This window comes from Periplaneta americana, chromosome 2 (assembly GCF_040183065.1).
Source record: "Periplaneta americana isolate PAMFEO1 chromosome 2, P.americana_PAMFEO1_priV1, whole genome shotgun sequence".
NCBI classification, from domain to species: Eukaryota; Metazoa; Arthropoda; class Insecta; order Blattodea; family Blattidae; genus Periplaneta; species Periplaneta americana.
The window spans coordinates 60819396-61396111 of record NC_091118.1 but is presented as its reverse complement, the minus strand read 5'-3'; the positions used below and the strand labels follow the sequence as shown (position 1 = coordinate 61396111).

Sequence of the window (576716 nt, the reverse complement as noted above, 5' to 3'; positions counted from 1 at the left end):
AAATATTTTTGTCTCGAAAATTTTAATGCACTAGTTTCCGAAATAAATGACAACGGTGGTCCGAATCACCCATTGCTTTTTTGTACGTTTTCTCATTGAAAGAGTAGGAATTAATAAAAACGTTTCCTCTGAAAGTTGTTTGTTTTGAAGAGCTCTATCAAATGGTACCATATTTGACCACTACTCTCATTTGAAATTTTAAAGTGATACGCCACTCACCCTACTTCCTGTTAAGATTCATTGATAAAATCAAGCTCAAGTGAAAGTTCACATGTGCTTTAGTAATAAATATTTTTGTCTCGAAAATTTTAATGCACTAGTTTTTCGAAATAAATTACTGTTACGGGTGGTCTGGATCACCCTGTAAGGATCTTATGCGGAGATAAAGAGGAAGGCAGAAAATAGGAAAGACTGGAGAATGTTGAGATTGCAGTGAAAGATCTGCCCTTGGGCAGAATACTATGAATGACTGAACACCTACTTATCCATAAAAGCAACCATTCACCCATCTAAGTTCGTCAATAAGCCTATGCATTCCATCCATTCACGCTTGTCATCACGCCGTCTATTAGTCAATCAATTTAGACTTCCTTCCATCGACATGAGCATGAAATCAATCACCTATCCATCAATAAATCTATTCGTCCAGTCTTATCTGCATTTAACAGTCCATAAATCCTTCCATCCATTCACATATTCAGATATCTATCTGGGAATCTGCCCATTAACAGTTTCCGTACTTCTCTCTAAGAATTCTTTTTTACTTATCATCCATTTAGAACAACAGACTTAGCTTACTGAAATACGGTTCCGTCGTTTTAGCTAATTTCATAGTAAACTGACAATAAATTTAGAATATGCTGTTCTTGATGGAATTTTCCAATCCTTGTTAAGTATCGCAATATGTTTATATAAGCCAATGATCCATAAAATCCAAAAGCCGTCTTGATGAACTTGATCGTACAATCTGCTAATTGGCGTACAACACAAGTGACGAAAGGTCATGATTTGATACACTTTTAATTAAAGACATATACGAGACATCCAGTTAGATAAACTAAATAGGCCTAGACATTTTATTGCTGCTGAAAGTGTTTAATTGGAAATTCTTCACTTAATGTTAACAGTAGAAAATGACAAAAATGATTACGTGATAATTGTAATGGAATTTTTAACACTGAATAATGTTTATCTACGAGCCTGCTCTAGATACAAAATGTCAGTTATGCTTGCGTGTAACATCGTTATAACTCACTATCTGTGAGAGACAACACAAACATGAGTGGAAGTACGTTAATAAATTTTCCATCACAAGTTTTTCATTACATAAAACTCATGATTGATCATTCAACCACTGTTATGCATATTACTGTGTACAACTTAATGGACTTATGTTTAGATTTCGTCAAACTTTTGAACAACTGATGATGCCGTACAGGCGAAAACGTTCAGGAATATCTTTTTCAAGATGTATTAGCAAATAATAAATTTGCAAATTGATAAATCATATGATTGAGCATTTGAATAAATTTATTATCTTGAATAGAATTATCTGAAAATCAGAAATGAACTGTAAAATACTTAACTTTTGTAGTCTATAACCCTACCAGCAGACCGAATTATAAGACGTTATCACGTCAAAAATAATAATAAATATATCTGATCTTTTTAATCACAAGTATTACTAGACTCTAAGACGAGGATCACACCTGAGTTCATGAAATAACAAGTTTGTGCCTTTGCACTGAACTACTGAAGGAACTACCTACATACAGCAATGAGAGTAGGATTTTCTGGCAGAGATCTATTTGTCGGGTAGTACTGTAGCAATAGCAAGAATAATAAATGATATGATATAATTATAGTTCACAGACAAAAAAGAAAAAAATATATATACATATAATCATTGAAGCCTTACATTACATAATTTATAATTTACATATAGATATAAAATTTTAATAGGCCTATAACTTCTAAACTTAACTATTTAATATAAGATGTTTTATCTTGCATTTGCATCTAGTTTTGTGCAAGACTCAACTCATTTTAATATGTTCATACAATTAGTCTTTGTTCACTTGCCTAAGTTGTACTTCACGTTTCAATCTGCAGTGAGCAGCTATCATATATAAATGTTCCATTATTCTAGTATATTATATATATATATATATATATATATATATATTATTTATTGATAGTACTATTCAAAAAACTAAACCTTTTTTCTTAATCAATTTTTTTCCTCATTCAATTCTAGCTATTTCATTTACTGTATTCTTTCTATTCTAACTTTTTGACCAAAAAAAGATATAGACCTATTTGCCTTCGTAACTTTATGTCATTATTATTATTCATAAGTTTTCTTATAGCTGTTTCTTTATTCATTTGTAGGAACTTTTCATTTATGAATTTCATCTGTATTTCTTTTGTATGTTGACATTCAAAAACAATATGAATGTCATCTTCCCTATGTCCACATAATGGGCATGTGCCTTGAGGTATATTACCTCTATTCAGTGGCGGTTCGTGAGTATTGAATTAAGGGGGGCTGCATACAAAAATAAACCAAGCAACTTATTTTATTTAAAGATTAGTTCCCTGCGCCTTGTCTTGTAGGTTGCAAACTTTTGAATCATCTTCTTATTAAAATCCGGTATGTCGTTTAACATAATCTTTAGAATGGAAAACATAGCTAATGCGGTCACTTATCTCATCGTATCTCTAAGATAGGATTTTACTCTCCTCAAACGCGAAAAGCAATGTTCTGGTTCGGAAGTTGTCATTGGTATGGTGATAGCTATGCGTAGTAGTTTCACAACTTCAGAAAATGGGGACTGCAAGTTCTCAGATAGAAGAAACTGCAAGCGCTTGACTGCGTCGCTGATATTTCTGAATTCTTGTCTCTGATACAACACAGTGAGTTTCGTTTTTAGTTTGTCTTTATCGAACATTGGAAAAAGCTTCACACATACATTTAAGTCATTTTCAGGAAATGAGCTTTTGTAGCATTCAAATTTTTCTTGGCACAGAAGAGAAGATATTATCAGATGATCTATGAACTGGAATCGGGTGTTAGCTTGTGTGATAATGAGGTCACACACTTCCTTGGCTGCCGCAACCCTTGTCTGAATCCCTTCGACCTTACGACGCTTTTTAGGGTTTTCATTTTCACAGATCTCGCTGCTCAACTGTGCTGTGCACTGTTCCGTGCTTGCCTCATTTATTGTGATGTTGTTAGATGTTTCAGATTCCATTATGGTTTGAAAACATTCTAGCAATGGCTCCTTCTTCTCATGAACAACATTTACTGTTCTTATTTTAAAACTCCATCTTGTTGCCCCAGCTGATGGAATTGTCTTTGAAACACATTAATCTAATACAAATCTGTGAGGAGATCGAGAGAAGAAAGTAGGGATACTGGATAAATTAGCAAAAAATATGCGAGCCTTTATATTTTGTTTAGCGGCTCATTCCATTATGAGATTCAACTGATGGGCACTTAATTTCACATTTCTCCTGAATTGTTAAGGTACTGAACTGAATAGACTGTAAATATTGTACAGAATTAAACATTGTCGCACTTGTTATACTCACAACGTTAAAGAAAATGTATTTAAAACTGGGCGCTACTGACAAACTGCTGCAAATTTTGCAGCGCCTGGAAACTCTGGATTCGTGGCAAGGGTCAGCAGGGGGAGGGGTAAAACTAACGCGCAAAGCAGCATCCGAGACGAGACTGGCAGCTCCAAGGGAGGAAGTGGCTTCATCCTATAGTCCTTGTCTCTGGTTTCGCTCTGGCAGCACCAGGGGAGGATGTGACTTTACTAACGATTGCGTGCAGGTCAATGAGAGCGAAATTAAAAAAAAAAAAAAATTCGAGCCGCTAAATAGAGCCTGTATAATAAATGTATTTCACAACATAAAACGAGACAAGAGCCACAAATGTCTGGGGGTGCTGCAGCTCCGCAGCCCCCCTTCTAAAGCCGCCCCTGCCTCTATTATTTCTTAATCTCCAAATCCCCAGTCTGAACCAGAAGTAGCAAGAATAATAAATTAATTAAATAGAATAACAAGTTTGCAATTGAATTAAGGTTTTTGTTTGACTTGCACTTGCCTTATCAAGAGTTCAAAGCACTGTGACGTAACAAATAACGATAAACGATCCCGCCATGGCAACACGCACACTGTCTTGCGCCGTATCTCTTGTTTACAACACCGTCTTTGCGATACACAAACTGTCACAACACCCATTTTTTTTTTCTTTTTTTAGATTTCTTATTAAGACGTTAAAAGAGTCAGAATGATATGACTAGACAAAAGCTACAAAGCGATTTCTTTCTCACGATAACAAAATTGAAGCAATAAAAAATTTGTAAAACAATAAATCATACTACGTATTACATTTCTTCTTCATCCCGCAAGCTTTAGACCAATTGACCTATTACAAGTCCTGTCATTTATTTGCTATTATTAAAAATCAATCAATGATTTGTGTTCGTTAATCAAAATCTGTTTTCACTAATCAAAATAAAAAAATTCGTACCCATTAATCAAAATAAGAATATGTGTTCACTAATCAAAATAAAAAAATTGTGTTCACTAACCAAAATAGAATCTCTTCATTAAAATAAACAAAATAAAAAATCTGTATTCAATAATTAAACTAAAAAAAAATCTGTGTTCATTAAACAAATAAAAATCTGTATTCACTAATCAAAATAAAACGTTTGTCCCGTTATTCCAAATAAAAAAATTATGTTCACTAATCGAAATAAAAGATTTGGGTCGCCTTGGGTTGCGCAGGCGGTATAGTGCTGGCCTTCTGTGCCCGAGGTTGAGGGTTCAACCCCGGCCCAGGTCGATGGCATTTAAGTGTACTAAAATGCGACAGGCTCATGTCACTAGATTTAGTGGCATGTAAAAGAACTCCTGCGGGACAAAATTCCGGTACACCGGCGACCCTGATATAGTCTCGGCAATTGCGAGCGTCGATAAATAAAACATAATTAATTAAAAGATTTGGAGTAAGCATTTTTATAAACTACTCTTATACAAACATTATTAATCTATTCACGTGAGCCACCACCACTAAGGTCATTTATCAAAACTAAAATCTAGGCTCATCATTAAAAAAATTTTCATTTATTAATTTAATTCCAGTAGCCTTCTCAGTTTCTGTCAGTGAATGGGCCTTTGTGGTATTTTAATTTTTACGCCGTTATTATCAATAATGTCAGATTTTGGAGTATGTTTATCATAGACTTCTTTTCATACCTATTATGGTAGAATTTTCGGCCTATATGGAGATTATGATCTCTGTGACGTATTTTAATGTGTTGCAAGTGGAGGATGACATCAACCCACACGTTCTCAAGACATTCATATGGAACCATTTTCTTACGAAATTATTATACTTACTTACCAATGGCTTTTAAGGAACCCGGAGGTTCATTGCCGTCCTCACATAAGCCCGCCATCGGTCCCTATCCTGAGCAAGATTAATCCAGTCTTTACCATCATATCCCACCTCCCTCAAATCCATTTTAATATTATCCTCCCATCAAAGCCTTGGCCTCCCCAAAGATCTTTTCTCCTCAAGTCTCCCAACTAACACTCTATATGCATTTCTAGATTTACCCATTCGTGTTACGTGCCTTGTCCATCTCAAACGTCTGGATTTAATGTTCGTAATTATGTTAGGTGAAGAATACAATGTGTGCAGTTTTGCGCTGTGTAACTTTCTCCATTCTTCTGTAACCTCATCCCTCTTAGGGCCCAAATATTTTCCTAAGCACCTTATTCTCGAACATTCTTAACCTCTCTTCTTCTCTCAAAGTCAGACTCCAAGTTTCACAACCATAAAGAACAACCGGTAATATAACTCTTTTATAAATGATGAAAGAGTAATGGAACGGAGAAAAATTCTCTCCGGCGCCGGGATTTGAACCCGGGTGTTCAGCTCTACGTGCTGATGCTTTATCCACTAAGCCACACTGGATACAACCTCGGTGTCGGACAGAATCGTCTCAGATTAAGCTTCAACTCTTGGGTTCCCTCTAGTGGCCGCCCTCTGCACTACGTCATAGATGTCTATGAACGTAGGACCGAAGTCCACACATGTGCTGAGGTGCACTCGTTATGAGTGACTAGTTGGTATAGATGGGTAAAAAATAACACAACAGTTATTTTGGAACTGTTGCAAAAATGAACAGTAGGTCGGAACCTCCTGTTCCGAAATAACAGTGTTCCGACTAGAGCTGCTCACTTGCCCAGCTGTTGCGGGCTCGCAGTACCGCGTTGCACAAGGTATGTTCCGACTCCGAGATAACAGTCGGAACGTCGGAGCTCGTTCCGATGAACCAATGACAGCTGCGGTTACACTGTTCTCGTTGTTCTTTATGTTGTACTTGGAACTTCGTTGGATGAAGTTGGTACTTGAAACTCTCACGTGGTTGGAGGGGGACGCATGGAAATTGAAATCCTTGCGGTGGCGCGAACTTTAATATCAACAATTGGAAGACTGGCCAATCATCTGTAATGTGTCCTGGTTATAGTAAGTATTTAATAATCTGTAATATTCATTCCTATTCAATTCCGCGGGAATTGTTAATTCCCGCTTTATAGTTTATTTCACCATTCCTTGACTAATTCTGTTTTATAAACATTCTACAAAGTCATAAAGTACGCATACTATTATTAATTCATTGATCAGTTGATTCTATACATGTAAGGTTAAAGTCGTAAATGGTAATGAGTGGTTTAGTTACAATGTCTGTATGTCGTTTGTTGAGGTTAAGTCTGACAAGCACAAGTTTTTGTGATATCTTCTCTGTTATCAAAGAACGACAAAAATGTTGTAGCATTATTTGTTGGAAACTGCCCATATAAGTACTGATTTGGAGAGCGAGGTTTCATGCGAAGTTTGAATTACACTTTGGTAAAGATGCGTTTCCAACATTTTACTAACCCACTGCGGGGTTTCCAGGTTTCAGTACTGCCAATATATATCTTTTTTATTATTTATGAAATTGTAATATTTATTATTATTATTATTATTATTATTATTATTATTATTATTATTATTATTATTATTATTGTGCACTAAGAAAAGTAAAAATTAAAATTAATGATTTGTTTTTTCCTATTATGTAATAGAGAGAACAGAAATTACATACAATATGTTTTAAATGTCATGTTAATTTTTTTTAGTTGGCTACCATGTCTTTATAACTTTACGTACGAAAACAAAGTGTTGTATTCTGTCCTTGTAGTCAACAGCTGTGTAATTACTAACATTAAGCTTTTGAGTTCTGTCCGCATGCACAGCAATTTTCCAAAATCGATTCGAATGTGCATTGCAGTGCCATCTAAAGATAAGAATGTGTACTATGTCATGCCTATGAGTGCTCCAGTGTGAGCTGCACGGTGATGAGTGAGGGTATTGTACCGTTCGTTTGAACGACACCTCAAAAGGAACAAGAGTCAAAGAGAAGGCACGTATCAATGAACGACTCCGACTCATCACCACTGGTGACTGTTATTTCGGAACTGTTATTTGGAAAAGTATTTTTTCGGAACCGGAACCGTCTGAACTGTTCCGGGAAAAGAACAACTTCGCCCATCACTACTAGTTGGCCGGGATCCGACGGAATAAGCGCCGTCTTAAATCACGAAGTGATTTACGCATATCATATATATTATTTTAATGTACCGAAGTACATATGATATTTCCATGCAGATATTCTGCGTCATCATACGATGAATTTTTCTCCGTTCCATTACTCTTTCATCGTATGATGACGCAGAATATCTGCATGGAAATGTCATATGTGCTTCGGTATATTAAAATAATATATATATGATATGCGTAAATCACTTCGTGATTTAAGACGGCGCTTATTCCGTCGGATACCAGCCAACTAGTCACTAATAACGAGTGCACCTCAGCACATGTGTGGACTTCGGCCCTACGTTTATAGATATCTATGACGTAGTGCAGAGGGCGGCCACTAGAGGGAACCCAAGAGTTGGAGCTTAATCTGAGACGATTCTGTCCCACGCGGGGGTTGTATCCGGTGTGGCTTAGTGGATAAAGCATCAGCACGTAGAGCTGAAAACACGGGTTCAAATCCCGGCGCCGGAGAGAATTTTTCTCCGTTCCATTACTCTTTCATCGTATGATGACGCAGAATATCTGCATGGAAATATCATATGTACTTCGGTACATTAAAATAATATATATATATATATATGATATGCGTAAATCACTTCGTGATTTAAGACGGCGCTTATTCCGTCGGATCACAGCCAACTAGTCACTCATAACGAGTGCACCTCAGCACATGTGTGGACTTCGGTCCTACGTTCATAGACATCTATGACGTAGTGCAGAGGGCGGCCACTAGAGGGAACCCAAGAGTTGGAGCTTAATCTGAGACGATTCTGTCCGACGCCGGGGTTGTATCCGGTGTGGCTTAGTGGATAAAGCATCAGCACGTAGAGCTGAAAACCCGGGTTCAAATCCCGGCGCCGGAGAGAATTTTTCTCCGTTCCATTACTCTTTCATCGTATGATGACGCAGAATATCTGCATGGAAATATCATATATACTTCGGTACATTAAAATAATATATATATTTTATAAATTCTAACTTTCAGCTTTATCGAGAACAGACTGCATGATAAAAGATTCTCAACCGAATAATAAATATTTCATATTAATATATACACTTTATTTTCAGTAAAATAACTTATTATATATCGTTGATTACATGAGCAAGTTATTTTTAGTTGCTTATTTAACGACGCTGTATCAACTACTAGATTATTTAGCGTCGATGAGATTGGTGATAGCGAGATGGTATTGGCGAGATGATGCCGAGGATTCGCCATAGATTACCTGGCATTCACCTTACGGTTGGGGAAAACCTCGAAAAAAACCCCAACCAGGTAATCAGCCCAAGCGGGAATCGAACCCGCGCCCGAGCGCAACTTCAGACCGGCAAGCAAGCGCCTTAACCGATTGAGCTACGCCGATGGCTAGCAAGTTATTACAGCTATACGTGTATAATATGTGTCATATAGCAATATAATATTAGCACAGTCTAATACATACAGTCACGAAACTTCAACACTTTTTCTGCCAACATTCGCGACACTAGCGCCCAAGCGGCAGGCAAGGCACTGGTCATTGGTTCGTTCAGCCAGCACGTGCTTTAAAGGGATGCGAGATGTTATAATAACGTTTTAATCATGCGTCGGAATAAAGGCAATGTGTGCAATGACGAAAATTGCAGTAACAAGTTTAAATCTCCGAATTTGTTGTTCTTCAGATTCCCTAAAGACCAAGAGAAAATCATAACTCAGTCATAACCAATAATCCACGTTGTAGGTAGCCTACGTATTGTGTTCTATAAAACATTTATTAGTTATCAGTTACCTATTTGTATGTCAGGAAAGAGAGTTTAAATAAAAACAAAGTAAATACCTCTTACAGTATATTATTTTTTTGCAGAAATCATATGTGTAAATGTGTAACCATTCCGATTTTGGATAATGTATCTACAGTTTTTAATGCAAGTAATTCCATAATTTTTGTATTCGTGTTTTTTTGTTTATATTTTTCAAAAGTTGAACGTTATATTGCATTCAAGTAGGGATCATGGTGTTAATTTTTCAAGAATCCATGGAGTATTGTAATCCTTTTGCAAAATATTCACTTCTTGAATAAATCCAGACTGTGTCGATAAATTTCTGATGTGTTGGTGTAGATTCATGTGGCAGACGTATTAAGTTCTCAAGAGCCTTTTTAAATTTAATATAAAAAGCAATCTTTTCTGTAATAATATGCATGATTGTTATTGGTGTTGATTTTACATTCCCAGTGATTATTTGAGCCGTTCAGAGCAGAAGTGGTGTAAGTCAAAATTAGGTAATGAGGTTTAAAGTAAATATTATGAAAAATACAGCGCAAAGTAGCAATTAATATCCTTCGTGCTATTCACCGACTACTAATAGTTTAAATAAATTCAATATTAACTGCTACTTTGCGCTGTATTTTACAGAATGTTTACTTCAACCCTCATTACAAGGCTCTGTCATTACCCATTTTGACTTACACCACTTCTGCTCTGAAAATAAAATTAGGCCTACATTTTCTGAGTTAATTGAAGTCACAATTTTTTCAACAAAATTGTGTGTTCATTTATTTGCTCTCATCTACGTCATATTAACAGTAAGTGGATGCAAATTACGTATTATATAGGTAGGATAAGTTAAAATTAAGCTTATGTGTGAAAACTGGAAATGTAATGTAAAATGCGGTAAACTTGCCATAAACATTTAAACCGTAATATCAGCACTATTTGTCACTCAAAATAATAAAGGAAATACCGGTTCTTAAGAAATGAAAAGTAATGAACTTCATAAATCAATGTCTGTCATATCAAGGTTTAAATCTTCCCCTTTTTTATTTTCAAGTTTACCTCAGCGGCCGAGTTTACCCCAATTTGCGGTATGGAAAATAGTTAATTTCTCAGGAAATAGAGACAGGAGTCACCACGCAGTGTACCTTACGAGATATGCCCTACAATTTTGACTCTTCTCACAGGAAATATAGAATTCTAATGATTCATAAATATATTTAGGAATGAATTGAATTAACCATCCACGTACGAACAATTATATCATTTCAAACTATAATACGTGAACAGGGCCATGATTCAGTTGTAAGGAGCAGAAAGAATTACGTTTATCCCCAGCTTCTGAAACTTGTAGATTAACTGCGTGTGAAATTCTTCTAGGATTCTAAAGTAAAATTAATAAGAATCATATACACTTACTGTATAGCATAAAAATATAAAACAAATTACGCAAAACCCGTTTTCTGATGTGTTATCATATGTCGTGTGCACAATTTTAACTTGCCTGCCGCTAGAGGGTTACTGTCGCGCCAGCTGTCAAATGTTGGCATGTTTTATACGTATGAGTTGCGTGACTGTAAGTATTAGACTGTGATATTAGTATGAACGTTTTCGTCTACTATGGCATCTTCAGGTAAATAATTATCAACATCTTATATCCAAATTTTGAAGCGGACGACAAAAATGACCAGGAAATTTTGTCTCGGGCCCTCTCACTCAAAAACGGTTTTTTTTTTTCGTGCAAATACTCTATGAACACAGATCTCATCTCCCCAACTTCACTTCCCTTTCGAAAAAAAAAATTACCAACATCCCTGGAATTTATCTCTTAAAATGCATGGTTCAGATTTGGACTTACAAAACGATGACAGCATTATAGTCACTAAACAAGGGAGAATGACGATTCTGATGTAGGTACATAAATCGTAAACAATAACAACGGTTGTACGCGGTTTGAAGCACCGAAATTCCCTCCGGAAATCCGCCGCTCATGACCAGAACAGGAGGCAGCGGTCAGCGGCCTATCTTCAGGGTCTCCCTAAGGGACTTCACCGCGCATACGGAGAATCGTTGCATCATAGTGACTTGCACGGTGCAACAGGATCAGAATTCCTTGAACAATGCGTCTGGTTCGAGAAACTTTCCATTTCTGAAGAGCGAAGTAAAACAATTATATCAAATCTATTTCTGGACAGCTATGTCCATGATGGAATTTCTCAGCAGGAACAGGGTTTCATTTTCGATAAGATCTTGAATTATTGACCGAATAGCTAGACTGCTAGAGCGTCGGATTTCCAAGCAGGAGACACTAATTCAAATCCAGACGAGTCCATGGGGGATTCTGCAGGAAAACGAGGGGCAGTTCTGTTTCCCTTGCTTTTACAGTATTAAGGCCTATATTATTTCTACAATCTCTACCACCAATAAAGGGAAACACTCGTAAATTCGTACTATTCTGATGAACGACGGTAGATGTAGAAATCTTTAATTTATAAGAGATTCTGACGTGTTCAGACGGACGTGGGGTTGAGTCGCACACACTTACATTGGAAGAAAATTGTGAAGATGTCAGTGGACGAAGTAAGTAACATATTCATATTAATTACACACGTTTAATACTTTATATCACTTAGTAATATACTTAACTTGTGGCTTGTGCAGGATATGTTGCAAACTAAGTCCATTAGACGTTCAAATTAAAATTTTTCAGATTTATTTTCAATGAAGAATACCAGACATTTTGAAAGTTATTTGCTTCCATAATAATGAAACATACTCCCTCTGAATGTTTTTTATGCCAAATACATTTTCTTGAACCTATCCACCTTCAGTTTTTGAGTTTCAACGCGAAAACGCAAGTAAGAATGTCAGGACGATCAGTGGGTTTTTCATGTGAGAGTAAAGCAATAGCTATTTCAGGCCACTGTGGACCGTAGGCGAAAGTTTAAAAAAATGTCAGGTTTTATACAACTCCAAAACGTTTCACTTTCATATCAATATAGCATTAATATGTATAATTAATGACAAATAGTCACATTATGGCATTAACTATAATAATATTTAATTTCTAATGGAAATAATGTCATCGAGCCACCTCAAGTTTTGTAGATTTTAATATCCAATATACAACTGTACTATAACCACTTTCATGTGTTAAAATAAACTAAATTGTAATAATTACATAGTTGACTAGTTTCAGCCTATATATCAACCATCATCAGAACTAGAACAGATGATGGCTGACATAGTTGAAACTAGTGAACTAGGTAATTACAACTTACAAGCAAACGTTCTCGAGAAGGCAGATAAAAAAGTTATTTTTTTTCTTCCACCATGTTAATGTCAGAACAAGTGCTTGTACAATTTTTTTCCAATCGAGCGCAATTACGAGGGCCGTAAAAAATAAGTTTCCCTGGGAAAATTTACAGAAATATTTATTGGAACAGAAACGGCAATTATTATTGAACTATTTTTCAACATATTCCCCATCGGAATTGAGACATTTGTCATATCGTGGGATCAAATTTTGTATTCTTGTGTCTTAGAAGTCTGCCACCTGGAATCGGAACCAGCGTTTGACACCCGTCTGCACCTCTCTGTCGATCCCAGTTTGAAGCGTGATTCCAAGAAGCTGAGGAATAAATCCATGTTTGATAGTAAATTCTTCTGTATTCATCATACACTTCAGTAAATGTATCTATAGACGAATTCTTGAAGTCATCATATTTCTTAGGAATTTTTCTTTGACGAGGTAGTTTCGGAGAATTAATATCCTTGTCTTTATATTTTGCTGTTGTTTCAATTCAGAATGATTCAAAATTATTTCTTAGAAATTTAATCATTGTTGCAAGGATGGAAATAATAATCTTGGCTCCTAAAAATGTAGAGACTTTTCTGTAGTGCTATGTTTACTGTATCGATATGACCAGTTTTACCAAAAATTGACAACATTTAAAAAAATCAGAAATTTGCTCATGAATTAAAAACCCGTTTGCTTTAGTACCGGCAACTGTAGTGTCACTTTTCGACATGTTTACAAAGTATTCTTAAGAAGAAGTCAATCAACCTGTTTAATCAGTTAGTTAATCAATCAATAAGTTTAATCAGAGAGTCAGTCAGTCTAGTCATCCCATCGGTATAGTTAGTCAGTCTAGTCATTCCATCAGTATAGTCAGTCAATCAACCAATCAGTTTAGTCAGCCAGTCAAACAATCAGTCTAGTCAGTCTGTCAGTCAGTTAATCAATCCATCAGTTTAGTCAGTCAGTCAGTCAATCAATCAGTTTAGTCAATCAACCAATCAGTTTAGTCAGTCAGTCAATCAACCAATCAGTTTAGTCAGTCAGTCAAACAATCAGTCTAGTCAGTCTGTCAGTCAGTCAATCAATCCATCAGTTTAGTCAGTCAATCAATCAATCAACCAATCAGTTTAGTCAGCCAGTCAATCACCCAATCAGTTTAGTCAGTCAGTCAATCAACCAATCAGTTTAGTCAGCCAGTCAATCAACCAATCACTTTGATCGGTCAGTCTATCAACAATCAGTTCAGTCAGTCAGTCAACCAACCAGTTTAGACAGTCAGCCAATCAGTCTGGTTAGTCAACCAATCAGTTTATTCAATCAATCAACCAATCAGTTTAGTCGGTCAATCAACCAATCAGTTTAGTCGATCAGTCAATCAACCAATCAGTTTAGTCGATCAGTCAATCAACCAATCAGTTTAATCAGTCGATCACTCAACCAATCAGTTTAGTCAGTCAGCAGTCAGTCAGTTAACCAATCAGTCTAGTCAGTCGGTGAGTCAATCAATCAATCAATCAATCAGTTTAGTCAGTCAGTCTAGTCCAGAGACGGGGAACTAAGCTCGCTGATCTAGTCATTCCGTCAAGTCAGTCAATCACTCAATTAGTTTAGACAGTAAGTCAGTCTATTTGGGGCTAAAAGGGATGAAGTTACAGGAGAATGGAAAAAGTTACACAACGCAGAGCTGCAAGCATTGTATTCTTCACCTGACATAATTAGAAACATTAAATCCAGACGTTTGAGATGGGCAGGGCATGTAGCACGTATGGGCGAATCCAGAAATACAGGGACATCATTTTATTTTTACTAACATTTTTAATATTAACCTTTCTATACCTTTAGAGAACCGGAAACACCGTTCGCTACCTCCTTCCACGACTGGAGTTCGATGATACTGGCGTAAAACACAAACAAATCACTTTACTAGGTATAGGAGGGAAGAAAAGTACTTCATCCATTTACGTAAACTAGGAAATATCGCGATTTTGAGTTCGATAATTTTCATTAGGTTTTTGTTTAATCAAAATGCAGTACTGTATTAAGAATAAGTGTTTTTACTCACGAACTGAGCTATTCATGCGAAGGTATTCATTATGCAGTGTATATTATACTGTCTACAGCACATTAGCGTACAATATAGAGAATGAAGTTCAATTGAAAAATAATCATAATATGGATATTTAAACACATTTTTTAAAATGGTGGCCGTTCATTTCGATACAGGCTTCAGTTCTTTTGTGCATATTATCGCACTATAGACTATTGCATCTAATTCCAATTGCCAGTTTCGTCCTTCGTACTAGTAACTCATGTTGAAATAATTCTGTACCTACTCTATAAAAGAGTACCTTATGTACTGTAAATTCAATCTTCACTTCTGCCCGGCCCGCACAGATAAAATTACTCAGACATGCTATCTACTGTCCGTCCAAGTGGTTATGCCGCAGGATCGTAGAAAGGAGGGAAATCACGTGACAGTTAATTACTTAACGAGGCCCTTTTATTTAAGTTATTTTAAACAGTTGTATAATATTACCTAAACGTCCAATTCCTAACAGAAATTAATGTTTTCAGAAAAGAGCTAAGACAGCCCTGCTTTTACAGAGGGGCGTGCAGAAGCAGGTGGGGGAAATCGGGAAGCGACGTAGGCAAACGGACAGTACCTGTGCGAAAATATGATTCATTATTGAAAGTTCTTTCGGCACTGGAAAACGCGAACATATTTCTGGAACGTACTATACTCAATAACTCAGTGCTGTTTACTATATGCGGCCTTGATTCTGTCTGGAGAACAGTTTAAACTTCATTAGTAGAAGGGGTGGGAGTGAAGTACATTAAAAATCTCAGGTACAATAAAAATTGAAGTAAAAATAAAATGATGTCCCTGTACATATAGAGAGTTAGTTGGGAGTCCGGAGGGAAAATGATCTTTGGGGAGGCCGAGACGTAGATGGGAAGATAATATTAAAATGGATTTCAGGGAGGTGGAATATGATGGTAGAGACTGGATTAATCTTGCTCAGGGTAGGTACCAATGGCGGGCTTAGGTGAGGGCGGCAATGAACCTCCGGGTTCCTTAAAAGTCAGTCAGTAAGTAAGTAAGTAGTAAGTCAGTCTAGTCATTTCTTCGGTCTAGTCGGTCAGACTAGTGAGTATAATTAGTCAATCATTTCAGTCACTATATTAGTCTAGCCAGTGAGTTAATCTAGCCATTTCATCAGTCTAATGTTAGTATAGTCTATAGGCCAACCATTCTAATCAGCTAGTCTAGTCAGTCCATCTCTTTGGTCATTCAGTCTAATCAATCGGTCAGTCAGCCTAATGAACCGGTAAGTCAGCGTAGTAAGTCAGTTTCTTTAGTCTATAAGTCAATAAGTCAGAGATTCAGTCAGTCACATAGTGTAACATCAACTAATTAACCAATTACACAGCTAGTTAGTTTTATCGTTGGGAGATCAATCAATCAATCAATCCATCAATCGATCAAGTATTTAATAAATCAAATATCCAGCCAATCAATCAAACAGTCAAGCAACTAACAAGATAGTTAAACAGTCTATCACTAAGTTAATTTGTCTATTAATTCAGTCGATGAAGCATTGAACCAATTAGCTAACAATCTACTCAGCCAGCCAACTAAGCTCAGTGTGCCGAATTTTTACTAGAAATTGCTACCATTTGTGTTGCAGAGAAGGACATGTTGCGAATGTTATACTGGGGGTATACAAAGACTGATATATAGCAAATATGATTTAATTTTCGAAAGGAATGGTGGGATAAACCGAAGTATTATGGGAAAATTTACACTAGACTTGTTTTTTCATCCCACCATTTCTCTATTTCTAATATATTTCTATAAATTTCACAAAAATTGCAGAGAATCGAAGTCTGGTTTCTTTGATTAATGTCCAAAATTCTTACAGATTATTTTTTAGAGAGAGGGACAGAGAGAGAGAGGGAGAGACTGTGCATGCATCGACTATAAAATAATTACACACTCCAGCTTTATAGCTGGGGGACATTCTTATCAGTCTCGCATTATCAGAAACGGATATGATTCGTGGTTTATAGATGTTTGGCCGTTAGCGACAAGGAATGATGGATCTATGGGAAATGTTGCTGCAGATGTCGATGCCTAAGTCGTGCGAATTCGCATGCATTCACGAATGATAACTTGAGCTGACGAAATCTCTACAGATATTATACCGAGGAAATGCAGGGATTTTATGTCCTATCTTTTTAACTGCTTTGTGTCTTATCAGAATGGTCAGTCAATCTGAAGAAAACCTTATTGAGGTTTAAATAAAATATGTGAAGCTTGCCTTCACTTCTCCCCAAAGATGAAAAATCTGGATAGAAGTAAATGATGTTCAGTATGAGTTGTTAAATGACACGATCAATTTATATTATTATTATTATATTATTATTATTATTATTATTATTATTATTACTATTATTATTATCATCATCATCATCATGGGAAAATGTCTAGAACAGGCCTGTCCAATTCGCGGCCCGCTACCCATAGTTTTGTGGCAACGCAGGCGTTGCATACTAACGACTCCAGTGAAATCTTTGTTAAAGGTTATGATCACGAGCATAACATCGATTCGGCCGTGTTTAAAGCACCAGTGTCAGGAGGATATTTTTATTTTTGCTATTTGCAAGCCTGTTTTCTCATTTGTCTGCATGCGCGAGGTAATGTACGCATTTTCATCCGTTCGTGCCTATTGTTAGACAGTATTAGATAGACAGTTAGAGCAAACATGAGCAACATTAGCAAGAAGAGAAAAATACAGGATGAAAATAGAAGTTATAAAGATACATGGGAGTAGGATTACTTCATCACAAATAATAATGGCAAGTTCCAATATGAGAATTTTCCTGAGTTTTGTGAAAAATATTGAAGTTCTTATTCAAGAATTTGATCAAAGATTTTCTGACTTTGAAAATATTAAGGATAAACTGCTTCTTTTCAATGACTCTTTGAATGTGGATATTGATGATCAGCCATCGAAGTATCAACTGGAACTCTGCGATCCTTTTCTTCAAACCAGGACTGAAAGAAGGCGCAACTTTTTCAAGCTACTTCCAGAGGGCAGATTTCCCCAGCTTAGAGATTTTGGTTTGCACCTTACTTCAATGTTTGGAAGCACTTTCTCTAACATTAAATCTATCAAAAATAAGTATAGGAGCTGTCTCAGTGATGCTTCTTTGTTACACCTCTTAAGATTGGCAGTTACTTGCATAGAACTGGACATCCCTACTTTGGTGAAGGATTCGGACATTCCTCAGTGTAAGTTTTAAAAGCAGAATCAATGAATGATATAGTTAGCTATTAGGAACAACGAAAAATAAATTTGAAACATCTTGATTTATTAAACTTAATTAGTCGGCGATGTATGCAATGGAGGGGAACTGGCCATTCTACCCCATTACCTCCTGGTCTAGTTGCCTCACAAGCGATGCCTTCTTGGTGTTGCTTGTGAGTTTCAGACTGTCTTCGGAGAGTTGACTAAACAACAACAACAAGCTTAATTGGCCTATTTTGTTCCTAAAAGTGTTTCACTTCTTTGCAAAGATATACTAGTACTAATGATTTGCTTATACAGGGACATAATTTTATTTTTATTAACAGTTTTAATATTAACCTGGCTATACCTTTAGAGAACCGGAAACACAGTTTGCTGTCCCCTTCCACGATTGTAGTTCGATGATACTGGCGTAAAACACAAACAAATCACTCTACTAGGTATAGGAGGGAAGAAAAGTAGTTCATCCATTTACGTAAACTAGGAAATATCGCGATTTTGAGTTCGATAATTTTCATTAGGTTTTTGTTTAATCAAATTACAGTACTGTGTTAGTTAAGTGTTTGTGCTCACGAACTGAGTTATCCATGCGAAGGTATTCATTATGCAATGTACATTATACTGTCTACAGCACATTAGCGTACAATATAGAGAAAGAAGTTAAATTGAAAAATAATCATAATATGAATATTTAAACACATTTTTGAAAATGGTGGCCGTTCATTTCGATACAGGCTTCAGTTCTTTTGTGCATATTATCGCACTATAGACCATTGCATCTAATTCCAATTGTCAGTTTCGTCCTTCGTACTAGTAACTCATGTTGAAATAATTCTATACCTACCCTATAAAAGAGTACCTTACGTACTGTAAATTCAATCTTCACTTCTGCCCGACCCGCACAGATAAAATTACTCAGACATGCCCATAGACTTACTAAATAACCGCTAGGCCGCTCACTGGCGCTAGTGTTATGCTCCCAACTCGAACAGCCGACGGGCGGCCATTTGTTTGGTTGAGCTGAATAAGTACAGGTTCGTTCGTGTGCTGTTTTTTAATTGCAGCAATGAACAAGGATGTAAAGATAAAGAAGGAAGGAATGTTACATTTCACTTATTAGTTAATCTTTAATTTCTACTACGATTTTTGCCCCGAATTATGTTACAGAAGACAAACTATTATACTTATATGACTGTTTGTGCTTCAGGTTTCCTCTGAGTAGAGATTCCCTTAACCGAAAGTGGATAGGTGCAATCCGAAGAGAAAATTTCTACCCTACAATGAGTCACTCAGTTTGTTCAACTCATTTCGAAGATAGTTGTTACCTTGAAACTACGTTTTTACAATGTACATTGCTATTGTTCTTCATCCACTTCATATCCTTCATTTTCTTCAAACAGTTGATGTTTCAGTGCATACATGAATAATTATTCGCTGAATTTGAAGGTACAGAAACTGTATAAATTAGAAAACGTCAATTATTTAATTTGAGTGATTGAAAGTGACTTAGTTACGGATTAATGAAACAGTTTCTTATACAGCTGCTGCTCCCGCTACTGCTACTACTACTACTGCCACTACTACCACCACCACTACCACTGCTACCACTACCACTACTACTGCTGCTGCTGCTTCTTTTAATTTCATACAGCAGTTTAACCTACGGCAAAAAGTAAACATTAATTCTTGTATTAACCGTGGTTATGAATATTCACATTCAGAGTTCCTACGAAAATGATGAAAGCCTGACAGCCTAATTGAATCCCGATAAAGCGAGTCGAGATTGATAAAGAAATCCCGATTTGAGCGATAACAGCCTACAACGTTATTTAAACAAGTTAGTCTGCATTTTCTATTATCCCATATTTTTATTTATTCAAATTTAGCATTGTAAGCATAGAGGTAACCCGCGAAAATTTAGTAAGTCTGTGAGGTAACCCAGCTGATTGCCGTAAGGCAACTCTACTCGCAAGATAATAGTTCCGTTAGTTGTACCTCTTTGTTGATTAATCCTTTTCGGTACTTATAGTTACTTTTAGTTACTGCTCTCGCAATTAATCACCATTGTATATTTTAGGTGCGTTGAGTGGCAAAAAAGATAGCGTTTTGATATGGTATTTTAAACTAATAACAGACACATACAATTTCTGCGTTGTATAGTTTAGTGAACTATGTTTAAACATGGATTCATCGTCAGATATACTCTTGCAATACCGGTTCCGATAAAGAAAAGTTAATTTAGTAGCGAAAGATTAAAACATACGCGTGGTTAATAAAAGAGAAAACGATTAGCCTGTAGTATTCACTCTATTGTGTCCTTCGTATTTTAGCGTATCTCAAGGAGGCGAGTATTACATTATAAGCTCGCGAACACTACTTTGCAGAAAACAACTATAAAGTGATGATCAGTCTAATGTCTTAAGTCAGCTTCTGATATCCCGATTTCTCTCGCAGAAAACGTAGCAACTCTGCTGATAGCAGAAACACGGTATTAAAGGTAAATCGCAAAGGAAGTTTTGTTCTTATAAATAAAACCATTTAGCTTTCAGATACGCAATACAACGCGTATTCAAATAGCGGTTTCGAAATCCCGCGCGTTTTCTACCAACAAATGGCGGCTTTCAGCTGCTTCAATTTGGTAACATGTTTCTCACTTCTCCGCTACGGCGTGGTAGGGGCTCGGACATGCCATCTACTGTCCGTCCAAGTGGTTATGCCGCAGGATCGTAGAAAGAGGGGAAATCACGTGACAGTTAATTACTTAACGAGGCCCTTTTATTTAAGTTATTTTAAACAGTTGTATAATATTACCTAAACGTCCAATTCCTAACAGAAATTAATGTTTTCTGAAACGAGCTAAGACAGCCCAGCTTTTACAGAGGGACGAACAGAAGCAGGTGGGGGAAATCGGGATGCGACGTAGGCAAGCGGACAGTACCTGTGCGAAAATATGATTCAATATTGAAAGCTCTTTCGTCACTGGAAAACGCGAAAATATTTCTGTAACGTACTCACTAACTCAGTGCTGTTTACTATATGGGCCTTGATTCTGTGTGGAGGACAGTTGGAACTTCATTAGCAGAAGGGGTGGGAGTGAAGTACTCAGGTACAATAAAAATTGAACTAACCAAAATCTTATTGGAATGTTATGTGAGCAAAACACAGTACAGTACTAAATCAATCTCGATTTTTTTTATGATAACTAAGGGACAAGGACGGAAAAAAGCAATATGCGTACGAATCAAAATCTTACTGGATTTTATTATTTAAGTCAAACATAGTACCTTATTCAGTCTGGATTTTTTATGCTAGATAATGGGCAGGAGCAGAAACCGTCGCATTTCGGAGCAGGCGATACGTCATAACTTCCCCTTCTGCCCATCTACCAACTTCTTTAGAGCGATGTGAAACAAATGTAACAACATTACGTTGTAGTACCACAGTTTAGTATAATTATACAGTCACGAAGCTTGAGTTGTTGAGGGTACTAGGAACAATAGACTGTGCCGGTACTATTTCGCATTGTCTGTAGTGAGGTGATAGTAGCGATTCTAGTGGTTAGCAACTATCTATGGATGCATATTTACTACGTATTGAGCTTCGTGACTGTATATAGGCCTACTAGACTGTGGTAGTATACTGTACTTCAGTGTTGTGATATTACAACATTCCGGTTGAAACGAGTGCTTGTTACCAATTCCGAAAGAAATGGGAAGATAAACATTTTTCCTCTCTATATACATGCACGTACACTGACGTCCAAAGATATTTAGTTTACTAATCGATAATGATCGACAATTTTTTGGTGTAAGTGTGGATTCTTTAGTTATTATTTCTGGGTAGCTCAGTTGGTAGAGCAGCTGGCTACGGACTGGAAGGTCCGGGGTTCGATCCCAGGTGGTGACAGGATTTTTTCTCGTTGCCAAACTTTCAGAACGGCCCCGAGGTTCACTCAGCCTCCTATAAAATTGAGTACCGGGTCTTTCCCGGGGGTAAAAGGCGGTCAGAGCGTGGTGCCGACCACACCACCTCATTCTTGTGCCGAGGTCATGGAAAGCATGGAGCTCTACCTCCATGCCCCCCAAATGCCTTCATGGCATGTTACGGGGATACCTTTACCTTTTTTACCTTTTATGAATAAATGACAAAGATAATAGTCACTGTTGCCAATCGTAGATAAATATACCCACATCATAGAATTCAATTTTTCATCCCATTCTACGGGTTGTAAAACAACACAGGGTTTAGCTGGAAACCGCTGATATTGTCAATTGTGAGAATAATGTATGCTTAATCTAGATAATCATTTTCCCTGACACTTTTTAAAGGTGCCAATAATGGTGCCACCTATTGAGAACTAGCGGAACTCTTTCAAAGTTTGCCAAAATTGTATATTTTTGGCTCTGACTTATCCCGTGGTTAGAAAGTTCGCTTACACGATCATAAAATCGTAGGTCAGATACCTTTGAACGTCAGTGTACCATCGATATAAATAAAGAACGATAATTTCCTATAAGCTGTCGATATTCCATGGGTCGTTTTAGCACTTATATGTTAAATTGTGTTTATCAATAAGAAATTAAGTAAAATATAATTTTTTGTTTCTATTATCTCTCCCTTTTATATCCATATTCTGTTTCCTTTCATCTTATCACTCTCCTTCCTCTATGTATCCCTCTTTTATTATTCTACTTTTAGTTATCATTTATCTTACAATATAGGCCTATTTAATTTCACTACACATTCTTATTTTAACTCATCACATATGCAGTCGTCGGGATTCGATTCGATAGATTCGATTTGTAGTCAGACGTTTTACCACTACGCTATGAAGCGCTTTCCTAGACCCCTCCCCCCCCCGTCTTTTTTTAAATTACTGTACTGTATGTTTCCGTTCTCTTATATAAATTTAGTGAAACAAATGAGGGCGCTAATATCACTAATCGTTCAGACGAAATACTGTATGTAGGCCTACATTGTCAGCTATGCATTACGCGTGCGGCTTGTGACAGGATCATCTTGACTGTGAGATGATACTGTAATGAGGTGAGATAATCAGGTGAAATCCAAGGAAGAGTCGTCGCTGTATTCCTGATGAAGTTCGATGACGTAATAGGTCAATATGACGTCACGTAAGTCCGCACCAACCCTGGGCCATAAGCTTGAAACGATGGAACCAAAAAGATGTACTAGTATGGCCGTCAAATTACCCATAGTTCATCTCTTTTTCCGGTGTGTTAATCAGCTGTTATGTTCGTATTATTACGATTACGAATTCTGTTTTGTGTTGTGAATATTTTGAAAGTCTAGTAAAATTCAGCGGGTGTTATTTTTATAAAAGCTAATATTATTTTCTGTTGGTGAATATAGTGAACGAACAGTAATAAAAGAAATTAAGAATGAAGTGTTCAGTCCAGTAACAATCATAACACGTTTAATAAAGCTACAGTGAAATGTACATTGATATAATAATCTACCAATTTACTCCTGTTACCTTCACATCCATTCTAAGTCATTTACGTATAACAAAATGTAATTTTTGGAGCTTCATATGTTAGCGCATAAGTGGATATATACAGTAGATATATAGTGCAGTTGAGTCTAATTTTTTAAGTACCTGGCTTTCTAAAATACCGTACAATACAGAAAAGTACATTTTTGGGATAAATTTCAGAGCACGGGTATCTTCCGTTTCCTCTTATTCCAAAATACCAACCTTGTGCACATAAAATAAATTATTAGCACTGAAAAGTGTCTTTTCATAAGCATGATGCACATTTACCAGTATTAGGCCATGCAGCAACTACATAATGATAAAAATAATAATATACTCTTTGAAAACGCTATGGCCTATATTGATATTTTGGTTTAGCTGTTACGCCACACATGCAACGACGAACCATTATTAAAATTTGATTTAGGTCCGATTTCTTCAACCTTTGTTAAAATGCACGTAACATAGCGTTAATTAATTGTAAGTTAAAAGTATAAATTGCTGTTAAAACATTGCGTTTCTTCAACTTTACATTTTAACATTCTGTTTGTTAACACTCTGTTAGGACCAGAATTCTAGAATTTAACCATAACCTATAACCAAGTGCAGGCTCAATTCTGTTTTCTGAACTCTTGACAGTTGCGATTCTCGCTTGTTTCCGTTGTTTGATAGAAGTCTTTCTATTCTCTCAGGTTCAGCTTATGCTTCTTTCCATCGTCTGTATCACAGTAGCATGGAGCAGGGTATTGCCGTGTTGGTATTGCTGTTGTGAAATGGAAAACTGTCAAATCACTGAAATCATCCGCTCTATTTATGTATTCATGGATATCATTTTCTAATAATCAAGATACAGAAGTTCAGCAACTAACGCACCAGCCATAGTGAATACTTCTATGCTAACAGAGAGTTAAATGATTTAATTGCATTAAATTGAGCAGTTAAATTAACATGGGTTTCAACAGCCTGTTAGTACTAACAGTAGTTGAAGAAATGCTTCAACTGTTAAGTTTACAGTTAACATGAAATAACACACTGTTATAATTTAACAAAGGTTGAAGAAACCGGACCTTTAAATTTCGCCATGTGAAATAGCAGACTATAGCAGAAGTTAAATACTTGGCGGTATTTCGCGAAGGATTATGGGGCATAAAAGGTGTAGTTTGACGTCACATCCGTCCCATCGCTTTCAAGTATTTTTCTTTGGATCGCTCTCTCCTTTCTTTTTATCCTCGAAGGTCCGCACATTACATTGCAGTACGAAAAACTATTTTAATAGAAATGTGGCAATTTAGCTTACCTCAATAAGATTCAGTTCTATTATACTGTATAATAATAAAGTCATATGTTTAATACCTATTGAAATATTTGATTTGCACGTAAATAAAATTTTAAGCACTTTCTTCAACGAATTTATAGCGTAATAGCTATGACAGTGGTTTACTAACCGAAGGATCGTAAGATCGAATCGCGCTTTATTAAAAACTAATTCGTGTATTCCTGTTTAATAAAATGTAGTTGGTGGAATAAAGTAGGAAGAAGAAAATACAGTATATGAGAAAGGGAATACAGTGGAATGATATTATATGTAGAGTGGAAGAAAGAAAAGCGGCGAAAGCGGGGGTATCGGAGGCGATAGCCCCCGATTGAATTCATAATTCATATTTTGAATATTGCCAACAAACATTTTTTCTCTCCCTCAAGCTCTATACACTTTATGACAGATCAGCACTTTTTTAAAAGCATACATGAGTCATCAAAATTCGGAGTAAGCTACGCTTGTCAGATTATTATTTTTCTAAAACTAGTAACGTTGTTTCCTAAATAAGAAGTAGATATTACGTTAAAATTACTCTAAATGATTGCAATATTTGAATCAGAAATAAAAAGTTAAAAAAATGGCGCGTAACGACAAATTCTGGAAACAGACTTGTACGTAAATATAAAACATGTCATATATTATAATAACTATGTTTACAATATTACTCCAAATAAAATTCGTTCAAAATATGGTAAATATTAGTAATATATTTTGTTACCTTTATACTGATGTCCATCAAATCTCCGTGATGTCCATTATGTCTCCGTACAATAATAATTCTCACCAACGGAAGTCCACTTTTAACTCGGTTAACACCACAAATTATTGCAACGGACAATAATACACAAATACACGGAAATTAAGCAAAACAATAGACTGTGTTTCTAGAAGATTAAGACTACAATTAGAATATCACAATTCAATAACCAAATATTAATCGATACCCTAATAAAACAAAGAAAACACAAGGAATATCAACTACCACCCGCTTTGGAAACCGGCCATGTTCACATACTAGACTATCGAGTTATGTCAACCAATCACATCTCAGTATCTATGACCACTTGAAAGAAGGGTGGATGACGTAGACACACCAATGTTCACAGGGAGATTAGGAAGTTAATACACGATGAGCATAAAAATCGTAATGTAGACCTTCACGTTAAGAAAGTCAGAATAAGGTTCCCTAACGTTGTAAATTATTCATAAATACAGTAGTAGAAACTCAGACGTCAGATTAATAATAATGAGCTTTCATTCATAATGAAGAACGTAAACATTAGAAACTACGAAATAAAACAAAAGAATTTATTTATCTTATGGCTGGTAAATTGATTACAGAATCAAATTCCTTATCACTTTTTATATCTTTGAATAACTTATTTAGCAGTCCATGTAGGAGATCATGCATAAGATGAATAAATCAATTTTTTGTTTTTATTGTTTTTTTTAAGGCATCTGGTATCTACAGACGTGCATATCAGGACCGACCATGTCCGTTACACATTACGCTATCTGTATTGCTTTAGTGTAGTTTCCTGTTCCCATCCCTCAGACAGAGCACTGAATGGAATACTGTAAGTAGACAACGTAATTTAATCATTATTCCGTGCTGTCACTAAACTGTCACGAGCCGCTGAAAGTTGGATAGCATTGTTGCGTATTATCCAACGAGCAAACGAATTTCACAACTCATTTGTTTTGCTGTGCTGTAACGTCCACTTTTCTGAACTCATATTCGATCTGAACAAGATTAATGTAAACAGAGTTCAGTGTTATATAGCGCGGTCAAGTCGTAATCTCAGTTCATTTTCTGAACTTGGTTCTAAATTAATCTCCAGTCATCTGTCTTTCTCTTTTTCTTGTACGGAGGAGGGACTCGAAGACTTACATTGCAACCTGAGGCTTATTGTGCTTACCAGTCCTATTCTTTGAATGATTAGATAGCCGAAAGGTAGCGCTCTTGTACAAGTACAGCACGCCGCACCGTGAATTTAACCCGGACTATTATATGGATTTATTTATTTTAGTTGGTTATTTAACGACGCTGTATCAACTACTAGGTTATTTAGCGTCGATGAGATTGGTGATAGCGAGATGAGGCCGAGGATTCACCATAGATTACCTTGCATTCACATTACGGTTGGGGAAAGCCTCGGAAAAAACCCAACCAGGTAATCAGCCCAAGCGGGGATCGAACCCGCGCCCGAACGCAACTTCAGACCGGCAGGAAGCGCCTTAACCGACTGAGCCACGCCGGTGGCTATTATTATATGGATGATATGTGAATTATTGATGGCGGAATGAGTCCAAGGTCCAACGCCGAAAGTTACCCAGCAAATCTGCGTTAATTGGTTGAGGGAAAACCCCGCAAAAATCCCCAATCAGGATTTGAACCCGGGCCTGCTCGTTTCATGGCCAGACGTGCTACCCATCCACATCGGTGGATATATGTATTTGTGTTTATACAACCGGTCCTCATGTACTACCACAGTCTAGTATATACAGTCACGAAGCTCAATACGCAGTAAATAGCCTATGCATCGATAGGTAGTTGCTAGCCACCAAGATCGCTAATATTGCCTCATTGCAGACAATGCGAAATAGTACCGGCACAATCTATTGTTCCTAGCACCCTCACAACTCGAGCTTCGTGACTGTATATACTAGACTGTGCTGGTACTGCAAAACTTCACAATGAAAATCTCATTATATCTGTGCTGTCTACATACAGTAGTTATTGTCACTATAGACAATATTTTCATCTATTATTATTATTATTATTATTATTATTATTATTATTATTATTATTATTATTATTATTATTGTTATAAATAGCTTGTTTCATTCCATTTATTAGACACACTTAAGTGTTATAGCAAATTGCATTTATTATAATTACTTTAATTTCTGTGTAGACGTTACATGCAATCACAGGGACTTCCTCAACATAAACAACGTCAGATGAATACAGTAATTCGAGAGTTAAATATGAATTTAGATTGAGTTGACTTGAACTCAGATTACCGTTCATACAATAGAAAATCTGAATTCAACTTGACTGGCGGCCCTTTTTAACCTTTAATCTCGGTTCAAACGCTTTATGCTCGCAGTAAAAATTAGACAATCTGACAATTACTATTAAAATACGCGAAAATAAGCATTTAGGCACTAAATCGTGAAATTGGCATTAACGACCCAATTAGGCATTAGGCGTTTGATGAAACGTGGATGTATTTCAAAATGTTTCTATTAATGCTTAAGGAACAAAACATGTTTTTCTAAAATTCTAAGTCTAGTCATAACATGAACAGATAATAAAATAGACAGTCTTCAAGCTAAGAGGGTTAAAAATGCACAGTATGCCTATAATTATGAGAGATTACAGAAAGAGAAAGTCCCGCGCCGTGGCGTCGCGGTCAAAGGCATCTTGCCTAGGACTCGCGTTATGGAATGTACGCTGGTTCGAGTCCTCATGGAGGAAGAAATTTTGTCATGAAATTTCGGCCAGTGTATGGGACCGGTGCCCACCTGCATCGTCATGCAGTTTGGGAGCTACGATAAATAACGAAAATCCGGTTTCGCAAACCAGCTATAACGGCTGGGGGGGATCATCGTGCTAACCACGCGATACCTCCATACTGGTTGGATGATCGTTCACCTCTGCTTCGGCATGTGGACGTGAGGCCAGCAGACTGCTGGTCGGTCTTGGCCCTTCATGCGTTAGCTAAGACTCCGTGAGTTTCGTGAAGTTACTAAACTTTTTTTTGTTGCCTTTTAAAGGCATCAGTGAAAATATAACAGGTTTTCGTCTTTTTTTTTTATTCTTAGAATACTTTTCGTTATATTATTTTTTTCGTGTTAACAGAAACTTTTGACGCTAGATGGAAGTAACACTAAAGACGATAATTAAGGGCTTTCATATTAAAAGCTGTGTTAATTAGTATTAATCCCTGCTGCTTTGCACTCTATTGCCTAAGTAACATTCAGTAACTATGTTGACGATTAAATAATTGGCAATAATTAATTTGCAATTTGTGCTACAGGGAATATGATTATTATACTACTCTAAATCCGTGATCATCAGGGCCTAAACGTAGTAATTGTAAACAAGAAGAAAACCCATAATTCTAATGACAAAATATATCCTGATTTCCTGGAATTATAACCACAAATTTTCACCAATTTTGTAATAATTATTATCTGTAAGTAACATAAATTAACATAAGCAAAATTATTTGACTATATAACACTAAAAGGAGTTGTACGTCTAGCCGCAAAGCAGGTGGCCCGGGTTCGATTCCCGGTCGGGACAAGTCACCTGGTTGAGGTTTTTTCCGGGGTTTTCCCTCAACCCAATATGAGCAAATGCTGGGTAACTTTCGGTGTTGGACCCGGACTCATTTCACCGGCATTATCACCTTCATCACATTCAGACGCTAAATAACCTAAAATGTTGATAAAGCGTCGTGAAGTAACCTACTAAAAAAAAGGAGTTGTAAAAAATAAAAGAAAGGACAAAACAAAAAGTTCACTACGCAGATTCGAAGCAAGCTGTGGAGGTAGCCCAAATCAGCGCCTTGTATAATGGAGTTACCTAAAGCGGCATACGGAGGGACTTAGAAAATTTTCGGAGCTCAAGAGACCGGCCACTTTCATTTTGACCAAGTGTACGTATTGGAGTACAGTGAGGGAATTAGGTCAAGTTCAGTAGAAACGGGAAAACCACTGCATGACACTGGATGTAGGTTAGAAGATCTCACAAATAGAAACAAAGCCCTTTCAGCTATACTAACTGCGCTAACGACACTGTTTTCTGATGCATCTCACCACAACAATTCGCAAGACTTTAATTGTTTGAGAACGTAAATAAATTAGTACACCGTGACGTCAATTGTGAGTGTTAACTAATAAGAAATAACGTGGTGTGATATTATTGTGTTTTTGTACTGTGCCATAGATTCGTAAGTTGATCTCCTGTCTAAATTGAATCTTGATCACAGCTTGGTAATATTTTATGCATTTTTCACTTACGTGACTTGACCATTGTAACAGTGGATAGAGCGTCAGCACGTAGAGCTGAAAACCCGGGTTCAAATCCCGGTGCCGGAGAGAATTTTTCTCCGTTCCACTCTTTCTTTTTCTGACGAACCCACTTTTTATCTTTCTGGCAAGGTGAACAGAAATAACCTCAGAATCTGGGGGTCGGAAAATCCGCATACCTACGTGGAACTTGACTATAGGCTTGATGTGTGCCATATTAGCAAGGGGGAACACATTGAAAATCTTTAAGGTAAGGGGCTAAACTTTTTGAGTTTCTCTTTCCATTGTAATATTTTCATGCACCTCAGATGCATAGAACATAAATTACATGTGTTCGAAACCATAAAGGCATTTTGTAGGAGTCCTATATTATTATTGTAGGACTGACTGTTATTCACAGCGTCTTTCATATAAGTCAATAAGATCCGTTCATTAGACACACTTACATTTTACAGTGAATTATATTTGTCCTAATTCCTATATAGACGTTACACTCAATCATAGGGACTTCTTCAAATCCCCAACAGCCTTTTCATTTTTAACACGATGACAATTAGTGGCAATGATGAATGACTATCCACTGTCGATGATAATCTTTTACACTTACCTTGCGATCTGGATGACATAAGCTGGAAACCTAGTCGTGGACAGTAAACTTTCCGGTTATCGGTAAGCAAATAAATTAGACGTACGATAGTGCAGTTTATAAAGTATATGATTATATCCCGTGACGGGAATATTGTACGAAATGGAAATATAAAAATTGGAGATTTATCCTTTGAACACGTGGAAAAATACAAATATCTTGGAGCATCAGTAACAAATATAAATGACACTCGGGAGGAAATTAAACGCAGAATAAATATGGGAAATGCGTGTTATTATTCGGTTGAGAAGCTTTTGCCATCTAGTCTGCTCTCAAAAAATCTGAAAGTTAGAATTTATAAAACAGTTATATTACCGGTTGTTCTTTATGGTTGTGAAACTTGGACTCTCACTTTGAGAGAGGAACAGAGATTAAGGATGTTTGCGAATAAGGTTCTTAGGAAAATATTTGAGGCTAAGCTGGATGAAGTTACAGGAAAATGGAGAAAGTTACACAACACAGAACTGCATGCATTGTATTCTTCACCTAACATAATTAGGAACATTAAATACATTCGTTTGAGATGGGCAGGGCATGTAGCACGTATGGGCGAATCCAGAAATGTATATAGAGTGTTAGTTGGGAGACCGGAGGGAAAAAGACCTTTGGGGAGGCCGAGACGTAGATGGGAGGATAATATTAAAATGGATTTGAGGGAGGTGGGATATGATGATAGGGACTGGATTAATCTTGCACAGGATAGGGACAGATGGCGGGCTTATGTGAGGGCGGCAATGAACCTCTGGGTTCCTTAAAAGCCATTTGTAAGTAAGCAAGTAAGGTAGTACAGTTTATATTTACATATTTTTTTCATTTTTTATTGGTATACTTATAACATAATAATTGAGGATATGGCCCAAATAAGGGCATTTACCTCTATACGCCCCTTTTCCGATATTTCTGAATTTGTAAGTGGGGTATCTGCAGTACATCGTAGTAACGTTTTGTATCTCTAGGTTCATTACACGCGACAGGAGACATGTTTTGTTATAGTGCTGCTTCTAGTGAGTGAGTCCAAGCAGGTTGTTCACTAATGCGTCTCTTGTGCTATACGTAAACCAAACAAAGGAGAAAAGAAAGCTGTGGATAAAAATAACTGGAAAAAAGAAGAACGGAAAACTAATAGAAATAGTGGTGAATTTTACACGACTTCTACAGAAACTCAACTCAGGAAAATCGTTTGTTTCCATGAGAAAGTGTTATATTAAAACTTGTCAACACAACATGTCTGAAGATGAACCACAATCCATTTTTAGATTATTTTTGGATATGAGTGCTGAAATTCAACAAGATTCCTTTCTTGCTTCTTTTCTGCAAAGGAGTGACCTTCCTGATGCATAAATACCAACAGCTTCTGTGTAGTCCATCTGACGTAGTTTCAGCATCAACCACAGTCTAATATATGCCTATACATTCACGAAGCTTGAGTTGTTGAGGGTACTAGAAACAATAGACTGTGCAGGTACTATTTCGCATTGTCTGTTGTGAGGCGATAGTAGAGATCCTAGTGGTTATCAACTATCTATGGATGCATATTTCCTATGTATTGAGCTTCGTGACTGTATATACTAGAATGAGCTCGTACTCATCATCTTTCATTCACTTTAACGTCTGGAAGACTCCAGTGGAATTGTTAGAGATGAAAAGTTTGAATCCGCCACAAATGAAACCAATAACTATTAACCTCTTCAAGGAAAAGGACGTAAGAAGTCTATCCATTCTTGGATGAAGGAGGAAAAGTATTATATGATACAGTGTTTGAACAAATGACAACAGCATCAACAGAAGACACGTCTGATGAAGCATAACAAAGAAAAGAAGAAAGAAGATTAAAAACTAAACATATTTGTATTTATACATTTTTAAGTTATGTATTCTCTATTTCCATTAGGGCGAGTGCACACAGAATCAGACGCGACGCGGCGAAGCGAGACGCGACGTTTACAACGCCTCGCGACAACTTAACACGGTCTGCTCGCGACAGCTGATTTGCTGGCTTTGAGGGTTTGGAAAACTGGCCTAGGCTAGAAAATGGCGTCAATGAAAGAGGACTGTCTATGTGAGAAATTCTATGTATTTGGTTATTATTTCCTAAGGATGCTTAATACGCCTAAAAATCTATACGATTGAGAGTCTTAAAATTAAATACTACTAATGTACTCCACAAACGTCATTTTCTATGTTTATGACTACTTCACGACTCACAATAAAAAATTGTATATTCAATCAATAATGAGTGATAGTATAGAGCAGAGAAGTAGGCCTACTACAAATTATTACTATCAATATTATTATTCACCTGGTGCTTTCATCTCATTTACAATTTCTCGCATATTTTTAGAAACCACATTATTGTCGTGATATTGTTTAAAAGATTTTACTGAACGTATATTTCCTGTACTAAAATAACTCATTTATTCGCATCGAGCACCATTATGAATAATGTGCACTACACAACAATATAGTATTTATAGATAGTAAAAGCGTCCAATCACAGTCTAGTATATACAGTCACGAAATTCAATACGTAGTAAATATGCATCCATAGATAGTTGCTAACCACTAGGATCGCTACTATCGCCTCAACACAGACAATGCGAAATAGTACCTGCACAGTCTAATACCCTCACAACTCAGTTTCGTGACTGTATATACTAGAGTACTAGACTGTGGTGCAATCATAGCCACTACTAACGCTTGCGCAGTACACTGCAGCTATCAGTCTCCTCGCGACGAACTTCAAGCCAGTGTTGCCATACCTACTGATTTAGCAGGAGATTTCCTGTTTTTCTATTGAATCTACTGCTCTACTGATTTTTTTTGTCAAAAGTCCGAGTTTCTCCTGCCTTTTTGGCAAGCTGCATTCACCTAGTTCTACGCCCGGATTTTCAATTCATTAGTTTAGTACACATATAATTATTATGTCACCATGTCTTATTTTTGCATCTTATACACAAGTCAAACAATGTTTTCATTTGTCTCCCTGCTCCTAACTCGTTAGCGTCGTCACAATGATGCTTACAAGAAGCAAGGTGTCGCTTCTCGGTTGGAGTCAAGCGGCAGATTATATCAGCACACAGCAGATAAAGACCATGTTTTATACACTTGGCTCAGAGTTATGTCTCTCTCCCATCCACTCGATAGTCTAAACATAATTACAAAATGATATTAGAGAACGAATGTTTGAAATCTACCACGAAAGGATGCACACTCTCCTCCAAACATACACACTCAGGTATATAATCTTCATGTAACATAAGCATGTGATATAAGTTATTTCATTATTGTTTTGGGGACCCGGGGAACAGAGGAAAACCGAAACTTATTCAGTAGTGAAGTTTGTTTCTGATTGTGTGCACGTGAAACAGTGAGAGAGTGAAGTGTAGGTAATTGTGTTACATATCTTGCACAGTGATCTTTTAAAATGAGTGAAAGTGCCCCAGCAAGAAAGAAAAGTAAATACTCCCAGAATATTATAAATCAGAGTGGGAAAATGATGAACAGTTTAAAGGGTAGTTATGCAAAAGCAAGAAAAGGGATAATTTGTTGTCTGTTACAGTTGCAGCTAATGCAGTACTGTATTTAATATCACCTTTAAAATAAATCTTGTTCTATCGAAAATCGTTTGTGAATATACGAAAAACTCCTGATTAATACATTTTAATGCGAAACACTGTCAATAAGACATTGCTATGTAAAAACAAAATTGCACACGCTGAGTAGAGATGACAGTAACTAGGCCTATATTTAGCAAAATTGTTCCATTTCATTGGTTAGGGATGTGCTATATAGTAATACAACATATCATCTTTCTTATAGTACACTGTTTTGTAATTAATATTATAATACAAAGAGGAAATTCATGTTTATTAATCTACTGTAATATCCTGTTTTTTTCTATGATTTTCTCCTGATTTTCGTGAGTAGGTCGTGGCAACACTGTTCAAGCAGTCATTCGATGTTGTCTCTCCGTGTCTCCTTGTGTCTGCTCGTGACCGTCGCGCAGCGTCTAATTCTGTGTGCAGTGTGCACCACATCATAAGAAATCAAATGTGAGACGAGTACCACGAGACAAAATATCGCGCCGCGCCGCGTCTGATTCTGTGTGCACCCGCCTAGAGTGTGCAATTTGAAGTAAGGTACATGAGCCATATTCCGACACTCTAAGCTTTGAAAATTTATATTTATTTTTCCATTCAACGTGGAAACTTTATAATTTGTATACGTTTAGTATATTTACATAAATACTTAGAAAAAAATATTTCAGGTATATATGTACAGTGAAATTCAAACAGTAGAACGAATTTGAAAAGTTTACAAAGTGTCGGAATTGCGACCCTGTGGTCCTAATTCTGACACATGATGTACCTTAATTCCGACACACAAACAAATTTAACAATAACCTTATGAAACGTTAAAGCGGCCTTACATAAGTGAAATTAATTAGTTCTAAACCATTTTCATTATATTTATTACTATAATCATCAAGTTAAATAAAGCTAAACACGTTCAATATGGTGACACAATACAAGCAGGATGGTTTGATAAAAAAACAAGGTAGAAAACATTAACACATTCTTGATTTAAACTTTGGTACAGAGAAACTGGATAGAAAAATCCTTTGACTGGAGACATACATTATCAGTCTTCTTCACAATTAGGACAAACGAAGGATCCTCGAAAATCAGCACTTATGTCAGCACATTTTTCATGCACATACTTCTTACACTTGCAGAACATTCGCATATCGGCGACTCTGTCCATCATACATATTGTGAAAAACCAGCTTTCTTTTCTTTTTGAAGGCATTCCACTTGGTCCTGCTTCTTGATAATCCTGCACAGACGTAGTTTTACTGGGACATTCGGAAAAATTCTTTGGAACTTTTGATGCTATAGTCTTTGGAAGATTCTTCGTTTCTGTCTTGGTGAATAAGGACTTCACTATACGTTGAGCTTTTGAGTTCACAGCGGGACGTCTTGGCTTGGTTTTATTCCTCTTAAGTTTGGGTGAAGTCAAAATTTCTGTGAAGCTTGTTGACAGCCTTTCGCATTGACAGGAACTCCACTATCATTAGCACATTCAGTGACTTATGAGTTGCAAAGCTCACTGTTACCGTCACTCTCCTCGTCAGATTCTAACCCCTCTCTATCTTTTTTGGGCGGTTGCAGAAAATATTGTGACTTTTATTCCAACAATAATGGCTTTCTATTTCTGAATTTAAACACTCCCGTCAACAATGGGTATTCCACTCCACACAGCAACACAGTATTCGTTATTGCACTCCACAGACGACAATGACAATTCACGTGGATTATTGAAAACAACAATGTACTCCTAATCTCAACTAATGTTCACAAAGCACTATTTACAAAAACAAAACTGTCAGTTCTCAGTTCACAGTTCGTTTGCCTTGGCTAGTTCTTCTAGCTCATTCACTCAATTTCACAGTACATCGAACCCAAAACTTCCAGAGACAGTCCACTGAACTTCGAACTCAAGTTCCGGATGCGTTGCTTCCGCCTGGACGCTGCCACGGTTACTCAAGTTCACTGCGTGTCGAACCAAAGACTCCCGGACGCGTTACTTCTGCCTGAACGCTGCCACAGTTACTCAGCTCACTCGCGTGTCGAACCTAAGACTCCCGGACGCGTTGCTTCGGCCTGGACGCTGCCACAGTTACTCAGATCTCGGCCCGACGAACCCAAGACTCCTGGACGCGTTGCTTCCGCCTGGGCGTGCTGATTCACAAACTGAACTCGCTGTCCAAACTAAACTGACTGTGGGGGTCACTTTCCCTTCTGTTTATCGCTAAATCACACTTCTGGAACGTACTGCTTCCCGAAGTATCAACGGATGTCGCGAGGCTTGCGCTTCATGAGACTTCTGTTTCTCGCTGCTTCTTTTCTCCCTTCACCTCGCACAGCCCAGCGCCCAAGCGCTTGCCGAAGCCCACGTTTCCTTTCCCCGCGCTCCAGTGCCCACTGAAGATCGCCCCCTTCTCTCCGCGCGCCTACCATCTCGCGCGCCCTCCCTCCTGCCGGACGCGCGCCACGTCTTTCAACATGGCGCCACAATATAAATCAGAGGGAGCGAATGCACTATGTGGTGTTACCTCAGGGTTAAATGGAAAGATCCCAGTGGCCCTAAACCCAGACATGATATTGTTAGGTGTCATGGACTTCAACCAAACGTCGGAAAAATTCTCCCAAATCTTGCTTTCGTAACGGTTCTTTCGCCATGATTGCTCCAGTGCCGCAAAACTGCCCAATCCTAGTATTTTTCGAAGGGTCCGAAAACTGTCTTGTCTAGAGGCTGCAATTCGTGTGTGCAATTACTTGGCAAGCAAAACAATATTATGTCATGCTCATCTGCTATATCAACGATCATCAAGGTGAGATTTTGCACCATCGAAAATGAACAAGGATTTGCCGACAGTTTTAAATTTAGCAAAATGAGCTAGCCATTTAATAAAGACTTGACACGTCATTGAGCCCTTTTCTGTCATTTTAACAGCTGTGCCTGGGGGCATGTCATCACCTCATTCCGGTCGTCTCCTTTTTCCTTTGAAGACAATCATTGGAGGAATTGCTTGACCTACTACGTTGCAACAAGTTACAATTGTTACATTTTCTCCATGTTCTGGTGCAATCAAATGTAAGCGTTTAGTTTCTTTAGTAGCAAAAACTTCCTGTGTGTGATGAAGAGTCAATCGACACTCCTTCTCATCGATTTTGTAAATATTCTCAGGTTTTCCCATAAATCCATGTTCGACCATTATGGCTTCCAGTTTATCAAAATAGTCTTTCACAATTACACGATTTAGTTTCATTGCCCTGCCCTGGTTCAAAGTTTGCACTTTCCTTTTTGACACATCTTGATGCCGCTTTAGAAGTAATTTCATCCACTTCCTACAGCTAACCCTAAGTTTTTATTAAAATTATTCTTTATGCCGTTTATTTCACAAAATGTGAAAACAGTTCTTTTCACAAGTTTACTAATCAACGGCATCCCTACATCTGCAAGTCGGAAAAGTCGGCTGCACAATTCTCTTTCTTGCGCGAAGCTTAAAAGTGCAGGACGACCAATATTTTTCATCTCAGCCCTGGCATTGACATGGTACCTAAGGGTGTTCCTAGCTATACCGTAGCGTGTAGCAGCTGTGTTAAGGGGCATACCATTCTTCACAGCTGCAATAGCCCGTGCCATTACATCCTCAGAAATTTTCTCTCGTGGTTTACCCATACTTACTTACTTACTTACAAATGGCTTTTAAGGAACCCGAAGGTTCATTGCCGTCCTCACATAAGCCCGCCATCGGTCCCTATTCTGTGCAAGATTAATCCAGTCTCTATCATCATATCCCACCTCCCTCAAATCCATTTTAATATTATCCTCTCATCTACGTCTCGGCCTCCCCAAAGGTCTTTTTCCCTCCGGCCTCCCAACTAACACTCTATATGCATTTCTGGATTCGCCCATACGTGGTTTACCCATAATCTAAAATAAAGAAGAGGTATTAAAGATAACGAATTTTGCACCTAATTTCTGAGCTAAACAGCAGTAGATTTGGTAAAATGCATTAATACTGCTAAGTATGCCGTTCCAACGTTAAAGAGCATTAAATAACTCGAATTTATATTGGGATGCTTTATCATAAATCCTGTAGTAGGCATAACTGAAGTCAGTGCAACAGGGTTCATAATTCCGACATGTGTCGGATTTAAGAGCACCTCGTTTGCTGTTACTAATCGCGCTATTACACAATCCATATCGATAGATTCTGAAATTAATGAACGTCAAATTAAACTACAATACTTTACAGTGTGAATGATGTCCAATATGAATTACATACCTTTGTCAAAAGCAGAATACTCAGACAAAATATGCTTCCTTCAGACAATATTTCTATTACACAAAATGTCTACTCACGCTCTGACCAGCAGAGAAACGCTTCTGCAAACTTGTTTATCACGGAACTGATATTGCTCTAAGACTGCTTCGAGAAACTGCAGTCCTCTGTCGGTTTAGATCACAATTTTTTGCAGCAGAGCCCACTGTCGTAATTAAGACCATGTCGGAAAATGGCTCACCTACTTTATATACAATTAATGCAAAGGGAAAATAAGAAACTGTGGCATAACTGATGTAAAAATATTATGTCCTTGAATAAACTAGTTCTGTAGAGGTTTACAAGTTTGTTAAGCATATTAATTACAAATAATGTTGTCGGAAAAAGGGCGTGTAAAAAGTTTCACAAAACTTTTTATTACAGAAATGTGATACTGTTTCTCAACAGTTTCCTTCATTACATTTATTTCAAAGTGAATTTAAATAAGGATGAATATTTGTTAACTTGAATTCAATCGGCACAGCAAGCTCCTTAACATGTAAATCACGTTTATCTGAAGACAACTTATTGGGGCCATGTCCTCAATTTGTAATCAAGAGCCATGTTGTGATAAATAAATAAATAAATAAATAAATAAATAAATAAATAAATAAATAAATAAATAAATAAATAAAGTACTATAAATAAACAAACAAGAAAATGTTGGTATCATTTTGCAAAAATTAGATTCTATCTCAAACTATATCTTAAAAATCACTAACTCTACAACCGCAATCCCATCTTGTTATCTGCCCCTGGTAGACGGCCACCAGTATATCACGTAGATCCATCTATCCCAAGAATGACAAAGCGCCTGCACTGCATGCTCTCAAGAACCCTCACAACATTTTCTTAAGAGCGATGAATGTACTTTATCTTGCTAAAAAGTGAACCTTGTTGGATTTGTTATGCTTTTAGTATGAGTAGGCGCTTTGACATCCCTCCAACCCCACACACCACCATGAATCATGAAGCCCGTCTACCCGTGCTAATCTGCACGTCTCAACTGACCTTCATTCCTTGGTATCAGTTTCTTGCGTACCCCCGAACACGATAAGCAGTTGTTTTATCGAACCGATCTTGATAAATATTTCCAAGCTGTCAAATTCCAAATACCAAGACTACTATTGTTTTCTATCACGTACACTCACTAAATCTAGTACGAATGATCTTTTCGTGTCAGAGGTCAGTATGCAAGAAGTTCCAAATATAAACGTAGGCCACTGCACAAGGTTTCAAAGACGTTTTTGGTTAAATAACCACGTAAAAAGACAATATAAGGCAAATTAACGATTCTTGGGAATGAATTCATGCTGCTAATTCATCAGGTGTTTATAGACGAAGGCAATGTAAGTGCATGAGGATGACAAATACATTTAGGTTTGACGCAAATTCTCTACTTGTCATGCTTTCCTCGCAGAAAATGAAACATTTTTTTATCTTCTATGCTATCACGTGGCTCAAGTTCCTCCGTATCATAGAATATAATCATATCTGAGTCATAAATACACGTGTTAAAGAGCATTAATTTTTAAGAAGCGACTACCCACGACAGGAAGAAAAACAGTTCAGTTTTTGCTTGGCATTAGTATACTAAACACCTGCAACATAATATTTTTAAGATGTATAATTCAGTGGTTCCCAAACTTTTTAAAATGCGACCCACTTTTGGGTGAGACTTTCTTTTGCGACCCCGCCCCTCCCCCAACTACTGTACCAGTTCTTAACCCCATTCGAAATATATATTCAGTATATATGTATATATATATATATATATATATATATATATATATATATATACAGGCTATCCTATTTATCTTGTGCACCTATTATAACTTTTTTGTTTGGATAGGTATTGGGATTTTTGTTTTTGAGAGTTATGTTAGAACGAGGTAAATTTATTTTATTTTGGATAAATGCATATTACGAGGGTTTTCTACTGTAAATGTATAAATTTTTATTTTGCATATTTAAGTGCATGTATTGACATCTTTCCTTGTTTTGGCTAATTTATTGTCTAATTTCAAAATTTCTCTCTGATAAAAATAAGAATAGTTTCCAAGAAATGTAAAAAATTATGTGAGAAATAAAACCAATAATTCGTTAATTACTGTGACAACATGAAATTGCTGTGACAATAATGGATACTTCTCCCTAGTGCATAAGTTTGGTCGTTTTCCACTTTAAAATGTACTGTGTACAGTAGTGGCAAAAAAAAAAAACGGACTGACCCTTGTACCTGATTTCAGAGTCACAGATTCAAATTTTGCTAGTCACAAAACACATCCATCTTGTATAATTAATTGTAACAATGAAATTTATTGCATTTGTTCGATTCTTACCGTCTTTTATTTCCTTTAGTGCCTCAAACTTACAGACGAAAAAACTTAGAGAGTTTTATTTCCATCTGGCATCAATATTACATTTCTACCTCTATTCGGCAAAGATACCTGCGTATTTTTAAATTATAGCAGTACATACGTCTGGCTTCACTATCCGTATTGAAATTACCACAGTTTGACACAATAAACAGCACAAGATTCTTTTGTATCAGCTACAAGAGTCGGTCCGGTTTTTTTTGCCACTACTGTACATACTAACCGTCTTAGTTAAAGTGTACTGTTTCAGGAGCCAAGGAGAAAATACGCGCCACCTAGATGACAAAAATGAATGTATTTAAACACCTACGACAATAGTCATGTATTGTTGAGGACGTGAAATTGCTGCAACGACAATGCTACTATAGTGCGCTCTGTTTTCATAGGAAATACTGCGACAATGAATTCAAGTGGAGTGTAAATTTCCATTTCAATAAATTTCACTACACAATCAAGCAGTGGGAAGAAATTGATCAGGAACTTTGAAAAATGTGCCAGTAACTGGATAATTTTTTTGTACTGCACTGGTGGTAAAGAGAAGAGTTGGGGTCTTACGCCTAACATGTTTTCAGTCTCTGGATAAAAAAAGAATCAATTTCATAAAGATTTATCCGAGGCTATAGATGGCAATTTTTACTTCAAACTACTTTAGTTTATACCATATTACTAGCCGTACCCGTGCGCTCCGCTGCAACCGTTAGAAATAAATATAAAGTAATTATATAATTAAAATAGGACATTTGATCCAGGGAACATTCGTGTTTGATATAAGGATAAATCGTTTATTATGTTACTTAGTTTAAATTGTATTTGCATAATTAAAATGCGATCATTTTGATCCAGAGGCCACTCATTTGGTCATAAAAATTATTTTAGGAAATACAGGAAACGAATGTACAGAATAGCCTATCAAGTTTTCTGTGCATAAGAAGCTATTTTAATCTTACCTGTCCTCGGTCCACTCAGAAATTACTGTAATAACATTATAGCATTATGTCCATCTAGAGAAACTACACTTTCCAATGGTGAATTAAAAATTAATTATACAAATCGGTTAATTTAGCTTCCGATATTATTCATACAAACACAGAAACATTATCTGTAGCCTATGTTTAATAGTTTTCGATTGTTGCTGTCCAAGGCCCCTTATAGACGAAGTCATTTGTTTTTTTAATTCATTACACTGCCTTAGATGGCAGTTATTTTAATTTTAAAACTCACTTATCTCATTAAATATCAGTCCTATCAAACTTATCGGAAATTATTTTTAAAGAAACTTTTGTTATGTAACATTTTTCACAAAAATCAATAATAAGCGAGATATTTCGATTTATTTAATTCAGGCCCCCTTATAACCCCCCTTTTAAATAAAGTATTTTGAATGCCATATCGCCTAAAATCTAAGTTACAACGAACTTAATTTATATTCCAGTTTTCATCGAAATCCGTTCAGCCATTATCGCGTGAAAAGGTAACAAACATACAAACAGACAGACAGACAGACATACAAACAAAAATTACAAAAAAGCGATTTTCGGTTTCAGGGTGATTAATTATATATGTTAGGACCAATTATTTTTGGAAAATCGAAAATTACCAGAAAAATTTCGGCTACAGATTTATTGTTAGTAGTCCACGCCTGTGGAGTAACGGTTAGCACGTCTAGCCGCGAAACCAGGTGGCCCGGGTTCGATTCCCGGTCGGGACAAGTTACCTGGTTGAGGTTTTTTCCGGGGTTTTCCCTCAACCCAATATGAGCAAATGCTGGGTAACTTTCGGTGTTGGACCCCGGACTCATTTCACCGGCATTATCACCTTCATCTCATTCAGACGCTAAATAACCAAAGCTGTTGATAAAGCGTCGTAAAATAACCTACTAAAATAAAAATAAAAAATGTATTGTTAGTATAGATTAAACCAACCTATAACGTGTATTTTACTGCACGTATTTCAATTTTTAGCACATATTTCAACAGTTTTTACTCCAAAGTTGCATGCATATTTTCAGGTTTTTTACTGCATGAAGTTCTGTTGTATAGTAATAATAATAATAATAATAATAATAATCATCATCATCATCATCATCATCGTCATTAAACTACATAAATAAGATACATGAAAAGAACAATTCGATATACTGTACTTTGCTATGTAAAAGAAGGAAAACTAAATATTACAGAAGCTAAAAATGACACATTTGAAACGAAATTCATACAAGTACAGGAAATAATAATAATTAATTGGATGCAACATTTTAAAGGAATATTTCCTCTACAAAATTGGTCAGCCGACCAAGAGGGAAAAGAAAACTAGCAAGAATTCAAATGTTTCGACATTCATCTATTGTCTTAACTAAAAGGATCAATAAGCTTTGGTTTGTTTACAGCGCTGAACTTTGCACACAGATCTGTATCAGTGTAGTTAGTAACAGTGCGAGTGTATTTGTGTTTAGTGAATTGTTTACATCATTTTTAGATACAGTACATTAATAGTGGATAACTGCAACAGATTATATAGATTATAAACATAAGATAACAATGAAATAAAATAAATATATAAGAAATGAGTTTTTAAGTAATAAAATGAACATAATAAAATACTGTAATATTAGTCAAGACAAAGTAAGATAAATTACAGATTCACTTGAGAATAAAATGACGAAATAATAAAATTATAAAGAAGTTAATATTATCTATTCAAATACATTTGGGTATAATTACCATTGATTTAAGTTTACTTAATTATATTATTATAATTATGACCCGTTTTAGTAATTAATAATTATTTTGTTTATGTTGTTCATTATGGTCAAAATATGTGACGTAATACATATGTGACTACATTAATGGGGAATATTTTAGATTAATGTTAAGGAAATTATTATTTTTATATAAAACAGTGTTTTAAGATGTACGTATCTGGTTCTATATAAAACAGTGTTTTAAGATGTACGTATCTGGTTTTATATAAAACAGTGTTTTAAGATGTACGTATCTGGTTTTATCTGGTTTTATTTTCTTCTCTGAAGTGTCCGCTACTGGGAGCAGACTTTGTTTCCTATAGCTTGGATGTACTCACCAAAGTTTTATCAGTCTTTCTTAATTTTAAACGCAATTAATTTGTGATGTTGTGCAAACTGATAGCACTACCTCTATTTGACAAAATCGCTCCCAATTCTAACCTAGAAAAATGTCAACTATTTCTCTACAAATGGTTGTAGATTCGGACAGAGATGCCATGACAGCCTTTTCTTTGGACTGAAGATCTATTTTCTTTTTAATTTATATCTGATTTACTTACATAATGGAAGTGAATTCACGAATCTTTCCTGATACTTAAAAGAGAACCTTAGATAATTATCGCCATCTGTCACATATTTCGTAATTTACATTCGAATATAGCAACAATCGCAGTTTTCCAACTTGTTCATAACACCTTTCGCTAGCATAAATGAGTGAAATTCAAATTTTTGTAACTCAGAAACTGTAATATCTACCTCAAAAATTATTCCTTAACATACATTCATTACACTTCATAAAATAATATCCAGATTTTGTAAAAAGTCTAATAAGTAGACAGTGGATGCGGGATGACTTAAGGAAAAGTGAAGTTGTTTCGTATCGGAGAAATGGCACGTGCCGCGCCGTCCGTCTTTTGTGTAATAGGCGAGTACAGTAGCGTACATAACGAAGGAATCCCTGTTGTGTTATTCTGCTCAAGTATTTAATACGCGTTGAATATGTTGCCCTGATCCATTCATAATGGCAAAACGTTAAATTCGCTTAGAGATACGAAATGCAATTAAGAAGTATGAGAGGGACATTTTATGTATTAACGAAGACAATATCGTGTGTAATATATGTAAAATTGAAATAAAAACCAGAACAACTCAGGCTATAGAGAAACATTGCAACAGTACATCGCATAGGAAATGTGTTGAAATGAAATCTGAGGAACCATCTACATCATCATCATCATCATCATCACCATCATTATCATTTAGTTGTGCGGGTCTAATGACACGTGCAACATGATGCTCAGTGCAAATATTTCTCTAAAGAAATTGAGTGATCCCCATTTTAGAGTTTTTCTTCAGAAATTCTCTCGATAGAAAAACTGTTTAAGCGATAGGTGAAGATGATTCAGCTTCGACAACTTACGAGAATATATCGTCGTTTACTGCAACGCTGGTAATTGCATCAATGATGACGAGGACTGAACTTGCAAGATATGTGCTACACTACTACAGTACGTTAATTTTTCTTTTCCTTCTGACTGTACGGAGATACAGTAGCATTTTGACGTCGTCTGTTTACGTTTAAAACCTGTTGAGCCAATGGTCTGAACGAAAAAATGTAACATATAGTAAATGTGCACCTACATTCAACGATAAGAATATACGTAAAGATTAATTTTCGGTCCTACAGAATATATCTGTTATGGTAACAATCAATATTAGAGGAGAAAAATTCGCCGGGGATCAAACCCGGGTCCTTGGTTCTAAGTACCAAGCGCTCTAACCATTGAGCTACGCCGAAGTTCAATCCACATAGGTTCTTCGAGCAACAGTGCATATTACTGTGGAATCCCGGCCACCACGTCACTCAACTGAGTGCGCTTCTTGTATAATGGCAGTTGACTTAATATAAATGTCAACATACATGTCAAACTTGGAGTTAGAAAAACATTGGAGGAGGGGGATTCGATCCGATGCTGTAGACCCAGTTCTGAAGATGGCCCATAACAGGCCGAAACATGTTAACCAGGTACGGTAAAATTTAACACGAGAAAGACATCTATAATACATATTCTTAAGCGATATAGTGTTAAAAGTTGTGTAATCAAGATGTATATGTCCAATTAATTGTTTGAGTAATACGTGTACAGGACAATGACTAAAAATATTTTTATTTTTATTTCCATTTTAAAGTCAAGTTTTTAAAAATAACATTAGGCAAACATACGAGTATTAAAAGAGCTATATGTGTTAAACTAATAGTTCTAGGTCGGTTTGTTCACAAGTATAAAATACAATTCCACGAACATTTTCACTGCAATATCTTAAAAACCGTTTTCAGGGAAACGGTTTGAATAAACAAAAGTTACGAGTGTCATTTTATATTCCTAATAACCCGTAACGGTAATAGTTTAACGAAATCTGAAAATACGAATTCCTACTATTCAAATGAAAAATTAGTGTATATTCAGCATAAGTTATGAGATTTCAAGGTCACAGGTTTATTCAAAGTTGAGACAAAAAATACTGAATTTCACCAATTTTTCAGTACTTAGAAGTACTTAAATCTATAAGTCCCCTCTTAAAAATGTTCTCCATGATGTCATAACTCACATAACAATAGTCGCAAAAATATTGTTTTTCCACAAAAGTATCCCTTTCTAAATACAAGATTAGACGTGTCTGAGCTACTTGTCAAAAACTGCTCCATTCAATTTTAACTGTAATTATGCTGTAAGCCTACTTTTAAAAAATAGTGTTTGTGTATGTACTGTATATTTGTCTTGGAAAAACTAACTTAAGTCGATGCGCTACTGCAAATAGTCACGTTTTGACAATTTTTATAATTTTTATTTATTTTCGCGCTAAAAAATGTACGGTTTCATGAAAATTTTATCTCAATATCTTAGATATAAGTATACTTTCATATAATTGATATAATTTGTGTTAATGTACGAGTTATGTGTAACCAAAACGTTACATTTAAAAATCTCAAAAAAAAATAATTTTTTCCGTTTTCAACGACAAGTATTCATTTTATTTCTCAGTGGTTGAAGCTAGACTGATGAAACTTGGCATACTTATTCATTAATATCTCTGTTCTGAAATGGAACATTTGATTGGCTGTTGCTAGATAATTATACGCAAAGGAGTATTATTTTTTTTAATAATGTTTGAACATTGAAGAAATTATATTATATATATATATATATATATATATATATATATATATATATATATTACAAATGAAGAAATTATAATAGTGCATTACTAATGTTCCATTTGCACTATATACAGTGTTACCTGTAAGACAAAAAATAGTTTTTGTTTAATAATAATGCTGTTAGAAATGGATTTTCACTAAGAAAATTAAAAAAGTAAATGAATTTAATTTTTATGAAAAGAGTTTAAGCAAAAAAATTGAAATTTACAACGTGTGATTATGACACTGATATGCATATTTAGTCAAAATCTCCACTCCCTAGCTAAAAAATTGTGAATTTTGGAAATGTCAGTAGCGCATCGCCTTAAACGACTCATTTTTTATGTCGCAGTGAAGAATTTGCCACTAAAGAGAACTAAATTGCAAAAGCAAGTCATAAAACTTTCGGACGCAAACAATTGAAAATCTTTTTTACCAAAGACAATATCAAATCATTACAAAACCTCGTGCGTAAATGAGATAAGTTATTTGCATAAGAGCTATTGACTGTCAGATAAACCCTTATCTAAGTACCTATTATGTTGTTGCAACAACCAGCACTCTAAAGTAGACTAACTTTCTGGCAACACAGTTCTACAAAATTTATGTATCTGACGCACGAGGAGAGCTGTGCGTGAGGTTCGTGACTAGACAGTCAACAACCTGATAACATTTACTGTTATTGCTTTTATCTAAATTGCGAGAAAACGTGAAGAACTGGCGAGAGTGGATTACTTCCATGCAATTCAATGCATTATAACAAAAATGTATGCATTACATTAAACGTAAAATGTAATTGGCTTTAGGGTAGTATAATATAATTTAATAAAATGTATTGTATGATATAATATAAGGCAACCTCGGCTAATTTCGTGATATTTCTTTTTAAATTTCCAGGAAATTATACCAGCGACAAATATAATTTTGACGGTATAGTATGAACGGTAGATGATGTACTATAACACAGATTTTGTTTACTGCGCTCTTGCAGTGACGTGAGCAGATTTTTTAATGCATTCTTTGTAGAACATTCTGAATTCTGTTTGAAGGTGATGTCACTATACACAAAGTTCTTAATTTATTCCTTTCCCAACTGAGAGTCTTGGCACCTCGCGATACAGTTTACGGTACTGTGTTAATATGCATATAAATATGTTGTATAAATTACTTAAAACGAAATAAAAATATTACACTATCTTCCTTTCCTTGAAGTTTACTATTCTTCCTAACGACTCTTAGGACATACGAATAAATATTTGAGTTGTTATGGCATAACTATTTCTATTTTTTTTAATGCAGCTTACAGTTATATCTTTTCACCTAGCGACGTCGTGAAAACAAGACAGGAGAAACTGAGGTAATCCCTATGTTTGGATGTAACGGCTATACATAAATTAGAGGTCCGGGTTCGAATCCCGGTCGGGGTTAGTTACGTAGTTGGGGTTTTTTTTCCGAGGTTTTCCCTGAACTCAATATGAGCAAATTCTGGGTAACTATCGGTGCTGGACCCCGGAGTCATTTCACCGGGATTATCACCTTCATTTCATTCAAACGCTAAATAACCTGAGATGTTGATACAGCGTCGTAAAATAACCCACTAAAAATACAGGAATTAGAGTGATAAAATTGGGAGAAATAAATAAATTTGCTGTAAAATTAAGTTTGTCTAATGAACGGAATGAAATAAACTATGAATAACACTCAATTCCCCAATAATAATAATAATAATAATAATAATAATAATAATAATAATAATAATAATAATACTTACTTACTTTTAAGGAACCCGCAGGTTCATTGCCGCCCTCACATAAGCCCGCCATTGGTCCCTATCCTGAGAAAAATTAATCCATTCTCTATCATCATATCCCACCTCCCTCAAATCCATTTTAATATTATCCTCCCATCTACGTCTCGGCCTCCCCAAAGGCCTTTTTCCCTCCGGTCTCCCAACTAACACTCTATATGCATTTCTGGATTCGCCTATACGTGCGACATGCCCTGCCCATCGCAAACGTCTGGATTTAATGTTCCTAATTATGTCAGGTGAAGAATACAATGCGTGCAGTTCTGTGTTGTGTAACTTTCTCCATTCTCCTGTAACTTCATCCCTCTTAGCCCCAAATATTCTCCTAAGAATCTTATTCTCAAACACCCGTAGTCTCTGTTCCTCTCTCAAAGTGAGAGTCCAAGTTTCACAACCATACAGAACAACCGGTAATATAACTGTTTTATAAATTCTGACTTTCAGATTTTTCGACAGCAGACTGGATGATAAAAGTTTCTCACCTGAATAATAACAGGCATTTCCCATATTTATTCTGTGTTTAATTTCTTCCCGTGTATCATTTATATTTATTACTGTTGCTCCCAGATATTTGAACTTCTCCACCTCTTCAAAAGATAAATTTCCAATTTTTATATTTCAATTTCGTACAATATCCAATATAATAATAATAATAATAATAATAATAATAATAATAATAATAATAATAATAATAATAATAATAATAATAATAATAACACATTAAACATAATGCTCTATTAGCAGGACAAGTAAAGAATAAGTTTTAAGTCATAGATAACAATTCTGTGGTTATTTGCCAAAAACGGATAAGTCACTTTTGACGATTTTTACTTCCATCGTTCTTGGTATGCCTTGTATGGTTCTGGTTTGGTTGCCAAAAGTTGATATGTCTAAAGATAATGTTTGGTGAAGTATGATATAGAAAGTAAATGACTAAGATTTCGGTCTCTACTCAAATATAGGATGTTATATGTGACATATAACTCGTGTGCATTAATGTAATTATTCTGCTATACTGCATGATGGTTTGATAATCAAAAACTATTTTTCAGTCCTAGAAACCAGATTCATGGTTTTTAATTATTTATTTACGTATTTATTGAGCTACTAATTATTGTATTATTACTCATTTACTTATTTTACATTTACTAACTTATTTAGGCCTAATTACGTACTTATTTATTTTCATTTAAATTTACCTACATATTAATTTACTGTTTTACTTATTCACATATGTACTTATTTATTTCATTACGTATTTATTTATACTTGTTCACCTACATATTAGTGGCGGCCGGGTAACTCAGTTGGTAGAGCAGCTGGCTACGAACTGGAAGGTCCGGGGTTCGATCCCAGGTGGTGACAGGATTTTTTCTCGTTGCCAAACTTTCAGAACGGCCCCGAGGCTCATTCAGCCTCCTATAAAATTGAGTACCGGGTTTTTCCCGGGGGTAAAATGCGGTCAGAGCGTGGTGCCGACCACACCACCTCATTCTAGTGCCGAGGTCATGGAAAGCATGGGGCTCTACCTCCATGCCCCCCAAGTGCCTTCATGGCATGTTACGGGGATACCTTTACCTTTTTTTTACCTACATATTAGTGTATTCATTTACTGATTGATTTATTTATTGGCATAGCTTCACTTTACGTTCCATCAACAATTTTATTTATATATCAAAATAATTTTAACCAGATATCTTTTAATGATATGCATCTACACAATGTTAGATGTAAACATAATTTTGTTGATCTGAGGTGCAGAGTACAAAAAAAGTTTAAACAGTAATCATACCATATTGCCTCCATAAACTATAAATATCTACAATAAAAGAAATTTTATATGTAAGGTTAAGATATAGTTGTGAAACTTGGACTCTCACTTTGAGAGAGGAACAGAGATTAGGGGTGTTTGAGAATAAGGTGCTTAGGAAAATATTTGGGGCCAAGAGAGATGAAGTTACAGGAGAATGGAGGTAGTTACACAACGTAGAAATGCACGTATTGTATTCTTCACCTGACATAATTAGGAACATTAAATCCAGGCGTTTGTGATGGACTGGGCATGTAACACGTATGGGCTAACCCAGCAATGCATATAGAGTGTTAGTTAGGAGACCGGAGGGAAAAACACCTTTGGGTAGGTCGAGACGTAGATAGGATAATATTAAAATGGATTTGAGGGCGTGGGATATGATGATAGAGACTGGATTAATATTGCACAGGATAGGGACCGATGGCGGGATTATGTGAGGGCGGCAGTGAATCTCCGGGTTCCTTAAAAGCTATTTGCAAGTAGGCCTATTACTACAAGAGAACTTTTATGATGTTCGTGACTACTTGGAAAGTGTGTTAATGTATTAATTTCTACTGACAAATGTTATTGCATATAAAATGGTGTAAATAAATAAAGTAAACTAAACTAAAGGTATTTTATTTACTATTTTTGTAGATATGAATATATTTATTTACTCGTTTACTTGTTTACATATTTATTTTATGATGTAATTATTTTTTCATTTACTTCTTCACTTATTTACTTAATTACGTCTTGTTTTATTTATTTTAATTATTCCTTTGTCTCCTCCCTCTTTTATCCTTAATTTATTTCCTTCTCTTCCTGTTTCTTTCTTTCATTACCCATAATTCTTTTTTCGTTTTAGTCGCCTAGCTACCACGAGTGTACGAGATTCTTCTACCGCATTCCAGCTGTGAGTATATTACACTACACCTTCCTGCATCCTTACAGTCATCTTTATTGGACTGTAACAAACCTTTTGTGTTAATACTCGTATATACTTCACAAAATACATGTTAAAGAATTAAAGCGATTCTTAACAGAACTTTCTAATCTCTGCATTCCTAGGTGTGCTTGAGTATTAAATTTTATTAAGTCAAAACTAGATAATATACTTACAAAACAGGTCACAGAATAAATAGTACGGTGTTATGAAACCCGTGCCATGAAGATAGTGAACTGGTACCAATAGAATGTCCTTGCAAGAAGACTTATAGTCTTTCGTTAACAAATCAACCTCGTTTCTACCAAGATATCCGCTGTGTAAGGAGAAAAAACGTAAATAATATTGAGTGTTAATTTGTAATATCTTGGTAAATAACCTACATTTGAAGGGTTCAGAGCCATAGTGGGCCAAGCGCCATTTATTAAAAACGGAGAAAGCTAGGGTTAAAGTTAAGTGAATACCATACTATACTATAATATAAACACAGTGAGATAATAAGGCTGATACTTGTTACGTCATATTAGGTGTATTTTCTACAGATAGAAAATAACATATAGTCAATGATATTGTGACAAACCGAATAGATGGAACACGAAATAGGAAAAGATGTAACAAACAAGATGAAAAAAATATTGGATAAATATTAAGGATATTTAGCTCTATGTAAAATTTGTGACAATTTCAAATGAGAAAATTTATAATAATGATACAGATTTTGAGATAGATAATGCTTGTGTAAAATATTTCAAATATGTTCTCATTGTTTCTGCAGAAGTGGAACGAAATTTTTCTAGATGTAAGGCTGTGTTTTCTAGCAACAGGCAATCATTCTCCTTTGAAAATGTGAAAATGTGGTTTGTTATTCACTGCAACAATATATGAAATGAAAAATTATGTAAAACGAAAACGTAATGCACCATCATATTAAAATAGTGAAATAATAGGGCTGATACTTATCAATGTAATATTAGGTGTATTTTCTACAGACAGAAAATAAAATGTCTTTAAAAAAGTGCAATTTTTCTTTAACAAAGAAAATGATGTCTTTAAATGTTTCTTTAGCAGATAGTTGTGTTTCGAGGTCAAAGGAGTGGCTTTCAACCACCCAAATGCTGAGGACTAACTTACCCTGATGATAAGCATGAGTTCAAACGAACGAAAGACACTGCGTTAACTCACCCCAACTCTGAGACGTACTCAAAGTTAGAGAAGCACGAAGCGCACTGGTAGTATAACGGCATATATTTCTCAGGCCTAATAATTATTTATCCTCCCTCTTAAACTATCATGCATTCTTGAGATACGATGAGATTATGGTAAAGCGATGGAAGAGTTATTTTAGAAGGAGAATACCACAGAAAAATTAAATTACTCGCAGAATAATAGTCCACAGGAGCTTTAGCCACAGAAAATTTAACAGTTTAGTTATGCAGTATCTGAATAACCTGGTATTTGTTAGCAGTCTATCTGAAAAACAACAAGGATAGTAGGTTTAAAACAGTTACGCACGTTGAACTACACGTGGGGTTACCGTAAACACATCCTCAAGACTTGCCTTTTAGCATCGCCGAACCATTACAAATATTTACGCCAAGCGTTTTACGTTTTATTTGGACAATGTCACGCTACTGAGACATCTGATAAGCAAAACATGTGCGAGTCTGTAAACACAGACATTCCTATTATCTGCAGAAATATCAACCAACAGATTTCTACTAGGAAATCAGTGCTGATAAAGCGTATCACACTGACCTACGGTGCTGGTTCTTGTTATGAAATAGTCTAGGATATAGACAATGTAAAATTTGATAAAGCTGCTTTAACCAGTGACAGAAACTGGAGAGTATCTCTGGAGAGCCGCCTTTCAGAGAAAATGTTACAACACTTCTTTCTTCAATTGTATTTGAAGTGAAACTTCTTTAAGCCAGGTACGAATTGAAAGCAGTGAAACAAGATGATGTGACGGATGTTCTAAGAGGACTTTACATGTTGTTGCTAGGGGACAATTCGTCTCCGAATTTACGACCTCGGACAATTGGATCCAGGAAACTGGTTCCCAAAACGTTTGGTCCCAGATGAAATTGGTTCCCAAAACTTTCGGTCCAAGTTGAAATTGGTTACCAAACCTTTTGGTCTCAATTGATTCCCAATTATCCTACATATTTTAATAACTTAATTATTCTACATAATTTCACTTTGTTGCCAATTATTTGATTGCTCAAAGGTTGCCGGCGATATTGTGTCCAGAAGCCCGCAGGTAGGACAACACGTCGTCGTCTTCTTTATAAGTGGGATACTGTCCAACCACCCTACCTATGCGTGCTTCCGTAAACATGTACTTTTTCTTTTTGGTGTCTGAATGGCCGCCCTCTGCTCGGTCAATTTTAACATCAATTTCCGCACTTCCTCCTGAAGGTGACTGAGGAAAGCGAAGGATAGGGATGGAAGAGAGGGTGAAAAATGCAATGAACACTGGTTTTAAATTTCCCCCTCAGTATCTAAATTGACTTATTTATCTACGACAGTCAACATTGCTTCTTCAAAGACATTGTTGCTGTGCATCCGTCCAAATATGAAGCTGGACCGAATAGAATTTAAGTTACCGAATAATCCGGGCACGAATTTTTATGGGACCGAACTGTCCCGGAACGAATTTGTTTAGGGATCGAGTTAGTTGTGGGACGGATTTTCGGGAACTAATTGTCCCAATTCCAGGGGTTATGTATGTAGTTATGTTATCGCGTAAGTAAAGTTGTTGATATTTGTAGTTTTCCATTAATTTACACAAATGAATGCATAAATTAGTGGAAATGGGGCTGCCGCCGAGCAGTGTGCTTTCTGTGTAGTGTTGTGATGTTATGTATTCGAAAGAAATAAGTGAAATCACTTTGTTGAGAAGACTTTTTAAATTCTGAAGAGTACTGAGTTGAAAAGGTTAGACTTAAAATCTAATTTTATTTTGACTAGTCTTTTCACGAACATTAGAAAGATTATTACCAGGGAACGGATTTATATGGACTAAAAATATATGAAACATGTAAATATATATGTAGTTATTTTTACCAAAATATGGAATTAAATATGGATTTTTACCAAAATATGGAATTAAATATGGACTTAAAATTATAAAAAAATGACTATGTACGTTAAATATTGGTACATTTTAATCAAACTAAACAAAAAATATAATGGACGTACCTTATCTTCCAATGTAGTTTCAACAAAACACAATTTTTATTGTCTGTTACCATAACAATAGGTTACAAACATTTCTTTCAAGTGCTGAAAAGTGAATCTTCTTCTATTGTCTCTGAGGATAGATTTATACTGACTAAAAGAGCGTTCGACGTCACAAGAAGTAACTGGTACATAATTCAATTTCACAATGTCTGCTGGGGATAAGTCCAAGTTAATCTTCACTGTTGATTCACCACTCATCACAGCAACAACCTTTTGTAGTTCTTCATATCCAGGGTTTTTTGAAAGTACAGTGTCCACCTTAGCTCTTACTGCATCTGCAACTTTACCTCTACCACGATTCAGTTGTTCCACAGTACTATTTATAATTTCAAAACTTTCAGATAGTGAAAGGTGCCTATTTTGGAGACTTTTGAAACATTTTTATGATGCATGAAAATGTATGCTGAATGTGAGCTAAGTCATTCTTCACACTTATGTCACAGGTAACTGTTTTCGCAGTATCAATTGAGACTGCATCTTCAGAGTCCAATGCAAGGAGAACATTGTTAATAGAGTCTATATGTTCGGCATAATATTCAACTGCTTCTAGCCATGTACCCCATCTAGTTAAAATTGGCTTTGGTGGCAATGGAATTTCAGGGTACATTTCTTTCAACACGTTAACTCTACTGGGAGCTTTGAGAAATACTTTTTTCACTGATGAAATCAACAAATCTACTTTAGGGAAATTGTCTCTGACCACTTCTGCCACACGATGAAATGCATGCGCCACACAAGTAAAATGAGTCAATTTAGGATATACAACAGATAATGCTTGTCCAGCTTTGACCATATAAGGGGCAGCATCGCTAATAAAGAATAACACATTATCGTACATAATACCCTTTGGCCACAGGATACCCATAGCTTCGTTGAACAGTTTAACTATAGTTTTGTTATTGCACTTTTCTAGAACATCACAATGTAAAAGAATTCGTTCAGAATATTGTTCACTTAACAAACCGATAACTACATTACCAACAAGTCTACCTTCTTTGTCGGGAGTCTCATCAATGGAAACCCAAATTGAACTATCTTTAATTTCATCTCTTATCTTCTGTATTGTCTCATCGTAGATGGATGGAGCATACGTCTTCCTAAGTGTTGACTCATCCGGGATTGTATGTTGAGTATATTTTTCAAGGAATTCCCTGAAGACCTTATTCTTTAGTTTGTAGAGAGGAATATCAGCAGAGATGAGAGAACGGCACAGGTCGATGTTAAACTCAGATCTTACATTCGATGTTGTTGGTTGTGTTAAAAACAATTGTCTCTGCTTGGAATTTAGTTGTTTGTTGGCCTGATGTTTACTAGTTGTAATGTGTTGTTGCACCAGGAACTTTTGTGTAGATGATACTGCACACTGACACAAATTACAAAATAATATTTTATTGTCAGTTGATAAACCATCTTCTTTAAATTCTGAAATGTAACTTGTTAGTTTTGATTTTAAATTGACTGAATGACGTACTTTTGGCATATTTACCGTCTTTATAGTATGATTTACAAAACTGAACCTATGTGTACTCTGACTGGCATTTAACTGTTGAGCTGCACAACTGAAGTCTGTTAAAAATTTTAAATTAAATTAATACAGTTTTGTAACTTACTTTCCCATTGTTGATAGGACTGCTAATTTTCAAATAACTCTGATGTTAAAGGGATTACTGAACATGTGTTTAAATCTCTATTGTTGAAATGTATTTTTAAAAGTTAATGGAATTTTGTTTTGTTTTATTGTTAAACCTAATATAATATGGACTGTTTTATATGAAATATGGAAAATATATGGAAATTAACGAAAATATGTACTAAACTCTAAAATATGGAAAAATATGGAAAATAAAAGTAGGATTTTTCAACCCTACACATTGTGAAACATAAAGATAATGCAAAATATAAATTATATTAGCTTTATAAGTAAATATGTATTTACATATAAATCCTTTCCCTGATTATTACACATTCGCAGCTTAAGTTTCACTTTTACTGCTCGAAGAAGCTACACACAACTTTTTTCATTTTATAGCAATACGAAGTGCAAGTAGATTTTACATCTTTTTAAAAGTATTTCTAGACACACACTACATATAATTTCTATCGATTGTTGCTTTCCAAGATTATGTCTTCGATACTTCTGCTGTTGGGCCGATTCTCTTAGCGCTTTCGTGGGATACTCTTCTAGTTTATAACGTAGTATATATCAACAAATTTTTCTTCAGTTACAACGCAATTTATGGACATGTTTTATTTAAAATGATGTTGAATCAGACAGTGTTGAACGCCAGGATATATTTTCATAAAAACACATCACTCTAGTCCTCTCTCTACTTTTCTATTGTTCCTCTACCCTTCTCTTATTTTCTTCTTTTATTCTTTTCCTCTACCCTTACTTCCTCATTTACTACCCTTCTCTCTCTCTACTCTTTCCCCCTATTCTGCTTTTCCTCTACTCTTATTATATAACTTTCACTTCCTCATCTACTCTTCTTCTCTTCATGTACTTTTTCCTTTATTTTTCTGCTCTTACTCTACTCTTTTTCTATAAACTTCACTTCCTCTTTTATTCGCCTTATCTCCCTCTACTTTTTCCTCTATTCTTCTGCTCTTCCTCTACTCTTTTTCTACACTCTTCACTTCGTCATCTACTCTTCTTCCCTCCCTGTACTCTTTTCCTCTATTCTTTTGCTCTTCCTCCATATCCTTCACTTCCTCCTCTACTCTTCTTCTCTCCCTCTACTTTTCTTCCACTCTTCTCGTCTTCCTCTATTCTGTTCCTCTACTCTTCTTCTCATCCACTAATCTCCTGCCTCTCTACTCTTCTAATTCTACACGACAAGTCTCTCACGTAATAAGGAACCATTATTTTCACCTTTCTCTTTGAAATACTCTTTAAGGTTAATAATAAATTATCTGTCATGTGAACCGACAAATTTTTTCACTCCATGATATTTTATCCTTCAAAATACTGTATTGTAACACAGTCTGCCGACTGCACGACGACGTTCAATAATTAATTTTCCAGCTGGCTAGTCTCTAGAAACTTCAAACCACTTGGAGAAGAATGGAAGAGAAACGCGCCAAAACTTGCGGAAGTAGTAGCAGAAACCACACCGGATATAACGACAGGATTATAATTTTATTACGACACAGACTTTTATGCAAACCCTATCATATACAAAGTCGTGACTTATATCGTCAAATAAAACTGGACTAAACGATTTGAATGGGCATTCCCTCAAATTCGAGCTAGCTACGGAGTAAGTAACCTTTAAGATCTACAAAAACTTTGACGAAGGGACATGTAAGCAGATCCGAAACGTTTTAGGTTATATATCAACAAACGTCTATGAACTCAAACTTGTTCTTTTTATCAACAGACACTTCGACCACCACATATGATATAAAATGTTCCCGGTTCGTTTGCTGAGAAATCTCCATCTTCCTGCTTTAATAGTTTCAGTTACACTACTGTTGTAACCGTTAGAGAGAGTGGAACTAATCGATGTCGCTTTCACTGTTTGTTCTGTAGTTAAGGAAGTCTCGTCGAAGTGTTAATCATACTGAGCAAAGCTTGAGACAGCCGTCCAATTAAATGTCACAGCGTTAAAACATAGTTGTTAATCCACAATTGTTACCGCCGATCGTAGTAGCCGCAGCCATCACGCAGCCTTGACGCTGCGGAAATACTGCAGTCGTGCCTTCGAACTCAGCAATCGGATATTTGTCTGTTCATTCTGGACTTCAAGGGAAGAAAATTTGATAAAATTCGTTCTAAGATTTAAGTCTGCCTAATGAACGAAATACATTCACAGAGAAGAACATTTCAAACAATTTCCCGTAATATTTCAGTTCTAATGGACGGAACACTGATTCGGGTCTTCATAGAGAAGGATATTTCAAACAATGTTCTGTAAGATATAGGTGTGTCTAATGGACGGAACACTGATTCGGGTCTTCATAGAGAAGGACATTTCAAACAATGTTCTGTAAGATATAGGTGTGTCTAATGGACGGAACACTGATTCGGGTCTTCATAGAGAAGGACATTTCAAACAATTTTCTGTAAGATATAAGTGTGTCTAATGGACGGAACACTGATTCAGGTCTCCATAGAGGACATTTCAATCAATTTTCTGTAAGATATAGGTATGTCTAATGGACGGAACACTGATTCGGGTCTTCATAGAGAAGGACATTTCAAACAATTTTCTGTAAGATATAAGTGTGTCTAATGGACGGAACATTGATTCGAGTCTCCACAGAGAAGGACATTTCAAACATTTTTCTGTAAGATATAAGTGTGTCTAATGGACGGAACACTGATTCGGGTCTTCATAGATAAGGACATTTCAAACAATTTTCTGTAAGATATGAGTGTGTCTAATGAACGGAACACTGATTCAGGTCTTCATAGAGAAGGACATTTCAAACAATTTTCTGTAAGTAATAGGTGTGTCTAATGGATGGAACAATGATTCGGGTCTTCATAGAGAAGGACATTTCATGTAATTTGCCGTAAGATTTAAGCGTGTTTAATGAACGGAACACATTCATAAGGAAAAGTATTTCATACAATTTCCTGTAAGATGTCAGTGTCTAATGGACGCAACACTGATTCGGGTCTTCATAGAAAAGGACATTTCAAACAACTTTTTGTAAGGTTTAAGTGTGTCTAATGTACGGAACACAGATTCGGGTTTTCATAGGGGAGGAAATTTTCTCACGAAATTTCGGCCAATGTATGGGACCGGTGCCCGCCCAGCATCATGATGAATTCCGGGAGCTATAGTGGGTAGCGAAATCCGGTTTTGAAAATCATCCGGGGATGCTAATCACACGATTCCTCCGTACTGGTTGGATGATCATTCACTTCTGTTGAAGCATGTGAACGTGAGGTATTGTCTTTGGCCCTTAATCAATTATTGCGTCAAGGACGAACAATTTCATCTGGGGTATATTTTAGGCACTTATTTTACCCTGTGAGATTTTAAATCCGAACAAATGTATTCTTTTAAATATATAAGGTGGCCAGACACTCCACATTTGACGCTCGTTTTTCATTCTTTTGTTTCATAGCTTTTAATCCTTGTTCCGGTCCTTATATTTGTTTTGTTTTAATGAAGAAATGATATTTATTTTCATCTTGTTAATGCATCCGTGTTTTCAGTTTTAACAATACGTGGCCACAATAATAGAATCACATACAATTTTTTAAAAATATGTTATTCTCGTATATGTACTGCAATTTTATAAATAGAAATACAACTATATTACCTACACTACATTTTCAAAACAAATTTTGAACAATATTTACATTTTAAAATTACAAAATGACAGTTATGCATGATGGAACACTTTGTTACACTGTTAAAAGAGAGAAAACTTTTAGGCCTAAGTTAGAAAAACACCTCTCTTTTACCTTAGCCTAGAAATTCCCCGGATTGAACCCATTCGAGAATAATTTGTGGAATATAGTGGAAAAGAAAATGACTAAACAGTTATTACAACCAAAATGATTTAGCTACTATTTGCCACGCAGAATTGAGGATGTTATTAAAGCAAAGGACTTCACATGGACTTAAATAAACAGTATTCTATCCTTTTGTAATATTAGAATTTAAATATTGTTCAAAATTTGTTCTGAAAATAGTGGAGATAATACAGTTGTAGGCCTATTTTTAAATATAAAATTGCAGTGAATTTAAATTAAAGCATTTGAAAAGTTGTAGGTAATTCTATTAATGTGGTCAGATACTGCAGTATGACGTTTTTAATTTGTGTTCGTAACTACCACTTTCAAACGTTATTCATGAGTGCAAAAAGTTATAGCTACTAACGTACCCTTCTAAATATTATTATTATTACTACTACCAATACTACTACTATTTGCAGTGAGAGAAGTGGGAAAAAGCCAGAGGCGGTATGCTACCCTAAGATTTTCCCCTGGCATACCTCGATTTAAAAAAGACATATCCCCTGCCTTACAATATACACATACATGATGTATACAATAAATTGTTTCGTGCAGTCAATAACGCGAATCTTTGAATCTTATGCAACGCATTACATTTCTTAATAAAATAATTTCAAGTTACTTCAGTTATTTACTAGATTATTTTGCAATGTCCACTGAGACTTATCATTTAAAATAATGTTAAAGTTTCAAAGTGCCTTACTTAATTATAAATAAAAAGTGTAACAACAACAAAAATGACACAGTCACTAAACTGGCAACAATGACCACCACAACCTACATACCACGGCCTTCTATACTTGAAATACTACCCAGCATATAGGTAATTATACAGTATGGACACTTCGTGTCGGTACCTTTGATGTAGCCGGACTTATTTCAATGATCTTCAAGCCAGCTAGAGCGTGAGATTCTGCTTTCTCCCTAGAGTTGGAGCTGACATCACACCAGCTAGCCAGTCGACACAGCGGAAATATAACACATAACTAATACATCTAGGTATATTATGTACTCAAATAAAATAAATTGGATCCATAAAATAATAAATCCGTCATTAACTGTAATGTCTTGAGTTCCTTTATAATGAGAGTTGAGACGTTGACCCCTACAACAATTAAAATATGTAATGATTTGATAGCACTGAAAATGGAAAAACAAAACTCTTATGAGAAGTAAAACCATATATCTATATTATATTTTATACAAATATTAAACGAATTCGATACTTAATTTGATAATATATTATATTATTTTATAATATAATTTGTTATATCTGAAATATAAAAAAAAATGATTATTACAACTAGTTTTCCACTGAGAAATAAGGAAAAGCTGTTAACTTGAATTTATTTGAAGCAAAGCGTTACTGGATTATGCAATAAGGTAGGCGATGTTTGAATCCTGTGTCTCAACTCTATACTCAATTATTATCTTAGCTCGATTACACTAACCTCTAGCGCTTGAAAGTGGAACTAAACGCCGGCGCACAGAGAAACAAAACACAGGAAAATTCGCTCAGTGTCCATTCTTTATAATCTCTATTCGCTGTACTACCGTTGTAAGCATGTCAGGGGTTGACTTATCAAATAAACGTGTCTAAACACGTGTTGAATACAGTTCCTGAAGGCTGTGGTTTAGATCTACGAAGCAAACAGATAGTACTCTTTGTTGTGAAGAAATGTATAAACAAATTTTTACAGATCACATTTTTTCATGACGGTATGTCATTTTTCACTAACAGTATGTTTTCTGGCCATAGAAACCAGTGGCGGTATTCCATACCGGCGCCTACCATCTCATTCCCTCACTGACTATTACTACCGCCACTACTACTACTACTACCACTACTACAACTACTACTACCACTACTACTACTATTACTACTACTACCACTACTATTACTACTATCACTACTATTACCACCACTACTACTACTACTATTACTAATACTCCTACTACTCCCACCACTACTACAACGATAATACATTCATTATTATTATTATTACAATATTATGCTATAATTATTCAAAGGACGACATACGGATAAATATTAGAACGGCAACATGATTCGCCTTATTAGAACAACTGTAGGCTAAGGAAAATATTTGGGGCTAAGCGGGATGAAGTTACAGGAGAATGGAGAAAGTTACACAACACAGAACTGCACGCATTGTATTCTTCACCTGACATAATTGGGAACATAAAATCGAGACGTTTGAGATGGGCAGGGCATGTAGCACGTATGGGCGAATCCAGAAATGCATATAGAGTGTTAGTTGGGAGACCGGAGGGAAAAATACCTTTAGGGAGGCCGAGACGTAGATGGGAGGATAATATTAAAATGGATTTGAGGGAGGTGGGGTATGATGATAGAGACTGGATTAATCTTGCACAGGATAGGGACCGCTGGCGGGCTTATGTGAGGGCGGCAATGAACCTTCGGGTTCCTTAAAAGCCATTTGTAAGTAAGTAAGTAGGCTATGATAAAAAGACAACGAATTATGATTCAATGGAAAAAAAAAAAAACTATTGCAGCAAAGACATAAAATATGACAAATTATAACTGCTATGATAATAGGAGAGTTATTACGACGAAGAATTATTACAATGACGGTATAATTAATACTATAAAATATAGTTATTACATGTTACTAGTCAGCGATGTATGCAATGGAGAGGAAAAGGAACTGGCCCCTACCCCATTATTTCCTGCCTTAGTTGCCTCATGAGTGATGCTTTATTGGTGTCATTTATGAGGTTCAAACCTGTCTTCGGACAGTTTACTAAACCATAACATAGTTATTACAACGATATAATTATTACCACGACTGTACCGTACGTTTATTACACAAGATATAGACTAAGGAAAAGAAGAGGATTTTTAAGGTTTAATGATACGGGGATATTGATGAATCTCATGGTAAAAATGTAAACCAAGTTTTATGAGTCTGTAAGTCTCCAATAAGTAACTAGAAAGTTTCAAGAGAGTTCCGAGAAGTTGAGTTAGTCTACTAAAGCTATAAAATAGGGGAAAAATAGCATGTATTGGTGTCAGTAAATTATGCCAACGTTTACTTTTGACGTGGTTCACACAGGACATAGCAAATTTTACCAAAAACAAATATTGGAAAAACTCTGTTCCGTACCAAATTTGCATGTGCAAATCTTACTGCAAATATATGTGACCCACAAATCAGGGATGTGAAATGATTTAGCAACATGACACGCAGGAATAAGAATTATTATTATTATTATTATTATTATTATTATTATTATTTAATCTCCAGGGACATAGAAACCCTACTTCACCATGAGGTTTGTTTCGTACACAGGTAATAATCAAAGCTCGGAAGTTGGGGACTTGTGTCTTTGAACATGGCTAAGCGACCGGACTTCAATGTCAACAAACTCCCGCTTCCAGCACGGAGGTACTGTCAGGTCTGCTATAAAAGTGGTTCCTGGCTGGAACAACATAATGATAATATTATGATAGGTTGAAACATCCAATTTTATAGCATATATATAAATAAACATGCAAAATACATCAAATTTACAGTTCTGCTCTGTACATTTCATTACAGTGTATGACTACATGCATTCGAAGATTTTCGAACCCATAAATTCTTCGTCTGTTAGTTAAACATGGTTTGAAACGAAGGAAACTTATTTCCACGTCACATGAAGTGACGGGAGCAAACTTTAATTTTTTTATTTTATTTATTTTAACTAGCTACCTAGTGAGTACAAATTGCATTTATAAAATAAAAATGTTTCTAGCCACTACCGTAAGAGCCAGGCTCGTGTACGGTGTGGTCTTAGTGAATAATATAACATAAAATTTACAAGGATAGTTTACTAAATACAGTAATTAACTTAATTCAAACCAATATGTACAACACAAGAGCAAGAATAAAGAAGAAAGGGAAAACGAGAGAAAAATACACATTTAATATAAATTGACAATCCGACAGAAGCCAGTGATATTCAATAAAAACATGAATATAGTCGATAGAAATAAAAGGTAAAAAAGTACATTTGTTACTATTATATATCATGGATAATTTTACAAAATTCTTTTTTAAAAGTTTCAATTTTAAAAAATTTCAAATTTGGAAAATGGTTTGAAATTTTATTATAAAGTCTTGGGCCTAAATAAAATACTGTCACTGTTTCCTGTTCGATTTTCAGCAGATCTCGTATCTGAGAAAGATAAGTATATCCTAAATTTTTCTCGCAAATAGTTTTCAATTAGTGTATCACTACTAGGGAAGGTCCCTCTATGACTTGATCCATGGCTATGGACAAATTCTCCATCAATTTAAAGGACTGCAATGTCTTTCAGTGAATGCCCGTTTCCAGCTCTAGTTTATGTGTGGTACAACTTACAAGATATAAACTCTGCATTAGAAGAAAATAATGTATCTCCTCAGAATTCCTCCACGAAATTCTGTACCTAAAATTTAAGAAATGCATTTTCAAACTTCCATAACACCCATTCGAATAACACGTATTTTCTAATTCCTCAAACAGACCGTTTACCTGTAATTCTCTTAATGTCATTGGCTTCGACGTGACACAGTTTATTCGTTCGTCTTCTTGCCATTCGATGTGACCACTTTCTTAGTACAAACGACTGTCCCTGAGCACTTGCAGCGTGAGCTTTGTGTACGTTATGCCTGTAACCTTACTCAAGCACACGACACACAAGTCCCCAAGATCCGAGCTTTGGTAATAATATGTTACGACAGAAGGTTGAGAAGAGCCTTTTACAAAATGGAGGAAAAGTTTGAAAAAGGAGCAGAGCGAGTTCTTCAATTTCCGAGATTTTGTAATGCACTTCACAAACGTGTATTGTACAACATTTTTTGCACGATCATATTTTTAAAATTGCAAGTACAATATACACCGTGTACTTAAAAGAATATAGCAGTTTATAGTCGTTACATTATCACTCAGATGAGGCGTAGAAAGTTGTTTGTAGGCTCAAATGAAAGAGGAAGGAAGACAGTTTTAGTTGTATGCATGCGCAGATAGCTTTCCTTTGTCTTGTTTTCTCGGTTATAACCAAAGCTCGGATCTTGGGGACTTGTGTGTCGTGTGCTTGAGTAAGGTTACAGGCATAACGTACACAAAGCTCACGCTGCAAGTGCTCAGGGACAGTCGTTTGTACTAAGAAAGTGGTCACATCGAATGGCAAGAAGACGAACGAATAAACTGTGTCACGTCGAAGCCAATGACATTAAGAGAATTACAGGTAAACGGTCTGTTTGAGGAATTAGAAAATACGTGTTATTCGAATGGGTGTTATGGAAGTTTGAAAATGCATTTCTTAAATTTTAGGTACAGAATTTCGTGGAGGAATTCTGAGGAGATACATTATTTTCTTCTAATGCAGAGTTTATATCTTGTAAGTTGTACCACACATAAACTAGAGCTGGAAACGGGCATTCACTGAAAGACATTGCAGTCCTTTAAATTGATGGAGAATTTGTCCATAGCCATGGATCAAGTCATAGAGGGACCTTCCCTAGTAGTGATACACTAATTGAAAACTATTTGCGAGAAAAATTTAGGATATACTTATCTTTCTCAGATACGAGATCTGCTGAAAATCGAACAGGAAACAGTGACAGTATTTTATTTAGGCCCAAGACTTTATAATAAAATTTCAAACCATTTTCCAAATTTGAAATTTTTTAAAATTGAAACTTTTAAAAAAGAATTTTGTAAAATTATCCATGATATATAATAGTAACAAATGTACTTTTTTACCTTTTATTTCTATCGACTATATTCATGTTTTTATTGAATATCACTGGCTTCTGTCGGATTGTCAATTTATATTAAATGTGTATTTTTCTCTCGTTTTCCCTTTCTTCTTTATTCTTGCTCTTGTGTTGTACATATTGGTTTGAATTAAGTTAATTACTGTATTTAGTAAACTATCCTTGTAAATTTTATGTTATATTATTCACTAAGACCACACCGTACACGAGCCTGGCTCTTACGGTAGTGGCTAGAAACATTTTTATTTTATAAATGCAATTTGTACTCACTAGGTAGCTAGTTAAAATAAATAAAATAAAAAAATTAAAGTTTGCTCCCGTCACTTCATGTGACGTGGAAATAAGTTTCCTTCGTTTCAAACCATGTTTAACTAACAGACGAAGAATTTATGGGTTCGAAAATCTTCGAATGCATGTAGTCATACACTGTAATGAAATGTACAGAGCAGAACTGTAAATTTGATGTATTTTGCATGTTTATTTATATATATGCTATAAAATTGGATGTTTCAACCTATCATAATATTATCATTATGTTGTTCCAGCCAGGAACCACTTTTATAGCAGACCTGACAGTACCTCCGTGCTGGAAGCGGGAGTTTGTTGACATTGAAGTCCGGTCGCTTAGCCATGTTCAAAGACACAAGTCCCCAACTTCCGAGCTTTGGTTATAACAGTTCAACGTGTGTTTCATATGCAGTTTAATCGTGATACCCCAAATGCCAACAACATCCGTCGATGGCATAACCAGTTGGGAACTACCGGTTGTCTGTGTAAAGGTACGACCTACGACCAAGAGTGTCTGAGGAGAACGTTCACCGTGCTCAGTACTCTTTCTTACGAAGTCCTAAAAAGTCAATTGGGAAGGCTAGTCGTGAACTTGCAATGCCAGTGATGACAGTATGGAAGGTCTTACACATATTCGTCCCTACCGTTTACAATTGTTACAGGCTTTAAAGCCTGCTGACTACGCTGTGATCTCAAACTTCGCGCTTGAAATGTTGCAGCAGGAAAATGAAGACTTTCTTGATTGTGTTGTCTTCAGTGATGAATCAACATTTCATTTTAGTGAAAAGGTTAACACGTACAATGTCAGAATCTGGGGATCTGAAAATCCCCATGAATTCGTGCAATCCGAACGAGACTTCTCAAAACTTAATGGGTTTTGTGCCCTTTCCCAACGAAAGGTTTATGTGTGTCGTGTAAGAAATGAGGCTCACATTGAACACTTATGAACTTACAATATAAACTGGAGATGTTACTGTTTCATTTAACATGAGTTTTGTTATTGTCATAGTTAAAGTATCATTAAACTCCTTTAAAATACCTATATTCTTTTACGTACACCCTGTACTTTACATTGAAAATTTAGAGCAATATTATTTCAAAGCCTTCGCAAAACGATACTGTAATGGTAAATAAGTAACAATAAGTGCACTATAATGGTCTATTTCAGTATAGTTTTATGTTATGATTGAAGAATGGTTTCCCTAGCATTAAGTTTCTGTGTGGGATTTCTAACTTTCAAGGCCTAACAACAATAGCTGCAAATACAACAAAAAACACGATCGTGCAAATAAAATGCAGGCCTACGTATGCATACATTATGCTAATATATTATGAAAAAGATAAATACAACGCTAATTTTAGAAATACTTATTCACCGACGTAGTTCAGACGGTAGTGTGTTTACTTGCTGATCCTGAGTTGCTCTCGGACATGGGTGCGATTCCCACCAGGGCCGATCATCTGGTTTGCCTTTTTCCGAGGCTTTGTCCAACGATAAGGGAATGTCATCTAATCTATGACGAATTCTCATCCTCATCTCGCCAAATACCATCTCTCTATCACCAGTTCCATAGACGCTAAATAACATAATAGTTGATACGATTCTAGGAAAATCGGTCATGTTTCTATTGGTCATACCGACTTCGCCATACACATATTTGTCACATGTGGAATTATTATTGTCGATTTGTCACTAAGTGTTTTTAGTCACGTGCGGAATATTTGTCATATTTTTAATCTATAATATTAGACATGAATTTATGATTTATTAATGACAAAACTGATCATTTACAAGTAAGATTCTCTTCTGAATTATTATGAGAAAACAGTTTGCATGAAAGTTAAATTAACATGTTTCCTGAGAAATTATGACTTACAGTATATCACGAATATAAGTTAAAACATTTCCTTGTGTTTTATATTCTTCATAATTCTGTACAATTCTAGCCATTCGGAATCCAGCTTAATATACATATGAGACAACTGGTCGCCCTGGGTGGCACAGTAGCGCTGGCCTTCTGTGCCCGAGGTTGAGGGTTCGATCCCGGTTCAGGTCGATGGCATTTAAGTGTGCTCGGCAGTTGCGAGCGTCGTTAAATAAAACATAATTTAAATTTGAGACAACTAGTGATCGTAGTTGGAGGTATTGTCGATGTATTGAATGATAAAATCGGTTGCTATGACAACAGATGTTGTTATTGTGCGTGGTTAAATGTCGAGCGCAATTTTTAACTGCTCTAAAGCATGTTTACTAGACTTGAACAGTGATCGTGGATAAAAATCGAGGTAGCCCGTGGTAGAAACGCACGCCATTGTCATCAAGAGTTACTTGAAGCTTGTGGCAACGATGATGTCAGTCCAATGATTGGCACCACAAAGGATCACCACGTCCAAAAAAGTGCGATATGATCTCTCTAGAATGAAAGTCATGTTGATGGTGGCATACGACAGTGAAAGTGTTATCGTTAGCCATCCCGTACCTCAAGACCAAAATGTCAATGCAGCGTACTACCAACATTTTCTCAAACACAACCTACGTCCAGCTATGCGGTGCAAACATCCACATTATCGTTGTCATGTCGCAGGAGCAGTGGCTGAATTGCTACAGAGATGGGATTGGGAAGTACTGAAACATCCTCTGTATTCCTCTGACATGAGTCTTTGTGACTACGACTGGTTTCCACAGTTGAAAGAACCACTTCGAGGCAAGAGGTTTCCAGATATTGCATCAGTGCTTTATGCAGTAGGGGAGTTTATTAGAAAGATCAACAGAAACAACCTCGCTAACGGCATTCAACGGTTACCACGGATTTGGCAAAAGATAAAGGAACACGCTAGTGATTATATTGAAAGGATGTAAATGTATTTTCCATGTAAGTTCAATAATATGTCCGTACTGTCTATGATGTCACTACTTTATTTACAACCCTCGTACTTTCACTTTTTGATAGGTGGAGAGTGTCCAGCTTGTAATTTTTCGATGTCCCTGTCTACTTCTGCTACTTCACTTTGCAGTTGTTCCAAGAGATGAATGAGCCATTCCTATCAGCGTGTTCAGTTTCGTGTGCCAACCTTCACATGTGTCCGCTGATAACAATTCCATATCGGTGGATATCGTGGTTTCTGACTCCCTCTTCCTTGTCCTCTTCCTCTACTACGATATACTTGTGGAAACTACGGAAAAAACTAACCCTAAATTATACATCAAAGTCTGGCCTATGTTTGTGGCCATTCCTTTATGTGACAAATCCTTAATGCGTGACAAATTATACCTGCAAATCTGACCTTCAGTCATAGCTCCCTGTGAAGCAGATTTGAATAATTTCAAGGGAAAAATTGCTCCGGGGCCGGGTATCGATGCCGGGACCTTTCGCTTACAACACGAATGCTCTACCGACGAATGCTCAGTCGGTAAAGCATTCGTGTGCTAAGCGAAGGGTCCCGGGATCGATACCCGGCCCCGGAACAATTTTTCTCTTGAAATTATTCAAATTATATCTAACTTATTACAAAGTCTTAATGTGTGACGAATTGTACCCGTTATGAATCTTTAATGTGTGATGAATTGTATTAGTTACTAATTCTTAATTTGTGACGAATTGTACTCGTTTCGAAAATTCTGTGACGAGTTTTTCGGACATCGTTGATACAGCATCGTTAAGTAACCAAGTAAAAGAACACTTATTAAGTCTACTGTATGTGCAAAAACTGGTATGTAACCAATATACAATAAGTACATCAAATCAATAATATTACATTCTGAGAGATGTGATGTTAATGCATAACTTCTACATTCAAATACTTCGCAGTTAAACAGGAGGTGTTCCACAGTTCTGTGATGTTCCGTCGAATATAAACACTGATGTCCTTTTTCTGTTATATGACAATACCTCTCGAACTTCCCATGCCCTGATAAAAACTGCGTTATTATGAAATCTGGTGTTAATTTATTATTGCTGAGTCAATCGAATATAGCTGGAAATACAGTTTCTTGGTTAAGGATACATTTTTGCAACTGTGCCACTGTCCATTCCAACGTTCCTCTAAGCTAGTTGTCGCCAGCACTCTCTGAAATGGATAACGGGTGAGGAGTGTATCGGAATATGCACTGTCGTGCAGAAGGGAGAGGAAGAAAGCATACCCGCCAGCAGCCACGGATGCACGCTAGTGCATCTCTTATCCGCGGGTAAGAGATGCTAGCTCGAGGGTGCACAGTGCTGATTGCCGCTGCTTTAAGCTATAGTACGCGCTGGTTCGAATGATCGTGAGGAAGACATTGTCTCATGAAATTGCAGCTGGTGTATGGAGCCGGTACCCACCCAGCATCGTTATGAACTTGAGAAGCTACGATAGGTAGCGAAATCTGATTTCGAAAAACAGCTGTAAAGGCTGGGAGGATCATCTCCATGACCACACCTCGCCCCCGTTCTGGTTGGATGATCGTTCAACTCTGCTGAGGCATGTGGACATGAAGCCAGCAGTCGGCTGGTCGATTTTAACCCTTCGTGGGCTGTAGCGTCACGGACGGATTATTGGGTTACACGATCTTTCCTTGAAACCAAAGGATACTGAAGGCGATATGCGTGATAATCTGGAAAATTCACCTAACATGTCTTTACGTCGATTATCCCAAGAAACAGTGGGAGCATAGTGCGCCATATCTCGTTTAAGGATTATCGGGCCAATTTTTTTTCCGGAATACTGTTGACATTAATGCATTACAAGAAAAGGTGTCCTACATTATCTGTGGCATCATCTAGCAGAAGGGTAAAAATTTTGACGACTATCGTAACAAAAGTTACGAAAAGGCTTATTTCTACGTACAGTATTTAATTTATCATATGAAAGAAATATTTGTTTGACACGAAATATACCAGATCATTTTTCAATTTATTCTACGTAACACAAAATACCACGAAGAAAATGTTAACTTAGGTTTACATTATCATCATCATCATCATCTACATGGGTTGGAACTTCTAGGTCCGTTCCGCTCACTCGGGAATCAGTTATTTTCCCATCGTCTCCTTGGTCGACCAACACCTCTCCTACCAATGGGTTGTTAGTCATAGCTTGTCTCGTTGTCTTTGAATGATTCATTCATAAGATATTTCATTTCTTTCTTTCTATTATTACATCATTTAAGTTACAAATTTGTGCCACCATGGTTGTATAATGGTTAGAACGCTGGACCCGGGTTCGATCCCCGGTGTACCCCCGATTTAAACTTGTGTTGGACAAGCCCGTGGTCCAGGTAACACAGGGGTTTTCACAGGGAGCTCCGATGCTAATGTGGCATCTCAACAAATCTCCATCTCATCTCATTCCATAGCGGGTGTAGCGTAGATCAGCCTCCTATGGCTCAACCTGGGCAACGATTCTGTCAGTAAATTGGTCGACACAACTGGCTCCATGGGTGAATGACGAACCGTCAAGTATCTGTCATTAGTATTAAAAAAATTAATAATAATAATAATAATAATAATAATAATAATAATAATAATAATAATTTTAGCTACATATAGGCCTAGTAGAAACTTCACTTCGGCGCTCTCTATTGTTATTTTTGTGATTTTCTGAGTGCCCAAATATTACAGTGTTGGTATAGCCATTACTTTATAAAATGTAATTTTGGTATTTTCCTGGTTTTATCTCTAAGGATGCATTTAATAGTCTCACACATATACCTCGTCCTTCTATGAAGCCAGGGTTGTCAAAATGTTAGCAGTCCGGAGATTCCTATGTGAGTTATGAGCAGATATAAGTTCGTATCAAAACTATTAAGTTGTATGAGCTTAGACTATGGTCCAGGTCAGCTTACTTCATACCCTAAGGGTGAAACCTAACCATTTTTCTCCCATTACTACATATGTTAGTGGATTGTGGTGATTTTCTAGTTTGCACGTTGAATTTTTTTTTTTTGTCAACTTCGTTTCGAATTTCGATACTGACAAATACTACAAATGGTAGTGATTTTTTAACTGTTATGTTGGCAGCTGAGACAGACTCGGTACTGTAGTTCCACAAAATTAAAATTGTACTAGATTTCTGAGCCGGTTACTGGAAGCTAGTGCAATTTGAACATACTAATAATTAATTAATATCAGTATTAATATTAATACATAATAATTATTTTATGTGTTGCGTTATGGTAATAATTCAAGATTATAGTCAGGTGAGTGTAAATAAATATGACATTTTGGGTGTGATAATGTAGGTGGGCAATCGATAGAAATACCATTTCACATTTTGATGAATTTCTTTCGTGTTTAGATTTGTATTACAATAATGTCAAAAAGAAGAAAAAGCATGGCAGCGAATCCACCAAGAAAGCGTAAAGCGTGCTGCGAGAGTGGGGATAACTTCCCCTACTGGCGTTCTGTTCTTTCAGATTTAACCGAATGAAAATAATGAAGAAGGAATTATGCTCACGAAGACAGCAATTATAACTATAATAGCAAAACTATTAGGAGTAAGTATTCTTAAGCATACATTTCATGGTGATATTCAGTTTTCGGAGTTAGTACTAGTAATTTCATGTGGTCAAACAAAATACATTTTTAGGTTACATCTCGTGAATTAATTGTTTAGTCAAACCGATGAATTTCATGTTGCCGACAAAATACCTAACATATTGATCCCTTTCTCGTATAGTTTGCCTACGAAAATATATTACAAATGATATAGGCCTAATAACGTTCCAACATGAAGCTAAAGTACGGTAAGCAGATAAGTCATTCAGTACATAGGATCGTGTGATAACTGGTAACAGTTCACAACACTGACAAGACGGCAATATTTTCTGTTTAGGAACTGTTCTTATATGACCCTCATTGTATATATATATATATATATATATATATATATATATTTTTTTTTTCCACACCTGTGGAGTAACAGTCAGCGCGTCTGGCCGCGAAACCAGATGGCCCGGGTTCGAATCCCGGTCGGGGCAAGTTACCTGGTTGAGGTTTTTTCCGGGGTTTTCCCTCAACCCAATACGAGAAAATGCAGGGTAACTTTCGGTGCTGGACCCCGGACTCTTTTCACAGGCATTATCACCTTCATATCATTCAGACGCTAAATAACCTAGATGTTGATACAGCGTCGTAAAATAACCCAATAAAATAAAATTATATATATATATATATATATATATATATATACACCAAATAAACTGTAGTGACGCAGCTCTTAACGTCAATAAATCAGCAAAACAAACATATACAGTCAGTTGGTAACCACACTTGTGTTTGTGCCTTAGAATAGGATACAAAATAGACAAATAATATTGTATAAAAAAGACATTTGACAATTGTAATCTTCGTAATTTTCAATATAAAGTTATTTGTCCATACATATAAGAATAACAAACAAAATACATATCATAATTATATGTATCTAGCCTTGTTACAAAAATAATGTACATTTTCAGTTTATGAAAAGAAGTACTCTTCTATATTCTGAAAAAAATATCTGCACCCTGAAAATGTTCTTTCAACATTTCAAGACGTAACTGGAGAAAATCTGAAATATGATACAGTATCTCTTACTGTATCAGCAAGTGAACAAACACAGTTTTGTGAATCTTACAGTGCATTTCGGATATGGAACATCACATTAAACACTTCATATTTTGTTTTAATGACTATTGGGACTTCTGCAGATATTGAACAGTAATTATTCTTCCACGTCTCGCGGCGTCATTCATTTCTATATTTCTGGAATGCAGCAGAGTCGAGCAGGTCGAGAAAGGATACAATTATGCCTACATAAGTCAGAGTTTGAAGTAGAATGTTTCTCTTTATTGTTGTATTTTCCATGCAGAGAAAGATATTCCATGCTACATAAAGTATATATTTATATAGAGTATTTTCGTGGCACAGTGTCTATGAATTAATATTCATTTTATATTTATATTTCCACATTACATAATTTCCAGTAAAAAATTTTTCTCCATTTCTTGATATATGACTTCAATAAACCTTGAAGTAATGCATTCAACTTTGTGCGATTGGAAGATTTAAATTCTACCATGTTAAAAACAACTCACTAAACTGCACAACTCCACTGCGAACGTTAGCACGTAATGAAACTGTTCTATAACTTACTGTGCATATTGCTATAATGTAGTTACGAAAGTCATTCATCCACACTTGCAGATATACGAGTAGTTTTGAGTTGTTTATCTTAACAGAGTATAGTACACACAGAAGACAAACTAGTGTGATAAAGCGGCGTGATCTATATGCGTGGCTGCAGTCAACCTAAAAACTATGTTTTGGTACGAACTTGCTAGCTCTAGTTATGAGTCCGTAGAATTTTCCTCAAGACAGGATACGTTTCCCTCATGAATTAGCCGCTAGTCATGTGAATTCAATTATTCTTCTTCCTTTTTCGCCATTCCTGCCGTTGCGAATTTCGTTCTTAAGTGTAAACAAGACTCCCTCTCCGGTAAATCAGAAATATATTTCGTAAAAATCTCGCACTTCGAATTTTGCGCCATCAAAATATTTTCGCTTTATACATATAATAAAGAAGTGAAAATATTAAAGTTGTTTTCTGTTTCTAAATAGGTGAAGTGTTTTTTATGACAGACTTGAAATTCCAAACCGTATTTTGCTATGATGTTATGCACGTCGACAATTTTTATCACAATACTTGACATATTATTAACCACTGTCTCGTCGAAGTATTCTAAATATGGAAGGTTATGCCATTTTTATCAATGTGTCTCTTCTGCCTGTTCATAACTTAAGGGAATCTGATCGGTAAATAGTTTCTATGCTATTTGCTAGTTATATGCAGCTGCTAATATTCAAAATGGTAGTTGAGGACGAAATGACAAAATCAAGACGTTGCAAATATTAAATGAATTTTAATACATGTACTGAAAACTACAATATCTTCAAACTTCTTCAAAACAACACGTCTCAAAGAAATATATAATTAGTAATTACATGGCAAAAAAATATAGTTTATACATATTAGAAACAGCAAATAATAAAATATCCATCCATTAGCGTTCCACCAGCACGATCCGTTTGGGAAAATATAAAATAAAATCGCTACAAACATTACATCAGGAGTGATACTTACTAACTTACTTACTTACTTACTAATGGCTTTTAAGGAACCCGGAGGTTCATTGCCGTCCACACATACTCCCGCCATCAGTCCCTATCCTGAGTAAGATTAAACCAGTCCCTGCCATCATATCCACCTCCCTCAAATCCATTTTAATATTATCCTCCCATCTACGTCTCGGCCCTCCCAAAAGGTGCTTTTCCGTCCGGTCTCCCAACTAATACTATATGCATTTCTGGATTCGCCCATACGTGCTAAATGCACTGCCCATCTCAAACGTCTGGATTTAATGTTCGTAATTATGTCACTTATTCTCAAACCTCTTAACAACCGGTAATATAACTGTTTTATAAATATTCTTAACTTTCAGATTTTTTTACAGTAGACTAGATGACAAAAGATTCTCAGCGGAATAATGAAAGGCATTTTCCATATTTATTCTGCGTTTAATTTCCTCCCGAGTACCATCCATATTTGTTACTCTTGCTCCAAGATATTTTAATTTTTCCACCTCTTCGAACAATAAATCTCCAATTTTTATATTTCTATTTCGTACAATATTCTGGTCACGAGACATAAACATATACTTTGTCTTTTCAGGGTTCACTTTCAAACCTATCGTTTTACTTGCTTCAAGAACTTCATTCTTCTTAGCCTCAAATATTTTCCTAAGCACCTTTTTCTCGAACACCCTTAACCTCTGTTCCTCTCTCAAAGTGAGAGTCCAAGTTTCATAATCATACAGAAGAACCTCATCAGGAGTAATACAAAATTTAATGTTTGTAAACAGTTCTAAGTTTATGCAAATACTGTACAGAACTTTATTTAGATTTAGAGCATAACTTACATTACGACAGCAAGCTTTGAACTTATGACCAATGTCCTGGCGCCTCAAGTCAATTTGAATGCATCTGTTCTCCTTACATGACGTTAGGCTTATATGGTTAAGCATTACTTCGAGATAGTAACATTGTCTTCTTTAGTTTCTAGTTATCACGGAAAGATTCACGTTGAGAGAACTTTGCTGATATACAGTTCATTAATGGAAGAGAAAATGGAACTGGAAGAACAACTGCAAAGCTTTATGGGTCAAAAAGTAATTTGCAAAACCAACTAGCTTATACCATGTTTATGAGAATTCACCAACGTTATCAGGACACAGAACGCTACAACAAAATTTAACCCTTTCTGACCTGAACTTATGGGTACGCAAGGTCATATAGACACCGCAGAGAAAAAAAAACAAAGCAATCCTCTTCCTAATAACAGCTGGCTAAGGAACTAGCGGGTGCTGCACTCTATCGGTAAAGAACGAAACTTCTTCTGAGGATACGAAATGGAATCATCAGGCAAATTATATGATTCAGAGATTACAGAAATATCAGTGATTCCAAATGGACTCATTCGAGCGGAAACGGTTAAAAAAGATGGCCTTGAGTTCGACGCTAGCTGGTTATACAGAGTGAAAGTGAAATAATCCTGCAGATTGAAAGGGACGATAGGGTACATTTAAATGAATAGGAAACCTGTATGACGTTTTGTGATTAAATGCACGGTTAATAAGAAAATTGAGTTGGAAGTTTCAGTAATCTGGCAACATCGCCGCTAACCACCCCTCTTTTTCCTCGTAATATAGATGTAAGAGGTCAACGGACTCAGATTGGCTGCCTTAGTTAACTACCTCCCATTTCCCTTCCTGGATACAATGTTGCAAGCGGGTCGTATCGGTCAGTGGTTTCAAAGTAGTGGTCTTTTAATTAAAATTACACGAAAACCGTCCACGCTACTGAAATACGCCAGAGGGATAATTGATTCTTCACTAGATCATCTATCGATATGGACAAAAATCACGACCCTACTAGCAATAGTTATCTAATAAGAAGGTGTTAAGAATTTGGGTAAAAAATAAATTCTGAGAAAACTATGGACTTTCCAGCAATACGGTATTATACTTTTTTCTTAGATATAACATGAGCTATTCGCTCACGGCACTGTGGGATCCAAGAATTGGCTGGAGAAACCGTGGACGACCGAGAACCAGATGGGGGGACGAGTTCGAGTTGCAGCTAGGAGGACTGTGGACCAGAATAGGACGCCAAAGAACACGGTGGAAGGACGGAGTCAACCAACTTTGAGCGGCAGCAACAATCAGTGGTAGTAAAATTGTGAACAAAAAAAAAAGTAGGAATGTAAATAGACCATCAGGTCGGCTCTTCTGATGGTCAAAACTCGAGCCATCCCTGCCCAAACAGGAGGCCTTGCCCCATTGGTGATTTACGGCTTATATTATTATTATTATTATTATTATTATTATTATTATTATTATTATTATTATTATTCTTTCTGAAAATCTGCAGAGATCTTTCATTTCCACGCTGTATAGTGACTACACTTGTCAAGACTTGTAACTACCAAACGGAACGTTTTCGGACATGGGTTACTACATGAAAGTTGTTCATACTGACCACTCTATCACCCCTAAAAGTTTGTAACAAAGTTACATATCACCCGATAGACCTACACTGTATAAATTTTTGTTAATACATTACAATAATATTGACGTGGTTCTACAATTCCATGAGTAATGAGAACTGAGCACATCAACACAATGATTAAAGAAGAGATTATCATCCGATATCATCCGAAGAGATCCTTCAACAAGCATGACGTGTCCCACCGCAGCTTGCTCCAATAGACAGTGATGAACGCGATGAAGCATTATCTTCAACGTCCAAATATAGAAACAAGAATAATAGTTATCATTCAGGAAGATGATACATAAAGAGATCAGTTTTCATCTGATTAAAAGGAATACTGAATAACTTTACACGTAACATTGAATTCGATTGCTTTAATAAAAAAAAATCTTTTACATGAAGTGCTTCGATTACTCACATTAATGCAACCAGATAAGACAGCTTAAGTTGACATATCTATACTTGTCATTATTCCTTTACTGTGGTTTGACTCATACCGTATCTAATTTCAATCAATTTACCCTTTTTAAGAAGTATATTTGAGGAGCATAGTATCAAAGTTAGACAACTCCATTTTTCTGCGATTTCGAGATATTGATTGCTTCTCAAAGAATTTTTTGTGCTGAATGCGATTCTGGAACTGTTTAGGTTCAAAAACGGACAGAACATAGCGAAAATAGCACTTAATTGTGCGCTTTAGAATCAAAATGTAGACAACTCCACTGTGGCTTGGTTTAAAATTAGGACAATTCCTTCAGTAGCCAATGAGAAGCCCACAGTCATACCAGCTTTTCCCATCATGCATCGCGAATCCAACATGGCTGATTGTTTATATCATCGGTTCGTGGATGAATAAGCACTGTTTTACGTAAATTTACTTTGAAACCGAGTTAGAAGAGACTTAGAATCAAGTAGACAATTTCACTTTAAATATGGCTTCGTTGGGTTTCAAAAACAGACAACTTCACTTTAAATATGGCTTCATTTGGTTTCAGAAACAGACAACTCCATGACTTAGTTTCAGAGATGGACAACTCCATTTTTTAAACTTAAATTCCGACCTGAATATTAATTTTAATCTCATTTTGAGACTGAAAAATTTTTTCTATGGCCCATGGAGAATGTTTAAAAGAAATGTACGTATAACGGTGACATTGGTTTCCAAGGATCTAGTTTTTCTCCTCTCCTATAAAAAAAAAAAGAAAGTAAAAGTGGAGTTGTCCAACTTTGATACCAAGCTCCTCATTTCTAGCAAATACAATGACTGTTCTTGTATACACAGTATGTACAGTTACCCTGAAAAAGAATGAGACGATTCTTGGTCGTCGGAAGTTAAAGTTCTACAGCGCGGTTCACTCGATATCGACGTAGGGATACATAACATGACAGATAGTACAAGAATTGTTACAAGGACCACAACAAGGACAAGGACCAGAATAAGGATCACTAAGAAGACAGCCATTTAAGGCCAGGATTTCACAACATAGCTCGAGTCCCAAAATATCATTGCTTCACTGTACCGAATGGCAAATGTCTGCTAAGGGATCTATATTCTGGACTGCTGCTATCACTGTCTTGCCTCGGTAGCTCATATAGTAGCGTGCCGGTTCCATTGTATAACCGAAACGTTTCGTGTTCGATCCCAGGTAAAACTTCATTTTTATTGAGGTGTAATTAATTTGTTCAGAGTTCCTCGACTGTCTAATTTGTCGAAAAATATGGAATAATTTATGCCCAATTTCTGGGTCTTACAAGTGGGCTGAACCTCGTCAAAATAAATAAATCTTACTTGGAATTTAAAAGTATTCTTCCTCAAACAAAAATCATAAGAAACAAAAAGAGACCTGTTAACTTAAAATCTTGTCCACATGCCATCAGCTTCTATTACAGCTCTAAGTCCATCCGGCATGGATGTCACGAGATTGTGGAATAAGTTCTGATCCCCGGCGAGATCTTCCCAGGTGTCAACAACTTGATCCCACAATTCGTCTCGATTTCGAGGGCGTCGGTGGGCTAAGGTGGCTATCCTTCTCTTTTTCAATTCCGCCCATAAATTTTCGATGACATTCAAATCAGATGACTTCGGAGGCCAATTAATGATTTCGATCTCGGGTCTCCTTTGAAACCATCTTTGAATGCTTGCAGCATAGTGCACGGGATGGTTATCCTGCTGGAACAGCAATGTTCCTTCGGGAAAACGTTCTCGGGCGGAGGGAAGGAATATATTTTCCAGAATGTGCTCGTAAGTTTCCGCATTAAACCGGCCATCGATGCGTTCTATAACGCCAGGTCCATCGTAAGACATCCACCCCCAACACGATATGCTAAAGCGCCCCGATCTTTCACGTCGGTGCACATAGCGCTGTTCATGTCGGAGACCATCCTCACGATAGACACGGACAGGACCTTCGTAATCACTCGAGATGGTTGTTTCGTCGGAGAAAATTACATTTCTCCAATCGAAATCCACTCGATTGGTAGCGAAGGCAAGACGGTCGACAGCTTGTGCTTCCCCCAATATTTCCATTTGCGCAGCCCTCCGGCTCCTAATACCGCGGTTCCTCAACCTGCTGATCACAGTCTGTGAAGAGCCGGGAAAGTTAGATGCTGCTCTTATTTCGTTAGCAGTCAGAAAGGGGTCCTGTCGAACTGTCTCGAATAAAAGAGCATCCTCTTCCAATGAAGAAATCCGCGGACGCCCAGGAATAGGGCGATTTTCGACCTCCCCAAAATTTTGGTAACGATGAACCCATCTCGCGGCTGTACTTCCAGGAACACCGACCAAACGGCCAGCAGATCTAGCCCCATATCCAGCCTCAACTAGAACTATAACTCGCTGTCTCATGTCACGTCGGTTCGCCATTAAGATGAGAAATGAGAGATGACGATAATACTTTAGTGTAGACAATGACTATTTAACATGATATAGAATTATTGAAATAAGAGGCATCTTGCATAGTAAGAGTTAATAAATCAACCCTAAATTAAATATCTAAATAACAGGATATAACAGGAAGTCCAATTGTTGCGAAACTAATCAAATTAAATCTAATTACATTAAATAAACAAACCCCAAGTTATGACACCACATTGCTACAGCTAAATTGTATGTTATTAACATAAGCATTGAATAGGTCCGTGGTTGTGCGTTGGACGACAAAACCAAACATCGAAAGTTCGAATTTTGCCGAGGAATGTAACTTCTTGCTTTTTATAATGTAAATCAGACTTATAACTACAATCATTCATATTTCTTACATTATTTATTAATATTTATAGCCAACATTGAATTTGTAAAGAAAAGACTTTAGAAATCTCATATGGAATTTGTGATCTGTAGTGACATAAATATAGATTATCTCTCGGAACTTTTCCGTAAAAGTAAATTAAATTCACTCCTTGAAACTGGAAACCTTATTCGTAGGGTCATTTTCCCATAGCATACAAGCTGAAGTAACACAGCCATTGATAAACGTTTTGTACACAGAATTAGACTGAATTCCTATTCGACAGAACCTATAATCAATGGCTTGTCTGACCATGATAAACAAATTCTATGTGTTTCCAATGTCACTGAACAATTTCAAAATATTAATTTAAAAACTAAGAAAGGATCGTAATTGCTGTATCTAGTGATTATTTACATTTATGTCTACAAAATGAATCTTGGAAAAACATATATGATACTGGTACTACTGATATTAAGAGTAAATATATTGAATTTTTCACTTAATTTCATAATCACTTCAGTGGATGTTCTCCACTCAATGTTGTGCAAAAATTCAAAAGTTAAAACATGTAGATAACGCAGGGACTTCAAAATCTCATGTATTAAAAAGAAGAATCTATATGTAATGAGTTGCAATGTATAATGATCTTCATGTTCTTAAATACTGCAAGAAGTACAGTGTAATTTATCAAAAATTATGAAAGAGGGAAATAGAATATATTTGAGTAGAAAAGTACAAAATTCAGATAATGCAATTAAACCTATTCGTAATATTATTAAATTTAAACTTGTAGATATCCTAAGAAAGAAAATATTTTTTCATTAAAACCAATGATTATAAAGTAGAGGATCCCAAATCTATTGCAAATTCTTTTAACGTATTATAGTATATAGTACAGAAATATTATTGACAACTTAAACATTCAAGATTTTGCAAAAGATACTGCAATTGGTTACTTAACAGATGTATTTAATAATTATTATTAATATATGTAATTAGTCAATAACTGCAACAGTGCTTATACATTCAATCATAACATGAATAAAATTGAATGCAAACACGTAGATAAAATAGTTAAAATTAACTGCAGGGGTGAGAATGAAATAATCCAAAGCCATACTTTTAACAAAAATTGTTTTGTGCGAGTGCATTTCTTACACATATGGGAAAACTATTAATAAATTATTGTAATAATTACTCAACAAATGACATAGCCTAAGGACTCTAAACCTTTGTAAAAGTTTGTCTATTATTATATATTTTTTTAATTTCATTTTAATTGTTAGTTTTTAATATATATGCATTTACATTGTATATATATGTGTGTATAAATGCATTCATTAGATTAACGTTTATAATATTATAACTTGTAATTTTGTATTGTTTGCGATCATTAACACTTAATCTCAGGACTTTGTAAAACTATATTTCAACGTGACTTAGCTATTTCAACGTTATTTAGACAAAAATAAATTGTTGTGTAGACTAAGAATCGAACTCGCACTCTTCTACACAACACGCAGAAGTCTTACCGTCTGAGCTATGGAAATGACATGAAAGCTTTTCTTTCTGTGCGGAGTGTCGATCTAGTCATGAAGGTCCATTGTCGATTTAACTACACGATTTATGTATATATTTATCTTTTATTTACGTAATATTATCATATTTTTTGCAGTTTTTTAATTGAATTTCGGAACGATGCTAGTAACAAACCAAATAGCCTGAATTTAAGTAACTCAATATTCGTTATCTTGTGTATCGGTGCTCTGGTCTCCGGTCATGCGCAGTGTCTTACATCTGAGACAGGAATATTCAATCGTCTCATCCTTTTCCAGGGAAACTGTACAACAATAGAAGGCCTTTCTGAAAAAAGGGAGTGGCTCCACTTTTTTGTCAAATTAATGTTTTGCTTGTTCATACGTTAAAAAATGCGTCCGATCTTTCACTGCAAGAACGGTGTGATTGCGAGCATTTAGTAGTAAGTTACAGTGGAACTGGAGCTGAGCTGCCAATCGTTCGTTGCAAAAAGGAGGCAGCTCCTGGAGCTATATACAGAGTGAATAGTAAGTAGCGTCATTAATTTCAAGGGTTATTCTTTGAGATATTTCAAACAAAAAAGTTGAATAAAATTTTGTTTCTTTTGGCTTCCTTTTCGAAATAAAAATTGTTTTATATGAAATATTTCATAACGTGTTCTAGGAAAGCCATTGATTTAATTCCCAAACTGTTCAATTAATTAAAGAAAGCAGTGTATTATGATAATAAATGATTGATATAATTTTAGTTTTGTCCTTTAAATGTACAGAAATTTGAGCCAAATAAATGTAACTTTTCGTTCTGCAAAGGAATTTTACAATGTTACATTTGTTCACATCAAATTTCTTTGCATTTAAAGGCCAAAACTAAAATTCTATCAATCATTTATTATCATAATACACTGCTCTCTTAAATAGAGTGAGCATAATGAAATTCAATAAATGCCTTTTCCAAAACACGCTATGTATTATTTCATATAAAACAATTTTTATCTTGAAAAGGAAGCAAAATCGAGCAAAATTATATTAAATTTTTTGTTTGAAATATCTAAAAGAGTAAATCTCCGAAATTGAAGATATTATTTACGGTTTACTCTGTACATATATATAGACTATATATACACAGAGTGAAATAGCCCTGCAGATTTCCAGAACGAATAGCTCATGTTATATGTAACAAAAAATTATAATATCATATTGCTGGAAAGTTCTTAGTTTTTTTTTAGAAAAAAATGTTTCTTCCCAAATGTTTAACACCTCTTATCCGGTAACTATTGCGAGTAGGATCGTCATTTTTGTCCATATCGATATGAAATCTAATAAATAATTATTTTTCCCTCTGCCGTATTTCAGTAGCGTGCATGGGTTTCGTGTAAATTTAATTTAAAAAAAAACCCTAATTTCAAAGCATTGCACGAAGCGAACGCGTAGCAACGTCTTGGCAGCTTGGCAGCTTACGTACGGAGACTCACCGAGTTCGTTGACTTCTTACATCTGTATACGAGTAGAGTGTTTAGCGACGATGTTTCCGGATTGCTCAAACTTCCAATTTAATTTTCTAATTAACCATTAATTTAATCACAAAACGCAATATAGGTTTTCTATTCATTTCAGTGTTCCCTATCGTCTCTTTCAATCTGCAAAATTGTTTCACTTCCGTCATTGTTATACACACACACACACACACACACACATATATATATATATATATGCTGTTTTTTATTTTTTTTATTTTTTGGGTTATTTTACGACGCTGTATCAATATCTAGGTTATTTAGCGTCTGAATGAAATGAAGGTGACAATGCCGACGAAATGAGTCCGGGGTCCAGCACCGAAAGTTACCCAGCATTTGCTCGTATTGGGTTGAGGGAAAACCCCGGAAAAAACCTCAACCAGGTAACTTGTTGATTCGAACCCGGGCCACCTGGTTTCGCGGCCAGACGCGCTGACCGTTACTCCACAGGTGTGGACTTTACATGCTGTCTTGTGTTTTAATTTATGGTATACGTGTGTTCAGTGCAAAATGTGGCTAATTAATACAAATTTATTGCAAAAAGAGAATAGCTCCATTGTTTTGTTTATATTTTACCCTCCTAAAATGCTGATTGTAATAAATGAGTAAGTGATAAAATGAAACTCCTAGGTACCTAGGTACTCTGAAAAAGAAAAGAAGCTCAGTTAAAACTTTAATTTCTTAGGACGTTTTCGTTCTTTTGAACTTTGTAAAAGTGGAGCTACCACCTTTTTGCAGGGAGCCCTTCACTTAATTTTCTTTGCCTAATCGCTTAAGAATTTTTAAGTAATAAAATATACTTGTATTTGTTCCTAACACTCATTCTCATGTACTCAATCACACCCGTTTCTCAAACATTGGAGGAACAGATATTGTTACTTCGAATAATTGTTTGTCCTTCTTTCGTTTTTTTTCTTTCTTCTGTGAGATAAAGAAGTTATACAGGCCCGTAACATGACCTCATTCCACAACAAAAGTTTCACATGGCAAACAACGAACAAGGTATTAAAAGTAGTCGTGTGTAATCTGAGAGAAATGTGAAGATTGTGGTTTTACGAACGCATAAAAATCTTAAAGAAGACGTAAAGGCAATAAATCGTATACAATACGTACACAAGAAACAATGCGTTGAGTTCAATGACTTCATTTAATAGTGTGCAGTATTCATATTTTCTCATTACACATTTAAACCTATATTTATTAAATCCAAAATTATTTATTTTACATAAACAAAATCCATAAATTAGTACATCACATTTAGAGTCCTGCGTTTGGTTTACCTACAGCCTCTAAGCAACCCGCAAGAGTATAAGTATGTACGGAGTATAGCGCGGCGTACACACATCAGGTCTGCTGTTCAGTGAACATGTCAAAACAAAACAAAGCTAGGAGGTTTGAAATGAGTGTTCTAATAGAATAATTTGGTAGCGAGCACTTCATTAAGAAAGAAGAAAATGTATTTATCAAAAAGAAGGAGAAATTTTATTTTGAAACACTTAAAATGTTTACGACTGCTGGGTAGCTCAGTTGGTAGAGCAGCTGGCTACGGACTGGAAGGTCTGAGATTCGATTCCAAGTGGTGACGGGATTTTTCTCGTTGCCAAACTTCCAGAACGGCTCCGAGGTTCACTCAGCCTCCTATAAAATTGAGTACCGGATATTTCCCGGGGGTAAAAGGCGGTCGGAGTGTGGTGCCGACCACACCACCTCATTCTAGTGCCGAGGTCATGGAAAGCATGGAGCTCTACCTCCATGCCCCCCCCCCCCCAAAGTGCCTTCATGGCGTGTGACGGGGATACCTTTACCTCTTTTACCTTAAAATGTTTACAGTCACTCGTAATGTGTAGAAACTCATAGAGCAAGTAGTCAGTGTAAATGATTTTGTTTTGACTGTGGCTTATTGTATTATTGTGAATTCCACCATATATTTATGTATTTATTTATAGATGTGTACATACATAGGCCATGGATAAATATATAATAGGATGCGAAACTGCGGTCAGCACCATCTGGATTTGGGGGTTTGAAATAAGGTGATCAGCGCCCAACGTCGTAGATGGTGAATATTAGAACTACGTGTTGGGTACATTACCGAGAGTTTTCAATTTATCCGTTCGAGATACGGGAGAGTCGAAGATGAAGATGGCGGACTGAAACTTGCTAATAAGTGAACATAAAGTGATACGTGTGTGTATATAAGCAGTGTATGTTAAACAGTGTTGTTTATGGACGTTGTAAAAATAGTGTTGTTGAATGTATTGTAAAGTAATAGTAATATAATAAATTGAACTATCTAAGTAGTTCTTGCAGACTTTTCCATACCAAAAGAATACAATCCCAATTATCTAACCTTTTGCTTTATTTATTGTCTCTGTCTGGTTACATTTTAATCGGGTAGTGTAAAACACATCGTCTCTTTTATCTTCCTGTTGACTTCGGTAAAAATTTTCAGTAGAATATGCTGAGAGGAATAAAACCGTAAATATTTTATTTTAAATTGGATTAGTTTTGAATATCGATGAGGGTGGGAGGGAATACTTTCTGCACAGTTCAACATTTTCGTCACCAGGTGCGCTGCTAAATGCATGGAGTAATTACTCTTTTCGCTACTTGGTGCGCTGCTAGATGTAATAACGCCCCTCCCAGAAATAGATGGCAGCAAGATCAATTTCTACAACAGCGCCTCTAATATGTGTTATGAGAAACTCATTGAGTTTCGCATCCTATTATATATTTATCCATGCATAGGCTGTGTCCAGTTACAACGTTCACGCGTAAAATAAGTAGCCGCCTGTTTACAATAATTAATTTCTGTAATTTGGTATTAGACTATAATCAAAAGCAACTGAATATCATTTCCGTATTCTTTCCTATTGTTTATTGTTACTACCTATATATTAGATTTTTAATTTGTAACTAAGTCAATTTTGTGCATTATCTGTTTATTATTGTGTAAAATTATGTATAAATTTGCAAATTTATGTCATATCTTGCAATATCTCTACATCTTCGTTTATAATTTCTAATTTATGTATTTAATTTTTAACTGAACGTAATTTTTGTATAATGTATTTAGTATTAGGCCCGTGTGGCGTGGGTCGTGTAAAATGCACCTAAAAGGGAGAGGTTAAAATAAGAGAAAGAAGAAGAAGAAGTATTTAGTATTGTTTAATGTCTATTAATTAATGTATTTATATTGTAACTATGACTCATTGCTACTACTACTTCTTTAAAATTGCATATTATCTCTACATAATGTATTTCACATGTAGCAAACTACAACCCTAATATACCAAAAGGTAAAATAGGGTTTCAATATTTGGATAACAATAACAATAATTTGGTATTAGACACGGTAATACGTGGAGACAAAAACAACCTACAAACAATTCTAAATGAACAAAAGTGGAAACATCAAGGCCGAAATATATTTTATATATTTCAATATTAACTCATTTTGTTTGTGAATATTCAAATTTCAGTCCTTTCTATAACTTGCCATATTATTTGCTTATATATATATATATATTTTTTAAAAGGTGCAATTATTTAAATATTCCAAACTCTGTAAATAGGAGAAAAGTAATGAACTTTAGTTTTTACTTTTTTGGATAAAAAATATATTGTGAAACTAAAAAGTAGGCGTACTAGAATCTACATGCGTTTTACTTATTGTAATAATAATAATTTTCTATTGTCCGTAAAATGGATTTAAATAAATATTTTGTTTGTTATTAATAGAGAGCGGAAAAAAAGTCATTCGGATGTGAAGGTCACTACAACGCGACTAATTTGTCTCGTCAGAGGGATGTTGTTTACGTAAGCACAGTAGGTACACTAGAGGCGCGTGCAGGTATAGGCAGGGGAAATGTAAATTGACACACGGAATAATCACTGAATATTGGTTGTACGTTGATGTAACTATTGTAATGGCATATTTTGTGTACTTTTCTATAAACCCTTTAAAGTGAGGATTGTTCAACGTTTTGAATGGAATATTGCAACTTATCATTCGACACAAATTCTGGCAAAAGTCATATTCAGGGAAAGGGATTTGGAGTATTATAAAGAATGGAGAAACGTAGTATAGATATTCGTAGCTCAGTGACTGTCAAGCGAGCTGCGTCACGGCGCATGGAAGAGTACAGACCACTTCATACAAACTTACACGCAACGTCTGTAAATATATTTCAGAATAAACAAATGGAATAGTTTAATGACATATAGTGACCTACATACATAATCTGCATTTCTTTTTGAACTACATGTGCTTTTCTTCGCAACGCACAGACACCAATAAACAACATCACAAATATACATAATTAAATATGAACCTCTGCATCTTCGCGTGTCAGTGGACATATTAATGTTGATAGACAGTTGTCTTCTGTATGGAACTCGCCTCTGAATATGTAGATCCAAACGAAATGGCATTTTCAATTAATGCTATGCCTTGTTATAATAAATTGTAAATATTATTTTCAAATTTTCAAAATACAACTTTGCTCTGTTGCAAGGAAGGAAATTTTGTAACATGGAAAAACTCCGCTCTCCATCTGCAGAGACAGTTAGAGAGTACTTGAAACAAGATACGTCAATTAAATTCACATGTTGAATGACGTCATTGGGACACGTCTTTGTTAGTACATCTGAAATCCGACTAAGAATATCGTATCCATCATTTTTAATCAAACCCTGTTCATTTTTTCACCAACACGTTTTCCTATTTCACCTTCTACTGTACTCAGTTTATTTACAATAGTCCTCATAATATTTATTTGCTCAACTAGTTCTACTCCTGACATTCCTAATTGAATAATGGCATCCGGTAAATATCCAAAATTTGACTTAATATCCGTGACTTCTTTTTCGATTGTTCTGTCATTTAGCAGTTCCTGGCGTATTTGAATCGTAGCCGCGTCATCGGTATCGAAAGACTGGACCACTTTCTTCACAGATTGGAGGTGACGTGCGTAATAATTGCAAGCTTCTAACCGTGACCCCCATCTCGTAGGAACTGGACATGGGGGAAGCGACAATTTAGGGAATTGTTTCCTGAATTTTGATACTTGATCTGGAGGTTTTACAAATATAATCTTTCAATTTTGTATTGTTAGTTGATTTCACTTTCGGCATTGTACCTGCACTTCACTACTCTGAACTTCGAACCTGCACGTTGAAGTTCTTATGCTACAACTGTCCCGTTCACCTGTTGTAGACGTGTAGAGACCTGCGAGTATATCATGGAGGGGAGGACTTGGTATAAAGGGTTGTAAACAAATGACTGTGTAGATGCCAATACTAGCTTTTACTACTCCAAATTCCGTTCCCTAGTCATATTTCATATTTTAGGCGGAATTTTAACTTCAACACTTATTTTCTTCTAACATACGAGCAAAATTTTTCAAGTGTTTCTGTGTATTACAGTGATTGTTTTGTTATCATTTTAATGGACACATACATAACCCACATTTAATTGTTTCACCAGTATCACTACGAAAAATGTGGACACCATATTCTTGTATTAAAGAATACACCCTATGTTTTTTAACATTTGTCTTCGGCATTATGATCACTTCACTGAACACAAATGAAGAATATGTGTACGTATCTCAATGTTCTCTGTTCACGTACGGACGAGGACTGACTGAGAACGCAGAGTGGCAGTTGTTTTCGGTGTTCGCGTTGTGCTCTCTGCGTACGGTACCGTGTTGTACCTACTTGAGATGTGTGCCATAGCCAATGCGTATAATACTTGTAAACCGTAAACATGACTTTTATTTGACTTTTTTTCCGCTGTCTAGTTATTAAATACACGTGACAGAGTAGCATTCTCACTGTTCAGTGATATTCTGCTTACTGACCTAAGCGTTACTTCGGCGCAGAGACTACAACGTGTTCATAATATGTGCGTCCGTTTCGTCTGCAATATTCGCCGGGCTGATCACGTAACACCATCCCTCGAAATGTTGTCCTGGCTCCGTCTAGAAGATCGTAGGAAAATCCACTGTCTTTCCCTTCTCTTTCACATATTGCATTTCTCCACTCCTATCTATCTTGCGTCTCGTTTTCAAAATTTATCCACCCATCATAACCTAGACACACGATCACAACACTCCTCAATATTATCCATTCCCTCCCACCGAACATCCTCATATTCATCTTCTTTCACTGTGGCTGTTCCTCGACTTTGGAATTCCCTACCGAGTAATGTCAGGGACTGTCAGACATCAAATCAATTTAAAAATAGGCTAACGAGATATTTTTGTAACAATTATTGTCAACAATAATAGCTGTTTCAGGTTTCTCAATGTTTAATGGTTATATATATCACAGATAAATATCTGAATTATCTCATTATTATTATTATTATTATTATTACTATTATTATTACCATTATTATTATCATTATTATTATAACTATTTCTTACCAGTGTCTATTATTGTCACACTAACATTAGTTATCCAATTTTCATTATTTACTTTCATGTTGTTTTATGATCTAGATATTAATGTAATAACTATGTAAGCAAATGTATTTAATTAGAATTAGAGTCTGGCTGGGCGGAAGAGAAGGCCTACTGGCCTTAGCTCTGCCAGATTAAACAAATAAATTATTATTATTATTATTATTATTATTATTATTATTATTATTATTATTATACTGCCCTATACGAATAAGCAAATGTATATAACACACGAAACAGAGTGGGGAAACGAGCCAGAGCTTTCCGTTGCAAGCGAAGCAAGTGCTACAAGCAGTAACATAAACTGCTACCAGAAATCAAAAGAGGATAGCAATAGCCAAGAAAGCTTTTAATAGAAAAAGGAGCATCTTCTGCGGATCTCTGGAAAAATAACTAAGGAAGAGACTAGTGAAATGCTTTGTGTGAATTATGGCATTGTACGGAGCAGAACAAATGGGCATTGCGAAGTGAAGAGAAGCGAATATAAGCATTTTAAATGTGGATATGAACAAGAATGAAGCGTATGAAATGGACAGACAGAATAAGAAATGAAGCGGTGTTGGAAAGAGTGAGTGAAGAAAGAATGATGCTGAAACTGATCAGGAAGAGAAAAAGGAATTGGCTGAGAAGAAACTGCCTATTGAGGATGCACTGGAAGGAATGGTGAACGAGAGAAAAGTTCGGAGCAGAAGAAAATATCAGATGATAGATGGCATTAAGATTATATGGATCATATGCGGAAACAAAGAGGAAGGAAAGATTGGAGAATACTGGGTTTTCAGCGAAAGACCTGCCCTCGGGCACAAAACTATAAATTAATGAATATTATATTAGATCAGAATTAGGTTTTTGGATATTCCACCGGGTCCTGTAACTTGACATTTTGAATACCCAAAAATCTAATTTTGGTCAGTCATCGTGAGAGTCTAAACATCCATATAGGCCTACTATATTATATTTTACATCTACAGTCTTACTAATAAACCGTGTATAGTTTTTATACGAGACTTATGCAGAGTTGAGACAGAAAACGTTACTAATAAACAGTGAATAAGCTATGGACGTATAAACAGGCTGTAACTATACAATGGGAATTGCTTTGCAGTAGCTATATACACGAAACTCCTTGTTTAAGCGTTTTATATAGCGAAAAAATGGCCGCCCTCTAACAGCTGTTCGTATCGACTGTCATTTTATGATGATGGTTACCTTGTAACCACAGAAGAACAAACCAAAGATCATAGAATTATTAGAATAATATTGCTGTAGCTTGTACTCTTTGACCAAAATGTAGTGTGGTAATCGATTAGAGCCAGTTGTACTATCGATATTTAACACGCCACACTAGAGCGCTCTACCGGATGCAGTAGAGAACCTCAGATATTCTATTACCTTTCGTAACGAAGTAATGACGAAACTATGACGTAGCTGTGTAACAATTGTACTGTTATACACGACGTATGTAGTAATTATTAGTCAGGAATTTACACACGACTTATAAACGAGCTACTCATTGTATAAGTATAAGACAGTTAAACATCTGTATATAGAGTTTTTATTAGTAAGACGTTAATGCAATGCTTACATTTTTGTCATAATTCACTTAACCGCATGAAAACGATTCACTCTTGCGAACTCTTTACGTTTTTCCACATAACCTTAGATAAGAGCAATGACAGTAGACTATTTTTATCGATTTGTTGACTGTCTCGTCACGAACCTAACACACAGCTCTCAGATTGCGTCAAAAACAGAATTTTTGTAGATTATGGTGTTGTCAGAAGGTTTGTCTATTCTAGAGTGCTGGTTGTAGCAACAACATGTAGGTACTTAGATAAAGGTTTATCTAATAGCTCTCATACAAATAAATCTTCTCAATTATTACGCACGAGGTTTCATAACGACCTGATACTGTTTTGGTGAAAAGAAATCCGCAATTGTTTGTGCATAAGAATTTTATGGTGTACTAATGGAATTTCGTTCTATTTTAATTTATATATTTGTCTGTGTGATCTGAGAATTGAGTCGTTTAAGGTAGGAACGTCCGAAAACCTCTTTAGTCTCGAGGTAGCTTGCTGGACTCCTAATCTAGGTGGCCCGGGTTCGATTCCCGGTCGTGAATTCAGGGGGATTTTAATTCGGTCCTCTTCACGGGGACTAGTTGTCTGTCTATTGTCCAAGTATGTGTGGTGTCTCGCAATGGCCCCCGGGTACTAGTAATGGGCAAAGTTGTTCTTTTCTCGGAACAGTTCTGACTGTTCCGGTTCCAGAAAAATACTATGTTCGAAATAACAGTTACAAGTAGAGATGAGTCGGAATCGTTCATTGATACGAGCCATTTCTTTGACTCTCGCTCTTTTTGGGGAGTCGTCAAAAGAGTACCCTCCCTCTTCCCCAAGCAGCTTCCACATAGCGTTGGAGCACTCATCGCTCGGATTCCTCTTAAAATACGTTATCGGCATGACATCATAGCACACATGCTCCTCAATAGATGACATTACAACGCACATTCTAATCGGTTTTGGAAACTTGCTATGTATGCGTTCAGAAGCTTCATGTTTAGTAAATAAACAGCTGTTGAATACAAGGTCAGAATGCAACGCTTAGTTTTGGTACATAAAGTCATAATGACACGGTAACCAACTAAAAAAATTAACAAGACATTTCAAACGTGTAGCATGTAATTTTTGTTCTCCATGTTACGTAGTTAAAAAAATCATTAATACTTATTTTTACTTTTCTTAATGCTTAGTTATAATAATAACTACATTATAATTTCATAAATAATAAAAAAGATATAACTATATATACTATATATTAGCAGTAGTGAAATCTGAAACCCCTAACTGGCTTAGTAAAATGTTGGAAACGCATCTGTACCAAAATCTAATAATTTAAATTTCGCATCGCAGCTCGCTCTGTGTCATTACTCATGACCACACTACAAGGATTTCAATTTCCATGCTTCCCCATCCATCCTAGTTCCAACGAAGTTCCAAGTACAACATAAAGAACGACGAGAACAGTGTAGCCGGAGCTGTCACGGTTTAACGGAACGGGTTGCGACTGTTCTCTGTTGTTTCGGAGTCGGAACATGCCTTGCGCAACGCAGTACTGCGCCCGCCACAGCTGGACAAGTGGGCAGCTCGGAGTCGGAACAGTGTTGTTTCGGAACAGTAGGTTCCGACCTACTGTTCCGAGACCGAAACAGTTCCAAAATAACTGTTGTGTTATTTTTTACCCATCTCTAGGGTGCCCTGACCCAGTAAACGGGTGAGTCCTGCAGTGTGTGTGCGTGAGTTCAGTACTGTTGTGGGTATAGGACCTAGAGTCACTCTAGCTACAATAAGCTTCAGGCTGCGGTGCCGAAATTAGTAAAAAAAAACCGTCGGGAAATGTTTTTATATGAGAAATTAATTGATATCCCGTGCGTACATTTCAAAATTTCCCATCTTGAAAGATTTTAGAACTGCAGGGAACACGATTTTGAGGAAAAACACATCGTAAAGTTTTCGAGGTGGAAATTCAAAACCACTGCTCATTGAATTTTCTGTCGTTCACTGCTGTGGAGTAACGGTTAACACTTCTGACCGTGAAACGAGCGAGCCCGGATTGATATCCTAGTTGGGGCAAGTTACCTAGTTGAGGTTTCCCCCGAGGTTTTCCCTCAATCAATCGGAAAAGAATTGCTAGTAACTTTCTCAGCGTTGGACTTCGGTTTCAATTCGCCATCATAATTACATTTCCCCTCTTTCATAATCATTTCCGTTTCTTTCCTAGGCTTCGGGCTTTCTCCGATGCAGAGACGGCTGCGGGTCGTCACCGAACTTGAACCCCTTGGATATGTGGTCATTCGTTGTTGGTGGTAGTGCTGTTTACCGAAGGGTCTTCACTGGGCTTATGGTAACTCGTGGGACTGAGGTTGAGACCTACGCGGAAAAGTAAAGGGATCATGTAGGATGTAGGGGAGTTCGGTGGCGTCGCGCAGGGGGATCTATAGCGCGGGGCGCTTTAGGGCATGCACACCATTTCATCTCGGGTAGTACACTTGATCAAAATTAAAAGTGGTCAGTCTCTTGAGCAATGAAAATTTTCTAAGTCCCTTCGGATGAGCGCGCAGTTCACTACCGTAAACCTCCGTGCATCGCTTTAGTTAACTCCATAATAAAAGGCGCTGATTTAGGCTACCTCCACAGCATGCTTCGAATCTCCATAGAGAATTTTTTTGTCCTTTTTTTATTTTTTACAACTCCTTTCAGTGTAATATAATCAAATAATTTTGCTTATGTTACTTCATGTTACTTACAGATAATTACAAAATTGGTGAAAATTTGTGGTTATACTGTAATTCCAGAAAATCAGAATATATTTTGTCATCAGAATTATGGGTTTCCTTCTCGTTTACAATTACTACGTTTACACCCTGATGATCACGGATTTAGATCAGTATAATAATCATATTCCCTGTAGCACAACTTGCAAATTAATTATTGCCAATTATTTAACTGTCAACATATTTACTGAATGTTCCTTAGGCAATAAAGTGCAAAGCAGCAGGGATTAATAAAACAATTAACACAGCATTTTAATATGAAAGCCCCTAATTGTCGTATTTAGTGTTACTTCCATCTAGAGTCAAAAGTTTCTATTAATACGAAAAAAATAATAAAGCGAAAAGTATTCTAAAAATAAAAAAATGACGAAAACCAGTTATATTTTCACTGATGCATTTAAAAGGCAACAAAAAAGACGTTTAGTAACTCCACGAAGAGATTTCAACTTGCAATCTCACGAACTCGTAGCTAACGCTGTACCAACTACGCCACGAGTTTTACTGCAGTCAGAATGGCATTGTAACGAGCAATGGTCGTACTCCACTTGAGAACCTGTTATACAGTATATAGTGTTTGTGTTACAATATTCACCTTTGGGGAGGCAGAGACGTAGATGGGAAGATAATATTAAAATGGATTTGAAGGATGTGGAATATGATGATAAAGACTGGATTAATCTTGCTCAGGATAGGGACCAATGGCGGGCTTATGTGAGGGCGGTAATGAACCTCCGGGTTCCTTAAAAGCCAATAAGTAAGTAAGTTACAATATTCACTGTTTCAACACTCTGAACGATCTGTCTGTTTTAAATCTCGTAGGCATTAGAATTGTCCACACCTGTGGAGTAACGGTCAGCGCATCTGGCCGCGAAACTAGGTGGCCCGGGTTCGATTCCCGGTCGGGGCAAGTTACCTGGTTGAGGTTTTTTCCGGGGTTTTCCCTCAACCCAATATGAGCAAATGCTGGGTAACTTTCGGTGCTGGACCCCGGATTCATTTCACCGACATTATCACCTTCATCTCATTCAGACGCTAAATAACCAAAGATGTTGATAAAGCGTCGTAAAATAACCTACTAAAATAAAAAAATAAAGCATTAGAATTATTTTCTCGGAAGATTTTAGTGATTAATAGTAGTGTTCCTCATTATAACTACTGGAAGAATATACGCAATTTTTTGAACAAAGCCTGGCTGTCCCGAGCGCTCACGGAAATACCCGATTCAAACTTAGTCTCTCAGATGCCGGCCACTTTCATTTTGACCAAGTGTACAATGGACTCACCCGAGCGGTCTGCATGCGAGGATAGTCCCATCCCGTGCCTTCCCCTGAAAGTGGACTAATAGAATAGAATTTTCTGTCCCACCCTTTCACTCCCACTGTATTCAGACACGTCGTTTTAAAGGATCCGTCTACCAAAAAGAATTAATTCAATCCATCCATTTCTGAGATAGAGTCAGAAACATATAATTAAACAAAGAGATGAATGGAGTGAACACAGTAAAAATGGAAGTAGGTAGATTGTTTAGAATAGGTAGAGATTTAGACTTCCCAAAAGGAGAACATCCGGTAGACCGAAGAAAAGGTGGAGCAACTCCCTGTCAGATAATGGATATTTACAAGTCGCGATTCCTTCATATCTGGTGTTAACAGACTACGAAGCCTAACCAAGAGACGAAGAAGAAACTTCAAGATATGAAGATATCGGTCGTGTAACTCAAAATGAGAAAAGGAAAAGGAAAATTATTTTAGCCTGTGAAGAGTGCATGATGAAAATGATGATTTGTAACTTTCATTCTAAATGTTCGATGATTCAGCATGGTGTGGAAGGCAAAGCCGGCTGTGACACGTGTGTGCCTGCATTTTGACTGGAATGCAGACATATGACCCGTCGTTATTTGTAACTGTCCCGCTGCGATTTATCAAGCTATAAGTGTCCGTCAGTGACATACGATCGCTACGATTGCCTACCAGTCTCAAGAAAGCACAAGACTGCCTACGTGACTGTCATCACTCATCCCAAAAATTCTATATGCAATAGACACGGCTTGTGCAATTCGTCTTTGAGAAAGAGCGAGCTATGTCTCAGTGCGGGAGGGACGTTCATCTACGAACTGTGTTATTTGGCTCTTACCGCCTGGCTTATTGGAATTGTTTCAGTAGTTATGGCGTCCCTTAATATCCCGGTGATATGGGAAGAGTTTACCTTTTGAAGTAAGTTGGGGAATACTTGGGAGGACATTCAGGATGATGGATAGAAAAGATGGGAAATGACCTGCAAATTTTGAATTTTGCTTCTGCTGAAGAATAGACTTCCTCACATACCGTGATTTATAAAAGTTTTCCAGATTTGCTTCTCTTTCTAAAGAACCTTGATGAAGACTTATACTTCTATTCGACAGCTGTTCGAAGTATGATGAAATATGGTCAATATTTGGAAATATAACAATACTTCACCTTACTTCGAACAGTTCTCGTGACTCGGAATTGATAACTGCAGAAAACTACACGCGCTCTCGCTGCTGTATCAAATCTTGAGTAACTCCTGTCCAGGTTACCTGTAATATCTTCACAACTTTGACACCCGGTCTCAACAGAAAACTGTTATTCTTGTACCGAAGCACAGAACATGCCGTTATTCTCAATCATTCACAATCTGTTAACGAACAGTGACGTGTGTTATGCGAATCAAGCGTTCAGGTGTAACTCCCTCGAGGGAAAAATTGTTCCAGGGCCGGGTAAGTCACACAAATTTAGTGTGCACTCAATTTTGGTTGCTTGACGGTTGTCAGCCCACTTCGAGGTCTGTGGATAAAGAGGGAAAAATTGGATCGGTATCTGCCAAAGTTCCCGGGTAGCTCAGTTGGTAGAGCGTTGGTACGTTTAACCGAAGGTCCCGGGTTCGATACCCGGGCCCGAAACGATTTTTTCCTCGAAATTATTCAAATTATCACAATTGTCTAATTTAGCAGACATAGTTTTTTGTGGGTTATTTTACGACACTTTATCAACTGCTGTGGTTATCTAGCGTCTAAATAGTAAGAAGGTGATAATGCCAGCGAAATGAGTCCAGCGCCGAAAGTTACCCAACATTTGCTCTTAATGGGCTGAGGGAAAACCCCCAAAAAACCTCAACCAGGTAACTTGTCCCAACCAGGATTTGAACCCGGACACGTCCGTTTCACGGTCAGACAGGCTAACCGTTACTCCACAGCGGTGGATCAGCAGACATAGTAAATTATATTCACGCTTAAATATAAAATTCGTAATTAATTGAGCTTTGTTTTGAGATTAGTTCACTGAATTTATTTTCTTTTAATACGTTTTCTTTTTATTTGGTTATTTAACGACGCTGTATCAACTACTAGGTTATTTAGCGTCGATGAGATTGGTGATAGCGAGTTGGTATTTGGCGAGATGAGGCCGAGGATTCGCCATAGATTACCTGGCATTCACCTTACGGTTGGGGAAAACCTCGGAAAAATCCAACTAGGTAATCAGCCCAAGCGGAGATCGAACCCGCGCCAGAGCGCAACTTCAGACCGGCAGGCAAGCGCCTTAACCGACTGAACCACGCCGGTGTTAATATGTTAAACAGTAGTTATATTTAAAGGGATGAACCTGCAGGAATGACCAAATATGTGTCAAAATTAACTTTTTATTTATTTTTAGCCTAAAAATATTTCATAGTATTGACATCATTTGAGCAAAATTTCAAGGTCGTTAGAAACAAAATAATTGCTTTTACGTCATTTTTAAATATCCGCTGCGCTCCAGTACCTTTACTATGCGTTTCAATTTCTCCGTTGAATATTCGGAGTTCGTTTATATTACATTTTTCAACATTTAACATGTAATATTTCGGACAATAATAGAGATAATTGGATAAAATTTTCAGGACATATTCTCATATTATACATGAATAATTCTGTAAGAGGAAATTGACAAATTGCAAATTAAAGAATAAGTTAAAATTAGAAGTGCAATTTTTCTTTCTGTTCATAAAAATGCAAAATAAAAATATAACAATTAACATTTCTAAACTCATCGAACAGAATTGATTAGCAGTCTTTCAGTATTCATTTAAGACAAGATTTGTGATTATGCGATACTTCTGAGAGCAGATATATCATTTTCCTTACAATACTGCATTTTTTATGTCTGTGACTGTATCTGTACCATGAAGGGCAAAAGTGAAAATGTATTTAAATAACTTCATACATTGATATGAAACTATGTTAGGGAAATAGAGGCTTTACTTAAAATAATGTGAGAAAAGTAATTTCTTGTAGGTCCTGTCCCTTAAATACCTAAATAATTTCACTTTTTAAATAATAAAGTTCTAAGTAATCACATTTACATTTCTAATGTATTCACATAAACTATTAACTTAGATAAATTTCACTAATTGTTTTCTACTATGTATCTTTTATTATTATTATTATTATTATTATTATTATTATTATTATTATTATTATTATTATTATGGGCTCTCAAGTGTTGTAATAATTCACCATTAAAATGGGACACACTCACGGACCGGAGAACGCGAATTCGATTATGTGCAATGTTCAAAACATACAGAGGTGAGCATGCCTGGAGAGAAATAAAAAATAGGTTGCAGCCGCCAAATTACTCTTCAAGGAACGACCATTCATATAAATTGAGGAAAAGAAGACAGAGGACGGACACTGGAAAGTTTTCTTTTCTCAATCGTACTATCAGGGATTGGAATGCTTTACCTGCAGACCAAAAATGTATTTAAAAATAGGCTTAAGAGCTTTACTAATAGACGGTATTATATTATTCACACTACTTAAAGGGTGTAATTGATATCTTGTTATTTGAAGTGTTCTATCAGTGAGGAAGTGTGTTGTGTCAGTGAAGTGTGTAGTGTCAGTGAAATCTATTGTGTAAGTGAAGTGTATTGGTGTCAGTGAAGTGGCTGTGCAAAGTATTTGAACAGTGAAATGGTTAGAAGTGTTAGTGAAATCAGGTAGAATCAGTGCAGTGAGTGAGTTGACAGCGAAATAAGTTTAGTGCCGAAAGGTACTTGTGCAGGTATGAACCTGTCATACTCGTGGGTCTTAGTTCGAACTTAGGGTTAAGATACAAATTAGATTTACTTTAAATGTTATTTTAAGTGACCTTGCTTCATTTAATTTAGGATGCTCTTTGTTATTATTATTAGTTTATTATTATTATTATTATTATTATTATTATTATTATTATTCGCTCGTCTTTATGCATTACTTACAAGAGACGTAGCATGGAATTCAATTGAAAGTGACGCCCTATAGAAATTCAAACAGCATTTCGAAGTTTAATCTGCCTTCCTCTTAGGATGAACAGAAAAGTTTAAGAAGAGGAGGAGGAATCGTAATTTATTGAACGGCGCTTCCAACTGACCGGTCATTTAGAGTCAAAATTCAACGTGGGCAAGAAATGAACGGCTAATTTTACCTGAAGCCCTCTACCAAGCACAGGGTACTTTTACGTGCTATGAACCTAGATACAGGTTTTTAGCTTTATTTCCCTTTTTAAAATTAATATGTCACTTTACGCTAGGTTTCAAGTCACCCGACTAATAAGAAATATAATAGGCCTATACAGTATCATACTTCAAAGGTATGTAGAATGATTGAGATTTTCTTCTTCGTACATTACCAATACTGTGGAGTGTACGTAGGTTATTCTTTTATTTCTGATTGAATGGCAGAGAAGGCCTGATGGCCTCAACTCCGAGTATTCAGACATAACGAGCAAGTCAAATCAAGATGTCATGAATAAATTTTGTCGAGAAAACGCGTCACCAGTCAAAGTAAAGAATTATCGTTTGAAGAAGATTAGGGAAATTAGCAAAGTGCTTCAGGGGTACGATAGTGACATGGACGTCAATCCTATTGTGTTAAATTTTTCGCCTCACTTCATGTGATATAGAAAGAACTTTTTATGTGCACAAGTTTACTTTTGTGGATAAGATAAACCAGTTGGATCCTGAAAACGCGTAAAAGATTATTTGTCACAAAGTTTCATGGAGTTATGAAAGAAAATGTATAATCTGTATCAAATCTAACTATCTACGTAAAGATTATTATTTTTTGGTCCTACAGAATATATCTGTTATGGCAACAATTAATACTAGAGGAGAAAAATTCGCTCTTGCGTCGGGGATCGAACCCGGGTCCTTGGTTCTACGTACCTACGTACCAAACGCTCTCACCATTGACCTTCGTCGAAGTTCAATCCACAATACCGGGTCGAACCCCTCTCCAGTGTTTTCCCTTTGTGGCCTGACTCCAAGTTGGGCATGTACCTATGTTGGCATTTTTTTATATTAAGTCACCTGCCATTATACAAGGAGCGCACTCCGTTGAGTGATTCACAGTAATAGATTGAACTTCGGCGTAGCTCAATGGTGAGAGCGCTTGGTACGTAGAACCAAGGACCCGGGTTCGATCCCCGGCGCAGGAGCGAAATTTTCTCCTCTAATATTAATTGTTGCCATAACAGATGTATTCTGTAGGACCAAAAAATAATCAACTTTACGTAGATTGTTCGAGCAACAGTGCATATTACTGTACAGATTACTGTGATATTACTGTGAAATCCCGGCCACCAAGTCACTCAACTGAGTGCACTCATTGTACAATGGTAATTTACTTAATATACAAATAATAATATACATGCGCAAATTGGAATCAGGCCACAAAGGGAAAAACACTGGAGGAGAGGGGTTCGATCGGGTGCTGTGGATCGAACTTAGGCGTAGCTGAATGGTGAGAGCGCTTGGTAAGTAGAACCAAGGACCCGCGTTCGATCCCCAGCGCCGGAGCGAATTTTTCTCCTCTAATATTAATTGAAGTAATTGTGTTTTTCTATATGACCATAATTTGAATATTTCTCATTATGAGGCTAGTGTTTTGCTTTTCGTGGTATCCTACACTATGGCAACTTTGCCGAATCTTAAGATTTTAGTGCATATACAGTAAAGTGCATATTTCGGCATTTTAGTGCATATTTGCATGCCTATTTTAGGACTTTTAGTGCATATAATTCTCAACACTAATGATTAACATGCATTTCTTCTTTATCTTTCCTGTAGCAAACTTTAAACGAATGATTAGAAGATGAGTAGATTGAACTCTTGGAAATTGCTCACGTTTCAAAGACTAGTTCTATGTCTTTAGGTAAACAAATAATTGGGTGAGAATGGGTTTCTACTCGTTGTGCTCGTTACAAACAGCTATTCTACTTGACTGATCTGGGTCAGAGTATTAGACTCGTTCTGTACGAAGTACATGAAGCACTGGAACCGTGGAAACTCTGTCAGCACATCAAAGTCGCCGCTAAAAAGTCGCTAAATTCAATTTACAAGTAAAATACGCGTATCTAAAGATAGGAGTAAGATTAACAATAGCAAAAATTTATTTCGGAATATGTATTATATATCTTTCGAGTGTTAAATATTACAGTATCTGGTTAACTAGTTTCAGCCTGTTATTGGCCATGAGTTCTGAAGATAGCCAATAACAGGCTGAAACTAGTTACCCAAGTAGGCCTACTGTAATATTTTACACGCGAAAGATAATTATATATTACATAGTCCGAAGTGATATGATGTTAAAAGTTGTGTAATCAAGATATATAAAAATTTATCGTAACTTTTAGAGATATAAATCATGCATACCCTCCTTTCTACTGTAGCTACTGACGTGAAAGACAAGGATTCATATAGGCCGAAAATGGAAAGTAAATACGCATCAGTACTTCTTATCTTCCGCAGAAAACTTTCAGGAAATTTGGTATTTGTAACTCGTTTTCTCCGAAATTCTCAAGGTGTTACTGACGTAACGTATAGCACTAACTGCTTTGATATGAATTCTGTTGCGTAATTTTGGTTTCACTAAGTTATACCAGCTAAACAGGCATTTGAATAGGAAAGAGGAAGTACGGCCATAGCAAACATAGCTATTAGAGTTAGCCCCGAAAGAATATTTGAAGGGTTCAGAACCATAGTAGGCCAAGCGCCATTTATTAAAAATGAAGAAAACAAGAGTTAAAATTAAGTGATTACCATAATTTAACGAAACATATAGCAAGTAAGATAAAGTATGCACATTAAAATTAAATGATATGTCAATCTTCATTAAACTATGATATTCACTTAACTTTAACTCTTGCTTTCTCCGTTTTTAATAAATGGCGCTTGGCCAGCTATGGCTCTGAACGCTTCATTTGTACTGGTACATTTCAACCCAAGAATTTACTTTGATGAAATACTGCACCATTTGACAACGCCAAGAATTCGCCGGAGGAAAGATAATACAGGGGATTACTCAACATGTCATGATAAGTCGTGCAAAGTTGTTCTTATAAAGTTTTGAAATAACTGTGCCAAGGAAAATATTTTCTCTATCATATTATTAAAAACGTCAAAATACAAAATTAATGTTCTCAAATACATCTTATTAAAAACTGTTAAAATAAAATAAAAAAGTATGTATGTATCCAATGCCTACCCACTTCACTTTACCAAATAAAAAAAGTAAAAATCGCTAACTTTTCGCCAATTAGTTAATACAAACTCCAGAAAAATCGTTGCTCGCTGTTTCGTAATTTGTGTCGTTAAACACTCCCTCACAACCGCTAGCGGTTAGATATAACGACTTGTTGCTGAAGTTGGCATTACTGACCTCTGTCTTATCGCTATTAGCGAAACAATTAGAGGCAGATAACGTGGAGTAGGCTACTAAATATAGTAAATAGATCAGTTGTGTCAGACTACAGCGAAAAACCCTGATCTATGAAGTAATACTGTTATGTAATCAGTTCTCAATGACCGTATCATGGAAGATTTTAAGAGAATTGAATTTTATTTAGTGACATTTCCTCTTAACGACGCACAGAGAAACATGATGAAGAAATGTATAAATATCAAGATCTGTCTATCGAAATCCAACACATGTGACATCTAGATCAAGTCTACTTTATTCTATTCGTAATATCAGGAACGGAAATTAGGCATAGAACTAGTAGAAAACACGAAAAGGACAGGTGGACCGGGTTCGAATCCCGGTCGGGGCAAGTTACCTGGTTGAGGTTTTTTCCGGGGTTTTCCCTCAACCCAGTACGAGCAAATGCTGGGTAACTTTCGGTGCTGGACACCGGACTCATTTCACCGGCATTATCACCTTCATATCATTCAGACGCTAAATAACTTAGAAGTTGATACAGCGTCGTAAAATAACCAAATAAAAAAAAACGAAAAGGACAGAACTGGAAACATCTATAATAGGAAAAATACAGAAGACAATGCCATTGAACCCTTCTATCAGCCAGAATGGTGGTCAAAGATGATAAATAAATTGAATTAAATGTCTTCTCTCCAAATTTCAACATCTTCGTCGTTATTCCATACTCTCCCGGGGTCTTCCTACTTCCTAGGCTCTTCAACGTTCGCAGAACGTCTTTAGTGACATCTACCACAATTCTCACAGGACTTTCTTCTTGCATTAATTCAACTTCATTTCCAAAATAAATATCTGTGAAATAATGATGTCATTCTGTTTAATTAATTTTGCATGTTGATGTATATGCATTCACCTCTTTATGCTGCTTACGTGTCATACGCTACACTTACTTTCGGGTGCCGTAAACATCTCTCTGTAAGTTGTTATTCTGTGCTCCCCCCCCCACTAGTTTTCTTTGATCTGTCTTATATTATTCTTTACTTCATTTCTTATTCGTTTGTATTCTAGATTTGCAACACTCGTCTTTTTACTCAAATAATAAAGATAGACTTTCCTCTTTCTTATTTTTAGTTGTTTCACTTCATCATAGAACCAAGGCGTTTCATATATCCTAGGGCCGCTGACTGTAACTCTTCTAGTTCCCAGAGCTTCTTGGGCCGAGACGTAGATAGGAAGATAATATTAAAATGGATTTGAGGGAGGTGGGATATGATGATAGATACTGGATTAATCTTGCTCAGGATAGAGACCAAACGCGGGCTTGTGTGAGGGAGGCAATGAACCTCCGGGTTCCTTAAAAGCCAGTAAGTAAGTAAAGTAAGTAACAATAAGTTTTTTCTAACAACCAATTCAATGTAGACTTAAAAGGAAACTACCTCAGGACATCTTTCTTAGCGATACAGACGACTCTTCATAAATTTATTCACAATAACACAGAAAATCATCATCATCATCATCATCATCATATTTTATCATGTATATATTATTCTCATAGTTCACAAAAATGATTGATTAATTAATTAATTTAAAAATAAGTTTAATAAGAGCAGCCTTTATAGCCAACCTAATTATGATATTTTGTATGGGATATTCCATAATTTAAAAGTGGTCTGTATAGCAAGTTTGCTGGTCGACCAACAAATAAATAAAAAAAAAAACAATCAATTCAGAACCGTTACGAACTAATATGAACATCTTTCGACACAATGCGCCAGTTGAGTACGGTTTCAGAACAAAAGAATGTGTTGCAATTCAATAAAAAAAATTAATCCCGATGTTCATTTCTTCCTAATATCGATTGTTGATCAGTAATAAAGCTCGATTCTTTGCTTCGTTGCCATGTATAAAAACCATGAATCGCGGTTTCTTCTCAAGCCGCGTATACACTTCGTTTTAGAAATCGCGCAAGGATTCAGACCTTGATCGCTGTTCAAACTCCACGGCTTGGAATCAAGATTTCGTCCGTGTTTTAGAAATCGATCCTTCGGCTCTATAAAATCAGCACCCAAACTACTACAACAAACCATGAAAAGTATTAATAGCATACAACTTAATACGAGTCTATCTCTTCAGAAACAAAATCATTTTTATGTAATGATGACATTAAAAAATTCAATGTATTTTGCAATGTCGGATCCAACAATTAGGGCCAATAATGAGCACTTATGCCCTTATTTCACGAAGGTACCCGTCTGCGTGTCTTCTTACATTTGATAGCTAAACGAATCTTTAAAGCAGCAGCTCAGCAACGTTGCACGGGTGCCACTGTTTATGAGGCAATACAACCTTCAGCTACAACGACCAGAGCGTTAAATTCTTGAAAGGACACGTTTACAATACTGAGGTTATGATGTGACAGTAATTGAGTAACTAAAGATTGGTAAGAAGAGAAGAAAGAAGGAAGAATGTTGTAATATCAGGACAAAACATATAAGAAAGGACAGCAAGAACAAGAAAAGAGAAATGAATAAAAAGATTACAGAAATAAATAGGGCTATGAAAGATAAAATGTTACTTATTATTATTATTATTATTATTATTATTATTATTATTATTATTATTATTTATTTATTTAACAATCTGATTCATATTATAATTTGCAAGTATTACACAGAATAGCAAAAAATACACAGATTATACTATATAAATAGGGGAGAATGGAACTTGCCACCCTACCCCTATATGTTCCTGGCCTAGTTGCCTCATAAGCGGTGCCATGTCGGTATCACTTGTGAGATTCAGACCTGTTTTCGGACAGTTGACTAAACAACAACAACATTATATATATATATATATATATATATATATATATATATATATATATATATATAGATCAGAAGAAATGTTCCGTAATAACATAAATTTCCTATAATACGTAAAACAAAATATATAGAATTATGCCGTGTCTTTTAAATTAGTAATTTCCAAGCAAAATTAAAAAAAATCAACAAAAAACAGTAATAATATATGAGGCGGTTCTTTCCAGAACTTGCCTTATCCACTATAAGTTATTTTTCAGGAAAAGCGAAAAACGCATAATTCCTATAATCTTGAATCAAACTTCTTGAAATGTTTACTAACAGTTCAAACCAAGATCAAGAAGAATACCAAGTAGGGAAATATAAATATTATCAAGAGAAGCCTAGTTATTCAACTTTTTATTTCGGATCAGACTGGTTTTGGAGTAACACAAGAGAAAACAGGTCATATTACTTCACATAACCTTATTGAAAAAGTCACAAAGAGAACAAAAATTAAGACTTCTTGTCCTTTTTAAACCCATGAGTATTCCTGATTGAAAACCACAATGTTTCCAGTCAATGTGCCGCTACAATTTTTACTGCAACTGATACTGTTACAATTTCTACTGCTACTGGAACTGTTTTACTGCTATTACAATTACACACCTCAAATTGATGTTCTGGCTGATATGTACTTCTGTTATCAGGCAGTGCATCTCACTTGATATGTGTCAGAGGAAGGACAATAATTGTTTGTATACATCTGAAATCTGATTAGAGTAATATGTTAAATCCACAAACGATTAGGGAAAACACGGGAATTTTACTCGAGGCAAATAAAGAGGTATGGAAGTAAATCCCGAAAAGACAAAGTATATGATTATGTACCGTGACCAGAATATTGTACGAAATGGAAACATAAAAATAGGAAATTTATCTTTTGAAGAGGTGGAAAAATTCAAATACCTGGAGCAACAGTAACAAATATAAATGATACTCGGGAAGAAATTAAACACAGAATAAATATGGGAAATGTCTGTTATTATTCAGTTGAGAAGCTTTTATCATTCAGTCTGCTGTCGAAAAATCTGAAAGTTAGAAGTTATAAACCAGTTATATTACCGGTTGTTCTTTATGGTTGTGAAACTTGGAATCTCACTTTAAGAGAGGTACATAGGCTAAGGGTGTTTGAGAATAAGGTGCTTAGGAAAATATTTGGGGCTAAGAGGGATGAAGTTACAGAAGAATGGAGAAAGCTACACAACACAGAACTGCACGCATTGTATTGTTCACCTGACATAATTAGGAACATTAAATCCAGACATTTGAGATGGGCAGGGAATGTAGCACGTATGGGCGAATCCAGAAATTCACATAGAGTGTTAGTTGGGAGGCCGGAGGGAAAAAGACCTTTGGGGATGCCGAGACGTAGATGGGAAGATAATATTAAAATGGATTTGAGGGAGGTGGAATATGATGATAGAGACTGGATTGATCTTGCTCAGGATAGGGACCTATGGCTGGCTTATGTGAGGGCGGCAATGAACCTCCGGGTTCCTTAAAAGCCAGTAAGTAAGTAAGTAAGTAAGTATGTAAGTAAGTAATATGTTACTAGTCAGCGATGTATGCAATAGAGGGGAAAAGGACCTGGCCACCATACCTCATTATCTCCTGGCCTAGTTTCATCATAAGTGATGCATTATTGGTGTTACTGATGAGGTTCAAAGCTTTCTTCGGACAGTTGACTAAACAACTAGGCTACTGTTATTACAATTTCTACTGCTGTTACAGAGGATCGTACTGAAAGTCATGAGCAATACATCGCTATAATTTCAATTTCAACAATGTAACAAAAACGATTATATGATCATAATCTACAGACTTTACACTATGTATTGACATATTGTGACGTCATTAACTTCTATCATGTGACCACAGGCAATGTTTGCAAAATGGTCGACAACGATAGTTCGTTTCGACAGCGTGCTGTCATTAAATTTCTTGTTAAAGAAGAAAAATCTGCTGCTGAAATTCACCTCAGACTTCAGCGTGCATGGGCGCCAGCAGTATTAGGAGATGGGTGAAACATTTCGAAGATGGGAACACGAGCATCCGAGATGAGTCTCGTAGCGGTCGCCCTCGAACTGCCTCCACGGAACGCAACAAGGAAAGAGTTGATGAGTTCTGGGATGCATTTTGGTTGAATTTCTTGAACCTGGACAGACCATAAATGCTGTCCGCTATATTCAGACAGTTTTGAAGCTCCGTTGTGCATCGCGCGAGAAACGCCCTGGAAAGAAGATCATCCTACAACAAGATAACGCGTGGTCTCACACTGGTCGAGTCACCGTGGAGAAAATTAGAACATTTGGGTGGGAAACTCTTCCGCAATCTCCCTACAGTCCCGACTTGGCAACCTCCGACTACCATCTTTTCGGTTCTGTAAAGGAGCAGCTGCGAGGCCAACGCTACTAGACGCTGGAGGACATCCGGAAAGCAGTGCGTCAGTGTCTTCGGGAAGATGAAACGGACTTCTACAGCAAGGGAATTTTCAAACTTACAGAACGGCGGGAAAAATGTGTGCAAGGAAATGGAGACTATGTTGAAAAATGACAGAAAAGTTTGTAAATTAAGATGATATACCTGGTTTGTCTAAAAAATAAAAATTAAGATTTATAACAATGGGTTGCTCATGACTTTCAGTATGAACCTCGTACAATCTCTATTGCTAATACTACTGTTATTACTGCTGTTAAAATTTCTACTAGTTTTACAATATTTCTACTGATACTACGACTGTTATCATTTCCTTCAATATTTCTGCTGATACTATTATTGTTACTACAGCTAAGACAATTGCTACTGATACTACAATTTCTGCTGCTACTACTACTGTTATTACAGGTATTACAATTTCTACTGATAGTTTTATCACTTAATACTGCTACTACAATTTATAATGACACTGATACTCTTATAAGGGCTAATATTGTGCCTACTGCTACTGATATTACTGCTGCTACAATGTGTACTCCTACTGCTATCAATTTAAGGGAAGAGTCCACTGAAAATCATGAACATTTTTCCAAATTTTTTTTAGCTATTTCACTTATTCAGAATTTACATTTTCATACCCCAAATGGATTCAGCTCAATTCTGATTACAAATACTGGTATGTTTACACTTTTTAAATTAAGGCTGGAAGGGGGCGTGGAATTTAAAGAGCTGTCAAAATTGTTTTTCATCGAAGAATTCTTTTTTAAAATTTCTGATTACAAATCTAGTAACTTTTTGTTGGCTCCCTGAAGTTACTAGATGAATGTAGCGGAGGAGAATATTAATTTACATAAATATTCATTTTATTTTCAAATCTATTTTTCTGTGTTCATTTTTGTTGATTCAACACGAACTTTCTTATGCCAAATATTAATAAATCTGGATGAAATTTTTACTGCAAGTATTTATGAGGTAGCTGCATGTTTCTGTGCATTTATTTTGTGATAAATGCTGCTAGTTTATTTTTTAATATTTTTCTTAAGAAAAATATTAATAAAATAAACTTGCAGAAATTTTAAAAAAGAATTCTTCGATGAAAAACAATTTTGACAGTTCTTTAAATTCCACGCCCCCTTCCAGCCTTAATTTAAAAAGTGTAAACATACCAGTATTTGTAATCAGAATTGAGCTGAATCCATTTGGGGTATGAAAATATAAATTCTGAATAAGTGAAATAGTTAAAAAAAAAATTGGAAAAATGTTCATGATTTTCAGTGGATTTTTGTATTTATTTCAAGAAATCTTCTTATTATTTGTGAGTTGCCACAATGGACAAATTGCACTTTAAGCACAGAAATATAATTAGAAATTCATTGAACCACTGATATTGTTACTACCACTACCGATACAATTGCTACTGCTACTAATACTAGGCTACTGTTAAAACAGCTACTACATTTCATAGTATTATACAACTGTTGAGTGATACATTGCGTATCATTGACTATTGTGTCATGTAGGTTACGTTTAATCGCCAGCAATTACAGTACGTGCCGGCCAACACAAACTGCAAATCAGCATTCAACAGAAGAGCAATTAAGATAATCCGCTATGAGTAGTTACATCAACGCTTGGTGAACACATGGAGAAAATCCAAGAAATGCTGTAATGTTGAGATTACTGAGAAAAGTAAGAATTCATATTGCTTAAAAGGGAACTGTTAATGATCTAATGCATAAACCTCTAAATCTCCTTCAAACTGCGCACACAGATCTCCACAGAAGGTGGAAAAATATTATAAATTAGCTACCCATACTAGCTAGCCTATGAAAACTTATTTGGAATGCCGTATTGAGGAACAACAGTGGGTATTTGGACAGAGTAGTTGATTTTGGTCGTCTACGAATGTTTTTGTCTATGCATACACGAATTGGTCACAGGCTATACTACAGTATTATGAATGCAGTAAGGAATTTTCCAAAGTCCTGGAATTTTTAATGATTTGAGGACGATGCGGTATAATCTATTTTCAGTTAGGAAAAATGTTGTGATATTTTAAGAGATCGGCTTCATGGCCGATAAAAAAGGAAACGTAGAACACTGTAATCTTACAATAGTGTTTTCAAAGAAATAGTTTACTTGCTTACAAATGGCTTTTAAGGAGCCCGGAGGTTCACTGCCGCCCTCACAATAGCCCGCCATCGGTCCCTATCATGTGCAAGATTAATCCAGTCTCTATCATTATATCCTACCTCCCTCAAATCCATTTTAATATGATCCTCCCATCTTCGTGTCGACCTCCCCAAAGGTCTTTTTCCCTCCGACCTCCTAACTAGCATCCTATATGCATTTCTACATTCGCCCATACGTGCTACATGCCCTGCCCATCTCAAACGTCTGGATTTAATGTTCCTAATTATGTCAGGTGAAGAATACAATGCGTGCAGTTCTGGGTTGTGTAACTTTCTCCATTCTTCTACAACTATATCCTTCTTAGCCTCAAACACTTTCCTAAGAACCTTATTCTCAGACACCCTTATCTCTCGAAGTGAGAGTCCAAGTAATAGCTAAGGAAGATTAATTGAAATTCCGAATATGGGATGTGCAGTTCGGAATACTTATCCTCCTGAGTCCTGAGAGTGTAGTATAATATACCATACTTCATACATGATATAAGATGTATGTGCAAAGACGAAGTATAGACCTAGTATAATTTACCTGCATTTGAGCCCTAACTGGACCTGCAGAATTTTTTCAGCATTTTTCCCCATGTCTCCAACTTTATTTTAAAGTGTAGGATTACGAGTATATTGAACTTCAAAAATAAAGCTACAAATGTCTCAGGACTCAGGAGGTTGAATAGGGACGTATATTTGGTGAAATAAAATGGTTGATTTCGGTGTTAAACCTCCCACTATTTGGGTGGGTATTTCGTGAAATAAGTTATCATTTCGGTAGAAGTTTCGTGAAATAAGTTGACACATAAATGTATGGTGTTTGATATAAAATTTGTCGTTACTTTTTTCCCCTCTTTTCTTACACATTTCATATACCAGCATCACCAAAACATAAACTAAGCATGGTTTCAATATTTTTCGCACGAAGATTTGTGCGAAAATCAGTGAGTTTTTTGTGTATGATGAAAAGCCCCTCTCACTGTCCACATTAGAACTACAGAAGGAAGTCAATCCGCCTGCAAATAGTTCACACCAAATACGCTTGAGAGCACGAGTTTGACAGACATGAAATAGAGATTGTAAAATTAGTGTACATAATATCTATAGACAAAGTACAGAGCTATTGGCGTTATCAACGGACGACAAATTAACAACAACATAAGTCACAAACATGTTTTTAATAATATTGAATAAACATTTGATGCATATTTCGTAGTTCATTCAATAGAGGGGGTATATTTCGTGGTTACTGATATAAATACTTCGCACAATGGTCCAAATTTTGCTCTATTTCGCGAGTTTGTTTTGCTTAAATACGAAATTTTTGGCATCTAGAAGGGTAAATGTAATAAAGAAATAACCGTGTGTGTAATGACAAACAGTGCTGGAATTACTGCTCTGTTACTGTGCATGTTTGCCAAGAAACCAAGTATTTGTTTGCCTGTCCGCTCGCCGGCTCGCCCGCCTGCATGGATACCTGCGTGCTTGCTTGCTTGCTTGTTTGTTTGTTTTCTTGCTTGTTTACTTGTTTATTTATTTATTTACCAATTTATTTACCTATTTATTTGTTTATTCATTCAATTATTTATTTACTTATTCATTTCTTTACTTATTCATTAATCCACTTATCCATTTATGAATGTATTCATTTATTTGCCAGAATAGTTAGATAAATTTCAGATTAAGTGTTTAGCTTAATGCTGCAATTATGATTCTCATAACAGATGACAGAAGTCCTTATGGTGAGTATTATTTTCGTTCTTACAGACTGGGACGTGCAAATGACCCAAGTTTGAAACACGTTTCAGATGGTTTCCGTCAAATCTTCCACAAGTCACCTCGGATAACATGGTTATGTCACAAATTGTTGACGGGGCCATAAACACACTCGCTTTTCTCAAGGAACACTTTTAGAGTACGCATAATTTCCCCTGAAACAAATTTTCCTTATCCATCGCAGTCATCTAATTTTACACCATCCGATGCCTACGTATGGAGTATGTTAAAGAAGTCATCTTTATGGAAAATCCACCGAAAACAACACATTAATGTGGAATTAAGGGAAAATATGGCGGCTTTCTTTCTCTTCTTTCTCCAACTGTAGCAACCTCTCTATATGGAAACATACTTGAAAATCTACGTGAATTTTGTGAATGTTGTATGTAAAATAATAGAAAGAATTTTGTACACATTTTAGAGTCTATATATACTTAGGCCCTACTTACTTACTTACAAATGGCTTTTAAGGAACCCGAAGGTTCATTGCCGCCCTCACATAAGCCCGCCAGCGGTCCCTATCCTGTGCAAGATTAATCCAGTCTCTATCATCATATCCCACCTCCCTCAAATCCATTTTAATATTATCCTCCCATCTACGTCTCGGCCTCCCTAAAGGTCTTTTTCCCTCCGGTCTCCCAACTAACACTCTATATGCATTTCTGGATTCGCCTATACGTGCTACATGCCCTGCCCATCTCAAACGTCTGGATTTAATGTTCCTAATTATGTCAGGTGAACAATACAATGCGTGCAGTTCTGTGTTGTGTAACTTTCTCCATTCTCCTGTAACTTCATCCCGCTTAGCCCCAAATATTTTCCTAAGCACCTTATTCTCAAACACCCTTAACCTATGTTCCTCTCTCAGAGTGAGAGTCCAAGTTTCACAGCCATACAGAAGAACCGGTAATATAACTGTTTTATAAATTCTAACTTTCAGATTTTTGGACAGCAGACTGGATGATAAGAGCTTCTCAACCGAATAATAACACGCATTTCCCATATTTATTCTGCGTTTAATTTCCTCCCCAGTGTCATTTATATTTGTTACTGTTGCTCCAAGATATTTGAATTTTTCCACCTCTTCAAAAGGTAAATTTCCAATTTTTATATTTCCATTTCGTACAATATTCTGGTCACGAGACATAATCATATACTTTGTCTTTTCGGGATTCACTTCCAAACCTTAGAGTCTATATATAGATAAAAAAATTCTTATAGGCAATTTTGTCATATGAAAATTTGTTTATCCTCGACCATGCCGAAATGTAGTAATTATACATCTGGTAGCAGTCCTTTAATGCGTGTCATTAAAGTACAGCTATTCATTAAAGTTCAGGTTTTCGATTATTCTCGGATATGCAATGGAAAGACAACTATCGAAAGGTCACGGAGGCGGAAATCCAATATTGTCGCAAAAGGTTATGTTCTGTTACTATAATAATTAGCGTTAATTGTAAATAATATTCAAATAACTTCAATTTGTCATCTCGTTTTTCAATGTCGAATTCAATTTCAAGGTTATATCAAGACTAATGTTTATCTTACTCTAGATTATATATCAAGGTCGTCGACATTCGTTTCCCGGAAAAAATCAATACTTTCGCGTCTGCGCACATCTCACAATTCATGAGGTAGGCTATTGAACTCACTCACATAACAATAACATGAATAATTATGAATAATTTCAAGTTATAAATATGGTCGAGCATAAAAAGTCGTATGAAACTTGCCTATAATGGTAATTAAAACGCTCATATGAAAATTATGAAACTCGCTTGCGCTCGTTTCATAAACATCCTCGCGTCTTAATTACTACCATTATAGGCTCGTTGCATAATGTACTATTATGTTTCAGTTCATTAAAGTCTCTCACTTAACTACAGCTTATAGATTTTTAATTACATAAAAGCGCAATATCAGTTGCCACTACTCTTTATTTAGGCTCATACTGTAATTCAGGCATCACAAAACGTAACAAATTCATGACGCAATATAAATACAATAAAACCTGTTCAAAACGGTAGTGACATGGTCCTAATGTTTTTCCGTTGTGGACAGATTTCAGTATTATCCAGGTGTGAAATTAAAATGGAATATTTTATCATTCGTATACATGAAAAACAAAATAGGATGCCGCAAACTGAAAGGAGTACAAAATATTCTGTTTAACACTACTGACATTAAATCAGTTTTCGTCGCTTATTCCGTTGGTGAATCATCTTCATTAAAAGCTCATTTCCTGTACAAATGTTATCGTGACTCACTCATTAGTCATTAAATACTACTAAAGTTTACTAATCTCATTGAATTTAACATCTAACATTATACTACGTTCGCCTACGGGTGAGGCCAGGAAAGCGGCATGTACTGATACGCCGCTTTGTGCGCGCAGTTGTTGAGACACTCTCGACAATCAAGGACATCAAGGTCGACAAGTAATCAGTTGTGAAATTTGTTAACAATGCAAAACGCAAAATTCACGCTTTAACAGAGAGTTTTATGTTTGATGCATATGTGAAAACAGAGTCATGTAGAGAGGTGCGTAGGCAATTTGAAGTGAAATATTCGGGTTCTCCAATTCAGGGTAGAGAAACTGTTAGATGTCTGGTTAACAAATTAAGGACAACAGGGTCGATAAATGCTACAATTCCTAAGCGAAAACAAAGAGTATTGACGGGAGAAAAAATTGATGAAATCAGTGCATAATTTACACGCTCTCCTAATAAATCTCTAAGACGTGTTTCACAGGAAGTTAATGTTTCAAAAACATCAGTCTTTACTGCTGCTAAACTTTTAAAATTAAAACTCTACAGAATATAGTATAGAAAGCGGAAGCTTATGGATAGACGATTCCCGCAAGCGACACCGCAGGCAGGCCGCTTTCCTGGCCCCACCCACAGGCGAACGCTCTGTCAATATAAACTTTAATTTCTCAGCATCAAAATAAACCATGATTTTGATGATTGGGTGAAACGGTTGTATAATACTGGACTGTATATTACTGCACAATATTAATTAATTGGACTAGGAGTCAACCATTAGAAGCCTTGAATTCTGACTTGCCTAATTTATTTGCCAGTTCAATAGATTGCTTTGCAGAATAGATCCAGAAATTGGCATGTTCTTTGAAAGGTCATGAAGAACCCACTCCCACAACAGTTCGTTTATTTCCACATAAACAGTTTCTTTCTGGTTCCTTTTATGTCACCAATACTGGCCACAAACCACTCACTCATTATTAAAGTGTCACATCTGAGTTTTCCACAACTGAACTTCAACATTATTTCACATACACTTCGTTTCTAATTTTCCTTTAACTCGATAACTTTTACTTCATCACTTAATGTTAAGTCCCGCGTCGTGGAGTCGTGGTCTAAGGGACCCTGCATAGGACTCGCGTTACGGAATGCGCGCTGGTTCGAGTCCTCATGGGGAAAGAAATTTTCTCATGAAATTTCGACCAGTGTATGGGACCGGTGCCCACCCAGCATCGTGATGCACTTGGGGAGCTATGATAGGTAGCGAAACTCGGTTACGCACACCAGTTATAACGGCTGGTGGGCTCATCGTGCTAACCACATGATACCTCCATTCTGGTTGGATGATCGTCCACCTCTGCTTCGGCATGTGGCCGTGAGGCCAGCAGCCGGCTGGTCGGTCTTGGCCCTTCGTGGGCTGTAGCGCCACGGATTATTATTATTATTATTATTATTATTATTATTATTATTATTATTATTATTATTATTACTTAGTGTTAATGCTACATTTTACGCAACTTTTTTTAGGAAATCACTACACTTGCACTCTGTCTAGCTACGACAGAATACGTGTGTGAAAATCTTTCAAGAGACTAGTCTGCCTAGTCAACAGGGTAATAAAATTTATAACCGACAGGTCAACACACCCTCGTATCCCCTAAAATTTTGCAAAGAAAACTTGTTTTTATCTTAGTGACCTACATATTTAGTATATTCCTTGATATTACACGCTGTTTCAAAATATGGTTTATATTAAAGCAGTGAGCCCAAAATATTATTTCCGTTTTGAACAGTTGCAGGCAGTTTCCGTTTCCGCGTTGGACAGTTTCCATTTTATTCACTAAAAATTATACATAATTAAGCTTAGTATTCCTGCTACCAAAAGACTCAAGTTGTGGGTACATAGTCTAATAGTAGGTGGAACCCAGGTGATGCAGCAGAGAAAGAGACAGACAAACATGTTCCTACTGCATGTTCGTAGAGTACATCCAACCTGAAATAAAAGTAGAGCAACTACTGACTTTATAATCTAACGGCGCAACAGCCCGAAGTTGGCCAGGGCCTACCTGCGTGGCAAACATTTTTTCTTCATAAAGTATGGGTACAAAGTGCTGACGGAGTTGGGGCTCACTTGGAATATGTTCCTTCGTGCACTTTTCTAGAAATTCTCTAAAGTGTTTATTATTCAATTTATTAAGCGGTATATTGGCACATAGATCCCTGCAAAACATAGATTTCTTATCGTACTCTCTCTCAGAGTTTGATGGTACTGCTTGTTTTGAATTACGTACAACCATATTTCTATGCCTTTTTGTATTGCAGTGTCTTTCAATGCACTGTTTTCTTGTAACTTTATATCTACTTTGCACAACTTACATGCAATGTAAATTTTTATTGGCTCCGAACTCCTGAATTAAGTCCTCCAGCCTTTCATACTTCGAACTTTTTGTCTTCGGCATTTTATCTCGTCACAAATATAAATGTTACATTAAGTAAATAATACGACTTTCACACCTTACTGGTTTAAAGCACTCACTATGACCGTGTTCCGGCTTCAACACAAACTAGAGTGAGCGTAAGATGCGGTACTATGTTGTATCAGACGGGACGTATCCCTGGGCTGTGACGTCAGGTACAGTATGAGAGTAGGCAACTGTATTCCAGCTTAGACGTAGCTGAAATACTAAGCTTATACATAATACATACGAATTTTTCTGGGATCAATAAATTGTTCCGAAATAGACAGGATTCCGGGTTAGTAAGGTTCCGATCTGAACAGGTTTCACTGTACTACCCACTACACACAAAGTGAAGACAGGGGGTGGGGAGCATCGGTCGCAGTAAGCTAGACAGCAGAGGCGGTTTGTGATCGTCACTACCTTCCGTGTTCATAACAAAAAAAGAACAAGAGAAATATGGAACAGAATATCTTTTTTAGGATTATATTACTTTCACCTGCATTCTTTTATTTTTTTTCTACAATATTTCCATTCTGTAAGATCTCAAAATTAGGGGTAGCCACTGCCAATTGTGCACGAAGGCTGACATCTGTTAAGCGTGTCCTTTTCTATTTTAATATATTTTTAATTTTGAAAAAAAAAATGTTCACAAATATACGTAGAATCGAACGTAGTAGATTGTGGCAGCAAATGAACTAAGACGTGGATATTTAGGGGAGTCAACATTTTTAAACAAATGCAAACCAACACAATTCTTATAGTTGCTCTTCACAAAGGTGTTATTTTGGAGATCGGCACCTCAAATTGTAAGTCGTCATGGAAAAAGATTTCAACGCGTCATACATGTCAATTAGAGATGAAAAAAACTAACTGCCGCTCTCGCGCGCTGTGTTCGGTGCATTTGTCTTTCGAGTCTCGGCTCGTCATTCTCGTGCGCTTCGAGTCTCGCTCATCATTCTCGAAATAGCATTTGGTCGGCGTGGAAAGATTTCGTAACTTTGAATAACATACATCATTGAAATAAATAACATTATAAATGTCTAAATGAGACAAAAAGACAAAACAGAACAGTAGCTTAGTTATCAAAATGTCCTGATTCTATTATATGATATTACCTACGGTTATATAAATAGATAGTAAAAAAACAATTCTCAAATAAATTTGCATTTCTAAGAAACATAAAACATGACATTAATACCTTTTTAATTGAGATTGCACACTTGATCTCAAACATATGAAAAGAAAATTCCTAGCCTTTTAATAAGGGCCTAGTAATTAAATAAAGACTGGGAACGGATTATTATACACTGAAAGGTAGAGATGATGTTTCAAATAGGCTACTTGATTGTTCATACATACATAATAGTTGCCAAAGTAGATAAAGATCAGTCAGGTATAAACAACTGCTGACTTCGGGACTTCGGGAAATGATCAACATCGAGTCTCGAAACACTCACAACCAGTCTTTACGTCAAGGACGCGACGTAATACAACATTGTCGTGCGGGTTTTAGGCTTTGCGGGCGTTGCTAATCTCGATTGTTGTTCATCTCTAATGTCAACATGTTCTCATCACGTCCTTGAAGTCCACAGTTTAGTTTGTTCAGCTGTTCAAAAATATCTGTTATGAATAGACAGTGGATGCGGTATGACTTAAGGAAAAGTGAAGTTGTTTCGTATCGGAGTATATGTCACGTGCCGCGTCGTTCGTCTTTTGTGTACCTGGTGAGTACAGCAGCGTACATAACGAAGAAGCCCCGGTCCACACTGCAACGCAATGTGTGCAGTTGTGTTATCCTGCTCAAGTATTTAGTGCGCGTTGAATAGTGTAGTGCTGATCCATTCATAATGTCGAAGTCAAAACGTTAAATTCGCTTAGAGATACGAAATGCAATTAAGAAGTGTGAGAGTGACATTTTATGTATTAACGAAGACAATATCGTGTGTAAAGCATGTAAAATTGAAATAAAAACCAGAACAACTCAGGCTATAGAGAAACAATGCAACAGTACATACCACAGGAAATGCGTTGAAATGAAATCTGAGAAACCATCATCATCATCATCAATCATCATCATCATCATCATCATTTAGTTGTTCTGGTCTAAACGACACGTGCAACATGATGCTCAGTGCAAATATTCCTCTCAAGAAATTGAGTGATCCTCATCTTAGAGGTTTTCTTCAGAAATTCTCTCGATACAAAAACTGTTTAAGCGATAGGCGAAGACGATTCAGCTTCGACAACTTACGAGAATATATCGTCGTTTACTGCAACGCTAGTAATTGCATCAATGATGACGAGGACTGAACTTGCAAGGTATGTGCTACACTACTACAGTACGTTATTTTTCCTTTCCTTCTGACTGTACGGAGATACAGTAGCATGTTGACGTCGTCTGTTTACGTTTAAAACCTGTTGAGCCAATGATCTGAATGAAAAAAATGTAAAATATAGTAAATGTGCACCTACATACAACGATAATTCATCAAGCATCCACTGTCTAGGTATGAACGCCAAATCACTATTCAGGTAGCACTGGATAACAGAATGAGCCACTGCTGACAGTACAGACAACGCTAGAGGAAGGGGTTTAGCGCGGAGAGGGGTTTGTTGTAACGTGGAACTTACGTCAGATATCAGGCGCTGTTTCACGAAACACAATTTTACGATCCCTGTGTAATTCGTATCTATTTCCCTTTAAAGACGCTAGCAGAAATCCGAATGAACCAGAAATGGCCGGATAAAACTTAGTGAACGGATGAAGCTTATTTCATCTTACTCATGTCAGTGTTCTTGCGGTTACCATACTCGGTATTTAATCCGATACTCGCGAATTCAAACTCAGTCAAAGGTGTCAGGCTTTAATAGGTCGATACAATCCTCAGAGAGGAAAGTGAAAGTCTGAGTCACATAAAAATCCCTATTCCTGATAGAGGGACCTAAGCAAAATTCGTAGACAATTTCTCACTCACGATGAATTTCAACTCTAAATAAATTTTGTATTTGAAAAGGTTGTTAAATAGAACTAATAATAGTTACTACTATAGTTGCGTCGCTGTTTTTTTCCGGCGTGACTCCTCGTATTTGCTTACGTCTTAGGAAGTGAAGGCTCTATCACAAATTACGAGTAAGATTGGCTTTTGTAATGTGTACTACATTTCCACGAAATAAACTGTATTGGAAACGTTAACATGAATATAAAATATAAGTTTATATATTAAAAATTTAACATTAAATTATTATACATTATTTATTTATTATAAAGATTTATTAAACATCTTATTGGATGGCATATTGTATGCCACACGAGAGTGAACATATTTCAACTACTCGTGAAAATTACCACGATAGCCTTGCGCCTCGGGCGCTAAATATTTCGTTCAAGAATAAAACCCTACTTTACTATCTTGTATCATAAATTAGTATTATTACCGTAACAAAAACACTTTTCGCCATAGAAAAATAATGCTACTACTTTTAATGTTAAATAATACAGTAGGCCTACATCATAAAGTGTGCGATAAAGTTACTTTACCTCACAAGTGCGATAAAGTACCTTTATTTTACGGTGTTCGGAAAAGGCCTGCTTTTCTTACGCAATAATGTTTAGAAAATCTCTAATTTTTGTTATGATAGTAAATAAAGTAGCCCTAAGTCTATTTCACGGTGTTCAGAAAAGGCCTACATTTCATATGCAAAACTGTCTAGAAAATGCCTAGCTACTTTATGTTATGTTAGTTGTTATGTTAGTAAAGAAAAAATCACAGTTACCGGTCTCTTCTTCGGAGCGAGAGGCACCATTCCGAAAGCCTTTGTAAAGTGGAGGGAAAAATACAAGCTGACGAGAGATCTTCAAGATGCCATCGTCATCACCATAATAAAGTTTTTTGTAGCGATATTTCGTCAGCATCTTTATGGTGTACATTCAATTTAAATTATATTTCGGTCTATTTTTTTTCTTATGTTTTAATCAATTTTGTCTGAAACCTGTTTATATAATTTTTCATTTTAAATTTTATTGTGAGCTATTCTGTGTCGCAGGGCAAATAAAAAATATTGGATCAGACCAATAAATTAAATTATTTCACAGTATTCAGAAGTGACCTATTTTTCATACGCAAAATTATTTAGAAAATTTCTACCTTTTGTATGGTAGTAAATGAAATAATTCATTTTTTAAACTAAGAATATATCTATTAAAATGAATTTAACTTTGTACTTCTTTCACTCTATTCTCTTACAATTAAAGAAGGATTTTAGATAAGGTGAAACGATATGCTCCTATTTGGCATATTTTACGCCATATTTTTATACATATGTCCTCATTTAACAGGGCGTTTAATTCCAGAGCCTACAGATTATAAAACTGAATGTGTGCAATCGAGAAAATAACAATTTATTTTCATATTTCGATAATTTCATGTATGCATGTTTTGTATTTGGAAATTGAAAAGCCTACGGACAGGAATAACATCGGTAATGTGATAAAGAACTATAACGTGTGACACGTGCAAAATAATCTTGATAAAGGCATCTACCAGCCTGATGATACCGATCTGCTGCTTCTGTGAGTAAGCAGACTGGAATAAATTAATCTTTGCTCCTCAGTACATAACAATAATGTCGACGTGTTACAACAAACCTAGGAGAGACGAGAAATGAGCTTACAACAAAACACTGGAGAGGGGATTATTATCCGACGAAGAGTCCATTCGACAAGAACTACGTGTCTCATCGTTCCTAGCTCCGAAAGGTGGTGTTCAGCGTGATGAAGCATTATCTTCAACGTCCAAATATGGAAACAATACGTTATTACTCAGGAAGATGACATATAAACAGATGGCTATTATCGCTTTTTGTAATCATCGAATAAAATGTGACGCCAGGAATAATTGAATCGGTCATTTGTAAAACCATATGAGTCACAGAAAATAAGTTTGAAGAAAAATAGAAAAAAAACTACCTATAGTTAATGGATTTTCTGTTACGTCTGTGAAAATTTTAAATTAGTATGTCTGATTGCAAAAGCATTGTATCTTAATTATCTCATTTCATATCCCCTTAAAATATTTTTTTAATTTCTTGGACTCGTGTTGTTTTAACAAATAGGCCTATTAACAAAAAAAATCCAGTATCCTGACACAATATGAAGTGTATAGTTTGTTGTAGTGTGAAATAAATTATTATACAGTTTTCAATCAATTTATATTGTTATTTTTATTTAATATTCAAAATTATTCATATCATTCACAAATTAAATTCAAAATATCATAGCCGACTTAAAAAAAAACGTTATTCGCGAGTAATTAATTTTCAAACCAGTGTGTCACATGTTTAATGGCAATGTATGAGTACAGACATTATATATGATATATTTGATGTCAACATTTACAGCCATGTAATGTGGACCTCACAATATTTGTATCCGGTGCCACAATTATATTCGTTACAGATATACCTGTACCTTTTATAGACGCTCTTATACTTGATTCAACCCCATTTAAATTGATCAGTATTCTCCCATTAAATCCTAAACAACTTAATTTTGATCATTCAAAATTTACACTTTTACGATTCTGTTCTTGCTTTTCAGTACACTTATATCGTACACACCATGTTTCAAAATACTTGTTACTAAAACGTTCTATACCAGTGTCCAATATATTCGTTATTGTGTCTGTTTCTTGCTACATCTACTTTCAGATCTCACTAATTTTCTACATGTTATACTTCATTATCCTAGCTAGCCTCCCCCGCCATACTCCTCACTTATTTTCATTATCTCTATCGCTTTACATAATTCCTATTACACATCTCTAGTTCATTCCCAATTGACGCTTTATCACTCTGTTCTTGATTTTCAGATCACTTAGACTATATCGAGGATACACTGTTTCTAATAATACTTGTTACTAAAACATATTACACCACTATCAATATGCTAAGTACAGACATATATTTAGTTCACAATAAGAAAATAACATAAATTGCATATTATCCCTCCAAAAAAGACTGTGTTTCTTGCTATGGGATCTCTCTTCGAGAAAAAGTGACAGGGGATTCACAGGATCCCTGTAACTGCGTGAAACGTTTATGGTCTTGCTTGTGTGTTATTGTGATGTTTAGATTTTTAAGGATTTGGTTCTTATAAGGATTGTGAATAAGATTCAGAGTAATATAAATTTAATTCAATTAACTTCTTGTATTATTAATGATTACTTTTTCTTTATTTCTTCATGAATATTAGCATACGTCTACAATAAGCGAAGTAAGATATATAATAATTCTTGCAAGAAAGTATATCTATCCCTCCAGCAAACACTCTATCAAAGCAAGAGTGTGATCCGTTGTTAAGCAAGTGACGTCAGAATGTGATGTAATACATTGTCAATGATAAGCAAGTGACACCAGATGTTGAAACTTACAGTACATACTAATATTTTATCCAGTTGAGAATCGAGCATAAACGGTTAACGTTAAAAAAATTACATAATAACTGAAGAGAAAAGTCTCTTTGACAAGAACTATAACTGAGCGAGTTGGCTCAGACGGTAACGTTCGAGACTCACATTCGGGAGGTTCCAGGTTCAAAACCCATGGTCGGGGTTTTTCATGGTTTTCCTCAGTCACAGAGGCAAATACCTGATTGGAAATTTACGTACCATGATTCATCATCACCTTAATCACCAATATTATCATAAACATTAATCAAAATCTAAAATCAGTTGTAGGAACACAAGCCACCCATATCATACGACAATAGAAACAGGAACTCAACACTAGTTAAAACGGCCTACTGATATACCAAAAAGATCCTGTACACCCGATATGATGACAGTTGTTAAAGCGTGTATAAATAAATTTAACAAAATAAGAACTACGTGTCCCACTGCACGTAGCCTCAAAAGATAGTGTTCAGCGTGCTGAAGCATTATCTTCAACGTCCAAATATGGAACCAACAATACTGCATTATCATTACATATGAAGATGACACATAAACAGAGGAGAACTATTTCCTATTGTAACCATTCGATAAAATATGACGCTAGGAATAATTTTAAAATAATGTACAGTACAATTAATTATATTATTTTACTGAAAAAAGTGACAGGGGGCTAACAGGGTTCTGAAATTTCATGAAACACACTCTCGATTGTAATATTTAAATTTTTAGGAATTGATTCTTATTTATAAAGATTTTGAATATAATTGAACCGGAGGGAAAAATACCTTTAAGAGAGACCGAGACTAGATGGGAGGATCATTTTAAAATGGATATGAGGGAGGTGGGAATTAATCTTGCTCAGGATAGGTACCCATAGTGGCCTTATGTGAGGGCGGCAATGAACCTCCGGATTCTCTAAAAGCCATAAGTAAGTAAATATGATTGAAAGCAAAATAAATGTAATGCAAATTAACTTTTTATATTATTAATTATTATTTTCCCTTTGTTTCTTTATTGCATATTAGTATGTGTCTATGATAAAAGAAATAAATATAATTCCTGCAAGAAAGGAATCATAATAGGAAGTTTAAATGCAGAAAGCAAAGAACGGACGTTGCAAAATGTTCCTTTGTTAACGGCACAATAGTAGTCTGGAACAGCTTACCTGTGGCAATCTTTCAGGGTGGTCCTCTCAAAATCTATACATTTAAGAAAAGGTTAAGAAGATTAGACTAAAAATTTAATTGTAAATGCAGTGTAATAATTTAAATTGTGTCATTTAATTAACTTCATATGTAATTAATTAAGTTGATATGTAATTAATTAAAGTGACTTGTAATTAATAAAGTGACTTGTGATTAATAAGGTGACTTGTAATTAATAAGGTAACTTGTAATTAATAAGGTGACTTGTAATTACTTAAGTGACTTGTAATTACTTAAGTTGATAATAGTTATGTTTAATAGAAGTACTTATAAGTTAGGTTTACTATAGCATAGTTTTTCTAACTTTCAGATTTAGAAATATAATGCATATAGAGTGTTAGTTGGGAGGCCGGAGGGAAAAAGACCTTTGGGGAGGCCGAGACGTAGATGGAAAGATAATATTAAAATGGATCTGAGGGAGGTGGCATATGATGGTAGAGACTGGATTAATCTTGCTCAGGATAGGAACCAATGGCGGGCTTTTGTGAGGGTGTCAATGAACCTGCGGGTTCCTTAAAAGCCAGTAAGCATAGCATAGTTTTTATTTATAGTCTTAGGTTTATTGTATTTATTTATAGTTAGAATTAAATTTACGTTTATTTTATTTTATTTTTATTCCTGTTTTATTATGTAATTATTGTAATGTTATTATTGCATATTATAATCACTAACATCGGGTGTGTACCCAATTGTAGTGTTAATAAATACATACACATACATACAAAGTCTGTCCCTCTAGCAAACACTATATCAAAGCAAAAGTTTGATCCGTTGTTAAGCAAGTGACGTTAGAATAGCGTGATGTAAATCATTGTCGTCGATAAGCAAGTAACATCAGATGCTGAAACTTCTGTAACATTTTATCCAGTTGCCACTCGAGCATAAAAGTTTCACTTTCAAAAATCTTCTTCATAAAGACTGTGATTATTCAATTAATAGAAAGTGGCATATTTATAAACGTCTTCATTCCTTTGCTGTATATGAGTACATATTCATCAGTTTCTTTTTCGACTCCCGATAGAGAAGTGGAAATTTAACTACATAACCTAGGGTTAATTTGCCATCTTAACCCTTCAGGGGTTTGAGAATAAGGTGCTTAGCAAAATATTTGGGGCTAAGAGGGTTGAAGTTACAGGAGAATGGAGAAAGTTACACAACGCAGAATTGCACACATTGTATTCTTCACCTGACATAATTAGGAACATTAAATCCAGACGTTTGAGATGGGCAGGGCATGTAGCACGTATGGGTGAATCCAGAAATGCATATAGGGTGTTAGTTGGAAGGTCAGAGGAAAAAAGATCTTTGGGAAGGCCGGGACGTAGATGGGAGGATAGTATTAAAATGGATTTGAGGGAGGTGGGATATGATGGTAGAGATTGGATTAATCTTGCTCAAGATAGGGACCGATGGCGGGATTATGTGAGGGTGACAACAAACCTCTGGGATTCTGAAAGCCATAAGTAAGTAAGAAATGAACAGTACAGAAAATGAATCTGATGAACACTATTGCGAAAAACGAAGAAATCAAATCTGTAAAGCTTGACAGAGCATTTTTTCTAACGCCGCGTATATTGGCGTTTAGTTATTTCCGCGTCTGCCTACTTTTTTCTTTATAGATTATGATGAAGAATCGTATTTTGAGGTAGGAATAGCTTATCTATTAGATTGGATTCTGTTCGCTTCTTACGATAGAATGACATGAGCAGTGGCGCCAAATTAAAAAAAAAACAATGGGTAGGCTCAAACACTTAATCATAATTTCCCAAAAGATTCTCATAAATCCTCCCTTTAATGATATTATTTTTCTTAATACTGAGGTGTCTACGGATAGTATAGGCCTATACAATACACTGTAGAATCACAGTCTACTATATACAGTCACGAAGCTTGAGTTTTGAGGGTGCTAAAAACAATAGACTGTGACGGTACTATTTTGCATTGCCTGTAATGAGGCGATATTAGCGATCCTAGTGGTGAGCAACTATCTAATGTTTGCATATTTACTACGTATTGAGCTTCGCGACTGTATATACTAGACTGTGGTAGAATGCTAAAAATAACAAAATGGAGATAAGAACGATTTTGTAATGCATGTAGTTAGTGTAAAGCCAAGGGGCTATGTTCCATTTACTTGTAGGTAACATTCTTTTGGATTTTATGTGAATACCAATTTGTTCCTTCATACTAGTAACTATATACAAAAAAAATCTCCGTATTATCTTGCGGGTAGCTGTTCTCCACAATGATCGATTTTTAGTAATTAAGTAGAACGTTGCATTTATTTAAACATGAATTCTTGAATTATTTCTAACTGTAAATTAATAATACGAAAATGACTCACTATTACGTAGCACGGAATGAATGCAAATGTGTTTCTCCCTATAAATTCGTCACAAACATCTTCTGAATCTAACTTTTCAGCACTATCCTTATGTGGCACCTGACTATCGGTAGGAGAGATGAATAAAGTGCACACCAACAATGCATCCTTACTTATTGAAATTTTACTTATTGTAATTTACTGATTTCAATAAGCAACCATCACATATCATAGTTTTGTTTAGTCAACTGTCCGAAGATAGGTTTGTACCTCATAAATGACACCAGTAAGGCATCACTCATGAGGTAACTAAGCCAGAAAAGAATGGAAAAGGAAATGATGATGATTTAGTAGGTTATTTTACGACGCTTTATCAACATCTAAGGTTATTTAGCGTCTGAATGAGATGAAGGTGATAATGCCGGTGAAATGAGTCCGGGGTCCAACACCGAAAGTTACCCAGCATTTGCTCATATTGGGTTGAGGGAAAACCCCGGAAAAAACCTCAACCAGGTAACTTGCCCCAAACCCGAATCGAACCCAGGCCACCTGGTTTTGCAGCTAACCGTTACTCCACAGGTGTGGACAAATGATGATAATAATAGTAATAATAATAATAATAATAAGAAGAAGAAGAAGAAGAAGACAAATTATTGGATGACTCAGGTCCTATGGGCCAATATAATCTAAGTTGGCGCCATTGGGAGTATGCAAATAAAATTTATAAGGATGGTGAAATGAACTGGGGGTTCAGAACTCGAATATTACCCGGATTTATTCTTAATGGATTCAAGAGAAACTCCGAAAAAAAAGAAAACATAAAGCAGGCAACTTGTCCCAACCAGAATTCATCCCAGGCTCTCTAGTTTCACAGACAACCACACTGATCACTACTACAAAGCGATGGATACCTTGACAGATCATAAATTACGACAATTAAAACCTCGGAACAACATTCACAACAATTCCAAATATCAGCTAGTATACAAATTTGGAGGGAAAATTCAGTTGTAAAATAGTATCGACAATAGCGAAAAATAAAATATTTATAAAATAAGTCTGTATGCATTGAGATTTTCTCACGCCCATCTTATGACATTGCTTGTTCCCTTCTTTCAAACGACATAGTCTCTAGTGTAATTAATCACTACTTCTTACGTAATGAGATATTCAGTAATGTTTTACGCAGAACTCGAGGACAGGTGCTCACGCTTTACGGGTGTACTCTGGACCGATCAGCTAACTATATGCAAGCAATGGAAGGCCTGATGAAATTCAACTAAGCGTTGTTTAATGAGTTGGTAGAAAATTTCTATAAGTCATCCTTATTACTTATACTAACGCTTCGATTGATCTACAGTATAATCAGTTTTCCAACAAAAATAAAAATAATCGCTAATACAGAAACATGACATGACCACACATATAAATTTTACAGGAGACATATAAAACTGTTTTACATATTTCATACCTATTATTATTATTATTATTATTATTATTATTATTATTATTATTATTATTATTATTAGTTTTAAAGACTCTTGATGTTTGAGCATTTATGTTATTAGGAGCATTTAAATAATTCTGTAATAATCTATATTGACAGGGCGAGAGGCTAAAATTATTGGACATGTCACCTTTCTGCATTTAATGTTATTTACTTTGGACGGAAATTGTTACAGACCCATTAATGCAGGCTTGCAGAACAGGGCGACAATTGCGGCGTTGCGTCACTCATCGAAAACGTCACACATCCCTTTCTCCTACCCCCGCCTCACTGACTTGGTAGGGGAGGGGATTTGTATTCAGTGTCTGTGTTATGTGATTGCGTACGGGGCACAGTGACGTCATTCAATGCCAGTGGACTGTGATCGGGGAACCAACGCTTTCCCCATGCTTTCCACCTCTCTCTTGCTAGTTCTGTAACCCTGAATTAATGTATAGCAAATACAAAAAATATTATTCGATATAAATTGTTTTCTTTCAACAAAGTAGGCCTATCAAATACAATAATATAGGACAAAGATTTAATGCAAAATTAAAACAATAATATATTATTGGTCTGTGAAGTACAACAATGTAGGACAAAGTTTGTAATGCAAATTAAAGCAAAGAAAAGGGACATGTTCTGGATATATCCCCTTTCTGCATCAAATAGATAATTCTTGTAGCTGTAACTGCCACAACAGTTGCAAAAGAAGTTTCTTTTCTGAATAAAACGATGACTTTACCCCTAAAATACCTACTCACTATAAAACTCATTTTCAAAAAAAGTGGACATGTCATCTTTCTGCATTTAGCGATTCAAACAGACTATCAATAAAAATAGTCAAGTGAGTTTACTATTTATACACGTAACTAGTCAGACATAGACGCAGCTTAAACAGTTGACGCCTTCAAACCCAAAGGTCACATGATCAATACAATTCAGTAGTCCGTCCGTTCACTCATCCACTCACTCGTCAGTTCGCCTATCCCTCCATCCATTCATCCATCCACTCATTCATCTACTTACCCGCCCGTCCAACCAACCCTTCATTCATCCATCCATCCACTCACCCACCATCCATTCATCCATCCATCCACTCACCCACCATCCATTCATCCATCAATTCACTACCCACCTAATCACTTACCTATCTACAACCTACCCGTCTACCAACCGACCAACCTACCCATCTATTCACCTACCAACCTACCCACCTAACCACCAACCTCTCAGTCTGCCTGTCTATCCGTTCGTCCGTACATCTATCCACCTGTCCACCTTCCTTCCATCCACCCACCCACTCCGATCTTATCCACCTTAAGTACTCCCAGCCAGTGCACGAGACAATGACAAGTATAGACCGATTATTTAGTCCTGACAGCTCAGCGACGCGAAAGAGGGGAAGTAATAGGAGTAGTGGGAAGAGCTCCGGAGTAGAGATAAGGGCAAGGGATCGCTAAAGGAATGCAGTACAGCTCAACTGTACTGGAAACACAACGCTATACCGCATGCGTGACATCCGATCGCTCTGACTGCAGGCGATAGACTAATCTGAACACCCCTTGGCGTAACTTAATGCACTCGCCTGACCCAGGCGCACATTGCCGGCGACCGTCAGGACTAAATAATCGTACTGTATACATTCCAGCAGGGAGCTAATGGAGGGGTACGTGAAATACCCCTAGAACTGTTCTGTCATAACTTCAATTGCGTTTGCAGCAGATTACAAAGCCGCGTTTACGTCCCTTTAAAAATATGTTGTGAATAAATTAACAATAGTGATTTGTATTACAGCACTTTATTCTCTGAAATATTTTATAAGATGCAGATTTCAAACTGAAATTCACTCGCACAGGCAATAAAGTTGGTCATCCCTGCCTTCTGATTAAAAGGAACAACCATGCCAATGCCCTTGATGTTGAGAGCAGGAATTAAACCGCTCTGAAAGTGGAGGAACAGGATTCGTTATCTGCACCTCGTTAGAGGCGCGAGGAGTAAGCCGAGAGCTGGCGTGACTAGTCGAAGTAGAAGAGCAGAAAAAAGAGAAACCTCTCTCTTCCTGAAGCACAACCCTGCTTTCTGCTGAGCAACGCTCCTAATTAACTTGACAATATGTCCACAGAAATAGCACAAGTAGACCTACTTCGTCGTATGGGTGGTCATTGTATCACAATTGTTGATGTTTCGGTTTATTTATGTTTCAAAAGGCTGCAAATTCATTGCCTAATCGAAACGCATCTCAAACCGCTACTTGTTTGAAAAACAGCAATACTGGGTTGTAAAAAAACATACCAATAAATAAGTCATTCTAACTTTAGGTAACGAATCTTTAAAGTCAGTGGACCACTGAATTATAGAGCGTTACTTAAGTGGCATAACATTTTAACGAATTGTTAGTTATCGTTTCATTAGCTATTTATCTATCCATTTCGAGCAAGCCAGCGTCACCTGCTATAATCACTTACACAATTTTGACGAAAGTTGGCACCACCTAAGTATCCAATTGAGTGAAAATTGTTCACAAACGAATCCTTCGATAGCTTCGACTTCCTGAACCTACGTAACAAATCAATATTGTCATACGTTTATATTAAACTAGATATTGGTAATTCTATAGTTTAGTCCAGGCCTGCACAAGGTTTGCGCTCTCTGAGTCGGCTCACAGCTCGTGAGCGGAATGCAGATAGGTCTATTGGCTGCGCTCTGTATAAGGGTGGACTGGAAGAAAGGGTGATCTCGTACAAAATGTATACAAAAGGAAGTACTAGTATGAGTGTTCATGAAATGAATTCCCGTTCAGTGCTTACAAAACTTTCTTGGACTATTATTAATTAATAAAGAAATATTTATTTTACAGAAATAATAGAAATTCTATAGCTACTTAAATATACAATATCATGTTATTATATTTTTATTTATCAGTACATGAAAACGGGTTTTATGCTGTTGGCAGCTGAAAGGAAAAGTACTGATCGTAATGAAACATCAGTTACAGATGTTCGATGCCTGCCTTTATTAAAGTTTCTCACAAATATAAATGTTGAGGCAAACATAGCAATCATTTTCACAGCCAGCCTGTGTAGTCGTGGATATTATTGCTGAGGTTTAGTCTTGTAAAGCTCAACCAAGCTAGTAACATTATTCAAACTTTCTTTAGCTCTTAGGTCTCATTGAACATCCATAAGTTCAAGCTGTAAATCGTTAAATGTTATGTTTTATTTAACGACGCTCGCAACTGCCGAGGTTATATCAGCGTCGCCTATATGCCGGAATTTTGTCCTGCAGGAGTTCTTTTACATGCCAGTAAATCTACTGACATGAGCCTGTCGCATTTAAGCACACTTAAATGCCATCGACCTGGCCCGGAATCGAATCCACAATCTCGGGCATAGAAGTCCAGGGCTATACGAACTGCGCCAACCAGGCCGACCTGTAGATCGTATGACACTGTTTCAGCTGGTGTTGAAGGAATTTATTATGATAACTTTAAATTTCTTTCCAATTAAGACAAGATCTTGGAACCTAGAATTAAATTCATTTTGATTTCAATTAATATTTGCACATAATCGTCTAACGTGGCTTCATCACGAGTAGTTTCTATCGTTCGAAAGTGAGCCATATTACCTTCCCAAAATTGACTTACGAAAAGTGTAAGTTTACGACTGAAATCCCGTAATTTATTCAACATATCAACAATGAGCTGGCCTTTTCCTGAAGAGAGATATTTAAATTGTTGAAGATAAATAAATTCTAACGTACCCTACCTCGTGTAACAATGCAACTTTAAACTTCTGAACCTTTTTACAGCGATCTTCGCCAACAAAACCATCGTATGTATGTGTGGACTAGTAATGACTCATTATATTATGTTTTCCTCTTTCTTACAAACGTTTGTGGCAGATAAGGCACTGAGTATTGACGCCAGCTGCTGTGAAAAAATAACCATTTTCCCATGTAATTTTGAAAGAATTTGCCTGATGATCACTTTTTCTTCCGTCTTTTAGATTCCTCCATTATGAAGCCGTAGATAGGCAAAGAGAAATAGCTACTAGTAATAGACACTACGCCAGATAGCTGTGTGGACTATCCTCTACCTATAACAGGCCTATGTCATTCCGACATAACTTTCCGGCGAACTGTTGGCCGCGCTCAATGAGCGCTGTTTGTTGCAGGCCTGTTGTAGTCTATCTATACACGGTTCAACACTAGATTCATCACCTGATTCCAAACACACTGGAGTCATCATCTCATTCAAATCATCTTGAAATGGTCGTTGATTAAAACAAACATTGAACTCGACACTTACTTTAAAAGACATTAGAATCATCATCGGTTTCAAAGGAATCTGGGGTCATCATTCGATTAGAAAGACAATGTAGTCTATATCTCACTCAAAGGAGGGCATAGGAATTAACACTTAGTCCAAAGATTCTGAAATTCTGAAGGAGACACCGAATTCAAAGGACAATGAATTCAGAGGACGTCTAGTATAAAGAACGATAGGATTGTCTCCTGATTTAAACGAATCATTGCCCCACAACTATACTTTTCGTAATAAACGCCATAGTTTGCGGTAATTCGGATATATTTTCCATCAACTGTAAAGCTATGATTTGAATTTTGCATTTTACATCTATTTCTGGAGCTATCTTAGCAGAACTCAAGATAACTAACAGGTCTCGACAACCAAAGTCAAGGCCTATCGGATGCAAAGTCATCACGACACACCGAAGATTTATTTTCATGTTTATCTTATGTATTTATAAAATACACTACAGACGTACATTCGTGTATATCATTCACACGATAAGGAAATGTAACATTACTTGCTGTTTTAGAAGAGGTCTTGGCATTCAAGGTCACGCATGCACTCAAAAATATCGTAAGCAAATTAAATACATAATGACATCATAATATACATTATGTAGGAAAGTCAAATGTAAGCACACGTGCAAATAGTTCAAAAAGCCGTTAAAAGGTTATTGCGCCTGTAATTAACAAATTAACGAAAAGAATCCTTGAGAATATCGTGTTGTTTCTAAGCAACTGAAAAATCTGGATTATCACAAACATTCATAATCATAACAGATATTTCATACAGTATGACAGAAAACATACCTATTTTAGAAAAAGCAAGATATTTTTCACTTAAAATGTTCGCCAGCACAAAGTAAAAGCACCACTTCTTCTTCTTCTTCTTCTTCTTCTTCTTCCGCACTGTAGGTTTGGGTATAATTCGCGTTCTGTGACTACATTAGGAACTAGTGTCTTGCAATGTTCGAACATGAGAGAGGCAACCAATACATTACAGACTTTGTCTTACTTCATATGAAAAACTAATAGCAAGATAAGTGTTAAAATCCTTAAACGGATAAAATGTAAAGAGATGGGAGTGGAGGGCAGCGAATGTTTTTAGAACAAGGTGAAACAAACACGAATGGCCTCTTTCTGCAGAGCGAACATCGGCGAATATCGGACTTCTCCATACTCGACAAACTTGAACCGAACATAGTGCCTGTAATGCACGACGCTATTAGGGACTGCTCAGTTAATTAAGCTGAGATATGGAAAAATTCACTATTTCATATGTAAATCGTTAAGTAACAAGAGAACACATGAATTTTAAGAATATTTCTGTTGTAGACAGAAAGGTTCACTTAAATTACAGTGATTATTACACTTTTACTACGTCACACTACTTTTGATCAATAAAACGGTACGAAAGGACGTCTTTCAACCAATCGTGGCTACTTATCGCACAATTTTATCGCATTGTTTATTTTTATCACTACCCTAGCATTTGTATCTTTATTTGCCAATATTTCAAACTGCACTGGTCTGGACGTCAAAAAACAGAAAATTACAAACCACTCCAGTCGATGCACAGCACTTTCAAATATGACTCACATTGGCATTCAAGAACAGGAATTAATAAAGATCACTGGTCATAGCTATGCATCTTCCCTGAAACCCTATTTACAAGTAAATGAAGAGCACCATTCGGAAATCCTGAATAAGTTGAGGGATACACCATGTACATCAACGAGTTCACTTCTTCTACGCACACGTCCAATATAACATCAACTGAATCACCAACCACTAAAACATTCAAATTTGAAAATTGTGCCTACTTTCAATAATGGTTTCTTTTAAAATTATTCATGTTTATTTTTTATTTCATCATCGTTAATTAAAATGTTTCTTGTTTATTTCATCATCCCAAATTAAAACTTTTCTAACACTCGTTTATATTATTTAGGTTATGTTATAGCTTCTGCTATATGATATTATGAATAGTCACGTATCAGAGATTGTTTAATACTAAGATTTATTGAAAATCATCTGTCAAGTACCGTTGATTACTGGGATCGGGATAATTGAAGTGGAATGCAACTGTTTTAATAAAAATGAACTGAATCAACAAAGCCTTCTTGACCACTAACCGTCCACAGAGTTCAATGAAGATTCCATAGTTGGCACAACTGATAAGAAAACAGCTATTCATAACACACTACTGCCATCTACTAGAGTAATATTTATAATGTTGAGATGGTACAAATTTGAAGATAGTTTTGTATTTTCGTAAGTCAATGAATATTTCATTGTATTGGAGTACTTCGTTACCGGTACTTCTAATCTTTATATATTTTCTTCTAATCGTGTAATAGTCAATTAAATCCCACTCGAGTTTTGATTTTCTCTAGATAAATCAAAACCTCTAGTGAGATTACTGTTGATAAAATTAGTACAACATTATTATAGATTTAATTTATACTCTAATTATTTGAGATTCATCTAGTATACAAAAAACGCATCTCGAGAAACATACTACCATATCTTTCTAACAATAAAGTTAACACTTTAGGTCCATATATATATATATATATTTTCCAACATTTTTCTTCGTCTTTATCTTCTCAAACACAAAAGATACTGATTTATATTCTGTCTCCGTGAGTCAAGTCACTAAGCTACGTTTCATTCTTTGTCTCTCTTTGTCTTTTCATCTATATATATATATATATATATATATATATATATATATATTGTCTTTCTGTGTCTTCCCGAATGGTTATCTGTCTTCCTTTCTTTTCGTCTGCTTTCGTTTTCGACTCTATTTCTTTTCGCCTTTCTTCTTGTCATATTTCTTTTTTCCTGTTCTGTATCTTCGTTTCGTACGCATATTATTTTCTGTCTGCCTGTCTCTCTGCGTTTCTCTCTCTCGTATTTCTACCTGTCTCTCTTTCTCTATTCTGTTTGCCTGTATATCGTCTCTATTTTGTCTGTCTTCCTGTGTCTCCGTATTTCTGTTTCTCAGTTTTTCTATCTTTCTTTCTTTCTCTAATTTAGCTACCAACGTAGCTCAGTCAGCTGAGGCGCTTGCCAGCTGGTCCAGAGTTGCGCTCGGGCGTGGGTTCGATTTCCGCTTGGGCTGATTACCTGGTTGAGATTTTTCCGAGGCTTCCCCCAATCGTAAGGGAATGTCAAGTAATCTATGGTGAATCCTCGGCCTCATCTCGCCAAATACTATCTCGCTGTCACCAATTTCATCGACGCTAAATAACCAAGTAGTTGATACCAAGTAAAAAAATATTTCTAATGTATCTTCCTAATCGTGTTCCTTCTTAATACCTATTTCTTCGTTTTTATGTCAGTTTGTCACTCTGCCACTGAGTATATCTCTGTCTTCCTTTCTGCTTGTATCTTCTCCGCCTTTCTCTTTACATGTCTCTTTGTTTTTCTGCCTGTCTATTTGTGTCTATGATGACTTGAATTCAATATCCTTATGGTTGAAAACGTACGGACTTAATTTAAATGCAAGTAAATCGCAGGCTATCTTAATACAACATCAAAGATCGAAGTGTGACAAACAAAATTTGCCACCGATAATAATTGTAAATAATATTACTATTCTATACAACATCAAATGGATTGTCACCTGGACTGGAATGAACAAGTGAATCACACTTCTAAAAAAAGTTTTCGATTATTCACTCATTAAAGCGATTGAAGCACTTTCTTCCTGATAAACTAAAATTAATCCTTGTACAAACACTCGTGATTCCACTTCGATTACTGCGATATTATATTAAGTAACCTAAATGCAAATTTGAGCAGCAGGCTACAACGTGTGCATAATGTGTGCGTCCGTTATATTTGCAATATTCGTAAGTATGATCATGTTTCCCCGTCTTTCCAAAATCTGTCTTGGCTAAGGCTAAGCGATCGACGAGCCCGCATTCTCTTGTTCTCTTATTTCAAATTCTGCGCACCGCTACCCCAATCTATTTGGCTTCTCGTTTTCAAAATTTATCCGCATATCATCAGCTAAGTACCAGGTCTCATCATAATAATTTACTCCTTATACCTTACCACAAGACATCTTTATATTCTTCATCCTACACAGTTTCAGTTGCTAGAAATTGGAACTCGCTTCCGAGTGATGTAAGGGGTTGTTGGACTATAACTTCATTTAGGTCAATTCTTACTTAACAGATTAATTACTGATTAATATTTGTTACTTATAATGAAACTAACATCTGTCCATTCTTATTATTACCATTAATTTCTCTAAATAGAATTCAAAACCTCTAATGGCCAAATTTCATGACATTAATATTCTCATTATATCAATATATTTTAGATTAATATTTTGCTTCCTGTAACATAGTTCAAGTAAACTTCTATTAAATTAATTCTCATCATTTTAACCAACTAGCTATCTCAACTTTACATACTGTATATAGGCAGAATTGAATTACATTAGCTTATAAATTAAGTTATTACTTTTTCTTATACGTTGTATCTCAATTTAAATAAACATGTACTAGTCGTTAAAACTTAACTGAAGAATATTGCTGGAGAATCTTTTAAGTGTATTGTAAATATTCATAATTTGAATATGCATGTAACTATTGTATTAATTAAGGCTGGTTGAGCGGAAGAGGCCTTATGGCCTTAACTATGCCAGAGAAAATAAAACATTCTATTCTATTATATTTCATTCTATTCTATTCTTTCTGTATTTGTATCCTTCTACCTTTTCATCCTTGTGTCTGCGAATCTCTCCGAATTTATGTCTCTCCGTATTTGCTTCTGCCTATCTTTTCGTCTTTCTGCTTTCCTGTGTCTCCGTTTTTCTCTCCGCTCTCTCTGTTTCTCAGTGTTTCTGCCTGCCTCATTCTTCGTCTGTCTGCCTGTCTGACTTTACTCCCTTTTTTATTTGCCTCTCCGCCTTTCTTCTTTCTGTCTGTCCTCCTTTGTCTGTTTCTGTCAACTGTTTTTTCGTATTCAATTTTTCTGCCACTCTGATTGTCCGTCTCTCTGTTTCAATTTACTACATATTATTTTTTTTGGTCCTACAGAATATAGTCTATCTGTCATGGTAACAATTAATATTAGAGGAGGAAAATTCGCTCCGGCGCCGGAGATCGAACCCGGGTCCTTGGTTCTACGTACCAAGCGCTCTCACCATGGAGCTACGCCTAAGTCCAATCCACAGTTACCATGCAGATATATTCTGTAGGACCAAAGAAATAATAATCTTTAGCAAATTCTTCTAGCAACAGTGCATATTTCTGTACAGATTACTGTGCACATTACTGTGGAATCCCGGCTACCAAGTCACTCAACTAAGTGCGCTCCTTGCATAACGGCAGTTAACTTAATAAAATATTAATATACATGCCCAACTTGGAGTCAGGCCACAAGGGAAAAACACTGGAGGAGGGGAGTTCGATCCGGTGCTGTGGGTTGGGCTTCGGCGTAGCTCAATGGTGAGAGCTCTTGGTACGTAGAACCAAGGACCCGGGTTCGATCCCCGGCGCAGGAGCGAATTTTTCTTTTTGCTTGTTTTTTCCGTGTTTCTGTTCTGCCTTTATATTCATTCATTCATTCATTCATTCATTCATTCATTCATTCATTCATTCATTCATTCATTTATTTTATTCCATAGATCTTACATGAGCAATGAAGCTTTAAGATGTGGAACATGTCAACATTTTACAATATTACAATTACAATTTTTACAAATTTTTATAGTTTTACAATTTAGTAATTTTCTACAATTTTTACAATGTTGTACAATTTTTTTTACATTTTGGCGAGATGTAGTGAGATGAAATGAGGTCCGAGGATTCGCCAAAATATTACTCGGCATTTGCCTTTTCGGTGGGGGAAACCTCGGAAAAACCCAACCAGGTAATCAAATCAAAGGGGGTAATCAAATCAAAGGTGTTGATGCCAAGGACTCGCCATAGACCATCCGGCTTCAGTCCCACGGCTGTGGAAAACCTCGGAAGAAACCAAAGTCCAAAGGGGGATCCAACCCAAGCCCGAACGCAGCTTCGGATCAGCAGCCCAGCGAGTCTGCCGACTGAGCTACATCGATGGCTCTACTAAAAGTATACAATACATAGCCAATCAGATTATTAAATTTACAAACGCAAACGATCATTCATAAGTTGAGCTATATTATAATACAAAACAATTTAATTAAATTTAAGGCATAAACAATTCAACCAGTTGTGATATACAGAAATTGATAATACATATCATGCAAACTACTTCAAATTACAAACACAAACAATTTATCAGTAGAGCTATATAGATTACTATTAAATTTAAAGCATATACAATTCATAGGCCAAAACTATACAAATATATACAATACAAAGTAGCATACTTTCATTAAGCTATACAAATTTGTGCAATTAATATCAAGTAGATTAATTCAATTTATAATCATAAACAATTCATCAGTTGAGCTATGCATATTACCATTTAATTTACAGTAGGTCTATATACAATTCATCAGTAGAGCTACACAGACTAGTAATCATTTTAAGAACATATACAATTCATCAGCCAAACTATACAAACATATACAATTAAATTAGTTCAATTTATAAACTTATTTTCGTTAAGCTATACAATTCATATGAAGTAGATCAATTATATCGACATGCCTGTTAGTATATCAGTTTGCATTCCTTAGTACCTTCTTTTTCTTTCTCCTTTGTCCTTTTTTTTACCATTTCTCTGCCTATCTCTTCCATTTCGTCTTCTTTTATCTTTCAGACAATGAAGCAACCAGAGAAAATGTAAGAAAGTAACCTAGAATCCTCCTCATAATTTTAATTCATACTTACAATTAATTGAGGACAAATATCTTAATTTATGAAGTTACATTATACCGGATGTCCCAATCGCTACTGAATCCGGCATTTAATTTTCTTAATAATTCCAACGCCAATGAATATATTGCAATGAGACTGGAACAGGAGTAACTTCGTTGTGTAGGAATTGAAATAGAATGTGTGTCGCGGTCCGCTTCGCTTTTACTACATGGCATAACGGTCTGCCAGTTAGCCTGTCTGTGGCCACCGCGCTCGCCCGATCTGACGCCGCGTGATATGTACTCACTTCCAGCACATCTGATGATGTTTCTACATTTCTCACAAAACTAGGTAGGTCTGCTTCAAATTTCATTGCAATATCTTTATTAGTGTTAAAATTACCCAAGAAATTCCGGGTTCGGTATTGAGTGGGATACCCAGTACCAATTTCCTTTTTGAAATAGTAGAAAGTGCGTTACACGTTAAGGTACACTTATGAAAGTTTTAAATCTTTTACAATTTTCATCCAAAATTTATGAATTTTAAACTACATAAACATGCTTGCAATACTATCATCTGTACAAAATTTGGTGCCATTAGGACTAATAACTTTGAAATTATATTTTTAAATATATTTTATATTGACGTCACTAAAAAGGCTCCTTGCGTCACAATTTTCACAATTTTTAGTTCATATTAGCTCAAAAGCTTGAAAATAATCATGGGAATATAAATTAATTAGCTTTTTGACCTCGGTCTAAATAGAGAGTCACAATAAATTTTAAGTGGATTTTCTTAATTTTTCACCATTATTTCACCATAGTGTCCCCTTAAGTAACAAAGAGTAACGCTGTTGTTAATTTAATAACTCGCAGATGATAGTTATGATGATTCTGAATGCTCCTTTTCTTCCAATGATATGAGAATGATTCAGGAAATTTTATATGTGGGCACTCGACAATGCAAATTATGTCATAGTAGCTAGTAAAAATAACTAAACACTTCGCTTCGAGTTCCCATCGAACTCCACTTGGGTGAAGGTTGAACTAGAGAGACATGAAAGATAATGAGCTCTAAGCATATATTAACACACCAATACTAATGGATACATTTCTTTCCCTTTTAGTAAATTAGGTACAAACATATACAGGGTTACTACAAAAGAAATAGACATGTTCAATGTTTTAGAATTCCAAAACTATTAACGTCATGAAGAATCAGTTTGCACTGTTATATAAAGTAATTCTTCCAATTTACTTTTGGAAATATGTTCAATTTACCCCTTGTGTCACATGGTATGCATCAAGACGATAGTCTAACTCATCCCAAACTCTGTGTAACATACAAATGAAAGGACACTTGCCACAGCTCTCGTGATGCGTTTTTTCATCTCATCTAAACCATTAGGAGGACGCAAACCTTGCCAGTGGGAAGGTGCTCTATCCTATTGGGAGATAAAGTTCTCCCCTTAACATTTCCTGAACTTAACAGCCAAAATGCATGTCGATATCACAGACATTCATCTTAGCTATTATGCTTACGCCAGCGCAACAATCAGCGCAGTAATACTAACAGTGTCTTATCAAAACTTCTACAGTTCCTCAACCTAACAGTGCAAAATTCATGCCGATATCACAGTTTTTGTTTTGTACACATTGAAAGTATCTATGTCTTCTGTAGTATAATTACAAACACTATATAATACAGATGTTGCACGCCGTAGCGTCATGGTCTAGTGATTCTATTAGTCCCCTTGAGAGCAGGGACAGGGAGCCATGGTACATAGCCCGAATTATGGGAAAGAAACAAAGATAATGATGAAAGAGGGGAAGTATAATTATGATGACGAAATGAGTCCGAGGTCCAACGCCGAAAGTTACTGAGCAATTCTGAGTCTATTGGTTGAGGGAAAACCTCGGAAAATACTTCAACCAGATAACTTGCTCCAACCAGGATTTGAACCCTGGCCCGCTCGTTTGAAGGTCAGACATGCTAATCGTTACTCCACAGCGATGGACTGGGCAAAGTGATTAGTGATTACTAGAGTCCTGCGTTTGGTTACCTAATACTGCGTGTTCAGTTCAAAATGTGTCATGGCTCGCTGTATGTCGTCATGTGGCTAGCCGATGAGCCTAGAGAATTCAATCTTCCTACACTTCCGCAGAGGCGTATTACCTAAATGCGAGAGACGTTACCTAGCAAGTACGGCGTTCATTCTGAAGATTACTTATCGATACGTACGGTAACGCCAGTAGTGGCAAGAATGTGAACTGTTTGGAAACACGTACTGAAGTGAGTTTTTTTTTCTTACTGTCGGGATATGGGGAGAGGGTTAAGACGATTGCTTACGTATTTGTTGACATTAACTTGGACGGTCAACATGGACACGGAGCATTTTGATTTGTGTTGTGGAATGTTGCCGTACGCAATCGATTATAACAAATACCGTGCGTACGACTTGCCCGCGCAAAACACAGTTCGAAAGAGGTTATGGTAGCACACAGACTTTACAGACCGCCATCTGTTGCTACGACATTCAAGTTATATCGTACACGTTCTCAAGTTCAGATTGAACGCCTTGATTAATAGGCAACTTCTCTGACATAAAAGCTGAAACTCGCTTCAAATCGCTGACTCACAACAGTGACGTCATGACACACTTTGAAATGAACACCCAGTAGTGTCGTGCATTTCATGCTCTATGTTCGGTTCGAGTTTGTCGAGAATGACAAGAACCGAAGTCTGCTTTGAAGAAGCGGATCTGTCTCGCTCGCTCGGTCTTGTCCCTTGTATGATCTGTGACCTTGAAGTTCACTGGCCTCTCCTACACTCCTCTCCCAACCCTTCATGCTTTTAGCTGAGCAAGGATTTTAGAACAAATCTTGTGAAGTTTTATTTAGATGTAAGGACAGGTAATTTTTTTCATAAAAATATGATTAAACTTCGACAGAAATATACGTACATATAGGTACATTATATTATGTTTTTAAAATACATGACAATTGTTACTATACCAATTACCAAAAGGAAATAGCTATAATTACATTTTTCACATAATATTCAAATGAAGTTTCTCGGTAATAATATTTGTGTGACTATACGGATGATGAAAGTATTACAGGCATTACGTTCGATTCAAGTTAGTCCAGTATGACGAAGTTCGACATTCGTCGATGTTCGCTCTGCAGAAGAAGGCCTGTCGTGTTTGTTCCATTTTGTTATTAAAATATTCGCTGCCTCCACTCCCGCTCCTTCATGTTTTAGCACAGACCTTGCGATTAGTTTTTCATATAAAATAACACGAAGTCTGTAATGTCTTGGGCTGCCTCTCTCATGTTCGAACATTGCAGGACACTATTTTAAACCTCTTAAGGATTTGAGCACATATCTTGAGATTAGTTTTTTCATATGGAATAAGACGAAGTTTGCAATGTCTTGATTTCCTGTCTCATGTTTGAACATTGCATATACTAGTCGGTACATATACTTTTTAAAATGTATTTTGTTTGATTTATTTATACGTAATATTTGTGTGAATGTTTAGTCATATTAATAAGAAGAAACATTACTTGTACTCATTACTATGCGTAACTTCGCAGGCTATGTGCCTGACATCCTTATGCAGCTAAAGCATAAAGGCGCAGGGAGAGGAGGAACTAAGGAGAAAGGCACCGAACATATGAGCCGTTGAGAGCAGAAGTAGTGTAAGTCAAAAATGGGTAATGAGGATTAAAGTAAACATTCTGTAAAATACAGCGCAAAGCAACAATTGATATTCAATTTATTTAAACTATTAGTAGTCAGTGTAAAGCACGAAGGGCGTATTAATTGCTACTTTGCACTATATTTTACAGAATTTTTACTTTAAACCTCATTACCCAATTTTGACTTACACCACTTCTGCTCTGAACGGCTCATATCTAAGGAAGGGGAAATATTGAACAAACGCAAAGGGAGCTTCAGTTCTACAGAGACTCAGTAAACATGACCGAACATAAGGTAGGCCTATCTTACGGTTTTCAATGGACTCGGTTATTTTACTTTACATGCTTCACTTCCACGTACTGTTGGGCTGCCTATGGAGTAGGGCGAAGTTTGTAGTATTTTGATATCCCCTCTCATGTTCGAACGTTGCACGACACTATTACCTAAGCCTCCCAAGAACCGCAACAGTGTAAGTATGTATGGAGTACATTATAGATCTTCGGCACTCGATCGTACTACACAGTTCAGGTTCTGCTGTTCAGTGAACATGCGAAAACAAAAAACAAAGCTAGGCGCTTGGAGATCAGTGCTCTAATAGAAGAATTAGGAATTTCATTATGAAAGAAGAAAATGTATTTTATCAGAGAGAAGGATATATTTTTCATTTGAAACATTTAACTTGTTTACAGTCATTCATCGTAATGCGTAGAGACTCGTAAAGTACGCAGTCATAATTTGTTTAATTTTAAGTTTGTGGTGACATTTACGTCTTTTCATTTGTTAATTCCAACTTTTAAACAAATCTAAAGTATCTTAATTCGTTTTACTTATTGTAAAAATCAGGGGTAGACAAATTCCGGGCTGCATGCAGTCATGGCGACTAAAAATTATTATGTGATGGCAGAATTGAATTGAGTTCAAGATTGTTTAAGACTTCGATTTCTTTTACGTCACTACGACTAATACATGTTAACAAAATCGGTTATAGGAAGAAATTCTTAGACTAATATTGTTACATATTTTGTTGCGCATTTCAATATACTGTTACTACATAGCTTCAGTGGAGAGTACAGAGCGTCTCTGAGAGAGTGTCCTTGCATTGTATAGATATTCAATATTGTTTAATATATTTCAGTAAATGTATCATCTTAGCTCGAATGCATTTTCTCATTGCATATGTGGACAAAATGTGGTGGCTGCAGAAAATAAAGGGGATCGCTCCTGAAAATGTTTAGTTTTGTCTAACCGTGGTAAAAAAAATCTATTACTGCATGTAAGCTGCCTTTAAATAATACTCTTTTATTATTGTTATTAAATTCAAGTGGTATTTTGTACAGAGTATTATTCCTGCTGTACACCAACTTATAGACACAGGTACACGAATAGATGTAAACACACAGTATCGGTGCGTACGGGGAGACACCGCAGCGCGAAGCAAGTATGATCGAGGTACACCTAACTTCTGTTCAAAGTAGCCAAACGCAGGACTCTTAGGGTGCTATGCATAGACATTTCGCTAGCCCGCGCTACGAGCGTGCTAAACTAGCCCCGACTATCGACTGATTAAGGCTGGTTCACAATAAACCGGGAATGAAAACGACAACGAGATCGAGAACGGAAATAAAGTTAAAATAAATGTATTTAAATATGAGCATTCACAATAGTTAATTGTGAATGCTCCCATTTAAATACATTTATTTTAACATTATTTCCGTTCTCGATCTCGTTGTCGTTTTCATTCCCGGTTTATTGTGAATGAGCCTTTACTTGTACAGGATTCATATCTTATCATATCGCTAACACTGGTTTATGAATACGAAAAACGTTAGTTCGCTGATCATCCCCGGAAGCCCGCGCTAAGGATGTCTATGAATATGGCCTTTAGTGATTACATATTCTACTACTTGTACTAGCTAAGAATTTGATTTTTAATACAGTTTCTTACTACAGAAACAAGTTGGTTCAAAATATTCCCGCTAGGTAGCGTATTAAGTCTCAAGTCGTCGCTATGTGAATGGACATTAATTTATACATCGTTCAAGCTGCATGTTATGAATGGAACGGCTGTTTCAATATTTGCCAAGCGCAGCGACACGTGCACTCCTTCTGACTCACCATTGTGTCAAAGTTTTCTTGTAATATTGTTTGTAACGTTTGTAATTTACAACTCAAATTTCTATCGTGAGTAGAGAAATAATCCTCGGAGAGAGCAACCATATGTAAATATATAGTAGCCTATGTCTTCGTTTAGTACGCACTTACTTCTTAATTTAATAATTTACTTACACATTCACTTTCCATTCCATTTTACTACAGGTGCTTTATTTATTTCTTTATTCACTAAATTATTTTTCCTTATTTTCGTATTTACTCATTTATTAATTTCTCTATTTACTTACTACATAGCTATAGGTATCTTATTGTCTCAATTATTTATTTTCTTCTTTCCTTGCATATTACTTAATTCCATTTTTTCTTTGTTATCTACTTGTCCATGATAATCGGGAGGAAATTAAACACAGAATAAATATGGGAAATGCCTGTTATTATTCGGTTGAGAAGTTTTTATCATCCAGTCTGCTGTCAAAAAGTCTGAAAGTTAGAATTTATAAAACAGTTATATTACCGGTTGTCCTTTATGGTTGTGAAACTTGGACTCTCACTTTGAGAGAGGAACATAGATTAAGGGTGTTTGAGAATAAGGTGCTCAGGAAAATATTTGGGGCTAAGAGGGATGAAGTTACAAGAGAATGGAGAAAGCTACACAACACAGAACTGCACGCATTGTATTCTTCACCTGACATAATTAGGAACATTAAATCCAGACGTTTGAGATGGGCAGGGCATGTAGCACGTATGGGTGAATGCAGAAATTTATATAGAGTGATGGTTGCGAGGCCGGAGGGAAAAAGACCTTTAGGGAGGCCGAGACGTAGATGGGAAGATAATTTTAAAATGGATTTGAGGGAGGTGGGTTATGATGATAGAGACTGGATTAATCTTGCGCAGGATAGGGACCAATGGCGGGCTTATGTGAGGGCAGTAATGAACCTCCGGCTTCCTTAAAAGCCAGTATGTAAGTAAGTAAGTAAGTATCTATTTGTCCACTTATTAATTAATTTATTTATTAAATGTATTTACTTATTTCTTTAATTCCTAGTTGTTTGTTAGTTTATGTTAATATGTTAACTTTACTGGAACAAAATTTCTTTTTACGTTTTTGTTAATTTGGTGAATAACATTACACTTGTATTTAAATTTTCATTTATTTAAATAGGTATATTTATTTATTTATTTACTTTGCTAATAATTGTAACATAAAATGTAATATAAACAGAAAAATTTTAGCTCACCCCTGAAAGACTAGAAGTCGTGCTCAGTGTATGGTATGTTTATTTATTTATATATTTACTTATTAATAATTCAATCATTTCATTCCTAACTAATTCATTTACTTGCTTCCGTATTCTTCTTTTATTTTCTAACATTCTTTTATTACTAATTTATCCATTCAATTAATTTTGATTTTTTCTTTAACATTTTAATATATCTTTATTATTTAACTAACCATACCCGTGATCTTCGCTGCACTTGTTAGAAACAAATATTAACTTAAATCAAAATAGAATTGTGTAATTACTTAGTGAATAATAGCTTTTTGTATGTTGTAAGTCGTTTGCTCCTGAATCATTTTTAAACTTGTATTTAAAACTATGAATTCAACTGTAATTATCATGCAATACTTTCTGGAATTGTTCAGTCAATTCTACTTTTAAGATTGATACTATATTAGATCTAATAGACAATTGGTCAGCGTCTGAAATAAGATATATTTGTATGAACTGAAGGCTCTTATTCTCACAAGCAAACGTTCTCATGGAGGCAGATAAAAAAGTTAATTGTTTTTCTTCTACCATGTTAATAATATCAAAAGAAGTGCTTATACAAATTTTGGCCACTCGACCGCAATTACGAGGCCGTCCAGAAAGTGATTTTCCCTGGGGCCGTTTATATAAAAAAGTACAATTGCATAGAAATATTTATTGAAACAGATACAGCAATTGTTCCGCTATTTGTCAACATATCCCCCACTGGAATTGAGACATTTGTCATACCATGGGATCAATTTTTGTATGTAGAAGTCAGCCGCCTCAGATCGGAACCAGCGTTTGACTGCGTCTGCACCTCTCTCTGTCGATCCCGTGATATGAGAAATGACTCATTTCCAATGGAAAATATGTTGAAAAATAGCTCAACAATTGCTGTGTCCGTTCCAATAAATTTGTCTAATGAAATTGTGTTTTTTTTTCTGTTAGCAGCCCCTGGCGAACTTATTTTTTACGGCCCTCGTAATTGCGGTCGAGTGGCCAAAATTTGTATAAGCACTTCTTTTGACATTATTAACATGGTGGAAGAAAAAATTTAACTTTTTTATCTGCCCCCATCAGAACGTTTGCTTGTCAGCTGGAAGAATATTTCCAATTAAATGATAATCCTATGCTTAAACTTTAAATGATGACGTAGAATTAACTTTATGTATTTCTTTTGCACTAAAAGATGCCACTTTAAATAAGATGTTGTACTGTTTTATATTTTTAAAAATTGTGTTGATAAGTAAGTTTCAAATTGGTTGTAGGGGTTCAGGAGGAACAACTTTTACAACATCGCAACACAATCCGTTTGACTCATTACCGCATTTTTTGCATTGCATTTATTGCATAGTTTATTCATTTTATCTATTTTAACACAATTCAAATGAGCATAGTTAATATTTGGATTATAAAATAATGAAATGTTAAGCTAACGTACTATTATTGCATACTAAATCAATATATTCTCGTTGTTCGTTAATTCTCTGAGATGAAAATGAATGTGGGATTCATTGGGGATCATCAGTGTGGATTTAGACGCAATAGAGCGACTATTGATCAGATTTTTTATATTCGAAAAATATTGGAGGGAAAAATGTGAGTATAAGGGCACAGTACATCAGTTATTCATAGATTTCTAAAAGGCATATGACTCGGTAAAGAGAGAAGTTTTTTTGGTATTTCTAAGAACCTAATTCGATTGATAATTAAAATGTGTTTCAGTGAAAGTACAGCAGAATTCGTATAGGTCAGTTTCTGTCTGATGCTTTTCCAATTCACTGCGGGCTAAAGTAAGGAAATGTACTATCACTTTTACTTTTTAACTTCGTTTTGAATATGCCATTAGGAAAGTCCAGGAAAACAGAGAGGGTTTGGAAATGTAATTGAACGAGTTATATTAGCTGCTTGTTTATGCGCATGACGTGAATATGTATGGAGAAAATCCACAAACGATTAAGAAAAAACACGGGAATTTTACTTGAAACAAGTAAGAAGATAGGTTTTAAATTAAATTCCAGGAAACAAAGTACACGATTATGTCTCGTCGTCAGAACATAGTACGAAATGAAAATATAATACTTGGAAATTTGTCCTTTAAAAAGGTAGAAAAATTCAAATACCTTGGAGCAACAGTAACAAATATAAATGAAACTCGAGAGGAAATTAAGCACAGAATAAATATGTGAAATGCCTGTTATTATTCGGTTAAAAAGCTTTTGTCATCCAGTCTGTTTTCAAAAAAGCTGAAAGTTAGAATTTATAAAACAGTTATATTTCCGGTTGTTTTGTATGACGCGTGTATATAAGTGCAGTAAAACTTTTTGATTATGTCTGGTGATAATGATATTATAACCGATTTGTTACAAATACCGTTTTCCCGAAGAACATTCGAAGAAAAGAAAACTTTAATTTCTAAGCCTGCATTGCCAAATTTAATTCAGCAACAAAAGAATATTACTCGCCATTTTCAGAATACCAATTACGAAAGCTGCGATTGGCTTACTGGAAGTGTTAAGTGTAACAAACTATTTTGTTGGAATTGTTTGCTGTTTAGCTGTGACAGAAGCTCCACTTGGACAACTACAGGATACAGTAAGCTAAATAATTTAACTAAAGCAATACGGGATCATGATGTTGCTATTGCTCATATTCGTGCTTCTAACGCACTCGCGACTTTTGGAACTGTGCATATTGAAACTGAGCTAAGTGAGCAAACACTATAAAGTATTATTCTACAGAATGAAAAGGTAACACGCAATAGAGACATTCTGAAAAGGCTTATAAACGCCGTTTGTTTACTTGCAAAATTGGAACTTTCATTTAGAGGAAACGGTAAGTCGAAAATGTCCAACAACCGCGGTAATTATTTAAAACTTTTGGACTACACCGCCCAGTACGACCCTCTTCTAAAAGGTCATTTGGAGACATCTACAGTATTCAAAGGTGTATAAAATCGTATTCAAAATGACTTAATTGAATCTGTTGCCAGCGCACTAATAAGGAAATTAAACAGCAATTACAGAAATCTGATTTTTTTGCCATAATAGCTGATGATACAACTGACGTCTCGAATAAATCACAATTTTCTCTCGTTTATCGATAAACGATTGAAGGAAGGGAGGTAGAGCGGTTTGTGTGCTTCCGCGATGTAAGTGAGGACAAAACAGCGGCAGCACTTTCTGATCTTATTTTAAGATATATTCAAGACTTTTCAAACTGCAGTAAGAAACTTGTCGCACAGAGCTACGACGGAAGTGCAGTGATGGCCTCTTCATTACATGGTGTCAAGCTAATATTAAGGCGCCTTTTCCACACGCTTTGTTCACTGCTATGCACACTGTTTAAATTTAGCACTGTCCCAAAGTGCTTCAAGTATTCCTGAATGCTGTATATTTTTTGCTACTCTTTCTGGGCTTGCAGCGTTTTTCTCCAAATCATCAAAGCGCAAAAAATTTCTCGATGAATTTCTGGGTCGACGATTACCATATGTTTCCCCAACAAGATGGAATTACTCGTCACGACTTGCCAATATTGTTTACGAAAAAAAGGATGAGCTTCGCCAAGTTTTTTTCACCATGTTGGAACATCAGTCAGAAGTGGAACGTGATACTCTTTCTGTTATTCAAGGACAATTATCAAATTTAGAAAACTTTGAATTTTGCTTTCTTCTTGCAACTTTTCAAAGTATATTTTCCCTAACTGATGTTTTGTTCAGTGTCCTTCAGAATGCTTCACTAGATATTGCTTACTGCAGAAGAAAGATAACAAAAACGCCAAATAAAGTGAAATTTCTTAGAAACCATTTTCAAGAGGTATATGACGAAACAGTTTCCGATGTTGGTCTTCCAGGAAAACGAAGCAGAAATCTTTTTCTAGACATAACAACCAAATACAGAAGATTATATTTTGAAATCTTCGATAACATCGAACAACATATTAATATAAAATTTCAGGATTATGGAAAGCTTATATTTTTTGCTTATTACATTCTTCAAAGTATAGCTCTTACATTCGTGCTTTCCCAACTGATGGTATTAAAAGTTTACTTGAAAATTATGGTTGCTTCTTCGATGAAGTACGTCTGAAAAAACGAGTTAATTGTAGCAAACAGTTCAAAAGAACTTTCCGATAAGTCACCTTCTCAGCTAATGAAGATTTTAGGGACTTCAGCACTCAGAAAATCGACGCCACAGCTTTATCTATTGGTTTCGCTTATAAGTGTGATACCAGTGTCCACTGCAACAGTTGAAAGATCGTTTTCTGCATTAAAGTGAATTAAGACATATGCACGAAACAGAACAGGACAAAACGGCTTTCAGATCTTGGACTGATATCAATTGAAAGTGAACTATTAAATACTCTGAAAGAGAGAGACACATTTTTCGATTCTGTAATTGGACATTTTGCTGCAAATAATCGACGAATGGAATTCACTTATAAATAGGAAGGTACGTTAAATGGATTTGATGTAGCTCTGAAACTACTACGCTCTTATGGTAGTAGGACTATTTAAACAGTCAGAGTAGTCTTTTATAGTAGTATTTTTAATTTAAGCTGTAGTTGCAGTAGGCTTAATCTTATAGATTTTGTTAAAGTATTGGTACCAAATACCAACCTATTTTTATAATTAGTCAGCTGAGGTCCACCTTGAGAAGAAGTCGATCTATGAGCCTACAGTCAACTATTTCAAGCTGAAATATCCCTTCACTCACGTTGAGGTATTCTGCTTGCTCATAGGTGCTCGAGGGACTATACCAGCTTTTTTCGAATAATTTCGACGGAAATTTGTTCGCCAACATCTTTGAGGGATGACATTGTGATAATTGTGTTAAAAAAATCCTACCAAATCCTAATTAATCACATGGTGCCACATTAGGCCTAATAGCAATTGTAATGTTTCACGCCCTTTTTTTTGTTTCCCTTTTTTTTAATTTAATACCTATGTTTATATATGTATAATACATTTTTGAGGATATACTGAGTCCGTAAGGGCTACCCTCAATGGGGGACAGTTTAGTATTATTATTACATACTATTTGAATCAAATATAAATAGTAAGAAGGAAAAGCAAGCCTGACTACGCGGCTGTTTGGGTAATCTGTTGGGCCACCGCACGTCACTGAAATTAGAACTAGTATTAGAATTAGTACGCAAACTCTTCGGTCTCTGCAAATACGTTGTAAGATTGCTGTTTGTAGCTGACGCAAAGCCATATTTATTTATTTATTTATCTTTATTTCAAACGATTATCTGTTTGTTTTTTGCGAATATTTCGTGAAAAAAATAAACATACTTTCAAGTATAGTACTAATTTCGTGATTATGAAGTTATTTCGTTGAAATAATTAGATTTAATGACATTTTGAGGTTAAATGTCATTCATTCTCTAGACTACTTTCGTGGGATATGTATTTTTTTCGAATACAATATTGAAGACCTGAATTGACAAACATATCAAGTCCATTGAAGTAAATTTTGTGCGAGATCGTGCGTATTTGCTTGATTTCCGCACAAAACCAATCCGCGGAAAGCCTAAAATTCCACATTCAGTATTCCCAACCTAACACACATAACAATTTCCCTCTTCTTACCCCTTAAGTGACATATTGATTATACTGCTTTAGGCTTTTAACATATTATTTTTAGAGACGTTCAATATAATAATAATTATAAATTGGAAACTTACCACTGCAATTTCACCTAAATTGCACTGTTAATTACTGTTTTTAAATATTTGCAAAAATTAAGTAAACTCTACAACTTCACTAAAGTTACTGCATTCGTGATGCAAGTAACATTAAGGAAGCCGTGAAAAAATCAACAAGATTCCATAGACTGGGGGGGGGGGAGACAGACGTATATCACGGCCTGCTGGAGCATAGTAAACACAGAAAACATTTTAAAGCAACAATGTTGAAGATAGATATTTTTGTTTTGCAAATTTGCCGTCATTGAACAGAAACCAAGATGGTGATTTCATTGCAACTAATTAGAAATTCCTCTTTCAGGTATGTAATAAACGATCTTCGCACAAAATAATGTACGATACACTAGCGGTATGTTTTCTTTCAATTCTCGGAAATTAAAAAAGCTCAACTACGTTTCGCTTTTCAAACTTTTCCTCGAACATGAAAACTTCAACATACCGCTCTTGTAACGCATATTACTATTTCAGGAGAGAGGGAACAAAAGAATTTCATGGGTTTGAAATATGAGTATTGAAATGAACATTTGTATGATTCAAAAACACAAGCTTAGAGTCGTATTTCCGATATTGTTTTTTACGGGATGACAACCTACGCAAAACACAACATATCGATGGCCCAGAAGCAGACTGTTCCAAGTCCATTTTACTGTAGGCACTGCAGCGAATATGAAACTTTATCACATGTGCTTGGGAGTTGCCCACAGGGAGAAGTACTCAAAATAAAACGTCAAAACACCATACCTTCTATGCTCGCAGATGCACTTCGATCCAAAACTCTAGACGTTCAAGAGGAAGTTCATTGTATTGCTGATGGTGGAAGCAATCGTAGGATCGATATCATAGCTATAAATAGGGATAAACAGACAGCCGAAATAATTGATCCTACCCATCTGAAGTGAACGAAGAGAAAAAGAAAATCCACGAGCCCACGATTCAGTACCTATCAGCGAAATAACACAGAGAAAAAATCACAGTTACCGGTCTCTTCTTCGGAGCGAGAGGCACCATTCAGAAAAGCATTGTAAAGTGGAGGGAAAAATATAAACTGAAGAGAAATCTTCAAGATGCCATCGTCACCACCATAAAAAAAATTTTTGTAGCGATATTTCGCCAGCATCTTTATAGTGTACACTCAATTTAAATTGTACTAGGTTCTATTTTTTTTTTCTTATATCTTAATCTCTCTTGTTTTAAAACTGTTTATATAAATTTTTTATTTTAAATTTTATTGTGAGCTATTCTGTGTCGCAAGGCAAACCAAAAATATTGGGTGAGACTAATCAATTAAATTAATATATCGATGACTCAGAACCAGACTGTTCCAAGTCCATTTTACTATTTTTTTTTCCGGCGAGCTATTTTAAGCTCCTGACATTCAAAGCTTCATGAAACAATTTGGAATAGCTTCATAGCAACCTTATGGAGTGGAATATTTACAATTTTGTTCGATTCATATATGCAAACAAGAACTGGAACACAATGAAACACAGATTTCTTTCTTATAAAAAGTTGGACTTAGAACAGCCTGGTTCTCAGCCATCGATATTTCAGGTAAAAAGTCGAATTCGGCAAATTTTGGACTTGGGAAGTTTGTCAAATCAGGTCTTCAAATAAGTTTTCATACAATTCGCTTATTTCATTAATACCAAAATATCACAGCCCTACTAAAATTAAATCTGTAAATCCTGAGACGTGTAAGAGCAAATCTAGTCGAGTACAGATTACACAGGGTTGCCATGTTTTAGCGCTTCGCATGACGAAGGGTCATTCTGAATGATTTTTTTCATGCTCTCTGCAAAAATTAAATTCGTTTTCGTCAAACATCTACGGGTATAATTTTTATGTAATTCCTTAAGTCCGTTATATTTCAATTTCGCGCTTAATCTTATACTGCAATCGATATAATCTATTGTAAAGTAATTAATAGGAAACACCCAGATTCCAAAAACATTGTAGAAATTATGTTGAAAACTATGACAAACTTAGGATGCAATATGAGCATTAAAATCCCTTTCCTTCATAGCCATCTTGACTTCTTCCTTGGTTGTCTTGGAGATTACAGCGAAGAACACGGAGAAAGGGTTCATCAAGACATGAAAGAAATAGAAAAGCGTTATCAAGGCAGGTGGGAAGAGGTGATGATGGCTGAATACTGGCGTTTCTCGAACTTTTTTGAAGTGGGGACCACTTTTTTAAGTCAGAACAGTTCCGCGGACCACCGTACTCTTGTTCCCTTCGAAAGTAAATTTATAATTTTTGTAGCATATTTTAATACCCGTAACTTATACTTATATTTTTAATTAGAATTAATTAATTAAAATTAATATAATTCAATTAATTTTATATTAGTATTAACTAATTAAGTTAATGTTAATAGAAGAAAATTTATTTTCTTTTTTTTAATAATTCTAAGCTATTAGAGTTTGGATAATCTTTAACTTATTAACTAAAAAAAAATAAATGTTGGTACTCGCATTAGTGAGATGAATGAGCCTGTCGATTCTTTCACAATTGTTCTAGGTCTATATTTGAATGACTAGATATTTCTTTAATGACACTAGAATCATAATACTATATATTAATATTTTCACACACAGCTTCTGAACTATTAGCAGAGTCTAAATTAAGCTTATCATCACGTTCCTTTCTTTTCAAAGATTCGGATCGAAGCCAGTTTTTCATTATGTATAATGGGCACTATTTAACAGAGGCATAGACAACTACTAGCGTGTACCACATAAGAAAGATTTAAAGTCATAAATACATGAAAAGGTTTGGTACTTTATTCCTCTATAATGAATTCAGATGGTCCCTGGCTGGGTTACAGGTGCAGCACCAGATGTACAGGGAAAAGATGTCGAGAAACATCACGTTCATAGTGCTTTAAATCCCTCTTTTATTGCTGACAGTATAGTGAGAAGTCGATAGACGGGCAGGGTAATAAATGTCATAAAATGTCAGTACTGGGAGAAAAAGTGAAAGCGATTGCCATGTGTAATTTCCAATCTCTGAGATTTTCAGCTATAATGTAATACGCAATTCGTTTCAATTTTATTTTTTTCTTCTGTCTTTTTTGAAGGACCACAAGGGCAGACCTCGAGGACCACAGGTGGTCCGCGGACCATAGTTTGAGAAACGCTGGTCTATGAAAAGAGACAATGTGGAGCTGCAACATAGAAGACAATCTCGAAGACAGAATTTCCAGATGAAGAGGAAGTGGTATTAAAAAATGAAGTCTCTGCATGAGACTTGGAATGAGTTGAACCTAAATTGTGAATATGAACGAGAAAGTGCTGTTTAATTTTTTTTTACTGTAAAGACATTTTAAAAAATACTTGATTTATGTATTTAAATGTGTTAATATAGCATGAATGGTGCTACAAATATGACAATTCTTCATATCACTATAATTTTTTATACGTGATAGGCAAAATCTGACTTCAGATCTTCAACATAAGCCAACAATAATTACTTAATCAAAATCAACCTTCGATATTAAAAGCCTTGAACCAAAATTTAATGTCGCAACCGTGTGCTAAGAGAACTTCTTTCCCCAATTAAACGCATATTTCTTTTAATTATCATTGGGCCGTTTGTCAGTTCGTCATTTTGTTCTGACAGACTGGAAAACAAGACATTGACGTAAGATTATTTTTCTCCTGCTCGAGTAAGCACCTAAGACGTCGAGAGATAATACTTCAATATCGTCATAAAATGCGTCAATCGTTTGATGGTTAAACTGAAGCCCTAATCAACCTACCAAGAAGATGAAATACTGTGAAAGAAATGTACGAACGTAATACACAGGTTGTTGGATGGCATAAAAGTGATGGTTTTATTATACTTCAATGTCAACTAGAAATGGCTATAGAAGTTTGATGTAGTTTCCGAGAAGGCCAAGCTTCATTCATCTGCAGAAATAAATATGTTCTTGTAATGACCAGAAAAATCTACATCTATGAATAAAAACGTGAAATACGTAACTCACATAAATTTATAATGCTAGGTAAATGTATGTATGTGTATGTGTGTATTTATTCACGCTGCAAATGGGTAAATACCCGGTGGCAGTGGTAACTAATTACACTAAATAATGACAATTAATAATAAACACAATTAATAATAAATACAATCAATAATAAATTAATGATAATACTAATAATAATAATTAATGCTAATAATAAAGAAGATATAGGCATGCCAAGGCAAAATGGAGAGAAAGATATTAGAGATTAATCTACAGGACAAAGTAAGAAATGAAGAACTGATATTAAAAAGCGGTATCGAAATGGCCTGCAAGACAGCGAGAAGACTGAAATGGAAATGGGGAGGACATGTAGCCAGACTACCCGCCGACAGATGGGCATACGCCACTACAGTCTGGGACCCAAGGAGGGGAAGAAGAGATAGGGGATGACCAAGAAGGAGATGGGCACAGGACTTCGTTGTCGTGATAGGACCGCAGTGGACTCGTATTCCGAGAGACAGAGAAAAGTGGAAAGACATAATTTTAGATTTAGAATAAGTAACAGTAGAACAAAACAGTAAAGTGAAGTGAAGTGACTCAACCTTGAGTAAGGCCCACAGGGACTAACTCACCTCTTGAGCAAAAGTAGAGCTGCCCTACGATGGTAGGAGGCCCTTGCATGCTAATGATGTAATGGGCTTTTCTAATTCTAATTTCTAATCTAATAATAAATAAATAATAATAACAAATAACAATAGTATAATAAAATTAACAAAGAATATCCTAAATTAAATGAAGCACCATCACTTAAAATAACATTTAAAGTAAATCTAATTTGTATCTTAACTCTAAGTTCGAACTAAAACCCACGAGTATGTTTTGTTCATACATGCACAAGTATCTTTCAGCACTACACTCATTTCGCTGTCAACTCACTCACTGCAATGGTACTACGACACATTTCACTGATACTATCCTGATTTCACTAACACTTCAAAAACATTTCACTATTCAAATAGTTTGCTCTACCACTAGAAACTATAAAACTTCACTGACACAGACACACTTCACTGACACAATACACTTCTTCACTGATACAACACTTCAAATAACAAAACATCAATTGAAGTGGTGAGATCAATAACAATTCAAGTCCATTCCATTCATTTATCCATTTATTATATTCCATAGATCTTACATGAGCAATGAAGCTTTAAGATGTGGAACAAGTCAACAATTTACAATATTACAATTACAATTTTTACAATATTTTACAATTTTACAGTTTTACAATTTAGTAATTTTCTACAATGATGAGGTGAGGTCCGAGGATTCGCCAAAAGATTACCCGGCATTTGCCTTTTGGTTGGGGAAAACCTCGGAAAAACCCAACCAGGTAATCAAATCAAAAGGGTGAAATGAAGTGATGCCGAGGACTCGCCATAGACCATCCGCCTTCAGTCCCACGGCTGGGGAAAACCTCGGAAGAAACCATTCAATGAGACCAAAGAGGGATTCAACCCAAGCCCGAGCGCAGCTCCGGATCAGCAGGCCAGCGAGTCTGCCGACTGAGCTACATTGATGGCTCTACTAAAAATATACAATACATTGCCAATCAGGTTATTAAATTTACAAACGCAAACGATCATGGATTATTCATTCCATTTACATAACTTTCGAGAAAAATGCAAAAAACTTTTTTTTTTATTTCTTACCTAATTATTATTTTTTGCACGTAATATTGCTGGTTGTTTTAGAGATCAAGACAAAGTAGTACACCAACTTTTAAAGTCGTAACTCTTGTGGAAATATCCAAAATTTAATTTTAAATTTGCAAAAAATGAATAGCCAAAAGTGGACTTGAATGGTTTTTGATCTCACCGCTTCAATTACACCCTTTAAATAGTGTGCATAATATAGGCCTACTACCGTCTATTAGTAAAGTCTTTAAGCTTATTTTTAAACACATTTTTAGTTATTGGTAAAGGCTTTAGTAAGTCTGCATGTAAAGCATTCCAGTCCCTGATAGTACGATTGAGAAAAGAAAACTGTGTTTCACAAGTAAGTCTTATGACGGCTTTCAACCACAAAGCATATTCAGCGGTTAAGACATGTTGATACTGTGATAAGAGGGAAAGACAATAATGAGAGAAAACTTACTGAATTAGGCTATCTTAAAATATTTAGTTTCTCCTTATACGAAGTACAAAGAAAACTACTGTGACACAACAACGGTGCGATTTAGAGATATTCGCAGCAATCTAGAGTTACTAAAAAGTTATGAAAGATTTGAAAGTCATCTAACTTCGTTAAAAAGTAAGTTTATAGGACAATAATATAATTTTGTTTATAACAGAGTCGGTTTATTTTCACGTATTTCAATATTGTTTCGATTTTTTTCTGTGAAGTTTATTTAAGGTCCAGTCACAATGAAAACGTTAAACATTAACGCGAGGACACAAATGTTACAGTAACAGTACGGTAGTAGTTTAGACATAATGCAAACGATGATGCCATGAAATACAGTATATCCGTAAACAGAGGACTCCAAAGTGCAAACAATTAACAATCACTAACGTTACCGCAAACTAATTTCAGCATGTTTTGCTATTAGATCTATGCAAAAGATAGTAAATATCAATATCTTAAAAACAATATACTTTGCATACTTCCACTCGGTAATGAGTTTTGGAATAATATTCTGGGGAAATTCCACAGATAGCAACAGTGTATTCCTATTACAAAAAAGAGTAATTAGAATAATAGTAGGTGCAAAATCTAGAGAATTGTGTAGGACTATTTTCATTAAACTACAAATAATGCCCATGGCTTGTCAGTATATTTCTTCATTAATAATCTTCCCCGTATGTAATCGTGAAAACTTTGCAATTACTTCAACAGTTCATAGCATAAATACACGTAAAAAAAATGATTTTCATACTCCATCGGCAAGTCTATTATGCTATCAAAAAGGAGTGCGTTAATTGGCAGTAAATGTCTTTAATAGCCTCCCTATCGATATAAAAAATAAAATAAAAACATAAGATTATTTAAGGCCAAATTAAAGAAGTACCTACTGTAGTTTCCCCTAACTATGGTCCACATTTTTCACATTTTTCTTTGTATATTCAGTACTATTCATCCAGATTAAGTGAAATTTTGGCTTCGGACTCTTGTAAGTTTATAGTAAATAAATATTGACGTATGTGTTTGAAATTATTTAATTAAAAGTGTTAAAAAATAACAAGCATTGGTACATAGTTGTATTCTGAGTTGCCCAACTATGGTCCACTCATATATTCATGCTTGAAAGCATAAATGGACTATAGCTGTAATTATTCCTAAATCAATACATTGAGTTTCTAATTTAAAGGTAGAGACATACTCTAGCACAGAAATATTAAAAATAAATGAAAAGTACATGGATTCTTTTTATTAGTACACATTACATAAACACACAATAAACAAGTGAAACATGAAAGTCATTTTCCTGCAATAATGAACAACTACACTCACCGGCAAAAATCCGGGCTACCTAAAGTTTCTCAATTTTTTTATGAGGTGAGAATCAGAAAACCCATTATGAAATGAAGAAAACATTGCTTCCCAGAAAAAAAAAACGGTTTCATTATCATTTGCGCTGTTGTTTTCAACGCCAAACAATGGATATAATTAAAAGGTGTAAAAACTTACAAATTACCGTCGCGCGGGGTGACTTTGTGCCATTCGCGAAAAACGTATTGAAGTATTCTTTAAGACCGTGACAAGGTTTTAAAGTCTACTTCCTTACGTTTAGTAGTCTTTAAAACCTTGTGACGGTCTCAAAGACTACTTCCTCACGTTTTTTTTATGAAATGCGCAAATGGCACAAAGTCACCCTCATGGCACAAAGTCACCCCGCGCGACTGTATATCAATTTTCTTCCAAATGTTCAACTGATTTTGTGGCCACCCAGATGTTGGTAATAGCGGGTATTGCCTGCTCGTGACTGTATGACTGTTACCATTCGCCGATTCAACCCTTCGATCAGATTCTGGATGTCAGTCTGCTCGATTCTATTCCATTCTTTACTTAGAACATTTCGGAGCTGCTGTAGCCTAAGTTGCTGTGCGGAGTTAGACGACTAGGGTATATATCAGGACTTCTTGCTGACCATGTCATCCTATTCAATCCAACGTCGTGAAGGAACTCATCCACGATTCTTGTAGCATGAGGGCGAGCATTGTCATGCATTAACAGGAACTTTTCACCAATAAGTGAGGCTTATGGTACCACATGTTAAATTAGACCTTCTTCGATGTATCTTGGAGCAGTCAAAGCACCTCCATTAATGAAAACAACTTCTATGTGAGCTTTATACGAAATGCCACCCCATACCATTACTAATCCACCTTGGAAATTGACACGTGAACTGAAGGTACATGAAGAAAAACGTTCTCCTTCTCTTCTCCGCACTCTTTCACGTCCATCTGTAATATAAATCTGGATTCATCTGTGAAGAACACTCGTCGCCACTCCCCCAGGTTCCAATTAGCATGATTGTGAGCAAAACGTAATCGTTCAACATGATGTTGCTGGAGCAATTCTGGGCCTTTAGCTGGTCTTCTGGAATTCAACCCACATTCATCTAGACGTCCTCTTACAGTTCTCTCACTCACGTTAACTTGTCTTATTTTCTGGAAGGCTCTTCTGCTCTCAATAGCCGTGGAATGGCGATTTATTAATGTGTTTAGGACAATAAAATGGTCGTCACGAGCCTAAGTTACTCGTTTTCTCCCTGAACCGGGTCTCCTGGAATAACCTCCTGTCTCTCTAAAGCGATGGTACACTCGTTGTACGGTCGATCGAGGAATCCCAAGAACTGCAGCCACATAACGCTGACTATTCCCATCTTCTATCAATGCAACCACTTTTGCTGAATCGGTAGGGCTTAGTGACATTTGTATACAATGAAGTACTCCAATACTGCCTCAAGAGAGCTTATCAGTCTGTGGACTTCTTCAGCATAGCTTGAAATGAATCCGAGAAGTTTAGACACAATATTGCAAGAAGAACGAATCTCCTTTTCAGATCATTGTTGGCTATTACGTATTCAGTATTACATTGTTACGTATCACAAAATAAATGAATAACTTAATGAACCTCAACACACCTACAATTATTTAAAAAATCCTACAATTTTAAAAATTTAAAATAAAATGTAGTTGGCACGGTTTTTTTTGGCGGTGAGTGTATATTAAAGAACAAAAGTATGGTATCAAAATAAACTAACAAGTAAACCTTCACCTGAGGTAAAAAACAATGAAAATGAAACTTATATTTTTGGAATCAGCATAATAAAATATGAACAATCCTAAAATTTCGTAACTCGACTGCAATTATCAAGTGCGATACACAGCGCAGAACACGAGGCTTCAAGCAGCGAGAAAACACACCTTCAACTAGCGATTAATGCATAAGAAGGAAAACGATGATGTGGTCATCATGTTACTTAACGCATCGTATTCCAGAATCTGATTTGTTTTTATCCAGAAACATATGTCGCACAACAGTGATAGCTAATGCAAAATGTTGGAAACACAAATTGTCAGTACACCACCCGCACTTTATACAGGCTGGTTTTGCACAAATCGTACATATTCCTTGTACTTTTCGGTTACAATACTCTGTAGTGTTTTGAAAACGTTGTCCACTTCACGATCCCAATTCAGCTAACACCCAACCATACCCATGCGCCTGTTGGAATCGTGGAGAAGGAAACTGCTGGTAAATAAGTGACTGTAGTTTCAGTATATTGTTGCGTTGTTGTAATGTATCAGATGAATCATTAAAATCTACATTATGAGAAATGTGTCAAATCATATGCTTATACATTCGAAAAAAGTACCTGTCCAAAGATTGCAACTCATAAGTCGTATTTGGTGGTATGATTTTCACTACTAGTTTTTCAAGACCATAGTCCCCTTCTTCTAACAGTCGCTTAATTGTATTTTCGTCACAGTGGACACCATGCGAGTCCAACAGCAGAAGATTGCAAGTTGCAGAATTAGGAAGGAATATTTCTCGTAAGAATTGTATCCATATTTTTTTTGTTATTTTTCCCGACGAAGTCCATTTTACTACAAGGTTGTCACTCTGGAAAATGCGTTCCGCAACTCTTTCACTTATACCTTTCGGTTCTTGGAGAATAAGTAGTAACTTTGGCATCAGTTTTCCAGCTTTAGAAACCACCGGCGTTATAGTGTAGGAATGTGTAGTTGCCCCCTTGGATTGCACGACACCATACACTTTACTGGTTCCTTGACGTTCTAATGTTCTGCCGAAAGGCATTTTCTTATGGAACCCACATTCGTCTGTATTAAACACTTGATCATCATTGTACATGTCCAAACTGTCCAAAATCATACCACCAAATACGACTTATGAGTTGCAATCTTTGGACAGCTGACTTCCGTGTGTTAACCACGTCAATTTATGTTTCATACTGCTCCATGACCTATGGTTAAACTTTTTCTTTTTGTTTGTCGGTACACCTGGCAGAATCCAATACTATGTTACTTTACATTTTTCTTCAAAGTCAATGACTCGGGATGTTTGGGGAGGGAACGGAGCGTATTGAGAACCGGAACTTTGTGAAGTACTTAATTCCTCTTCTGACGTAGTATTTGTTTTTTCAGTCTCCCATTCTCGTACATGAGGCATGACATTGTCATCATTTCATGGTTCATTTTCATCAGTGTCCAGAGTATGACTTTCTTCAACTGTTTTCGATTCATAACTCTTTAATAAGTCATATATATCATCAACAATTTCAAGTTCCTTCCGCGACATTTCACTGTCTCCTTATAACCCTCTTCATTTAGTTTATCCAGAATTTTAATCACTATATTCACTGGGTTCATCTTCTTCAGCTCACTGCACATAACATTACACAATAAACTGCAAGGTACAAACTATCTGACAGCACTTCTACAGTAGTACTGTCTTCGATCTCGCGTCTAGCATTGCTGCGTGATACAGTTATTTGCAATCTAAGTAGCCCATGTCAACTTGATCTTGATTGGTCGCGATCTCTGGTGTTCTTTGCGTTCGAGTTGTAAAATTTACGTATTTTGCATTCATTTTAATGCTTAATCGAATGGTAATAAAGGTAAGTATTTCTTTTTTTACCCCACCTGAAGGTTTACTTGTAAGACATTCTTACAAAATGTTATGCACATAAATTGACTGATAATGTTTATTTATCATACTGAGAACTACATTCAGTAGGCTTATTTCGATCCTTTGAATCTCCACTTCTCTTGTAATTCTGAAATTGAAAATAGATCTCTCTTTTTCGAGACGCATTTGGGGTCTTAAATTTGTTTTATTATGTTTTCCTTTCTATAGAATAAAATGTCTTCCATTTCTCTGCACCTCAGTAATTTCCGCTTCTTACTATACCTACATGAAACAACAGCTCCTTTGTTCTTCACTTCCAAAACTTTCCCTGGCCACAATTCCTCCTCATAAGTAACTACCATATAACTATGTGCATTTATTAAATATTGTCTTCTTTTCCACATCTGACTCACTGTCTGTAAATATGGAGAGAACACCGGAAACATCATAATCTGCATCCAATTCAATTTCATCGCTCTCATAGTCACTTACAGGGACGGTTGTTTTCCTTCTATCCTGAAATTTTCGTTTTACCGGACCATCATTCGTGCTAGTACCATTGATGCTGGAACAGCCTGATTCTTTGTTTACTTGATTATAATTTTAAATGGTGTTTTATAATATACTGATACCGTATTTGTGGAAGTAAATAATCACATTGATCACATTTTATTAAAACAAATATTTCAAAATGAAATACAACTATGGTCCACGAAAAATTGTGGTACATAGTTGAGGACTGACTTCTAGCCTTGAGGTTAAACATTTTTCACGCAGAGTCCTTAAACTCTGCCAGTCTAATTATTACGTGAAAGTAAACACTATATAGCCAGGTTTAATTGTACAAAGAATCATATATCTATAACGTACCAGTTCTACAGAGGAGAGCTTAATAAAACAGACAAACACAAACTGAATGATTTCGTGTCTTCACACATTCAATAGAATGATGCACACTGACCTTGTTAAGCATCCATATCATTGCCACGTGTAATGGTAGATGGAAGCATCTATGGGGAACATAATTCCATCACAGTGGCGACTTAAATGGCAAACACCGAACTCTTGGGGGACTAAGTAGTACATAATGCGTTTTGGGCCATAGTTGGGTGCCTGGACCATAGTTATGGGAAATTACGGTACCTAATTTCTCACGTCTTCTATTCTGTAGGTGAATTCATGACATTCAACAACGCCTCATGAAATTGATACTAAAACTTTGTGTTGTACTAGTAGACTACATTGTAAACCTCTTCTGTATATATTTCACCTAGACTGTGACTACAAATTAAGACTTTATTGCATAATACTATTAAGTTTTTTGACTTGTTCCATATTCTAGCTGTGAAGCAATGCATGAATACCATGGAATGTTAATAAATACAATACAATACAATACAAAACTCTTGGGGTTTGGAAGCTTCTGCTTTCACGTTGTCGTTCACTTCTAAAGTTAACGTTTACGAAAATAATTGTGAATATTACATTAAATAACCTGACCAGAAGTTTTGGCGTTCAATTCGCGACTTTACTTTTCATTGTGAATTCCCCCTTTATACACGCTTTAACATCTTAGTCATATCGCATGTTTAGGATCTTCGAGTATATCAATTGACCGTTTTTACTATTATTGAGTTCCTGTTTCTATTGTCGTGTGTTATAGATGGCTTGTGTTCATGTAACTTGTTATAGATTTTGATTAATGTTTATGATATTGGTGATTGAGGCGGTAAGGAATCATAGTATGTACATTTTAATCCGGCATTTGTCTTTGTAATTGAGGGAAACCATGAAAAACCCTTGTCAGTTTGGCCGACCAGGGAGTTTGAACTCGGGATCTTTCGAATGTGAATCTCAAACGTTGCCATCTGAGCCAAATCGCTTGGTTGTTTCATTATTGTTACTATGAGAAATGAAACAAATAAACAATTCAAGCAATTCTTAAGTAAGTTAATACGTAATTTTTTTGCAAATTCATATCAGAAAATAGTTGTTTGCTTCTGCAAATCTGAATTGGCCTTATTCAGATTACTACGTATGTTTTAAAGTTTATTTCAGCATAGTGTGAAGATTCAGAACTCGAAATGAATTGAGGTATGGATCCTGCAATTTGTTGTCATTGTGGAAGCTTATAAAAAATTTGAAGAGACCGGTTTCGTTACAGATAAAAGCGTTGTACTAAAGTGAGTTAGACTATAGTCCGCAGAAAACGATGTGAGTGCTGCAATGGTTTTAGAAGAAGTCAAATAAGTTACACAAAATTCAGCTTATGCAACATGCAGTGTGAATCAAGTTGATAGAAGACAGCAGATGGGCTACTCAATAGTGTACCGTAGTCTGAGAAATCGGTTTATACCTTAATAAACTCCATTCCTTTATGAACAAAACAGCTATATTAGGTCTATTGCTTTCTTTAAACAAAGTTAGAGGGTCTTCAAATTTTTCGTAGCTTTTGAATAACCCCTACACTTGTATTTATCAGTCGTTATACTGGAAACATTTTAGCATATCAGCTGTCTGTCTTTCCGTTCGTTGTTTGTGCACAGTAATTTATCGTAAATTACTGCACGTACAGAGGACCGTATGAAAGTCATGAGCAACACATTGTTATAATTTCAATAATGTAACAAAAACAATTATATGATCATAATGTACAGACTTTACACTATGTACTGACATATTGTGACGTCATTAACTTCTATTATGTGACCACAGGCAATGTTTGCAAAATGGTCGACTACGATGGTTCGTTTCGACAGCGTGCTGTCATTAAATTCCTTGTTAAAGAACAAAACTCTGCTGCTGAAATTCACCTTAGACTTCAGCGTGCATACGGAGATGTGTGCATGGGTGACAGCAGTGTTAGGAGATGGGTGAAACATTTCGAAGATGGGAACACGAGCATCCAAGATGAGCCTCGTAGCGGTCGCCCTCGAACTGCCTCCACGGAACGCAAAAAAGAAAGAGTTGATGAGTTCTATGATGCATTCTGGTTGAATTTCTTGAACCTGGACAGACCATAAATTAATGCTGTCCGCTATATTCAGACAGTTTTGAAGCTCCGTCGTGCATTGCGGGAGAAACGCCCTGGAAAGAAGGTCATCCTGCAACACGATAACGCGTGGCCTTACACTGGTCGTGTCACCGTGGAGAAAATCAGAACATTTGGGTGGGAAAATCTTTCGCAATCTCCCTACAGTCCCGACTTGGCACCCTTCGACTACCATCTTTTGGTTTTGTAAAGGAGCAGCTGCGAGCCCAAAGCTACGAGACGCTGGAGGACATCCGGAAAGCAGCGCGTCAGTGTCTTCCGAAAGATGAAACGAACTTCTAAGCAAGGTAATTTTCAAACTTACAGAACGGCGGAAAAAATGTGTGCAAAGAAATGGCGACTATGTTGAAAAGTGACAGAAAAGTTTGTAGATTAACATGATGTACCTGGTTTGTCTAAAAAATAAAATCAAGATTTGTAACAATGGGTTGCTCATGACTTTCAGTATGACCCTCGTATTTTGTTCATAGTCTCAATCTACAAGTCAGCTTACCAGCAAAAGACGTACATGAAACATAATGTTTACAAAAAATTAATTGGTTTTAATTTGGAATCAAAAACAAAAATGACGATTCACATAGTCTGAAAGTTGGGAAGTCGATTATCTTAGTAATTTATTTACGTAGAATAAATTAAGAAAGGAGACGCTTAAGTCAGTATCCATAAAACATGACAAGAGATTTGAGGAAAAACCTATGATTGCGTGTAACATCTACATACAAGAATTAGGGTAATGTAATTAGGATGAATAAATACAATTTGCTGTTGAATTAGTATATTTAATGAATGGCACGAAATTAGCTATGAATAACAGTGAATTTTTAATAAGAATGTATTAAAACAAAACATACTATTTAGAGGACAAGTAAGGAACTGTTTTTGAGCCAGAGGCAATTAAAAATTTACTGGTATACTGTATAAAAGCACATGAGAATAATAAATATATCCTGTAAATATTGGTGGTCCTATTATACTGGATGATCCGTTTGGATATGGACAAAATAAAAACACCGTAAAATATTTACTACTGAACTTTATTTGTTGAAACTTTGTGCATACAACAATGAAAGATGTCAGAGCTCAACATGATCCCTATTACGCATCCTGCACAACTCATAACGGTGATGCAATTCAGCCCATGTTCGTTGTATCATAAGAGGAGTGATTTGTTGAAAAGCTCGAGTAATTTTGGCTCTCAGATCATCAATGTTCCTGGGTTTCTGTAAATTCTTTAACAAAACCCTACACTAAGAAGTCAGGAGGGGTTAGATCTGGGGAGTTTGGGGACCAAGCCAAGAGATAGCTGCTTCTCGTACTGGGTTTTTCTTGCGACATCCTGCATGTTTTTTTAACACATAATCTGTTTCTACAAGTTCGATACCACAACATTATGGAATCGTATTTAGGTACATTACACACACCATACTCACGTCGAAATTCCTGTGAACTCTTTTAACACTCTCAAATTTAGCATACCAAAGAACACATTGTGCTTGCTGTTGATTTGTAGTAGCCATTTTAATCATCTACGATTTTCATTTGTCCTTTAAGATTATGCATTGTTGATTGTCATATATAGAAATGCCCCTCTTTTAATCATAATATAACCAGCAAGAATTTTTTTCTACTATCATAATAACTTTATAATAATAAATTAATATTACCCATACCCAAACGGATCAGACTGTATATACCCAACTGAATGTGAGTAATGGCAAACTGGTATAACTTTTTATAGTTACGCACGTATTGTGCACGCGTTTGTTTCACATCCATGCTAAAGCACAAATTAATAACAATTATTTTACAAATATATTGCAAATCCCCATCGATTATATTAAACTCTTACAAGTACGAACTATCCTTGTGTATACGACTGACTAGTTGAGTTTATCGGATATGACGTAAGCATTTTCATGACAACCTCAGTGTAATTTCCGTTTGAACAAATCTTTTCACTGTTTCTATTTGCTGTAGGTCAAATTTGGACGTTACACGTAAAAAGGGTTTTACTAAGAGACATTAATTCTGATATACGTATAATTATTCATATTTGTCACTGTCAACTTAACCTAAGTTTCTACATCTACAACCATAAGCAGATAATGAACGGGTACTTACTGTTAAAGAATTACTGCTTTAATCTAAAACCCATTTGTTACGCTTGGATGAACCAAAGAAGCAATCGGTGTTGGTAAATTCAGTCCCTCCCGTAAAAAATTCGGTAAACTGAGTCCCTATCAAAAAAGGTGTGTAGGTAAACCGAGTCCTTGTCAAAAATGGTGTGTAAGTAAACTGAGTCCTTGTCAAAAAAGTTGTGTAGGTAAACTGAGTCCTTATCAAAAATGGTGTATAAGTAAACTGGGTCCACTCTTCCACCAATATATTAGACTACTGCTGGTAGTGCTGGTGTTGAATCACTATGGATGTTGTACTTCAAAATATCTGCGTATCTGTTCATGACTGGATGTCGCACACGACACAAAATACTGAACGGCGTAAAATATCTTTACTCTTAGGACACAGTTGGATATTTAACACAAATTATTTCATTGATTAACTTTGTAATTTCTTTACTGTGTTAATAAGAGGAATTTACTTGGCTGACTAGTTTCGAAGTGATATTCTTCATTGTCCGAAGACTAAAGAAGTTACAAAGTTAATCAGTGATTATACTCGTATAAGTGTTTAAAGTGTATATAGAAGAATGAACATATTATTTGTTCTCATTAAATATTACATATTAAAACGCCGCTACAAAGATCATTTCATTTTCCTCCGCCTCGGTGTTTCTCTCTAGAATTGGTCTTTTTTTTTAGGATAAAGTCAACTATTCATCAGACTGATTATCTGACCTGTTGATTGAAATTTATCACAGCACTCAGATCACATTCATGGTATCAGTAACTAGAAGAACTCTTGTTTTGTGTAGTTAATTTTAGAAAATAAAAGTCCGCGTGTTTCACATGAATGAGGGAAGGCTAATTATCGTATAATGAGGGATTATCCTATGGACATAATCGTACATCATAAGTAAGCCAAAACTATCATAAAAACTATAATTATCATACGAGGTAGCAACACTTATGTGTAGATCTTTTCCAAGGAATGTCAGAAAAACCCGGAGCACACATTTTCTTCACAATGAATATAACTGTTTTTGCAAGAAGATTACACCTCTGATCTTCGTTAAAAAGACATTTTAATTTTGTTATGGCTTTTACTTTATTCTCGAAAGTAAATTAAAACATGATTGTAAACTTCTTTAATAACATTTTACAAGGTTATAGTAGCCATAATTCACCCGTCCGGGAAAGAAATATCTTTCGAAAATCTCTGTTCTTATCGCTTCTTTCACAGTTTGCAAAAACACAACAAAGATTTCTTGATTACTAAAAAATTGTTCAACAAACTTCATCTTTAAATTATGAGAAACGTGACCTTGTCTCGCCCATCAACCTTGGTGGAATATTTAAAAAATGTAAGATTATACGAGGGTCATTTCATAAGTCATGGCAACTATTATTATATCAGCCAATAAAGCTGCAGGAATAGAAATTCACTACATGCGATTGAAGGTCACTGGAATGTGCTTCGCAATGCTAGTACCAAATTGGGTCCGGATACAGAAGGCAATGGGTAAGGGAAATTGAAAGATACGCAAATAGAAATCATTGTTTTATTATACACAAAAGGAAACAAAGTACATTACTGACAGCTAACACTCTTCAAAATAATACCCCAACGCTTCCACACATCTTTGCCAACGATGATGCAGGCGTTGAATACCATTGGCTGTGTGCGATTCTTCTATGTGTATCACCTCTCTTCGAAACGCTGTTTTAAGATGTCCTCCCTGCTTGCAAACCGCTTCCCACGGAGCGGCTTCTTCAATTGCGGAATGAGATCAAAGTCGCATGGATGAGATCAGGCTAGTAGGGAGGGTGTTTCAAGATCTCCCATCCCCACCGCTGCAAAAGTTCCAGACAGGAGGCAACGCACTATCACCTCAATTGCTTCTCGTAGCTCAGGATGACACTGACGAGCATTTCTGTCAAGAAGAACTGCAATTTTTACGTATGACAGCTGTTCAACTTTACTTACATTCATCTTGGAGCACAGCCTCTAGTATACTAACTTTTGCGTGTGCTGTCAACTAGCCCAGACGTAATCTGACGGTGGCATACCGTAAAGTGTACAACAGGTTTTTAAACGTATATACTAAACTAGCCATGGCGAAAATGTGACTCACGAGCACATTGTGGCTCGCAATGATAGCTATGCATTTCTCTTGCTTCCTCCCTCCTCCAACTCCCATCCTCTCACTCACTGGAGTCAAATTCCGTTCCATTTGTATTTGTCTCTGACCTGCGAGTAGCGTATCGTCGCAATGTCTCTCTCGAAAACATGTACCACTACAAAAACGGAACTTTTAAGTAAGATGGAAGGACGCATTTTTTGCTGCCAATATGATGAGAATATTAAATGTATGATTTGTTCACAGGTATTACGAAGAAAACGATTGTATAACATAAAACGGCATTATACTACATGTCACTCATGAAACATTAAAAGGTTATTATTATTATTATTATTATTATTATTATTATTATTATTATTATTATTATTATCTCTGTATGTCAATCCTTTTTCAACAGATGTACGAATAATGCGGTTAGATCTTCAATTTACAATGTGATAATGTTAAATGAAAGCTAGATGTAAGGACTTAACAAATATTGAACTTTTCAAATCTTTGCCAAAAAATAAATATCCGGAGTTTCGTTCTTTCGCTTGCTCTGTTGAAGCCATTACGTTCGTGAAAAATTATTTTCAACAATGAAAATAGTAAAAACCAAATTTAGATCACGACTGATAGACAAATACCTTCGTGATCAACTACAACTGGCAGTAAGTGACATAATTCCTGATTTTGAAACTCTGTCGCAGAGACTTTCTGAAGACAGTTAATTTTAGGTTGTGATAATGTGTCCTATGTTTTCTTATTCATTTCTTTCTTCGTTACACGTACTAAACATTAGTTTGTAACCTTGTACTGTATAAAATTGTATTTAAGTGCTTGACGTAAGGAAAATGAGAATCCGTTAATAAGTCAGACAGTTGCTTCACTTCCCCTTCGGATGTCCGCCTTCCTCCATAGCTGCTATGCACATTGCAGGTTACACAGTGGCTCGGCGCACGATCACATTTTCGCCACGTCTGTACTAAACTAACCACATTTTCTGTTATTCGGAATATATAACACAGTCGCTATGACTTATGAAATGACCCTCGTATTAGTACATTTGCATTAACAAGAACAAAAGTGGGAAGGATTGCAGAATGCAAAGCCAGACATACGTGATAACTGGATTTTAAGGAGGCCATACACTTTGAGATAAAATAATATAGATACAAGTTTCGATGTAGGCCTACGATATCGAGGACAAATGCATACTGTATGTTGATATTGCATTGGGACAGATGCAAGAAAATGTATGAAATAACCATATCAAATGAAGTTTTAATTGCGCAGAGTGTGGCATTCATCAGTGTGGAATAATCGGTGTCATACAAATTACACACTCTTTTCCATTATATTATATGTTTCTCAGTTTCATACCATGTATCATAAAGATAGCACAAGGTTTTCATATATTTCATACGTTTCTCAACAAGACAGTTAAGTCACTTCTTTATCATGTTACAAATGACATTCTTCTTTGTAATTTATATCCTTGAGTAATTTATTATTCACAAGACCTACAGAACTCATGTGATATACTGCGAACTAAAACAGAAGATAAAACTATTGCACACAGAAGACATTTTAAGTATTTCAAGAACGTAGTAGTTTAAGGTCTCGCACCGTGGCGTCGCCGTCGTGGTCAAGACATCATGCCTAGGACTCGCGTTACGGAATGCGCGCTGGTTCAGGTCCTCATGGGGACAGAAATTGCCTCATGAAACTTCGGCCAGTGTATGGGACCGGTGTTAATGTTTGTAAACAAAACGCACGGACCGAGGATGCCTATCCTGATACAGCTACTTTATCCGAACCGTACTTATCAGTTATCAACTATCAACATTTTAAGATCATTCGTCTCACTTATTATAATCAGTAGAGCGCATTACCTGGGAAAGGTAAAGGAATTACATTCTACTCTCACTGGAAAAAAGGTAACACCTGGATTAGCAATAAGAAGGGTCTATCTTGTGGCCAATGGACTGAGGCCATTAAAATGAGCACCAATGTTATCGCAGTTAGATCTCTCCCCGGTAGAAGCCTTAGCAATACCCATTGCAGGAGATGCAATGAGCTTAAAACGTTACCCCACGTGCTAGGTTTCTGCCCTCAGGGCGAATTACTGCGAATTGACAAACATAACACAGTCCGCTCAATAACTGCTAACAGATTAAGGGAACATAGTGAATACGAAGTATATGAGGAAGTTCAATGTCTTTCTACGGAAGGATATACACGGCGTGCTAACATCATAATAATAGACCGAGATAAAAAAAAAACTGGTCTCATTCTTGACCCACTGTAATGTTCGAAATTAATGAAGATCAACCAAAGCAGGTACATGAAGAGAAACGCGCTATTTACCTTCCATGCTGTGATGATCTCAGTCATAAATATAATATTCAAGATTGGAATGTCATTGGACTTATGTTTGGTGCGCGAGAAACAATTCCCAAATTTACATTGGAGATCCTCAGAAAATTAAAGGTTCCTGATAAGACTCTTCAGACAATTGCATCAACTATTTTAAAATCTTCATTGAACATCATCAGTCACCATCTCTATTCATCTTTATAATATTCAATATATATTATTTATTTTCAATAAATTTTTATCGTTTTGATAGCCACCACATCTTGTAGCAGAATATTCTTTTTTAAAATTTCATTATGTATTTTTTAACATTAATTTACATTTTCTTTTTTGTTCATTTGAATTGATTAGGATGCCGATATTTTAAATCCAAGATTTGGACGGCTATCATTTCTATGATATTCCCCCCTTCCACAAAGTATTACATTTTTAAATAAATAATAAAAAATGTGTTATTCAACTGCTTTCCTATATAGCACAAATTATTAACAAAGGCCTGTATATAATATGATTAATGTTTACAATTCCAGCATCAGAACAAAGTAAAGGTAACACTTCCCTTTATCGAAGGTGCGGTCTGAAGCGTTCTACCTCCGCCCAACTTCAAAATAAGTTTGGAATGTGACCTCTGTCATTAGCTGAGTAGCAATTATCCTTCTCCGTTCCTTTACCGGCAAGTTTCACGTCGCATGTCAAACATTATGGACCGCTACATAGGGTAACTAGATAGTTATTGACCAGTATACGGTGATTGACCGCTTCCTTTTTTCAAGTATATTGTGAATAAACCACGATCGTGATTTCACTTTTTGCTGCATATACCTCTAGTAACAACCCTTATTTGTGGCTAGTTGTCACTGTTCATCCCACTGAGTTAGTGCCTGTTGTCTGAGAGGACTGAAATCGATTGGAAATGCAACTGAACGTAAACAAGTGTAAGTAACTAGAGTAATTGCTAAGAATAATGCACACAATAATTTATTTATTCTGCAAAGAATACATAAATTCTCGTGCTCGTTTTTACACTCACAGTGTGAGAAAAGGTATAAGGTTTCCGTCCACAGAATATTATTTTGTAAAAGTTTTTATACGACATAAAAATGTCCCGTGGTCAATCACTAAAAAGTGTATGTCCGTAAACTACAGTGATTGGTCGTTTATAAATTATTTGTTAGAATAACGACCAATTTGCTCCAATTCTATAACATATTCGGTTAAGATTAGATTAGATTAGATTTATTTATTTAACCTGGTAGAGATAAGGCCGTCAGGCCTTCTCTGCCCCTCTACCAGGGGGTTAAATGATGAGGATTTTTACAGGACTGATACTATATTATAATGCCTAAGCCAGTTAAGTGCATTATACAGAGGAAGCTTTACGAAACGCTATAGAACCTGTCAGCAGTGGAATTGGTTTAAATGAAGCTGCCAAGAAGCTTGGTGTCCTAAAAGCAAACTTAGCGTTCAGAAACAAATATCCCGTGGAAGGAAAAGTGTCCTTTAGTCCTCGCCCAGTGATGGGTGAAGCCATTTGTAATAACATCAGAGAAATGACACACACTTGCTTCTGATAAGGCACAAAAGAGAAAAATGGAAGAAGAGGCAAGAGAAGAAAGGAAGCGAATAAGCGATGAAAGAAAAGGCAGCGAGAAGAGTTCTTTTCTTAATTTAATTTATTTTTTTTAACTTGGTTATTTAACGATACTGTATCAACTACGAGGTTATTTAGCGTCGATGGGATTGATGATCGCGAGATGGTATTTGGCGAGATGAGGCCGAGGATTCGCCATAGATTACCTGACATTTGCCTTAAGGTTGGGCAAAACCTCGGAAAAAACCCAATCAGCCCAAGCGGGAATTAAATCTTCGCCGGAACGCAACTCCGGATCGGCAGGCAAGCGCCTTAGCCGACAGAGCTACGCCGGTGGCGAAGAGTTCTTAATGAGAAAGATAAGAATAAGAGAAATGAAACAGACAAGAAAAAAGTGAAAACTGTGAAAACGTGTTGTTCAATCACTAATAAGTGAGTATTCAATGACTGTGCAGTAGACGGTCAATCACTAATAAGCGTGTGGTCAGTAACTGTGCAGTAGACGGTCAATGTTATGTTTTTTATTTAACGACGCTCGCAACTGCAGAGGTTATATCAGCGTCGCCGGATGTGCCGGAATTTTGTCCCGCAGGAGTTCTTTTACATGCCAGTAAATCTACTGACATGAGCCTGTCGCATTTAAGCATAGAAGGTCAGCGCTATACCAACTCTCCAACCAGGTCGACTAGACGGTCAATCACTAATAAGTGTGCGGTCGATAACTGTGCAGTAGAAGGTCAATAACTGTAAAAGTGGACTTGTTGTGTTTATTTAATTTACCTTTGCATTAAATATTTATTTTTTCTTTTGTTTATTGATTTTGATTTGTTTCTGAATCTTCACTCGACCCAATGCCTTTAAAATTCTCTCAATAAATTATCACTGTTTTTCGCTATTTCATTGTTTTATTATTCATTAGCTTAAGTGGTCAATCACTATACAGTTTACCCTAGTCTACTACTATAGTACTATTGCACGCTTGTGGCCAGACTGTGCAACCCTGAATGTCGATGCTTACACGTGCCGTGTTTGCGTTTTCTGTTTGTGGTAGTCAAGTCTCCTGAGCTGGCACTTCGTCCCGTCTAGACTTGAGAAAAAGTCTTCCGAGACTAGCAACTCAATAAAAGGACATAATTCTAGTACTCCATTATTATAACAATTTCTTATAAGAGATTACGCGAAAGAGTTGCAAGATTAGATATGGTGAACTTAATAGAGCATAAAGTCACGTGCCGTAGCTAATCATCGTAATGTTAGGTGCAGACCGCCATGGAAAGTCGATAAATGGGGCTGCAAATATCACAGCGATTGAAATAAAGTCCACCAAGACACAATTTCAGGCCAACAAGAGCAAAGTTTAATTTTAATCTAGAGTGGGCAGGCATTATACCAGTTTATGGGTCATTGTTCAGTTAATGCCAACTATACCGATTAAGGAAATCAGAAAGTTAAAATTATACGATATCGTTTTAATATTTTATGCAGGTTTATTACGTATTCGATTATGAACGGAGAGATTTTTAATATGACCAGTTTAAAGATTTGTCGTTTTGGATTTTAAATGAGCGTTTGTTAATGTGAATTTTTTCCATAAAAGGTTTCCCTTTCAAAACTACATTCATTTGTTTTTAAATCTTACAGTAGGGGCCTATTATAATTCAATCCATTGCAGACAATGGTGGTATTTTCTGATCCGGATACATGGAACCGATAAAAAAATAACTGATATTTATCTGAAGCTTTGTCCCATTTCTGCAATTTTGTAAAGAACGGAGATACAGTATAATCGTCACTCTCTTTTTTTAATATAGTAGGCCATGCCAGTGATATTCTTTTTAGTATGTAAAGTATCTCATTTTATCATATGCGTTATCTTCTTTCTGACACCATTACGTCTTATTTTATATTTACTTATTTAATCTGACAGGATTAAGGCCATAAGGCCTTCTCTTCCATCCTACCAGATAGCATACATAAATACAAAAAATACAAACACTGACAAAAGTAATACAAATTAAAATTGAATGTACAGGGACATCATTTAATTTTTACTTCAATTTTTATTGTACAGTACCTGAGTTTTTTAACGTACTTCATTCCCACCCCTTCTACTAATGAAGTTCAACAGTCCTCCACACAGATCCAAGACCGCATATACAATCATAGTAGCCTTACGGTCACAGTAAACAGTACGTTCCAAAAATATGTTCGCGTTTTCCAGTGACGAAAGAGCTTTCAATATTGAATCATTTTCGCACAGGTACTGTCGTCCATTTGCTTACGTCGCATCACGGTTTCCCCCACCAGCTTTTATTCGCCAACTACTGGCTGGGCTGTCTTAGCTCTTTTCTGAAAACATTGATTTCTGTTAGGAATTGGACGTCTACGTAATATTATACAACTATTTAAAATAATTTAAATGAAAGGGCCTCGTTATGTAATTAACTGTCACGTGACTTCCCCCCTTTCTACGACCCTACGACAAAACTCCTTGGACGGACAGTAGGTAGTATGTATGAGTAATTTTATCTTTTCGGATCGGGCTGAAGTGAAGATTGAATTTACAGTACGTAAGGTACTCTTTTATAAAGTAGGTACAGAATTATTTCAACATGAGTTACTAATACGAACGACGAAACTGGTACTTGAAATTAGGTACAATAGTCTATAGTGCGATAATATGCACAAAAGAACTGAAGACTGTATCGAAATAAACGTCCACCATTTTAAAAAATGTGTTTAAATATCTATATTATGATTATTTTTAAATTTAACTTCATTCTCTATATTGTACGCTAATGTGCTGGAACTGTCGAACTATGTAACAGGAGGCAGTGACGCCATGTAATCAATAAATAACTAACAGTGCAGGAAGAATTCATATAAAACGAGGGAAGTATCATCAAAACAAATGAAAGCACAGTACGAGTTCATCTCACTACGCTATGATGAAATCATACAAGTAAAAACTGATTAGGAAAACACTAGAACTCTATTGTTTTTTTTAAGTAAAACAATGTTTTTTGGTGCTGTGGCCATAATTCTGTGACAGATTCATTTTGTTGCTGAATGTTCTATTGCCCACGTAACCATACAAAGGAGGTAAGATCAGGTGTTCTTGGTGGCCATGTAACCTGTCCAGCACGACCAATCCATCGGTTGGGGAAGGTGGGTTTAAAAATGACGAACATTAACGCGCCAATGCACTGGACAACAAGCCTGCTGGTAGCATACTGTATGCATCGTTTGACAACCAATCATATCCTCAAGGACGGGAGGAAGCGTTTCCTAGAGAAAGTGAAGGTAAATATCACCATTCAGGTGCGCTTGTAGGAAGATAAGACCAAACGTTGATACATGCACAAACTTACAAACTGACTGATGACTGCCACAGTTCCCAGCGCAATTATTGGTTACTCACTTTCAGGTATTACGCTGACAACTTGGTCGTGGAATAGATGATTCGCCGATCCATGTTGTCTGACAATAACTGTTCTTCTTTGCCTGCACTATTATTTCTCCCTTTTCGTGTACTGAATTCTAAAACACCCTGTATTAATTATATTATTTGCACACTTATAATATAGTGTCATTATATAATCTACAATAGAGTATTATGTAGATAATGCTAAAAAAATAACGGAACAAGTTTTTAAATCCATTCTATATTTTAACAAAGAAAACGCAGGATGTTGTCCTTGACATAGCATGAACTTCAAACCCTATATTTAATAACAAATTATTTTCCATGATCATTTACAAACAAATTGTAGTCAACAACGGTCACTTTCCTTGACACTACACAAAAAGTGAAAACTCCTCCGCAGTTTTCTGGCGTAGTTCGAGAATTTTACATTTGCACAGAGATGTATCGGAATGGCTGATATAGGAATTTATATTCTGGGCCTGGGCCTGTATTTTGTATCTCCTTTTACATGAATAAGCTCTAATTCTTTTATGTAATTCTAAATATTGTTTAGTTTTCAAATTAATGTCTCCAAGCTAGGAGATATTAGGCCTAAATCTTAACACAGTTGAAACCCCAAAATTATTTCAAGAACCCTATTACACTGTAAATTAAACAGTTTTTCCACGCAAGTTTCGTATTTTCTGAAGGACTAATTTTGATTTTCTCAGTCCTCTCTTAGTTTTTCGCCAAAGAGGTATAGCAAAACATTTTAGGCCGATATGCGGCACAGTAATACGCCGAAACGACAAATTTTGACAAGTCATGGCACAAGTAAGGCCACAAGGATGAAAGAACTCACGAGTCAGCTGTTTGATTACGTTGACCTTGGTCCGCACGTTGCAGTTGTGAGATGTTTGTCTCGGTCTCTTCTGTTCTGTTTGCACTTTAGGTTTTCTTCCGTTTGTACTTGAGTTTAGTACAATTTCTAGTTAATTTTCTGTTTATTGCGTAATTTAATACCATTTAATGACTGATGTTTACATTGCTAAATACATTAGTTCATGTCAAAGTTTACTTAACTGCAATTTACTTTACGGTACTGTAAATTGCACTATTTCATATTAAAGCTTTGTTTAGCTTAATATATTCTATGTTTAGTGTAATTTACATTCATTTAACTTCACGTTATAGCAATTTTCTGCAGTGATTTTCTTTTTGCATGTAGCTGCAAATGAAAAGAACTTTGACAAGGTTTAGAATGAAGACCAGGTCAGCTTTACGAGGGTTGTACCCCGAACGGTTAGGCACGTTTGGCCCATTGTGCGTCCTATATATGCGATGATTGTCTTAAGGGTATATGTACGTGAACAACCAAAAATATTATTAGAAAATGCGGGCTCTAAATTTCTAAAATTTTATAAGAAAATGAACTCACAATTGGACAAAAATTACAAGGTACCACAACAAGACTTATTACAACTTAAATACCTGATAAAAGTATGAAAAAGGTTACTAATAATATTTTCCAAACCAGTTTTATCAAAGTATGAAACAAAAAAAAAATTATGCAGTTACATCGTTTGGTAACCATAACATTGTTATGGTCTCTCTGACATCTTTAATATTTTTCCTGCACGTAATAAACACTTATTTCTGAAAAGTAGACTACTCTCAGACATGTAGAGTTGTTTATTTTAATACAATTAGACTAATTTTTTATTTGTCCTTTATAAAAATATATTAAAATTTACATAATGTTTTGTGACCTAATTTTTCTATTTTCAAAGAAATGGGCATTATTGTAGTTTACCTTTTTCATAAATGCATGTTAAATCAGTTTACATAATTTCATAATTCTATTTCTAATGGTTGTGGAGTTATGAAATAATATGTGTGAAAATTTTCAAATTTTGGAAAATTTAATTGAAAGTTAAAAGTGAATTCTAAAAAATATAATTAGTAACTTTTTTATACTTCCATATATATATATATATATATATGGAAGTATAAAAATTCAATTCCCAATCGGAATCTCATGCAACGAAATTTATAACTGTTTTAAATGTCATTCCTATAAGCCGGACACGTGGTTAGTATAATATATACAATGCTAATTTCCTACCGCAAACTTAGATAAGAATAATTTCAAGGGAAAAGTTGTTCCGGGGCCGGGTATCGAACCCGTGACCTTTGGCTAAACGCACCCAAGCTCTACCAACTGAGCTACAAGGGACTCCACAAGACATTGACTCAATTTCTCCCTTTATATCCACAGACCTAAAAGTGGGCTAACAACCGTCAAGCAACCAGCATTGAATGAACACAAACTCTGTGTGACTTGAATTGTGGTGTTCTGTTAACGAACAGTGCAAATTAATGATCCTGGGCCGGGTATCGAACTCGGTAATATTTCCCTTGAAATTGTTCAAATCAGCTTCACAGCTATACCTGAAAGCCAGATTTGCTCAAATAAGAATAGTTTACGTTGCTGCTGATCTTGCCAGTCAATTAAGGGTATTTAGTACATTTGTGAAGAAAATGGAGAATTGTCATGAAGCCTCTAAAACAATAACTTTTTCCGAATTTACAAACATAAAATGAGTCACAAGGACTTTGAGGATGTGTGAAGAATGCAGTTTACGTGCCACATCTACCCCAACATTTTGAAGAAGTAAGACATCAGAACACTGCTACGATTGCATACATAAACAGAGGTATGTTAGTGAGAGTGTGTCAAGAATTTGACTTCGTGTTGATAAATCGATGGCTCAGAACCAGACTGTTCCAAGTCCATTTTAATTTTTTTTTCAGGAGAGCTATTTTAAGCTCTTGACATTCTAAGCTTCATGAAACAATTTGGAATTAGCTTCTTAGCAACCTTATGGTGAGGAATATTACAATTTTTCTCGATTCATACATGCTGACAAGAACGTGGAACACAATGAAAGACAGATTTCTTTGTTATAAAAAGTTGTACTTAGAACAGTCTGGTTCTCAGCCATCGATATGTCATGCACAAAGGGTACTCACATTAAGTATTTATAACGTGGTAATGAAAACTTAATAATTTAAGGGGTTAGGTACAGCTTACAGCAGTAAAAGTTTTGGAAATATTCAACATTTTTTTCCTCCATTACTGTATCTTATACAATAATGTGAATTGGTATGTGTAAAACGGTGCCCCTCTGCTATATGAAAAAAATAGTTTTACGATATAAAAAAATATTCAAATTTTTTTAATTCAAAATGATGGCAGTTTACTGTGCAGTAATTAAGCGTTTCCCTCATAATTCATACATTTCTGAACTTTTTCATGTTCTCTCTCTTTCATTTTATTGCTGAAACTCATGTTTACAGTATCATGCTCTTTCAACTGCATTCCTTAATAAATATATATATATATTTTTTTTTAAATTTTGTGTTAGAAGAAATTACTGATATTTGACAATTTTTTTAAATGAATTAATTTTTACCAGACAATTTATCAAAGGTAGAGAAGTGATCTTGCATCATATGGTAGATATGACCTGCATAAATACATACAAAAAATTTCATCACAGAATGTTGGATAGTTTTTTAGTTATGTGGGAAACGCTTCATCACCGCACAGTGAATTGAATTTAAAAAAATGTAAATAATTTTTTTAAATCGTAAAAATATTTTTCTCCATATAGCAGAAGGACAGTGTTTTACAGATACTAATTTTCATTATTGTACAAGATGCAGTAATGGAGAAAAAAAATGTTGAATATTTCCAAAATTTTACTGCTGTAAGCTGTACCTAACCCCTTAAGAACTCGTATCCCATAACTCAGAGGAATAACTGAGAAAATTGTATAAACAATTCTACAACATTTCGAAGATTGATAGGCCTATAACTTAATTCAAATGGAAAAATATGGTGAAAGGAACAATGTATCGTATTCTTTGGGGTAACTATGAATGGATTAGTCATGTGTATATACCTCGAGGTTTATTATAAAGATAACTAGGCCCATATTTGAATCGCCCCATGCAGAAAGGGCTTCAGTCACAAATTTTGGGGAAAAAAAACGAGATATCAATGGAAATAATATCTTTATGGGTGGCTCAATCGGCCTGTGCAGAAAGGTATTCAGTCCAATGCTTGAAAAGGTAGAAACAAACGTCAGGCTCAGAGTTCTATGCAGAAAGGAATATAGTGTACAGAATGTTTTCTTTAGTAAAAAAAAAAAACTTAAAATTGTTTAACGACACGTTAAAAGTGTTAAATTTTTTAGAAAAGTTATGTACCTTAGACGGCCCGTTTCGATGCCGGTTCTGCGTCATCTTCAGTGTCCTATGAGCTACTGATGTTCCTGTTGATCTTGCATACTGCCATTTGCATTCGTCAGTTGTAGGAGTGGGGGTGTGTTGCTCCTATGGTGGGGGGTGTTTGTTTGTGTGCTATGTATCATGACGTCGAATAATGTCTGAACTGTAATTGTGTATTAAGTATATATTGTGGATGTGTTATTGTATGTTTGTAGATTTCGTATTGTTCTAAGATGTTTAACTGTGGACTTTTTGGTGTGATGTGTAGAATTTCCATATCTGTTTCTATATTATTGTAGTCATAATTATTGTTGATAATAGCCTATGTTCTGCGTAATTTGATGTGATGTAGGGTTTAGTTATAGCTTTAATGTGTTCTTTATATCTTGTTTGAAAGGTTCTTCCTGTCTGTCCTATGTAAAAATGTGGGCAACTATTGCATTTTGGTTTATAAACTGCAGTTGAATTATATTTATTTGAATGTTTGATGTGATTATTTAGATATTTCTGTGTTGTGTTATATGTTTTGTACGCTATCTTGTATTTTAGTTTTCTGAATGAAGTTCCAATTTTGTAAGTATTGGTATTGTGATATGTTAATGTTATGTATTTATTCTCATGCGGTGTTTGTGTTGGTTTGTTCTGTTTTTGTTTTGTCTTTTTTATTAGTGTATCATGTTAGGATTATATACATTGTCTTGTGCTATATATTTTATTGTGTTTAGTTCTTCAGTATAGTTGTCATTGTCCATTGGTATGTTAATTAATCTGTGTGTCATTGTACGGAAAGCTGCATGTTTATGTTGCATGGGATAGTTTGATGAATTGTGTATGTGTGTTGTAGTTGTGGTTGGTTTCCTGTATATTTTGAATTCATGTCTGTTATTTGTTTTGGTTATGGTGATATCGTCTAAGAAATTTATAGCTTCTATTGCATACTTTAATTTGGGATGTATTTTGTTGAGTTGTTGATGTAGGTTTTCTATTTGTCTTTTGTTTCCATTATATAGGACTATTATGTCATCTACATATCGATGTCAGTACATTATTCTCTCTGCGTGTTTGTTGTTGTCAGTGTTTAGTATGTGTGTTTGTTCTATATTATGAATGAAGATTTCAGCTAATATGCTTGATATAGGTGAACCAATTGGTAATCCTTCAGTTTGTATATAATATTTGTTATGTGTGAAATAATTTTGTTTTGTATAATCTTTAGTTTTCTCAAAACTAGGTCTAATGGACAGAAGCCCTTTCTGCATGGGGCGATTCATTTATTCTAAAACTTGTGCTATGTTCAATTCCATTTAATTTTCAATCTGACTAATCCGAACACATATTTCTTAAATGTCGAAGTAGCCTTCATCGTTGCTTTCATATTCGGGGACCTGGATTTTTTAGCCAGCTGCATACATACGAACTTTGGTAAGCGTGAATCACACTGCAGAGAGGTTTTTGTGCAAACATAACCTGAGAAACTTAAGCACCACCGCATGATTTACATATTGATGAGCTGTGAGTTCGTTGCTAGGCGACAGTAACTGAAAATTATGTACATTATGATAGCTACCATTGATTGAAGGTTAATGAGTAATATAAGAAGAAAGAAAATATGCATAAGATCTTATAACTTATTCAATTATGCAGAATGCACTTCATCGAGTGTATCTGTGCGTAAATGGCAGAAAGAATGTAATCGCTCTTGAACTATGAAAAAATGGAAATGAAGAGACATTGCCCTAATGCTTAAGAGAATCTCTTTGATTCTTTGATTATAATATTAGCTTTCCGTAACAAGTTCGAAATTACGTAATGGTATAAAACATATATTTTCAGCTGTTTCTTGAAGGAAAACTAGTGCAAATATTGACACCCTATCTGAATACGATATCTGTTTGCGAGTACAGTCTTATATATTGTATTTTTTACTTCTTAATTTAGAAAGTAGGGCATAAAAACACATTACTATGATGCAAAATTCTATTGTGGTATTTTCACAGAAATATTCCTACGGCTTGGGTTGGTTTGGCTTTGACGTAGGCTGGACCCGACATGGATCCGTACATTTAGGCACGGTTGTGCGCTCTTATATGTAATGATGATTGTCCTAGTCCGACAGGGTGGCCTGGGTGGCATTCTTAATCCGACGCTCACAGGTGGGCCATCCTGCTTCACACCCTAATAGACCCAGGTCCCGCTTCGCGGACGAGTAGCCTCATAAGTCCCGGAGCCCCAAGTCCTTCCTATATCAGCATCGAAAACCCATACTACCACCAAGACTTCACCCCAGCTTATTTTAATATTGCGGATGATAGATGAAATGATGAGGGAAGTGGATGTTTTGGTGGAATGATGCTTTTGCCATCTAGTCTGCTGTAAAAAAAAAATCTAAAAGTTAGGATTTATAAAACAGTTATATAAACAGTCCGATTGTTCTTTATGGCTGTGAAACTTGGACTCTCACTTTGAGAGAGGAACATAGGTTAAGGGTGTTTGAGAATAAGGTACTTAGGAAAATGTTTGGGCTAAGAGGAATGAAGTTACAGGAGAATGGAGAAAGTTACACAACACAGAACTGCACGCATTGTATTCTTCACCTGACATAATTAGGAACATTAAATCCAGACGTTTGAGATGGGCAGGGCATGTAGCACGTATAGGCGAATTTAGAAATGCATATCGAGTGTTAGTTGGGAGGCCGGAGGGAAAAAGACCTTTGGGGAGGCCGAAACACAGGTGGGAGGATAATATTAAAATGGATTTGAGGGAGGTGGGATATGATGTTACAGACTGGATTAATCTTGTTCAGAATAGGGACCGATGGCGGGTTTATGTGAGGGCGTCAAAGAACCTCCGGGTTCCTTAAAAGTCATTTGTAAGAAAGTAAGTTATAGTACTCCGGGAAGAACCTTCCGCAAGTCTGCTCTTTGTCCACCGGAAATTCCATCACGATCTGGCCGGAGATAGAACGCGGGCCGCCTGGATGGAAGACCAGTACATGATTTACATATTGATAAGCTGTGAGTTCGTTGCTAGGCGACAGTAACTGAAAAGTATGTCCATTATGACAGCTACCATTGATTGAAGGTTAAGGAGTGATGTAAGAAGTAAGAAAATATGCGTAAGATCTTATAACTTATTCAATTATGCAGAATGCACTTCAGCGAGTGTGGCCGTGCGTAAATTCAAGAAAGAAAGAATATAATCGCCCTTGAACTATGAATGGAAAAAAATGGAAATGAAGAGACATTGTCCTAATGCTCAAGAGAATCTCTTTGGGTCTGTGATTATAATATTAGCTTTCAGTAACAAGTTCGAAAGTTACGTAATGGTATAAAACATATGTATATTTCCAGATGTTTCTTCAAGGAAGACTATTGAAAATGTAGATACCCCATCTGAATACATGTATTTGCAAGTAGAGTCTTATATATTGTATTTTTTTAATTCTTAATTTACAAAGTAGGTATAAAAACAAAGTACCATGATATAAAATTCCATTGCGGTATTTTCACGGAAATATTTCAATAGCTTGGCTTGGTTTGGCTTTGACATGGGCTGGACCCGACATGGGTCCGTACATTTAGGCACGGTTTACCCCATTGTGCGCCCTTATATATGACGATGATGATCGTCCAAGTCCGACAGGTTGCCTGGTTGGCATTCGTAATCCGACGCACACAGATGGGCCATCCTGCCTCAGCCCCTAATAGAGCCAGGTCTCGCTTCGCAGACGAGTAGCCTGATAAGCCCCAGGGGCCCGGAGCCCCAAGCCCTTCTGATAAGCGGACACTGACAGGTGGGTCATCCTGCTTCAGCCCCTGATACAGCCAGTTCCCGTCCGCATGCGAGTAGTCTGATGAGCTCCAGAGGTCCGGAGCCCCAAGCCCTTCCTATATCAGCATCGAAAATCCGTTCTACAACCAGTTCCAGCGTTTCTGGCGCTGAGTAAAAAGCCAGTCAGTAAGCACTTGTTGCCAGTGCAGCTGACAACGATAGCACCCAACACTGACTACGTCAAACGCAGGATACTTGCACTTTGCATTTCTGGGGTGTATCCTTGAGTACACTGTCAAGTCAATGTCACATTGCCACTTCGGCTGAGAGTGGTACCACCTCCTAAAAAGATGTGACGTCAACAATCTGCCAATCAAAGTTCTTATCAGCTTTCACGCCCACAGAGCCACTGGCGTGGCTCAGTCGGTTAAGGCGCTTGCCTTCCGGTCTGAAGTTGCGTTCGGGCGCGGGTTCGATCCCCGCTTGGGCTGATTATCTGGTTGGGTTTTTTCCGAGGTTTTCCTCAACAGTAAGGTAAATGCCATGTAATCTACGGCGAATCCTTGGCTTCATCTCGTCAAATATCTCGCTATCACCAATCTCATGGACGCTAAATAACCTCGTAGTTGACACAGCGTAGTTAAATAACCAACTAAAAAAAATCACGCCCACAGACAGCATGCAGCACGTTATGAAGAGTTAATCCTAAAGTATTTTAGTAAATAATTACAGTAGAGTTCCGATTATCTGGACTTCGATTATCCGGTATTCCGTGTTATCCGGAGCGCTTTTTTTTTAATTAGTGTACGTATATATAATACCGGTATTGAAAAATAACAAAGTTTTTTAAAGTCAATTACGTACTGTATATTATGAATAAAACTCGTTTATTATGTACATGTAAGTAACGTCTTTCTACATTACTGAATCCGGCCTTCGTTCCTTTAAGATTACAGGATCAACAGCGCTCACGTCCTCCGTATTATCCAGATTTATGCTTATCCGGACTGCCTTCGGTCCGTATAGTCCGGATAATCGGAACTCTACTGTAACATCTTTATATTCTACAAATTTTACGCAGGCTATATCGAATATAAAGTATAATTTTTTATGAACTAGATATTTCATATTTTTTTTAGATATAGTAGGCCTACATTAAAACAGCAAGAATAATAATTAACAGAATATTGAAACCTTTTCTAACAGAACACACAAGAGCACGTTTATAACTTGTGTAGGCCTACACCTGAAAACACGTTTTCGATCACTACTACCACCACTACCACTACCACTACTACTAATACTACTACTACCACTACTATTATTACCAGTCCACCGTTGCAGAGTAGCGATTAACATGTCCGAACCACCGGCGTAGCTCTGTCGGTTAAGACACTTGCCTACCGATCCGGAGTTGCATTCGGGCGCGGGATCGATTCCCGCTTGTGCTGATTACCTGGTTGTTTTTTTCCGAGGTTTTCCCCACCCGTAAGGCTAATGTCAGGTAATCTATGGCGAATCCTCGGCCTCATCTCGCCAAATATCATCTCACTATTACCAATCTCATCGACACTAAATAACCTCGTCATTAAATACCCCAGTAAAAAAAAATAAAAAAACATGTCCGACCGTGATACGAGAGGGCCTGAGTTCAAATCCTAGTTGGGAAAAGTTACCTGGCTGAGGTTTTTTCCGGCGTTTTCCCTCAACCCATTAAGAGCAAATGCTGGATAACTTTCAATGCTCAACTCTGGACTCATTTCGCTGGCATTATCACCTTCATCTTACTCAGATGCTAGATAACCATAATAGTTGATAAATCATCGTAAAATAAACCAATTAAAAACTACGGCACCATTCAAAAAGTGGCATGTACAAGTAACGGCCCTCTTCACAGTAATTCAGAGCGACAGAGCAACCTGTGAACATTTACAAACAGTTGGAACGAATAAAGCATGATGGGAGGGATTGACGAGATACATAGTAGGCCTATGCATATACTGTACAATATAAACCTGGACGTCGCAGCATCGTGGCTCAAGTATTAGCGCGCTGGCCTTCTTTCCAGGCGGTCCGGGTTTGATCCTCGGCCAGGTCGTGATGGTATTTGTGGTGGTCAAGCAGACGTTGCAGAGGGTTTTCCTCGAGGTACTCCCGTTTCCCTCTATCATTCCACCAACATTCTCCACCTCTCTCTCATTTCATTCATCATCTGCAATAGTAAAAATAGACTGGAGTGAAATCTGGGGACAGTACAGGTTTCCGATCCTGATAAAGGAAGTGTTTGGAGTTTCGGCTCCTGAGGGGCTTATCAAGCTACTCGTATGCGGACGCAACCTGGCTCTAGTAGGTCCTGAGACATGATCCACCCGTCAACGTAGGATATTCAGAAAGAGCTAGAGACTTCGAGCTCCTGGGGCTTACCACAGTACTCGTCCACGAAACGGGATCTGGCTCTAGTAGGGACTGAGGCAGGATGGCCCACCTATCAGCGTCGGATTCACGAATTCCACCCATGTCACCTGTCAGACTTGAACAGTCATCGCATATATAGGGCGTACAATGGATTAAAGCATGCCTAAGTGTACGAACCCATCCCGGGACGAAGTCTCGTAAAGCCAGCCAGCCACTTCCCATCAATCATATGTTTCTCCTTGTCAATCACAGATTTCAAACCACCTAGATTGCTAACTGGCTGCCTCGGAAGGATGGACCGAGACCATGAAAAGTAGGCCTACATATTACTTACGTAATAGCGGTTTGTGAACCTAAAAGCGGACATGACATCGGTATTTTATGATAACATCACACTCAGTATGTGTATTGCACAGCTATACAGCATATAACAAAAATAATTACGTGTAGTCAACACAGGTTCTTGCCCGCTTTAAAGATGGCGGCCACCGACCTAACTTCCAGAAGCGAAATTAGTTATCTAGATAGCATATAAATCTGTAATATCAACCAAGACGTAGAACTAGCCTCTAGTAACCTGCTTTCAAGGTCGACTCAAAGCAACCCATTTTCACAGTCCAATCTGAAAAGCCTGGTTCAAGAAAAACAGTTGAGGTAGACAGACAGCATGCCCAAAATCACGTGGAAAAAAACGCATTTCTACAAAATATCTACAAATGGAACTTTTGCAGTACCACAATACTTCCTCTAATACTTCGTGCAATGAGAAAGTGCAAAATTAAATCATTACACACAATCTTATTGCTGGTTCTGTAAGATTGTCTCAGTCTTTATGTTTGTTTAACCTGAAATGCCATTTCGTCCTGTTACTTATTGGAAAATACAGTAATTTCAAATGCAATTCCTACTAGATCTTCTTATTTCTAAGAATATGATGTAATATCGTTAGAAAAAATCTAAAACAATGCTGCAACACTCGCTACGTAGATACATATGAGTGTACAGTTACTAAAGTCACTTCAATCGCAGTCAAGTGTTTATCATGTTGTCGATTTTGAAGACGGTATATACAAACGTCCAACAGATTGATAGGAACAGGCATATAATGGCGAGTTTTTCATATTTATTACTTGTGTTTTATGAAGGTCGTCCCAAAAGTAAGTTTAAAATGTATATTTCTCAATATTACAGTATTACGTAATAGTTTGCATGCATAATACATTATGCACAGTATTCTTCACTTAACACTTTATTTTTTCATATAGTTTCCATGGTGATTGAGGCATTTGTTCCAACCGTGAGACAAGTTTTTTGATGCCACTCTCGTAAAATGTGGTGTCCAGCGTTTCACCGCTGAAAGCTGAACGTTGATAGACTAATAATTGTTGCTTCCTTCTCCAAGAAATCGATCATCAACACCCATTTCTGATCCCCAGAAGAGGTAGCCATCTTTGCCAGCCGAGTTCACAACTTGTTTTTGAACTTCCCCCTTAATATCTAAATTGACGTGTTTTTTGTTTAATTAAATTCAATTTAAATTGTATACCGGTAGTTATTTAAACTGGGAAGTTCTGAAATGAAAGCAGAGAAACATTTAACACGCAAATTCAGCTGTCATTACCACATTGTACTCAGAGAAACTGTATACCCCTGTAGTTCCACAGAATGAACGATGAATGTGACCTTTATTATGCAAGTATAAATATTATCTTTTTAGCACTTGTTAGAAGGAACGTTTGAAGGAGACGGTGCAAGAATAGATCCTAAATCGTAAGGATTATAACTTAATACAATTCTTCTTTTGAATGAACGTAAAGAAGTCGCGTGTATCAGGAAGTCACACCTAGATAAATATGAAGATTATATTCAATGGTCTAATATGCATATATGCAGATGGTGCAAGAATAGATCCTAAATCGTAAGGATTATAACTTAATACAATTCTTCTATCACTTTTGAATGAACGTAAAGAAGTCGTGTGTATCAGGAAGTCACACCTACACAAGTATGAAGATTATATTCAATGGTCTAATATGCATATATTTTTCCTTAACAATCAGCAATCACTGGATGATGTTATAAATCATAACAGTTTAATTTAAAAGTTGTTCATTTGAAAGTTAAAAACCATTTGAATATCTACGCGTACTGTATCAGTCGTACCTCTACCAGACAGTGACTTTTCACCAGAAGAAACTGGTGCTGGAACTTCGAGACTGTGAGAATATGATGAACAAAATGGCGTTTGGGCAGGTTTCTGCGAGTAGTTCGTACTTCTTGTTAATTTAATTTGTAATAGCCCCTGTGTCCACATCTGTGGAGTAACGGTTAGCGAGTCTGACCGCGAAACCAGGTGGCCCGGATTCGAATCCCGGTCGGAGCATGTTACCTGGTTGAGGTTTTTTCCGGGGTTTTCCCTCAACCCAATATGAGCAAATGCTGGGTAACTATCTGGACCCCGGACTCATTTCACCAGCATTATCACCTTCATCTCATTCAGACGCTAAATAACCTGAGATGTTGATACAGCGTCGTAAAATAACCTACCAAAAAATACCCCCTGTAACTTAAAGAGACTTTAAGATAAGAACTGTAATTGTATTTTTTTTTATTTTATCGGGTTATTTTACGACGCTTTATCAACATCTAGGTTATTTAGCGTCTGAATGAAATGAAGGTGATAATGCCGGTGAAGTGAGTCCGAGGTCCAACACCGAAAGTTACCCAGCATTTGCTCGTATTGGGTTGAGGGAAACCCCTGGAAAAAACCTCAATCAGGTAACTTGCGCCGACCGGGATTCGAACCCGGGCCATCTGGTTTCGCGGCCAGACGCGCTGACCGTTACTCCACAGGTGTGGACCTGTAATTGTAACATTAAATCATCTTCGGACAGCCTCAACAGACATCATATAAATAATCAGAACTAACGCTGTCACTTGTTCGTCTCTGAATAACATCGTTTCTGATTAGTTTCCGTAGATTAAAATGAAGTTTAAACAAATAAATGAAATTACATTATTACATAGGGTCGTACTGAAAGTCATGACCATGAGCAACACATTGTTATAATTTCAATTTCAACAATGTAACAAAAAGGGTTATATGATCATAATCTACAGACTTTACACTATGTATTGACACATTATGACGTCATTAACTTCTATCATGTAACCATAGGCAATGTTTCGTTTCGACAGCGTGCTGTCATTAAATTCCTCGTTAAATAAGAAAAATTTGCTGCTGAAATTCACCTCAGACTTCAGCGTGCGTATGGAGATGTGCGCATGGGCGCCAGGAGTGTTAGGAGATGGGTGAAAAATTTCGAAGATAGCAACACGAGCATCCAAGATGAGCCTCGTAGCGGTCGCCCTCGAACTGCCTCCAATGAATGCAACAAGGAAAGAGTTGAGTTCTGGGATGCATTTTGGTTGAATTTCTTGAACCTGGACAGACCATAAATGCTGTCCGCTATATTCAGACAGTTTTGAAGTTCCGTCGTGCATTGGTCGAGCCCTGGAAAGAAGATCATCCCGCAACACGATAACGCGTGGCCTCACACTGATCGTGTCACCGTGGAGAAAATCAGAACATTTGGGTGGGAAACTCTTCCGTAACTCCCTACAGTCCTGACTTGACACCCTCCGACTACCATCTTTTCGGTTCTGTAAAAGAGCAGTTGCGAGGCCAACGCTACGAGACGCTGGAGGACATCCGGAAAGCAGTGCGTCAGTGTCTTCGGGAGGATGAAACTGACTACTACAGCAAGGGAATTTTCAAACTTACAAAACGGCGGAAAAAATGTGTGCAAAGAAATGGATATTATGTTGAAAAGTGACAGAAAAGTCGTAGATTAAGGTTATGTACCTGGTTTGTCTAAAAAATGAAAATTAAGATTTATAACAATGGGTTGCTTATGACATTTAGTATGACCCTCGTATTATCGTATTGTCTCAAATTACCCTCTACAATTGAAAACGGACGTTAAATAAATAATTATTACAATTATAATTATCATCTCAAAGTCTCTGAATAATCTCTGTATTAGAAAAGGGACGTTAAATAAAGATACACAATTACAATTACCATTTCATTTTCTCTGAATATTCTCTGTAGCATAAAATACACAATATTTGAATAATTACAATAACAATTACCACATCAACCTTTTTATTAGTCTAAAAGAGAAGTAAGATACGGAATTACAATTATTACAATTTTATTATCACTCTATTGTCTCTGATTAGGCTCCAAATGTTTAACATTATTAGTCCTCTTATTATTTACTCCATTTCCGTCATCTTCATCTTTCTTTACATTTCCATCCCTACTTTTATTATAATCTTACTTATTGTACATCAACATTTCTTGCTTTTTACTGTCCGTCCTTTCATTCTTTTCCCTTTAACAGTCTTCTTCTCTTTCTTAAATTCGTTATTTCATCTTTTCATTAATCTTGTCACCATCACCATGAGCATTACCATCATCATCACCATGTTCATTTAATCTCTATCACAGTTATACCCTATTCTTTTTTATTATTTTTATTTGTTAGTCCATTTCGTTCCTGATCGCGGATAAAAATTACGAAATCACTGAGGTCTACATCCGCATCTTTATGAGTTGGGGGTGTGTAGCCACCTGAACGCAACTAGCCTTTACCTTGAGCTCCAGGATGCCTTTCACTTTTTACAAGTGTCACTTTGCAGTGAAGCAGAGAAGTTACAATGAGCTTCAGTTTCTGTCCTCACAAAACAGATTAATTGTGGTGAGAACAATGGTGTATCTCCATTACAATATTGAGCAATGTTACATAATAAAGTAGCTACATCTAGTTCACCTCTAAATTCTTCTACACATAATACTCATACTACTCTTCTACTTCGACATTTTTTCTGTCTCTCCTTCCGATTCTTCTACTACTATATTCCCTGTTTCTTCTGCTTAACATTCTTTGTTTCATTTTCATATTATCCTTCTGCGTTTCTTTTTTCTCTTAATGCTTCTCTATCTTCTCGTTCTGCTGCTCCTTATGCTTCCTCTGAATAGTTCCCTTCTACCGTCTTCTGCTTCCACTTCTCTTTGTTCTCCATCTTCTATTGCAACTTCTATTTTTCTTTTGTTACTCCTTCTTCTGCTTTTTCTTTCACTCTTCTTACACGTTCCTACTTCGTATATTCAACTTTTATTTCTTCTTTGCCTTCTTCTTTTTCTACATATACTCTTCCCCTTATTATACTTCTCTTGTTCCTCTTCCTTTTACCTCTTATTTACTGCCTTATACTTCTTCTACTATTTATTCTTATATTCCTACTCTTTACACTACTGCTTCTACTTTTTCTCCTCATCTTTCTTCTTCGCCTCCTTCTGCTTCAACTTATCTTTCCTCCTGCATCACTTTCTCTTTCCTCCTGCTTCTCCAACTTTTCTTCATTGCCAGCTTCACCTTCTACGCCTACTTTATTTATTATTTATTTATTTAATCTGACAGGATTAAGGCCATAAGGCCTTCTCTTCCATCCTACCAGATAGCACACATAAACACAAAAAATACAAATACTGACAAAAAATACATATTAAATTAAAGCCCTATAGAGGGTCAACAGGGTCAAAAGAAAATTATAGAGCACTTATTAAGCCAATGCAAGAAAAAAATAGCGATGATGGTAGTCATAATAATAATAATAATAATAATAATAATAATAATAACATGCATTACATATTAGGGGTAAAACTGACAACAGCATAGTTACAATATTTATTATATGTTTGGGTTGAGCCGAAGTTGCGCAACCTGACAGGTGTTCAGCAAGCAATTCCATGAACTAGAATGTGATTCCTTAATTTAAATTTCAATTTTGATATTGTCCGACAATCTCTCTACTTCATCTTCTCCTTCTGCTTCAACTTCTCCCCCCTGCTACTTCATTTCTTACTGATGTTTCATCTCCTACTCCTGCTTCACGTGTTCCTTTTCCTGATTCAATTTCTCCTCGTTCTCTGCTTCACCTCCTAATCCTGCTTCACTTCCTCTTCCTGATTTAATTTCTCCTTCTGCTTCATTGCTACCTACTTCAACTTTATCTGTTCCTGCTGCTTCAATTTCTCTTCTTCTGCCTCATCTCCCCCTGCCGCTTCACTTCCTCATGTTGCTTCATCTTCTCCTATTCCTCCTTCAACTTCACCTACTCCTGCCATTTCCTACTTCACCTCCTGCTGCTTCACCTTCTTGTGCTCCTGCTTTATCTTCCCTTCTTCCTGTTTTACATTCTCCTCCTCATGTTTCATCTTCTCGTCTTTCTGTTTCATCTCCTTTTCCTGTTTCAGTTTCTTCTCTTCTTGTTTCTTTTCTCTTCCTTTTGCTTCGTCTTTTTAAGCTTCATTTTTTCTTTCTCTTGCTTTGCTTCAAGTTACTTTCATGACCATGCCCTTATAATAATAATAATAATAATAATAATTATTATTATTATTATTATTATTATTTATTTATATTTATTTAATGTGCTGTACAATAGCCAGTGGCCAATTACAGTTCAGCACAAATATAACAAAAACATAAAACAAAAATAATTATTACACATAAATATAATAATAATAATAATAATAATAATAATAATAATAATAATAATAATAAGCTCGATGAGAGCTCTATAGTGTTCTTTTGACTCTGTTGACCCTCTATAGGGCTTTAACTTAATTTGTATTATTTTTATCAGTGTTTGTATTTCTTTTTTGTATTTATATGTGCTATCTGGTAGGATGGAAGAGAAGGCCTTATGGCCTTAATCCTGTCAGATTAAATAAATAAATTATTATTAATAATAATATTATATTATATATTAATCCATTTCTTCTCCTCTTCCTCCACCTTTCTCGTTCTCCTCCTTTTGCCTCTAGTTCTGCTTCTGTATTCTGCTACCTTTTCGTCTCCTTCTGCTCGCTCTTCACGTCATTTCTCCCCTTTTCCTTCAGCTTCTCTTCTTCCTTCTTTTTTCTTTTCTTTCGTCTTTGCTTCTTCTCCTTTTATTTTGCTGTTCCTACTAGTGCTTTTTCTGCTTATAATGTATTTCCTTCTATTTATGTTTTTTTATTACTTTCTTTTCTTCATTTCTATTTCTCCTTTTATTTAAGATCTTGCTTCTATTTCTGTCTTCATTTTACTACCTTCTTCTGTTTCAGCTGTTCCCTTTTCCATTCCTCAACTTTTTATTTTCTGTTATTCTTTATTTTTATTTTTTATTTTTCTTTCAACTTATGCTGTTTTCATATTCAGATTACGTCAATATATCTATTTTGAGAAGGTATAAAGATACTTCGATCTCTTCTTCATCCATAATTCAAATCACAGTCTAAAGAAATGTCTGTAAAATAAACCAAAATTCTTGGGCTCCAAGTACAAAATTCAACAATGTGTCAGTTTTTAGACACAAATCTTTACAAGTCACTTAAGTATCTTATTTTTAAAACCTTGATCTATGTTCTCCTTTTACAACATCAGATCTGATTATGCAAGCACTGGCAGGACAACGCAGCTCAAAAAGTCACTCCCTTCTCCACTCCAGTGTCAGTTATTCCTGAAGGACACTTTCCCAAGTATATTATTTTCACAAGTCTTAACCTATGCACTCATCCCACACTTACCAACAGAAAGTACTCGCCGAATGGGAATTTCCATCAGAAGAGTATACCCTCAAGTAATATGTACTTCACTTTGTTCTTGCGAAATACATTATATTATGAGGATTAAATTGAAGAGTTTTTTGAAAAAAGAACCATAGTCGAAAAAATGTAAATTTGAGATATTAAGCATATGGTAAGCGTATTGCAGCCGCCATCTAGTGAATTAGTTGTTAGGGGGGAAAAACACCATAGGCCTATGTTATAAGCGTGGAAATTTTCAGTACTTTTCATAAAACAACCATAGTCCAAAGACTTTTTTTGTGAAAACAGTCATTGTCCGGCCAGGACGATGGTATGGTAGTATTTACAAATATCCCATTCATACCATCTTGAAACATTTATCCATACATTTTTAAATGCAGTAAATTCGCAGTGCTGCTTTTTACGTACGCGGCAAAAGCCATCTCAGAGAAAAATACTTTGGCACGTGAATTGTTGTATTAGTTATGGAGTCATATTTAAATGCAGAAGTAACCCCATGGAAGAAACGTAAAGCAAAGAAAGAAAAAGAAACAGGATATAATAATGAAAAGAATATTAAAGGAGAAGAAGCACTCTTCAGCCACAATGGAGTATTTTTTCTTAAAACAACCATTGTTTACAGTTAGGGGAGAGTCGGGTAGTATCGGACATCGGTTAATATCGGACAGTGCGTTTCTTTCATCTACCACCATATGATAGTACCTGAATGACATGGTTACGTTTCTCTATGCGACATCACAGAAACGTAACCATGTCAATCAGGTACTATCATCGTGTGGTAGATGAAAGAAACTCACTGTCCGATATTACCCGATGTCCGATACTACCCGACTCTCGCCTACCTACATTTACACATGTATTTCTATCAGCCAATTTAAGTTATAAATGGTACACAGACTACTCAACATATCAATGAACCAACATGGTTACAAAGAAGAGCTAACACAATCAAATACATAGTACAAGAAAACGGATACAACCCCAACATAATAGACAACGTAATACGAAAGACAAAACATAATCACAAAAAACATAAGAATACAACACAAACACAAGAACACAAAAAATACATCACACTAACATACGAAAACAAAAACACACACAAGATTGCAACCTCATCCAAGAAATTAAATTACAACATCACATACAGAACAAATAATACTCTACAAAAACATCTCAACACACAAACAACACAAACAAACAAATACAATCACACAGGCATATACAAACTCAAATGTAACACCTGCAACAACTTCTACATAGGACAGATAGGCAGATCATTTCAAACACGTTACAAAGAACAAATCACAGCCATAAAAAAATTACAAAACACTTCCACATATGCAGAACACATCACAAATGCCAAGCACACCTACAGAGACATCAACACAGACATGGAAATTCTGCACATCCAACCAAAAAGCCAGAAACTAAACACACAAGAACAATACGAAATATACAGACACACAGAAACACATCCAAATGAAGTTCTCAACACACAACTCAATTTCAAAACACACACACTCTTTGACTCCACATTACACTACACAAACACACCCCCACAGGAAATAAAACCAAAGGCGCCAAGACCAGCAACAAGCAGTTCTGAATAAGGTCAATAGCAGGCCGAAACATGTTAACCAGGTATGGTAAAATTTAACGCGAGAAAGACAGATAATACATATTCCGAAACAAAACTCTTGTCGCATTATGGCTTTAAGGTTATATTGATGCGCAACTTCCTATCATCAGAATATTAAATTATTTTCTCGAAATCAGCTGAAGCTATAGAGCTGACATTTTTACAACACATGGGCATATATCTTTCGTTTATGATGTAACAGTAGTTGCTTTGTTAATTCATTTCCTTACAAACATTTTCCATGCAAATATTTTTAAAATGTTCAATACACTATCTTCAATAATACATATTTACGATATATTAGATTTATGAAAACATTGTTTCAGTTCCTGTAAGGCTACTAAACAAACATATCTGAAAATTTCACTTTTCTGCAAATAAAGATTGATAAAATGTTCATTTTGAATAAAAAAGCAAACTTGTAAAAAATGAGCATTAAAATTAAAATTTACATTCTCATAATGCACTTATACTTCTCAGACAAATATAAAAATTAACATGGATACAGTTTTAATAAGCTCTCTTCCCTTTATCCATTGAATAAATGCTGGCCATCTTTATACATAGCTCGACCAAGCAGTGTATACTACCTCACTCGTCTTTTTTCCTTTCCGTTGTAAAGCGCTCAGGCTCTTCTGAACTCTAAAGCGCGCGTTTGCACCTATGGGCATCAGTTGACATGACTGGCATAGATAGTCAATTGAAAATGGCGGCTTCGTTCAAACGTTTTGGTGAAGCTAACATTAGTGAAACAAAATTTTTAGTAAGTCAATTAATATCTTTTTTTATTAGAGTACTTTATTTCTTCTAATCTTTATATAGCCTACTTTCTTTTAATCGTGTAATAGTCAATTAAATTCCACTCGAGTTTTGATTCTCTCTAAATAAATCTGCTCGAGTGGAGATTTATCGATAAAATCAAAACCTCTAGTGAGATTACTGTTGATAAATAGACATGTAGGGATGATACACTTTAAGTGAACCATAGTGAAACAATTTTCATGAGCTGGGACTAATTTCGGAATGTACGAAGAGAAAACATATTGCGCAGATTTTGTTTCACTCGGTTCGTCTTCACGGCATGTCACGAACTTGTTCACTGTAAATAAATGAAGGGTTCAGAGCCATAGTGGACCAAGCGACATTTATTAAAACCGGAGAAGGCAAGGGTTAAAGTTAAGTGAATACCACAGTTTAATGAAGATTGACATATAATTTAGTTTGAATGTGTATACTTTATATTGCTATATGTTTCTATTGAATTATGGTGATAACTTCATTTTAACCCTTGTTTTCTACGGTTTTAGTAAATGGCGCTTGGCCCACTTTGGTTCTGAACCCTTCAAATTATTATAAGAATGTCATATTAGGGCATACACTCGAACCACGGCAAATGTTTACACTGCACAGGTGTTTGGAGAGGACTGGGTAAATTGTCAGGCTGCCTTCAGCTCAGCAGCATTTGCTCAACAACAAAAAATACTACTCCTTTACACTCTGCCGATTAGTACAATGTATGGTTATTTATTTCTGTTAAAGGTTTGCCAATGGATCCGATTTTCACGGTTCCAAATCTATTGAGGGCGATTAATTCCTCGGAAAGATTACTTAAGCAAGAAATGTAAAGATGAACAGCCCATGCCGTAGAGAACTCTACCCTTAATTGAGAGGGCTCCAGGAAAAAATTACCGGCTGTGTCTCATCCAGTAATATTTTGGAAGTAGAAACTGGCCGGTCTCTTGAGCAGTTAAAATTTTCTAAATCCCTTCGGGTGAGCGCGCAGTTCACTACCGTAAACCTCCGTGCACCGCTTTAGTTAACTCCATAATACAAGGCGCTGATTTGGGCTACCTCCACAGCATGCTTCGAATCTTCGTATAGAATGTTTTGTTTTGTCCTTTCTTTTATTTTTTACAACTCGCTTTAGTGTAATATAGTCAAATAATTTTGCTTATGTTACTTCATGTTACTTACAGATTATTACAAAATTGGTGAAAATTTGTCGTTATAATTCTAGGAAATCAGGATATATTTTGTCATCAGAATTATGGTTTTTCTTCTTTTTTACAATTACTACGTTTAGGCCCTGGTGATCACGAATTTAGGTTAGTATAACAATCATATTCCCTGTACTACAACTTGCAAATTAATTATTGCCAATTGCAGAAAGGGCTTCAGTCCATTAGACCTAGTTTTGAGAAAACTAAAGAAAACATTCTGTACACTGTATTCCTTTCTGCATAGAACTCTGAGCCTGACGCTTCAGTTTTTATATTTCCAAGCATTGGACTGAATACCTTTCTGCACAGGCCGATGGAGCCACTCATAAAGATATGATTTCCATCGATATCTCGTTTTTCAAAATTAGTGACTGAAACCCTTTATGCATGGAGCGATTATTTAACCGTCAACATATTTACTGAATGTTACTTAGGCAATAGAGTGCAAAGCAGCAGGGATTAATAAAATAATTAACACAATATTTTAATATGAAAGCCCCTAATTGTCGTCTTTAGTATTACTTCCATCTAGCGTCAAAAGTTTCTATTAATACGAAACCAATAATAAAGCGAAAAGTATTCTAAGGATTAAAAAAATGACGAAAACCTGTTATATTTTCACTGGTGCATTTAAAAGGCAAAAAAAAAAAATGTTCAGTAGCTCCACGAAGATCTGAACTTGCAACTTCACAGACACTCAACTAACGCTCTACCACTACGCTAAGAGTTTTACTGCAGTAAGAACAGCATTGTAACGAGCACTTGAGAATCTGTTATACAGTATATAGTGTTTGTGTTACAATATTCACTGTTTAAACACTCTGAACAATCTGTCTGTTTTAAATCTCGTAAGTATTTGAATTATTTTCTTGGAAGATTTAGTGATTAATAGTTGTGTTCCCCATTATAACTAATAGAATATATGCAATCTTTTGAACAAAGCCTGGCTGTCCCGAGCGCTCACGGAAATACCCGATTCGAACTTAGTCTCTCATACGCCGCCCACTTTCATTTCGACCAAGTGTACAATAGATTCATATGACTTAGGTTTGTGCCTCTACCTGCAATACATACCATTCCATACAATTACCGGCCTTCGTAGCCAGCTGACAGATCGATGGCTTACGACCGCGACTTCAGATCTTAGCGATGACAGATTTGTATTTCTGGTGGAAAAATCCAAGATTCTGATGGTTTTCTTGAAGTTCTCCAGTTCTTACCTCGCCATTCTATTAACACTCTCCACAATAATTCCCTTTTCATTATCATCTCAGTTTCGAAAAATAGGGCATTTCCTGTGCTACGTGGCGTCGAATCCATCGAAAGCGGAGTGGGTGTTCCTTGCAGTTTGTCCAAAGATTGGTAGGTGGGTAGGTGGCAATGGTTATGAGTTCTAGACGATTCATGGATTTGTATAGCCTATATGAATGTTCTAGAGGTGAGTTTCATTACGCAGTATTAGAGCCTAATGATTTCACTTTTCGATAGTTAATTATTGTAGATCTCTAATATTTACTTCTTCTTCCTTTTAATGAACCAGGTGGCCCGAATTCGAATCAGATCGGGACAAATTACCTGGTTGAGGTTGGTTTTTTCTGGGGTTTTCCCTCGACCCAATATAAGAAAATGCAGGGTAACTATCGGTGCTGGACCTCGGACTCATTTCACCGGCATTATCACCTTCATTTCATTCAGACGCTAAATAACCTGAGATGTTGATACAACGTCGTAAAATAACCTACTAACCTTTTAATGAATGGTTGTACTTGATAGGGTCATGTGAGGCAGATTTGAACAATTCCTTGGAGGAACATTTGAACAATGTTCAAAATTTAACAATACTGTGAAAAACGTTTTGAAAGTTTAATATAAAGAATTATTGATGATATTATATTTGTTTTTAGGACATAAAATTGTTCGGACATGCATAAAAAATAACAAGCATGAATAATAAATTATTCATTGAAGTTATTCAGGAAGCAGCAAGATATGCCTGTGAAGGAGAACTCTCATTAAGAGCAGCAGCTTCAAAGTATGGCATGTCTCACACGTCATTATTTTATCAAATGAAGAAGTTTAAGAAGGCGATGACATAGGTGGAAAATATGGTTAGCGATACACGACCCAATAGGTGTTCAGCGAGGAGCATAAGTCCGTATTAGTTAATTATATTATTAAATAGGCCTATACTAAGATTAATTATGGCATGATTTATAAGTATACATCAATTAGTATATGATTATGCTCGTAATGTAGCTTGCAAGTTTACCGAAGCATGGGATAATAACAGAACTACTGAAAATTGACTGACTTTAGGGCTTCATAAAGCTACATGACAACTCAGAATGAGGAAACCTGAGAACACCAGTCTGTCAATGTCAGGTTTATGCGGAACTCTAAAAGATATAGTAGCCGTAAAAAGAAATGACACCAAGAAATTTTTTTCTGACGTAATATGCAACGAAGGAAACTAATGTTCTCTATGTTGAACAAGTAGAAGAGATAGATGGACAATGTCAGGTTTATGTAGAGGTATCGGCAAACGTGGACCTTTACATATCCTAAAACTGAAGACAGAGAAAAGTGACATTGTCATGAAATTCACACAACCGGAGAATTCAAGAGGAAGTGCTCGCACTATGACAATGAAACACTTTGATATAGACTTCAGTAGTTTTAAAGAAAAAATGTAATCATAGCAGCGCTCTTTAAATTACTTTTTGAGCGTTAATTAGTTCTTTAACAGATGATATGGACATTGTTCAAAAGTGTTCCATACCTGTTCAAAGGTATCCCATACATGAGACAGTTTGGAACGTGTTACAAGAGTTGATTCTGCTTAATTTACGTTTCAGATAGATTATGTAATTTCTGCAAATATAAAATTCTTTGGTGTTTATTAAGCAATGTTTATAATTTTGTGCCGACCGAATACTGGGGTAAAGAATTTTCTCAACATCTATAATGCACTAGTAAAATAAAAAATATTGTATAATATTGAGATCTGGGGTAATAGGTTATCCAGCAGAAACATCGATAAAGTAAGAGTCAAAATGTGTAAAAAAAAATTCTAGGAATACCGGAGAATGCTTCTAACCTGGCAGCGTTACTAGATATGGGAACCGAAACGAGTCTGGGAATTATTCTAGAAAGAATAAATCAAATATTTAGGTAATATTCTGTTTATAAATGATTCAGCAATTATGAAAACATGTATCTTTTGTATGGAAGCCGCTAGTTGGAAATCGAATTGGCTGAAAAAGCTGGAAAGAGAAATAAACAGATTAGGCCTAAATGGGCTATGGAGAGAAGTGGGGTCTATAAGCACGAAAACTATTGGAAGAATAGTAAAAGAGAGGGCAAACGAAATTTCGAGGCAGGATATTTTTAGTAATATTAAAGATCTAAGATCACTAAAATACTATAGCGAGGTTAAACAGTTTTGAGTACAGGAAGAATATATTAGACTCAATTCAAGGGAAGAGAGAACAGGAATGCCATGGTGGAGATTAGGTATCTGGAGGCTCAAGAATAAGAGAGGGAACGTACAGAAGGATAAATGTCCTTTGTGTGGACTAGCGGAAGACGCAATGCATATTGCGTTAAAGTGTCAGGCAATGAATGATTTGAGAAACGGTTGGGTGGATAAAAAATTTCTACAAATAAACGCTATAGTAGCTTATAAATAATGAATGGTCCCCTAAACGCCAGCAATCTGCATAAATTATGAAAATTTCTTTTTAGAGTTAAAATTAGATGGGAAGAGAAAGTCAAAGCTCTAACGGAGATGGAATTATAAATGTTGAGTAGTCGGACATGATAGGAAACTACGAAAAGCAGTCAATGAAGTTAACAGAATAATTTTTAAGACATAGAGTACAGAAAAAGAAAAAGTTAAAGTAAGAGTTTTAAATACAAGAGCTATATTAATTATTAGTTTTTGTTATTGTTATTATTATTATTATTATTATTATTATTACTTAATTACTTACTGGCTTTTAAGGAACCCAAAGGTTCATTGCCGCCCTCACATAAGCCCGCCAATGGTCCCTATCCTGAGCAAGATTAATCATTTCTCTATCATCATATCCTACCTCCCTCAAATCCATTTTAATATTATCCTCCCATCTACGTCTCGGCCTCCCTAAAGGTCTTTTTCCCTCCGACCTCCCAACTAATACTCTATATGCATTTCTGGATTCGCCCATATGTGCTACATGCCCTGCCCATCTCAAACGTCTGGATTTTATGTTCCTAATTATGTCAGGTGAAGAATACAATGCGTGCAATTCTGTGTTGTGTAACTTTCTCCATTCTCCTGTAACTTCATCCCTCTTAGCCCCAAATATTTTCCTAAGAACCTTATTCTGAAACACCCTTAACCTATGTTCCTCTCTCAAAGTGAGAGTCCAAGTTTCACAATCATAAAGAACAACCGGTAATATAACTGTTTTATAAATTCTAACTTTCAGACTTTTGGACAGCAGACTGGATGATAAAAGCTTCTCAGCCGAATAATAACAGGCATTTCCCATATTTATTCTGTGTTTAATTTCCTCCCGAGTATCATTTATATTTGTTACTGTTGCTCCAAGATATTTGAACTTCTCCAGCTCTTCAAAAGATAAATTTTCAATTTTTATATTTCCATTTCGTACAATATTCTCGTCACGAGACATAATCATATACTTTGTCTTTGCGGGATTTACTTCCAAACCTATCTCTTTAATTGCTTCCAGTAAAATTCCCTTATTTTCCCTAATCGTTTGTGGATTTTCTCCTAACATATTCACGTCATCCGCATAGACAAGCAGCTGATGTAACCCGTTCAATTCCCGACCCTCTCTCTTTTCCTGAACTTTCCTAATGGCATACTCTAGAGCAAAGTGAAAAAGTAAAAGTGATAGTGCATCTCCTTGCTTTAGCCCACAGTGAATTGGAAATGCATCTGACAGAAACTGACCTATACGAACTCTGCTGTACGTTTCACTGAGATACATTTTAATTAATCGAACTAATTTCTTGGGAATACCAAATTCAATAAGAATATCATATAAAACTTCTCTCTTAATCGAGTCATATGCCTTTTTGAAAGCTATGAATAACTGATGCACTGTACCCTTATATTCCCATTTTTTCTCCATTATCTGTCGAATACAAAATATCTGGTCAATAGTTGATCTATTACGCCTAAAACCACACTGATGATCCCCAATAATTTCATCTACATATGGAGTTAATCTTCTCAAAAGAATATTGGACAAAATTGTGTATTATTATTATTATTATTATTATTATTATTATTATTATTATTAATATTTGTTTATTAATTTTTATTATTATTAGTATTATTAGTATTATTATTATTATTATTATTATTGTGAATAGAGGATAGTTATAGTATTAGTTTTGTAATACCTATTTATATAGAGAGTGATGGCGGATTAAGAACTGCAACACATCTAATCCGCCATGACTTGAACAAAAATTGATGAAATAAATAAATAATAAATAAATAAATTTGTGCCATTTAAAGTTGAAAAATTGATAATGGATGTGAATAAAAAAAGGTAAATAGAAAAAAAATTCTTCAAATGTGCTCCCTTCTCCTCTAACTGGAACTGCCCCAAGCACGAACATTTGCTTTTTGGGTTAAACTATATATTTTAAAAATATATTACGTAATTTGTAATTTCAATTTCAATAAACTCAATACAACAAAAAAATTCCCGAACAATCTTACAATCCCAACCATGCTAAAAAATTCTTCACATTAATGTTGTTCACACCTCTCGCCTACGGTGAACTTCTACTCTAAATAACCTCTATAATTGAAAGTGTTGTTACATAAAGATCCTACTACCAATGAGGGGTGGTCTAGTTTCTTTGGTAAGATAGAGAACCTGCGACGGCCTCAATCAGATTCAGAGATATTAATATTCTCTGCTAAAATTAATATGAACCGAGCCGTATATGCGTAGTCTAAGGCGTCATGTTTTGCAATAGCATTACGTAATGATCATTGATTCGAGTCTTCGTGGGGGAAGAAATGTTCTTATAAATATGTAATGGGCCAGTGTTTGGAGCCGATGCCCATCTACCATCGTTATTTATTTGGAAAGCTATAGTAAGTAGCTGGGGAATCATCGCGCTAACCACACGTTACAAAGTTGGATGATCGTTCACCTCTGCTAATAAATGTAAACGTTTGTTTGGTCCTCAATGGACTTCCGGGTAACATTTGTGTTTTAATATCAATAGAGAGTAGAGTCTCTTCAGTTCTGAGGAGGTTTCTTTGCTTATAAGTAAACCCAGACTGAAGAACGAGAGATTCAAGGGTCCAGCGTGCTATGAACCAAGTCACGTGTGAGCTGGCAGACATACGCTGTTGCCTAGCAACTGGATCTAGACCTTGTTACAGACAGGAGAATTGCGTTTTATGTGCTATAAATTTACGAGAGACTGGCTAATAAAATGAAATGAAAAGGAAACACTCACATGCACTGCGCTGAGGCACTGGATCGCTGCCTTGGCTCTAGTCCGTCCGCGTTGCAACTGGAAACAGGACGAACCTATTAACCATCAGACATAATACAGTATGATTGTTCCCAAAACCAGGTCTGCAGGATTGGTTATAACTAGAGTTCGGATGTTTGGTAAAATGCTTTTTTTTACTGGGTAGAAGTTTTTTTTAATTTTTTATTTTTATTTAAATTTAAATTTACAGAATAAAGAAGATAATTACAAAACAAACAAGAGAAATAGAAATAAAATAATACAAGCAATATAAAAAAGAAGATACAGTAGTATTAACAAAATTTGAGACCGAATGAGCAGCGCTCGTGCTCGGTCGCAGTTCAGATATAATATTAAAATAAAAAATAATAATAATAAAAATAAATAAGTAAAATAAAATAGGAACTAAAATATAATTACAGCGGCAATGGAACTATATAATATAATATTGACACTAGAGAAGAATAATATCGCACGTGAAAAGTAGGATTAATATATATTTCAAAATTATAGAATAGAAATATAATATAGGTTGATTAATTCATACACATATGCTATAAATTTATTTAATCAAATTGAAGATATTAACACGTTTCTAATTTTCTTGTTATATGTTAGTGGGTTACATGTTAGAAGTTCTGGGTGTAATTTAGTTAAAGCATTGTACAACCGAGGGCCAAAATTTATGCTATGCTTTAGACCAGTAAATCATTATTTTCAAAGATATAAATGTGATTTGGAGTAAATCAAAATGATAGTGCCAATTTGTATTTTCCCTATCTTGCCTTTTTGAGATACATATTTCTTACTAATTCAATCATAAATGCCTTTTTTGTCATTTTGGAGCAATATTTCTTGTTTAGTTGCAATTTTCTAATTAAATGTAATGTAATGTGTATGAAATTTAAATATATGAATCAATGACTCGCTTTACTAACAATAGTAAATAAAAGTAATTTATTTCCGTGCTTAATCTGTTAATTTTTTTTTATTTTATTGGGTTATTTTACGACGCTGTATCAACATCTAGGTTATTTAGCGTCTGAATGAAATGAAGGTGATAATGCCGGTGAAATGAGTCCGGGGTCCAGCACCGAAAGTTACCCAACATTTGCTCGTATTGGGTTGAGGGAAACCCCCGGAAAAAATCTCAACCAGGTAACTTGCCCCGACCGGGATTCGAACCCGGGCCACCTGGTTTCGCCGTTACTCCACAGGTGTGGACCTTAATTTGTTAATAATCGTTCTTTAATACTATTGGCGTAGTATGAAAAGTGATCGACAATCCACAGTTCCAAATATAATATTGGCATGTCTTCACGATACCATAGAAATTGTCTGATAGAAATTGTCACGTATCATTTTCAATTGTTTGCTTTCATGTTTTCAAATCTTACTGTTACAATTTTGTGCTACGCGTGTTTATTATTATAGGAGAAATAAATTTGAGTGAGGAACAGTCAGTTATTGTCGGGTGACAGAAGGTATAAGATCGGTTAGCTAGAATCCCTAAATTTCAGTAAACCATTGAAAAGTAAACTTCATGCTTATGTTAGTGAATTTGGTGTCCATGTTTTTTCAACCAATGGAACAGTTTTGTTATGTAAGATTTGTGAAAAGACAGTTAATGACGAAGAAAAGTATTTTATAAGTCAACATATGTCAACTACGAAGTAAAATTGTGAGTTATGTTGATAAAATTTAAATTTATTGCTAAAATATATTATGCCTTTTTAAATTTATAATGCCTTTTTCAAAATTTATTGTGACTTTTTTTTACGTTTTCATTGCCTATTGTAACTGTTATAATTGCCTAAACATCCGGGCTCTAGTTATATCTGAAACACAAGTTAGATATGCACTGACTTATACTCAAGGCTACGGAAAAGAATGCTCGTTACTTCCGTTTTCTTGCGTATCTTGTGTGGAGGTACAGTCGATTGGCACAATAAATAAAATTGTATGCAACAATAAGCAATTCTTTCAGTAAATGAATAATTTCAAGGGAAAAATTGTTCCAAGGCCGGGTATCGAACTCGGAACCTTTGGCTGATTTGTATAATACACGTTTACTGTCCGTTAACGGAAAACAACAAATTTAATTCACACAGCAAGTGTGCACCTAATTCTGGACTCTGACTTCTGTCAACCCACTTGAGGTATGTCGATAGAAGTGGAATAATTAAGACGGGGTCTGGTATAGTTCCTGGGTAGCTCAGTCGGTAGAGCGTTGGCGCGCTCAGCCAAAGGTCCCGGGTTCGATTCCTGACCCAGGAACAACTTTTCCCTTGAAATTATTCAAGTCAGCTTCACAGAGAGCTATACCTGAAAGCCAGATTTGCATAGTAAATCAAGTCCACTTTTTAATAAAAATGTGATAGTTCAGGTATAGGGCTAAGGTACAGCAAACACTACTTTATTCACTGCCATAGTTAACCAACCTAATATTGCTGTTACTTTCTCAGAGACAGCACTTCAGTCCAAAAGAAGGGAAGTAATTCATGTAACCTTCACAGCCGTACTGAACCAAGTCCATAGTGGTTCAGAATATTGTCTCATTGCTATCAAATAACGTTTTAATGAAAATGAGTACCGGTAGCGATGTTGAGTCTTCTGGTGAAGCATATGTTCCTGATTCATCGTTTGAATTCTTCGACGACTTTATCAGTCAGTCGTACAGTAGGTAATATCGTTTTAATTATGACATTCGAACAATTACAATAAGTAGCCTATAATTTGTTTATCGTTGAGGTTAAGGTTAAGTAATGTGTAATGTTTAAAATATAGAAAATGTTTCATAAATATTAAGTTATGTTTTTTAACAATTTTTAATTTGCATTGTACTGTATTGTAATTTCAGATAACGGCAGTAATAAATCTTCAAAAAAATGGAAACTTGCTTAACAGGGTAGGTGCAGCTTAACGCAATGAAAAATTGATCATATTCATTTTTTTTTTCTTCATCCACATGGTTTATATAGAATTGCAAATTAATACACTGAAAAACCTATCATTTTTTTAACGCATTAAGATTATTTTCTAAATTTTAGCATGCAATTATATTAATTATTTAATTATTCCAAATGGCAGCTACACGTTTTGTCGGAATCGAGCGTTTCCCTCTTAACTCATCCAATTTTCAACACTTTCATGTTCTGTTTTTTTTTTTTTTTTTTTTTTTTTTTTTTTTTTTTTTTTTTTTTTTTTTTTTTTGAAGCTTAAGGATAGCTCTACAAAATTGACCACCATCAGGTTACTAACTAAATGGATAATATTTTTAATTTATATTTTAATTTATGTAACTGATTTTCAAGCTATTTTAGCACATAAATTATTTTTTCTAGGTAAAATATTTAACTGAGAGGCATGATTATGGTCAATTTTGTGCATTATATATGTGTTAACATGCACAAAAAATCATACAATTCTGTTCAGTAGTTTCAGAATAAAAAGGAAAACGGATTTGTAAAATGTAGTTTCCGGAAAACGAGCGTGCCGTTCTCCACTGACAGCTGCACGAGCATAATGCAGAGTATTCCATTTAGATTCATAACTTTGCAACTAATGCGGATATTAAAATAAACTTGGCACAAAAATGAACTTAAATATTTAGTACATATATATATATATATTTTAATATTTTGAAAAAATGATTTTTTGAAGGTGTTAAGCTTTACCTACCCCCTTAAGGCTCCACCCAGCTTAAGTAGGCCTACAAGACAAATGGATGTTGAAATCTATATAATACTGACAAAGTTATTTTTGTTCAGTCAAGACATTTCTAGCATTATCCTAAGATACTGAAAGAGAAAGTTTCTAAACATAAGGGCATTATTCTATATTCTGATGCCTGTGATGGTCAAAATCGGAATATCAAAATGTATCTTACATTCCTGAAACTTGTCAACAGCACGAACATAGCAGCAGAGACAATTGATCACAAATTCCTGGCGTCCGGTCATCCTTTCCTTCCAAACGATGCGGACTTCGGATTGATTGAAGCAGCAAGTCACAAGAAAGAACCCACCTACAGTAAGTTCCTGGGGATTGGAAGAAACTACGAGTATCATGCACGCAAAGAGGAAATGCTCAAAATGTTGCATCATTGAAGTTAAGAATTCTATTTTTCTTTCTACTGCAGCTTTAGAAGAAGCTATCATAAACAGAAAGAAGGATACCAAGGAAACTTCTTTTAGTTGGATGGACATTAGATAGATGCGAGTTGTGAGAGGTTGTCCATTGTCCCTTTATATTACACTTCAAAGAAATCTTGACTGCAGACATACCTTTTTGCAAAATAAATTTGTAAAAGCAGGTTAGTGGACGAAAGTTGCTTCCCTTGTCACATGTCATCCAAGATGTATTGCACACGGGCCGTAGAAATATTAGTGTGATCAAATATTTGTGCAACAAGTGGATAATCTTGATGATTATGGCATTCTTTCCTATTTTCTGCCTTCCTCTTAGTCTCCACATACGAGCCACATATCTTAATGTCGTCTCTCATCTGATATCTTCTTCTGCCCCGAACTCTTCTCCCGTTCACCATTCCTTCCAGTGCATCCTTCAGTAGGCAGTTTCTTCTCAACCAATTCCTTTTTCTCTTTCTTATTAGTTTCAGCATTATTCTTACTTCACCCACTCTTTCCAACATAACTTCATGTCTTATTCTGTCTGTCCACTTCACACCTTCCATTCTTCTCCATATCCACATTTCAAATGCTTCTATTCGTTTCTCTTCATTTCGTCGTAATGTCCATATTTCTGCCCCATACAATACCACTCTCTACACAAAGTACTTCACTAGTTTCTTACTTATTTCTTATTGTGCGACAATTTTCACAAGTGTTATAATAAGATTATCCACGAGTTGAATACAACACTTCATGGCATCTTAGCATTATAAACTGTGGGAAATAAATAGCTAAATGTATCAGAAACTCTAGTTATAGGTTAGAAATAAATTCGGCATCCATAGCTGACAAAGACATCATATGTTCGTATCGATTAGTTGCGCCTGGTATTGGCATTGAATAAAGAGAAATGGATGACCTTGCAGGTATTACAAACTCTAGTTATACCTTAGGTATCAAATTTTATGTTACAAATGGTCCTTTATTTTGTTAATATAGTTTCTCTGAACCACAGAGCTGTTTTATGTGATATTACAAAAGTGATACAAAATTGTTAAAGATTGAAAATAAATAATACTTTACCTTCTATCCTACCCAAGCGTTCCAGCATTACGTCATAGCAAATACGTTATTGCTATTATTGGCACTCGAGCCATAATAAGCCGATTACGCACGATATTGGACCTGTTTATAATGCTAGGATAACATAAAGAAAGATATGATAGATCTTCTCCCATACATTCCACCGATTCATCATTCATACTTTAAGAATCAACCAGTGGAGGTAAATACTAAGCTCCAAGCTACTTTCACTAGAGTAGAGGAAGATGATAATATTTTTACTGTGACTGATGTACGACAAAAGGTAACATGATTCACTTTCGTTGTCTGATTTACAATAGAAATGTAATAAATAAATCAATAAATACAAAGTTCCTTCTAAACATATAGGCCTAAAGTAGTTTTCATTTACACTGTAACATAATTTTTCCTGAAAGTTTCATAGCCATAGTGAACCAAGTCCTCATTAACTAAAAGAGCATATAGTATAAAATAGAAATGTTAATTTGTTATTTCCCAACAAAGATGATAGTTTTAAATTAACCCAGATAAGACTGACGTCCTATATATAGGACGGAACGTTTTATTTTTTTAACATTGCTGTGTAATATTTTCATAGTCGGCAATCATGATACCATAATCCCTATGTGTTATAAATTGCCTCCAATTTTTTTTCTTATATTTAGTCTGTCATAGTCATTGTTATTAACATATTTGTGTGAAACGTCCGGTGTCCTATATATATGACGTCAGTCTTATTTGGGTTAATATTGCCATATGTATTATTACATTATCACTCAACCTGAATTAATTATCTCGTGGAAACCTTAAGGATTGATTTTTCAAAATATTTTAAAATGGACTTGGTCTACTATGATTCTGAACCTCTCAAATCATAGAAATGGTCAAATGGACTGGGCGAGTTTTAGCATAACACTCTTCAATTACAGAGTGATTCTTATAGAAAGGACTATTAGCCCTATCATAAGATTTAAATAAGACGTCGTTGGATAAAATAAGCTTATTTATGAGAAGCATGGAAAATTACTAAAATGCCATAAGCACGTAACCATATGTATTTCTTGTAAAGTTATGACATCTGAACAAAATCGTTAACATTTTTCATGTTAGTTGACTTTTTCGGTCAGGGACTTATTCAATTCCGCAATCGTTTTATATGATACAGAAAGAACTGGACAAAAAGCTACTGAGTAGAACAGTGTCCTTGAAGCAAGCACAAAAAAGCTGCAGTCATATGCAACTGCACAACTGCAAAATGTCTGTTAGTTATGTTCGCAATAACCTTTTACCTTAGAATAAAAACGTTATACTATATACATAAAGAGAAGCTCTACAATACTGATAGCAAAATCTTAGTCTTACGTATTTCAGTGTATAATATAATATAATATAATATAATATAATATAATATAATATAATATAATATAATATAATATAATATAATATTTTTATTGGGTTATTTTACGACGGGTTATTTAGAGTTTGAGTGATATGAAGATGATAATGCCAGTGAAATGAGTCCGGGGTCCAGCACCGAAAGTTACCCAGCATTTTGCTCTTATTGGGTTGAGGGAAAACCCCGGAAAAAACCTCAACCAGGTAACTTGCCCCGATCGGGATTCGAACCCGGTCACCTGGTTTCGCGGCCAGACGCGCTGACCGTTACTCCACAGGTGTGGACTATAATATAATATAATATAATATAATATAATATAATATAATATAATACAATATAATATAATAATAATCTGTGGCGCCACAGCCCATGAAAGGCCTAGACCGACCAGCCGGCTGCTCGCCTCACGTTCACATGCCGAAACAGAGGTGGACGATCATCCAACCAGAAAGGAGCTATCGTGTGGTTAGCACGATGATCACTCCAGCCGTTATAGCTGGCTTTCACAGTCGGATTTCGCTACCTACCGTAGCTCCCTAAGTGCATCACGATGCTGGTAGGCATCTGTCTTATACACTGGCCAAAATTTTTCTCCCGTGAGGACTCGAACCAGCGCGCATTCCGTAACGCGGGTCCTAGACAGGATGCCACGACGCTATGAACCGGGTGATGTGATGTGACGCGACGCGACACGACGTGACGCGACGTGACGTGACGTGACGTGATGTGATGTGATGTGATGTACGTGACGTGACGTGACGTGACGTGATGTGATGTGATGTGATGTGATGTGATGTGATGTGATGTGATGTGATGTGATGTGATATATAGGCCCTATTTGATGTCAACATTTACATCCATGTAATGTGAACCTCACAATTTTTGTATGCGGTGCCACAATTAAATTCATTACAGATATTCCTTTTGTAGACGCTCTTATAATTTAACTTTCGACCCCATTTAAATTGATCAGTATTCCCACCTTTAAAACTTAACGACTTAATCTATATCATTCAAAATTGCCACTTTTACAACTCCATTCTTGATTTCTAGTTCACTTATATCGAACACACAGTTTCTAATAATACTTGTTACTAAACCTTGCTACACCATTGTCCAATATGTTCGTTATTACCTATGTCTGTTTCTTGTGTACATTCCATTTTCAGATCTCACTAATTTTCTACACATTACACTTCGCTATCCTAGCTAGCCTGTCAAACTATACTCCTAACCTATTTTCATTATCTTCATCGTCTCACTTAACTTCCTATTATACTCCTCTAATTCATTATTTATTTTACTTACTATGTCCTTAGCCGTCTCTAGACCAGAAACAACCACTTCACCCTTTTCTGTTATAAACTCGTCTTTCTTTTTCTTCTCTTCACTTCTCCCCATTCCAGCCTTGCACTCACAGAAACAATTTCACTTCTCCTCTAGGCACTGACCTTCCTTCCCACTAATCTAGTTAAATCACTTCCCGAGTCACTTGAATTTTTACTCGTGTCACTAAACTTCATTGCACTTGTGGTACTTAAGCCGCTCTTGTCTGATTTCTTCACATATGTTTTCTTCTTCTGTATTCTTGATCTCCAGCATTTCCTAGTTCTGTCTCGCTTCCTCCGGCGCGTTCTCCAATTCAGCCATTTCTCCTTCGTCTACACGTACCTGGTCAACGCTCTTGTTATGATAGTTACTTTCCACCACAATTGCTAATTGAACAAATTGTTTACCACCTGTCACGTATTTTTTGTCCCAGTTCGAATTCCAATCTTGTCTTAACCTCTGTTTAGTTGGGCTGGTCGGTATTAATCTATGCCAGTGATTTTCTTCAATTTCTATACTTTCCAGTTTGTGCGATAACTGCTGTTGCTTCATTTTATTTTCCTTTTGACTAACTCTGCCAGCGAAAATAAAACAATATTGTTATTATTATTATTATTATTATTATTATTATTATTATTATTATTCCTCACGATTGTAATTCCATCAGTTTGTCCATTAGTACCTTGCGACCTCGTGTCCATTTCTTCAGATCTCATCTGCTCTTTTTCATATTGATGTTATCGCTTCTTCGTATTTAATCTAAATATTGGGTGATCTTCATTTGCCTTACAGAATTCTATGTCCTAGAATTTCCCATTGATTTTTATTTATCTTCATATAATTTAGCAAAGTGTCCATAAGCTCTTGCCGCCTTCATGAAAGGGAGTAGTAGCTTCCTTTTACATCTGATCTCGTATCTCAGGTCTTTTTACACCCTCATTCCCGTTCCTCGCACTCTGTATAAGTCCCTTAATATTTTTTCTTTCGTTACTATGTTTGAGAATCTTATCACAATAGACCTTTTACATCCTAATCCAATTCCATAAGTATCCTCGATGTCTTCTGCTCTTACCTCCAGTTTGAAGATCTCGTAGCATACTTTGCGTACTGCCTCCCCGGTTTCTATTGCGAATTCACGTCCCTTTTCCTCTACTCCGAAGAATAACAATGTCCCTTTTCTTCGACTTATTTCCTACTGCTTAATTTTCCTCTTCATTTGTTCTATTTCTTGTCTCAGCAATGTAATCTTCTCACTGTATCCCTCTATGTTTATCTTACCCCTTTCAATCTCCTGTGTGTTTTCACTTGATTCATTATTATTTGTCCTTTCTTCATTATTTAAAGTTCCTATATTACGATTTACTAATTCTTTCGCCCCTGTCAATGTTAAATGTTATGTTTTATTTAACGACGCTCGCAACTGCCGGAATTTTGTCCCGCAAGAGTTCTTTTACATGCCAGTAAATCTATTGACATGAGCCTGTCGCATTTAAGCACACTTAAATGCCATCGATCTGGTCCGGGATCGAACCCGCAATCTCGGGCATAGAAGACCAGCGCTGTACCAACTGTGCCAACCAGGCCGACTCTCCTGTCAATATTTCCTGTTTTACAGTCCTATACATGTTCACTTTTCTGGATTGAAACTCCTTCCGTAACATTTCCTGAGGGCAATGCCTCTCTACTTACAACAGCAGAGTTCAACTTGCGTCCGTTCACTACCAGTGCTTATTGACAACTGTGTATAATATGAGCCGTTCAAAAACAACCAACGAAAATAAAAAAGAGCCGTTTAGAGCAAAAGTGGTGTAAGTCAAAATTGATTAACGAGGTTTAAAGTAAAAATTCTGTAAAATACAGCGCAAAGTAGCAGTTAATATGTCCTTCGTACTATCCACTAACTACTAATAGTTTAAATAAAATGAATATTAATGGATACTTTGCGCTGTATTTTACAGAATGTTTACTTTAACCCTCATTACCCATTTTTGACTTACACCACTTCTGCTCTGAACGGCGCATATAATATATTGTAATAAAACAATATAACATAACATAATATAATATAAAAAGAACTAAGGAAGATACTACCGAAGTGATTTGTGTGGAGTGCGACATTGTATGGGAACAGAAACTTGGACATTACGACGAAGTGAAGAGAAGCGACTAGAAGAATTTTAAATGTGGATGTGGAGAAGAATGGAGCGTGTGAAATGGACAGACAGAACAATAAATGAAGCTGCGTTGGAAAGAGTGGGTGAAAAAAGAATAATGTTGAAACTGATCAGGAAGAGAAAAAAAAAATTGTTGGGTCACTGGTTGCGAAGAAATTGACCACTGAAGGATGCATTGGAAGGAATGGTGAACGGGAGAAGAGTTCGGGACAGAAGAAGATATCAGATGATAGACGATATTAAAATATTTGGATTATATGGGAAGACTCAGAGGAAGGCAGAAAATAGCAAAAATTGTAAAATGCTGAGTTTGCAGTGAAAGACTTACCAGTCGGCAGAACACTACAGACTATGTGTAATATAGGCCTAATATAAAGTGGCAAACACAAAGTATTACAAGTTCGTTTCTCTTAAGTGGATCAATAAAATCAAATGCTGATTTTTCCCGTGAAAAACTACCACCCTCCGATGTCGTTCCCCATAAATATCTCTCCAGTCAGTACCGCAGATAGAATCTCACTGTCAGCGGACTGATTAGTCACTGCTGTAGAGTCTTATAGCAGTGCAGTTCGATTGCAACACAGGAATATGCGAAAAGAAGTTTAGTGGCAGTCTTAAGTTACTTCAAGCAGATATTCTATAATTTTGGGGCCAAATGAAAATAGTGGTCCGAGAAATCAATCACAGAGCGTCGTTATTGGAAGATGCAGGATAACATCTTGTGACTTTTATGAAAACAGTAGCACAAACAACGGTGTGCGTAACAAAAACCGCTTTATGCGTCACAAATTTTACAAAATCTGTTCAAAATCGCACTTCAGTTTCCTTTGGCGAGACGACAGTGATTGAGTTCTTAAAATAATCAAGTTAACTGAAATTGTACAATGTCGTAGTTAGCAGGTGAGACAAGCTAACCATTGTCGGTAAAACTAAAAGAACGTAACTACTAAATAAGATAGTGACTCACTGACAAATCGAGAATAGCGCAATTACTCCTATGAGGTTGACCATAAGTAAACTGGCGAAATGTCTTCGTCCTCCACATATAATGCAAAGAAGCTGCACACACGGCCTTCTCAGATGACTCAATTAGCCAATCGAAAGTAAATTTTCTCGATATTTGGCTGCGGATTATCAAATAGGCCTACAGTTATTTAACTTCAGACAAAACCTATTGTTGAAGAATCTCGTTTTCGACGGAACTGACTCCTTCATGACGTAGGCTTTTGGTGCGTATTGAAACTGATGTTTGTTTTTGAACAGACTCCAGTCACTTTAGTTATGCGTACTCTAACGGTCGGAATGTCTGTTGCTACTTTTGCTGCTTTACTTGCAGCCGGATGAAATATGCGCATGGTCTGATTTCCATACAATCTGAAACTGAGTTTGTAGTACAATTTTCTTCTTGTTTAGTTCACAACTACAAATTATGACTCAGGTTATACGAGAGGAGAAAGTTAAATTCTCTTTCTCTCTTATATTGAATTTTGCACCCTATTAATTATTTCTTCGATTCCACAATCTTTGTCGCTATCATAACTTAAATACTCGGTCACAACATGACAACACGCTAGAAACTCCATTTCACACATCATCTCTATATTCCTCATCTTTCACTGTCGTTATTTCTCCTCATGGAATTCTCTGCTGCTTGAAGTTAAGGGCTGCAAACTTTGATTTTTTTAAATGTAAATTAGGAGAATATCTTATGATAGCTAACGCATTGCAAATATTTAATGCAATGTATCCCACTGTGTTTATTTTTATTTCTTATCTTATGTATACTTAATTCAATTGTCTTACCTATGGATTTAAGGAACCCGGAGGTTCACTGCCGCCTTCACGTAAGCTCGCCATCGGTCCCTATCCTGAGCAAGATTAATCCAGACCCTAGCATCGTATCCTATCTTCCTCAAATCAATTTTAATGTTATCCTCCCATCTACGTCTCGGCCTCCCCAAAGGTCTTTCTCCCTTAGGTCTTCCAACTAATATTCTATGCAGTTCTGGATTTGCGCATGCGTGCTACATGCCCTGCCCATTTCAAATGTCTGGATTTAATGTTTCTAATTATGTCAGGTGAAGAATACAATGCGTGCAGTTCTGTGTTGTGTAATTTTCTCCATTCTCCTGTAACTTCATCCCTTTTAGCCCCAAATATTTTCTTAAGCACCTTATTCTCAAACACCCTTAATCTCTGTTTCTCTCTCAAAGTAAGAGTTCAAGTTTCACGACCATACAGAACAACCGGTAATATAACTGTTTTATAAATTCTAACCTTCAGCTTTTTTTCTGAGAGCAGGCTGGATGACAAAAGCTTCTCAGCCGAATAATAACAGGCATTTCTCATATTTATTCAATTCAATTTTCTTTATAATGTTATTATATAAATAGTATTTTCTTCTAATTTAATGCTCATATGTTTATCGCAGTGTTCATTTTTGTATACTCTTTATTCAAATCCATGTTTATGACTTTATTATGTATCCTGTATCATATTTATTTATCACTTAACACCAATATGTATTCCACTATGTTTGTTTTTATTGTGTACATTTTATTCAATTGTCGGTTTCTGCTTTAATTATGTGAATCCTACTTGCTTATAATTTAATACAAATGTGTATTCCAATGTGTTTATTTTTATTTTTATTCTGTACATTTTATTGAATTATCGGCTTCTGATTTTATGTAATTGTAATTGAATCTAACAACATTAATATGTATTCCACTGTGTTTATTTTTATTTTATTAGGTACATTTTTATTTAGCTGCCTCTTTTGATCTGATTATATAAATCGTATCTTTATCTAATTACTTAAACCCGATTCAGTTGTATGTCCAAGTTTTAATCCTGGTTGAGTGTAAGAAAAGACTCTACGGCCTTAACTCTGCCAGGTTAAATAAAGCCATTATTATTATTATTATTATTATTATTATTATTATTATTATTATTATTACTACTACTACTACTACTACTACTACTACATTACGCCGCACCATTTTCAGTGAATACTATTGAAATTATAATAATGAATATTGAAATAGAAAATGACAATGGAATGGTGTAGGATAACGTGAAAACTCCTGGAAGAAACCCGCAGAAAACTCGGCTTTATCCAACACAAATACAACTCCGTCATCGTCGAGATTCGAACACAACTTCGCATGAATATTTCTCTGTTTCCAATATCCTATGCAGTGGTACCTTGTGCGGGGGCCAAGCGTCGTGCAGAAATCATGTCACAGAACTTAACATTATGCGTCTGTCTAGTGTACGTTTAGAAATATATAATAGATAAGCAGAACTACAAGAGATCTTCAGGTATTACGCGCAATGGAGCAGTGTATCTCAGGAAAATTGATTTTGGACTCCCCTGTAAGACACAATAGGCAGGAATAATTTATAATGAATCATAAAATTTAGCTTTGCAACAGTTTCAACTTTCAAATAACGGACCGAGTCTTGCATAAAGTGAAGCAAACTTCTAAGCGAGCTGTGTGTGCTCGATTGCATGCCAAGGTTACAACGCCCCACTCGCCTGATCTGTTACTCAAAGTAGGAATATTAAATTAGAGCAAATATAAAATTAATTAATGCCGTTACCTAGTCACTTTTCCATAGTTTTAAAGATATGTCTCAAGTTATATGCAGCCCATACATCTCCGAGTCGAGGTCGTCAAGACAACTTCCACTGCCAAGTTCACTGACGGCTTTCTTCACTCTTCGTCCTTATTTAGATATCAGATCCAGTAGAATGGCGAGTGTCTACGTGAGAAAATGCGTAACAGAAGGAGAGAGAAATATTTAAGAGGTTAAAGTTAGTTCTAATTTCAAATTAATTAAACAGTCTAACTCACTGCAGTATCCTTGAGAATTTATAGCATAATAAATTCGGCAGCTGGATTATTTCCATTCCTTGCTGCGATATTCTTGGATTACTGCAGCTTATCATAGGCTATATTAGAAACATTCAACATTTTGGAGGTACTTATCTGCTCTACCATCAGGTATCTAACAAAAGGGAAACCTATCTGTTATTAACTGCTATTTTTCAGAACTTACTTACAAATGGCTTTTAGAGAACCTGGAAGTTCATTGCCGCCCGCCATCGGTCCCTATCCTGAGCAAGATTAATCCAGATCCTAGCATCACATCCCACCTCCCTCAAATCAATTTTAATGTCATCCTCCCATCTACGTCTCGGCCTCCCCAAAGGTCTTTTTCCCTCAGGTCTTCCAACTAATACTCAATATGCATTTCTGGATTCGTCCATACGTGTTACATGCTCTGCCCATCACAAACGTCTGGATTTAATGTTCGTAATTATGTTAGATGAACAATACAATGTGTGCAGTTCTGCGTTTGTAACTTTCTCCATTAATCCTGTAACTTCATCCATCTTAGTCCCAAATATTTTCATAAGCATCTTATTTTCAAACACCCTTAAGCCCTGTTCTTCTCTCAAAGTGAGAGTCCAAGTATCACAACCATACAGAACAACCGATAATATAACTATTAATAAATTCTAACGTTCAGTATTTTTGGAAGCAAACCGGATGACAAAAGCTTTACAATCAAATAATAGCAGGCATTTCCCATATTTATTCAGCATTTCATTTCCTCTCGTGTGTCATTTACATTTGTTGTTGTTGCTCCAAGGTAATTTGAATTTTTTCACCTTTCCAAGGGATAAATTTCAAATTTTTATATTTCCATTTCGTATTATGGTCTGGTCACGAGACATAATCATAGGTATACATTGTTTTTTTTTTTCGGGATTTACTTCCAAACCTATCTCCTTACTTACGTCAAGTAAAATTCCAGTGTTTTCCCTAATCGTTTGTGGATTTTATTCTAACATATTCACGTCATTCGAATGAACAAGCAACTGATGTAAACCGTTATTTTCCAGAACAGACGTTGTATATAACGTGACAAGGATGTACATGTATGTGTATGTGTGTAGGCTATATATATATATATATATGAAAGGGAACTATTACATTCCTTCTCAGATCATGATTCCTAGAAGTATGACGAACAAAATTTATAATAATAATAATAATAATAATAATAATAATAATAATAATAATAATAATAATTTTTCCTAAAATCACTCTTTCTGCTAGAATATCGACAAGTGCATAGCTTTACTATGCTGCATATCTTTGCATACAACTACGTGTGGGCGGTGTGAGAAATGAAAGGAGAATATAAGGAGAAAAGGATACTACAAGGGTAACGGTAAGACAAGGAGAACAAGGGGAATAAAATAAGAATAAGAGGAAGGCAAGGAGAACAAGAAAAATGGATGAAGAATAAGGGGAAGACAAGGAGAACAAGGAGAATATGAGAAAAAGAGCAAATAAGGGGAACAAGTCGAAGACACGAGAACAAGTGGAAGAAAAGGTGAACAAGGAAAATACAGAGAGAACAAGGAAAATACATGAAAACAAATGGAACACAAGGACAAGGGGAACACGAGAACAAGAGGAAGAAGAAGAAAACAGGTGAATGCATGGAAAAGGGAAGTGGTTGCATTTTGATGTAACAAAGAAAACAAGGGGAATACATGAGAACAACTTACACAAGGAGAACAAGCAGAAGACAATGCGAACTAGGGGAACACAAAGAGAACAAGGGGAATAAAAACAAACAAGAGGGACGAAAGAAAAATTAGGTCAATACATGAAAACAACGTGATGACAAGGAGAGTAAGGGGAACACAAGAAGAACAGGGGGAGTAGAAGAAGAGCAAGAGGAATACAAGGAAAACAATGGGAATACAAGGAGAACAAAGCAGGTGGTTGTATTTTTACGTAACAAACAGAACAAGGGTAATACATGAGAACAATGAAAACAAGGTCGACACAAGAAAAAGAAGGAGAAGGCAAGGGGAACAGAAAGAGAACAAGTGAAATAAAAAGCAAACATGGGGAATGCAAGGAAACAAGGTGAATACATGAAAACAACGGGAACACAAGGAGAACAAGGGGATGACAAGGAGAGTAAGGAGAACACAAGAAGAACAAGGGAGTAGGAGAACAAAGGGGGTGGTTGGTGGTTGCATTTTTATGTGTCGATTAATTCAATCATACTTAGTGAGGAGAAAGACATACAGTAGTTCTAATGTATGTCAAAAGAGGGTATTATAACTAGGAGAACAAAGGGGAGACAAGAAGTACAAGGGAAAGACATGAATACTATGAGAACAAGGGGAAGTCAAAGAGAATAAGGGAAGGAATAGGAGGCCAATCGAAATATAAGAAGAACAAAGGAAAGACAAGGAACACACGGGGACGATAAAGAGGACAATGGCAAGGGACAAGAAGAACAAGGCAAATAGAAAGAGAAAAGAGGGAATACAAGTACAAGAGGAATACAAGTAGAACACGGGAAACACAAACAGTATCGACTTGAGGCGGTTGCATTTTTATGTGACGTTCAAATTTCTCAAGTTATCTCCCTTCCCATACCTAGCGAGGAGAAGGACGTAGTTATACGTCAAAAAATAAATCACAACTGACAATATAGTAAAATAAAACAGAAGGCCATAATGATATTCCAGTCTATTTATCACCAAAGACCATATAATTTCCGTATCTAAGAGTTGTGTAATACATATCGTACGTGTATGCCGCATATAGCCACAATAAATTAAAGTCTAAATGACATTTTACGTCTTTTCTAGTGCATATTTTAAACACCAGTCCAGTTGTCGCCGATAGCGTCTGTCTTTAAAATAGAGAAGACTCTTGCTAGTGGATAATGTTGAGTACTTCTTCTCCAATTTCGAAGCATATATAAGGTTGTTCGCGTAAGAGCTAGGACTCAGCTTCTCGTAAAATCGGTTTGAGCTCCGGCCTTGACTAAAGCGAATGTAGATAACAGATAGGACATACGGAACGGAGAAGTTATCTAGAACCAGGGAACGGCCTGGAATCTATACTAAATGCATCACTTGAAAGGTAGAGAAGAAGACTAGACATAAAGGAAGACAGTAAGACAGTTCATACAGCCTGTGATAGAACTTATGATGGCCATTTTGAAGACTGTATAATTGCGAATGGACTTTGTAAACAAGGACGTAGGAATACATTTTATAATAAACAAACATGTATGAACCAAAAAAGTATCTGTAATTGAAAAACAAATCGAAATGTAATTTTTTGCTTGTTTTTATATTCTCTATTCATTTCATGGAAATCTTGGAGAAAATTGGTTGCATTGAAAAGACAAGAAGCTATTAAATGAACTTTATAAGAAACGAGTCAAAGTCAGGAGAAGAGAAGAAATGCCAGGGGAAGTGAAATAGAGAGACAAGTGCGACAAGTATGTACTTTATCTCATACCTTATTCAACATTGACTTGGAAGATTTAGTAAAGAACTATTTTGCGAACATGAAAGGGTGATAGTAGAAGGAAGAAGAATAAAGATTGATTGAACATCATTTTTTGGTTTCTGGCAGACCAGTACAAAGTCCCCATAGAGGATTTAAAATTTACAAGTTTTTTACAAACATTTATATGTTCCCAATTCATAATAGAATTTTCCTCATTACAAATGACCCACTGAGGTAAAATACCCAGTTTATATAAATATTCCGCCAGGCAGTCGTGTCCTGTGGCAATTCTTATGGCAGCTACAGTTTCTTTACGGGGATGATCAGAAAGTATCTCTGACTTGTCAACCAGACCAGCCCATTTCTTGCCACCACTCTTTATTTGAAGATCTTAAAAGGTAACGTACAAATTCGAAATGTGGCAGTAGAACAAGTGGACAGCTTCAAATATTTGGGGTGTGCTATAAGTAGTAACATGAGCTGCTGTCAGCAAGTCAAAAGGACGCACATCTTTGGAAAAAGAACTAAGAAAGAGATTGGTGAAGTGCTTTGTGCGGAGTGTGGCGTTGTATGGAGCAGAAAAATGAACGTAACGACGAAGTCAAGAGAAAAGACTGGATGCATTTGAAATGTGGGTATGGAGAAGATTTAAACATGTGGAGTGGACAGACAAAATATGAAATAGAAAGAGTGGATGAAGAAATAATACTGAAAATGATCAGGAAGAGAAAAGGAAATTGGCTGGGTCATCGACTGAGAAGAAACTGCCTACTGAAGGATGCACTGAAAGGTGAAAAAAGATCGGGGTAGAAGAAGATATCAACATTAAGATATGTAGATCTATGCGGAGACGAAGAGTAATGCGGAAAACAGAGAAGATTCGAGAATGGTGGGCTTGCATTGAAGGACCTGGCTATTGGCAGAAAGCTATGAGTGAATCATTATCGAAAGGTTTGGTACATTCTGTATAACATTTTCTAACTACAAAGGCTATTCAGTTACGATCAGATGACAAAACAGCGTAATGAAGCAACAGTGAATAAAAATGGCAAAGAAACCAGAACTACTAACAAATTCTGCTTGTGTCCACCACGTCACCTGATTTTCCCTCTGGTCAGACCTTTCAACTAAGTGGCTAAGTTACAGCTGCACCTTTATAGTACGAGCGTCTCCATTAAGCATCTTGAAAGTAAATACATCCTAGGAAATGATGCAACTTTTATTCATGTTTTCTTCATAGTGTGACAAAGACTACGTTTGTATAGTAATAACCGAAGTGAATGAAATGGAAGACCAGGCGAGGATCATCCCGTAATTGGTTGCTCACGCTCTGATATTTACAAACGAACAAGCTCGACAAAGCGAAGAGGAAATTTTACAACTATCTATGTACACAAGCATGTGTTCATCTCTGAATTTCAACGTGAACCACAACACTATGTGAACAACAATGTAACTTAAGGACATCATCTTTATTTTCACTGCCAAGAATTAAATCAATTCCGATCTCAAATGATTGAACTGAAATAAATTCAACTGAAGTAGTGTTAAAATGAATTACCTGCATCGAATTGGATTTGCCAAAAAAATAATAATTAAATTGAACTGAATTAGTTTTATTGAATTAATCCAATTATAGTTTGACAACTTCAAGTGAAACCCCGTAAAACACGCCAACTTCTGGACTCTCTCTCTTCCTTTCTTCTCTCTCCCTCGCTCCTCGTCATTCAGTCACCATCACCACGTAAATATCTGAGAGGGTGTGTGTGGGCATCGCGACCAATAGAAGAACCACTCTCCAGTATTACCACACTAACGGATTCTTCATTTTTGCCTCGACTGTCGGTTACGAAGGTTCCATTATGCTAGCATTGCAGGCAACTAGTCAACCTTTTAATACTTTTGTTAGCACGTTTGACAAACTGTGAGTGGCCCTGCAAGTACATAGCATAGTGCTCTCTCCCTTCCTCCCGTGCTTTCTCACTTGCTCCTCCCCAAGACAGCCAGCGCTCACGTAGTAACTCGGTCGGGGTTTCAGTTCGATTTGTCAATCTATAGTTTATTACATTTTGGTCCTGTTGCATAAACATCGGTCGCTTTTGAAATAGGATCAGGATTGAATTGAAGAGTGTGGTCCCTAAACGCGTTCAGTCCATTTCTATAAAAGGACTGGGCTAGTTTTTTGTCCACCGGTCTACGGACTGATCGAGTTTTCAAGTGACATGCACTATAACACAAACATTTAGACAAGAATTGACGTTATTTTGGACGAAAACACGCTTAAGGGTTAGATACAGCTTACAACAGTAAAGTTTTAGAAATAATCAAATTTTTTTCCTTCCATTACTGTATCTTGTACAATAATGAAAATTGGTATTTGTGAAACACTGTTCTTCTGCTATATGACAAAAAAAAATACTTTTACGATTTAAAAAAAGCAGTTACAATTTTTTCTACAAAATTCAGTTCGCTATGCAGTAACGAAGCGTTTCCCACATAACTAAAAAACTATCCAACATTCTGTGATAAAATATTTTGTGTGTATTTATGTATGTCATATCAACAATATGATGCAAGATCACTTCTCTACCTTTGATAGATTGTCTGATAAAAAATAAATTCATTTTAAAAAATGGTAATATATCAGTATTTTCTTCTAACACAAAATAAAAAAAATATATATTATTTTTAAGGAATGTAGTTGAAAGAGCATGATGTTTTAAACATGAGTTTCAGCAATAAAATAAAAGAGAGAGAACATGAAAAAGTTAACAAGTTTATGAGTTATGAGGGAAACGCTTCATCACTGCACAGTGAATGCCACCACTTTGAATTTTGAAAAAAAATGTATAAATAATTTTTTTAAATCGTAAAAATATGTTTATGTTCATACAACAGAAGGACAGTGTTTTACACATACCAATTTTCATTATTGTACAAGATACAGTAATGGAGTAAAAAAAGTTGCATATTTCCAAAAATTTTACTGCTGTAAGCTGTACCTAACCACTTAAAATATGACAGAAGTCTCATACATAATCATTCATTCATTCAATTTCATTTAGCGTTCTACCCAAGGGCAGGTCTTTCACTGCAAACTCAGCTTTCTCCAGTATTTCCTATTTTCTGCCTTCCTCTTTGTTTCCTCATATGATCCATATATTTTAACGTCGTCTATGATCTGATATCTCCTTCTCCCCCGAAGTCTTCTCCCGTTCACTATTCCTTCCAGTGCATCCTTCAGTAGGCAGTTTCTTCTCAGCCAGTGACCCCAACAATTTCTTTTCCTCTTCCTAATCAGTTTCAGCATCATTCTTTCTCCACCCACTCTTTCCAACACAGCTTCATTTCTTATTCTGTCTGTCCACTTCACACGTTCCATTCTTCTCCATATCCACATTTCAAATGCTTCTCTTCACTTCGTCGTATAATGTCCATGTTTCTGCCCCATACAATGCCACACTCCATACAAAGCACTTCACTAGTCTCTTCCTTACTTCTTAACATAATCATATATATCACAGAAATGGCCAGATAGACTAAGTGAGTTTGGGGATCACACTCTTTAATTGAATTAAACCAAGCACTGCAACCTTTCATGATCTATTGCGTTAACTCTCAAGCTAGGCGCATTCTCAAACCCACATCGGCTGACTACACTAAGGTTCGCTGCATACCCAGGTTTCAAGCAAGCAACCCCACTCGTCCCTAGACCAGCACTCCCTGTGCGTCACCAGCAATCGGGGAATGCTATGGGGAAACGGAAGTACCTCGAGAAAAAACAACTACGCCAGAAGTGTCACTATGGATTTTTCAATGAACCGGGACTCGAACCTGGATCACCTGCGTGACATGCTGAAGGTCTGCTCACTCAGCCACTGCAGGGAACAAGATTAGGATATGAACTATATTCTAATCCCGCCGCGTTTGTGGCCTCACGCAGAGCTCGCGCTGGTATTACATCCATTATTCATTAATGTTAGGTGTGGATATCGACTCCCAACCAGGCCATGCTGAAATTTGTGGTGGACAAAACAGACATTGCAGAAGGTATTTCTCGGGGTTCTCCTGTTTCTCTCTATATTCCACGAAAATTCTCCACTTCATCTACACTACACTTTCCCTCTTTCTTCAACAGCTCTGTTTCTTTCCCCCATTTCGGGCTTGTGGCCACCGAACTTGGACCCCGAGGTAAGTGGTTATTTGTTGCTGGTGGTAGTGTTATGTGCCATGGGCTCTGCCCTGAACTCATGATACATCACGGGACGGTGGTTGAGGGACCGTGGTGATAGTAACGTGAAAAGTAGAAAGGGATTCTGCTGACATTTTTTGGTTGGTTATTTAACGACGCTGTATCAAGAACTGAGTTATGTAGCGTCGATGGCAATGGTGATAGCGGGATGGTATTTGGCGAGATGAGGCCGAGGATTCGCCACAGGTTACCTCACATTCGCCATACAGTTCGGGAAAATCTCGGAAAAAAACTCAATCAGGTAATCAGCCCAAGCTAGAATCGAACCAACGCTCGAGCGCAACTCCGGATAAGCAGGCAAGCGCCTCAGCCGACTGAGCTACGCCGGTGACTTGCTGGCATTAGGTGAGTTCGGAGGCGGCCAGTAGGGGGATCTGTAGAGCGGGAGGGCCTTAGGGCGTTCACATCATTCCATCTCGGGTAACACAATGGGCCCACGTAAGCGTCCTACGTGTGAGAGCAGTCCGAGCCCGTATTCCTCGTCTTAAGTGGGACTAGTATAATACTGTACAATAGATCTATAATACGAGCATAGATGTGAATAATTACTATCTGATAAAAAAAAATACAGAATATAGTCACAGTCTAGTATATACAGTCACGAAGCTCAATACGTAAGGAATATGCATCCATAGATAGTTGCTAACCACTAGGATCGCTACTATCGCCTCATCACAGACAATGCGAAATAGTACCGGCACAGTCTATTGTTCCTAGTACCCTCAAAACTCAAGATTCGTGACTGTATATACTAGAGTCTAGACTGTGATATAGTCTTGTGCCAATTCGAACTATCCCTCAGACGAATTTCCATTACCTTCTAAATACCTACCAAGCAGGAAACAACTGTGAATCATCAACGGCAAGACAAAAGTGACAATATCAAATCGGCAATACTGCAGTAATAGATGTTTGTGATTGGTTGAATATCCAAGAATTCTTACACTGCATTCATGAAAAGTGTTTAATATAGCCTATTACAACGTGACCAGAATATTGCACGAAATGGAACTACAAAAATTGGGGATTAAAATATCTTGGAGCAACAGTAACAAATATAAATGACACTCGGGAGGAAATTAAACGCACAATAAATATGGGAAATACCTGTTATTATTCGGTTGAAAAGCTTTTGTCATGTAGTCTGCTGTCAAAAAATCTGAAAGTTAGAATTTATAAAACAATTATATTACCAGTTGTTCTGTATGGTTGTGAAACTTGTACTCTCACTTTGAGAGAGGAACAGAGATTAAGGGTGTTTGAGAATTAGGTGCTTAGGAAAATATTTGGGGCTGAGAGGGATGAAGTTACAGGAGAATGGAGAAAGTTACACAAAGCAGAACTGCACGCATTGTATTCTTCACCTGACATAATTAGGAACATCAAATCCAGACGTTTGAGATGGGCAGGGCTTGTAGCACGTATGGACGAATCCAGAAATGCATATAGAATGTTAGTTGGGAGGCCGGAGGGAATAAGACCTTTGGGGAGGCCGAGACGTAGATGGGAAGATAATATTAAAATGGATTTGAGGGAGGTGGGATATGATGGGAGGGACTGGATTAATCTTGCTCAGGATAGGGATCGATGGCGGGCTAATGTGAGGGCGGCAATGAACCTCCAGGTTCCTTAAAAGCCATAAGTAAGTATGTAAGTAAGTATAGCCTATTACAATCTATTTTATCTGTAGGATTTTGTACTCTAGTAGTTGATTTCTAACCGTGCTTTGATATCGAGTTACAAGGACCCAGCAACAGTACATAATTCCTAATCAGAAGTATTTTATGTGAAATGTTAGTGTTGCAACACTATAACTGTTATCACGTCATCTACATTATAAATGTAATTTTCCGTTATGAAAAACTGATAAGTACTGATAATAATAATAATTAATGTAGATAAATTCTAACCAATGACGGTTGAATTGCAATACGGAAACTCCGAGTAATAAAAGAAAAAAAAATATTTCAATGTCATGTACAGAAAACAATAATTAATTAAGTTCTGGTGATAACAGATTAATAGTACTACGAAAAAATATAAAAATCACAAAAGAACGAGGTGACTCACTGATAAAACTGCAGACACAGAGGCCCCAGTTCTGATCTTGACGTCGGCCACTCTGATTGTGATTTTTAGGCCTAATGGTTTTCTCGATCATTAGTTAATAATTAGAAATCTACTTATTTAAAAACACAAATGCCATATTGGTCCCCAACTATACTACAAATAAATACAGATACAGAATTCATAGTTGTACCAAATAGAGAGTATTTGGCTTTACGCTATGATGAATCGAAAATGGACTTTTTTTTTTATTGAAAGTCGGATAGGAGGAAAAGTTGTATTTCTCCCTGTATTTAAGCACAAAAAATTTCAATTTTCTAAAAACATTTATAGCCGAAGCGCAGTAACCCTGCCCATAAAATAAAAGCTGCAACTGATGCATAGCTAACGATAGGGTTCCCATTCGTCCCGTTTTTCCCGGGACAGCCCCGTTTTCTGATCATATGTCCCGGTGTCCCGACTTTTTTTCCAATGTCCCGCTTTTGAATAGCCTTCCTAAAAAATGGATAACGAAAGTTGTTCTCTTTTCAATAAGTAGCGCTCCTGGTGACTAATTCAAAGAACATTATTTCTATTGAAATATTGGTGATACTCAGAGTGATGCTCTTTTCTTCTCTCTCCAGGCTTATGTAAGCAGTATTACTTATAATGACGGTTTCCGATTATATTCAGTATCATAGCATCATAGTTGAGGTTGTATAGTGCATTATAATTTTATACCGTTTTTCATGATGCCGAAACGTAAATGCAGTATAAACGATAGCATCAGAAGAGAATTCCCATTCATCAAAGGTGCGGATGAAAATGTGGAATGTACATTGTGCAATTCTAGATTTTGCATTTCACATGGTGGTCGGTCAGACATAGTCAACCACGTCCATAAATCTGAGAAATACTTGAATGCATCTTCACTCTTGTTTACAGTACTAATCATCAAGTTGTATTTGATAATAATAATAATAATAATAATAATAATAATAATAATAATAATTTCAAGGTTTGCCGAATGGGGATTAGGATGTATTTCTATAATTTGATTAAAATGTGATTGTAACGTATGTGATGGATTTATTAAAAAATTTGCAGTTTTTATTGTGTCCCTTTTTTTTTACAAAATGTCCCAGGTTTTTAAATAAAAAATTGGAAATTTCCCAGTTTTTTTTTTAATTACATTATGGGAACCCTAGCTAAGGAACATGATAATATTTTTGCTTTAAAAAGTAATTTTCCAAAAAATTATTCTATCAGACTGTCTGCAATTTAAGTATATGCAAAATGTTTCTCACATTTTTCATTGAAATGACGTGTTTATTATTTTACAGAAAATAATTTTTACCAAAACAAAACAGCAGTGATTTACTAGTAAAGTGAGCCGAAAGGTTAATAGTGAGCCGGAAAATTAATGGACCTACGTTTGTCAGCGAAGGTGGTCCAAGACGAATTTGGTGAAAATGAGAAGTTTTGAACTTGTTTAGATTATTGGATTAATTAATGGTTTACAGAGTACAGAGTATGCTTACAAACTAAAGACAGATGTATGGTTTACAGGTTAGAGTGAATCGGGGGGAGATGACTATCGGGGGAAGATGCTTATTTCTTTGTAGTTTCACATTCTTCCAAGAGAGAACACCACGCGCATGTCTTCATGATCACTGAGACAGTTGAATGTCTGTAGAGTGGAAGCTAACTCATTTTGCCACGTGTTCTTGTTGTGAGAAGAAGAAAAAAAAGAAAACAGCTCATTTTTCTGCTATAAAATATTTGCAAAGGTATGTTAAAATTTTAATACATCCTCGAATTCGTAATAACTGTCAAATCTTCGTAATGGATATTGTAGTAAAGTTTCTAAAGTTTGTATTGTTAACAACCAACGGCCTTGTACCGCCATCTTAGGTTGCGTCACAGCACTAGGCATCTTACCCCGATACTTGGGGAAGATGGTCACTTATTTTCGGGGTAAGATGACAACTTCTTGCAAGAGTTTTATTTTATGTTTTATTGCATAAAATCTTTAAACATTAAGTAAGATCCTCTGATAGAAGTTAGTGGATTGAGGACAGTCTTCAACTTGCGATGAAACATGTTATAACAGAAGATATGAACTGTTTTAGAGCATCGCAAGCATACGGGATCCCTTACCGTACCCTTAAACGCCTCCTAAAATGTACTGGATTGAATTCATTGTGTTCAAGAAGTGATTTCACGAGTTTTGCAAACGGCAATAAAATATGTGCAATGACTGTGTTACTAAGTAGTGATAAAGAGTGAAAAAGTGTCCATGAGCTTTAGACTAAGTTAATTTTGTTATATGCATGTATCAAACCAAGTTCAGGTAAAATACATACAACAGTAAATGTGTTAATTGCATTTGCCATCTTACCTGACTATCGGGGAAAGATGCCTACAATGCAGGCAAGAAGAAAACCTGTGTCTATAAACAAGGTACCGTAATTAATGTTTTCTGTTTTGTACCAAAGATGTAATTTCAAAATATCTTCCAGACTTTGGTATTTCAATATGAAATTCAAAACTAAATGAACAGTACCTTAAATTTTCAATCAAAGAAAAAGTCAGGCATCTTCTCCCGATCCACTCTATCCTTGAACAGATGTAGACGGCTGGAGTGACACGTCTCTCCGTTCTACAGCCACAGAATTCACGCATATAGAGTGCGACGCCACTCTCTTGAGCTCCCTCTCTCGCCCATCTCTCATACTCCGCAGCGATGGTCTTGGGCTTGTTTTATTTGTGTTGGATGTCCTTTTCTCCTGTTGTGCTCGTCTCCACTTTCGCATTCACTCAACATTTGAATTTAAAGTTCACAAAAATATGTTCAAAACGACTTTTTGAAAGTTAAGAGTTCATTTAACTCTGGATCATTTATCGAGTTTCCTAAATCGAGGTTGTCGCTCTCAATTGATTGACACCTCAAACACCCTGATATTATGTTCAGACCTCGCGGAGTTATGCGAATGAAATGGCCGTCGAAACGCAGTTTTCGATGCATGTTTTTTACCCACCCGTTTCGCCGGCCTTGAGAGTCCGATGGGTTTCGTGGCGATGATTATTATTACGGGACTGCTTTGTCTATAATACACGATGTTATTCTTTTCATTTCGCTATGTTCATTTGTTCAAAAGCTATAACCGATATCGAGCGTGATGGCTCATACGTTCCGCATGGGACTCTCATTCGGGAGGTCCGTTGTTCGATTCCCGGACCGATCAACCTGACTGTGGTTTTTCCGTGGTTTTCCACAGTTACTTAAGCAAAAGCCGGGTTGGAATTTTCATTGTCACAGTCCATTTCCCTTCCCTTCACATGTAGAAAAAGAATTTATATTTCATATCATTCATCTTCTTCATCTCATTCCATAGACCATATACATATTCAGATCAAGATGCATATCTTCGTCCACTTACGGGGAGGGGGGAGGGTCCTTTCCGCAACCATTCCTGGGTTCCTAGCCTTCCGCAATATCTTTGCCAGGATTCATTCCTTAAGAGCACTTCCAAAGCGCTTCGACACCTTGGAAGGGCCGTTGGAATGGATCCTGTGCTGCTTTATCACTTTGGCGGTATGAACTTATGACAAATCCACACCTGTGGAGTAACGGTTAGCGCGTCTGGCCGCGAAACCAGGTGGTCTGGGTTCGATTCCCTGTCGAGGAAAGGTACCTGGTTGAAGTTTTTTCCTGGATTTTTCCCTCAACCCAATATGAGCAAATGCTGGATAACTTTCGGTGCTGGACCCAGGACTCATTTCACCGGAATTATCATCTTAATCTCATTCAGACGCTAAATAATTTAAGATGTTGATAAAGCGTCGTAAAATAACCTACTAAAATAAAATAAAACTTAGGGCGGGGGATAGGGGGCTCCCACTGGGTGAAAGGGTAAGGGGTCACAAGCGGCCGGTGGGATGGTACACCTCATCTTCATTCATCCCATAAATTCGGGGTGCATAATAGACCTCAGTATGGCCGATGTGCAAACGGCCGTCCCTAATCCGCCCCTATCCACCGTTACCTAACCTAATCTAACCTATAACCGACTCTAATGTAACAATTTTTTGGACATCGTTACCGAGATGTTGGCGAACTACCTACCAAATACAAAAACTTTTTTCTACGTCAAAAGTGATAAGGATTTATTAAATTCCTTGGAATGCGTGAAACGCCTTACTTCTTGGTATGTAATTTTAGGTTAGATAAGGATAGATTTAAGGATTAAGCTAAATAAATATTACCACAGGTAAGATGAGTACACGATGATTCAATGGATGAGGAAGAAAGGAGGAATACTTCCAATAATAGATAATGGAACGAGGCGGATAATGTGAAAGAATAAATGGAAAAATTAATGGGAGAAGAAAAATTTAAACGGTACTTGAAATTGCGTCCTTGCAAGGGAAAAAACATCAAACAAATAAAAAAGATCAGGGTGGAGCCAGAATGAATAAAATTGTAATGGCACGCAGAGTAGCAAAGTAATTATCTCATGTTTCCGTGTTAGAGATATAATTGATAGCCGTCCGAACCAGGGTTCAATAATCGGCCTCCTAATGAATTATAAATGAATATTTATACGGTATTTAATTATTGCATTCATTTTTTAATCAACACAAATCCTAGTTAGGTAGGCTATCATTGAAACATTTATTGTAAATACAACAGAGAGTTTACGACACAAATAAGATTTTATGACGAATATAAATGACGGATAATTATGGAAATCGTTGACTTCAGTGCAGTGGAGGATATCATCTCCAGGATGCTGAGCGAATTTTATTATGATGGTCAATTCTTAGTAATTCTCACTTCCGGCAAAAACCCAGTATACATGGGTTGAGGTTTCTTGCTTAGGCCTATAGCATCTTCTGCAATGGGTAGTACCCTAGATCATATATATATATATATATATATATATATATATATATATATATATAAAACAGATTACCCATCCCTATGTTAAAATCGGTAGCACTTTGAAGAGAACAATAGTGCAAATAAATAAATAAATAAATAAATAAACAGACTATTCACTTCAAACTGGAAATTAAAACATATCTGTAGCCCATGCATTCAAAAAAAAAATTAATTGAACCCTTTGTTTTTATAAACATTAAATATCACATAATATAATTACAGTATTCGCAAATAATCTCTTCCTGTTTCAGAATAACACCTGCCTTATCTCACCCCGGCCCTTACAGCATACTTTCAGGGACACCAGAAATGCTGATTATACTACCACTTACAAGAAGGTACAAAGTTCATTTCAAGCTCACCTTATCACTTCAGTCTAACAAATACATGGTAAATAATATTATTGAATATTTATGCCGCTACTAAAAACTGATAGTACCAAAAATACTTGTAACTAACTTAGCAATGACGCAAACCAAGCACAATAATCTAAAATCCAACAGAAATGTATGAAAATAGAAAAGTGGTAAAGTAAGAAAGCACTGCCTTTTTCTTCTTTACCTATTTTACTTCCTCTTTTTCACCAACTTGCAAGTCTAGGGAAGAAAGGTATTTTCTATGAATCGATACTAGACAAAGGCACACAATGCGGGTTTTCCTGGATGTAGGGTTAACAAGACGCAGGGTCACTTCATAGACTTCACAGGACTACCACAAGACAACGGACAACCACCCAGTCCCGTACACGAAAGATAAATTTGTTCCATTGACTATGCCGGGAATGAAATCATGGACCGCTTAGATCCTTCTGATCAAGGTGACACAAACTTTATCATTACGGTATATGTTTTATGCGCTTCAGAATAAAAAGCGAAATCGGGAAATAGTAACGTCAAATAGCAAACAAGACATCAAGGAAACTGTTAGGTTAGATTAGGTCACAATGGCTATGGGCGGGTTAGGAAACCCTCTGCACGTCGGCCATATTGAGGCCTATTGTGCACCCCGAATTTATGGGATGAATGAGGATGAGGGTGTAGCAGTCCACCGGCCGCATGTGAACCCTCACCCGCTCACCCAATGGGGTGTCCTACCCCCCCCCCACCGCTCTAAGTTCATACCACCAAGGTGACTAAGCAGCACAGGATCTAAGAAATTCTAATTCATTTACCTTTATTTACGCCGTAAATACCGTATATTTTGCATCTATGTCTGGAAAATATCCTTAAATAAAATAAAAAGCTGAACTTGCATTGCATTTGAAAAGAAAAAATTGAAGGAAAGACCTACGAAAAGTACAAAATTCAAGTTTTATTAAGCACTTCGCAGGACAAGAGGTGCCATGTTGTTTGGGAAGCCATGTTGCGAGATTAGTGAGCTATGATTGGTAACAAGAAACTAGATGCGGAGAACAAGGGAAGAAATGCTTGTAAAAACTAACAAAATTCAGAGGTATGTGCATCATTAATAAACACACTACATTCGTTGATATTTAATTAATAGGCTAATGATTATATTGTCACTAACGAATTTTACCTTAAATTTGAAATATTTTTCGTCAAAAAAAGGTAGCTTTTTTGGCAAGGGATCGACACTTTTATTTTGTTATACTGATCTGTTTCGTAAAAACGAAATTCGTTAATTTAAAATATTTTAACATTAAATTCTATGGGGAAAACACAGTCGACAGAAAATAATTTCGTAATACTGAATATTTCGTTATAATGGCGTTCGTTGTAATGACACTTTACTGTATAAAAAAACTCATCCAATAATAAAAATTATATATCGATGTATGTAAGGACACAGACAGATGCGAGCCTAAAAGCATTTCTCGCTGAAAACGTAAGTAGATATATTTTGCGAAAATTTATAAATTGATTTTTACAGTAGGCCTATGCCACGACGGTGGTCCAATGGTTTGAGCGCTGAATTCATAATTCAGGACGTAACCCCGATTTATGACTTTTGATGGCCAAGCCCGTGGTCCAGATAACACAAGGGGTTTCTCCTGGACCTCCGATTTCTCTGTGGCATACCAACAAACCTCCATCATCATTTCATCTCATCGCGGATGTAGCATAGACTAGCCTCTTTGACGCAATCTAGCCAACGACTCGTCGGTAAATTCATCTAGTTTGATATCGTTGAATGATGAATCCGCCACTAGACAAAAAAATGTAGTATCATAAATTCATAATACTTACGTTTATATGTTTCTTACACTGAGACAGAAAAAGTGATGCACTATGTACTATATCCTACAACCACGGGACAGTAGCTACATCTTATGCACACACGAGCATTTTGTGTGATGTACGAATAGAAATATGACATATCTTCTAAATTTTACTCGTGGTCAACAACATTTAAAGCGATGAGCTAACACCGCATTATCAAAACATCACGAGAAGATGATTAAAAAAAAGAATAATGTGCAAATATTCCTTGAATTATTTTCCTCTGGATACTATTGTAACACAAAAAGGCGAGTTATAAATAATATCACAGCTTATCAGATAAAGTATACAAACAAAAATTATGAACATCCATGTGTCAACACAATATGGGTAAACAAATTTATTAAACCAAATGTTTGCAAACTTCTTTGTGACACGACAAAATAATTTTAACTACTAAAACATGTTAGCAATAAGCTTAAATTACTCTTCCTCAGGTTTCAATGAAGATAACGTCAGAAATAATTTTCAGAACGTTACTCCATTATTACGTCAAATAACAAAAAAGAAAAATGTCTAACGCTTCAAACGTCATAACATTGGTACCTTCTTACTTACTTATGGCTTTTAAGGAACCCGGAGGTTCATTGCCTTCCTCACTTAAGCCCGCCATCCGGTCCCTATCCTGAGCAAGATTAATCCAGTCTCTACCATCATATCCCACCCCCCTCAAAACCATTTTAATATTATCCTCCTATCTACGTCTCGGCCTCCCAAAAGGTCTTTTTCCTTCTGGCCTCCCAACTAACACTCTATATTCATTTCTGGATTCGTCCATTTATGTCCATTTATCTCAAACGTCTAGATTTAAATGTCTCTAATTATGTTAGGTGAAGAATACAATGCGTGCAGTTCCATAATGTGTAATTTTCCCCATTCCCCTGTTACTTCATCCCTCTTAGCCCCAAATATTGTCCTAAGAACCTTATTCTCGAGAACCTTTTAGCCTCTGTCCCTCTCTCAAATTGAGGATCTAAATTTCACAACCATAAAGAACAACCGATAATATAACTGTTTTATAAATTCTAACTTTATGATTTTCTGACAGTAGACTAGATGACAAAAACTTCTCAACCGAATAATAACAGGCATTTTCCATATTTATTCTGCGTTTAATTTCCTCCCGAGTGTCATTTAACTGTCGCTCCAAGATATTTGAACTTCCATTTCTTCAAAAGATAAATTTACAATTTTTATATTTTCATTTCGTACAATATTCTGGTCACGAGACATAATAATATACTTTACTTCCAGACCTATACCTATCTCTTTACTTGCTTCCAGTAAAATTCCCGTGTTATCCTTAATCGTTTGTGGATTTTCTCCTAACATATTCACGTCATCTGCATAGACAAGCAGCTGATGTCACACGTTCAATTCCAAACCCTGTCTGTTATCCTAGACTTTCCTAATGGCATATTCTAGAGCGAAGTTAAAAAGTAAAGGTAATAGGGCATCTTCTTGCTTTAGCCCGCAGTGAATTGAAAAAGCATCCAACAAAAACTGGCCTATACGGACTCTGCTGTACGTTTCACTGAGATATATTTTAATTAATCGAACTAGTTTCTTGGGAATACCAAATTCAATAAGAATATTATATGAAACTTCTCTTTTAACCAAGTCATATGCCTTTTTAAAATCTATGAATAACTGAAGTACTGTACCCTTATACTCCCATAGCAAAGTAAATTTCATTCTCTACACGTTTCTACTAAAGTTTTAATACATCATCGTTTAAATTAACAAAGAACATTAAAATTTTCAAAACGCACTAATGCTTTTGTGTGTACTACATGTATACATAATTTTAGATTGACAGTTTATTACAATGCCGTCAAATATTTAAGTTAAGTATTCTCGACAAACGTCATAGTATTCCAGAACATGTAATTTAATACAATTTTCACAAAAGTTTGTTACAAAGTATCATTTAACTTTAAACAGTACATAAAAGCTTTCAGTCACAAATGTTGTGCATACGATTAACTCTACACCATTCAAGTGAATGGAACATAACGTCAAAACGTATTTTAAGTAGTGACAGACTCTGTTGTAATATTTTATGTTACAAATACACTGAACATTCTAATCCAATAACGGTTTATTTGAAAGTATCTCAAAATATTGCATAAAAGTATTAGAAAATACCGTAAGAGAACATCGCGATTTTCAAGAGCAACAACCAACATGAATTTAATTATAAGTACACTGTTAACAGAATTTTCTCGCCCACATCTGTGTAAACTACTAAGAGGCAAAGGCTGGTTAAATCCAGTTCCCTGAACCAGTAAGTCAGTTGTAGTTTACAACAACATTTCTTTGCAATAAAGACCTACAACTTCAACAGCTACCACCAAGAAATTTCTGACGTCCAACATTCAGAATCTTCACGTAAACAGGTATCAGTTGCTGCTGCTGCTGCTACTGCTGCTGCTGCTGCTACTGCTACTGCTACTACTACTACTACTACTACTACTACTACTACTACTAGCGGCCTTCAGATATGGAGAGTACCTGCGAATATATTGAATAGCAAGTCGCGGACAGCCGATAAGCTTGGGAGTTGGGCGAAGAGTTAACAACCCATCACCATAAAAAAAAACTGCTTGTTACGAAATCCCAAAATAAGCCTCAGAATGAGACTGATTCTCTGGCACGGCCACAGAAAAAGAATAAGATTATGCGATTTGGTGAGCCTATTAATAATGTCACAAGTCTATATACAGTAGACCAAGAGGAGTAACATTAGTAGCAAAAGAACTAGCTAGATATACAGTAGAATAGACTTCGAGGGAGTACAGGAGGTTAGGTTAGATGGGAATGGCATGTATAAAAGGAGATTACTTGTTGTATTATGGGGAAGGAAACAATAATCCCCAATTAGAAACAGGATTCTTTATTCATAAAAGAATAAAATCAGCATTAAAAAAGGCCGAATTTATCAGTGACAGGTTATCGTATTTAGTACTTCAGGGTAGATGGTGCGATATCGTAGTTACAGTACCATGCACGAGCGGATCCAGAAATGCATATAGAATGTTAGTTGGAAGGCCGGAGGGAAAAACACTTTTGGGGAGGACTAGATGTAGATGAGAGGTTAATATTAAAATGGATTTGAGGAAGATGGCATATGATGTTAGGGACTGGATTAATCTTGCTCAGGATAGGGACCGATGGCGGGTTTATGTGAGGGTGGCAATGAACCTTCGGGTTCTCTAAAAGCCATTTGTAAGTAAGTATTATTATTATTACTATTAGTGGCCTTGTTGATTTTCGACAAATAAAATAATATTAATACTAATAATAATAATAATAATGAAAAGCTAAGAAAATAATGATAATGTGTAGCCTGAAAATACTGTTATATCAACCTGTAGCTTCTGCGAGTCTTTCTTAGAAAGCATAATTATGTGTCTAACAAATATAGCATTTAACACTTTTAAGAAACATTCACATTATAAAGTTATTATCAATATTCCATACTTATTGTTCACACTGTATAAGTATTGTAGACCTACTTCCATTTGTTCATATTTAAATTCTCCACAACAATGGAACTTTTTCAAGACCTTCGAAATTCTACATAATATGGCCAGCTTAGAAATTCTTGCAAAAACATAAGCATTCATTCGTGAAAAATGAAATAGTTCTGATCATTTGGGTAAATGTTACAGCTCTTAAGAGTTTTCCTGTGAATTTTCTCAGCAAAATTTCATTAAGCATTCAATATCAAGTCTAAATCTGTAACTTGTGGAGTAACGGTTAGCGTGTCTGGCCGCGAAACCACGTAGCCCGGGTTCGATTCCCGGTCGGGGCAAGTTACTGTACCTGGTTGAGGCTTTTTCCGGGGTTTTCTCTGACCCATTATGAGCAAATGCTGGGTAACTATCGGTGCTGGATACCGGATTCATTTCACCGGCATTATCACCTTCATCTCATTCAGACGCTAAATAACCTAAGATGTTAATAAAGCATCGTAAAATAACCTACTAAAATATAAAAAAAATTTTCTATATTAAACATTTCGATACACACTATATATGCAGAGATTTTTTTTTTAAGAATTAAGCGTGGTTCTATCACAGTCTAGTAGGCCTATATACAGTCACGAAGCTCAATACGTAGGAAATATGCATCCATAAATAGTTGCTAACCACTAGGATCGATACTATCTTCTCAGCACAGACAATGAGAAATAGTACCGGCACAGTCTATTGTTCCTAGTACCCTCACAACTCAAGCTTCGTGACTGTATATACTAGACTGTGGTACTATTATAATTAATGATTACACTATTATTATTATTATTATTATTATTATTATTATTATTATTATTATTATTATTATTCCTTAAAATCCGCCGTTACGCTCCGTAAAACTTGCATTTGACTAATGTAGTGAATTCTTAAAGAATACAGTCATGACTTTGACTAGCAATATTTTGATTCTATTTTGGTTCACATGGCTCGGTACGGCCCGGTCACTAAAGGCGAGCATAGTAGGGGTTATGCTGTAGCTACTGTCGGCATTATCCACTTGTTCCTTTTATTTTAATCTTAAATTTGGAGAGGAGAAATTTCCCACCCTGAATTACACCTCCGGATAAGATGAAAACTGTAACTCTTTATATCTCTTACATTAAGAGGTTGTCATTCTCATGACACCGTTTACTTTTTTAATCTGTCTTTAAAGCCATATAAATCGCTTTCTGTGCCAATTACCAAGTCAGAGTTAACATAATTGTCATTTTTCAAATCCGGTAAAGTACCTATCCTAGTATGCTACTGATTCTATTAGGCTTTTCCTGTAGATATTGACGACCGGACGAACTACTTAGCACATTCCGTAACGCAGTAGATAATATTGAAGTAATGAGTTATGACTAAGCCAGCGGAAGCCTAATTATAAGGTAAAGCAATGTATCTCACAGCTGGTTTATCAGCCATAAATCTCAACAGCCTATATTTTAATTAGTACCATTAATGTTTTACTGACAAAAGATTCGGCCACTAGGTCCTGAAACTAATTATATTTATTTATTTATACCTGAAAGCTCGATTTCCATAATACACGTCACTTTTCGTTGACAGAAAACCACAATTAAAGTCACACAGAGTTAGTGTGCACTGAATGTTGGTTGCTTGATGGTTGTCAGCCCACTTTGAGGTCTGGTAGGGTTCCTGTGTAGCTCAGTTGGTAGAGCGTTAGTACTTTTAACCAAAGGTCTCGGGTTCGATAGTCGGCCCCGGAACAATTTTTCCCTCGAAATTATTATATTTATTTACTTAACGTAAGTTAATAAATCCTCCTTTCTTTTTCGTGTTTTACTTTTTTAATGACTTACACTGCAAGGCGGTATTCAATCATAGTCTTCTGCCAAAGGGCAGATCCTTCACTGCAAATCCAGTATTCTCCAATCTCCGTCTTTTCCACCTTCCTTTTGGCCTCCGCATAAGATCCACATACCTTAATATTGTCTATAACCTGATACCTTCTTCTGCCCCGAACTTTTATTCAATTCACCATTTCAGTGCATCCTTCAGTAAACAGTTTCTTCTTAGCCAGTGACCTAGCCAATTTCTTTTTATCTTCCTTATCAGTTTCAGCACTATTCTTTCTTCATTAATTCTTTCTATTCATCTCTTATTGTCTGTCTTTTTCACACGCTCCATTCTTCTCCATATCCACATTTCAAATGCTTCTATTCGTTTCTATTCACTTCGTCGAAATGTCCATGCTTCTGATCCATACAATGCCACACTCCACACAAAAGCACTTCACTAGTCTCTTCCTTACTTCTTTTTATAGAGGTCAGCAGAAGACGCTCCTTTTTCTATTAAAGGCTTCCTTTGCCATTACTATCCTCCTTTTGACTTCCTGGCAGCAGCTCATGTTACTACTTATAATACAAGCCAAGTATTTGAAGCTGTCCACTTGTTCTACAGCCTTATTTCAAATTTTCACGTTTACTTTCTTGTTTTTTACTTCCGATAAGTCTTCGTCTTATTTGCATTTATCTTCATCCCATATTGCTCACAGCTGTTATACAGTTCCAGTAACATTATCCCTTAGTATTATCTTCTCTTCTGCTAACAACGTCATATCATCAGCAAATCTTACAGACTTTACTCTTCTTCATCCTTCCATGTTCTGAAAACAGTTCTTCACTAAATCCTCCAAGTAGATGTTGGACAGGGTAGATGAAAAAGGGTATCCTTGTCGCACTCCTCTCTCTATTCCACTTCCCTCTCACATTTATTCTCCTATTCCAGGCCTGCAGAACCTGTAAGTAGTGGAAATATGACGTCAGCCTCACTCCAATTCTATTGGGTATGATCGACTTCCGCGTAGATTTGTTCACATTCTCTGTCCGTGCAAGGTCCATCAATGGCGGCACATAATTTTCAAAAAGGATTGTAATAAATTAATTGTATTTATAATGCGTTATCTCGTTTCAAGGTTTACAATTATGCTAGATTTCCTGTCGGTAGTTTCTTTGAGATTTCTTTGTACCTAACCTGCTTTAGATTTTCGAAAACTTTCCTCCTTTCATCACCTACGGAAGCGTAAATTTATAGCATTTAAGTAATGAACCTTGAAAGTCACTATTAATTTCAATTCAAAATGAACACAACGAGTGACGTCCTTAATTTAACAATATATAAATAAATAATCAATATACAGTTCGTAATAATGAACTTACTCGAAAGTTTGTGCATTCCATAATTCTTAATACGGGCTTTGTTGAAATGTTGTTTAATATTGAAATGACGAGTAGAAATAAATTGCATGGGACAGAGTAAACAAGGAATTCTTTCGTCTTCAACAACAAAATAATCATATTCCCATTTCCTTCGGAAGTAGTATTTCTTCACGGGTTTAGATTTTGCCATGTTCCAGTTCTCTTTAAACTGCAATACGCGGATTATTTATTTATTTAATCATTCATTTATTTATTTATGTATTTATTTGGCTAGAGTGCGTTACAATGTTAAACGACAGCATTGACATCCGGTCATATAGCTATCATTCACTTATCAACATACAATTTATTTATCGTCCTATTACTAGTAAAACCAGTTAAGACCAGTAATGCAAATTTTGCAAAAGCAGGAAGTAAAACTTTATTAGTGCATGAAAAATCATAATAAATTCTTCAAATAAAGTAATTGGTTTGTTGCCTGCATGCAACATTTCGGACTTATTTCATTTTAGTAGAATACAGAGCATGGAAAGACAAGTCGGGGACTAAATTTACACAAAAAGTGGACTTAATCGGCTTTATTAGTAATAGGACGATATATACATAGGTAGACCTTCTTACATTATATGCACACATACATTTCAAAATTTATTTTACATGTCTTTTAACTTATTTATTTCCTTCATTCATTTTTCACTTACTTTCTAAAGGTATGTTCCTAAGAATTTTATTATCTGTTCATTTGTAATTATTCTTGATAGCGTATTGTATACCTGCCGCCGCGAGAATGAATGTTGATGCAGCCGAGCGTAACTAGAACGTTACGACTGCACTGGTAGAAAAGGTGGGTGGGGTAAGAAGGGGTACGATAGCAGTCGCTCTGAGGAGCTACAGTTCTGCAGGTCTGTCCTATTCTCACTGACTAAGATTACTGAATAGTCTCCTCTCTTTCTAATGCACGCCAATTTTGTACAGGATCCACATAAGTCTATTTCAATTCAAACTGTCAAAAGTTATTTTCAAGTCCACAAATACTACATATACTACATTAATTTAAAATAATTGTAATTATAATTCTTTATTAATTGTCGATTCTAAACTACAGAGAATTTTTAGAGTCGATGGGACGAAAAATGTAATTATAATTTCTTATTTAATTTTACGTTTATACTGTTGAGGGTATTAGATGATAACTGTAACCTTTTACTTAACGTCCATTTAAACTATAGAAGCTGCACCCTGGGCATAAAGGGGAAGGGAAAAGGAAAGAAGATACCTCCGTCCAGATCCTTTTCTCTACACTGCTGTACAAACAAACACACAGTAAGGCACTGTGCATCAGTGGTAGATTTTAAGCGAAGGCGAGAGCAGAAAGCTATGATGTCATCACTCAGCAATACTTGACTTCTTGTCTACTCGCATCGGTCCGAAACATAACAGAACTGTGGGACAGGTGGAGTTGGGAGTTAAGGGGTAGTCTGTAGTGACTCGATTGAGTTATTAACGCCCGGGTCTGAGCTATAGCTATTCAGACAGTATGAGGCAGTTACTATAAATGTACTGCTTTATTTATCGTCTCTCTTAAGCTACAGAGACAGTTCAGAGAATCTGAAATGATATAATAATCTTAATTTTATACTTAACCTTTCCTTTAAACTTCAAAGATTAATTATAGATTGTTGTAATTCTGTGGTGTTATGACATAAGCTTATATATGTACAGTACATTTTCCTTATTTTACAGGGAAGCAGTTTTAAACTTGTTTCTTTCAGGAAAAATCATGGATATAGTAGAAGGAATATTTTTTTATTAGTATTAGTACTAATTACTAATCGGAGTAGACATACCATATTTTGCCATAATATTAATAATTTCAATTTCACTTCTTTCATAGGTAATTTTACTGATAATCACTGTGAATGAATGTCATCCCAAAGAGTTACTTACTTACTTACAAATGGCTTTTAAGGAACCTGAAGGTTCATTGCCGCCCTCACATAAGCTCGCCATCGGTCCCTATCCTGTGCAAGATTAATCCACTCTCTATCATCATATTCCACCTCCCTCAAATCCATTTTAATATTATCCTCCCATCTACGTCTCGGCCTCCCCAAAGGTCTTTTTCCCTCCGGTCTCCCAACTAACACTCTATATGCATTTCTGGATTCGCCCATAAGTGCTACATGCCCTGCCCATCGCAAACGTCTGGATTTAATGTTCCTAATTATGTCAGGTGAAGAATACAATGCATGCAATTCTGCGTTGTGTAACTTTCTCCATTCTCCTGTAACTTCATCCCTCTTAGCCCCAAATATTTTCCTAAGCACCTTATTCTCAAACACCCTTAACCTATGTTCCTTTCTCAGAGTGAGAGTCCAAGTTTCACAACCATACAGAACAACCGGTAATATAACTGTTTTATAAATTCTAACTTTCATTTTTTTTGACAGCAGACTAGATGATAAAAGCTTCTCAACCGAATAATAACACGCATTTCCTATATTTATTCTGCGTTTAATTTCCTCCCGAGTGTCATTTATATTTGTTACTGTTGCTCCAAGATATTTGAATTTTTCCACCCCTTCGAAGGATAAATCTCCAATTTTTATATTTCCATTTCGTACAATATTCTGGTCACGAGACATAGTCATATACTTTGTCTTTTCGGGATTTACTTCCAAACCGATCGCTTTACTTGCTTCAAGTAAAATTTCCGTGTTTTCCCTAATCGTTTGTGGATTTTTCTCCTAACATATTCACGTCATTCGCATAGACAAGAAGCTGATGTAACCCGTTCGTTCAATTCCAAACCCTGCCTTTATCCTGAACTTTCCTAATGGCATATTCTAAAGCGAAGTTAAAAAGTAAAGGTGATAGTGCATCTCCCTGCTTTAGCCCGCAGGGAATTGGAAAAGCATCAGATAGAAACTGATAGAACTACTTAAGTTAATTTATACCTCTTTTGATAACAGTGCTCCTTTAGGTTCATTTATTAATTTCAGCTGCTATTAATCAACATAGCCATCACTTTGTTGGCTATTATAGAGGAAGTAATGTATCTTAAGATTAAATTACTTAAACTGATTTAGCGTTTTCGTACATATTATACATTGCACTTCCTTCAAATGCAATAATGAACATTTCTTTCAAATCACACTTAAACTAGGCGCAGTGGTACACCTCCGCTTATCGCTTGTACAGTACGATTATTTAGTCCTCGCAGTCGCCAGCGATCTGCGCTTGGGTCAAGCAAGTCCATTAAGTTACGCCAAGGGATGTTCAGGTTAGTCTGTCGCCTGCAGTCAAAGGGATCGAATGTCTCGCATGCGGTATAGCGTTGTGTTTCCAGTGCAGTTGAACTGTACTGCATTCCTTTAGCGACCGCTCGCCCTTATCTCTACTCCGGAACTCTCCCCACTACTCCTATTACTTCCCCTCTTTCGCGTCGCTGAGCTGTCAGGACTAAATAATCGGGCTGTAGATTACTGCTGTAGTGGTTAATGCTGTAACTCCACAGATTTCGTCCACACCTGTGGAGTAACGGTTAACGCGTCAGCCGCGAAACCAGGTGGCCCGGGTTCGATTCCCTGGTTATCTGGTTGAGGTTTTTTCCGGGGATTTCCCTCAACCCAATATGAGCAAATGCTGCATAACTTTTGGTGTTGGACCCCGGACTCATTTCACCGGCATTACCACCTTCATCTCACTCAGACGCTAAATAACTTAAGATGTTGATAAAGCGTCGTAAAATACCTACTAAAACATCCACAGATTTCATGACAGCTGACGTCATATGCGGGCGCTCTTGCTGCTCTTCGCCCGTAGAACGCTCACGTGCATGGGTCTGCTTTAACCTCTTCGGTGAGAAGCTGTTACCTCATTCAGCTAGAACTGAGTATTGTTTTTAATAATAGACATGACATCGGCAAAAACTGCTTCTATAGTACACGCGAACTCTCCTGAGGTGAGAGTGTAGCTCGAAGAAACGCAAATCATGGATGGACGCTCTTACTTTGCATTTGGAAGAGCTCTGAAGTGTCAAAGCTGCTTCATCGGCACAAGGTCGCACTGTGACTTGCAAAGAAAAGACTGAATGTATGCATTTTGCCAGAAGGTGCGAAAATTATGGTCAAGGTTACAGAATCCTCTCTCACTAGTAGCAAACAGGGCAACACTTTCAAGTTTCAACAATTGGTACAACTATCACCTGAACTTCAACTTTTCTTTCATTATAATGGGCTACTTGCTAACGATTACTCTGTATAACAAAAGAGAAATTTGGCCGTGATGTACTCAATCTCAATGACAAGGACGCTAGTTGAATCCAGTGTCGTGTCCGCAATTCGCCGAAAGAATGGATTTTGTCCGAAGTTATTATGATCTGAGTATCATATGGAGGAGAGCTGACATTCTGCAGTCGTCGTGTCCAATAATGTGTCCGTATGAAATTTGAAAGGTCAACAAACGTCTGTCTCCCTACGCGAACCTCCCTCTCTGGCTACAACGTTTGAATCTGGTTGTATCGTTCAGTGGCTTGAAATGAATGGTTTTTAAATTAAATTTACAAGAAAGGCGTCCACGCTATTGAAATGCGCCAGAGGGATAAATTATTCTTTATTAGATTTTCTATCGATATCAACAAAAATCACGATCCTACTCGCAATAGTTACTGAATAAAAGATTGTTAAACATCTAGGAGAAAAAAAAAACATGTTTTTTAAGAAAACTATGAACTTTCAACCAATATGGTATTGCACTTTTTTGTTACGTACAGCATGAGCTAATCGCTCTGAAAACCTGCAGAGCTATTTCACTTCCACCCTCTATAGTGGCAATTGTGGCTGACAAGATAGCATTGAGGTTTTCCCCTTTCCCTAACACTAATATCGATATCGCTTTATGAACAGCTCTGCATTCCATTATGGTATCATTTCATCAACATTTATCCGATACCTGTGGTCCAGGGGCATCTGAGGTCCCCTCCTTGGATACACAGTGAGCCTTAGCACATTTGACTAGTATAGCTAAGAAAGCGCCTAGGTTGGGGTGGTTGTGTGTAATGTCAGCGTAGAAAGGCATCTATGTAAGAGTAACAGACTTGCCCCCGCATTCATTCAGAAAAAATAGTATCCTATCAAGCTTATGGTATAAAGGCATTCATATCCACACCCCTTTCCCCGCAATGGTGCATTATGCACATAGATCAGGTGTTGAGAAGATAATACTTAGACACCAATTGACGATAGACAGTCAACTCAGTTCATGGACCGAAATGTCACCTTCAAATTCGTTTTGACGCGTGTGAAGATGGGTCTCTCTTTATAAACATTTGTTTATTATTGACTTAATGTTATAAACATGTTAATTCTTGAAACACGATTTGTGGATTAATATTAACAATATGTCCACACACATATTGACGTCTTGAGTGTTAAAACAATAGTTTGTTTATGCAGGCCATTTTGTAATAATGTTACTTGGATTCGGATGAAGAACATATTGCTGCTGATGTTCTTGGCTTGTTACCAATCAAGAACAAGAGAAGGAGAAGGGCTTTCCCACTGATATGAAGTGAACAGGCAATTTCTATGTTCTTGCTGCTGCATTATCCTTAGTTTATACTTCACAATTTTTATGTGACGTTCCCCCATGATTGATGGAAAATGACGCAATGCACATAAGGCAATGAGTGACAATGAAAGGAAATTCCCGTCGAAGTTCCTAATAGATTTGTTTCTGCAACAGTTTCCAACGTTTGCAACCGTCATACGCATGCACATATCAACTTCCCTGTTTGTATAGCGATAAATTCAAACTCTGACCGCTTACTCATTAAAGTCACACCATCTTGCAGCATATCAAACCGTCACCAAATAATTTCCGGTCGATCAGAAAGATTTGTAGATCAAGAACAAACTAATAATCTCAAATCGCGTTGTCGCATGCGCATTAAGATAGTTATGCTACACCTTTATCCACTACACTGGCATGCATGTACTTTTTGCTTTAATCGTTAGCGTTTCCATGCTTACCTTATTTGTTATTATTTTAAATATACTGTGAAATGTAATTAGGTTTACACTTTCAATATATTAGATACTAGTAAATTATTTTGTGCGAGATCGTGCGTATTTGCTTGGTTTCCGCACAAAACCAATCCGTGGTAAGTCTAAAATTCCACATTCAGTATTCCCAACCTAACACACATAACAATTTCCCTCTTCTTACCGCTTAAGCGTCATATTCATTTTACTGCTTTAGGCTTTTAACATATTATTTTTAAAGACGTTCAATAAAGTAATAATTATAAATTGGAAACTTACCGCTGCAATTTCACCTAAATTGCACTGTTAATTATTGTTTTTAAATATTTGCAAAAATTAAGTAAACTCTACAACACCACAAAAGTTACTGCATTTGTAATGCAAGTAACATTAAGGAAGCCGTGAAAAAATCAACAAGATTCCAGACTCATCATAGACTGGGGGGAAAAAAATACAGACGTATATCACGGCCTGCTGGAGTATAGTAAACACAGAAAACATTTTATAGGAGCAATGTTGAAGATAGATGTATTTGTTTTCCAAAGTTGCCGTCATTGAACAGAAACCAAGATGGAGATTTCATTGCAACTAATTAGAAATTCCTCTTTCAGGTATGTAATAACGATCTTCGCACAAAATAATGTACGATACACGAGCGGTATATTTGTTTTCATGTTCTCGGAAATTAAAAAAGCTCAACTACGTTTCGCTTTTTCAATCTTTTCCTCGAACATGAAAACGTCAACATACCGCTCTTGTAACGCATATTACTATTTTGCACGATCGTGTTTTTTGTTGTATTTACAGCTGTTGTTAGGCCTTGAAAATTAGAATTCCCACACAAAAACTTGTTGCTAGGGAAACCATTCTTCATAACATTAAAACTATATTGAAATAGATCCATTACAGTGCACTTATTGTTACTTAGTTACCATTACAGTATAGTTTTGCTAAGGCTTTGGAATAATATTGCTCTAAATTTTCAATGCAAAATATAATATTGCATTTGCAATTTTAAAAATAGCAGAGCAGAGCCAGTTTTTCAAACTTTCCCTCGGTTTTGTAAAAAGCACTTCTCAACCTCGTATCGTAATATACTATTGCAGTACATGAGTTGTTCTTGCAGGGATGGTTTGAAATTAGTTTCAGATCTATCTTCGCTGATCATGCACGATATTTGAGATTTGAAGAGTTTTTATACAACTGTCAAATTATCACAAACTCTCTGCAGAAACAATCATAATTTAAACCACATTACGCTTTGCAGGTGTCACAATTAATTATTTTCGCTATCAACACACAACACATTCTAAAATAATAATTCGAGCATAGCTTCCAGTTAATCTCTCTTCTCTAATATTAGTCGCCAAAAATCAATATTCGGTCAATATTTTGGAAAACACCCTTCTAGTATTTCTTGAAACTCATCAATCCCGACGATTTTCATGTGTTAAAAACGATGGAAACATTTACTTTTGGCGCAAACGACCGTAGGAAAAACGTGTAAAATAACATTGTATGAGGCAGAAACATGGACATTACGACGAAGTGAAGAGAAGCGATTAGAAGCACTTGAAATGTGGATATGGAGAAGAATGGAGCGTGTGAAGTGGACAGACAGAATAAGAAATGAAGCTGTGTTCGAAAGAGTGGGTGAAGAAAGAATAATGCTGAAACTGATCAGGAAGAGAAAAAGAAATTGGCTGGGTCACTGGCTGAAAAGAAAAAGCCTAATGAAGAATGCACTGGAAGGAATGGTGAACGGGAGAAGAGTTCGGGGCAGAAGAAGATATCAAATAATAGACGACATTAAGATATATGGATCATATGCGGAGACTAAGAGGAAGGCAGAAAATAGGAAAGACTGGAGAATGCTGGGTTTGCAGTGAAAGACCTGGCCTTGGGCAAAACACTGTGAATTAATGAATGAATCTAGTACAAATTGTTTATATACAGAGCTACATGCTTTAAAATGTGTATTTTAGAACTGTGTTTCTATGCTCTTCGACTTTTAGTGAAGGTAGTGAGAGCAAGACTGGCGAAAGTTCTAACTTTATCTATCATAGTTTGGTCCAAAAATAAAATATGTTTCCATCATTTTTAACACATGAAAATAAGTCGGAATTGATAAGAAAAGTAAAGTAAGGAGTAACCAAACCTAATCTGTCACTGATCCTAAAACGTCTTATCTACCAAAAACCTCTATGCAAAGCATACAAAAAGAATAAGCAAGCCAAACCTAACCTGTCACTGATCCTCGACTTAGGAAAGCTCACTTATTTTTCCAGACATACTTATGTATGTATGTATAAAGTTATACCACAGTCTAGTTACTAGACTCTAGTATATAGTCTATAGTCACGAAGCTTGAGGTGATGAGAGTACTAGGAACAATAGACTATGCCGGTGCTATTTCGCATTGTCTGTAATGAGGCGATAGTAGCGATCCTAGTGGTTAGCAACTATCTATGGATGCATATTCCCTATGTATTGAGCTTCGTGACTGTATATACTAGACTGTGGTTATACTATCTCTCAGTTTCGTTTCATCATTCACAAACCACACGTCAGTCCCGTGTGTGATGCACAGCGAGATCGAAGTTTCAAACATTATTTTTAACTTACGTTTTAATTATGCAACGGCTGATACACCCTTTGAAGAAATGGCGCAGACGGTCTCGATGGCGGAGCAGCAGCAGTTCAATAAACACTTATGTCGACACACAATCTAAAAATTCTACGATAGACGTCGAACAACCACTGCAAGTTCAAAAATACCCGAACAATTTCCTGCCATAGTCTCTACTAACAGTCTAATCCAATTATTAAAAAGTTTCTATCGAAACTATTTACGTAATAAAGTTAACTCAAAAACGACATATGTACAACGACTTCTCTTAAATAGTTAACGATTAATTGTAATTATGTTCCGAACATTTCCGCCAAAGAAAATCACCATGGATTCAGCACTCAAAATACTACATTTTCACCTCTGGATGGAAAAGGGTATTTTTCTAAATAATTGTCCAATATTCCAAAACACATTATCCTATAATAAAAATAATTCAAAGAATAAGAAAACAAAAATAGACCTGAAAACGTGATTGCGTGACTACGTGTTTATTATTATTATTATTATTATTATTATTATTATTATTATTATTATTATTATTATTATTATTATTTGATTATTATTTTGTTACCAAATTACCAATTAACAAAGTATTCCAAACTATTTTATATGCATATAACCAAATCATAATTGTCGCATCAGAAGATGCTACAACGAGCAGCTTACAATTTAAATGGGACAGCTGAACAAAATTCCGTGAAAATATCAACGGATAAAAATAAAGTTATGGCTATGCATGGTAAAAGTTCAATAAGACTTAAAATTGAATTAAATGGTAAAATAATGCAGCCAGTTACTGATGCTTTGCATATTTCAAATTAATTTCGTTTTTCTGAACATTAACTTATTATTTAATAATTTTAGAATTTTTCCATATATTCGCACCAGAATAAATATTATAAATCCTTAACACTTACATTAATGAAGTTGTGTTGGAAAGAGTGGGTGAAGAAAGAATGATGCTGAAACTGATCAGAAAGAGAAAAAGGAATGGTGGGTCACTGGCTGAGAAGAAACTGTCTACTGAAGAATGCATTGGAAGGAATGGTGAATGAGAGAAGAGTTCGGGGCACAAGATATCAGATGATAGACGACATTAAAATATATGGATCATATGTGGAGACTAGGAGGAAGGCAAAAAATAGGAAAGACTGGTTTTTCCGAGGTTTTCCCCAGCCGTGGGACTGATGCCGGATGGTCTATGGCGAGTCCTTGGGCTCACTTCATTTCATCCCCTTTGGTCTGATTACCTGGTTGGGTTTTTTCTGAGATTTTCCACAACCATAAGGCAAATGCCAGGTAATCTTTTGGCGAATTCTTGGGCCTCACCTTATCTCACTACATTTCGCCAAAATATTTAAAAAAAATTGAAGAAAATTGTAAAAAAAATTGTAGAAAATTGCAAAATTGTAAAGTTGTAAAATATTGTAAAAATTATAAAAAATTGGTAAAAATTGTAATTATTGTAATCTTGCAAATTCCACATCTTAAAGCTTCATTGCTAATGTCAGATCTATGGAATATAATAAATGAAATGAAAAGCTGGGTTTGTAGTGAAAGACCTACCCTTGGGCAGAACACTTATAGTATGTATGTATGTATGTATGTAACACTTATGTTAGCAAGATTTATGTAATTTCACTGAATCAGCAACACTCAACATATTATATCAGCCCTTCTCCTGCCACAAAGGACTCCACCAGTCCGGGATCAAAATTAAGTTTAGGGAAATTCAAGTATGAAGAGAAATTGTAAATTATATTTTATTTAACAACGCTCGCAACTGCTGAGGTTATATAAGTGTCGCCGATGTGCCGGAATTTTCTCCTGCAAGAGTTCTTTTACATGCCAATAAATATACTGGCATGAGCCTGTCGCATTTAAGCACACTTAAATGTCATCGACCTAGGCCGGGATGGAACCCGCAATCTTGCGCACAGAATACCAGCACTCTACCGACTGAGCCACCCAGACCGACGTATGAAGAGAAAAACCTTAGTGAAGCAAAAGGGAAATTATACCAAAAAGATCTATCATCATTGGAAAATAGCCTATAACCTTTAAGAGAGTCAGTATACTTACTTACTTACTTACTTACTTACTTACTTACTTACTTACTTACTTACTTACTTACTGGCTTTTAAGGAACCCGGAGGTTCATGTCGTCCTCACATAAGCCCGCCATTGGTCCCAATCCTGAGCAAGATTAATCCATTCTCTATCATCATATCCCACCTCCGTCAAATACATTTTAATATTATCCTCCCATCTACGTCTCGGCCTCTCTAAAGCTCTTTTTCCCTCCGGCCTCCCAACTAAAACTCTACATGCATTTCTGGATTTGCCCATACTGTATGTGCTACATGCCCTGCCCATCTCAAACGTCTGGATTTAATGTTCCTAATTATGTCAGGTGAAGAATACAATGCGTGCAGTTCTGTGTTGTGTAACTTTCTCCATTCTCCTGCAACTTCATCCCTCTTAGTGCCAAATATTTTCCTAAGCACCTTATTCTCAAATATTTTCCTAAGCACCTTATTCTCAAACATCCTTAATCTATGTTCCTCTCTCAAAATGAGAGTCCGTTTCACAACCATAAAGAACAACCAGTAATATAACTGTTTTATAAATTCTAACTTTCAAATTTTTTGACAGCAGACTGGATGATAAAAAGAGAGAGTCAGTATAATATTAAAAATAATGGATTACTTACTTACTTACTTACTTACAAATGGCTTTTAAGGAACCCGAAGGTTCATTGCCGCCCTCACATAAGCCCGCCATCGGTCCCTATCCTGTGCAAGATTAATCCAGTCTCTATCATCATACCCCACCTCCAAAAATAATGGATTAATGGGTTTAATCCAGATTTCACGTGAAACGTCTACATATGATCTACACGTTTAGAAAATGTGAAACACTTTTGTGTAAGATGAAGTTTCAAAATTTCATTATAGAGACCGTTGCTTACGAGATTATATACAAGCTGGCGCATATAGGGACAGCACCATCGCTTTCGATATTATATCAGCCGACAGATGACAGATTGCAAATGAAATTCGTATAACAGGCAATGATGGCGTCACCGATAAAATTAAAATGTGCCACAAAGAATGGAAGTGTATGTGTGAGGGAGTGTAAACAACGCAAAAAAAGCTAAATAATTTAAAAAGATGTAGCAGTTATTATTAACTATTAATTTACATTAACTGTAAATGTAGAAACTATAAATGTGATGAATGTTTAAAAAGATGTTATAAAGGATCTTTCAGTTACCGATATGCTTAAATTCAGTAAACATTTTATTAACAATAGTTGTGATTAAAATTGTAATGTGTATGACAGGCTGTGGTAGCCACCTGCGTAGCTCAGTCTGCTGAGGCGCTTGCCTGCCGATCCGGAGTTGCGCTCAGGCATGAGTTCGATTCTCGCTTGGTTAGGTTTTTTCGAGGTTTCCCCAACCATAACGAGAATGTTAAGTAATCTATGGAGATTCTTCGGCCTCATCTCACCAAATATCATCTCGCCATCACCAATCCCATCGACGCTAAATAACCGAGTAGTTGATACAGCGTCGTTAAATAACCAACTTAAAAAATGACAGGCTGTGGTATGAACATGACTGAAACACGCGAGCTTAAAATATATTTCACGCAATCCAAAGGATTTTAGAAATCCCCTGTCACATTTTTTTTAATGAAACTGAAACTGTCATGGATAGTTTAAAATTCTCTCTGCGAAGCACCTTCTCAATTAATCAGTGCAATTTTGGCTGAAGAAACCGGATGTCATACATATGCTAATTTGAAGTTCGTCAAGCGAAATATGACGAAAGACGCACGTACGTCACTGAACAGATCGGAAATGAAATATTAACGGTGGTTCTAAACTCACCTGTCTTGTCGGATTTCCCAGCGAGCCCCTCGCTAATTGGCCAACACTATAGATTTACGACTTTAGGTACGGTTCAGCTCTCTGACGTCACGTCTGTTTGCCGATGATGTGATAGGAATCGTCTTCTGTACAGTTCGAGGACGTAACCGCCTGGGACATTCATCTCGGCCTCAAAAGTCGGGCCTGCCCGGGGAATTCTGCACCCTCTTCGTACCTCGAATTGTGGCTAAGATCTGTAATACAGAAAAGCGTCATAAAGGTGTAAATTAAATAAACATATGCAAGTGGAGTACCGATATTTGTATAACAGTGTAATGGCTTTCCATGAAATGTAACCGGATTCGAAACCCAGCAAGGCAGCGTTAGAATTTGTAATGCTAATATACGTATTATTAAAAATGGCAATGGACTAAACTACAGATTAATTCCAAATTAATATTGTCTGTTGTGGTTCAAGGAGTAGTATCTCTACCGACAAAATATAGTGGAACATATTAAGATGGAAGTAACATGATCCTATTTTTTTTTTTTTCCGTTGTGGACAGGCTTCCGTATTATGCAGGTATGAAGTTAAAATGGTATATTCTATCATTTGTATAAATGAAAACGAAACGGCTGTCGTTAACTACTCACATTATATTAGCTTACTGTTGCTTAATCCGTTAGTGAATCAACTTAATGAAAATCTTATTTTCTGTATAAATGTTATCGTAATTCACTCGTAATAATGTTATCGTAAAACTGTAATTCTCCCCGTACATGGCTCAAATGTTTCTAGCTGCCGTTGTTCCTTTATTAAACTAAAACAGAAGACTATGTCGGAAGTGTTCTTTTTTCTTCCACTTGACACTCCATCTTCTTTAGCCCAGAAATAGCACAACTTTCTTCAAATCCGCAAAATTCATGACATATTTGAAGGGTTCAGAGCCATAGTGGGCCAAGTGCCATATATTAAAAACGGGGGAAAAAAAGTGTTGAAATCAAGTGAGTATCATAATTTAATGAAACATATAGCAAGTAATATAAAACACGGACATTAAAACTAAATTATATCTCAATTTTCATTAAACTATGGTATTCACTTAACTTTAACCCTTGCTTTCTCCGTTTTTAATATATGGCGCTTGGCCCACTATGATTCTGAACCCTTCATTTACAAATTACAAACGACAAACCATCTCCTAACAACGCAGTGTTGTGATGACGAAGAAAAACGCTATGAACTTATACATCAACCTATTATTATTATTATTATTATTATTATTATTATTACTAATACTACTACTACTAGGCCTACTACTACTACTACTACTACTACTACTACTACTACTACTACTACTACTACTGCTACTACTACTACTACTACTACTACTATTAACTATTATTGTTATTATTTTTATTGTTTACACAAAATTCAACTGCATTCCGGCTTTCTCAAAAGAGCTGCCCACTGTATTTTTCCAAGGATAACTTTTTGCTTAATTCCATTAACATTTTATTATATACGGAGTTGTAAAATGATTTCACAAAAGCATTCTCTAAAAGAAATTCAAGTTCACGTACTGTATCTATAATTCTTTTTACATCCTACATTATTTAAACAGAATAAAAACGACATTCTTTACTATCTCACCTGTAATAAAACTGTACATCATCCTGAGGCAGTTCCTAAGGTCACACAATTTTGTTACAAGGTTTCATCTTTACTGTATGCTATAAATTCACTTATTATACTTCTTGTTGGTAATAGTCTGTCACGCGTATCTCAGACAAAGTGACTGACATTTTCATTAAAGGTCATTTTACTTCAAGATTTATTTGGCAATTAATTTTAAATATAAAAAAATAACTTGGTACACTACTAACATGCCAGAAATCTTGGCTATGTTCTCCGCTAATATAAATGAATTGACGGAGAAATGTGGTGTCTAGGAATGTTTTCTAGAAGTAATCCCGTTTACCCTGTCATTATTCAATCAATTCTCTATAATTCACCGTAATCCATAAGATAAATATGTGGGATGGGCAATCGCCTCGGTAGTTCACTCGGCAGAGCACTGGATTCGAAGACTGCGGACCCGGGTTAAAATCCCAGCAATGGTGGAGTTATATTTGTGATAGTTAAAGCTAAGATTTCTAGGGTTTTTCTCGGGGTTCTCCCATTTTTCCTCTATAATTCCATTACATTTGGGGCAAACCCTATCAACCGATATTCCATCCCAGTCTTGCAGTGTGATTTCCGATCGCTACTCCTAGACCACGCCGGCCCTAAAACATGTATTCCAGTGAAAAAGTCAAAATTATTTTTTGCATTATTACAATATTCCCCTTTATATTTGGTATAAAAGAGGATTATAATCTGATTATATCAATTTTCTGAATGTTCTAGAAATTTAAAGACGTTTACGAAATCATTAAATCTTCTGAAAGCAAAAGGAAATATTGCTTAACAACGTTAGACATCATAATTTAAAAGATATTATACATATACATATTGGGATCATTAAGAGTCAACTATCAGTCTTTAGATCTAAATTATTAACCTAGTCGTCCCCCTCGATACCGTAGTTGGTATAGCGCTGGCTTTCTATGCTCAAGGTTGCGGGTTCGATCCCGGCCGAGGTCGATGGCATTTAACTATGTTTAAATGCGACAGGCTCATGTCAGTAGATTCACTGGCATGTAAAAGAACTCCTGCGGGACAAAATTCCGACACACCGGCGACGCTGATATAACCTCTGCAGTTGTCTGCAGTTGCAAGCGTCGTTAAAGAAACCATAACTTAACTTAATCTAGTCCCTTTCAACTTACACATTTACAAGATGTGTGCTAATATATTTTTCTACGATAGTGTATAAAGTTGCATTTTACCCACTGTTATCAGTGCCTAAAGCGAGTCTTTAAAACACTACTGTCTAAAAAAGTAAGTAATCACTTTAGGCACTGCTATTCATTTTTCGCACTGCTAAAGAAAATGTAATATTCAATGTACAAACTTCATTCAGTAAGAAATGAAAATGTATTACCTCGATGTTTCATTACTTAAATATTACACGTAAAACAAATAAGTAACAAATTTAGCATTCATATTCACATATTTTAGCCCTTACTATTCTGAAGTTACATGTAGTACTTATTGTAAAAAGATTTTATCATTCAACTGTTCCTAACCGCTTTGTTGATTATATGGCTAATCTAGACGGTCATAAAATAGTGAACACGAACAAAACAGGCTGCCATTCCATGGATACTTATGCCTTATTGACTTGAGTTTAGACGGTCATGACATTGTGATCTTATAACATCTCCAACTTGAAATATTTATTTAACGAAAATTTAGACTATCGCAAAAAAACATTGTATGGCACACGTTCGTAAAGTTATATTTTTGTTATGAGTGTAAAGTATCTAAACTGGCATTTATTTCATCGTCCTTAGCAACCTAAACAATGGCTTTTTTTACAGCACTGAATTAAAAGTTTTTAATTATTAACTGCTATGAATTAAAAACTTTTTCCATGACAACCAACACATTAGCAACCATAAAATCCATACATTCATTCATTTATAACTTCTTTATAAACAACACATTACAAAGAAAAGGCCTACAATTTAAAATTGAATTTAGGTACCAGTAATGAAATAATGTATGACGGATAAAATATCGTATAGCACATTAAAGTAATCAGAGTTTACTATCTTATTACTATTAATTTTAATTTCATGACGTGTTATCAAGTGTGATGCACCAACTTCCGAGTGGAATAATAAAATGGATAACCAACAATTTAGGGCTTCGAAGAATTTCATACAGTGCTAAGACAAACTTAATTCCACATTCAGGAAGGAAACGATATGATAGATAAACCTTTTCTTCACTTATCATGCACAATTTTGACACTCCTATTTGCGAACAAATGTGCATTATATCAACGCAAAGTACATACAGTTACAAAGTCAACTCAATATGGACGTTTCGAAACGCATTTATGCACAGGATTTCCCTGCAATAAATGACCAGTTACAAAGAAACGTTTTTGTCCTGACGTAAGCTTTTTTAGGTTAACATTTCCACAGGAAATCAATTTTAATATTAATCTTACTTTGAGATAGCCGAGAGGTTGGAGTGTTTCGTTGCACACTGAGGATCCAAATTCGCAGTAGAATTTTGACGTAAAATATGTCTTTGTTCTCTCTACTCTACGTATAGGGCGCCAAATGAGTGACGAAGTTAGACGAAATTAGGAACTCCTACTGTGAGAGAATGGAATGGAATCTTTGGAGGGGGTACTACGACCCAGCATTGCAACCTTTCAAGATTTATTGCTCTAACTCTCAAGCTAGACACGCATTCCCGAAACCCACACCGGCTGACTACACTAAGGTTCGCTGCGTACTCAGGTTTCGAGTAGGCAATCCTACTAGATCAGTCCCCTCCGTGCTTCGCCAGCCGGCATTCGGGGAATGCTGTGAGAATGCTGTGGAATGGTGACGGAATGAGATGTTGACGGAATGATTTAAATGCCTAAATTGGGGAAACGGGAGAACCCCAAGAAAAACTCCAACTCCAACCTTGTCAGCCTCGTTTCACTATGGATTTTTCGATTAAAAAGTCCCAGGACTCGAACCCAGACCACGTGCGTGACAGGCTAAAGGTCTGTACTGTGATAGAGAACTAATAGAGATATTCAAATAAACCAATTGCACGTTAAATCATAGGCACGAAAGCGGTCCGAGCGATGAGTCATCATTATGGACGTGGTGAGGGTAGCGACATGTCAAGCGCGGACATTTCGCAGGTATCATAGCAACCATATGTTAAGATTTAAAAGAACAATAACAAAATTAGGCCAACGATTGGCATATAATAATGTAATTGCATTGAATGTCTACGTGTTAGAAAGTAAGGGTGGTATTCATAGACATTTCGCAGCAAGCGCTACGAGCGTACTAAGCTAGCCCCGGCTATCCACTGGTTACTAGTATAGAATTCAAATCATATTCTATCGCTAACACTGGTTTATGAATACGAAAAACGCTGATAATCCATCGAAAGCCCGCGCTAAAAATGTCTATGAATACGGCCCCAAGATACTACTGTCAAAGGATCTCATATCAACTTAAAACCATAATGATGTAAATTGTTATTTCCTTTAAGGGAAGATAATTCAGTATAGAACACTGTATATACATACACAGCATCCATGTTATATCTGTTTACCATACATGGAGTTTCAACAGAAACTCTATGAAAGTATACAGTGATTTAATCTAATTTAATCTAATCTAACCAATCACCAAAACATGTCTGCTTCTGTCAAGTCGAAATATGCTGCTGTAAAAGTAAGAACGACTTTCTCAACGTCATCTACTTTTACTGCAATATAATCTATGAATTAAAGTTCAATTATATCCCTTTTATTCACACATTCGATAATATTTGATCATTAACATGAAATATGCAATACTTAGATAACAGGAGCGAAGCGTAAGAGCAAATAGAACAAACGGAATTTATCTTAAATTATATGAACAAGAAGGTTCATGAGTAAGTTTAATTGCTTTATTAGGACACTAAATGTGTCCAATTACTGGTAAGTATACGTCAATATTACTACATATTTCCGAGAATAAGACACACGTGAATGTAAGGCGCATTCCAAAATCAAATATGTACAAAGTGAAAAACTATGTGTGCGTGTGTGTGTGTGTGCGTGTGCGTGTGTGTGTGTGTGTGTGTGTGTCAGCAGATTCACCGGTAATATTTCTATAATAAATAGATATGTTCAATTATTGTAAATGTGAAATAAACCTCATTATGTAATTGATTTATATGCGAATATAGATATTATTTTGAGCATTCCCAAATTTTTATGCGAATATAGGGCGTATCCCGATTTTGAGCAGAAAATAATTGTGAAAAAGGTGCGCCTTATATTCTGAAATGTGCGTATATATTTCCCGTTTAGCTTTTTTTTTTTTTTTTCATTTCGCTTCGGAACTATCCGTGTGTTTGTTACGAGTGAAGAAAGTCAGATACAGTCGCAATTCTCTAATAATTCGAACGTTTTTCATTCAAAATCATGAATAGCTAATTTAAATAATTCCCGTCACGTTTCCATGAAATACCATGGTTGAAAAATCGTCTGTAATTAATTTTTGTATAATTTCAAATAAAATCTAATGTAATTCAGTTCAAAATTTATGAAAATCAGCCCGCAACACAGCGAGAAAATATTGTCTCTCTGTCTTTAGATGAAAAAGGGCCAAAACGTCCCGAGAAACTCTTGCCTACAATCGCCAGATCATGGACTACATCCAGGAATTAAGTTGCTATATTAAAGAATAACTGAAGGAAACAATTTTCCAATCGCTCAATATGCTCGAAAAATTTTTCAAACAAAAATATCGAGTTAAAAAATCTTTGAATGGCCTGTATTTTGACAATATATAAAATCTTGAATAAATAGTGTTGTCCTTATTGTACTGCATTGCTTTTAATGAAAGATTCCGGGTACAATTCCCATTGAGGCTTCATAAATTTATTTTATTAGTTTGAACCGTTTCTCTAGAAAAACATTGATATATTTCAATCAAAATGCCTCTGGCACAAAAAAATTAAACTGAAGCTTGTCTAATTTGAAATCTTCGATAATTCGATTTCTTATTGGCCTCTTCAACTTCGAAATGGCCAAATTCGACTGTATAGGCCTAAACGATAGCTGGTTGGCCTGTATGCAAATTCCTTGTTCAGCGGTGAGAGCTTTTTCGACAGTACACGTATCTCTGTTATAAATAAAGTCAAGTCAGGTAGAGATCCTAACTTTTCACCCTGAGCCTCAGTCTTGCAGGGCAAAGTCAAAGTCCCAACCTCAGAATAACTTTCTTATAATTTTTAGCTTATAATTCTAGTAGTAACTATTTTTCTGTTAAAGTTTTAATGATGATGGATTATTTTTTTATTGTTTTGTTGTTGTTTTTTTTTTCATATTTTAATGCACTAGCCAAAATGTACATGCTCAACCTCGATGCTTGGAGACCCAAGCTCTTAGAACCTGTATTACTTCCCAATACTTCACCCCAGCCTATTTTTAAGTAGGGCCTATAGCAGATTATAGATTAAATCGGAGAAGAAAGGGATAATGCTGGCGGAATGAAAGAGGGAAAAGACAGTATCCGGAGAAAACCCCTCTACAATCCTACGTTTTCCATCACAAATTCCATCATCGAAACCAGCATTGTAGCAACAAACTACAGACGCATAGTGTGCAATTTTCCCGATCTAGGTGGACAAAAATCAAATTTCGACTTGTTTAGTTAGGCATATGTGAATATGAATTCATGTTCTTCAACATTTGGAGAATGTTATGAGTAATAGCTTTTACTGATTTATCAGCGGCAAACTATATTTGAATGGTGAATTTGCAAAACAACTTAAGTCCCTAGAAGTAGTTTTGAGAAAATTAAAGAAAACTGTTTTTGGCCTCGCTGAACCATATATTGTTACAATATAATTTTTTATATATAAGAGAAATAATTTTAGTATAAAAATTCATAACATATAAACATGTATAACTAAATGTATTTATACCAAAATCATGAAATAACCTTATTGCAATTGTTGAACAACATTATTTTGAATAATTTGTTTATCACAAGAGCACAGACTTCTGATAGATAAAAGTATGATGTTGAAGAAATGTTTCTGAGCACTTATTGTCATTAAGAATTTGATTAGTATGTTGTTCTTATTTTGTCCTGAACAACAGTCTGCAAAACAAACACAGTTCTTTAATACTGGATGGGACACAGCTATTGAAGTAGTGTGCAGGAGAAAATTACATACCTCATTAAGACTTTTCTTGGCCTGTCCCTCATGGTAGAACAAAAGGACATTTCACTAGTTGTCATGTTGTGCACAGAGAAAGCTGGGACGGTAAGCTGGTGATAGTATTATATATCCTGAACTGATGTTTAGGCAAACGTACATTTTTCATTTAGTCAAATGTGACAGCAAGAAAATCCTCTCTCTCTCGATGCTTAACTTGGCTCCATTTTGCAATACTTTTTACTTCACCTACAAGTTTAGCACGATTACTGAGCACATTGCTTTTCATTTTCATGCTCTGTTCTTCAAACATAATAAATTTTCTCAGCTAAAGAATTGCCAATGACAACAGACAAAAAACATTTTGTCAGCTGATTGTATGATTAAAATTACATATTATGTAGGTTTCTTCAGTACTTGACAGGCAAAACAACTTAAGTCCAGGACTAAAGTCGTTTTACCCCTTAACAAAACATTCTGCTACTAAGAAAAACTATACCTACAAAAGTCGTGGATTAAAGTCATTCTGCTACTAAACGATGTCTCTTGCACACAGTAACATAATATGCTCTCAACTCAAAACCCCCAAAATGTGGACTTAGTCGTTTTACAAATTTACCATTCATTTAGAAGGATATAAACTTTGAGTTCTTCCTAACACTTCTAGCTCCGGTTAAGTCGTAGAGAGAGAGGCTTAGTATATGGGTGAAAAAGAGCGAATTGTTAGTGATTTATTGTGTTGTGAGACATGTAGTCTGTTCTGATAGGTACGTTTTCATTAATGTAACTTCATTTACAAGTTTATAAAGTGTTTTCCTTCTTACAGTAAGGTCTAAATATTACAATTGAAAAACGTCCGGTTACAACATTCTTTTACCATTTAATACAGCATCATTGAGTGTTGAAGCCTTGTTTTAAAGTTTGCGCGTTCTTGCGCATTTATCAGTAATTAATTTTTTTCAGTGGTGGGGCGTACGGTAACTGTTCCATGTTTGGCTTAACACCAGAAAAGAATCATTGACTAAGGAAGTTTTTAATCACTGTGAGAGTGTTTTAAGCCTACAAATTATTCACATGATATGGAATATCAGTTTAAAAATACATTGGACACGTTTTTATCTAACCTTAACAAACGCACAGTGAATCAGAACGCAAATCATTAGCTGGACAAAATTAATAACTTCTCTGCGGTCTAACGCATTGTTATGAAACTTTGTACAGCCTTACAGGTGGCACATATGTTTTGTGTACAAACTCTGATTACGTTTGCACAAGAAAAACTACCTTTTTATAGCTGGTGCATTTAGGCAGAATTAATAACTTTCTCCTATTTAAAAGATATTTATGAAACATTGTATGGAAGTTACAGGTAGCATATATTTTTTATGCACAAGCTATATTTACGGTTCCATAAGTGGAACTACTCCTTTTATGGATGTATTTAAACAAAATTAATAAATTCCCTCCTATCTAACAGATTTTTATTAAACTTTATACAGAAAGTTCAGGTGGAATATATTTTTTTGTCTACAAAGTCTGATTTTGTTTTATAAGAGGAACTACCTCTTTATAGTGGTGCATTTAGACAAAATTAACAACTTCTCTCCTATATAATATATTTGATGCAACTTTGTACAACTACTAGGCCTACAGGTAGCATACAGATGTAATCAGAATTTTTACACAAGAAGTAACTTATATGCTACCTGTAACTCCTGTACAACGTTTCATAAAATCTGTTATGTAGGAGAGAAGTTAATCTTGTGTAAATGCATCCTCTGTAAAGGGGTACTTCCTCTTTTGAAATCGTAAATATAGTCTGTACACAAAAAAATATATCCTACCTGTAACTTCCGTACAATTAATCATAAAAATCTGTTAGGAGAGAAGTTACTATTTTTGTTTAAAACCAGCTCGTATAAAGGGGTAGTTCCTCTTATATAATCGTAGTCAGAGTTTGTACACAAAGAATATGTGCTATCTATAAGGTTTGTACAAAGTTTCATAACAATCCGTTGGAATGCAGAGGAGTTATTAAGTTTGTCCAGCGTTATTGCACACTATGAGACGCGGCAAACTGGCAGTTATTTCTGTAGTTGAGCGAACAGTTTTTGCAACGCATGTTCGTTTCATTACATTCTACTTCTCTATAATTATAAAATAATAGGAAATATGAATGCATTCATTTCATTGAATGAACAAGTCAGTCAACCAGACAACTTAATCAGACTGTGGGAATCCTAATAACAGGAAGAAAATCGCGATGCGTAACGTAAGTCAAGCAAAGCTGTACTGGTACAACAGTGGCTTTCCTGCCAATATTGTAATAGACAAGTGCGAAAATGTTTGTAGTTATGATAGGAAAGAAACAGGAATTGTAAGTTAAGTAACGACTAGAAGCAAAAGGTGAAAGTCTGAGTGGCCAGCTTGTTGTGAAGGAAGTAGATATGATAACAAAATGTATTTCAGGAAGCGTTGGAGATAAAGTCATGGTCAAGGAGGTGAATGTGTTAAGAAAGGACTGAATGTATTACATATTGAATATCGTCATTGCGCCTCCAAAATCCGCTGTGTTTTTAAAACGATTTTGCGGGAGAAAGAAAAAAGCATTGTCACTTAATTCTCTTGATTTCCAAAGCTGCTTTCGGTATAATTTCATCATTTTTCTTGTAATGATTCAAATTACACTGAAAGTGGCTTTGAAAATCAAGGGAATTAAAAGTGACAATGCTTTTTTCTTTCTACTGCAAAATCTTTTTAAGTGGTTAGGTACAGCTTACAGCAGTAAATTTTTTGAAAATATTCAACATTTTTTTCCTCCATTACTGTATCATATACAATAATGAAAATTGTATGTATAAAACACTGTTCTTCTGCTATATGAAAAAAGTATTTTGATTAAAAAAAATTATTTATATATATTTTTTCGAAATTCAAAATGTTTGCAGTTCAGAGGGCAGTGATGAAGCGTTTCCCTCATAACTCAAAAACTTATTAACTTTTTCATGTTCTCTCCCTTTTATTTTATTGCTGAAACTCATGTTTACAATATCATGCCCTTTCAACTACATTCCTTAATAAACAATATTTTTTTTTTATTTTGTGTAATAGAAAATACTGATAATTGATCATTTTTAAAATGTGGGAAACGCTTCATCACTGCACAGTGAATTGAATTTTGAAAAATGTAAATATTTTATTAAATCGTAAAAATACTCTTTTTCATATAGCAGAAGGACAGTTTTTACATATACTAATTTTCATTATTGTACAAGATACAGAAATTGAGAAAAAAAAAGTTGAGTATTTCCAAAATGTTACTGCTGTAAACTGTACCTAACCCCTTAAAAACCACGTAGAGGATTTTGGAGGCGTAGCTACGATAGTTTTTAGATGTAATTAATGAAGAAGATGTAGTAGTAGATCTTGAAGACCTGAGATATCTCGGTATCTAATTGCAAATAATTTACTTTCTCGAATAAAAGACCTCTATTATTATTGCCTGAAAAAGTATGGAGGTTCTTTTCTTAAATATAAAACAAGACAGAAGTAAAGCATTTAATAAACAGTGAAACTAAAAGAATTGTATATTACTGAGACATATTATACACACAACTTGGGGGGCCAGCGACATATCTACGAACGAGACTTGTGCTTCTAGGCTACATATGGGCGTGGGTTGAAATGCCTATGGTTTTTTCCCGAGGTATTAGTCAACTGTAAGGTAAATGTCAGGTACTTCCAAGGCGAATTCTCAGACTATGACCAATTCCAACGACGCTAAATAACCGAGCATTTTGTTACCTCATTGTCATTTAGCTTACTAATAAATATACCCAAAAATAACGATATGAAAATTTCTGTTGCAAAATCAAAAGCTAAGGAAATGTGTGGATAAATAGCTTTTAAGTAGGTTATTTCACGACGCTTTATCAACATCTAGGTTATTTAGTGTCTGAATGAGATAAGGTGATAATGGCGGTGAAATGAATCCGGGGTCCAGCACTGAAAGTTACCCAGCATTTACTCATATTGGGTTGAGGGAAAACCCCGGAAAAAACCTCAACCAGGTAACTTGCCCCGACCGGGAATCGATCCCAGGCCACCTGGTTTCGCGGCCAGACGCGCTGACCGTTACTCCACAAGTGTGGACGGATAAATATTTAAGAAGAGTCTAGACACGGGCGAAGCTCAGTCGGTTAAGGCATCAAGGCCTAACAACAATAGCTGTAAATACAACAAAAAACACGATCGTCCAAAAACAGTTATTATACTAATGTATTAAAAATTATTAGCATGGTAACCCTTAGAAAGGTCAGCTACAACTTATATATATATATATATATATATATATATATATATATATATATATATATCGCAGATTTAAGCAAGCTTATTACTAGAGACGAGAATTTCATGCACTATAAAATCCCAAAATATGCATGCATGCATTCATGCAATATCAAACTATGAAACATGCTCGAACAAGCGGAAAATACATTAAAATATGCACTTTTGTTTTTGTTGCAAATTTCTTATTTCACTTCACTTATTTCCCCCACAGTTAATAACTAACAACATTTATAAATTGGTTTCTGTGAGGTTCTGCACTTGTCAATCAATATGCTTTTGTAGGCAGAGAATGACCTCTCTATATCGCAAGAAGTTATGGGTGCAAACTTGAATTAACATTTTTCTGTTATTTAGTTTTTTCTTTCTTTTCCTTCTTCAATCCTAATTCCTGAAGCTAAAATAAGAGACATAAAATTCGAGAAACTGAGGTGTCCACTCAAAACCATTAAAATATGCATTTAAATTGAATGTAACGTAGCCTATATTATATGCATGATTAAGCTAAAAATTGCTTAAATATGCATTATGCATGTTTTTATCCCCAAAAAGGCCAGAACATGCAAATATGCACGGAAAAAGTACATATATTTGGAACCGGAAAGTAATGAAATGGATAAGTACTAAGTTTGAGCTATGTCCTATGTCCTATAAAAACATGCATTTGCATGGAATTCTCGTCTCTACTTATTACATTTAGCAATAGGGAGGGGGAGGGCAATAGCTACCATCCAATTCTCAGAAGGCAAAAAACTGTTCGGAATCACTGGTTTAGAAAAAATCGCTGTTCACAAACAGAAAGACTGATGTAGGTGTATGTATACAGAGAGATGGCATGGCGAAGGCTTTATCGGTAGCAGGGAATGCTGAAACGTCTGTATTCGTGAAAATCTTAAAATAGATTGTTAGCGTTAAAAATTACTACGTTTTCATGGAGTATTCAGATCGATCTGAATACCCTCACTGTACTGAAATCTTCATAAAAACGGGGATTCAATTTGATCTGAATCTCAAATTCGATACACCTAAAAAGTGGGATCGGATCGTATTCAATTCGCATTGAGTTCCATGAAAACGGGTATCGTATTCAATTCGATCTCAATACACTAAGCGCGTGTTCGATCGTCATTTGTTTGATGTGTCGGCTGTTTTACCTACAGCGAGGGCAATATGTATGTTGAAAAAGAGTGTTGTAAAACATAATATTTCGTGTTTTCCTAAAAGTCAATATTATCATTATTCATTAGCAGCCAGAATATTAAGTTTTCATGCGCCTCATTTGGAAAATGCAACATTGTTTATAGGTAGCTAATGCCTACAAAGTGACCAACACGCTAATATTCCGATGACATGTTAAACAACATAACTACTTTCGAAACTTCAGCTTCCGTACTCAGATCGTTTTCAATATATTTCAAAATTTGCATGAAAACAGGGATCGTACTCAGATCGATCTGAATACTCCATGAAAACGTTAAAATACTCTCCACTTATATTTCGTACAACAAGAAAGCAAAATAACAGTTCCCAAATTTCAAAAAATGGCAGTGGCGTTGTATTCTGTTACGCGCCGATGCATCGCTGTGTATTTATCGTCATTATTTTTGGTCTGCCGCTTCCGACCACACGCTCCGACAGCTTCGATGTTCGCTCGACGACGTCTGTCGAGGATCTGAGCTCTGATTAGCCAGAGCAAAGCGGTTACTGACTGATCGTATGACGCAGGCGCGAAATGCGACTGACGCAACGAGAGAGGAGTCTCTTCGACTTTGATTCTCCCAGAAGTGACAAGAAGCGACATCGCCAATTTATTTAGCCTGGTTTAAGACACAAAGTGGGCTGCCTACCTCTAGTTTATTTGTTCAGGTGTTCAATTCTTTATCAATCAACTATTTTTGTGTTTACTTACATACCTATTCGCTTGATTGTGTTAGTATATTTTACTTTCTGTTCGATTAGTTATGTTAGTACTATTTACTTAGTTTAACTATTATGTGTGCATTTCGAAGTGGCGGCTCAAGGTCGAGCAGTGAACTGCATTTGCCACGTGTGCTTAGACCAATCCTGGACCATTCTCCTCAACTACAGTCAGCTAGGACACCCGAAATTACCAGTGCTTCAGTTCAGTGACTCGTGCGTGGTTTGTAAAGACCGATTATTTAGTCTGACAGCTCAGCGACGGGAAAGAGGGGAAGTATTAGGAGTAGTGGGGATAGTTCCGGAGTAGAGATAGAAGCGAGCCGTCAGTAAAGAAATGCAGTACAGCTTAACTGTACTGGAAACTTCCTGCTCTACCGCATGCGTGACATCCGATCGCTCTGAAAGCAAGCGACTGATTAACCTGAACATCCCTTGGCGTAACTTTATGGACTCGCCTGACCCAGGCGCACATTGTCGGCGACTGTCAAGACTAAATAATCGTATTGTACGTTTGTACGTGACCTTGAGCCGCCACTTCGAAATGCACAGATAACACTCATTCATTCATTCGTGTCTTTATATATTAATTAGAAACTTATTTCCCGTATTAATTCCATTCATTTAGACATTCCTTATTTAATTACTTTCTTACTTCTGCCTTAAATTGCTCCATCTACCTAAATGTTTCTTTATTCATTCACCAACACATTTACTGATTATTAATTCATTGTAATCTCTTTATTTACTTGTTCGTTAATTATTGTTAATTTATTCACTCACTTATGAATTAATTCTTTCGTGTATTACTTATTTGTATTATTTATTGTATCTACTCATTAATGTATGCATTTCTTAATTTGCATACATTCATGTGGTTATTCGTTCATCCGTTCATTAAAGGAACAATATAATTATTAACCTGTTTATTTATTCATTCATTCACACACACACATTTGTTCATTTGCAATCACTCAGTTATTCATTTATCTATTCATTCATTCATTCACTCTCATTTACTAATTTATTTCTCTATTTATTCATTCGCTTATTCATTAATTCATTCACTAACTCATTCTTCATATGCTTATTCATTAATCCGCTTAAAACTTTTCCATGCAATCCTTCATTTGTTTACTCACGGTTTGTTCATTTACTTTTACACATTCGTTCATTTACTTATTCATCCATTAATTCGTTTATTTATTCCCTTTCCAATTACTTATGTTCCCATGTATTCATTCATTAATTCACTTACTTACTTATTCACTCACTCTATTATTTAATTATTTATTCATTCATTCGCTTAAACGTTAATTCATTCAGTGATTTATACTTACTTACTTACAAATGGCTTTTAAGGTTCATTGCCACCCTTATATAAGCCCGCCATCGGTCCCTATCCTGTGCAAGATTAATCCAGTCTCTATCATCATATCCCACCTCCCTAAAATCCGTTTTAATACTATCCTCCCATCTACGTCTCGGCCTCCCCAAAGTCTTTTTTCCTCCGGCCTCCCAACTAACACTCTATATGCGTTTCTGGATTAGCCCATATGTGCTACATGCCCTGCCCATCTCAAACGTCTAGATTTAATGTATCTAATTATGTCAGGTACTTTAATTTATTCATTAAATCAATCTATTCATTCATTCCTTCATACATTTTCCTCCACTTATGAATTCGCTTAATCACAAATGCATTCGCTCATTCATTTTCATTAGTTTATTAATTTTCTTAATAATTTATTCATTTACTCTCTTTCGTACATTTAGTGGAAGAGAAGGCCTTATGGCCTTAACTCTGCCAGGCAAAATAAAACTACTACTACTACTACATTTATTCATTCTTTCATTTATTCACTCGTTCTCTAATTCCTTCTTTCATTCACTGGCTTAATTATTTACTCTTTCACCCGTAACTAATTTATTGACTCATTTGTTCATTTATTCGATCATTTAATCATTTAACCATTATTCACTCAAAGATTTATACTTTAGTTCGGTTATTTGTTAATTAATTTATTAATTCATACATACGTTTATCCGTTATCTGATTTATTCATTCAATCACTTATTCATTCCTTTATTTATTTATTTACTTACTTGCTTACATACGTATTATTTATTTATTTATTTATTTATTTATTCATTCATTTATTTCTTTAATAGTTATTTCAGTTCGATATTTATTAATTCGCTTAATAATACATCCATTCATTCCTTCTTTCTCTTATTTATTCATTCTTTCGTCTATTTATCCATTAGTTCATTTACTTATTATTTAACTAATTGATTTATTAATTTACCAAGCGGGCTAGCGGCGTGGTAGAGGGCTGGCCTTGCATTCTGGAAGTCCTGGGTTCATCCCAAGGGCCGGCGATCCTAGCTGAGTTTTTTCATGGTTTCCTCAGTTATTATCATGGCAAATGCCGGGATTGTACCTCTTGAAAGTCCGGCCATGGACGACGATCCTTCCTTTAATCCTTTCATATGTGTGAGTGAATGCTGTGTAATGTCTTAAATGTTTGTGTTGTATCGGAGGTGGTCCTGGCATTGAGCTGATCCCTCATCCGGGGAGGCCCTCCATGTCCTTGTGTGGTCAAAAAAGTATGTTTGTGATCCAATAGATTAACTCTTCTCCCGACAGGTCGCGGCCCTGTAAGGCCCATGACGTGGGTCGTATAAATGAACCTAAAAGGGAGAGGTTAAATTAAGGTAAATAAAGAAAGATTTATTAATTTATTCTTCTATTCATTCATCCTCTAAATCTAATACAAATCTTTAGTGCTACTGTATGTGTACCTTACACTGCTTTCGTTACTCTTACGTCATTTTAACGAAGTCACGAGGATTGAATCTCGAACCTTAAGGGCAAGAAGCAAGTATTCATGAAGTGTGTAAGGTCCGGAGATTTTGCAACGGGGATATAAAAGTGTCGTCGGTTCATAGTGTTGACTTTCGGGCGCCTCTGACACTAACTCACATGCCATGTTTGCACTCAACGTTTCATAATGTAAGCGTTTGCGTCAGTTAATTGCTCTTTCGGCAAACTGAATTTTAATATTTTAACATCGGTATGCCCTCAAGAAGATTGAAAAAAAAAATGCTTTCGCCTTCAACTATAGTTACAATCCCTTCAATCTGTATGTAGGCTATGCTACTACACAAATAATCCTGTACATAATACAGAGGGTGAACCGTAAGTAATGTCAATAATTTCAGGGAGTTATTCTTTGATATATTACAAACAAAATAGTTTAATACAATTGAAGGGTTCAGAGCCATAGTGGGCCAAGCGCCATTTATTAAAAACGGAGAAAGCAAGGGTTAAAGTTAAGTGAATATCATAGTTTAATGAAAATTGACGTATCGTTCAGTTTTAATGTGTATACTTTATATTACTTGCTATATGTTTCCATTGAATTTTGGTAATAACTTCATTTTAACCCTTGTTTTCTACGGTTGGCGCTTGGCCCACTATGTTCTGAACCCTTCAATTTTGCTCGTTTTGCTTCCTCTTGAAGGTAAAATTGTTTTATATTAAACATTTCATAGCGTGTTTTGCGAAAGCCATTGATTTAATTCTCAATGTGCTCAGTCAATTTAAGAGAGCAGTATATTAGGCCTACGATTAAATGATTGAAAGAATTTTAATGTTATCCTTTACATATGCAGAAATTTTATCATAACAAATGCAACTTTTCTTACTGGAAAATAATTTTACAATGTTACATTTGTTCAGTTCAAATTTTTGCATATTTAAAAGACAAAATTAAAATTCTTTCAATCATTAATTATCATAATACACTGGTCTCTTAAATTGATTGATCATATTGGGAATTAAATCAATGGTTTTTCCAAAAACACGCTATGAAATGTTTCATATAAAACATTTTTATCTCGAAGAAGAAGCAAAAACATGCAAAATTGTATTAAACTTTTTTTAAAAAATATCTCAAAGAATAACCCCCTGAAATTAATGATTTTACTTACGGTTCACCTGTATGTACAAAGCAACAGTATTCCAGTTCAGTTTACTGCCTCTAGAGTTCCGAATGATGCATGCTGTTATTTACTTAATCGTTTATTCTTTCTTACGTAACCTCCCCTTTTATCTGACTTTCACACCACTGCGTGTAGGAGAGAGAGATTAATTTGATCGTACACTAGGCCTTTCACAAATGCGGGCCTCCCTGGTCATGGGGTGGGCATGACACAGGGCCACCGCTCAGACAACACAGAATAATCACTACACAACGGACAAACACCCAGTCCCGTGGACGGCATAAAAATGTCTTCTATTGTCGACAGTGGGAATCGAACTTCGGACTCTTTAGTTAGGAAGAGCACGCGCTATTCACATAGCCACAACGGCATATTTCCTTAATTTGTTTTCTAAATAAACTATTCACATTCATTAATTGAATCTTTAAAACATTCATTTCTGCAATAATCAATTTATCTAATAATTCCTCTACTCTTTCATTCATTTATTCATTCACTCTTCTATTCACCAATTTCTTTTTCAGTAACTCGTTAGGTCTTTTAATTATTTACTCATCCAGCAATTTCTTCTCTCATTCATTAATTCATTTGATCGTTAAATTTTCTATTTATTCCTTACTTCACTCATTTTTTCACTAATTTTTTTCATGCCATGTCCTAAGTAGCTACATCCTAGGTAAGTTTGTACAGATGCAAAAACAAAATTTTGTTTCTGGGTTTGTACAAGGGATTCTATTTGCTTAAATTTAACTAATCAAAAGTTACTAATATTTTCACTTAAAAAACTGAGGGTTTTAGTCTACGTAACAAAAAGTTATAAATATCCATAAATAATTAATGGATAAACATAGAGAATTCTCGCTTTCACCGGAAAAACTGCATTTCAATATTGCATGGATACTTAATGTCATGACTATTGAAACAAGTATAGGGACAAGACCTGCTATAGGCCTACTACTTCGTAGAAGTGTCCCTAAATTAATTTGTAAGTACTCCACAATGGGCCCACCCAAGTGACCTATGCACGAGGGCGGTCCCCATTCCGTGCCCCTCCCCTCAATGGGAACTAATAGGCAAAACGAATAAAAAATAAATAAAATAATTCAAGCCGGTATATGAAGTAATATTCAAACTAGTCACACTGAATATATATAAAAAAAACCTACGCCTACACAAATATGCACATAGTACAGGCAAAACACGTAAGTGAAATAGCAAAAATATGGTTGGCGACGATATAAACTGTCACGGTACGGATTCTGAACTGACACTGAGGGCTACAATACGACACTACGCAGGACATGTGTCAGTCAAATTATGAGAAACAATATTATTCAACATTGACGCTAACAAAATTTCATGGAACTGAACTAACAAGGAACTGATAGTGTAAATGTATATTAATCCTGCAAATCTTCATTATCCGGCACTGAGTAACCATGTGTAACCATGTGTCAGAAACTCACGGGTTTGTCATTTCGAAATGAACGGAGATAAGAACCTAAAGAACTATAGACGATACATGCCATGGCATGTATACTATACATACGTAGCCTACTAGAGATGAAAAACGATCGAGAAAGCGAGACTAACAGCGCTCGCAAAGCCGAAAACCCGCACGACAATGTTGGATTACGTCGCGTCCTTGACGTAAAGAATGGTTGTGAGTGTTCCGAAACTCGAGTTTGATCACTCCCGAAGTCCCGAAGTCAAGCAGCCTTGAATCGCCACAGTTGTTTATACCTGACTGGACTTTTATCTACTTTGGCAACTGTTCTATATGTATAAACAATTAGTAGCCTATTTGAAACATCATCTCTACCTTTCAGTGTATAATAATCCGTTTCCCAGTCTTTATTTAATTACTAGGCCCTTATTAAAAGGCTAGGAATTTTCTTTTCATATGTTTAAGATCAAGTGTGCAATCTCAAGTACAAAGATATTAATGTTATGATTTATGTTTTTTAGAAATGCAAATTTATTTGAATTTTTTTTCTATTTAGGCTATATAACCATTGGTAATATCATTACAATAGAACCAGAACATTTTGATAACTAAGATACTGTTCTGTTTTGTATTTTTGTCTCATTTCAACATTTATAATGTTATTTATTTCAATGATGTATGTTATTCAAAGTTACGAAATCTTTCCACGCCGACCAAATGCTATTTCGAGAATGATGAGCGAGACTCAAAGCGCACGAGAATGACGAGACGATACGAGACGAGACGAGACGAGACGAGACGAGACGAGACGAGACGAGACGAGACGAGACGAGACGAGACGAGACTCGAAAAACAAATGCAACGAACACAGCGAGCGAGAGAGGCAGTTAGTTTTGTTCATCTCTAATACATACATACATACATACATACATACATACATATATACATACATATATACATACATGCACACATGCATGCATACATACATACATACATACATACATACATACATACATACATACATACATACATACATATACATACATACATACATACATATTTTCACTATATTCAATACCATTTAAAAATCGGTTATTTTAATAACGCTAGACTATCTGATGCTTTTCCAATTCACTCCGGGCTAAAGCAGGGAGCTGCACTAAGCTTATCACCTTTACTTTTTAACTTCGCTCTAGAATATGCCATTAGGAAAAGTTCAGGATAACACAGAGGGTTTGGAATTGAACGGGTTACATCAACTTCTTGTCTATGCGGATGACGTGAATATGTTAGGAGAAAATTCACAAACGATTAGGGAAAACGCGGAAATTCTACTTGAAGCAAGTAAAGCGATAGGTTTGGGAGTAAATGCCGAAAAGACTAAGTATATGATTATGTCTCGTGACCGGAATATTGTATGAATTGGAACTATAAAAATTGGAGATTTATCCTTCGAAGAGGTGGAAAAATTCAAATATCTTGGAGCAACAGTAACAAATATAAATGACACTCGGAAGGAAATTAAACGCAGAATAAATGGGAAATGCCTTATTATTCTGTTGAGAAGCTTTTGTCATCTAGTCTGCTGTCAAAAAAATCTGAAAGTTAGAATTTATAAAACAGTTATACTACCGGTTGTTCTATATGGTTGTAAAACTTTGACTCTCACTTTGAGAGAGTAACAAAGATTAAGGGTGTTTGAGAATAAGGTTCTTAGGAAAATATTTGAGGCTAAGAGGGATAAAGTTACAGGAGAATGGAGAAAGTTACACACGCAGAACTGCACGCATTGTATTCTTCACCTGACATAATTAGGAACATTAAATCCAAACGTTTGAGGTGGGTAGGGCATGTAGGACGTATGGGCGAATCCAGAAATGCATATAGAGTGTTAGTTGGGAGGCCAGAGGGGAAAAGACCTTTGGGGAGGCCGAGACGTAGATGGGAGGATAATATTAAAATAGATTTGAGGGAGGTGGGTTATGGTGATAGAGACTGGATAGGGACCAATGGCAGGCTTATGTGAGGGCGGCAATGAACCTGCGGGTTCCTTAAAAGCCATTTGTAAGTAATAATAATAATAATAATAATAATAATAATAAAGGTAAAACGGTAAAGGTATCCCCGCAACATGCCATGAAGGCGCTTGGGGGGCATGGAGGTAGAGCCCCATGCTTTCCACGACCTCGGCACTAGAATGAGGTGGTGTGGTCGGCACCACGCTTTGACCGCTTTTACCCCCGGGAAAGACTCGGTACTCAATTTTATAGGAGGCTGAGTGAACCTCGGGGCCGTTCTGAAAGTTTGGCAACGAGAAAAAAATCCTGTCACCACCTGACATCAAACCCCGTACCTTCCAGTCCGTAGCCAGCTACTCTACCAACTGAGCTACCCGGCTGCCAATAATAATAATAATAATAATAATAATAATAATAATAATAATGTTATATTGTAGCAATTTTAAAATTACAATGATAGCGGGAACCTAAATAATTAATAGTAAGTGTTAACCAAAGTCATTGTAAACCTATATCAGAGAACATGATGTTGAACTGCAGTCCTCTGTGGTCAGGAAGTCTGTCGATACGACTGCTTTCTGACTAAGTCAATTTGTGACTGCTCTAAGTCCGATTCCCAACCGTTCTCGTTCAATCTGAATAGCTTCTGAAACTTACAAGTGTTGTTAAATATAAAACTACATATGGGTAAAGTACGGTACACCACACACGAGTTGGGGAATTTTTTTCAGATACAGCGAAAAGACAAGTCAGAGAAATCCTGTCGACTGTGTAAACATTGCCATTCCGAAGAAAAACTGATTTCTGAAGGATGATGACAGGAGTAGGCTGGCTGGCATGCGCCACTCCGCCCGTCTCATATAAAAGAGGGGACACGACAGCCGGCAAGCCATTCGCAGAGCGAACTCAGAAGTGAGATAGTGTCAAGCTTTCTGAGCCTACGTGCGTAAATATAGTAACCAGCTCGAGAAGACCTCAAAGTGTAGCGTTCTCCGAGAATCGGTTCAATAAATTAAAACAAACCAGCAAGAATTGAAGAGAAACTGTTTCTCTTCTGTCTCAACGTTATAGTTAGCAGAGTGAGAAACAGGAAGAAGATCGTAATATAAGTGAACTTTGTGACACGAACTTTATTGTTGACTTTATTCGCTTGTGACTGAAGAAGAAATATGTGTGCTCGTTCGAAAATTGGTGAAGATTCGCCTATCGTAGGTGCCACTAACCAAGAGAGCAAAAAACAGACACAGAGGTTGCGAAGATTGAAGAGGAAGGCCATGCAGGAGCACGCGGCAGCTGAAGCTGAAAGCCACGTCGCAGAGGTGCAAGAAACGTGTCCATTGCCCGCTAAGACGGAGGCAGGTTCCACTTTCTACAAAGACATTCTCTACGTTGTCACCGATAAGCAGAGGCAAATTGTCTGGGCCGTGTATGACCTACTGGGCAAATGGCAACAGACAAAATCTTACAAGTGAGTAAAATATTTGTAACATTTCTAAAATACCTATTTAATTTGAGGAAGAGAAGGGAAGTGACACAATTTTATTAAAAATTAGGCTATATTACTATGAAAAATATATCTAGGCCAATTAGCCAAAGCGGTTATAATTATTGTAGAGTACTAAAGTTTAATCTTACTAGTTGATAAATTTATTCGTAGTATTTTTAGCATTATCTATAAAATTATTTGCAATGTTTTAAAACCCTTATTTTGGAAATAAAATTCAAAAAAATAAATTAAATATGAAATTAATAACTCTTGTAGGCCTAATATTTCGAAAATTATATATTTAATTTTAAAAGAAACAATAAAGATAGATTATTAATAGTAATATATAAGTTATAGCGGACAGAAAGTCCTTTTAATTCAAATGCCGAAATAACAGTGGGTTTAATTTACTCATAATAGTTATTATTTCGAATAAGAAAATTATACATAGGCTAGTTATGAGTTATGACAAACATTTTTATCGCTTAATCTGGAAGAAAATTTCGAGTAAACCAAAAAAAAAAAGGTTAATAATCATGATTTTCATGAAAATCTAACTTTATGACTACTTGAGACAATGAATTTACGTGAAATGTAGAAAAAAATAACACGAATAAGTAATTATAAGTTATCGATACTTCTAGACTGCATTTCGGGTCGCTGCAATATTCAGTAACATAATATGAAGCGATTTTAGTGGCTAAATTTTGAAGCCGATAATTCTAAAATTCTAAGAATTGGTATAAATGTATCCTATATGTTAATTAACATGCGATAGAATTATGAGAGATGCATTTTTTTTAGTAAGCTACACTAAGTTAAACAGTATGATTACATAAAAATGCAGATTAAGCAAGTTTCCTGGGAATACAAGAACTTCTTGAAAGACCCATAAGGCTAGTTATTAATTACGATACGTACTTAATAGTGTATCCTTCAAAGAGGCAGTTTTTTGAGGGCGAGAATTGTGTATATACATTTACAAGCTGCAGAACCTCTTTTGCTCATGTGGCAACATGACATAATACCTACTACCTTATTAATTCATAGTTTTCTACCCGAGGGCAGGTCTTTCAAACCCAGCATTCTCCAATCTTCCCTATCTTCCTCTTAGTCTCCATATACGGTCTATATAATCATAAAGGTTTATCTATCATCCGATATCTTCTTCTGTGCCAATAAAGGTTTATCTATCATCCGATATCTTCTTCTGTACCAAACCTTCAATTAATAATACCCTATTATTATTATTATTATTATTATTATTATTATTATTATTATTATTATTATTATTATTATTATAATTATTATTATTATTTCTTCACTTTAAAGTGTTTAAAAATTTTTGCAATTAGGCCTAGTTCATGTGAATACCAATATGAGCAAATGTCACGTAGGCCATTCTCTTGGTATTGGTAATATGCATAGCAACTGTCTGTACAAGGTCATCTATTATCGGAAGAGGGGAAATAAATAACATACAATAGGCGAATAACACATATCCATATCCAGACGCGACATAATAACAACGGTTATTTTCGTGAACATTTCAAATTACATAAATAAATGCAAAACACTTATCACGGTCTAGACTTTTAAAAAATTACTTTACTTTTAACTTCTGACAATTCGCCGCATTGAATTTATTAACTTGCATTAGAAACCTGCGTTTTATAATATGATGTGCAACAATAAAATTACTTAACTTCACAAAAATGACTGCACATTACCCTTAGGCCTATACATTTTACTACAGTTGCTATTTTTTATAACTAATGTACCGATACTGAACTTTGGAAATTTTCGCACAAAATACATCCATCGAGGCTATAAAACTGGCCTGTAGTCATTACCCGGTGTAGTATGTTTTCATGATTTTCCATTGTTGCAAAGTTAAACATTATTATTCTTCATTCTTGATTACACGCTTTTAACCCTTCTATACCATTGACAAAAGTTATTTAACAAACACACAAATCATTAATTATTATTCTTCTAAAATCTTAAATAGGGACTTAAAACATTTATGTTCGTTTTGGTTTCATACTAGGTTTAGTAGCTTGATTCATTCGATACAAACCGAGCCATTCCAAATGCCAGTCTTACGTTAGAATATATAGCTTAACATTATAACCGACAATAGAAAAACACTGTAACAAATTCAGTATTCTATGCAGTAAACACCAGTATTACAAATATAATGGGCAATGGTAAACTTTTGCGGTCCCCTAGTAGTGAATTTTCGTTTAATAACATTAAATATTTAGAAACTAGTGTTGTACAACAAACCTTATGTGCAAAACATACAGGTAGGCAGAGGACGCTGGAAAGATGGGTGATAATTCCTGTATCCTGTTTAGTTTGGAATCATTATCGTACAAATTGCAGCTGACTAAGTAAGCTAAGGTGAACGTTTTATCTACCGGTATTACGTATTCGATCATCTGACTACACTGCAGGGGCAACCTATGGCCTGTGATTTACGTCAATTTGCTTCTATGACGTCAGTGGCCTTGCCAATCAAAAGTCTCGTCAGTCGAATAATTTGGCGCGGATCCAAAATACGCTATTGAAAGAACATTTATTCCTTTCATACATAAATTACTTCCTAGAGGTTGTTACTACACGAATAGTACTGACCTATACAAACAATATTGTTTACTCTTAGTCTGGAATGATTTTTTACGCTTTCATGATGGAGTTAATGTCATAATTTTATGAATGTGGGAAGAACAGAAGTTACAAAATTGTTTACTATAACTGTAGGAAGTGTAGTGTAAGAATAAATATAAACAACATGGGAAGCAGAATGTTACATAATGTGACATTAAATCAGCCGTAAGGAATAGTTGTCAGTTTTTTTAATAGACTTGCTTTCCCTTTTGTACGAGTAAAGTAACCTATAGGCCTACAAATATACCTTTCTGTGCAGATATTGAGTTTCTGAAAAATATGATTGTATTAGTCTACGTTTTGTCATGTTTATTTCAGTATTTCGAAAGAGAGAAAGTAACATAGAACTGAAAGAAGACTATGATAATGCAATACTTACATTTATTCTATTTTTTTGTTGCAGGATCCTGTTTGAAACTACACAACCAGCACATATTCTAATGTTCTTTGCAATCACTGTTATTGCAATGCTACTCAATCCAGCAAGATGCAGAGATGATATACAAACAAAACCAACACCAATAATCAGCCTTATTTATTTATCTTCCTTTATGATGCATTTTGGATCACAGATGTGGATGACCTTTGTCTCGGGTAAGAAGACCCTTTTAGATAGATAATGTAGTCTGTTTCCTGTTTGTGCAAGGATTTTAATAGTAAATAAATTGTTTCTAGATAACAGATGTAATTTAAGAAGCAAAGATAAAAAATATTTACTCTCTACTTTATACTTCGTAAACTTTGCTGTGATAACTAACAATGAACTTCTTTCTTGGTTCACAGGTCTGTCATTGTACTTCGCAGTACCACGACACACTTTTGGTGAAGTTCAGCAAGTTTTATTCCCGAGATACTTTGGCCTCAACAGTGTCCTAAGTCTCGTAACGCTGGTCGTTTTCGTGAAACTCCACCCCACCAGCACATGGGATACCTACACTGCTCTACAGGTAAGATTCGTAGGTTACTTGACAAACATTAAAATGATGTTTCAACCAGCAATATGTGCATAGTTTTTAGTTTTCTTGTAGATAATGTTGCTGTTCTGATCAAATTTTAAAAAGAAAGTTGTCATTAAATTTTAAAAATACATTCAGCTTAAAATAGAATGAAAGTTACAGCTGAATTACATAATGTTTTGTTAATGTTAAAATCCACACTAAGACTCAAACTTTAGACAATTTCCTTCTTCTCTTGTCCAAAAGTCTTTATGAGTTTAGGCCGGAAAGAAGTGTGAACTCATTTTGTGTTCCTCTTGATTTCAGGTTGGTTCAATGGCTCTTTCCTTCCTTGTGGAGTTGCTGATTCGCTTGTACCTGGCTCCGCCCCTTCTCAGCCTCATTGCCGCCAAGATTGCAATGGAGAAGGCAGCTGGAGTCGGTTTGGAAGTCGGACGCCACGATCCTGGTCCCCTTGCCAAGTGCCCCCACTATGTCAAGATCCACAAAGCATTCCGCAAAGTGCACATGTCGATCGCAATCGGGAACCTCACGTCCATGGGTTGCACGGTACTGCACCTCATGTACTTGGCCAACAAGATTAGTGTTCTCTAACACCACACCTCCATACTAGGAGGTACAGTATTCGGACATTTTTGATAGATCTGAGACTTTCACAACTATCACTGTTAAACTTGACTGTTACAATTAAGTATTCAATGTTTTTGTGTTCTATTTATTTAAATATTTAATTATAATAAGTGTATTATGATTACAATGTTTAAATAATTGTGTCATAAAAGATCTTGGTACAATAAAAGGAAAAGTTATACATTGTAACTGCTAAATAATTGCACTTAAAAATACATATCAGTTTTCAGCGGGAAAACAACAAAAATGGTATCAATCTGATAACAAAGCATAAATCTATAAAAAATAACATATTATTTCATTAGAAGACAAATTCAAAAACTTTCAATTTTTAAGGCGAAATATTATAATTGTTGTTGAAGCATTTTTTAAAGTAATCAGATATTCCAAAAATGTATAATTTAATGGAAATATGTTTACTAATCCTTCCATATTCGCAGTCCAAGTGCAATTACTTTAAGTTCAACAACCATAAAAGAAACTCTAAAAGAGGCAGCTAAATTCGTCTCCTTTTTCTCTTATGATAAACACTATTGTATTTTATGGTGATTAGAAAATAACTCTTCCTTCTAGCAATTCAGCTAGTATTACTATCTTTTATGACACTATATTTGATACAGGGCTCGATTTTATATTCAGAAAGTGAGTGAAAATCCTTACATTTCTGAACAATCTCATTACTGAAGAATGAGTATGTAAGTGTAAGTTTTCCAGGATGACGTAGCCCACAAATCGAGCCCTGAAAATGAGCGGTATTCCTACAGACAAGTCAGGCTGTACTGCACATATGCATTCTCTACATATCTTGCCAGGTACCACGGATAGGAATAGCCTATATCCTGTTACCTTAACAGCTCTGACAATCTGAACGGATCAGTGGCTAGTGATTATTGTTGCCCTCTTACTCCCTGCGCCCAAAACTACTGAATAAATACTCAAGACACTCGGAGGCAGAAGTAAAGCTAAAATCCTATAATAGTTTCCTTATTGAAAGCTTTCTGACCCAAAAACGTCGATTTTATTTTTGAAAATAGCATATTTGTCATTCTATAACACTTAGTATTATACTGGAATAATTAATAAGGGAAAGTTTTGAATAAACTGTAAGATTTAAAATTTTCTTTCCTTTTAATTTATTTATTTATGTATTTGAATTTTCTTTCCCCCCCCCCTCAAATTAAAATGCCATCAATGTCCCTCTCTTATTCTTTGAGGGAAATATTGTGACTATTTAATGTATTTTAATCATCTTTAAATAACATAATGCTTTTCCCATAAAAGTTTCCATTATAACAGAAAAGAAATGCTTTTGAGGATATCATAATTTCATTAACATATTTTTATGTTCTTTATCTTCGCTGCTTGGAAAATATTCAACCATACATTTTTATATTAATTATCATGCAACAAAATTCTAATGAAAGTAATTTAGGTCATCATTTTAACATGAAATACGATTTACTTATTAATTCCCCCCCCCCCTCTTCTATTTAGCTGAATATCCAGTCATTTAGCTTTTTTTTTTTCAGCAGTTCAAATATTTGATTATACAATAGTTATTATTCAATAAATTTATATTTACAGCTTCCTGAAACTTCTAATATATTTTAGCTGATCACGAAAATAGGTATCACTGAAATATATTTTGTAGGTTCAAAGTATTTTTCTTTTCTAGCAGACAGTCACTGCTATAACGGATGTAATTATATCAGTAATGGTTTCGATGAAGGGAACTTATCTTTCAATGTGTTTTACTTCTTCCTCTCGTGTATTTATTCAAATAGGTAGCTATACATCATGTCTCTGAAGTATTTCAGTGACATAATGCAACTTTTTTTTGTATAGTTCTTCGACTATGAACAGTAACATGTTTCATTCTGTCAGAATTGCAAATGTTAAACAAGTGATAAGAAGGATCTGGCAATGCCGTAGCAGCAGCCAGCTTTATTGACTTGAAACTCATATGCAGAGAACAAGATTATAACGAATCTATTAAAATATTTCCAAAACTTTTTATGAAAAGTACCTTGCAAATATAATTAGAATTCTTCATTAAAAATTTTAATATTTTTCATATTTTGTTTTATATATTTGCCTGTGTTGCAACTCTGCACTAAGTAAACAGCAGAAATAATACATTAATTTTTAATAAACTGTCCTCAAAATTTTAATTACTGATACTTAACAGCATTATGTGCTATTTCGTGTTATATTATCAGGGTTCTTGAGATAAGTCTGTGAATTAATAAGACTGGAAGGACTTGAAGACATCTTGCCAAATCATCACTTGTTAACTTCATTTCTTCAGCTCCAATGAAGTTTTAGTCAGCTCTCAAATGTCTTCACTTCTAGTGAATATCTTGAGATGTTGGCTAAACTGTACTTATTTTATTATAATTTATGGGAGTTTATCCATATTTTAAAGGTTTTTATAAACGCTGTAAATAAGTTTATATTGTTAATACTCTTATTATTTTAAATGGAGAAATGTGTTTCTATGCCCATAGTTGAAGTTCTAGAGACTTTCTATTTTAGCGTAATAGTTGTCAGAGAATAAAAATAATGCTATTTTGCAAGGAGAATAAAATAGTAGTATTTTTATTCTCCGCCTCATTGCTCTGCCCTTTCTCGATGTTAGCAAAAATGTGACTGCAATCAGCAATAGAATGACGTACAATATTTATCAAATAAATACAGTTTTTGGATTTTAAATTTTTTAACATTTTCAATGCGCCTGTTTTATCTTCCTTGTTTCCAGTTTCTTAACTGGACACTATACAGGAGCTGTTCGGGAGAGGCTAAACAGTTAGAATCATATACCATTTTGATAAAAACGTCTTATTTTTTGGGAAGTGAGAGAAAGAGCTCTTGAAATTGTCAAACAGTTTCTGAAATATTCAATTTAGTTCTGTGACACTCTCTCCCACAGTAGAGCATAGAAACTATTGAAAAAAAATGTGTAATTTTGGTATAAAAGGTATTATTGGCAAAATTGTACATGAATTTCTCACCCTCCAAAGAACACATCTCCAGTTCCTGAATAGTGTCAGTTAAGGCAGTCTTTATAAATATAAATTCCCTGATTAGCTAAGACAGAAATCATCAAGTTTAAAAAAAAATAGCAGAATGTACAGTACATCATTAAGACAAAGATTTTGTTTTCAATATTTTGGGTCACTCATATGTTAAAGATTAGTAAATTATTGTTTCAGTTATGTTGAAATCCTTGTGAATCTTTTAGTTTTAGTCTGGGTTTTCTAATTTCTACAATAATAGCTGTGATAAAATTTTGTTTGTTTTTCAAATTCTCTCTATTGTTGACAATAAGAAAATTGTGAAGTTTTGAAGATATTAAAAATCGTTATAAGTTGCTGGCTCTAGTCAAGGCATTGTCATTCTGAAATTGCAATGTATGAATATTGCATCTGATGAATTTCGCGTGTAAGTGTGTGTGTGTGTGCATGTTTGTGTGTGTGATAATATATAATTCTTTTTTTTTTTTTGCGCACATCAATACGAACTATTCCTAACTTATTTAACTCAGTTATACATATGTGCAGTATTATTATACATCATGTATTTCATACTATGTATGTGTATTACAGTAATTTATATATTTCATTGAACATTATAATCATGTGTATGACAAAGTTGCTTCATTATAGTGCATATGTTCATTTCGGGTATGATAGAGTTGTTTGATTGGTATTTAACAGTACAAAATCAATGTTCTTGTGTAAACAAAATCGACGGACTGACTTTCATATCCATTCGAAAACAATACCACCAATCATTACGTTCCAAGATTGTAAATACAAATGACATGGAAAATATATGAAATATATACTTGTGTATAAACAATTTTACATAATGTCTAATTTATTTACACCATAGTAGGCCTACTGTTCCCTTCACACCCAGCTCCTATCTTATCTTTATGTAATCTGAAATGAGTTGGACAACAGAAACACAGGTGAACTATCTATTGTAGTTTCATTTTTTTTTTTTTTTTTTTTTTTTTGGTATTCGAACTTCGTTTAATCTTTAATGATTATACAAGGAGACATTGGTAAGTTTTTTTAGACTCATTGTCCAGAATATTCTGACGTAACGAGTTCAACAGAGTAGGCGACCTCTCTGGTCTTACCTTTTGCCTGATGATGGAACCTGTATGTAGTTCCAAACATTGGAAATGTCAAATTCTAGATACGGTGGAATACCCAAAAGCCTAATTCTGAAATTTTAATTTATTTTCTGCATCATAATCTTTTAACATTGCACATTATGAAAACTTCTTTTTTTTTTTATTTTTAATAGTCTCTCTTTTGTTTTTGTTTTTTTTTTTTTAATTAGGTGAAATTTTACTTGAGGCAAGTAAGGCAATAGGTTTGGAAGTGAACCCCGAAAAGACAAAGTATATGATTATGTCTTGTGACCAGAATATTGTACGAAATGGAAATATAAAAATTTGAGATTTATCCTTCGAAGAGGTGGAAAAATTCAAATATATTGCAGCAACAGTAACAAATATGAATGATACTCGGGAGGAAATTAAACGCAGAATAAATATGAGAAATGCCTGTTATTATTCGGTTGAGAAGCTTTTGTCATCTAGTCTGCTGTCAAAAAATCTGAAAGTTAGAATTTATAAAACAGTTATATTACCGGTTGTTCTGTATGGCTGTGAAACTTCAACTCTCACTTTGAGAGAGGAACAGAGATTAAGGTTATTTGAGAATAAGATGTTTAGGAAAATATTTGGGGCTAAGAGGGATGAAGTTACAGGAGAATGGAGAAAGTTACGCAACACAGAACTGCATGCATTGTATTCTTCACCTGACATAATTAGGAACATTAAATCCAAACGTTTGAGATGGGCAGGGCATGTAGCACATATGGGCAAATACAGAAATGCATATAGAGTGTTAGTTTGGAAGCCGTAGGGAAAAAGACCTTTGAGTAGGCCGAGACGTAGATGAGAGGATAATATTAAAATGGATTTGAGGGAGGTGGGATATGATGATAGAGAGTGGATTAATCTTGCACAGGATAGGGACTGATGGTGGACTTATGTGAGGGCGGCAATGAACCTTCGGGTTCCTTAAAAGCCATTTGTAAGTAAGTAAGTAAGTCTCTCTTTTTAAGTTTCGTAAATAAGCTATAGTCCCTGGAGGCCTAAATCTTGCGGCTTTTAATATTGCAGTGAACATAATGCAAAAATAAATGCGAACACAGCTCGAAGCATCATATTAAATTTATTATTACTGTACATTGTGGTTTCCCGTCCAAATGTACATTGCATTTTGTTATAACTAATGATGAAACCTCTCCTTCCTTGGACAAGAGGTTGACTACGCTTCAGCCATATAGTGTGGGTGTTTCTGAACTCTGCACAGCGGTCAGATGTAAACAAGGGCAGGTTTCAGACATACAGACAGAATATACTTTGGTGGAACATAAACATTCCACATTACCTGTTTGGAACATTTGGAGTGAAATATAACCAATGTAAAGTTGTTTCCCTTGGTAGCCATTTCTATGAGCAGTGGTGTGCCAGTGGACTTCTGAAATGTTGACATGCATCGCAAATAAGTCCTAATTGTAGCTACTACTCTAGCATGAACACCACTGAAAACAGGAATACGCAATATAGGCAAGTCCCACGTGCACAGTAGTGGAGGGGTTAGAAGACAGAGGTTCATTGTCAATACGACTAAAGAACGAGACAGCATTAATGGAATCCAGTGAAGCATGAAATGGAAAGTGCTGACGGGATGAAATATGCACTGTTGAGAGAAACGAAAGAACTTTTGCTCTCCAATCATCTTCACCACAAAGATCACTATAAACCCGAGTTCACACAAGGTTTCTATATTAAGGCTACCAGATTTTTTTTACAATTTTCGGGAACAGATATTGGTATATATGAAGAAACTATTTAACTACTTTTAAAATTTCTGTTAGTTTATCATTCACTTGTATTGTTTTACACATCTTAAAGACTGAAAATACTCATTCTATTTACACACAAGGATTATTTCCAGGAAGACACTGAGATATTTCAATCAACTTCTAGAATTGTGCATAGAAAATTATTTTCTCAGAGAAAATTAAAAAAAATGTCACTTCATTTTGAGCAAAGATTAGCATATTTTTACTTCACTTCGCTATTTTATCTTAAGTCACATATTTGTTCAAACAAGAAATTTTATAAAATAAATTATTTTATCCAGGTCAAGTACATCTACATTGGAAGAAAAACAATGGATTGTCTCTTCAAATGTTTCTAGTGTTGTGGAAGACATCTTAGCAATATACATCCCACAGATATGATTTGAATGAATACCCCAGGCACTGAGATATTCAACAGCATTTTCATAAAATTACAATAATTAACATCTAAAATTCAAGGATATCGGGGGACAAATTATTAAACTTGGGGACATTCTGGGGACAAAAAGCAAAATTTGGGGACTGTTCTCGGGAAATGGGGATGTCTGGTAACCTTAATCTAAAAGTATTTTCATAATAATTAGTCAATTTACTGACACTTTAAACAGCAAACATTATTTAGCAACATAATTTTATGTGATGAGAAATGACTGACAAACTTTGCCTGGACTTCTCTACCGGGGTCAGGATTCTTTTACATACCATACGTCTTCCAAGCTTTATCCCCCCTCCTGAAGAAAGACATGCTGAGGATTTTATCACCCTCAGTTGGGTTAACAGCTACACGCCGGCATGGTAACTGCTGAATCACAGACTGGAAGTGTTAGAGATAACTCGAAAATAATTTCAAGACAATGACAAAATTATGTACTGCAATATATTAGATTGAAGCATAAGTTATTAGCGTTTTTGTTCGTCATCACAACACTGTGTAGTTAGGAAATTGTTTATCATATGTCGTTTGTCATTTGGAATGTTGTGCTTGTAATCAATCAATCTTCTTAATGTATCCAGCTGTTTGCTGACAACATAAAGTCCACTATAGTCCACTGTAGTCTATTCAGTTCTTGTTTTTCACGAGAAATGAGGGGTATTTTGAACGGTGCTCATTATAGATGCCTATTGCTAGTAGCCAGAGTCGGGATGTAGTCAATATATACTGCAGGGCTGTGTCTTCTCCAACTGGTACTGATGATTTTAATTTACTTTTGTGATTTATGGATGTACAGTATAGAAGAATGTATTCCAGATCTCCATTATGATTATTATACCACAGACAAGTAGGATTATCAGAAATGTGAAATCGGTGTAGGTACAATTGTGTGACAATGTGACCTGTCCTGGCTCTTGTTAAAAATGTTTGAGCATGTCTGGGCAAGTTTTTGTACATTTCCAGGTCATTTGGTTTCTTTTGTACAGACTGTAAAATTTTTCCTTTGTCAGAAGAGAGCCAATTGTTGATCCATAGGTTTGTAAAATGAGACTTTACTGAAACAAAACCACTGGATAGAGATATCACTTGAAGAGGTCTTAGTTGCAGATATGTTGCCTGTTTTGCAATGTTATCGACTTTCTCGTTTCCAGGTATACCACAATGACTAGGTAACCTATCCATTGAAATGTTATTTCCTTTGAAGTTCTTTTAGTTTACTTAGTTGTTTCTGAATTGGAATAATTCTATGTGCGTATAGGTTTGGTACATATTTAATTATATTAAATATAACCTCCTTGGAGTCGGTAAGTATGCAAATAGATTTTTCAGAAATTTGAATTCCGGTAACAAGCTGAAGAGCAGCATCAATAGCTAGCAATTCAGTATCAAGACTGGAGGAAGATACACATGGTATGAAGTAACTTTCTTGATATTTTGGAATATAATACCCTGCTCCTGATGTCCCATTATTAGGATTTAGAGATTCATCTGTATAAATTTGAAGGTGATACTTACATGTGCTGCAGAGTAGTTCCATGGCATCTAACTTAAGAATGTATGGAGGCTCATTTTTGGAATAATTTCCTGGAATTTGTATGCTATGTTCTGGAATCACCCATTTCCATGGAGGAATTTCGTTCACAAATGTTGTACTTGTAAATACACATTGAATTTTGTGGATCTCAAGAAAGTTTCTACTATTTGTAGGCTAAAGAAGATGCAGAATCAAGTGGCAAAAAACGAGCACTTCTGACATATTCTTCTGTTTGAGTTTAATATAGGAGCAAAGGCAGCAGAGGCGACTCGAAACATCTGTGTTGCGTGCAGGAAGAATGCCATCAGAGGGACTGCAAGAAAATTGTTTTGTAGTTTCAACACACAACACCCCGTACAAAATTAGTGTCCATTCAAAGATGATGATGATATGCATCTGGTGGGATAAAGAAGAGGTCAAGTACTACGAATTTCTTTCCAGGAATGTAACCATAACTGCTGACATTTATTGTGGCCGCAATTGAAGAAAAACCACCGGGAAGACTGCATCAAGTGCAGTTGCAACAATCATGCTTCATGCACGCCTGCACTCTTCTAACATGATGAAAGTAGCTATCCACGAGCTTGACTGGGAGGTGATTCCAATCCTCCATATTCTCCTCATCTTGCACCTTCAGATTTCCATATTTTTCCTTTCTCTATATATCAATCTTCAAGTGAACTTCTTTGATAACGAAGATGCTTTACAAACTTGGCTTGACGGCTTATTTAATTCCAAACCAGCAGATTTCTTCAGACACTGAATCGAAAAACTACCCCAGCATTATCAGATAGTCATAGATAATGTAGAAGAATATATTATAGGTACTTATTAATTTGTGTCTTCTATTCACCTCAAATAAAAACTTTTGTTGCAGCGAAAAATCGCTACGAATTTTTACATCAACCCAATAAGAGGAAAACAGAAAAATCAATTTATATCCAGAAATTGTATGTGTAGACTCTGCTTATACTTTGTATTTTATTAGAGACATCTTTGCCATGTTGAGAAACAGTTTGGAAACGAAACATATACGGTACCTATCAAACAGAGGTGCAAGATAAAATAAAGGTCAAGTATTGATATGGTATTGCAAACAATGATTTATCTTATCTTCATCTTTTTGCTGAAAATTTATCAGACTTTTTTTAAAGTCTGAGTTATTAACCAATTTGGAAAGTCCGTGATCTAAATTTTGAAACCATTAATACTATTACAATATTATGCAAAATTTCCTCACATAGCTGCCAACCTTGAACGATTAAAATGTATTGCACGAATATACAAACTGTATAGCTACACATAATGTGCATGCATCCATGAGTGTGTACAGAATACGACTTGTAGGAGAGGGATTCTCGTCCAATGCAAAAACATCATCTCTCTGCTCACACATTGCATATCCTAAGCAAGGATGATAATTCCTGTTCCCCATTCTATGCATATTTCTAGTATTGCTCGGGCGTGGGTTCAATTCCCGCTTGGGCTGATTACCTGGTTAGGTTTTTCCGAGTTTCCTACAACTGCAAGGCGAATGTCAGGTAATCCATGGCAAATTCTCGGCCTCATTTCTCTATCACCAATCCCATCGATGCTAAATAACCGAGTAATTGATACAGTGTCGTTAAACAACCAACAAAAAAATTGTGAATATCTTTGCTGCTGCTACTGCTACTTAACAGTACTTACTTACTGGCTTTTAAGGAACCCGGAGGTTCATTGCCGCTCTCACATAAGGCCGCCATCGGTCCCTATCCTGAGCAAGATGAATCCAATCTCTACCATCATATCCCACCTCCCTCAAATCCATTTTAATATTATCTTCTCATCTACGTCTCGGTCTCCCCAAAGGTCTTTTTCCCTCAGGCCTCCCAACTAACACTCTATATGCATTTCTGGATTCGCCCATACGTGCTACATGCCCTGCCCATCTCAAACGTCTGGATTTAATGTTTCTAATTATGTCAGGTGAAGAATACAATGTGTGCAGTTCTGTGTTGTGTAACTTTCTCCATTCTCCTGTAACTTCATCCCTCTTAGCCCCAAATATTTTCCTAAGAACCTTATTCTGAAACACCCTTAACCTATGTTCCTCTCTCAAAGTGAGAGTCCAATTTTCACAGCCATACAGAACAATCGGTAATATAACTGTTTTATAAATTCTAACTTTCAGATTTTTTGACAGCAGACTAGATGACAAAAGCTTCTCAACCGAATAATAACAGGCATTTCCCATATTTATTCTGTGTTTAATTTCCTCCCGAGTGTCATTTATATTTGTTACTCTTGCTCCAAGATATTTGAATTTTTCCACCTCTTCGAAGGATAAATCTCCAATTTTTATACAGTCCCATTCCGAGGCTTATTGTTAGGTTTCGTAACAAGCTGTTTTTTACCGTGATGGGTTGTTAGCCCTTCGCCCAACCCCCAAGCTGGAGGACCACCCCTTATCAGCTGTCCACGACTGCTTATTCAATATATTCGCAGCTACCCTCCTACTACTACTACTACTACTACTACTACTACTACTACTACTACTACTATTTCTCACTGCTACGGAGTAAAGGTTTGCATGCTGGATCCTGGACTCATTTCGCTGGCATTAACACCTTCATGTAACTCAGATGCCATATAACCACAGCAGTTGATAAAACATTGCAAAATAAACAATTAAAACACTATTATTATTATTATTATTATTATTATTATTATTATTATTATTATTATTATTACGCGTACATTTTACTGAATTACTTCCTTGTAACTGCTAAATTAATGTGAGAAGATTTTGGAATATGGAAACTGGTCACTTCATCGCACAGATTACTTCCATATTTAACTTTTAAGTAAAAACAATATACATCTTGATTACACAACTTTTAACACTATATCACTCAGGAATTATTTATATATATATAGGGTGACGTCGACCTGGTTGGCGAGTTGGTATAGCACTGGCCTTGTATGCCCAAGGTTGCGGGTTTGATCCCGGGCCAGGTCGATGGCATTTAAGTGTGCTTAAATGCGACAGGCTCATGTCAGTAGATTTACTGGCATGTAAAAGAACTCCTGCGGGACAAAATTCTGGCACCGGCGACGCTGATATAACCTCTGCAGTTGCAAGCGTCGTTAAATAAAATATAACATTTTTTTTTTATAGGGTGACCCACTTAACTCTTTCACCTTCTCTAACGTGTGAAATATTTCAGATATGCACAAACCGACAATTACAAGTTAAATTACATCGAAGGGGACATCTGATACATGTAATGCATTTTTTTTTTACATGAAAGAAGTTTCAAGATATTACAGTAAACTTTATTTTTTTAAATGGGAACCAACTATGTTTTGTATTGCAAATAATGTGTTAGCTCTATCTAATAACAAGTGGCTACTTTGCTGACTGTTTGAATGTTACCAGTAAGAGTAAACAATCTATCCTATCTGTAGAGAAAGAATTTGACTGGGACAACTGATACTACAGCTTTTCATTCTATAATGATACATATTTGAATGTTGAATTTCAGTATTTTCTCCAGTGCAAAAAAAAAAAAAAAAAAAAAAAAAAGTGGTTGTAAAGGTTCTTACCGAGGACAGTCTTTCATGTCATTTTGTATCGAGCATTGTTCTGTCAATATTTTATTAGGTGTTAAGCATAACATTGTGTATGACAAACAAGGAAGTTGATGTTAGATTAAGTACCGTAATTATTATGTCAAAATTAATAGATCCAACAACTGTTATTCACCGAAAGTTAGTACTGCAGAAAAATTTGTTTACAAGAGAAATAACTATATTTTGCCAAAATATAGTCAAGACATATTCAGTTTAAGTGAACTAAAAATACAAAAATAAAGTTCTGTTGTACTAGTAGGTCTACCATTTAATATAGTATTCTCACTTTTGTGTGATTTTCAAAATTTACTAATATTAATCAATTTTATAGTACAGGTACTATATATGACTTTCCTATTTATTAATTCAGTTGTGAATTCTGTGTATTCCCTAGACTTATCAAAGTTATTTCTGAGAACCACACTTCTGTGAATCGCACTTTCAGCTCTTGCATGCTAAACAGGCAACAGCCCAAACTCTGCTAATAATTCTGTTTAACACTTCGCTAGATTCACACAATAAGTTCACAGGCATGTGGCGTAGTAGTCAGAAGAAAGGTTCTTAAAAAATATGCAGTAAGCAGTGCATCCACACACTTAGAGTTTGCTTTTTGTAAAATCGTAATGAATACCGGTTTTATTAGAGACAGTATGAATTTATGTGTAATTTGATATTTCAATTATCCCCCCCCCCCCCAGGAATAAGGGTATATGGTACATTGTTTCCCTATGTACTTAGACTCTTATTCCAGGGGGTATTCATTTATTCATTTAATGTCTGATTTATAGAAAATGAATTCATGTATTGATTCTTCAATGCAGTAGATATCAGTACTAGTAATCTTTTATTTTGGTAAACTCTGTAATCACTACTTTATATTAACGGTCACCTTATTAATAAATACACGTAGGTACGGAATATCAACTGAAGTAATGAATCACCCTTAACTGATGTGTCTATAACTTGGAGAGTTGAGTTAGCACGATATGATAACATGTATCTCTCAGACTCAATGTTAAATACAGTACTTATCTCTTTGCATGCACTTCACTCATGAACAGTAATTCTATGTCAGCTGTTGCTCGCAACTTTTGAAATCTCTAGTAACACTGAATCCGATAACTTACACTAATGATTATACTTTTTTTTTGCTTCGTGTACGGAGGAGGGACCCGAAGGTTTGCACTGCAGTTTGAGCTTATTGTGCTTACCACTCCTGTTCTGTGAATGACTGGGTAACCGAACGGCCATGCTCTTGTACAAGTACAGCCCGCTGCACTGTGAACTCAACCCGGGCTATTGTATGGATGATGATGATGATGATGATGATGATGATATGTGAATTAATGATGACGAAATGAGTCTGAGGTCCAACGCCGAAAGTTACCCAGCAATTCTGCTTCAGTTGGTTGAGGGAAAACTTCAGGAAAAACCCCAACCAGGATTTGAACCTGGGCCCGCTCGTTTCACGGCCAGACGCGCTAACTGTTAATCCATAGCGGTGGACATCACAGACCAGTGGTACTCACTAGAAATTACAAGAGAGGCGAATATAAAGCCTGGTTCAGACGGTGCTTGTTTCCGTGATGGATTCCAAGGTGGCTAGCAAGCTGGGTGCCGTGGTGGCTACGGTGCTGGCTTCCATGTTGGCTATGGTGATGGTTGTTCACACGGAGCTCGCTCTTTTCACAGTTCAAATTGGAAAATCATCTGCTGTTTCATCTGTTGCCAACACTCATGGTAAAAAAAAACTAAACCGTGAGTGGAAAACAACTAAAGTCCTACATTAACAATAGTAAATGTCGTAATAAGGTAATTAAATCATAAGTGCAAAACAGCTAAAGTTCGATATTTAATTGATGTTACTTAGAAACTTAAGAATATAGAAAAAACAGGTTTAGTTGGAAAACAACAAACATGGCGACATGGTTTCAGTGGTGATATTATATCATCATCTTTGGTTTCCAGCCTGCAAACCATCACGAAAAATAGCAAGCAACCTACCCTCGAAATCCAGTAAGCTAGCCACCAAAGCAGTCACCAGAGCGCATTACTTCCAGCTAGTGAGCACGCAGGGTAGCCATCAGTGCAGCCACCTTGGAATCCATCAGAGAAACTGGCACAACAGTCTACTATATACAGTCGCGAAGGTCAATACGTAGTAAATATGCAAACATTAGATAGTTGCTCACCACTAGGATCGCTAATATCGCCTCATTACAGGCAATGCAAAATAGTACCGTCACAGTCTATTGTTTCTAGCACCCTCAAAACTCAAGCTTCGTGACTGTATATAGTAGACTATGCTAGCACCGTCTGAACCGGGCTTAAGAAACAGTATTAAATCTCACAGTATTCAAACTTGGTAACACGCAGCCTTATTACATTTGTGGATAATCACATTCATTACTGATTACTATAATTGATTTTTATATTAATATTTAACTGTTTTATATTATTATTATTATTATTATTATTATTATTATCATCATCATCATTATTATTACCGGTACATAATTTAAGATAACATACAGTTATGTACACTACTGTTATGAAGTTGAAGGTCGAACTCTGCTACTCTCCTGCACAATTTTGTCAATAAGAGCTGGTTGATTTGTGACATATCCTCAGCAGGTATTCCAAGTTCACGTTGGTGAGGCGAGATCTATGTTTACCCTTGATGAACTTTATCTTCCTGAAAGTCGTTTCACGAAATATACGTTAATCCAAAAAGACACAAAATTTTATATGCACACGACATCAAGTTTTCGAACTGTTTTTCTGGAACTTTATTCTAAAACTCTAAAACTGAATTTGTTTTTTGTTTCTCTTTTAAAAATACCTTCTAGTTCTGAATCCTGCTGGAGATCAGTAAGTTCATTTTTGGGATTTCTAATCTCAGGGTCAAAAATTGACAACCCAGTTACATTTGCTGTCGTTAATGGCCAGGGATTTTCGACTAATCGAAATGGGCTTCGAAACTTTCGAAAATCATGGCGGTGAAATCATGGCATAGTACAGTGAGCAATTCTATGAAGGGTTGAAAGTATATTTCTTCATCTGAGTTTTCTTGAATAAGATGTTGGAAGCGTGGGAAACTAGTAAAATCATTATTACCGGTACAGTACTCAGTTCCTCTGTATGCATTTTCAATTTTTCTTCTAAAGAAAAAATTACATTTGTCAGCTAAATAATAAGTTTATTTGTATCTTGCATTTTAATTTGGACATCATTTAGTATTCCTGTTATATCAGCTAGGAAGCCAACTTTTAACCACCATGAAAAAGAGTATAGTTCAGGGTGTTCTTTAACTCATTCACTTAAAAAGAGTTTTATTTCATGGCGAAGATTAAAAAATCGTTCCAAAACTCTTCCTTTACTCAACCACCTGACCTCACTGTGTTAAATAACATCATCATACTGTGAATTAAGCTCTTTGAGGAATTCTATGAATTGCCTAAGACTTAGTTCACGTGATCTAATGAAATTAACAATGTTAATTACATTCATCACAGATATGAAAGTTTCGTCAAATTTAGAAGCAAGATTTTCTTGATGTAAAATGCAATTGTATGTTAATAACTGGTCTCTATTTAAATGTTTTTTAACAGAGAAATAAATCCTGTATGACAACCTACCATTGACGGACAACCGTCAGTACACACTGATAAAAGTTTGTTCAAGTCAATTTTGTATTTGTCGAAAAATGATTAAACTGTTTCAAAAAAATCTATTCCCCGTGTCTGACATGTCATAGGTATTATAGTTAAAAATTCTTCCTTTATAATCGTTATCTTATTACGATATTTGACAAATAAAAGTAACTGAGAGGTGGAACCAATATCTGTAAACGAATCCAGAGCAAAGCTGTAATAGTCACATTCACGAATTTCATCGAGAGTACAAAGCAGCATGTCTCCTAATATTTCGTTAACTCTCCTAAACAAGTAGAGTCAGAAAGTTGTAACTTTTGTATGTCATTTTTTATCTGTTTTGCATTTGGAAATTTAGAAAATAATGTGTCACATACGACTAGAAAACACTCCTTAAAAACAGTGGCGGCTCGTGCCGGATAAATTAGGTGAAAGTCAATAGAATTTTAGGTAATTTCCTGGAATCATTATATACCCGTGACGTCGCGAATGCTTTTGTAACCTATACGATGGGCATATTGAATTAATGTAATATATTCACCATTTTCTTAAGTTTTATGAAAAGCACAGCATATAAAATAAACAAATTTTCAACATTTTCGGAAGCTACGTCCCCTTAATACCGAAGAATTCACTGTCCCAACAAAACTTCCACACAATACATACCACAACATAATAAAACAACCACAAGTCCACATGACATAAAAAAGACAAAATCTAACACATTTTATACAACACATCAAATTAAAAGAGCACACAAGAAATAGGACCCATAACAAAATTCAAAATCACAATCATAATCGTAAACTGTATTCATATTTTAAATCAACTTCGGAACATGCAACTTCCAATATAAGCTTACCTCTCCAGTAAAATCAAGCAGCTACGATTAAATCAAAGCAGTATTCTGTTGAACAGAAAATTTACACTTGAACGGAAAAGAAAGGGGCACTAGTAATTTCATCTCTTACAAGTTCATTGATTCATTCAGAAATACAATCAATTATTTCATTTTGAATCGTTTTAGATTTCCCAGAAAGAACAGGCCTAATTTTTTCATAGTGATTTCTAATTTTCATAGGGCCAATGAAATGAGAGCCAATAATTCTTTGAAATTCCCCCTGTTCTGTGACGAAATACTCTCATCATGACAGCGAAAAGCCAACTCCTGCTTGCTTAGAAACAATACCGTATCGATTGTGGTGTGCATTACCAGTCTATTTAAACGTACGTTTTCATTAAATTGACTTATGTATAACCTATAACTTTCCTTTAGTGCATCCGCAATGGTGTTCATGTTCTTCTGCAGTGCCTTTAATTGCAAAATACATTTAATGTGTTCAGCTGAATCTGCATGGCTGTAAAGATCGCGATTGACATTTATGAAATCGCAAAATCCAGTTGAATTCCAAGCGGGTTTCTTGTTCCCCAGAAGAAGACAAGGCCAACAATATAACTTCTCGTTATAGTGACTCCCACATAACCAGTTGCAATCGGTATACCACGAATCTTGAAACTGAATGTTGTATGACCGACCACCACTTTTCACTTTTTTCGTAGTTATATTAATGTGACTTGTTGTTCTGCGGTATTTTAAAATATCTTGCTTATCTTCTGCACACCAACGAGAGAACGGTGTCTCCAAAAGATTACACACTAAATCGTTTAACGGATTCATGTTTTCATCGCATTAATACACGTAGTAACACCTTCACACTTCGCTGCACTTGTCACAACAAAGAATACGTAAAGCGAAATCATTGGTCAGCGCGGGTTAAATGTACAACGTAGTTTCAAATGTTATGCCAACTTTCTTTATTACAGGGTACTCAAATTATTTCAAAATCCATACAAAAATAATATATTCAAGAGGTGCTAACGTTAAAAAATACCAAAATATATACCTTATATACTAAATTTAAACAATATTTAACTTCTTTACAGAATATTTTATGTTTTCTTATTTAGTTGCAAAATATTACAGTTTGCCACCCTGATCCAATGTTTGGACGAGAGAGAGATTCTGTCTTTCAAGAATAGAGAAAGGAGATGAATGCCTGCTCCACAGACCCTCATAATAGCCTCGCAAAAGGGACCAGTAATTCATAGTAAGCAACTCGTTGTCATGGCAACCGGGTGTGTTTACTGAAGGCGAAAAGGAAAGCCTCATTCGGACCTTCAGCTGGTCTGCTAGCCACGTGGCCTGACTGGTGAGGGGTTCGTGTGAAGTACTGCAGTGAACGTTAACTGAGCGGATTACGCCGAACAAGATATTAAAAAATAGAGCAAAATATGGTTTAGTGAAGAATTCATTTTATTTTAATTTCTTGATAAAATATATTTTATTAAAGCACGAAAAAAGGGGTGAAGGTGGCCTTCATGTACTTCACTTGAATAACCGCCACTGCTTAAAAATCCCTGCATCGGTGAACGATTATTATTTGAAAAATTTTATTATTCTCCGTAATGGCCTACAAGACTGGGTTTTTGTACAAAACTGAGTTAAGTAACAATAAGGCTGATTTACAAAGAGTATTATTATTATTATTATTATTATTATTATTATTATTATTATTATTATTATTATTATTATTATTATTATTTTATTTCTCCATGAATGTTGCAAATACAATGCCGTATTTGAAATTTATTACTGATTAAGATGTATGACGTTACATGGTAATAAAAAATCACGAAATTTTTCACGAAAATACTGCTACAGTTTTAATCATACATACTTTATCCACTTTTTTCACGAAAAATTTGAACAATTTTCACCAAAAAAACTGGCCCTGGTTATATGTAATTTAATTTGCCTCATAAAGTAAAGGTATCCCTTATATGTCATGAAAGCCTTCGAGGCAGCATGGAGGTAGAGATCCATGCTTTCTCGACCACGGCACTACAATGAGGTGGTGTGGTAACAACAGCCTTTATCCTTTGGGAAAGACCCGGTACTGGTACTCAATTTGATAGGAGGCTGAGTGAACCTCGGGGCAAACCAGGAAGTTTTGACAACGAGAAAATTCGTTATCATCTAAGATTGAATCCAGGACCTTCCAGTCCGTAGTCAGTTGTTCTACCAGTGGCCGCCAATTTGCCCCATATGATGTAATAAATAAAAAGTCGCGAATATCTCATTCAATAAGAAGAAAAATAGTCATCAGGCCACATAGAACACGCCAGAGTAGACATTATCAATCTGATATCTCCGACAACATAAAATAATTCTGAGAAAAGTCCACGTCGATCTTATCAGTTCACGTCAAAAGTTCATAAAAGACAACGCACCTTCTATCTATCTGGCGCCTCTACAAGCATCTTACCTAATCTATCTGAACAACTTGTGTCAGATTCTTAAACTGCCCCACAAAATCTCTATTAGAACAACCTTCCCTTGATATAGTTCAGGGGCATTAAAGTAGGTTAACTACAGTGAAGGCAGGAGACAGTATTCATATTTCACTGTCCTTCAAAACAGATAAAAGCTTTTCGAAGTAAGTAAAATTATACGACAATAATGAAATAATGATAATGGTAAATAAAACAAAATACCGGTGCAATGAAACATTTCATTTACGGATATCAAAGGGACGTAACATCTGGGAGTTTTATCCTTTATTGGGAGAGAAGCTGCACAGTCTAACAGTAACTTTATAACACGCATATGTGTAACCACACTCTTTAAATGGCATTTGTTTTATTCTAAATACAGTAAATGCTTCGCAACTTTGAACTAGATAGCGTCAAAAGAAAGGAAAATGTCATGCAATTTTATTCTACAGTATACAATAATACAGTTTAAGGCTGGTTTGTCGAGTACACTTTGCAGTTGTGTGTCACATCAGGACTGAAATTTAGATCACAAAAGGAAAGTTGCTGTTGTCAATGATTTAAGATATTTATGGATTGCTATATTTCCACTGCCACCACCATCTGTTTCTCCATTTAGAAGCATAGGACATCTGCAAGCTTTCCACCAGACACTACATTATGCAACTGTTTTCATTCCATTTCATGATATCCCACTCCTCTTTGCGTCATCATAGGTCTTCTTCACTAATGTAAGTGCCCCTTGGCTATCCTCTATTTCTGTCCAATCAAGGGCGCGTTTTTCAATAGCATTAAGGTTTTTACTGAGTGTGGTCAATCCATGGATCACTACAGAGTAGTCATACTGAACAAAACATTTTTCAGAGACTGGTTTCACTGGTTATGTGAATTTTCAGAAGATTCCTATTTCATAATAAGAAAATACAACACTATCAAAGAAACAGAGTAAAATATAGTAAAGGTATTAAATGTAATATCCTGAATGATAATCATTATTGTTGTTGTTTTGCATAGGCGGAGTTATGGAGGGGGAGGATGGGGGGCATTGCCCCCTCAAACTTGTCTCAACTTTTTTTTATAAACATTAGAAAATATTGAATACAAAAAACTTTTCTTGCTTTTGTTTATGATTAAGTTTCTGTGTTTAAATTGACGATTCCACACCTGTGGAGTAACAGCGCGTCTGGCCGCGAAACCAGGTGGCCCGGGTTCCATTCCTGGTTGGGGCAAGTTACCTGGTTGAGGTTTATTCCGGGGTTTTCCCTCAACCCAATATGAGCAAATGCTGGGTAACTTTCGTCCACTCCATTACTTCGAACAACTTACAGCCAACACCAAGAATCAAGGATCGTATAAAAATGATCAAGATACACATACATTATGTACATCATATACACTTCTTTTTATTATAGGCTATTTAATGTGTTTTGCTTGTAAGCTGACGATATAATAGATATAGCAAAATCAACTGTTCACCGACATGATCGAAAGATAATTTCGACTTACTCCTCATGATTTAAAGAACACAATGTGATACTTTACGAAATCGGTGTCGATTGTATTGTTCGAGAAAAAATTCAAGTATGTCGAATTTTACCTTAATTTCTTTTTTAATATTTTCAATAAGCCATATGAATTAATAAGTGTAGCAAATAAATATATAAAGTGTAAGTAATATAACTGCGCAGCTTATTCCTTGGCTAGAGTGCAACAAAAAATTGTAAATCGTAGTCCCAAATGAATAGGCCTGCTTTCCTCAAAAATACATCATTTTCCCTATATGTTAACATTGTTTTACTAGATAAGTACTATCCATACGATTCTGATTAGTACTTTTATCAATAGAGAAACTGATAAGAAATGATTTATTCCTTTGCAATTTTTAAATAAAATAGGCAGTTTTCTTGCAAATTAAAAAAAAGTAACATATAACGTTATTTCTTGCCATTAGGATGTCTGGCAAACCTGCTGCAGTGGCTATGGGATAGAATGCTACTGAGTTCTGTGTGTTTGTATGTGAGCCAGCAATGCGCTGTTGCCAAACTATGCAGACTTTCAGCCTAATTTTCTAATTAACCAAGCATTTATTCACAAAACGCATAATAGGTGCCATAAATCTACGACATGGGGCCATAAGCTTTACTTCTCTTCCAAAGAAAGCCCTATTAAGAATTTTATTGCTCTTAAATCCACCACCATTGTCTAAGCTTCAACCAGCAAAATGCAGATCCAATGACTGGTACCAGGAGGGCACCAAAAGTTGTGGTAGTTGCAGTAGCACTAGCAGCAGCAGCAGTATTATTATTATTATTATTATTATTATTATTACTACTACTACTGCTACTACTACTACTACTACGACTACTACTACTACTACTACTACTACTACTACTACTACTACAAGTGGCGGCTCGTGATCATTTTTGTTGGTGGGGCCAGATATTTCACAAATTTTGCGGTATACCTTAAGCCTCGTCTCCACTGATAAACATTTAACAACAACATGTTAAATGTTAAACTGTTTACTGTTAACATCCCAAAATGTTGTTTGAACATGTTAATGCTAATTTCATCTTTGTCCACACTGCTAAACATGTTAAACTTGACTTTCTTTGCATAGTCCACCATAAACTGTATATTAGATTTTAATGTAGATAGTGTCTTATTTTCAAACCTTGGACAATGGACTCATGATGATTTGGCTTCTGTAATTGCCTCTATCGCTTGTTACAAGGCCTTGAAAAGGAAGAAAATGAGAATGTGGGTGCGGCAATATCTTAGTAAAAGATACAGTGCAGAAGACATTCTAAACGAGCTTAAAGTTGAAGACCGATTTGGATTCAAAAACTTTCTGAGAATGTTCGAATACGATTTTAATATTATAGTGCTGCAAAAAGTACTTCCTCTTACATCAAAGAAATACACACAATTAAGAGCAGCCATTTCATCTCAATTTAAAAAAAAAAGTTACAGCGCGATTGATTGACTAGGATAGGACCTACGACATGATAAATGTTAAAGGAGTGGGTAATGTCGTATAATTATTCTTTCCGAAGTTTTACGAATGTTAACATACGACACCAAATACGATCATTACAGATGTCAACATAGCATTAACGTTTAGCGTATGACGAGGGTGCAAAAACTCTCTATTGCATTCTCGAGAACAGTCAAATAATAAATTCCAGTTACAGTTCTCTAAAACAGTCGGCCTTCTTTGTTTTGCCTCTGCTTTTTTTTTTTTTTTTTTTTTCAGACACATCCCACAAACAAACCCTTTCCATCAGTGCATTCCTAATCAATTTTATTCTAACTTATTTTCTTTCGTCCACTCCATTACTTCCAACAATTTACAGCCAACACCAAGGATCAAGGATCGTATAAAAATGATGAAGATACGCGCCACAAAATCGAAAGTTAGTTGTTGCTATGGAAACTGTACGAACTTTGCCGAATTGTACCGACGCTGCACGAACAAGTGAATTGACCTGACATGTTTTCCACAAAGTGGAAGATGAAGCTTAAAAATAATGCACCAGGATTTTTTATTTTATTTTAGTTATTTCTGCTTAAAAATTAGTTCAGAACAATACAACTAAAACTACCACTCAATACTCATTACTGCAGCACCATCATATGCTTGAGCTATGAGTTTATTTTCTAAATTGAAAGGTTGTAGACTGTGTTTTAGAACTTCGCTCAGACCGTTAGCCTTGCGGTTGTTTACCTCTTTGAAAGAAAGAAACCTTTCCACAGGTTTACAACCTTTCATGTATCTCAAAATAATAACAAATTGGCTTTTGCAGGTTATGTCTGTTGTTTCGTCAGCCTGCACAACAACAAAATCTGTAGAATTAATGTTCTGTTTCAGATCTTCGATCATACAAACTGTCTAATAATTCATTTTGTATAATGTGTAAAGTATATTTAAAAACATCCAATACATTATCAAGACTGGCAAGTAAAGATAACAAGTCTAACAAATGTCCCCGATTTGCAAATCCCTGATTTTCGTTCTGAACCTTCAGTTATAATTCGTGAGTTCCGCAAAATATTACTCAATTACTCTTGCTAGTAGGCTATAAGTTATGTCTGTTTTTTGTGACCTGTTCGTTGTGTTTCTGGATTGAAAATTTGACCGCGGAATCAATTTGTGCTGCGGCTGCGATATTTACTGCCCATATAGTTCAAACTTACAAGCATTTTCTCCTTGTTTTTTGATGCGTCCCTTAAAATATGTTTAGATCTTTGCAACCTGTCGACGTCCACAGTCCCTCGCCACCAAACAATAGACAACAGAAACAAAATAAACTTTGTTTTTCGTCACTTACAGTTAGCCAGAACTTCTTTGTAAACCACGAGTTGCAGTTTCATACCATCCGCCTGTGTAAAACTGACTAGGTTAGCCTAGTCGTTTAACTTCTAATTTTAACAAAGAAAACGAAATGTTAATAGGTAATCCACTTTATTCATGTTTTCACACTTCGCTCGCATGCACTATTCAAAGTTCACACGGACATTTCTAGAATTAATCCAATTAACTGTTCAATGGCACTATGACTCACAGTACAACAAATAACTGCGACTGTCGCTTCCGTCCGGCAGGCGGGCCAGGCTCGTTGGGCCCCAAGGTCCGTCGATAAGTCTAACACCTGTTCGTCAGAGACATCTAGCGACCTTGGTTGGGCCCCAACGAGAAGCATTATACTCGTGACAGTAACTTCGTAACACTTCGTGAACCTCCGTCGATAGCGAACACTGCATATGGCAGTTGAGCGCTAAAGTGATTCAAGTTGTAGGCCCCTTTGACGCGGGCCCAAGCTCACAATATTTAGTGTCATACAATCTTTGACGTTTTACTGCAAAGACGTTATATAGTATACTAGACTCACACAGAGCGCTGGTGTGCTGTCCAAAATTGAAACCAGTCTGCGCATGTTTACGCCGCCATGCTACTGGTAGAAAGAGAGCGGTAAACACGATTGTTCGTTTTGTCTCTGGTGTTTTTAGTGAACAGTTTGAAAGTAATGGCAATAGAATTTTGAAAGACGATAAATATTATCGCCGCGGACTCATGCTTAACATGTCGGCATCATACAATAACGTGCGGTGTGCTTTTAAAATATAATTTTGCCGACCGATTGTTGCTCTGTAGGTTTCACTCTAAGCGTCACGTCTACTTCCTCGATAAGAATAAGCACTAGTTTGTTATATTGTTAAATGGCTATTATTAGTATAATTACTATTATATCATATACGAGTACGCTGGCTTTCTTAACTCTTAATAATAACTCTTCAATAATAATTTTTAATCACATACCTTAATGTTCGTCCTCAGCACAAGACATTGCAACCTCGGTTTTAGTCCACGTGGATTAGACAAGTAAGTGGCATTTATTAATGGAAGCAGCTTATTGGTTGCAATACTGAAATTGAGGCGAGTGATTGGAGCGGCGACACAAGAAATTGAAAACAATAATGCAATTAAATTTCAAAGATCTGCCGAATGTTATGCACGAGGCCGCTCAAAGACCTGCCGAATGTTAACCACGAGAGCGCGGCGATAATACCATCCCTGTTTAATTTTCCAAGCCATTTGCAAAAGGTACGATATAATATTATCTCTGTAGTTACAATATCAATATCATTAAAAATCAATCAGTAGTTTACGACAATAAAGGATACTTATCAGACTGTAGAGAAATCCCACTGAGTGAATTATTTAGACTAACACATCAGATGTTAAAACATTAGAGGAAAGATAAATTTTTGTTTTTATTATGTAAATGAATTTATCTGCAAGATTATAAACTTTCATTCAAGATCCATAAATGGATAAATAAATATACAGATAATAAACAAATAGCTATAATAGCTAAGCCGTCTTTGTGAACTTATGATTCAGAGTTCACCTATAAATAACTCTTTTACATTTTGCCGGACATATATTTTATTAACAAAAGCAAGGAATGACATTTTATTGATATTACATATGTGCATAAAAATTATGTACCATCACTCCGCAAGCAATGATAATATATCTATTTTATTTATTTAAAATAAAAATACAATACCAGTATGTAAAAAACCCACACATTAAAAGTATGTGGTTTTTTTATCTTGCATAAAGTGATTGTTTAGTTTTTAGGTCTTCACATTACCTATTGTTTGCAATTTATTAGGTACCGGTACCGATACTTTTTATAATTGATAGCATTCCCTTTATTGATTGAAGAATGAATTCAATGTAATTTGGCTAAGTTCGCACATTATATTTTGCCAGATTACCTATGTCCTGTGGTCTAGAAGTATCGGTAATATAATTTTCGATTCTCTAAAACTTAACAACAGGTCTATACTGATTATCACATATTTATTTTACTTAAGAATTTGATTATAATAAGAACTTGTGTAATCAAGGTGCATATATTTATGTCTTTTGATCTAAGAGTAATGTATGTTAATGTAATATTAGAGTCTCTGAAACCTAACAATTTGCTGATTATCGTAAAATTATACAATCTATAATGTGTATTGTGTAGGCCTATTTATGGATGTATGAGTATGTTTTCTATAAATTGCTGCGTACGTATTTTCCTTTCTTTAATGTTCTAATGCATATCAATGAAACTTTGAATATGTTTATTTCGTCCTAATTTTACGTTAAATGTCGAAAATGGCCATAATCTGTCAATTTTAGATCATCACAGCGTTAAATTGCGTGATTTACTTACTACTATTATGCGTCTGCTCTCCAACAATATGGCGGCAAGCGCAGCGTTCAATTTGCCCCAGTTTCCTAGTTTCGCGCAGCCGAGACTGTAGGGGCTTGTTTTACTGACACACATTGCGCCATGTTATGAAATTTACTGAAACAATTATGAATCCAGTACACTGTCCTGAACAAAATTTATGCATTTTAAATGCGAAATGAAAATTGCTGGGGCCCCTACGGATGGGCCGCCCCTGACTGCTACTACTACTGCTACTGCAACTTTTTTTGTATTGGAATAGATAAGGAGAATTATAATAAAACAATCTATTTTTTACTCGTAAAAAACTAAGAAATTAAAAAACAAGATTGAACAAAAAAAAATTGTTCAGGCTATGACTCATTCAAACAGTCAAATATTACAAGTTGTAATCAAAGAGCAATGTATAAAGATCATCTCGTTTTAATACCCAAACAATAAAGACCAAAGGAGGATTCATATTTAGATAAGAATAAAACATACTTTCTGTCAGTAGCAGATAAATTGGATAACCGGCTCATCAGTAATTCTGCATTAAGATATCGATCAACATGGAAGGAGAAGAATTGGTCCAATGTACTTGTATCATTCACAACTATTCTGATAGTTTGTAAATAGACACATGTAACGAAGAATTTCTCTTCTATGATAGGCATGGTACATGAATGCTGTATTGATTTCTACTTCTTATTTACTAATTCAGTCAGTTACACAATATTTACAGGCTGCCTATGTTCGGTGTGTCAATAGCGATAGCAACTTTTTTTGTTTATGTTAGTATGCTGATGGATACAAGGCGTAAACGAAAAAGTAACAACCACACCATCTCCCTTCCAACTTAGTTAACAAAACCTGACATCAGCAATACCACAGAAAAACACCTGTAATAGCATTTCATCTATTAGTCTTCTTATTTATTCCCGATTATATTTAATTACATACTGTTAACTTATTTCTTTAATACATTTATTCCTACTGACAGAGTCAAAGTCATAAGGCCTTCTCTTCCACTCAACCAGTATAAGAATGCTGGAAAATATAAAAATTATTTATTATTAATATAAATGTATTTCTTTATGCAAGGTGTTCCATAATTATTTATGCTACAGACGAATAAAGTAGGCAGAGGGTCCGATATCAGAATGCACCTATCCTACTTTTCTGTCAACAAATCATTCAGATCTCCATGTTATCAGCAGAGAGCGGTATTTAGGCAAAAACCTATTTTTTTCCTTGACACATACAGACTTGAGGTTTAATATTTACATTTTTCATGGAAATATAGGTATAAATAAAGGGGTTTTATAGTGCCTAAAATGCCTATTTCAATGTTAGTGCCTATTTTTAAGTTTTTTAAATTTTTGCATCATTTTTCGTAACTTTTACTTATTCCTTAACATCCTGTACTGTTTACATTCCAAGACGGATAACAACTCCTTCCTAGCAGTGAACAACACAATAGAGAATTACCTCCGGGCCACCCTTTCTCATTCTTACAATCTTTCAATCTTAAAATTCCAACTTTCAGTCGGCCTGGGTGACGTAGTCGATATAGCACTGGCCTTCTGTGCTCGAGGTTGCGGGTTCGATCCCGGCCCAGGTCAATGGCATTTAAGTGTGCTTAAATGCGACAGGCTCATGTCAGTAAATTTACTGGCATGTAAAAGAACTCCTGTGGGACAAAGTATTATTATTATTATTATTATTATTATATCTTCCTCTGTCTGTCAGCAATTTAACACAAACTCGCTGGGTTGTACTCGAATAAGCATGGTCTTACATTCCAAGACAGATAACAACCCCTTCCTTTTTTCTCACCATTTGTAAGTACAGCAGTGAGCGACACAATAGCCACATTAGGTGCTGATCATTTACTGTGAAGCAAAGTATGGAAATGTGATTTGTGAATGAAAAACACTCTTATATTAATGATATTTAACAAAAAAAGGCTATTTTTTATTTTATAGAGACTAAATAAAGGAGTTTAAGAGCCTATTTTAGGCGCCTAAAATGCCACTTTTTAGGGGCTAAAATTCCGCTCTCTAGTTATCAGACACTCTTGTTCCTAGACAGGGTAATGGGTTATGCAAACAGGGGTAATGAGGAGCACTCAAACAGCTGCTATGGAAACCTTACGTAGCTTGTCTCCTCTTGACATTATATAGATGGCCCAAAAGTCACTACCCATTAAAAAAAACCACACACAAAGATCGAATGGTAAAATGATACTTTATTGACAGCTAATTAATTGACTGATTATATACCAATACACTGTAGTGTTTACATTAGTAACCATAACTAGGTAATTATCAGATGAAAATGAAAGGCGGGTAATTTGAAATCCATTGGGTGATTTAAAATATAATCTAGTTCAATAAGGGTAGTGACTTTTGCGCCATTCTGTATATCAAAGGAAGAACAAGATTGGACAAATATCAACTGAAATAAAATGGAAATTGGCACAACCTCAATCCAATGAAGCACACCAAAATAACAAGAATGTAATCCAAAACTTGTGCAGTGACTACATGGTTTTTGTATTAACTTTTGACAAGCCATTCAAAATATCACTGGAATGGAAGCAAGATAAAAATCTGTTCTTCACGGAACCAAATCTGATAATATACAGAAGGCTCCAAGACGCATAGAGGATCAGGAGCTGGAATTTATGGGGAAGCCTTAAAGTATGACATTTCTATACCCCTTGCTGAAATACATGCTACTGAAACCTGCATCTGGGGAGAATCTCTGTAGGGATTATTGTAGTAACAACATACAGATATCGCTGGACATTCAGGTTGCATTCAAGCACTTGCAAGCTACCAGATATATTCTAAATTGGTCTGGAACTGCCTACAAAACTTTACAAGATTGGCAAAACAACAAAGTAAAAATTGGATGGGTGCCAAGGCATAAAGGGGTAACAGGCAATGAGAAAGCAGATATCCTTGCAAGGATCTGTTGAAACATTTACTGGACCTGGCGTTCCTATCTCCACAATTTGTAAATCTATTGATGAATGGAATAAACATAACCACATGGATATATGTAGAAGGAAATTGCCACAGTTAAAGACTGATGAAGAAATCCACTTTATCACTTACTGTGGTCGTCCTAAGATTAAACAGATCGCAAATGAGAATTGTAATAAGACTTCTAATGGGCCATTGTGGTCTGACGAAACATTTGCACACAATGGGAATTCTCAAGGGAAATTCACTCTGCAGGCTTTGTGATTAATATGATGAAACGATCTCTCACATAATCTTCAAATGTGAGGTATTAGTTAGGAGTTATGAACTCCTGGGAAAAATTATTAACCCTGAGGAGGTCCACCACTGTGAAGTAATGGTTAGCACGTATGACCATGAAACGAGTGGGTCTGGGTTTAAATCCTGGTTGAGGGGTTTTTATTGGGTTTTCCCTCAACCAATTGAAACAATTGCTGGGTAACATTCGGCGTTGGACCGCAGACTCATTTTGCCATCATCCATACAATAGCCTGGGTTAAGTTCACAGTGCGGCGTGGTGTACTTGTACAAGAGCTCGGCTATCCAATCATTCACAGAAAAGGAGTGGTAAGCACAATAAGCCTCAGACTGCAGCTTGACAATGCATGTCTTAGTGATGAACACAGGGTGTAGAGTAGTAGTGTCCCAAGCACTTCACGCTGACTGTCTAATACAGGTCAATCTAGGAAATGTGCCTGGCCGCTGACTGCAGTGCAAGGTGGCCACTTAAATGAGGGGTTATTTAAAGGGACTTTATGGGAAAATAAATCGGTTCCTAATAGAAAGACAGTTTGAAGTGACCGCAGAGTGGAGGTGGCTGTTTCACCACTGTATTTCCGAGCTGGCACTTTGCAACTGAAGTCAGTGGCCTCCTTCAAGCTTAAACCTACACCCATGCTGATTGCTCACTTCTAAGCTGTTCTAGACAATACGAGGAAAAGTGGTAATTTTTTTTTATGATCTCACAAACTGGATGTTACAGAAAGACAATGTGATAAAATATGTACAAGGTGAGGCAGAAATATCTCCCCATTTTCAACTATGCATAAAATGGAAAATACTGAAGTCAAATATCAAACAGTAATATAAATTTATTCCCTATGGTATGCCATTTTATCCTTCAGTTCAGTTCCGCACACACTTCAGATTCCACATCAAGGATGTGTTCCTACCCACAAGACCACAAAATTGTGGATTGCGTCATTTCGGAATACGGTTTCAGCACTAAAACAGAAACCACCAGGGCAAACAAGATCAGCGCGATTTCCACAAAACATTGCAATTGTGCATCAAGCTTTCGTAAGGAGCTCACAACGTTCGGCAAGAAAACATGCAGCAGCTTTGCAATTACGTAATCGCAGCCTTAGGAGAATTTTGCAACAAAATCTTAACTTCCATCCATACAAAATGGTAATGATCCTTGAACTTAAAGATTGTGATATGGGAAATTGATATTTGCTAAACAGTTTCTTGAAATTCTGTCCAACAATATTGTTCTGTTAAAGTCGGACGAAGCACATTTTCATTTGTCTGGCGTAAATAGAACTTTCGGTACTGGGCAGAGGAAAACCCCAAAGAAATCAACATACAACCGCTTCATAGTGAACGCGTCATTGTCTGGTGTGGTGTCACACAGTTCGAGATTACTGCCCATACCTTTTTGAAAGTGAAAATGGTGATTTCTATTTTAGTGCTGAAGCTGTATTCCAAAATGACGTAATCCACAATTTTATGGTCTTGTGGCTAGGAACACGTCCTTGATGTGGAATCTGAAAGTGTGTGCAGAACTGAACTGAAGGATTAGATGGCATACCGTAAGGAATAAATTTACATTTCTGTTTGATATTTGACTTCAATATTTTCCATTTTAAGTGCAGTTGAAAATGGGGATATATTTCTGCCTCACCTTATACAATATGTTCATATTTATCTTAAAAATATGTACTATAAAACTTTACATACGGACTTAGAAGAACGTGAAACATACTTCGGTTTCACTTTGCATATTATGTCTTGAAAGCAAATAAAAGATGCATTTGCATATAAATCCTATGACTAGTAATGATACAAGAAATACCCTATCAAGTAACATAATAATTAGACAGAGAATGGAGCATGACGGACCGTTTGGAAAATGAGGCACATTACACATAGAATGGAGTGGGATGGGTCATGTTGAAAACCACGAGGCACCTGGCATGTTATAAATAAAACTTACACTTTTCGTTCCCTGATTCAATAAATAAAATTTACACTTTTCATTCCCAGAATCAATTAAAAATAAAACTTACACTTTTCGTTCCCATTCAATTATAAATAAAACTTACACTTTTCGTTCCCTGAATCAATTATAAATAAAGTTACACTTTTTGCTTCCTGAATCAATTATAAATAAAACTTACACTTTTCATTCCCATTCAATTATAAATAAAACTTACACTTTTCGTTTCCTGAATCAATTATAAATAAAACTTATACTTTTCGTTTTCTGAATCAATTATAAATAAAACTTACACTTTTCGTTCCCTGAATCAATTATAAATAAAACTTACACTTTTCATTCCCATTCAATCATAAATAAAACTTAGGCCTACATTTTTCATTCCCTGAATTAATTATAAATAAAACTTACACTTTTCGTTTCTTGAATCAATTATAAATAAAACTTACATTTTACATTCCCATTCAATTATAAATAAAATTTACACTTGTCATTCCCATTCAATTATAAATAAAACTTACACTTTTCGTTTTCTGAATCAATTATAAATAAAACTTATACTTTTCGTTTCCTGAATCAATTATAAATAAAACTTACACTTTTCATTCCCATTCAATTATAAATAAAACTCACACTTTTTGTTCCCCGATTCAATTAACTGGATTTCTCTAGTAACTCTTTGATATAGACTTAAATAAAACTCATTATATATTGTAAAATATCTTTATTTACGGATCATTTTATACATATATCATTCTTACCCTTACTGTTTGCGAGTTATGGCATGTTGAAGTCAGCTTAAGCTTTTGTTACATCTTAAGCAGAAGATTTCGTTACAGTTTTTGTTGAATTACCCTTCCACATAGACGTGTTTACGTCAAAAAAAGAAAATAGGTAGAGGTATCCCATTCACATGCCTTGAAGGCACATGGGGGCATAAAGATAGAGCTCCATGCTTTCATGACATTGGCACTAGAATGAATGGTGTGATCGGCACAATACTACGACTGCCTTTTAACCCTGGTGCATGTGTTGTTTGTATCACTAATTAAGTCAATTATTACTTGTAATATATCTTCTAATTTTCTTGCATTCAATAACAGGAGTTGTTGCCAGGTAATTATTTCTCAATGCTTGGTGACTACTGCATTCTGTAACTTTTATGACTCACTGGCCCATAAGACATCCCATTCTTCAAAACTGAGAATATTCTTTCACACACATTATGAACAAAATACAATGTTTCCAATTCCAGGAACCATTTGTTATCTGCCTTAATTTCCTAATGAAAGAAAATTATTATTATCTGCCTGAAACTAAGGTCTCTTTGACAATATACAAGGTGTGATCATTAAATTCCGAGACTGTGTTAGATTTCGTAATCTTGAGAATCAGACTAAGAGACACCACATCCATTCTAGTAAATTTAGTGACTTTTTAGCTTTTAGTGCACATACTTTCTAATTATAATTATCATGAAAAAAATAGTTCTTCTAACAAAGGGACAATTAGCTGTACCAAGAAGTAAAAACGAGAAAAATTTTATTCAACTTTATTGTTTGAAATATCTCAAAGAATAACCTCTTGAAATTAAAGACAATACTCATGGTTCACTCATGATTCAGTTCCATGAGCTGCCTCCTTTTTGCAATGAAACGATTGGAAGCTCAGCTCCAATTCCACTGTAACTTACTACCAAATGCTCGCAATCACACCATTCTTGCACTAAAAGATCGGGCATATTTTTTAACATATGAAACAAGCAAAACATTAATTTGGCCAAAAAGTGAAGCCTCCCCTTTTTGCCGGAAGCCCTTCTATTATAGTATACAAATAGCAGTTTCATTCAATTCAATCTTGGTGCTCTTTAAATCAGAAAGGGAAAGACATCATCCTTCATATGGAGTTCACTCCTGCCAGTAAATGGATCTGACAACCTGATTACTTCAATGGCAGTGAATGGAGACTAGCTCTTAATATGACAGCTAATGTCTCTCCGCTATGTGCTGTATCAGAAGGTCCTGAAACAGAAACCATTGTTGTTGCTGCGACAGTGAGATTGAAACTCTTGGTCATGTTTTGGGTGTCTGTCCTTTCAGTGAGACACTGTGACACCCTAGACATCACAGAATCATATACATGATGGCTGAGGTCTTGAAGAAGAAAACGTTTACTGTACACGAAGTCCATGGCATCTCTCAAGAGGGATCTTGTCGGCGAATCAGCATGCTGCCATTCCAACAGATTTTGCACCTGCCTACATTATCACTCAACAGTCAGTTTCGAAGTACAGGAGCCCATTAAAGTCCACACAGTATAAGAACATCTGTTTGAACGTTTAATCTGTTTGTTTACTCTGTTTAATTTATTTTGTAATCTTTCATGTTCTTACTTTCATTTTCTTTGTTCATTTCTTATGTTTCTCTTCTGTGATCTTTCCTGTTCACTTCTTCTAATTTCATTTCCCTTTTTTTTTTTTCTTTTGCTCTGTGTATTAGCAATTTATTTACTGTAAAGTACAACATAAGAAAATGGTTATGTAATGTAGATAGGAATGTAACTGATAACATGAGAAACTAAACTGTTTTGGAATAAACAAAATGTATAATGAAAAAATGTGTGTCATCAATGACACCCTTTATTAGTCCAAGTAAAGCAACATTATCTTCATATGTTCGAAATTTCCCTATAATAATACACTTATCTAAACTGTCCAGCACTATCTTATTACCACGCAATTTATAAACTTATTGAGGGAACATGACCTTATTCACCCATATTTTTCTGAATGTTCTTTCACTAAATTCATTCATCGCATGCTATTGCTCATCCTTTTGCTTTCCCAAGAGTCATTTCCAATATATATATTTTTTTTCATCTGAAAAATTGATTATATAAATAAAACAATGAGGTTGTTCATGAATAATCTTATTAACTTCACCACAGCTTTCAGAAGGCCTGACTTTACAAACCACTACTTCCCTTATCCTAAGTTTAACACGATGGAACACAATTCATTTCTCAGATGAGCTTCACATGTTTGTTGTGGGTTTTATATCACACAATTTATGTGAAACAATTGCAATTTACAAAATGCATTTTTTACATATACTTAAAAATGACATTGCAAACACGTTAATGTTCACTGTTCATTGCTCCATATTCAGTTTATTACGATCATTTAAAACAGCTGACTTATGTAGACTCTAAAATCGGTTTTTCCAAACAAAAATTTTTTAACTTTCAAATCTTGTTTCTCTACAGATTTGAAATCACCATAACACGAGCAATACACATGTAAATACTCTCTGGTCTTGTAATTTATCTCAGCAAACAGAACAATTGGGACAAAACATGACTAGATAGGTGTTAGTTGATGTGGTATATCACTGTTGTAGCTCTACATCTCATCTTTGTCATGTTACATCTGCTAATCAAATATAACTTTTTCCCTTTCTCTTTTTTATTGAAGAGAGAATCGAGATTTCTCTTCTCTTCTTCTTACATTTAGAGAAATAATTTCTTTTCCATCATCCCTAAAAAAATATTACACTGGTATATATTTTATAATGACTTAAGTGTACCCAATTATTTTTCATAGTCTTCCAATCTCAATGTATTTCTTGACCAAAATACACTTTAAAACTGTAACAATAACAAGAAAAATGTTAAGAAGGTTAGAAAATAAAGTTCCATACATTTCAGGAATATTTGATGAGGGGAAGGAAAAAAATAGAATCCTTCAGAAACAAAGCTAAAAAAATATTTTTAACCGAAAGAGAGAGAAAAATTTGGGGGAAAGGAAAAAAATTTTATTAAGATGCAGTAAAAAAACACAGTATGTTATTAAGAAAAGAAAGAGATAAGGAATTAAATCATCATAATGATAATTTAAAAAGCATAATGAATTCTCAATATGGAATCTATCTACATAATTGTATTAGTACTTTCATTTTCAATCGTGATATACACAATCCCAACAGTCTTCAAAGAAAATAACAATTGGTTTACTGAATTTTAATTATGAAAAAATATTTCTTTTCACATCACATGGATTATCTAATGGTAGCTTTAAATCATATCAATTTTCAGTGTTATAAATTCGAGTTAATAAGGAGAATTTAAATAGAAATGTACCAAAAGGAAACACGGGAATAAAAGTGAACAATATGAAATTTCACAGCTTCCATAATTTAATTTCTATAAATATAATAAAAAACAACTGCATAACTGGCAACTCTAATCATTGTCTGAAGGAGAAAAGAAAACGTGGTTATCACTACATATTTCAAAATATGCCATTTTGCGTATATTGCTGAAACTTTATTCCAAACAAGTTTTCCATTACTGCATAAATATTGTCAACACTGAACTCACAAAACTTTCCTAAAGGTAAGGTTACATCGCTCGACCCAAAAAATTTTTTCTTTTAAACTTGATTTGAATATGAAGCAACTTTTCTGTTAAAAAAAAAATAAAGAAAGACAAAATTGTCTGTTCTATTCTGCCGATTGAAGTGTCATCTATTTCACAATAAAGGACATAGATAAGCAGAACAACTGACCCTATGGCGACGATTCACCAGTCACAGAGAATGACGGCTGCCAGTATCAAATGCCACTCAGCTTAGGTCCATGAGATTTGAATCTTGGCTAGGTCCTGTGGAGTCCTTCTGAATCGAGTCGAAGATCAACTGCAGTTCTGGGGTTGTTTTGATTTGAGAGACGAACTCGCTCAGATGAGGATTCTTATCTGTGAAACAAAAATACATTCTTAAACAAGGCACTGTGGCATTTCACTTTAAATGATAGTTGGTCAGTTGCTAACAATTTTACATACAATCTATTAAAAGTCTCCCAGAAATCTATTTTGTAAAATACAGGTTAATAACGTAAAACAAATAAAATCGTATTTCACAAAATATTATATACTACACTTGTATTTTATTAAGAATTCACGGGCCATGTCATACCCAATAGTAAGGCATATGCACAGGATCCATTTTCTATCAAAAGTTGTTGTTTTCTAATGCCAGACATTTGACAATGAAGTCATTTGACCTCTTGCACTCCAATATTTTTCAAAGATATTGTCATGGTCAGCCACTGAAGCACAGATTTTGAGGTGTTCCGAATCCATTTCTTGGTTTGGGTTAGGGGACTGATATATTCCAATTCTACGCAGGTGTTTGGCTAAACAGTCATGGCCTATAGCCAATCTAAATGCAGCTACAGACTATTTGCGTGGTAAATCGGGAATTAACTGTGTATTTTGAAGCAGAGAGTTCCATTTTTTCTCTTGAGATTGTGTTATCAAATTTTGCTTGTTGAAGTCTAAGTACACCATGATTCAAAATGAAAGAGCAGATTTCAATTTTGTATTACAGACAAACTATCAAAGATAGAAACACATTGCGCATGTCACTGGATAGAGGAAGGTTCAAACTTTTATTCTACAGGCATTGTATACTCAATATAGCACCATGTGTTGCGAGAGAAACATCGAGACAATGGTCCAGTTCATTCCACACACGCATCAACTGGTCCCTGTTTATTGAATTGACAGCTTCAACAATTCGATTTCTCAGATCTTCCAGAGTAGCTACCAAAGGTGGGACAAACACTGTGTCTTTTATGTACCCCCACAGACAAAAATCACAGGGAGTAAGGTCTGGTGACCTGGGAGGCCAAAAACAATGAACAATATCTTGTTGTTCACCTCTTCCAATCCAACGTTGTGGAATGGTGTTGTTCAGATAATGCCGCATCTCAAGGTGAAAGTGAGGTGGGGAGCCATCTTGCACGAAAATGAAGTCATTGGACTCTTCATGAAGTTGAGGAAACAAGCAGTTTTGCAGCATGTCCAGGTATGACATTCCTGTCACAGTTTGCTCCGCAAAAAAAAAAAGAAAGGTCTACAAGCTTAATTAACAGAAATGGCACAAAACACATTAATTTTCGGTGAGTCTTTTTCATGTTCAATGACTACGCCGGATTTTCTGTCCCCCAAATTCGAACATTATGGCGATTAACTTTATCTGAGACATCTCACGAATTCCAACACACAAAATGATTTTTCTTGTGGTGTAGTAGCCATGTTGCTATAAACAAACAACAGCGCAGTTGTGTCCAAACTTGAACCTTCCTCTATCCAGTGACATGCGCAATGAGTTTCTGTCTTTGATAGTTTGTCTGTAATACAAAATTGAAATCAGCTCTTTCATTTTGAATCACAGTGTATGTAGATTTAATAAATCTTTTCACAGAGTAATACGTAGATTTAGCAACAAGACTGTAAGTAGCAGTGCTGCCCTTCTTTGCTAAGCATCCACATTCTCGTTTCCCAGGATTCCACAATGGAATGGTACCCATTGGAATACAATTCTTTTATTGACTGTTATTAATTGAGAGAGCATTTTAGTTATTTCTGCTGTCTGAAATGAAGGTGTGTGTCTCGAGACTATTGATAGAATAGCTGCTTTGGAGTCTGATAATATAACTGCATTCTTAAATTTTCTATCAAAAGTAGTTACATGGATGACGATGTTTTGTGACTACTAGGCGTGGATTTCGTCATTTTAATTTATGGCCCCATGATCCTGTCCCATCTGCTCATGCGACTTACATTTTCATCCATACAAAATTCAGGTAGTACATCAATTAAAACATGGCGATATTCTCAAATGAAGGGCATTTTGTGAGGAAATTTTAAATTGCATGATGAAGATGAAGACTTCATACACACTTTCTGGATGTTTGACACACATTTCCATCTAAGTAGTAGTCACTTAAAGGAAGTCCTTTTCAAGAAATAAATGGCAGGCTATGTACTTCATGATCTCACGTCTGTCATTTTGAAAATACAAATTCTTGCATTAACAACAGAGTGCTTATAATCTACTGTTCCTCTGCTGGATCCTGTATATCTAGTCTGGTCATAAACTTTTGAAAGGGCGTGTACAAACAGTTTTGAAGGTCATGAAACATCTCTATAGTCAGGATGCACCTAACCTACGAGTTCAGCATGAGGAAGACTGTTTCTAGTAGTATCATGCTTGGACTCACATTACAGAATGAAAAATGGTTTAAGTCCTCATGGGGGAAGAAATTTTCACACGAAATTCTGACCAGTGTATAGGACCACTGCCCACCCAACATTGTGGGATTTGGGAAGCTATGGTAGATAGTGAAATCCAGTTCCATGAACCAGCTATAAGGACTGGAAGGATCATTGTGCTAACCACATGTACCCCCATACTGGTTGGTTCACCTCTATTGAGGCATGTGGATGTGAGGCCAACAGCCAGTTGGTTGGCTCTGGCCCTCCATGGGCTGTTAGCACCACTAATAATAATAATAATAATAAAATAAGTGGAAACGAAAGACAGAAGTTTCACTATACTTTCAGTACAAACTACAAAGAAGTGGGCAAATAAGACGTCCCTTCTTACCTGCATCAGGAATGGTGAGAAGAGCTGCAACAGCCCTCATGGCTGACCTCTTCAGCTCGTCCTGTTTCTCGTACTCTTGCTTCACGGAGTTGGCCTTCACCTTCATGGTACACGTGTTGCGAAGTGGCTCCACTAACCTCTCCAGTCCTTAGCACAAAATGAATCAATATTAGCTCTCCTGCTATATTAAAAACTGGTACATTCAAAGAAATGTTACTGCACGCAGAAAAAAAAAATTAATTTTGCATTGTTGCATCATATAGCAGAAAGAAAGAGAATAAGAGGCAATATTATATAAAAATTGATTGAGTATTGTGGTTTATTATTGCTTATTTAACGACTCTGTATCAACTGCATGGTTATTCAGTATCAGTGGAACTGGCAGCAGTAAAATGAATCTGAGGATTTCCATTGGATTACCTAACATTCGCCCAACTGCTGTGAAACGCATTAAGAAAAAACCGAGCATTTTTTTCAGTATAATTATTGTCTTCAATCCTACTACAAGTTCATGGTGACCCTTGACATTCCTGCATTTGGAACCTCAACGAATATTATTCATTATCCTTGTTACTTCTATTCCTATTACTATCTACCATATTAACCTGCATATAAGACGAGGTTCTTTTTTTCTTTCTTTTCTTACATTTGAAAAATGGGCAGTTATCTTAAACTCGCGTATTACGAAAAATATATAAGTTGCACCAATTTTTTTACGTTATACAGTACAATGTTCCACTGTAACTGTTTTATAAATTCTAACTTTCAGTTTTTTTGACACGAGACTGGACAATAAAAGCTTCTCAACCAAATAATAACAGGCATTTCCTATATTTATTCTGCGTTTAATTTCCTCCTGAGTGTCATTTACATTTGTTACTGTTGCTCCAAGATATTTGGAGTTTATCCACCTCTTTGAAGGATAAATTTCCAATTTTTATATTTACATTTCACGAGACATAATCATATACATGTACTTTATCTTTTTGGGATTTACTTCCAAACCTATTTTCTTACTTGCTTCAAGTAAAATTCTCGTGTTTTCCCTAATCATTTGTAGATTTTCTCCTAACATATTCAAATCATCCATTTTTTTTTTGTAATTACACTTGTATCTGTTTTACCTCTTTTTTCGTGTTGTATGCAATTCTATGTTTTTTTTTTATCTGTACTGTCTATTGTAATTGGGGCTTTGCCCTGTTATGGACATAAATAGATAGATAAATAAATAAATAAATAAACAAGCAACTGATGTAACCCGTTCAATTCCAAACCCTCTCTGTTATCCTGGCCTTTCCTAATGGAATATTCTAGAGCAGGCATCCTCAACTGGCCATAGCACTAGTTACGTGCAGCGCCTCGCCTGCTGTTAGCGATGTCTGTGCAGGCCCACAGTCACAGATCGTTCTCTGTAGTACACAGTGGTGGACCATAAATTCCGATAAGCCATCCAAGCCATTGAATTTATTATAGGAAGAGTAATTTCTATTTGCTGAAAAGTCGGGAGTGCCCACGTGTTTGGTTTGTGGTAAAGTTCTGAATAACAGAAGGAATTTCAACCTACAATGACATTATTTGTCCTATCACTCGAACGATTATGAAAAATATAAGGGAGAAGAACGAACCACTCTCATCCAAAAATTACTAATAACTAATGTATATAATAATAATAATAATATTAATAATAATAATAATAATAATAATAATAATAATAATAATAATAATAATAAACAACTAAACATTACACATTCTTTTCCTAATTCTATCGGTACAAAAGTAACTAATTTTTGCAATTAGTTATCTTAAAGTAAGTTTAATAAGCTCATTTGGCATTTACTATGTTTCTAGAAAGGAAAAATGTTCGTTAGATATACTATATAGGAAAACAATTCTCTTATATAGGCTGTAATTTGATGGAGAATAAGTATTGAACATAGTTTATTCATTTTTATTAGTTGTACATATTTGTGGCCTTTATTTTCATGTAATAATTTAGTTTATGTTTGATGAAAAAAGGAATAATTTATGTTAAACATAAAACTGAAGAAACTGTTTCTAGCTTTAGGAACAAAATGAGTCGTTAAACTCATTATATTATTTGGCTGATTTCAACATATTTAATGTGCTCCGTTTGTTTACTAATTTGCCAGAAGAAATTAATGATTACATGTTTCAAATTCTTTAAGTTATAGGATAAATTTTATTACGTATATTTCAAATAGAAACACATGGAATGGTGCATAACCAATAGGCTATAAGAGTGTACCACCACTGAGCCGGTTTCAACTATCATCCCCTCCCCTCTCCTGTACAGCGACTGATAGAAACACATGGGATGGTGCATAACCAATAGGCTATAAGAGTGTACCACCACTGAGCCGGTTTCAACTATCATCCCCTCCCCTCTCCTGTACAGCGACTGATAGAAACACATGGGATGGTGCATAACCAATAGGCTATAAGAGTGTACCACCACTGAGCCGGTTTCAACTATCATCCCCTCCCCTCTCCTGCACAGCGACTGATAGAAACACATGGGATGGTGCATAACCAATAGGCTATAAGAGTGTACCACCACTGAGCCGGTTTCAACTATCATCCCCTCCCCTCTCCTGTACAGCGACTGATTCACGTGTAGACTTGTGCACTGTGCAGCTTCAGCCAGCACGACTGTGCGATCAGTTGACGACGCCTGTTCTAGGGCAAGGTGACAGTGCTTCTCCTTGCTTTAGCCCGCAGTGAATTGGAAAAGTATCAGACAGAACTGACCTATATGAACTCTGCTGTAAGTTTCACTGAGACACATTTTAATTAATCGAACTAGTTTCTTGGGAATACAAAATTCAGTAACATTATATAAAACTTCTCTCTTAACAGAGTCATATGCCTTTTTGAAATCTATGAATAACTGATGTACTGTGCCCTTATACTCCCTTTTTACTCCAATATCTGTCAAATACAAAAAATCTTATCAATAGTCTATCTATTACGCTTAAAACCACAGTGATAATGAATGCCAAATAATTTCATCTACATAAGGAATTAATCTTCTCAAAACATTATTGGACAAAATTATGTACGTCAACAAAAGTGATATGACATTCCTCGAAAGCTACTACAGTTAGTCTTTTCCCCCTTCTTAAAGATAGGTATAATTATGGACTCCTTCCATTGTTCTGGCACAATTTCCTTTTCCCAAACAGCTAGTACAAGCTTATAAATTTCGCTAGATAATGTGTTCCACCCTCTTGTATTAATTCTGCTGGAATTTAATCGATACCTGGAGACTTGTACTTTTTCAGATTTTCTATCGCAATTTCGACTTCAGAAAGTGTTAGTTCGGGTATAAATGGCTGCAGATTTTCAGAGCAAATAGCGCATGTTGTATGCAACAACAAAGTGTAATACCATACTGGTGGAAAGACCATTCTTAGAAAAAAATGAAGCACTTAAATGAATAGAAAACCTATATACATTTTGTGATTAAATGCTCATACTGCTTTGACAGATAAATGCTGTTCTTACTCTGCAGCACTGCTGTGGGGCAAAGCTGAGCCAGTCGAGCAACCATGAGGTATGTAAGCATTTTGATGTCGTAGTGGTCTTTGAGTCCATTCTCGACATGGTTCAGGAACTCAAAAATGTCAAGACGGTCCAGGCACGAGTCCAGCAGTGTATACATGCATTCGAATGCTGCTTTACGGATATCCAAACCATCGTCCACTGTGTGCTTGAATGGACCCATCTCCACCTCTCGGATCAGTTCTTTCTGTAACAAGAGACAGAGAAATTCAGGAGACATCAATCTAACAAATGTGTACACAGTATAAAAATTGATAGCAACTCTTAATACATCGTGGTTGGGGTGCTCTACAGTTTTCGTAAAACTATTTGGTAAAAGTCACAGCTTTCACACATGTATATCTCTAAAAATGTAAATTCCGATTCAGTCTTAGAAATGAAAGTAGTAATTTATGTTTCAAAATCACTAGGTAATCGTAGCTATTTAAAAATAAAAGTTTCATTCTCTATATCTTGCATTGTGTGAGGACATAAATTCAAATAAAATAAGACAAATAGTGTTGAATATAAAAAATGGTAATGATTCTGATACTATTTTCTAAACAGCAGACACTTCTTAACAACGGACATTTATTTTCCCCCTGGCAATGTCCGTTATTAGGATGTTTCACTGTACATGCTGCTCTCCTATGGTATTATACGAATTATGGATGGAGAGTGAGTTAGACTAGTCCAGACACATTCAGACAACTGATATGGGCCTATTGTGATACCTTACAGGGGACAAGAAATGGCTGGAAAATTTTGCCTGGATCCCTCTATTAAGGACAGGATTCTTTCACATGTCGTAGATGTATGACATGGGACCCCAGCTTTACAGTTTCTACCAAAAGTTTAAGGACCATCCCTTCAAAAGTGATGTTTCACTCCTGACTTTATACTTATGTGGAACAAATGCCTGTGAAAAATGAAGTTTTTACTTCAAACCCAATCTCTCTATCTTTCTAACTGTGGATTATATGAGGCATTCAGAGCTAAAGTGGATTAAGTCACAAATTTGACACCAGCCACTTTTGGTTCAGATTATTTGTTCACGATGTTCTGAGTAATGTGGATCAAGTCACCAAAGCGTTGCATCAATTAACATCACAAATGTTTATATTTTATAAATCTAGAATTTGAGAATGGAGCAATAAAATTATTGCTAGTGAAATTAGATAATCCACTAGAACAAGTTAACTTTAAGTCCTATTATCTCAAAACTACGTCTCATAGACTTGATTCACTTTAGCTTTGAATGCCTCATATAATAATTTTTTGTTATGAAAACTTATTGAAAAATTACATTTTTTATGGAAAAAATTAATCCGAAATGAGCGTACTTAGATCAATGGATTTTGGGATAGACTTACACATACATATCTGAAAATTGTGTAATTATCACTTTTTATTTTAAAAATTCGTGACAGCTCATCCACGCATTAATCCAGATTTTTTCTTTCTTTCATTTATGAAAAATTTCCAGTTTCTAAAATTCTACTGAATTTGAAATTCGCGGCAAATTGATCAGGGACCATCACTGCCATTTACATCATAACACTGGGAGTTGATAAAAACTTGTCTATCAGCTTATTCCCTCCATTTTTAGTAAACAGTTGTGGAGTTTGTTACAAGTGTGGAAAGGTTAGATTTATTCCTTGAAAAAAAAAAAAAAAAAAAAAAAAAAAAAATAGATCGAAATTCAGTGAGTATGGACATGAAGTGACAGATTATTGCAATGTGAAGGAATGACATGAGATAATATCTAACTCAATCCCAAAATTCATTGATATAAGTAAATCCATTCTGGGGTAATTAATTTTTTTCCTAGAAAAATGTAATTTTTCAATAAGTTCTCGTAACAGAAAAATTGTTATATAATCCACCATTTGAAAGATAGAGAGATTGGGTTTGCAGTAAAAAAAAAACTTCATTTTTCACAGGCATTTGGTCTCTCTATAAAAATCAGAGAGTTTCACATAAGTGTAAGGACAGTAATGACATCTATTTTGAATGGGTGTCCTTGAACTATTGGTAGACACTGTATATCCTTTCAAGGAAAGCCATACTAATAATTTTTATCGCTCTTAAAAATCTATCATCTTTGGCTAGATTTGAACCCATGAACCTATGATTGAACAGCAATCTCTAGACTACTGAGGACTGCAGCTCCTCTAGCACTTACTCTGGTTGAAATGCTGAACCCTCTATTAGCTGTGAAAGCAAACTGCACAAACTGCAGTTGAGATCTGAGATGGTACGGTAACACACTTTACTCACCCTGACTTTAGTCTCACTATACAACTGTGGCAAAACTGAGTCCAAGAGGTCACGAACAAGTGAAGGTTTGTTGTGCGCTGCAGAGTTGAATGCTACAAGTGCCACTCGTCGCACATTCAGGTCAGGATCCTGAAGTGTTCTCAAGAATTCACCAATACTCTGTCTTAGGAGTGGATCGATGGCCTGTGGCTGGAAAAAACAACATAATATATATCATTTGTGGTATTAACCACAAACATAGGCTTTGTAGATGACCTGCAATAGTGAAATGTTTTTCGATGATGATTATGATTAAAGCAGCAAGAAATTTACATAATCTTGAGCATATTTCACATTGAATAAAATACTTTCATAAACATGGTTTTATGAAATTACTTTCATGACTGAAATTATTTTTAACAACTTGATGAAAAATAACATCACTTCTTTAAATCTATATCTGCAACATCAGTGTGTCCAGGATCTGGGTAGCAACATGAAATTAAGGTATGGTACCTGGTCAGAAATGGTGAACTTAACAGCTGTGACAACAGTTGTCCTCATAAGTGCTGAGTCTGACACCAATGACTCCTGTAACCGTGGCAACAAGCTGGCTGGGTCAATGAGTGTCAGCTTTCCTAGGCATTCTGCTACAACATTTCGCGTGCCTTCCTCTCCACATTCACAGTGACGGAACAGCTGCTGCCAGATTGCAGGCACGAATGGTTGTAGTAACTGAACACCGCCAGGCGTCGATGACTGGCATGTGATGATCTGCACAAACAAATTAAATAAACCATTTCACACATTTTACTTCTTGATATGCATGTCCAAGTCAACATTATTAACCATTAAATGACATGGTATGTAATAGGCATCACTACACAATTTTCATATTGTTTCTACTATGTTGTTGCTCTCTGGGACCAGGACTCGAACCCGGGTTTTCAGCTCTACGTGCTGATGCTTTATACACTAAGCCACACCGGATTCCAGTTCCGATCCCAGATTGAATCCTTTCAGTTTAAGTTCCACCTCTTACTTTCCCTTTAGTAGCCAACCCTCATGCACTGCAACACAGATGTGTGACAATGGCACAGTGTTCAACACACTACTGCATGTTCAGTTCAAAGTGTGTCACGGCTCGCTGTATGTCGTCATGTGGCTAGCCGATGAGCCTAGAGAATTCAATCTTCCTACATTTCCGCAGAGGCATATTACCTATGTGCGAGAGAAGTTGCCTGGCAAGTACGCTGTTCATTCAGAAGAGTGCTTACCGATACGTACTGTAATGCCGGTAGTGGCAGGAATGTGAACTGTTTGGAAACACATACTGAGGTGAGTTTTTTTTCTTACTGTCGGGATATGGGGAGAGGGTTAAGACGATTACTTACATACAGTATTTGTTGACATTAACTTCGACGATTAACATGGACACGGAGCATTTGATTTGTGTCGTATGCAACCGATGATAACAAATACCCTGGGTACGACTTACCCGCGCAAAACACAGTTCGAAAGAGGTTATGGTAGTACACAGACCATACAGACCGCCATCTGTAGCTACGATGTTGAAGTTATACCGCACACATTCTCAAGTTCTGATTGAACGCCTTGATTAATAGGCAACTTCTCTGACATAAAAGCTGAAACTCACTTCAAATCGCTGACTCACCAACAGTGACATCATGACACACTTTGAACTGAACACCCAGTATATGCAGAGGTGCACTCATTACGAGATATTAGATACCAACCAACTAATCAATTTCTAACACTGCTCTGACCTTACACTCAAAAATTCATTAAAATGTTTCAATAGAAAAGAAAAAGTTCTGAAAAAATTCAGTGTCCTCTTTAAAATAATGCACAAAAAAGAAAATAACATTCTCTGATAAGTTACAGTCCTTCCTTCGTTTTTCACCTATACTGAGTTTAGTCCTTATACTCACCTCCTTCAAGGAATGGAGTAGCAGGTACTGACGTTTGGGTTGGGCCTCTATCTCTTGTAATACAAACGGGAGGTACTGTGGCAGGTTACCAACAGCAACACTGCCTAGTGTGTAGGACGCTGCTGATTTGACCTCCTCTGACGGAGGTGAAAATGAATTGAGGATCACCTGCTTCAGACTTGAGATGCTGCTTAGATCACTGCAATCACAAATCATCACAGTTTTACCTTTCATTTCTAATTACAGTATTTACTCGAATGTAATATGCCATTGAATAAAATAAGCACTCCAATTTTTTTATCCTAAAATCCAGAAAAAGAATTAATGGCGAATATATTACGCACCTGTGCTGTAACTCACTCAAGATTAAAATTATATTATCAAAAAAGTGTCATTGTAGTTAAAAATAATATTAGTATTAATAATTGAAGGGTTCAGAACCATAGTGAGCCAAGCGCCATTTACTAAAACCGTAGAAAACAAGGGTTAAAATGAAGTTATTACCATAATTCAATGGAAACATAGCAAGTAATATAAGGTATGCACATTAAAACTAAATGATATGTCAATCTTCAGTAAACTATGGTATTCGCTTGACTTTAATCCTTGCATTCTCTGTTTTTAATAAATGGCGCTTGGCCCACTATGGCTCTAAACCCTTCAATTGTCGTTAAGAATGGACATGAAATTACAAATGAAAAGTGCATAAAAGATGAGGAAACACGAACCTACAATGGTCGTTTTCATCAGCGGTTTCCTACCAATCTTGTATTATAAATTTAAATTTGTTCAAGTCTGAGTGTTTCCGTGTGAATATAATATGCCATCAAATATGTTGTTGTTGTTGTTTTCTAATGCCAGGCATTTGACAATAACGTCATTTGACCTCTTGCACTCCATTTAACCATTTAGCCATCAAATATAACAAGCATCCCAGTTTTAAAGATATTCTGTCAAAAAAAGGTACATGTTATAATCGCATAAATACAGTAGGTACAGCTTAATTCAGGGATTTTGGCCCCTGCAAAAAGTAAGCAGATAGTCTAAGAGCGAGTTACTCATCGGGTTGGGTCACACAGGTCAGGCCGCACAGCCATAACACCTAACACTTCCTTCTTATCATGTCGCGGTACACTCAGTCTTAAAGCACAATATTCTTCCACACATCCCGCTACTAACCACTACATCTATTGACTAAACAATGTCATGTTGACATATTTTCTTGACAGGAGTGTCACCTCAGCTACAAGCATAGATATTGTTTTCATTCTCTTTCTTCCCTCTTCCTTTCCTATGCACATTTGTGATTAAATTTCTTTTTTATGACGCAACAAACAGCTCGCTCACTAGACAAACAACCAAGGACAGGGGTCAATAATGTTGAACCGAGCTGTACTTTACCTTAAATCCCCCCCCCCTCCCCCAAACAAAGCAATGTATTATTTCAAGTGTCTGTTTTCGAAATCTGAGACTTATAGTCCATTCATCTGCTTACCTGTAAATTTTGAACAAATACCAGATATTCACAAGAAACGTTTCTGAAGTATTTCTCGCACTGAATTTGAATCAAAAATTTTTTTACAAAACCAGAGAAATGCAAACAGTGAGGAAATATAAAACACGACATTGGATTTCACAAGTTTTATACAATTATCATTTCATAAAATTGACTGATAATTTTACGAAACAACTACCATGGTGGCTCAGTGCTAGCAAGCTAGGGGTCCTGGTTCAAACTAGGGTTCCCAGACATCCCATAAAATATGGAATCGTCCCATTTTTTGCTAATGCGAAAAGTCTTTGGGACAGCTTTCTGTCCCATATTTTAGAGTTCTAAACAGAGAAAAAATGGAAAAGTTACAATGTCTATTCCATATTACAAGTTACAAACATCGCACTTCATCATTGTAGGTGACTATAGATGGACTATTATGAAACGATATTGTGAGTTATTAATTTCTCAAGGCAAGTGATGGCAACACCAAATGTTTAGATGAAGTCTGAGTGGGTCTTTTTAAAAGTACTGAAGGAGAACTCTCAAATTTGAAGAGGGTACTGGAGTTCATTATGTGTATCCCTGAAACAAATGCATGTGTCAAAAGATTATTTTCTCGCATGAATGCTCTATGGACTGATGAGAAAAATAAATTGTCTGTAAAAACAGTAAAATAAATGCTTGTAAAATCATTCTTCAGTGAGGGCTGTGTTGCTTTTCATGACACGATTCTTCAAAATAAACAATTGTTAAATGAAATTCATTCTTTAGAGAAATATTGCAAGGCCAAGACGGATTGGTTTATAAGAATATTGTCATGTGAGTACCTTAGTGTATTTTGTAGCTATTTCTGTAATAACTTAGTAAAAACAAATTGAAAGCAACTTACATAAGGAAGCATAAACTTAATACAAATATGCTCCCTAACAATTCTATTTACTATTTGTTTACTTACCCTTAGTTAGTTAGTAAAGTGTTTGTGCAGTAAACTTTACTACACACACACTTTGAAAGATTGGCATTTTGATGGGTGAGCATACTAAACATACTCAATGATAAATGATAAGTGTCCCATATTTTTTTTCCAATATGTCTGGGAAACTTCACATTGAGTTTATAACTTGTGTTGAGCTAGCCTGTGGTTCAAGCAACACAGGGGTTTTCTCTGGGTGCTCGAGTTCCTTTATAATATATCAACAATATCATCATCATTCATTAAGTGTAATGTGATGATGATGGTAGTGGTGACTGTAATTATGGCAAAAGATAATTGCATCAACTCATATTTTATATCTCATGTGTTTTTTTCCTCCTACTGAAAAGGGTACATAACTTACATATGTCTTCCTATCTCTCCGATGATAAGAAGTGCAAAGATATGCTGGGCATCACTTCGAGGATTCTGTACATCCTTGAGAAATTGCTCCACAACCATCAGCGCCTCCTGCTGCCATGTTACTGTCAGTGCTGCTACACACTTTGCTAGGGAGTGGAATGCCTGCACAACAACAGTCCTGTTAATGCTTGGGACAGCAGCAAATTAAAAGGCGACTCCTAAATATAAGTGAGCCTCATTTATCTACCTAATCATTTATACAGTACATGTGTGACAACATTTCAAGATACTTTTTTTATATATAAATTTACAATACTTGAACAGATATTCAAAATGAAAATAGTACAAAACAAGACATTACATCAAATCAAGAGGACATTAAACAATGACTATCACAAAGATTACATATTATACAATAAAACCTCTTTTCAATCAATCTCTTGGAGACCAATTATTTTTTCCTTTAAATGAGGGGTTTCTTGAGGGTACACCTAAGAGAATTTTTTTTTTTTTTTTTTTTTTTTTCCAATAAAGAATTGTTTGTGGTCTAAGGAAGCTCTGGGATAATTTTCATGCACTTATGTCTTTCCAACTGTTTGGGAGGCTATGCATGTGTTTATATTCATTTAAAATTTCTTAACTCATTTTTGTCAGTTTTTTGCACATTTCACTTTGCTAAAAATGCTATTTCTCTTACAAAATTTGTATTACATGAATGATTTTTTTGTGAAACTTCTTTAATATATGTGTAACAAAGCTTACTATCAGGATTTTCTTTAAGTCTCACATATTTTTAAATATTATTCTTTTTGCAGGAGTTGTTAATTTTTTGGTTGTTTTTAGTGTTGACAATATAAAAATATTCCCCTCCCTCCACTTTTCTTTAATTTATAAAAATGGAATTTCAGACGAAAATGTTAAAATTTGTAGGAATAATAGCGATTTTTCACAAAACAATTTAAATTTACAAAAATGCTAATATAATTGAGACATTCCTAAACCAAATTAGATGAAATTTGGTATACACATTATTTATAATATTTCAGATTTCAACCTTAATTAGTTTAGAAAACTGAAATTTCACCTCGGTGTACCCTTAAAAGGAGATTTCTACTTAATACGAGCAAGGAAGGACTGAAAGTAGAAATTAAAACATCCTTAGACTATTTTAACTACGTTATATTTACACGTCTTAATAAACATTAAATTTAATATTAGCAAACATATTTTAACAATTTACTATCACTAACACACAAAATGATATTTTCACAAAACTACAATAGCATATTTTTAAGTAATGTAAATAATTTAAATTTATTATTTTTTTATGTAAACATAGTAAAATTTTTACAAGCTTACTTTCAATCGAGATATCTATGCATACTATTGATTGCAACAATGATGACTCAGTGCTAACATGTTGGGCTTATAAGCCAGTGATCCCAGGTTCAAATCCTGGTCGATCCTGAATGTATAACCGTGTTGGACAAGCCCATGGTTCAGGTAACACACGGGTTTCCTCTGGGTATTCCAGTTCCTCCTGTGTCATCCCAACAATTCTCCATTATCATCAGCTATTATTCTTCTTCATTTACTTTTTTGCAGCACTGCCAAATCATCTCTTTATTCGTACTTCATATAACGAAAAAGTAAAAATAGCACAGTGCCATTTAAAATAGGATGTATGTTCATAAAAGTGAACTGGAGGAGCTCAGCACTAAATAGGGAAGAATGGGGAAAATTTCTTCAGAAGCCCAAGCCCCACAGAGGGCTGTCGTGGTGGTGGTGGTGATGATGATATTCACAGAAGTGTAGAACAGACAGAAACATTAAGCAGAGCACTCTATACGTAAGAAACTGTTCAAGGCACTTTTATCACAGACATTCCTGAACCTCACCTGTTTATGGAGTACAGGTACAGAGCCACCAGAACCTACAGCACCACCTTGTGTGACTGGAGCTACCAACATGGCTAGAAGATCCCGATAACCTAGTCCAGGAAGCCCTGCCTTTACTAGTGCTTGGAAGAACTCAAGCATGGAATTCAATGCAGCACCTGTACATAAGCACACAGAGTATAACAAACTACATACTTAAAAAAGAATTTTAATTTTGTATATGTATTTGTATAGGAAATCCAATCATGAATGCACTATGAAGAAAGACCTAACGAACACCAAAATGTAATGTAATCAGTAAATCCTGGATTTATATGCAAAATGTACGTTGCAAGTAAACTAGTTTGATATCCATTGATTAAAGTTCTCGTTAACACTTTGTTAAAAACATAAAATTTACTCTGTCACACGTTACAAGTGTTAAAATTGTTAAAAAGGTATTTACCTTCGACAGACGGCCCGTTTCGACGCTATGTGTCGTCGTCTTCAGTGTCTCTTGAGTGGTTCAAGAGACTGAAGACGACGACACATAGCGTCGAAACGGGCCATCTGTCGAAGGTAAATACCTTTTTAACAATTTTAACACTTTTAACGTGTGACAGAGTAAGTAGTTTGATATATGGAAACGTGATTTTCTTCGATTATCATGGCAATAGTAATCAGTAGGGGGCGGATGTTGATGACCTAAAAATCTACTTAAAATGATCATTAAAATGCCCTTAAACTAATGGAAAAATGACATAAAATTAAAAGAAAATTACATTTAAATATTATTCACCGCACTCGCACCACAACTTCTTAAAAATTAATCACCTTGTTTCAATGATTGCCCTGCAAATCTCGGAGAGAGGAGGCAACTTCCTGGAATTTAGCTAAGATAAAGGAAAAGAACATGCAACAAAATGAAGGTTTTAAGGGAAAACTATAGATTTTAATGAGGGTTTACAATGTGTTTCAATCAGGGGTGGTCCATGTCAGTGTCTTCATTCTCTGTCTCCTCCTCCTTCTTCTGCACTTCTCTTTTGTTACCAGATCTTACAGATGAGGGAGCGTGAATGACAAAACAAATTGTGGGCACAGCATTCATTCTTGCAATCTTTGTGTTAAAAATACTGTCTATTACAGTAGACATCCCTTCCAAACCACGTCCTGTCCAGGACATGGTGAAAGTTTCTCCCCTTCTAAAGATAAATTCTAAAGACACCCCCGTACTGACAAAAGAACAGTAGAGGTCAAAGTCCTCACTTAAACTAAGCTGTTGTCAAGCATTTTATATTACTTCCGTTGTGTGACGTGAAGCCTTCAGTGGAATGAGGGGTGGACTTTAGTCTATTCCAAACTACAAAATTCAAACTTCACTGTTATTCACTTATTCAGTAGGTAATTACTACTGACCTATTTGCTTAGAAAATGTAAGAAGAAAGTAAAATGCAGTCCAAATGATCTAAAAGTTCTTCAAAGTATTAAAAAAATAACCAATAAATGCCGAAAAAAATATAAAAATGACCTATTAGTTCAAAAACGTCAAAAAATGCAATATAAGAAATTATTTTTTTAAGTTGACATTAACATAGAAAGAATTTCTATATTAATAGGCATTGTCCTAATGTGAAAAATAAGAAGATGACTTTTCATCAACATCCACCCCCTAGTAATCAGTAATTACTTAATACATATTTGTTAGTGCATATGACTGCATATTTTAAGATTTATTTATAATGCATGTATATTTTCCTACTTCAGTACAAAAATTGCATATTTTCTTTTGTGATACAAAAAAACTGCATATTCGGCAATTCCCCAAAGCTTAAAGAATAAAGAAAGGTTCACATCCTGTGAAATCATGCTTAGTTAATTTGTTTTAGTACTATGTAAGTTAGTATGTCTGAAACAATAACAAGAATGGAAACACAGTGTTCTCCATTGTAAGTCTCTTTGTTCTTAGTTCAAAATGTTATTAATGCCTTGGCTACTGAAACATACAGAATTGTAAAAAACCTTTCTGAAAAACTTCAATCAGTGCCTGCAAAAAAATTCTGGATACCAATCTGTTTGTAAGATAGCAAAATTGAGGCAGCAGAATTACAAGATGAGTTGACACAAGAAATATACGAAGTTTACCCCATGCACCGTGACTTCTTGTGATGTGGAGAGGATATTCTGAATGTACAAAAATATGTTTTCTGATAGGTGTAGGAGCTTCACTATGGAAAACATGGAGATGACATTTATCGTTTCCTGCAATTGTCAGCTTTAATGTAGGTAAAATATAGAAATTTTATGCTTAAGTAATAAGTAAACTCAAGTTTAACTGTGTTTTATTGTAATGTACAAGGTTTTTCGCAACTTTCAACAAAATATGCATGCATTGAGGTTTAAAATACTACCATTTTTTTTTTACTCTTATGAGGTGTCATTTTTCGAAATTAATATTGCATATTATAGCGTATATTTTAATATTTTATGGAGCATATTTGCATGCATATAAATCAGGGCTCTAGCAATCAGTAACGGACCAATTAATCATAATATTAAAACTAAACAAGAGAGAGGGAGAGAAAAAAAGAGAGAGAGAGTGTCTGTGTGTGTATGTGAACCTGGAAAGTAGTCACATCATTCTAAGTGTGTACAGGAATAGTGTGAAATTACTTACAAATGGCTTTTAGAGAACCCGGAGGTTCATTGCCGTCCTCACATAAGCCCACCATCGGTCCCTATCCTGTGCAAGATTAATCCACTCTCTATCATCATATCCCACTTCCCTCAAATCCATTTTAATATTATCCTCCCATCTACATTTCGGTTTCCCCAAAGGTCTTTTTTTCCATCCAGCCTACCAACTAACACTCTACATGCATTTCTGGATTCACCCATACGTGCTACATGCCCTGGCCATCTCAAACATTTGGATTTAATGTTCCTAATTATGTCAGGTGAAGAATACAATGCGTGCAGTTCTGCGTTGTGTAACTATCTCCATTCTCCTGTAACTTCATCCCTCTTAGTCCCAAATATTTTCCAAAGCACCTTATTCTCAGACACCCTTAACCCCTGTTCCTCTCTCAGAGGGAGAGTCCAAGTTTCACAATCATACAGAACAACCAGTAACATAACTGTTTTATAAATTCTTTCAGTTTTTTGAGAGCAAACTGGATGACAAAAGCTTCTCAACCAAATAACAGGCATTTCCCATATTTATTCTGAGTTTCATTTCCTCCAGAGTGTCATTTATATTTGTTACTGTTGCTCCATGATATTTTAATTTTTCCACCTCTTCAAAGGATTAATCTCCAATTCGTGTGAACAGTAAAATTAATTTTGTGTATGCATGTACATATGTGTAAACCATTTAGAAAATATAACAAAAAGAATATAAAGACAAACACACTTCAACTGTTCAGTGAACACATTCCCAACCTTGCTTTTCTCAACAGAAAAGAAGCACATTAAGAAACAGCGTTTCTAGGACGATAAGAGTGTAAACATACCTTGTAAGAGAGGTGATTTGACTAGTATGAGAATCTCTGGTAGAATGGCATCAGAGACACGGGCCAGTGCTGCAGGGTGCAGCTGTGCTATCGATGTGAGAAGTGTCAGAGTCAGCTGTGCAATGTGGAGGTCTGCTTCGCTCAACAGTGGTGCCAATTCAATTATAACCTGCAACAAAGTAATCACATGATAGAAACCAAAAGTGAAATTTAACCCTGGACGTACATTACAATAGACTTATAATGTATCCATACATGCATGGACACACACATACATTACAAGCTGCCATCTTGCACTCCAATGTAAAACAGAAACAAACCTCGAAATAATGAAGTTATTATCTTTAGGCTCGGTTTTATAAATACGGTTAATCTAAAGATTAGGTTAACTTACTTACTTACTGGCTTTTAAGGAACCCGGAGGTTCATTGCTGCCCTCACATAAGCCTGCCATTGGTCCCTATTCTGAGCAAGATTAATCCAGTCTCTACCATGATATCCCACCTCCCTCAAATCCATTTTAATTTTATCTTCCCATCTACGTCTCGGCCTACCCAAAGGTAAAGATTATGTTAAACCTAACCATGAGTTTAACTCAACGTGCTATATTACAGAGTCTCGGTTAAGTTAAACAGTCGTGGAATACGATTGGTATTACTGCTAGGAAAGAAAAAAAGACGATTGCAACTGTTTAATTATATTATTGATTTAAAATAGCCAATGCTTGTGGAGAATCTTCATTAAGAAACATCTTTGTTCTTAGATATCAGAGAGAGTATAATAAAAAAACCCTAAAGTTGACCAACATCGCATACTTCAGTATGCTTGTCAGACAACCCCAAATAGTTTAACGCTGGATACTAACGTTATACTCCCAAACACAATGCAACCAAGCTAAACCTTGCATGACTATCCGCGACGTAACTCCATACAGGATCAACTGAGTAATGAAGTAATAATATTAGTGTGCGTATTTTATGTGTTGTCTAGAATATTTATGAACAGATTTCAGTCAAACAATAAAATTATTTTTATGAGTCTAGTAAAATTAGGTAATATTATTAGTGTGTTTATAAAACAGGCCCCATAGTAAATCTTACCAGGAGACTGTCTGCCACACACAGTACAATGCGCAATAGGTTTATAGTAGATTTATGGACACCTGCGAAATCTTCCATCGTTTTCAGTATGCATACTACCAGAGGAAAAACAGTGCAGCACAACTAGTAACTGATGCAGAGATTCAACAGAATGTTTTCAAAAATAAAAAGAAATCATTTATCTTTTCTAATAATCTTTAAATTCAAACCCTAAAACAAATATTTTTGCACTTTCTCATTTTTCTGTTGCATGTTGTATCCGAGTTTCAATTTTTCGAAACAAGGTTAGGACTATAAGCCTAATTCTGAAGGTTAGGACTGTCTGCTTCGAAATCCTCAATCTGTTTTAAAACTTATGTTCATTTATGTATATTTCAGAATGGTGCACTCAGTAATATTGATCACTCACTTATCACTCATATGTTCTTGGAAAACATCTACAATATCCATGTATACTGCAGGAACCGCCATCTTGCACTGTTGAGCCTTGAACTGCAGTTTAAACAGCAGAGAACTCGAGTTAAACTCAATTGGTAGTTAAGGTTTATAAAACAAAGCAGAACAAAAAACTTCAGTTTAAACTGAACATAAGGTTTAAATGGCATTAATAATATCGGCCCTTAGAGATAATTAAACCAGATATCTCTTAAATGATTGATTCTATATATATGCAGACGAATCATTTCTGGAGAGCAAGGCTGATGCAGGAATTACCTGCTCCTCTTTTTCACTTTATAGACCTTTGAGTTATGGTACAACAAGTTTTGATACAGAAATTATTATATCATACCAAATTTCGAAACACAGTCATACTGTTAGATTCTAAATTGGCTATTTTATGAATAGTCTCCAACTTCTATCTTTCTTTTCAAATAACTGAAATAATTCAGATGCTCTTCCAATTAATAACACTCAACAAAAGAATAATTTTCCAATGGATTCTATCTCATTGTGGAATTCTGGGAAATGAAAATGCCAATATAGTAACATGCTCACAAACCTTATTGAGTAGCTCAGTGTTAAGGGCATTGCTGTAGTTGCGAACCAGAGTGTCCAATAAAGTCAAGGTGCTTAGTTTCAATGCACGTTGGTTCTTTCTCAGGAATGAACCCAATATTGGTACTGCTTCACCCTGGAAGCAAAAAGCACAAGTTCAGTCACTTATTCAAAGTTGCTAATGTAACAATGCTCTCTTGCAGCTGCTATTTTGTTTTCACTGTGAAACATGTTATTTTCAAGCACTGTTAAACTCCAGTATCACAGTACTGCAGTGATGTAGATCCTGAAAAGCATAGGTGATGAACAGCAAAACCTGACATACAGTATACTGTAGTTCAAAGGTTTCCAATATCAAAATTTTGACCTCACAGAATCAATGCAAAAATAATATACAGACATTTAAACAAAGGACATTCATGATGAGATTAATATTCGAAAAAATGTATGATTAGGTACCTATTATTTGCAGAGGACTACCAAATCTGAGGATTTATTAACATATTGTAATGGTGATGTAATGTTGGTAAATCGTATTTAGTGTGATGAAAGTGTGTGTAGGAGAACTTGGATTTAGAGGTCAGTTAGGGAGTTAAAGAATTGAAATGGACGATGGAAATTTAATACACTGTCTAGTTGATTAATATAGATACTGGTAGAAATTTATGGCAAAGAAGTAAATCTTAGCAAATGATGTAGGGATTTTCTGAAAAATGATATTAGTGAGGACAGTTACAATTTTTAGATGGTTTATTATAAGTGTTGCTTGAGGTTAAGAAATGGATGATCAAACTAAAATGAACTCGATACTCATGTCAAGATTTAACAAGATTATTATAATGATATATATATATATATATAATGATTATTATAATGATACATAAATGACACTTGGGAGGAAATTAAATGCAGAATAAATATGGGAATGCCTGTTATTATTCGGTTGAGAAGCTTTTTGTCATCTAGTCTGCTGTCAAAAAATCTGAAAGTTAGAAATTATATAACAGTTATATTACTGGTTGTTCTGTATGGTTATGAAACTTGGACTCTCCCTCTGAGAGAGGAACAGAGGTTAAGGGTGTTTGAGAATAAGGTTCTTAGGAAAATATTTGGGGCCAAGAGGGATGAAGATACAGGAGAATGGAGAAAGTTACACAATGCACAACTGCACACATTGTATTCTTCACCTGACATAATTAGGTACATTAAATCCAAATGCCTGAGATGGGCAGGGCATGTAGCATGTACGGGCGAATTCAGAAATGCATATAGTGTGTTAGTTGGGAGACCAGAGGGAAAAAGACCTTTGGGGAGGCCGAAACGTAGATGGGAGGATAATGTTAAAATCGATTTGAGGGAAGTGGGATATGATGATAGAGAGTGGATTAATCTTACACAGGATAGGGACCGATGGTGGGCTTATGTGAAGGCAGCAATGAACCTGCAGGTTCATTAAAAGCCATTTGTAAGTAAGTATTATAATGATGTGTATTAGGAAGAGGAGGATCCCAATGAGTAAAACCGTGTGAAGTGTTAAATACGAAATGTTAGTATAGTGATTTTAAACAGGATAGACAATTCAAATTTAAGAACGATATTTTGAAAGAGTAATAATGATCAATAGCTGTATGAAAAATAATATAGTGTTGCAATGACCTGAAAAGTATAAAATGTAAAAGGCGAAAGTAGTACGATTACGAGGGAATGTAGAAAGACCATAATTTTATATAAATTTATGTTAATAAGAATACAATGCAAGGAAGAACGTGAGTAAAATGTGATCTGGGAGATGAACTAACAAATGGTGGATATTAAAGATCAGTACCGGTAGGTAGAAAATGACTGCTTGGATATGATGAAGAATCGGTAGAATGGAGAAAAATTCTCTTTGGCACCAGCTTTCCAGCTTTACGTGCTGGTGCTTTATCCACTAAGCACACAGGATTCAAGCTCCAATGCCAGATTGAATCCCTTTCACTTTAAGTTCTACCTACTGTGTTCCCCTTTGTTGGCTTACCCTCATGTACCATGTCACTTGTAATGAGTGCACCTCTCTACTTGTGGTTGAACATTGTGTCTGTTACACATACTGTAACACAGTACACGAGGGTAGACCAACAAAAGGGAACGCAGTAGGTAGAACTTAAAATGAGAGGGATTCAATCGGCATCAGAGCTTGAATCCAGTGCAGCTTAGTGAATAAAGTGCCAGCACATAAAGCTGGAAACAAGGTTCGAGTCCCAATGCTGGAGAGAATTTTCCTCCGTTCTACCGATTCTTCATCACAATGAAATGCAGAATTACTGCACTGTAACTCCATATGCAGTAATGGTGCACTTACAGCAATAGATAAGTGTTTGAACAAATATATAGAATATAGAGATAAAAAACCTGTTTAATATTTATAGAGCTATTGTAGAATCGAAAATATTGTGCAATATAGAAATTTGGGGTAATGATTTATCTAGTCAGCTTATTGATAGCATTAGAGCTAAATTTTGTAAGAAATTTCTAGCAATCCTGTGGAACACCTCTAACCTAGCTGCTAGATTCGAAATGGTGGTAGATAGTATTATGGGAATGATACTAGTAAGGAAAATAAAATTCTTAGGTTATATTATGGAGGAGGATAGTGCCATTGAAAAGAAGTGTTCGGAGTTTCCTCGGGACACGAATTTGAAATCCAATTGGCTAGAAGATTTAAAGAACAAGGTGAGTAGATTAGGTCTAAGATGGTTATGGGAGGAAATTAGAGTAATGAATTTAAATGTGATTTGTAAAATCATAAAAGAGAGGTGTAATGAAACTACGAGACAGGAATTATATCAAAATCTCAACGAATTACGAGCATTAAGTAACTATAAGGCCTTTAAAACGTCATGGGAACAAGAAGAATATGTCAGAATAAATAATAGGAAAGTGAGGATGGGCTTAGCTTGGTGGAGACTAGGAATATGGAAACTGAAAAACAGGAGGGGTACCATAGAGAAGGACATTTGCTCCCTTTGCGGCATGGGAGAAGACGTGTTCCATATGTTATTAGAATGTCAGTAACCAAAAATACAAGGAAAAAGAGGATAAATAATATATTTTTGAATATGAATAGATATGTAGCATATAAGAAAATATGTAATATAACTTATATAAGGGAGTTAAATAAATTGGGCAATTTTTTTATGATAGTGAAGATGAAATGGGAAGAGAAAGTTAAAAGTAATGCTGTATTAAATTGATTTTGTAGTGTGTATGTGTGTTTTTTGTTTTGTTTTTGCATGTTTTTTTTTTTTAGTTGTGAAACTTGGCATAGGTGATTAATATTGTAAAGTAAGGCACATCTGGGGTAATATAGAATTGTAACAGGTCCGTCATACAGATATAGATAAACAGTGGCGTAGCGTCAATGTAAGCTAAAAAGCTTAGCTTCCCCAGTTAATAATAATTTCATAATAAACCTGCAGTTTATGAAGAAAATTATTTATTAATTTTAATAGAATTTATTTTTACGCATTAAATATTGTGATGCGGCAGCTCAGAATGATTTGTGATGCAGCAGTAAACAAGAAGCCTGCACTCACCAGCTTCCAAGCAGACCGGTTTCTTCTGTGTAATCCACCCCATAGATTTTCCATCCCTTCCTAAGCTACCCTAGTCGCAAGGCTCGCAAAGAAGCTAGCTTTAACATTTAAAATAAGTAGTTTCCGCGTTTTCCCTTTTCGTCAGTTGTGTTCAGTTGAAGTGTTAGTGTGCATTGTGGCTGATATAATAAATAATGAGCGAAATAACAGTTCCTGATACTAATTTACTTGAATTTTTTTAGGACAATTGTATTATCAAAACTGACTTACGAACAAAAGTGTGATTTAAAAAACAAATGACCGACTCCCTTGCTGTGAATGAAGGACACAACCAAAAGACAGACGCATACTTACGTAATGATAGGTACTAATATTGTGATTTCTCTAAGTATGACAGGGAGTGAGCTAATGTTATACGTACAGTATATGTGTCTATTTGTTAGAGATAGCCTATGTGTAAACCGTGAAATCATATTTTACTACGTATCATTTGAGATCATGCCTTATTGGTGTTACTTACGATGTTCCAACCAATCTTCGACTGCTGACTTGAAATTGACTACTATTTATTTTAAGACTGTATTTTTGTAATACGTTTTCTCATATTGCATGAAAGACAACTTGAATTAGCTTCCCCTACTCAAAATTTCATGCTACGCCACTGTAGATAAATAAATATATCATATATGAACTCCATATGTACTTCGGTACATCATAGTAATATGACTGTTTGGAGTTAAGTTAATAGCTGGATTAGTGGATTTATTAGTTAAACAGACTGACAGGATTTCATATTAATTGTAGAAAAATGTAATAGAAAGTTATGGTGTAATCTGTATACAGAAATGTGGTGGTACACCAAAACTAGTATAAATGTTGATGACAATGAATGAATGAATGAATGGATGGATGGATGGATGGATGGATGGATGGATGGATGGATGGATGAATAAATAAATAAATAAATAAATGAATGAATAAATAAATAAATCTGAGGATTTCCTAGAGAGAACAGTGCACAACTTACAGCAATGAGCTTCAAAATTTGATACGAAATTGTCTACAATCAAAACCAAAATGATGAACATGCGTAGTATGTGCCAGCATGTAAGAAGGGAATGAATAAAGAACAAATGCCAAACCTTTACTAAGACTATGAATAACCTTACTGTCCTTTTATCTAAATATTTATTTATAATGTAACGTGATACATACAAGAATTGGTCGCAGATCAATTCTCAATGGTGATCCTGCCACTTTTGTGAGTGCCTTTACTGTTGTAAGCCTTGTGATCTCGTTACGTAGGCGATCCAGGAAGATTGGCAGACATGTGTGAAGTTCACCCTGGAAATAAATACATTGTTACTGACTGCACTTGCTTCCTAAACAAAAATAAAGTTACACTTGATCAGATCCTTCTGTCCATTTCAATTGCAATCAATTTAATGGATGAAACTGGGAATGAGTTGCAAATAACAGAATAATACAGTAAAAAGTAAAATATAGAGTATAATAGACAAAAACAGTTACGTTATATTATGTGCCTAGAGACACTTCCTGACTACAGAAATCTAAAAATACTTCCTAACTACACATTTACAGGGAAAAGGACACATGGATGCCTCCCCAAAAGTTAGAAAATAAAAAATAAATAAACAATACAGAAATAAATGAAGTACATAATAAATAAATAAAAGAATAAAATTGCATTTACGATTGTACAATTTATAATTATAATTTTATACCTAAAGATTTGATAAATTTGTTATATAAACATTTTTTTTGTGTTAATTGAAACTGTGGTGGTAATTTATCTTAATTAGATTTATATAACAATTTTCCAAATCTTTAGTAATAAAAGTGTGTAATAAAGAAATAATTTTACAGTTTAAAATAAAATTCTTCAAAATTTGTGACTTTTATATATGACTTTTTAATTTACGGGTTTAAGATGAGTATTTATTCAGAAGAAAAAAAATCCGTTAACTGGAGAAGACCAGCAGGCCTAACCCATGATGAGGATGTTTATTATTTTATAAATATCTGAAAAACTGTTCTGAATTTTTAAAAAATAAATACAACCTTCTTCTATACCTATAGTTAATGTTTATCTAAGAACAATCGATGTCTCGAACATGTGCAATTGTGTAAGTATATTCATTTTTTTAAAAAGGGGAGATATCAAAATTTTTTAAAAGTGAAGTATCGTTATTACTATTATTATTATTATTCTTATTATCAATATTATTACTGTCTCATATTTTTATACTTCGTATGTTTAATTTATTTTGACCTACTGTTCACAATTTATTATACATTTTACTTTCTTTCAATATGTTATATATTACTACTGATTTCTACTGACTTCTTGTTTACATTATATTATGATTATCTACTTCAATTTTGTATGTAAAATTGTAGAGTACTTTACTTCGTAAATCTGTCGTGTTTTTTGTATCACAGTTTTACTCCTGGTTGAGTGTTAGAGAAGGCTGTATGACCTTAACTCTGCCAGGTTAAATAAACCATTATTATTATTATTATTATTATTATTATTATTAAAGAAAATACTGTTACATCGACTTTAATCCAGCATGATGCAAGATAATCAGTGGAAGTATATTAGTTGTACTCAACAGGTTAATGTTCAATAAATAATTAATTAAATAAATAAAGAAAATGGAAATAAAAGAAAGAAAATGTAAATACAACGAAAAAAAAAGGGAAGAAAAATAAAAAGGAAGAAATAAGAATTAAAGGAAGAGAAAAAATGAAAAAAAAAAAAAAAAAGAGGACAGAAATAATGGTTCATTAGAAGAAATACAAATAAAGGAAGAAAATAAAGATTCAAAAAGAAATTATACAAAAGGAGAAAATAAGGAAGAAAGGAAAGAAAAAGATATAGTGAAATAAATAAGTAGAAAAACCGAAAATAAAAAGGCAGATTAGAAGATCAATAAATACGAAACAAAAAATTTAAACAAGGAAAGAAGAAAAATAAATGAAAAGATATAAATAAATAAGGAAGGAAAATATGATAAGACTGCAAGTAACAAATGAGTCAAAAAGGGAGAGAGGAAGGACAGGGAAAGCAGACGGAGAACGGGGATGGAAGGATAAAAGGGGGGGGGGGAGAGAGAGAGAATACCTCTGCGTATACCGTATCCACCTGTAAATAATCTCCCAAGTTGCAAATGATCTGTCCCATGCAGGATATGGCCCGTTCTTTCACCTCCTGATCAATATCTGCAGCTTTCAGCCGAATTAACGTGCAATTGTACAGCTCAGCAGTGAAGGGAGTGAAGTCAAAATTGCTTGGAGTATCTGTGAATAGACATTAAGTCAGATAACAATACTCTCCACATACATTTTAAGTTCAAAAAAACCTCTACAAAAATAATTCTGATTTCAATTTTGATTACAAAATTACACTGGAATTACGTTTCTAATCTTTGAAGTACATATTAGAATCGTTGCAAATGTTTACTGTTCAACTCATTTAATCCTGCATATGTGTTTTAAATCTGTTACACTATCTGTAAAATCTTGAAAATTATTTACTTCTGCCAATGACACATATCACTCTAAAACAACCATGTGTTATATTCAGGCACATTCATTCATAGTGTTCTGCCCAAGGGCAAGTCTTTCACTGCAAACCCAGCTTTCTCCAGTCATTCCTATTTCCTGCTTTGTCTTCGCATATGATCCATATTCAGGTACATCAGCTTTTTAAATATTTTAACACTGAAGTTTTCTTATATGTTATATATTAAAAATGTTATAGTAATGAATCATAATAATTATTAAGAAAAGAACATGTGTAATGCATAAAAATGTTTTACAATACCAGAATCATAAGAAATATATTTGTGATATTTGGGCGAATTATAGTTTGTAACTGCAGTAAAGTTTGCTCACCCCAAAATTGTGCTGAAATAATGCCCTGGGACAAGATCGCATGGTAACCATGAAAGGAACTGTTTAGTCCAAGCTCTTGCTCATCCATCTATTGTATGTCATTTTCAATAAATTGTCATGTAAAATCTTTTCCATGTTACAGATTATTTTATTATTTTAAGACAACTCTCAAACTCAAATTTAAAGCATATGGGCTATACCATCTCAAATCGACCGAAATATAGAGAAAATTGACCTTGCAATTTTTAAAGACAATGAAACTTTTTCTGTCCGTAGACAACTATGATATAATGCTTTGTGCAGAGTTTTGAGGCATCAGAACTTAATAGTGTTTAAATTAATAATATTTAAATTTATCGTATTTTCATAAAATTAGCAAGTTTAAACTGTTGTGGCTCCGAAACCCTTTCACCCAATGATCAAAATCATGGTTTATTTTGATGCTAAGAAGTTAAAGTTTATATTGACATGTAAACAGTTTTTCTTACTTTTTATGGAAATGGAGAAATTTAGATTTTTCTTCATTAAGACACCTTTGGCAACGAAAAAATATTTTTAAAATATATGGTTAGATTCCGCATTGAAAGTACAAATAAACACATATTTTTTACTGGTGGTACGTTGGTAAGAAAGTATTGAAAATATCCAAAAAAGAAAATAAATAGTACACGCGTGAACTAATCAGCTGACTGTGAGACGGGAGGTAGTTGAGACAAGCAAGGCCAGGAGACAAACGCGTGATGTGTTGTCTAGCAGTCATGGCTGGGCTAGCTTTATCACAAGTTTTCATAAAAATACAGGAGTAAAATAACGCCCAATGCCACTTATCTTAAGCTCTCGGCCAGTGCTTGCAGTCTTGGTGCGGTACTGTGCCATTCAAGTCTAGGCATGTGAAAATAATTTATTTAATACCCTCGAAACTTATTGCCAAGCCACTAAGCAAACAATGCCTAATTCCTCTTAATAATGCAAAGTTGTTTCTCAATATTTTTTTACATTTTTACAAATGACCAAAAAACCTAAAAGCAAGTAAAATCAGATTATCTGTCTCTCTGTGTACAATAAAAAATAAGGGCTACTTCTTAACATAACCTACCAAATGTCAGCTTCAAAATAAGCTCTCGTTCAGTGTTTTGCAGTAAATGGTTCCAGAGTTCTGAGCGCTGAAAGAGGCTTGTTTTTATAAAATACGCTAAATTTGTCACTCAATAATACGAAAACCGTTTGACTTTCGATAGTATATTTTTGAAAATGCACTCCCCTCAGCACCTTGTATAAGTAGGGAAAAAACTAGAGTATAAAAAAATGCGAGGTTTTTTACTAATCGATTTCATATGGAATAGCCCATATGGAGGGTCAACCATAGCCCTGGCAATTAGGTAACAGCTCCTCACACAAGAGAATACAGACTGTTATACAACAGATTCCCTGATTCAAAGATGATTTGATGATAATGAAGTAATGGGTTGAATGAGAGTAATAGGAGAAACTGAAATACCTGCAAAAAAACCTCCCCCAAACCTCATTTTTTGTAACAGTCTATGGGAAATGGGACGAAATTGATTTATGGGTGCCATCTTACAGCAGAGAAAATACTGAACAAAATTATTTTTAGTCGGTTTAAATATTCAAAATGGTGTAGAAGTTATGACTTTTTTTATATTTTAAGTTCCGAAAATTTTCATTTTGGGGGGAGGGGAAAAAACAAAACAAAACAAACAAATTTAAAGTTTAACAACTCTTAAAGTCTAGTGTACAATCCCACATGATATTTCGTGTTGAATCCAGATCTGATATCAAATTGTAATAAGCTAATTCTCATATGAAATATGTTTTTGTCTCTCCTGCAAAATGAGGCCTGGAAAGTTAAGGTACCTTTTCCCATGGGCTGTTACACTTATATTCTCAACTCTCATATGATATGACAAAGATCAAAACAGTCAACAGCTATAGCTGCGTCTGTACACGCTGAAGAACCCAGGTTATTAACAACTCACCCAGAGGTCTTATGACTTTGACAAGTTGCTGCAGCACAAGCAGAGCCTCTGCAGTGATTTTATAGAAGCTATCTCCAACTGCAGTAATGACAGGTGGTACCAGAACTGCCATGTGACCATGAAACACTTCTGGTGGATGTGACGTCAGCAAACAGTGCACAAAGGCCAAGGTATCTATCTTCATGTTGCTGCTTGAGTTCTTGTCACTGAAATTTCAAGTAAAGATTATCACTTATTATAAATGTATGTTTGTAGGCAAAACAATAACTGTTTTGGAGTATAAAACATTCTTCTATAGAAAAACGTATACAGGAAAATTCGAACCATTATAGCATGAGCGAGAAAGGGCCACATTATGACTGAAAACTAATGCCTCTGCTTTAAAGTCAGTGATGCCTAGACATGGAATTTTATTGTCTGCAAGATCCAAGTGACATGTTACCAATGTTACCCTCTAGTCCAGGGACATATGGGTTTTTTTTTTTTTTGTCTATGTTTTCACGCGTGAATAGTGTAAAGAGTAAACACGGTATGTGGAATGTGCGATCCACGAAAACCACTCACATCATATCGTCAGACTTTTCTCTTTTGGATGAATGACTTTTTTCTTGGCCTAGCCAAACGTGCCGTTGTTTTGGTATTGCCCGTTATTTGGGTACCGGATATGAGGGACTTCACTGTACTCAAAAAAATAGCTTTTCAATGATATTTGCCATAGAGTTTACTTCTCAGTGGTTTTAAATCCTGTCACATTGGGCAACTTTTCTATTGCGCTATATATTTTAAGTTTCATAAAGATACAGGACATGAAATGCAAACTGAGTGAAAAAATCACAGCTTCAGCATGGAACTAAGATATCTTAAAACTGTTTTTGCCATTGGATTTGTCAAAAAATTTTCCATTTCAAATGTCGAAGTTTTATCCAATATGGCGGAAGTGTTACAAAATTATATGTGTAATTGATTGAGTCATTGGATTGGTGTTATCATGAAATATGGAAACATCTATATTTAACTAATACACAATATCACTCATATAATAAGATGGTTCTAGACTTTTGAGTCACACTGTATTTCTACTGAACTATGCATAAATACTGACCCTAGTGAGTACTGGATGCCAGGTATGAGAGCAGGAATGTGGTTGGTGAGTGCGCCGGGCAGCACAATTACAAGTTCCTTGAGCAGAGTGAAGCAGTCCTGGCGAGTCTTGATGCTCTTCTCCTTCATCTGGTTGTGCACAGCCTTCACGATGGCTGGGACCTGTGTCTGCAACATGCACACAGGGCCTTCCTCCTGGTCCATGCAGTCTGGGTCCAGGCTCACACCTACAGATGGTCTCGTCTGCCTCAGTAGTGCCATGTATGCGTGGAAGATGTCGGACTTCACATTCTCTTCTCTTTCTATTAAGCGCAAAGTGAACAGAAAGCTATGACATTGTGAAAAATCGAAATATCATATCTATTTGTTAACATTCATTTCCAATCAACTATGAAATCAGCAATTAATATGTAGGTAGAGTCCCTGGAAGTGGTTTTATTTTCAAGGAAAATTTGTTTTAAAATTTAAAGATTTTGATGTTATTACCAATTTGCTGGCATTATTTTTAAATTATGTGTGTGTGTGTATCTAATGCTCTGGATTTAACAATGAAGCCAACATCCTTCTTGCTTCCCAATATTTTGATGGAAGGTCCACAAATGTCCTAAGAGTTACACAATTAGCCAGGTGCTCCATCTCCATGTCCTCTTCTCTGGTGCACAGTAAGCATTTAGGTGAATTCAGTATTCCATTACGATGGAGGTGTTTACTGAGGCAATAATGACCAGTAATCAATCTAAACATGGCCACGCCAGATTTTCGAGGTAGATCAGGAATTAGTTTTGGATCTTTAAATGATTCTTTCCATTTTGAATTTTGATGTTTTGCCTGTTCGCTGTTAATTATTCTTTTTATGACTCGCTTTATTGATTCATATGGGAACTTGAAATTTGTTTTTAAGTTGATTTTAGTTCCCTTCTTTGCTAACATATCTGCTTTCTCGTTACCGTTCAATCCACAGTGGGCCAAGATCCGTTGGAAGACCATTTTTTATTTAGCATTTGAATTTGTTTTACTATGCAATGAATTTCTTTTACTTTTTCCATTTTAGGGGATGTAGTTGAGCTGATGGACTGGATTTTTAAATTATATAGTAGGCTATACATATATGCAAGTTCTATAATTCTGGCCCCGGAACAATTTTTCTCTTGAAATCATTCAAGCCTGCCTCACAGGGAGCTCCTACCTGAAAGACAGATTTGCATAATATATTCGTTACTGTAGGTACATTAACAGAAAGCCACAATTTAAGTCACACGGAATTGTGTGCACTCAAAGTTGGGTTTCTGGCGTCTTGTCAGTCCATTTGAGTTGTGTGGATGTAAAGGGAAGAATTGTGTCGGTGTCGTGTATAGTTCCTGGGGTAACTCAGTGGGTAGAGTATTCGTGCGCTAAGGGAAGGGTCCCAGAATCGATACCCAGCCCCAGAACAATTTTTCCCTTGAAACTATTCAAGCCTGCTTCACAGGGAGCTCCTACCTGAAAGACAGTGTTACCTTTAAACCTCGCAATCAGTGCTGGTGATACAGTTCTGTAGAATTCACACAGCAGTTCATGCCTGGTTGCTATGACAGCTTCCAGACATTTTGCTGCAGATCTTCGTACTTTCCAGCTCATGTCGTCATCATCTGAGTATTCATCATTATCATCATCATCCGCTTCCTCTTCAGTCTCCATGATGACACCATCCTCGCCTTCATAACCCTCGTCGTCATAGTTGTAGTTTGGATCGTATGTAATGTAAGACAGGCACAGCTCTGTTATCTGTAGCAAGATAGCACAAGGAAGACATGTTTATAATATCTGTAAGGTAATGGTAACTCAACAAAGCCTTACTTTCACAGACAATAACTCAGCAAAATCATACACTGACAGAGGACATTCTATGTTGCAATAAGTTACAATCTATTATATATTTATTGTGATATAATAAACAATTTTATGCTGTAAGAAGCTGCATTTCTTATGTCTGCTGAAAGGCTGAATGCTGGCCAGTGAAGGTAACTCACCCTCCCTCAATGATAGGGATCTGACAATTTCGCATTTGCAAAATCCGTGAATTTTTTAATTGTGGGATAGAAAGTATTTTCCTTCATATGTAAGGTGATTTAGCATGATTTTCTAGCAGAATTGAATGTGTGAAAAAATGCAAATTTCCTATCAAATTGTGAAATCACGAAAAAGATTTCTATTTAATAGCGATTTATCAGTAAAATGCTATTTTTCAAGCAAAAAGCGCAATATATACGTATAAAAATTAAAGGCACTATAAACGTATTTTCCTTTTCTCATGAAATTTCGGTCAGTGTATGGGACCGGAGCCCACCCAGCATCGTGATGCACTTAGGGAGCTACGATAGGTTGTGAATACCAGCTGTAACGGCTGGGGGGAACATCGTGCTAACCACACGATACCTCCATTCTGGTTGGATGATCGCCCACCTCTGCTTCGGCATGTGGGCGTGAAGCCAGCAGCTGACTGGTCGGTCTAGGCCCTTCATGGGCTGTAGCGCCACGGATTATATAAACGTATTTTCCAATTATCCAGCAAAATCAGTTATCCGGCACTGGCTTTGTCCCACAATTGCCAAATACAAGGAATTCTACTATAATATTATTCCCCATTAATAGGAAAACAAACTAATAAAAAATAGTTTTACTTACAGTTTGAATATGAGGTGTGATTTCCTTTGGGCAGCGATGTACAAATGCCTCAAATGCCTGCAGACAGTATTCCCTGAGCTCATCATCCTCCTCGCGGCTATACTGCACAATAAGAGGCATCACTCTTTCGATGTGTTCCCCAAAGCGGTGGCCAGCCTGCCGACTAAACAAAAATTGGATGTAATATTAGAGATTGAAACAGATAGAGCAATGAGTATTTGTTACAACACACAGTGGTTCATTTTCCCGAATTCCTGGCCAAAACCCCAAAACTGAAACATAGAGGAGAGGATTGTTTGTTGTCTTAAGTTGAAGAGGAAGGACAGGGCATGTAGACATCGTATATCTTATCTTCCATCTCCAGTCCTGTGCTTGTAAATACATGGCTGAAAATGCGTCTCTCTTGGACAATGCAGTTGCTGAGTTTGCGTGGTGAAAGAAAGGTCGTTTTTGAAGTGTTATAAATAAGTGGTATAAGTGTGAAAATAAAAGCTGAAGCATGGATTCGATTCCTGGAGGTGTATAGAATATTTGAACATAGTTTTAATTTATTACTTAATTAATAACGGCATTTAGATATTAAATAATATAGTCATGTTGATTGTGGTTGAAAATGTGAAAGCGGCAGATTCACAGAGGTTAAAAGTTATCGGTCCTGCGAGGTCCTGTCAAGTTACTCATTACAAATCATACCTATGTGGATGCTTTTCATGTACCAATAAAGAAAGTCTGCCCCCAACTGCCACTGGGCCCACTAGCTCGAATTTAGTTTTGAAGTGCGCACTGCGTCTTTGCGCTGTAATACAAGGAAGGATCAGAAAGTAACACACAACAATTATTTAACGGAATACTATTTTGGTTAGGACGTTCAAATTTGGGAGGTAGTTAGTTTGAATCTTGCACTACATACAGCAATGATTCGATTGGATGTCACCCTGGCTAAATAAGCTGTAACTGAGTAAAAATTACGCGTTTTCTACCATCATTCACTTGTGAAGGACAGCGAGGTGTAGTCCATTTTTTTGCGAAAAACAAAAAAAATCGAGTGAAATCCACAGGGAAATATTCGAGGTGTATGGCGTTTGATTGTCTGGACCATAGCAACATCTCCAGGTGGTGCAAGTTCTTCGAAGAAGTCCGCCGACGAAGCACGTTCCGGCCGACCAGTGACTGCTGCAACACCACCCAATGTCAGAGGCATCATTAAGGCGGCAATCACCCACACTACAGCCCAGATCTTGCACCGTCTGACTTTCACCTCTTCGGACCAATGAAGAAATTGCTAGGAGGACAACGCTTCGGTTCGGATGAAGAAGTGAAATCAGTCGAGCGCAGGTAGCTATAGGCCTATGCCCAAAAAACAGTTTTATGAACGAGGTGTACTGAAATGTGTCACGATAGGAGATATATGTCGAGAGACTTGGTTCCAATGTCGAAGAATAGGTGAAACCTCTAGCTTTCTTGTGCATTATTTCGTTTTGCTTAGCTATGAAATATGTTGCCACAAAAAATTGTTGTGTCATATATTAATCCCTCATCAATTTATTAAAATTTGAATTATTTCTGTAATTCCTTTCAGGATATGAAAGTCATCACATAAACCTCACTAGGCGTGAATTGTTTACTATACTACAGGAACGTTCATCATCTAATTTTGAAGAAAAGTATGATTATTTAAGAGAACGCATTAGAATCATAACCGATTCCCCTGCAACATCATCTGCTGAACTAAAGAATGTGTTAAAACATTTAATATATAATTTTAGAACCAGATGGCAATGGTCAAATAGGACAGTTGAAAGATTCCTACCACAGAATACCAAATGGCTTGAAAATCTGCGTTACTGAAACACAATAGAGAGTCGAACGTCCATAGAATTTAGTAAAGTGGTGAACGTTATAAAAGACGAAAAGCACAGGGATTAAGACAAAACATAGGTCCTTCAGAAGTCGCATATGCCACTCAAATGAGTCTTCGTGAAGCAGGAGAGATTGTTACTACTGCTGCTGCAATAAAAGACGTAAAATTTTCAACATCAATAAGTACGTCAACATGCAGAAAAGCGTATAAATTAAGTTCAGAGCGTTGTCCATTCTAGTTGAAGTTAAATTAACAAAATTCCATTATAACCTGATTAGGTCCGAGACTAAAAATCCATAGCCTACATTTTCCAGCAATACAGAACGGTGCTAGAAGCACAAAAGACATGCTATTCCGACACCAATGCCATTCAAATAACAGAAAAGTCTGGTGAAACTGATCTGCAGGCATTGTTGGACCATACTTCATAAAGAATATTGAAAGTCCCAAGAAAGAAACTGAAGCATTTGTCTGCAGATGTAATGTCACTTCTGTCAGCTCCAGATGCATCTACACATTTAGGTGTGTCCACTCAGGCCTCTGATAAAGATGACTCCCTTATCTCCGGAGACTAGGATGCTAGCGAATGAAATAATTACTGTACTATACACACATTATATATAGATTTACGTATATAGATAAAATAGACTATAACTTTGAATACCCTAAGAAGCAATGAAATGATCATCCACGCAAAAAAAGCATATACTATAGCTATTTATGTGAATTTACTCGATATTTAATTCTTAATTATGTTACTTTTACGATTTGTTTCAACTTTGTTATGTTCAAATTAATTCAAACATCTCTAGAGGTTTTGGCCAAGAAATTGGGAAAATGGACCACTGTGCAACAGGAGAAAGTGCCTCTGCCATGAGGATTGAATTAAAGGAGAACAAAATGAAGTGCAATGATTACAGAAGTGCTTTCCATAATTTCTCCTACTCAATTTCATCCTCACCTTCTCGGGGTGCAACCTGTTTTTAACAAACAAGGCTCTGGGGACCAACTCACAGCAGTATAAAATTGTTCTATTATAAATGGATAAAATACTATTCCAGCATGCTGGCCTGCCATGGCATGCATAATCATCCTCTAAGAGGTGAACAAGGTATATTGTCGGTGGAGTTGTCTATAATCCTCCCAGCTAGGTCATATGGACCAGTTGACCAACGATCGGTGTGGTCCTCCAAACAGTTGGGGTTGCATGTAGGTGATATAACTGTCATAATATAAAAATATGGTGCCTATGTTAAAACAGATAGTTTTCTGCTACATCACTCTCCAATATCTGCTGACCATTTTAGTAAGAAGGCAAGTAAAATCTTACAAAACTGTATGTCAACTTTATTATTTTTAACAGTTAAAAGTTTAATTAACTCAAAATACCAAGATATAACACACACCATTTTCACGAAATTTCAAATAATAAAAGATGGGGGTGTCTCAATGTACAACAAAATGTAATTCCTGAGTATTCGAGGAAAAGTGCAGTTGCGTCCTTTCGTTACCCGCACAGCATGACAGTTCAACAAAACATTTGAACAAAATTGGAAATTTTTTCTTCACCACTTTGTCCATTGAGAAGTCTTCAGAAAGAAATGGATCAGGAACATCTTCAGCAAAGTTCAGCCCTCATCTCTAAACCCACTGTATGTAGGCTGACCAGACATCCCCAATTTCCAGGGACAGTCCCCGGTTCTGAATTGCTGTCCCAGGGAGCAAATGTCCTCATTTTGTCCCCAAAAGCTTTGATTTTGTTTCAATAAAATTTCACACAAATATTTAAGGATCGTGATGAAACTGCTGTGATTCATGCACATTTCTGAATGCTTCTCAGTACCAGACAGAAGAACCAGCGAGCACAGTGCACTCTTTGAGAAGAATATAGCATTTTTATTTTTGGTCATCTTAGCATTTGCATTGCATGGAAGCATTAGAACTGCCGCAGCATCCATTTTTCAGTAGTTCAAAAATGAGAAATTTGTAACAAACCAACAGGTGAAAAGTAGTATGATATTTTTCAACATTTCAAGAAAATATTCATTCCGTCTGAAAATCTTCTCAAAATAGTGTCATTAGTCATGTGTCTTCCGGTCAGTAATTCATCAGTTGAAAGACTTTTCTCCACAGTGAACTCAATCTGGGCTGATAAAAAGTCAGAAAAAAAAAGTTGAAACAATTAAAGCTTTGTTAGGTCTACAAGTGAAAAAAAAAAAACTTTCATTCCTCATTTGAAGAACTTAGTGTGAAGCTCTATAGGAATGAACATATCCTTAAAAAAGATACATTCTTCAGACAAGTACTTGTGAAATGTGTGTGTTAGAATTCAGCGTGTACAATAGGCCTATCATGTGGAAGACTTCCATGCATGCATCAGTACTGAAGTTGAATTCTTAGTAACTATAATTATCTATATATAGGAGTTACGTGTGTTTATGCATTTAATTCAAACCTTTAAGATACTCTACAAATTTAGTGTGCAAAGTTCTATCATTGTATCTATTGTTACACGTATTTTCTGCAACATTTCAATGGAGAGAGACTAGGTAAGTGTTTGTGGTTTTTCTTGAAATTGCCGATATCCCCTGCTGGACCATAAAAAATCTGGTTAGCCTAACTGCATGTGAGAAATACTGCAGAATAAGGGGGTTAATGGCTTTAATGCCAAGAACTTAGCATTACTTAACAACAACAAACGAAGTGCATGGTTTAACAAAAAATGAAAGGAAAAGGAATATTGGTAATTTCATCCATGTACACGGCTGAGGCAACAGACTTAGCAGTTACAGTCGTGTCTATGACAAACTGTCACTACCTACAAAGACTATTAAAAACATGTAAGCAACACAACGCACCTTGAATTGTGTCAGAAGTAAACTACTGTCTCATACCTTGCGTTCATTGCTTTTCTTCAGCATCAAATTCTGTATTATTTATTTCCGGTATAAAAACATTTACTCTTAGCAAAAGGCTGGTAGTTTACATTCTTAGTACAATAAGGGCTTTACAATTTACTACAAATTGTGTGTTTAAAACTTTCTATGTTCTTTACCTACTTAATATGTACTTGGAAAAATCACAGCATGCTCCATGCAAGATTCTCTATCTTAATAAATGGCATGTTACTCAAAGAGATAGCTGCATATCTGCACATTAATGAAAGGAAAACATACGGAGCAAGGACAGAAGCTCTAGACCAAGATTTTACAACTGAGTGGTTGAGTATTTCACAAGCGTTGATGAAAAATGAAAGATATATCAATGAATTTACTCACTCTCACAAGGAAAGTTCACCAAGTGATAATGGATTTTCACAACGATTTTTCCCTCATACATTACATTTGAAATAAGAAACCTCCCTATAAATTTCTACATTTGGAGAAAGCCCAGTTTTCAAGATATGATTTTTTCAAATTCTTCAATCCGAAGCTAAAACAGCTAATGCAAACAGTGCTATGTGCTAGACATATCAGGCAATAAATCTCATCTAAATGCTTACAATACTATCAGAATCTTCTTAAATAATATAAATTATGAAAATGACATATCAGATATAGGCTATAATATTCATGAAATTGGCTACAGAATATTCTATGAAGAAATGACAAGGAAATGTAAGCATACTTGAAATTACTCACTGTACTAATCACAGTAGTGAAAATCATTGTAAAAATGCTCAGAACACAGCGGAACTTTGCACCATGAACATTTCAGAAAAATAAGTTTCTCATAGTCAGCTTTAGACCAGTTCTGTAGATCAAAGTGAAAACAGAATTTTACAGGAGCGACGAATTTATCGAGTTTGTTGCCAAGGTACCCGGCTTTATGCCAGCCATAAGTTATTTAAACATATTCATATATCTAGAAGATGAAAACTGATTATATGTTAGGGATTGCAATTTTATTACATTCTCTCTCTTATGCAATATAATATTCATGCCACGTAACAAAACACTATCAGAGAATTTCCAGACGAAATTTCTTAAGGCCTAAAACTATAAACGTCAAGAGGCTGAACAATCGGAGTTGTGTGTTTTGGAATTATTTAACACTTCCACCGTTTTACCTTATGGAGTTATTCTTTCTATATCCTGCCTATCTCGGTAACTGGTCGATGAGTCTACAAAAAGAATGCTATGATCAATGACAGATGGAAAGTATACTTCTTCAAACCACTTGAAGAGGTGAGTTTTCATAAGCTTCCCCAATTTTGAGGTAATGCATAAACATTTTGGGCCTTAAACATTTTCTTTTTCATAATGGCAATGGTGATGTTAAACTTATATGAGCAGGGCCGGATATTTATGGAGATTGTGAAAATCACGATATATCAGATATACAATAGATTTTTACTAATCTTCATGAATTAAGTGATTCTGATTAATAATATGTAGATAAAACATTCGCGACAAATCGCGAAATAGAGTTCTAATAACGAAATATGAACACATTCGCGAATTATTACTATTGCGTTGTTTTATAACGAATTTCATATTCTGAGTTTTTTTTCCGATTTTTTTTCACTTGAATTTGTTATATATCCAAGTAGGCTACATTACATGGTATTCCAAGTGTTCTGATTACATTAGTGAACTCAAAACACGGAGAATTCAACATTTTACTAATAATTTGAAAGTGTTAATTTGAGGGCTGCAATTTTTTTTTCTCTCGTTTTTAATGAATGTATGTTAAATACAATCTCAATCAAACAAATATTGTCTATTGGCCATACCGAACCTTTACCAGAATCCAACGAACCTTTAATGTTAATTATTTAGAAAGTAATATTCATACTGAGTTAATAATCCAATTCCAAAATAACTGTATTTTCCAAAATTTTCATTAATCTCCGCCAAGAGTACAAATCAATCTCCAACAATCTCTGCCAACACCAATATTAAAAAACACAAATGATAAAATTAATCTCCATAAATACCTGCCCCTGTATATGAGTATCAAGCGATTATTTTGAAAAATCATATCTCTCCATATATAGGGAATTATAGGGAGATTTCTTATTTCAAATGGAATGTATGAGAGAAAAATCGTTGCGAAAATCCAGTATCACTTGGTGAGCCTCCCTTGTCAATGCTTCATCAAAACAAAATTATAATCACTGAGTGTCATGTAACAAGGACAGCCGAAAGTTTGCAGAAAGACCGTGATTTAGTGATCTAATAAAAACGTCTAATGTTCGTACTCACCAGATAGCTGCAATACACTGGATGTATGTTCTAGTTGTGGAGGTAGAGGTGTTGCGGGACAGTCCATCCAGAAGGAAATCTATCAGCTTAGCATACAGAGGGTGATTGCAAGACATAACCAGGTGACTAAGAGCAACAATTGTCCTGAAAACAATAGTTATAAAAAATTCAGAATAAGTTATTAAAATGTAACAGCTGTAACAGTAACAGAGCAAAGAAATGAAGACAGAATACCAGCCTATTACCTATCCTCACCACAGTTATTAATGGGATACAAATTGAGATTTTAGGAGAAAATTATATAGCAGACACAAAAACAATGATCTGTGCAGATTACATAATCATTTTGAGAGAGAACGAAAGAGAATTAGGACCAAGATTAGAAAAATGGAATAAAATGGCTGAATATGGATTAAAGATAGATCAGAATAAAACAGTAGTAATGAAGATATCAAGAAACTCACAGCCAATAATTAAAATTAAATTAAATGGGAAATATGTAGAAGAAGTAAAAAATTTTAATTATTTAGGAAGTGAAGTAAATAAAGACACAATGGAATAGAAAAATATATATTAGTTCTGAATATTGCCATTTAATAAAATGTTCGTTTTGGATTAAAGATTTATACTTGTAAACTGCAAGAAAAATTTTATCATATTTCAAATTGTTCTGACATATATTTCGGAAACATGAACAATGACAAAGAAAGAGCAAAGGAGAATTCAGGCAACAGAAATTAGATTTCTTCGCAGAATAGTAAATAAAACAAGAAGAGATAGAATAATGAATGAAGAAATAAGAAATATTTTGGAAATTAAAAAAATTGCAAGATAAATTGAAAGGTAAAAGAATTAGATGGTCTGGACATGTTATGAGGATAGATGATGATACAGACATTGGATTTATATGCACTAAAAATATTTAAAATATGCATACATTTATGCTGCCAAAATCTTTAAAATATGCTCTATCATTTTGAAAATATGCACTAAATATGCACTAAAATTTTAATTTCAATGCAGTTTGGTACTTACAATATACATTCTTCCTTAGACATCATTCTGGTCGTGGTAATTTGATTTGCAATACACAATGATTATTCTCTTCAAGTGCTCAAGGGTGGGTTTGTGACGTTTATCACGTAACACAAGTTTGTATGCTGAGAAAGACCTTTCCACGTCTACATATGTTATTGAGCAAAATTTGAAAGCACTTACTACCTATGGGGAAATTTCTTCTGAAAGCACAACATTTTCACCTTAAAGATATTTACCCACAGAACACAAAACTTTGTCAGGATTTCTTAAAAAAAAAAAAAAATAAATAAATAAATAAAAAATTAAAAAAAAAATGCACAATTTACCACTTAATTTTTCTGCTTACTTTAAAGGAACACACTGAAATTTACTCTAAACCTCCTTAAGGACTGATAAAGATTCATGTAAAGACAAACCACATTTTTCGAGTTTTTTTTGTGGCTTCAGTTTATAACTTTGAAATGTACCTTGATTACAGTCAAGTCCCTTTGCAAATATTCGCTATTAAAATATTCTGTGAATATTGAATTGACAAAGCTTCAGTTGCATTTAGTGCATCAACGAATTCTTTAACTGCACTGAAATTACCTGACTAGAGGGAGCAGCTTCAATCCACTCACCCCAGCGGGTAACTATTGACTCTGGGAGGTCTCGAAATTTTTCTTTGTAAGCATTAACTCTGGATGGGGCTTGTAAACACTCCAGCTTTCAATTGTAAATAGAAATGTTATTCCCCAGTAACAACACGTGATTTTGTCAGTAGCACTTGAAGAGGCTCCTTACAGGTGCTTACATAGTAAGGACTTTATTATCTTATCACTAGGGCTAAAAAAGGGAGCAGTTAAAGCTAGTGATGGTACCAAGTATAGCTGCGGCAGATCGAATGGGGTGAATTTCCCCTACAACTTGATGTAAGCAGCAGTACAGACTGTACACTGCTTATGTCAAGTTGCAGGGGAAATTCACCTCATTCCACCTGTCGCAGCTATACTCGGTACCATCACTAGCTTTAACTGCTCCCTTTTCATAGCCTTACTTATCACTAATGTCTTTATTAATTTTAAAATTATAAATTAAAAAATACATGTATTATATGCTCGATGCATGGAAAAATGATGAAATATGCAATTATATGCACTATAAAACTTCACATATAAAAACTGAATAACATGAAACATATTGCAAAAGTTAATTCCATATCACAAGTAAAAACAAACTAAACACGGAACATATTGCAAAAGTTAATTCCATATCACAAGTAAAAACAAACTAAATATTCACTTGCATATAAATCCGATGTCTAGTAATACTCGACATATTTATTGGCATATTTTAATTCTAAAGTTGTGCATGTACGAGTACAACCTCCTGCTGCTTTATGAGTATTAAACTAATGAAACCGCAGCTTGCTCAACCAACAGTTGCAGAGTTACATCTTTCATCTGAAGCAATACTGTCAACAGATGTTAAAATCAGCCTGAACTCATTTTAATGGAACTGGTCTACTACAGTCTTTCTATGATTACTACACCAATTTGCTATAAACAGACATTTGGTGCATACCTCTTCCTAACTGCTTGACGTGGAGATGACAACTGCGGCAGCAGGGCTGCCAATATGGTGGTATGGAAGCTGATAAGCAGACCCCCAAACCTGGATAACAAGTCTGCCAGAATGTCCAAGGCCTCCAACTGTACTGACACATCTTCTTGCTGCAAACCAAACGGATATCATTCTAAATGGAGTAGAAATAAGGTTATCCTTACTACTAATACACGAGAATTTGTATTTCATCATCAATTTAATTTCAGAAAGTGATATTAATTTTCATTTAACTTTGCTATATGCTTTGAAACTTTTTTTTAACGTAAGCACGTCTTTACTAGAGGTATGAAAGGGGAAAAATTCCATATTTTATAAATAACAGGAAGCAGGAAAGGAATGAACAAAGGAGAAATCGGAGGGGAAACAATTAAAAGATATGTGATCGGGTCCTAGGAAGGTAATTTGAGGCTAAGACTAAGTGCCTATGTGAGCCCCAAGCCTGTTGGCCACTTGTCTCACTCCAATTTTCGCAGTTCCGTTTGTAGTAACAGTGAGAATTTTGACAGAGAACGAAGAATCTCAACAAACGTTCCCAGTGTATCTGTCGCCAACCAGCAGCAGGTCTCCCCGCTGCTACCACCACTGTTTGCATCACTGCATTATGCCAGATTAAAATTTACATACTATGTGTATATTAATAAATAACAACATTCGGTATTCAGCCTCTTGACAGTAGCTGCTGGTAGTGTTGCCTATCTTGTGCGACATTTAATTCAAACCACTTAATTCACAGAACTAGTTTCATTAAGTCTGTTCATCTTTTTTCATATGTATGTTTTCTAATGTATACTCATTTACACACTGAATATGTAACCATTGTAAAACAAAACACAACGTAATTAACAGCACTGATTCTTAGCTGGATCACTGCATGTCTTTTTTGCCAGCAAAGACAAATTACAGACTAATACAGCTAATTTCACATGGTGACCTTTATCTCCCATTCCCCTATTCTTACTCTCTTGGCACATACACAAAAAGAGCTCATGTCTGAAGGATAACATAAACACCAGTCAGGAGTGATAAGATACACTAAACATTAAGGGATTCACCAGGCATGCAAATAAGGGAGATAAACTCGTAAGAAACAGTCGAACAGGCAGGCATATTCAGTGTTTAGTCATAAAACAGGTATGTCCAATTTTGAAAAAACAATAAGCTGATTTGGGAAGATGGGTGGGTAACTATTCAATATATCATTAAAATTTCATTAGCAGTGTGGAAACTGTACATATATTCAAGTGTCCATAACTGTCTCAACTATCATAAAACCTGTTTAAAGATGAGTCCTAGAAGAATTTACAGATGAGAACAAAGAAATAACGCTTAGAATATATAGTAGTCTGAAGAATCGTATTCAGTTTGAAGAAAATTAATTTCTGTAAACCACTGTGATGTGTAATGAAACGTGAATACGTAATTCCAAGCCAGAATTTAAGAGGTAAGCATGAAGTGGGAGCACCACCTTCTAAGAAAAAAATTCAAATCTTAACCATGAGTAGACATGTTTTGGGATGTTAAAGAAATAATTTACTGTAACTTTTGGGAAGAACATATACTGTGAATAGCAACTTAAGATGCAACCCTGATCATGGCAGGCGAGCGGGTGATAGGCTGGTCTCAATAGCGGGAAAACCCAGCGGTGTTGTGCGGCGGCAGGTAGGCGGGCAGGCAGAGTATGTTAAAACATAAAGTGTATGTGAACAATCCTCATACATTAGAGTAACTTCAAGAAATTATTCAGGCCGTGATCTCCAGCATTTCAAGGCAGGAATTGGATTGCGTATTTCAGCATCTTCTTCGCCAGTGTGAGCGTTGTATTGAAGCTGGTAGAGGTCATTTTGAACATCTTATGACTTAAGGTAAGAAAATAAACACTATTCAATTGATTTTACAGAAGACTAACACTAAACACAAGTAGAAAGAATGCATGCCAGGCCTCTTAGCATTTCAATTACCGCACAATGCAGCTGGGTGTGCGCTTGAGAATATGACCCACCTGCAGGTGCCTGGGTTGCGTCTTAAATTGAAGGTGCTGTATTATACTGATTTGCTGAGAAATAAACTGAAGTCACTATTACTTAGAAGACGTCATGGAATATTCACTATGCCTACACCACACTGCTGAATGCATTGTACAACTAGGCAGAGAGTTCTTCCATATCCTTTTCATAATTCAGATTTTGCATCATCAGATTATCACATGAAAGATACCCTCAGATAAATCAAATTCAATAATAATAATAATAATAATAATAATAATAATAATAATGATGATAACGATGATAATAATAACAATAAAAACAAAAGTACAATACTGGCTATGACAAATGTATGCTTGTAGATGAAAGGAGAAATTAGTGAAAACTAACAAATGTTAAGTTTCTAAAATAAACACGTAACTATTCTGATTTGTCTCTGTATATTTATTGACCTACCAAAAGTTTTCTTCGTTTTTTTTTAATTGGTTTATTTACAATGTTTTATCAATTACGATGGTAGAAGGTGATAAAGCTAGTGAAATGAGTCCAGGATCCAGCACTGAAAGTTATCCAGCATTTGCTCTTAATCGGTTGAGGGAAAACCCCAGAATAAACCTCAACCAGGTAACTTGTCCCAACAGGATTTGAACCTGACCCTGCTCATTTCACGGTCAGACATGTTAACAATTACTCCACAGTGGTGGACAGATCCTTTTGTTAATGAATAAATATGAATAAAGGATATTTTCTGTGCATCATTAGTATGTTCTCAACTGCTACTATAATATACCAATAACTTACTGTCAAGACTGTGCGAGATAGGCACATGACACTAGAGAAAAAAATTCGTTAATGGCACAGACTTCGTAAGTAAAAAAATTGATCATCTCAAATGACTTCAAAACGTAGAAGAACCTTGATGACTCAACATAACTAGAGCAAGTTCATTTTGAGCACATCACATGTTACACCCAACAAGAGACAATACACAACACAGCTGTTACAGCTGTCAACATCACGAAAGCTAAATTATTCACTACAAACATTCCCTCGACTTAATTGCCTCTAGTAAAACGAACTACTATGTTAAAATACACATCTGTGGATTTATCGCAAGTTCGTTCTAAATTAAATGTGAAGGAAATAAATTTGATAAATAAGATACTCTACTGAAATAATTTTTTATGGTAGGCAAGCAAACTTGTGTAACTAAAAACATGTTAAGTACTTGCATCGTCAATTATTTTCAATACATGTCTTCTTTACAACATGTAAAAGTTCTCAGTTGTTTATTGCTTATCATGTTTGCCACTGGATCTGAATTTCACACATTCAAATGTGGCCAAAAGGCAATGGACTTTTTAAGTGATAATAAAATCCTTACAATTGATTTCTTCAGAAGGCAAATAAAACTAGAATAGAGTTTCCATGTCATAAACGAATCCTGATCAATACAAAATTACCAACAATTTCTCCTCACCCCATCAACTTTCCTTACTTTGCACAAAATGTCCCAGAATAACGAAATACCATTAAATAAAAGGAGAGGACTCAGTTGCTGACCTGTGTGGAGTTTAGCTATAAGAATAACTGTCCTTAAAACTGAACACAATCCCTAAAAAATGTTTTATTTTTGTCTCCTGAAAACAAAGATAGGTTTTAAATGTAACGAAATCTTATAAATACTGGGTTGAAGCAAAATTTAGTGGCGTTTTTTCGCTGTGACGAAAGTTCTTTTTGAGATGAAAAGAAGAGAAAAATCAACCAGTAAAATATTCTCCCACATTATCTATGACTCTCTGCCAATGCTGGGATAGTCTTTTGATTCCATGTTCTAAGAAATCTCCTGGTTTGGAGTTAAAGAAGTCGTCACGCCAAGTTTCTAAACCATCTTCGACATCAAAGGAGTTCCCTTGAAGACTGTTGGACAGAAAATGGAAAAGGTGGAACTCTGAGGGTCCAAGATCGGTAGAATATGTGGGATGTGAACTCTCCTCCCAACCAAGCTCCTGGATAGCTGCTTCCGTCATGTTAGTGGAATGAGGGCTCGCATTATCGTGTTGCAGCAGCATTTGATGCAGTCTTCCCAGTCGTTTTTCTTCAATTGAGTTGACAATAAATGTTGTTGAGTTGTTGACAATAAATATTAGCAATTATAGTTACATTCCTGGGAAGAAATTTGTAGTACAAGATGCCTTTTTTATCCCACCAGACTCATGACTGGAGACTAGCTTTTGTACGGTGTATTGTGTTGAAATGACAGAACCATTTTCTTGCAGTGATTTCTTAGATGGCATTCTCCCCATAAACGACACAAATGTTTCTTCAAACATTTCATTTTTCCACTTGACACTCCATCTTCTTTAGCCCATAAATAGCACGAACTTCCTTCAAATCTGCGAAGTGCAGGTGTATTTACAAGTACAACACTTCAAATAACAAATGATAAACAATCTCCTAACAACGTAGTCATCACAACACTCCAAATAACAAATGATAAACAATCTCCTAACAATGTAGTCATCACAACACTCCAAATAATAAATGATAAACAATGTCCTAACAACGTACAGTACTCATCACAACACTTCAAATAACAAATGATAAACAAGATGATAAACTCAGAAACCTTATTTTCATTTTCCTTATGGACAATCCTATTTTATGGGATAGAATGGGAATATATCAGTTAGTATGAAGTTGGCTGTCATGCTGTTAAATTGCTTCTCACACTGTGATACTACCCAACCACAATATATCAGTTACTTAGCTTCCAACATAGTATTATATTATACTAAGTGAATAACTAAGCAGAAAAACGTAGCAACAAGATGATAAACAAGGTGCCGGTGCAGGTGTTACGTGCTGTCTCTTCTCACTTTATAGATCTCTTGGATATGGAACAACAAGTTTTGATGGTGAAATCATTGCAATAAGTGAATGTCTCAGGAATCTTCTATGCCACATCAATAAATTTAGGAATGCAGTTATATTGTCAGACTCCAAAGCAGCTATTCTATCAATCGTCTCTAAACACACACCTTCATCTCAAACAGCAGAAATAACTAAAATGCTCTCTCAATTAATATCACTCAATAAAAGAATTGTATTCCAATGGATACCTTCCCATTGTGGAATCCTGGGAAACGAGAATGCGGATGCTTTAGCAAAGAAGGGCAGCACTGCTACTTACAGACCTGTTACTAAATCTACGTATTACTCTGTGAAGAGATTTATTAAATCTACATACTTAGACTTCAACAAACAAAATTTTATAATTCAATCCCAAGGGAAAAAATGGAACTCTCTGCATCAAAATCCACAGTTAATTCCCGATTTACCACGAAAATCGTCTGTAGCTGCATTTAGATTGGCAACAGGCCATGATTGTTTGGCCAAACACCTGCATAGAATTGGAATATATCAGTCCCCTAACTGCCCATTGTGCAACTCAAACCAAGAAATGGATTCGGAACACCTCAAAATCTGTGCTTCAGTGGCTGGTCATGATAATATCTTTGAAAAATATTGGAGTGCAAGAGGTCAAATGACTTTATTGTCAAACGCCTGGCATTAGAAAACAACAACAACAACAAATGATAAACAATCTCCTAACAAGTAGTCATCACAACACTCCAAATAACAAATGATAAACAATCTCCTAACAAGTAGTCATCACAACACTCCAAATAACAAATGATAAACAATCTCCTAACAACGTAGTGTCGTAATGAAGAACAAAAACGCTATGAATTTATGCATCAACCTAATATATTATACACATATAACTCAATTATCTGTTGTAATGAAAGATATTAATGATTAATAATAAAAATGTGTACGATCCAACTCTGAAATGGTGGTGTCTACTCAGAAACCTTATTGTCATTTTCCTTATGGACAATCCTATTTTATGGGATAGAATGGGAATATATCAGTTAGTATGAAGTTGGCTGTCATGCTGTCAAATTGCTTCTCACACTGTGTTACTACCCAACCACAATATATCAGTTACTTAGCTTCCTACTAAGTGAATAACTAAGCAGAAAAACGTAGCAAACAATATTTTATTTCTTACTGCAAAGTTTTAATATAATTACGTTGCATGTACTCTGTTTTATACTGTAGTGAACTCTGTTGTTTGAAAATGAGAGTACATCCTTCAATATAGGTTGCACAACCAATATTAAGCATAAAGTATTTCTTTTTTTGTTCAGTAAAATTATGATTTGGCGCAAGTAACAATTTTTCACTTAGCTATTCAAATGTCTATTATTGCTTTTTTGATACTTACTTTATTTTATTAAGCCTACATGTGAAACAAAATAAATCTTACAACTTGAAACTATATGTTACTTTTAGGGAACTATGTTTTCTATCAAAACTTTACAAAACTCCCACCCCACTCCACTTCCTTCTAGCTGTCTTCTGTTAGAAAAAGAGAACTACCTCCAACACTCACCATCCCTTCCTGTTGGTTTACTTGTTTCGAGCGAGTGCCATGAGTTTGGAGTTTTCTATACCGTAGGCCTACCTGATTTTCGTATGGTAAGTGATTGATACAGTAATTTGGAGTTTTTGTCATGATGCAATCACTGATGCCTGCATGCTATATAGAAATATACGTAAAATAAAAATATGGTAAAATAGGAATATGTTGTACTATATACAGTGTATATATATATATATATATATATATATATATATATATATATACACACATATACACATAACAACATAACCGTATATAAATAACAAATCTTTGCGAATCTTGTAATTACCATTAATATATTAAAATTTGATACTACATATTTTTACATATTTACCCCACATTACATATTATGGCTTGATATTACATAAATCTACATATTTAGGGGTTTTATTCATTTTTACTTTTTAAAAGGAAAAAGAAAACTGCTGCTGGGGAAGTTTACAATTTGAAATATACCTTTTTACCTACCCGAGAAAGGATATTTCGGGACGAAACATAACATTTAAGTTTCCAGGAAGTAAAAGAGGCACTCACCCCTTACTGCCCACTGTAAATATTGTGACAGCGACGTGAGATTCGAACTCACGACCAGCGTCCCGCAAGAGAGAAGATCGCGCGGAGCACTTGGGATGGCGCGCGGCGGAGAGGGGAAAAGGGCCAACGCGGCGAGAGGGTGGAGCGAGAGTGCGCGCGCATCTGGTGCTGGTAGAGAGGAGAGGGCTCGGGATTTTTCTGGAGTGCCATCTCTAGAGACGCGTGGAGCCTTCGAGGCTACGTCGCTGTGGCTATAAATTACGGACGCGAAGGAACGACAGCAGTTTTCCAGTTTCCAGTTTTCAGTTGATTAGTCAGCCAGTCAGTGAGAAAGCCAGAGCAAGCAAGCCAGTCTTGTGTACCGGAGTTCGACTCGAGTGTGCGTGCGCATCTGCGTCAGCATCCGAAGGCCTGAGTTCGAGTGCAGTGGACCGCAGTTGGAGGGACCTGAGTTCGAGTGCAGTGGACCGCAGTTGGAGGGACCCGAGTTCGAGTACAGTGAACTGTCTCTGAAGGTCTGTGGTTCGAGATACTGTGAACTCGAGTGACTGAGATAGAAGAACTGTGAACTGAGAACTGGTAGTTCTGATTTGTAAATAGTGCTTTGCAAATATTAGTTAAGATTAACAGTTCATTGTTGTGCGTAATAGTCCAAGTAAATTGTCATTGTCGTCGGTGGAGTGCTATAACGAATACTGTGTTGAGTGAAGATCCAATTGTTGACGAGAGCGTTTAAGGTGAATTGTAGAAAGGAATTACTGTTGTGACGAATAAATTACATTGTTGTTACTAATAAAATTCACACTGGTGTCAGAATCGGGATATTATCGACAATGGAGAACCTACAGCAAATCCTGCAAGCCATCGCGGAAATGAAAGCTGAAATGAAAAACGACATAAGTGCAGTAAAAGCAGAAATGAAGAACGATATCAGTGAAGTAAAAGATAACATGAACGACATGAACAGGCACATCAGTGAGGTTAAGAACGACATAAGTGATGTGAAAACGGAGATGAAAAGTGACATAAGTGAAGTGAAAACGGAGATGAAAAGTGACATAAGTGAAGTGAAGGGCGACATAAGCGGAGTGAAAGGCGACATAAGCGGAGTGAAAGATGACGTCACTACGCAAATTGAAAGCGTTTCAGCCCACGTAGATGGAATTGTCGCCATCGTGAAAGACGAACTCAAAGCCGACCTTGACAACCTAAACAAGAATTTTACAACTATAAGCGAGGCAGTAACCGAATTGAGACAGGGGGTAGACCATTTCGACGGCAAAATCCGCGATCTCGAGTGCCGTCAAGAGCAGACGAGCGAGTTGCTGGACAAGACGAGTGAGGTGATGGAAAAACATGCTGAAGAAAACAAGCACATCCTCGCGTTGGTGGATCGCCAGGCTAGAGAACATAAACAGATAGTTGCCGAGGAGGTTCGACGTGCCATACAAGAAGCGGCCACAGAGTTGAGGACTCCATATAGTGGCCCTGCGGAATCATCGCCTTCAGCCAGACATCACAACGTCAAGACGCCGAAGTTCGACGGTACGACGTCTTGGGCGATATTCCGTCGCCAGTTCGAGGCCACCGCAGCACATAATGGGTGGACCCCAGCGGAGAAGACTACTCAGCTGCTGACCGCGCTTCAAGGACAGGCGTCGGAGATTCTTCACAGCGTTCCAGAAGATGGGACAGCCGCTGAGATAATGGCGGCTCTAGAGGGACGTTATGGTGACCATCAACTTGCTGCAGCATTTAGGACCCAACTAAAAACGAGGGTCCAACAGTCAGGCGAGTCCCTACAAGAATTCGCGATGGCGGTGGAACAACTGGCCCATAAGGCCCTCAGGGGCCTACCTAATGATTTCATCGCTGGAGAGGCGGCCTACACCTTCGGCAGCGGAGTTCGAGACCCGGAAATAAAACAACAGCTACTCTTAGCAGAGCATCGCACCATCAACGCAGCTCTGGCGGCGGCCCTCAGGATGGAGGCAGCCAAGTTGACTGCGAACGTCTCGGCATCGCACCGGATTAGGAGCGTCACGGCGGCCGACGTCGAGGAGCGTCAACCGAAATCACCAGAGCGACGAAGACGAGGAGTGCCTACCTGCTGGTCCTGCGGCGAGCCTGGACACCTGAGGAGGGACTGTGACCGATCTGGTCACAAACAGGAAAACTAAAAGGGGCCGATGCGATGAGGGGCACGTCGGCGCCGTCATCACCATCCCCTCGGCTGATCTTGAAGACGGTTAACAGAAGATGCGACGATGGGCTGATTGCTGACGGATGGATAAGAGGCCGCCCATGCAGAGTACTGGTAGACACCGGGGCGTCGCTCACTATCGCCAGACCGGAAGTCGTGCGTGGACTACCTGGGAGGACACCGCTGCGCCGGTATGAACTACGTACTGCCTCAGGCGAGAACCTGCCCATCCAAAAAGAGGTTTTCCTGGATCTGACATTGGGAAAGAGGAGACTGGAGATGTGGGTGTTCGTCGCCAACATCACTGAAGACGTCATCCTGGGACTCGACGCCATGTGGATCTTCGATGCAACGGTGGATGTCAGGCGCCATATCCTGCGGTTTGGTCAGGATGAAGTGTTCCTGAGGGACGTCGAAGACCAACCCATTGCAAGCAGACTCACCTTGGAGAATCATGTGACAATCCCGGCAGGCTGCGAGATGGTGGTGACGGCAAGACTGGACGGACAGCCGAAGAGAAACCTGCTCCTCGATTCGCAAACAACTCCGATAGATGGGGTTTATGTGGCCAGATCCCTACTCCCGAATCAGAAGGTGGCACCGGTGAGGGTCCTGAATGTCGCCAATCGGGACAAGGAGGTGCCTAGTGGAACTGTATTAGGTAACATCGAGCCGGTGGTGTCTGTGACGTCGCTGGCAGAAAACGAGGAATGTCACCGACCACGTCCAGATCTAGACCCATCACTGAAAGAGCTGGCTCGAGAATTGCCGGCGAATTTAAGCAAAAGAGAAAGAAGACAAGTCCACGATCTACTGACAGAATTTCAAGACGTGTTCAGTCTGTCTGAAAATGATTACGGGAGAACGGAGAAAGTTCAGCACCGCATCGACACCGGAAATGCTCGCCCAATCAGACAACCTCCTCGACGCGTCCCTCTAGCTAAACAGAGGGAGATTGACAGCCAATTGGAGGGCATGAAAGCAAGAGGGGTCATCGAGGAATCCGACAGCCCTTGGTCATCACCTGTGGTGCTGGTGAAGAAGAAGAATGGGGACCTGCGTTTCTGCGTGGACTACAGAAGACTGAATGACGTCACCAGGAAAGACTGCTTTCCCCTCCCACGAATTGACGACACCTTGGACACCCTGGCCGGAGCAGAGTGGTTCTCGACGTTGGATCTCAAGTCAGGATACTGGCAGGTGGCGCTACATCCTGAGGACAAGGAGAAAACGGCATTCTCTACAGGCCAGGGACTATGGCAGTTCACCGTTATGCCGTTCGGCCTCTGCAACGCCCCGGCTACATTCCAGAGACTAATGGAGTCTGTAATGAGAGGCCTGACATACGACACCTGTTTGCTGTACCTTGATGACGTCATCGTGGTGGGCAAGACTTTCGGCGAACAGCTGTTGAACCTGAGGAAAGTGTTCGAGAGACTGCGACAAGCCAGACTGAAGTTGAACCCGAAGAAATGTCATCTATTCCAGAAGAAGGTCAACTACTTGGGACACGTAGTAGGGACCAACGGAGTGGCCACGGACCCGGAGAAGCTACAAGCCGTCAGAGGATGGCCGAGACCGAGGGACAAACAGGAGTTGCGCCGCTTTCTCGGCCTTTGCACTTATTACAGAAGGTTCGTAGCTGGGTACGCCAACATCGCTAAGCCTCTAACCCAGCTGACCGAGAAGAAACGACAATTCCAGTGGACAGACGAGGCGGAGTCATCCTTCCAGTCGCTGAAAGAGGCGCTCTGCACTGCTCCTGTACTGGGATATCCCATCCCTGGAAGGAAGTTCACGCTCGACACGGACGCTAGCAACGTAGGCATCGGCAGAGTACTCTCTCAGGAACAGGACGGGCAAGAGAGGGTGATTGCCTACTTCAGCCGAACACTATCCAAGGCTGAGAGAAACTACTGTGTGACGCGTAGAGAACTTCTTGCCATTGTGGAAGCCCTGAAGCACTTCCACAAATATTTGTATGGCCAGGAATTCCATCTGAGGACAGACCATTCTGCACTCACCTGGCTATTGGGCTTCAAGAATCTGGAGGGGCAGACCGCCCGTTGGGTTCAACGTCTGCAGGAGTACAACTTCACCTCTGAACACCGACAAGGGAAGAAACATTCCAACGCTGATGCCCTGTCACGACGTCCGTGCCCAGATGGCTGCAAACACTGCCTGAAAGTAGAAGAGCGGGATGGCGCCCACGCAGTCCGAGCAATTGCCGCCCAGCCGAGCCCAGGATGGGATAACGCCGCCATAAGGAGGGAGCAGCTGGAGGACCCAAACATTGGACAGCTACTGCGTGATGTGGAGTCCGGCCAGAGACCAGTATGGGCCGATATCGCCAACCGTAGCACCACTTACAAGAGCTACTGGGCCCAGTGGGAATCCTTCACTGTCAAGGACGGTATCCTGAAGAGGATTTGGGAGTCGGCCGATGGAAGGACCCGCATAGAACAACTTGTCCTGCCCAGGAGCAAGGTGAAGGAAGTGCTGGAGGAGACTCATGCTGGAGTGACTGGAGGCCACCTGGGAGCCAACAGGACGCTGGACAAGTTAAGGCAGAGGTTCTATTGGTCGCAAGAGAGAAGATCGCGCGGAGCACTTGGGATGGCGCGCGGCGGAGAGGGGAAAAGGGCCAACGCGGCGAGAGGGTGGAGCGAGAGTGCGCGCGCATCTGGTGCTGGTAGAGAGGAGAGGGCTCGGGATTTTTCTGGAGTGCCATCTCTAGAGACGCGTGGAGCCTTCGAGGCTACGTCGCTGTGGCTATAAATTACGGACGCGAAGGAACGACAGCAGTTTTCCAGTTTCCAGTTTTCAGTTGATTAGTCAGCCAGTCAGTGAGAAAGCCAGAGCAAGCAAGCCAGTCTTGTGTACCGGAGTTCGACTCGAGTGTGCGTGCGCATCTGCGTCAGCATCCGAAGGCCTGAGTTCGAGTGCAGTGGACCGCAGTTGGAGGGACCTGAGTTCGAGTGCAGTGGACCGCAGTTGGAGGGACCCGAGTTCGAGTACAGTGAACTGTCTCTGAAGGTCTGTGGTTCGAGATACTGTGAACTCGAGTGACTGAGATAGAAGAACTGTGAACTGAGAACTGGTAGTTCTGATTTGTAAATAGTGCTTTGCAAATATTAGTTAAGATTAACAGTTCATTGTTGTGCGTAATAGTCCAAGTAAATTGTCATTGTCGTCGGTGGAGTGCTATAACGAATACTGTGTTGAGTGAAGATCCAATTGTTGACGAGAGCGTTTAAGGTGAATTGTAGAAAGGAATTACTGTTGTGACGAATAAATTACATTGTTGTTACTAATAAAATTCACAATATGAATGAACGAAAGGCAACCTTTCTCATACAACTACTCTGTATTGTAAAAATCAAGGAGGGAATAATCTCATAGGCATAAGCGGACGACATAGTAGTAGGGTCTAAAGACCTTTCAAAGTTAAAAGAAACAATAAACATCATGGTAAAATGGTGCAATAGAAACAAATTTGACATAAATGTGAACAAGACAGAAATTATGATACTCAGAAATGGGGGAAGAGCACCAGAAACAGTATAAATCGTCATGAAGAAAAGAAAATTAAAAATTATACCAGACTACAAATATCTAGGCTTAACAATACAAACCAGCGCAGATATTGATATTAAATATTTTCATTATTTTACATATTTTGGTACATACTCAGCTTATTTTTCTTACATAAATATGTACATATTTCACACCTTGATATTACATAAAAATCCGGTCCATATATATATATATATATATATATATATATATATATATATATATATATATATATATATACTACTGAACTTACACAATTACGCAGGGTCTGGCACCGAAAGTTGTCCAGCATTTGTCCTGAGGTCAGTTTAGCAGTGTCATCTGTCTTTTCATTGCCCTCATTAACATCATGTCCTTTAATCCTCACAGCAACAGGACATTATTCACAGTGACCTCCACAAGAATTGAGTAACACTGTTATACAATTGCTGGGTTAATTTTGTTTTCATTCAGGACTAACAGTGCTGCAATAACTAAAAATACCACTATATAGCTAGATTGATTAAGATACTTTATTCAAGGACTGCATTTGTAGCATGCATTATTTCCAATATATCCTGTTAGCAGACTGTCGTGAATATTTGGTAGTTATGTATGGTATAGTTGTATATCAATGAATATCCCAGCACTTGTCTCATGCCTAATGTTTTATTAATGAAATAAGTGCATGTATCATACCTTCTCAATAGCGTTGCTAAGACGACCAGTAATGCGCTTGCAGACATTAGCAGCGAGGGCGCTAGAAGCTAATGGAAGTTCACTGATCACTGTCTTCAGACCAATGCTCGAGATGTCACGCAGCTGTTCCTTTTCGGACACCATGTTGCCGCAAAGTGCATCAACAATTGTTTCTACTTGGTATTCCTTCACCTTATTCACCAATGGACCAAGGCTACAAGCAAATAAATGAATGTTAAGAACCAGTTAGGACAGCTGCAAAATAAAAAAAGCTGAAGTTAAGTTTCAGCAAGCAACAGGAAGTTACTCACAAATTCTGGGATTAAGTTAACACTAAAAATATTAAACACACCTGACAAGCTCAGAGTACAAAGATGGGTGAACCAACTATCTTTATAAGATGAGCAGAAGCAGAAACGAAAAAAAAAAATGAATATCAGAGAAAATGAAACTATGAAGTGGAAGATAAGAAAGGGAAGGATTTGGAAAAGAAAAAATGTTGAGAAAAAGAAGCACGAGGTAAAGAAGGGAACAAGAGAAAGATAAATATATTAACAAGGAGATGCAGAATAGTACAGAAGAGGAGTAAGAGAGAGAATGGGCAAAAAGAGAAAGATAAAATGCTGATAATAATGACGAAAGTGACAAAAAGCAGCAGGAAAGGAGGTATGTGAGAGAAAAGAGAAGAAGGAAAAGAAGATGATATGGTGATGATGATAACGACGAAGACGAAAAGAAAAAAAAAAAGGAACATGAGAAGCAAATGTTGAAGATGATAACAAAATGTAGAATGCGAAGAAAGGAAAAGGGCAACTACGAAAATAAAGGTGGAAAAAAAAAAGAGAAAAGTATAAATATAATAAACTTGTTCAAAACAGAATCCCAAGAGATCGAATTAATTTTCTAAATTAGACAAGTTTCTGTATTATACAAAATTGACAAGTCTTAAGAAATTTTATTAAAATGTGTTGTTAATGTAATGTGAAGTATTTCGATTACATCAATTTTTCCCTAACCAGTCAATATAGTTTATATAGCTTCTTGTCAGAAACACATTTATTCAGCTATGGTCATTCCAGAAGATGAACACAGTTTAGTATTTTGTTAGTGGGACAGAATTTGCATAAACTGTCCTCTACAAATCCGAATCTTCCCAGATATTTTCCTAAGCACTCATATGTTGTAGTTAGTTTAGAGTGAGCCACTGTTTTCTTTCTTGAATTCTGTTGTATCGCTTTAACTGTATTCCTTATGTTAAAGTAACTTTTATTTTATATTTCTTTGTTGAGGATATCACAATATTTCTGTTCTATATTGGCTTTAATGGTATTTAGTTTTAGTTGCTGTATTTGTTTGGTTTGAATGTCGTGTGTCAGAGGAAGAACAAATTGTTTGTATGTAACTGAAGTCTGATTAGTATAATAGGCGGCAGCGGCACCACCACTACCACCACGTATTCTGACTTGGACTTTAGCTGTAAATATTTCGAATTTCATTTTAGTCATTTATTCTTTCGGATTTTCAATTATAACTTAAACTATTCATACAGATACTTATCATTTAGTGTTTTGTGGTTTGATCTCATTCAGACGAATTGCTTAAGACCCATATCACCTCATCAATCTACCACATTGGAGACAATATTGATTTCAAGAAACATAAGTCAGCACAAAAGGGCCAAAAGGTTTGTTTCTGCTGCAGTTTCCAACAGCCGTTATGAGCATTCATACATCAAATTTGGTATTTTTCATTCATATCTATATCTGTGTCTTTTATTTAGGTAGTATCTATTTCTTTTTTTTTTTAATTACACCTGTATCTTGCATTTGTTTTTGTTTTATCTCTTTTTTCATGTTATATGCAATTCTGTGTGTTTTTTCAAACAAATCTGTACTGTCTATTGTAATTGGGTCTTTGCCCGGTTATAGACATAAATAAATAAACTTTAAAAACAGAAAAGTCGATGTACAAATGCTCATGACAGTTGCAAACTGTCAGAAATTGTACGTGACTTAGATGACATTTTTTTTACTCACCCAACTTTTCCTAGAGGGTACTGATTTTAACCCAGCAGAGCTCGCACATATTTTCCTAGCATAAATGCTCGCTCCGGGTCTGTCAGATCCAATCTAGATACTTTAAAAAAAATTAGAGTTTAACTATGTTTTTACATAGTAACATAGAACATGTAAACTATTTGCTCTGGGTCTCAGAGACCCAGTGCGAGTTCTGCCAGGTTAAAGACATATCCACGTCAAAAATTATGAAGAAAATAGGTAGATTTGATTTGGATTGAACCGCCATTGTATGTCTTCGATTTCAAATAAAGACTCATTAGTACAGTAAGAAAAATTATCATATTTAATGTGCATCATTTCTCAGTTAATTGAATCGTACATAATTTATATAAACAAAATCCACTCCTGTATTGTAGAAGTTGCTGTACATGAAAGAACATACATACAAAACCACTTTCTTTAGTTTCAGAAATACTGAAAACTAGTATTTTTGTGGAAATCTCGAAATATAATTTTTCTAACATCATAATAGGTATCTTCTCTTCATGCTTCGTATGATATAAGAATAGAATGTCGAAACGACAGAAGAGACTACAGTAAATTATATTTTAAAAAAATCATTATTTTAAACTCGAAACAATCAAGAATCCTAGGACATTACGAAAACTGTTAAGAAGGCCACAATATGTTCTGAAAAGAGAGGCGTTATAATAAAACAGCATATTCTAGGGAACCTAAAGTCAGCAGTCAGCCAAGAGGATTTAGTGTAAAAAAAAAAAGTAAAAAAAAAACTGCAGATGCATAAGCAGTCTCATATTTTAACCATGATAATGAAATTAAATATTAGAGCTCATTATTATGATATAACATCTGCAAAAGATTTTAATACTACCACAGAGATAATTAAAATTACTATGTCCAATACCAGGACACGAAAACAAAGGCCAGAGGAATATGGAATAGGAAGAGGAGTACAAGAGGAGTAGGTATCACTTATCCTGTTCGATATTTACTTTGAGGATTTAGTGACTAACTGGTTTCAGAATATGGGAGGGGTGATAGTAGAAGGAAGACAAAGTGCATAAGATTTACTGATGATATGGTGTTATTAGCTGAAGAGGAGACAATATTAAGGGATATAATACTGGAGCTAAATGACAGCTGTAAGCAGTATGGGGTGAAGGTAAATGCATACAAGACAAAGTCCATAGTTATCAGAAGAAAAATAAAGAAGGTAAACGTACGAATTCGAAATGAGGCAGTAGAGCAAGTGGATAGCTTCAAATACTTGGGGTGTACAATAAGCAGTAACATGAGCTGCTATCAGGAAGTCAAAAAGAGTCTAGCAATGGCAAAAGGAGCTTTTAATAGAAAAAAAGAGATCCTCCATGGAGAAAAAATAACTGAGGAACAGACAAATGAAGTGCTTAAGTGCTTCGGATAGAGTATGGCATTGTATGGGGGCAGAAACATGGACATTACAATGAAGTGAAGAGAAACGACCAGAAGCATTCGAAATGTGGATATGGAGAAGAATGGAATGTGTTAAATGGACAGACAGAATAAGAAATGAAGTTGTGCTAATAAGAGTGGGTGAAGAAAGAATAAAGCTGAAACTGGTCGGGAAGAGAAAAAGAAATTGACTACGTCACTGGCTAAGAAGAAACTTGACTACTGAAAGATGCACTGAAAGAACTGGTGAATGAAAGAAAAGTTCGGGACAGAAGAAGATATCAGATGATAGACAACATTAAGATATATGGGTCATAATTATGCAGAGACTAAGAAAAAAGTAGAAAATAGTTCCTCGTTAAATCCTCCAAGTAGATGATAAAGGGTATCCTTATACTCCTCTTCCTAGTCCACTTCCCTTCGACATTTCTTCTCCTATCCTGACTTTGATTCGTTGTTTCATATGAAGGTTACAGAATAGCCTCCTCTCTTTCCAATCCACACCTATTTTCTTTAGGATTCCCTTAAGTTTATTAAGTAACCTAGGCTACAGAATTTAATACAATCTCTAACAAATAACAAATACCATTGCGCCTTATTTTATAGCCTATCTGATGCAATAAAGTAATAAACCATTACTAACAACTAAGTTAGGTATCAATAAGTCTAAAATGCAGAAGTAGCAGTAACAATATAGGCTATCTAAACATTATAAGAGCTAGACTATTTGAAAAATGGTATCTTCACAGAATATTTGATATTTGAATTCTCATTATCAATTAAACAGTTGAAGCCTTACTTACTTACAAAAGGCTTTTGAAGTTCATTGCCACCCTCACATAAGTCTGCCATCGGTCCCTATCCTGTGCAAGATTTGAAGCCTACCAATAAATTTCTTGAACTGTTATTTTACAATCTATCACAAGCAATAAATTAACATTATCGGTTTTCCTAACCTCGACTAGATTCTTGATTTGTCCTGTACAAAGCTGCAATTTTTTAATATTAATACGCTTAGGATTTATGTGTAATACACACAGAATTTGAAGCACCTTTTTGTAGAAGAAGCACCAAATCCACAAAATCACTGCTACTGTTCTTGTATTTCTAAATTACCCCTTCCATTAAGTTCGTTAACTTTATCTTTCACTTCTATGATAAAATAAGTTGATTGGTTTCCAATGTACTGTTTTGGCATTTAAACCATTGACAGTCTAACTCTTCAATATTTGGCGGCAATGCAATGATAAAATATTTTCCTGAATAGAGTTTGGTTTCATCTTGAAAACCTATTACTAGTAAAAAGAAATTCTTCTTCTGTACTTCGAACTGCTTCAAAACAAAATATTACCCTCAATTAAACAGCTGAGTAGAATATCTATATCTACAACAGGCAAGGGAATATCTTAAAATCTATGAGTCTCTAACATTTTATGAACCTCACATCTAAATACTGGGGGGAAGGGGGGAGGGAGAAAAAAAACGCACACACGCACCCCCCCCCCCAAAAAAAAAGGCCTTAACTTTTTTTCAAAGAACTTCGGTCAGTTTTGATCAGATCAAAATCAGTTTTAAAATGAATGGCCTTTTACTAAACCTGTCTGTGTAGGAAAGAAAGAAAGAAAGAAAGAAAGAAAGAAAGAAAGAAAGAGAAAACATGTGTTAAGGCAATCATAAATCAGTATCTCGAAGTAAGAACAAGACAATTTTGCTTACTTTCAATACACACAACCATTTTTTTCCCCGGTTCCTTTACAATGAATGGTAGCTACATTAGGGTACCACTCATAGTTCTATTGTCTACTGAAAGTTACCTATTTGAAAAGTCAGTAAACATTTTGTTTCAAGCAATCATAAGTAGGCTAACTGACATCGATAGAGCCTCAATGTGGCATAAAACTGTTAGTTTTATAACAACCTAACAGCAGAAGGATCTGGAACTAGCTACTATGGAAAGCTAAGTAGTAAAAGGTCTAAATGACGGCATTACTTCTTAATACAGGTGTCCAGCTGCACGATGTCCACTGTAAATTAAATATTTAATTTTCCAGAGTGTGGATTCGTGAGAATTTCATGTAGTGAGTGGCTTTTCATTCTTTCCTGCAGTTTATGGTTGGTGTTATTACAGTGAAGTATGATGTGTTCTATTGTTTCTTTTTCTGTTAAAACATTTTTTACATAGTCGTGACTCTGTTAACTTAAAGCGATGCAGGTCAGCTTTTGTAACAAGGTGTCCAATTCTAGCCCGTGCAGCAAAAGTTTGCACTTGTCTGGGAATATCACTGTAGATTTTAATAATGTTGGGTTGTTTCAAAATTTTCCATAGCGCATTAATGATGGCATTAGGGTACTTTGATATAAAAAAAAATTAGGTACTGTAATATTTGCCTTTATTACAAATAATTGTTATGGCGTTTGGCGAACTGGAACCACTTTGACATTTTATTAATGGTCCAGAACAAAAAAGCCAAAGTGGTTTGCCAGCTGCCATAATTATTACACAATTTTTTAATCACCGGCAACGTGCATAGCGAATTCTCAGTATTTAGCTCACAGTGGCACTAATCGTGTTTGAACTAGTGACCTCATACCCTGACTGACATGGTATGTAAAAGGTAGGTTATAATGTAGAATCGCAAAATTCTAGAATGCAGGTAAGCAAGCAGTTTCAGCATTAGTGACCATGTAAGAGAGAAGAAACAAATGAAGATCAGTAAAGATGGCTATGCAATGTATTCCGAGTAATATCACAGTCTAGTATATACAGTCGCGCAGCTCAATACGTAGTAAATATGCAAACATTAGGTAGTTGCTCACCACTAGGATCGCCAATATCGCCTCGTTACAGGCAATGCAAAATAGAACTGTCACAGTCTATTGTTTCTAGCACCCTCAAAACTCAAGCCTCGTGACTGTATATAGTAGACTGTGGTAATATCCCTGGACCAAAGACTTTGGCTAGCTTAGTAGATGCTTTGCAAAATAGCCTATCAAGTTAAAATGAGTCATGTGTTTGATAACCATATAAAGACGAATAGGCCTATTTACCTAGGATCGAAAAATTGTATTTTCCCTTGCACAGAAAAAAAAAACAGCGAATGAAAGAAAGTATTTTCCCTTTACTTCACGAACTTCTCTGTACAGTTAGCCTTGATTTCTCACAATGTTACAGCACAGTATTTAGCTACTTCTCTGTATTCTAGAGTCATTCCCGGAGAATATTAATTTCATTGAATAAAATGCAACAGTTTCAACTACAGCTTAATTTTTGTAAACAGTTGTCCTATGAAAATATTGACTGTATACATATGACGAAGATACTGTGTCTGATATTTAAAAACATTGAATTACTATGTTCCTAAAAGTGTAATTTACAGGTGAATCTGCGATCCCGATATACCCAACTGATGATTTTCTCAGACATTTTGACACAAAATCATCAAGTTACTCGGTGGTGGGCCTACCACCATTATTTGGCACTACGCGGGATATGTGTGCCGGTTAACTATCTACCAAAGGAATATAGTATATACAAGACATACTAAAAGCTTCAACTAACCAAACCTAACCTGTCACTGATCCTCGCCCTTACGAAAACTCGATTATTTATTTTTCCAGATACAGATACATGTATATTTTAAAAGTTAGGCCTACATCATCTACCGGTATCAGTTTAATTTCACCATAAAATAACGCAACACAAATCAAATGTCAATCCCCTACTGGGGTTCTCTATATTGCGATTTATACAAAGAAAGTCATACTTAAATGACTTAAATGACACATCTTATCACTAGGATAGAACTTACCATTTCACAGCCAAATTTTGAACTTCTCCATTCTTGTCCTCCAACAATCGTAGTAACATCTTCACAACCTTGCGTTCTGAGTCATCATCTAGCTTAATACTGTCCTTCTGCAGTTCTGTCATCAAGTCATTTGTAGCCATAAATCGAAAATCTTTATCACTTGAAGTCATCTAAATCAAATAACCAAAGACTTGCAATGAATCAACCAAAATCACACTGCAAAAACTGAAATTCAAATCTCAACCCGAATGACTTGACGCAATTAAGCGTAACATGTTCACATATTATTAATTTCAATGCATGGAACCAACTGTACTTTACCTTACGTCTGTCATAAACTATTACACAAAAATTAATTCACAATGCTTTTGTTGTCAACATTTCTTACGAAGAAAGATGTCTAGGATTTCTTGCACTTACCTTCTCTAATAAATTTGCTATTTGATACGATACGCTCGCCATTTTGATAACTGATAATCAATAATGGCGTTTAAATGATACTTAAGTATTCACAGTTTGTTGAAGAAATTTCTGTATTCTGCCTATTTTTATCAAAAACTTGCGACAATTAACCGGCAACTCTCAATACCACTAACGAATACAGAGTGGTGACATTAAGCGCCGCTAGAGGGCAGCGTAACTGATTTTCAGCTGTTGAGCATGCGTAATTATAAAAAGAAAATTATAGAATGCACACATTTTCGTACGTAATTTCCCTCCTCAGGTCGCCGGCCGGTTTTCTTAAAAGTTTTATTCCCTTAAACAATCACGCATAGAGGAACCTTAAAATGTGCCGAATTCTTCTCAAATTATCACTTCGTTAGAAATGCTTTCTCCCTTGCCGAAATTTCTGAGATTCGAATTTTCACAACAGACAGTGTAGCCTACTTAGGTACCTATCAATAACACTGTAGCATACTCACAAAACTCGGGTATTTGAACAATTATTCAATCATTCACAGTGTTCTGTTCAAGGGCAAGTCTTTCACTGCAAACCCAGCATTCTCCAGTATCTCCTATTTTCAGCCTTCCTCTTTGTCTCCTCATATGATCCATAATATATATCTTAATGTCGTCTATCATCTGATTTCTTCTGCCCTGAACTCTTCTCCTGTTCACCATTCCTTCCAGTGCATTCTTCAGAAGGCAGTTTCTTCTCGACCAGTGACCCAGTCAATTCCTTTTCCTCTTTTTGATCAGTTTCAGCATTTTTTCTTCATTCACTCTTTCCAACACAGCTTCGTTTCTTATTCTGTCTGTCCATTTCACACATTCCATCCTTTTCCATATCCACATTTCAAATGCTTCTAGTCGCTTCCCTTCACTTCGTCATAACGTCCATGTTTCTGCCCCATACAATTACACACTCCACATAAAGCACTTCACTAGTCTCTTCCTTAGTTCTTTTTCCAGAGATCCGCAGAAAATGTTTCTTTTTCTATTGCAAGCTTCCTTTGCCATTGCTATTCTCCATTTGACTTCTTGGCAGCAGCTCATGTTACTGCTTATAGTACACCCCAAGTATTTGAAGCTGTCCACTTGCTCCACTGCCTCATTTAGAATTCGCAAGTTCACCTTCTTTACTTTTCTTCCTATGACCATGGTCGTCTTGTTTGCATTTATCTTCATTCCATACTACTCACAGCTGTCATTTAGCTCCAGTAGCATATCCCTTAGTTTTATCTCCTCTTCTGCTAACAATGCCATATCAGCAAATCTTATATACTTTATTCTTCTTCCTCCTACTATCATTCCTCCCATGTTCTGAAAACAATTCTTCACTAAGTCCTTCAAGTCGATGTTAAACAGGATAGGTGATAAAGAGCATCCTTGTCGTACTCCTCTCCCTATTACACTTCCTTCTGACATTTCTTCTCCTATCCTGAGTTTGACTCGTAGTTTCATATAAAGGTTACTGAACAGCCTCCGCTCTTTCCAATCCACGCCAATTTTCTTTAGGATCCCCATCAGTTTATTCCAATCCACTCTGTCAAAAGCCTTTTCTAGGTCCACAAATATTATATACACTTCTTTATTCTTCTCTAGGCATCTTTTGCTGATTGTTCATAGCAGTCCAATTGCCCTGTTGTACGTCCTTCTGGTATGATGCCCTCGATATATATATATATATATATATATATATATATATATATCGCAACTTAAGTAATGAAATGTATCGAAAGGAAAACAAAAGTGCTTCAAATTAGGGTCATCCCATAGAACCATTAGTGTAGTCGTTACCGGCAATATAACTAATACAGAAGACCAGATCAAATTGTTGTTTAACGGTACAAGGAGTAAATTGGACGAAAAGGAGAACATGAAATTAAAATTGGCCTCGGATCGAAATACTATGGATCCTAAAGAGAGGTTAAAATGCGAGGTATCAAAGTTCCAAAATAGGCCAAGAGAGAACCATATATTACTTTTATTTAGTTAACATAAGTTGTGGGTCTAGTCCTCTCAATTTTTCGAGAATTAGATTCGTCAAAATACAGAAATAGAGACAATTTTAGAGGTAAATAACTTATACATCTACCTCAGATGGGCATAAAAAATTAAAATTTAAAAAAATTCTGCACTTTACCAGGGATATGCTAGCATATAAAATATCTCACCTAGTTTCCGGAATCGAACTACAGTTGTTTTGATGAAAGTGTTATGTTTGTTTAGTTGACAAATGGAGATTATGGGTCTATGATAAGAGAAATAATTAATGAAGGGCTTTCTTTTCATATGAAGCAACATTCCAAAATCAGTCTCAGCTCACTAGACGGATCCAGGGAGGGATAAAGGGATCTTAAACTCTTGAGCCGATATTAAAATAGTTATATTTAAGTTTATGAAGTTATTTTACTTTGGTGAAATTAAATCCAACAATTTTATTTCTGCGTTACATATGGTATGTATGTCACCAAAGCATTTGCTAGGAGTGAACGCAGACCCCTTGAATAGGACTGGCGAGTGGTGACACTAGTAGGAAAAAGAGGTTAGCCTCCACATTTAGGAAATCTTGGATCTGCCGCTGTGCAGCTCACAACAAATTGTTCACTACAGTTTACTGAAAGTGTATCATGTGTTTATTATCTCTTTAATATTGCAGAAATCCTGATTACAAATCAAACGAGTGCTCGCACAGGTCTGTAGCTGCTCTTGATGCCAAAATAAATATTATTGAGAGAAGCTGCATGGCACGGCTAATTTTATACACAACTTCGGCACCCTCGTGTTTGTAGCGAGGGAAGGTAAGGTCATTGGGTTATTGGGTTATTTTATGACGCTGTATCAACATCTAAGTTATTTAGCATCTGAATGAAATGAAGGTGATAATGCCAGTGAAAAGAGTCCAGGGTCCAGCACCGAAAGTTACCCAGCATTTATGTCATTGGGTGTGGTGATGGAAGTTACATTGTTTCATGGCCTTTTCCTTCTCTTTTCCATTTTTAATTTGTAATTACACTTGTATCTATTTTATCTCTTTTTTCGTGTTGTATGAAATATGTTTTTTTTTTATCTGTACTGTCTATTGTAATTGGGGCTTTGCCCTGTTATGGACATAAATAAGTAAATAAGTAAATAAATAAACTACTAATAACATTAGCATTCCGGTGCAGCTCATAGTCTTGTTACTATAAGTTTTTGAAATTTTGTCATTTTTTTGTTTCACCACAGATCCCAGAATGGGTGCCCATACTCAGTGCGGAAAAAGACGTATTCTACGTAAAAAAAAATAGTAATGAAATCATATTTCACACTTTACTATTATATTTGCTCTTTAATTAGTAACTAATTCTTTTGGACTGCAAAAACTCTCTAGTTTCAACAACATCTCGTAACTGAAAATGATGATACTCTGAATTAAATGAGTGGGGAAAAATTCAAATGTTTCTAGAGGGTGTTGTGTTTGATGGAGGGAAGTAATATTTTACGTTTTTCTTATGTTAATTTGTCAAACAAATAAGTACCGTATCTAGAAGATGTATTAAAGTTACATTATATTACTGAGAACTTCAACAAATCTATACTATATTTTGGAACAGAATTAATTACATCTTTTTATACCATATTTTGGAACATAAGGAGTATTAAAAAAGCTACTAGCAATGCTATCTATTATATCGTTTAATAATAATCCTTACCATTTACATACATTCACTAAAACTAATCTCAACCAGACAATGCAAATCTTAAATAAAAAATTAATACGAATTTGGTTAGGAGAAAAAAACATGTGCATGCACGTACGCACGCACGCACACACACACATGTGCAATTACGAAGATTTTTTTTTTTAAATAATTTATTGATCGATCAGCGCATTTAAATACAAATAATAAAATACAAATACAATACGTGACATAGAACACGAAGATAAATATCAGCCAGAGGAAGTGTGTTTCCATTGAAATCTAGAAATCAATTTTTATTATTAGTATATACATATATATTTTTTTCCCTCATAGAAAAGTACTGGGATATTAAAAGAGATATCATTTTTCAATGTTTTGCATTCTTTGCTATCGTCTGCAAATATTGACACGTAATCAAAATGACAGTAAACAACTATCAAGTTGCTTAGCAACCATTGACATTTCAGACTACAATGAAGCTCTCAGTATACAAAACTCAATGAGCTGATAGGTTAAAGTTGCACTTTACAAAAAATAATGTTCTCAATAATGTGTTAATGACTGTATATTTATAAGCTAAACTATTGCAATGTTAATAATAGAGTTATTTATAGAATAATTTGCAAGTGAAATAACCGAGAATTCGTTATTATGAGGCTAAAAAAATTTTTACTACGTTACTTTCCTCCAGGTTAAGTGTATATGTAATACTGTGTCTAATTGCGTTATATGTTAATATGTGTCAATAACAACAGAAATATAATATTATCAGTAACCTAATAGATTTTTAATTAATTTTCAAATCTGTATTTTGAGCATCTCTAATTTGAGCATCTCAGAATTCCATCAATATAATGTATAAAACACAGTATATATTTTATATGAAACAAATAATAATTTCAGGACTAGCCTTGGAGTATATACAAGGCGGGAAAACAAAGACAAAGATGTTAGATCTGTTAGATCTATCTTTAAGGTAAGCTGCATGATAAATGAGAATAAGTTACGATATTGGTAGGAGTTTAAAATCTGAGGAGATACATAGGGAAAATATTCGCTTTTTATTTGCTGATTTCTTATTATGCAAGGGAAAATACTCGTCGTTTGTTCACTGATTTTTTATATAATCTTTTTTTTTTTTTTTTTTTTTTCATGTAATGCCTCGGATTCTGCATTTTAACCCAATATTTTACCTACTGATACCTACATTTTAATGACAACATACAATACCGGTATCAACTCTCATCAGTTGATACATCGTCACACAGAGTCAATTTATAGCCTGCGAATCTTGATCAGTAACAGTAACTAATTTGAAAAAGAACAAGAAAGGAATTTTATTATGTTGTCACTCTTACAGCCACATTTCATAAATTTCATAATAGATCGAAAAAGGCAAGAAATTTTTTTAAGTTAATTAAATCTACTTTCCTTGATAAGTATGGAGAAGATACAGTTTAATGATAATTAATTCACAGTGTTCCGCCCAAGGGCAAACCCAGTATTCTCCTATCTTTCCTATTTTCCGCCTTCCTCTTAGTCTCTGCATATGATCCATATATCTTAACGTCGTCTATTATCTGATATCTTCTTCTGCCCCGAATTTTTCTCCAATTCACCATTCCTTCCATCCTTCAGGAGGCAGTTTCTTTTTAACCAGCGTCCCAGTCAATTCCTTTTTCTCTTCCTGATTAATTTCAGCATCATTCTTTCTTCACCTACTCTTTCTAGCACAGCTTCATTTCTTATTTTGTCTGTCCATTTCACATGCTCCATTCTTCTCCATATCCACATTTCAAATGATTAAAGGATAATATTTCCGGATTAATACCACAGTCTAGTATATACAGTCACGAAGCTTGAGTTTATGAGGGTACTAGAAACAATAAACTGTGTGGGTACTATTTCGCATTGTCTGTAATGAGGTGATAGTAGCGATCCTAGGGATTAGCAACTATCTATGGATGCATATTTACTATGTATTCAGCTTCGTGACTGTATATACTAGACTGTGTTAATACTATGATTTTGGTGATGACTGATGACTGTGATAGCGGTAGTGATGGTGTTGCCAATGGTAATGAATAATTATAATGATATTCAATCTTAAATGATACTTTATAAGTTGAATTATAGTAACTTCATGTCAGATGTCATAATTGTCAATTTTACTTCCTCATATTTTGCACTCTTTACATGTAGAACTAATATCAATGACCTAGCAGCGAATATAGCAGCAGAAGAACCACTGGTCACGCCCAACGTGGTGCCTCAATTGGTCGAGACTCTGTCAAAACTTCAGATCAAGGCCTGCAACCCCAAGAATCATCAGTTCTACAAATCCAAGACCCTAAAGACACACCTGTTGCCACTCACCAATGTGGCATTCGATAAGAAGGGAAAGAGGTACTGTATATTTGCTTCCATCACAAAACAATTGCTGGCGTTGGTGTAATGGTTTATCATATTGAAGGGATGTCACAAATCAATAGCTGGAGTTGGTTTAATGATTTATCAGTATCATCAGATGTAAGTAACAAAGACCTTTTAGAAATTTTGGCATCGATAATCTGGCAGTGGCATTTGATAAGAAGGTCAAAATTCTGGTACTCTGGCACTAGGATTCGATAAGAAGGGAAAGAGGTATGTTTGTTTTTCCTGTCACAAATCCAGGGTGCGAATTAAGATTTCTGATGAGGGGGGGCATAGAATCCTAGATAGAGAATACCATACATAAAATTATTATTATCCTCATTCTATACAGCTCAACGCTTGGTAGCACTGACTTGTTGTCTTGCATCTTGAACGTAATAATAATTATATCCGTGAACAGGCTTAAGATAAGATGTGTAATTCCTAAGTTATTGATGATGATAATACATCAATATTACTTTCTTTGCTTACTTTGTACTTTATAAAGTACATATAATAATCCGTGACACTACAGCCCGTGAAGGACCTAGACCAACCAGCCGGCTGCTGGCCTCACGCCCACATGCCGAAGCAGAGGTGGACGATCATCCAACCAGAATTGAGGTATCGTGTGGTTAGCACGATGATCCCCCCAGCCGTTATAGCTGGCATTCGCAACCGGATTTCGCTACCTATTGTAGCTCCCCAAGTGCATTACGATGCTGGGTGGGCACCGGTCCCATACACTGGCCGAAATTTCATGAGAAAATTTCTTCCCCCATGAGGATTCGAACCAGCGCGCATTCCGTAACGCGAGTTCTAGGCAGGATGCCTTAGACCACGACGCCACAGCGCGGGACATAAAGTACATATACTCTTATTAAAACTATTATATTTTGTGAGGGAGGGATAGAAGTTATCCCTGGCAGGGATGTTAATATGAATTTATGAGGGGGGATAACTTTTCAACAGGGAGGAAAATCTCCTCATCCCCCCGTTAATTCACATCCTGCACAAATCAACAGCTGGGGTTGGTTTAATGATGTATCAGAACCTTCAGATGTAACTAAGACCTATTAGAAATTCTGGTAGTCTTGCAGTGGCATTCGATAAGAAGAGAAGAAGGTTTGTTTGTTTCTGTCACAAATCAACAACGGGAATTGGTTTAACGATTTGTCATACCTCCAGATGTGATTAAGTAAGACTTTTAAGAAATTCTAGTAGTCTGGCAGTGTGGAGTTTCATTTCAGATTTGAAGGTACATGTAAGGTGGGAAATTTTTTCCCCTTGACTAGAAGGCAACAAATAAGAATGAACAGCAGAGTTGTATTTTTCTCCTGGGCATGAAATGACCTTCAAAATTTGCCCTCAAACTTCCCATTCAGGGACATAGCACAAATTTACAGTTTGATTTTTGAGCAACGTAATGGCAACAATTCTCTCTTCCAGTGAAGCATGTGGCATGTTTTTTGTTCAGCGCCTCTTTAATATGGTAGTACTTTGTTACAGATGTATCACTGGAAGCTATGACCGAACCTGCAAGCTGTGGGACATAGACTCGGGCAATGAGCTCTTCACTCTAGAGGGCCACAAGAATGTAGTCTATGCAGTGGCTTTCAATAACCCATTTGAGTAAGTACGAAACTAAGCAGTACAAATAATGAGGAGACTTCTATATACTAGAGGTTATCAGTGGTATAGAGCGAGAAAGAAATGGGTTTACATCATACGTGAAGGAGAAATCAATTACAGTGTACTCCCGATTATCTGGGCTAAAGACCAGGAGAATGAGTACCGGTACAGATAATCCAGAAGCACGGATAATCCAAAAATTCTTCTTTTACTGTAGAATGTTTCCAGTTAGAAGCATATTCAGTTTGTGGTCTCCTAGAACATTTCCACAACACATAATTGTCACTCTTTCCTTTGAAGATTTATGTATGTCTAGGAGCAATTCAGGAAGTAGGATTTAAGGTTTATTATTTTTTTTTAATTACTCGAGCCAAAATTATGCACGGTTAATCTGCAAAATGGATAATTCAAGCACGGATAATTGCGAGTATACTGTATGGATTATTCAAAAGATATGTTGCTTGGACTTTCTCCATTGCTGGTGATGAATATACAAATTTAACATTTCGAAGTATAGCTCTACCTTTGTTTTCGAGTGAACAAAAAGAGGAGAGGGCTCATTTGCATAACAAAATGGATATGGATCCTATCTGCAGCAAGTAAGTAAGCAGGATCTTCTTAAATAGGCTATACACACTAAGATATGTTATGATGCCTGCATCGATTCTAGTGTTTCACAATGCAAGTTGCACTGTGTAAGGCCTTGTATTATTGAAGCTGTATCAGCTTCAGCTAGCTGCGAGTCCTGCCTCAGTATCCCACGAAATGAGCGCCGTAACAGCATATTGATGCAGGTTTCAATTTAAGTGTACGTGTATGGTATCGTATCAAAACTGTTTCAGTCTCTTGTAGCCTACCAATCTCTATCTTGGCAGATATGGACTGCGAACTTCTTGAATGATTTACAAATATATATTACTTGCATCTGTGTGCACGTGCATGCATGTATGTGTGTATGTGGGATATGAAGAGTAAAGTGAAGAAAGTGTGGAATTCTCTGAAAAATGCAGGTAGTTCTGCAGATGATGCACACCAAATCTTCCGTACTGCAACATACAGTATTTTGTCGACACCTGTGGAGTAACGGTCAGCACGTCTGGCCGCGAAACCAGGTGGCCCGGGTTCGAATCCCGGTTGAGGTTTTTCCGGGGTTTTCCCTCAACCCAATATGAGCAAATGCTGGATAACTTTCGGTGCTGGACCCCGGACTTATTTCACCCTCATTATCACCTTCATCTCATTCAGATGCTAAATAACCTGAGATGTTGATACAGCATCGTGAAATAACCTAATAAATAAATAAATAAAATACAGTATTTTTTAAGTTTCCTTGCAGACTCTGAAATTATGAGAAACGGGAAGTCACTTTCTTTATGGTTTCTTTTTCTTCAGAACAATAACTGAAGCCACACTCACAGCTACAAAAGCTTTAAGAGGACCGTCAATTTCAAGACCTTTCAATATATACAGTATGACTCTCGCACCTGTATCGGATGTGATGTCACTATCTATGGTTGGTACTATGATGCATGCCTCAACATGTATAATAAATCTTGCATTGAAGACCTTCTCGGAAAAAGATACACCACCACCATCACCACCACCCCATCCTGATAAGTATTAGGCCAAGTGGCCTGTTATGGTCTTGTTTCTGTCCATCTCTGTTGAGGTCTGCCAATGGATCTTTTTTCCTTCGGTTGATAATTTAAAGTTGCCCTTGAAATCTGTTGTTACTCATTCTGTTGACGTGATTTTTCCAGTTTTCTTGATATCGTCAAATGTAATCCATCACTGGTTCAGCTTTGAGTTCATCCATGATATTCTCATTTTGCTTGTGGTCGAATTTAGTGTATCCCGCAGTCCTCTTCATGAATCTCATCTCATATGCTGTGATTCTGCTAATATAATGCTTAAGATCCATGTCTCACTTCCATAAGACAGAACTGGTCTTGCGAGAATATTATACAAGCGTAAACGGGTATATTTCTGAACAACTGCAGGCTTGAAAACACTGTTGATTATGCTCATAGTTTTAGTGTATTTGTTGATTTTCTGAGATATATCCCTTTCAGATTGAAAAGATAGTACTTCAAAGCATTTGCAAAGCAAAGTCAAAAGACCTAAGTCAAAAGACAAAGCAATAGCATTTGTGGAGGTGTATCAAATTCTACAATTTGGAACTCTCGTTAGAGATCTTTCCTTCTCCACTCTGTCCTCTGTATCAAATTCTACAATTTGGAACTCTCGTTAGAGATCTTTCCTTCTCCACTCTGTCCTCTCTAACGAGAGTTCCAAATTGTAGAATTTGATACACCTCCACAAATGCTATTGATTTGTCTTTTGACTTACTTCTTTTGACTTTATTTTGCAAATGCTGTGAAGTAATATCACCTACTTAGCAAAATTGTCAATTGCTTTTGCTTTGTCTTTTGGCTTACGCCTTTTGACTTTGCTTTTGCAATATTTCTGATAAGATTACCGTTTCACGACTTCTTCGTCGTGCTGATGAGAACTGAATAGTTCGAAACCGGAGATCCGCAAACTGGGTTAAGAATATCATTCCTTTTGTGTATCACAGGCCAAAGTCTTTGGAAGATTCAAAGATTGCAAAGCATAATACCAAATGCGATCAAAGGATCAAACCTTTGGCAAAGGTCCATGAAAGCACAAACTTGTATTTTCAAGAGTGTAAACTCTATTTATTGTTTTGGGTTTTTCTCTGTTTCGGCTTCAATTCGCCTCTTCAGCTAGAGAAGTGTGATGACAAAAATTCTGTCGATCACTACTCTAGGACAGAGTGGAGAAGGAAAGATCTCTAACGAGAGTTCCAAATTGTAGAATTTGAAACGATACCGGTAGGTTATACCTCAAGTAACATATAATAATCAACTCATTGAAATGTGTGACTTAGGTGGAAAAAGTAATTTTTAAGTATTAATTTATTACAATAAGTTATTACATTCAATAACAAAAGAAACTTTTATCCTTGATTAGTCTAATGGTTCTGCTAGTAAATATAGGTCTAGTGAAATATGCCTCTGAAATTATTTTCCTTTCTTCTGAAATATGAATTATAATTTTGTTGGTTAAATCTTTATTCCAGGGAGGTATTCAGCCTTAGAATCAGATAATGTAACTAGTTTCTTGCAATGTTGCAACCACATAAATATATTTTGTAGAGATATGTTAATTTCATCATCAAATTTTGTGGTGTGTTCATCTACATTCTTAAAAAAAAAAAAAAGAAAAACTGTAAAATATATCTTACTTAATTCCAGTGGTGGCTCGTGGGTATTGAATTCAGGGGGGCTGCATACAAAAATAAACCATGCAACTTATGTGATTTAAAGATTAGTTCCATGCGCCTTGTCTTGTAGGTTGCAAACTTTTGAATCATCTTCTTATTAAAATCCGATATGTCCTTTAACATAGTCTTTACAATGGAAAACATAGCTAATGCGGTCAGTCTCTCTTCTCTCATCGTATTTCTGAGATAGGATTTTACTATCTTCATATACGGAAAGCAATGTTCTGGCTCGGAAGTTGTCATTGGTAGGGTGATAGCTATGCGTAGTAGTTTCACAACTTCTGAAAATGAGGCCTGCAAGTTCTCAGATAGAAGAAACTGCAAGAGCTGACTGCGTCACTGATAATTCTGAATTATTGTCTCTGATACAACACAGTGAGTTCCGTTTTTAGTTTGTCTTTATCGAACATTGGAAAAAGCTTCACACATACATTTAGGTCATTTTAAGGAAATGAGCTTTTGTAGCATTCAAATTTTTCTTGACACAGAAGAGAAGATAATATCAGATGATCTATGAAGTGGAATCGAGTGTTAGCTTGTGTGATAATGAGGTCACACACTTCCTTGGCTGCTGCAACCCTTGTCTGAATCCCTTCGACCTTACGACGCTTTTTAGGGTTTTCATTTTCACACATCTCGCTGTTCAACTGTGCACTGTTCCGTATTGCCTGTATGGCATTAACAAAGCTTGATATGCAGAGTCGGCCTCGGTACCATAGTCGGTTGTGGGTTCGATCCCGGCCCAGATCGATGGCATTTAAGTGTGTTTAAATGAGATAGGCTCATGTCAGTAGATTTACTGGCATTTAAAAGAATCCTGCGGGACAAAATTTCGGCACACCAGCGACGCTGATATAACCCCTGCAGTTGCGAGTGTCGTGAAATAAACCATAATTTAAATTTTTTATATGCAGATTTGAACCTGAGAAATATCTAACTAGCGATGTTGTAGTTGGTTGTATAATATATCTACATGGTACATCAATAAATGAAAAAACTAAGCCAGAAATTTAATTCAGGATCTTCAAGGGCACGCACCAGGGCACTTGCCTCATTTATTGTGATGTTGTTACTAGTAGCTGTTTCAGATTCCATTATGGTTTGAAAACATTCTAGCAATGGCTCCTTCTTCTTATGAACAACATTTATTGTTTTTATTTTAAAACTCCATCTTGTTGCCCCAGCTGATGGAATTGTCTTTGAAACACATTAATCTAATACAGACTGTGTGGAGATCGAAAGAAGAAAGCAGGGATACTGGATAAATCAGTAAAAAATATGCGAGCCTTTGTATTTTGTTTAGTGGCTCTTTCAATTATGAGATTTAACTGATGGGCACTTAATTTCACATTTCTCCTGAATTGTTAAGGTACTGAACTGAATAGACTGTAAATATTGTACAGAATTGAACATTGTTGCACTTGTTATACCTAATCACAACATTAAGGAAAATGTATTTAAAACTGCGCGCTACTGACAAACTGCTGCAAATTTTGCAGCTCCTGGAAACTCTGGATTCTTGGCCAGGGGTAGCAGGGAGAGGGGTAAACTAACACGCAGAGCATCCGAGACGAGACTGGCAGCTCCAGGGGAGGAAGTGGCTTCACCCATAGTCCTTGTCTCTGGCTTTGCTCTGGCAGCACCAGGGGAGGAAGTGACTTCACTAACGATTGCGTGCATGTCAATGAGAGCGAAATTTTAAAAAATTCGAGCAGCTAAATAGAGACTGTATAATAAATGTATTTCACAATATAAAACGAGACAAGAGTCACAAATGTCTGGGGGGTGCTGCAGCTCCGCAGCCCTCCTTTGAAAGCCGCCCCTGCTTAATTCCCATCTTTTTAAAATTATGTTCGCACACACACACACACACACACACACACACACATGCACGCACACATTTACCCACAGTGAAGAAAAATTGGAGGACACGCACTCTGCCATACAATTCTTTGGAGAATATAGAGATCCTTTTTCTAGTACAGTCACATAAATTCTCGATCTCCCATATTTTTGTCAGAAATATGGTTTAAATTGAGAATATGGTAATACTGTATTAGTTACTTTTGCTCCCTTTAGGAATATAATAGTCTACTTTCGACTGTTTGGGCAAATAGTTAAGACTTATGACTTATGGGACAGAATTTCGGATTCAGTTATCCCTAACTTTTTTAAAAATTGAAATAATACATTTTTTTTATTCATTTTACTTTAATTTATGTTGTTAAGTATTCTATTAATGGACTATTGGTATGTATTACATAACATGAAAAAACTTGACTAAAATATATTGCACTTATTTTGGTTTAATAATGAGAACATTGTAAAATAAAAAAAATAACAATAAGAGCAACAACAACAATATTATTATTATTATTATTATTATTATTATTATTATTATTATTATTATTATTATCATTATTATTATTATCATCATCATTATTAAAAGGAGCATCATTAAGGAATGCTGAAAGTGTTGTTGTATCGCCAATTTTAATCCATATGTAAGATCAAGAAATTATGTGAATAAAAAAGTGTCTTGAATTTCGGCAAAAATTGTATATCCTGAATTGGGGTTTTGGAACTTGACATTCCCAACGTTTCGGGATAGCCTATTCTGGTCTTACTATCTGCTCTATAGTTGGAACCTATATCTAGTTCCAAAACATTAGAAATGTCAAGTTCCAGAATATGGTGGAATACCTAATAGCCGAATTTATTCTGATCACATTTTACCTTGAAAGCCTGAAAATGTATATAATTTTATATCCGGCAATTTTTCTTCACGGTACATCTTTTTTTCGGGCGTATTTAAAGGTTAATCCTCAATATTTTGATTAAAGTATTACGATACTCTGTCAGTGACAAGATATTAACAGGCTCATTCGACAAGACTGCTCGCCTGTGGTCAGCAGAGACTGGGGTGTGTTACAACACACTATGGGGCCACACTGCAGAGGTGGTGACAGTGCAGTTCAATCCACAGAGCCTTCTTGTGGGCACCAGCTCCATGGATACTACGGCCAAGCTCTACCACATTGCTACAGGTGAACACAAGACTTAATGGCTGTATTTGTCGGTACAAGAACAAGAAAGAAAGGTAACAAATTACAATAATTCGTAAATATATGTGTCAAATAAGAAATTAGTTAGCTCAGTTGATGCAGTAAATGACTATGAAATGGAAAGGTGTGATTTCAATACTGGGTTGAGAGAAATATATAGTTTTCTTCACTATAACTTCTACAATATTTGGTGACTTCATTTAGCCTTCTGTCAAAAGAGTACCTGGTACTGGTACAACTTACTACAAAAAAATGGTATTAAGGATTTAAAACAATATATTGGCACTGAAAACTACAGAGCCACCGGCGTAACTCGGTCGACTAAGGCACTTTCCTGCCAATCTGGAGTTGCGCTCGGGCGCAGTTCGATTCCAGCTTGGAGTGATTACCTGGTTGGATTTTTTCCGAGGTTTTCCTCAACCATAAAGCAAATGTCAGGTAATATATGGCGAAGCCTCAGCCTTATCTCGCTATCACCAATCCTACTGATGCTAAATAATCTCGTAGTTGATACAGCATCGTTAAATAACCAAGTGGAAAAAAAACTACAGATACTGTTTTTGTAGAAGGTAGTTCAATAATGAATGATCATATTTTTTTGTGACATATTTTTAATTAATCTCCAAATTTTGATGGTTTTTCTCAAAGTAGTCTCCACTGGTTGCAATGCACTTGTCCCAGCATTTCTGCCAGTCTTCAAAGACGTGACAGAATCTTCCTCCTCCTTTTAAGCTTCACACAAACTTCTATGCAAAACTCCAGTTATTCGTGAGCAAGTAGTCTTGGAACCCACTATGAAGTAATATGGTGTGATGTTCAGTTTTTCTGTTATCATTGTATGGACGGCACCTAATGAAATGTTCAGGAACTCTGACAGCTTTCTTAATTTTATTCACGTATCTCAATTCACAATTGCACTAACAGTATTAATGTTCGATTAGAGTCCCAGGACTAGTGTATTTTGATAATGACTGCCTTCCATCTTTGAACATTTTGTACCACAAGTTGCACTATAGGGTAGGTACAAGCCGGCTGTAACATTTCATAGGATTCAGCACACGATTTTTAAGACAAGAAAAATTTCAGAGCAGCATACTGTTTTTCACATGTCAAGTCCATTGTGCTATAGATGAAATATCTCTCAACTTGATGATCTATCACAGGTTAAAACCTGAAATAAACTGGACGATATCATTATTACATAATAGATGAGGCATTATATTAACAATATAACATAAATGTAAATTTTAAATTAAAAACCATGCAAGTCATTATTTAACTGTTTATGTATTTGACTATTAATGGATGATTCAGGTTCTAGTTAATACATCTATTATCAGGCAGTACATCTCACTTGATATGTGACAAAGGAAGAACAACTGTATGTATGCATCTGAAGTCTGATTAGTGTAATAGTTGACTAAACAACAACAATGGATGAATATAGAGAATTCTGAGGTTATATATATATCCCAGCCCCCACTGTCTTCGTCTATCACATATTCCAGTTGAACAGAGATGATTTTCTTTGAAAGACCGGAAAGAAAATATGCCATATCAGATTTGATTTTAAGGAAAGAAAACATGCCATAATCAGAGTTGATTTTACGGAAAGAAAATATGCCATAATCAGATTTGATTTTACAATAATCTATGTCCATTTAATTCCCAAAAAGTAAATGAAATTCTCTGTGCAGTTTTGGATCTGGAGATTACTGAGACAATAACATCTTTACTAGACGAAGCTGCAGGCCCACAAAGTAAAATATATACTGAAGTATATACATATTCTGTACTTGACAGGTCAAGAAGTCACAACATTACGAGGACATACAGGGGAAGTAATAGCTCTGCAGTTCTCAAATGATGGCAACCAGATTATTACCGGCTCTTTTGACCACACCATCAGTGTCTGGGACACTCGGACAGCCAAGTAAGGAAACACAGGGGACATTTTATAGTTAACTAAAAAATTATTATTATTACAGTATTACTATTATGTGAAATGAAATGGAATTTCGGGAGGGGGCACTACGACCCAGCACTCGATCTTTCAAGATATATTGCGCGATTGCGCCAACCCTCAAGCTAGCTGCATTTCCAAATCCACAACAGCTGATTACACTAAGGTTAACTGTGTACCCAGTTCCAAACAGGCAACCCCCTTCGTTCCTAGGCCAGCCCCCTCCGTGTGTTGCCAGCGGGAGTTCGGGGAATGCAATGGAATAATGACCTAATGGAGAAATATTGGCGGAATTATGTAGATGCCTAATATGGAGCGAAGGTAGAACCCCGAGGAAAACCCCAACTGCGACCTTGTCCGTCACAAGTGTCATTATGGATTTTTTTGAAAAATCTCAGGCTTGACTGGGACTCGAAACCCAGGACCACCTGCATGACTGGTTCAAGGTCTGACCACTCAGCCACCACAGGGGACTATTATTATTATTATATATATAATTTATTTCAATAAATAGTCTGCCCAGGCATCCTGGGTTGCCAAAAACACAGAATAACATACATATAAGAATAGTAATGATTACAGTAAGATAGATGAGCCAAATTTAAATGTGAACTAGGAGCTTAAGTTTAAGAAATAATAAATTTGTACATATATTTGTAACAATCACACACTAACGAATAGAAAAGGGGGGGGGGGGTATTATGATATTCCGTATAAATGATTTTTCAGAATTGCCACAGACCCTTTAATGGTTGAAGTAATTATTTTTGGAATGATGTCATGGATTCCAAATGTTTTGATAGTGTTTACAGTTGATCGTGGGATGGTGCCCCTCGCTCCGATCATTAAACCATGTACTTCCCAGGTGCCTTCCATCTGATATTTTTCTCGAAAATACGGAATAGTAGGCTCATAAATTTGTTGTTTTTCTTTGTTGACCTCGGATGGTTGGGTCTGGCTCATCTCAAATCTAACAGTTGGGTCCAGTATAAAGCCTTTACTATTAGTCTTGTCTAGAGCCACGATGTCCGCTCTTCTAATTCCGCCGCCTTCAGACGCAACGCAGTGCACCTCTTCATGGACCTCGAAGGATTTGTTTCTAAGGGCTTGTGCTATTAGTTTTCGGATGTTATGATGGCGTGAATTTCTCAGGAGTTCTCCATGCTGACAGGATCCTAGGACGTGTGCTAAGGTTTCAATCTCGTTGCAGTATCTGCAACGGAAACCGTCCAAGGATCTCCCATGAAGACTTCTCACTGGTGCTACGTTAGCATTCATCTTAATTGCGTCCCGCCATTCAGAGGAAGATAGACCCTCCTTAGAAAAAATCCATTTATTTCCGGGAGTATATTCTTGAAATAAAATAACACCTTTTCCTTTATGTGGAAGCGCACACCATTTGTCGTACTCTTGTTTCCTAAGATTTTGTCGTAGTTTATGGACATTGATGTTACTTATATCCAGATCTTCAGGTGGAATTTTTAACTTCCTGGAACATACTTTCTTTTCTGCTGCTATGTTCCTTGTAGAAACGACAAGAGGATTCGAGGTTCTCAATAATGTGTTGCAAATATTGAGATGCTGTAAATATGCTTCCCATTGAGCTTTGAAAAGGCTGAGACCCTTATATTTACGTTCGGTGTACAACATCGCGTCGGGCGTGTCTCCTGGCAAACATAAAATTTCCTTCACCGAACTTTTAATTAACTTATCCACATCTTCGAGAAACCGGTCAGAAAGCTGGTGAAGGGGAGCATTTTGAAGAGGATAAACAAGTATAGGCCAAATATACATATTTAAAACATTGAGTTTTTGTTCTGGTTTCAGAAGATAAGTAGATGTTAAAGCTTGGATCTTATTATTTAAATTATTGATTACTTTGGCAATGTCAAACTTAATTTCATCAGAAAAACTAATCCCAAGGTATTTGATTCGTTCATCTCCATCAATACTATTAACAATTGATCCTCCAAGATTCAATGTCGTACTACTTAATTTTCCTTTCTCGATAACGATGGTTTGAGTTTTAGATTCATTTAGACTTAATCCGATCTGCTGTAATGACCTTTTTGTCATGGTAAATATTTCAGATGCAGCAATTGTACTTTTAGCAACAAGTGCAATATCATCCGCAAATCCTAATGTTACTACATTATTTAGATCCGATACAAGGTCATATCCAAATTCTTCAGCCACACTAGGCTCGGATAATTCATCAAAAATGTGGTCTATGCTGAGATTAAAAAGCATTGGGGAAAGAGGAGCGCCTTGCATAACCCCTTGTTTAAACGGTATGGGTTTTGTTTTATGGATTCCAACCTCTATCTGGGTTTCATTTCCACACTGTAAATTTATAATTAAATCCTGTAATTTTTGGGGAAGGGCAGAATTGTGAATGACAGATTCCAAATGCCGATGTCCAACAGTATCATAAGCTTTATGCACATCAAGAAACAAGATGGTGACATCTTCTTTTTCGATTTTGGCCTTACGAAGAACTGAATTTAATATAGAGGCATTAATCTGTGCACCAGCAGTAGATACAAATCCTCGTTGGTTTTCATTAAATTCTACGTATTGTTGCATTCTTGAACAAAGACACCTCTCCAAAACTCTTCGAATTACTGAACAAATGGTTATAGGTCGATAATTATTTGGGTCCTTTTTTTGCTCCACCTTTATATATAAGAACAGTTCTAGCTATTATTATTATTATTATTATTTACTGAAAATTCTTTCTGCCTTAGCGGACTACCGAAATGACAAAGAATGCTATACAAAATTTACGTATCTTGATACAGTGAATGTAACATTATTATTATTTTATTTGAATATATATCTTAGAGATCACCAGGGTGGTACGGAAGTTAATATTTTTTAGGTTTTCCCAGAATATAAGGCGAATGCCAGGTAATCTCATGGCGAATTCATCTTATCAGGGTACAAAGCATCTTTCCATGCTCAAATTTTTCTTCTCCACTCTTCTGTATTTTCTCAGTCTTCCTTTTCTAATCTTTCCTGTTGTATTTCTTCACTAATTTCCTCCATCCATGTTACCCATGGTCTTCCTCTCTTTCTCCTTCCTGTAGGTATCCATTCCAATATGTCTCAGTAGTCTGTCGTCCTCCATCTTCCAAACATGGCTAAACCAATTTAATTGTTTCCTATGGATACAATTCATTATAGCATTTTGATAATCCATCCTTCTCCTCATTTCTTCATTTATCATTTTATCTAATTTCCCCCTCCCCCCTCTTGTGGGTACTCACCTTGTTGTGGTAATGGGGCTTAAACTTGTTGTTTAAGCTAACAAGTAACAAAGAGGTACCCACATAAGCTGCATTACCACCAATGCAGTCCCACTATATTTTTCACTGTTTATATTCATGGAGTCCCTCAGTGTAAAATTCTCCGGAGGTAAAATAGTCTCTCAAGCAACAGGCAACTATAATGAACACCGATCAAAATACCCCTCATTTCTCGTGAAAAACAACAACCGAATAGACTACAGTGGACTATAGTGGACTTTATGTTGTCAGCAAACAGCTGGATACATTAAGAAGATTGATTGATTTTATCTAATTTTCAACATCGTGAAATACCATTTCACTGTCACCAATTCGACTGACGCTAGATAACCAAGCAGGTGACACAGCGTCTTTAAATGATATGACATTTATTTGATATTTTATATACAATAAGGTAAATTGTTAGTCAGCATACAATAAAATTTATACCGAATTGAAGCCTTGCTCCAAATAGGGATCTAAGCACCACAATCGTCGAAAACGAGTTATTAGTGGAATAGGAATCTGTAATAGTTTCTCTATCATATGGGGACATTTGTCGGTAGCCAGTGGCGGCTCGTGGGTATTGAATTCAGGGGAGCTGCATACAAAAATAAACCATGCAACTTATCTTATTTAAAGATTAGTTCCATGCGCCTTTTCTTGTAGGTTGCAAACTTTTGAATAATCTTCTTATTAAAATCCGATATGTCGTTTAACATAATCTTTACAATGGAAAACATAGACTAATGCGTTCAGTCTCTCTTCTCTCATCGTATTTCTAAGATAGGATTCCATTCTTTTCAAACACGAAAAGCAACGTTCTGGTTCGGAATTTGTCATTGGTATGGTGATAGCTATGCGTAGTAGTTTCACAACTTCTGAAAATGAGACCTGTAAGTTCCCAGAAAGAAGAAACTGCAAGAGCTTGACTGCGTCACTGATATTTCTGAATTCTTGTCTCTGATATAACACAGTGAGTTCCGTTTTTAGTTTGTCTTTATCGAACATTAGAAAAAGCTTCACACATACATTTAGATCATTTTCAGGAAATGAGCTTTTGTAGCATTCAAATTTTTCTTGACACAGAAGAGAAGATAATGAACTGGAATCAGGTGTTAGCTTGTGTGAAAATGAGGTCACACACTTCCTTAGCTGCCACAACCCTTGTCTGAATCCCTTCGACTTTACGACGCTTTTTAGAATTTTCATTTTCACAAATCTCGCTGCTCAACTATGCACTGTTCTGTATTGTCTATATGGCATTAACAAAGCTTGATATGCAGAGTCGGCCTCGGTAGCATAGTCGTTGCGGGTTCGATCCTGGCCCAGATCGATGGCATTTAAGTGTGTTTAAATGAGAAAGGCTCATGTCAGTAGATTTACTGGCATTTAAAAGAATCTTGCGAGACAAAATTCCGGGACACTGGCGACGCTGATATAACCCCTACAGTTGCGAGTGTCGTTAAATAAACCATAATTTAATTATTTTATATGCAGATTTGGACCTTAGAAATATCTAACTGGCGATGTTGTAGTTGGTTGTATAATATATCTACATGATACATCAATAAATGAAAAAAACAGCCAGAAATTGAATTCAGGATCTTCAAGAGCACGCACCAGGGCGCTTGCCTCATTTATTGTGATGTTGTTAGATGTTTCAGATTCCATTATGGTTTGAAAACATTCTAGCAATGGCTCCTTCTTCTCATGAACAACATTTACTGTTCTTATTTTAAATCCATCTTGTTGCTCCAGCTGATGGAATTGTCTTTAAAACACATTAATCTAATACATACTGTGTGGAGATCGAGAGAAGAAAGCAGGGATACTGGATAAATCAGCAACAAATATGCGAGCCTTTGTACAGTATTTTGTTTAGCGGCTCTTTCCATTATGAGATTCAACTGATGTGCACTTAATTTCACATTTCTCCTGAATTGTTAAGGTACTGAACTGAATAGACTGTAAATATTGTACAGAATTAAACATTGTGACACTTGTTATACTCACAACATTAAAGAAAATGTATTTAAAACTGCGCGCTACTGACAAACTGCTGCAAATTTTGCAGCGCCTGGAAACGCTGGATTCATGGCCAGAGGAGGGGTAAAACTAACGCGCAAAGCATCCGAGAAGAGACTGGCAGCTCCAGGGGAGGAAGTGACTTCACTAACTATTGCGTGCATGTCAATGAAAGCGAAATTAAAAAAAAATTCGAGCCGCTAAATAGAGACTGTATAATAAATGTATTTCACAACATAAAACGAGACAAGAGTCACAAATGTCTGGGGGTGCTGCAGCTCCGCAGCCCCTCTTCGAAAGCTGCCCCTGTCGGTAGCTATGGCAACTGTATCAGGTTGAAATTCCAAAGCCGAAGTTCGTTCGTTCGTTCGATGTAGAAGAAGGATCTAGCTCCAGTTAGCTTTTGTTAAATTTCTCAAATGTAGCTTAGATCCCTATGCAGGGCAAGGCTTCAATTGTTATTAATCATTCATTAAATTAACTATTTAACTATACAGATTATAAATAGCTTGTACCTTATTTAATTTCCTGATTGTTGGTACTTCTCCGATGACCCAATTTGTTTTGAGCAAGGAATGTTGTTTGTCACCCAGTAAATACTTGTGGAAATTCATATGAGATATACAAACATAAATTCTCTAATGGATCCAGATATAGACGATTTCTCTGTTTGGTCAACTGATAATTGATGAGAGAGAAAATCAGGACAATTTCTAATTTTCTACACTGCCTGGCCGGATGCAGGACACATACCTAAAGAGCAGGACATGCCTGCCAAAATCCAGATGTCTGGTAACCCTAAGTTTATTTAACTTTTCACTTTCCAAAACATCAATCACTGTATCATTTTTTTTACATTTCTTAGATATATCGCTAGTACCATTAATGAAAAAAAAAAACTTCATTGAACACTTCGCTTCGAGCTATAGTGTCGTTTATTCTTACATTATACAGGGTGATTCACGAAGTTAATGCAATACTCTAGAATGTGAGTTCTGACATCATTCTGATGAAAAAAGTTCATATATACATGTGTCTGATTGTGAATAGTTTCGGATAAAATCACGTTTCTTTCTTCTGTAACACGCATTCTTGTGAACTCTCTCTCTCTTTGGATGTCTGGAGCTGTGTGTGTTATAGTACAGTTGAAGGCAGTGACACAAAATCTCGTGTCATCAGGGTCATGGTTAGAGATAGCTCAACACCATACAATGTATCTACCTAGCATCTGAACAATGGAAGTTAGGGAATGCAGTGCGCGCAGTTCACACTCGGGCAACTATGTGTATTGCTGCAGAAGGTGGCATCTTTGAAAACCAGCTTTAACACCTTCAGGCCTGATGTACATGTACATTATAGTGTCCGATTCCACAGTCTTTCTCGGTAGCATTCGGTCACAATATGATAACACGCTAGAAATACCACTGCACACATCATCTCTTTATTCTTCATCTTTCACAGTTGCTACTTCTCGTCACTGGAATTCTCTGCCGCCTGAAGTCAAGGGCTGCCGAACTTTAATTTCGTTTAAATGTAAATTAGAAAAATATCTTATGATGAGTTGCCAGACCTAACACGTTGCAAATATTTAATGGAATGTGTTCCACTGTATTCATTTTTTTTTTTTGTTTCTTATTTTTATTATCTAAATCGTGTTTATTTATCACTTAACGCCAATATGTATCCCACTGTGTTGTTGTGTTTTATTATTAATCTATTTTTTGTGTACATTTTATTCAATTATCGGTTTCTGGTTTAATTATGTAAATCCTACTTAATTGTAATCTAATACTAATATGTATACTAATGTGTTTATTTTTATTTTTACTGTGTACATTTTTTTTTATTGAATTATCGGCTTCTGTTTTTATGTGATTCGTATTTGATTCTAACTACATTAATATGTATTTCACTATGTTTATTTTTATTTTATGAGGTAAATTTTATGTAACTACCTCTTTTGATCTCATTATGTACCTAAATTGTATCAGTATGTAATTACTTAATTCCGATCCAGTTTTATGTTCAACTGTGTAAGCAAGTTTTAATCCTGGTTGAGTGTAAGAGAAGGCCTTATGGCCTTAACTCTGCCAGGTTAAATAAAGTCATTATTATTATTATTATTATTATTATTATTATTATTATTATTATTATATTGTTTCTTTTTTGGAATGTCTTTATACCTGAACTAAATATAAAATTTAAAATTTTGGGGCCCCAGGGGTCCAAATTGTCCCCAAATTTTGATTTTCTGTGAAGACTTGATTTGGGAATTTTGGATCCTCAGAATGATTATGTGACCAGTTTTTTTTTTTTTTTTTTTTTTTTTTTTTTCAATTTTGTTTAATATGTTGTTGTTGTTGTTTTCTAATGCCAGGCATTTGATAATAAAGTCATTTGACCTCTTGCACTCCAATATTTTTCAAAGATATTATCACGATCAGCCACTGTTTAATATAAATTCAGTCTGAAGGGGTTAATACAAATTTTTCAGGCGAGTAATAACGTGAATGTTCTTTAATGAATTTATAATACACCCAGTACCATTGTTGTAAATAATTTAAATACTTACACCTTCATAATATCTACGTTTATGTTTAACATTCAGAAGGGCGTAACTCACTCAATTAAAAAAAATATTACATATGTTTATGTGAACTTTTTTCATCACAATGTCAGAAATCACACCCTAGAGTATTACACAATCTTCGTGAATCACCCTGTATTTATTGTGATGTTAAAAAACTGGAGAATTTCATGTCGGATTAATGTTCTTCTATTCTATAAAAAAAGCTCACTTTTTTAACTTTAAGAATTATTTAACAAACAGTTCTATGAACTGCCACAAATTTAACAAGCAGTTCAGGCAAACCAGCTGAATGACACCAATACCATTGACCTATGTGAAAAGAGTGAGTTTGTAAATCCTTCTGTTATACAATACAATGCATGTTCTCAATTCCAGTTTCCACCTATTGAGAAAGAATGGGTGCTTTTTAAGAAAAAATTATTACGTTATCAGGATAAACACGCCTCTTTTTTTCCGGAAACATTAATTATTTTCCTTACTTACTTACTTACAAATGGCTTTCAAGGAACCCGAAGGTTCATTGCTGCCCTCACATAAGCCCGCCATCGGTCCCTATCCTGTGCAAGATTAATCCAGTCTCTATCATCATATCCCACCTCCCTCAAATCCATTTTAATATTATCCTCCCATCTACGTCTCAGCCTCCCCAAAGGTCTTTTTCCCTCCGGTCTCCCAACTAACACTCTATATGCATTTCTGGATTCGCCCATATGTGCTACATGCCCTGCCCATCTCAAACGTCTGGATTTAATGTTCCTAATTATGTCAGGTGAAGAATACAATGCGTGCAGTTCTGCGTTGTGTAACTTTCTCCATTCTCCTGTAGCTTCATCCCGCTTAGCCCCAAATATTTTCCTAAGCACCTTATTCTCAAACACCCTTAACCTATGTTCCTCTCTCAGAGTGAGAGTCCAAGTTTCACAACCATACAGAACAACCAGTAATATAACTGGTTTATAAATTCTAACTTTCAGATTTTTTGACAGCAGACTAGATGATAAAAGCTTCTCAACCGAATAATAACACGCATTTAATTATTTTCCTGCAAAACATTATTTTCGCGAAAATTCACGATAAAAATATATTATTACATACGGGCTATTCCATCTCAAATAGAAATATAGAGAAAATTGACCTTGCAATTTTTAAATACAATGAAACTTTTTCTGTCCGTAGACAACTATGATACAATGCTTTGTGCAAATTTTAGGCATCAGAACTTCATAGTGTTTAAATTAAAAATATTTTAATTTATCGTATTTTCATAAAATTAGCAATTTTAAACTGTTGTGGCTCCGAAACCCTTTCACCCAATGATCAAAATCATGGTTTATTTTGATGCTGAAAAGTTAAAGATTATATTTACATGTGAACAGTTTTTCTTACTTTTTATGGAAATGGAGAAATTTAGATTTTTCTTAATTAAGACACCTTTGCCCACGAAAAAATATTTTAAAAATATATGGTTAGATTCCGCATTGAAAGTACAAATAAACACGTATTTTTTAATAAGAAAGTATTGAAAAATCAAATAAAGAAAATAAATAGTACGCACGTGAGCTAACCAGCTGACTGTGAGGCGGGAGCTAGCAAGGCCAGGAGACATAAACACGTGATGTTTCATCTAGTAGCACATAGCTGGGCTAGCTTTATCACAGGTTTTCATAAACACAGGAGTAAAATGACGCCCAAAGCTCGCTTATCTTCATCTCTCGGCCAGTGCTTGCTGTGTTGCGCCTTTCAAGTCTAGGCCTGTGAATATAATTTATTTAATATCCCCGAAACTTATTGCCCTGACATTAAGCAAACAATGCCGAATCCCTCTTAATAATGCAAGGTTTTTTTCTCAATATTTTTTTACATTTTTACAAATGGGCAAAAAGCCTAAAAGTAAGTAAAATCAGATTATCTGTCTCTCTGTATAGAATAAAAATAAGGATTACTTCTTATCATAACCTACAAAATGTCAGCTTCAAAATGAGCTCTCGTTCAATGTTCTGCAGTAAATGGTTCCAGAGTTCTGAGCGCTGAAAGAGGCTTGTTTTTCTAAAATACGCTAAATTTGTCGCTCAACAATACGAAAACCGTTTGACTTTCGATAGTATATTTTTGCAAATGCACTCTCCTCAGCACCTTGTATAAATAGGGAAAAAATTAGAGTATAAAAAAAATGCGAGGTTTTTTACTGATCGATTTCATATGGAATAGCCCATACATATTCATTAAAAAAACTTTCCCCTTTAATCTACAATTTATCGCTAATGCCTCTAAAATGACTATACATAGAGGCAATGGAATAAAACATCATGACATGAGTACAATACCTGCTAACTTCGTTTCTTAATATTATGTTGATTGTAGAAGAGAAGGAATCCTTGTCGGCCATACTGGAGAAATTAGTAACTGTCTCTTCAACTTCGACTGTCACCTCATTGCTAGCAGTTCTATGGACAATACAGCAAGGGTGTGGGATCAGCGCACCTTCACCACTCTGGCCACAATTGAGGGTCACAATGATGAGGTGAGTTGTCATGAAGACAACAAGACAAGCGATAAAATGGGTACCAGTAAACTTATAAGGAAACCTAGGTGTAGTACAGTCAGCTCACAATTCTTCACTACAGGAAACTGCAGTTCGATCACAGATCTTATGATGCAGAAAAAAATACATGTCACATTTATGCTATTTATTCCATTCATCATCATTGCTAGTATCACCATCTTCATTATTATTGCTATTATTGTCCACTGCTGTTGGAGTAATGGTTAGCATGTGCGACACTGAAACAAACGGGCCTGGGTTCAAATCCTGACTGGGGAAAGTTACTATTTTTACTTGGTTATTTTATGATACTTTATCAACTGCTATGGTTGTCTAGCATTTGAATGAGGTGAGGTGATAATGCTAGCGAAATGAGTCCAGGGTCCAGTGCCGAAAGTTACCCAGCATTTGCTCTTAACGAGTTGAGGGAAAACCCCAGAAAAAAACCTCAACCAAGTAACTTGTCTCAATCAGGATTTGAAGCCAGGCCTGCTAGATGTGCTAACCATTACTCCACAGTGGTCGACTGGGACAAGTTATCTGGTTGAAGTTTTTTCTGGTTTTTTCCCTCAACCCATTAAGAGCAAATGCTGAGTAAAGTTCAGCACTTGACCCTGCATTCATTTCGCTGGCATTACCACCTTCATCTCATTAAGACGCTAAATAACCATAGCAGTTGATAAAGTGTCGTAAAATAACAAATTTAAAAAATATATTATTATTATTAACATATAATAATAATAATAATACAAAACTTTACAGACATTTATTATACTAAGCTAGTTTAAAATATGATTACTTAAATTTCGGAATCAAGTACAGTATAACAATGACAGTACTGGGAAAAATATTTTTGGTAGCTTCAATAGTCATCTACAAATTTAAAGCACCATAATATTAACTGTTTAATAATTTATACGAGGGAGTTTTGAAAAGTAATGCCTCCTAATTTTTTGTTAATTGTTAACAAATGTTGCAGTACTAGCTGTCATACATTCTATTCAGTTAACTTTCCTGCTTCACTGATGCAAGTTTCCTATCTTTGCTGCTAGAGAGCTCTGAATTAATAATAATCCATGGTGTCACAGCCCTTGAAGGGCCCAGACTGACCAACCGGCTGCTGGCCTCACGTTTACATGCCGAAGCAGAGATGGACAATCATCCAACCAGAACAGAGGTATTGTGTGTTAGCACGATGATCCCCCCAGTCAGTATAGCTGACTTTCTTCAGAGGATTTGGTACTATTGTAGCTGTCCAATTGCATCACGATGCTGGGTGAGCACTATTCCCATACACTGGCAGAAATTTCATGAAAAAATTTCTCTTCTACGAGGACTCGAACCAGTCCATATTCTGTAAAGTGAGTCCTGGGCAGGATGTCTTAGTCCACGATGCGGGACATACATTTACACAAAACAGTCAAAATTATGAAATAAAGAAAATTTCACAAACATGGATTTTACCTTTCATGGTGAGCAATGGAATTAAGAAGACATTTTGTTGCACTGTAAACTTCTCGATCTTGTCTACCCTCAAATGAACCAAAGGAGAAATTTCAGCATCCTATGCATGTCAATAAATCAGTATTTTATTTTTTCAGTCAATCACTTATCATTTATCAATGACAGAAAAAGATTCTGTTACATCAAAAGTACAATTGTTAAAAAATCATGAATATTTTCGACTTACATGGAAGTCATCTTCAGGTGATATTTTGACAAACAATATTTGAAAACTAGGTGAATATTTAAATACATTTAAAACACTTGTAACTGATCTGATCATGTGTGCTTTACATGAAGTAGTGAAGTGACATACATAATTTTAAAATAACATACTAAGTAGAGAATCTTCCATTAATCTTAATTGTGATACAATATGTTTAAAATATAGAATTAAAATAATTTAAAATTGTTCATTAAAATTGTTGACTAAAATTGTTCAGTGTGACGTTGGAAGACTTTGTGAAGTGAAAAGTGAAGAGTCTGCCATGTAACGCCAGGATGACCAGGCCACAACATCTGGAAACTCTCAACACGGCGAATAGACTGAGAATTCTTCACTTTTCACTTCACAAAGTCTTCCAACGTCACACTGAACAATTTTAGTCAACAATTTTAATGAACAATTTTAAATGATTTTAATGCTATATTTTAAACATATTGTATCACAATTAAGATGAATGGAAGATCTCTACTTTGTATGTTATTTTAAAATTATGTATGTCACTTCACTACTTCATGTAAAGCACATGTGATCAGATCAGTTACAAGTGTTTTAAATGTATTTAAATATTCACCTAGTTTTCAAATATTGTTTGTCAAAATATCACTTGAAGATGACTTCCATGTAAGTCGAAAATATTTGTGATTTTTTAACAATTGTACTTTTGATGTAACAGAATCTTTTTCTGTCATTGATAAATGATAAGTGATTGACTGAAAAAATAAAATACTGATTTATTGATATAATTTCACAAAACTTATCTGATATTCAACATGACCTTTAAATTCATCCTATGCATGGCTGTGAACAGATGAGAACCATGAGGTGCGCGTAGATAAAAATACTTTATTTTGCCTAAATGAGTGAACACACAAAAAACAGATAGCGAGGACTGACTATGTATATTTCACAACATGACAGTACAAAAAATTACAGGCTCTTATAACTGAGGATGGAAATACATAGATTTTTCTATTATTGTATGTTGTGCAGGTGCTTGACATCGCATTTGATTACAAAGGAAAGAGGTTGGCAACTGCAAGTAGTGATGCCACTGCAAGAGTGTGGGATGTACACTCAGACTTCAAGTTACTGGCTAAGATGGAGGGTCACACAGAGGAGGTGTCCAAGGTAAGCACTTCTATAGCTCAATTAGAAGAATCAGGGATTGATTCCCCTCAAATTCTATCGGATGTTTTATCTGTCATTCTACAGAAGCTGTTTAGTATGAAACAGTGGCGTAGCGTCAATGTAAGCTAAAAAGCTCAGCTTCCCCAGTTAATAATAATTTCATAATAAACCTGCTGTCTATGGACAAAATTATTTATTAATTTTAATAGAATTTATATTTACGCGTTAAATATTGTGATGCGGCAGCTCAGGATGATTTGTGATGCAGCAGTAAACAAGAAGCCTGCACACACCAGCTTCCAAGCAGACTGGTTTCTTACACTCGTTCTTCTGTGTAACCCACCCCGCAGATTTTCCATCCCTTTCTAACTAAACTACCCTGGTCGCAAGGCTCGCAGGAAGCTAGCTTTGACATTGAAAATAAGTAGTTTCCGAGTTATCCCTTTTCGTCAGTTGTGTTCAATTGAAGTGTTAGTGTGCATTGTGGCTGATATAATAAATAATGAGTGAAATAACAGTTCCTGACACCAATTTACTTGAATTTTTTAGGACAATTCTATTATCAAGACTGACTTACGAACAAAGGTGTGATCTAAAAAACAAATGACCGACTCCCTTGCTGTTAATGAAGGACAGAAACAAAAGACAGCCACATACTTACGTACTGTATCTATTGACCGTTAATATTGTGATTTCTCTAAGTATGACAGGGAGTGAGCTAGTGTTATACTATACGTGTCTATTTAATGTGTAAACCGTGAAATCATATTTTACTACGTACCATTTGAGATCATGCCTTATTGGTGTTACTTACGAGGTTCCAACCAATCTTCGACTGATGACTTGACATTGACTACTATTTATTTTAAGACTATATTTTTGTAATACGTTTTCTCATATTGCATGAAAGACAACTTGAATTAGCTTCCCCTGCTCAAAATTTCATGCTACCCCACTAGTATGAAATAATATGACAGCAATGGTGGAATAGTAAGAAAAGCCTGGATCATATATGTGGAGAATGGAGAACAAGAAAGAATGTATAAAAAAATTTCAGTTTGAAGAAAAATATTTTATTGGCTCCATTAACTTCTATTACATAGTCATTCTTCTTTTTACTTTTCAGAATTTCGTTTTACTTTTTAATATATTATATTATAGTTAGTAATTTTATAAACAATTTTACACATGATTTTAATACAGTGCACCTGAGCCATCTGGACCGAGAAAATGGTCAGCTGTTTATCTGTTAGGTTGCCACATGTCTGCTGCTAGGAGTGAATGCACACATTCGATAATGATAGTTCATTTGCTGTGATGAATGCAGGTTGTTTGTTCTGTCAGCTGTTGTGCAGCAATGGTAAACAATATTCAGTAAGATAACATATAATCCATTTTGAATCTTGCGTACACCACTTTTAACACTTGAATATAATTAATTGATGAACAAGTAGACTATTACTATTTAACACGAGTAAGTCTACTTGTTCATCAATTAATTATAACATATAATGTATATAAAGAATACGAAATCATGTAGCACAACCAGACGAAAATTCAGTTGTAAATATCCTGGCAAACCAATGCCCTTTAGATGTACAATATTAAGGTTATTTGATAGACTCAATGAAACAAGCTCTTTAAATGACAGAAAAAAGAAGGCAAAAAATTGTATGTTCTTATGGAGGAAAAAAATGAAATTGGGATGGCCTTCGAGTATAGTTCCTCACAAGTCTCTTTAAGGTTTAGCACAGGCAACAGGAATTTACAAAGCATCTGCATAATGATTCGTTCGTACTGGTATCGAATCATTTCTGAATCAAATTAACGAATATATCTAGTGAATCATTACAACTGAATCAATAATAGTTTTAAATGAATTATACTTCCTATCTCTACTCTAGTTGCATTTGTTCACTGGACCATAATCAACACCAGAACACCCACACCCAACACCTTATACAATAAACCCCATTTTAACATTCCCGTTTTTACAGAACGTAATCTGTTAAGTCCCAGTTAAATTAACATATGAATAATGTAATTAATTCCCGTTTTTAAGGAAATCTGATCTAAGGAAAATCCCGCTTTTAAGGAATATCTTTCAGTGGAAATGTTATGTTTTATTTAATGACGCTCACAACTGCAGAAGTTATATCAGTGTCGCCGGATGTGCCAGAATTTTGTGCCGCAGGAGTTCTTTTACATGCCAGTAAATCTACACACTTAAATGCCATCGCCCTCGCCCGGGATCGAACCCGCAACCTTGGGCACAGAAGGCCAGTGCTATACCAACTCGCCAACCAGTCGACTTTTCAGTGGATTTTCTGATAATGAAGCCCGAAATATTGACTTGACTTTCAATAATCAATAGTATCAGCATATTCGATAGCAAATCTCAATCGATAGTAATGTGGTGCCATGTAGCGGCATTACTTTGTATTGTTCTTTATGGTCTTGCTTTGCGTTGCTATCACAATGTGATTGCTTTGTTCTCGCGAGTTATGTGGATCATGATTCCAAGCTTTATTTGTTAGTTTATGCTGTTTGCACATTGTTACAATGGCAATTTACTTATGTACAAATGGCTTTTAAGGAACCTGCAGGTTCATTGCCGCCCTCGGTCCCTATCCTGTGCAAGATTAATCCAGTCTTTATCATATCTCGCCTTCCTCAAATCTATTTTAATATTATCCTCCCATCTACGTCTCGGCCTCCCAACTAACACTCTATATGCATTTCTGGATTCGCCCATACGTGCCACATGCCCTGCCCATCTCAAACATCTGGATTTAATGTTCCTAATTATGTCAGGTGAAGAATACAATGCGTGCAATTCTGCGTTGTGTAACTTTCTCCATTCTCCTGTAACTTCATCCCTCTTAACCCCAAATATTTTCCTAAGAACCTTATTCTCAAACACCCTTAATCTCTGTTCCTCCCTCAAAGTGAGAGTGGTGACTTAATGGAAAAAATTAACCATCGGACAGAAAGTGAAAATAATAAGGGATGTCGAGGTTAATCCTCAAATGACACTATTGCATATGGCAAAAAAAGCATGGTTTGCCAATTACTTTATAATGGGGAATACTGAAGTAGAAAAAAGAAACTTTCAATGCCTAATTTCATTGTGGTTTGGGTTCAACCAAATGGAAAAACATTCGTGTCTCACCATTTGAAGAGTTAGAAAATATTATAATTAAATTTATTGCAAATAATAAAGCCTAATTAAATGATTATAAAACAACCTGTTAGTACTAGTTATTTTAGTCTTTCCTTCCCATTTTATGTAGACCCTTTTTTAAGGAAAACCCCTATTTAAGGAAACGAAAAGTAATCCCTCAGAGATTCGTAAAAAGGGTTCTACATATTTGAATTTAATCTATGCACACTCCTTACAAGTTTCCTGTATCTGTACAATGTTTATTTTCCTCCCTACAATTCGTTTTCTGTCCTCTGCCTGAGGTTCTGGCTGATATGCATATCTATTATCAGGCAGTACACCTCACTTGATGATATGTGTCAGAGGAAGAACAATTGTTTGTATGCATCTGAAGTCGGACTAGTTTAGGGTGACCAGACATCCTGTTTTTAACAGGATTGTCCCTTTCTTCAGCTTCTTGTCCCCTGTCCCGAGAAAAGTACGTTCAGGATGCCGTTTCCCTAAATTATTGTTAAAGTATTTATTTTTTTTTTTATTATGAAAGATAAATACATTAGGTTTATAAATGGCATCCCGTTTCCCTAAATTATTGTTAAAGTATTTCTTTTTTTTTATTATTATAAAAGATAAATATGGTACCCATTAGGTTTAAAACAATAATTCAAATTGTAAGTTTTGAGTTAGGAGTAATCAGAAAGAGTGTTTTCATTGTTGAATTCAATTTGGTCTGACGAATGGAACTTTATGGCCATATATTAATCACAAAATGTCATTTCAAAAATGTGTCTTGCGTGGACTTCTATAGTTTCCTGAAGGAAAGGCCAGCACTTCTACAGAAAATTCACTCATCAGAGAAGTATGATGCAGATTGTATAGTTGATCTTCATGGAGAATGTTAAATATAATAGTTAAAAGGTAATATGGGACAAAAAATTTTGTTATGAAACAAGTTCAGAATACAGTGGCATGGATATAATGTAAGGTCCAATTAACCTGAAGTATTTTTAAACAGATAAGTTAACCTATTTAATCCAGACTAGTTGCAATATAAAAAATTGTCATCAATGACTTAAGCCAAGTATCTATACCACTCTATTATGTACGTGTATAATTTTATTATAGTCCAGTTATTATAAACAGTGTAGTATTTATTATTTTAAAATAAATAAAACTGGACCTTATTGCTCACTGATATTATATAAACACAAGTAATAATGAATGTTTAGATGAAATGTTGATTCATGTCAACTTTAATAAGTGTCCCGGTTTTTTATTTTGGAAATCTGGTCACCCTAGACTAGTGTAATATGTAGTGGGCGATGTATGCAATGGAGGGGGAAAGGAACTGCCCATCCTACCCTATTATCTCCTGGCCTAGTTGCCTCATAAGTGGTGTCTTCTTGGTATCACTTGTGGGGTTCAGACCTGTCTTCAGGCAGTTGACCAAACAACAATTCGTTTTCTGTATTTGTAACGTGTTTATTTGCCTTTCAGGTGTGTTTTAGCCCTGTCGGAGGTCAACTCCTTACAGCCTCCCTCGACAGAACAGCTCGTGTATGGAATGCAGACACTGGAAACTGTATCCAAGTTCTCGAAGGGCACAAAGATGAAGTTTTCTCCTGTGCTTTCAGTTACAATGGAGATATCATCGTCACAGCCTCTAAGGACAATACATGCAGAATTTGGAGATAAAAGTTTGCTTATAAATAAATAAACTTAACAAACCACAGTGTTTGATTGTGATAAACAGCTTTCAAGTAATAAACATGGATTTTAAGGTGAATTTGTAGTAGCATTAACGTTATTGATAACAGTTCTCTATATTAGAGTTCCTTATTCATCATTTGACTATTGAAATTCAATAAATATTAATATTAAAAGCCATTGCACCAAATCTTTTATAACTATTCTGGTTTATTAATTAACTGCCTTATTTGATGACACTTCTGACTACAAGAACTTCAGTGTTGGCTTTCCACATCGAAGTTATGGATTAAAATTCAGCATATTCAGGCAGAATTTGTGGTGGACAGAAATAGTATTGGGCCATAGAGCTAAGAATAATAGGGAGATGACATAATGTTACAGCTGTAATAGAAGCCCCATATTTGTTTTGGTAAAACTCTGTGTAGGTACTGAACATTTGTTCATTTCTGTTTAGATAGTGGATCTGTGATTTAAATTTTGAATCAATCCTTATTCGTAGCAATTAACTCGCAAATTATACCTAAACAATAAATTACTGGAATGGCTGAATAATTTTTAACTATCTTTGAGATTCATTATCATTTACACTAGATCTTGATATCCTCAATCAAATTATTAAATTTATAAAAACCCTAAGCATTCAGTTACGAAACCACCGTTAAGCTTAGTTCAAAAGTACACTTACTTACAAATGGTTTTTAAGAAACCCGGAGGTTCATTGCCGCACACACATAAGCCCATCATCCGTCCCTATCCTGAGCAAGATTAATCCAGTCCATACCATCATATCCCACCTCGCTCAAATCTATTTTAATATTATCCTTCCATCTACATCTCGGCCTCCCCAAAAATCTTTTCCCCTCAGGTCTTCCAAGTAACACTCTATATGCAGTTCTAGATTCACCTATACATGCTACATTCCCTGCCCATCTCAAACGTCTGGATTTAATGTTCCTAATTATGTCAGATCAAGAATACAATGCGTGCAGTTCTGTGTTGTGTAACTTTCTCCATTCTCCTGTAACTTCATCCCCTCTTAGCCCCAAATATTTTCCTAAGCACCTTATTCTCGAACACCTCTTAATCTCTGTTCCTGTCAAAGTGAGAGTCGAAGTTTCACATCCATACAGAACAACCGGTAATATAAGGTAACTGTTTTATAAATTCTAACTTTCAGATTTTCCGAGACCAGACTGGATGATAAAAGCTTCTCCACCGAATAATAACAAGCATTTCCTCTTGAGTGTCATTTGTTACTGTTGCTCCATGGTACTTGAATTTTTTCAAAAGATAAATTTCCAATTTTTATATTTTTATGTTCTGATCATGAGACATAAGTTGAAAAGTACACACAAATTAAAATTTATAAAACTCTTGCACGATCAGTTCTGCCTTATGAATGCAAGACATGGACAATTAGAACACCAGACTCCTCAAGAATAACTGCTGCAGAAATTAAATTCATGAGGCATGAGCAAGGATAAGAAAATGGGATCATAAATGGAATTAAGAAATCCTAAAAACTTAAAAGAGAAGGAACCAATTTCACAATATACACATAATCAAAGACGAAATTGAGAAAGAGATATTACAAAATGGAGAGAGAACAACTTTCGCAGGTCACGATTGTGCTAACAAAAGATTGAACTATAATGATTGCATTCAGTCAGGACAGCGCTAAATCAGCTATTAGTTTTTTATAAGTGGCAGCATGAGGGGCTCAACTACTTGATTCCAAAATGTCCGCTGTGTTTACAAAGAATTACACCGTTGTTCCCACACTGAGTAACCAGTGGAAGGGGAGCGAAAAAATTTTGCTATGAAAAATGGCGACTGCTGTTACAGCGAAGCCAAAGCACTGTCAGTCAGCCCAGATCGCATATACAACACACTGATCATCCTTATGGACTTTGAAGGAAACAACTTTTATCAATTTCATTGCTGCCATCTAGTGACTGAGAAAGAAGTCACGTTATAACTCTCATTTGAATTGCATGGAGCAACTGTACTTCCATCTAGCGGTCGACAGTGGCGATTCTGGTAGTTGTTCTCTTCCACATGTTACTGTTTTTAACATGGGGATGATCAATCTGTTATATAGTGATAAGGGCAGTCAGCAAGGTGTTCAATGTTTTTGCTGCCTTAGCACTGTCCGGTTGAAGGCAACCAATGAAAAGAAATTTCAGATATGGATGGTCTACTTTGACTACTTGCAATGAATATGTTGCCAGAAAATATTTGATGATCCTTGTATATTTATTTAATTCTTTACATCCCTTTTCACTTACATAGCTTCCAGAGCTCTGCATCATATTTGAAAACTACAATTTTCACTTGCACTTGTTGGAATTTGAACTGAGGTATCCAATGTGCGAAGCTGAGACTGAGATTTTTCCACTAACGGTGCAGATTTAGAATCAGAAAGTAAAAGTCCAGCGCTGTGGAATAACAGTTAGCATGCCTGACTGTGAAATGAGCGACCTGGTTCAAACCCTGGTTGGGATTTTTCCCTAAGTTTTCCCCCCTCAACCACTTGAAGCAGAATTGTTGGGTAACTTTCGGTGGGACTTCAGACTCATTTCACCTTCATTAATTTCAACTCCATCCATCATCTTCAATAGTTTCAGGTCGACAAGGAGATCCAGAAGACACAGTACCGTAATTTGCCTACAGGTATCACCTGTCTGGGTAGGCGTAGTGGCTTTTCAATAGATTATATCAGACCAGGGAGTGCAGCTCCCTTGGACAGGTGACACCTTGGTTGAGTCACAGTATCTATGGTGTCATGATCTTCAAGTCAATGGATGCAGCAGGATGTAGCACAGAATTGCAAACAGACGCTCTCAGTCTGAGGTGGTAGCAGAATATCAACAGTGAGATGGAAAGGTGTGTACACACGAATTCTATCAGAACTGGAAATTTAGCTGAATTGATAAGATGGCACCAAGCAGTGAATCACATACTTAAAGGAATATGGTCCTAAGGACTCCAACAATCATCCCAATATAAGGAGGTTGCACAATAAGTCTCAGGCTGAGGTGCTAGCCTTTAGGCCCTCCTCCGAAAAAAATCAGTAAATAAATGTAACTGAATTGTACATATACCTTAGACCGTATCCTCATTGTCATCTGAAAGTCATGATGATGAATTAGGAATGAACTGCCAGCAGTGCAACGAACTGTTTTCTGACGCTGATATCATAATATTTTCCCTGTACCATGCATGACTTGTGACGTGGCAGCTTGTAGCAGAGTTACTTTGCCTCTTGTGACCATCGTGAACGAAAATAGTCTTAAATTTATCACTAGATGATGTGTTGTATATATAAACATTTTCATCAAAACCAGATAATGACACTTCACCACTATTATCTGGAGAAAAGTTCAAAAGCGGAAGTTGGAGATCAAATTCTTGTCCTTGGGGATGTGGATTGATAATTTTCCCTATATCAACATCACAAATTGGCTCACTCAGATTTCTGAGATCACATATTAAAATATTTCCAAATGTTGAAACAAGACCAAGCTTTGAATCACTGTTTCCTACATTTCCATATGCCGAATTTCTTTCATAACTGCTTCTAGTTGTCCATAATGCACCTGTGGTTTTGTCTTCTTTATTTCGTTTACCTGAAAAAAATAAAAATCAACGTAAGGTTTGCTGGGATAAGTGTAAGCCAAAAACTGCATATTTGAAGTTTAATGAGTTAATTAATGCTCTTAAGCACAGCAAAGAAAAAATCGGCTGGAGAGATAAAATGTCAAATACTTAAGTTTTAAAGAGGGTAAAATTAATGAAAAAATTAGAGAAAATAAGAATAAAATTCATTCCTAAATGCAATCAGAAGTAACACACTTTTAGTCAATATCTTGAAGTAGAAAATACTTGGCAGAAAAGGAAGAGAGGAACACTGAGAAGAAAATACATCAAACACATGCTCAGTAGAAAGAAGTGCAACAGTTAGGAAGAATTTAAAGGCACAGTGGAGAAAAAAGAAACACGTTATTTTCCTAACATAGCAGTGGGTGGTGTATAAAAATATTCAGACTGACTGAACAAAATTTATACAAGTACTAAAATTTTGAAAATTTTCTTCCCTCCCCCTTTTAAACTGAATAACTTAAAAAATAAGTGTATTTTGAAAGCGGTGTCTTAAGAAATGTTGTTGTTGTTTTCTAATGCCAGGCGCTTGACAATAAAGTCATTTGACCTCTTGCACTCCAATATTTTTCAAAGATATTATCATGACCAGCCACTGAAGCACAGATTTTGAGGTGTTCCGAATCCATTTCTTGGTTTGAGTTGCACAATGGGCAGTTAGGGGACTGATATATTCCAATTCTATGCAGGTTAAATGGCAAGTTGTAGCCAATTTAAGTGAACACCATATTTTAACGTTTTGGTGGCTACTTCATTCACACACAACCCCCAGAATGTCTGGAGGACCACACCTGCTGTTGGTCGACGGGTCCATTGGACCTAGTTGGGAGATCTTGTTGATCACCAACTTTCCCTCCTTAAGCCACTGGAGGACGATTTTAGTGCCATAGCAGGTCAGCACTAGGAACAGAAAAGCAGAAAGAGGAGGAAGGAAAGGGAAATGAACCCCTAGGCCTCGAATACTCTAATGCCGTCGGGGTCGAAGAAAGTAACAGTTCAGTCAGAGGACTGGATAGGAAAGGGTAAAGAGGGAATTAGGTATTGGATAGAGGAAAATTATACCAAATTCAGTCAATAACTCATCAAGCTGACCAGTGCTAATGGATGAGTAGCCCCTCCCTTTAGTTCAGCTCATAAAATTATGCTTACTAACAGCTACACCACGGGAAGGTAGGGATGGGACATTAGGTATTTGTCCAGGTTGGTTCCTTAAAGCCTTCAATGGGAAGGATTAATAGCTCTCCCCCCTGTATCCGACAGATACCCTTTTGCAGCCGTCTTAAGAAATGTAGAATATTTCATTTTCTCTATAGTCCCCGCTTAACTGTTCATGTGAAAAAGTTACAAGTTTTCTCGGAACTTTTTTCCAATGGCAGTACCAAGCAGTACAATATAATCAAATCCACAGTGCAATCAAGGGGCCTATTCCACAAAGGTATGGTCTTGTATATTACAAGTAAATACTCTAGTAAATAGTACAAATGCTACAGTTTCTGTTCCACAAAAGAGTTTTCTACAATTGTTCTTTAGACTATTCCATACTTTAAAATAATTACCAGTGAAGTTTCATGATTGTGTTCCACAAAAGTACTACTAATTATAATTTAGCAATGAATTGTAGAGTATTCTTTACAAATGAAAGGAGACTAATACATACAATGTACAGGTGCTATTTAAATATATTTAGTTCATAATATTAAGATATATTTTGATAAATATGTGGTCTAACAGCTTCTATTTCCTTCTAAAGAAACAATTTCATCTCCTTTGACATCATTTTAATAATTTTGCAGTGTTTGATATTTCGTAACAATTAAGTGTGGCAAGTGAAGATGGTTATTGGTGGCATCTGTTGGCTAATATGGAGAACTATTACAGAGCATATGCTGGGATAATGGAAGAAGAAGATGATGATGATAATAATAATAAGGAAGTAATTTTTCATTATCAAAGAAATAAGCTAAAATAAATACCTTAAAATACCACATTACGATTGAGACAGACATAACCTAATTCGTCAAATGAAATACGAAGATAAACAACTGTTCCATGTTATGACGTAATATGTTAATTGATATGATGTCATTTGCAGCAACTCACTGGTAAAGTACAGGTTAATTCTTTCGTGGAACAGAAAGATACAACTCCATACTTTACAACAACTTTCATCAGTAATTTGTAATGTACAACACCATACCTTCGTGGAATAGGCCCCAGGAAGGGTGTATAAATCTGCAAGAACTTAAGAAATAGCCACAGTTGAGTTCTGGTAGACAACCAAACATGATCAACTGTAACACGTGCATTTATTTCCATCAAGACCAATACAGCAGTTTGAAGAAGTAAAAAATATGGCTGAACTACAAAACACTTCAAACTTCTCCTTACCAGGTAAGAAACTTCCACACATCTTTGCAGCACGGATATCATGCAAGACTATTGTTCCATTATTCCTCTCACATATGGCTGCCAAGCTCTCAGACATGAAACATGGCTCAAATCCTTTTAAAACCTCAGGTTCTGAGACTTTATAAACATTCTTATTTGCATTCAAGTCTATTGCAATGATGTCTTTGCAATTCCTTGCTGCCAGCAAAACCAAATCCTGGTTGTTCAGAGCTATTCTGGGCGCAATCAATTCACAGGTCAAGCTGGCAGCTTTAGTAACAAGATCTGAAACAAGGAGTATGTGGTGATATCGTTTCCTTTTCCATGTGTCTTAGATCAAAATAACCACTCATAAACAAAGGCTCTGAGGCAGTGCTGTCCCTACAAACATTTGGAAAGCTAGCACTAGACAGGAAATACGTCAAACTTCAGTGAAAACGGCATTAATGATGTGTAAAAGGAAGAACTGTTTTCAGAACATGGAAGGGATGATGGTAGGGAGAAGAAGAATAAAGCACATAATGATATGGCGTTGATAGCAGAAGAAATGATATTAAACAATATGCTAATGGAGTAAAAATGACAGTTGTGGTTAACAGAAGAAAAATAAGGAAGGTAAAAGCTCAAATTCTAAAAGAGACAGTAGAGCAAGTGGACAGCTTCAAATACTTAGGATATATTGTAAGTGGTAACAGGAGCTGCTGCCAAAGAGTTAAAATATGGGTAGCAATGACAAAGAAAGCTTTTAATAGAAAAAGGAGGATTTTCTGCAGACCTTTGAAAAAGAACTAAGAAAGAGACTAGTAAAATATTTTGTGTGGAGTGTGGCATTGTATTTTAAAGAATCATAGACATTATCATGAAGCGAAAACAAATGACTAGAAGCATTTGAAATGTGAATATGGAGAATGGAGCATGTGAAATGAACAGGCAGAATAAGAAATGAAGCTGTGCTACAAAGAGTGGGTGAAGAAAGAATACTTGTGAAACTGATCAGGAAGAGAAAAAGAAATCGGCTGGGTTACTGGGTAAGAAGAAACTGCCTACTGAAGAATACACTGGAAGGAATGGTGAACAGGAAAAAAGTTCGGGGCAGAAGAAGATATCAGCTAGATAATATTAAGATATATGGATTGTATACAGAGACTAGTCCACACCTGTGGAGTAACGGTCAGCGCATCTGGCCGCGAAACCAAGTGGCCCGGGTTCGAATCCCGGTCTCATATCATTGAGACGGTAAATAATCTAGATGTTGATACAGCGTCATAAAATAACCCAATAAAATAAAAAAAATACATAGACTAGGAAGAAAGCAGAAAAGAGGGAACATAGGAAAACACTGAGTTTGCAGTGAAGGACCTGCTCTTGGGCAGAAAACGGACATCAAGTGATCATTTTAAAACCTTGTAATCCATCTTTCACATTGCTGATAGTCCAATGCACTATCACCACAAACTGACACTAATTCTCGATAGATAATAGCACAATTTTCGCCTTTATAAAACAAAAGTTTGGTAAGTGCACACTGTTCTTCTCAAGAAAACTCAATTATAATCACTATTAAAAACAAGCTTCAGTAAATTGTTCCTCACAGCTACACGCACGTACCTCCAAAACTAAGACTTGTCAGCAGTACACTGCAAGGTCACAGCCTCCCTCTACAACCGCAAGTCCGGCCATAAACCCCCTCGTATAGTTCCAGCAAAAATGTATGCATTAATTTTGGACTGCACTAGTAACTAGTACCTACAGAAGATGCAATAACACCATCTTTCATAACACAAAGAACTGGATATAGCTAGAATTCCAAAGAGACCCAAAACGATGTATTAGTTGACTGGTGGTAAATGGATCAGTGACAGCAGCAGAAACAGAAGTGAAAGAGAGGGCGAAGGCAGGGACAGTAGTTATAATCCTAACTTATTATTTTGTGTGTGTGTGTCTGAAACAGAGGTGCCAATTATTCAAGTGGATCATCAGTAATCCCAGTGTGAAACATTTTCCCAATTACACGTTACCTGCCACTTCCTCGGAATAAAAAAATTCTTTGTGGAATGTTTTGCATCTAGCAGCTGCATTTTGCAAATTTTTTCTTGAAGCATACTGTGGCTTGTGATGTAATCTTTATCTTCTGAATCAGATGTTGATGTGTTTAATGTAGATCTGAAATCTGTCTGATTTTCTACAATGCTGAAGACTCTTTCTGTAGGAGAGCACTGTGAGGCATAGATAATACTTAATGGAAACACATGTTTACTTGTTTTATACTCACTTTCATTTCTGTGATCTGTAATTATGGCCCCTCTATTATAGATCCATTCCATTTATAATGTATTCCAGGGAAAGTTTCACATTGGACAGCTGAAAATTCCACTTCAAGTCTGTCATGTTCACCTTCATTAACCAAATTTGAAAATATTAAATAAAATATTCAAGAGAAGATTATGAAACACTTTTTCTGTGTGAAATATCTACAACTTCTGCAAACTTAAGAAATTTATCCCGAACTGAACATTTCTTTATACATTTTCTCTCTTCTTTTGAAGAAAAAAATGTATTTGTATTTTTTTCTTTCGTGATAATTTTGCTTTTCTGTAATAATTTTCCCTTTGGCTGTAATGCCAAAATAGTGAAAGGAAATCCGTAATAATTATGGAAAATCTGTAATAGTTGACACCTCTTTTGAAATAAAAATTTCAGTCCTCAACATTGCAAAATAACACATAAAATAACTTCTGTTACTTAAATTAAATTTGGTTAACATGTTTTTATATCTCACCTGTATCATTTACACCCAAATTATAAACTGAAACGCCAGCCTCATCTCTCTCTGATACAAGGATTTTCCTCTGATTCCAAAGAGCTCTCACCTGTAATAAATGTTTAGTTTATTCATTACCTTTACATTATAGGGTAGACGAGGGTAATTGTAAACGGGGGTAATTGTAAACAAATGCTGTGAGAAATACAAAACTGTCAATATAAAACTTTTAATTCGGGAGAATATTTAAATTAACATGTTGGCTAACCTACAAAGCAGTTTGGTGCCAAAAGGAGTAACTGCTTAATTGTGAACGAATGTTTTGTAAGAGTCTACAAAAAAAGTTGAGAAATAATTTTGCTTCACCTTCATTTTTGGCATTAAAAGTAAACGTACAGTGCTATTTTTTTAAGAATACGTTGTTTTTATGAGTAATGTATAGTAGTTAACATTTATTACAATGGTTTTGAGATCTCCCATAACCTCAGTTCATTAAATTATGACGTATTTACATTTGCCCCATAGTTTTAATTGCTTGGGGGTAATTGTAAGCATGTTTTACTATGGTTACATTTCGTACTTTTCGATAATCAAAGAGACCCCCACCCAACTACACTGTAGAGGATTTAGAGAGGGTTGTCACAGATGTGAAAAATAGTAACTACAGTTATCGTGAAGCTCAGGAGAGGTACTGAGTTCCTATATCGTCATATATCATAGGTTAAAGGGACGAAATGTACCAGTGACCAAACTTGGAGTTGAAGGAGTACAGCTTTTTCTTCTGAAACAGAACAAAAAATGTTCAGTGTCTGATAGTCCGTGCGAAAATTGGTGTTTACAATTACCCCCCCCCTCTCAAAGGGGTAAATGTGAACAGGTGAGGTAAATGTAAACTGGCAATTAAAAGACAAAAAAAAAAAGTCAACCTTATTATTTTAAACCCATTTTCAGGGAAAAGAAAGATCTAAAAATAACACTATGTTTCTTTGTCATACTTACAGTTACTGAGGGTTATGGAATGTTGAAATATATTTCAAATCAGTGAAAAGTGTTTACAATTACCTTGGTCTACCCTATTAATTTACCTACGGATTAACAAGGGTATTCAGCATGAGTGAGTTAAGATAATGATGAAGTCAGTGAAAGGAGATGTCTATTCTATAACTACTTTTCGACCTCAAATCTCACAGCTCAATTTCAGGTTAGACAACTCATATTCTACAAAATATGTGATGAAAAAGCACTCAAAGAATAATAAAATTTAGGTTATGCCATCACAGTGGTCTAATGGTTAGAGCACAGGACTTATAATCCTGTGGACCAGGGTTCAATCTCTGGCGTGCCCCTGATTTATAACCTGTGTTGGGCAAGCCTGTGGTCCAGGTAACAGCAGTTTCCTCTGGGAGCTCCTGTGGCATCTCAACAACTCTCCATCATCAACTCATCTCATCATAGGTGGAGCATAGACGGCCTTCTATGGCGCACTTTTGGCAACAACTCTGCCAGTAAATCGGTCTACACAACTGGCTTCACATGGGTGAATGACGAACAATCAAGTACTCGCCATTGGTAAAAAAAATATATACAGTAGAACCTCTATTATCCGTGGTAATAAAGGGGGTGGAGTGAACGGTTAATCGAAAAAATCGGATAACCCGTACCATATAAGGTTTCATAAATTAAGTGCATAGACAAATACAGTTTCGTAATTTCCTCCGTGGTCTTCTGTTTTAACATGCTAGATAACAGACCAAAAGTTCTCTAATTTAAGTCTGATTTTCAAAGACAAAACTCCTTATGACGGCTGTGTGTGAAAAGATAGGAATAGTAGGCCTACAGATGTTAAGTTGAAGATTTACATACTTTATACACTTTATATTTGTTTTTCATTAAATTGTGCACAGTTTTAATTCCTGTTTCGTATTCTGATGCGAGATGAACCACAGTTTCTCTTTTTCCAAACCATTCAATGACTTGTACTTTTTTTCGTAGCACAACACGTTTTCTTTTGACACCTGAAGAAGACATTTTGCATAGAAGTTAGAAAGTACGCCCCCTATAAGAGTATACCATACAGTATAAGGGTAAAAGTTTGGAAAGAAAACACTCTGTAGAAAAAATTCGTACTAATATAATGTACAGTACTTAATATTTTTTCTACATAAAAAAGAGCAAGAGAGAAAGACAGTTGGATAATCCACCAATCGGTTAATAGCGTTACACAAAATCGGGGTTCTACTGTATATACCTATAAAAGATAATTATTTAGGACACTAATATCAAAGAAAACAAAAATATTTCACCTGAGCCACTGGTGCTGACGTAAATCCTCCACTTCTCATCTTCAAGTCACAGTTCTTGACCAAACCTTCATGGCTGGCTGCTACAGTCAACTTCTCAGGCAATGATAGTTCAAGGATCTCATATTTCCCAGATTTATGTTTCCCTGCTACACAAATGGTTTTCCAATCTGTCAACTCTATCTGATGAATAACATTCTCAAAGTCGAACATCCGTAACTGTTTGTATCTGTGGAAACAAATGCAGTAGGAACGTTAGTACTTACATAGTAGGAACCTTTTTTTCCTTCTACATAGTTTATATTAAAGATGGAAGAACAGTTAGAAAAAGAGCAGTTTGGTTTCAGGAAGGGAAAAGGTACGAGGGATACAATTGGATTACTATGAACAACTGGAGGAAGATACCTCGAGAAGAATAAAGAAGTGTATATTAATATTTGTGGATCTAGAAAATGCGTCTGACAGAGTGGATGGCAGTAAACTGATGGGAATCCTGAAGAAAATAGATGTGGATTGGAAAGAGAGGAGGCTGTTCAGTAATTTTTATATGAAACAATGTGTCAAAGTCAGAATAGGAGAAAAAAATGTCACAAGAAAGTGAAATAGGGAGAGGAGTATGACAAGGATCCTCTTTATCACCTACCCTGTTCAACATCTACTTGGAGGATTTAGTGAAAAACTGTTTTCAGAACATGGGAGGGGTGATATAGGAGGAAGAAGAATAAAGTGCATGAGATTTGCTGATGATATGGCATTGTTAGTGGAAGAGGAGATGATATTATGGGATATGCTACTGGAGCTAAATGACAGCTGTGGGCAGTATGGGATGAAGATAAATGCAAACAAGACGAAGACCATGGTTGTCGGAAGAAAAACAAAGAAGATAAATGTGTGAATACTCAATGAGGCAGTAGAGCGAGTGGACAGCTTCAAATACTTGGGGTATAGCCTACTATAAGCAGTAACATGAGCTGCTGCCAGGAAGTTAAAAGGAGGATAGAGATAGCAAAGGAAGTTTTTAATAGAAAAACGAGGGAATATGTATTATATGACTTTGTGTTAAATTCCATCGTATCTGGTTTACATGTTTCGCTCTTTGACTCCACATTACACCACACGAACACATCCTCACAGGAAACAAAACAAGAGGCGCCAAGACCAACAACAACCAGTTCTGAGGATGACCCATAATAAGTCGAAACATGTAAACCAGGTATGATAGAATTTAACACAAGAAAGTCATATAATACATATTCCGAAGTGATACAGTGTTAAAAGTTCTATAATCAAGATGTAGAAAAACGAGCATCTTCTGCAGACTTCTGCAAATAGAATTAAGGGAGAGACTAGTGAAGTGCTTTGTGTGGAGTATGGTATTGTATGGAGCAGAAACATGGATATGGAAATGTGGATATGGAGAAGAATGGAGCATGTGAAATGGACAGACAGAATAAGAAATGAAGCTGCGTTGGAAAGAGTGGGTGAAAAAAGTATGATGTTGAAACTGATCAGGAAGAGAAAAAGGAATTGGATTGGTCACTGGCTGAGAAGGAAGTGCCTACTGAAGGATGCACTGGAAGGAATGGTAAATGGGCGAAGAGTTTGGAGCAGAAGATATAAGATGATAGACGACATTAAGATATATGGATCATACATGAAGACTAAGAGGAAGGCAGAAAATAGGAAAGATTGGAAAATGAGGGTTTGTCATTTGGCAGAACATTATGTATGTATATTTTAGATTCTTATTTCTCCAGCCTTAGGCTTATTATTAGGGCCCGAAAGTTCATGCCCTAAAAACTACTAAATATGCATGCAAATATGTCCTTAATATACCAATAACTCTACTGCAACAGAAAATAGGAAAATATCTCGTGGCCCGGTATAATTGATGCCAGCTCATGGTCTAGTGGTCAGAGCTTCTAGCTATAATCCATGAGGTCCCGGGTTCGATTCCCGGTTAGAGCACAGGAATTTTTCCTTGAAGGAGATTATTCCTGTGTTCGTCCATGGTCTGGAATTTAGGTTAAGTTTAGATTTAAGACCTCTCCTGGCACCACATTATCATAATCATCCTATCACATCATCGGGGTAATGTAACTCCGCCTTCCAGGCGCCCTACCTCAGAAGTGGGTTACAACTAAGCCATGGCCAGGAGAGAAGACCAGAAATGTCGAAAAGACAACCTGGTGGCATTGGTAAAAAAAAAATAAATAATTGATGCCAGGGCCCGGCAGTTGAGAAACATTGGTGTATGCCTATCTCAATGATAAGTGGAGAACATAGTTTCAGAGTTTCAGTAAGTTGAAATTAATAAAATCATATTTGCGCTCTACAATGAGCCAGGACCGCTTGTCAGCTTTAGCTAGCATCTCTGTCGAGAATGAAGTTGTCACAAACTTGGATCTCTCTGAAAGGATAATACTTTTGCAGAAAGCAAAGCCATGTTCGGAAAATTTGTATGAGGATATATAGAGCAGTTTAACTTTCTGTAATGTGGCGAAAGTGTCTTCCTAAAACACTTTTAACATTTTAGTATGAATGAAAACTTAATGTGAAATTCTGAAAGTAATACAATGCGATGGACTGAACTACAATAATGTTAACATTAACTTTTATCAGGGATGTTGCTGGATGGAGTCTTCAAGTGTGGTATGTCACTTAACACAGACCTAGGCCTAATTATTATAATGGATTATTTAGGTTTCAGCGTTTAAGAGACCCAAAAACTTAAAAAACTGGATGGAGGTGCAGGGTATCAATATTGTAAGTGGCCCTATGTAAGAAGTTCATTTGGGCCGAGCCTGACAGTAAGGTTACTTGGGCCGAGCCTGACAGTAAGGTTACTTGTCACTAATCTATCTCATCAATCAATCCCTACCTAATCTTGTCATTGCCACTGCAGGTACTTGTCACTAAGGGTGAGGAGGGGTTGAGAAGGAAATCAAATTTTTTCTGATAAGAACGCCACAGGTGGAAGTCAGGCACATTATCTGGTCATTATATAGTGTCATAGCAGTGATTTTCTACAATAAAAACGAATTTGTTTTTTACGGTATGTATATGGGATAAATTTTTAGGTGACTGTGAGTTGCTGTCCATTTCTTTTAATTGTAGTGATTGTGAATTCTCATAGGACAGTGCATATGTAAAACATTGAAAGAACGTGGAAAGAGGTTCGTACTGGTAGTAAGGTTCCACAATATGAAAGGAGGAAGAAATATTACAGTATCTTGCAAAATTTATGTTCAAGACGGCACTCCCACATCATCGAGATACACTGACAATACCACTAGTATTTGGTTTTTTTTTTTTGTAAATTTTACGTGTTTTTTGAAGTTATATATTTTATATATACTTTCTTTCGGACAGAAGGATAATGATACTGATGTTAGGGATAACTTTAGGTGTGATTTAATGAAGAGATAGTGACATGTAACAAGGTTAGATAGGTTTGATGAATAAATAGATTAGTAACGTGGAGTCCCAATGTCATTGAGAAGACTGGCTGGGGTTTCATGAAATAGATTGGTGATATGTAGCCCCACTATCCGTGACAAGGTTAGGTAAAGTTTTAATAAGAAAACATATCAGTAACATGTAATCTTACTGTCAGTGTAAGGTTAGTTAGGGTTTGATGAGAAAATTGATTAGTGACATGTAGACCCACTATCAATGACGAGGTTCGATGGGGTTTTTAGAAAAGATAGATTTATGACTAGTGCCTCGCACAAAATCGATAGACCTACAAGTGAAAGTCGGGCATGGTTCCTTTATTTTTCTTGTTATAATTTGGCATTTTATTAGTGTTCGCGCGCTTTTTTGTTTCTTTTTGGATGTTTGAAAAACCTTAGTTAGGCAAATTCGTGGGGGGAAAAAAAAAAAAAAAAAAAAAAAAAAAATTGTCACAGGCTATATAAATACCCATTAACCCTCTATTCGAAATTACAGTACATTAATAAAACTATTATGACACACACAATTCTCGGGGGAAGGTTGAATACAGCTACACCACAGTCTAGTATATACAGTCACGAAGCTCGAATTGTGAGGGTGCTAGGTACAATAGACTGTGCAGGTACTATTTTGTATTGTCTGTGATGAGGCGATAGTAGCGATCCAGGTGGTTAGCAACTATCTAGGGATGCATATTTACTACGTATCGAGCTTCGTGACTGTACATACTAGGACTGTGACACCACTTCGTTTTTTATTTTATTGGGTAATTTTACGACGCTGTAATGAATGAAATGAAGGCGATAATGCCGTTGAAATGAGTCCGGGGTCCAGCACCGAAAGTTACCCAGCAGTTGCTCATATTGGGTTGAGGGAAAACCCCGGAAAGAACCTCAACCAGGTAACTTGCCCCTACCGGGATTCGAACCCGGCCCATCTGGTTTCGCGGCCAGACGCGCTGACCATTACTCCACAGGTGTGGACTCACCACTTCGTAACAGGTTTGAAGTTACTGCAGTAACCTTTGACACAGATCTCGTGTGTGATCTCTGATCTGTGCTCGGGACTGCCCACCACAGCCCGGTATGTCAGACTTCGGCCTGTCACTTAGTTAACCACTCATCAAACCAACTCTAAACTTATCATAACGCTCAGCGTGCCACTAAAGAAGTGTGTCATCTTTCATGTTAAAGATTACTGAAGTGATACAGTGGCATTTTTCGGGTGCTGTGGTGTAATAAAGAATCATTTTGTTAAGTCTGTGAGGATACGTACTTGCAGTACCATAACAAGATTGTCGAACAATTAATGTTTAACATTATATTATAATTATACAATTGACTTTACCTCTTGATCGAATCATAAAACCATTCATCTTCGTCCTCATCGTCAGAATCTTTCAAAAACATATCGTACATTACGATAATTGAAGTATTGAAACGCCGCTGTTTATTTGATACCTCGTTTTGTCAGCTGCGGCAATGATGCAAACTTCGCAAATATACATTTCCCACTACTACATTTCCAAAACAACAGAAATTGTAAAATTTATACGAGTAATAATATTACCACTATTATCCATGGTATGATTAGAATATAATTCCTACATTTCCATGTTCTTTAATATGTAAGACAGAAAGAAAAATTGTCTCGAGTGGTAGAATGTGTCGTATCATTTTACAATTGATAGTCCGTAAGTTTTGTTCAATGTTAGATTTCTAGCAGGAAGGTGGAGATTTATGACTATCGCCACAGTCTAGCACAGCTTGATTCAGGGATTTTGGTCCCTTGCAAAAACTAAGTAGATCGAGAGCGAGTTACTCATTACTATTGGCGGGCTGGGTCACACAGGTCAGGCCGCACAGTCATATCACCAAACACTTCCTTCTTATCATGTCGCGGTACACTCCGCCTTAAAAACACAATATTCTTCCACACGTCCCGTTACTAACCACTACGTCTATTGACTAAACAATGTCATGATGATTTATATTTTGACATGAGTGTTCCTCAGCTACGAGCATAGATATTATTTTCATTCTTCCTCTTTCCTCTTCCCCTCCTATGCACTTTTGTGATTAAATTTCTTTCTTATGACGCAACACACAGCTCGCTCACTAGCCAAACAACCAAGGATAGGGGACAATAACGTCGAATCGAGCTATACATAGTCACGAAGATCAATATGTAGGGATATGCAGCCAATGACAGTTGAACTTTAGTTGCTAGCTACTATCGCACAGTCTATTGTTCCTAGTACTCTCAGTTGCTAACTGCTTGGAGCATTGTATTGCGTTCGCGAGAAATGCAAAAACTCACCTCAAGCTTCGTGACTAAAGAGACATGACATTACATTAACTGCCATTATACAAGGAGCGCACTCAATTGATTGACTTAGTGGGCAGGATTCCACAGTAATATGCACTGTATGTCAACATACATGTCGAACTTGGAGTCAGACCACAAAGGGAAAAACACTGGAGGAGGAGGATTCGACCCGGTGCGGTGGTGTGGATTGAACTTCGGCACAGCTCAATGGTTAGAGCACTTGGTACGTAGAACCAAGGACCCGGGTTCGATCTCTGACGCCAGAGCGAATTTTTCTCCTGTAATATCAAGAGACTTATCAGGTTTTTCTCCTGTACTCTTCATATAGACTGTTTAGACGTCTTCTGATAGCCCTGTTCCATTCTTTTCTGTTGTTTCATAGTTCTTAATCCAAATTTAATCTCCTCATTGTTACTAGTATATTATTCTTCTAGGTTGTTGTAGGCCTTTCTCTTGCAGTGATTAAAGTTGTAATTAAATATAAAGAACTTATTGTTTAACGACACGTTAAAAGTGTTAAAATTAAAAAAAAAATGTACCTTAGACAGATGACCCATTTCGACGCCGGTGCTGTCATCTTCATCTTGTTATGACACTGAAGATGACACAGCACCGGCGACGAAATGGGTCGTCTGTCTAAGGTACATAACCTTTTTTAAAAATTTTAACACTTTTAATGTGTTGTTAAACAATTTTAAGTTTTTTAAACAAAGTGTTAACGTGAACCAGAATCAATTAAATATAAAATAGTTTCAAAACACATGGCCACTAGCCTGTACAGTTTTCCATTGCTTTGCATATTTCCATCCAGGAATTTTCTCATGCATTTGTATTACAATATTACTCATTACATTCACTATAGATAAATGGATGTTGCTGCACAAGCTAAATCAATTTTTCCAAGTCCATCTTATTTTGATAAAGAAACTGACAGCAAAAAATGAAATTAATATTGATATGATATGAAATAATTGAATTCTAAGCCAAATGGATGATTCCGATTATTAACAAAGATTCACAATCGCTTTGATTCCATGGTGGAAGTAAAAGAAATATGCTTGGCAGAGAATTCTCTTTGCCACGTTTTGTCGCACTTCTACTCTTGGTGCCTGCTTCTGCTGGTCTCCATTTCGTGTCTTCCTTCATTTCATCGCGTTTCCATAGTGAGAGTAGACCTCTAGGTTGAAGTGGCTGTATGAAATGGAAATGCACCTGCGAGCCTTATGGGTGAGGAGATGGAGGCTGAAGGCAGTAAGAGTAAAGTGGATAGACATCTCAAGGGACATGTTGCATGGAGAAAAAAAAAAACTTTCACAGATCACAAAAAAAAATATAAGGGATAGAGTTGAAAACGAGATATAAAAATAAATGTGTGCATAAGAAAATTATCACTAGACCTTAAAAATAAATTACAATTTCCGTTAGGACATAAATTTACATAATTCAGCACAGAAATGTAATGTTTTGGTTATTTTATTTGAATTGTGAAAGACTGTACAAGGATATACATGTGCAGTGTTTTAGTTTTATTTCCTTACTGCTAAGTGACACTTAGGTACTTCCCCAGTTGTATTGGGGGTTTTCTTTACATATTTCATGCTATGTAATAGATAAGATCAAAGTCTCAGATGACAACACAGTAGAGAACAAACAAGGCAACTGAATTCATCCCATCCCTATCCTCCCATAGATCTGGGAGTTAGTATGACTGACAGTCTCTTTTAAGATGATCATGGAATTGGAATAAACATTTCACAGATTACTTTACAACAGCCAGTGTTTGTTTGTTTATGTTTGTAATGTACTGAGCAAAGCTGACGAGATGATTGTGGGCCGACTATGGAGTAGCGATCCTTGAGTAGAGGGAGCAGAGACAGGGAAATAACAGGTACTGCCTGACCTGAAAACATTAGTTCCACAAATATGTCAAAGGGTATCAAGACTTTCAAATTTCCTTCTGAATAATCAAATTTAACTAACTGAAGAAATAATATAATACTTTTAGGTCCATTGCTGTGGGGTAAGAATTAGCATTCTGACTGTGAAATTAGTGGGTCTAGGTTCAAATCCTAGTTGGGGTTATTTCCGAAGTTTTCCCTCTCAACCAATTTAAGCAGAATTGTTAGGTAACTTTCGGTGTTGGATCTTGGACTTATTTCGCCTTCATTAAATACTTCATCTATCATCGTCTTCATTAAATAGTTCATCTATCATCTTTCAATAGTTTCAGTTCGACCGAGGATGCAGATTATATAGTAACGTGATTTTCTTATAGATGGCATGTATCTAAAGAGACTGCAGAACTCTCAGGTGTACAGAGAGGCGTTCATCATGGACTCCTTTGGACTTAGCACCTCCTCCGTAACAGAGAGAAAGAAAAGGAAACTTCTGAGACGAAACTAAAAAGCAGTGCAATTGCTTGTCAGCTGTTTGCTAACTGCTGGCTTATCACATTTATTATGGCAGCTATAATCGCAATGCTTCACTATATCCTGTTTAGAACCCCCCCCCATTCTCGGTATGTAGCACAAAACAGAAAAATTTACAGCCTCTCTTAACCAAACTTCAGTTAACTGGGGGGGAATTATATATACTGTGTATATATATATTTTTTCGCCCCCTATAGCATGGCTACATTTTTAAATGTCAATGTCCTCACTGCAATATTGCATCTGTTTTCCACCTTCCATGTCTTATTTTTTAGTTATGCAAGTGCAATGTTGAGTAAAATGATTATTGGATGTAAAATTGATGTGCAATTTCAATATTAAATTCATTTAATTTTTGTTTATAATTTACACGTTTAATCTCTTTTCCTTCCCACTTTTACCAAAAATATTTCTCATCGATTATCTGAAATGGCTCTGCCCCCTTTATTTCAGATAAACAGAGTTCTACTGTATATTCAATTGTTAACCAATTACTTCCAATTGAGAACTGTTTTTTCAAAACTTGCTAACTGAAAAAACTAAATTTTACAGGAAAGACAAAACACTATAGTAAGCAAGTTTTGCTGTATCTCTCACTCATAGCAGAAAGCAAGTTTTGAAAAAACGATCACACTTTGACACACTACAATGAAGAGAAATAACCCAATTTTACTAAGACGCTTTGAACATCATGTAGAGGTCTGCCTTATGTTAATGAATCCATCAAAATCTCAATTTTGCAAATTTTGCAGTTAGCAAGTTTTGCAAAAACGGTCCTCAATTTAGATAGTATTCCAAAATAAAACTTTACATAACACACTTTGCATTCAAACTACTGTATTTTACATTACAATTAACTACTTCCAATTCTCACAGAATGTATTGTATTGCATTTGATTGCCAACATTTACATCCATGTAATATGGACCTCACAATTTTAGTATCCGGTGCCACAATTACGTTCATTACAGATATACCTTATATAGACGCTCTTTAAATTGATCAATTATTTCCATCTTTAAAAAACCTAACAACTTGATTTAGATCATTCGACAATTCTCACCTTTAAAAACTTAACAACTTGATTTAGATCATCCTAAATTGCCACTTTTATTGACTCTGTTCTTGATTTTCAGTACACTTATATCGAACACATACTGTATCTGATAATACTTGTTACTAAAACATACTACCCCATTGTCCAATAAGTTCATTATTATGTCTGTTTGTTGTATGCAATTCCTTTTTCAGATCTCACTAATTTTCTACATATTACACTTGCTATCCTAGCTAGCCTCCTCACCTATTTTCTTTTATCTCTCTCGCTATACTTAATTTCCTATTACACTTCTCTAATTCATTCAGAATTGACACTTTTAACACTCTGTTCTAGATTTTCAGATCACTTAGACTATATCGAACACACACTGTTTCTAATAATACTTGATACTAAAACTTATTACACCATTGTCCAATATGCTCGTTATTATGTCTGTTTCATGTGTACCTTTCATTTTCCAATCTCACTAATTTTCTACATATTATACTACACCATCCTAGCTAGCCTCCTCCCCCATACTCCTTACCTATTTTATTAAACTATATCGAACACACTCTGCTTCTAAAAATACCGTACTTGATACTAAAACATATTATACCATTGTCCAATATGCTCGTTATTATGTCTGTTTCATGTGTACCTTTCACTTTCCAATCTCACTAATTTTCTACATATTATGTTTCGCCATCCTAGCTAGCCTCCACCCCCATACTCCTTACCTATTTTATTACCTCTAAAAAACTGTTCATCATTAGCCGAATGTCGTCTTTTGTAGCAAACTCGTCATTCTTATTCTTCACTTCACTTATCATTTCAGCTCTTGCACTCACAGAAACACTTTCACTTTCCCTCTTGGCACTGACCTTCCTTCCCACTAATCTGGTTGAATCGCTTCCCAAATCACTTATATATTTACTCGTGTCATTAACCTTCATTGCCTTCGCATATGTTTTCTTCTTCAGAATTCTTGATCTCAGCATTCCTTTGTTCTGTCTCGCTTCCTCCGGCGCGACCTGCAATTCAGCTAATTCTCTGTCATCTACCCATACCTCGTCAAACGATCTTGTTTTGATAATCACTTTCCACCACAATTGCTGATTGAGCAGATTGTCCATCACCTGTCACGTATATTTTGTCCCAGTTCAAATTCCAATCTTCGCTTAACATCTGTTTAGTTGGGCTGGTTGGTATTAATCCATGCCAATGATTTTCTTCACTTTTCCTACTTTCCAGTTTATGCGATAACTGCGGTTGCTTCATTTTATTTTTCTCTTGACCATTCCCCTTCCTCACGATTGCCCGTTCGTACCTTGTGACCTCATGTCTTCAGATCCCCTCTGCTCTTTTGCATATTGAAGTTCTTGCTTCTTTGTACTTAATCCAAATATTGGATGATCTTAATTTGCCTTATAGAATTCTACGTCACAGAATTTCCCATTGATTTTTAATGTCTTCATATAATTTTGCAAAGTGTCCATTCGCTCTTGCTGCCTTCATGAAAGGGAGTAGTAGCTTCCTTTTACATCTGATCTCGTAGCTCAGATCGTTCTCAACTCTCATTCCCGTTCCTCGCACTCTGTGTAAGTTCTTTAATATTTTTTCTTTGGTTACTATATTTGAGAATCTTATCACAATAGGCCTTTTACATCCTAATCCGATTCTATAAGTATCCTCGATGTCTTCTGCTCTTACCTCCAGTTTGAAGATCTCGTAGCATACTCTGCATACTGCCTCCCCGGTTTCTATTGCGAATTCACGTCCCTTTTCCTCTACTCCGAAGAATAACAATGTCCTTTTTCTTCGACTTATTTCGTACTGCTTAATTTTTCTTTTCATTTGTTCTATTTCTTGTCTCAGCAATTCAATCTTCTCACTGTGTCCCTCTATGTTTAACTTAACCCTTTCAATCTCCTGTCTGCAGTTGCTTGATTCATTATTATTATTACTATTATTATTATTATTATTATTATTATCTCTTCCTTCATTATTTAGATCTCCTATATTCCGATCTACTACTTCTTTCTCCCCTGCTAATATTACCTGTTGAACACTCCTATGCATTTTCACTTTCTTGGATTGAATATTCTTCCGTAACATTTTCTGAGGTCAATGCCTCTCTACTTGCAACGTCAGAGCCGTGCTCAACTTGAGTCCGTTCACTACCAGTGCTTATTGACAACTGTTCTCACAGAATGGTGAAATAAAACTTGACGCAACACTCTCCACATTCAAACTGTTAAATGTTTTTGTTGACGCAAATATGGACTATGATCATCAGCAGCCAATCGCAGAATGCCTGCCCACCTGCAATTCTAACAATATCTGCATTTCCTCATGCATGTCATAACACTTGTGGGGGATAAACTCCTGAGTTCTGCTCAATGCTCACTAACTTGCCCATTAAGTGCAAAAGGATTGGAAATGTACAAAGCAAAAAAAGAGAGAACTTATCCAGAAAACCCTAAACACTTTGTGTACTGTAGAACAATTAAAAATAAAACTATATATTTTATTTTTACTTTTAATGTAGTAATTAACTATACATTTCTGGTGACATTCTAGTATACATTTGGAAATGATATGTTATGCCCCAGGGTATAACTATCCTGTAACCGTATTGATCTATGATCTATGATGATCTCAGGAAATATTGTTACATGCTATAAAAATGTCCCAAAGGAAATTCTTTAACTCAACGAAATCAGTCACTTTACAAGAAAGGAATTTGCCGATCTTACTATGAACTCCGATCAAACGTCACCAGACACCGACATATCTTACCTGTGGCACATGTATGCACTTCATATTCTTCAATAAATGTCTCCATTCACGGAAAATCAAAGTAAGATTGCCTATGTATGGTCGTGTATAACAGATACTCATCCTGATGGATTATCAATGACGGAATGTCAATCCAACTATTTTCCTGTGCAGAATTCCATTACATTCACTTATTCCCGTATTGTCTAAAAAGATATCCGTATGTGTTAAACTGTATTCTGTGTTAATTATGACGACACCTTAGTTTCTATGAAGACAAACGCCTTAAGGGTATGCAAATGAGATGCATTGCTGAAATTACAAAAACCCTTTGCTTCAAGTTAGCGTCCATTATTATTATTATTATTATTATTATTATTATTATTATTACCATTATTTGGCTTTAAGGTTTTTTTCATCATCTAAGACCAGACATGAATTGAGGAAGATATTAAACATAGGATAAATAAAGGAAGATCAGCAACAGCAATGTTAAATGAAATATTATGAAACAAGAATATTTTTAAGCACACAAAAATAAATATTTATCTGTCTATAGTCCGAAGTTTGACAACATGTGGAGCGGAAACATGGAAGCTAAGTCAAAATTATTAGCATTAGAAATGGATTTTTTAAGACATTCGGCCAGACATTCTAAACTTGAAAACATAAGAAATGAAGTGATCAGACAACATATGAATAAAGAAAATTCAACTTTAGATTTCGTAAAATATGTTGTTGTTGTTTTCTAATGCCAGGCGTTTGACAATAAAGTCATTTCACCTCTTGCACTCCAATATTTTTCAAAGATATTATCATGACCAGCCAATGAAGCACAGATTATTTCGTAAAATATAGAGTTAGAATGATATGAACATGTAAAGCGAATGGATGATGAAAGGCTACCAAGAAGAGTTTTAGATTGGATTCTAGAGCGAAAGAGAGGCAGAGGTAGACTGCAAAACACCTGGTTGCAAGACACATAGGACATTGGTCACAGGAAGATGTGATATTACATTGTAAACCTGGCTGCAAAAGGGTATCTGTCGGATACAGGGGGGAGAGCCATTAATCCTTCCCATTGAAGGCTTTAAGGAACCAACCTGGACAAATACCCAATGTCCCATCCCTACCTTCCCGTGGTGCAGCTGTTAGTAAGCATAATTTTACAAGCTGAACTAAAGGGAGGGGCTACTCATCAATTAGCACTGGTCAACTTGATGAGTTAATGACTGAATTTGGTATAATTTTCCTCTATTCAATACCTAATTCCCTCTTTACCTTTCCGATCCAGTCCTCTGACTGAACTCTTGCTTTCTTCGACCCCGACGGCATTAGAGCAGTCGAGGCTTAGGGGTTCATTTCCCTTTCCTTCCTCCTCTTTCTGCTTTTCTGTTCCTAGTGCTGACCTGCTATGGCACTAAAATCGTCCTCCAGTGGCTTAAGGAGGGAAGCTGGTGATCAACAAGATCTCCCAGCTAGGTCCAATGGACCCGTCGACCAACAGCAGGTGTGGTCCTCCAGATATTCTGGAGGTTGTGTGTGAATGAAGTAGCCACCAAAACGTTAAAATATGGTGTTCACTTAAATTGGCTACAACTTGCCATTTTCACTCCTATATTCTTTGAAAAATATTGGAGTGCAAGAGGTCAATTGACTTTATTGTCAAACACCTGGCATTAGAAAACAACAACATTGTAAACCTGTCTGTAATAATAGTAATATATAATGTGTCTCTAATTTGAATAAGTCAAGAATAGTTTCATTTGCAATTAATTTAATTAGTCTTGAATCTTAAATTGCCTAACATTAAATAACCAAATAGATTTCCTATGTATCCTTACTTTAAATAGAACCAGCATAAAACAAATTATATTAGTATGGTGAATGAAATTAACTGAACAATAAAGTGTTAACCCGTATCCTGAAAATGGCCTTAAATTATCAACCTTTAGGTGGGAGAAACGTGGGAAGACTTAGAAAAATAAGACCCTAATAGTTCGAGGAGGGGGGGAGGGAGGAGGAAGATGAAGTTAAGATAGGTGGAAACAAAGTAAAATCAGTCTTCTTCATTGTGGTTTAGCCAACTGTCCAAAGACAGGTATGGACCCCACTAGTGACACCAACAAAGCATAACTCGTGAGGCAACTAGACCAGGAGATAATGGGGCAGGGTGGCTATTCCTTTCCTCTTCCATTGCATACATAACTGAATAGATACATTTTACACTAATCAGATTTCAGATGTATACAAACAATTATTGTTCTTTCTCTGACATATAAAGTGAGATATACTGTCTGATAATAGATGTACAAACCTGAATCATGCAAGTGAAGTGGGTAGACATTAGATACACACATAATAGCTGTACATATCAGTCAAAACCTCAATCAAAGGTATCTTTTTCATTATAAGATGTTATAATGATGGTGTCACAAAACTTCAGTAACAGCACAGTCTACTACGAGGCGTATTCTTAAAGTAAGTTCTGTTTTCAATTATAGCCGTTGCATCGCTGCAATCGTTATTTTGCGTATGCGTGTTTTTTTCTTCAGTCTTCAGGCAAGCTGTGCATGCAGTTTCAGAGCTTCAGTCCGTGTGTGTGGTTAGTTGTGATCAGTTGAAATGTTTAAAGTGATCGAGCATCCCGCCGACTGTGAGATGCAGTCTGTTATCCGTTTCTTGAATGCAAGGAACATCAAATCAGCCGACATTCATCGTCAACTTTGTGAGGTGTATGGTGATGATGCCATTAGTGATGGAATGGTCAGGAGATGGGTTAGGAAGTTCGATGGCCGCGTCTCTGTGCATGACGAGCAGCGTACCGGTCGGTCATCTTTGATCAATGACGAATTGGTGTGTGCTGTCGAAAAAAATCATGAGGACAGGAGGTTCACAATTTCTTCACTTTCCTTGAATTTTTCACAAATGTCGCGGAGTGTTCTCTACAAAATTGTGACAGATTGATTACGATATCGAAAACTGTGCTCACGATGGGTACCCAAGATGCTCACCGAGGAACACAAAACCAGTGCATTGAGCTTTCTCACACGTTACAGTGAGCAAGGTGATGAGTTTCTTGATCATATCATGACAGGTGACGAGACTTGGGTGTCTCACATGACACCTGAATCGAAGCAGCAGTCCATGGAATGGAGGCACACTGTATCGCCAAGGAAAAAGAAATTCAAACAAACCATGTCAACACGCAAGATCATGTGCACTGTTTTTTGGGACAGAAAAGGAGTCCTACTCATCGAATTCTTGCCTCAGGGTGAAACTATTAATAGAGAAACCTATTGTCAGACCTTGAAGAAGACCCGCCGTGCAATTCAGAACAAGAGACGTCGGATGCTGATCGACAGAGTTGTGTTGCTTCATGACAACGTTCGGCCACACACAGCTTGTGACACCCAAAATCTCACCTCGAAATTTGGCTGGGAACAAACTGACTATCCCCCCCTAAAGCCCGGATTTGGCTCTGAGTGACTTTCATCTCTTCCTGCACCTAAAGTAGTTCCTCAGTGGTCAACGTTTTGATGGCGACGAAGTGAAAACAGCAGTGCGGGAGTGGTTCGCATCGCAGGTGGGCGAATTCTACAATGAGGGGCTAGAAAGACTTGTGCAATTCGATAAATGCCTCAATAATGGTGGAGATTATGTTGAGAAGTAATTGAAGTGTGGGGAATACAATGCAACAAAAATGGTTTGTAAATATCTTCCCGTTTACTTACTACACCCTTTTGGAACTTACTTTAAGAACATGCCTCGTATATACAGTCACGAAGCTTGAGTTTATGAGGGTACTAGGAACAATAGACTATGCAGATACTATTTTGCATTGTCTGTGATGAGGCGACAGTAGTGATTCTAGTGGTTAGCAACTATCTACGGATGCATATTTACTACTTATTGAGCTTTGTGACTATATATACTAGACTGTGGTAACAGTGTAATGAGAGATGAGTGTTGATCCCTGACTCCATCTTTGAGAGCGAAATGGCTGACCAGAATAAACCAAGGAGAAAAACAAAACGTAAGGCTGGTACAAAATATTGACGACGAAGGATTATGGAAGCAACTGGAAGTGTCTGAAATCAGGAGCATAGACAAGACTAACAGAGGAAATGCAAGAGAAGACATGATAAGAACAAGCAAAGGAAAGAAGCAACTACCAGATATTAGTGATTGTGAGGACAGAGTAGATAGGGCTTTTGAGAGGTTATTAAATGGCGAAATGGAGGACAGAATAGTGAGGATTAAATTGACTAGGAAGAAGAGTGCTAAAGAGTGAGTGCAAGAAAGTCAGGGGTGGCAAAAGTGATAGAATAGAAATAGAGAAGAAAGTGTTAAGTGAAAAATATAATGTAAGATAGACATACAAACAATGAATGAAAGAAAAGTAAAGTGAAAGAACATCTAAACAAATGTGAAGTGGAAGAGAGAGAAATTGTAGGTGTAATTAAGTAAATTATATATTTAATGTTTTTCATTGTTGTGGGTTGAGAGTAGTATCAGGGGTACTATAACTGTAGGAGTATTATAGGAATAAATTTCTGGAAAGAGGTAATAAAAGAGGAAATTTAGGAGTGAAGTGAAGAGAGAAAGTTAAATACGTAAATAAATAGAGGACAGACTAGTAAGAAAATAGTAAGTGATGTGTTGTAAAATAGAGAAAAGGGAAATGTAAACAAATAATTTCGGAGAAAATAGCTGGAAAATGATTAAGAGCAGGTAGATTTGGGAATAGGGAATAAAATAAACAAATAATATAAATTATTAAGGACGGGAATAAGCAGTATTTAATAGAAAAGGGAGACAGTCTAAGTATGAGAGAGAGAATAGAATAGGCTAGATAGGGAAGAATAGATAGCAATTCATTTAAAACAGAAGAATAGGACGTAATCAGAAAATACTTGGCAAATGAATATATTAATAGAAAAGGGTGATATGTATTAAAGGGATGGTGGATCGAAAAGCAGAAATGTGATGGTCCACCATAACTACTGTATGAATTGTAAAGTTGGCTGACAAATATATCGTATCATATTATAACTGTGGTAACTCTCAAGGAATATCACTTTTGGTGATGTTGTACAAAATTTTGTCCAATATTCTTTTGAGAAGATTAACTCCGTACATAGATGAAATTATTGGAGATCATCAGTGCAGTTTTAGGCGTAATAGATCGACTATTGATCAGATTTTTTGTATTCAACAGATATTGGGGAAGAAATGGAAGTATAAGGGTACAGTACATCAGTTATTCATAGATTTCAAAAAGGCATATGACTCGGTTAAGACAGAAGTTTTATATAATATTCATATTATAATGATGGTGTCAAAAATTCTGACAAGTTTGAGTATGTCACTGCCTGGAGACGAACGCAGCAGCCAACCACTGTGCAAGCCATCCAACTTAGTTACAGTATAATGTAATATCAGTGTCAGAAGTAAAACTGATTATAATTAATGTGCAGTAAGAAACGAGCACACTATATTACCACCTATAAGGCGAAGACAACTGGACGTCCACAGAAACTTCTTCTTGACCTTATTTGGCTGGTACCGAAACAGGTCAACAGAATTTGATGCTGATGTAATAATTAATGGTAATGACGACAGACTGTCAAAGAGATTATCTTGCAGACCATAAGATGCAAGCTGGTCGCACCACTGCAAACAGTGGGAGTGCATTTAGCAATGAGGAAATAAAACAAGTGGACTGTGAATGTAAATAATAATGGATCCTTGGACTGTATGAAGGTAAAAAAGAGTAATTAAAAATTAGACAATTTCAATTTCTTTTTTTTTTCTTTTGTTTATAAATGTTATTAGTCGAACACTGCTTTCTTACATAAACAATTCAATAAATTATTTTTGTTATCAAACATGACAAGATCTTACATGAACTGTAGGAGTGCAGTGAAATTTTTGAACTAAAAATAGTTTTTTCTCTCTGTATATATAAACCCAATATATCAAGACATACATTGCTTGCATTCCAATTCATTCATGTATTATCCTGGACAGATAATCTGAGATAAGTCAACAGGAGAAAAAAAAAATCTGAAATAACAATATGAAGAATATTACTAAAAATTGAAGTAAAACTTGAACAGTGATTCAACAGTAACTATTCAAGACAAATATCTTAATTTAAAAATTAACCTGATGCAGATTTTGTTCAGTACCTAACTTTTTTAAAGCCATATATCCGCATGTAAAAAGTGAAACCTTTTCGAAAGATGCAAATCTTAAAAAGAAACAGATATTTATCTCAGGTCATCCGTTTGTATATAATTTAACACTAACATTATGCATGTTTTGTGACTAATTCCAACAGAAATGCCCCACATTCTCAGTCCTACAAAATTGGTGTGCAACAGTTAATGCTTTCAGCACTAAACAAGTTCATAAACCTGGTACACATTAATTTGTTCACTGGTATCTTTATTGACATTTAAAGCTATTTTTGCCCTAACCTAACCGAGTTGCTCCATTATTACTTGGAGGGCGATGGTTACCGAGCGCACTGTGGCTGTTGTTGGTATTCGCTATCATAGTCCGCAGAAAGTCTTCCAACATACCAGCCAAATAACGGCGCTTGAATCTCAGAGATTCGTGTATAACTTCTTTGAGCAAAGTTACTCGCACGTCCAGGCCACCTTTCATAGTTTGAAGGTGATTAAACAGCGGAGCAAAATCTGAAAAAAATGTACAATTTTATGTCAACATTCATAACACAATTCTTGTTCATTAATTATAATTGCACCCAGCTTCGTCATTGCCTGAAGGTCGAGACTAGGCAGCAGAATGTGGAAGATTCAGTTCAGTTCAATTACCCTGTAGAATATTAAAGAATATTAACAGGTTAAGCGCCCTGCCTGACGGGTTGGTGCAGCAGTGGTACAACAGCGGTGAATCATTTGTTTGAACGAAGTTGTACCGCACTGGACTCCTTCAAGGTACGGCATACATGTGTTTTTCTCTGCATTACTCCATTGCCCACATTTTCTAAATTCTCATTAATTATTGAACCTTCTAAAGGACATGTGGTATAGTGATGAAGATATTGTGTTCTATGTGTATTTAAGGTTACAAAGGAAAAGGAAACGATACTGGGTACATCTGTACATTGAAAGGAATATCAACTGTATGGTAGGTTGTTTGTAGCAGCATGAGAATTAACATTATATAATTTATTAATTAATATTTTATTGTATTAGTAAAGAAAATGTTACCCGAGATTCCTGTTTTTTTTTTTTAGCAACTTCTTCCCACTCCTTTTCTGTTATGTCTTTTCGTGAATATTCCGCCAATTTGAAATAAAATTACATGGATATTTCTCTTCCTCAAGAATTAATTGTATTTCCACTAACATAATGGTAAAATGTTCTTTATTACAAATAGAAATACAACTTCACTCAGTAAATGCTGCTTGCCGAGTGAGAAATGTCCAGCAAGGCTGCATGCTGAAACATGTTGCATCGGTACTGCGCTGCATCGACCCACGTGTCCACATCTGTGGAATAATGGTTAGCGCATCTGGCCGCGAAACCAGGTGGCCCAGGTTCGATTCCCAGTTGGGACAAGTTACCTGGTTGAGGTTTTTTCCGGGGTTTTCCCTCAACCCAATATTAGCAAATGTTGGGTAACTTTTGGTGCTGAACCATAGACTCATTTCACTGACATTAACACCTTCATCTCATTCAAATGCTAAATAACGTAAGATGTTGATAAAGCATAGTAAAATAACCTACTAAATACTAAAAATCGACCGATGTGAGGCTTCCAATTCAAAATATGGCTGCGACATTGACTCAGCATGCAGAGCGCTTACCGAGTTGATGTCGTACCGATGCTTTACTGACTCGTCAGGGAGTGGCCTTACTAAAGCAGAATGTTGATGATCTGGACATGAATCACCCAAAACGTCAATTAGCCAAACGAGTTGTTTTACTGTACTTTTATTACGTCAAACAAAACATGATTATGTAAAATACGCATTGTAGAGTAGCAGTTATTGTTTTATTGGGCCCAGAAATTCATGCATTTGCATATTTTTTTCCTGGAGAGTATAACTACCATATATTTCAGCAGATACGATGACCTTCAGATAAGATGTATAAATTTCAAGCACAATACAATGGCTTTAACTTAGATCTGTCCTTCAAAAAGACCGCCAAACTATCAATCATCATAGGAAAAAGTGAAAATGAAAACAGTAATAAAATCCTTCAAAAAGTGCGAAATTTCTAATGTTATGGATGGCACAGAGGACGATTTGTTATGAAATATTGATGATGAAATAGAAACCGACTCACCACAATCACTCTTTTGCTCAGATGACGAATGTGATGTCACAGGATTTTATATATAGAAGTGAAATTTGTTGTAATGAACGCAAGAATGGAGGGAGAAAGAAGGAGAGGAAGACTGAAGAAGTGGTGGATGGACGACGTATTGCGAGATGTTACAAGCCTGGGAGTGAGGAATTGGAGGACAGTGGCTGGGGACAAAGTAAAATGGAGAGCTGTTGTGAGAGAAGCCAAGGTCCATTTTGGACTGTAGTGCTATGATGATGATATTTGTTGTGTTTTATAATGGTTTTAGCGGAGAGTTTTAAGTTGTCTTTCTTTTTGTATCAGTCATATAAGACGAGCTCTTAGTCTTGTGGTTTTTTATGGTACAACTATCGTCTTATCTGCAGAAATATACAGTACAGCACAAGCTGCTTATTATGATCATTCTGCAATGCTGCTAGTCTGATAATGATCGAAAAAAAGTTGTTTTCAGTTTTCGAAGTTACTTACTCACACAATCAAGCTTATTCACTAAAATAAAGTACTCTGTAATACAATATAACATAAAACTGGAAGACAACACTATACTATCACCAATTAAATAAATCATTTATTGTTGTAAATCTTTCACTGAAATAAAGCAACCTTCCCTTGTAATACAACATAAAAGTGCACGGATGAATTATATTACCAGCGCTTAAATAAATCATCTATTGTAGTTTGTTTTTCATTAAAATAAAGTAGGCTTACACTGTAATATAATATAAAACTGCAAAACAAAATTACATTATCAGCACTTAAATAAATAGCCTGCTCACTATAATGTTTTCCAGTTTATTCTATAGGAGAAACCATACTTCTGTTGCTACAAAATCGTCTTTTCCCATTTTCTTAGCAAGTTCCTCCTCTTTTTGTTACGAGAGGGATCCATAAACACGAGTATCTTGTTCACCAAGATCGGCAAATCATAGTTTTAAAGTTGACTCCACCTGACTGTCTTTTCCACCACAATTCTGCTTTCATTATAAGTTTTCGTTTAATTTTGTCGCTCTTATGATACTGTCTTGGTTTTTAACAGCTTGCAAAAAAAGAAACTGTGAAATTTGTAACTGAGTTCACTCATTTTTGGTAATCTGTCACAGTGTTCAATAACTGAAAGTTTAACACTATGTTTAAGTCTTTACATTTATCTTGCATAGTTTCACTGCACCAATATGACCGTCACAAATCAAAAACTGAAGCTATACCATTAGTATGTTTGGTTTTACAGTTGTTAGGACACAATTTGAAAACGAGAAAGTTACCATAGCTCCCATCAAATTTTTTTTTAGAATGTTAAAGGAAGGGTGTGAATGCAATTGTTTTGTGTTTCAACCACCACTATCCCCATCCCTTTCTTGGAAGTTTGTGCAGCACAGATAACGTGCATTTTATAACTTGAGAGGGAAAACCACCTCTTCAACTGGTGATTTTCCTCGACAGATTGTAACATTGACCAAAGACATGTCTTACAGTACAGTATTTTCAACGCATATTCAATTTAAAAGTGATAGGAAGATGACCAATGGGAAGACCACGAGAAAGATGGATAGATCAAATTCAGAAGAACTTACAAGAACGGGGATACAAGTGGAATGATATAAACAGAGAAAAAGATTGGGAAGACAGAGCCGAATGGAGGCATATTTGGAATCGACCTTCCAAAAGGACACAATAAGAGAATAATGATGATACAAATTAAATAAATTGCTTCACATTATTTTATTGGTAACTATATGAAACAATTAAGAATTAAATGTAATTATGAAACAATAAGGAACTGGGGGCCTCTCAATCTGCAGTTGAATGCTCTACCACTGAGCTATACCGATGTCTATTTTAAATGTGAAAAAGTTTCACTATTACAATGAAGGGGAATGCAGCAGTGAAGAAGTTGGGGAAATTGTCTCTAAAAATAGTGTATATGTAAAAAAATTATTTTATTTTGTCTGAGAATTGCTCCATGTGGACTGCAGTCTCGTTTTCCAAACATTCCTAGTCACAAAATAAATCTCACTTTTAACATTTGTGTCATAAATAACTATTTTTGCAGCATCACAATACTTTCTCTAATGAGAAAGTAAAATGGTCAGTCAAGTAGAGCACTATTCCATGTGTAATTAAATAAAGTTACAATTTAAATTTACTAGAATGTATTGTACATAGTGTCCGGGAGGAACACAACTTACACAAATTTATCCAAATGCCATTTGCTACAAAAGTTAGAGAAACTCACCAAGTTTTTATGGTTATCAATAAATCTCCACATGTGCACCTTATGTGGTATGGCAGAATGTATCAATACAGAAATGTCAGCAATAGTGACTGAAATAACAGTGTTGCTAACATAAAACCCAACAATAATTGAACATATAGTGGAAATCATGAGGAATGAAATTAGTGTTGTCACTGTAAAAAACTTAGCGAGTTCCTGTTTCCTGCAGCAAACAGCATTTAGATAAATTTATTAGTTATACAACTTTTTTATTGGTAATGTTCATCTCAGACACAGTGTATTTCATGTACCTACATCATTCTCAGTTAAATTGATTTGTAGAAACTCAAAATGAACAAAATGTGTCCAATAGTTAGAAGAAACCATTACACACAGACGGTCTTACTAATAAAAACTCTATATACAGACGTTTAACTGTCTTATACTTGTACAATGAGTAACTCTTTTATAAGTAGTGTGTAAATTCCTTACTAATAATCACTACATATGTCATGTATAACAGTATAACTGTTACAGCTACGTCATAGTTTCGTCATTACTTCATTACGAAAGGTAATAGAATATCTGTGGTTCTCTACTGCATCCGGTAGAGCGCTCTAGTGTGCAGTGTTAAGTATTGATAGTACAACTGGCTCTGATCGATTACCACACTATATTTTGGTCAAAGAGTATAAGCTACAGCAATATTATCCTAATTATTCTGTGTTCTTTGGTTTGTTTTTCTGTGGTTGCAACCATCATAAAATGACAGTCTACACGAACAGCTGTTAGAGGGGCGACCATTTATTCTCTATATACAACACTTAAACAAGGGGTTTCGTGTATATAACTACTGCAAAGCAATTCCCATTGTATAGTTACAGACTGTTTATACATTCATCGCTTATGCATGGTTTCTTAGTAACGTTTTCTGTCTCATCTCTGCATAAGTCTTGTATAAAAACTATACACAGTTTACTAGTAAGATCGAGTAAGATCGAGATAGTATACCAAAAGCTACTTTTTCGATATTAGAGACACTGAAAACATATTTCTGTAAAAACCTATAATTTTTTTTTGTATCATTACATTTCATTTTATACCTTTTATAATTAGAAAGAAAAGGGCAGCAGTTCTTTGCTCTGACTATAGTCAAGAATTTGCTCCCTGTGGCTTTTTCCCAGTTTCCAAAAATAAAATTAAAGCTCAAAAGAATTAAATAAAATTATGGAAATTCAGTAACAAGCACATAAGGTATCTATAACAAAGTAAAGATTCCTGAAGCTTCCAATGATGACAATATCACTAAGGAATGGACCTTGGTATGCTTTGGCTCATTGTGCGCCCTCTACATGCAATGATTCTCAAAATCAGACAGGTAGCCTGGGTGGCATTCATAAATCTGATGCTGACAGGTGGGCCATCCTACTTCAGCCCCTGATAAAGCCAGGTCCCGTTTCACATACGAGTAGCCTGATAAGCCTCAGGGACTTGGAATCCCAAGCCCTTCCTGTCATCGTTGGTTGACAGGTGGGCCATTCTGCTTCAGCCTCTGACAGAGCCAGATCCCATCCACACACAACCTGGGAAGTCCCAGGGCCCGGAGTCCCAAGCCCTTCCTATATGAGCATCCGAAACCCATACTATCCCCAAGACTTCACCCAGCCTATTTTTATTAATGCAGATGATAGACAAAATGAAGAGTGGAGTGTGTTGGTGGAATGACAAGAGGGAAATGGAGTACCTTGAGAAAACCCTCTATGTCTGCTCTGTCCGCCACAAATTTCATCATAACCTGGTTGGAAATCGAACCTGAATCACCCGAATAGAAGATCAGCATGTTAGCACCTGAGCCATAGACATAGCTAGGCTCTATAAGGTGGCATGAAGTAACAGGAGATTTTGATTTTTGCATTTTAAAACCATTTATTTATGTTGGCACGACTACAGAGAATTCCATATTAAGAAAAAAGCATTGCTTTTATGAGCCTTGCCTACTATGTACATTGTAGAAGCTATGTGATAGGTAGGCATTTCTATGGCAACTGGTCATTTGATGGAATAGCTCCATATGCCCAATGCTTTTTTCTTAACATGGAATCCTCTATACAGCGATGCTATCTTGTTCCTAAAATGATGACATCTGGTTTGGTGAGCAACATGCACCTGTAAAATAATTTCACAAAAACAATAACTGTAAAAGCTGCAAGATGAGAGTTCCAGTGTCACTTTCAATATGGCATCATGATCCAGATCTGTCGGCTCACTCTATATGGACAAGGAAACTGTTCAAACACCAGAGAATGTAGAAGCATTATTGTGAATTTGGATTGATATATTAACATAGTTCAGGCTTTTTTGGCCAATGAACTGAAGAGGCTTCAAGTGAATGAGTCAACTAGGTTTCAGCAGGATGAAGCAACAGAACATCCATCACCACTGTATGGGAGTTGTTTGGAAATCTCATCATTTCCAGGAACAGATGTTTTCTGGCCTAGCGAGATCCCCAGATCTTTTTGCGAGTGATTTCTTTTTATGGGGATTTTGAATAGCGAGTGTTTTCACGTCGTCCTCGTGATATTTTTTTTTGTGGATTGTTTCACGATACTGTATCAAAATCTCAGGTTATTTAGCGTCTGAATGAAATGGTGATGTTGGTGAAATGAGTCCGGGATCCACCATCAATAGTTACCCAGTATTTGGTCATATTGGGTTGAGGGAAAACTCCAGAAAAAAACCTCACTCAACCAGGTAACTTGCACCGACCGGGATTTGAATCCTGGCCACCTGGTTTCGCAGTCAGATGCGCTAACCATTACTCCACAGGTGTGGACTCCTCATGATATTAGTGAACACTGAAGGCTAATATTCGTGAAGGGATTCACTTAATTTCTATCGAGATATTTTAATGGTTTATGGGGAACTTGTAGTTGCAGATGCAGGAATGTGTAAACAGACAAGGATGTAATTTTCAAGAAATGACTTTGTCCCTAGGAAAGTGATAAATAGCATAGTTATATCACTTCAGGTCTTATGAAAGTTCGATATATTTAATGTATCATTCCAGTTACTAAAATCTCTTTTACCACACAGCACCTTGAATAAGAACATTAATTTGGTAAGATGGGTTAACATTCTTGTTTTCAATACATTCTAATTAATAACTGTTGGGTTGCACTTCATAACTACTAGATAAAAATACTTACTCTTTCCTGGCCTCCTGACTTCTTTGTATGCCAGCATTCGAACATTGAGATTGTGTCTTCGTATTTCCGCAATTTCTCGTTTCGTAAGCTCGTTGTTTGCAGGGATGGCACCAGCCGCTGTCATATTTGATTGAGTTCCACCACCAACATGGTTGCTGCTAATCTCTGTGAGTACCATGGCTAATCTTCGCTCATCGAGATCAATATGGTTACCCAATGGAGGTGAAAAGCTATTGAAGTGAGGCAGGTGGTTAGCAAGTGGTTCTAGATGAGGTGGAGCAGAATCGCGTGGAGGTGGTGATGGTGATCGAGGCCTGAAATCTGTGAGGGAGCCATGTGACAGCATATTATCACCTGCAAAGCAAACAAAAACTATGAATGAGACTGTGTAAAATGATAATGCAAGATATTTTATATCCATGGATCAAGAATTAAAACAGAAAATCAATGTCCCGAATTTAAAAGAAAACTTACAAATTAAACCAAACCCTTTAACTCTATTAAATATAGAATATAATCTAAATTTAACAGAATAAATACTGAAATCAGAAGTAAACACTGAAATAATGAAACAATTGTCTTTAGAAACAATTAATATTAGGTACCCTCCACAAAACTGGCTTCATTTATACACCGACGGATCCTTGATCTCTAGAGAACAAGGTGCCGGTGCAGGTGTTACGTGCTGTCTATTCTCACTTTATAGATCTCTTGGGTATGGAACAATAAGTTTTGATGGAGAAATCGTTGCAATAAGTGAAAGTCTCAGGAATCTTCTATGCCACATCAATAAATTTAAGAATGCAGTTATATTGTAAGACTCCAAAGCAGCTATTCTATTAATCGTCTCTAAACACACACCTTCATCTCAAACAGCAGAAATAACTAAAATGCTCTCGCAATTAATATCACTGAATAAAAGAATTGTATTCCAATGGATACCATCCCATTGTGGAATCCTGGGAAACGAGAATGCGGATGCTTTAGCAAAGAAGGACAGCACTGCTACTTACAGACCTGTTACTAAATCTATGTATTACTCTGTGAAAAGATTTATTAAATCTACATACTTAGACTTCAACAAACAAAATTTGATAACACAATCACAAGGGAAAAAATGGAACTCTCTGCATCATAATCCACAGTTGATTCCCGATTTGCCACGAAAATCGTCTGTAGCTGCATTTAGATTGGCAACAGGCCATGATTGTTTGGCCAAACACCTGCATAGAATTAGAATTGGAATATATCAGTTCCCTAACTGCCCATTGTGCAACTCAAACCAAGAAATGGATTCGGAACACCTCAAAATCTGTGCTTCAGTGGCTAGTCATGATAATATCTTTGAAAAATATTGGAGTGCAAGAGGTCAAATGACTTTATTGTCAAACGCCTGGCATTAGAAAACAACAAGATTTAACTTACAATTATAAATAATACACCAAATGAAAGAGCAACTCAAACAGTTTTGCTACAAGTGCTCAATGTGAGCACCATTCATCACACGGCATACATCGAGTGATAAGTGAGTTCTTCCCTAACCTTGATCAGTGTGTCTGGAGTAATTGTTGCAACAACTGCTTCAATCCTCTGTCTTAAGTCTGGTAGGTCAGCTGGTAGCGGAGGTACATACACACGATCCTTTATGAACCCCCCAAAGGTAAAAATCGCATGGCGTAAGATCTGGTGAACGTGGAGGCCATGCGAAACAAGCTCTGTCATTCGGCCCCTTTCGGTCAATCCAGAAATGGGTACGTCGTTTAACTAATCGCGTACTTCCATATGCCAGTGAGGCAGCGTGCCATCTTGCTGCCAAATAAAGTTCTTTGGTTCACCTTCTTGCAATTGAGGAAAGAGTCATTGTTGTAGAGCATCAAGATAAGAAGCACCAGTTACAGTTGCTACACCGAAAAAGAAAGGCCCATAAACTTTCCGTGGGGATATGGCACAAAAAACATTCAATTTAGGGGAGTCTCCTTGCAACTGTACGAACTCGTGGGGATTTGCTAACCTCCAGATGCGAACACTGTGAGTGTTCACACAGCCATTTAGGTGAAATGTTGATTCATCACTGAAGACAACAAGATCCACAAAATCTTCGTCATGCTGCAACATTGCAGTTGCAAAGTTGCACAGACAGCCTGTGTTTTCAAACTGATGATACCATCTATGGATGTTATTATCACTTGGTGGATTGCAATTGAACTTAATACGAAAAGCACGCTGCACTGTAACTACAGATTCAGTCTTTGCAAAATGTAAAACACAAAAAGTTTTCTGCTCACTAGTCGCCATCTTTGCTACTAACACTTTCTAATGGCAGACAAAGAAAACAGTGTATGCACATGCGTGCGTACAAAACTGTTTTAGTTGCTCTTTCATTTCCTGTATTATTTATAATTGTACATTAAAAAAAAAAAGTGTTTCACCGAAAAATAATTTAGTTGTTTGGGGAAAGAGAAACTACGTCTCATCTCGCATCAGAATAAGAGATTGATGTTACAATTGTGCGAGATTTAATAAAAATAAAAAAGTACGTAAATCTAAACACGAGACCTCTACTATTCCTATCTTTCCGCTGACATCCATTACAAGGAACTTTCTTGCCACTTAAAAACCCGCTGTTGACAACCAGACTTAAATGAGAGAAATACTGATTCACTACCTAGCGTGTTAAACAATAGATCATGAAGGAAATATAAAAGTGCAAATATTATCCACTTAATTTACGAAAATATTTTATGATATGGATTATCCGATTTTTTCGATTAACTGTTCAGTCCATCCCCTTCATTACCACGGATAATAGAGGTTCTACTGTACTACAAATTGCTTCCTAGGAATGTAACCATAGCTGCTGACATTTGTCGTCAACAAAGAATCCTTCCAGCCACAATTGAAGAGAAACGACCAGAAGGATTGCATCAAGTGCTGCTGCAATACAATAATGCATGTCCTTTTCCACTCTCTATCCAACAATCTTCAAGAAAACTCCTATGATAATGAAGATGCTTTACAAACTTGGCTTGACAACTTCTTTAACTCAAACCAGCAGATTTCTTCAGACATGGAAACGAAACACTATGAACTTTTGTATCACCCAGTACTATCAAATGAATGAAATGAGGCATGGTATACATCACCAGTAACTGCTACACTGACATCACACTCTTCATAGAATGATATATAATGCATAACGTTCATGTAGCTTAGGCAACTCAAACAACAGATTTAACTTACCCAGATCTCCATTGACCATAGTCAACTTTGGTGGTTCTGAGCCTTCGGAGTCTGGACCAGTCATCAAGGCCTCTCCTCTTCCTGGCTCCAAGGCCCCTAGTAATCCTGAGGGAGTAACAGGAGTGAGTAAAGGAGGGGGTGGATCTTGTGCAAACCACACAGGACTGGGACAAGGAGACGAATTGGGGGAAGTGAGGGGAGACGAGGGAGGGGAAGGAGACGTTGGCCTCTTCACAACAACATGGCGAGGAATTGGCCCTGGTTTGCGTTTGCTCGGCAGTCTTGGTGATGAGGGATCCGAGTTCGACTGAGATGCACCACGCTTTGTACCACTTCTGTGACCACCACTGCTTCCATGTGCTCCACTCCCACCTCCCACTGGATCCATGTCTGCCTCGTCTACCATCATCCGCTATAACAAAAGCAACACTGAAATCCATCCTCAATGATCAAGAGGAAACATGGATGATTTTATTTTCCAACTAAAATGAGTTCTCTGAGTGGAAAATACGAGAAAATCTCATAAAATATAGTTTAAAACTGCAAATAAGATACAAAAAAAGAAAATTATAAAGTATTACATGACTAGAGAATGCTATTTCATTGGAATGGCAACATGGCACCACAACAAATGAAGGGTACAGAGGAAAAGTGATGTGATATTTCTGTACAGAGTGATATAATCATCTGATTCAGTATATTACTGCAAAAATTATTGTTGTTTCTAATGAAAATGAAGAAAAGGATTACTGTATCCGTGGTGATTATTTTTTTTACCAGTTTTGACAGAAATAACACTAAAATGAAATATCATCCTTTTTCTGAGACATCACAGACAATGCAGGATGCAATACAAATTTGTTTCACTTCAACACAAACTAAAATATAACATACTTTTATTTTGCATTTTTCGGTCTTTTAATGTCTACTGGTAATTTTTTGTTGCATTTTGCCCTTTTCTGCTAATGAATGGACTTTTTTTATAGTGTAGTTTGAGTCTATATTGGAGAACCTACTGCAGATTGCTTACGCAATTCGATTATATCTTGGAAGAATTTTCCTTTGGTTGCATAAACCTTCACTCCTGACCACGTGTGATGTGCTTCCACTCATTCAATGCAATAGAACAAATACTGCAGCCGCAGTGCCTATTGCAACAGCTCATGAAGAGATGTACCGGGACTATTTCATAATTAAGGGATGTACGAAAAGTTCAACATCAAATAATTAGAGAATGGAAACAATTACCTCAATAGACATTTACAACTAGATTCATTACTTTTTGCAGGCGATATAGCTCTGGTGGCATCCTCAGTAGATGAATTACAACGTTCAATTTTTAATTTTAACAAAATTGGAATTAAATATATGAAAATCAATAAAGGAAAAACTAAAATTATGGCCTTCTGCGGAAAATACCCTGTGCCCAGCAAAGTATGTTTAGATTAAAAAATATTAGAAAGACTAAATTATTTTACATATCTCGGATACACATTATCTTTTTTCCATGAAGTAGACATTTCACAGAACATTTCTATATATACCAAAACAATGGGAATAATTAACATTATGAAACTTTCCCTAGTACAAAGGCATACTAGAATTCACCTATACAAGACTTTGGCGAGACCTGTACTTTGTTACGGCAGTGAGGCATGGACATTGAGAAAAAAAGACAAAAGCAGAATAATGGCCAATGAAATGAAATTTATGAGACATACAGGGGGAAATACGAAATGGAATCACAAACGCAATGAAGATGTAATGGAAGAATTTTATCGGAACAACTGGATCTGCATCACATGCATAGTGATAGAATCCCAAACATCATGCTCCACTATCGTCCAAACGGGAAGAGATCTCTCAGTCGTTCAAAGAAGTGCTGGATTGAAAATTCAACTGTGAGATCGTAACAGGCCATATAGCCTAATACTTGAAGGGAAGAAGAAGAAGAAGAAGAAGAAGAAGAAGAAGAAGGAGGAGGAGGAGGAGGAAAAGTTCAACATTCCCTCCCCTTGGTCTTTAATACTGTGCGTCTGTCCACAACACACAGCAGCCTTAGGACTTCTTGTCTCTACTCATACATTTATTTTTTACTTTGTTTATTGTCTTATCCATCAAAAGCCTTTGCAGTTTCACAAGATACTATAATCTCAATTCAGATGCAGACAGTCTTACTGTTTTACATTTTCATAACGTGCTCATACAATCTTAATTATCTTCCTTCACATCCCATTTCTCAACCAACAGCTTGATTCTTTTATTTTTTTATCATCTTTCATGAAAGCTCTACAGGTTCACTAAAATGTGATGAAATCAATAAAATTCAATCAGGTACAGGTGAAAACAACACAACTTTATCTATATCATTATTACGTAGTACTATCAAAACTCTTGGGGAGGGATGAGAGGAGGGACGTAAATTGATTACAAATGAAACTTACTTTGTCTATTTTGAATGGATTTCCAAACATGTGCTGTCGAACAGGTGCAGATTCTATTTCTCGAAGCTGTGGTTGCATTCGTTTCAGGTACTCTTGATAATTGCCCATTTGACTCACAGGCATACTATGTGCAAAGTCTGCAGAAAAAAGACAATAATGAATTAACCACAGTTGTATAACATGTTCTATCTCCAATTACTTAATACTCACCTTCACCTTATCCTACATTGAAAATTTAACTATTGCCATACAGATATTGCTTTCTTTTATATAATGTATAATATAATGGTATAAACACATATTGCATTTATTGATCTCAAGAAAGCTTTTGATCATATATACCACAACAAACTTATAGAAATAATAGTATGTGATAATATTTCATAACAAATAATTGAAAATATTTTTAATCTATACAAAGAAACTTTCATTTCTGTCAAAATTGATAAGAAAATGTCTGATTGATTGGAAATTTTTACCGGTGACAAAGAAGGATGCCCTATCTCATCCATCTTATTCAATATTTATATGAATGCAATAGTATGGGAATTTAGAAATTCAAGACATGGGCATAAGTCGAAATTTGTGTCTGGACGTACTGACTTTAGCAGATTTGGTTTTGCTAGCCACTTCAAAAGATGACCAGTATATAGTTTAAAATTAATAGCTGATAAATATCACATGGAAATATCCACGGAAAAAAAAAAAACAAAAATAATGGCATTCTGTGGCAAAGAACCTTACGAAACAAAATTTGTATAAATTGTAACATTTTAGAAAGAGTTAATGAATTCAATTATCTTGGTTTCAAGCTTTCCTTTCTACCTCATCTAGATATCTCTAAAAAAAATTTTAAATTCAATAAATCTGCAGGCACTAACAACAGTATAATGAAACCTTCTTTAGTCCAGAAACATACCCGCACTTGTCTGTACAAGACCTTAGCAAGACCTGTCCTCTGTTACGGCAGCGAAGCTTGGACCTTATGAAAAAGTGATGAAAATAGAATTACTACCAGTGAAATGAAGTTTATGCGCCGAATAGCAGGATACACTAAATAGGATCATGAAAGAAATGAAGACATCCTACAAAAACTGAGAATGGAACCTGTATTGCAATATATTGATCATTATCAATACAACTGGGCTTCACCATGCCAAGCGTATGCCTAGAACAAGGATTCCTCGAGTGATCTTGAACTACAGACCAACAGGGAAAAGATCACTGGGTTGCCCTGTGAAGAGATGGCGGGAAAATTTTCATAGACCAGAACAGTCCTTCTAGAACTATCACCTATTAGGAAGATGGTGATAATGGTAGGCTTAAAGATAAAATTTTTTTCTTCACTCATTTCTTACTCATGAACAAAGTAATCAACATTTAGAACTTTTCCATTTAAAAAGCACCGAGCATGCCAGGATTAAAATTCACGAAACTCAGTCCAGATGCAAACACAAACCATCATGGACACCAGAAATTAGTGCACATATGGAATTCAAGTGTACATTTTTTAATATGGATTTCTTTCAATTGAGAAGTTCAGTACAGATAGTACAATTTTTGTTACACATATGTAAAAATAGATCTTCGTATGCTAAATCTGTCCAGAGAGATTATAAAGTGTTGTAAACCATGTCCATGGCACACCAATAGACCTATTCACATGGCAACAAACAAGAGCAACTGCCAAGTCAGAGATCTCAAGACCACTTTACTCTTTCGTTGCATAGACTTTATGATATAGTCCTTCAAAACCTACAAAAATTTTGAAAATGACAGCCATGAAATAACAAAATAAACAATTTAGTTTTGCTTTAACATTTTGTTTTCTCACTGTAGTAATTAAATACTCATATATTATTTCAAAATATAAATTTAAACACACTTACCATCGTCTATTAACTTCGTATGTGAAAGTGCTGGCTGAAGGAAATTCGCTCTCATTCGGACCACTTGGTCTAGTAAGCAGTGGCGTGGGATGTCAAATGGATTACGATAACTCTGTCTTCCTTTTTGGCACTGTCCTCGAACCAGACCGACCACAAAGCCACCAAACTCGTTCAACTGCTCTCGTAAAGATGTGAATTTATCTGCAGAAACAACCAAGGCAACGTTAAACATATACCGGTAAAACATATTTTTCCTTTATTCTAAAATATTTTCTTTTATTCCAAGTCATCAGACACATATTCTTCTCTTCAATATGTTTCAGTAGAACGAAAGTTATGTATCAACATCATCTGACAATGGTACCCAAAACAATAGTATATTATGAAACAAGTTCACAATGTTATACGTTATGACTAGACCTCGGATTTTAGGCTAAATGCCTATTTTTGTTTATAGGGCTAAACAAAAATTACTTAATATCTTCACGTTTCACATAAAATATGAACGTTTGATAGAAGTTTTATTGTGCCTAAAATGCCTATTTTGCCCATATGACCTATTTTAATATTTTAGAGCCTATATACTGTATATATTTTTTTTGCTGCAATTCTATAATAAGTTTTGAATATCACATCACAGATCTTTCAATTACTTTGGTTGTAGAAAGAAAGAAATTCCTGAAATGCTGCTGGCTTTGTTCAGTACTTTTGGAGGTAGTAAGGAAACAGAGTAGCAATGACCTTGTAAGAACTGGATGTCTCAAAATAGGTACAGACTGTGAAGCTGAAAAGAAAGCATGAATCGAACTGGCTATTACTTGTCTTCAGTCGAATAGTGTGCAAAGTGTTGCATGTAGTACAGTTAAATGCACAATGCAGTTCTTTATTGAGTATATTTATATAGTTTTAAATTAAGTTGTGTGAAATTGTGTTCGAATTATTGTAATTGTGTAATGCCGAAGGAGAAATTAAACAAAATTCACTAATTAAGCAATGGATCCAGCAATTTCTGGGACTGATCTATGATGGGACAATAATAAATTATATTCTGCTGGTATTGTTGCTAAGAAGTGAGTAAATATTGAATAAAAACGAAACAATGAACTATGTAGCAGTAGCAGATGATTTAGACTTAATTTAAAATACCTGTAATGTGCATTTCAATAATTCAACTTCTAATAACAATAACGAACATTACACAGTAATTATAGCTATTATTTTCTGGTATTTGGGTGTCGCAAAAGTACCTTATACTAACACCTACTGCAGAACGAGACAAATAAGTCCATTATAATTAATGATATAATGAAACATAATTTTAAATGTTAATAAAACCATATACTAACCAAAGTAATTTTTCTGTTCTTTTAAGTATAATTAATACATCACAATGCCTAATATTAATTATTACAATTATTGCAATTTCAGTAAGTAGACACACATTTTAGGTATGAAAAACCCTATTTTGAGTTGCCTTAAATTGTATTTTTAGTGCTTAATTGACAATTTTTACAGCCTATTTTCGGTGCCTAAAAGTGAATTTTTAATGGCCTAAAAATCCGATGACATGAGTCAATTTTTAGGTACAAGCGAAGCAGCAGATACAATGAATTAAATTAAATTTTTACCCATTCAATCCTTTCTTTTCCAGGTCTGGCAACATAGTGCCAGCTAATCCATGGCTTCTGTTATGCACTATCATTCCTCATATGATGTATAACAGAAAAAGTGAAATAATTGCAATTAAGCCAGAGGACCTACGAGTTACTGGTTATCTGTTAATACCTTGCAGTAGTGGGTGGGACACCAGGTCTTTCTTGAGTGGTGACCTAGGCGATACTCTCACTCCTTCAGTAACAGGGGACGAGCCCCCTCCAGTCTTTCCACTGTTCCCTGAGCTGTTGGGTGGGGGTTTACTCCCCACTTCATTGCACAGACGGTCGAACTCTATCTTGGCCTGGTTCTTTAAGCGTTTCAGGTAATTCAGGACACTGTAGCTTAGAGAGTTGTCCAAAGTGTCCGGAATCAAGGACTGAGATAAACTGCCTGGAGCTCCCATCCTAGTCAGCGCTCTCCTAAGGGGCTGTTAAAACAATTTACTGCTTTTAATTCTATGTTAAGCAACACACGTTATATTTATTTACATAGTCTATTTAAAATTTTGTCTTGAACTTCAAAATTTCACAATCCTGAGGATAGTTCGCGGGAATATCAAATGCGTGCCTGTTTTCAGTATTATGAGAAAAAAAAAAACATAATATAAGATGATACAAGACTTTGGAGGAATGGAAGAAAATAAAAAGAGACAGTATAAAAAAATTAGTGAAAACCTGGGAATAAAAACTTGATCCTAATGACATTTTAGAAATATACAGAAAATAAAGGAAAGATGTATGCAGCAACTGAAGAAGAGGGGGGGGGGAACTTAGGAAAAGATTTTGTTTAGGATGACTTAAAACAATGGAAATGTCTTCAGGCAATAACATCATTGAAGACAACAATTTGCAGATGCTCATGTGTAAAGGGGGTTAAGTCAAATTGTAAGGTACGTAAACTTCTCTCCTTTGGTACTGAACATAACTCATTTATCACAAAATACGAAGCACTGTAGCTGCATCATCAATTGAAGAATGATTTAACCCCATTAACACAAGGAGGAAGTAATCGTGGATGGTTCAAACTTGTACTTAATCCCTTTTAGCCAATTCATACTTAACCCCTTTTACACGAGCACCCACAAATTAAGAACATTATGAAGTAAGAATGATGGAAAAAACAGTGACTGAAGATGACATGACTGACAATGACAAAGACGATGGTTGCATGTCAGACTGAGATTAAATTCAATTTATCGATAATAAAGTTCACAAATGAATAGACTTAGTAATATTCTATGCTTCAGGATATTGCTCAATCATTTTTTGACTAGTGTTACAGTTACAAAACTCAGGAATTGAAAAATTGACAAAACTAACATTTAAACTCTTTTAAATTAAATGTCAGTTTTGTCCCCATAACTGTTCCTGATCTGTCATTACTGTCCCGTTGGATTAAATCATCCTAAGTAACCAAATCACACCACACAAAACATACCATAATCAAGACATGACATACTAAAATCATGAAATATGTTCCCAAGAGGCAAAAGAAGTTTAGAATGACCAATGTTCAACAATGATGAAATATTTTTTTCACAATTCCTTCTGATACATCTGTGATAGTAGTGTAACTCACTATATAACACATCAATCCTAAGCCAGCCGGCCGGCAATGTAAAAAAAAAAAAAAAAAAGGAGATGAGATAGCAAAGGTAGCAACCATATTTCAGCCAATCTCAAAATAAATAATGTCCCTAAAAGTTAATATTGCAGCTATAATTCTGACAGTAGCACAACATTGGAAGAACAAAACGTCTACCTCAAATACTGGACATTTATAGCAACCAGGCATGTCAAGTGTGGGGAGTTTCTAATATTTGCAAGAAGCTTGCAGGTGCACTTTCAACTATAAAAACGAAGAAATGTCAGTGGACAGTATACCAATGAATGTTAAATTACAGCATTCATTGTTTGTACATCTACCTTTTCTTTATCCCAAGCGTATAACTACATACAGCATTTGTTGCCATAGTAGCAAAATATTGGGAATATGAAAATAAATAATTTAAATCAGAGATCATATAGTAACGATATGCAATATGGTTTAACAAAATATATTGTAGCATAATGTAATGTAAAAATTGGACAGCAATGCATTGCAATATAATGAAATGCAGTGCAGTGAAATTTATTTTAATGTACTATAACAATCAGGGCCTGGATTTTGATAATCTAAAATGTTACATAAAATTGTAAATTGACATTCAAATCATAACAATTATAATTTACAAAAATGGATCTAAGTACTTAATAACTAAGCAAGGGTGTGGTTGATTTCGGTGATTAAAATTGTTTGCATGATCAATTAAATTCATAATTCAATTTCATTCGACTATTAGGGAGTACCTATTTGACCTCACGAAGACAGTTGTTTGTGGGAAAGAAAAATGACTTATCTGTTTGCTTTCAGTAGTCCCTGAAACTATACGTACATCTTTCCCAGATGCCACATGCATGTAATGCTGAACAATCAAATATGTAGGAATGTTCATGTATATCTTATAACTAGAGTCCAAAAGTTAGGCAAAATGCAATGGAACTCTCTGTATCATAATCCACAGTTAATTCCTGATTTACCACGCAAATCTGTAGCTGCATTTAGATTGACAACAGGCCATGACCGTTTGGCCAAACACCTGCATAGAATTGGAATATATCAGTCCCCTAACTGCCCATTGTGCAACTCAAACCAAGAAATGGATTCAGAACACCTCAAAATCTGTGCTTCAGTGACTGACCATGACAATATCTTTGAAAAATATTAGAGTGCAAGAGGTCAAATGACTTTACTGTCAAATGTCTGGCATTAGAAAACAACACAACAACAAGTTAGAAATTATATGAATTTCAAATACAGTGGAACCACGATGCATCGTTCCCGTTATCGTCGTTTTCCAGTCTTTTTCGTCCACTTTTTTTGGTCCCGGAAATAGTGCCATATAAATAACGTTATTTTTTCCTGGTTCCATCATTCCTCGAACTATCGTTTTATCGCATCAATCGTTGAGAAATCACGGTCCCGATGTCATATTTTCCCGCATGGATAGTTTTCTTTTACTTTGAAAGGACGAACTTTTTGCCCTCCATTATTATCTTCGAAGCTTACTTCAAGATGCAGAAGATGCGATCCTCAGACTGTGTCAAACTTCGCGGAGAAACGTAAAATGTATTATGCCACCATGATACGTGACGTGATTCGTCATCTTAGTGCAGCGCGCGAATTCTCCATGTGCGTGTGGTAATGTCTGTTAATGCTGAAATTAGTTACGTGTGTGATCTGTGCTATGAAGACAGGTATTAGATTCTGAAAAGAAATGCAATTTTATAGTAACTTAGGGTGCTATTCATAGACATTTCGCAGGACGCGCTACGAGCGTACTAAGCTAGCCCCGACTATCCACTGGTTACTAATACAGAATTTAAATCATATCCTATCACTAACACTGGTTTATGAATACGAAAAATGCTGATCATCCACCGAAAGCCCGCGCTAAAAATGTCTATGAATACGGCCCTTATTGATTAATCATATTTTTCCACACAAGAACGATATGGAGGTGTATAAACACTTGATACAATATTGTTATGGAATATATTACGCAGTCGTCTTACTTAACGAGATTTGTTTAAAGTCGGCTGTTCTACAACATAGACGCCGATCTCCACAATGACAAGTGTTTCTGTACATTGTTTATGTTCAACCCATGTTTATATACTTAAATATGTACAGGAAAAATATCTTTGTGGGGTTACTAAAGAGCAAGACAAGTTTCGACATTATTTTCGTACGATTTGATAGGCCTATAGGTCTAATTTGTGACGCAAGTTCTAGTTGAATGTAATGCAACAGTATGGGCTAATGGTAGCTCGCCTACTTCGAAGAGTAGTATTAATTTTATGGGAATGGATTTGTGGTAACACATATCTGTATTCTGAACGTATCACGAATCTAGGTTTATTATTTTCACATACTCATTTCTGTCTAAATTATCAGTAACGACCAACATCTCATAAGGATTAGCGAACTAATTTCTAGTGCGTATGTCATCCTCATAACACGCACGACTTGTGCGAGGTGGTAAAACCACCTTTCTGTTTACTTCATTATCATTATCAGAAATTCACTATAGAATTCAGGCATAAAATGTGCACGAAACGAAAGCTAATTGCAGATTTTTTTTTTTTTTGCAAAAAATAGTGTACATTATGTTGTAATAAAGGTACATTCAGTGTAATCACTAACCATTCGGTTGTTCATTTTATATCCTATTTCAGCAAACAATAGCTTTTTTTTTTTTTTATTGCAAGTTTACAAACAAGAATAAAATATTACGAGACACGTTCAATATGATTTTATATTATTTATGATTATTATTTAAAATTAAATGCATCGCTTATTATGTGGGTATTCCCCCTTAAGTAAATCATCTAGGAACAGTGGGATACGTTCATAACTGTTGCGTCAATTGTACGCCTAAATACAGTAATTTTTATGGTTTCCCAGTATTATCGCTTTCCCGTATTTATCATTTTTATTCTCTGTCCCCCCCCCCCCCAAAAAAAACCGATGGATCGAGGTTTCCCTGTACATTAAAAATATAAATGAAAACAATTTATTTTATAAATGAAGTACCTGTTACAAAAACTAAACAATACTTTTGCATAATGGGAATCACTATTGATAATCTCATTTCTTAAATACATTTAAATTATTTGTGGTGGCTTTTCTACAAACCAGTCCTAAGCTGATCAGTCTATTGAGAGAGTTGGTGGGACCAGTTACTGCTATTGTATCTCACACCCCAAGAAAACAGTGCAGATAGAGAGAAAAAGAATAATTTCTCTGAGAGATTGAATCACATTGAAAGCAATTAGCAGGATTGGCACATTAGTTACAGATATGAGCCCATCGACAATATCATGTTTTAAGTATGCTCCAGTCACTTCAGTGGAAATAACAGTCTTTTTCCATGACAGGGAGCTGACTATAAGAGTTGAGAACTTGAAATATATCCTGAACAATTAATTACATTAGACAAAAGTGACCACATCTCAATGTAACAGAGTGGTTGCTGCATCACGATAATGCACAGCCCCATACTGCAAGTGCAGTCATGGAGTACCTCACCAAAACTAATGTGTCCATCATCCTTCCTACAATCTGCACTTGACACCCCGTGATATACATTTTTCTGTTTCCAAAGTTGAAAAAACATCTTTGTGGGATACAGCCTTCAGAAGAGGAGATTCGGCAGCATCCATAAAAAACGTCCAGAATGTCTTTGAAGACAGACAGAAACGCTGGAAACAAGTGAATTGCAACCAATGGGACAGTGGGGAATACTTTGTGAAAGATCATTAAAATTTGGAGGGTAAATAAAGATATATTATGTCACACACAAAAACGTTATCATCCAACATTTGACTGTCTCTGTTGTCTGGTGGACATTATACTGGCTTCCAAATGTGGAGATCCTGGGTTAAATTGCTGGGTTTAGCTCTTAGGAAATTTTATTTGAAGAAACGTTCCTTGGGTGTCTAGTCTGAAAGTTTGTATGAATTTGAGTTTGTTGAGTTATTAACGCCTTCAAAAAAAAAATACAAAGTCATCAGGACTGTTGCTGGGCAGAAACCCAAACATACGTTTCAATGTCACATTGTTGACAAGTAACTTCATCTATGAGCTCAACCAGAAAGAAGAAGAGAGTTAAACAATTAATTCATTATTGAACAACTCTCATATAAAACAATTACAAAATAGTTAAATTTATAGTACAAGAGAGTAAAATTAGATTTTATCTGCAATTGAAAAGTTCAGCACTCAAGGTAAAGCTGAGGGTGATAATTTCCAAGTGTGCATAAAATCTGTTTACTCTTGTGTGCTATGTATTACCTCATCCATTACTGATATCTAAAGTTAATTTTAAATTGTTTAAATTGTAGGTTTTTTTTTTTTTGTAAAGTGTTGTTTGTACAAAAATTACAAATAAATGTATGTATGGATTTCATTGTTGCTCATGTGTTGGTTGCCATGGACAATGTTGTTGTTGTTTTCTAATGCCAGGCGTTTGACAATAAAGTCATTTGACCTCTTGCACTCCAATATTTTTCAAAGATATTATCATGGCCAGCCACTGAAGCACAGATTTTGAGGTATTCCGAATCCATTTCTTGGTTTGAGTTGCACAATGGGCAGTTAGGGGACTGATATATTCCAATTCTATGCAGGTGTTTGGCCAAACAATCATGGCCTGTTGCCAATCTAAATGCAGCTACAGACAATTGCCATGGAGAATGTTATTTAAAATATTTTAATTCACTGCTATGAATAAAGCCATTATTCAGGTTGCCAAAGATGGTGAACAAGACAAAAACCAATTTAGATACCAGTCATGGATAAAAAGTATTACCTATTAATTACACAGTTTTTAAAAAGAGCACTGTCATTAAGATTTAAGAATAAATTAGCATTTAAAACAATATTTGTTTCTCAAGTGTGTATTAAGACTTAATAGGACTTAATAGGTTCCATCATAAGGACTGCACTATCCAAGACCTGAAGAGTTGCCTACTTTGGATCCATTATTCCTGGCTAGCTTAAAAAACTTGACCAGGTCATAAGATATGCAACAAAGTACGTGACCCTTCACATCTTGGCCCCGATGACAGAAGCTGTAAGTACTTCTGAAACAATAAAAATACTAAACCTGGACAAATGGTTGGGAAACCAATTTCTCTTCTTCTTCTCAACACAATCACCATAAAAATAAAAGCCTAAAGCAATATTGGTTGCAAAATATAAATAAAATGCATGTCATTAAAATCCAGGCCCTCATAATCATAGCAGGGGAAGGGGAGGGGAACTAAAGGTGCATCAACATTACTTTCAACTTTAAGCATTCAAGTAATGCATGCAAAAGTGAACTAAATGCATTCAATTGTGCACGCTTTTTTTCACTAAAAATGTGAGCGCATGCAGCAATTGAAAACTATCCATCATCAGTGGGTATCTTGTGCATCTTTGTTCAACAATAGCATGTAGCGAGCAGTTGATTGTTTTAGGTGGCCGTGAATAAACTGAAAATTATTTTGTTTGGTGATGGTGGATCTTTCAAACTGAAAATGATAGCAAATATGATCAGCTTTATTCAAGATTATCGCAAATAGGAGTGCTTATGGAGTGTTCAACCATAATTTTGCGAATCAAGTAAGCCTAAGTATTGGATTGATATTTAATATTTATTAATTAATAAAAAAAAAATATATATATATATATATATATAATAATAATAAAAATAAAATCTGCCTGTCATAACAGGTGACCATATAGGTCCGGAAAACAATTTAAAAAATGCATATATGGAAAACAGAGAAAAATCAACACAATAGGTAGCAATCATAGTACAATATGAAATTTAGAAAATTTAAAAGATTAAACATTATATAAATGATTATGTAAAATGCCTATGGAATTCTTTAAGATATTTAAACAAATATTTTTAATATCTTGGGATGTCATATCATATTGTTTTAAAATGTCAGTAGTATATTTACATGCCGATCAGCGGGCACCAAGCAAATCCCTCACCTCCCATGTGTAATCAATTGCATTATATCTCTCACTCAAGTAAGGAACACATGGGCGGTAAATGACTTCTTTTTCTTGATCAACCGCTAATATATATATCTTTTAGTGAAGATGATGTTCACTATTTAGACACAAAATTTGCATGTATCTTAATTGAACATTCGTTTTCAGTTCGTTTTCAACGAGGTTCTTTCAATATTCTCCCCAGATTGCATGCATTTACCGTGTAGATGCACTTCACATTTTATCAGTTTAGGAGTTCAGAAATGTTACCCAATAAAAATAATATCTCCTTCTCTTCCTTCTAATCAAGTGAGATTGTACACAGCCTATTTTACCATCTTTCATAATGTAAGAAATGATAACATAATTTTAGAGAAGTCTTCACTCACCCCTGCGTAGTATGTTGGCATAGTCCGCAAGTAGTTCTGGAACTGAGTTCGCCATTCATTGGTGGGTTTCAGACGGTGAACTTTGAACAGTTCTTCCAGCAGGGGCAACAGCACTGGATAGTTGTATGGCATCACAAACAGATTCACACACGTCAGGTTAGTACTCGCCTTCAGATAACCAAACGGATGTCCCACTTCAGAATTCTTATAGCTGTTTGCAACAAACACCTGCACAAAGGTCATCATCACACATCAGATATTTCATATGTCGCCTCGGGAGACCTGGTGGCATAGGGATGAGATGCTGGCTATCCGTACCAAGGGCCGAGGGGTCAGTCCAGCCAGATCCAGTGCCTTCTCCATCCCTCACCTCAGACAAAGTCAAAACTTTGTTAACGTGAATACCACCATGGCTTGAAGTCCATTCTGCTGGCCATCATCTTCGTCACCACCTTATCAGTGGGAGAGTGGGTGCATCCACCTCCTTCACCCATGCCAGGCGGGCAGAAGCCAGAAAGGTCCAAAAGACCATAACTGGAGGCATCAGAAAGAAATTGGAGTATAAAGATATGGATTTACTCTAATGTAGAAAAACTTCCTTTAGCAGAATCAGTAATCCCACTATGAATAAACTAAATGTTAAACCCCTGAAGTATGAAATCTTCAAACAAAGGGTATCAAGTTAATAAATTTCAAGTCCAGAGGAAAATGGCTCCTGTCTTGTGGCAAAACCGTTTAAGAGTTTACCTAAAAAAAGAGTGGAAAACAGTACTGTTTGCAGCAAGAGGAGAGAAAGCACAGAATTGGTCTGCTTTCTTACATCTTTGAAAACAAACAAGATTCTATACAAACAAATATAAATAGGCTCAATGACGCTACTTCAACTATATACATACCACGAATTAATTATAACCATTATTTTCTAGATCTGTCTATTTGCAAAGTTAATATGTACATTAAAATGCCAGTTTTTTGTACTTGTACTAATTCCTAATCCAGTGATATACAACACACAAAGAGATTAAGTGTTACTATTAACAAAGTCAAGCTAATGAAGAAAGTTAGAGGGATGAATAACCTTGCCTACTAACTGCATGTTGTTGCTGTGCCTCCATGTTGCTGCTAATTTTCATTTAATGATTGAAATTATACCGAAAATAGCTCTGAAAATCAAGGAAATTTCTCCTGCAAAATCTGTTTGAATGCACAAAGCAGATTTTGGACGTGCAGTGAAGATGTACTACATTATTTGCGCAGATACAGTAAAACCTCCCTAAAACAAAATGTGATCGTTCCAGAATTTTTTTTTCCATTTTCACAGGTTTTTGTTTTACAAAGGGTTGTTTTTTGGCAAAATTAAGAATACACTACTGCAATATGCTCACTGTAGGAAGAACACAATGAAGAAATAATTTGAAGTAAAAGTTACTACAGTGCATGCAAAGTGAATTTTATTTTCATAATTATTAACTAACGTAATTGCAGCCTTTCTCTCTCTCTGCGCCCTAGTTTCTTGAGCCCCACATTTCTTTTAAAGATCATTGCCGAGACTTTTTTTTGAAATGAACATTGTAGGATTTCCTTCGCGTCCTGTATCAATTCAGAGTGTAAATTTAGCTCGATTATGTAACTGAAGTTGTGTTTTGTGAAAAATAGATTAACTTCACTTTAGACAAATCAATCCTTGGATAGCAGGTAGCATTGTCTAAAAACAGTATGATCTTACGACCTTGACGTTTCATTGCTCCATTAAAAGAATGAAGCCACTCTTCCATGACAGAACTCGTCATCTAGGTTTTTTTTATTAAATCGCACAGTTTTACTTTATTCCCACTGTTATTTAACACTGTATTGGCATATTAACACAAAACTCAGAACAAATAAACGGAAACGTGAAATTAAACTGACACTACACTACAATTATTCAGAGTTTTATTCTACTCGCACTGTCCTTTATCACTGTATTGGCTTGTTAGCACAAAACTGAGAATAAATGAACGAAAATGCAAAAGAGTTGGAAGAAGGAACAGTACAGGAGATCAGTAACCTGCCTGGGTCCTTGACAATAAGCACAGAATAGTGATATGGTTAGAGAAGCTTCACCCCCCCCCCCACATCTGACAAAGAATAGTGAAAGTCTTCCAGATCATTGCAAAAAATTAAGCCATGCTTCGAACAATATTATCGCAGAATTAAAAATGGTTTGATAGAATTTAGTAACAGTTACACTTAAAATTATCCATTTTAGTCAGGTTTTTTTACCTAAATGGTGCCCAAAAATGATTCCGTTTTTGCGTTAGGCAGTTTTCTGTTTTAAAGTATTATTTTACATACGAAATCATTCTGTTCCTAAATTTATTTTTCGTTTGTGCAGGTTTCCTTTTTATAGAGGGTACGTTTTAGCAAGGTTTTACTGTAATATGGTAAAGAAAAATCATATTCTTGGAAACTTACAGTTTGACATTATTTCTATTTGCTCTCAAGAAGTAACAGCAAATTGAAATGTCATAGATGCGCTTTCCCTAAAACACTGTCAAAATTCTCACATAGGAAACAGACATTCTTAATGAAGGTGTTGACACTGCTCAACAGACGACATGGCATGTATAATCGAAAATGCATCATGTATGTCATTTTAGTGCTCATAACTCTTTGCACCAGAGTAGCTGTGGTCAGTCATCAGAATTTTGTAGTGCAAAAGTGTGAAGCTTCATGAAATTCAATGACGAATGTTGCGACAATATGGAGATGCCTGTATTGGAGGGAGAGAGTCCATCAACATAGCATTGTGGTCTAAGACATCATGCTTAGGACTCGCATTATAGAATGAGTGCTGATTGAAGTCCTCATGGGGAAGGAATTTTCTCATAGAATTTCGGTCAGTGTATAACAGTGATACCCATTCAGCATGATGAATTTTGGCAGCAATGATAGGTAGGAAAATCCTGTTATGAAAACAGCACAACAGCTGGGGGGGGATCATCATGCTAACCACACAATACCTCCATTCTGGTTGGATGATCGTTTGCTTCTGCTCAGGCATGTGGACGTGAGGCCAACAGCCAGTTAGTTAGCTTTGATCCTTCATGGACTGTCATACCACGGATTTTTTTTTTTGTATTGGCAAGAAAGAAGTGTATAGGTGCAAGCGCAGTGCAAATTAAGTTTTCTAATGAGGGGGGGGGGATAGAATCCTAGATAGAGAATACTATATATAAAATTATCATTATCCTTATTCGATAAGGCTCAACACTTGGTCGCACTGGTTGCTTGTCTTACATCTTGATCATAATAATTATATCCATAAGCAGGCTTAAGATCAGATGTGTAATTCCTAAGTTATTGATTGTTGTCAGCTTGCTGATGATGATAATACATCAATATTATTTTCTTTGCTTACTCTATACTTTGTAAAGTATATTCGTATTAAAACAATTATATTTTGTGAGGAGGGATAGAGGGATAGAAGTTATCCCTGGCAGGGATGTTAATATGAATTTATGAGAGGGGGATAACTTTCCAACAGGTGGGAAAACTCCTCCATCCCCCCCCCCCCCATTAATTCGCACCTTGGGTGCAAGAAACATAAAAAAATTAAAAAAAATGATGAAAACTGATCCATGATAAGCAACACCCCCATTGTCCTCGCGAAACAGTCACCAATGAGAAGATGAGTCATGCTAATGCTATTATTAGTCACAAAAAGCACATTTCTTTGGAAGTTCTGACCATGGAATTTCAATGTCAGTATCGGATCTGTCCACACTGTCACACAGATTCTGAATCAATCAATCTTCTTAATGTATCCAGCTGTTTGCTGACAACATTAAGTCCACTGTAGTCTATTCAGTTTTTGTTTATCATGAGAACTGAGGGGTATTTTGATTGGTGTTCATTATAGATGCCTGCTGCTAGTAGCCAGAGTTGGGGTGTAGTCAAAATATACTGCAATTGGTACTGACGATTTTAATTTACTTCTTTTGTGGTTTATGGATGGACAGTATAGAAGAATGTGTTCCAGATCTTCATCACGATTATTACACCATAGACAAGAGGACATCAAAAAGGTTAAATCAGTGTAGGTACAATTATGTGACAATGTGACATGTTCTGGCTCTTGTTAAAATGTCTGAACATGTCTGGGCAAGTTTTTGTACATTTCCAGGTCATTTGGTTTCTTTTGTACGGACTGTAAAATTTTTCCTTTGTCAGAAGAGAGCCAATTGTTGATCCATAGTTTTATAAAATGAGACTTTACTGAAGCAAAATCACTGGATAGAGATATCACTTGAAGAGGTCTTGGTTGCAAATATGTTGCCTGTTTTGCAATATTATCGACTTTCTCATTTCCAGGTACAGTGGAACCCCGATTATCCGTCACCCTATTAACCGATTGTTGGATTATCCGTCTGTCTTTCTCTCACCTTTTTTTTTTTTGCTGCAGAAATATTACTATATATTGTATTAGCATGATATTTTTCTAGAGTATTATTACAAGCCTTTACCCTTGCACAGAATGGTGTACTGTTCGAGTTGTCTATTGTATAACCAAGGTGCGAATTAAAATTTCTGATGAGAGGGGGATAGAATCCTAGATAGTGAATGCCATACATACAATTATTATCATCCTCATTAGATACGGCTCAACGCTTGGTCGCACTGAGTTGCTTGTCTTGCATCTTGATCACAATAATAATTATATCCATAAGCAGGCTTAAGGTAAGATGTGTAATTCCTAAGTTATTGATTGTTGTCAGCTTGCCAGTGATGATAATACATCAATATTATTTTCTTTGCTTTGTACCTTATAAAGTACATACTCGTATTAAAACAATTATATTTTGTGAGGGGGGAGGGGAGGGAAGAAGTTATCCCTGGCAGGGATGTTAATATGAATTTATGAGAGGGGATAACTTTCCAATATGGGGGAAATCACCCCATCCCCTCCATTAATTCGCACCCTGTGTATAACTTCTGTATAAAAATTCTTCTAGGGGTTTCAAAACAAATGTTGTTGTGCTAAGCATCGGAAAAAAAAAGTGTAGGCCTAAAAAATTGAGTGGTTTGGGGAAAGAGAAACTGTGGCTCATCTCGCATTAGAATATGAGATTGGAGTGTATAAAGTATGTAAATCTACAACACGAGACCTCCACTATTCCTATCTTTCCACAGACAGACACTTTTCCTTAAAAATTCGTCGTTGACAATCAGACTTACCACTACCTAGCATGTTAAATACAAGACCATGGAGGAATTTACCAAAGTGCATTATTCTCTAAATTTACGAACATTTTTTATGGTATGCATTATCCGATTTTTTCGATTAACCGTTCAGCCCATCCCCTTCATTAAGACGGATAATAGAGGTTCTACTGTGTACAGATTCTGAACTATCACTAGTTGTGTGCATAGTGAGTGCCTAGGATGCGACAAGCACAAGATAATACTTATACAGACTTGCATAGTCTTTTTAATGTGGTATTACACCAAAGGAGAAGACTATCTGGCAGGTAATACAATAGACGACGAAACATGGTTCAATCATTATGAGCCTGAAAGCAAGAGGCAGTCTTCAGAATGGCGACACACGTCTCCTGCCAAGAAGAAGCTAAAGTTTTAAACCTCTGTCAGAAAGATCGTGTTCACTCTCTTCTGGGATATAAATGGACAAATTCTGCAGCACTATCAGGAGAAGTGTGAAACAGTAAATAATGCTTAGCACAATGTAATGTTGGAGGAGGCGAAGCAAGCAACACTGCTACCACAGAGGACTTTTGTCTAAGACCTTTTTCTCCCTATGTTGTCACCATTAAGAAATAAAGATTTCAGACCTTACTGCATCCCCCATAGAGTCCTGACCTTACTGTTCCTATGGTTATATGTTAGAAATACCTTAAGAACGCTCTGAAAACATAAAAATTTCATGGTGATGACGAGGTCAAAGAAACGGTGCATTCCTGGTTGAAGGCATAACCAAAATATTGCTTTCTGCAGAAATGAAGATGGGGATACAACGGTATGAAAAGTGCACTCTATTATGTATCTCAGAATTTTCAATTTGCTCTACTTTTTTAAACCACTTACAAGTGTGTGTTTATTATAATTTATAAAACTGACTAAAAGGCTATTTTCTGCACTCAGAGTCATAAATCACGAGTTTTTCCTGTTAAAAATTTATTGTAATTCACTCGCTTACAGCATAAAATTCAATAATGAATTTCTTTTACTCTCAATAGTTATTCATATGGAAAAGTAAAAATTACTGGAAATTTTTCTTTCTTTTTTTTTTTTTTGCTTCATATTTATAAAGAAATAGTGGTTTCGTTACTATATAACTGAGAGAATAATAATAATAATAATAATAATAATAATAATAATAAAAAAAACGATTAAAAGCATCTATCTTCAGCAGTATGTATACTGAGACACAACCACTCTCTATTTAATGGTCCTTATAAATTTGAAAGAATTTTTCATAATGTGATTTGGAGCAATTTTATTGTAGAATGAAAATAATAATACCAAGTATTTGGAGAAAGCCCACCCAAAGCAATTTTTTCGTCATAAATCTCGTAAGAGTTGATGGATATCAATCAAACTCTCAATTTTTCTGAAGAAAAGCAATCTTCCCAGGAAGTTAGCTGTAATCTTCAAACTCAGCATTTGTTACCTGTAACCTTTATTCCTATTTCAAGTGGAATGCATGAATTATTTCGAAATCTATGCAAAATTTTATCAAAAGGGGGAAGTAGGAGAGGGGAAAGGAAGTCAAGACGACAAAATGCAACTGACCTTTAAGACTTACTTAATACTATATATTACCATATTCCTATGTGTGAAATTCTGAACACCAGAATACATGAACTGTCCTTTTAGAAATCTTAATTTCTGTTCTGGAATATTATTAATTAAAATGCAAAATATATATGATGAAACTGTGCAACATATAGTGGTTACTGTATTTGCCTCTAGATTCAGGTATCACAGGTTAAAACCCAGAAGTGGTGATGAATTTATTAGTGAGAAGATGAGAATTCCACCAATTAACACTGTATGCAGTACTTCAAAACTATCTTTGTTCAGCCTTCATACAGTTCCACACTTCCAAGTGCAGAAGGCATGAAGGATAACTCCCAATGATAGAAATATTGCTGACATAATTTTAGTGAGTGATCACAGCCCCACAAATCTTGTGAATATTTTGTTATCACCTAATAACCAGATACATATATAAGACAGAATGCGAAGAAGTCTAAGGTTATGAATTACATACAACCCAAAAAGTGTGAAGGAATTAAACATAACACATTAAAAAGATCCATATAATACACTGACACTTGGGGGAAAAGATACACCAGACCTCCCGATAAACAATTAATAACCTTTACATTACTATTTTAGCACATAAAACTAATGTAACATTCTATAATATAAAAGTGTAATTTGTGCATCTGCCACAAGACAGTAGTCAGTCTCTATCCAAATGTTCCGAGTCATCAGGAATGCGTGTTCTTCAATAACATTTCAGTAGAACGAAAGTTCTTTTCAGCATCATCTGACCCAGAAAACAGAATTTTAATTACCATTCTCAACATTGCAGTGGGGGAGTGCATGCACGGTAAGTCATTTACCTGCCAGCAAATTGTGGGTTGCTTACGAGCCAGGATGTACTGTGTCAGAGGACTTGGTTCCAGCTCATACTTGTCGAAAGGCAGATTCTCGATGACCATTGGTTCCTGACTTGTGCATGTGAACTTAACGTTAGGATGTGCAGAACGGGGCGGCTGAAATAAAACAAAACAGAAGTTAGTTACACTGATTTGGTATCTCGTGGATGAGTTGCTGTTTAGTCAACTGTCCGAAGACAGGTCTGAACCTCATAAGTGACACCAACAAGGCAACTAGGCCAGGAGATAATGGAGTAGGGTGGCCAACTCCTTTCCCCCTCCACTGCATACATCGCCGGGTAGCTACATATTATACTAATCAGACTTCAGAGGTATATGAACAATTGTTCTTCCTCTAACACACATCGTCAAGTGAGATATACTGCCTGATAATAGATGTACATAACAGATATCACCCAGAATCAGAGTATGAAAATATTTTTTTAACATACCGTATTTCGAGGGCTTAGTGTGAAACTAACATAACTACAAAAATTGACACCAATCAATAATAATTTGTTCTTCTACTTGGTCACAAAAAATGTAACTCAGTTCCGAACAGTCTTGTATATAATGCAATTCGTAACTACAAAACAGGATGATATAGCTCATGTGAAATAAGCATATTGCCTGTTAAGAATTTTGTTGTGAATAAAACATTGATTGTAGTTACATTAGTTTCACATTAAGCCCTCGATTTAATAGCATAAATTTCCTCTCATGATTTAAGGATGTATTTTTCAGAATTTTATTTTCCTCACTAATTTAACATTAAAATAGACACTTCTTTTCCTTCCAATAATATATTATGTGAAGATTCCAAACAGTTTATCTATTCTACAGACTATTCCTCTGATGACAAAAAAAGATGATCTAAATTTGTCTGATGGAAGTAGTGGAGTGTAAAATACATGTATGTTTATTTTCTTAATGTACTTACTAAGTTAATATTGATATTAATATTTTACACGTAAAGATTAACATTATGATCAGGGGTTAGGTTAGTCAGGGTCGGAATACCAGCATCAAGAAAAGCCTCAAAACTACACATTAATTACTGAAACTATATATATATATATATATATATATATATATATATATATATATATATATATATATATTTGCAGTTATTCAGTAATAAACATTAATTTGATTATTGCATGGATTGTTTCATGTTACTTATTACCATTTTATTGCCAATATTTTTTCACCACGTAATTTCCCCCTCCTCGATTTTTTTCTCGATTTTGAGAAAAAAAGGAGGAAATAATGCAAGTAAATATGATAATCATACTCCAGAAACAACATCAATTACGTTAATAGCAATTGGTTCTCATTTCATTACGTAAATTTGCTGAGCTGTGGAGAGAATTCTGAAAACATTTCAACATATACTTCGAACTTATGACTATTATTTGGTTACTTTCATAATCTGAGGGTGGGATTAACTTCACACAAAAGTTATATCTGAATAACAAATTGAATTGGCGGCCATCTTTCTAACAAATCTACATCTGGTTATTTAACGATGCTGTATCAACTACAAGGTTGCTTAGTATCAATAGGATTGGTGATGGCAAGATGAGGCTTAGGATTCGCCATAGATTACTTGACATTTGCCTTACGGTTGGAGAAAACCTAGGAAAAAGCCCAACCAGATAATAAGCCCAAGCAGGAATCGAACCTGCGCCCAAGCGCAACTCCAGATCGGTAGGCAAACACCTTAGTCAACTGAGCTATGCCGGTGGCTATCTACGTCGTATTTGCCACCAAAAACTTACAGTTGATCTTCCTCAATGCACAAAATGATTGTTCCCAGTCATCAGAAATTGTGTTCATTATGAGTGATGTTTTAATAGTGTTACTTATGAGGTTCAAACCTGTCTTCGGACTGCTGACTAAACATGCATACATAAACATGTCAGTAGAGCGAAAATGTATAATTTTCATTATTTGATTAGGAACATAACAATGCAAACGTAACTCGTAAGGATCAAACTGTTCATTCCAGATCAATTGACTTTTACGAAAGAAATTAGAGTGCTAAAAGAATATTTTGTTTCAAACAACAAATTACCAGTTCGTGACTAACCACAAGAAGAATCCATTATTGTTTTGAGTGGAATTCCATTCATTACAATTATTTGTTGTAGATTACCGTAAGACGAATTTTCAACACAAGTGAAAACAAAATAAATTATAATTTATTTCTTAAATATTTTCTTTCTTTCTTTCAATTCCTTGCTTAGAGTTAATAAAAGAAACAGTCTAGTAGCAACTCTGATGTGAAAATAATAAGACTTACCAATGACGACGAACTGAGATCTGGCCAAAAGGATTCTGGAATAGGCCAGAAGCCAACAGCAAAACCTTTCTGTGCAGAACGTGGAACATAGATGAGACGTCTACAAGTGTGCCAGGCGGTACTGTTGTTAGCCAGAGAGCCGAGAGAATTGGTGCCTGGTGTTCCATTGCTTAGTCGTTGCTGAACAGAGAGAAAGGAAAAAACTACTTTAAATAATTCTGTTCTACTACATTGTTACAGCTTAAACTTTTACGTAATAAAATACGAAGTGTGATTGAGAAGTCTTTAGACTGGAACCATGCTGTTTACTGGTTAAGGGTTTCGGAGGGGGGGATAAGGAAAAGAAAGCACATTTGTCCTTTAATGATCCTGAAAAGTTCACCACTCTAATTTTGTTTCATGGTGTTTAGTGAGGATGTTAAGAGCTACAGGTGAATTATTGTGTACGTAAAAAATGGAAGAAAGCATTTGCATAAAAATCAGCTTCAAAGACCTACCTATAAACTTTTAAAAACAGCTTTTGGGGATACTGTCACTTGTATGCAGAGCAAGTGTTTACAACTGGTACAACAGGTTTAAAAATGACCAAGAATCAGTTGAAGATGATCCATGGCCTGGTCAGTCTTCCACTTCAAAAATTGATCATAACATTACCAAAGACTTAATGCATTCTGACCATCGACCTACAATCAGAGACAGGTGAATTGAATTTGAGTTTCTATATGGTTCAGTCTATTGTAGACAGGTGAATTGAATTTGAGTTTCTATATGGTTCAGTCTATTTTAACTGAAAAATTAAATATGCTTCTTGCATCTTCAAAATTCATCCCGAAATTGTTGTCAGATAAGCAGAAGCAACATCACCTTGAGTGCAAAGAATTCATTAATCGAGCCGAAAATGATTCAGAGTTAAATATGTTAAATGTTATATCAGTAACACTTTGACATTTGTCAGAAAAATGACCGGATAATTGGATAAACTGTCGAACAATGGGAAGCTTTGAAAAATAACTTGGAAAAACTAAATATAATACATGAAGACAAGAATCATCCCATAACAAAGATATTTAAAAATGCTACAATCAAGCACTTACACCATCACATTTTTTGGTTGATCCTAAGCTTCAACATTCCTCAACATTCCTGCCAATGACTTCAGTAAAGCACCTGATCAATTCTAAATTTTCACACCTTTATATTGAGAAAACAAAAATACATGCTGAAAACAAAAAAATGGAACACCCTAATCTTGAACCCAGAAGTAATCAATCCCACAAGCACCACGGAAAACTGCAGTTGCAGCCTTCAGGCTGCTTACAGGACATGATTGCTTGGCAAGACACTTACATAAACTACAAATTCTAAATTCATCACTGTGTCCCTGTGCAACAGTCAAGAGGAGATGAACGAGAGCCACATGAAGACCTGCAATGCACTATCTGCAGAAGATACTGTAACCCAAAAGTATTGGAGAGCACGAATGCTAATGGCTTCATTGCTAGATGCAAGGCATTGAAACAACAACAACATTCCTCCAAATAGTATAAACTAACTACTGTAGAAGAAAATGAATCTGCACTTCAGTTTGCTCAAACTAACTACAGGGTGGAAGTGAAATAACCCTTCACATTTTCAGAGTGAATAGCTCATGTTACTTATATTTATATAAAAAAAGTGTAACACCATATTGGTGGAAAGTTCATAGTTTTCTCAGAAAAAAAAAAATGTTCTCTTTCCCCCAAATGTTTAACACACTCTTATTCGGTAACTACTGCGAGTAGGATCGTGATTTTTGACCATATCGATAGAAAATTTAATAAAGAATGACTTATCCCTCTGACGTATTTCAATAGCACAATAGAGGTTTTCATGTAAATTTAATTAAAAACCAATAATTTCAAGGGCTCTGAATGATGTGTGGAGATTATGTTGCAGCGAGAGAGGGAGGCTCATATACAGAGACAGAACAGAGTTCGTTGACCTCTTACATCTTTATGACTAGAAGAAAGTCGACCATGTTAGAGGCAATGTTGCCAGACTGCTGATACTTCCAACTTAATTTTCTAATTAACCGTGCATTTAATCACGAAATGTAATATACGTTTTGTATCCCTTTCAATCTGCAGGGTTCTTTCACTTCCACCCTGTATAAAGTGGATCCTCATTCTTACCTACAGTAGTGAAATATGAAGCAAAATCTTGTCCATTTTAAAAAATCATGCACACAGATGAGTTTTTTGGAGGAATATCTGCACTGCAGTGGTGGAAGTCACAAGAATCTATCATTAGTAATGGCAAAGACGTCATGAACGCAATTAGTCAGCTGCTAACTGTAAGAGCATCTTCTGCTGGTGTAGAAGATGTTTTCTGTATATATGGTGTTGTGCATTCTAAGTCATGCAACAGGCTTGGAACAGACGAAGCATCAAAACTTGTGTTCCTATACAAACATTTAAATAAGCAGACACCATTAAACACAATCCAAGATGAAGAAACTATTTGAAAATAATTTGCTGAGTTTTCTCTATTTGTGGTTGTGGTGTGTTGTTGTCTTATAACATATGTTCTAGTATTTTTATTGTTTCACATATGGGTATGTTAGTGAGTGTATAGATTAGCAATGTCAAGTGATGCTAGTGTTGAATTGTGGAATGTGTGTTTGTCCTTGATGTGGTTGATTATAGATTGACAAATCGAACTGAAACCCTGACCGAGCTACTACGTGAGTGCTGGCTGTCTTGGGGAGGAGCAAGAGAGAAAGCACGGGGGGGGAAATGAGAGAGCACTATGCACTATGCACTTGCAGGTCCACTCACAGTTTGTCAAACCTGCTAACAAAAGCATTAAAAGGTTGACTAGTTGCCTGCAATGCTAGCATAATGGAACCTTCCTAGCTAACAGTCGAGGCAAAAATGAAGAATCCGTTATTGTGGTAATACTGAAAAGAGGTTTTTCTATTGGTCGCGATGCTCACACACACACATCCTCTTACATGGTGATTGGTGACTGAATGACAAGGAGCAAGGGAGAGAGAAGAAAGAAAGAGAGAGATTCCAAAAGTTGGTGTGTTTTACGGGGTTTCACTTGAAGTTGTCAAACTATAGGTCTGTGTTGTTCTTAACTGCAGTGTGATTGCTGAATTGTATGTTGTTTCTGATGATGTTTTCCATGTATTTAGCTAGCTTGTATGCTGGTGCAGACTAATTACCTAGGGGTCTGATTGGTATATTAGGCTTCTGTATTTTAGGTTGTACATTCATTTGTGGTAAATCTGTGCTTCAGTGGCTGGTCATGATAATATCTTTGAAAAATATTGGAGTGCAAGAGGTCAAATGACTTCATTGTCAAATGCCTGGCATTAGACGACGACGACGACGACAACAACAACAACAATATTCATTTGTGGAGCTTCTGATTTCATTTGTTTCAAGTAAGTTTTTTTTTTTTTTTTAAACTTAGAACTGGAAAAAGTCTAACTCCTGTTTAGCCATTGGTGTGATGTTATTAACAATACTTTGTTTACTTCAACAAATTCAATTAAAAATAAATTAAACGTATTTAAGTAAAAAAAAAATATATATTGAAATAAAAAAATCTGATTTAAATGAAAAGACAAAAAACTGATTTGAACTTTAATTAAAAAAAATCATGATTTATTTTCCATCTTGCCTACAGGACAGACAGTCAACAAGGAATATTGCAAAAGTGTTTTTGAGCAGTTGTGTAATAAAGTGAGAAATAAAAGGCCAGCACTCTGGCAAGACAAGAACTGGATCCTTCACCATGATAACACACCAGCTCATCGAGCATTCATAGTCACTTAATTTCTGGCCAAATTCCAAATGTTTGTGCTTCCCCAATCTCCATATTCTCTGATATAGTCCTAGCAGACTTCTATTTCCAAAACTGAAATTGCAGCTCAAAGCAAAGTTCTGAACACCCTAAGGTCGAGGACTTCCAGAAAGCCATCCTAAAGTGGAAATACCATTGGGGCTGGTGTGTTCAGTAAGAAGGAGATTGCTCTGAATGGGATCTATCACAATAACATGCACGTACTGTCATTTGAACATTACAAGCTCAGCCTAAGAACTTCTCAATCACACCTCGTACAATGTTGATGTAATATGAATTCTGACTATAATGATCTGAGTTATCAGTAATATATGTTCTTCAATAGTAATTCAGTAGAACGAAAGTTTTAAAGCCATCATTTAACCCAGAACACAATTTAATAGCCAACAAAAACTTTTCTAACAATTCAAGAATTTTTTCTGTATCATTATTTAGTATATCGTCTGCTTACTTCTAGAACCTATAAGTACATTTTTACCGAATGTTGAAATCTGAGTATATTTTCAAAATGGGTCTACTGATAACACCTCGTAAGTCTGCAAATGTTTCTATATTTTATAATTAACAAATGCGTAACAGTTGCTAGTTGGGGTATAAAAGGAATACGAAGTTATTTTGCTCCCTTGTAGCATTTCCTTAAATGCAGTTACGAGGTTACAACTGTTTTGTAGGTATTCTTGTGACATGCTGTGAAATATGAGACAGAAGAAAAACAATGACAAGAAATACCAAGGTGAAGATAAAATTAAACAGAGAAAAAAAGGAAGAAATTAAAAGAAGACAGACAGAGAATTGAAGACATAGGGGGGAGGGGATGATGGAAAGAAAAAAAAACGATGTAAAGAAGTACTGAATTGAAGAGCAAAAGAGAGAGAGAATGAATGAAACAACAAAAGAAGAAGAGATAAAGGAGAGAATGAAACAAAAAGCAGATAAAAGAAGAGAGAAGGAGAGAAATAAAGAGAAATATTTTTAGAACAATATTCTAATACAATGCATTGCATACTCTTGTGTACGAACTCCGCAGTTTTCTGTGATTCTATTTCATAACAGAAATTTCTACAAACTACAGGATGAATGAAATCCACGAGGAATGGAATGCAACAACCTCACATCAGTGGATGTCACACATTAAGCTGATTATTGAGACAGTGTGGTATTAAAGATTCGACGCACAACATACTACTGTGGTAAAATATTATTAAATATATGCCAAAACTCTCTGTCAGCTCGTTCTCAACATTTCTAACATGTCATATCTAGGAAGTTTCATATCACTTGCTGCAGTTTCCTTCAAGAAAAGGGGGCTGTATTTTCCGAGATGCTAGTTTTTATTTATCTGAAGATTGCTTTCATACACTTTATCTTTTCAACTTTCTCAAAGGTAATAAGTAATAACATGTAGGATTAGGTCTGGGGATCAAGAGGGTCCACATATTTCTACTGTTGATCCTATCACCAAATATTTTACAAAGTGCATTCTTGAATTATTTGTTGCTGAATCTTGTTGGAAAATTCTAGAACTGCATGCACAACAGAAAAGGGATGAAAAATATTTACTGCATTATCTCTCAGGATTGAGAGTAACTTAAAAGAAAATGGGACCTACAACTCCCTCATCCCTTAAGCGTGGTCCACAAAAAACGGGAACAGAAACGACTAGAACGAGAATGTAAAATTGTTAAAATACATATATTTAAATGTGAGCACTCACAATTAATGAGAAGCTTGCTGGAGCCCGGAAACGGGAATGTGAGAGTTGGCGAAATTTTAACTTTGCTGTTCTTGTTTCTGATCACAGTCTACTAGATTCTTTTTGTTGTCATAAAACTATTTGTTTTGTATATTTTGTAGCAAGGAGGCCGTGATATAATTTATTCTTAACACATCACTTCTAACTCAGAAATTCAGTAAAATCACTTTCAATATATTGTTGTTGTTCCTGCAATAACTCCTATGTGCAAAATATAAAATTTTTCAGTAGGAAGAAAAAACACATTTATTCATCCTATGGCAGCCGTACATACAAGACAGAATTCTTTCATTTTCGAAGTTATTTAATAGAGCAAAAATCTGAAAATCGATAAATAGGCCTATGTCACATAGGAGTTATTGCGGGAACAACGACGATATCCTATGTGTATATGTGACCAGATTCCACGTGAATTAAATTCTTAAACACTTTGCATCATAAATATCCACTATTCAAGTTGGTTAACATGTGTTTATGTTGGCTGGCTTGGTTTCCCGAAATTTATTCACAAGATTACGGGTCACTGAACGAGACTGAACAAGAACACCTGGAAATCTTACCCAATATCATCTTTGCACTTCAAAGGCCGAATTTGTTAGTACTTAATTATCATACATAAACACCTGCAGTTCAATACTGTATCCTTCCATTTTAACAAGCACACAATTGCTGGACCTCGCAATGACTTGCTCATAAATGATAAATCTCACATGAACGTGACAATAACAGCTGACACAGTGGCATACATTGTTTCATTATCCAACAGGTGAGTTGCCACATTGTAGTCCTTGGCTTATAATTGTACATCCAAGTTGCCACACTGTGGTCCTTGTGGACTTAATTCACCCAGTATATCAAAATCTGTTTTACATAACAAACTGCGTGTAAATCACAGCGATCAACATGCTTTTACCAATTTATGGTACAGTGTAGAAGGGTACTTATGGTCAAGCATGTGTGAAATTCAGTACTATTGAATGTAAATATTACTACATTAACAAAATGAAACCAAACACATTTCATCTGAGAATTTCTTTCACTGCCTGCAACAAAAATAAAGAAACTTCAAAGAAAAGATGTAACCATTCTTTTCACTAATCCCCAAATTTAACATTTCAAACAAATTTCATACCTACCCCATTCTTATTACTGCTCTCTTCTTCTGATGATGGGGTGAACTCCTTATCCCAGTCCTTATCGTTTCCTTTACTGTCTGAATCGTTATCGACCACAGCCACATCAGAATCACCCTTCATCCCTGTTTTCGAGAACACTGTATCAAAATTGTGCAACAAATTAAACAATTTCAAATTTAGTTTTTTAAAAAACATAACCTCTGAGTATTCTGATATCTTCAGTAATGTTCATGCTCCTCACTAGCACTTCAGCAGAACGAAAGTTTTAAAATAACATCATCTGATATCAGAAAATTAGAGAATGTTATCGAAAGGGTACTGATCAGCTACTAGGAAGGAATAACAAGGTGTGAACGACCAACAGAGATATCGAAAAAGACACAAGAACCATGAGAGAAGATGGAAGAGAATTGTGAAAATACAGTAATCTCCTCTCCACAGATTGTACAATTAAGGGAGAAGAAGAATGAAGATTAAGAGGACAAAGAAGAGGAAGAGAGAAGCAGAGAAGAAGGAAAGACAAGAGAGAGCTGAGGAAGGGAAAGAAGAGGAGAAGTAAGGAGAAGAGATGTAGTGTTCCAGAAATAAAAAATGGTTCGAATCTTGAAGTCCTTACAGAGCATGATTGACACCACAACGAACAACAGTTTTCAATAGTTTTAAACAAAGGTATTTCATAATACAAAAAGCACGAAATTAATCTGAAAATAAGATCAAATTAATGCTTAAGAGTCATTATTAAACTAACACAATACATACGACAACCCCAATTATAACCAGGCAGCACATTTTCGTTCCCAAACCTACAGCAGATCGAGTAGTTTCTTCTGGTATAGCTCACGCAAGAAACGATTACCGAAAACCAATGATGGCATTGCTGTCTGTTTTGACGTGAGTATGTAGGCACGCCGAGGGGGGAGAGGTGCGAGCCAATAGAAATACCGTCTCTTCCAAGAAGATGAACAAATGAGGATATCGTTGTGGAAATAAAGAACATAGCAAGAGAAAAATTCGAAGCTAATTAAACGCGCAACATATGTTTACGAATGAAATAATAATACTGTGCGATACAAGACACGTATTCACATGCAATGAAACAAAGTCGTAATGTAACTGTCACAATGCAAGACTGATTCTATCAATGTCATTTCTATTCCGACTGTCCTCTTGAATATCATTCAAGTTATCTCGTGACCTTTCCTGTCGCCTGCTCTTCCTTATCGCAGTGTTTGATTCACATTCCTTCTGTCGGTAAACCGTGGTTGCGAGACCTATAGCTACATCTATTACATTACATGGATGCATAAGCAAGGTCGAATTGCAAGCAAGTACGCATGGGGTACTATACTATTATATACAATATATATATATATATATATATATATATATACTAGAACATAATAGTAAACATGATACACATTAACTGTAAATATATAAATATAGAATATATTTAATATATTCAATTAATTCATTTAACGAAATCAACTCTGTTACGGTGAACAAAAACATGTAATTATATTCTGAGATTATGAAATTCATATTTTTTACTATAGCTGCCAGTAAAAATTTGTTTAAGCTAAGAAAATGTTCTTCCTATGTCACATGACGTTACAGAGACAAAATAATAACACAAATCAATATACATATTAGCAATATTTATATTTTACACAATATATACAAATAATTCGTTTATCAAAACCTATCCCGTTGCAGTGAACGAAAACATATTTCTGAGGTTATGAAATGCAAATCTTTTACGAACATCACATAAAATTTGTTTCTATGTCATATAACGTTCAAGGGGCATATTTATAATACATTGCACCATTATTATTTAATGACCCCATGCATACATGCTTGCAATTCGACCTTGCTTACGTATCCATGTAGATGTAGGTACCAGAAGTAACTACTCAATCCTCTGTACATTTGGGAACAAAAATGCGCTGCTTGATTATAACAATTCATCGCAAGCATTCCAATAGCTCTGTCCTAGCATGCTTGCTTGCAGACTACAAATTTCAGGGTTTGGATACTATTGAGGAAAGAACTTTTTTTAAATTTATTACGCAGGTTAATTTCATTTACCATCATTCTACTTTACTGCACGATTTATAAATATTCATTACTATTAACAACAGATCAATTTTCATGACATCTTTTCAAATGCCTTTCGGGTTTCAACAATTTTAGTAAAATGAATTTCATTAACTGCCAAAGGGATCTCATGTGTACCACTGCTCTGGAGCACTAAACATGCACAATGCATTGAATATGGAACTTGGAAAAATCAGACAGGTCATTTTTTCTGGCACTGTACAAAAATTAATTTGCAAAAAAAAAAAAAAAAAAAAAAAACACACTAACACTGGTTTATGAATATGAAAAACGTTAGTTCGCTGATCATCCACCGGAAGCCCACGCTAAGAATGTCTATGAATACGGCCCTAACTGTTAGATTATTTTTAACTACTTGCTTGTATAGCAATCCGTCATTTCTTTTGGGGCATTACTGCAATAGAGCGCTGCAAACATTGGGCAAAGGCTATTTTTTTCCTGCTTAACGGTGCTTCATCAAAGGAAAAATGTAATAAACGTTTTGTTATATTTAACATGTAGAATCACCTCTTAAATTTTGATGCAGAAGTTACCACCCTGTATACATATCAGATGATTACAGTGGACTGGACACATGGTCAGAATAGAGGGACGAATTCCAAGGAAGGTTTTGGATGGACACTTTTGAGGGAACAGACAAGTTAGAAGACCTCGAAATTGCTGGAAGGATATGGTCTGAAAGGATACTGTTTCCCTGCTTCGTATACAGAACTGGGAAAGCAGCAGCAAGAAATAGACATGACTGAAGGAAAGCAGTTGGGGAGGCCATGCCCGAAAACAGGCCGCAGTGCCAGTGATTGAATTATGTCAATTGTGGATAAACAAGTTTTTGATCTTAATTTTGTTGCCACTAATTTTCGAATAACCCATGTAAGAGGAAGAAGAAAAGAAAAAGAAAGAGAAGGAGAAGAGGAAAAAAGTGGGATGACGAGGAAAGGAGGGAAAAAGATGACAAGAGGAGAAAATAGGGATGAAAAAAAAGAGGATGAGGTGCCAAAGAGAAGATGAAGAGAAGAAAAAAAGGTGAGCACAGGAAGAAGGATTAAGGAAGAAGATGAGAGGTAATGAAGAAAGATGGTGATGTGAAAGGCATGGAAATGGAGGACAAGGAGAGGCGAAGGAGGAAAATAATCGTTCTTACCATCAGCAGTTACTGGTAGTGGGTCAGGTCCAATCTTCTCAAAATTGATTACCACACCACTCTGGACCTTCTGTACCAGGCTGTCAATGCACTGCATTAGCATCCGATGTGAAGTAATGCAATACGACCTCCCTGCAACACAAATATACAAACATTTTATATCACTACACAAAAACAAGATTTATATATAGGTGAAGTTTAAATATTCCTGTTCATGCATCATAACGGCAAGGAGAGGACAAGCATCCATGTGGCATGGCTGTGTAGGCACCTGTTTCTCGTGAAGAGCAAAATCGCGAAATTTTACACAAATATACCTAAAAACGCGAAATGATTTACTTTTAAGCAAAATCGCGAAATATTAAAGGAAATTACTTGTAACTTGGGTGCATTAGTCATATATGACTCACACGTCATCGTGTATTTTTTTCAGTATTCATGTTAGTACAATAAAGGGCACCAAATTATAAGTATACAAGATAGAAAAGAACCTGCACCACAGACTACTTTTTGGTACTGTGCAGGATGTAGTAGTGGGAATCAGTTGTGTTCTTGAGCTGCTCTGTGACAATTTCCTTCCAATTCCTTTTGGAACCTAAGTTCTGAAAATGTTAATTAATATTTGAGGAGAAAAATTAGCTCCGGCGCCGGGGATCGAACCCGGGTCCTTGGTTCTACGTACCAAGCGCTCTGACCACTGAGCTACACCGAATTCAATCCACAGTACGGGACCGAACCCTCCTCCTTCAATGTTTCCCTTTGTGGCCTGACTCTATCCCTGGTGCCGGAGCGAATTTTTCTCCTCAAATATTAATTGTCAATATTACAGATATTCTGTAGGACAAATTGATAAATCTATAATATTCTGAAAATGTATCATTTCTTTTTGTATACAGTTAACTCTGGATATAGTGAACATTCGGCTATAGTGAACTTAAATTGTTGGTCCCGATGCGCATACTGTACATTAAAAAGTATGTTAATATTTCCGTTTATAGTGAACCCTCACTTTGGTTATAGTGAACCTAAAACTATAACTTTCTCAAGAAAATGTAATTTTAAAATGGCCAAAATGGTAATTTAGAAAACCCTTTCTCCTATAAACTTCCAAGAATATAGTCAGGACAAAATCTCAAACCTTCTACTCCTTAAGTGCATTGAAAGACAAAGGATTCGTTCAGCTTCCTGGACAGTTTGAAACATGTTGAAGAGAATAGTGTACACAGTGAGGGATAAAGAAAGAATTAGTTCTGATCCCTTTAAAATAGGTTATTAGAAAAATAGGAAGAGAAAGTGTTTCCTTTTGTAAAAGGGAATAGAGTGATGACCAAAGGGTAAATATAAGAAGGATTACAGTATAATGGTCCTCAACCCTTCCTCCCGCATCTTTGTAAAAGTGAATCCGGGGAAATTCCAAGGCCGAGTATATAGCATCATACCTCTAGTGGGAAGAGGTGCGAAATCAGTCAGTGCCTACTACCTACATGGCCAGATTAGATTCAAGTTTCGAACTGTGAACTTCAGGATGTCGAAGTGTAAAGTTGGAAGATAAAGACAACATTATTACTGATATTGAATGTGGTCTGTCCCAAGTGGCCATTAATACTGTATGTATAGCAACGTCAGTAGTATAAAAACACACCCTTCGGTTTTAGTGAACCTTGGACATAGTGAACGAAATATGCTGGTCCATAGAGGTTCACTATAACCGAACTTGACTGTACTTAATACTGCCTATTTGTAATTAAATCTCAATCAAGGTATAAGAATGAATAATAAGCATAGTGTTATTGGCAGACCATTGAAAAGCAATTCTAGGGCAATTATTTATAATGCTGCAAAATATTTGCGAGACTAAAAGGATTTAATTTGAAATATATTATTCAATAGACAGGTGAATTATTACAAAGGAATGGCTAATGACACCACTTCCCACATGAGCTCCCAGTGAATGTAGTGTAACCTGGCCTTCTGACCTGCTTCCTTCTCTTAACATCATGTGGGTGGATATAGCAAACTTCCAGGGTTCTTTTGTAACTTGTATTATCATATCATAAATACCAAAACAACAGTACTTTTGGCTGAGCCTTATTTGACATAGTCAGTGAAGTCTTTTGTTACTTTTTGTATTCAGATTAAAATAGATTGTAATTGGATATCAGTATTTACACTAATTCTTTTATTCATTATTTCTCTTAATAATTTTATAAAATACTGTAATAAGTCTTCACTGTTGTTTTGAGCTCCTTTATATATATGCAAGGAAAAATTTATCACTCTATCTTTATTAGTTTTCGAGATAGTGATGCTAAAACATTTCTATTTGTTTTCTATGCATTTCGTAATTAAAAAATATGGTAATCATAAACAAACACTCCCAGAGGATTTATTTCCATATTTTTATATTGAAAAAGGCAGGGGCAGCCAATGACAAAAATATTGAGAGTGCTACAGCCTGAACATACACATAATTTACATAGAATGTAAAATGTAACTAATCTAATGTTGAATCCTTCTATGCCAGACACAATCCTCTTCTCAATCGATAGCATAGCAAGTGCAGTGATGCATTCCTGGGAAGGTTTAGTATCTTCATTACCTTGTATCCAACTGTTGTCATATTCTATTCTGTGAAATTTTCTGTTGTACACAGTTTTTCCTGCTTTTTGTTTTCTGATTTATAATCAAATTAAGTGTAGCCAGGCTTTTCCAACCATTTCACTTAAATTTTTTTCTTCCACATTTCTCATAGTTAAACTCTTCATTGAATTCATTTCAGTCCATTGAATAACACTAATAGTAAAATGCAAAAAGATAAGGGAGAAGATAATATAATATATTTGTTAGCCTTAATAATCACAATGAAATCATTGCATCGTTAGCTGTAATAATAATAATAATAATAATAATAATAATAATAATAATAATACAGTATCTATTATAACTAGACCTCTGACTTTTAGGTCCTAAAAATCTTAAATTAGGTACCTAAAATAGGTTCTATCACAAATCAAAATAGGTTCTAAAATTACAAAAATAGGTGAACAAAAAACGACATTATTTCATTTCCCACTACAAATCAGCCGAAACATTTGACATTATTTCATTGTACATGTCCATAATTAGAGCCAGAGTAAACAACTAACACCTTTTCTAAGTTTTCCATTGAGAAACTGCATCGCTTCTCAGATAACACCATCTTATATGCCGAAAATGAGCGTTCCACATCAACTGATGACACAAGAGCATATTTAAATGTTGATATTAGATGCAAGGGAACAGCACATTCATGTTCGGGCGTTTTGCCTGCCAAGATGTCTGCAAATGTGCGGAGAACTGTCAAACCTGGGTTTTTTTGAAGCACTGATTTGAGTTTTTCAGAAACTTTTTCACCAACATAACCAGGAACCAAGTTGATTTTTTCTGTCACCTCTTCTATCAATCCCAGTTGCGTGTAGACCGGTTTGCCTGAAGACTCTACAGCATTAATAATGGAGACCAGAAATACATAATGTGATTTGATGAATGCAATATCCCGGGCAATTGTTGGGTCCTGCAGAAGTTTTTCAGCTGAAGTAATGCTCACTGCATCCTCCCCCAGTTTCAAAACAAACTTCTTAATGTCCTCCAAATGCTTGCTGTAATATTCCACGGCCTGTAACCATGTTCCCCATCGGGTAAGAATAGGTTCTGGTGGAAGTGGCACATTGGGAAGTTGCTCTCGAAATAATTAAATCCTCGTAGGTGCTTTAATAAAAACCTTTTTAATTGTGGAAACCAGCTTATTCACTTGTGGATATTCAAGCCGTATCGTATCAGCTACGCCATCCATGGCATAGACAAGACAAGTAATATGGAGCAAGGCAGGGTAAAATACTTTAAGCACTGTAATTTAATGGAAGCAATCATGTACAGGGCTGCATCAGTGTAGATTACTAGCTGCGATTGTTGTCAAGGCACGACTGGCATACAGAATTACACAGCGTTTCCATATTACCAACTGCAGAAATTGGAAAATGTAAAATTAGGTAAAAATAGTTTCTAACGTGAAATTAGGTATTTTTAAGTTGTATAGGACCACCATTTTCGAACATATATTTCCATAATTCGTATATATACAACTTTTCTTTTGTATATATCATGAGGAACAAAGTAGGTTTTTACCTAAAATTCGAGGTCTAGTTATAACATAAGACATTAATGCCATTCAACTTTAATTCTCAGAGAAAAAAGTATATCTACAAATTATATACAATGTACCTAGTTACTTTTAAAACATTCTTTATTATTAAACTTGATTGTAAATTCGGTATCAGCTAGTAGTAGAATTGCTGGCAGTTCAAGAACATTTCATGCACTACTACTGATGCTTTCAATCAACCCCAGGTTCGGGGGGGGTCTATTAGGAAAATAAACACTACTGACCAGTTTCTCAAGTTACTGCTGGAAGAATACGTTATTCACCGAAGGATATTTTAACCTTCATCAACATTCAATGCATGCACAGCTCTCACTACAGTGAGACTTAGCACACTGTGTTATTGTTTGCAATGTAACGGCATCTGAAAAATGAGCTGATTCATAATGTTTTTACAGAATATTACTTGTGGTTAAAGCATCAACATTTACTTTAACAAAATTACGAGTATGCTATAGCAAAACAGCACATTAGGACAAGTTCTCCCTGAAAAGGATGTGTTTAATAGATCGTAAAAGTTCCAAGGGCCTATCTTTAATAAAAGTTAAAAATATTGAAATTAAAAAATTATACATTTTTAGCCAAAAAGTGCAATAGATTACCTGGTGCCCTTAAAATCCCAACCATGCTTACAGTAACAATCACGAACAGTATGAATGTTTCACGCAACTATTGGGATTTTATGATTTCCCCATGACTTTTTGTTTTTGTTCTTCAGTAAATCTCTGAGCAGTCATTTGACAGAAAACGGACACACTGTGAGATAATATTAAACTTAAGTTTATCAGAAGAATGACTCAGCATGATTCACTGCATAACAGTGACAGGAACTCGGATGCATAGCACACATTCCAGCCTACAGGATTATAAAACAAATAAATGATAATGGACAATGTGTATGGTTCTCAATTTAGTCTAATCAGCCCTATACCATACTACAAGAAAAGCAAAATAGTATCTGTGTTCTTACATACAAGATGTCAGGATATCACGAATAAGGGTTGAACAAATATTCATTGAAAAGTAATTTAAAGAAAAGAGGTATTCAATGAATGCTATTAACTTCGATCCAGCTGTAATCTGTTTACACTAGCACAATGTTTGTTTTCTACACACGAAGCTTATCAATCTGATAAGATATGTCAATGCTCTTTACCGACCTTTGAAAGTCACAATAATTTAGCAACTTTTAGGTAGCAAATCAAACACAATATTGAACACTTTTCAGCTCCACTATTCTAATATTTCAATTAACAGCATTTAAAAACTATTATACAGGGTGTTTCAGAAATACTTTGACAAAGCTTGGAGACATGTTCCTCACACCAAAACAAGAAAAAAAGTTCATACAAACATATCTCCGAAAATCCTTAGTTTTATAGTTATTAACGAAAGAACATAATGACACATTTGTTAGATATTGTCAGCTTGGTAGCAAGTGTTGCAACTTTAATAAATTCAGAAACCCATAAGAATGAAAGTTTACGTTCAATGCGTTTCGAGGTACAATCCAACAACTTAACTTAAGTTTGTATAAGCGATACTAATATTCATTTTGAATAATTTCAAGGGAAAAATTGTTCCGGGGCCGGGTATCGATCCCGAGACCTCTGGTTGAATGCACCAGCGCTCTATCGACTGAGCTATCCAGGAACTCCACCCGACACCATCTCAACTTTTCCCCTTATATCCACACAACTCAAGTGAACTGACAAGACGCCAGAGACCCACATCGAGTGCACACAAATTCTGTGTGACTTGGAATTGTCTACTGACATGTTGCAATAAAAAAGTTGTACAATAAGACATGTGACTACAAATCAGTTTTAACCTTCTCCTGAAAATTTGCCCTCTGTAGAAGTCACCCTTTTGCATGCGCACATTCAATCGTTATAAGAAAAATATGGCTAACACAGAAGTATAAATTTTATAAATCTGAAAACCTGACCATATGCCTTACTTACAAATGGTGTTCAGAGAACATGGAGGTTCATTTCCACACTCACATAAGCCTGTCATCGATCCCTGTACTGATCAAGATTAATTCAGTCCATAGCACCATATCCATCCCACCTTCCTCAAATCCATTTTAATATTATCCTCTCATCTATGTTTCGGCCTCCCCACAGGTCTTTTCCCCTCTGACCTCCAAACTAACACTCTATATGTATTTCTGCATTCGCCTGTACATACTACATGCCCTGTCCATCTCAAATGTCTGGATTTAATGTTCATAATTACGCCAGATGAAGAATACAATGCGTGCAGTTCTGCATTGTGTAACTTTCTCCACACCCTGTAACTTCATCCCTCTTAGCCCCAAATATTTTCCAAAGCACATTACTCTCAAAAAACCCTTAACTTCTGAAGTGAGAGCCCAAGTTTCACAACCATACAGAATCCTCACCATGTGCCTACAATTATAAATTCAAAGATTAGCAAAAGATGGTGATAACATTTTCAGTATGCAGAAACTGAATGTGTAAATTCAAAATGGCTAAGAGCCCAAAACTGAAAATTTCTGTGTAAATTCAAAATGGCTAAGAGCCCAAAACTGAAAATTTCTTTTAAGTCTGAGAATCTGAAATCTACAAGAAATGATAAAATCAGGTATCATTGATATAACAACAAATCAGGTATCAATGATATAACAACAACGTTATAAAATGACAACACTTCAACTGTAAAATGAAATGGCTACCTTCTGATATTAAGCATGAAAAAAAAAATGGTATAAACAAGTAACAAATTAGCTTATAATGGTATATAACAAAATTTGGAAGGAAAGAAACCGAATATTTTGGCAGGAAACTAAATGTACACTAGAAAAATTTGTAAATGAGTACATAGTAACAACTCGTTTTAACATCCTGATTTTTTTTTTAGAAATGACTGTAAAAATCTTGGCAGGACTAACATAAATTCAATATAATCGATTCCAGTTCTAAGGACTACACATTTTAGGGAAATTCTAAACATATTCCAAACATTTGTGATCAAATTCTGTATAGAACCTGGTCACACCAGTCACTGTACCATCAAAAAAGACGCCAGTGTGGCACCAGCAGCAGTAAAATTAGAGCAATAGTATGCATCAATTTCTTGATTGAAAGTAAGGTTGTAGAAATTTTATTGTTTGGATAATTATGAAAACTATGAATTTAATTATAGCACTTAAAAATATGTTATTGTGATTATATTATGCTGCATCTTTGCGAAAGTTTATTGATAATATGCGTCTGCTAATAGTAAATTCCACGAGTATTAGAAGTATTTAAATATAATGTAGTTAAATGGCCTAAGGGTGTTTTAATTTCTATTGTTGGCACCCTTCCTTCCTTACATTAAGTGACAATGCATCCGCATTTAAGGACGCATAAATCCAATTTAAAAAAAAGCCACCATTTAAGGAAAAAAATCATGTCACCTTAGATTCGTTAAAAAGAGGTGTTACTGTATATAGTTTCCGAAACCAATAAACGACAATTCCAAGAATTTGTCAGTAAAAGAATCTGATGAATACAAAACCGTATATTCACCATTAAATCTACTTTTGCTTTATCCCAAGCGTATAACTACATACAGCAAATTTCAGCCATAGTAGCAAAATATTGGGAATTATCATTACTATAAACTTAAAATCTATAATAAATAAATCACTACTTTTGTGTATTAATTGGAGACACTTTCAGTGGAATTTTCTACTCACAATTACACAAATTTCGCTGAGACCTGAACCATGACTGAGAAGGACATAAGTAGAATCCAGGCAGGAGAAATTAAATTTTTAAGAAGCATAGAAAAGAAAACAAGAAGGGGCAAAATCAGAAATTAAGTTATTACTTATTAGACAGATGTTAGGAGTTCAAAAACTGAGATACAATAGAAAATGAGATTAAAATGGTTCGGTCATTTGAAAATGATGGATGAAAGAAGAATACCACTAAGGACATTGGAAATGAAAGTCAAAAGTGTAAGAACATTAGGAAAATCCCAGACTAAATAGTTAGATCAAGTACGCATAGATTTAAAATAAAGAGGCTATGATTGGGAAAGAATTCAAGAGGAGGAATTGTGACAAGACAGGACTTTGTGGAGGAGGCTATGTTCTGAGATGACCCACAACTGAGTGGAAACGTCTACTGATGATGATGATGATGATGATGAATTACATAAATTAAAATCACATCACAATGGTAAATATTCGAAATAAAAATATGTCTGTCATTGTCATTTTATTACTTAAGGTTTATAATGCCATTAATGAAGAACAATGTTTTTCATCACATAATATCACCTTCATTGGTAAAGAATTTGCTTTTCCTATGGAGGATGAGAGACCCAAAGACGAGCACTACAGTCTCAAGTGGGCTTATTGTGCCTTACCACTAATTTATGTGAGAATTACAGAGTTCAAATGGTTGCTTTCTTGTAAACAGTGACTCAGTTATGTGATGTTATGATGATTCAGCCAAGTAGGCCCAAGGTCAGTGAATTCCTCCCAAAACGCCCTTTCATCCCCAAAGAGAGCACAATTTCCTTTTCAGACTGATGCCATCTGTATGACATTCACAATACTACATCCAGCTGTACCATGTTGGGTAGATGCTATTGAAATGGAGAGTAATGATGGAATGATAGAGGGAAATGGATGAACCCCAAGAAAAACCCTCAAGAACTTTGGCTTTGTCTACTACAAATACAACTCCGCAATTGCCAGGATTTGAACCTGGGTCTGCAATCATTGCACTGCCAACAGACTATTAAGACAGTATGGTAAGTCCTTATTCAACATTCATCTTCAAATCAAGTGTCGCCATTTCTAACCTATTTCTAACTACATTTAAAATGAAAGATCCATGGCATTATCTCTGCACTATTTAATATTATTCATTCAATTATTTAAATACGAAAGGTAATTTTCAGTGTTCGCAAAAAAAAAAAAGGTAAATATTAACCTTTCTGACAATCTATTTACGAAACTACTGTAATAAAATAACAGAACAGCACATTACCATAGAACAGAAGAGGACAAATGAAGGGACAGAAGAAAAAATAACAAATGGAGAGAATGGAACAGAAGATATTTGGTGAAGAGAAGAAAAGAGAGCAAGGCAGAGAAGAACAGGGCGGAATTTTTAAGGAAATAGAACAGAACAGAAAGGAAGTGAATGTGGAGAAACAGAAAGCAACAACAGAATGGAAGTGAACAGAGAATATAAGGAAAGAAACAGAAGATAACTTAATGGAAGGGAACAAGCGAGAACTGAAAGGTAACAACACAGGAAAGGGACAAACAAAAGGAAACAAAGAATGTGACAGAATAGAAAGAAAAACGAATAACATGACAGAACAGATGAGAACAGAACGAGATAAGACAACAAAAGAAAACGGAATAACATAATTTATGAGAACAAAAATGGACAGGACAGAAAACAGTCCAAAACAAAATTTGATAGAACATAAGAGAAGGAATGAAACAAAAGTGAGCAATATAATACATAAGGAAACAGAACAGAACAGTCTTCTCTCTTGAGCAGGACAAGAAAGAAAAGAATGAGACAGAAGAAAAGAGATCACGACTAGACAGAAGAAAACGAGACAGAATAGAGAACAGGACAGAATGGAAGAGAACAGAAGATAATGAAAGAGAACAAAACAGGACAGAAGAGAACAGAACAGGAGAAAACAATGGGACAGCACAGCAAAGGAAAGGGCAAAACAGAAAGAAGAGAACAGAAGGAAGAGAAAATAACCTGACACAACAGAAGAAAACAGAGTACAAAACAGAAATGATCAGAACAAAAGTGGAGGCACATTAGGTTAGTCTCCACCGAATTACTGAATATAAGTTTTGTTAACATACATTCTTCCATAATGAGCAATGACAGACCTAGACAGATTTATTTAGTGATCACGGAAATGCTTTCTGCCACAAGAGATGCTTTCTCTAAGTACAGTCGAAAATTACTTTCACATTTCTGTAATGTTTGTTTTCCTGCCATTTAATCCTGGGTGCAACAACTTAGAGGGACCAGACTGACCAACCAACTCCTGGTCTTACATCCACATGCCTCGGCAGAGGTAAACGATCATCCAATTAGGATGGAGGTATCATGTGGTTAGCACGATGATCTCCATAGCTTATAGTCCGGGTCAGCTTACTTCATATCCTAAGGGTGAAACCTAGCCATTTTCCCCCCCCCATTACTACATATATGCTAATGGATTGTGGTGATTTTCTAGTTTGCAGGTTGAATTTTCTTTTGCCAACTTCGTTTCGAGTTTAGATACTGACAAGTACTACAAATGGTAATGATTTTGTAACTGGTATGTTGGCAGCTGAGACAAATATCGACAATATTTGTCGGTACTGAAGTTACATGAAATTAAAATTGTACTAGATTTCTGAGCTGGTTACTGGAAGCTAGTGAAATCTGAATATACCAATAATTAATTAATATCAGTATTAATATTAATACATAATAGTTATTTTATGTGTTGTGTTGTGGTTATAATTCAAGACTATAGCCAGGTAAGTTTTCGGAGTTAGTACTAATAATTTCATGTGGTCAAACAAAATACATTTTTAGGTTAGGTCTCGTGAGTCAATTGTTTAGTCAAACCAATGAATTTCGTATTGCCAGACAAAATACTTGACATGTTGATCCCTTTCTCGTATAGTTTGCCTACGAAAATATGTTACAAATTATTGAATTATTTAGAATAACCTTCCAACATAAAGTATGGTAAGTAAATAAGTATTTAGTACATAGGATCGTGTGATAACTGGTAACAGTTGGCAACACTGACAAGACAGCAATATTTGCTGTTTAGGAACTGTTCTTATGTGACCCTCACTATATAGCTGGTCTACAGAATCAGATTTCACTAACACTACTGGGTGGGCGCCAGTCCCATACATGACCAAAATCTGAGAAAATTTCTTTTCCCATAAAGCCTTGAAAAAGCACTTATTCTGTAACACGAGTCCAAGCATGATGCCTTAAACCATGGCACTAATGCAAGGGACGCTTCCTGCCATTTAAACCATGTTTTTGTCCCTTATGTGTTTCTATTTTCATAATAAATTTTTCACCCCATATTTACAAGAGTCAAATTTGAAACTTACCACAATTTACAACAATCCTAAGCTTCAGTGAATAAAAGTGATTTGAGACAAATGGTGTTTAACTGTGATGTGGAAAAGAAATTACATGACCAATATTTACAATCGGACCCACACTTAGCCAAACAGAGCATCTACTTTCTACGCTGGTAAACCAGTTACGAATCCTGGTGGGTTAATGTGGAATTTATGGTAGACAAAAACTGTGTCAGGTGGTAGGTTTTCGTGGGGTACTCCCATTTCTTCTACTGACATTTCACCAATGCTTCATTAATCATTATCAATCTGGTGTGTGCTGTAGACCATCTAACATGATGTACGAAAGGCAACACTCTGCTGCAAAAAATTACAAGTATGGCGTGTTCCTCCTAGAGGGGGACAATTGCTTGCCATTTGGGGGAGATATTTATAACCAGTACCTAGTTATTACTCAATGACCCTTGCTTTACGTCATCCAATGTTGTTAACATTATCTCTGATTACCAAAAAAAAAATTACGCTCTGGTGGGTACAAGAAACCTTAAGAGATTTCTCGATGTCTAATATGAGAAAGGAAAACAGGCCAATCTGTGGCCCAACTCTTTGGGAGCTACATGATGATGATGATGATGATGATGATGATGATGATGCTAACATGAACATCTGAAAGTAAAATTTGCACTTTGCAGTATTTTTTTGTGCTTTGTTTACAGTCACTTTAACTACAGTGGTCATATCGCGGCTTTTACCATAGTCGTGATATCATTTTGTCTGAAGTTCGGTGTTCTCTCTAACCCAGAGACATCTGACTTCCCGACCTTGTGTGCTCTCTCACCACCACAACATCCACAGTGTCTGCTGGACATTTAAACCTCGACCAGACCGCTGATGTGCTCTCTCACCAACATGGTCTCAATCACTTAACCTCCAACAGAAGTACCATCTATCTCCAAGCTGGACATTTGAACTCTCACTTGACAGGCGCTATCTCGTGTAAAAAGTTGCAACTATTACGATTACTGAAATATACTACTGTCAGAGGGCTATGGATTTGTTTTTCGCGGAAATTGGGTACCAACCCAGCATTTGGTTTTATTACTGGAAATATACAAAGTGTCCCAAATTGATATATACACTCTTTGAAATACTATTTCACAGCAAAGAAATGAGATAGAAATACGCTTTTTGCAGTTTATGATTTAGAAAGCAGTAGAAAGCATGGAAATATGTCCATTTCTTTATAAACAAACGTGGCGGTGCAATTATCATTCGATTAATGTAAGTGGATACTGAAATGTTATTGAAAAATGGAGAATGTTGTTAAGATTCAATGATGTTGGAGGGTTGAATTTGGAACACAACCACCAACAAGGTTAACTATCACAAGAATCTGAGACAAGTTTGAAGTCGATGGAACAGTGCAAGATGTGTTGAAAGGGCGGTGCGAAAGAAAGAGAAGTTCCACCGATAATAAGAGTGTTGATGCAGTCATGCAGGCTTTTGCACAATCCCCAAACAAGTCAATGAGGCAATATTTTCATGAGATCGGTATCCAGCAAATCCAGTGTTCATGGAATTTTGCGAGCTCAAAAATGGACTTGTCCACGCACTAAATGAGGACGACCCAGAGATGGATAGGACGTAGAAGAAGTGCTGCAGAGTTCCCATCTCGATATCAGGATTTAACCCCTCCAGACTTCTACCTATGGGGAGCTCTACAGGACACAGTGTACGCCACAGAACCACAAACACTGGAGGAACTGAGAATTCAGATTGAACATACGTATAATGATATTCCATTAGCAACAATCCTGTTGGTATGTCGTTTTGTTGTACATTGTTGTTGGGAGTGTACTGTGGCGGATGGGGGCCATTTTGAACATTTACAGGCTTAAGGAATACAAAACCGCAAAAATCGTATTTCTGTGTCATCTCGTTCCAGAGAAATAGTGTTTCAAAATGTGTATACATCAATTTGGGACATTCTGTATAGTATAATTGATTGAGGGAACCACGAAAAAAACCTTAATCAGGTTTGAACTCTGGACCTACCGAATACATGTCCCAAACGCAAGCACATGAGCTAACATGCTTGGTCTTGCAGTATTTTTACAGCTGTGGATATTATCAGAAATTATAATGCTGAGTGAATTTGCATAATATGCTAAACAGAAAGAGAATATTATGCGAAAATTGATCTTTTTTATATTCATAATTACTTATGTAAATAATTTGTAACTGACATACTTTTTATATATTTTAATTGAGAACTACTGTGATTTTCCAACTTTTAACTTGCTGCATTGCTGTGTATATAATTCCTTTTATATGATAAACCTCTGATATTTATTACAGAAATTTCTGTTTATTGAACATATTTTTCTCAATTTCACTGGAATGTATTCCTCTCAATTTATATAATTTTTTCCTCATTTTCTGAAAAGTGTAAAAGCAGAATTCGACTGTACAGTACGCAGAAATATTTTAGGATAAAATATACAAATATGGCCCTTCACTTTAAGAGTTTTCATTGTGAATGATGTGAGCAGAAATAACGTAATACAAAACAGAATGCAATTTCATGGCATTTTGTTTCTATTGATCCTATTAATCACAAAATGAAATTATGATCTTTCAAGCTCACAGGTTTAATGGAAATTGATTTTAGCTAATAAAAACTCTACTGTTTACTACATAAAAAAAGAACTAGTGCGATTTATGTTACCTCCAGTGACTTCACACATGGCATCGATGGGAGAGCTATCACTTGGGACCAGACCAACATCGCGGTCTAACGCGGGAGTTCCTGACAGCCTCAATACCAGTGAAAACAGTCGCTGGTCCCACCGGAATGGTTCACGCGTTAGTTCTGAACCAGGAATTGGTGAATGCATTGGTAGATTGAACTGCAACGAAATTTTAAATAAGATCCATTTATGACAAATAAATAAGAGCACAATTTTTATTCATATAAAATTTCTTTATTATAGCGTAATTTTAACACGAAATTAACATTCACATTTACATATTTATCCTCTCTAAAGTTATACATAAGTTTAACAAACAGGTCGCAACTGAAAATGTTATCTATTAAAGAAAGCCATAAGTTTTAAAATCAGAAGAGCAGTTTCCAATACATTTACGTTATAGGCATGGACATTCAACCATTCTTTCAAAGACTGACTATTTCAAACAGTGCCATCATTAGATTGCTTCGGTTGTAGTTTACACTCCATCAGCAGGCAATTTAATCATATCACAATCTTATTTTCATGAGATCCTAACATCGAATCCTAAGTTTTCACTTCTTAATTGTTCACTGTGTTAGTCTTGTGTTTATAATTTTTATAGTGATATATTTATATTTTTTATTGATTCAATCAATACACAAATTTTTTTCCACATGTGTGTGTATGTTATGTGTGAAATGTGGCATTGAATGGGACAGAAACATGGACATTACAACGAAGTGGAAAAAAAAAAAAAAAAAGACAGGCAGCATTTGAAATGAGGATATGGAAAAGAAAGGAGCATGTGAAATGGACAGACAGAATAAGAAATGCAGCTCTGCTAGAAGGAGTGGCTGAAAGAATAATGTTGAAATTGATAAGGAAGAGAAAAAGAAATTTGCTGGGCCGCCGGCTAAGAAGAAACTGCCTAATGAAAGATGCACTGGAAGGATGGCGAACGGGAGAAAAGTTCGGGGCAGGAAAAGATATCAGATGATAGACAACATTAAAATGTATGGATCGTACATGGAGACTAGGAGGAAGGCAGAAAATAGGGAAGATTGGAGAATGTTGGATTTGCAGTGAAAGACCTGCCATTGGGATAGGGTGACCAGATTCTTCTTTTGTCTGGACATGTCCTCCTTAGTCGTTTGTCCAGGATCCGGGTGGATTTTTTAAAAATCCAGAAATGTCCTCCTTTTTGTAACTTGTGTGTTGTGTGTGTTTGATATTTTGAAATTATATGATTTGACACCTTTTACAAGTAATCTGCCTGTAGGTGGCAGCAGCATCAACGATCATAACCTCCTTTGCTCCTACTTGTTATGGTCATTGCTTTCATATGTAAAATAGATATTGACATCATTTTAAGTATAATATAGGCCTAAGACTAAATCTATTTAGATATCTTCTGTCCCCTTGACTTTCATATTGTAAATGTATAATAATAATAATAATAATAATAATAATAATAATAATAATAATAATAAAGTTTTATCATAATCATTTTGTAATAAAATAGATATTAACATACTTTTAAGTATGATATAAGCCTAAATCTGTACTGTAAATATTTTGTAATAAAATAGATAATGACGTAGTTTAAAATATAATATAAGCCTAAACCTAAATCCAAGTACATATTTTTTGTCCTTTTTTCATTGATGTGAATCTGATCACCCTATGTTGGGAAGAAAACTATGAAAATATATATATCGAACAAAATATCACTGGTTAATCATTGTTCAGCTTAGAAATGAAAGCATATGTGTGGTGCAGAGCTCCATGAATGACTCACTCCTGTAGCAAACTAAAACACCATTCTGCAGTGAAACAAATATAGTGCAATACCAAAATCCTTATAATTCATACAAATTTGTATCTGTGATTAATTACATTGTAATTTATAATATATTATATCAAATAATTACATTCTTTACTTAGTTGAGCAACAAAGCTGTATGAATTATACCAACTACTACGTCATTTACCATCGATGAAATGGGTGATAGTGAGATGAAGTTGAGTATTCACCATGGCATTACCTGACATTCGCCTTACAGTCGGGAAAAATCTTGAAAAATCTATTAAGTAATCGAGAGATTTTACTAAATCACTGGAGTATGGTTTAAAATAGAATTCTGCATCTTAAAAACATATTCATACACTTTCGGAAGCAATTATAATCGATACAAGGATAAAGATTATAATCATTCTGTGCTTCTGGGCTAATTCTGAAGTGGTTATATTATAATCTTAGCTAAATCAATAACCGAGTTATTATCATTGTTGTCACAGCCCCTCCTCCCCCCATTTCACTTTTACTTCAAGTTTTATGCTCAAGTGAACAATCTACAAGGTGAATGTCCGTGAAGAAAAAGGGTTTAAATGTTGCTTCTTTACTAAAGTTTCTCTCATCATGTCCACATTTCGTTTAATCTAATAGTGGTCCAGAGCTGATGGAGTCCCTTGTGGTACAAGAAGGCAAATATATGTTGTATTTTGAGAATTCAATAATAAATACTGTATATGAAATATTTTCCATTAAGTGGACAGCTTCAAATACTTGGGGTGTACTATAAGCAGTAACATGAGCTGCTGCCAAGAAGTCAAAAGGAGAATAGGAATGGTAAAGGAAGCTTTTAATAGAAAAAGGAGCATCTTCTGCGGACCTCTGGAGAAAGAAGTAAGGAAGAGACTAGTGAAGTGCTTTGTGTGGAGTGTAGCATTGTATGGGGCAGAAACATGGACATTACGACGAAGTGAAGAGAAGCAAATAGAAGCATTTTAAATGTGGATATGGAGAAGGATGGAGCGTGTGAAATGGACAGAGTAAGAAACGAAGCTGTGTTGGAAAGAATGGATGAAGAAAGGATGATGCTGAAACTGTCTACTGAAGTATGCACTGGAAGGAATGGTGAATGGGAGAAGAGTTCGTGGCAGAAGATGATATCAGATAATAGACGACATTAAGATATATATGGATATGCGGAGACAAAGAGAAAGGCAGAAAATAGGAAACACTGGAGAATGCTGGGTTTATAGTGAAAGACCTGCCCTTGGACACAACACTATGAATGAATGAATATTATCATCAATTTTCTTTATTTTTAATTAGAATATAAATAGTCTTATATAACAGCCTACCAGGTTTCTTGAGTTGGTAACTAGTGTAGCCTACAGATAAGTATATAAAGAGCACCTTTTGGTGAAGAGTACCTTTTGGTGAAAGGTACCCACTACTGAAGGGAAATAATTCAATCCATCCATCTTACTTTGTGAACATGATTATGCAGATCTGACAAGCAAACATTCTGATGGGGTCAGACAAGAAAGTTACATTTTTTTCTTCCACCATGTTAATAATGTCAAAAGAAGTGTTTATACAAATTTTGGCCACTCGACCACAATTACGAGGCTGTCCAGAAAGTAATTTTCCCTGGAACCGTTTATAGAAACAAAGCACAATTGTATGGAAATAGTTATTGAAACAGATACAGCAATTATTGTGCTATTTGTCAACATATCCCCCACTGGAATTGAGACATTTGTCATACCATGGGATCAATTTTTGTGTCAGATCAGAACCAGCGTTTGACTGTGTCTGCATCTCTCTCTGTGGATCCCATGATATGAGAAATGTCTCAATTCCGATGGAAAATATGTTAAAAAATAGCTCAATAATTGCTATGTCTGTTCCAATAAATTTGTCCAATGAAATTGTATTTTTTTTTTCTGTTAACGGTCCCTGACAAACTTATTTTTTTACGCCCCTGTAACTGCAGTCAAGTGGCTAAAATTTGTAAAAGCACTTTTTTTGACATATGTTGTTGTTTTTTAATGCCAGGCGTTTGACAATAAAGTCATTTGACCTCTTGCACTCCAATATTTTTCAAAGATATTATCATGGCCAGCCACCAAAGCACAGATTTTGAGGTGTTCCGAATCCATTTCTTGGTTTGCGTTGCACAATGGGCAGTTAGGGGACTGATATATTCCAATTCTATGCAGGTGTTAAATGTCAAGTTGTAGCCGATTTAAATGAACACCATATTTTAACGTTTTGGTGGCTACTTCATTCACACACAACCCCCAGAATGTCTGGAGGACCATACCTGCTGTTGGTCGACGGGTCCATTGGACCTAGCTGGGAGATCTTGTTGATCACCAGCTTTCCCTCCTTAAGCCACTGAAGGACGATTTTAGTGCCATAGCAGGTCAGCACTAGGAACAGAAAAGTAGAAAGAGGAGGAAGGAAAGGGAAATGAACCCCTAGGCCTCGAATGCTCTAATGCCATCAGGGTCGAAAAGAGTAAGAGTTCAGTCAGAGGACTGGATAGGAAAGGGTAAAGAGGGAATTAGGTATTGGATAGAGGAAAATTATACCAAATTCAGCCATTAACTCATCAAGCTGACCAGTGCTAATTGATGAGTAGCCGCTCCCTTTAGTTCAGTTCGTAAAATTATGCTTACTAACAGCTGCACCATGGGAAGGTAGGGATGGGACATTGGGTATTTGTCCAGGTTAGTTCCTTAAAACCTTCAATGGGAAGGATTAATGACTCTCCCCACTGTATCCGACAGATACCCTTTTGCAGCCTCTTTTGACATATTAACATGTGGAAAAAAAATGTAACTTTTTTATCTGTCCCCATCAGAACGTTTGCTTGTGAGAGGAAATGTGGTCTCTAATATGCAAAATCAGAAAAAAAAAAAAAAAAATAATAAAAAAATAAAATAAAAAAAAAAAAAAAACCTGTCATGACACTGACACAAAGGTTTTGAATACTTATATAATGTTAAAACTTGCACAAAAATCGGACCTGTTTCATGTATAAAAGGGACATCGAAAGTTAAAGTATCATGCATCAAGGTTCACCCTTCTAAAATCTAAATCATGATATATGGCTGTATATAATTTACTCACATCTTCCTGCACACCAGCACTGTTTGACAGTTTCCCGCCATCAGTAATGACAACAATGACAGATGGCTCAAGGAAGTAGGGGCAGCGACCCTGACCATACGTATCGATGCCTGTCTGCATGCGGTTGATGTTGAGGACATCAAACGCATGTTTCAGGGCTGCTCCCATTGTTGTCATGCCAACACACTGAAGGTTCTTCAGCTCATTCATGAATGTAGCTAAGTTCTCTTTCCATCCAGCCTGAAACATTTAAAATATTTATATTCAAAATGTGTATTACAGTAGAACATGGTTATAACGACATCCAAGGGACCTTAAACATTATGTTGTTATAAACGAGTGTCGTAGTAACCGAGATTCACATTATCAATCTAGTGAGGTGGAAAATGAAAAATAACAAATTTAATTAGACTTATTTTAGATTTATGTATTGACTTCTAAGTCTACAATGAACATAATAAAATACATGTAGGCCTACAATTATAAATACAGTATTCTGTATTAAAACAGTTTGTTCAGTACTCACCAAACTACTTTACTTAGAAGTGAAGTAATCAGTCATTTTACTCTGTTGTCTCCTACTTGCCCAATACACACTTTCTAGGGCTAAATTACGCTCTATGTTCATAATTTCAGTTGCAATTTCACTGCTCCCTTCCCTAGCTTCATAGAACATGTTCATAATTCTAATGACTTCTAAAGTGTCACTCACTTCTTTTAGTGGCCATACTGCATTAAAATGCGTGCACTTAGTGAAAACTTCCTGTCAAAACTGATCTAATACCGCAAGAATTCGGGCAGGGTACAATGGGGTGGGGAATCCGCTTGCATTCCAGAGGTCTATGACAGAAGGAGACTGTAAAGAATTTGTCAGGGTCAGATTTCAACAAAATATTTCTTAAAATACTTTGGTTCTTAGAAAATCTTATTCCAAACTGAGGTTGAAAATGACGTTATATGCGAGGTAGACACATATGCGTTTGTCGTATTAAGCAAGGTAAGAAAGCTTATGTCTTACGGGGAATTAGTTGGGACCACAGAATATTTGACGTAATAGGTGAGGTGTCGCACAAAACGAGGTCGCTATAACCAAGTTCTACTGTATATACAATGACTGTGAAGATAAAGTTGTAGCCATGGTGTGGAAGTAGGAAGTACTGTTGAAGACTCCAATCTTGGAATTTGTGGGGTGATAACGTACTGAGGCTTGTGTATCATCATTGCACGTGTTCAATATTACAAGACGTTCTGAAAATAATTTCACCCATCGTAGACAGGAGATCGAGATACTTGTATCTGGTGCAAATAAATGAATTCCGGAGCAAGGGACAATCAGTTTTTTTTATATAGACGAGACCAGGGTGAATAGCAATATGATATTTAAAAAATGTTGGCAAAATGAGTATGTAAGTGTCCACCAAACTGAGAAGAATTGTGTAGACACATTGAAAATATATAAAAACAATAGGGTACTGTGAAAAACATGGACTCCAATCATATATGATTAATAAAATTATTAGGCTTGTAATCTTGGGGACCAATTATGCAAGTTGACTGCAGTATTGTACATAGCTGGGGACATGAGCTAGTACGAGGACATTGACTTAGTTCTGCGATCGATTACATGAATTACAAGGTGCACATAAACAAATCTGGACAGGTCTGAAAGCAAATATATGCTACATAGCATTACAAAGATTTATTTTTACGTATCTTTTGTTATGTGCAGAAGAATTATCATAGAATTATTCGTGGGTTTGAGTTTTCTCCTTTATTTTCTTATGCTACAATGGCTCTGTATATAACATCGCTTATCACCTCGTATGTTGTATTACATAATTTACATGTAATGTTCCAGTCATTCATTTCAAAACTCTAGCCAAATTCCGCTGCAAAAATATGCACCTGAGAACCTTCAACCTTCGGCATTATTACTCAGCAGGTACACTGTTTACACATGCTATGGTAGTGACTGGCAAATGGAGTATTCGGCAGGTACACTGTTTATGCATGATAGAGTACTGACTGGTGAATGGATAGTCAACTTGAAACCACTGTAACACACCCTATCGGTCCCCAACATTACAAGCCTAATTATTTTAAATTTAATGGGGCTTAAGACAGCGGTGTCCCGCGCCGTGGCATCGTGGTCTAAGGCATCCTGCCCAGGACTTGCGTTACAGAATGTGCACTGGTTCGAGTGCTCATGGGGGAAGAAATTTTCTCATGAAATTTCGGCCAGTGTATGGAACTGGTGACCACCCAGCATCGTGATGCACTTGGGGAGCTACGATAGGTAGCAAAATCCGGTTGCGAATGCCAGCTATAATGGCTGGGGGGATCATCGTGCTAACCACACGATACCTCCGTTCTGGTTAGATGATCGTCCACCTCTGCTTCGACATGTGGGTGTGAGGCCAGCAGCCGGCTGGTTGGTCTAGGTCCTTCACGGGCTGTAGCGCCACGGATTATTATTATTATTATTAAGACAGTGGTAGTGATAGTGATAACATTAGTGATACTGATGATTGTGATGGCAGTAGGAGTAGTAAGAACAGTGACAATGCACCTGAATGTGATGCTAACATGACCTGCTCAACAGCTTCCGCTGTGAGCTAGGATCAGAACACAATTTTTAGACATCTGGTAGCAGGCTAGCATTACTAATAGGAGTCACTATCGCGAACTGTAGGAACGGGTTACATTCCTGTCAGGTTCCAAGATTAGAGTCTTCCACAGTAACTTCGAATGGAGCTGGGTCAGTATGTAATAAATGTATCAAATTTTAAGGCCTTTTTACAATATCATACTGTAGACACATCTAACATTTTGGGACTACAAATCAGTTGTCATCAAGGAAGGTAGGGGAAGTGGAACTTATATTTCGGATCAAGACTGAAGAATATATTAGGCTGATGCATAAGTTCGTAGCATTTTTGTTAATCACAACACTGCATTGTTAGGATATTGTTTGGTAGTCATTTGTTATTTATTGTGTGTTGTGCTTGTAAATACACGTTGAATTTTGCGGATGTGAAGAAAGTTGTGCTATTTGTGGGCTAAAGAAGATGAAGTGTCAAGTGGAAAAAAAGGAATACTTCAGACATATACTTATTTCTGTTTAAGTTTGATAGAGGAGAAAAAGCAGTGAAGGCAGTTCGAAACATTTGTGCCCTGTATGGAAAGAATGTCATTGGAGAAAGAAATGATTTTGTCATTTTAACTTCTACACCATACAAAAGTTAGTGTCCATCCACAGAAGATGATGATATGCATCTTGTGGGATAAAGAAGGTATACTACAAATTGCTTCCTAGGAATACAACCATAACTGTTGACATTTATTGCCAACAACTAGGACGTCTTCCAGCTGCAATTGAAGAAAAACGACTGGGAAGACTGCAAGTGCTGCTACAACACGATATTGCATGGCCATATTATCGTTAATATGATGAAAGGAGATATCTAGGAGTTCGGTTGGGAGGTGATTCCACAACCCCCATTTTCTCCCGATATTGCACCCTCAGATTTCAACCTTTTCCGTTCTCTATCCAACAATCTACAAGCGAATTCTTTTGACCACAAAGATGCTTTACAAACTTGGCTTGACTTCTTTAATTCCAAACCAGCAGATTTCTTCAGATGCGAAATCGAAAAACTTCCGCAGATAATGTAGGAAAATATATTACTGATTAATTTCTTTCTTCTATTGACCTCAAAAACTTTTACTGCTGCGAAAAAATGCTACGAACTTTTGCAACAATCCAATATCTCTGTAAAAAATCCAACACATTACTTCATTTAATTCAGTAATCCCATTTTATACATACTGACTGTCAATCCTATTCTGTTATTCATATTAAAACAGCAGTAACATGTTATCTGCACTTACAAATAAGACTTTAATAAGAAATCTTCAGCACTTTTACTACTGTGTAAGCATCTACTAGACACAAACTTGAAATGATTTTGTGACATAGTATTGTGAATGGTATACAGATTGTGTCAGTCTGAGAAGGCAATTGTACTCTCTTTGGGGGGTGGAAGGGCATTCTAGAAGGACTTCACTGGCCCTTGGGCCTACATGGCTGAATCATCAGGTAACATCACATAACTGAGTCACTGTTTACAAGAAAGCAACCATTCGGACTCGGTAATTCCCTTCAATAATCCTTCATTTTATGTTGAACAAAATGATGAAGGACATCCTTGTACTCCTCTCCCTATTCTCATCATTTTAACCAACTAGCTATCTCAACTTAATTATAATTCTTTACATGTTGCATATGGAATGAACTGAATTAAATTAGTTCATAAATTATTACTTTCTCTTATAGGTTTATCTCAATTTAAATAAATACGTACTAGTCGTTAAAACTTAACTGGAGAATCTTTTAAGTGTATTGTAAATATTCATAATTTAAATACCGGTATGTATGTAACTATTGTATTAAGGTGGTTGAATGGAAAAGAAGGTTTTATGGCCTTAACTCTGCCAGCAAAAATAAAACATTCTATTATTATTATTATTATTATTATTATTATTCCACTTCCCTTTGACATTTGTTCTCCTATCCTGACTTTGACTAGTTTTATATAAAGGTTACAGAATAGCCTCCTTTCTTTCCAATGCACACCTATCAGTGTGAATACAAAGTACAGTGAAACCTGTTCAAATCGGAACCTGAATAATCCGGAATCCTAGCTATTTCGGAACAATTTATTGGTCCCAGCGAAATTCGTATATATAATGTGTAATTTTTGCTGAATAAAATGGAAACTTCCAACGCGGAAACGGAAACTGCCTGCTACTGTTCAAAACGGAAATAATATTTTGGACACGTTATATTTTGTAACTATATTTTGAAACAGCATGTAATTTCAAGGAATATACGAAATATGTAGGTCACTAAGATAAAAACAAGTTTTCTTTGCAAAACTTTGGAGGGTACGAGGGTGTGTTGGCCTGTCGGTCATAAATTTTATTACCCTGTTGACTAGGCTGACGAGTCCCTTCAGAGATTTTCAATGCTTCACACCCATATACTGTCGTAGCTAGACAGAGCGCAAGTGTAGTGATTTCCAGGTAAAAAAGTTGCGTAAAATGTGGCATTAACATTAAGTGATGAAGTAAAAGTTATCGAGTTAAAGGAAAATTAGAAACGAAGCGTATGTGAAATAATGTTGAAATTCAGTTGTGGAAAACTCAGGTGCGTCACTTAAAGATAAAGATCATAATGAGTGAGTGGCTTGCGGTCAATATTGGTGACATTCTGTAAAAGGATCCAGAAAGAAACTCTTTATGTGGAAATAAATGAACTGTTGTGGGAGTGGGTCCTTCATGACCTTTCAGAAAACATGCCGATTTCTGGATCTATTCTGCAAAGCAAACCATTGTACTGCAAAAGAAATTACATAAACCAGAATTCAAGACTTCTAATGGATGACTCATAGTCCAATTAATAATGTGCAGTGATATACAGTACAGTATTATAGTATGATGTTAGATATTAAATTGAATGAGATTAGTAAACTTTAGCAGTGTTTAATGACTGATGAATGAGCTACGATAACATTTATACAGAAAATGAGATTTTAATCAAGATGATCCACCAACAATAAGTGACAGAAAGCTGATTTAATGTGATTAGTATTAAACGGAATATTCTGTACTTCTTGCAGTTTGCGGCATGTCATTTTGTTTGATAAAATATTCAATTTTAATGTAACACCTTAATAATATGGAAACCTGTCCACAACGGAAAAAAAAAAAATTAGGACCATATCAATTCTGTCTTGAACAGGTTTCACTGTATCAGCAAAGTATCAGTATAGCCTAATTGGCGACAGCAAGATTTATTTTGGTGATAAGTGTAAGCTTTTGCTACACCATTACTACAACTCATCTTACAATTTGGGGAAATATTGGCTAAAACCCAACTAAGGTAACGGTAAACATCTCACAAAGGAATAGAATCTCTGCCCAAGCAGCCTCACAGTGTAAGTCTTGCTTGCTATCTCTAGATTATGATAGTCGTTTGCTAACAATGGTATCTACAGTACTGTTGAACTATTGAGTAATCTGTGTGTAGTGTGGAGATGTACATGTGCAAAGACATCCCTACAAGAAAAAAATCAAAATTCGGAAGAAGTTTAACACTCAAAAGTCGATATTGAGAATTAGTTTACAATTTATGAATGTATTTTGAACAAGAAAATATAAATGGAAGCTTATTATCAGAGTGAAGGAATATGACATTACTGCCTGTGTAATGTTATACCTGTCATATCATGATCATGATCAACTTCATCAAGGATTAAGATTATGGTCACTCATTGCTTCTTTAGCAGAGCTGCAGTACAAAATATTGTGCAACTCGCACAGTGCAATGTGCTTACAACAGCACAACTTGGAAAGTAGCATTATCGAACCAGTTGTTTGCTAGTTTCTCATGCTGTGAGCAGTTTAAAAGTAACGACAAGTGAAAATTCAGTAAATAATACTTGCACTTTCGTATTTTCCTCCATGATCTTGTATTTAACACAGTAGGTAGAAGATCAGAAGTTCACTAATTTAAGTCAGGTTGTCAACGAGTTTTTAAGGGGCAAGGAAATTCATTGTAATGGCAGTATGTGGAAAGATAGGAACAGTGAAGGTCTCGTGTTGAATATTTACATACTTTATACACTTGTCCTTAATTTATATTAAATTGCACACAGTTGTAACACCCGTATTCTGATGAGAGATGAACCATAGTTTCTCTTTCCCCAAACCATTCAATGATTTGGGCCACCGGTGTGGCTCAGCTGGTTAAGGCACTTGCCTGCCGGTCTGAAGTTGTGTTCGGGCGTGGGTTCGATCCCCGCTTGGGCTGATTACCTGGTTGGGTTTTTTCGAGGTTTTCCCCAACCATAATGTGAATGCAAGGTAATCCTCGGCCTCATCTTGCCAAATATCATCTCGCTATCACCAATCTCATCGACGCTAAAAAAGGTAGTAGTTGATACAGCATCGTTAAATAACCAACTAAAATTAAAATTAAAAGATTTGCACACTTTTTCGATACTTAGCACAACCATGATTTCTTTTTATACCCATGAAAAATAATTTATATATAAGCCTAGTAACTTATTAAACATTGTTTTATATATATATATATATATATATATATATATATATATATATATATATATATATAATATATTATATTACACTAATCAGATTTCAGATGCATACAAACATAAGTTCTTTTTCTGACACATATCGTCAAGTGAGATGTACTGCCTGATAATAAAGTAGTTCTGTTCTCTAAACAGGAGATAAGCTGTCACTTGAGTTTCATCAACTAAGCCCCTAATGCGAACATAATCACAAAATTCTTGAAGAATCAACACAGAGATACCAAGGAGGGTCACCAGATTTAAAGTCCCGGTCTGATGGACGAATCACTATGAACAAATGCCCTCTTCATAGACACTGCGGAGAGTTTGAGATTTAACTCAGGCATACTGATGCACAATCTAGTGATTAGAAGTTGCGTACTACCACCTCTCCTAGTCCCGAGATAAAAATTTACCCTGCCAAGAATTGAACTCGGGCGGCTAGTCTGGAGGCAGACGTGCTACCACAGAGCTAATTTGGCAGACTGAGGGGGTTAAATGTTAATCACCACACAAAACTGAATTTAGATTAGAAATGTTATGCATGTGCTTTACAATCAAATCAATACGTACAGTACTCTACAGCCTACAGCTTTGAATACATTTTGCTTATAAATGACGAGGGCAATTTAACTCATTGCTGACTAACATCGTGGAATAAAATTCTAAAAACTTTGTGAGTCCAGATCTGGCAATTGCCTCAATTAAAAAATTTGCACAGGCAAAAATGTAGATGCAAATTCAGACAAGAGTGCTAGTGAAAGAGTGGTTTTTCAACTCAGAGTCAATCTTGGACAAGGGCTACACTATCTACATGAATAACTGGTATTCATCACCAAATTTATATTTAGCACTTTGGGAGAGGAAGATAAATGCAGTGGGGACTGTTCATAACGAAAGAATTTTTCCAAGGAACTAGCTTCGATAAAGTTGAAGAAAGGGGAGAAAGAATCTAATTCCTGTAAAGGCTTATTGGTAATAAAGTGGCATGACAGAAAAGCTGTATGATTGTTCTGTCTACAAAACAGAACAGTATTCATATGCTCGACAAAGGAAGAATGAAAAGGAAGAAACAGTATTCAAGCTCAAGTGCATTAAGAGTAGTCTACAATAACAGGGTGTTGGGGATTGATCATTAGTCCTCGCTCTCTTTCCCATTGTAGGGAAATATGTAGAAGGCTAAAGAAAAGTTTTCTTCTATATTTTAATAGATATGATACTTTTCATTGCCTACGTTATTGTATGCAAGACCCTGAATGGAAGAAGGAAGCAAACCCAAGAAGAAAAAAACATACAAAGCTTCCACTGAACCTGGCAGATGATATTTTAGAGGGTGTGACCTTGTCTAAACTATAATGTTCATGTAAAGGCAGCACATGGAGATACACAACATTACGAGCAAAGTGCTGGCTCAATTCCCCACCATATACTACCAACTGAAAGGAAGAAAAATTCAGCAAGAGCCTGCAGAGTTTGTACATCTTACAAGAAACAAAGCAAAACGATGTGGGAGTGCAAACGTCAAATGTTCCTTCATGTTCCAGAGTGCTTCGAAGCCTATCATACTCTCCAAAATTATTAACAAAAGGTGAGAGTATAATATCACAATGATAAAACACTCGTCTTTACTTGCCAGAATTAGGAACAGTAAAACAGATTACGCTGCACAATGACATTTTCACAAAATAATAATAATAATAATTATAATAATAATAATAATAATAATAATAATAATAATAATAATAATGGTTTATTTAACCTGGCAGAGTTAAAGCCATACGGCCTTCTCTAACACTCAACCAGGAGTAAAACTGAGTTACAAAAAACACTACAAATTTACAAAGCACACTACAAATTTTACACACAAAACTGAATAAGATAAATAATAACATAATGTAAACATCAAGTAAGTAGAAATCAGACATAATATATAACATATAGAAAGAAAGAAAAATGCATAATAAAATGTGAACAGCAAGTCAAAATAAATGAGGCATACAAAGTCTAAAAATATACGACAATAAAATAATATTTTATTTATTTACCAGTGCTTCCTCAAATTAGAGGCTTCCATTAGACAAAGCATACAAAACAAAAAAAGAACAAATAGATGAAAGATAACAGAGTGAGAAAAATGACAAATAAGTAAACAAACAATGGCAGTTAACAGAATAAGCTAACAATAATAATAATAATAATAATAATAATAATAATAATAATAATAATAATAGTAATAGCAGTAGTAGTAATAAAATAGTAAAATACAAAGCATACAATGAACACAATATCTTTAGTTTCATTTTGGTTTCGTAGTTTCATTTTGGAGATGCCGATAAGCTCACTGTATTATAATATCAATTTTTGTTTACCACCTGTGCTTATCTTAATATTTGGATTTATATAAATCCAAATATTAAGATAAGCACAGGTGGTAAACAAAAATTGATATTATAATACAATATCTTTAGGTACACACAGTAAGGAAAATTATGATTACAGCCTATATAGCTCAAGTTATCACATTAGCCTATAGACATACCATTACGGGAAATATGAAAACAAAAGGATAAAATAAATTAAATATCACTAGAGTATAAAAAAAAAAAAAAATGTGAATACGTGGAAACATGCAATACAACATGCAATTGTCATAATAGTAGTTAAGTTAGTTTGGCAACTCGTCATAAGATAATTTTCTAACTTGGATTTGAAAGATTTCAATGTTCGGCAGCCCTTGACTTCAGGCGGCAGAGAGGTAGCAACAGTGAAAGATGAGGAATACAGAGATGATGTGTGAAATGTAATTTCTAGCATGTTATCGCGTTGTGTTCGAGTATTAATATTATGATAGTGAGAGAGAGTATGAAAATGGGCAAATAAGAGGGTGGTGAAGTGTGCATAATTCGATATAAAAGAGAAAGCAAGTGCAGATTCCTCCTCTCATGTAACCTAAGCCATGATAACTTCTCGAAAGAAGGTGAGATATGATCATAGTATCGAACATTGCAAATGAAGCGGACGCATGCATTATGAACATGCTGTATTTTCTGAGCGGAATCAATCCTGAGATCACTGAACAAAACGTCGCAATAATTGAAGACGTTTGCGTTATTTAATATGGTATCTAATGGAGATACTCTCTAAATTTTTCATCTCATGTTAAGGGACAATGTCAGTACAAAGTTAGAATGCTTGTTACAAGCTTACTATTATTTTATTTAATTTCAATGTAGAAATTCCAACAAAATGCAAATTAGCGAAGGACCACTGCAGAAGATAGAAAATAAACAAAGCTGAAGTGAAAGGCAACTGTATGAAAAAGCCAATGAAGAAAAACACATTTTAACAAAATCTCGGAAAACTAGCAGTAGGCTTAGCACATTTCCGATTGCTTACAGGATATGATTGTCTCACTGAGCATCTCAACAAACCGAACTTAACAATAACAAACTATCCTATATGTAACAAAAATGAAATTTTGAACAAACAGCACCTTCTTCTCTGTAATAAACTCAACTCTGATAAATAGGAAGAACAACAACATTGACGCACTTACTTCGGAAGCTTGAGAAAGAATGATGCAAATCAACTAATCGTCATTCGAAAATGACAACAAAAGAACAGTTTACTGCTATTAATTACTACAATTTCCTGTAACCTGTACTGGATAATCAGAGTACTTTATTGACGGATGTCAAACAAAGCAACAAGGTCAAGTTAAGGAGAAACTATATAGCATTAATTGAAAGATTACAAATGACTGCATGAAACATAAGAGGATTAAGAACTAAAGAAAAAGAGTTAAATAGAGAACTAAAAATAAAGAAAATTAATACTGTTGTCATTATCAGCAAAAAAAACTACAAGGTATAAAAGAACTAAACCATTACACAATGATTTACATTAGTGTACCAGTATGAATAAAAACAAGAGATCAAAGAGGAGCAGCAATTTTAAGAAAAAAAAAAATGAAAACACACAATTCGAAGCTAAATCTATGTTAATTTCCTCTGATTGAGGTTCTGACTGGTAAGTACAGTTCCCCCAAAAAATGAATGAGACGATGGAATATTCTTAAGTCTCGGATGTAACACACTGCGCATGATCAGACACCAGAGCAATGATAAACAAGATAACGAATATTTGAGTTATTTAAATATAGGCTATTTGGTTTGTTGCAAGCATAATCCCGAAATTCACTTCAAAAACTGCAAAAAATATGGTAATATGACGTAAATAGGTAAATATACACATAAATCGTATAGTTAAATCGACATTTGAACCTTCATGACTACATTGACACTCAGTGCAGAAATGGAAACTTTCGTGTCATCTCAGTAGCTCAGACTCATTTATACTATTTATATATTTATTTTAACTTTAATAGGTTATTTTATCAACATCTTAGGTTATTTAGCATCTGAATGAGATGAAGGTGATAATGCTGGTAAAATGAATCCAGGGTCCAGCACTGAAAATTACCCAGCATTTGCTCATATTGGGTTGAGGGAAAACCCCAGAAAAAATCTCAATCATATAACTTGCCCCGACTGGAAATCGAACCCGGGCCACCTGGTTTCACAGCCAGACACGCTAGCTGTTACTCCACAGGTGTGGACCCATTTATATATTTTACATATACAGTATATAGTGTAAATGTATATTTTATATTAAAAACTAAGAATTACAATGAAATTGAAAAATGTAAAATGCTTTAACAACAAGCATTAAGAAATTGATTTTAAATAACTACATTTAAATATTAACCGCATCAGCCACTGAGACAAGATGGAAAGACAGACATTTCTCCAGCTTTCAGTCTCACCGCAGGCAGGTTACCATTCAAAATATTGACAAAGAATATTATAGCCCGGGCCATTTGGGAACACATTCCAAGAGGGCAAACATGCGAGTGAGAGTGCTGGCTTCCTCTCCTTGACAAGGTTTTAAATCAAGTTTTTTCCCATTCCATTTCATTTCATTTCCTGTATTCTATAGATCTTATATTAGCATTGATGCTCAAAGATGTGAAATAAGTCACAATTTTGTAAGATTACAATTGTACAAATTTTTATACTATATAGATGAGGAGGCGAGATATGGCATATGGGCTGTGTGTCAACGAAAAGAATGAGCTATCAGAGTGTTTCATGATGGTTAATATTATACGAATTTACTGACACGAAAGTTCATCTATCTTCCTCCTCTACCTATACCCATAGGTGATATAGCCATGGCATATGATATAGTCACAGGACAGGTCTTGCCTCCTCTACTATAGTATAACTCACTTCAAAATTAGTTACATGGCGCTCGGTATAAAAAATCCTGAGTAAATCTGTGATCAGTCAGGCTGCTGTACAGCATCTTAAGACCCCACTTCAAGGACGACATTATCTACCATGTGAAACAATAGTCACTTGCCAAAGGGGAAAAATATTTTTATTTGAAATGATAATCGTAGAAGCATGATAAAAACAAGAAGCACGACAAGAACAAAGACGAGGACGATGACAAGGATCACAACATGAGCTGTGACAAGCACCACAATAAAGATCATGATAAGAACTACGAAATGAATCATGATAAGGACCACGAAATGAATCACAATAAGGATCACGATAATGAACAAGACCACGATAACGACCCTGACAAAGAAAATAAGGACCATGATAAGGACCACAATAAAGACAATTGTCGTGATAAGGACCATGACAAAGACAAGGATCACAGTAAGGACCACAAAGACAACAAGGATCAGCATAAGGACCTGGCAAAGGCTACAAAGACCATGATAAGGACTAAGCATCACGTGAATCACTGTCCTTGTCGTGGTTCTTGTTATGATCCATGTCTTGGTACTTTTAATTCTTATCATTATCCATGTCATGGTCCTTATCATGATCATTGCCGTAGATCTTACAATGATCCTTGTTGTCTTTGCCACGATCCTCATCATGGTCACTGTTGTCTTTGTCGGGTTTCTTATCGTGGTCCTTGTTGTGGTCCTTATCTTGATCCTTGTCACTGCAATAGCCCTTTACTGTTCTTGTCTTTATCATAATCCTTATTGTGATATTTGTTGTCTTTGTTATAGTCCTTATAGTGGTCTTGGTCCTTATCGTGGTTCATGTCATGACCTTTATCGTGAACTTTGTCCTTATCATAGTCCATTTCGTAATTACTATCGTGGTCCTTGTCTTTGCCTATGTAGCGTTTCTTATATTGGTCCTTGTTTCTCCCTGTCATGGTCCTTATCGTGATCTTTATTGTTTTTGTCGTGGTTCTTGTTGTCTTTGACATGTCTCTTATCGCGACCTTTGTCTTTATCGTGGTCCTTGTTGGCATTGTAATAATCCTTATTGTCTTCCTTATTGCTTTTTTTCACGGTCCTTATTAGGTATTTGTTGTTTTTGTTATTGTCCTTATCGTGATCCATGTTGGGATCTTTATTGTGATTCCTGTCTTTGTTACTGTCATGGTCCTAAAATGATTCTTGTCAATCTCATAGTTCTTATTGCAACCTTATCATGGCCGAATGTCGTGATCCCTTTCACGATCATTCTCGTGATTATCGTCGTGGCCCATGTCATGATCCTCATCGTAGTCCTTGTCTTTGTCATAATCGTTGTTCTTGTTGTGATCCTTGTCATTCTTATAGTTATCGTAATTGTGGTCCTTATAACCTTTATCATAGTCCTCCTTGTGATCATTCTCGTGGTCCTTATAGTGACCCCTATCAAAGTGCTTTTCGTGGCCTATATCGTCATCTTTACTGTGGTCCTTGTCGTGGCTCTTATCTTTGACGCATTCCTTATCGCGATCCTTTCATGGTTCTTATCACAGTTCTTTGGTGGTCTTTGACGTGATCCTTATCATACTCAATGTCGTGGTCCTTATCGTGATCGTTGTCGTGGTACTTATCATGGTGCATGTCGTGATCCTTATCATGGTCCTCATCTTTATCGCAGCCGTTAGAGCGGTCTTTGCTGTTTTCTCCATGGTCTTCATCATAACGCTTGTTGCCATTGTAATGGTCTTCATCATTCCACTTGTTGTTCTTATCATGGTTTTATAGTGGTATTTCTTGTTTTGTCATGGTCCTTATCTTGCTAAATTTCGAAATCCTTATCGTGGTCCATGTCGTGGTTTTTAACGTGATCCTTGTTTTGTTTGTCGTACATGTCGTGGTCTTTGCCGTGGTGTTAATCGTGGTCTGTATCTGTGAACCTTATCACGGACCATGTCTGAGTCCTTATCATGATCCTCGTCATGGTGCTTGTCGCGGTTCATGGCGTGATCCTTATCCTCGTCTTGTCGTGGTCCATGTTGTGATTCTTATAGTCATCCTTGTCGTGAACATTATCGTGGTCCTTGAGTGATCCTTATCTTTGTCCATATTGAGGTCCTTATTGTGATTCTTATTTTGAAACTTGTCGTGTTTCATGTCATGTTCCTTACCGTGGCCTCTGTTGTAGTTCTTATTGTGCTTCTTGTCATGGTCCATGTTGTGATCCTCATCATTTTCCTTACCGTGGTTCATATCTTTGTCGTGGTCCTTACTGTTTTCCTGGTTGTCTTTCTAATAATCCTTTTCGTGGTCCTGGTCCTTGTTGTAATCCTTATCGTGGTCCATATTGTGGTATTTATCGTAATGCTTGTCATGTTTCTTGTCCTAGTGTATTATCGTGGTCCTGATCTTTCTCCTTATCGTGGTCCTTGTCTTTCTAATAGTCCTTTCTGTGGTTCTGGTCCTTTTAATCCTTGTCCATTTCGTGGCAATTATCATAATCTTTGTCGTGGCGTTTGTCGTGTTTCTTTTAATATGTTATTGTGGTCCTGATCTTTGTCCTTGTTGTCCTCGTCGTGGTCCTTACAATGTTCCTTGCTATCTTTGCCGTGGGTCTACATTTGTCACTTCAAAATTAATAGTGTTCTCTCACTTTGGTGAATGACTTTCGTGTTACACAATATATTTCAAACTTTCATAAAAGATAAATGATCAAGGACGTGAAAAGACACCTACACCAGAAATAGACAGACAACTGATAACATTTTGCACTGGTGTGTACAAGAATAGGATGAAAATAAGTCTAAGCATGCCCGGCCAGATGTCTTCCTGGCTACATCAATATCGCGTAAACCGTGTTGTAGAACTTTAACTTTCAACGACCAAGAGTCGTCTCATTCCTTTTTTGGGGAACTGTACATCTATTATTATCAGGCAGTACATCTCATTTGACGATATGTGTCAGAGGAAGAACAGTTGTTTGCATGCATCTGAAGTCTGACTAGTGTAATATGTAGCTAGTCGATGATATATGTAATGAAGGGGGAAAGAAACGGGCCACTCTACTCCATTATCTCCTGGCCTAGTTGCCTCATAAATGGTGACTCCTTGGTATCACTTGTAAGGTTCAGACCTGTCTTTGGACAGTTGACTAAACAACAACTATGTTAATGAAAGAACAGTAACAGGACTTAAAATCAGATGAGGACATGCACTTGAGAAAGGTAGTAAAGCTGGCTAATCTAAATTAACTTTAAAAAGGAAAAAAAGGTAAACAAAAAATATAAAAAAGAACACATACAAATACATATGGAATGGAAGAGGACCCAGATTAATATTACATTATGCAAAACTGTTAATAAAAAGCTAAGAATGTATACATGAATACATAGGAAGTGACAAGCACAGACTACTTTCTAGCAGTGCCAAAGTGAAACTATTACAGTGGTCAAGGAGAGAGGTTCAACTTCTGATGCCTCTAGTAAAGCATGTTGAACATACAGAGCCAGAGAACAATGTTGCAAATAACAGCATTCAGCCTTCCCTCACCCCAGTGGCAATGAGCTGGTGGGTGGGCAGGTGGAAGGGCATATGTGTGTGTGTGTGTGGCAACATCGTGTTCACTTCCTGTGTGGCATCAGAAAGGCAAGTGACGTATCCAGTTCCTATTGGCTATGGGATTTGGAGAGTGACACATTGGCAGTGATAAAAGAGTGCAATATTCGTTTACAATGGCAGGTGGATGCTCTACCTTGAATATTTTTTTTTAGTTCGTTATTTAACGATGCTCTATCAACTACTCGGTTATTTAGCATCAATGAGATTGGTGATAGAGAGAGATAGTATTTGGCGAGATGAGACCGAGGATTTGCCATAGATTATCTGACATTCGCCTTACAGTTGGGGAAAACCTCGGAAATAACCCAACCAGATAATCAGACCAAACGGAACTCAAACCCACACCCGAGTTCAACTCCAAATTAACAGGTAAGAGCCTCAGCCAAATGAGCTATTCTGGTGGCAGCCTTCTCTTCATATACACTGTAGAGAGATTTGGGATTTAATCCAGGATATTGGTGCACAATATAGTAATTAGAAGTTGTGCACTGCCATCTCTCCTAGACCAGAGGTAGAAATCTCTGGCCCTGCAAGGAATCGAACCCAGACTGGATAGTCTGGAGGCAGATGAGCTACCACCGAGCTAACTCGGCGGACTTTACCCAAATTGTTACTGAGCGATCCATATTTCAAATTATACCTAATGTTCGTGAGAGAGTATCTAATAATGACAGCCTTTTACGTTGACAGCATCACAGAAGGAGGGAAATTTTTCCCATGTATCGCAAAGTAACAGAGACCTAAAAATTCTTAGTATGGTATCCTTCGGAGAAGGATCCATGCCATAGACTTATGGCACGTGAAAAAGCCACGTCCCAGATAAATTTCTCCATGCTAAATATGTTCACCATTTATCGTCCATGTCGATTTTTTTTTTCCCAGAAATATTGAGCTAGCACAATGGGTCCTTTGTCAGTGACCTAAATGCAAGTGGACTATTCTACCCATCCACCTCTAATCCTCATCAAACCTTACTGTATTTTTGTAACATTGAAGTTTATTAAATCGACATTAAATGTATATACTAGGTAACAATTATGTGCTAAAACGTAAATTCAGTAATGCTGTGTTTAAAATAACCTATTGTAACGTAATTTTATTCTCCTCCTCTCTCCTCTTCTAAATCTACTCCAATCGAAATAAATTTTTAATGCACCAGTTATCCAAAAGCTATCACAAATTACAGTAACATCTAAGGCTTCTTATTCTGACAATGTTTATCGTATAATCAGATATTTAACAAAAACATGGGGGCATCTGTACAAGGTTTACAGTGAAAATTCGGCAGCCAATTGCCTATAAGTTATTGAATTTATCATTTGAAAAAGTAGAATTATTGGGATTCTTTTATTATAGGATATCGCTTAATTTTCGTCAAGTTTGACAAATGATATGTCAGAACACTGTCGTCACAACATGGCCGACATAAACCAACACGACGAATAAATAAAACTCACTGAGATATCACCTCAACTAACCCACTAACCTTCTCACATATGTCGACCACATGACATCACCCCATTCTCCAATCTAGCCAACATATATTCTCATAAACACACTACCGATATCCTATAGTCATATAGACCCAAATTATCTTACATAGGCATAAGTGATTGTATTTAAAGGAAAAAATCTAGAACTAATGTACCGGTAACGAGTTCAGGACTATCAGCCTGATATCACACTCAGCGAAGATTCTTCTGCAAATACTGAATCGACATTTATATCCTAAAATGAAAGAACACTTTGAAGAAAAGCAGTATGGCTTCAGGAAGGTAAAAGGTATGGGAAATGCAATTGCACTACTACTACTACGAACAATCAGCAAAAGATACCTAGAAAAGAATAAAGAAGTGTATATAGTATTTGTAGACTTAGAAAAGGCTTTTGACAGAGTGGATTGAAATAAACTAATGGGGACCCTAAAGAAAACAGATGTGGATTGGGAAGACAGAAGGCTGTTCAGTAACCTTTAAATGAAATGAGTCAGTCAGGAGAAGAAATGTCTGAAGGAAGTGAAATGGGAAGAGTACGTCAAGGATGCCCTTTATTACCTATCCTGTTCAACATCTACTTGGAGGATTTAGTGAAGAACTGTTTTCAGAATATGGCAGGAGTGATGGTAGAAGGAAGAAGAATAAAGTGCATAAGATTTGATGATATGGCGTTAACAGAAGAGGAGCTTATACTCTACTGGAGCTAAATGACAGCTGTGAGCAGTATGGGACGAAGCTAAATACAAATAAGACAAAGACTATGGTCATAGAAAGAAAAATACAGAAAATGAACTCATGAACTCTGAGGCAGTAGAGCATGTGTATAGCTTCAAATACTTGGGGTGTACTGTAGGCAGTAACAAACTGCTGCCAGGAAGCCAAAAGGAGGATAACAATGGCCAAGAAAGCTTTAATAGAAAAAGAAGCATTTTCTGCAGGTCTCTGGAGAAAGAATTGTATGGGACAGAAACATGAACATTATGACGAAGTGAAGAGAAACGACTAGAAGCATTTGAAATGTGGATATGGAGAAAAATGGAACGTGTGAAGTGGACAGACAGAACAAGAAATGAAGCTGAGTTGGAATGAGTGGGATAAGAAAGAATGATGCTGAAACTGATTGGGAAAAGAAAAAAGGAATTGGCTGGGTCACTGGGTGAGAAGAAACTGCGTATTGAAAGATGCACTGGAAGGAATGGTGAACAGGAGAAGTGTTCGGGGCAGAAGAAATCAAATGATAGACGACATTAAGATAATTAATGGATCACATGCGAAGACAAAGAGGGTGGAAAATAAGAAAGATTGGAGAGAGCTGGGTTTGCAGTGAAAGGCCTGTCCTTGGGCAGAATGAATATAGAACTGTCGTAACTTTTATTATTAAAATGCGATAGGACGAATTTCAAAATAAGAAAGTGAACATTAATTCTTAGACGTCGCTTATTTTTTTTTCTAATGGCGGGTACTCGACTATTACGTTATTCACACACATAATGTGAGCTGTTAGACCAATTTACCGACAGAGTCGGTGTCCAGAGTGCGCCATAGGTGGCTGGTCTATGCTACACTCACAAGGAGATGAGGTGATTGGTTTGCTGGGATGCCAAATAGGAACCGGAGCTCCGGAAAAGACCCCTGTTACCTGGGCCATGGGCTTGCCCAATACAAGCTAGAGTATGCCGAGGATCGAACTAGGTCTATGCTTAAATATACGTCACTACCTATGAATTTTTACATTTCCATTTAAATAAACATTAATTCATACGCTACAAGAAAATAAAGTGGAATTATTAACATATTAAAATCCCGAAATACGTACTAGAGTTTTACAAAAATTAAACATTCAAACGAAGTTTTGTATTGATTCCAATGCAAGACTATTAATGTAACTTATTCCATTAAAAATTAATGATATACTGGTATCAAATTTCAGCATACATTTCTTTATGTACTATATTTCCAACAATTACATTTTTTTATAGTTGCAAATACAGTATTGCTCGCGGAATTGGAGTTCATAAATTAGAGAAAAAATTTAAGAAAAATATTTTTAAATACCGAATGCTGAAAACGCGGTTCCACATTTTCTATTACGTTGTTCAACTTCGTTTGAAAACGGATGATACACGGAACACTGTTCACATGCGCATACGTATTGCGTCTTTCGTACCAATTTCCCATAAATCATAGCGAGTGAGCTCCCGTGGGCACAATAACGCAGAAGGGGTTGTGTCAACCATAAAAATATATTTGACGCAGAATTGCACAAGTATCTCCTTTATGATATGCTCCTGTTATGTTTGGGGCTACCGCTCTCCAAATAAAATAAATAATAAAGGCTCCAGGCCAAAATAAACACGAGATATTCGTAGAGTATTCCTTGAATTTGGCAACAGGAAATTTTCACTTACCTTAATATTAGCGGGCGGATCTTCGAAAGTTAACAACATGTATCTATCACCTCTACTTTCAGGGGATCTTTGTCGAACCTAGGAAATAAATAAAATTTGATAAATCGTAAAATCCTAACATTAACGCAACCAAAAAGTTTCGCGAACATAATACGCCGTAAAATTTCTTACCGTACCTTAACGAACGTTTCTACAGCTCCCTTAGCAACATCGAGCAATGTTGGGCGTCCACCCAAATATGCTCTCTGATTCATAGATGCAGAGGTATCTATTAGAAAAACTATTATAGTCATTTCGATTACTGCTTTATGTTCTTCCTACATACATTAAAATAACTGCACTTAGGGGTCAAATTTATGGAAAATCCACCACTTCATTTGTTCGGAGATTTTATGCAGCCGACCAGCAGCTGCCTCGTCAAGCAGCTGAAAGCCTGAAACGCCACGAAGACTCACACCACGTGACCTCCTTCGCCATGATTGGTCGTGTACTTGGGGGCCGTATACTCACTTTCACATTGTTCTCACTTAAGGCACATTTAAATCTAAAATATTAAAGTAATCGCAACAATCGCTCTATATGTTCTTTCCTTCCACGTTCGCACACATTTAAAGAAATACAGAACCCATACACTCGATTCTTAGATGCATTATGCTCTAATTACATGTGTGGAGACGGTCCCTCGAAGTGTGTTATCGTCATGTCCCCTGCCTCAATCGAAGCACGTATGGCTACTATTCCACGTTCATTATTTATAAATGTGATACAAAGACCGAAATACAATAAAATGTATATATGTAACGGCACTGCCCATAAGTCTATTACTGAGGAAGTACACCTACTGAAAATTCCATAATCCACCCAACAAAGACTATTCCACATATCCCATAATTCCATTTTCCTTGTGACGTCACACTTTGAGAGAGAATTAGCGGGAATCGGGAGAATTGAATTGTCTATGCCGATTTCTACGAGATCAATCTTTCCTACGTGGTCTGTGATGACGACTGTAGGATCGCTAATGTCGCTAAGATATACGACGTAATGTATATGACAGCAGCGGGTCGCGTGGACGTCAATGTGCGGGAATTATGCTTCGTGATCATTAAAAGGAGTTTAAAACTGAGAAACAATTGAATATCAAAACGCCTGCAGAAATGTGTTATCGGTACAACATAAATTAATTTGCTGCTATATCAACTGAGCTATCGAAGTTTAATATAAAGAGTTCGAGATTTATACTAAAGAGGAAACGCGCATATGTTCCCAGATTTTGGCAATAGTAATGGCGTCCTCAATGTTGCCAATGTTTACCACCAAATGTGACGGTTTATAACTTTAATCTGTCGAGGAATTTCTAAAAGTTATCATTTTTGGTGTAGGTATTTAACAGGTTTTTACTCCCTGAAGAGGCAAAAATTTGGAAATAGAGGAATTCAACGGATTTAGCAATTCTTCTTGGTGTCTTTAAATGGATCGATTGTGGCAAAACTGGTTGCTCTGATGAAGCTAAACATACTGGATTTGGATTTGAATTATTCGTAATCGTGCAGGTCTTTATCAATATTGCGATCAAACGATATAATATATTGACTAAGCTTGTTGAAATTTAGTTTGTTACCAGGGAATCCTGAAGTGGGTGTTATTTAAATTTAAGGAAGTAGCCAATTGGAGTTCTTGCACAAATTTTGTACGTGTTTTTTTTTTGTATGCTTGTCGGAATCCTGCTGCACGACAATAGTTTTACTGTACACTACTTTAAATCTGAGAATAGGCATACATGTTGCATGTGTTAAAATTTTTAAGACCAATTTTAATTAGGCCTAGGACAATTCTCCAGAAAAGCTACATAAACTAAAAGAGAAAAGGAGCTGGCCACCCTACCCCATTATCTCCTGGCCTATTGCTTCGTAAGTGGTGTCTTTTCAGTATACGGATTCCTCACCGACAATTATATCTTAAAATACTAAAAAGAGCAGAATTGTCTGTGTTTGTCGAATGCACATCATGCTTACGAAGAGACTTTTCAGTGCCAGTAATTTATTTTGTGTGCACAAGGTTGGAATTTTGAAGTACGAGGGAAAGGAAGGAACCCGTGTTCTGGTATATTTTAGTACACTGCTGTAGCCATCTTCCTTCCTCCACCGGTTACAAACGCGAGAGGGAATCCATATGAGACTCTAGAAGTCCAGGACACAACACTAGGGAAACGGAACATTTCTCTAGTAATTCGTCCTGGACCTCCCATATTACGTTGGTCAGTAGTACCACACTATGTACAAGAAAATTGTAGCCTGCCTTCTTCCGTTTAGTTTTTTCTGGAGAATTACATAATACCCTAAATTAATTAATTAAGCTTAGTTCTACATTTAATATTGCGTGTTATCGATACATGATTAAATTATTCCTTCGATTTAAATGGCTTGTAGCATAAGCTGAGATTTTGAAGCCGATCAGTAATCTCAATCATACTAGCCTTGGCCTGTCATGTATATTCTCTGTTCGAAGTTATCATTCAACTAGGCTACATTTTTATCTCATTTTCTTACAGTGATATAGGCTACTCTTACAGCTTGCAATATATTTTCATAGGCCTATTACAATATGTAAGGCGAGGGGTGGTAGAAAGCAGTAGTAGGCTGGGATGAGGAGGACTGAACCTCGCCCGTAGGCCTATAGTCTAGAAATAATTAACGGAACTTCGCATCCTTGTGATGGATTTGAAATGACTCATCAGCCTATCCCAATGTTTTAATTAGTTAAGTGAAATCTTGTTCTCCGTCATAAGTTGGAATTTGTAAATTGCTCAAATAAATGTTGGTCCTTCAATCGGGAGTATGCTTTACATTTAACATGTTTCATTTTTAAAAATTGCTCACATAGGCTATAATAAATGTCGAGCCGAACATGAAATAATCCTAGCACAAAAAGACCTAGGGAGTGGACATTTTGAATTGTAGCGAATTTTCGGGAAATTTTAAATGAGAAATTTTCCCTTATTTAAGCTTCTTTGCAAAGTTTAAAAATTTTATATCAAAAAATGTTATTCGGCAACGCTTTTTTCTTAATCAGTATTAATGTTATGGCAAAGTACACGTGACAGTGAAGTTTTGTATAATGCCTCTTTATGGTGGTAGTATGAAACTCTTGAAGTAGTTTAGAATGTAACAAACTTATACATTTTCTTCTTGTGCACAACAAAAGAATTTCTCTTCTCATTCCTCTACAAATATTCGTTTTGCTGCACTCTTTACGTTTAATGGTTTGGAAACAGACATGCTGACTGCCAAATACAACTACTTGTATATGTACTCTGCCTGTCGTATGTGTATTAAGTATAGGTAGAGGGATGCAGTAGTGAACCTTCCTCTGGAACTGCCCCAGCATATCTATGACGTAAGCTGCCGCTTGTGGCATGAAATGCCAACTGCTGGACTAGACTAAAGGAGGCATCATTTTTTTCTTTAACAATTGCGTACTACGAATAATATAGAATACTACGCACGTGGTTTTACTTTCTGGTACCCAGTACTTTGCACAGGACAACCTAGAACTATTTCCCTGTAGTCATAAATGGATGCATTGCTGCCATAATGCCACATGCTGATGAGACATGTAATTTATGTAGCCTACATAAGTTTGCTTGAGATGTTCATGTGCAAATTGGGGGCCTGGACTGCATCAGCAAGAAAACACTTCAATTTCTGGACAGTAGTTGTTTGGGGACCTGGACTGCACTAGCAAGAAAGCATTTTTAGTGCCAGTGGAGATAGAGATTATTGTCGAAGGAGATTGTATTAATAATTAACAGTCCTATTTTACATTTAAATGGTGATCCATTATTGTGTGACGCCTGATGTGGACAATATGGTGGCAATACATCCATTCAATACTATGTACAACAAGTGAATAATTCTAGGTTATTGTGTGGTAAGTATTGGGTCTTGGAAAGTAAAACCACGTGGTTAATACTCTATATTATTCGTATAAACCCTGCACAATTGTTAAAGAAATAATGTGCCTCCTTTGGTCTGGTTTTTCTGTAGAATTACATAGGCTATAATAATTATGTTGGCTACTGTGACAAAATTAATTAACTCTGGATATAATTTCATTGACATATTGGCTCATAGATCTATATTATAGTAACTGTCTGAGCTGATTTTGCAGCAGTCATATTGAACATTTGTGAAGTGCGACATTATCCCATCACCTTATATTTATAAATGAATGGTGGGTATTTATATCTGTTTTTTTAAAAGATGGGACATGACACTAGCGCTGCGATCAGAAAAACAACTGAATGGCACATATCGTGGTAAGTCTGTTGTTATGGTAACAACAGTTGAGTTGTCAAAGTTACAGTTTCCATGTGGTGAATGCTCAGTAGCGCTCTTGGTGGCATTTACTGTGCACACAATGATAGCATTGATACATTTCGTCTCTCATTCTCTGTCGATTTTGATATTGTTTTTTTATTTTCGCGTCAATTGTTAATTAATGTTCTATCTAACGTCAGTTGCTAGCTCTCATCAGTTGTCAGCATGGTAGTCTATATTGGCAACATAGCGCTATAGTTCCAAGCTTGGCTTCTAAACTGTCGTGTCCCATCTTTCAAAAAAACTGTGGCCAGATGTGGAGAGACAGTAATGCATTTGTGACTAATCTTGTCACAGTCCTCAGTCTCTCGTCACTCAGCTAACCTGCTATCCAATCCACTGTAACCTTGTTACTTTCTTCAGCCTCATTTCACTTATCTATCCCCTCATCTAACCCACTGTAACATTGTCACAGTACTTTGTCCCATGTCACTTAGCTAACCTATTCTCTCATCTAATCTGATCTAATCTTTAACTCGCAATATTTACAAAAACACACTCTGCCAGAGGATAAAACATAGTGCAACACGATCAACACAATAAGATACTGGCACTAATTTGTGCCAAATATGGTAAACCCACGGTATTGTTAAAGTAAATAATTACGGAATGGTGCACCTCTTCATATATCCTTAATAAAAAAGTAAAAGACCTACAATCATTTCAGTTTCTTGGGCTCGTTCGTTTTTGCAATTGCTTGCATGAGTTACTGGTAAACACTAGCAAATAATAACAGTACCACCATTTTGTAGCACTTACCTATACTTTTAAATTGTTCTACTACAAATTTGGTCCAGGGAAAATAATTCGAATTAGATTCTAGAATACAGGTAACCAAACTATTTTAGAATTTGTGACTATTCCATGTCAAATGGAGGAAAAACAAGCCCTGATCACTAGAGGAAAAAAAAAAGTAGCTTGACCCTTGACTTCTATGCTAATTTGTTAGTTTACTGATGGATGTCTTAGTAGATGTTGTTGTAAAGTATCAATTTGAAATAAGTAATGTGTTCGAACAGTAAATAGAGACAGTATTTTCCCTGGACCAAAAGTTGTACTTTCTCTTGCACCAAAAATAATAAGCGAATGAAAGGTGAGAAAAGAAAAGTGAATGAAAGGTGGGTGTTTTCCTGGATCAAAAAAAATTGTTCATAGAATATGGTCCCATCCATCAACCACTAATTGGCTTTCGACATATTTCCCTTTGTGGTACTTCCTTTTCCCGAACTTCGATTCGTCAATTTGAACATTAGAATATTCACCACCAACCATAATATTTGAATCTGCATTATTACTTCACAAATTTCTCTGTACAGTTGACCATGCTATCTCGCAACATTATGACACAATATTTTAGGTACTTACCTCTGTTATTCCAATACTTGTAAAAATGTTTAAATTATGGTCTATTTAACGACACTCGCAACTGCAGTGTCGCCTGTGTGCTGGAATTTTGTCCCACAGGAGTTCTTTTACATGCCAGTAAATCTACTGACATGGGCCTGTCACATTCAAAGACACTTAAATGCCATCGACCTGGGTCGGGATCGAACCTGCGACCTCGAGCACAGAAGGCCAGCACTATACCGACTATGCTACCCAGGCCGATTCCAACACTTGTAGGATATAGGTCTATTTAGTGATTTAATGAATTTTTACTATGGTGCCACGTTCGTACTTACATGTACAGACCTAGAAACAAAACTTGAACTACCTGAATTTTGATTCTGGCTCTGTGCATATTCAGTTTTTAATGAGCTTTTTTAAAATAGACATAATTCTTTCAGTGTTGCAGGAGAGTAACAGCAATGGGTCCCAAAACAAAGAAGTTGAAGACGAAAGATGAGTCCCATGGTATACTTGGAGCAGCATCATCTTCTGAAGGCTTGGACTTCCTTACCAAGCTATGCAGTGACAGACAGGAAGTATGTTGACTTGCGATTAATTGTGTAGTAGCCACTTGCTATAACTATATGCTAATGACAGACCAGACTCCAACTCTAATGAAATTTTGTAACATTACATCCTATACATTTTTTGTACGGAAGTGAATGCTTGTTTCTTGGTAAGGGAAAGATAGGTCATTAGAAGTACAGTGCAGGCAAGGTGTATTCAGCATGTTTAAATTCACAAACATTGGCACTTAAAAACATGTCCATTGAAACACATCACTGTCAGGCAGCTAAGCAGTTTGAACTAGTTGCTCCTATGAGTTCTTATTGTATTATTAGTAAATCTCTATAAGTACTGGTTCTGTCTTTTCGACAAAAAAAAAAAAAAACACATTCCAAAACCCCCGATTTTTGCCCAAAAATTAAAACACTTAGAAAAAAAATGAGCAGAAAGCGTTAACATTTCGGAAGAAGTTGAAGGAAAATCTGAAAACTCCAAAATTTTGCAAGTAACTTAAAAAAAGAAAATATTCACAAAAACAAAAAAGAAATTTTAACTCTCTCGACTAATTTTTTCAAGTGTGCATGTGCGCATTTGCGTGCGCGCTTGATCTTTTACTAGTTCACTAATATTGGTCACTTATTAACTCGAAAAATATTATTCATTAGTCTTTTTTTTCTGCCTTAGTAAAACAGGTCGTTATCTTCACTGATCTCTACCACTTTCATTGACCACTCCTCCCCCTCTTCGTAGCTAACACTTTCTTCACCCACTTGTCTTCCATATACAATGAAATCTCGTCTCCTCCACCATAATTTTCACCAATTTTCGTTATCCCACACTGCTCACTTAATGTTTCACTTAATTCCTCGAATTTTTTACCATCATGCTTCTAAAATCTTTAAAATTCCCAGCAGACACTGCATTAGAGGCTTTTAAGTTACTATATTATTCATATATCTTAATGTCATCTATCCTCTGATATCTTCTTCTACCCCAAACTCTTCTCCCGTTCACAATTCCTTCCAGTGCATCCTTCAGAGGGCAGTTTCTTCTCAGTTCCTTTTCCTCTTCCTGATCAGTTTCAGCATCATTCTTTCTTCAGCCACTCTTTCCAACACAGCTTCATTGCTTATTCTGTCTGTCCACTTCACACGTTCCATTCTTCTCCATATCTAAATTTCATATGCTTCTATTCTCTTGTCTTTACTTCCTCATAATGTTCATGTTTCTGCCCCATACAATGTCACCACAGTCTACTATATACAGTCGCGAAGCTCAATATGTAGTAAAAATGCAAACATGGGTAGTTGCCCACCACTAGGATCGCTACTATCGCCTCATCATTGCAGATCTCTCGCCTAGCAGATGATAAACACATTCGTTGTCGTGTTCTTTTGGAAAAATTAACACCTTCCTTCCATTATTGAAATATTAAATGCATGAAGTTAATTTATTATTTTAATGAAGTATATTAAATTCCACCATAAACTCGAAGATACCTGCAAGAAATAAGTTAATATAATTTTTGTTTGTGCAAAACGAACTGAAATTTACTATAATAGCTTCACTCATTCAAGATTATAGCAATAATTAACTATGAAACTAATAAATATTAATTTGCATTTCCCTTTACAACAATAATAATGGAAATATGAATTAATGGAGTAACTTACGTGTACCAGTACTTGTAGTGTAAGCTTACGTAGTTAACAAAGTGGGATGAGGTTAAGCAATAATAATCACATCAGAATTGGAAATAAAACGTGATCAATGAATTTTATTGTAACGGACTTTTTCTACGTCTCTAGTAAAGCAACAAATAAAAATAACAACAAAATTAACAGCTATAATTAAAAACATGTCCTTTGAGAAAAAAAAGTAGGCCTAAGCAATAATAATCCCACCAGAATTGAAAATAAAACGTGATCAATAAATTTCATTAAAACAAACTTAATTTTTCTACGTCTTTAGTAAAATAACACATAAAAATAATAACAAAATTAATAGCTACAATTAAAAATATATCCTCTGAAAAAAAAGTAGACCTAACCTTTATTTCTCTCGAAATTTAGCAGCCTAAGTGACAGAACTTTAACCAGTATCTAATGTCCTTTCAGTTAGACTGAAACATTTCATTGTGAAATTTAAGGATATAATGTATTCTAACAGTCACAAAGAACTTCAAAATTAAGAGTTTTGTTTCTGCACAGCATTCTTGTGGAAACCTAGGAACTTTTCTGAATCTTTCGGAAATCGGAAAAAGGATAACTCAGGCCTCTTTCTCTTACTGTTGCTACAATTTATAGCACTACAAACGTCTCCTCCTCGTCCCATATTATTATTCAAATTATTACATTTTAGCCATTAATATTTTCATTACAACCAATAACGAACATTTCACAAGCATCAATGTGAAATACGCAACGAGCTAGCACTCGATAGAAATACGACACAGTCCAAAGTCGACCATGGACAGTCTATTGTTTCTAGTTGCTAACCACTTGGAGCGCTTTATCACGAGATTTGCAAAAAAAACACCCCAAGCTTCGTGACTGTATATAGTAGACTGTGATGTCACACTCCACACAAAGCATTTCACTAGTCTCTTCCTTAGTTCTTTTTCCAGAAGTCCACAGAAAATGCTCCTTTTCCTATTAAAAGCTTCCTTTGCATTTGCTATCTCTGACAGTTGAGCTGTGACAAAGATAATTTAGTAAAATATTCTCATATGGATGTTCCTCCCTTAGATTGAATAAAATGAAATATGAAAAATTGGCACTTAGCACATTTAGATTATTAGGTCTTCAATTTAACATCACATGAGCAAAATAAATAAGATTCACTGAAATATAATTGAAGGGCTTAGGGCAGTCATCTCAATTGATGCCCATAGGCACAAGCGTGCGCTGAAGAGCTCAGGAAAGCCTGAGCGCTTTACAGTGTAAAGGAAAGAGACAGACAAAAGAGGGAGTATATGCCGCTTGATTGAGTTGTTATACAGGGATGGCCAGCACTGATTCAGTGGTTAAAGGGAAGAGAACTTATTAAAACTGTATCCATGTTAATTTTTAGATTTGTCTGAGAAGTATAAGTGCATTATAAGAATGTAAGTTTTAATTTTAATGCTCATTTTTTCACAAGTTTTTTTTTTATTCGAAAGGAATATTTTCTCAACTTTTTTTTTTATAGAAAAGTGAAATTTTCAGATATAGGCCTATTTATTTAGTAGCCTTACAGGTACTGAAACAATGTTTTCCTAAATCTAATATACTGTAAATATATATTATTGAAGATAGTGTATTACATGTTGTAAAAATGTCAGCTTTATAGCTTCAGCAGATTTCGAGAAAATAATTTAATATTCTGATGATAGGAAATTGCTCATCAATATCACCTTAAAAACATAATGTGATAATAGTTTTGTTATGGAATATTAGTTATACTTAAAACATATAAAGCACCTAGGTAACTTTGATTTGTACTATAATATTGTTTTGATTAATTCATTTATTATTTTTATAAGGCTAAAGATACCATTAATATCAATTCCAACTTATGATGTCATATTCAATCTCTTTCTTTGGGATATCACTTTCTCTATGAATGATGTGTTTCATCCAGTTAGTACAGTATAGTTGTACTACTATGGAATTTATGTGAATATTCCTTCTTAACTCTTTATTATGTTATTAACATTTAAAATACAACTGCAATATTAAGTAAGTTAATTGGTGTTAATACTTTTGTTTTATAGACAATATAGATAATATCAAACAGAAAGAAGCCATATAAAAATAACAACATAAAATTTCACGTTCCGTTTGAAGTTTGTCCGTCACTGTTTTCTTAATTCAACAGGCTGCTTATTCATATACATAACCCTTCCTCTTTCCATTCCTAGCACTTGATGCCCGCGCACGACGTCAAGGTCAGAAAAATACGCTTGCTTTGACATCACTGGGTTAGGGCAACATAGTGATAAGCCACACTCAAATTTTACAGGAAAACAACTCTTAAGGATTTAAGATTTAAGAATTGTTTTCCTGCAAGATTTGAGTGTGACTTTTCACTATGTTGCTCCAAGCCTTTCAATTCAGTATTTTAAAATTGAAATAATTATGCAACTTGACTAGGAATTTTAGTGGAAAAAAAAAAAACTAGTGGATACCTACTAAACATATTGACCAGTACCAATTACTTTTGTCTATAAAGTTTCCATGCAATAACACAAAGTGTTAATAGGTATGTTTGATTTTTTGTATACATTTTTCAGACTGCTCCATCAATCTCGGAATTTAAGTTTAACAAGAAAAGAGTCAGGGTATTGTCAGAAGCATCTGAAGTTCCAGAAAGAGCAGAAGGTGTCGTGTATTGGATGTCGAGGGATCAGCGTGTGCAAGGTAGGAAATGTAAATCAAAGTTCCTTGATCCCCCTCCCTGACCCCCCAAACATTTGTGGTCTTCTTTCAAGGCAGTGGCTTTGTAACCCATTTCTGAGATTGAGATGCCTGAAAGACAGAGTTACATTACCCCAATGATATGATAGGATGTCATGATTATGTGGGGCTTCAGGAGAGGTCTTAAAACTAAACCTAACCTAAATTCTAGACCATGGACGAACACAGGAATAAATTCCCTTTAAGAAAAAATTCCTGTGCTCTAACCTGGAATCGAACATGGGACTTCATGAACTGTAGCCAGAAGTTCTGACCACTAGGCCTTGAGACTGGCCAAGTTCCTGTATATTAAAACAGTAAAATACAGTAAAGTAGTTGGTTTGTGCCTCCAAGTGTCTGTGTCACAGAAGTTTGGAGAAGTTTAAAATAGTGATTTACAACTGAATTCACTATAATATTGATACAATATAATACACCACTTCTTGTGAAAGACTTATACCAGTGGTTGCCAAACACCACGAAATTGTGACATAATAGAAATCCAACCCGCACGCCACTATCGCAGGGAGAGGAGTGGAGTGGGTATCTCCTCAAGTAATACAGTGAATAACAGTGCAGAGACTGTGACCAAAAAACAAAAGCAATATAATATTCTTCTACTTATTAACTATACACACTTTTTTCCATGTTCATTTTTTACCCTCCTGTTCATTATTTTTTTTTATTATTAATAAAATAAAATAAATTTATTTATTTACCATAAAAAGAACGTGTACTTTACATCAGCAGATATTTGTAATTAGAAAAAGTACCAGGCTGGTCACGAAGTTGTAAATTACATTACATAGCTACTTAAAAAAAATCGAAGTATTTTACTCCGGTTAAGACATAAAAGCCGATACTTTTTATTGTTTATTTATTAATGAAATATTCAAATTACACTACATATGTCGAAAAAACGTGGAAGTATTTTACACCGATTAAAACATAGGAGCCGATACTTTTTATTGTTCGTTTATTAATGAAATATTCAAGTTACAGGTAAGGGCGTGGTAGTCTTCATAACAAGAATAATAATAATGACAACGTACATTGTTCTTTTATACTTCATTTAAAATTTTACACAAATTAAGTACCGTATCTCATATTTTTGCCATCTGCAAAAAATAAATACTTTTCCTTCCATGCTCCTTAAAATTAACTTTTTACTTATTATCTGTTTTCGAAAAGACATCGAAACACATTATCCTACACACTTGTAACATTACATGTATACGTCTGCTGCTGATAAATGTCTTTACTTCTATGGAAGTGAAGGCTGTAAACAGAGAGTGGAGGTATAATGCCATGGTTACGCTTGAGTGGAGGCAGGGGCATGTGTCACGACACAGCTTTTGGCGATCACTGACTTATACACTATGCCTACAGATCTTATTGTACAAAACAACACTAGATTACACTAAAATACACTTTTAAGTTTAAAATGTCTATGGTTGTTTACAACCATATGTAGTGATATTTCCTCTGTAATGTCGTGACGAATATACGAATATGTCAGCCATTTGTATTACTTCCCTTCCTTGGACTTCACAGACACTTTAAATTCTTCGCCACCACAAGCTTTTGTAACGACACTGTATCAGCGACTAGATTATTTAGTGTCAATGGGATTGGTGATAGCAAAATGATATTTGGCGAGATGGGGCCGAGGATTCGCCATAGATTACCTGACATTCGCCTTATGATAGGAGAAAACCTCGGAAAAAACCCAACCAAGTAAATAGCCCAACTTAAATTCTTGAAAATACTATAAAAAAATGTTGAAAATGTATAAATATTTATATCAATAGAACAACTAATATAGATTTAAAAATGTCTATCTTTAAGAATTGCTGAATGATACCTAGGAAAAGTTAATGTTATTAAATAAAACGATTTTAAATTAATATCAGAAATCTAGTACAATTTATCTAATGTGCAAATAATTACATCAATTTATTTATACATAGGCTTAGTATGGTGCCTACCTACTTACCATAAAAATGTACTGTATAAGCTTGTTTTTTATATGAAATTAATTAACATTAAAACAATTTTTGTAAGTTTTTAATTCAAGGAATTAAAAAAAAAAATAAATATTTTATACGAACTTCAGGTATAAATGAAATGTTTTGAGCTAATTTTAGGCCTACACACTATATTTTTACAAGAATTGTTATTGTTTAGTCAACTGTCTAAAGATAGGTGTGAACCTCACAGGTGATACCAAGAAGGCACCACTTATGAGGCAACTAGGCCAGGAGATAATGGGGTAGTGTGGCCAATTCCTTTCTCCCTTACAACAGTTATGGAACACACATTTTCAAGAGTGTTTAACCTACAGTATATGTACATTGAAAAAAAAACGCACATGTGCATGTGCACGCACACACAATTATCTAAATCAACAATAATTATTTGAAATCCCACTACTAATTATGTTTAGGTATAAAGACTTCCAATAACAACAAAAATTGTAACTGGATTTGAGGATAAACTTTAGTGACATACGAACATAACATTTTTGTTCGTGTGTCACAGTTATTGCGTTACGTGTGTCACATGTTTTTCTTGTAGAATTTGTACATAAATCAAAATGTTGCCCGTATAAGAAGTTGATTGTTATGTGTTGTGTCTCACTTTTACATTTATGAAACGTTAAAAAAATGGTTTTGAAGAAATATAAACAAATGTCCATTTGAGCGTGACACACGAACTCTCAACCTTTCTTTGTAATAATTGTAATCAAACACGAAATAATCATTGTATTACGGTTTCTATGCATTATAATTTATTAACAAAGGTCAGGACTTCATTATTAATTGAATTTAACATACAGAAGTAATGATTTATTTGCCTTAAATGTGCACTCAAATATGTGATTTCTAATAGATAATTTCGCGCTCTTAAACCACAGACTACTTTGTGCTTTTTCTCCCACATACGTGTTGTTACACAACCAGTGTTATCAGATTCAGAAAATTCGGATCATAACGAAAAATGACATAAAAAGCAGAGATTTGTGAGATTTTTATTTTTCGTGAAAATGCCGCATTTTCATGGAATGACCCACAAGTTAACATAATACATGCACTAAAACCAGGAAAAAAGACATAATATGCAATATAAAACTCGAAATGTGTGCTGTTAAATCTCATATCTACAGACTATGCATTATGGATGCATGAATTTGGTCCCAAAAGGACCCAAACGTGCACGGAAAAAGTATAGTTATTTGGAAGCTATATGTCATAAAACTAATATTTGCAAAGTTTGAGAAGTGTAACAAGCTTATATAAAAACATGCATTCACATGGAAATCCTGCCTCTAGTTAGAACAGTCTTGTTTAAGATCGCTATTAAAATCTCCAAAAATTAGCAGTGTATACTGTGGTTCGTACACTTCTTACAGTAAATTTTCAAGTCTATCGAAAAATAAATTGAGGTTACAGTATAATAAAGAAACTGAATTTTTACAAAACGTGTACATAATAGTTTGTGAAATGAAAAACAAAAGTAGTTGTTAAGGATTTTAACATTTTCATTTATTGTATTAAACACTTTATTTTATACAAACTGGGGTGTTATAGTTTTTAATGCTGTTTCAGATAATTGGGCAATGTTATATGCCCAGAAATTGGCCTTGAAAAATAAAGTTCCACTCCACGTATGCTTCTGTTTAGTACCACGATTTCTTGATGCTACAATTCGGCACTACGAGTTCTTATTAAAAGGTTAGTCTGTTTCTATAGTTTCTTTTTCTGTTAATCTGATTTCAGCTTACATGACTTGTCATGTATAAAGATTCAACAATATGCTGGAGATTGCATTACAGTGGTGGCCAGTAAGATACGACAGTTCCTCATAAGGTTGTGATAATGATAATTGACGGAATGGTGTGAGGGGAAAATGAGAGTGCCATCAGAAAATCTGCCCTGACACCAAACTACTAGGGAGGATCAAAAAGTAATGTTCAACATTTTCTTTATTGTATACTATTTTGGTTAGGACATTCAAAGTTGGCAGATAGTTAATTTGAATCTTGCGCTACAGGGAGTAGTGGCTCGATTAGGTGTCACCCTGGTGAAACGAGCGGTAACTACTGAGTAAAGATGAAACATGTGCTAGCATTGTCTACTTGTGAAGAGCAGCGAGGTGTAGTCCGTTTTTTTTTTTTTTTTTTTTTTTTAAGTAAAATAAAAAGGTCCGAGTGAAATCCACAGGGAAATGTGGGAGGTGTATGGTGCTGATTGTCTGGACTGTAGCCATCTGAGTTTCACCTCTTCGCACCAATGAAAAATTCCTATAGTGTGACAACTTCAAGTGAAACCCCGTAAAACATGCCAACTTTTGGAATCTCTCTCTTTCTTTTTCTCTCTCCTTCACCTCGCGTCATTCAGTCACCAATCCCCCGTAAGTATATGAGAGGGTGTGTGTGTGTGTGTGTGTGTGGGCATCGCGACCAATAGAAGAACCACTCTCCACTATTACCACAATAACAGATTCTTCATTTTTGCCTCGACTGTCGGCTAGGAAGGTTCCATTATGCTAGCATTGCAGGCAACTAGTCAACCTTTTAATACTTTTGTTAGCAGGTTTGACAAACTGTGAGTGGACCTGCAAGTACAATAGAACTGTGATCACAACGTTGCCGATTAGAGTCTAGCTGATTGTAAGTTTTGTTGTGTCCGTGCGTGCATATATAAAGGTTCCAAAGCTACAGTATTATCAAATATTTAATTCACATCGATGGAGACAGGCAAGAATAAATTGTACATAGTGAAGGAAGAAGTATTGTTGCCAGGGTAATTGAATTTTTTGATGCTGAGAAGAACAGGAATTCATTTAATTTGCCACTGTGTCGAGCAACAAAACAAGCTGCAATAGCAATTGGAAAATCGGAATCATTCATTAAAAAAGTTAGAAGAGAAACGAAAGTAGCCGACAGTAACCAAACCAAATTATCCACACCCGGTAAAAACCGAAAAGTGAGCAAAAAATCATATTGGATGACATGCATGGGTGCATTATAAGGAGAAAAATACAGGAGTACTACACAGTAAAATTAAGTACCTACATTTAAAAAAACTCCGCGCTACACTGTAAGATGAAATAGGTTATAAGGATAGTCGAGAGCACCTCAGATTTGCATTTTAAACTAATTATATACTAATTCTATAATAATAATAATAATATAATAATCTTATTTATCCCTCTTACTAAATGTGGCAGCGCTGAGTTCATAGTGCTCTCTCCCTTCCTCCCGTGCTTTCTCACTTACTCCAAGACAGCCAGCGCTCACGTAGTAACTCGGTCAGGGTTTCAGTTCGATTTGTCAATCTATAGGAGGCCAATGCTTTGCTTCGTATGAAGAAGTGAAATCAGTTGTGTGCATAGGCTTGTGCGCCCAGAAAATGGAGTATTATGAATGAGGTGTACTGAATGGGGGTTCCTGTGTTGAAAAATAGGTCAAACCTGTGGCTTTTTCCTGCATTATATCGTTTTCCTTACCTATTAAATACACTGCCACAAAAAGTTGTTGTGCATTACTTTTCAATCCTCCTTCGTATATGCACCAGCTTTTCTATCACTAATCATTCTTCTGACAGATTACTCAGATAGCCAGAAATATTAATTTAAGTTATTTCTGGTTGCATGAGATGTAGACCTGTGTCAGTTTTAGTAATTTCATCAGTCTATGTGAAAAGGATGTTGCTGTGATGATTGTTGAAAATGACTGAATTTTTAATAAGATACCAATGTGGTGTTGATTAACAGATGAGCATTTAGTAGTAAAGTAATGTAAACTTTTGATATTATCAACAAATGGTGATAAAATCGAAATCCTGAATGTGAATCAGGAATCTGCTGAAATTTTACGTCCTATTGAACAGGGTCATAAACAATTTGCGTATTCATGCCACAATTTTGCATATAAATATCTAATTCTTTTGTCGTCATTGTTCAAGAACCACTGTTCAAAGAAAAGGATACTGGGAAGAGGACTTGTAAAAGATGCAAACGTCTTAAAATAACATGCTCTTGTTTAAGTAAACATAATTTCAATTAATGAAATATTTCTGTCACATGAAGTGAGTAATAATGTCTTTCCAACAGGAATTTAGTAATCTGGGCTTAGAAACCCATGATAGTAAAACAAAATATTTCGTACATGTGCAAGCAGTTTCAGTGTGGACACATTACAGTTATTATAGATTAAAATATACAAAACTAATCATTAGGGGGCGGATGTTGATGAAAAGTCATCTTCTTATTTTTCACATTAGGACGATGCCTATTAATATAGAAATCCTTTCTATGTTAATATCAACGTAAAAAAGCAATTTCATAAATTACATTTTTTGACGTTTTTGAACTAATAGGTCATTTTTATATTTTTTTCGGCATTTTTTGGTTATTTTTAATACTTTGAAGTTCTTTTAGATCATTTGAAATGCATTTTACTTTCTTCTTTACTTATAGGTCTGTTAAATCATTTTATAATGAAATAGTTCAGTGGTAATTACCTATTGAATAAGTGAATAACAGTGAAGTTTGAGTTTTATAGTTTGGAACAGACTCTAAATTCCATCCCTCATTCCATGAAGGTTTCACTTCACACAACAGAAGTAATATAAAATACTTGACAGCAGCTTAGTTTAAATGAGGACTTTGACTGCTACTGTTCTTTTGTCGGTATGAGGGTGTCTTTAGAATTTATGTTTGGAATGGGAGAAACTTTCACCATGTCCTGGACAGGACTTGCGTCCTTAACATGGTTCGGAAGGGATGTCTATACTGTAGCAGAGAGTATTTTTAACACAAAGATTGCAAGAATGCACGCTGCTCCCACAATTTGTTTTGTCATTCACACTCCCTCATCTGGAAGATCTGGTAACAAAAGTGAAGCACGGAAGGAGGAGGAGACAGAATGAAGGCACTGACATGGACACTCCTGATTGAAACACATTATAAACCCTCAATAAAATCTATGGTTTTCCCTTAAAACCTTAATTTTGTTGCATGTTCTTTCCTTTATCTTAGCCAAATTCCAGGAAGTTGCCTTCTCCCTCTGAGATTTGCAGGGCAGTCATTGAAACAAGGTGACTAATTTTTAAGAAATTGTGGTGTGAGTACAGTGAATAATATTTAAATGTCATTTTCTTTTAATTTTATGTCTTTTTCCATTAGTTTAAGGGCATTTTAATGATCATTTTAAGTAGATTTTTGGGTCATCAACATCTGCCCCCTACTAATCATGTATAGGTTGTTTTTAATGAATCAAAACATTATTCTGTAATGAGCTCTGTCAATTATTTATCAATCACCATTACGTTAATCTGATTCATATTATGTTTTATTGTCAGGTTTGGAAGAAGTTGCGAAAGAATGCGGAGAGTTGGCTATTGAGTTTCATCTTCTGCAAGGTCAGGCACCAGATGTCTTGCCTGATTTTGTTGTTCGCTACAATATGGGAGCTGTAGTAACAGATTTTTCACCACTCCGAGTTCCCATGAAATGGGTGAAAGATGTTCAGGCTGCTTTACCTCGAGATGTACCCTTCTGTCAGGTACAGTTTTTTATTATACTTTTCTTTTCTTCTTATTATTATTCTTTTTCGAGACATTCCACGTCAGATCAACGCAGATTGGAAATAAAATCTCTTCACCTCTCAGATTTTAATGAAACTTACCTATGTATCAAGTGACCTCACACGGTTATGACTGGAAATCATATATATATATATATTTTTTTTCATTCAAAAGTTATTAAATATTAAATTTTGTCATTTTTTTTTATATAAAAATCTTGCTGTGTTCTGAAGTTGTTAATTACCATTTGTTCTGGAACCAGATGAGATATAGGCCTGGGTAATGTCTCATTTTAAATCCCTTTTGATGGGCTTTAATCTGATGTGTAACATGACACGGGTTACAATACAATTTTTTTTTTAAATAAAACAGCATTTTTAAATTAAATTTTTTTAAAGATATTGTACTGTATTTTTTAAATTTTGCTCAAATCACAAAACTACTTCATACTGTCATATTACACCTTGCAAAGTTTCGTTTTCGGATCATAATGGGATCACGTGATACAAGAAGTAAAATTTCACATGTAAGGAGAAATAGCATATCTAACGTACAAAGCAGTTGGGAAGGACATCACAAACTTTGGTGGGGAAATGGAAGCCATTTACACTATTCTTAACAACAGTTCAAAGAATGAAAACATTCTCCAGAGCTGTTATTTTTATTGATCCAAAGCCGCTATCCAGGCAATAGTCAAACATCTAAAACATATCAATGTTGTTGTTGTTTTCTAATGCCAGGCGTTTGACAATAAAGTCATTTGACCTCTTGCACTCCAATATTTTTCAAAGATATTATCATGGTCAGCCCTGAAGCACAAATTTTGAGGTGTTCCGAATCCATTTCTTGGTTTGAATTGCACAATGGGCAGTTAGGAGACTGATATATTCCAATTCTATGCAGGTGTTTGTCCAAACAGTCATGGCCTGTTGCCAATCTTAATGCAGCTACAGACGATTTTCGTGGTAAATTGGGAATTAAATGTGGATTATGATGCAGAGAGTTCCATTTTTTCCCTTGAGATTGTGTTATCAAATTTTGTTTGTTGAAGTCTAAGTATGTAGATTTAATAAATCATATACATATCATTGTAGGTACATGATTATACAACTCCAAAATCTTAACAAGAAAATAGTTTTGCAATGGAATCCAGCTCACTGTGAAATTGAAGGCAATGAATCAGCAGACCAACTTGCTAAGAAAGGTTGTTCCTAACTACTGTACAACACCAAATTACAAACCAGCCTTTCATTTTTGTAAAATCAAATACACATTCACTGTATAGGCAAAGTTTTATGTGTGTAATGAAGGAATTGTCTTAAGGATCGTACTTGAGAACAACTTCTACTCAACCCCAATTTCATACCAGATAATCCAAGGAATTCTGCTATAGCAGCCTTTGTTCTCCTGACTGGACATGACTGTCTGGCAAACCATCTGCATAGGATTGGCATAATTTTTCATCACCAAATTGTGTTCTGTGAGGAAGGGATGTAGCCATGGACAGAAATCTAGTTAACTGCAAGTCTCTCTCAAACACTCCTAATATCCACGAAAAATATTGAACTGTAAGATGGCTGATGGCTTCATTGCTGAAATAGCTGAGCATTGGATAACAACAACAACAGAAGTCTGACTTTCGACAAATCTAGCCGACTTATTACCCATTGTTTCAAACAATATGATATTTGTTAATATGTTGTTGTTGTCTAATGCCAGACGTTTAACAATAAAGTCATTTGACCTCTTGAACTCCAATATTTTTCAAAGATATTGTCATGGTCAGTCACTGAAGCACAGATTTTGAGGTGTTCCGAATCCTTTTCTTGGTTTGAGTTGCGCAGTGGGCAATATTTGTTAATATAAATTCTGTTTTAAGTATATTATTATTGTTATTATTAGCTATTATAAAGCCTTATAAGCTATGAAAGCTCTTGGCTGCTGAGGTCCTGACAAACAATTTCGCAATTACAGTATCATAAACTTATAAATTTGTAGGTCCTCCTTCAGTTTGTCCAAATATCTAAGCCTAAGTATATGACAACTAAAAATAATTAAGTCAATTTATAAGAAGCATTCCTTTCATACCTTACGCCAGAATTAGTTTCGAATAATCCAGTACTAGATACCAATATATTTTAAAGACAGGCAGTGTTCTTATTTAAGCAGCAACATTGTTTGCTACTTTTATTTATGTCTTTTGCTCGTTGTTGACTCATTTGTTGATCATACGTATCTTCTTAAAGTGCTGCAACTTCAATGAAAGCAATAGTGTATCAAGAGAATGTAGACTTTGGACTGTGCAAGACAATGAAATTGTAACAGGTTATGTTTATTTGTACAGGTGGATGCCCATAACATTGTGCCTTGTTGGGTGGCATCTGATAAGCTAGAATATGCTGCCAGAACTATTCGCAACAAGATCAACTCAAGACTACAAGAATTTCTGACTCCGTTTCCACCTGTTACTAAACATCAGTACACTGGAAGTGGCAAAGCAAAGGTACAGAAATTGTGATGACACTGATTTTTTATATTTTTCTTCTTCTTTTTCTTCGTCTTCTTCTTCTTCTTCTTGATATCAAAGATGAGTATGGTCCTGTTTCGAGACTAATGGTATTATTGGTAAATATTATTATTGTTATTGTTATTATTATTGTTATTGTTATTATTATTATTATTATTATTATTATTTCACTACAAAAGTTGTTTGCAAGATGGTAACATGTTCATAGAATGCTTAATAACAGGGCAGAACGAATTCCTTATTGATTCAGCCATGAGCTAAAAAGAAAAAAAAAAGCGTATGAATACATTAAGGTCTTTTGTTGCCATCAACATGTTTTTTTATTTTGGTGCTGAAATGGTCAATTCATGTTAATATTAAAGATTTTATTAATTTGTCCTACAGAATAATATCTGTAATATTGACAATTTATATTTGAGGAGAAAAATTCGCTCTGGCGCCGGGGATCGAACCCAGGTCCTTGGTTCTACGTACCAAGCGCTCTGACCACTGAGCTACGCTGAATTCAAACCACAGCACTGGATCGAATGCTCCTCCTTCAATGTTTCTCTTTTGGCCTGACTCCAAGTTAGGCATATATGTTGATGTTTTATGTCCAAGTCAACTGCCATTATACAAGGGGTGCACTCAGCTGAGTGACTGTTTGGCCGGGATTCCGCAGTTAAGTGCACAGTAATCTGTACAGAATATGCACTGCTAGCTATGAGAATATTTAAGATTTTATTAATTTGTCCTACAGAATATCTATAATATTGACAATTAATATTTGAGGAGAAAAATTCGCTCCGGCGCTGGAGATTGAACCGGTGCTGTGGATTGAATTCGGCGTAGCTTAGTGGTCAGAGTGCTTGGTACATAGAACCAAGGACCCGGGTTCGATCCCCGGCGCCGGAGTGAATTTTTCTCCTCAAATATCAATTCATATTAACTAATGCTGAGTTCTTGACAATAAAGCCATTAACTCTTGCACATCATATCATTCACACTCTCTGATTATGATTACACAGAGAACCTGAGTTTATTCTTAATGAGATCAAACTGAAAACTTTTTCACAAGAAGGTGTAGAGATTGGAAGTGTGCAAATGGAGAGTAACTCTCCTAAAACTGGAGTTATAAAAAATTAAATAATACAATATAATATAGCAAATTGAGAAGCAAATGCCCTCTTTCAAATTATAACACGTCCATGTGTTACACTCCTTTTGAAATCATTCTCTGGGTTTGTGAGGTTAGAATGTCAACTTACTATCACAATAATAACACTGATACATATTACAATGTCACACATAAAGGCCCGGTTTCTTCAACCTTTGTTAAAATGCATTTAACATAGCATTAATTAACTGTAAGTTAAAAGTATAAATTGCTGTTAAAATATTGCTTTTCTTCAACTTTACACATCACATTTTGACATTCTGTTAAACTGATTTATCTGCATGAAATTGGGCAGTTAAATTAACATGGGTATTAACAGTCTTAGTACTAAGGGTACGGCCACACTAGCTACATTTGTCGCAGGGAATTATAGACTGTGTTGAGTTAAATGCAAGCGGCCACATAAAGCAGTAAATGTAGCAAGTTTGAAGCATTCCAAGGTCATTTCGCAACTCGAATGGGTCCGAGTCCATTTCTTCTGTGACATTTACTGCTGCTGGGTGCCCACTTGTAGCGACACTGGGTGGCTACACGTGCAGCTACAAATGTCGCTGCGATTTGCGGTGTGTCAGTATGTTTGTCATTTCGTTTACATAATATTGTAACCAGGTCATCATTTCTTGTATATTGGAAGTAGGCCTATTTGACTTCTCTGCCTTTGGTTTTCTTCACATAATTGTTGCATCCGAATACGGCACAGTCTGGCATTTTGTAGTTTTTAAATTACATGTAGGAAAACCTGTATAAACTTTTTTATATACATTTCTTAATTTTACAATATTAATAATAATAATAATAATAATAATAATAATAATAATAATAATAATAATAGCAAGAAATGATCAGTGATAAAGTTATTAATAAAGTGATATTCGTGTGTCTCTTTATTCAACGAAAAACTTTCAAGTTATTTAAATATGGTATAAAGTTATTCTACAAAAATTCCCTTTCAGTAGACTACCCGCACATAATAATAATCCTTTATTAGGAAAAATGAATTTTAGAAACAACAAATAATAATAATAATAATAATAATAAAATAAAACATAGGGGCAAGCGTCTGACATGTTAGGCCTATTCGTGAACAATTAATTTTCCTCCTTAAACAAATTGACATTATTGTTAGTTACTGGGAATTCCTTATTATGAAATCTATATTTATAAACTTTAAATATATTTATTTCTGCTTTAGTAATTCCCAAAGGAGACCCAGAGAATAGACAAGTCAAAAGACTTTTATCTCCTACCTGACAATAAATAAAGAACAAATACCATGAAAAAAAAATTGTAATGAAAGTACAAACAACCATGTAAATGAATGGCCATGCTTAAATTTCTTAGGAATGAGATAGAAAGCGAAAATCAAATATCATGTACAGGACACATAGATTAAGACTTTAAGAACAGTGAAATAACAAATCAAAGTTATTCATTTTACAGTAGGCAATTACAATAATTTAGTGCAATGTAAATTTACAAGTGCGTATGGATACATGCATAAGCTAATTTTAAATACTATTTTCTTAACCTTACTTCTGTTTTTTGTTACTTCACCAGAAGGAAAAGTAAATATGGCCACTAAGTTACCTTCTGATAATTGAATTTGCAGCCGGGCATACAACACCTTGGCATTTTATTTAGGCCTAATGTATTCAAAAATGAAACAAGTGACATTGATGAGTGCAGTGAAATTTGTCTCTCGAAATAGCTACAAATATTGCAATTTGTATGACCCCGCTTATCTTATAAAGTTAGAATTTTTTTTTTTTTTTTGTCAAAATCTTTGAAAGTTTAAGAGAACATAAACTCTGTTTTCTATTGGATAAGATGTACAATAATGGGAGAAAGGCATTATCAAATTTGAAGGAAAGCCCATTTTTTTAATGGTTGAAATTCTCAGTATGTATACGAGTATGTAGTCATAACAACAGAATCATCTTGTGTTTATGAGGGAGTGAAGTAGAGAGAGAGAGATTGACTTTTAGATGGGAAATTATTATTTATTATCGTGACAGATTTATAACAGTATGGTGCCAATAAATGTGACATATTTTGTTACAAGCAATATGGTGCCAATAAATATTGCTTTGCTTATGTATAGTCCAGGCTAAGTTGCCCCACGTTTTAATTCTCTTCAAAAATCTTCTTTTAAAAGTACATACATTTTTCTTCTTTCAATTTCGACCTAAAGAATTCAATAGTAATAATAATAATAATAATAATAATAATACTGTCTCATTCATTGACGCCATTTTCTAGCCTAGGCCAGTTTTCAAATCCCACACAACCAACAGATCACTTGTCACGAGCAGACTGTGTTAAGCTATCGTGATTCTGTGTGTACCCAGCCTAAAATTACTGATGACATAGTGGCATGATGTTAGTCATTGTCAGTCAATGTTCTGATATCATCCCAGACTTGTTGACTGAAAGTTCCAATTCTGTTACTCCAAGATAAGTTGAATATGATGTATAGCTAGAGGTAATGGTGTCTTTATAACCTGTCTTGTTAATATAATTTAATCTTGAATGGTTTTTGGCACAGGTGCATATAATATATTCGCCAATATTTTTTTTTCTGCATTTTATGATAAAAAATTGGGGTGTGTATTGTATTCAATGGCATATTATATTCGAGTAAATACGGTATATTATTATCCATCCAGCTTAAGAATGAAACCTCACCTAAGAATGAAAACTCACATTGCAGTTTGTGGTGTGATTGGTTCACAGCTTCTATCTATAGTGACTTCCTCTCAGCACTTTTGTCTTAACAGCACATGTGTACTTTCTGAGTGTCACAGGTTGAAGTGTTCTTAATCACAGTATATTATTTTAAGTAACTCGCATAATGTTTTTCTCTCCACTCTTCAGAACTTAGTCACTTTTATATTTGGCTACAATAATGCCATAAAGTTACAACACAGTGGGATGGGCTGTGTTACTTTATAGACTTGCTTCCCTCCCAAATGATATAATAGTAATAATAATGATTATGATAATAATAGTAATAGTAATTTCGATTATATTTACTATAAGATTTTATTTTTATTTATTTAATGCAGGGCTGTAGAGTTTATCTTTAGCCAAAGTGATAATGGCAACATGCAATATTCATAAAATCAAGTAAACAAATATACAAATAAACAAACAAACAGTGAGAAGAGTACATAAGTAGATATATAACATGAAAGGATGAGTAACAAATTTTATATTTGGAGGGCCATTATCTTCTCTCTTGCTTCCCAATACTTCTCTACCAGTGTTTTTGAGGACAGATTGAGACAATCCATTAGATGGTCTGAGTCCATTACGATGTTCTGGTTGCAGAGTGGGCAGTTAGGATTCTGGAGTAAACCAATGCGACATAGATGTTTACCCAAGCAATCATGTCCAGTTGCTAATCGGAATTTGGCAACTGCTTCTCTCCTTGGCCAATCTGGTATATTCTATTTTTTTTCATGGAGTGCAGTTTCGTAGAAAGGACTTTGCCGACAGACCTACTGCCCCCTACTAATTGGTTGTCATAAATAAATGTCATCCTTACTGTGACAGAAATCTTGTCTTCTTTTGTTAGTAACCAATCACAACCCTCGTTCAGAAGAATCGACAGGTTCCAGTCAAATCCATGTGGAGGCAGAGTTGCCACATCTTTTCCGAATTCCAAGAATCCCGTCAGTAAGCACGAGAGTATCATTTCTCAATGGCACAACATTCATTGTGTAGTATTCGTCAGACATGTGGAGACCGTGGGAATCGTCAGTGATTGGAGGTGGTGAAGATATTGCTCCAGTTGACAATTTAAATAATGTAGATCTTGTAAATAATGAACCTGTACATAATAATTATAATGAACTTAGTTTTAATAATACACCTTTTGAATGCGTTGCTGGACCAAGTAATACGGATAATAATGACATTGTAAATAGTGAGAGTGGTGTTATAGATAATAGTTTTGGTAGTGTAAATAGTGAAAATAGTGCAAATAGTGCGTGTATTATTGACAGTGAATGTGTTGCTGGACCAAGCACTGAACCTTGTTCCAGTCGCAAGCCAAGAACTGGTATAATTTGTAAACTTGGCCAGAAATTTATTTTAAGTGCTCACAAATATGTGACGACAAATAAACTCGGTAGAAGGGCATGCACTGAAGCTGCGAAAGTACTCAGTATACACAGAAATACAGTGAGAAAAGTAGTAGAAAGGGGTTTTCCTAAAACATCTACGAAACACAGAAACAATAGGAAAAAAATTTCTAAAATAGATAATTTCTCGTGTGATTTGGTCCGCCGTGAAATATACACTTTCTTCAAAAATGGGAAATCACCTACACTGGATGAACTATTAGCCCATCTGAAACGTATATGTGATTTCCCATATGAACGTTCAACGTTACGAACTTTGCTATTAAATCTAGGTTTTAAGTTTCAGACCCTCAATGGAAGAAGAATAATAATGGAAACTAGTAGAATTGTAGCATGGTGATACATGTACTTATCGAAATTAAGACAGTTCCGAAATGAGGGTCATAAAATTATTTATTTGGATGAGACATGGTACGATACCCATGACGTCTCTAAAAAGGCTGGGATGATGGTTTGTGTTCGAGTGCCCTCAAAGTTCCCACGTCTAAAGGGAAAATAATAATGATTCTGCATGCTGGAGGTTCTGAAGGATGGATAGAAAACTGCCTGTTCTAATCGGCAAAAAACATTGGTGACGCTAAAGCTGATAGTCACGACAATATGAACGCTTCGGTATTTGAGCATTGGTTTACCCACTCTCTCATGTCTAATTTACTCCAGGACCGTAAGTGCATCATTGTTTTAGACAATGCAAGTTATCATTCTTGGCTGAAATTCAAGACAACCTGTATGTCCATGAATGTCCAAGACATGCTTAGCTATATGCGGGCTAATAATATAATAATTCCCAACCCAGTTCCAATCAAAGCTGTGCTTCTGAAATTAATTAAGGACGCATGCATTCAGGAAAGATATATAATTGGTGACATAGCTTTAAGTTATGGTCATGAGGTCCTGAGGCTTCCATCTTATCACTGCTGCTTCAGCCCTATTGAACTGGTTTGGGCCAAGTTGAAAAGTGAAGTGCGAAAAAGGAACACAACACCCTCCTTGAGTGCTAGTGTTTGTCAACATCTACGAGACTGTGCTTCGGACATCGATGCTGAACTGTGGAAAAAATATGTTCAACATACTAAAAAGGTTGAAAACAAATACATATTTCACGATCAGGAATCCGACGATTCCACTTTCATCATTAATGTGGATTCGGATAGTGAGACCAAAACAGAGGGGCAGCGATAAATCTACATTCATCATAGCAGACATGTGAGTTATTAATAATTTTTTATTTTTATTTCTGAAAACTGTAAATGGACTATTGTTTTTTTAAGTGTACTTCTTTCATTTAGTTCTAACACTTAGTTATTACTGGGTCATTCTATGATTTTAGTTATGAAGTTATGATGTGGATTCTTCCATTTGTTTGGACTTGCCTGTAGTCTATGAGAGAAAGTCATAGTGAAACAATATTGAGTTGAAACCGTTACCTTATTAATTATCAGTGCATAATTTATTATTTGATGTTAGTGTATGTCGTATGGTGTATATTATATCTTAAAATGTTTTGATCGCAATGGAAATAAAGAGAACATAAGATATAAATATTAATTTGTTATATTAATAATAAAACGTGTATTGGAAATTAATAAAGTAACAGTGTTTACTATAAAAATAATAAAAAATTAATAATAATAATTATAATAATAATAATAATAATAATAATAATACACCTAACACAATAAAAATTTTTTTTGCTTAACTTCTTTAAATCGTGCGCAATTTATTTGTACTGTATTCTCTTTACTTTCATTTAATTTCCTTTCTTATATCTATATCTCACGTTATTTCTTTATCTTTCTCCTTGCTTCAGTTTCCTCCTATTATTACTATGTGATATGTGTTCTCTGCGTGGATAATGAAGTTATGTTACCTATGAATAAACTGGAGTAAAATACAGCAGTCATTGAGTGGTCAGCTCGTGATATTATGTTCTCTTCTTCAAAACACATGGCGTCCAGATGGGGATGACGGCCACGAATCCTCTCATTTCAAGGGTCGTCAGGATTGTGGCAACTATGCAATGTTGGGATGAGGGGACAGGATGGAATTGTCAGATGTCTTTGTGTAGGAAGTAATAAATCTGTAAGTGGGTGTTCAAAGGAGCCACCGAACTGCACTCCATGAAAAAAAAAAGTATACCAAAGTTACATTGTATTTCTATTCAGAGGTGCTTATGTTATCTTGCAGAGATTTTTTATGTGTCCTTTACCTTCTGTCGTATGATGGTTGATGCTCGACTGTAGGGTACTTCACAAACATAGGGCAGGATTTTAGTGCCTTTTTTTTGCAAGAGAATCAGCTATTTCATTCCCGGGGATACCACAATGGGATGGTATCCACTGCAGGACCACTTTTTTGTTGTGGTCAGTAAGTTTCCTAATTATTTTTCTGCATTCGTGTGTGTCAGGACAAGGTGGATGGTTAGAGTTGTTGGTGATGGCAGATATTGCAGCTTGGGAGTCACACAGAATTACAGCATTTGAAAATGTTTATAACCGAGGCAATAATTGTTGGAGAGCAGTTTTTATGGCTCTCACTTCTCCATCAAAGGCAATGTGATCCCTGCCCAGAGAAGAGCCTACAGTATATGCCACCTTATATACTATAAGATTACATAATTCATAAGTCACCACTCCTCATTGCTAAAACTCCAGTCGTGAACGAAATTCCTCCATGGAAATGGGTGATTCCAGAACATAGCATACAAATTCCAGGAAATCATTCCAAAAATGAGCCTCCATACATTCTTAAGTTGGATGCCATGGAATAATCTGCAGCACATGTAAGGATCATCTTCAGATTTATACAGATGGATCTCTAAATCCTAATAATGGGACATCAGGAGCAGGGTATTATATTCCAAAATATCAAGAAAGTTATTTCATACTATGTCCATCCTCCTCCAGTCTTGACACTGAATTGCTAAGCTATTGATGCTGCTCTTCAGTGTGTTACTCAAATTTCTGAAAAATCTATTTGCATTCCGATCCAAGGGGGCTATATTTAATATAATTAAGTATGTACCAAACCTATACACACATAGAATTATTGCAATTGAGAAACAACTAAGTAAACTAAAAGAACTTCAAAAGGAAATAACATTTCAATGGATACATAGTCATTGTGCTATACCTAGAAACGAGAAAGTCGATAATATTGCAAAACAGGCAACATATTTGCAACCAAGACCTCTTCAAGTGATATCTCTATCCAGTGCTTTTGCTTCAGTAAAGTCTCATTTTACAAACCTATGGATCAACAATTAGCTCCCTTCTGACAGGAAAAATTTTACAGTCTGTACAAAAGAAACCAAATGACCTGGAAATGTACAAAAACTTGCCCAGACATGTTCAAACATTTTTAACAAGAGCCATAACAGGTCATGTTGTCACACAATGTACCTACACCTATTTCACATTTCTGATAATCCCACTTGTCTGTGGTGTAATAATCATGATGAAGCTCTGGAACACGTTCTTCTATACTGTCCATCCATAAACCACAAAAGAAGTAAATTAAAATCATCAGTACCAGTTGCAGAAGACATAGCCCTGCAGTATAATTGACTATACCCCACCTCTGGCTACTAGCAACAGGCATTCTATAATGAACACCGATCAAAATACCCCTCATTTCTCGTGAAAAAAAAACAAAAACTGAATAGACTACAGTGGACTATAGTGGACTTTATATTGTCAGCAAAAAGCTGGATACATTAAGAAGATTGATTGATTAATTGATTGATAAGTCACCACTCAGCAACTAATACATTTAATGGCTGCCTGAAGGTTACTAAACAATCTCTGGTTATGTTGTAAGCTATTCATAATTTGAAACTCGAATTTTTGTCCCAGCTGCTTTGAATAATAGTTATTTATGGTACTTGTGAGGTAAATGCATCTTTATTGCGCGAGTGGAAAGATCACGCTCACAAGTACCATACGTAATTTTATCCATGACCATAACGAAAAATTATGTTTTATAAAAAAATATGTTGAAAATAAGTCCTCATATAATCACATATTATAGCATGGATTTTAGAATTGATACATGTACTAGGTAGGTCATGATGTAGAAGGCCAGATTAGTGAAGAATGGTATCTAAGGCGTTGGATAAATAAATTATAATTAATTATATAATTTTAATATATATTTTTTTCATTTTAAACGTGTATTTTCATCTTTTTGAAGTTTCAGGGATTATTTAGAAGTCTTCACAGGACTAATGTAATTAAAATAATTTCACATTTTACTTCTGTACACTTTCATTTATACACTGACGGATCCTTGATCTCCAGAGAACAAGGTGCCGGTGCAGGTGTTACGTGCTGTCTCTTCTCACTTTATAGATCTCTTGGATATGGAACAACAAGTTTTGATGGAGAAATCATTGCAATAAGTGAAAGTCTCAGGAATCTTCTATGCCACATCAGTAAATTTAAAAATGCAGTTATATTGTCAGACTCCAAAGCAGCTATTCTATCAGTAGTCTCTAAACACACACCTTCATCTCAAACAGCAGAAATAACTAAAATGCTGTCTCAATTAATATCACTCAATAAAAGAATTGTATTCCAATGGATACCATCCCATTGTGGAATCCTGGGAAACGAGAATGTGGATGCTTTAGCAAAGAAGGGCAGCACTGCTACTTACAGACCTGTTACTAAATCTACGTATTACTCTGTGAAAAGATTTATTAAATCTACATACTTAGACTTCAACAAACAAAATTTGATAACACAATCCCATGGGAAAAAATGGAACTCTCTGCATCAAAATCCACAGTTAATTCCCAATTTACCACGAAAATCGTCTGTAGCTGCATTTAGATTGGCAACAGGCCATGATTGTTTGGCCAAACACCTGCATAGAATTGGAATACATCAGTCCCCTAACTGTCCATTGTGCAACTCAAACCAAGAAATGGATTCGGAACACCTGAAAATCTGTGCTTCAGTGGCTGGTCATGATAATATCTTTGAAAAATATTGGAGTGCAAGAGGTCAAATGACTTTATTGTCAAACGCCTGGCATTAGAAAACAACAACAACAACAACTTCTGTAAACTTAAGAGGAATATTAAAACGTAATTAATCGTCGTGTCTGTTTAGCTCAGTTGACTAACGCTTGTTGTTATAAAATCCTATAAACCCAACTTTGCAGGTTCAAGTCTCCTCGCCTCCCAAAAGGTAAATTATTACAAAATTAAAAAAAAATACATATTAGATATGGATGCAATGCACAAATTACGACGTAGTAGATAGAGAAAAGAGAAGGAGATTGAGTGTATGTATATTTAAGAAATGGTAATATTTAAAGAAGTAGAGGTAGTGACATCTAGTAACTAATATATTAACTTCTTGAGTAATAGTTGAATGGAAAAGTATACGTGTGTGCCCGGATACTAGGAAAATACTAATGAACTGTGAGATAAATTTCAAACTGTGAGGTAAAGTCTTTATCTCACTAGTGGAATAAAGTAATGTTGAATAAAAGCCTACTTTACAAACGCAAAAGTATTTAGTAAAGGCATGTTTTTCGTTATGGTCATGGATAAAGAGTTCTTACGTAACACTTTCCACTTGATCTGCACTATGACTGTTCTACCTCACGTTTTCGATGTTCAGGCCGTTGACTGGGAGGCAGCGAAATCCATGTTGGAAGTGGATCAAAGTGTGGCTGCTGTGGACTGGGCTGAACCTGGCACAAGGGCTGGTCTTGAGGTTCTCAGGACTTTCTGTTCGTCAAGGTTAAAATTTTTTGCGTCCAAGAGAAATGATCCCACTGCAGAAGCCCTGAGCCATTTGTCACCGTGGTTCCATTTTGGTAAGTTAACACATAGGTATCAACTCCATATGTAGATGAAATTATTGGGGATCATCAGTGTGGTTTTAGGCGTAATAGAACAACTATTGACCAGATATTTTGTATTTGACAGATAATGGAGACAAAATGGGAGTATAAGGGTACAGTGCATCAGTTATTCATAGATTTCAAAAAGGCATATGACTTGGTTAAGAGAGAAGTTTTATATGATATTCTTATTGAATTTGGTATTCCCAAGAAACTAGTTCGATTAATTAAAATGTGTTTCTGTGAAATGTACAGCAGAGTTCGTATAGGTCAGTTTCTGTCAGATGCGTTTCCAATTCACTGTGGGCTAAAGCAAGGAGATGTACTATCACCTTTACTTTTTAACTTTGCTCTAGAGTATGCCATTAGGAAAGTCCAGTATAACAGAGGGTGTTTGGAATTGAATGGGCTACATCAGCTGCTTGTCTATGCAGATGACGTGACTATGTTAGGAGAAAATCCACAAACGATTAGGGAAAACACGGGAATTTTACTTGAAGCTAGTAAAGCGGTAGGTTTGGAAGTAAATCCCGAAAAAACAAAGTATATGATTATGTCTCGTGACGAGAATATTGTACGAAATGGAAATATAAAAGTTGGAGATTTATCTTTTGAAGAGGTGGAGAAGTTCAAATATCTTGGAGCAACAGTAACAAATATAAATGATACTCGGGAGGAAATTAAACACAGAATAAATATGGGAAATGCCTGTTATTATTCGGTTGAGAAGCTTCTATCATCCAGTCTGCTGTCAAAAAATCTGAAAGTTAGAATTTATAAAACAGTCATATTACCGGTTGTTGGTTGTGAAACTTGGACTCTCAGTTTGAGAGAGGATCATAGGTGAAGGGTGTTTGAGAATAAGGTGCTTAGGAAAATATTTGGGGCTAAGAGGGATGAAGTTACAGGAGAATGGAGAAAGTTACACAACACAGAACTGCACGCATTTTATTCTTCACCTGACATAATTAGGAACATTAAATCCAGACGTTTGAGATGGGCAGGGCATGTAGCACGTCATGAAAATCTGGAAATGCATATAGAGTGTTAGTTGGGAGGCCGGAGGGAAGAAGACCTTTAGGGAGGCTGAGACGTAGATGGGAAGATAATATTAAAATGGATTTGAGGGAGGTGGGATATGATGATAGAGACTGGATTAATCTTGCTCAGGATAGGGACCAATGGCGGGCTTATGTGAGGGTGGCAATGAACCTCCGGGATCTTTAAAAGCCAGTAAGTAAGTAACACATAGGTATCTCAAGTTTTGTTTCTTCCCCACCGAGTATACCCATTTATTCATGTTTTAAAAATATATGGAAATTATGTGGCTGTAGTGAGTAAAAATTTTCCAAATAGGTTATTTGGTTGTAAAAGTGTAAGAGAGTTTAGCAACTCAGGCATACTGTCTGCGAAAATTGTAAATGTTTTTAAAAATGTCAGAGAGGGATTGCTTATTGTCGTTTATTATAACAAATATCTTAAGGTTGTGAAGCTGTCAGTTATTGTAAGAAATGGGAAACTTCAAACCTAGCGACAATTCCTAGTCAGGTCTGTCATGCTCCCAGCTTCTGACAAAGTGGCAGGCAATAAAGTAATAAAATATAATGTTCCAAAAGGCCTGGGTATGGTACACAAAACATACGGTGTTACAAAGAAATCACACCATAGCTGGTGCAGCGGTAGAGGCGAGAATACAAAAATTAATATATCAATAAGCAAACAATGATACAACAACAATGTTAGTAAATAAATTACACTTAATTTCTTTGAAGACATAAAATTCGCAGCGTGTAATAAAGAATAAACAAGTACCTTCTTACTTAAAATAGACAATGTTATTACTTTCATTTTAATTTTAATTTAATTTCTTACAATAATAGGTAAAAGTTCACGTCACACCTTTCACCTTGTGGAGGCACACCAATGTGCCACATCACACTGGTTGCGGAACACTGCTCTATGGAGACTGCTTTTATGTAATTTCGTATGCTTTCCTTCCTGGCACATTTGCAGATATTTCTGTTTGAGTGTTGAATGCTGAGTAATTTTACTCTGGCTTTTGCGAATTTTGTATTTGAGGGAGGTGAAATATGATGATAGGGACTGGATTAATCTTGCTCAGGATAGGGACCTATGGCGGGCTTACGTGAGGGCAGCAATGAACCTCCGGGTTCCTTAAAGGCCATAAGTAAGTAAGTATGAAGGTTGTACTCTGGTACTTACACAGTGAAACGAAAACCATTTATTGATAAGCTTACTTGTTGATCATAAACAATAATCCATTCGTCTGAATAGTGTGTTATTACTATTAGAAATGTCTGTAACACAGGGCAGGTGTCTGTACAGCGTTGCATCCTGGTTGTAAAGGAATATAAACCAAAATATTCGGAGTCTGTGGATGCATTCTGTGAGGAGGCCATTGTGCGGCGAGAGCTAGCAGACAATTTTTGCTTCTACAATGACAAGTATGACAGCTTAGACGGGGCTTACGTTTGGGCCAAGAAGACTCTTAATGACCATAGGTGAGAAGTGGAAGTTACTTTTAAATAAGTGTGCATTGAGAAGGCGGATTTTGTTTTGATTCACAGCAATGAAACTTAATGTAAGATACATCACACACAAACTGGGTGAATGGAGGGAGGATTATTTCTCTACAGTTCATACTGAAAACGTTAATCTTAAGTATTATAGTTGATGCGGAAGTTCGTAAACCTTTTTGTTTCCCATGGCAATAGGGCTTTTTTCAAGACACTTTTGTCTTTTTGGGATTTGTCATTTTAATATCACAGTACATACTACAGTATTATGAATACTGGATAGCTCACTTGGTAGAGCTTTGGTGCGTTTAGCCAAAGGTTCCGGGTTTGATACCTGGCCCCAGAATTATTCAAATCAGCCTCACAGGGAGCTACACCTGAAAGCAAATTTTGTATCACAGTATTATGTTACTGAATCAGTCTCGAATTTTTCAATATGTATGGAAGTTTGTGTTTATTACGGGTTAAAGAAAATGAAGTTTCTAGTACAATAAAACAAACATTTCCCACATACCCTTTTGTTTTAGTTAACTGAGGAGTGAAGACATTGGAGGTCACTAGAACCATTTGTGCCATTTACGGGGAGAATGTCATTGGGGAAAGTATAGTAAGAAAATTATTTTCTCGTTTCAGAGAGGGCCGTTTTGACATGAATGATTCTTCATATTGTAACTTTTATTCAACAATAATGTGACTTTTATTTCTATCTTTAATCACACACCCGTCAACAGTGGGTATTCCACTCAACACAGCAACACAGTAGTTGTTATTGCACTCCACACAACGCACAACAACAATGACTATTCACGTGGATTATTGAGAAGAACAACAATGTACTCCTAATCTCAACTAATGTTCATAAAACACCATGTACAAAACAAAACTGTTCAGTTCTCAGTTCACAGTTCGTTTGCCTTGGCTAGTTCTTCTAGCTCACTCACTCAAGTTCCCTGTACGTCGAACCCAAGCCTTCCAGATACAGTTCACTACATATCGAACCCAAGCCTCTGGATACGCCACACTCACCTGGATACTGCCACAATTACAGACTCACTCAAGTTCACTGCACATCGAACTCAGGACCACCTTGCTTGCTGCTGTCCAAGACTTGAAGGCTGACTGAAGGTGAACTAACTCTCTCGCAGCTGACTGACTTCCATCAGCAACTCACAGTGTTATTTATTTACCATGATCGTCTAGAATATTCTGCATCGCGAAGCATCTGGACCTCCACAACAATCTTTTTTCAGATGTTTCCCCTGCTCTCTCCGCTCTGCGTCGTCTCGTAGTTTTCCTTCCCCTCGCCCCATACCGCATTTCAGCGCATACCAAAGATCGAGTTTCGTTTCCCTGTGCCTTCCTTTCCGCTGGATGCGTGCACACACTGCCGAGGCAACCAGACATGACCAGAACGTTCCAGACAGGTGCCACAATATTGAGAAAGAGTATTTGACTATTCTAGCTCGATTGCAACTGATGTCTAGACCAATCATTGCAATATAGTGTATGTAGTATAATTACTAATCACTTCACAAAACTCCAGCATTGCCAAAATAGCTAAATCTGGAGACTTCCTAAATGTTTATTGGCGATATTTTGTATTTTCTGCTGTTAAAACATGTTTTAACGAGCTTTGACAATCCATTTTAGGATGAAATATGAACAGATTCATTGATAGTGATAAAAATACGGCCACTTTAACTTTGCTCCTTAATAATTTTTCATGAACTATCGTTGGCAATATTGCATAATGCATATTGCATATTGTTTCTATTTGTAAATTTCTTTATCTGATTTTTTTTAACTTTTTAAACTTTACAAAGTAATGAGATACTATTGTATAACACAGTTTACAAGCATTTGTAATCTTTACTTGTGATTTGTAGGTTAAAGGCCTCCTGCACATCACTCTAAAAGGCTTATTGTGCATCCCATTGGAATGGACACTAGCATTGTCTTCCAAAATCTGTTCCTTGGACTAGCAACAGTATTTTGGTTCCAACATTAGTGTCCATTCCTAAATCTTCTCTTGTTATGGAAAGGGAAAATCTTTTTCTTTCTAGAAGTGGACAGTCAAACAGGATATGTGAGGTAGTTTCTTCCTCCTGTTTGCACATTTGACAGATGGGTTCCTCTTTATAGAGTCCCACTGTGCGTGTTTTCTGAAGTGACCATGACCAGTAATTAATGCAACTACATTTCTCATTCCTCTTCTGTCCAATTTGGGCAGAGATGAAGAGAGAGAGTTGTTTGGACATAACATTAGTTTCCTGGCCAGTTTTTTTTTCAGGGTAGGATTGCCACCTAATTTGGTGTCTTTTCTTAATCTATGTTTTAACTGAGATTTTGGTAGTGAGTAAACTGATTCCAACCGCGAGTTCAGGTCCAACAAAAGGTATCTCCATACTCTTTTTGGCCAATTGATCTGCATATTAATTTCTCTGAATGCCTTGATGCCCTGATACCCACCACAGTTCTAGCTTGTTATGAGAAGACAGGACTATCAAGGCATTCAGGCAGTCCCATACCAGTTTTGCTTTTACCTGGCCTGAAGAAAGTTCTTTTGAAGTACTTCGACTGTCTGTGAGGATGAGAATTCATTTACCATAGTAACCCTTCTCAAGTTCTCTGAGTGTGCAGTTTAAGATGGCGAATACTTCTGCCTGGAAAATTTTGCAGTATTCCCCGAGGCTTATAGTGGTATTAGTTATAGGAGATAGGCCTTACATGCCTGTGCCCAAAGTCGTCCCTATGTGGGATTGTGATTTGTAAATTGTTAATTTGCAATTTAATCTTGTGAAACAGGCTTTGATTATGACAGTTTAAAACGAATATTTTATTGGTTGACTGTTGAATACTTTTAATATAAATGTGTTTGAGATTACCCTTCAAAACCTACAATTTTGGTGCAGGCTTCATTAAAATATCACGTTTTTGCTTGGCAAACTTTTCTTGTTAATTGTTGCTGTTGAAGACAATATAATTTGTTAAAAAATTAAGAAAAGTATTTATTTATTTGTTTGTCTGTTTACTTTACTGAAATTAGGGGAATATAGTAGAAAATAGTAGAAAGTTAAGTGAGACGATAGAGATAATGAAAATAGGTGCGAAGTATGGTGGGGGATAGAGAAGCATAGTATGGAGAAAATAAATGAAATCAGAAAAATGGAATGTACACAAGGTACAAACGTAATAACGACAAAATTTGTCGATTAGTTCTCATGCTTTCTCATATGATGAAAATAAATATTAAAACTCCTACAAATGAAATTATAGATCCACTAGATGATACTACATTTCATGCTGTATAAGCATGTTGAATATTGGTGTAGTAAGGATTAGTAACAAGTATTATTAGAAAGGAATTGTAAAAGTGCTCATTTTGAATGAACTGAAGCAAGTCATTAGACTTCAAAGGTGGGAGTATGGAAAAATTTAAATGGGAACAAAAGTGAGAGACTAGTAAATAATGAATGAATGTAAAGGAAGGAGAAGGATATAATGAGAAACTGTAAGTATGGGCCTAGATCATAATATATTATATACCCAGATTGCTCGGTCTTATAGGCTTTCACAGTAACAACTTTTGTCAGGTAATATGCTGCCATCTAGTTGTTACATAAGGAGTCACATCGTAACTCCCATTTGAATTGCATTAGCGACTGTACTGCCATCTCGTGTTCGTTTACAGCGGACGGGTGGCGATCCTGGCGGTTGTTCTCTTCAAAGTGATTTTAACACAGGGATGAGTTATCTGTTATACATAAGATCTAGGGTATGAGGTATCAACCTAAATTATAAGAGCGACCATAAAAAAAGGTATATTTATAATGAATGTAATAGTAGTACCGGAACAAAATTGAGATCCACATTACATGGATGTAATTGTGGACACAAAATATATCATACCATATACTTTATTGATTGGTTGATTGATTCATTTATTTATTGGCATTACGAAACTTACACTATATTTCATACAGTTAGAAAGTAAACAAATAACACGTTACATAGATTTTGAGATTTATATATGATGATTGTTTGTTACAGAAAAGATAAAAGGCAATATTTGTACACACGGGAACAACTGGAGAAGGCATTGACGCACGATGACTTATGGAATTCTGCACAACTTCAGCTTGTGAAAGAAGGGAAAATGCACGGTTTTCTTCGAATGTACTGGGCAAAGAAAATTCTTGAATGGACAGATACTCCAGAGAGAGCCTTGGCTGATGCCATCTATCTTAATGACCGATTTTCTCTGGATGGTAGAGATCCCAATGGATTTGTAGGTAAGCTGTGCAAATGTTTGTATATACAGAGTGCGGCAGAAACCATAAGCAGGTTTTAATTATAGATTATTTTGAATATGGTGGGTTTATTGTTGCGGATATGTGGCAGGCCTGTAGAGTTGACCTGGAAATGATTTGGCATTTTTGTGTTCTCTCTCTCTCCTACATTTTAGTTAGCCATGGAGTGCTGGACAGTAGGGAGTGTATTTGTGCTGTTGAATGGTTTGTGATAACTCAGTCCATCACAGAAACGCATACAGCATTTCAATGAGAACTAAACTGACGTGATTCTCCTTCTAAGGATGCTATTCATTGATGGATGAGACTACAATGTGAAGAAGGAAGTGTGAAAAACAAATCACCACCTTGTTGACCTCGTTCAATTTGCACAGAACAAAACATAGCACAAGTTCAGGAATCTGTGGTTCCAGGAAGATGGTGCAACGGTGCATACTGCAGTAGTGAGCACTATAGCCTGCAAAACATTTTACCAGGACATTTAATTTCCCAGTTTGGAAGCATACCGTGACCACCTCGTTCTCCAGACTTTACAGCCGCTGACTTTTTCTTAAGGGGCTCTCTGAAGCACAGAGTGTTTGAGACCAGACCACGAAACCTGGAAGAGCTAAAAAATCAAATCCAGGAGGCGGTAAACGGTGTAGAGCCAGTGAAAAGTAGTGTTAGAATTCCAGTGCCACATACAACAGTGCATTCAAAATAATGGTGTGCATGTAATAGTAATATGCGTTACAAGAGCGGTATGTTGACGTTTTCATGTTCGAGGAAGAGATTGAAAAAGAGAAATGTAGTTGAGCTTTTTTAATTTCCGAGAACATGAAAACAAACATACCGCTCGTGTATTGTACATTATTTTGTGCGAAGATCGTTTATTACATACCTGAAAGAGGAATTTCTAATTAGTTGCAATGAAATCTCCATCTTGGTTTCTGTTCAATGACGGCAACTTTGGAAAACAAATATATCTATCTTCAACATTGTTCCTATAAAATGTTTTCTGTGTTTACTATACTGCAGCAGGCCGTGATATACGTCTGTCTTTTTTTTCCCCCAGTCTATGATGAGTCTGGAATCTTGTTGATTTTTTCACGGCTTCCTTAATGTTACTTGCATTACAAATGCAGTAACTTTTGTGGTGTTGTAGAGTTTACTTAATTTTTGCAAATATTTAAAAACAATAATTAACAGTGCAATTTAGGTGAAATTGCAGTGGTAAGTTTCCAATTTATAATTATTACTATATTGAACGTCTTTAAAAATAATATGTTAAAAGCCTAAAGCAGTAAAATGAATATGACGCTTAAGCGGTAAGAATAGGGAAATTGTTATGTATGTTACGTTGGGAATACTGAATGTGGTATTTCACACTTACCGCGTATTGGTTTTGTGCGGAAAGCAAGCAAATATGCACGATCTCACACAAAAGACATTGTACTGAAAAAGTGAAAACTGTTTTTGAAACTCCAAGAACTACAGTTTAATGTAAACTAGAATTGAAATAAATCGTACTTAAAACACGCTTAGTGTTTCTGCCACACCCTGTATTTATTTTTATAACTAACAAGAAGAAATTGTCGTATTGATATCATAGATTTGTTTGGATTTTTTCAAAATACATAATATGTATTAGGACATATTATGTCCTGGTCTTTTGTGTAATGTATAGTAATAGGTTTTAATGGGTGCTTCTGTATCAGTTACTGTATTACCATTTCTCGAACAACATATTAAGATGTAAGCATTTGTTATATTAATATGATTATTTTTTTTATATAGGTTGTATGTGGTCAATCTGTGGAATCCATGATCAAGGTTGGGCTGAGAGAGCAGTCTTCGGGAAGATCAGGTACATGAATTATGAGGGCTGCAAGAGGAAGTTCGACATTCTTTCTTACATTGCACGGTGGGGTGGTAAGAAGCACAAGTGACTGTCGAAGATATACTGTGAGTGTATTCATACTTTTGTAGCTATATTAACAGTGCCTTTTATTTTTATTGAGAGAACGTCTATTCATCAGCCGCAATATATAGATGTTCTGATGTACAGGAACTGGGGACATGTTCCTGAGAAGAAAACGTTCATAAACCACTGGAGAAGAGAAGAAAGTGCGTTATAATTGTTACATTTTGTCTGAAATGTATGGTACTTTGGCACACCCACTTCTTGTCACTCCAACAGTAGGACACTTAAATTTATACCTTTAAATTTGTAGTTGGTATGATCAGTTTGAATTTTTCCGAAGAGCACCTCCCCACCTCCTGTAGAGTTCATTGGAACAATATAATGTACTCTTACTTAACCAGAGTAACACTTTTTCTACTCTGTCACGACTAAAGAATATTTCACTGAGGCCCGGTTTCTTCAACCTATATGTTAAAATGCACCTAATATAGCGTTAATTAACTGAAAGTTAAAAGTATAAATTGCTGTAAAAAATATTGCGTTTCTTTAACTTTACATTTCATATTTTAAAATTCTGTTTGTTAACTCTTTGTTAGGACCAGAGATTCTAGAGTTTAACCATAACCTATAACCAAGTATAGGCTCAATTCTGTTTTCTGAACTCTGACAATTGCGATTCTCGCTTGTTTCCATTGTCTGATTCAGAGGGGATAGAAGTCGATCTGTGATAGAAGCCTTTCTATTCTCTCAGGTTTAATTTATGCTTCTTTCCTCGTCTGTATTACAGTAACATGGAGCGGAGTATTGGTATTGCTGTTGTGAAATGAAAAACACTGGAACAAAAATAAATCATGGGACTAATTACACTTCGTTTGAGAGAAGCCTTCTGCTGGAAATAATTTCACAGTATAAACCAATTATTGAGAATAAACAAACGGATCTAAGTTGAAACCGAAAAGTGAGGCTTAGCAGAAAGTAACCTTACCTTTGTATGAACTTCTGTTCTGTTAAATCACTGAAATCATCCGCTCTGTTCATGTATTCATGGATATCATTTTCTAAATAATCAAGATATAAAAGTTCAGCATCTAACACACCAGCCACATTGAATACTTCTATGCTAACAGAGAGTTAAATGATTGAACTGCATGAAATTGGGCAGTTAAATTAACATGGGTTTTAATAGCCTGTTAGTACTGATAGGAATTGAAGAAATGGGTCATCTGTTAAGTTTATAGTTGAAATGGAATAACATGCTGTTATAATTTAACAAAGGTTGAAGAAACCAGGCCTGACAATATGTGGTTTCAGAATAACAAGAAATGTAATTCTTTTGTCATAATGAATGTAATTTTTTATTCTGGGAAGGATGTTACTTAACTAAAATTTTGTGTCATGTAACTTTGTTCCAACATAATTTTGTTAGAGCAAACTTTCAAGATATACAAATTGAAGCAGTTTTTCAAACAAGGGCACATTTACAATTTTACAAGAGGAACAAAAAACTGAATATTTCAATATAAAATACCGACACAAAATCAGTTCTTTAACATCATATACTTAAAGCATTTTCAAGAAGATATGATATAATTTTATTCTTTCTGTGACTGCTTGAAAAGGGTTAATTATAATTTGAAAATTCTTCATTTTGAGATATATATTGTTGTCATTCAGGCAGATATTTTAAGAAATAATGCTTATCTACATGGCAACAACTTCACTTTTATGCCGATAAAATTAACTAGGAGATGTAATCAGAAGAAAAAATAGATTAAATTATAACAAAACAGATTTTTAAAGTTTGATTAAACTTTAAAATCACTGTAACTCAAAACTGGACTTAGTAATTTCTGCCAGAAAACGATGATATATAGTCAGGGTTAAGTGTAAGTAATGTCGTTAATTCTGGTGGTTATTCCTTTAGTAAAGAGCAACAAAAAAGTCAAATACCATTTTGCTATATTTTGTATAGTTCTCCAGAAAAACGCGCATTTTAAAAGACATGAACTTTGCGATTGTGCAACACTGTATCAGTAGGGAATGCTCGGTATGTTGTGTTGCTCTGAACAACTCCTTCACCTGGCTTGTTTTGAAGAGGGAAGTGGAAGGTCATTGCCATGTACATTTTTTTAAACTCATAAGAAAAATTCAGGTGAAATAACACTTAATTCTTGTGTCTAAACTGTGTTAGAGAATGAAGAATGAACAATGCTCATTTCAAGTTAAACAAAATAGCTTGGATCATTTTATTTAAAATAAACTCCACAACTTCATTTTAATGAAATGTTCAGAGAACACAGACAATAACATATGCTTATTCCAAACTAAATTTGAAAGATTAAGAAATATTTTCTCACTCTCATTTTAATTGAATATTCTAGACAGCATAAACAATAGTGATGCTTATTAAAAAAAACAGAAGCTGTGATATGCTTATTTTGCATTAAACAAACGAAAGTAGAAATATTATTTTTAAACTCTTCGATTTACTTTTAATTAAATATTCAGTGAACAGAGGCAATAAGAAAAACATATTTTACGTTAGACATCAATTTAATTATTTAAAAAAACTCCGCAACTTAATTTCAGTTATGCATGTACAGTCTCAGAAACAAAAAAATGGCCTGATTCCTGGAGCTACTTACACAGCACGATTCACACCACAACAATTTAGCAACACTTTTCAATCCAGTATTATTTGAATCGTATTGCAGCAAGGTATTTCACAACTAATGCAAAAAGCACGAAATTCAACTGAAAATAAAATTCAATTAATGCCTAAGAGTCATTATTAAATAAACACTATACAGTACAACACCCTGGTTATATCAGTTCATCGCAAGCATTCTGATAGATCTGTGCTACGCTTCTAGCTTGCAGACTACAAAGTTCAGGTTTAGGACACTATTGAAGAAAGAATTCTTTTAATTAATTACGAAGGTTAATTTTGTTTACCATCATTCTTTTTTACTGCACAATTTATAAATCTTCATATATTATCAAGAATAGATCAATTTTCTCGCATCTTTTCAAATGTCTTTCAGGTTACAACAGTCGACATAAAATTAATTTCAATAACTGCCAGAGTGATCTCATGCGTACCACTGCTTTGAAGCACTGAGCATATCCAATGCATTGAATCTGGAACTTAGAAAATTTAGGTGTGCCATTTTTTTTTTCTGGAACTGTACAGTGAAGGACATAATTATTGAGGAGGCAAAAATGTTTGAAGATCTATAGCGTGATTCATAAGAGGCTATAGTTTTAATTCCTGGTCAGCAGTGGCGGTTGGTGACATATGTCAATGGGTATACAGTTAGGAAACAAGTAATAGGCCTAAAACAAATATAAACTTTGGTACTTAAATGTAATTACCGTACCTTTTATTATATGGCAGGGCGAATCTGTCGATGATCCTCTCATTGAAGTCACACATGTCGCTAATCACTTGCTTTTCAATGGACAACATTGCCATTGCCAAAGCTGTTAGTCTGTCTTCCACTATGGTGCTATGTACAGTACGATTATTTAGTCCTGACAGTTTCGGGCAATGTACACCTGGATCAGGCGAGTCCATTTAGTTTCACCAAGGGGTGTTTGGGTTAGTCTCTCGCTTGCCATCAGAATGATTGGATGTCATGCGTGCGGTAGAGCGGTATGTTTCTAGTACAGTTAAGCTCTACTGCATTCCTTTACCGACCGCTCGCCCTTATCTCTAATCCTAAGCTCTCCCCACTACTTCTATTACTTCCCCTCTTTTGCGTTGCTGAGCTGTCAGGACTAAATAATCGGTCTGTAGAAATGTTTTCATGCGTTTTAATGTTGAGAAAAATGTTTCTGCTTCACTGGTAGTCATGAGTATTGTCACTAGAACGTTCAAAAGTTTCACACATTTGCTGAATGTACACTCCAAATTGTTTTCAATAATAAATATCAATAAAACACTAGCACTGGAGGTGTTACTAAAGTCTTGACGCATGTAAATTATTTCTAACTCTGTTCGGAATCTAGGCACATTAATGAACGGATAGACTTTGTGGGTTTTGTTTTTAACAATTTTTCTGGAAACTCTTTGTTGTATTTGTTGAAGTTCTCTGTAACAAAAAACTTAGATGCTGTGAGATGCCTGGTAAATT

General features: G+C 35.9%; 6 protein-coding genes and 1 non-coding gene across 9 annotated transcripts; 4 read left to right on the top strand and 3 right to left on the bottom strand.

Moving 5' to 3' along the window:
• Positions 1-209054: 209054 nt before the first annotated feature.
• On the top strand, positions 209055-209127 carry TRNAS-GCU (transfer RNA serine (anticodon GCU)). The gene has a single exon. It is a non-coding gene; the product is annotated as a tRNA-Ser (tRNA).
• A 70402-nt stretch (positions 209128-279529) lies between these two features.
• LOC138694192 (transmembrane protein 205) lies at positions 279530-284541 on the top strand. Its single transcript, XM_069817759.1, has 4 exons — positions 279530-280106; positions 283201-283391; positions 283581-283744; positions 284060-284541. The coding sequence occupies exons 1-4, from the start codon at positions 279808-279810 to the stop codon at positions 284345-284347; spliced, it is 942 nt and encodes a 313-aa protein (XP_069673860.1). The 5' UTR covers positions 279530-279807; the 3' UTR covers positions 284348-284541.
• A 32951-nt stretch (positions 284542-317492) lies between these two features.
• On the bottom strand, positions 317493-384758 carry Cand1 (Cullin-associated and neddylation-dissociated 1). The gene is made up of 21 exons (XM_069817756.1): positions 384556-384758; positions 384136-384305; positions 376857-377070; positions 363350-363498; positions 360749-360892; positions 353681-353843; positions 352513-352780; positions 351018-351318; positions 349916-350121; positions 347167-347321; positions 345213-345341; positions 340427-340558; positions 338327-338495; positions 334839-334996; positions 332942-333102; positions 330110-330308; positions 328674-328931; positions 328179-328367; positions 325863-326106; positions 322338-322484; positions 317493-319639 (listed from the first exon to the last, which is right to left on the bottom strand). Exons 1-21 carry the CDS (start codon positions 384595-384597, stop codon positions 319509-319511), a joined length of 3729 nt encoding a protein of 1242 aa, XP_069673857.1. The 5' UTR covers positions 384598-384758; the 3' UTR covers positions 317493-319508.
• Positions 384759-389056: 4298 nt separating this feature from the next.
• LOC138694183 (dynein assembly factor with WD repeat domains 1-like) lies at positions 389057-418803 on the top strand. Its single transcript, XM_069817755.1, has 8 exons — positions 389057-389241; positions 390468-390671; positions 392187-392309; positions 398479-398663; positions 400485-400614; positions 410911-411070; positions 413811-413948; positions 418606-418803. Exons 1-8 carry the CDS (start codon positions 389120-389122, stop codon positions 418801-418803), a joined length of 1260 nt encoding a protein of 419 aa, XP_069673856.1. The 5' UTR covers positions 389057-389119.
• Positions 418804-420203: 1400 nt separating this feature from the next.
• LOC138694181 (WD repeat-containing protein 73-like) lies at positions 420204-434886 on the bottom strand. The gene is made up of 5 exons (XM_069817753.1): positions 434731-434886; positions 429931-430156; positions 427646-427736; positions 424867-425151; positions 420204-422447 (listed from the first exon to the last, which is right to left on the bottom strand). Exons 1-5 carry the CDS (start codon positions 434799-434801, stop codon positions 421954-421956), a joined length of 1167 nt encoding a protein of 388 aa, XP_069673854.1. The 5' UTR covers positions 434802-434886; the 3' UTR covers positions 420204-421953.
• A 12874-nt stretch (positions 434887-447760) lies between these two features.
• IntS6 (integrator complex subunit 6) lies at positions 447761-532751 on the bottom strand. Of its 2 annotated transcripts, XM_069817751.1 has the most exons (15): positions 532020-532751; positions 531844-531921; positions 511872-512111; positions 506941-507121; positions 492910-493041; positions 489651-489772; positions 482910-483089; positions 480569-480721; positions 472938-473165; positions 465085-465382; positions 463300-463500; positions 461411-461547; positions 458967-459378; positions 455727-456080; positions 447761-448667 (listed from the first exon to the last, which is right to left on the bottom strand). In XM_069817751.1, exons 1-15 carry the CDS (start codon positions 532134-532136, stop codon positions 448441-448443), a joined length of 3060 nt encoding a protein of 1019 aa, XP_069673852.1. In that variant the 5' UTR covers positions 532137-532751; the 3' UTR covers positions 447761-448440. The 2 variants fall into 2 exon arrangements, with proteins under 2 accessions (XP_069673852.1, XP_069673853.1); XM_069817752.1 differs by lacking the exons at positions 531844-531921; positions 532020-532751 and adding an exon at positions 512398-512632 and having other exon boundaries at positions 447762-448667.
• A 181-nt stretch (positions 532752-532932) lies between these two features.
• On the top strand, positions 532933-575370 carry LOC138694166 (deoxyribodipyrimidine photo-lyase-like). Of its 2 annotated transcripts, none has more exons than XM_069817749.1 (10): positions 532933-533396; positions 538010-538147; positions 542392-542518; positions 546163-546288; positions 549922-550124; positions 552491-552649; positions 563605-563803; positions 566160-566352; positions 570418-570659; positions 572454-575370. In XM_069817749.1, exons 2-10 carry the CDS (start codon positions 538031-538033, stop codon positions 572603-572605), a joined length of 1518 nt encoding a protein of 505 aa, XP_069673850.1. In that variant the 5' UTR covers positions 532933-533396; positions 538010-538030; the 3' UTR covers positions 572606-575370. The 2 variants fall into 2 exon arrangements, with proteins under 2 accessions (XP_069673850.1, XP_069673851.1); XM_069817750.1 differs by lacking the exon at positions 532933-533396 and adding an exon at positions 534022-534100.
• The last annotated feature ends 1346 nt before the right edge of the window (positions 575371-576716 follow it).

Coding starts and splice junctions, on each gene's coding strand:
- LOC138694181 (XM_069817753.1), bottom strand. CDS start 434,801: ATGTACGATATGTTTTTGAAAGATTCTGACGATGAGGACGAAGATGAA. Junction 425,152..427,645: donor TTTGGGTGTAAATGATACAG/GTGAGATATAAA, acceptor TCCTTGTTTCAG/ATCTTGTTACTAAAGCTGCC. Junction 422,448..424,866: donor GTGTGGAAGTTTCTTACCTG/GTAAGGAGAAGT, acceptor TATTTTTTTCAG/GTAAACGAAATAAAGAAGAC.
- Cand1 (XM_069817756.1), bottom strand. CDS start 384,597: ATGGCGAGCGTATCGTATCAAATAGCAAATTTATTAGAGAAG. Junction 347,322..349,915: donor CAAAGTCATAAGACCTCTGG/GTGAGTTGTTAA, acceptor GTCTATTCACAG/ATACTCCAAGCAATTTTGAC. Junction 334,997..338,326: donor CAAATCACCTCTCTTACAAG/GTATGTTTACAC, acceptor GCTTATGTACAG/GTGCTGCATTGAATTCCATG.
- LOC138694192 (XM_069817759.1), top strand. CDS start 279,808: ATGTGTGCTCGTTCGAAAATTGGTGAAGATTCGCCTATCGTAGGTGCC. Junction 280,107..283,200: donor CAACAGACAAAATCTTACAA/GTGAGTAAAATA, acceptor TTTTTGTTGCAG/GATCCTGTTTGAAACTACAC. Junction 283,392..283,580: donor GTGGATGACCTTTGTCTCGG/GTAAGAAGACCC, acceptor CTTGGTTCACAG/GTCTGTCATTGTACTTCGCA.
- LOC138694166 (XM_069817749.1), top strand. CDS start 538,031: ATGGGTCCCAAAACAAAGAAGTTGAAGACGAAAGATGAGTCCCATGGT. Junction 538,148..542,391: donor TATGCAGTGACAGACAGGAA/GTATGTTGACTT, acceptor TACATTTTTCAG/ACTGCTCCATCAATCTCGGA. Junction 546,289..549,921: donor CTACGAGTTCTTATTAAAAG/GTTAGTCTGTTT, acceptor TTTTATTGTCAG/GTTTGGAAGAAGTTGCGAAA.
- LOC138694183 (XM_069817755.1), top strand. CDS start 389,120: ATGTATAAAACACAGTATATATTTTATATGAAACAAATAATAATTTCA. Junction 389,242..390,467: donor CTGTTAGATCTATCTTTAAG/GTAAGCTGCATG, acceptor CTTTACATGTAG/AACTAATATCAATGACCTAG. Junction 398,664..400,484: donor GCTCTACCACATTGCTACAG/GTGAACACAAGA, acceptor TGTACTTGACAG/GTCAAGAAGTCACAACATTA.
- IntS6 (XM_069817751.1), bottom strand. CDS start 532,136: ATGACTATAATAGTTTTTCTAATAGATACCTCTGCATCTATGAATCAG. Junction 507,122..511,871: donor GTGCTGGTGTGCAGGAAGAT/GTGAGTAAATTA, acceptor ATTTCGTTGCAG/TTCAATCTACCAATGCATTC. Junction 463,501..465,084: donor GTCCCACCCACTACTGCAAG/GTATTAACAGAT, acceptor TTGTTTCTGCAG/ATAAATTCACATCTTTACGA.